At 45.0% G+C, this 559,502-nt stretch overlaps 29 protein-coding genes, 2 long non-coding RNA genes and 58 other non-coding genes across 128 annotated transcripts; 77 read left to right on the top strand and 12 right to left on the bottom strand.

The window, feature by feature from the left end:
- Positions 1-8,251: 8,251 nt before the first annotated feature.
- On the bottom strand, positions 8,252-47,686 carry runx3 (RUNX family transcription factor 3). Of its 3 annotated transcripts, XM_011615537.2 has the most exons (8): positions 47,414-47,672; positions 47,061-47,296; positions 31,997-32,238; positions 31,288-31,444; positions 29,999-30,103; positions 19,981-20,127; positions 14,931-15,005; positions 8,252-10,957 (listed from the first exon to the last, which is right to left on the bottom strand). In XM_011615537.2, exons 2-8 carry the CDS (start codon positions 47,116-47,118, stop codon positions 10,476-10,478), a joined length of 1,266 nt encoding a protein of 421 aa, XP_011613839.1. In that variant the 5' UTR covers positions 47,119-47,296; positions 47,414-47,672; the 3' UTR covers positions 8,252-10,475.
- Positions 41,492-107,389, top strand: syf2 (SYF2 pre-mRNA-splicing factor). 2 transcript variants are annotated; one of them, XM_011615687.2, is made up of 8 exons: positions 41,492-41,537; positions 45,059-45,125; positions 103,741-103,845; positions 104,008-104,133; positions 104,351-104,468; positions 105,036-105,126; positions 105,791-105,889; positions 107,008-107,389. In XM_011615687.2, the coding sequence occupies exons 2-8, from the start codon at positions 45,081-45,083 to the stop codon at positions 107,171-107,173; spliced, it is 750 nt and encodes a 249-aa protein (XP_011613989.1). In that variant the 5' UTR covers positions 41,492-41,537; positions 45,059-45,080; the 3' UTR covers positions 107,174-107,389. The 2 variants fall into 2 exon arrangements, with proteins under 2 accessions (XP_011613989.1, XP_003962460.2); XM_003962411.3 differs by lacking the exons at positions 41,492-41,537; positions 45,059-45,125 and adding an exon at positions 103,318-103,432.
- Positions 107,390-108,905: 1,516 nt separating this feature from the next.
- Positions 108,906-111,942, bottom strand: rsrp1 (arginine/serine-rich protein 1). Of its 7 annotated transcripts, none has more exons than XR_965442.2 (6): positions 111,713-111,942; positions 110,630-111,190; positions 110,352-110,551; positions 109,914-110,006; positions 109,283-109,708; positions 108,906-109,207 (listed from the first exon to the last, which is right to left on the bottom strand). XR_965442.2 is itself a non-coding variant. In XM_011615663.2 (6 exons), exons 2-6 carry the CDS (start codon positions 111,131-111,133, stop codon positions 109,094-109,096), a joined length of 810 nt encoding a protein of 269 aa, XP_011613965.1. In that variant the 5' UTR covers positions 111,134-111,190; positions 111,713-111,941; the 3' UTR covers positions 108,906-109,093. The 7 variants fall into 7 exon arrangements, 2 of the variants coding, with proteins under 2 accessions (XP_011613965.1, XP_011613958.1); XR_965441.2 differs by having other exon boundaries at positions 109,283-109,735; XM_011615663.2 differs by lacking the exon at positions 109,914-110,006 and having other exon boundaries at positions 109,283-109,357; positions 110,630-110,809; positions 110,893-111,190; positions 111,713-111,941.
- Positions 111,943-112,258: 316 nt separating this feature from the next.
- On the top strand, positions 112,259-114,570 carry mgst3b (microsomal glutathione S-transferase 3b). Its single transcript, XM_003962410.3, has 4 exons — positions 112,259-112,499; positions 112,576-112,698; positions 112,907-112,979; positions 114,045-114,570. The coding sequence occupies exons 1-4, from the start codon at positions 112,374-112,376 to the stop codon at positions 114,143-114,145; spliced, it is 423 nt and encodes a 140-aa protein (XP_003962459.1). The 5' UTR covers positions 112,259-112,373; the 3' UTR covers positions 114,146-114,570.
- Positions 114,571-114,977: 407 nt separating this feature from the next.
- tmem50a (transmembrane protein 50A) lies at positions 114,978-117,477 on the top strand. The gene is made up of 7 exons (XM_003962409.3): positions 114,978-115,135; positions 115,541-115,644; positions 115,739-115,851; positions 116,275-116,342; positions 116,452-116,544; positions 116,641-116,701; positions 116,790-117,477. The coding sequence occupies exons 2-7, from the start codon at positions 115,543-115,545 to the stop codon at positions 116,833-116,835; spliced, it is 483 nt and encodes a 160-aa protein (XP_003962458.1). The 5' UTR covers positions 114,978-115,135; positions 115,541-115,542; the 3' UTR covers positions 116,836-117,477.
- A 13-nt stretch (positions 117,478-117,490) lies between these two features.
- Positions 117,491-119,762, bottom strand: rhd (Rh blood group, D antigen). Its single transcript, NM_001032763.1, is given in 10 exon segments — positions 117,491-117,583; positions 117,671-117,744; positions 117,879-117,958; positions 118,029-118,156; positions 118,235-118,372; positions 118,439-118,611; positions 118,682-118,829; positions 118,912-119,062; positions 119,131-119,317; positions 119,579-119,762. Coding segments are annotated over 10 exon segments (1,245 nt in total). The 5' UTR covers positions 119,718-119,762; the 3' UTR covers positions 117,491-117,556.
- A 636-nt stretch (positions 119,763-120,398) lies between these two features.
- Positions 120,399-126,849, top strand: maco1b (macoilin 1b). Of its 3 annotated transcripts, none has more exon segments than NM_001078595.1 (11): positions 120,399-120,830; positions 121,724-121,865; positions 122,194-122,320; positions 122,714-122,837; positions 122,990-123,168; positions 123,392-123,938; positions 124,174-124,332; positions 124,435-124,608; positions 124,697-124,817; positions 124,909-125,083; positions 125,212-125,575. In NM_001078595.1, coding segments are annotated over 11 exon segments (2,031 nt in total). In that variant the 5' UTR covers positions 120,399-120,750; the 3' UTR covers positions 125,415-125,575.
- A 1,124-nt stretch (positions 126,850-127,973) lies between these two features.
- ldlrap1b (low density lipoprotein receptor adaptor protein 1b) lies at positions 127,974-142,193 on the top strand. Of its 2 annotated transcripts, XM_029832696.1 has the most exons (10): positions 127,974-128,364; positions 134,332-134,474; positions 134,948-135,060; positions 135,931-136,045; positions 136,357-136,429; positions 138,204-138,293; positions 139,203-139,336; positions 139,486-139,520; positions 140,414-140,445; positions 141,014-142,193. In XM_029832696.1, exons 1-10 carry the CDS (start codon positions 128,280-128,282, stop codon positions 141,058-141,060), a joined length of 867 nt encoding a protein of 288 aa, XP_029688556.1. In that variant the 5' UTR covers positions 127,974-128,279; the 3' UTR covers positions 141,061-142,193. The 2 variants fall into 2 exon arrangements, with proteins under 2 accessions (XP_029688556.1, XP_011613935.2); XM_011615633.2 differs by lacking the exon at positions 140,414-140,445 and having other exon boundaries at positions 128,012-128,364.
- A 937-nt stretch (positions 142,194-143,130) lies between these two features.
- LOC105419849 (uncharacterized) lies at positions 143,131-180,675 on the top strand. Of its 11 annotated transcripts, none has more exons than XM_029833052.1 (20): positions 143,131-143,378; positions 144,791-144,918; positions 145,029-145,145; positions 145,285-145,312; positions 145,387-145,470; positions 150,680-150,807; positions 150,918-151,037; positions 151,175-151,202; positions 151,277-151,360; positions 154,076-154,203; positions 154,314-154,433; positions 154,573-154,600; positions 154,675-154,758; positions 160,377-160,504; positions 165,171-165,290; positions 165,430-165,457; positions 165,532-165,639; positions 165,738-165,766; positions 170,888-170,924; positions 179,902-180,675. In XM_029833052.1, exons 1-20 carry the CDS (start codon positions 143,348-143,350, stop codon positions 179,961-179,963), a joined length of 1,620 nt encoding a protein of 539 aa, XP_029688912.1. In that variant the 5' UTR covers positions 143,131-143,347; the 3' UTR covers positions 179,964-180,675. The 11 variants fall into 11 exon arrangements, with proteins under 11 accessions (XP_029688912.1, XP_029688913.1, XP_029688915.1 ...); XM_029833053.1 differs by having other exon boundaries at positions 165,532-165,615; XM_029833055.1 differs by lacking the exons at positions 170,888-170,924; positions 179,902-180,675 and adding an exon at positions 165,923-167,012 and having other exon boundaries at positions 143,134-143,378; positions 165,738-165,857.
- Positions 180,676-185,564: 4,889 nt separating this feature from the next.
- Positions 185,565-233,971, top strand: LOC105418188 (uncharacterized). 4 transcript variants are annotated; one of them, XM_029833062.1, is made up of 11 exons: positions 185,565-185,728; positions 195,894-196,021; positions 196,132-196,251; positions 196,389-196,416; positions 216,261-216,368; positions 232,039-232,163; positions 232,274-232,390; positions 232,530-232,557; positions 232,632-232,739; positions 232,841-232,960; positions 233,026-233,971. In XM_029833062.1, the coding sequence occupies exons 1-11, from the start codon at positions 185,698-185,700 to the stop codon at positions 233,169-233,171; spliced, it is 1,059 nt and encodes a 352-aa protein (XP_029688922.1). In that variant the 5' UTR covers positions 185,565-185,697; the 3' UTR covers positions 233,172-233,971. The 4 variants fall into 4 exon arrangements, with proteins under 4 accessions (XP_029688922.1, XP_029688923.1, XP_029688924.1 ...); XM_029833063.1 differs by having other exon boundaries at positions 195,897-196,021; XM_029833064.1 differs by lacking the exon at positions 185,565-185,728 and adding an exon at positions 194,629-194,750.
- On the bottom strand, positions 190,579-194,364 carry LOC115248924 (uncharacterized). The gene is made up of 3 exons (XR_003887652.1): positions 194,231-194,364; positions 194,017-194,156; positions 190,579-190,830 (listed from the first exon to the last, which is right to left on the bottom strand). It is a non-coding gene; the product is annotated as an uncharacterized lncRNA (long non-coding RNA).
- On the top strand, positions 196,753-197,980 carry LOC115248923 (uncharacterized). Its single transcript, XR_003887651.1, has 2 exons — positions 196,753-196,783; positions 196,870-197,980. It is a non-coding gene; the product is annotated as an uncharacterized lncRNA (long non-coding RNA).
- On the top strand, positions 224,776-228,165 carry LOC115248922 (uncharacterized). 2 transcript variants are annotated; one of them, XM_029833067.1, is made up of 7 exons: positions 224,776-224,857; positions 226,725-226,849; positions 226,960-227,079; positions 227,219-227,246; positions 227,321-227,428; positions 227,530-227,634; positions 227,721-228,165. In XM_029833067.1, exons 1-7 carry the CDS (start codon positions 224,827-224,829, stop codon positions 227,990-227,992), a joined length of 789 nt encoding a protein of 262 aa, XP_029688927.1. In that variant the 5' UTR covers positions 224,776-224,826; the 3' UTR covers positions 227,993-228,165. The 2 variants fall into 2 exon arrangements, with proteins under 2 accessions (XP_029688927.1, XP_029688926.1); XM_029833066.1 differs by having other exon boundaries at positions 224,781-224,857; positions 226,722-226,849.
- Positions 233,972-236,071: 2,100 nt separating the features above from the next.
- Positions 236,072-247,630, top strand: fbxo33 (F-box protein 33). Its single transcript, XM_011616858.2, has 6 exons — positions 236,072-236,646; positions 238,458-238,568; positions 238,856-239,016; positions 239,099-239,307; positions 239,404-239,701; positions 239,869-247,630. Exons 1-6 carry the CDS (start codon positions 236,216-236,218, stop codon positions 240,132-240,134), a joined length of 1,476 nt encoding a protein of 491 aa, XP_011615160.1. The 5' UTR covers positions 236,072-236,215; the 3' UTR covers positions 240,135-247,630.
- Positions 247,631-248,334: 704 nt separating this feature from the next.
- pnn (pinin, desmosome associated protein) lies at positions 248,335-252,502 on the top strand. Its single transcript, XM_003975985.3, has 9 exons — positions 248,335-248,493; positions 248,895-248,972; positions 249,203-249,274; positions 249,678-249,753; positions 249,972-250,066; positions 250,149-250,224; positions 250,349-250,504; positions 250,591-250,729; positions 250,807-252,502. The coding sequence occupies exons 1-9, from the start codon at positions 248,381-248,383 to the stop codon at positions 251,970-251,972; spliced, it is 1,971 nt and encodes a 656-aa protein (XP_003976034.2). The 5' UTR covers positions 248,335-248,380; the 3' UTR covers positions 251,973-252,502.
- Positions 252,503-252,632: 130 nt separating this feature from the next.
- gemin2 (gem (nuclear organelle) associated protein 2) lies at positions 252,633-255,162 on the bottom strand. The gene is made up of 11 exons (XM_003975984.3): positions 255,037-255,162; positions 254,821-254,956; positions 254,638-254,722; positions 254,371-254,460; positions 254,193-254,252; positions 253,784-253,900; positions 253,578-253,622; positions 253,428-253,496; positions 253,246-253,356; positions 253,017-253,075; positions 252,633-252,922 (listed from the first exon to the last, which is right to left on the bottom strand). Exons 2-11 carry the CDS (start codon positions 254,940-254,942, stop codon positions 252,868-252,870), a joined length of 813 nt encoding a protein of 270 aa, XP_003976033.2. The 5' UTR covers positions 254,943-254,956; positions 255,037-255,162; the 3' UTR covers positions 252,633-252,867.
- A 99-nt stretch (positions 255,163-255,261) lies between these two features.
- LOC101066970 (melanoma inhibitory activity protein 2-like) lies at positions 255,262-258,169 on the top strand. Its single transcript, XM_029827060.1, has 4 exons — positions 255,262-255,666; positions 256,035-256,168; positions 256,348-256,434; positions 256,549-258,169. The coding sequence occupies exons 1-4, from the start codon at positions 255,549-255,551 to the stop codon at positions 257,623-257,625; spliced, it is 1,416 nt and encodes a 471-aa protein (XP_029682920.1). The 5' UTR covers positions 255,262-255,548; the 3' UTR covers positions 257,626-258,169.
- A 545-nt stretch (positions 258,170-258,714) lies between these two features.
- Positions 258,715-268,303, top strand: mia2 (MIA SH3 domain ER export factor 2). 3 transcript variants are annotated; one of them, XM_029827041.1, is made up of 25 exons: positions 258,715-260,412; positions 260,525-260,683; positions 260,906-260,994; positions 262,541-262,672; positions 262,808-262,829; positions 262,953-263,041; positions 263,163-263,234; positions 263,330-263,440; positions 263,646-263,717; positions 263,814-263,918; positions 264,045-264,167; positions 264,291-264,449; positions 264,587-264,677; positions 264,806-264,873; positions 264,964-265,034; positions 265,118-265,219; positions 265,302-265,398; positions 265,549-265,616; positions 265,771-265,856; positions 265,949-266,065; positions 266,171-266,308; positions 266,574-266,711; positions 267,065-267,114; positions 267,193-267,355; positions 267,427-268,303. In XM_029827041.1, the coding sequence occupies exons 1-25, from the start codon at positions 260,091-260,093 to the stop codon at positions 267,600-267,602; spliced, it is 2,820 nt and encodes a 939-aa protein (XP_029682901.1). In that variant the 5' UTR covers positions 258,715-260,090; the 3' UTR covers positions 267,603-268,303. The 3 variants fall into 3 exon arrangements, with proteins under 3 accessions (XP_029682901.1, XP_011615159.1, XP_003976031.2); XM_011616857.2 differs by lacking the exons at positions 258,715-260,412; positions 260,525-260,683; positions 260,906-260,994 and adding an exon at positions 261,286-261,437; XM_003975982.3 differs by lacking the exons at positions 258,715-260,412; positions 260,525-260,683; positions 260,906-260,994 and adding an exon at positions 261,730-262,088.
- A 177-nt stretch (positions 268,304-268,480) lies between these two features.
- brms1la (BRMS1 like transcriptional repressor a) lies at positions 268,481-272,514 on the bottom strand. 2 transcript variants are annotated; one of them, XM_011616855.2, is made up of 9 exons: positions 272,402-272,514; positions 271,250-271,406; positions 270,735-270,825; positions 270,515-270,642; positions 270,347-270,426; positions 270,156-270,252; positions 269,966-270,055; positions 269,793-269,857; positions 268,481-269,644 (listed from the first exon to the last, which is right to left on the bottom strand). In XM_011616855.2, the coding sequence occupies exons 2-9, from the start codon at positions 271,386-271,388 to the stop codon at positions 269,546-269,548; spliced, it is 789 nt and encodes a 262-aa protein (XP_011615157.2). In that variant the 5' UTR covers positions 271,389-271,406; positions 272,402-272,514; the 3' UTR covers positions 268,481-269,545. The 2 variants fall into 2 exon arrangements, with proteins under 2 accessions (XP_011615157.2, XP_003976030.2); XM_003975981.3 differs by lacking the exon at positions 272,402-272,514 and adding an exon at positions 272,019-272,190.
- Positions 272,447-316,281, top strand: ralgapa1 (Ral GTPase activating protein catalytic subunit alpha 1). 7 transcript variants are annotated; one of them, XM_029827024.1, is made up of 47 exons: positions 272,447-272,878; positions 274,315-274,425; positions 274,503-274,552; positions 275,568-275,625; positions 275,890-275,933; positions 276,534-276,711; positions 276,905-277,020; positions 277,374-277,512; positions 277,601-277,809; positions 278,037-278,360; positions 278,544-278,723; positions 279,113-279,184; positions 279,309-279,457; positions 279,557-279,680; positions 279,837-279,983; positions 280,106-280,196; positions 280,362-280,523; positions 281,649-281,801; positions 282,604-284,388; positions 286,963-287,087; positions 287,165-287,399; positions 287,485-287,676; positions 287,768-287,938; positions 288,014-288,207; positions 288,302-288,400; positions 288,514-288,669; positions 288,841-288,969; positions 289,047-289,172; positions 289,694-289,752; positions 289,865-289,973; positions 291,370-291,480; positions 291,591-291,659; positions 291,745-291,882; positions 291,972-292,155; positions 292,933-293,051; positions 293,882-294,001; positions 294,123-294,729; positions 295,474-295,589; positions 295,723-295,847; positions 297,937-298,008; positions 298,557-298,680; positions 298,936-299,091; positions 300,797-300,955; positions 301,894-302,021; positions 311,313-311,437; positions 312,605-312,636; positions 314,405-316,281. In XM_029827024.1, exons 1-46 carry the CDS (start codon positions 272,773-272,775, stop codon positions 312,631-312,633), a joined length of 8,175 nt encoding a protein of 2,724 aa, XP_029682884.1. In that variant the 5' UTR covers positions 272,447-272,772; the 3' UTR covers positions 312,634-312,636; positions 314,405-316,281. The 7 variants fall into 7 exon arrangements, with proteins under 7 accessions (XP_029682884.1, XP_029682869.1, XP_029682862.1 ...); XM_029827009.1 differs by lacking the exon at positions 312,605-312,636 and having other exon boundaries at positions 272,447-272,653; positions 272,771-272,878; XM_029827002.1 differs by lacking the exon at positions 312,605-312,636.
- Positions 316,282-317,198: 917 nt separating this feature from the next.
- On the bottom strand, positions 317,199-319,133 carry insm2 (insulinoma-associated 2). Its single transcript, XM_003979655.2, has one exon. It carries the CDS (start codon positions 319,131-319,133, stop codon positions 317,199-317,201), a length of 1,935 nt encoding a protein of 644 aa, XP_003979704.2.
- A 4,482-nt stretch (positions 319,134-323,615) lies between these two features.
- On the top strand, positions 323,616-326,717 carry nfkbiab (nuclear factor of kappa light polypeptide gene enhancer in B-cells inhibitor, alpha b). Its single transcript, XM_003975973.3, has 6 exons — positions 323,616-323,980; positions 324,806-324,911; positions 325,003-325,213; positions 325,700-325,788; positions 325,879-326,139; positions 326,220-326,717. Exons 1-6 carry the CDS (start codon positions 323,727-323,729, stop codon positions 326,253-326,255), a joined length of 957 nt encoding a protein of 318 aa, XP_003976022.1. The 5' UTR covers positions 323,616-323,726; the 3' UTR covers positions 326,256-326,717.
- A 2,181-nt stretch (positions 326,718-328,898) lies between these two features.
- On the bottom strand, positions 328,899-334,207 carry prorp (protein only RNase P catalytic subunit). 2 transcript variants are annotated; one of them, XM_011616854.2, is made up of 11 exons: positions 333,993-334,207; positions 333,469-333,722; positions 333,229-333,367; positions 332,905-333,139; positions 332,561-332,829; positions 332,421-332,468; positions 332,186-332,318; positions 330,020-330,130; positions 329,440-329,588; positions 329,156-329,354; positions 328,899-329,083 (listed from the first exon to the last, which is right to left on the bottom strand). In XM_011616854.2, exons 2-11 carry the CDS (start codon positions 333,608-333,610, stop codon positions 328,937-328,939), a joined length of 1,572 nt encoding a protein of 523 aa, XP_011615156.2. In that variant the 5' UTR covers positions 333,611-333,722; positions 333,993-334,207; the 3' UTR covers positions 328,899-328,936. The 2 variants fall into 2 exon arrangements, with proteins under 2 accessions (XP_011615156.2, XP_011615155.2); XM_011616853.2 differs by having other exon boundaries at positions 333,469-334,207.
- Positions 334,208-334,422: 215 nt separating this feature from the next.
- ppp2r3c (protein phosphatase 2, regulatory subunit B'', gamma) lies at positions 334,423-338,000 on the top strand. The gene is made up of 13 exons (XM_003975977.3): positions 334,423-334,607; positions 334,788-334,912; positions 335,104-335,208; positions 335,411-335,523; positions 335,777-335,874; positions 335,967-336,037; positions 336,140-336,272; positions 336,356-336,411; positions 336,604-336,679; positions 336,948-337,084; positions 337,199-337,336; positions 337,428-337,487; positions 337,590-338,000. Exons 1-13 carry the CDS (start codon positions 334,541-334,543, stop codon positions 337,782-337,784), a joined length of 1,374 nt encoding a protein of 457 aa, XP_003976026.1. The 5' UTR covers positions 334,423-334,540; the 3' UTR covers positions 337,785-338,000.
- A 142-nt stretch (positions 338,001-338,142) lies between these two features.
- On the bottom strand, positions 338,143-340,377 carry fam177a1 (family with sequence similarity 177 member A1). Its single transcript, XM_003975976.3, has 5 exons — positions 340,086-340,377; positions 339,603-339,788; positions 339,415-339,481; positions 339,187-339,284; positions 338,143-339,022 (listed from the first exon to the last, which is right to left on the bottom strand). Exons 1-5 carry the CDS (start codon positions 340,098-340,100, stop codon positions 338,783-338,785), a joined length of 606 nt encoding a protein of 201 aa, XP_003976025.2. The 5' UTR covers positions 340,101-340,377; the 3' UTR covers positions 338,143-338,782.
- A 364-nt stretch (positions 340,378-340,741) lies between these two features.
- On the top strand, positions 340,742-353,432 carry ttc7b (tetratricopeptide repeat domain 7B). Of its 4 annotated transcripts, XM_029832677.1 has the most exons (23): positions 340,742-340,901; positions 341,838-341,992; positions 342,076-342,151; positions 342,357-342,449; positions 342,628-342,791; positions 343,359-343,480; positions 343,703-343,781; positions 344,188-344,363; positions 344,508-344,571; positions 344,654-344,791; positions 344,883-345,071; positions 345,165-345,282; positions 345,484-345,541; positions 346,120-346,192; positions 346,323-346,483; positions 346,560-346,676; positions 347,089-347,186; positions 347,540-347,803; positions 348,600-348,650; positions 350,057-350,197; positions 350,613-350,815; positions 351,674-351,747; positions 351,984-353,432. In XM_029832677.1, exons 1-23 carry the CDS (start codon positions 340,781-340,783, stop codon positions 352,129-352,131), a joined length of 2,883 nt encoding a protein of 960 aa, XP_029688537.1. In that variant the 5' UTR covers positions 340,742-340,780; the 3' UTR covers positions 352,132-353,432. The 4 variants fall into 4 exon arrangements, with proteins under 4 accessions (XP_029688537.1, XP_029688538.1, XP_011615154.1 ...); XM_029832678.1 differs by lacking the exon at positions 348,600-348,650; XM_011616852.2 differs by lacking the exon at positions 347,540-347,803.
- A 1,902-nt stretch (positions 353,433-355,334) lies between these two features.
- On the bottom strand, positions 355,335-358,658 carry LOC101064505 (calmodulin-alpha-like). The gene is made up of 6 exons (XM_003975972.3): positions 358,548-358,658; positions 356,330-356,360; positions 356,094-356,237; positions 355,889-355,995; positions 355,675-355,810; positions 355,335-355,539 (listed from the first exon to the last, which is right to left on the bottom strand). The coding sequence occupies exons 1-6, from the start codon at positions 358,548-358,550 to the stop codon at positions 355,511-355,513; spliced, it is 450 nt and encodes a 149-aa protein (XP_003976021.1). The 5' UTR covers positions 358,551-358,658; the 3' UTR covers positions 355,335-355,510.
- Positions 358,659-359,673: 1,015 nt separating this feature from the next.
- Positions 359,674-368,136, bottom strand: nrde2 (NRDE-2, necessary for RNA interference, domain containing). Its single transcript, XM_011616862.2, has 19 exons — positions 368,004-368,136; positions 367,557-367,662; positions 367,203-367,391; positions 366,951-367,091; positions 366,209-366,471; positions 365,882-366,108; positions 365,360-365,584; positions 364,192-364,381; positions 363,956-364,089; positions 363,667-363,787; positions 363,405-363,577; positions 363,122-363,293; positions 362,803-363,023; positions 362,226-362,691; positions 361,609-362,024; positions 361,339-361,478; positions 361,094-361,235; positions 360,248-360,319; positions 359,674-360,074 (listed from the first exon to the last, which is right to left on the bottom strand). Exons 1-19 carry the CDS (start codon positions 368,077-368,079, stop codon positions 359,949-359,951), a joined length of 3,600 nt encoding a protein of 1,199 aa, XP_011615164.2. The 5' UTR covers positions 368,080-368,136; the 3' UTR covers positions 359,674-359,948.
- Positions 368,137-370,283: 2,147 nt separating this feature from the next.
- On the top strand, positions 370,284-372,980 carry LOC101069196 (tubulin beta chain-like). The gene is made up of 8 exons (XM_029832947.1): positions 370,284-370,312; positions 370,592-370,684; positions 370,876-370,984; positions 371,241-371,351; positions 371,442-371,686; positions 371,788-372,110; positions 372,312-372,656; positions 372,746-372,980. The coding sequence occupies exons 2-8, from the start codon at positions 370,628-370,630 to the stop codon at positions 372,885-372,887; spliced, it is 1,332 nt and encodes a 443-aa protein (XP_029688807.1). The 5' UTR covers positions 370,284-370,312; positions 370,592-370,627; the 3' UTR covers positions 372,888-372,980.
- A 2,387-nt stretch (positions 372,981-375,367) lies between these two features.
- On the top strand, positions 375,368-378,319 carry LOC101068120 (tubulin beta chain-like). The gene is made up of 8 exons (XM_011620988.2): positions 375,368-375,396; positions 375,676-375,768; positions 375,960-376,068; positions 376,325-376,435; positions 376,526-376,770; positions 376,872-377,194; positions 377,396-377,740; positions 377,830-378,319. Exons 2-8 carry the CDS (start codon positions 375,712-375,714, stop codon positions 377,969-377,971), a joined length of 1,332 nt encoding a protein of 443 aa, XP_011619290.1. The 5' UTR covers positions 375,368-375,396; positions 375,676-375,711; the 3' UTR covers positions 377,972-378,319.
- A 48,521-nt stretch (positions 378,320-426,840) lies between these two features.
- On the top strand, positions 426,841-426,981 carry LOC115248972 (U4 spliceosomal RNA). Its single transcript, XR_003887700.1, has one exon. It is a non-coding gene; the product is annotated as a U4 spliceosomal RNA (small nuclear RNA).
- Positions 426,982-427,559: 578 nt separating this feature from the next.
- LOC115248983 (U4 spliceosomal RNA) lies at positions 427,560-427,700 on the top strand. Its single transcript, XR_003887711.1, has one exon. It is a non-coding gene; the product is annotated as a U4 spliceosomal RNA (small nuclear RNA).
- A 578-nt stretch (positions 427,701-428,278) lies between these two features.
- LOC115248994 (U4 spliceosomal RNA) lies at positions 428,279-428,419 on the top strand. The gene has a single exon (XR_003887722.1). It is a non-coding gene; the product is annotated as a U4 spliceosomal RNA (small nuclear RNA).
- Positions 428,420-428,997: 578 nt separating this feature from the next.
- Positions 428,998-429,138, top strand: LOC115249005 (U4 spliceosomal RNA). Its single transcript, XR_003887733.1, has one exon. It is a non-coding gene; the product is annotated as a U4 spliceosomal RNA (small nuclear RNA).
- Positions 429,139-429,716: 578 nt separating this feature from the next.
- On the top strand, positions 429,717-429,857 carry LOC115248933 (U4 spliceosomal RNA). Its single transcript, XR_003887662.1, has one exon. It is a non-coding gene; the product is annotated as a U4 spliceosomal RNA (small nuclear RNA).
- A 577-nt stretch (positions 429,858-430,434) lies between these two features.
- Positions 430,435-430,575, top strand: LOC115248946 (U4 spliceosomal RNA). Its single transcript, XR_003887675.1, has one exon. It is a non-coding gene; the product is annotated as a U4 spliceosomal RNA (small nuclear RNA).
- A 578-nt stretch (positions 430,576-431,153) lies between these two features.
- Positions 431,154-431,294, top strand: LOC115248944 (U4 spliceosomal RNA). The gene has a single exon (XR_003887673.1). It is a non-coding gene; the product is annotated as a U4 spliceosomal RNA (small nuclear RNA).
- Positions 431,295-431,871: 577 nt separating this feature from the next.
- Positions 431,872-432,012, top strand: LOC115248955 (U4 spliceosomal RNA). The gene has a single exon (XR_003887684.1). It is a non-coding gene; the product is annotated as a U4 spliceosomal RNA (small nuclear RNA).
- Positions 432,013-432,590: 578 nt separating this feature from the next.
- Positions 432,591-432,731, top strand: LOC115248965 (U4 spliceosomal RNA). The gene has a single exon (XR_003887693.1). It is a non-coding gene; the product is annotated as a U4 spliceosomal RNA (small nuclear RNA).
- A 578-nt stretch (positions 432,732-433,309) lies between these two features.
- Positions 433,310-433,450, top strand: LOC115248966 (U4 spliceosomal RNA). Its single transcript, XR_003887694.1, has one exon. It is a non-coding gene; the product is annotated as a U4 spliceosomal RNA (small nuclear RNA).
- Positions 433,451-434,028: 578 nt separating this feature from the next.
- On the top strand, positions 434,029-434,169 carry LOC115248967 (U4 spliceosomal RNA). Its single transcript, XR_003887695.1, has one exon. It is a non-coding gene; the product is annotated as a U4 spliceosomal RNA (small nuclear RNA).
- A 577-nt stretch (positions 434,170-434,746) lies between these two features.
- On the top strand, positions 434,747-434,887 carry LOC115248968 (U4 spliceosomal RNA). The gene has a single exon (XR_003887696.1). It is a non-coding gene; the product is annotated as a U4 spliceosomal RNA (small nuclear RNA).
- Positions 434,888-435,465: 578 nt separating this feature from the next.
- LOC115248969 (U4 spliceosomal RNA) lies at positions 435,466-435,606 on the top strand. Its single transcript, XR_003887697.1, has one exon. It is a non-coding gene; the product is annotated as a U4 spliceosomal RNA (small nuclear RNA).
- A 578-nt stretch (positions 435,607-436,184) lies between these two features.
- Positions 436,185-436,325, top strand: LOC115248970 (U4 spliceosomal RNA). The gene has a single exon (XR_003887698.1). It is a non-coding gene; the product is annotated as a U4 spliceosomal RNA (small nuclear RNA).
- Positions 436,326-436,903: 578 nt separating this feature from the next.
- LOC115248971 (U4 spliceosomal RNA) lies at positions 436,904-437,044 on the top strand. Its single transcript, XR_003887699.1, has one exon. It is a non-coding gene; the product is annotated as a U4 spliceosomal RNA (small nuclear RNA).
- A 577-nt stretch (positions 437,045-437,621) lies between these two features.
- Positions 437,622-437,762, top strand: LOC115248973 (U4 spliceosomal RNA). Its single transcript, XR_003887701.1, has one exon. It is a non-coding gene; the product is annotated as a U4 spliceosomal RNA (small nuclear RNA).
- Positions 437,763-438,339: 577 nt separating this feature from the next.
- LOC115248974 (U4 spliceosomal RNA) lies at positions 438,340-438,480 on the top strand. The gene has a single exon (XR_003887702.1). It is a non-coding gene; the product is annotated as a U4 spliceosomal RNA (small nuclear RNA).
- Positions 438,481-439,058: 578 nt separating this feature from the next.
- Positions 439,059-439,199, top strand: LOC115248975 (U4 spliceosomal RNA). Its single transcript, XR_003887703.1, has one exon. It is a non-coding gene; the product is annotated as a U4 spliceosomal RNA (small nuclear RNA).
- A 578-nt stretch (positions 439,200-439,777) lies between these two features.
- On the top strand, positions 439,778-439,918 carry LOC115248976 (U4 spliceosomal RNA). The gene has a single exon (XR_003887704.1). It is a non-coding gene; the product is annotated as a U4 spliceosomal RNA (small nuclear RNA).
- Positions 439,919-440,495: 577 nt separating this feature from the next.
- On the top strand, positions 440,496-440,636 carry LOC115248977 (U4 spliceosomal RNA). The gene has a single exon (XR_003887705.1). It is a non-coding gene; the product is annotated as a U4 spliceosomal RNA (small nuclear RNA).
- A 577-nt stretch (positions 440,637-441,213) lies between these two features.
- Positions 441,214-441,354, top strand: LOC115248978 (U4 spliceosomal RNA). The gene has a single exon (XR_003887706.1). It is a non-coding gene; the product is annotated as a U4 spliceosomal RNA (small nuclear RNA).
- Positions 441,355-441,932: 578 nt separating this feature from the next.
- On the top strand, positions 441,933-442,073 carry LOC115248979 (U4 spliceosomal RNA). Its single transcript, XR_003887707.1, has one exon. It is a non-coding gene; the product is annotated as a U4 spliceosomal RNA (small nuclear RNA).
- Positions 442,074-442,651: 578 nt separating this feature from the next.
- On the top strand, positions 442,652-442,792 carry LOC115248980 (U4 spliceosomal RNA). The gene has a single exon (XR_003887708.1). It is a non-coding gene; the product is annotated as a U4 spliceosomal RNA (small nuclear RNA).
- Positions 442,793-443,371: 579 nt separating this feature from the next.
- On the top strand, positions 443,372-443,512 carry LOC115248981 (U4 spliceosomal RNA). Its single transcript, XR_003887709.1, has one exon. It is a non-coding gene; the product is annotated as a U4 spliceosomal RNA (small nuclear RNA).
- Positions 443,513-444,090: 578 nt separating this feature from the next.
- Positions 444,091-444,231, top strand: LOC115248982 (U4 spliceosomal RNA). The gene has a single exon (XR_003887710.1). It is a non-coding gene; the product is annotated as a U4 spliceosomal RNA (small nuclear RNA).
- A 579-nt stretch (positions 444,232-444,810) lies between these two features.
- Positions 444,811-444,951, top strand: LOC115248984 (U4 spliceosomal RNA). The gene has a single exon (XR_003887712.1). It is a non-coding gene; the product is annotated as a U4 spliceosomal RNA (small nuclear RNA).
- Positions 444,952-445,529: 578 nt separating this feature from the next.
- Positions 445,530-445,670, top strand: LOC115248985 (U4 spliceosomal RNA). The gene has a single exon (XR_003887713.1). It is a non-coding gene; the product is annotated as a U4 spliceosomal RNA (small nuclear RNA).
- A 577-nt stretch (positions 445,671-446,247) lies between these two features.
- LOC115248986 (U4 spliceosomal RNA) lies at positions 446,248-446,388 on the top strand. Its single transcript, XR_003887714.1, has one exon. It is a non-coding gene; the product is annotated as a U4 spliceosomal RNA (small nuclear RNA).
- Positions 446,389-446,967: 579 nt separating this feature from the next.
- Positions 446,968-447,108, top strand: LOC115248987 (U4 spliceosomal RNA). The gene has a single exon (XR_003887715.1). It is a non-coding gene; the product is annotated as a U4 spliceosomal RNA (small nuclear RNA).
- Positions 447,109-447,688: 580 nt separating this feature from the next.
- LOC115248988 (U4 spliceosomal RNA) lies at positions 447,689-447,829 on the top strand. The gene has a single exon (XR_003887716.1). It is a non-coding gene; the product is annotated as a U4 spliceosomal RNA (small nuclear RNA).
- A 579-nt stretch (positions 447,830-448,408) lies between these two features.
- LOC115248989 (U4 spliceosomal RNA) lies at positions 448,409-448,549 on the top strand. The gene has a single exon (XR_003887717.1). It is a non-coding gene; the product is annotated as a U4 spliceosomal RNA (small nuclear RNA).
- Positions 448,550-449,127: 578 nt separating this feature from the next.
- LOC115248939 (U4 spliceosomal RNA) lies at positions 449,128-449,267 on the top strand. Its single transcript, XR_003887668.1, has one exon. It is a non-coding gene; the product is annotated as a U4 spliceosomal RNA (small nuclear RNA).
- A 578-nt stretch (positions 449,268-449,845) lies between these two features.
- LOC115248990 (U4 spliceosomal RNA) lies at positions 449,846-449,986 on the top strand. Its single transcript, XR_003887718.1, has one exon. It is a non-coding gene; the product is annotated as a U4 spliceosomal RNA (small nuclear RNA).
- A 578-nt stretch (positions 449,987-450,564) lies between these two features.
- Positions 450,565-450,705, top strand: LOC115248991 (U4 spliceosomal RNA). Its single transcript, XR_003887719.1, has one exon. It is a non-coding gene; the product is annotated as a U4 spliceosomal RNA (small nuclear RNA).
- Positions 450,706-451,283: 578 nt separating this feature from the next.
- LOC115248992 (U4 spliceosomal RNA) lies at positions 451,284-451,424 on the top strand. The gene has a single exon (XR_003887720.1). It is a non-coding gene; the product is annotated as a U4 spliceosomal RNA (small nuclear RNA).
- Positions 451,425-452,002: 578 nt separating this feature from the next.
- LOC115248993 (U4 spliceosomal RNA) lies at positions 452,003-452,143 on the top strand. The gene has a single exon (XR_003887721.1). It is a non-coding gene; the product is annotated as a U4 spliceosomal RNA (small nuclear RNA).
- Positions 452,144-452,721: 578 nt separating this feature from the next.
- Positions 452,722-452,862, top strand: LOC115248995 (U4 spliceosomal RNA). Its single transcript, XR_003887723.1, has one exon. It is a non-coding gene; the product is annotated as a U4 spliceosomal RNA (small nuclear RNA).
- Positions 452,863-453,441: 579 nt separating this feature from the next.
- LOC115248996 (U4 spliceosomal RNA) lies at positions 453,442-453,582 on the top strand. Its single transcript, XR_003887724.1, has one exon. It is a non-coding gene; the product is annotated as a U4 spliceosomal RNA (small nuclear RNA).
- Positions 453,583-454,161: 579 nt separating this feature from the next.
- On the top strand, positions 454,162-454,302 carry LOC115248942 (U4 spliceosomal RNA). The gene has a single exon (XR_003887671.1). It is a non-coding gene; the product is annotated as a U4 spliceosomal RNA (small nuclear RNA).
- Positions 454,303-454,880: 578 nt separating this feature from the next.
- On the top strand, positions 454,881-455,021 carry LOC115248997 (U4 spliceosomal RNA). The gene has a single exon (XR_003887725.1). It is a non-coding gene; the product is annotated as a U4 spliceosomal RNA (small nuclear RNA).
- Positions 455,022-455,600: 579 nt separating this feature from the next.
- On the top strand, positions 455,601-455,741 carry LOC115248998 (U4 spliceosomal RNA). The gene has a single exon (XR_003887726.1). It is a non-coding gene; the product is annotated as a U4 spliceosomal RNA (small nuclear RNA).
- Positions 455,742-456,318: 577 nt separating this feature from the next.
- On the top strand, positions 456,319-456,459 carry LOC115248999 (U4 spliceosomal RNA). The gene has a single exon (XR_003887727.1). It is a non-coding gene; the product is annotated as a U4 spliceosomal RNA (small nuclear RNA).
- Positions 456,460-457,037: 578 nt separating this feature from the next.
- Positions 457,038-457,177, top strand: LOC115248940 (U4 spliceosomal RNA). The gene has a single exon (XR_003887669.1). It is a non-coding gene; the product is annotated as a U4 spliceosomal RNA (small nuclear RNA).
- Positions 457,178-457,755: 578 nt separating this feature from the next.
- Positions 457,756-457,896, top strand: LOC115249000 (U4 spliceosomal RNA). Its single transcript, XR_003887728.1, has one exon. It is a non-coding gene; the product is annotated as a U4 spliceosomal RNA (small nuclear RNA).
- Positions 457,897-458,474: 578 nt separating this feature from the next.
- Positions 458,475-458,615, top strand: LOC115249001 (U4 spliceosomal RNA). The gene has a single exon (XR_003887729.1). It is a non-coding gene; the product is annotated as a U4 spliceosomal RNA (small nuclear RNA).
- A 578-nt stretch (positions 458,616-459,193) lies between these two features.
- Positions 459,194-459,334, top strand: LOC115248943 (U4 spliceosomal RNA). The gene has a single exon (XR_003887672.1). It is a non-coding gene; the product is annotated as a U4 spliceosomal RNA (small nuclear RNA).
- Positions 459,335-459,912: 578 nt separating this feature from the next.
- LOC115249002 (U4 spliceosomal RNA) lies at positions 459,913-460,053 on the top strand. Its single transcript, XR_003887730.1, has one exon. It is a non-coding gene; the product is annotated as a U4 spliceosomal RNA (small nuclear RNA).
- Positions 460,054-460,631: 578 nt separating this feature from the next.
- Positions 460,632-460,772, top strand: LOC115249003 (U4 spliceosomal RNA). The gene has a single exon (XR_003887731.1). It is a non-coding gene; the product is annotated as a U4 spliceosomal RNA (small nuclear RNA).
- A 577-nt stretch (positions 460,773-461,349) lies between these two features.
- On the top strand, positions 461,350-461,490 carry LOC115249004 (U4 spliceosomal RNA). Its single transcript, XR_003887732.1, has one exon. It is a non-coding gene; the product is annotated as a U4 spliceosomal RNA (small nuclear RNA).
- A 577-nt stretch (positions 461,491-462,067) lies between these two features.
- LOC115249006 (U4 spliceosomal RNA) lies at positions 462,068-462,208 on the top strand. The gene has a single exon (XR_003887734.1). It is a non-coding gene; the product is annotated as a U4 spliceosomal RNA (small nuclear RNA).
- A 577-nt stretch (positions 462,209-462,785) lies between these two features.
- Positions 462,786-462,926, top strand: LOC115249007 (U4 spliceosomal RNA). Its single transcript, XR_003887735.1, has one exon. It is a non-coding gene; the product is annotated as a U4 spliceosomal RNA (small nuclear RNA).
- Positions 462,927-463,504: 578 nt separating this feature from the next.
- On the top strand, positions 463,505-463,645 carry LOC115249008 (U4 spliceosomal RNA). Its single transcript, XR_003887736.1, has one exon. It is a non-coding gene; the product is annotated as a U4 spliceosomal RNA (small nuclear RNA).
- Positions 463,646-464,222: 577 nt separating this feature from the next.
- Positions 464,223-464,363, top strand: LOC115249009 (U4 spliceosomal RNA). Its single transcript, XR_003887737.1, has one exon. It is a non-coding gene; the product is annotated as a U4 spliceosomal RNA (small nuclear RNA).
- A 578-nt stretch (positions 464,364-464,941) lies between these two features.
- Positions 464,942-465,082, top strand: LOC115248938 (U4 spliceosomal RNA). Its single transcript, XR_003887667.1, has one exon. It is a non-coding gene; the product is annotated as a U4 spliceosomal RNA (small nuclear RNA).
- A 578-nt stretch (positions 465,083-465,660) lies between these two features.
- LOC115249010 (U4 spliceosomal RNA) lies at positions 465,661-465,801 on the top strand. Its single transcript, XR_003887738.1, has one exon. It is a non-coding gene; the product is annotated as a U4 spliceosomal RNA (small nuclear RNA).
- Positions 465,802-481,388: 15,587 nt separating this feature from the next.
- trnal-aag (transfer RNA leucine (anticodon AAG)) lies at positions 481,389-481,470 on the top strand. Its single transcript has one exon. It is a non-coding gene; the product is annotated as a tRNA-Leu (tRNA).
- Positions 481,471-487,724: 6,254 nt separating this feature from the next.
- Positions 487,725-487,806, bottom strand: trnal-aag (transfer RNA leucine (anticodon AAG)). Its single transcript has one exon. It is a non-coding gene; the product is annotated as a tRNA-Leu (tRNA).
- A 47,066-nt stretch (positions 487,807-534,872) lies between these two features.
- trnal-aag (transfer RNA leucine (anticodon AAG)) lies at positions 534,873-534,954 on the top strand. Its single transcript has one exon. It is a non-coding gene; the product is annotated as a tRNA-Leu (tRNA).
- Positions 534,955-548,939: 13,985 nt separating this feature from the next.
- LOC115248899 (uncharacterized) lies at positions 548,940-555,110 on the top strand. The gene is made up of 2 exons (XM_029832953.1): positions 548,940-554,367; positions 554,427-555,110. The coding sequence occupies exons 1-2, from the start codon at positions 549,874-549,876 to the stop codon at positions 554,568-554,570; spliced, it is 4,638 nt and encodes a 1,545-aa protein (XP_029688813.1). The 5' UTR covers positions 548,940-549,873; the 3' UTR covers positions 554,571-555,110.
- The last annotated feature ends 4,392 nt before the right edge of the window (positions 555,111-559,502 follow it).

A 559,502-nucleotide genomic window follows, 5' to 3' on the forward strand; every position in this document is an offset into this window, starting at 1 on the left:
AATCATCAAGTCAACCAGTCGGGTTTTGTGTGCTCTCATTGTTTATTTTAGCCCTGATTAAAATGCGGTGCGGTGGCTTCCCCCCTCTCCAGGGCTCGGTGGCTACTGTGGTGAGGAGATAGGGGGCTGTGGTGGACCCCTTGGGCGGCCCACAAAAAGCTGCCTAACCCCCTTCCCCGCTCGCAGCTCACCCCATGTGGTTTGCTGCGGCTGCCGGCTGGTGAAGAGGCACAGCGAGGGTTCAGGGACCAACGGATCCGTGTACGGAGCCTGGCCTTCGCTGGACGTACCACTAGAGGGTACTCAGCTACAGTCGGACTGAAGATGGGGGTCTTGGTCTCCGGGGGACGTGCTTGCACAGGAAGCTTGTGTGAGGGGGGTGTGAGGGTGATAAGGCTTGGATGTGAAGTGAGAGAAAAGGGGAACTGGGAGCTTTTGTGTTGTCAGGTGTCCCATGCCCGACGGGGCCCTTGTCCAGGTTGTGTTGTCTCTTTGTGGGACTACAATAGCCGTTTTATTTTGTCTGTAACTGAGAGACTGTCAGATTGAAGGCACTTGGCTCAGTCGGCAGCCACACCTTAAAAGAACAAAGAGGATTTACCGGTTTGTGAATAAAAAGGCTGCGGGCAATGTTCACCGTACAGAGTTGTCACTATTTCGACTCGTTTGAATGCAATCATGTGTTTAAATGTCATTAACTGCACAGCTTCCTGCTCTCGGATGCACCAGGAAATGACTGTTGACGTCCTAGGTGCGCCTTTGAAAGTACTGATGTGAATAATCAGGCTTCCTTGTTGTGGCACGTGGGGCTCCGTCAACCGTCTCAGCCAGTCTGTCCCCGCACACCGGGCCCCTTCAAAAGAAATGCCCCCGATGGGTTCCTCTCCGGCCCTGTCGCCACGGTTAAACGACAACAGACTACACTCCCGTGCCCACGCTCACATTAGGGCCCGTGTCTGTTTCGACTTTGGCCCTCTGCTCTCCCTAAAACAGTCACCAGAAGCAGCCCCCAGCATCCGACCGACGCCCCGGCCGTCCCACGCCGTGCAGGAAAAACCACCGCGAGGGCTCGGCCTGCAGAAAAAGGCAATTAAGTCGTAGCCGGTGTTAACAGACGTATCCGATCTGCCCACACTGCAGGTGCCGGGCCCCCTCCCTGCCCTTCTCTGATCTAAGCCGAGGTGTCTCTATTACTCGCCAGCAGCAGTAAATATGACGTACAGCAAAAACAGTGGGCGACGAAGAAAAGGAGGAGGAGGAGGAGATTTATTGATTGCCTTTAGCTGCAAAGCCTGCATGCTTGGCTTATGTCAGCTAAGCCCTCCGGTCTAATGGACGTTTGACGTCCATTAGGTTGTGTCAGAGGTTTAAGCAAGTCACAAAAGTCCTCCGCAACACTTTAAGCATCAGCGAGACGTTCAGTGACTTCTGGATTTTGTCAAACATGGATGCTGACGTCAACAGGCAAAAAAAACCCCCAAAGAAACGGGACCATTTGATCCAATTTGTACTTGGACAAATGTCCAAGCCTCACTGGGACAAGTGGAGACGTCCAGAGAGAAAGGGGTCGATATGCTCCTCTCTTCCCGCTTCGACAAGCCACGTTCTCAGGTCAGGAGGTCAAATCCAGCAGATATGGCACGCAGCTGAAACGAGCTAAAACCGGAAGACGAAGGGAAAAATGGTGACTTCCTTCCTGATGCCTCCGCAGGAGCAGCTGTGGAGGTGATGAGGGGTGAGTGCTGTAAAGACGAGAGTTCAGTGAGATGTGTTCCTCTCCCTGCGCTTGTTTGTGGAGACACACGCCGGCCCGTGCCGGCCCTGCAAGCCCTCAAAGACCTGGTCTCTGCTGCATCGGTTACCCTATTTTTCCACGAATCCGACGGAGGCCTGCCGGGAAGAGCCGCGCTGTGCGTGCGTGCGTGCGTGCGTACGTGCGCGCGGGCACTTGCGCCATTTTTGGAAGCGACTCTGTGTTCTTTCTGCGCTGGCGTTGAGGTCACGAAGCTTCTGGGTCCTGTCTTGCTTGGGTTGGACACTTTTTTCTGTTTTTTTTCCTCCCCCACAGCCACCATAAAGAAGACAAACCCCTCAACCATGGCCACATCCTATATTAACAGCCAGTGTTTATGTCTGCCTTTGCCATACCATGATATTCTAGGCCGCTACTGGTTACATAAGAAAATAAGACAAACAAACTGGCTCCCCTGGACTGTGACCTACGCTCCATCTGCTATAACCTTTAACTGTAACCTTTAACCCCAAACCTATAACACGCGGGCACATTTCCCATCATAATTTCCAGGGTCGTTCCACAAGTGTCCTCTGTCAACGCCGCTTCCCGCGACGCCTCACGGAGCCGCCGCTCTGTCATCTCACATCCAAGCAGGAAACAATAGGAGGGCAGAAAAATGCGCTGGCTGCAGATCAGTGGAGGCTCGCATGGCCTCTCCCAGACACTACGTCGTGGATCCTTTTTGATTACTCACTCCGGCCTGATGAGCGGCCCACTCACACTCCTCTGCGTCTGCCTGCCCGCGACAGAAATCACAAAGACTTTTTGTGAGAGGCTGGTTTTGATTTCGGCGGCCGGAATGCCTTCCTGATAATGTCAGGAAGTCTTTGTGTGCGTGCGGTTGCCGTCATGACGCATCAAGATACTCACAAAATACACATTTGGTTGTTTTGGGTGGGGCGGCGTGCGTGTTCTCTGCTGGTTTCTTCAGCCGGACGACCTTCCAGGAGCTGCTCATAAACAGCCTGTAAATGTGAGAGGAGTAGCCAGGGCCAAGGTCCAGACGTTAAACTTATTGCCACCCAAGCGTGCCGACCGCCTGGTGCTGTGGGCTGGGTCTCCCCCCGCCTGCCGCCCCCTCCGCCCTCTCCCCACCAGGCCGGAGGTAGGAAATCAAACCAATTACGGTTGTATTTAAAGAAAATTGGAGCAGGGCCGGAAAAGTGGGGGCATTTCCAAAAACCACAAAAAGAAAACTGCAGGGCCGCTCCAAATACAGGGGGAGCACGTGGAGCAGGGAAACACGTGCAGAAATCACGTCTTCTGAGGCTTCTCATTATGACCAGTTTTAGGTCATCTAAATATAAAATATCGCTGATAAATAAAAAGGCTGTAAAACTACTCCCTCAAAAATGTGTTTCTGTCCCAGGAAACATTTTAACCAGTTTAATGGCTGGTTATTTTATCCAATCTGACCTGGGATCAGCTGTACCAGATCAGGTGGCTCGCTCTGATCGATGCCCCACGTGAAGAGTTTGGGCTTTAGCGTCCCTACTGGCAACAGGCAGACATCATTTGAGCTGGTTTAAAGTGTTGAGCACTGGTCTGTTTGCTGGAAACCTTATTGACTAAAGTGCTCTCTTATCAGAGGCTACTTTTGCTACTTTTGCGCGCTATTAACTACGCGGCTATTGCAGACCTAAGCCCCCGCTGAGGTACCGCAGAGTTTAAAGTGTGTGTGCCTCATCCTTGGGGAATGGGGGAAGGGGTGGGGGGGGTGTCAGACACCATTTTCACAGCTAAAAAAAACACTTGCCTGGGATCAGTACTGTAAATTCCACCCCTTGATCTGATGAAGTCCCTCTGTTTTACCTCTCTCCCTCTGATCCTCCTCCTGGCTGTCATCTCTCAGGAAAACCCCCTCATTACCAGACCCCCATATCTAAACGCTTTATTTTTCTTCCCCCCACAGGCCTTCTTTGTTCCACAGCCCATTTGGCTGTTATATTTTAGCACTCAAAACCAATTATTCCCAAATATGACCGTCTCCAGACGCTCCAAAGCTTTCTCCCTTCATTGTGCTCTCTGCCTCAAGGGCGAAAAAAGGTGCAAAATGGGGGGGTTAAGACACCTTTTTGCCTGGGTGTGTGCAAACCGGTGTGCACGTCTAGCATGCTATTACATATAACACACACACACACACACACACACACCTTTTGCATTACACTATCTTTATAAGGACCAAGATACACCCACAGCCCTAAGCCTAACTTAAACCTACTTCTAACCTGCCCTTAAAGCTAAGTCCCAACCAGTCAAGATGCTTTCACATCCCCAAAAACGTCCTCATATAGTAAAATTCATATTTTGGTACCCACTACGTAGCCTGTGAAAGAACACACATGCACACAAAGTGGCACACACACCGTAAAGAGTGTAAAATGATCTTGCATCAAGGATGAAAACAAATCAGTGAGTGGGAGGTGTCCCCCGAGGAAGTCCACACTTCAGTGTGGAACTGTGGAACCATGGGAACTGGTTGGGAAAGGCCTGCAGGGCAGCCTCAGTCAGACAGGGGGAGTGTATAATGCTGCCACACACGCCGCCGAGGCTAACAACGAATAAACACCACACCTGTATAATGATTCAGCCAGCACGAGTTACTTGGATATGGATTAAATTGTCTTGTCACTGCTGTTTTATGATTACGGCGATAAATTAGCATTGTTAAAAAATCCAACTCTACCTGTTGGAAACAGCGGCGGCGTCACAAAACCCCACAGGTGGTCGCAACCCTAGCTGGGCTGCTATTGGTTTCCTGCCTCACCTGTTCATTTCACACAATTTATGTTCTTTTTAACTTCAATTTTTTAGAGTTGAAGCAGCTCCCGACCCCCTTTTAGGTAATTATTTAATAAACCTCACTTTGATGTGGCAATATCTCCCATAGCTCTAAACATTGTCTAGACTTGACTTTAGTGATTTTGCTGCTTGCTATTTATGCCTCTCGCAGGTCGGGACATGCGTGTGTGTTTGTGTGTGTGTGTGTGTGTGTGTGTGTGTGTGTGTGTGTGTGTGTGTGTGAATCGTGCTTCACAACAATATGATTGGAATTTTTCTTTGAAGGTATTTGTGTGGGAACCTGCTATAGAATAAAAGATGCCCTAGTCTGTCGATCGGTTTCTGTTTGCCGTCTGCACGGCAGCGTTGTTTTTGGTTTCCGTCCATTATTGATGCTTCAGTGGGTTTTCTACCATCTCATCACTGGGGGGTCGGAGCTAGAATTGACTTACATGGCCACAAGCAGCTAAAAGCATATTTGCCTGCCTTTGTTCTGAAGTAGTGGGAACAGAGAGAGAAAAAGAAGGATGGTGCCAGCTTTTAATGATCATTCGTGTTCCCACATGACCCAAAACAGACTCGCAGCGTTCGGCCCTGTTTTACTCACTCGTTGTGCACAAACGTATAAAAACAAGGCAGATGGAAAGATAGAAAGTGTGTATGTGAACCGGCAATTTAGCGTGTTCCCCTGCTAGAGCAGGAAGTGAACGCAGACCTGGTCCACAGGGATCCTTGTTTCCCCGACTTGCTGGACTCCTTTGAGGACCCCACCGTGATGGGGGAGAGCCTGGCAGAGACATTGTGTGCGTGTGATGTTAATTTCCTGTTTTATAGAGGAAGTTGATTTTTGCATGTAGTTTCACTGTGAGAAAGGAGGACAACAAAAAAGATATTTCTCATGATTTTTTTTTTCTCATTCTTGGAAACACACATCATTGTTTCTGGGAAGCACAAGTCTCTCGGTAAAACATGATATAAAAGCGCAGCAGCCGAGGAGGAAACAGACGCTGAGAACAACGGCGGTTTGTTGTTTCAGCCAACAGAAAATTGCTGCAACGCTCCTCAGATGTTCTCATTTACTTTCGTTGCTAATAAAATTAAGGCCGCGATGGGTGAGGCAGACGCAGAGCCGGATTTAAACCACTGAATGAGAGTTCGCTACTGCGGTCTCTGTCTGAACAGCCTCTAACCGTGGTCTGGGCCACAGGTCCAGCAGCGGTCGGCCGGGTCTTCTGCTGGTTTTGACACATTTACATGTCTCCTCTCTGGATGACTGGTCTCAACAGAAGCTGCTCATCTGTAAAGAGGGTGTTTGAATTCAAGCCACAGCTTTAGTTTTGAGGACTGGCTGAGATAATTTCTTCAGTTTGAGATTTTTACCGCGCTCATCTGAACTGGGTTGGGTTTTTTTTTGTCGTCGTCGTCGTTAATTGGTCCCAGGGTGATTTTTCCGTTCCACATTTCAGCAGCTCTTCCAAGAAACGATAAAGCGTGGTTACATTTCAGGCCTCTTGAAATTGTGGAAAGAGTTTTATTTTTATTCTTCCTGTCTTCGTGTGAAATTTCAAAGGCCACTTCGTGTTAAAATTGACTGATTTCAAACCGGGTGACATCACAGCTCGTCATGTTCCAGAGTTGCTAGTTTTAAATGTCGCAGCAGCTCTGGGGGAAGAAAATAAAGCTGGTGCTTAATGTCTCCAAATTTATGGCGACTCTCACTGACACTGTTTCTGTAGGAGCCTTTTCCAAGCTTTCGCTGATCCTCTGGGCCTTGGCGGGAACGGAGTCCCGTTGAGAGGTGCTCCACTGTGGGAACCGGGAGTCGCCCGCTGTACGGCATCACAGAGTGGTCTCTGTAGACCCACCATGGATGAGAAACTACCTTTGCTGGTGATCCCTTCAAACCGGGAGAGCCCGCTGTCTCCCTCCGTCTCTCTGTTCCCCGGTTGCTACGGCGGCGGCGGCCAGTTGTCAGTGTGAGAACGGTTGCATCACAACTCTGGCGGTTTCTTAGCCCTTGGCCCCTGTGTTTCTCGGTCAATCTGTGGGAACCCTGATTTTGGACGGCAGCCTCTGTTCCCACCACCGATCTGGTTTAGGACATACCAGGCACCCAAACCAGGCGGTTTCTGGGTCGCTCCTTCTCACGGGTTTGAGAGCAGAGGGGTCAGAGGAGGGCTCAGTGGGTTTGGGACGCAGGTACCACAAGCAATAATGGATACAGTGCTTGTGAGAAATTACAGTGTTTAAACAAGTCCCTACGCTTTCCAAACAATCCTCCCCCTCTTTTTTTCTTGTTTTCTCCAGGATCTCTCTCTCTCCCTCTGAGTGCCTCTAAATTTGAACTCATAAACAGGGATTTAGTTTTTCGCATATCACTTTTTTTTAAAAAGAAAACCCTTTGCAATTCTTTTTTTTTTTTTGACATCCTCTTAAAAGTGCAATCTTATAAACAACTCATTGTGCCTTTGACTATATTACATCCAGAGCAACAGCAGAGAAAACGTCCCCCCTCCTTGGCCAATTTCAGGAAGAAGAGCACGGAGAGCGGAACCGGGGTGGAGGCGAAGAGAAAGAGCGGCTTATGTATCTCCATGACAGAGGGGGCTCCAGATGAGAGCTCCTCTGCTCCACACATGTGGACGGGACGGTCGGCTCTCACAGAGCATGTGAAGACAGCTGGAAAATTCCCCTGAGCCTGCTCTAATTGAAAGCTTATCATTTTCTCTTTGTGCTTCCTGAGCCGTTGGGTGGGGGGTGGGGGTGGGTGGGGGGGTGGAGGTGGAAGTGGGAGTGGGGGGGAGCAACTGGGGTGAGACCTGGAATAAATAGTTGGCGGTGTTTAAGACGGCGCAGATCTGTCACCCGTTCACTGTGAAGTGGCTGTCTGGGTGGAGGTCGGCGTGAGATCTGTCAGCACGGGATCGTGTGTGTGTGTGCGTGTGTGTGTGTGTGTGTGTGTGTGTGTGTGTGTGTGTGAGAGAGAGAGAGAGAGAGAGAGAGCCTCCTTCTGTGCGTGTGGGGAAACGCTTTGAGAGCGCAGACTTAATTGAATGCAGTGTGTACCCAGGCGTGTGTGTGTGTGTGCGTCCTGAGGCTTTGTTGTGCTGCCAACGCTGCCCCCACAGCAGCAGCCACACAGGAGGAAGCAGGAGAGGATGAACCGGGGCAATAAAAGAATAACCCAGAAGAAGGGGGGGGGGGTAAAAAAGGCTGAAGATTGAAAGCAACACGTGGCATCATTTTGAAGTGCGAGGACGGAGGGGTTCTCGGCGTTTTGTTTCAGGTTGACCCCGTTACAGGCGCCTGAACCCAGACCACCGGGCGACATCAAAAGGGTGTAATCGTGATGGGGTGCAGTGATGCCATCAGCGCTGCATAAATTAACAATAACATGGCAGGTAAAAGAGGCAGGCAGCATTCCAAACTTCTGCTGTATTGCTTCTTTTTTTCCCCCTCCTGCAAGTGACGACTTGCTGACGCGCACTAACGCACGCGCTGCCAAGGCGGCGCTGGATTCCGTGTTGACAGGCGTTTTTCAAACCCATGAGAAAAGGCGATCGAATATGAGAGTCTCATTAACGTTAGAGGATAGTGGTTAGAGGAGATAACTGGGTGCTGAAGGATGCCAGGAAATATCTCAGACGCAACTCAGAAACAGTTGGGAGGACAATGTTGAGACACATGTTTTTTAATTAAAATGAATAAAAACTACATTATCAGCAAACTTTACAAGCACTCAGTATGGAAGCATTAACAGTACCATTACATACGTAGATGAGATCTTTAAATAAACATCAGTTTCAGATGTACATGCTTTGAGCAAAAAGAAATGGAAGGAGCGGAGATTAATATGTTGTATAGGAGGACGGAAACAACAGTAACATTGTGCTTTTTAGATCCAATGTACAATAGTAACATGTCACTTTCTTTTGCATAACGACGATGAGGAGTGTGTCGTCGCTGATATCCAGACAGTATTACAGGCATCGGTGGACATCTTTGGTTTCTTAAGGAACCACACAAATACGCTTACATGCGTGGCTTCTAGCTGCATGGCTTTTGCCCATAATAAAGTCCCCGTAAGGTTTCCAGAGGAGAGGCAGTAAGGCAGAGGGCATTTGTCTTAACGCTGTGAAACTCTTAGAAAAAAGCTTATTTGTACCTGAGCTGCAGACGAAAAACTGTTTGGAAAGGCTAAATCTCAGTTGGACAGCAACTGAAGACTCCTGAATGCATCACCTGATCTTTTTTTTGTTGTTTGGTCTAGATATCCAGGTGACCTGATCACCTCAGGTACAGATTATTTAATCAGATCAGGGGGGGGAAAGAGGTCAAGAACCATTAAGGCTTCAAAGCATCTGCTGATTATTTAGAACAATGGGATACGTGCACAGCAGGGGCTGCTTTCTGCTTTATTGTCTTTGGTGTTGGTAAGAAGATACCAGCCTGACCCCACCTCCTCCTATCCCTTCATCCTCATACCCTTCTTCCTCCAGGGAAGGTGGGATCAAGTGTAGCTGTGTGTGTGAGGGGGTGTGGGTGGGGGGGGGGGTCTCGGGACACGGGGAATGTCTGCTTCTAAAATCACTTTTCTTTTTAAGGACACTTTTTTAAAAAGCACTTAAAATCCCAGCAGAGCTTCAGCTAAACACATGAAACGAAAAAGTAAGTCAAAAGATAGTGCAAAAAAAAATTAAGCAAATGGCTTATTTGGTGCAGGAAGGCAGTTTGGAAACAGTTAAAATGTTGTTGTTTAAGGCCTAGATACACAATTTCACCAGAATCTGCTGAATGTGGTTCATAAGGAATAAAGGTTTTTAGTGCATCAAAGCTACATTGGAAGAGAAAATAATTACATTAAATGTTTTTGGATTTTTTTTCTCTTATAATTTAGTTGCAATATATTACACAGATTCCAAATTTATACTTAACAACAAAAAAATTACGGTACACTGTTTGCATATAAAAGGCAAAGCTAAAGAGAAATACTTAAGAATTTCAGATAGATGCTCATATTTCTTCACAACTTTGGCTCAAATAAATATCAAAAGTAAAGTGTGTCATCCAGTTCAAAAATATCAGACCAGGAAGGTTGTTTTATCTTTTCCAGGCTTAAAAAAAGAAGAAATCTAAGGGGGGAAAAACAACAGAACAGGACATTAAAACAAAAGAAATAAACAGCCTCTTTACATTCCTTTAAATATCAGCCGTCGTCCTGCCGGAGCTGGATGCCAGTGCGGTGGGGAAGGTTTGATCGGAGTTGTTCTGCGTCCACTGCACATATCTAACGCCAATGTGTCCGTTCAGATAATAAATTAGACAAAATAAGTCCCGCAGATGCTGTCAACCCGCCCTGGACGCAACTGCTGACGTCGACCGACAAGTTCGTTGTTTTTTTTTTAAGCAAACAAACAAAACAAGAAACTGGGAAACGAACCCTCGACCGGATTGCTACATGTCTGGGAAGGATGTCGGAGCCACTGGAGGTCCGGTCGCTCCACCCTCCCGGCGAGTTGATCCGCCTGGTCAGTCGGGTTTGACTGTCCAGTGTTGGTGTCGCTCCTGTCTTTGTCTTTAATGATCTCTGACTTTGGATTCTCTGGACTATTTACACTTTAAGCTGACGATAATCTCGACATATTTATGGCTTTTTTCTCTCTCTCTCTCTTTTTTTAAAGAGTTTCAACACAGTGCAGGGGGTTTCTCCAGATGTATAATGCAACAAAGTCTTCAGGAAGTTCGCAAAACTCAATTTTGGAAATGAGCGATTGAGAAATAATAGACATGCAGCTTTTCTCTCTCGCCTTTTTTTTCTCTGGTGTTCAGTATTTTTTGGTTGTTCTTAATCAGATGTGATGTTCCTGCTGTAACCTTTGATTTTCTACCTCTCTGCCAGTCAATAAGGCCTCCAGACGGATTCGTCCAGGCGCCCCGAGGCGTTCATGGCCGTGGGGGAGTTGCTGTGGCTGCCGTCGGCCTCCACGCCCTCGCTCTGGGCGTTCAGGCCTGGATTCATCAAGCTGTTTGCTCCTCCGGTGCCCGTGGCCCCTGAACAGGACAGAAGGCGGGTGGGGGAGCGCTCCCCCCCGGTGTTCCCCGGGGCCACCATGGAGAACTGGTAGGAGCCGGAGCCCGTGCCGTAATACAGGTAAGAGTTGGACTGGAAGTTCTGCGTCTGGTTGTTAGTGTAGGGCGGCGGCAGGTAGGTGTGGTATCTGGACGAGGCCGACATGCTGAGGCCGCTGATGCCGGTGCTGGAGGTGTTGGTGGAGTAGGGGAAGGCACCTGGGTAGTGCATGCGAGGGTCTGAGAACCGGGGGTCCGTCAGCGGCGACAGAGATGGGAAGGGGGTCCTCTGCTGGAAGAGATCTGTAGTTCCTGTTTGAACAAAACAGAATGTTGAGTTTTATTTGAGACTCAGAAAATTCTCACGTTCTACGATAACAAAAAAAAAAGGCAAACTCCCCCGATTCCAAGCTCAGATTTCTTGTGACATGCAGCTCCTACTCAGGTAATGAACTGAGACATTTTTGGCTTAATAACAGTCATCAAACACTGACAGCATGTCAGCCCACAGCCCCGTGCACAAGACCCACATTATGAACCCCCGCCCCCACCCCCACCCCCCCACTCTTGCAGAGGGAGACCGGGGTACAGTATTGTGTCGATGCAGAGGAATGAAAAGGCTGCACTGTCAGTCTTTGTCAAAACGCGGGCGGCTTGTTGCGCCCACACGCGGCCCGTCGTAAATCACGCCTCGGCGACAGACGCTCGCCATCGGAGACACGCGGGGAAGGAAATGAAATGAAGGAAGGAAGGGAGAAAAAAACAAAAGGGGGAGAAGGAGAATGTTTCAGCTTGGGTATCCAGCGGACTAATGCGTCTGGCAGTGCAGGAGCTGTCAGAGTCCACTGCTGAGTGTAAGCTCACAGGTAGAGTAACGGAGCGCCGCGAGCCCCAGCTGCTAGGATTTCAATTTCACTGACATGTTCCCATTTATTCAGCTGACAAAAGGGAAATAAAAATATCGCTCACGGATTTGACTTGGCGGCCGGCTTCTCCGAGATCTGGGGCCCCTACTGTCACCAACTTTCTTAGCTCCCTAAGTCAAACACCACATTGCCCCTCTCAGTTAACTAAGGAGTATTTTTGGCAGATCTCACATCCTGAGTCTGAGATGTGGCTCCTTCCAAACCTCTGCGGTTGTTCGGGACCATTCTGCGGACATTTATGTCCCTTAACTCAGTTATATTGACACCAAAGCAGATAAATGAACAGTGATAAGAGGAAAACGTTGCAGGATCAGGATAACCCTTGAGGTGGTTGATCCTGGAAACGCTCTTATGAAGCTGGAGGGGGAGTTCCATGGTCCTGATACAGACGCTCATTTCCCTCAATCTGTCCTCATCTGTACGCCGACAGAATCGTCTGTCCGTGATTGTTTGTCCGCATGCGGCTTTCACGGATCCATCGTGCCCTCATGACTGCAAGTGTAAAATGGGGATTTGGATGGCGGAGAAAAGGGAGCTTGTATTTGTGAAACAGCAAGCGCTTGCACGTCACAGCCCCGAGGGAGGCAGAATGCCAAACTTGCGTGCCACGATCTCGTTGAAATGTCTTTTCCTCATGTCTGGAGAACGGCGTCCATTCTCATCCACAAAAGAAACGGATCCTTTGCGATTTCCACGGCCCCTGTTGCTTTTTCTTCAAACTGCACATCTCTGCTGTTGAATTTCCTCTTCGCTTTTTTTTCGGATGAGGGAGTTTGGTGGCGGCGGCGGCGGCGGCGGCGGTGGGTCTTTTTCCAGACTCACTGCAGTCAGTCTGCATATCTGATTTCACACGAGGAAAATCCAGTCCTTCAGCTGCTGTTAATTCGGGTGATGTGGAGTCGGCCTACTAATTCCGACTGGCCTCCCAGAAAGCCCTCTCCCTGTCTCTCTTTCACCCCTGTCTGTCTCTTTCTGTACCGTCTGTTCCTTCATCTCTCTTTGTCTGCACTAAATTTAGATTTTAGGCTGAGCCCGAGGATGGGGGGGGTGGCCGCGATGGCGCTCATTGCTGCAGCCCACCCGCATGTCAGCTCTGGTTAATTGGAGTTGGTGGAAACGTGTTGGCTAAACTGCGGTCGGGATCGACTCCTGCATTCCGTCAGGGGAAACTGGCCCGGACACTTATCACAACACCTTAATGGACTTGTGCAGTATCAAGCTGCTGGCCGGGAGCCAGGAGGAGTGTGTTCCCGCCTCCCAGTCGCTGCAGCACGGCGGCTCCCTCTGGAGGATGGGGCTGTTGCGCAAGAGGGAGACGAAAGCTTCTGACTGTCTTAGAATTCTCTCAAACGTGTCGCACAGTCCCAGCATTTACTTTTCTTTACCGGGGCAGTAAATGTCCAAATTTAAAGTTACTATCTTCGGGACAGAATTCTTTCTAGATGTAGCATTGCGAACGTAACCTGGGCCGCGTCGACGGTGGGGGCCTTCTGACTGAGCCTTGTAGTAGCTGTTTGTAACCTCTGTGGCCCAAAACCACACATGATCTCCATTAGGCTCATCTGAAACGTGTTGACTAAATTGCAGGGACAGGAGAGGGGATGGACCCCAGAGGGCCAGCTGGCACAGCCTGCTGTCTGTGATGTTCCCAGGAGTTTCGGAATCGGGGCTTTTATAGAGAACACAGTGTTCCAGCCCTCTTTTTCCTCCTCTACATTTCGAGCCTGGCGCCACACATTCGGCAACGGCAAGGGTGGAGTCCTCCTCCCTGCTCAGGCTCAAGAAGTCCACTAGTCCACAGTCAAGCGTGTAACCCAGATACGACGGAGGTTTGCCTCATTTGGGTAGAGGAGAAACTGACTTTGCTTGTTAGCACGGGAGTAAGTTCATGGCGGTCGCGACTCCGACTGTGATCTCATGCTGTCTGTGTGTGCGCCGGCCTGTGCGCACGCATGTCTGCGTTTACACACACTTGTGGTGATCAGCAATGGAGAGATGCAAATCCAAGTGCTCACCTGTGAAATGTTTACACAAGCTTGATGCAAACTGTGACGGCAGCGCCCAGGGAATGGTGTCTCAGGCAAATGAGCGGAGGCAAGAGAATAAGATAAAACATCCTGGCTCATCACGCTAAGTGCACCAGAGTTCTCTCATCCTGATCTAATTCCTCCAGGGGAGACCTTACTTGTGAATCTTTTGTGTGTAAGTGTGAGTAATGCGGATAACGGGGAGACGGAGCAGCATGGTGCCAGAGCGGAGCGCCGGCTGTTGCCGCTGCTGCACGGGCCGGAGAATAGGAGACCCAAATGAACACAAATGATCTCCAGCTGTTTATTTAAGCGGCAAGGCATCGGGGGCTGCAGCATCATGTCCGATGCAAATGATAATCACCTCTCTGCTGTGGCGCCACGCTCAACCGCCTCAAAGCCCCGTCCACGTTATACACACCACCAGGTCAGCACGGGCAATTTTTGCATGCTCTCCGACTTTTGACAGGCGACACAAGCAGCGCCGGTGGAGGGTTGTGATGACAGAAAACCTGTGATTTTCCTAATGCCCCGACACCCAAGGTGACGCGATCCATAGGTTTGTTTAAGTAAATGTCTCTTATTGTCGTTTCTTAAATTGTGCGTGACCTGTTGACGAATATGCACGTTACATGGGTCAATGTGAAAAAATGGAATTTGTCTCCCACATTGAAGTGGGATGTTCGGGTCTTGCAAAACAGTCTAAAATTCTTTTTTAGTTAAGTGAGGGGATGATTCAGCATGTGTGTTGCAGTGTAATGGCTTACGGAAATGGCGTGGACTGGAATTCGAGGGGGCGGGGGTTGTGACACAGCCAAGACCCAAATTACCCCAAAATAAATAAAAAGTAAAATAAAACAAATACTAATGAAAAGGCATGTGGAAGGGGGAATAAATGGGCAGGCAGGGTGTTGGCTTCCTAGGAATGTTGCAGGGTGTAGAACAGCCCTACGGGCAAAAAGTTAGACGCTGTAGTTGTCACAATAACAAGTCACCCACCTTCGCCACTTTTTAAAAAAAAAAAACCTATTATCTGTTAATTAATTTTTTTTAATGATTCCGTGACCTTTTACTTGGGCCTGGTATTTATGTTCCCCCCCTCATCGCTTCACGTGCTGATTAGCCTGAGTAAACGTGCCTCTTACCTGGATTGCACTTCTAATGTGCCAACAATGCAAACACTGAGAACAATTTTCTTAATAAGGCGTCGTGTCAACAGGCTGAACCTGATGCCTTTCTTTAGTATTTAAGCTCTGGAGAGAGACAATTTTCTTGAGCGTGTCAGTCGTTGATTGAGGGCCAAATGTGACGTGAAGCGAAGGAGGAGCTCACCTGGCCAGGGTCTGAGGTCTTCCTCCACCTTGCATGTCTTCAAACTGGGGGTGTCCATTTGCTCCTGCCACAGGGCTGTTGTAACAGACAGGATGTCAACAGGTTAATTTCACAATCCCAGTAAGTGGGAGCTCGTTTTCACGAACGAGGAAGCAAAACGTCTGATTTAAGGAATCTCTAGCGGGATCCAAACTGCTCATGACGGACTCGTCAAAACGGCCATTTGCAGATGTCTTCCTGCCCCAGTCTGGCCTCTGCTTGACTGCACGGTGAATACCGGGAAAAGGCAGGCTGGTTTTCACACCAGAGTGGGACTCGGTTTAGAAAACATGCTTGGTGGGTACATGGGAGATATTTTTGGGTCTTCCAGGCGAGGTGCTGGAGACTTGTGAAGTCCCAGGCCTGTCCAGCCATGCTGTCAGGAAGTGGAATTGAGAAGCTGCTGGCACAATTCGTGGGACCCTGCATTTGCACGCGGCGACGGAGGGCTGCAGGAGGGGTGACACAAAGAAGGGGTGACTGCTCTGGATTGGCGACCACGCAGCTGTTCCATGTCTGCATGCACACAGGATTTTGTGGGGCTGGAGTGGAGACAAGTCAACACGCTCCTGAGCGAGACCTTCATCCAATGAAGCTGCATAAATATCTTCAGTCATGAGAAACCTGCGTGTAATACAACCAACTTTTCCCTTTACAGACGCAGTCAGCTGCGAGGTGTCACTCTGACTCTGCCCTCCACTGCTCAGATACCACAATATAGTAAACTCCTAACCGCCTGTCGGGCCAATTAGGACTTTCGAAGGATGCCAGAAGCAGAGCAGGAGGTGGTGTTGGGTGTTCACCTATGGCCACATTGGGCTCAGTATGTGTAAGATCTCTGCTTCCCCTGGAGCCGCTCCACTTCCTTCTAAAAGGCCCAAATCAGCACTCAGCCACCAAGAGTCCAGCACTACGGCTCACAATGGCAAATTCTTACGCATAAATGGCCTTATTCAGAAAAGCTTCCAAGCAGCTGCTGCGATTCGCTCAAGAAAATAAACATTTCCTTCAAATATTTTGATTGGCCAGCAGACAACATCAATATGAGAGGCACAGATTACCCCTGTTAATAAGAAGGCCAAGCCCATGGGTGGAGCTAAGGATGGGGAGGGGGCGACAGGAACCAAATTGGGAAGAAGAAGCGACTGCGTCACAAACAAGTGGCTTTGGGGTGGTGCCAGTGTAGTTTTGAGAAGGACGCAAATAAACACGGGCGCTGCCTTTGAAGTGCAAGTGTAGATGAAAGGGGTGGCTGAGGAGACGCTGGAGCCAAAATGGCATCCATCCTCGTGACTCCGGATCCAGCAGCGCCTCTGAGACATGTAATGCGCCCGCCGTAATGAAGCGTGTCATTGAGACACAGTGAATGCCGGTCCTTGTGCTGGCTTCCTGTTTCGCTTAGGCCTTAGGCGTCGCAGCGGAGAGAGAGAATGTGAAAGAGCAAGCGAGAGCGAAAGAAAGACGCCAGCGAGGGAAGGAGAGAGAAAGAGAGTGTGTTGGAGAGGAAGAACACGGCCTTGGCTCAGCTATGTGGGACATTTGATATGTCTTTTGAGCCCTCACTTATAACATGAGTGAAAACAAACACATGGGCTAAAAAATCCCGTGTTCTTTTTGAGAGCTGGTCGTCCTCCCGCCCGCGCCTCTTCCCCCAGACTCAATAGAGACTGTTCATGGCACACATGTAGTTTCTGTAATTGCTGAAATGTAAAACTCAGCCCAGACTCTGATGTGAAATTATAACTTACACAAACAGTCGAGCCTGTTTTTTTTCCTCCTTGCTCTCACTTCTCTTTTCGTTCTCCTGTTTTTTCATAACCAGGAAGTGGCTTCAAAAGTTTTTGCTGTTACCGAACAGTAATATTTTTCAGCTTGAATTATTCATCTCACGGTCGCATAAAAATTGTAACCACAACTGAAGCTTTCGGCCACGCTAACAAATAAACTACATGGCAGCCATTGACATATTATGCAAGTAGAGCAGGGTGGAAGTAAAACAGCATGACGATTCCAGGTTTCTGGTCGTTTTGGACGTATTAACTTCCTGCTGGGGTTTGGCACAATTCGGCATTGAAGCCCGACAGGACGGCTATCTGCCTGCAGGACCTGACGGCGCTAATTTCCCCTTTTGCTCTCTGCTCTAATTGGCTGACGGTGTCATTCTGGACGTGCGAATTAGTGTCAGCCTCCCATCTGTGGCAGTGGCAGGGTGCCGCTTCCAACCTGGGGGTCCGGCCGGCTTGTTTATGTGGAGTAAACAGTGTGGTCACTGTGGACGAGGCAGGAGGGGCACTGCAGTCTCCTGAGTCGAGTTCTTTCCACAGGGCCACAGCTCCAAACATGTTGTACAAGATCAGAGATACTAACTTGCACGGCAGTGAGTCTTTTTTTTATTTATTGCTGGTGTAATTATCAAAAATGTGCTCTGTTAAATGTCAGCCATACACACATGCACACAGCCTTCCGGGCGCTCTATCAAAGCTGGATTTGATGGTGGAACGTTACGCTGGTATCTGATACTCATCTTCAGAGAGGAACTCACAGGTGCTGGAAGAAATAACACGCTAAGCGATACCACCTCAAAACGGACACGGCGATTCTATTCTAATTGGTGAAATCCCTGCCGTGTTACCGTTTTCCTCCGCCTGACTGTTGAAGCGCGTCTCCGGTTGAAAGGGTTCTGACTTGTTTTTTAACCAACTTTTAGTGGAATCTCCTTCGTGGAGCAAAGAGCTGTGCCCATTTGGCCAGTTAAGCATCGCTGACGTTAAAGGATGAACGATATTCTGTGTCAGAGAAAGGAAAAAAAGTCCTACCACCCACAGACATATACAGTATACACATGTACCTCACTTGAGGTTTTGTAAACCAAAAAAACAATTTTGTACTTGATTGTCTGAGTATCAGATTTGCCCGACTGCACTGGTTGAACCACACATTTTCAACCACATGCACACACACACACACACACACACACACACACCCTCCACCCTGGCTGAGAATCATTCCACATGTCTAGAAGGCTTACCTGTGACCACAGAAGAACAAAAACAAGCAGTGAACGCAGCGTCTGCCAGAGTGCTGGAATCCTGTCACTGCATGCACTGTAATGAGCTCTTAATTACCCCGTCTGTCTGGGATACCAACACAACACTTGCAACACTAGTGCCGAGCTGTTTGTGTGTTTCATATTTTAGGGCCTACCTGTGGCGCAATCGTGCGCGTGTTTGCGCGTGCGATCCATCCACGATAGCTGTGAGCAGACGTCTGTTGACAAGACAACTGAGACGGTGTTTCATAGCTCAGAGACAGAATGAAGCAGGGAGGCTTTTGGAGGAGATGACACTCTTCTCTTATTCGGTCGCCTTCCAGAGGCAAATGCGGGGTTTTAACCCGGCGACATGAAAAACATATTTTGTAACACGGGGACGGTAATCCCTTTAATCACAGCCTGTTGATGGGCAATCTATCACCCAGCAATTCTCAAACAAATGGGCCAAATCTGCCATATGCAAGTGTGCATGGAAGCGCTGCCAAGAGCAGAGATATGTGTCCTGTTGATATGTAAACACCCCGTGTCTCTGAAGGGGTTTTTACTGCAAGTCTAATTTTGTTCGCGACTGTTTTTAATCCTCGGTGTTCTACAGCAGCGCTACCGCAGTTAAAAAGAAAAAAAATTCCAGTCTGATACTCAAAGACTCAGACCGCCTCCCATGTCTCTTCTCCGTTTTTTAATTATTTTGCTGCTCTTCCCCTGTGGGTTGCCATCATGATGGTAATACCACAGATTAAGGTGTGTGGTTTTTTCCTCGTCTGCCTCACTCGCACTCTGGCATTTCCGATGGCCTGCGGCCACTGGCGGCTTTAAGGCCTTTGCCGTCTGACAGCTCCAAACGATGGTAATGTATTGCGTCTGCGTACAGAGTGCTGTACATGTGTGTAGCAACACCGCCTTTTGAAGCCTGACAGGCCTATGACGCTTTAATTCCTGCCCTAATCCTGCACAAATCAGACAAGAGCGGAGCAAAAAGCTGCTTTTCGACTCCTGTCTGAACCAGGTCTGCGCACCTGAACTGTCGGAATCGTAACGTTTCTCCAGCGTAACGGCTCAGTGGGGCTCCTAAAATGGCTGACATGTTTTCTACCCAGTACTGCCTGTGCAATAGAGCAAAATCAATATAAACAGCAAGTAAGGACATGGGGGAGTGGGGTAGAATACCCCGTGTTCTCCGTAGTCAGCTCTTAGATAGGCCCATACTGGTGAGTCAGCGCTGTTTAAGCTGAGCACAAGGCCAAACGCGGTGAATGGCTGCGATAGGCGCTGATATAGGTTTCCACCCACACGGACCTCAGCTCCCAAACAAGCTCTCCTGTACACAACAACATGCTGATACAAAGGTAATGAGATTCATGACTTGGCACTAGAACTACTGAGTGGGTAAGAGATGGCACGGTGTGTGTTTGTGTGTTTAAACGTGTGCCTGTGTGTGTTTAGTCTGCGTACAACCAGACATGGCGGCCAGTGAATGAGCCTCCAAGATATAACAGAGAGCGAACAGTTATCCTCTCTACAGTCATCTCCCACACATCCACAGCGTACACACACACACACACACACACCAGTCTCAGCTCCCACAACCCCTCTGTCCTCCCCACCTTCGCACATTCGGCCAGTCTGACTGTGACGTGATTGCCAAGGTAACAGGTGCGTGTTACATTCCTGAGGCTGCAGAGAGCGGAGGCCAGCTTCGGCGCCCAGGCCGAGCTCGGCTGGCAGCACTCGCAATGCCCCCTGACCACAGACTCAACCCCCATAGCAGGAGTTGAAGACCTCCTGATACGGTGCACCCAAGGACAAAATATGTTAAGTTTCGCCTGGTGTAACTCCAGGTGTGTGGTATGTAGCAGGTTTATGGTAGAACTTACCCTCGAGTTAAATAAAAGTTACATTTCACAAGACAAGGGGTGATTTGGTGATGTGAGACAATGGTGGTGCCATGTTTCAGCTCACCTTGCGTGGTGCTGAGGTGAGCTTGGTGGATGGGCCTGGGGTTATTGTTCGCTGTACCTATACGCATGCTTCGCTGGTAGCGCTCGATCTCAGACAGCCGGTCGGAGAACTGCATCTTCTGGGAATCTTCAACCTTGACTCTGTGTCCTGAAACAGTGACATGAAGAGCACAGTTCAGAAGGAGCGCTGGCTATTTCCAGAGTTCTACAAGGACAGCGACAGTAGGGGCAACAAACCTTTCCTCCTCCCATGGGTGTAAGGAGCTAAAGCTTGAATTCGAACGCAAGCTCCGACTCGACAAACACACGAGGGGAGGAAATTAAAGAGAGGAGGATCATCAAAATGTTTTCCACTTCCAAACACAAAAATATTTTCAAAATGGTAGCAGACCTTGAAATACATTGGCTAGACACTAAGTGTTACCCAAGCTGCACCTGCTTCCACGTCACCCGCAGATAACACGGATAACAATAGTGGCTAAAAATGATAGCTTGAGGAATTCTGTTTTTTCTCCCCCTGAAACTGTATGAAATAATAACCTCTGACTCAGTACACAAGGCATGCTTACGGTCTGTTGAGGCTAATGTTGCTCACCCCGAGTAGCACACCGAGAAAGTTATAACAGCTCGGGCCATCCTGACAAACACACACCCACACACACATTCAGGTCCGACTGGCACGGTGCTTAGTCAGAAGAAAACACCCAGACGAGGCCTGCAGACGACACAGTCATCAGTTTCTATTATAACGGGTAAAAATGAAAGAGGGTGCCTTTTTCGACAGTCAAAAAAGTGTGTGGGGGTGAGTGGGCGCGCGTGTTTGTGTGGTTGTGTGTGGTTGTGCGTTAACTCTTAAGTAAGTCGAGTGTATCTGGCGCATCTCTTTCATCCAGACCTGGAAGACTAACCACCACACTCGGCGCCCATATCACTTTGATGTCCCGTTTAGGGAGACCTCTGATCGTTCCTTTAATGTAGACAATACTCATTTAACGCACGCACGCACGTGCACGCACAGCACACATGTGCTTGGGCTCTTGCGTGTGAACACACCTTAAATGTCAGACATGAGTCCGGATGAGGGCTACGCCTAATGGGAGAAAGGGATTTTTAATGTAACTATCAATGCTCCAAAACTGTGTGCAAACCTGCATGTATACATTCTGTGGTTTTCTCCCTGGCATCTCGACAGAGTGGCCTAATGTGAAGTAATGGCTGGATTTGAATATTTTATCACTATATAAAGGGGGCAAGGCAGACCGACCAATATGGATTTTGCCCGTCCTTTCTATCCACTGACCCATGGGCAATATATCTTCCCTCGGAGGCTGACCCATGGGTAAAGTTCTCTCTCGTTTACCGCTCCGTCCATTTGTTTGTGCCCACCTCCTCCCCTCTGTTCTCCAAATTATTAAGGAGTATTTGACAGCGGCGGTCCTCACAAATATGCACGCGCCCCAGCTGGCACAACTTGGATTTTAATACTGAACATTTTTGTTCACAGCCGCTGATTAAAACTAACTCCGCCGCCTCTGCAGGGAACTAAAGACTCGGCAGTGACTAATCTGTCTGAGTTCTGCTTCGGTTCTTTTTGCTGCTCTCCAGCTGTTTGGGAGCATCAAGATGTTGGGCGTCAAAGGAAAAGAACCCTGTGTGTGTGTGTGTGTGAGACAGAGATTCCACACACTCACCGTTTTTTTTTTGCTCCGTGCCGTTACTCGGAAACATGTCCTGGGTGGACACACGCGGGGACGTACGCTACACTCTGTGATATCTTTTTTATCCGCACTCTTTAAAATGACACGGAAGGAATGAAGTGCTGTCTATGAACCACAGACACACACACATACACACACACATATGCAGACACTGTGGCTACTCTCTGTACTAGGACAGTTTGGGGGGTGTCCAGAGGAAGCAATCCAAATATAGCTCTTATTTGTGTCCTGGTGTACTTATTAAGAGATTAACACCACCTCAAATGTCTGAGGACAGGGAAAAGAGACATCCTGGTGCTTTCTGTGGGTCGAATTGTGACACATGAAAAAAAAGATCACCGCCTTTCAGTGGCCGCTGGTGGACTAAGATGAAATTAGCTGGCTCTTTAGGGATAAAACCATCATTCAGATGAACGCGGTCAGTTGAGATGTGGCCCAGGTCCAGTTGGCAGGGACACACACTGGATTTGACACACTGTTCGCAGGAGCGTGAGGATGATTTTGGGGGGAGCAGAGGTTGCGTTAAGCCGAGGCCTGGAGCTTATTAACCCACAGTTGCTGTTAACACCACTAATCAACAGGGAGACACTTTATAACTCTTCAATCCCCCCGCTCAGTTCTATGATTTTCTTCTCAGATAATTAAAAAAAAACCTCAGGAGGAGCAGACTGACACGTGCTTTCTACTTTTTTGCCGTGTTTAAATGGGCATCAGTGTGCCGTGAGACTTATTTGAAGGATTTCAAACATACCGGGATTCTTATGGAGCCTTTATACATGTCAGACCTGGACTGCCCAGTTAAGCCCCACTTTAACGCTCCCTCTTTGACCTGTAGCCACAGTTTTCCTGTGCCAACCGCCAACATTTGACTTCTACTCTGCAGGTCCGAGGGCCGGAGGGGTGCAGGCACACCATACTGGCCCCATTTCAAAAAGGTTTCTGTGGTTGGATGAATATTTAATGTGTCAGGGTGCACTTAGGAAAGAATGCCCTTGTTTTTCTGTCTATGATATCATAACCACAAGATAGAGCTGGGAGATGGGGGCCAATGCACACATGAGGCCTAAAACTGCAGCACTCAATACACACCCTGAGCTGAGAATTGATGCTAAGGGCTCCAGATTTACTAGGCTCCTCTCAGAGTAGCATCTCCAATCATTATGGAAGTGTATGAAGAGCAAATAAAACGCTTGATATAAAATGTCTGGTATTAAGAGTCTACTGATAAGCGATTGCCGTGTTTTGAAGAAATGGGTGTGTGTCCTGGTTGTGTGCGTGCATGCCTGTGTCATTATTTCCTGATGTTTTATCCGCGCCTCTGTCTAATGCGAGGTGACACTTCACTCGTATGGCGCTCGTGTTCTGAAGCACACCGAGACAAGTTGACGCGTAGGTGAAGTGTGAAGTCAACTTTCCTGAGACTGCACTCGGTGCTCCAGACCACACGAACAACACACTCCTACCCAGCTCTGCCTCCACAAAGCCTCTATCAGTTCAACACAGAGACAGTGTTTGCTCAGCAAGGTGACAGCCAGGCCTTGAACGCCGGCGCTGCAGCAGAGCGATCACCCAGTCCGACTTGTTTCCTTGCTTCATCCCTGTATTTCACCATTTTGCTCTCCCTTTTTTTTTTTTGTCTCCGTTGAGAGAAAGAAACACATGTTCCCATCCGAAGCAGACGCATTGAACATAAGCTCTCTTTAGTGAAGGGCTGGGTGCTTTTTCAGGGGCAAAGTGAAATCCTATCTGGACAGCAAAGGCCAATACGTGCTTTGGCAACGGTTCTACTCCACGCTGAATATATTAGTAGTGCAAATATTTGCATTCAACATATAAATGGACTTGGTAGACCCCTGATAACAGGCCAGCATTGATGTGGAATGCAGGTGTCGCCCTAAAAACTATGCAGGCGGTGTCATGTCCGCCATAGGATTACAGGCAAAATAGTCGGCAGTGCGGATACAAAAGGAAGTCTACTGTGATGACAGAATTTTGCGGTTCAGGAGTCAAGACAGCAGTGCGATTTGGACCGCACCTGCCCGCCGCTCCAGTTATTAATGTAGCAAAAGTTAGGTACTGAAAAGTTTGGGAGCAGAACAGAAACCATTAGTGGCTTGTAGAGACGATGCAGAGCAACAGTTAGACACGTGCTAAAGCGGGTGTCGCATGCCTGCCAGCACACTTCCGCTCATCCTCAACAGATACCGAGGAGCTTTCAACATCTGTTGAGCAAAGTTGTGCACACCTGTCTTCCTCTTCCTCCCTCCCCTGACACGAACCCCCCACCCACCATATATTTCTGTTGATCCCACCACACCTTTTCCCCTCACACTTCCTGTTTCATTCAACGCATCTCTGCAGCCGCGTGTTTGTTTGCCAGGGATACCAGTTGGGTATTTACTGTGGGGCAAATCAGAGTTCTTGTTTTGAGGCTGACCCTGAAGGATGTGGGTTTTACCCTTGACTGGTAATTGTGGCTGCCTAGTCTGAGCCTAAAAGAGGAGATACTAGCCACATGCAGACATTTGGCAAATGTTTTTTTTTTTTAATTTAATCAATGAGTTGATGCAATATCTTGAAGAAAGTTTGAAAGAGAGGCTATATTTTTCCTTTATCTTACTCAAACTTTATTTACACGGAGGGCTTAAGTTGAAACCTGGCAAATGTTTTGGCATGAGTGAGACGTGTACTTGGGTTTCTTAGACCTCAGCTGGGGGGGGTTAGTTATCTGTTCCTTTGCGCAAATGCATTGCTGTCTCTAGGGACATGAACACGACAACCCCCTCTTGTATATTTAAAAACAGCAGAAGTTGCTATATGAGATGTGACCAACGAGTGCAGCCTTCCTTTTCTGATAAGGAATAGAGACTGCTTCGTGCGCGCGCGTGTGCGCACGTGTATGTGTGTTAGTGTGTGACAGAAGCCACACAAAGGCAACCCCTACAGTTAAGCAGGTTGAGGCAAGCAAGGAGACTGAAGGGGTAACAAAGTAAGGCCCAGCGCACCCGGATTCTCCAACAATGCGCCCAGGCCTTGAAAGCAATCATCCCTCTTTTGTGTCGTCGTGGGCTGAGTGTTTGTAGCTGCTCGCGCCCGACCTCCACATGCGGCGTACGCTTTGGTGCCGTTGCCTCACGGGGCACAGAGGAGCCACTCGCCCCCAGTCACAGATCACGCTAGTGCAAGAAGTCGCTCCAAGCGTGCTATTTTAGCCCCGATGGTGAATGGCTTTATTGTTCATGTGTACGCGGTAGTCAGGTTGTTCTGAGCAGAGCACAGCTGTGGGAAAGGAAGGCGAGCTGTCGCTGTCACATACATCAATGCGACACCAGCAGATGTGTCAAACGGCTCTGCATTCACACCTCTGTGCGTGCTAGGCTGAGCAAAACACACTGCAACGGACATGTGTTTGAATGCACAGTTCTGCAGAACGATGATTAATATTCCAGGTGGGCCAAGTATGCGATGCATGAATGTTCTTGGGCGTTTTCTGTGCTTTCTCAGAGGGTATCCGCTTCGTACACCTCTGCAGTGGTTTCAGCCTTGCAATAGTTGATCTTTCCTAGTCTGTGATGTTGCCAAACTATTTTGGAGAGCCATGGTTTCCCCCTGTGTTTACCCAGAGGATTACAACCTTCTCAGCTCCTGGAAGCAAAAGAAAGATTTCGCTACACCTATTATTTGCTCACTGTTCCTAACCGTTAAGGCCTAAAGAAATAAATATCCAAAAACCGCAGGGTGGTGGTGCACCATGTCTTTTCCAGTAACCAGCAGGTGTCTTCTTCCCACAAACCAGCCCCCCCCCCCCCCTCCCCCCCCACCCCATGCCTTCATCCCTGCTGCCCTAACATAGAAACCAGTTTAGGGCTTTAATGCAGCAGGGTACAAAATATTCCATGTCTCATGGGCCATTTATTTTTCTAAATGCAGAACGGAACTTTTATTGAATTACAGCTGAAAGGTCGTAATGGCTCCCTGCTGTAAGGGGTCAGAGCAAATAAGGAAGACATACACAGAGGTGGGCATTTTACTTCCCGAGGAGGGTAAACAGGAAGGACACTTGGCCGATGTTTCAAGGTGGAGATAGTGTGGGAGGGAATGACGCTGCTTCTGAGAAAATGACTTCTTCTTGCATCATCACGAGGAATTAAACGCGCTGTCCGCGGCCTCTCATTTTGTATAGCGTTGGCAAAAATGGGTTTTTTTTTTATTTTGTCAGCATGGAAAAGAAAAGGCGTTTCACCCTGAGGACATTGTGTTTGTCTCCAGCAGTCATCCACTGGCCCGAGGAGGAGACACTACCCCATTTGAACATTTGAGACAATGTTTCTTTATTTTTCCTTAAGAAACTTGTGCATTGATGCTGCAAAAATAAATGCACGCAGGGCAGCGGGCGAATGAAAGAGCTGGAAATTTCCGATCCGGTTTAGTCGAGGTAGCTGAATAATTAGCGTCGCTTTCACAGAGGAGTCTATAAGTACAAAAGCCTGTACAGGATTACCAGCAGCTGTGTGTGCGTGTGTGTCTGCGAGTGTTTGTATAAACCTCAAAAGGGAGTTGGCCTCAAAGCTTCTAGATGTGGTTAAGGTGGCAACAGTGGTCAACAAGATTTCATGTCGGTCCTTTATTTACTCTCCCACAACATCATTTGATATTGAATAGTACAGATACTTTTATGTCAGCGCTTCCACGCTCAGCAACAGTATCGGACGTTAAAACAGAATAAAGATCTCGTCCCCCCAAAAAAGTCCTGCAGCATGATTGGCCTGCTGTAATAAGCCGACATCCTGCCTGACTACTGGAGGCAACTGTCCTCATGTGCCACCCATCACAAGCCTCAAACCTCGGAACGCAGCGAATGTTTTATCCCGACGTGCTGAAATCCATCCAAACCTGCTGCATTCCAGAGGATTTATCAGTTGGCCAATATTTGTCTACACTTAATCATGGAGGCTAATCGTGACGCATCTGGAGTGACCCCGGGGAAGAGGTACGCCACGGAGCGCGGCTTCTCCAAACTGTATATCAACGTTAGCAAATAATACATTTGTTGGTCATGAGTTGGCGGAAGCTGAACACTGTCTGAGTGGGAATGTGATAGAGGGAGCCTGTGTGCAGGCGCAGGCCTCCATGTCTCCGGGATTTACATGTGGGAGTCACGGCTGGTTATAGCATTCAGGAAACCACCCATCATCAGACGTGCCACTGCCCCCCCCCCCCCCCCCCCCCCCCCCTCCTGGCACTCATACACCTGTAGGCCCTGCTTCAAATACACCCATCTCCAGTTACAAACATCAAAGTTGCCTTTGAGAGACCAACTCTCGGCGAGGGAGAGCCTTTCATGTGATTTGTGGGGCATGGGCGTGGCTCACTGGGCCAACTTAAAGAGATGGACACACCTGGCAGGTGTACGAACTGTGCACGCACGCACTCATACGCACAGAAGCGCGTGCGTGCTATGGTTTTGTTGACTTTCTAGAGAAACTGCACTATCACTGGAAAAATAACACAGCAAACCCCATTGTGTGTCTATTTGCATACTTTGTACAGTCTGTGTGCCAAATGCAAATAGAATCAATCTGCCAACTCCAACTTGCACCTCCCGCTGTCTCGGACTCCCCCCCCCAATCCCTGCCATTCTCCTCCGGGAGCTGCCTGAACACACCCCAGCAGTGTAAACAGAGACAACAAAACACGGCAGCAGTGAGATTTTGGAGGGCCTGTGGCTTTAAAAACGCGTGAGCTGCATGTACACCCTGGAGTTATGCTAGCAGGTGAGGCGCAGCCATCATCCCTGGGGTGTCATCAAGCGACATAACCGCACAAACTCCAGCGCTGACTGTCCCAAAGTCCAACTTCAAATGCCGTGAACCCTATAAAAGCCTCTCAACGCATAAAGTTGCGGTCTGAAAAGCAGAGTTCTCTCTTGTCCCACGACCCCTCGGACAGGAACACAGCGGCTATTGTCGTGTGTAAGTTGGGGAGCAAAAAGGTGGTGAAACACGGGGCACCGGCAACAGCGCGCACGTGCACGTTGACATTCTAACCTTGTCGGCCTGTCAGCTGCGGGTGCTCACTTCTTAGCTTGACACCCGTGCACACAGAGAAGTTTCAGCTGCAGCATTTGTGATTCCAAGTGTGATTATATAATATGACAGATAGCGCAAGGGTGGTTGGGGCGGAGTCTGGGGGGGGGGGGGCTGTGTGCGTTTGTTGATGAACGTCGGATGTGAGATGAGGAAACCAGCAGCACAGAAGACAAAAATACTGAACTGAACATGCAGCCTGCTGTCTGCTCAGAATTCAAAACACTATGTGCATGCCCACGTGTGCGTACTGTGTGTGTAAATCTACGCTCATATGTATATTTAAAGTTTTAAAGAGGTGTTCTGGGTGAATTAGTGCCACTGGCAAGGCACCGCTGCAGCCCTGTCTTTCAGGTTCTCCTGACTGGCTCAGTCAACATTGATTAAAGCCTCTGCAGTCCTTCCCAGCTCCCGCTGCACACCCACCGACAGCCACACAAACGCAGGCTCCCTCTCAAACAGCTCGTAAAGCCGCGCCGAGGCAGCAGGCAGGTGAAAGGCGCCCTGGCAGAGGCTGCCCAGCGCGACGTTTAGACCGACATGGGGCACCGGTGATTAAAAAACAAGAATCAGAGCAGTGTTGACATCCCTGAGATGAGATTAGTTATGAAAAGAGGCTGCTAATTTAGTTTGTTGACAAAAGACGTCCCTCTGACGCGATGCCGTGCGGTTCCAAAAGAATCAGATTACTTTTATGGCGCTAATAACATCTGAAGGCCAGAGCTTGTTCCTGCGTCCTGGGACAAGAATGATCTTTGTGATCTTAAAATCTGTCTCTTGTTTAAATATGAGAAATCGTTTTATCTCAATCAGCCCTTCTAATGACGAATTTACATGTGCAGCAACACAAATAGCTCATTGTATTAGCTCCAAACAGCTCTTTGATCATCTGCGTCTAACTGCAGGGTCTTTTATTCACATTATAGCTATGAGACCACACCGGCAGTTCAGAGCAAACAACCCCTGCTTGCAGGTCCTGGTACCTAAAAATGCCATCTAAATGCATTAGCAGCGACAGCCTTTGTGAGGGGTTTATTTTCTCATTTTATGAATTCCCTCTCACACCATGCTACACTTTATTGGCCCCCCTAAATTCCTGTCGCCCTATATTAAACAGTGTCACATTATAGCACCCAGCGTGGGTGTAAAAGTAGCGCGGCCACTCTGACGCCCCGGCTGTAGCCGCGACGCGTTGACAGACAGGCAGGAGACAACCTTAATGTACACCATTATTTCCAGCTGGGGCGCACACAGACACGCACGAGAATACTTTTACCCTCGGAGACACATCAGGTCTTTTTTTCCCCCCTTCTTCTTTAACTACACCCGATCAAATTGAAACCATGCGCGCACACACACACACACACACGGCGTGTTTATTATTATCTAGTCTCCTCCTCCATTGCAGACTCTGTTCTCTTTAATGCTCTGAAAATAGTGTTCAGGCAGGTGGGGAGGGTGGGGGGGGGGGTTCTGCCCCCTTGCGCGGTGCCCCTCAGTTTCCTCTCTGCCAGCCATGTGTCCCACCTCATGCAAGCACTTGCCCTGACTTTCCCTTTCCCCTCCACCGCGGTCTGTTTTGACTGGGTTAAATCCTCCCTGTCCCAAATATTCCTACTTCACACAGGAGCTGCGCACAACCCCGGAGCCATGGCTTCCCACCTTCAGTCCTCAGCCGCGGCCCAGCTCTACGCGTCTTGGGCCTCACTTTCTGTTAAGGTACGGCGCCACTTTTGTGGCCAGCAGGTGGAGATTCTCTGTTTCTCTGGGCAGAGCTGAGGACGGTCGGGGGTGGGCAGGAGGTGACGAGGAGGCGGGCTCTTGCGGCCTCGGGTCTTACTCAAGATGCCACTATTGTGGTCACGGTTTAAGCCTTCTGTTTTTCCATTTTCCTTTAACACCCCCACCGCCCTCCTACACACACCAAGATCACAATTCCGAAATTAAAAGCAGTGCCAGTGCAACATTGACGCTCCATCCCACAAAGTTGTTTTTTTTTTAAGAAGGAGCTTTAGCATATCACAAGAACAAATGATCTCTTCTCAACCTTTTGTTTTAAACTCATAAATGTATCTTGTCTGTTTCATTTTCATATGAGCCGCCCACCAGTTTCAGAGGCAGGTGCGCTTGTGAGAACATTAACACCTCCGCGCCCTCGCGTAACCAGGACCGCGCGCGCGCGCGTGCGTGTGTGGCTGGTTGGGTGGGTACTCACTGCGTGGCTCTCGGGGTCCATCCACGGTGACTTTGATGGCGCGGTGGTAGGTGGCGACCTGCGGCGGCCCCGTGAACACGGTGATGGTCAGAGTGAAGCTCTTTCCTGCAGCGCACAGATCAGCTCCGTCAGGGACACGCGCATGTGCACTTTTTTCAAACAAGTCTTTTTTGAATTATGTGCGCATTATAATCTCTTCGCTCGTACTTCGCAACAATACACCGTTAGTTCAGCTTCGATTACTACCCCCCCCCCCCCCCCCCCCCCACCCCCCCCCCCCCCCCCCACCCCCTGAATTAGAGGAAACAAAAGCGGCTGAGACCACCTCTGTTGATGGCCCGACAGCGTGCATGATTTAGATTATTGAGGGAATGTCTTCCAGATTGTCCTAAAAGCTTTACACTGCGGGTTTTGTGCACGGGCTCTTGCTTCCATGTGCGTCTAGCTTCGTGCGCGGGCGGGGTGATGGTGATGGTGGTTGGGGGGGTAGCATCACAGCGGCCTCGCGCCTCTTCTGCGACCTCCACCCCCCTCTCATCTTGTCAAATAGATACTTCGTGGGTGCAAGTCAGGGTAGAAATTAATCCCAGTAGTCTACGTTTCATTTTAAAAGCCGAGGGCTGATTTTCCACCACGTGACTATTATATTTATTAAAACTGGAGAAAAAAAAGAGATCCACAACAAAAGCTCCGACAGGGAGGACAGAAATTCCTCTCTGGATGATTTTTTTTTAAAATTGTGCTTTACTTCTGATTAATGTCTCTTTTGGACGATTTATACCTGCAAGCCGAGAGGATTTGATTTTTAAAAATATATACGCAGTAAAAATACGCCACAGTAACGCTGTTCAACGGCCTTGGTAAGCGCAATATTTCGCTCCAGTTCGATGACGAGAGAATAAAAATGCATGATTTTAGAAATCAAATATTAACGTCACAATTGCCATTATTATTATTATTATTCTTTTTTTTACCGGGGTGATACTCCTGGGTAATAAAAATCACAGTCACATCGGGACGCAGCCACTTGAACAGGACAGCCATAAACAGCAGTTTAGATTGTGGGAACTCGCGCATAAGAGGTTAAAAATCGAGAGTTTTAAATATAGATTTTACCATCCTCGCAAGCAAAGTAAAACATTTCATTTTCAAATTATTTCCCCCCCATGCGCATAAGAAAATAACGCACTGTCAGCAGGCTCAGTCGCTGTGTGTGCGTGCGTGTGTGTGTGTGTGTGTGTGTGTGTGTGTGTGTGTGCGTGCGTGTGCGTGTGTGTGTGTGTGTTCACCTCGTCCACTCCTGCCCACGAAGCGCAGGTCGTTGAAGCGGGCCACCTGGTTCTTCATCACGGCCGAGGCGTTCCTCAGCTCGGCCGAGTAGTTCTCGTCGTTTCCGGCCATCACCGTGACCAGAGTCCCGTCGGGCACATCCCCAAGAGCCACGACCTGCACACGGAGAGCGGGCGGTAACTTTGGGTCACCGAGACACATGCATGCGCATAGGCGACGCGCGCGAAACCGCATCCGGATCCGTTAATATTAAAGCAGGTTGGTCAGTTTATCCAACATGTCTAAAATAAACCATCACTGAACCATTAGTGACAACCGACAGTGAATCCTAACACAGCTTTCATTGTTTAATTGGCGCTCTGTTTTCTTTTAGGCCTAACAGAAAGGTCAATAAATCCAAATATAACAAACCGAAACTCCGGGGAAAAAATATCAAAACGTGGTTTTGTTATATATTGTTGTTATAGATTTAGCAGTGCGGATTTTCTCCATGATGATTGGAGGTGTTATCTTTCGGATCATACAAATATATTGAAACAAAGCTAATATAAATTAACAAAATATCAGTCTAAATAAACGACTCTTGACAAACACTATGAGAGGTTGTTTTTTTTTTTAGTCTGCTGTTCTACATTTTACAGAATTAGAAAAACCACATTGTGCGTCATTAAAATCTAACACCGCGTAATTAGAAGCCATGTGTCTTGCCTTGAAAGCCACGGGGAGCGTTTTGTTGCACCTCCAGTGAGACGGGAGGACGGAGCAGAGGAAGTTTGGGCTGTCTGTCCGGACCAGCTCGCCGGCGTGGTCCGCCAGGACGTCTACCATGTTCCTGGTGTCCGGTCTTGACCTTAAGGGACCCGGGGTGGCCATTGCCCCGTTGCTGTCTCCAATCTTACTACAGGGGAAGGACGTGGAGGGCGGCGTGAACCGTCTGGTCGTGGGCGGCTCTACGGGAATATGCATCACAACAGTTTGGGTTAGAGCCACCTGGATGGCTTGGATCAGACGAGCAGGTCTGTTTCCTCCGGGCGCGGAAGGGCTCAGGGGTCCACAGCGTGAGCGTAAGGATGGAGGCGAGAAACACCGAACTCAGACGACTCTGGGTTTCTCTGTACCAGGGAACATGTGGAGGCTCTTTACGCTTCAATAACTTCAGCAGAATTGCTTGCAGTCCCCAAACTCGATGCTGAACTTGTCATTTGACACGGTTCAGCACCACAAACTACTCAAGTTCTCACTCGAAGTCAGTCAATCAATCTTTTAAAAAAAAAAAATTTAAAATTAAAAACTTAGTTCGTCAGATGATCAGCGAACAGTTAATCCAGCCGCGACGCACAGTTCTGTTATTCGGTGGAAAAAAAATAAACAGGAAAAAAGTCAAACTTTTGTCAGATTCGACTTCAAATGTCTTACAAAAGACTAAAGCGTAAAAGTCTCAAAGCAGAATGTCTACAGACGAGCTAAACTCGGAGCACACCGCTCTCCTGTCCGTGCGTAAAAGCTGCTCCGATCCGATCCTGCCGTCGATATTCATTTAAAAATACGAGCTGTCCCGTCGCTCCTGCTCAGGAGTTTCCTTTCAACTTATCCTTATGGCGCAAGAAGGAACCGCGAAGCTGAACTCGGTGCAGAGTGCCGCGATATTATTTTACCCGAGTCATTTTAGTGTTTTGTGGTTGGGAGTGTGGAGACGCTCTCCGCCAATGGCCGCGCTGGGCTGGGCTTCCCGCGGACCAATCACGCTGCGCGCCTCGCTGTTCGGCTCCGCTCCACGGTTGTCACACAAGAGCTGAATTATGGATTCAGATCTGCTCTATATGCTCACAGGAACATACGGAGTCAGATTAAGTGACGGACGGAACTATAAGTTTTTTTTGGGGGGGAAGTTGTTTTAATAAAAAAAAAGGCCCTTTTTTGTGTTTTCTTTTTTCACGTTGCGATACGTTAATGCACTTTAAACGCGACTGGCTGCGAATAAACGTTATAAATGTTTAATTTAATTTGAAAGGCGGTGAATGGAATAGTTCCCTCACTACGAGAGAAGCGATTTAACAATTAAGGTATAGTTGATTCAGTATAGACATTTAGAAAGTGCACCTCATTTTAATCCCAGTGATCATGTCGCACCACAGGCGCTTTTCAACCTGTTGTTAATTGTTTCACGGCGTAATAATGATTCTGACGGCAAAAACCCCGCCGTTTCATTTTATTTATTTTCAAAACCTGTTTTTTTCTGCGCCACAGCCGCAGTTCCTAAGTAGCATTGGGCCTATAAAATGAAATTGCGGGCATGTGACAGATTAACTGGCTTTTCTGAATTAATGAAACGATTCTAGGAGACAAGAAAGTGTTTCTTCCACATCAGAAGGGGGGGCAGACCCGCCGCCGTGCGCGTAGGAGGCTGAACTCATCAGAAAATCTGAAATATTGAAGGTTGGTGAAGCATCCTGCAGACACGCCGCAGCCTTCCGACGCTAGTTGGCGCATTTGCCTTTTCAATCCGTCACTCCAGACATGCAGAGGCGGACATTTCACATCTGCAGAGCAAAAGAGACTTTTATCTGTTGCCGGATGACTGAATGGCTTCCTAATTTGGATAATTTAATTTCAAAAATCGACTGTGACTTTTATGTCTGTTTCCCTCTCCGCTCCCGCCAGACTGCCAAAATATTTACCAAGGCTCCAAATTGAGTTATTATCAAAGCGCAGACGTTTACTCGTTTAATAAAGTCACATCTGTCGTCGCACCAAAGCCTCACATTTAGGGAATTTACTGGTTTATTTTGTGTCTTCTGTTTGGACACCTATAAATAACTGCTGAGGAAATGCCAGCGAGCACCGTCGGTGTCTCACTGGACGGATTCTATTTAAACTCTTTACATCTGTAAAATTATTGTCAGCACATGTTTTTGATTAGCGAGTGATTTAGCTTTTATTGATGCATGTAAGATGACGGGCTTTTGAAAGAGTCGATTTGGGCTTTTGTGAAACGTATTTTGAAAGTGATGTCAGTGTCTTTTTCTTTTTTAATAATAATAAAGTGATTTATTTTGGACATTGAGACTAAATAATGCTCACCTATGCCAGGCGCCTGGTTTGACTGTTTGTTTCTCCGGCAAATCAGAGAGAAACAGCGAATAAAATAAATGATTTTAAAATAATAATATTACAATTCCCGACATCATCACAGACTTAGTTGTGTAATTTTAAATGATATCATTTTACATGTTTATTTGTCACGATTTTAATCATTTTCAGACGTTTATCACCTTAATAATAAATATATTTAAATAGAATATTTACTCAATTTTTAAAAGTAAAAACAAAAATAAACACTCAAATAATTTCAACTCATTACACCAACATAAGCATGTAAAAAAATTACAAACATACAAATGTACAGTTAAATTATCATTACATTCTGTACGAATTATTTTAAAAAACTTTAGTAAAATAACTTCAGCAGAAACTTAAAATAAAATAATAAATGTGCAGAAATCTAAGTAGCAATAATTCACCCTAATTGTTTAAAAAGATTCCACCTGGTCAGCGGGACCATCAGGCTGCTGCTATGGGACGGACAGCTCAACTGGGACTGACAATACCAGTGATATTTTAGTCACTGGCATTGTCCCCCCCCCCCCCCCCCCCCCCCCCCCCCAGTTCATTATTAATACGTGACCACACACACCAACCATTCCCCACTCAGCCTTTAATATGAGCTCTGGGCGCCTGTCACATTTAGACCTCTGCAGTTCAACAAGCAGTTTCTACGGTTTCAGCCAGCAGCCGTGGCTCCCAGTGCTTTTTAATGATCTGGGGGGCATCCACCTGAAATTACTGGACAGCAGGAGGAACCTCGGACCCACCTCCACCAGGCCTCCGCCCGTGAGACCCTTAGCGCTGAAATGTGACAGCACCCAGGATCCATCCTGGTTTCACTCGTGGTTGGTCAACAAATAACCTTTTTTCCTCCTGGGTTGCTATGAAGCCTTTTCATTGTAGCGCAATCTTCCTCCAAATGAAGGAAAATCCACTCACTTTGCATTTTTATGTGAAAAAGACTCCTCCTGATCCCCATTAGCAGAGGACGCAGGACGCCTTTGGGCTGTATAGACCCCCTCTGACTGCCAGTGCCACCCACACAGCCTCCGTTGCCACTTTAAAGTGTCTTTGAAGACGGGGACACTCTCAGATATGAGAAGATCCTTTTAGGTTTTTACCCAGTATGATCTCTCTGCTTGTGTAAACTCTGGGGCTATTTTCAGACATGCACACATAAGCCTTTGGATAGGTAGCTATTCATTTGGAAATGGGGGATATGGGGGCAATTAGAAATAGTTTGAGGTTCGGCGATGACATAAGACAAAGATTTCTATCTTTAGAGGAGCTGCGGCGGTCACACATCTCTGTACATTCACAAATTACAGGGCGAGCTTTGGCCCTCAACCCGCTGAATGCATTCCTTCCGAAAAGTGTCTGCTCGAGTTTCAGCCGGAGGTTTCTCCGGAGTGGAAATATGAGTGTCCTGAATGGACGACTTCTGTGAGATGGAGTTTTATTCCTCTTGGATTAAATTAGCTCTACATTGGGTCTTGGGGTATTTTTTTTTTTTTCTGTGAATGATGAATTCTGTGGCGGCTGTGGAACGCGGGGCTTGTTTACCCTCCTCTCTCTCGCTCTCTCTCTCTCTCTCTCTTTTGAGGCCTCGCCTGCTCCGAAATGGACGTTTTTTCCCTCCTCGATATGACAAAAGTGTCTGTGATTAGACTTCGGCGCATGATGTAAGCCGCCCAATCCATTTGCGATGGTCCCCTCAAAGGCCAATCATCTCCCAGCGCTGCAGTGTTTATATACATGTGTGTGTGTGTGTGTGTGTGTGCATTGGGGGGCTTTTAAACAACAGCCAGTGGGTCCAGACTGTTTGGGTTTCAGGCTGCCGCTGCTCTGATGGCCGATTCTCTCTCAAATTCTGATTACATAATATGTCAGCACATCACAATTGGTGGTCATTTTTTGTCCATTTTGATGTTCATACGAGAAAATAGGAAACACATTGGTTTATTTTGGTGGTATAAATTCATGTTGTTTTTCTCCTCCGCCAGCACTGTCTGTGTTAGTTTTAGGGGTCGCAGGAATGTGCTTGTATATTTAAGGTCGGTTTCAGCTCTTAATGGTCTTGTCTCTTGTTTTTTATCTGCAGCTTTCTACTACAATTGCACTCAACTTACCTGGGAAGCCGTGTGTCTGGTTATGCGTAATTAATAGCCTATATTCATAAGGCCTTATGAGCAGTTGTGGCTCAATATCTAGGTGTTTATACTCTGCTTGAAAATGGAGAAAAAATGAGTCTGAAAGCTTTGATTTGTGTAATTTTATATACTTCCCCAGATAGGGTTGTATTTTATTTAACGCGGCCAAACAGCAACTTAGATTTAATTGCTTGACCCGAAGAAGAGATAAACATCTTTAACATAACCTTAAAGGATCAAATATGTTCCCTTTTTTAAAAAACGAAAAATTAAAACAGAATTTAGCGTGTCGCCTCCCAGCATATTCCTCCTCCTAATACCAAGAAAAGAGAACTCCCCTTTCACAATAAGGTGCAGGAGCCACTGGGATCAGCACGTTAGGGTTAAACGTGGCCAGGCTCCCCTCCTGCCCCTTCCAGTGGCAATTCAATGGCACACACCACACCCGTGGCAGTCCCAGGGGGGAAACTCCACACAACCCCCTGTGTCACGGGCGCACCGCCCTCACATCATCCATCGGGTGCACTCACCCAACGATGACAGTCAGCACCCTGTGATGTGGTTCCCAGGCCTGTTTATTCTTCAGAAAACCCACTAAAAGTAGCATTGAACGGGAAGCGCACCAAAGGGCCTCGGAGCTATTATAGGAGCACTTTGGTTGGAGTTTTGATCTGGTGGGTGAGTGAATCGGGCCCTGCCTTGCTGTGGGGCACCGCCGCTGGGCTACATTGTCTTGTGTGACCTTAATATTTGTGGCGATTTGTAACCTGCAGCAGTCCGAAACGCCACGACTCCTTCTGGCCACTTGCGCATTTCTTGATGATGTAGGATTTTCATAGTCTCGCCGATGACGGACAAAATACTTTTCGCCAACTCGCTGAGGGACAGATTGTGTTCTTTTCCAGGGTCTTTATTTACTCCTTGAAGTTAGCGTAACTTTTAAATCCAAATGAGTCCCATAAATACATCAACTCCCCCATTTTTTTTTTTTTGGGTCTCAGTTGCGGTTTATAGTGTGAGCTATAATCATTTCTCATCTTTCTTTGTCTTTGTGTCTGTCTCTCCATCTATTTGCGTGTGACAACACACATACACAAATGTGCTGTTTCTTCTCTTCCAGCGAAAGCTTCTGATGCAAGGATGGCAATCTGTAATCTGTAGTAATTGCATGTTGCAGAAAAACATTTTTCCGCTGTGGTAATCACTGCAATATGTGGAGCTGCGTTGCCAAAGTGACAGCACCCCCACCCCTCACACACACACACACACGCAAGCGTATCCTGACTCACTTTGACTCTGCCAAATGTGTCTCGCTAAGAGGAGCCGAGAGACAAAGACGCACCGACGAGCAGCGCTAACATTTTGACAACCTCCGACTGGGGAACACATGCGCGCACACCTGCGCGGCTCTTGTGCTGCATTTACCTTCTGCAACAGATTTACTGATCCCGCGTGTGACAGTTTAACTGCCGCAAAGCCCCCTGATGCCAGGAGCTCACCTAGGCCCAGCTGCCACGTGCAGATCATGCCAGACTTTCACCACATCCACAGCAGCTCGCTGCCCTGAGCCTCATTTCAACCGTGTTTGTTCCTCCAGGAGAATCAGATTGTCAGTGTTCCGCCTGATTGATGGAGTCAGCGGTTGAACCGGTGATGCAAATTCATCGAGCGACACCAGCGCGGTGGCCAGTGGGCTTCAGTGGAGCCATTAAACCACTGCTTCCATCATGAATCTGGTCCATAAATCATGCCGCCAGCGCACGGCAGCCGTGTTCCAGCCTTCAGCGTCTTCAGTTTCTACAGTTTGAGTACGTCAGTCACTTTTATACTCTTCCTCATGTAACCACCTACCTAGTATAAGGACATATAATAGTCAGGGACATTTATAGATGCACAGACACCAAGATTGTAACCAGACTGTGTGTGCAAACCTTTTTTTTCCGTTCTGGGCTGTTACTCTGACTGTTGAGGTCATCCAACCTCCCAGCAGCTGAACTTCCCCGTGTCTCTAATGGAGCCTCTCTGTCAGATCAAACAGCTCCTACTGACGAGGAGAGGAGGCGAATGGCAGAGCTGGAAGCCGTTCAGTCTGACAGCCAAAACACGTTTGACTGGCAACGCAGCCTGCTACTCTAGATCCCACTCAAATATAGTAGTGCCACCAGAGCCTGGTGGGGAGGGGGGCAGGGGGCTGCCCGAGCCTGGTGGCTCAGTAACCTCACTGTGAGACGTATCACTCGTACACGGGCAAAACCAGCCCACATCTTTTTTTTTCCTCCTCTGGAAATTGCATGTGAGTTGAATATTAGGAAGTGTGCATGGCTTCCATCAACCGCGGTGCCTTCAACGGAGGCTGTAAACCACATTTGCGCCAGCAGACAATGTCCCTTTGTGCTTGCCGTGCGTCTGTGCCCTCTCGAAAGTAGAACCACGCTGAGTCCAGGGGAGTTGCAAAGAGAAATTAGATTACGCAGGTAAAGTGTCGGTCTCGGATCTCAGGCTGATGAGAGGCAATCGGGATGGTCTGCGACCCCGTGGTGAGGGGAAGCTTTAATGTGGTCGCACTTGGAATGCTGTTGTTCATTCCTCTCTGCAACATAAGCTGCATGTTTTTAGTTTTTGAAGTCCAGGGCATCGTTGCCTAAAATGACTGGGCAGGAATGTAGCGTATGATATGAATGGCATGAATGCTAACCATAAAATTAAGGGGGGGAGAAAAAAAAGTGCTGGCACAGTGCCAGATAAGTAGTTTTTACACTCGTACACTCACTCGTCTTCATAGTGACATTTCGGGAGGCAAACTTGCCTAAAGCGTGCTTTCTGTGTTTGAAAGTGCCATGATTAGCTAACAGTACGAGCACTTTGGCGGACAGACAACACTGACGTGTATTTATCGTCACCAGTCTTTGTTGCTATCAGTCCTTTCAGGCTCTCTTTCAGCAGGGTTCATTCCAGGCTCTGGCACACTCGTACGTCGGCAAATGGACTTCAAAGTGTGCCCAAAGATTGAATTTGCATTATTTCCCTCTTCAGAGGGAATTCAGACTCACAAGCACCATTTGACTCACCACAGAATGCAGCTCGATTTAAGCAGGAATCCAGCACTGGTTTCCTGTCAAACGTCCTCGCTACTTTCCTCTTCAGAGGAGACAACTTGTGGAGAGTATTTGGCTGGTCCTCGCAGCTTAGACTCCTTCAATTTATGGAAATAAGGGCGTGGCAACTCCCAGGAGACAAATTAGAAACATACTGTCACTCTTCATTAATCCAATTTTTTTTGCACAGTAAGTGATTATTGTCATTCCCGTCGATTTCAAGTTAGGTCAAAAAGCAAATAAATCACCTCCAAATGTCACCGAGTGTCTCTGCGGCGACTCCAGAGTCGCTCTGCTGCATCCAGCTGTGTCTGTGAAGTCTGCAGGCTGGAGTCCCAGTTTGAGATTAAACAAACCCAATTGGAGTTCAAAACCTATTTCAGTTTCTCGCTGACTTGGCCAAAGGCTTGGTTTATTCGGAGCCCAGAAAAAGAGAGAGGTTGGAAAAAGGTTGGAAATCCACATGTCCAACTGAATATTTCCTCCTATTACCGGCGTTGCTAATCAGAAGTGGTGGTGCCCACGTACACTGAGCGCGCAGGCCGCATTGAATTCGCATAATAACGCCGGACCTTCTCCTCTTTGACTCAGAGGCTCAAGCGTCCATTGAGGCTTTGCCGTAACTGCACACTAATCCCCTGATTGCTGTGTTTAGGGGCAGCGCGTCGCTGCTCCACGTCAACACAGCCGCAGCTAACGACAAGCTAATGACACAACGATGACAAGGAGCGTTTGTAAACCCAATCAGTAGCCCGGAGCCCGGTGATTAGACTAATCAAACTTCATACTGGCAGAATGACTGGCCCGCTGTCTGCGACTTATGTCATCAACTTAATTAAAGGGTGAAACGTGTGTTCAAATCCTTTAAGCGCTTCTAACACAAACATCTTTCTGCCAGTGCGGCAGCATTAGAATGACAAGCTATTATGCTAAAACAGCCCTCCAGCAGAAAGGTGAAGCTCTTTTGAGCTTCTGTTCTGTAACAAACCAAAATCTCTTTCCAGGTCCTTCTTGAGGATTTTCTGGAACTAAAATCAACAAAACAACCACAATTGTAGTTTTTTTCCCCCCCCGAGCGACTGTAAGTTCAAGCACACCGAAATCTTTAAAATACCACTTTAAATATAATAACCCATTATCAGTAGATACAATCATGAAGGAGACTGCCATTTCACGGGTCTCAGTGAAGTCCTTCTCTGTGTTGTCACTGTCAGGTCATACTGGCTTGGGTAAACCATACGTTAGTCCAGTTATTACAGTGAGGTCAGACAGCATTTCGAGTGGGAAAACGTCACAGTCATCATGTTGACATCCACCGGTCTTCTCTGACTCAGACCCTGAGGAGTGATGAAATGACCTCAAAAACCCCTCAAAGAGAAATGCTTCTGTTCTGCTATAACTCATGCTATGCTGTTTACTTTTGTTATTATTATTATTGCTATTATTATTCTCACAACTTTGCAACTGCACAATAAAGAGACGCCTTCAACTGGGGAGCTGCACTAATTAGCCGCACCACAGTTTCCGTCATGTTGCTCACTGTTTCCAGGGCAAAATTCCACGTTCAACCATTCAGCCACGATTGTGACTTATTAAAGATTTGAGGGTTCACATCCGTAACTGCAGATGTCATGCAGTCATGAGGAATGTGGGCAGGAGAAACCTCAGCAACACAATATGTCACATTTTACAGACCGTGCAAGAGATTTTGTTTGACCATATTTCCCCAAACGTCCTTTCTAAATTATATTTTTCTCCTGAAATGGCAATGAAGAGAATCATAGGTAAGAAATGTATTTAAAGTAATCATAAAATGGCCCGTACGTACTTATATCGCTGAAAACGACATTCCAGGTGTGTAGCCCCGCCCCCTCAGCGATCCGATCTTCTCCTTGACAGGTAAGATTCTGCTAAGTTTGGGTAATTTAATTCGAATTCATGTAGGGACAGACACTTCAAATATTCTCCATGTAACTTTATGCATGCTTGTTTATAGTACACTAGCAGGTGGCTCATCGATTTGAACAGCAATCAGCTGTTTCAGAAATAAAAACGGCCACTCGTCATTGCTAACATTAGCAAGGAATTACCAGAGCCCGTTTCTCCGGCATAATGCTGAAAACGTTCCAGCATTGACACGATCATTATGGCATTATGAAACGAAGTTGACACGGTGCATCGGTCAAATTTAAACGTTTTTGCAATCTAATTGGCGACCTCGACTCTGGGGGAGGCGGAGGGATACACGCTCCGCAGTGATGAGGTTGCAGTACCAGCTTTGGCCACAAAGCTACATACTGGTTTTGCTGTTCAGCCACCTGAAGTTTAAAATATACCCGTTTCCATGGACACGTGTCAAATTCGAACAGCTAATCTAAATTAGAATCCCATGTAGAAAAAAACGAATTGGATATTTACTTATGGGACGTGACTACAGCCCACTTGGACACCTGAATGCATTTATTTCTAAAAGTAACAATGTGGTCAGCGGATTGTAAAATAACGTCCCAACAAACTCACAGCAGACATAAGGTAGCACTTAGTTTACACATGAAGTTTAAAGAATGTTCTAGTTTAGCTTGCTGGCATTGGCATTAAGAGGGGCGTGACAGAATGCTGGTTTGTTTTAATGTTTTACCTTAAATTTAAGATTTTGGGACATTTCCTCCAACGTGGAAAGGCACAGTAGAATTTCTTACACCCCCCACCCCCAAAGATAAAGTCTTTCATTTTTTTCCAATGTAGCTTCCTCAAAAATGAAACCCCTGTGGTTGAAGTTAATGGATGAGCAGAGTGAAGAAGCAGCCCCAAAACATGTTTTATTGCAGCAACAGCAATTAGCTGTATGTAAACAAGTTGAATGGGGAAAAAATGGAGAAAACTGAGAATCTGAAAACATTTCATAGCCTTCAGCCTCTCAAACATATCATTATCTGCATTTTTCCCTTCACCATAATTAAGTTTTTTTATATTTCTTATGGGAAGAGGAAGAGGTTATAAGGATGTTTTTTGCATGATTAAAGCTGTACATAATGACATGAAGAGAGTCTGGAGGATTTTTTTTCCCCTTTTATATATCAAAATTTCTTTTAATCCTTTGGTGGAGACAGAATGAGTTCCTCTGATCTTTGGTAAGCTTTCACATATGATAAAATAAAACCTTCTGTTGGTGCCCAATCTTATAAAAAAGCAGGGGAAAAAAGTCCTTTGCTGATATGCTCCTGAACATGTGGGATTTCCATAAGTTGGAGTCACTTTATGTGCTGCCAACCAGCTCAGTGCCCACCCATTAAAGCCATTTGTGGGTTCCAAAGCAAGTGTAATGTTAAAAACAAAAGTGCACGGCAGTCGTGCTCATTCACAGGCGGGTTTCTTTGCCTTTCCTGCACAGTTCTATAGAAAGGATGTTGTTTCACATGATGGGGAGGGGGCCCTATGTACATCTGTGTCAGGTTCAGCTCACAGCAGGCGGGAACGAAAGCAACCTACCCCTGAGAGGCGTTAGTTGAATTTTGAAAATGAATCATTTCTCCCTCCGTGCACTTTTAATGACATTGCACGTTGCATTTATGACCCAAAGACTAAACGCAGGATGATAACACATGAGCGTGGTTCTGAGCACGGCGACTCTGGCTTCAGATGATGTTTTAGTCACAGTTGCGCAACCCTGCCATCAAATGCCTCTTTATTATTTAATTCAGAATTACAGTGGGTCTGAGGGGATGTGAAGCTGGACTTATTTGGAGTTGAAGGGATTATTTCAAATCTCAGTGTAACAGTAACAAACGCGGCATGGACGTAAGATTCTTTTTTCTAGTTTTTCAATTTCAAAACAATTGACGAGAAGTCATTTTAATTTCTCATGTACTATGTTCCTCTTTCACTTGAACTGCTGCATACATTAAAGCATCCTCTTACATCATTTGACACATTTGTGTGCCATCGTTGACGCAGACGTTTGCGCCTTCTGCTCAGCCTGACGACCTTCTTCACTACAACCTTGCTCTCACCTCAGAGAAAGCTGCCCTGCATGAATCCATATTTTAAAGATGGGCTGTAAAGAATCTGGCCCCTGTGGTTGCACGCCGACCACCAGAAAATTGTATTTACGACTGCACTTAACACGAGTTCAACCTTGACCGATGCGACGCGGAGCGGCGTGGTTGGAACCAAAAGCATCCCAGGGCGGGGGCAGGTTTGGGATTAGTCGACCGCATAATCAGCACAACTCCGCGCACACGCTACCTGGAAGCCGTCTCGCAGACAACCCCTGAGAGTGTTCCCCATAAAGTCCTGTTGACAGACGGTAAAAGCGGTGAGACGAACCAAAAAGTAAATAAGTACGTTCGAATCGTTTACAGCCCTAATCAAGTCCAGAGCATTCCTCCTCTCCAGCATGCCTCCAGAGTTTTATAAATAGATATTATATTCAGTTAAATTGGAGACAGGATTGTGCTGCTCCGCGCCTGTCATACGTTTTCTATTATTTGCTTTCGCTTTTGAATATTGGAACTCTTAATATCTGGTTACAGATTTCAGACCCAGGCTCCCTGTTTTGGCGTCGCTCGGGGGGCCTCACACTCGGCGAGATTTTGAATCGGCTCCAATCGAACAAGTTCATTCAACAGAGGAGGAAAAATATCTTTACCATATGACTTTGTTGTTAATAAATTCACCAGGGGCCTGCCGTGTGCTCACTCAAATTTATAGCCTCGCTCTCTCTGGGAGCTACTGCACGACACCATTTTATTTCTCTGTGGTTCCGCGTTTAAAATTTGCCTTGACATCTATCAACTTTTAATGACTTATTTTGATGTATTTAAAGACCACCTCCTCCGAAATCCTCCAAAATAACCCGGCTACAACTGTGCGGCGGCGCCGTGCTTTCTCACACGCAGGCTCTCGCTTCCATTCATGGAGCGCAATAAGGCAAACATGTAAATCCATTCCCACCCTAATAAACCGGCGCTCTTTTCCTGAGCCACAAAGGGAACGAAGGGCTCTGAAAAAGACGGACCCCTGCGTAAAACAGCCCGCTGTGAACTTCCTGGTTTCGTCCCACTGGAGGGAAACTGCGGTGACAGAAACTGAGCCAAGAATATGACCCACCATCATCACCCGGGCTCCCGCCGCAGCTGCTATAAACCAGGTTGCCTAGCTGACGTAAAGCCTGCCAATACGTCAGAATCCCATCAGTCTGTACAGGCGACATGATTGGGCCTCACGGGGGAAAGTCTGGCGCTTCGGCGGAGATTTCTGATTCAAAAGCCGTCTCTGAAACACTGAGTGCTAACAGATTTAGCCCCAGTTTGGTTATAACCTATAAAAGCAAGAAACCCAGAGTCCATCAGATTAACAAACTTCTGCATCTATTTTTCTCTGTCTTTCTTTTTCCGACTACGTGCACTCACACACCACAGGAAGGACAGCTGCACATGTCACATGCACTACCTGTATGTTTCTGTCTGGAGGACTGAGGTTTCTGAGGTAAGACCTTCTCTCACTTCTCATGCAATGAGTATCTGATGCTGCCGATCACATGTGATCACATGCTATCAACATAGTCTGGAAACCCAAATTGTTGTGCACGGAATAAGATACTGTGTGGCTAGGCTAGGCTATGATCAACATCTCTCTCTAGTGTTGGGGTGGGGAGGTCACCTCAGGACACAGGTCTACCGGTGGTGGAGGTTCTTTTTGCCCAACTTACCATGCTAAATGTAGTATTTCCACATGTTTTGAAACTTCCTCTCTAAACTGCCCCCTGTGACCAGAGGAAGCTTCACCAAAGACAAGGTGCTTGTAGATCTAGTGCCCCGCCCTGAAGCCCACAGGTCTGCCGTTGAGGGCCCAGTTGCCAGGTATTTTTCCCCCATCGAACCAAGAACAGAGCAGCCACGCTAATTTAGCCAGAGCTCCGAGGCCCAGACATTCAGCAGTCTTTCTGATTTTCTGTAACCGTTCCTCTTAATTTAGGTTTGATTTGAGTCGAAAATGGATATCTTGCCAAATTGCTCTGCCTGTGTAATGCAAGTTGTTAAATGAACCACTGGGGTATTTTTCTTACATGAGGTAGTCCTAATTTGAAATGCCTTCAAATTGAACTGGAGGATTTAATGACTGCTGGTCTTTGTTCCCCGGTAGTTCGGTTTCAGTCTCCCGACAGAATGAATTGTGAAGGATATTGTATATTCACTAATGATTTCCAATGGATGATTACAGCTTTAACTGCTTGTTTTCTCTCTCTCTCTCCCTTCCTCCCTCTTTCTCTCCCTCTTCCCAGACCTGCTCTTTCCTATCCCATCACTTTTTAAATCAAAATCAGGCGCACAAAAGCGCATTGGTTTGGAGGTTGAAACCTCTCGCAGGCCTTATAAATGGCGTGCGTTAAGCCTGCCGTCTCTGACACTGATCTGTAGGCAGTGAAGAGATAAAGGGATGCAGACCCAGACCCAGCGGTGATGGAAAAAAGGAGGGTTAGCCTTGTCAGAATGAAACAATAAATGCCTGGGTGTATGTCGAAGTTGTGAGAACACTGGAACATCATCCCTTGTCGCTGCGGTTGCACTCAGGATATCGAAGGATTGTTCTCATGTGAGAGACAGATGTACGAAGTGTGTGTTCGGACGTCTGTGAGCGAGGCTCCAGAGATGTTAAGAAATCCTCTGCAAACAATTAGGAGCTGGAAGTGCTTCTCCTAGTGGCTGCATCGTATTAGCGCAGCAACAAGGCCTTAATTGGGGGGGGGGGGGTGTTTTTCTCGGCTGCTTTTTCTGGTGGTCGTCTTGGCGGTTGCGTTAAAACCAGCGCAAACAGCCGAGTCCAGCCAACGGAGCGGCAGCTATTCGGGAAATACAAGTCGATGGTTTTGTATTTTCTCCACTTCAACAAAACTGTTAAAATCAAAATGAGGCAAAAGTTTCTACTCATCTCTGCTCAAAGAGCCCCATTATTTGCCAGTAAAAGCCGTCTGATTGGAATTGCCATGGCAACAAATGGCTTCTATATTGAGGGTTGTGTCCTGCACCGCCAACTATAGTGCACTCACCTCACCACACCGACCAAAAGTACCTCCTGAAGCAGTAAGAGAGGTACTAATATGTTCTTTTTCTCTTTGCTCTTTTATTGTATTGCTGTGTTCCAGGAAGAGCTAAGTCACATGGACCCTCTGAGCTCGTATTCTCACAGTGAGAGCGTAAGGATTCACTTGATAATGAAGGTCTGTGGTTATTCCACTATAGTGCTACTCCATCGACCCTGCAGACAACACAGGGTACGTCTCCCTACGCATCAGAGCAAAACCAGAACCCACCAACGGTCACAACGGTGGACAACTTTGTCAGAAACAATCCACACACATAACTAAAAACAACCGAACCGGTGGTGGCGTTGGTATGGTGGTAGAGGCATAGCTTTACTCACCTCTGAGCAGACTGTTGCTGTAGCTGGAGAGGGAGTCAAAGATGCTGTTGGATGCCATGACACGGAAGCCCAAGTGGTGCCGAGCCCCTCGCTTCAGTCAGGCTACGCGTTGTTCGGGGAGCAGAGGAGAAAGTCAAAAGCAAGGAGAGCGGAGGGGATGAGAACTTCTTGAGCTCAGAGATGGCGCGCAACCGAGAATCGGTTTGTGACCACCACAGGAATCCAGAGCCACAAGCCTGCACCGAGCACGGCAGCCACCAGGAGACATTTGAGAGAAAGGAGAGGAGAGAAAGAGCAGTTGAGAGCATTCGCAGCGGTAGAACTGGTGTCTGCAGGTGTTGCGGGGAACTCACCGGGGCAGGAGATGAAAGGGGGGCCTGGGAGGTGTAAGTCAGCCTGGGTTTGTGGTCCTTTGTCACTCGGGGAGACGAGGTTAGCCGGCTAGTCTGCTCTGTCTTTGTATGTTTCTTCTGCACGATGGCGGTTGCCTCACCAGAGCATTAGTGTTAGTAAGAAGCTAAAAGCCACAGTGTATCTGCATCCTCCTCGCCATTCTCCACACAGAAACACACTCCTCTGAGTGGTCGAACCCACGTCACATGTCAAGTGAGGTCACTGGGCCTCTCCCTCCCACCTTCTTCTCCTCCCTTCTCCAGCTATCATCTTTGCCTTCTCTTTACTTGATCGTTGTTTCTCTGAATCTCTCCTCCTGACCCTCCATCTTCGCTCTCAATTTTCACTTTGTTGCCCACAACTTTTGGAAGCATTCCGTCTTCCTTCTGGGGTGAAACCCGCGCAGAAGCCCATTAAATTGTTGTGGCTGAGGTTTGCAGGGAGCTTTGAAGGATCTGTAGAACAGCTGAAGAGGCGTTGGAACCCTTAAATCCAAACACAATCAAATGAACAGAGCTGTCGAGGAGGAGGAAATGGAAGAGCACTGCAACTTTAAGCGTTGCCAAGGAGGCACCGACGTATCAGTGTAACTGCTGAACAGCATTGTGCATGTTGTTCCTGACTCTGCGGATGTCCTTTTACATTTGTCTGACTCACAGCACATCTGTGTTTGTATGAATTGGTGGTTTTATGCCTGCAAAACATCCACCCTCACTTACCACTTGATAGTATCATAATCATAGTCTTATTAGAAGTCATTCTTTTCTCCATTCTGTCGACTCAGCCTCCATTTCCTGTGCAATTTTGCCTTTCTCTATGTCCACCTTATACATGTGTGACCAATTGATTTAGGATTTTGTTTGGCCTTTTATTCTGACCCAAAAGCCTCCTACAGCGGACACAACCTAAATGTGGTTTTTGCACTTTTTTATTTTCTGGGTTCCTTTTCTCCTTAAACGGTAGTTGAAAAATGTGATTCACTGACGATGTTTGCTCGTTGTTTGCTCTTCTCAGTAAAACAAAACGAAACAGGAAATCACTCATATAGTCTTGATAAGAAAAGAATGTGTGTGTGTGTCTGTGTGGGTGTGTGAGTGTGTGAGTGTGAGAAAGTCCTGTGTGTGAATGCCGGCTCACGGTGTCCTGCGCTAATTGCTAGACAAACTGCTTCATGGACCACAGTGTGTTTGTATGTGTATATACTGTACAGTGCCATGCTATGACCAGTGTGTGTGTGTGTGTGTGTGTGTAAGAGAGCGGGAGCTGTGCCGTTCTTCCTGGTAGCCCGCACTGCCCTGTAAATGAGCAGTTGCCGTTGAGTTAGGCGGCAGCATGGCCTAAATGACACGGCGTGTCGGCAAGTGTGGCCGAACACTGAGGCCGCAGCCACGGCCCCAGGGCTTTTATCAGTGTGTCCACGCAGCCGCTACAGGCCTCCGACTTAACCTCACGCACAGCGAGGCTTCCTCTTCTGACACCTCGCCTGCCTCCCGACATGGCCTCGCTCTGCCCTGCCAGCCCAGGGACAGATTACAGATGGGGTTCTCTCTGCTGAGCATGAGGTGGTTCTGTTGCATGGGCCAGGGACACAGTGGCTGAGCGTTTGTGCTGACTTATGATAAAACAGTGAGTCATTTGCTGCAGAGTTTCCCTCGTGTCAACACTCGGCGCGGCGGCAACATCCAGGGCCTGTTCTCAAGCGCCGCTTAAGCTCTTTTGTTTCGCTTTCAAATAATTACGTGCCTGTTTGTGTGCCGTCTTGTAATGAATATGTCTCGTCTTCAAGATATTTATTTGTGTTTGCCTTTTTTTTGAGAACATTTTTAAGGTTATTGTCAGTTTCCCTATTTATGATTTACTTTTTTTTGGCTAGTTGCGGCCAGACGTTTCCCCTGAATTTTCAATGAGGAATAGAGAAAACTCAAATAAATGTAAGACCGTCCCACGGCATTGTGCAAGAACAGGAATTGACTCCGCCATAGCGCTGCGCAAACGTGACATTTGAAGACATTCGAGGCCCTTTTCCCTCGGTCTTGTGTTTTTTTTTCTTCTTTGTCTAGGTAAACATCTGCTCCGTGTTTTGAAATGTATCTCATTGCTTTGCATTGCCCATGACCGTGAGGGGAAAATAGTCTGAAGATTATTGTGGCCTTCGTTCAGTCCATTCTTTTTTCCCCTGCCCAGGCCTTGTTTATCAAGCCCCTGTATTTAAGCTTAATATAACTTCTGTTTTGCTGAGAAAACTGTGGTGGTTTAATCACTGTCAGTGGTCCTACGCCTCTCGGGTGTGGCTCGCGAGGCAAAAAGGACCCAGTGCGGTCGTGCGTCCAGCTGCAAAGGGGCTTATTTTGTGGTCTAAAAATTGCAGGCTTCTCCATATGTTCCCTATAAACGTGGAATGCAGCGTGGGACTTGAGGAGGCTTTTATAATGAAGTGGCCGTCATTGCATCAAACACCGTGGTAATGCCTGCTTCTCGGATAGGCCATCCGAGCCCGTTTTTGGGCCGCGTGCGCCGACTCCGGCGTCCTACCAGCTCACTCACACCTCATACCGTCGACCGTTTTATTTTAATCACATTACAGCGCTCAAGCCAATGATTGATGATGTTGTCCGCCAATGGTGAAGTCTACATTTGGTTCTGGAGTTAAGAGCCCAGACTATAAGAAAAGTTTCCCATGAGGTGATAAAAAACAAACAAGATAATCTAATAAATATGTGATTATGGAATTAATAAAGCTAAGTATTAGTTTTTAACGAGCATGTATGCTGTAATCTTCATTGTTGGGTGTTTTTGTTGGTGTGTTTCTATCCTGTTGTTGTCATTGTAAGCGAGGCACTCCCAGATTCAGCGGTTTTAGCTCGAAGTATCATGGTTGGAAGTGATCACCAGGCCCATTATTTATTTATTGGCTCCAGCAGACATGGAGACTTGACTGTGGAAACCACACAGAGAGGAGGGGAGCGTGCTCTGTCGCCACACACTGACTAGACCGTATCGCAGGGCTGCTCAGGAGCGATGCATCGCAGCAGTAAACTGTGGTGGGAGCGAGACAAGAGAGTCTGCAACGGTCTGCTACAGTCTGCTACAGTAGAATCGGCGCCGCTCCAGTCGGGATATTTATGGAGGAAGTCACGCAGCGGTGAGCAGTGTCACCAGCGATGAATGGCGACATCTGTGTGAACACAAATAAGGGGGCAGATTAACATTGCTGCTCGCTCATCAGCCTCAGTGTTAAACTGTAGCTCACGCACCTGCCGCGGCACTTAAGGACAAATCTATCCACTTTTCCAGAAGCTCCTCACCTCTGTGAAGAACTTTCCGTGGACCTTATTCTACCATTTATGGCTGATTTCATCTCCTTATAAGGAATTAAAATAGATTTCAGTTCTTTACAATCCTACCGGCAGGATTTACCCCGAGGCGAACAGGATTACACAGCAGTTGTGTGTCTGTGTGTTGGTTATATTTAAGTGGAAATTGGTGCTGTAAATGTTAGTAAATGCTGCAGAACATACATGTCAAGCGAGAGTTTAAGCGAAGCGCTCTGTCTGAACACCGTCCTCTCCATCGTGTCGTGTTTCGTGTTTTGTCCTCGTGTTTTCTGAACTGCTCGTCTTCACCAATGTGGTGAATTTGCACTCGTTGTTGAGGTACGTGCAGGCACCACATCATGGATTCGGAGCAGCTGGAGGGTGAAGTGCAGCCTCACATAAAAGAACCCGTAAACCCGAGACCTCAGTTACCCCAAATGCCCCAAAGCTAAGCATGCACACAAACACACACACACACACAAAACCCAGCCAAGCCCGACCAGAATAGAGCAGACCGTGGTCATGCCACAAATCCAACGGATCCCACTGGCCTCGGTGCATCGTCATTTTTTTTTTTTTCAGCTGACACGGATGTTGTGAGATTTTGCTGCGTGTTTTTTGTATTTTAGCGTAACGTCTCAGAAACGGCACGCATGAGTGCGTCTGCATATGTTGAGTACAGTCGAGGATGTCGATGTGCTGAGTTGCATTTAGAAAGTAACGCAGCTATTTCAGCCATGTTTTATTACCTATGTGTGTGTGCATCTGTGCATTGGTGTCTACGTGAGTGCACAAACGTGCTTCCTGTGGTTCAGACGTGGGTTTTGGATGTGACAGACGAGCCTGTAAGCATGCAGGCCTTCTGTGTGGGGGCAGGATGTTCCTCTAGAGCAGTTGCACAGTGGTTTATACAGACACTGCCTGCGTGAGAGCAGTATCGCATTGTTGCATCAAACAGTCGGTGCACCTCGTGTGCGCAAAATGCTTTTTGCATGAGAGTCAGTGATGCGGATCTCACAAAGTACCCGAATTATTTGAAAACCAGTCAAAAGTCTTTCTTTTCGGATCAATATAATGAGCTTGCTGTTGCTGAGAGATTGTCGAACATTATAAGATAAAGCAGATAGGAACAAAAGCATCACAATTATCAGTTCAGGATTTTTATTGATTTAATCATCTCTTTTTTTGTTGGTGTGTGTGTGTGTGTGTGTGTGTGTGCGCCTGCAGCAGTGACCTGCTTTCACATTGCAGTACACACATTTCAGTCCTTTGGTGGGTTTTTACTGACACAGAATAAAAAAATTGGTTGGGTGGGCTGGAGGGGCTGCTTGCGTGTGTGTGCACGTAATGGTAAATGTAGGCACATGTGCGTAAGCTCGCTATGGTCTTTTGAAAGTCAGTAACATAATAGCGCACTCCATTTTTCCTCCAGAATGTCATTCTCACTTTCTCCTTCGCCGCTGCGTCTCTTTCATTTGTCTCTCCCTCTCTGACAAATAGGAGTGATGACCATTAGGATGCTTGATGAGGTGATGGAAACACGGGGCACTCATGATGGCCTGTATTGCAGTCTAAACTCTGCTGCACGCACACACACACACACACACACACACACACACACACGTGAGCCGGTATCTCTACCTCACTGTCCGTCTTGTTCAGTCTTTAATATCAGAGATCATTGCTCTCTGTCATCATTTGCAGTCCTTCCTGCTTAGTTTCCATGTATGTGTGTGTGTGAGTGTGTGTGTGTGTGTGTGTGTGTGTGTGTGTGTGTGTGTGTGTGTGTGCGTGTGTGTGTGTGTGCGTGCAGCTGTATCCCTCTGTGCTGGCGGGTCAGGAACCAGATTCTGCAGACGCTACATATGTCTGATCTATGATCGCGGGCTGGCTTTTATTCTCGGGGAGACGTACAGTGTTTCCTTTGTGCGTGTGTGTATGTGTGTGTGCGCGCCCGTGTGTGTGTATGAATAAGGAGTGCGCCTCTCCTAACCAAGGCCACACCGGGTGGCCTCTCCCTCGGCCTCTAATGCATCCCAGGCCCCCTAGACTGGCTGGCAGGCTGCGTGAGTGGGGGGGCTCCAGGGGTGCACATCAGTAAAGGTATTCTGCACTGAGGCGACTCACTGGCAGATCGCCTGCAACCTGAAGGCCAGTTTCCTTCACGAAGCCTGACGTGTCAGAGAACATCCTGGGACCATCCTGGGACGAATCTGTGTCAGACGGTTTGACCCACGTTTGAGTCAACTTTGTCAAACTCCTTTTAGAGTTAAAAAGTAATATAGGCTGCAAATCCAAAACCAGTATAGGTAAATGTACAGGACTTGATGCAACTTTTAGATCAAGTTGTTTTGTGTCGTGTGTGTCCCCTTTTATTAAGGATGAAAGTAGAGTAAAAGTACTGTGCAGTGCTGCTGACGTTGTTTCCCACGCTTATTTCTCTAAATAGGCCTAGATGCTGCACGGCTGTATAATAACTGAAGAGACCTGCATCGATGCACGCTGACACACACTGCGCTCCGTGCATGGCTCCGCTGGCGTACCGTGCATGGCAAAGGTGTTGAAAGAAGCAGGGGCTTTGTGCATCTCATTCCTTAGAAAGGAAAAATGAATGTGCATGGATGTGTGTGTGCGTGTGTGTGTGTGTGTGTGTGTGTGCGTGTGTGTGTGCATGTGTGTGTGTGTGTGTTTGGGCTGTCTGGGAGCGGGTACAGCCAGGTGCTTGCTGTGGGGCTTTGTGGTTGTGGTTGGTGGCTTGCTTGCTTTCTGTATCTCTATCTCTCTTTATTTGTACGTGTGTGTGTGTGTGTGTGTGTGTGTGTGTGTGTGTGTGTGTGTGTGTGTCTATACAGCGTGAGTATAAATGCTGTTCTACATGGCTGCCAGTGTTTCGTGACAAGGCTGGGGGGACTTTGGCTTCCGCTCCAGTGCTACTTCAGTGCATCTGAACGCGTATTTGGTGCAGTTTGTTTCAATCTTATAGCGTGATGCTTTTCCTGGCGTTCCTTGGGACCCTAAATGTGCAGATAGCGATTTTTTTTTTTTTTTTTCTTACTGTCCACGTGCCCTTTTCACATTAAAATGCGCCTTAGAAATGCAGAAGCGGACAGAAGGCACCAAAACGCTTTTTCAAAGGCCTCCCATTCCAACCCACATGTGGAGTTTATTGCGGCCTCACTACAAAGGGTAACAATGGTTGGAGTGGGAGTAGATAGTGTTCTGCCATTCTCCGCAGGCTTGGCACGTTGCTCGTGGTGGCAGAGTGTCACATGACCAGGGTAAATATCACTGCGGCCTACGGGCTTGAAGAGGTACTCCTGGTCTGTGGGCACACAACCAGGGTGTGGTATGATAAAACTTGAACCAAGACGCAAAACACTGTCTAAATATCTGGTTTATCATGTGGTAAGAAGACAGATCACCTAATAATACAATGCATTGTGGTTGTGATACATCAGTGACTGAACAGAAGTGATTTAATCCCTGATATTACTAACTCGGACGTGTCAACAGTTGTGCGTGCTGCACACAGTGGTTTCTCTCTATTATTATTATTATTATTATTATTATTATTATTATTATTATTATTATTATTATTATTATTATTATTATTATTATTATATGGCACAAATAACTTTGATCTGTGTATATTCAACCAGGTTCTCGCTGACAACATGCAGGACTGAGGCAGATGTTGCCACAGAACAGGACATATTCTGCCACATTCCCATGGTGCTGGTTAGCCGTGCCTTTTTTACCCAGACGTGTTGGCTAGTTTCTGCTAAGTTGAGTCATCTCAGCATCTGAAACGCTTGGAGCTGCACCCTCACACAAACCACCATGTGCTGCCTGCATGAGTCACCAAGAATATGAATATGAATGTATCAAAAACAGTGATTTTGTCCTCATATAACTTGTATGTAAATGTAAATGTAAATTGTTCATTTTATCCAAAGACAGAGAATGACCTTGATAAAAGTCACGTATGACAGTAAAGAGGCCACGAGCTCACTTTTGAGCAGTGGTTTCCACAAAACCCATGCATGTTTTTCCACTGCAGCATTAACCTCACGACATCTCGCAATATTGCCACATTTACCAGCGAGTTTTCCGTTAAAATAAGCCTCTGCAGGGTCGTTTCAGTCCGTCTCTCCTGTAACTGCTGCAGCAGGTTTAGGATGAGGTAACACATGACAGGAAGAGTATGCATGTAAATCCCAAATATTCATCACTGGAAACTTGACCCTTTTGTCCAAATAAGCCGTAGCATCAAATATTCATGATGGGATTTCACCCCACCCCCTCCTCCCGTGGTGTGTGAATGAAATTCAGGTTTGCTGGTTGTATGTAGATTGCAGGCCTGCCTTGGATACTTGAGTGAAATCAGAGAGCTGCTGGCACGGGGAAGGCTTGCTTTGGCACGGCTCTGGCCGCAGACGGGTTCCGCTATGAGTTTACAATATAGCTTGCCTCTGTAGTGGCTTGCAGACTCTACTTTGAGAAACTCTCAACCATGCACCAGATCTGCTACTTTCCCACAGCCACTGAGCATCTGAGCGCTGAGCATATGGTTGCTTAACACTTATACTTGGTCACCAACACTGGCAACGGAAGCACAAAACTACACCGACAGACCGTCGACTCCTTGGTGGCTACCGTGGACACCTGGGCCTTTTCACATGGGGTCTGCCTCTTCTCCTCACTTGGGTTTCTCCCTTCATTCAGCTAAAACATGTTAATTGGGTCGCTGGGAGTGGAGTGTGTGAGTGACTGTCTGACTGGAAACGTCTAAATAAAATTCTCTCCTCTAGTTAATAGCTTTGGGTCTTCAATGTAAAGCTGTGGGGACAGGTATGACTCAGCTTGTTTAGCCCTCGTTGTCATGACGGCCTTAGTTATTAGGTGTGTGTTTCCATGATGCAAATGAGGAAAATTGGACGTGCTTTCACACCCACACACGTAATCCGGTGATGTTGCTAAACCCGAAGGCTCCGTAGAACCCCCTATAGCGTTATTATTGTCTTTAATGACTCGTGACGAACGGCTGTCAGACGTGATTCCCTGTTAATGGTTACAGGTTTGTTTTTAAATACAACATCAAACCTTTACGTGCCGCCATATTTGACAAAGCATTAATCGGTCCTGTGTGACGTCGCAATCGCAGACCAAGAACTTCGACATTGACACAATAAGTGGATTCTATTCAAAAGGGGAAAATTGCTAAAATTTAGAGATTTCTGTTTGGTCAGGGCGGCAACTTTATTCACCATAAGTGTGTGTTGTGTCTGCACAACTCCGCAGCCTTCCCTATATCTAGAAGGCAGAAGTGAGAAACGGTTGAGAAGTACGAGTACTGTCTTCCTGTTATGCGTGTGTGAAACCCCAGACGGCTGTCTAAGCTGCTCGCACGCAAATGCTGGCCCGGGAACCATGGCAACCTCAGGTCCTCACATGCAGAAGACGGAAGTGAGGCAGCGCGTGAGGAAGTTAGCGCCTGTTTGATGTCCATCACCGTGGTTTCATGAGAAATACCATGACTCGGCCTATGCGCTGCTCCGACAGGCAGCCCGTGTGGGAATGTCATCTTCTGTGAGGGTGGCGGTGACACCACGTCTGTCTGACCCGCATCCAACATGTGGACGGGGGCAGGAATCGGCCTGGCAGGTTAGCGCACATATCAGGCGCAGACATTGTCTCAGGGACAAGCTCGGGCTGCGCCTGCATCCTGCTTCCCTTTTAATCATATACGTTAACCACGTCCGATGTCATTCTCGCAAAGGTCAGGCAATTTTCCGTCTGACGTCACAGTTTCTGACGTCTGACATTCCGCCGCTGTAGGAGGCTGCGTTTGGATATGAGCGTCCCGCTACCAAGCAGGTTCACTAGTTTTTATTTTTATTAAGAGTTGGATTTGGGTTTATATCAGCTGTGTGGCCCCTCAGAGAGGTGCTTAAAGGATTTAACAGCACGCTGAGGGTTTTCAAAGTGTTTGGGTTGGGTTTTTTTTTACCACCGCCGACAGATATACGTGATGTAAACATGGCGGAAATATTCTCAGTAGCTGCTCGTATGAGACCTCGTGCCTGTCTGGCTCATGTCTGATGTCTGTGGGAAAGAAAATCTTACAACAGCGGTGAAATTTCATCTTGATGTCTGCACTTCTCCTTTTTATTCCTTCTGCAGACATGAGATCAGCTTCTCTTTCACTTTACCTTCACGCCAGCAGGCCGCAGACCTTTAGTTCGGCAGCACCATTTTTATTTATCCTCATCCCTCATCAAAAGAAATTCCAGTTATATGACATGAATTCCGATGATCAGTTTACCATATTATGCACCGCTGCTCGGTGTAGCACATTTCCCCAGTGCATGTGTCTGTGCGTGCGGCTGCTTCCCCTCACATCCCATAGCCACACCTGCCACAGCCTGGCTTCTGCTTGGCCTCAAGCCTCCTGTAAGATGCGCTTAGGTTGACCAAGCATGCCGCCAAGCACCCTTGGGGGCAGGACTTTCCTCAGCCAGAACCCCGCAACCCTCAAGGCCTCACCCCCGACTGAAAGCCGGAGCGGCAGTCGGTCTGAGGCTGCCGGGGGAGAAACCACCCTCGCCTCTAACTAGGTTCTGTGGTGCTGAGACACCGTCGGCTGCAGCCAAACTGGAACAGAGATGAAACCAGCAGCAGATTGCGCGGAAGCAAACACCTGATGGGAGCTGGGGTGCAGCTTTAAGTGCACGGTTGAGTCGGAGAGATGGGGAGTCGGGCGGTGAAGGAGAGAAGAGGGAGTTTATGGGCTGCTAAATGCCAGACTCGCCACAGGTGCGAACTCCTCTGTCGACCCCATTAAAAACAAGGACAAATGCTAAATCTGTTCAACTGCTCTGACTTGACAGGCAGCGATGCTGCAGGCAGTGACCACAACATGCAGAACGAGCCGGCAGGAGAAAACTAAACTTCCTCAGTTCTTTCAGTGTGTTGACGTGGTGGTAAATGTCATGTGGTTTGCTTAAAGGGGGGGGGCATGCTGCAAGGGTCTTCTGGAAAGTCCCCTGTTCTCGAAGCTGGGACCCCACACTTGAATGTCACTTGCAGCAACAGAAAATGTTCCACAGGTGACTCACTTGCTTGCCATGAATGGAAACAAAAGTAGTTAACTACACGTATCGTGGACATTTGGAGTTTAGATTTCCCATTTGTGGTGCCTATACTACATTCTTAAAACGAAAATGATACCATATCGTTTGCTAGCTGCTAGCATATTTGGTCCTTGCAAACAGCGGATTTCTTTAGAAATGTTACTTTTCTTGATTACAGCTCGTGCCAGATTTGCTCTACAATTTACAGATCCTCCATCCAGAGTGTGGTTGTTTAGTTTAGTTTTGATTTTTTTATTGCCTGTGATTTTGTGGTCGGGTCCACAGATCATGTTGAGGGCCATTACAGTGTCCAGTAAAAGGCTGATTCTGGCCGCCTGGTTTTAGGGCCCTGGTTAAAGCTCAAAACCAAACCTAGCTTTTAACATTGTTGCAGAGGAAAACCACCACTCCGTGACAATGAATATTTTACCTTGCTACCGGCAGTCCAGCAGCATTTAGTGACCACAGGCCATGTTAAGTGTTCCTGACCAGAGGCGAAAGGGCACTTAACAAATGATAATGCCCACTAGTTCTCAGTGCTCTGGGCTACCACTGCAGCCTGAGAGCCAGGACCAGACCACTCCCAGCCCATCATTCACCTCCCAGCAAACCACACAGTCCGCCGCCTCCTGGAGACCCATCTACACCTCGCCGGTGGACACTGATCATCAGTCACATGACAGCTGCCGTTCAGGGAACCCGGCTGACCCTCTGACCCCCCAGTCATCAGTCGGGAATGATACCAGAATGACCCCTTAGAGAAGCTTTTTACAATATGACAACCACAACTATGGCAAAGGAAATGGAGGTGGAGTAAAAATACCAGTGTGCCGTAACATTGAAAGCGTCTGTCTGATGTTTGATTGGCCAACACGACTCTGACCTCTCAGCACTGGGGCCTGGGAGTGACCTTTGGCACCTGGAAACTAAAATCTGGGTTTTCCTTTTGGACTTCTTTACTAAAATATTCAAATAAATATCAACTGCAGTCAGATGCATTCTTTTGAAACCTATTTATCATTTGCGTACATGTGAAAACTCAACAGGAAATCGGCTTGAGTCAGCGACTTTAGTTCGGTTCTTACGTTATCGTGCTGTTGGACGAAGGGTTATCGCAGTTCTGGCTTGATCGGATTTGCCGCCAAGAGGGACCTCAAATGTGAGCAAATTGTTTTAACTGCGCAGGCTGCCCTGGGCTCCCTCTGAGGAGTTCCACATGACCGTGCAACAGTCATATGTCTGCGTAGGGGAAGCATATGATGCGTATCATCCATAGACTGCTGCAAATGCTCCGCCCTGAATGATTTACCACTCAAATAATACCCGTGCTTATTTCAATTTTACTCATTAGGTAAAATGAAAATGTTCAAATATGGGAAATCATTTTTTAGAAATGCGTTTAAAAATCACAAAGTCCTCCGTGAGCGTGAAACCTGTTCACCTTTTGTCGAAGCGTTTTCTAAGTGTTACGATAACGCTGCCGTGCCTCTGCTTGGGTAACCTCTGACCCTCACCCACGACTCGTTTCCTGCAGCGGCTCAGTCAGCTCGCGACGAGGGCTTAGTGGCCCCTGCGCATAGAGGGCGCCGCACCCCCGGGAAGCGGGAGGGAACAGCTGCGGGCGAGAAGGCCGTGTCATGTTCTCCTCCCGGATCTTTAATGGTTCCCCTCAGTTAATGTCAGTGTTGGCACTGGGGAGATGCTGAATTATTCAGCAGGCTAAAACTGTGATCACACACACGCTCGCAGATGTGCTCACGCGGGGACGCGCTGGGGTTTTGGTTTTTCTCAAACGTTGACATCATTTTTGCCGATGGAGGTGCTCTTAATCGGTCCTGGCGGCGATATCTTTTTCAGGAGTAGACAAAAAAAAAATTAGCGCCGACTCAGGGAGGTGACTCCAAGAGTTCACGTTCTGTCTTTGGGTTTTTGCGCCGCGTCAGCATTTTTTTTTTTTATCTCTGCCTTACTCATCAGCAGTTGTCATCATGTATGATTTCCATGTGACCAAAGTGACCACGCCACCTAGTGGTACTTCACCAAGCAACATTTACTGTAGACGAAAGTCTCGGACAGACGACAGAACCGGGGCGGGGGGGTTTAACACCCCGACTGACGTCTGTGACCACTCTTCCTCTTCTGCTTTCGATCCCCAGAATTGACCCCCCCACCCACCCCGCCCGGCACGTGAGAAAACTGTCAGTAGCCACAGACTGTCCATAAAACGCAGACATTCTCCAACGTCTGGGGCATTAGTGACAGTGTTAGAGGGAGGCTTCCACTTGGATTAGATGTGTTAGTTTGGAGGCCCGCCACCTCTGACGGCTGCCTCGCCTAATTGCCATGAGTGGAATGGAGGCTAACCCCAAAGGCAGGGCCCCTGGCAGCCTGTTCATTAATCGGCTTTCTGTTCATTCCCTTCTATCAGGGTCAGTCAGCAGGTTTTCCCCGGCAGTGCAGCGTCACTCCTACCTGATTCCTCCAGTATTCCTATACTTTCTTTACGCTGCTCGCTGGGCTCCCTGGGTCAAAGGCTCTCGCTGTGTTGTGTTGCCCACCAGCAGAGAATGTTTCTGTGTAAAACATTATAAGCCCTGATTGGATATGTCACTGATGGCTGATGGGGGATCCCTGGGCAGTGAATGACCCGTCGCCTCCCTGGGACGAGCTTCATCTGTCTCTGACACTCTCCCTGTCTGCCCTGCTGCAGCCCCTTAAGAGGCCCGCTGTAATTTCACTGTGGACCCAGGGGTCAGATGGAAAACATACACTCATAAACAGCATGTATTATTCATGCCGCAGGCCCGAGCGATCCACTCAGAGCACGCGGCCGCCGCGGCAGCTGTCCGGCCACTCCAGGCGCTGACAGAACGGACAGCCAGGGTCCAAAATAACAGCGGCGCAGCTTTTCGTGTTTGTTGGACCTCAAATGTGGCTCGAAGTCTGCTCGGCACATCTGCGTTGCATCTGGGTTCAGAGCGGGGCAGTTGTTCACACTTTAGACAGCGAGCGTATTTTCTTAAAGCGGACAGGGCTCGCTTCTTGTAAATACGCCGTTTGTCTGGTTGCCTTTCTCTAATCAGCTTGCTCAAAACACTGGAGAAAAAATGAGTCCTTTGAGCCCAGCGAAGAGCTCTGTTCATGTCTAACATGGCAAATTAAGACGTTTCCAACACTCTACTTGTGTCATTTGGCGGTGGCGCTGATTTGTGTGGACTCGGCTTTGCCCATTGTGTGTTTGGGTCCATTAGGGTCCCCGAAGGCTTGTAATGCTCATGTTTAGGTCAAAGGGGAGAGAGATACTAGTCACCCTCTGTCGTCCCACCTTGACGAGCTCCATCAGCACCCTCTCTTTTCATCGCCCCAGACTTCAGCCACACACTTGATGACGTGCTCTGATTGTTAGAATTATCCATTGTCGTGTCCAAGCACCAAAGGAATCAGTAGTTTCATATTTTAATCCAACAGTCCCACAAATATTGTGAACTTCTCATGAGTTTATAATGAGATGTATTAATCCATCCTTTATTTCCCTGTATAGTTCCACAGGTCGACTAGTCTTATAATAAACACTAGTAGGCTGAGACTACTGGAAAAACACTCTTTAGTTGATGCAAAGTAGTTTTTCCCTTAGTTAAGTAAGACAACAAACAATGAAAAACCCACTGTAAATCCAACTGGGTAATATGTTGTCATATGGATTTGTTCTCTGTTTGTCCTCTCTTTACAGCTGTTGACCTACATGATTCTACTTTAGTTTTTTTTTTTTACAGATTTATTCCCAAAATTTTGTTATTTCAGTCCAGGTGGAGACAAGAATCACCGTAACATGCCGTATTCAATCAATGTGCGTCATGACGTTGTATAATTTACCGCTCAATGATGTATAAATAAAGAAAATGAGAAAAACAAATGTAAAAATTCACAAAGAGGAAGAGCTGGCTGATGCACACGGATCCACAGTCTGGATCTGTTTATATGATCTGAATGAAATTTGGCATGTGATGATAATTGTTACTTTCTGTTCTTCGTCCAGATCCGGGCCCAGATTCCCAAACGAAGGGAGCATATTAGCGTGGCACAATTACCTCCAGATCTCCCAACATCCCTCCTTAAGCAGGGATCCTCCGATCTGACTCGGGCTGCCTTGATTTGCCGCTGCGATATCAGTAACAGAAGAGAATCTTCGTCGTGTAATCTGACCGTCGCGTTCCTCCTCGTCGCTGCCATCCTGCCCCAGCGCCGGATAATTTCAGTCCCGCGTCCTGATGGGTTAGATTTTTTTTTTTTTTTTTTGCTTGTTTTTTATGAGAGTTGGGTAATAACAGGACCGAAACATACAAACCCTCAGAGGCAGAGTCTCAGCTTGATGTGATTAAAACAAGAAGGGCTCTTTGCTTCACATTTAGTCAACCATCAGTAACACTTCAAGCTGAAAAAAAAATGCACGCAAATATATAGGCCCAAATTCATACGCAGACTAAATATAAATGTCTCTGCCTACCGACATTCTTTTCTCACTTTTCCCTTTTCCAAAAACCTCAAAAATACAGTACGTCCACATCCTCCCTCATGGTAAAAATATAACTTGCAACACTGACTGGTTCTCAGTGGAGCTCCACATTGGGAACACAGCGAGGCTGTTTGCGGCTGCCGAGGGAGCCACAGAAGGGAGTGGGAGGTGGGGGGGGCCAAGCGAGTCTGGGCCCTGCCAGAGCCGCATGAAGCGGGACCACCCAGGGTGGCGTCAGGAGCTTGGCAGGGGTTCAGGGGAGGACGGTTCGGCGGGCCGCCTGGCAGCCCGCGCTCGGGGCTGAGGGAGCATGGCGGCAGTCGGAGCTGTGAGAGGCTGCCAGGCTGGACGCAGATATCCAGCTCGGTCCACAAAGGCCACTTCAGCCTCCCACAGCATTACACTGATATGGAGTGTGTGCAGAGGAAATCGCCTGCGTGTGTGTGTGTGTGTGTGTGTGTGTCCAGCCACGGAGGTCGGGTTGAGTCTGGAAGAAGCGCGGGGAGATATTTTTAGGCTCTAGTTTCCTCTGATATGCGACCTCCCCTGTGAAAATGAAGAGGTTAAACCAAAAAATGTTTATTCATAAGAAATGCCTTCCTCAGCACTCTTGAGCTGCTAAATAGTCTGATACTGTAACCCCCCCCCCCCCCTTCCCCACACAACCAAAACAGCAAGACGGCGTTAACCATTTCCTCTCCTCTGACCTCCCAGTGGTGGATCCGTCTGCGAAGCCCTCCGGCCTGGTGTTTATCCCGTCCAGTGGAGACAGTCATTTCATCGCAGCACTTACAGCTTATAAACTTCTTGAGAAATCACATTAGCATTTGGCTTCCGTCAGCAGTTTACTGCACTGCTGCCAAAGTATCGTTTATCACCCCGTAATTCATTTAGCCAGGTAAATTCACTTTGGCAGGTCTGGGGGGAGGTCTGTCTGCTGCCGACGGGGGGGGGGGGAGATGCTGTTTGGACCTTAAACACCTTTGGCAATTCCGTCGATCAGCGACTGGCTGGTTAAATACACAGGATGTAATATGCAGACTACCAGGCAGTCAGAGGTAAACGTTAAAGGCTGTTGATGCATCAGAGGCATCAATCGTTCTATTAAATTTGTGAATCTGGCGTTTCCTGTCGAGTCATCTGACACCAAATATTTGTTTTCATTCACTGTTTTCCTCCCTGTCTCTTTCCCATTGGAGCGCCACTGTGAGTCACTTTCAGGCCCAAATCCACATAAAACTTTTTTTTTTTTCGAACGCGGAAAATTATTTGCCGTCAAGCGCTAATTGAGTTACGTCTGGGACGAGGAACACGGGAGGACGTGCAGGCTCCAGGAGCAGCTCTTTGCAACATTTGGCTAAATGTTTACCCGCGTTCATTCATAAATTATTACTCATCTGAAAACTTAGGAAGACTCACATACAGTAATGTTACCAGATGCATTACAGCAGAAGATTGTTTATTTATTTATTTTTTAATTATGGAGATGCTGATCTGTACTGAAACCTTTTATACAGACGGATCTATGCATCGTGTCTGATCACACATTGATCACTGGAGACTGGGGTGAGAGGCAGGAACCCCCCCCCCCCCCCCCAGGACAGATAAATGATGTTTTGACTCTTCTTGTTGCAGCATGAGTCCTGTAAAAACGCCTGCTCCTCATTTGCTCTTGAAAAAAAAAAAAACTCTTCCATGTATTTGTGGCTTTGCAGCTCCAAAGCCAAAGGGAGAGGAGGCAGTAGCAGAGATCCACCCCCACAATCCACCCCCACAATCCCCCCCCCCCCCCCCCCCCCCCCACCCCCCACCCCCCCCCCCCCATCCCTGAGCTGCCATGCCGCTGCGCTTCCTGCTACCGCATCTTGTTTGAGTTGTGCGGCGCTCAGGCACGGCAGGGCAGGTGTTTTTTCTGATCTCCATAACTGATTTCCACCGGCCGTTTATCATTGTCACAGTTACAGCCCAAATCAAACCACTCTCCCTCCCCCGCTCGCTGGCCCCCACCCTCTTCGTTTTCCGCCTCCCAGCCAGCTTTCTTAAGATCAACAGAGCTTCCTGAGCTTTCAGATGTCCTCGAACAGGACTCTCTCATTCTTATTCTCTTATTCTACCCACAATTCAGCCAAACCTGAGTGACCCCCCCCCCCCCCCCCCCCCCCCCCCCCCCCCCCAACACACACACACATCATGTCAGCTTACTGTCATGTCACCCAGAGTCAACACAAAGCCCAACTCCTTCCCCTCTACCTCACCCCCACCTCGATACATTTGCAATTAATTTCTTTTTGCCTCGGTTTCCTCTCGCCACGCCTCTCGTCCCCCTTGATCCAGAGCGGCGCGGTCTGGAAATGATTTTGACGCTTTAGTTGAAGCTTGCAGCTGCCTGTTGGGGACATTTTGCACTCGCTGACTTTTTTTTTTTTCTTTTTATTATGGGGGAAATACAATAATAGCTTAGAGGGGAAAATTGCTGTTTTTCTAAGGTTCTTCTGCAAATAACTGAAGCGTTTCTGAAGTGGATGTAAACATCCTCGTGAGCTGAGCGGTAGCATCACTTGATGCATAAACAGCACGTATTTTTCAGATATTTGGTTAAAAAAATCTTCTTCCTGTGTCAAAGCGTTCGGTTGAGATAGCCGCCACAGTTCAGCCAATCAAGCGAATCACTTCTAACGCGTCCCAAGAGGAGTAAAAAAAATAAAATAACGTGAGCCGCAACCACATGTCACATAACATATAACACGCCTCTCCTCGGATCAGCACTTTTTTCAACTGAATATTCACGTGTGATTCGTGAGCCGTTCATCAGTGCCTTTGTCAGCATGTCTGCTGGCCCACACACGCGCCGCCAGTCCTGCACCCATCCGCTGTCAGCCAGTGGGTCTCGCAACACACTGCAGAGTTCTGGTTTTCCGCGGTTCTGGGTCCAAGCCCACTGGCCTCTGAATACACCGGGGTGTAGTTTCTGTCAGTGCTAAGTGCCTGCACTGTGACCCTGCCGCTGGATTTGGCCCTGCAGATGTTTAATCTGCGCTCAGCAGTAGCACCTCTCCTGTTTGCTGCTCATCCGTCAAACTGAACGAAAGCCGTAATCATTCTTCGGAGCGACCAGAGAAGAGGACGTCAACGTCCGTGCGAACCCACTGTATGTGTGTATATTATTATTTTGTTTTCAGAGGGTGTGTGCTGGACGCATATGATAGTAACAATTTGTCTCCACGGTGATGAATTCTGTGGTGATGAAGTTTTGTGGAGAGATGGTGCGAAGTCTTTACAGCCAATTATGTGGCTACTGGTCAAACAGTTGTTTATATCGCAACCACTTTGGTCAATTTGTTACCCTTCATGTGTGTGTACGTCTGTGTGCACGCGCGCGCGTGCACAAGCTATCCCACAGTCCCACATCCTAGTGGTCTCCTCGTGGTTTTAAAGGGGGGAATCACAACCTCAATGCAAAGTTGGCTAATTGTCAGTTATTGCCACACACACACACACACACACACGCACACACAAAATGTTCCCTCTTGTGCTGCTGCTAAGAGGAAAAAGGGAAGGATTAATCTTAATTGGGGTGTGCCTGGAGAGAGGCCAGGATTACTGGAGGCTTCTCTCTGATCCACAGAGATGCTGATGGTAATGGTCCTGGCCCTCCCCAAGGCAGCTGCCTGCAGCGTTCACGCTCATGCACCGGACACTCCCGTGCACACATACAGTGGAGTACAGTTTCACCAACGCAGCAGCCCATAAGTATAGGTTCTGTGGCCCGAATCACCAACGGTGGTGATTCATTTCTCCCACTGCAACGTTGGCCTCTTTGAGCATGTGTGTGAGGCCACGACCTTGCGTCAGCGCTGCTGTTTACATCTGCTGTCGCGTGCACAGGTTGCACATCCAGTTGACGCACAAAAGGGCTCTTTGGTATTTAAGGAACGGTGACGTCTTAGAGGTGTGTCGGCTTCCGACAGCAAGGAGTGCTCATTTATCACTGAGCCTGTTTCACCCTGTTTTGCACCATCAAATTAATTAAAAACCAGTTTCATTGCTGCCTGATTTCCTAATTCATCATTTAATCTATATTGGGTTGTTTGTGATATAATTGTCAAGCGTGCAGTAAAACCTGGAGCCTTTCCTGATGTAGAACGGAAGCATCCTGGGCCTTTTCTGCCCTGTCAGGCCCATCCACCATTACTCGCCATTGTGTAAGAAGCCGCAGGCCTGCCCTCCTCCCTTAACAAAATCAAGTCAAAAAGCAATTAATATCTTAATACCTCCATCAGCTGCAACCACCAAGCCGCCAGAAGGCTGGAGTCTTTGTTTCTTTCCGCCTAGGTGTTGGCTGCTCTCGCCTAGCCAGTGGTTTCCTTGGTTTCATTTGCTGCTGCCCTGGTGGTCAGCTGTGGTTTTCCAGGGGGCACAGGGTAGGCCGTTGTGGGCAGAAAGGTCCCCCACTCTCCTCCAGCATTAAGTACTACTCTTCAGGCCTGAAAGCTCCATCGGCCGCAGCCTTGGCCCCAGCTAATGCAACCGCTTCACGTATCAGATCTGACCAGCGCCACTCATCCACTCTGCTGCCCTTCCATCCATTAAGGGCACATCTAATGGTTGACACCTCCGATCATTGCAGTGGTTTTAAACCCTGGGGATGTTTACCCTTTGGCCTGTGTTTCCTCATTTATTTGAGTCCTCAAACCGGTTTATGAGAACTTTGCTAAGTGGCATTTATCTGCAGCTTATAGAGATCAAGCTATGTCAAAAAAAAAAGATTAATGAGATTGTCTCTTAAGCCGCGCAAGTTAAAATGCTGACAGGCTGATTTGTTTTACCTTTACATAGCTTATACATAAGGCATTATTCTGTAATAGTAACCACGCCAACTCCCCAATACTGTGTGTAATCCCCATGTAGTGTGAACTAAATACCTGGTACCACGTAGGTGTTGCTTTCATAGTTGAGCTCTTCGAGTGGGGAAAAAACAGATTGGTTTTGACTTCTGTTCCATGGCTCCACAATATTTGGTTTCTCCATATATTTTCATTCATTTCTTTTGGCAGCCATGGCCAGTAACTGGTGGAAGGTCTTGGCAGAAGATGCGATAAAATCTCATGATTAAAGGGACTAAAATAAGTATACTGTATATAAGTCATGTATCCATTAACCACTGAAAAGAGAAGCAGAAAAAGCAGAGGAATGTTTTTTTTTCTATCCAGACCCAGCCACTCGCTTTAGATTATAAATGTATTCATCCCCATCTCCTCTTTCCTTGTTCCTGTTTATCTTTCCTTCTCTTGCAAATAGAAATGTATTTTAAAATCTGACTTGTAATTCAGAGCACTATATCTGTCCTCAAATCTATCTCAAGCATGTAATGTGTGATCCCAGTTGCTGACTTGCTTCTTTTGTCGGCTTGTCACGCAGAATGTATATTGTAGCGTGCGTAATATCTACACACCGACTATCCAGGGTCATCTGATCCCAGACCCCGGGCCCACACACCTTGGCTGGCTGGGTGGTGGTTCTTTGGAGTTCACTGTAGTGGTTTGGCCTCGTGCCCTTGCCTCGCTCGCCCTGCCAGAGTCTGTATCTCGGCTCCTCTGGACAGTCCACCTGACGGTGCTGTCAGAGGCTCAGACAGCTCTGTTTTACCTCCATACGGCAGCTAAACAGCAGCTGTGCAAACACATATACATTAAACCAAGGCTGCAGTAAGGATCTGATGTTGGAGACGCGCGTCCAGAGGTTTGTCGTCGCTGCGGTGGTCCAACGCGAAGAAATCGCTGATGTCAACAGTCTTTCAAGGGCGTGCTGCGGTGGAGAGTGATGGAGCGGGACCAGCTGAACCCAAATGGACTTTAGGAAGTGCATTTAGAAGGGTTTGCTTAAAAGCGATTGTCCCGACTAGTTGTCTGGAAACTGCTGGAGGTCATTTGGTCATAGCGGGTGGATTGTCTTGCAGGATTTATCATCACGGGGCTTCAAAAACACTAAATCTTTTGCTGCACAGCAACTTTTGATTTATTTTTGAAGGGTTGAGACAACGAACCTATTGAACAGCCTGAGCAGTGACTGTTGATGGCTTAAGACAAGAGAGTGAATGTTATGATCCATCCAGCACGAGCTCAGAGTGGGGAGCATTGTAGGAAAGATTGATTTACTATTTATCCATCTGACAGCGAAGATAGGGAAGAGTCATAATTCTGTGCACTGGGGAGATTAAATTCCTGTATCGCTGTCAGCTACATTAACTGACTTCCTGGATCTCAATTCAATTAGCGCAGCAGCATTCTCTAGCATTAATAAATCAATAGTGATGGCCGGCTGATAGGCGTGCTGCATGCAGTATAGTGAAGCTGCTCTCTGCTCACGTACATAAACGCACACACGTGCATGTCTGTTTTGTTTTCTTCACTGTTCAATAGTGATCATTAATGATTCCCAGCCCCGCTGCAGTCAGAAGAGCTGGATGGTTAACTACACTCGCACATGGCAGTATTTGTACTTGTTCTACTCCGTACGAATAGATAGATTTATGTACTCTTAAGTCACATATACGAAAAACAGACATCTAATGATATCATCTCTGGCAGAGTAGAAAAGCCAAACCATACAGAAGTATTTGTCCTCGCGATCAGCCCGCTGCTGCTGTTCTCCCACTAAAACATTCAACTCTCCCACAAGGCCCTTAACTCAACATGTAATACGTCAGCATGGATTGCAGTCACAAGATGTTCGTGTGCATATAAGCAAAAAAAAAAAACAATTGTCCAGTTGTAAAAATCGCTCCATGACAACCAGTGAAGACAGTGAAGCTGATCCCGAGAGAACGCGCGTAGACTAAAACATGTAACATTCATGGTTTTTTCAACCGTATTTATACAATACATAATACCACTGGACTTATTACCACTGGATTATAATGCTGTAAGTACTTGTATATACTGTATTATGTTCAGTCACGGCAGTCAAAGAAGAAAAAATGTACACCTGTGTGACAGATTTCTAATATTTCTTATTAGCCTAAACTTGCTAACGCATTTGCTTTCCTCTCACTTCTCCCAACGTTGTAGCGATGTTTTCTTAAAATATCTTCAACAATCAATATTTGGAAAATCCGACGGCTCTGGACGACCCTGAACGCCACCTGCCTGGTGCGTTAAAAGCTTTACTTCGCTGCCCTTCCTGTCATTTGGCTGCGCTTCAGGCTTCCTCTGTTTCTTGCTCGTGTCAACGGTCATTTCTCCGGTGAACTCTGCCACTCATTCTCCAACTGGCTACTCTTGTTTCCTAGACGTTGATTTTTGCTTGATTACACAAACTGTGCATCGCTCTGTGAATTTCTAAGGACTAATTTAGCCAGTCGACCTGATGAGACAGTTGATAAGGGCATTGATTGGCTCTGCTTCGTAAAGAGGGAAGGATTTCATTGGGATAAAGATATGGGGTGGTGGAAGGGGGGGACGCGGCTTTCATTTCAGCAATCAGTCCAGCGTCCTCTTTTTTCCCTTTCATTTCCCCATTTGGCCAAACTCTTCCCAGAAATCTTTCAATATGGATTACACTGCATGTCGCGCACAGTGGTAATTCAAGGTGAAATAAACCACTTTTAATCCCTTTTGGCTACAGAGGCCAGGGAGAATCAGCACGTGTAGAGTAACGGCCATTAAGTCTAAGGTGATTAGATGGATGTGGCCTTTCCTTTGATGTCCATATCTGCATATTTCGACTCCTGGATGTTGATTTTGGTAGCATCGGTCTGGTGAGCACGTCCTCGGTCAGGTCCCTGATTCCTCCTGCTTCTGCATGTGAAGGCTGCTCCTCCCCAGAGGAAAAAAAAAAAGAAAAGAAAGAAACAATAATCGGCCTTCATTATCTTCAGTCAGGCAATTTTGGGAACATAATATGGTCTCAGGATTGGGGAGTTCGCCCCATCGGGACGGGGGTCTGATCAAACCACTTACGCTGGGTCAGAGAGTTAAAAAGAAGCACGCCTGCCAGTTGGTTCATCTCCCTTCAAAGGCATATGGTGCAAATTTGATCAAGTGCATAGGGGGAAGGTTTCAGAAGACATCCACATCACTGATGTGAAAAATACGGCCGGGCTGTAAAAACTCAAATCAAACCACTGTTGATTCTCTGGGAGTGATTAGAGCAAAAGAAGAACCAGCTGCTGCATCATCCACCGCATCTCAATCTCCTCCACACGCTGGCAGCCTGCTGGCAGGACCAGACAGACAAAAGACAAGGCCTGGGCCCTTCAACTCCAACAGCGGCTTCTGAGCTCTGAGAAACCGCAGAAACACGAGACGGCGGGAGAAACCGTCCGATATCTGCGAAAAAATAAAGTAGGAAAAAGGGAGAATGGAAGCACCCAGAGGTGGCAAAGGTCAGGACTGGTGAAAGTGCAGGAGCGAGGATGTACTGGGGCCTGCGTCTCCCCCCCCCACCCCCTTCCCGGGGTGTCAAATGGAAGAGTCCCAGTGTGTCCTTAAATATTCATGTACTCTGAGCTACAGCCCATTCCTAATGTGCACTAGTGTTCCTGCGGGACCAGGCCTACGTATGAGTATACACTTCATTTCAAATTACAGCCCATCATCAGGATGGACACAAGTCACACTGTCCTGGACTGAACTGTATTTAGACAAACTCCCATCATGGAAATTACCAACAAGTGTATCTCTCATACACCGTTCAACAAGTGGGCATTATAAAATAATTCCAACGTGCAGAGCTTTAAAAGAGCCACAAACTATTCAAGTAAGCTTGTTTTGTGGCCTGGGCCTTGTTGGTGATTCAGCTGGCTTAATAGAAGTAGTTTCTATCTCATGTATTTCAAAAACAAACTGAAGGTGTCATTGGAGGTGCCATTCTAGATCGACGAGGCTCATCAGCTTTTGAGAATCCAAAAAGCACTTACGATGAATGACAACATGGGCTGTTAGTGTCACTTTATGCTACCTCTTCAACGCGGCGCTTAATGACAGCAGTAATTGAGCTGAGCTACAGAGAAGCCATCACCCCGTGACTCCAACTGCATCTTCATCAGAGCCCTAAAAGCCCCTTTGTCCTTCACAAGGGAGGGGGTGCGAAATGGAGCTGAGGTGGCGTAGGGACCAGGGGGACTATATCTTTTACATCAGTATGAGTCATTCAAAATACTCAACAGAGCTGTACGACGTCCACACTGCCCTCATTAATGCAGGAAATGTGTTTGTTTTGACTGTAAGACTCGCTAACACACAATGGCTAACATGTGATGGTGTCCGGGAGCAGTAATCAATGCCATTACCAATAGAACGACAGGAGTGAGTGCAGGGCACGGCCCCCATCCCCATCTTCCAAAGGCACGATCAGGTCCAGAGGTGAAGGTCAAGTTTTCAGCGCAACTTACCCAGCTGTAGCGCGACCGCGGAGCAGAAGGTTCAGTCCCCCGCGCCGTCTGTTTCAGCATTTCCCACTGACCAGAGCTTTTGTGAGGGCCGCGCACCCTCAGATTGTAAATGGGTCCTCACCGTTGCCCTTGCGGTCACGGTCGGCACCGGTCGGGTCTGTGACAGAAGAGGAAGGTCGCGCGGCAACAAAGACGTCTCCTGTTAGCTGCAGGGTGGCAGCTGATGCTATCGATTACTTGTCCTCCAGTTCAAAAGGAAGTCACGTCACACTTCTGTGGTAAAGCCCAGGGCCCTACCGCTTCTGAGCCATGATGGACCAGTCCACTTATTAACCTGGAGGTTCTCCAAAATGGACAAGAGATTGAACCTCAATGTTGCAAAGCCAAGTGTTGTCTTGTGGAGTTTTTCCTTTTTTTTTTTGTCACGCTTCAACGAAGCGATTTGGTAACACCGGCCAATTAGGATGAAGCCATGCTCCGGTTCTGCTCCAGTTATTCCCTTTCAACAGTTTGGTTTTGCCTGTATCGATGTGTTGAAATGGTCGTACCTGGGCTTGGGTTCATATTAAGAACTTGGTTAAAATGTGTCATTGCATGAATATCTTTATACCGCTGATGTTCTGACAAGTGATGTAGAAATATCCAATGGTGCATTAAATTACAGCCGCATTATGACACTAATACCCAGTAATTATTACTGGGAATGATGGCTGAATCCGTGCCTTGAGTTGCACTTTAAGAAAAAACCTTAAAGCAGTGGAAAATCTAAAACAGCTTTAAACTTATACAGTTGAAATATCCTCTTTTGATGATGAAGATGAGTTGTGGTGTGTACATAGTTAATAGAAACTGAAATATCACATTTAGGCCAATAAAACAAGTTCAAAATAAAACTGCAGGGATCCAACACCTGCTCTTAAATCCGAGAACCAGCACTGCCACTTCTGAAAACTATGACATATGAAGAAGTGCCAAAAGTTTGACAAGCTGCCCTTTTTCTCCCTCGCTACGTATGGATGTATTCAATCAGAAGCCGTTCCCGCTGAAACATGCTCTCACACAGCGCCTGAGTAAACCGTTATGTGACCGCTGTTCGAGTGGGGAGCCCCGCTTGATTTGTTTGTGGCTCCAAAAAGACTTAAAACACACACGTTGCCCCTGTTCTGCTCTGATAAATGGCTCTGGTGAGATGTTGGATGAAGGGGTAAAAAAAAGTGTGTGTGTGCAAGACTTCAACAGAGACGTTGGGGTTTTTCAACAGCTTAACTATATTAAAAGACAGTCCCCCTCAGACATGCACACACATATATATTCACCTAATAAATATGGATGCTCACACAGTTGTCGGTTAATGAATGTGAACGTTTTCACGGGCACATTTCTCCCGCTGGGTGGTATTCGCTGAAATAAAACAGCACAGTGCTGAGATGGGAAACGTTTCTGACTGGAGGAAAGAGTTTCTACTCATACTTTCAAAATGTTCTTCTGGTCACCATGTTTACTTGGTAGGAAATATCATAAAGGACTAGTCTGTCTTTTTTGACTCGTTAGGGTTAAGGTGAATGGTCAAGGCTGAATCAATTAAGATGACAAACCCTGTAAGGCTAAAATATAATGGCCCTGGTTAATGTGTGCGTAACACATGTGGTGGGTGTGTAGTTGCTACATGCATGCTGCACAGTGAGTACAAATGTCACTTAAAAGGAAAGACGTGAGGACATTTTGGGTTAGGGTTGCAACACACAACATAACGACTGAGGGTTGAGACTTGAGGAGTGTCTTACGTCTGTTAAAGTCTTTACAACGATAGAAGCACGTATGTGTGTATGTGTGTGTGTGTTGGGGGGGGTGCTCATGGGAGGTGGGGATCCTTTTCATCTGCCTGCTTCTTTGTGTCCTGGACTGTTGTGTAATGAGAGCATTATGTAGTAATTAACTGCTGACAGGCCACAGTGAGTGGAACACAGTGGTCATGCAGTTGTCCTGCTGACTCCCCCGCACTCCCCACAACACACACGCACACGGTCCACATGTCAGGACCGGGTAGCGACCGTGCCACTGAAACTCAGATTTGCTCCGGCTGATGGCAAACCACAGCAGTGGAGTTTGCGGTGGCCTGTATTTCCTTTAATATCCTGGCTAATGTACAGAGAAAAATCAGGGCCTTCAGAAACCATATGGATCCCAGCCAGACTTCCTAACCTACCAGAACACCACTCTTACGTAATGTTTTCATCAGTCCAGTAGGCAGTGTTTAGCGTGGGCGATGTAAATGAGGTTTGTACAGTATTTGGGCATGAAGGGATCCTCATTTATTTGAAACGGCTCCAATTGTCTGCACTTTTTCCTTCGCTAATAATGTGTAGTTGGTCTCTCAGCATCCAGAGTTCTATTTAAGTTCAATTACACCATCAGGGTGGTTGGAAAGAACCATTGTTTTGACAGTGAAAGAAGTCCAAGGTTAATTATTGCCTGAATATAGCATAAGGCGTCCTCAGGCTGCTTCTGCTGAGTTTTTCATGAGACTTTTTGAGTCCACTAATAAGCTTCATCTCTGAAGCCTTTAAAATGTTAAGATCGTTTGTCCTGATTATTGCGCTGAGGTTTCTGGTCAAGTGCCTCTAAATAGTGACTTTGGGGTGTCTGCAGATCTATTTTTCAGGCCCCATCTACTTGACTCTTTTCCCCAATGAGAAATATATAAAGAAAGACATAGAAATGGGCTGTAGAGATAATACGATAAGAATATTCACCCCCCAAAAAAGTGTATCCTCAAATGTACAGTACTTACACACTAAATTGATCGATATAAGGATATTTTGTGGTGGAGGGTGGCGGCGAGAGGGCATATCGCAGGTTCGATCACGCAAATTAAGCATAGCCTCATGCACAGACCTTCATCGCAGGATTTAGAGCAGCTGGAGAAACCACATCTCCTCCCATGGAGCAGCAGAGCCCGGACCCCAGCCAGAGCCGCATGAGCATCGTCTCTTTTATACCACAAAAGAAAAAGAGATTGAGGGAGAGAGTGGGCTGTGTGCGGGGGTGTGTGTGTGTTGAGGGGCTTCGAGCCAAGAAACCGAGGAAGGAAACCACAGCAGGATTACGAGCGAGGGGCACTATGTTTCAGTTAAACATTGCTCTCTCTCAGAAACTGTTATATAGACTTGCTGACCCCCTCAGACCTCTCAGCCTCAGTTGGAGCTTCCTGCCTCTTGCTACCACGCAGAACCACCACCCCCACACCCGCCTGGAGCCAAATCGCACCTCTCACCTGCACCACGGTGGTTAACGAATTGCTCCGTAGAGAGAACATCTTGCCCAAATCCGCTCCCTGCTGTATATTAATAGAGCTGTACGAACGTTGCTCTCTGGTTCTGGACCACGTCGCTGAGCCAGCACACCTGAGGGTTGCCTGTCTGACGAGCTGGGATATAACAGCTGCTTCTGGCATGATGAACAGCAAATAAAATAATATTGGCGATGTGAGAGGAAGACTCACTCACTCGTGTCCTGGGCTGCCAAGGGCTCTGTTTATTTCTCCTTTTCTGAGACTTCCTGTTGACCCTAGTCATGTGACGTGCCTGGCAGTGGCCCGTTGCGATTGGGTGTTCTGGGCTCGTCTGAACAGGTTTGGTTTATCTTGGCCCTGCTTTGCAATGACTTTGTCTTGACTACCCGCAGAGTTCAGTCTTAACAATGGAGGAATGTTACAGCTCATGTGTTTTTGTGTCAACGCAGGATAATTGTACCCTGTCCGGTGGTCAACCTTGAAACAGATCTACTATAAATGTATGCGCCTGTGTTGACTTTGCTTTTTTTTTTTTTGACCCTGTTCTTATTCAACAACCTTCATCGGGCAGGAAAATAGTCTTTTTGCTGTTTTGTTATAGTTTTTTTCCCCCCAAATTGTCTCTAAGAGTTTTACAGAGCCTGACCCCCAAACAAGCAACACAGGCAAGGAAACGCTCCTTGAGCTGGACTTGGTTCATGTGGGGGGGAGGAGAGCAGGGGAAAGGGCAGAAAGACAAGAAGCAGCTCATACAGCAATCATACAAGTTACTAAAGATGCAATTACCATTTAAAAACTGAAGCCACCATTCCTGCTGTCGATGCAAGCATTTTCAATTGTGCCCTGATTAAAAAGGAATCATAGATTCTTAAATAGAAACTTAAATTATCATGAAATAGAATTTATGAGGAAACTGAACGGTCAATAATTAAGAAATTGGTGCCACTAGTATGCTGACGGTGTCAGGGTTGATTTGTTGGTCTGATGTGCAACATCTTACCAAGTTTCAGCACTTGATGACCTGTAAAAATACCACTGTCTGGACTCAAGAGGGACATTTTCCCAGCTAGGACTTTACTGTGGAAATTGCTGTGCCTTTTGGGGCAGTGAAATTCTTGCCATTTTATTTCTTTTCTTTTTTTTCCTCCCTCTCATCGTAAAACCAGAATGATTTGTCTGTCGCCTGGTTTGTCACATGACATTATGACTTATCTCCTAAATTGTGCATTGTGGGGGGGGAGGAACATCTGCAGGGAGCCTCCATAATTATATGTGGAAATGTGGAGAAACAGGGAATCAGGGGAGGGGTGGGGGTATGAAGGAATAAAATGAAGGGTTTGAAGGGGGGGATACCAAAAAATGTGACTGTAAAATGACTGCCAGATTTCTATTTTGTGCATCTTGAAAGGCCCGTGTCTCTGCCGTTGCATATGGGATGTGGGATGAGAGCTCTGGCAAATCAAAGGCGGGCTGGATAAAGATCTCTGGAAGCCCCAGCTAGTAAACAGGACCATAAAAGTGGCTTTCTGGGTGGAGCGTCAAGAAAAACTTGAACATCTGCCCACCTCCAGTGAAGCAAGGGCTTCTGCAGGCATTGTAGCAAATTGCTAAACTTAATTTGGAAATTTATGTTTGCGATGTATATAAATACTATACATTCAAAAAGTGGTTTCGATCATATACAGCATTTTGTGTTTCATGTGTGTTTAAAATTTTCTCCAGATAAAACATAATTCTGCCGCCATCTTTTCAGAAAACCTCAGTTTCTTCAGTGCCGCTTGTAACATTTTTATAATATCTCCAAATCTATGAGTCAGCAGATCTGCTGTGCATCTGCAGCTGAGTCAGTTTTTGCATGTTATCGCCATCAACTTCCACTGCACAGTGTGCCCCCACCTCCACTAAGAATGTAAGTGTTTGTGACATTGTGGCTGGAAGGGGTGGAGGTGTTGAGGCCCAGCTATTTAATTTGAAACAACTCAAACCCAGTAGCACGCCAATATAGGCAATCCTCCTGCCGTTTGCCTGAGAAGGAAAGAAAAATATGAAATAGAAAAACATCGCTGCGAGCCTGTGGTACAGAAGGCTTCACGCTGTGTGGCATCTGCGTGGTGTTCTTCCTTTTGTAGAGCACAGTGCTCCGCTCCACATTCATCCTGAAAAGGATAAGCGCTCCTGGATCGTTCCGGTGTCCGTCTGCACCCCGCCCTTACAACAGTGTAGGAAGAATTAAAACTGTCATCTTCTAATGAAAAGACCACGCATTGAGCTTCTTGAGGGACTGTTTTTCGCAACCTTTACTTCTTTCATGAAGCTTCGGAAGGTATTTTTTAAATGCAATGAGGATTTCTGATATGTATCTTTAGCTGAAAGAAATCTGCTGTAGTGTGAAGAGTACCTACAAAGAGCACTCTGTGCGAGGCCAGGTGGAAACAGCGCCCCCCAGTGGCGCGAGCTGTTAAACTGGCCTCCGGAGCTGGAGTCCCACTCGTCATAGTCAGGAGCTTTTGTCTGACAAAGGTGCGTTACAGCAGCTCAGAAAAGAACGAGAAAAAAAGAGTTTCCACCACAGTTTGAAGAATGTTTATCAGTGGTAAGCACACTACCCCTGGAAGCATGTGGTGTGGTTTGTCTGGGTGCAAGAGAGGTGAACTTCAGGAAGAGTCGTATGATCATTAGAGACGTGGGTTCCTGGTCTCGTTCGTCCTTTTCACCAAGTAAAATTGTGTTATTCCCTTCTGAACTATCAACACTTTCTGCTCAAAACAGGTTAAGATCAGCCGTGCACACGCCTCATGCGCATTATTCATGCAGGTTCTTCATCCTGGTCTGTATCAGCAAAGATTTCAAGTTTTAACTTTATACCTATCTCACATTTTCTATGCCCTGACATGTGAGTTCTTATGTAGCAGCCCTTCATTTATTTTTATCACATTTTAGTTAAATTCAAGATTAAATAATTAAGAGAACTCTTAATTAATTAATTACGACATACATTCTGGATCCAGATCTAAAGGTATCATAGCGATAATGTTGTCTTGATGTCGCGTTTTGCTCTCTAACTCCACACCTACCTGCACCAACTAGTTCCAGCAGCCTCACTTTAACGGCCCTCGCCCCATTAAGCATCGCTTAACTTCTCCTCGGGACAAATTAGGAGGTGTTACGGAGGTCAGAGGTCACCCCAGTCTGTTGGAGTTGTGTGCCGCTGCCCGAATTCACAACATATGTTTGCATCGTCTGTAACCCTCAAACGGCGGCGACTGAAGGTTCACCACCTCGTTTAAACGCCCGTTACTGCCACAACGTGGCTGAGTAGCCAGGAATAAACAGGCTGGAGTCTGAGCAGCACGCTGAAGCCTCTGCAGTCATAAAATAACCATGCCACCTGTATGACACATCCCAGAGTGTCAAAACTGTGATTTCTTGCAGTTTTTTCTTCTTCTTTTCACATTTGGGTATTTTTTAGCCTTTGCAATAATACATTTCTAAATGATTTGTTTAGAAATGATGGGTTCTGGTTCGTTTCTTTCTGTTTTATATTGTTCATGCCGATTAATTATGCATTAAAATTGGTCCGTTCCAAACCATAACCAATAGGAATCAAATCAAGACCCCATCTACTGATTTATTGGGAAAGATTAGTGAAATCAGAGTTCACCGGAAAGGGTTCAGATAACACCCCTCTGCACCCTTTGGAACAAACACACTTGTTTATTTTGGTCTGTACCCAGTGATTTCTCTGTAAGTGTAAATTACATGTCGCCACCATTAAATATTAAACCCAATGGAGCATTCATAATTAATGGCATCACTTCTTACGCAACAGTGGCCGTGGGGCCGGCTTGGAAAGGCTCCTTACATTAGGCCGTTCTTGAGGTTAGAGACTGCGGCCACCCTACCCACCCATTTCTTTTTAGCGGGCTGATGGATGATTGTAGGAAGTTCATAAAAAAGATCTCCCCCACCAGGACGGCATCATATTGGGCAGAGTGCTGAGTGGACCTAAGTGCTTCTTCAACCACAACTAAGTATCTTCTGTGGACCCAAGGACTCTTGAGCTGAGGGCAGGATGGGTATAATGATTAGTTTAGCGGGTGTGTGTGTGTTTGTGTGTGTGTCTGTGTGTGTGTGTGTCTGTGGGGACAAGGACGGTTACCCACATGACTTCCAAAGGCTGTCAGCTCTCTGAAGATTGGCGTTTAGGGTTACTTTGGCGGCTGCAGTAGTTTTACTTAACAAACGGAAAGCCGGCGTTTTTCTGGCGATCGCAGCCGAAAACCGCTCGCTGAATTAGATATTAAACTAGTTTGTCTGGCAGAAAAACAGAGGAGCCCAAGCAGCACGTCGTGACAATAAGTGTCCAGAAGTATGTGGAGCATGTGTTCAGTAGTGCGGGGGAGCCGTAAATGTCCCATCTTATCCAGCTCAACGGTTCCTCTCCTGCACACTTAGCTCCCCCTGGCAGTAATCAGTGCAGTTAATAATCACCTATAATCAGTCTCACCAGGTTGGGAGCGATCGTGACTGATAGGCCTCTGTTGTCCGCCTGGTGCTCCTGCTGACACTAATGCACCGACTGTCTACCAACGACTGTTTATTACTCGATAAGGACATTTGGAAATGGCCTAATCAATAATAAATGTGCTCCCTTAACGCCGCCTGCAGACAACGATGAGGCAGAGGGGTAACGTATAAACATCAAAGCATCTTGTCAGTATTAAGAGTTTCGTGGTGACAGGCGGGCTGAGGAAGTTTCAGTGGTCTGCACACATGTAAATTAAACATGTATTGGTGAAGAAGCGTCCCCACAAGGTTCGTATGAACAGCGGGTCACATTATCCTTTTATTTGAAAAAGCATTGCTTACAGCGGCAAATACACAGAATTAACAGTGCGTCTAAACTCCACGGAGGGTTTTTGGGATTTTTTTTCGCGTCTTCCAGCTTTTTGTTTTAAGTTTTGCAGCCCGCAACTTAAACCTTCAAAGTCGGCCCTCGGATTTTGTGTTATTTCCAACCACAGCGGGCAACTGTTTTCACTGGAAAGTCCCAGATCGACTGGCTGCAGGCTACCTTCCTGAAACCAAATGACAGACAGACAATGTAAACACGCCACCGAGTTAAAACAAAACTGGATACTGGACTCACGGTCGTCGTATCGGGCGAAAATAGACGCTCAAATTCACGCGGGTCGGCGCCAACGCAATCGGCAAACCTCAGCCTGCCTTAGCAGCCACCCTGAATCCTCAAAGCAAAGGATCAGATCCTCCATTTTTAAGCAAACTGGTCACGCGGAATCATCGTGAACGGCTCCTCGTGCTGGTTTTGGATTGTTTTATTTGAACAACAACTATGCGATTAAGTTAATGGACAGTGAAGTCACTTTTTTTTTTCCTGCGGTGGCCCTCACCCTCAAAAGAGAACCATTTTCTCTTGGTCAGCACACTTTGATTCTTTGATTCCAGCCCCTGAATGGCCCTTTTCAGCTGACCTTCTCAAACAGCAACGGCGACAGATATATAAAAGCAGCTCTTCAGGCCTTAGGAAATATTTTCAGAAACCAAAATAGCCTGGCACTGATGAGCGAGTGAGCTGGAGAGAGAGAGAGGAAGAATGACACTTTTTTCAATGTAGCTGGAAGGGTGACAGGCGGTATATCTGCCTGTTGAAATCTCATTGGAAAAAATGTTTATTTTTCTCATTTTGGCCACATCTTAGAAACCCAAGGTCTGCTGTCCTCGTTGCTCCACTGTCTGATGGTTCTGTGTTAGCGAATGTTAGTGTAAGTCGTCGTGGAGGCGGGGCAGGGTGGGGGTTTTTGGCGGCGGCCGATTGACGCTAAAATTGGCTGAGGTCGGCCCGGGTCCTGTCTGGGGATCCTGCATTGAGTCCGGTCTAACATCAGACGTGACCCAATTTAAGAGAGGAGACGCCGCATCGTCTGCCGGTCTCTGTCAAAATATTTGCTCCGCATGGTCGGCGATCGTGTCTTTATTAAGATGGTCAAGTGGCCCTCCATGTGTGGGCACCCTCTGGCCCGCGCTGGCACCCTTCGCAACCACACGCATTCGCTCAGCTCACCTTCGCGGCACAAGTGTATATCCGTCCCTGTCCACAAACCAACACCAGTCAGACCACCCAGGCTCGAGGGGAACCGTGAGAAGGCCACTTTATGTTCCCAGACAGCCCAGAGTGACCACAGTGGCGCCCCTCTAACACCCATGCAGCAGCCGATACCCACGGAGCCCAGTGTTTGTGTGCACTTTTATGCATTTGTCAATCTGCCCTCTTGCAAATCTCAAACGGAAATCTACGGAAAGGTACTCACTCTTTTCTTTGTAGCCTTCCCACCACCGCCTCTGATGGAGCCGCCTTGATTCTGTTAATGAGCTCCGGCCCGAAATCAGATGGTTCACACATGCAAGGCGGAGTTGGTGTTAGCATGTCCGCCCTCAGGAGGAGCTCCGGTAATGGTATTATTGTGTTGATGGGAGCAGGATGGGAGGCCCGATTGGCTAAAGTGGCAACATTTATCTTGTGTGTTTGTGGCTCTAATGGTCAGGCCAGGACAGGTCATGTGATGGTTTTATCCCTCTCTGTAGACCAGTGCCCAACCGTGAGGGAAATTGCCAGGGACAAATTAGCCACATATGTTAAATAATGGTTACAATTGAGTGGGTGCAGCTTTCATGAATGGAGCTCTTTTTGGTACGTGTGTGCTATCGTGACAGGGCAAAAGTGTGCGTGTATTTCTTTTTCTGGTAAATTTTCTTATTAATTACATACATTTGCCTGCGTGTGGTTTGTGGGTTCTTTTTGTTTTCCTCTGTGCGAGTTCTGGCATGTCTGCTGAGCAGCATTTGCGTGTTTGTCTTAATTTCTGTGTTGACACTCTCAGCAATCAGCCTCTGACTGTTTCTTCCACTGATGTGAACTTCCTGATGAGGGAGGAGGCGGCGCGAGGGAATTGCACCCGACAAATTTGGAAAAAGGCATGAGTCATTTTCTGTGATGCATTTCCAAAGACGCCTCCCACCGTGCCATGCATGCCATGACAGCTCGGCCGCTGATTGATGATCCTTTTTATTGTCTGCCTCCGCGCCTGTGATCTTTTAATAAAGTTTGTTTTTACACCCAGAGAAAGGATGCAGCGTGACTCCTAGAAAGTCTCGAAAGTAAAGCACTGCTCCGACACAAACAATAGTAAAGAGTAACTGCTTTGCTGCTTTTATACTTCCAGTGGATAATGTATAAGGTCTAAATGTTGAGAATTAAGATCAATGTGATCAGTGAAATCACAACCACTCCCGCTTGTGTGTTCCCCAGGGTTCAGTGATCGGTCCCTTCATTATCTAGCCAATTCCACTGGGCAGTATTTTCCAATCATATAATAAACAATTCTACTGCTACGCAGATGATATCCTGCTTTATTATTATTGTTGTTGTTCACTTTGTTCTAGATTACGTAACACTGAGTGCGTTAACATTTTTGGTTGATGTTGGTTTCAAAGCTGTCAAGTACTACTGGAAACACTGGTGTCGCTGTACCCAACCACTGGCGTGACTGGTGTCTTTTGAGGGACAAAGCCTCTTATTAATTATTTATTCTCCCCCACGTTGTGATTGGCTGGTGGAGGCGTGCAGCCAGTGGGCGACCAGCTTCCCCTCCAGAGCCCGATGACAGATCTAAAGGATAGTTGCCGATCCCTCATGTTACAAATAACTTCCTCTGACATGTTTGGGCACGCTGACAATGTTTTGAGTGAAAACAGCTTTCAGGGTTGGATGGGCTACACGCTTTCAACCCCAAGGGTGGGCTACTTCTTCAACTGCTGCTTTATCCTTCTGAGGAGAAACAGCAAGGGGGACTACAACGCGTCAGACAGAGTCTCAATGCAAGGGGAACGCCAAAGGCGAGCTTCGAATAAAGCGTTCTGGACCTTGAGCCCATTTTGGCTCTTTCATTCTCTGTCAGGGCAGTAGCAGCGACGGGGATGAGCCTGAGCTGAGGTGTGTTGTTGTTGACATAGGCGACCGAGGACGTCTGGACCATTTTCCTCTGCAACTGCGACTGGATCCACTACTGCTGTATAAGCTGTGTGTTTAGAAGCGGTTCCAGGTCGCTGCATTTGCTCTATGTCGTCAGAGACAGGCTGCGTGTCTGCGCTCTGTCCTCTGGCTTGGAAATCATTGAGCAGAACGTGTTCTGCTGCTTTGTATATCCCGCAGATCCTTTGTTTTGGACCAATGTAGACACACAGCAATTGTTCTCGCTTTGTTTTGGGAGTCTGCATAAATCACCATTTTCTATCCCCCCACCTTCGCCAGCAGAGGTTGTTTATCAGTAGCTTAGCAGCCATTCTCAACGCCGTTGCATTGCTTTCAATTATTCAAACACGGCAATTTTTAATCATTTCAAAATGTTTGAGGCTGAAGAAAGTGAAGCTTCCACCTGTTATTACTGCCTTAACCTGTTTTGTTAAATTATTAGTAAAGGTGCCATTACACAACTGTGATACCAAAGAAATGAGTGAATATCTGCCCAGTGTCTTCCAGTTTCATTGTAGAAGAAGTTAAACCATGAATGCAACTAACATTAACGTCGATTGACAGCCTCCATCGAGAACACTGACTTTTTGAGAGTGAGACGTGAGATGTTTTTACAGGTGAACCACAGTGACAAAGAAGACTGACGTCTCACATATCTGACCTTTTTCCTCCTGTCTCTTTTATTTAATTATTTTGGCTCTCCTCTGGGGCACGTCTCCCTGACCAAGCCCATCGCCACGTTGAAATGTTGCCTTCAATTGCCTAATCAGAGGAGATGTTTAAATCAATGAGGTGGATGGATCCTAACAGGAATCTGTAATGAACACCAGCCTGTGGGGATCGATGTGTCTTCGCCTCTGTGTGTCTGCATCCACGAGGCGCTGAAGAGCTTTCGACCTTCGCCAGGACGCAGTTTTCTGTCCTGGTCACGCCGAAGCACGTTTGGAAAAGGCGAGACTTGCAAAGGCGTTAATGAGAGTTCAAATCCACCACGAAACCGCTCCACTAAAACCAGAGTACAGCGTTTGGGGGCCAAATCAATGTACCGTATTTTCACAACCATAAGGCGCACGGTATTATAGGGCGCACCTTCAATTAACAGCCTATTTTAGAAATATTTTCATACACAGGGCGCACCGTGTTATAAGGCGCATAGCATAGAAACTGCGTAGTGCATGTGGTTTCATGACGCATTCACTAGATCAAGCTGCGCTAAAAGGAATGTCAGTAAAACAGTCAGATAAGTCAGTCAAACTTTATTAATAGAATACAAACTGGCGTTTCACAACTCCACTCTCAATGAATAAACAGCTGTTTTATTATTTTTCCCGAGTGACGTAGTGTTTTCGCGTAACACGCGTTCGTTTAATAACAGCGAGTTATAACAGGCAGTGCAACATTTTTAGTAAAGTGGATAGTGGAACATTTTTATCACGTAGTACCGTTTAACCGTTGTAAATCAAACGTTAGTGCAAACACAATATACGGTAACTCGAACTCTCGAAGTAGTGCAAAGCAATAGCAATATAACAACGTTGTTCAAACGGTAATGTCCATATTCACAGTATGACCAGCCTTGTATGAATGCCCTGTTGACACCAATATCTAGCGGCTGCAGTTCCTTTGTTAATCCACTTCTTGCTTTGTTTCCTCGGAAGCTCCGTTGAGTCTTCTTTACCTGGCGCAGGTCGTCTTGTTGCTTCCTCCACTTCCGCACCATTGATTCGTTCACGTTAAATTCTCTTGCCGCTGCTCTATTTCCGTGTTCAACTGCGTGACTGATAGCCTTCGGTTTGAACTCTGCGTCGTAAGCGTGTCTCTTGCAAGGAGCCATTTTGGAGGAGCCACGCTTACTGACTACGGTAGCCGCGATTAACCAATATTACCGTAATCCATACAAAAGATGCTCTGGGTTAAAAGGCACACCGTAGATTTTTTAGAAAATTCCAGGCTTTTAGGTGCGCCTTATAGTCGTGAAAATACGGTATCTATCCTGAGGAGGTTCAACTGATCCTGTCCAATCACAGCCACCATGAAGGCTGTCTGAGGTGAAGCGAACGCCATTGATTTAGACTTTACCAACTGGACAGTTGTGTAAAGACGATAAACAAATCAGCAGAAAGGGGGAGTCAAAAAACAAGGTCTGACGGACTCTTTAAGACCTTATTTAACATATTATGTCTTCCATTTATTAAGAGGCGAATGATCCATTCTCAGGTATCTGGATCAATCATCACCCAACCAGAAAGATCACACCTTTTCTGATATCACCACAAATGTTTTAGGCTGTTTCAACACACCAATGTATTGATTCGGGAATTCTCTAGAGAGAATGATCTGAGAGAATGATCTGGCGTGATTATACTGCATTTCCAAAATACTGCCAAATGATCTCGACCTGACCCCATGTGACTGTAGATAAGGGCTGTGTCTCCAAGCACTCCCTCGCTCCCTAATCCCTGCTCACTATATAGAGCAGGGGTCCCTAAATCCAGTCCTCGAGGGCCACAGAGGAGCCAGTTTTTCTTTCCTACCAGGAAGACGTTGCTTTCACCGCGTTCCTTGGAGGAAGCGTTTTCTGCCGGGTAGGACAGAAAACCCAGCTGCCTGGAATAAATGCATTATGGAATATATGAACCGCATTATAAAGGGGTATGGGGGGGTTCATTTTGCACTTGGAATGTTTATGGTTCAAAGGCTTCTGGCGTGTATTGTGTGACTAGCAGGGAGTTTTCAACACTGGGCCAGTTCAGTTTTGTGGTTTACTGGTAGTTTCACTGAACGGTACCCCCCCCCCCCAATCAGAACGATGCACCTCTCAAGTTGAAATACTAAACGGCCCAATGGCAACCGTCTCCGAACTGGGTCAGGGTCCATTATAATCCAGCTTGCTTTTTAGATAGAAGTTATTCCTATTATTATTGTCTTCAAGTTTTCAATGATGGGGGGGGGGGGGAAATTCAGGCTGCAGTGGTCCCACAGCTGCCTAACAAGACCCCTGATCCACGTCACCCTCCCGTGAGAATTTAAAGCATCCTATGGAAAATGTCCTTTCCACCACATTCAGGTTTGCGTGAAATCTTTACTCCAGATATTTTGTTTAAATGAAGAAAATGAGAAAATCGTCCACAATTTAGAACTCTTCTCGTCACCTCAGGAGTGAGGCGAACAACAGCGACCCTCTTATATCTTTATCAGGTCTGGAGACGGCTACGGCCCGTTCCCAGAACCTGTCACAGCCCGGCGAGCGCGACGCTTCATCCATCAAAGCAGCCAGCTCCACAGACTTTTCATTTTACCATGGAGGCCCACTTCAGAGGCCAGACCCATTAAGTTTTCACATTTTTGTCCCAACGCCTGTCATTCGATTCGGATCGGCCGAAAGCGCTCCTCGTGTCTCGCGCTGCGCCCCGCGTCCCATTTATCTTGATCGCTCCCTCTTTGCTCCATCACTTTTCTCACTTCTAACGAGGAGTGAACTTTTTTTAGGGGGGAAATTATGATGTGCTCCCCAGGTCAAGGCTGCAAATGAAATGCACATTTTGGAGCCGAGTCAATACTCAGGAAGAGAAGAGCATGTGAAGGGAGCCAAAAAAGAAACAGTTAATTCCACATTATCGAACAAGCAACATAAAAGCACGGGTGTTCCGAACTGTCCATCGAAGCGCAGTTGGGCTGCTGCCATCACCTTGCGCCCCTGCTGAAAAGCACGGTGTGCACGTTGTGTTGCTGTGCGGCTCCGGATCACTGCCTAACAATGTTGACAGTCAGATTAAACTTGGAACGGACCTGATGCCTCGGTCGCTTTTTCCTCCTTCATCTTTTTCTGGCCATTTGAAAGTGGTTCTTGTGCTGCTGCCAGTCATTCCACAAACATTTTCCCTAATAGGAATCTGATGACTCAAGGCAATTTTATGCTTCATTCTGGCGCTCACTGAAATTGTTGCAAGGCCTCAAATCTGGCACGATAACATTCGGTCTCCAAGGAGGCGCACGGCTGCCTCTGAGCTGAGGGTCTCTGCTACCGCTTTGTCATAATTCAGCACAATATTGGACAATTTGTTGTAAACGAATCTAATGGATGGAGGGAAGCAACAGTTTGATATTTGAGTGAGGATTAATAGAAAATAAAAAGCAGCAATTTTTCTTCCAAAGCCTCAGAATGGAGCACTCCTGACCCTAGAGGTCAAGTCCCAGCACTGATGCAGACAAACTTTGTCATCCTGGGGGGGTTATTGTCATTAGCAAGAAGAATAATAGCGTAAATCATCATCTCATTTGATAATCTGTGAAGTAAAGCGTATTTCCCATATCGACCTCGGCCAGTCAGCACTGGCATGAGGAGTCTATAGGTGGGTCCATAACCCTCATGGACAGCTCAGAGTGTGGACGACAGAAAATTGACTTCTTCCTACTCCTTTTTTCACTCTAACTTTCACTCCTCTATCCAAGAAGAAGCAAATCAGTTCCCTGCCTCTGCACATCGCCATCAACAGTAAAACACAAGTGGATGTGTTTTATTAACCAAATTAACGAAGGCACACAGTCAGATGTTCTGATTGTGCGTTCCCCTCCCTCCCTTTCCTCTCGCTCTCTTCCATTTAACATTATAGACATACTTTTGCATGTTTACCTCTTTTACTGCAGGTTCCATCTGTTATTTACACAAAAAATATATTAAAACTTGTGTAGTTTGGTAATTATATGACACTTAAAACAGATTACATCTTGTTTGTGGGCCTAGTCTGGGGTCAGGGCTACATTCAGGCATGCCGCCAAACAACGTGGGTCTTGTCCTCTAGATGTTTGAAGCGGTCCTGCTGAGATTTTTAAATTACTTTTTTTTTTTTTTTCAGCCTAGGAACCCCAAGGGGCAAAATTATCCAATTTAATATAAAAACACATATTCAGTTTGGACACTAGAGCCTTTTATCAGCAGCAGCATCGTCTTATACCTACACGTAATCCTTATTTTCATCTAAATTCCCTGCATTTACAGGTGAAAATCTGTTTTGAAATGATGCTGGGACCAGTAAGGCGGCATCCATCAGTGCTTTTCTTCTGGTTGTTTGTGAGGAGGCTTTCACAAACCGCTGGTAAAAATGTTTGTCTGAAGTTAATGGTCTTCCCCTCACACTTGAGACCAAACAGAACAAACAAAAAGCACTTATGTCAAACAGCATCCGTCGTTGCAAAGAAAAGAGAACGTTGTATTAACTCTAAATAAGCCCCACACCTATCGTAAACACCTATATTACAGTAGTGATATCATTTAAATGAGTGCAAGGAAGCTTTTCAGCCCGATAAACAGCAAACAACTCTCCATTTGCCTCTGGCTGAAGGGATTTAATGGCCACACTAAACCAGTGAAATTAAGCCATTATTTCAGTCGAAATCTATAAGCAGCCGATGGGAAACTGCTCAGTTTTAATTTGGCTTCTGAGACTTTTGCAGCTGTTCTCAATGTATAAAGTGACCAAAGAGCTACAAAGTAATTAAAAGATCTATAATTCTGATTATAAAGCTTTAAAAGACACACACATTTTATTTGGTGGCTCCTACACTATTTATATTTTGCAGAAAAACAAAAAAATATCACTTAAATAGGTTTTAGCCCATAAATCAAGTTATAAAATAAAGACAGGGCAATAAAAATGTAGTGGAGCACAACTTTGCAGTAGCAGTAAATATATACGGCGTAAATATGGAAAAGGTAGCTGCGTATCACCCAGATCAAATGATGTTGGATGCTTTTAATCACTTCAACACTTAAAACAGGACGATGGTCACCTCTGATGGCGACCCCACACACGTCAACCATGAAGAGCCCAGATTGAAGCTCAGATGCATGACGAGCTGGTAGTGGAGGAAAAAAACACACGCTTTTCCCTCCCCAGCAGGTTGCTGGATCTACAACCATTCATCTGTCAACTGCTCGTAATAAAACAAGTGTGGACGGGCATTATTGCAACATCGGGCTGCACAATAGCCCCACCCGCCTCAACGACAGTTACACCCTGACCCCACTGTCGCGGCAGTAGTGATGCGTGTTGCCAGGCTGAGGTGAGAGAATGCTGCCATTTCACTTGCATTTATCCTCCAGTGAGGATGTGAAGCAGCGAGATGGCCCCGCCCACAGGCAGTTTTTGGACTGTGGTGAGAAGCCAAAGCCCCCAGACACGGCGAGAGCATGCAAAGTCCACGCAGAAAATACCCTGAGCACCAGGGGATTCGAACCCCGATCGGTCGGCAACGCCGCCCAGTGCTGCGCTCACTTACAACGTAGGTTCAAGCATGTGAGGCTCAAGTCGTCCTTAAAGTGGGCAGGTGAAGTGGATGGATGTGTGTGTCCATGCCTGTTTGCTTGGGGTTGTTCTGCAACAGCATTTCTTATCCTGTTCAGAATATTTTTAACTGTCAGCGCTAAATGCCTCATTCAGCCCCGACACCACCGCCACCCTGCGTCTGCCCCGCCCGCCTCGGAACCTCAGCCAGAATACCTTCGTTTGTGTTTACACAGCACCACAGCAAGGCTTGCCAGCTGTTTACACATGCACACACACACACACACACACACACACTTGCATGCTCGCACCGGTGAGGGCGAGGGGGGGGCGCACAAATACGCGGCACGCTTTCTCGGCTACCTATAAACACAGAATAAATCTATACAACCTCATTTGCCATGAAAACACACGGATCTGCAAATATAGCGCAGGGATTAGACCCCCCCCCCCCCCCCCCATCGGTACCACACACAGACACGCGCTCTGACTGTGCGATTTTGGCCCGGGCCTGTTCCGCCTGTTGGCGTATTTGAGGAATGCGTTGGTAGCAATGCCCACACATCGCGCAGCCGCCTAACGTTCCAGTTGGCACCGTGGGAGCGGGCCGGGCGAAGAGCGGGACAGGAATGCAGACGTAGAAAAACAAACCCGTGTCATCACCGAACAATGCCGCAGTAACGAAAGGCCTTCTGTCTCGGAGATGGAGGGAGGCACCGGGAAGAGACGATGGTTGTCTGGGAGAAGCAGCCCCAGGCGTATGGATAATATCCCAAAGACAGGTTTTTGATTTGTGACAAATTTCTCCCACGCCACCGACGGCACAAAATATTTATACAACGCGAGATAAGGTCTGTATTTCTGGGCACATAACCGATTATCACACACTGGAGATCTGAAGTGGTTTCACAGACCGCCATTGTTTCCCGGCAAGATGGAGGCTTATTAGCGTTGCATCACCTCGCGCGTGCGAGCGTCTCCTGCGTGGGTTCGTTCCTCTCTGATGGTCGCTGCATCTGGTTATTGCTAATGAATGACTGAGGGCAGCTCAGCTTCGCTGTGTTTTTAAGGCGGTGTGCCTGCGGTCGATGTGGCCTGTCCCGTTCAGAGGAGCCATGTGGGGATATTTTTGGCGACAGGCTGAGTTGAGTCGGGGCCCACACAGAATCGCTGACAGACGCAGGCAATAAGGAAAGAGGGATGTTTTCCTATGGGGAGGAAACCAGGCTGATTTTGGACTACGGAGGGACGGCGAAGCCCTGAGCAACGGCGGACGACTCTTAAACAGAAACGCACGCGTACGCGTTTAACCAAGATAAACACCGTTTCCATTCGCTCGGACGAACAAACGCTTTTGTTTTCATCAGCCGTTGAAGACGCATCACGCGTGCGAATGAAAACAAAATGTTCTCCGTTGGATTAATTCCTTCCCAGTTTAATATTATTTTTCCCTCACCAGTTGGTTTAATCCATATTAATAGTATTAAATATTCCCATAGTCTTATTTATACAGCTCTCCAGATGCTATTTCAGTTGGCTCACTGATTGGAGCGATTTGCATGCATCCATGTAATGTGGATACAGCTCTCAGGCTATGATTCCCCCGTATTAATATTTAATTGCCATCAAAGTGTGTTTTCAAAGTATAGGGTGACGCACCGTTCTCTCGGCCCAGTCACGACAGGGCTGATTCCGGAGCGGGGCGAGAAGCGCGGTGCGGTTCCAAAGAGACGACGTTTCGGTCATCCAATCCCCCCCTCCTCCCGCGCCGACACCTGTAGCGCCTCTTCGGCAACAGTAAATCACGTGACCATTTCCTCGCGAAAGAAATCCTAATCCACGTGCCAGATCCGTCCCGGCGCAAAAGCAGCTGCCTCGTCCCGAGACGTGCTGAAACCCGAGGCGATGGCATTAAGAATTGAAAACGCCAGAAAGTGGTCCCCGTGCGCGCCTTGTTTTGTCATCAGTGTTCCATTAGTGTCACTTTATTCCACGCCTCCCCTCCTTCTCCCCTCTGTGTGTTTGAGGCAATATCGGGAAAGCCGGCCCGTTTCTGCCCAAATGGTTACAATATACCTTCTTCACGCCTGAGGAACTGACAAAGGTTATTAGGGCTGAGTCGTGACCCAAGCGGATGAGTCCGTCAGGCTAAAGATATACAGTACCGATGCATTCGCCTCCAGTTGAGCTCCACACAAATAATTCTTATGTGGTTCTTCCTTCCTTCCGGGTCTTTTCTCAAGGTCGAGGTCAAACAAGCGACGGCTTTTAGGGCCGTGACTCCTCTAGACGTGTTAGTGCTGCAGAAGAACCGATGAATCGGGAGGGTTCATGTGTAGATATTCTCTGATTTGGCTTTCTGACTTCAGGACCCTGGTCGGCTGCCTAAACCGTGCCTGAGCAAAGATGCCCGGATGATGTCGTTCCTTAGAGCAGAAGGAGGCCGTAATGGTCGGTATCATTAAATGGGAGGCACGCGATGACACCCGGTTCACCTCTCCCTCTGCAGATATCTGTGCTGTCCTGGTCAGCAGCAGGGACCCGACTTTTCTGAAGGCTGACCTCGGAGCTGTCTCCTGGGTTTTAATAGGTCTCTGCGGCTCCGTGGGGGCGATGCTGATGCAGAGGCAGAGTTGACGCGCAGCTGTTGTTTATGATGTGGCGAGGTCCAGGTGGACCGGCCACAGCCGCAAGTCAACCTAACCCTGAATCCGCAGATCTATAGTCCTGGGCAGAGCCCCCTCTAAGCCGCTCGCAGCAGAGCCAAGTCCGCCAGGGCTGCCCCGGCAAGTCTAAAGCTCCATCCAGGCTCTTTTCAAGCAGGTCCAAGAAAAGTATAGTCATAGGTAAATTGCATGTTACAGTGCGGTTTTAACGGATTTCAACCTTTTGCTTTCAAAGCTTATTGGAGTCGAGTCTCCCAAATCCGACTTCGAGAAAGGAGAAATGACTTGTAAAACATTAACAGATTTGCTGGTCGCTTAGCCAGTGACGCTCCACCTCTTTTCCCTTCCAGAGAGAAAGTTAAAGATCGTAGTCTTGATTGTGGTGTCTTCAAATTAATCCGTGTTCATATGTAACCAGTAATTTACGATGACGCCACAGGATGCAGTGTTATATATCAAATTTGAAATTGATTAAAGTGCATGAAGCTCAGTGGTCAAAGGCCTCCCAGTCTGTTCAACCTTCTTTTAATATCTTGTAATTATACAGTCTGCATAAAAGGTATTATATAACATATGAAAACAAAAAAAAAAGGTTGGTTTAATGGAATTCATAAGATCTGTTAATGTTTTTCCTTGGAAATAACTCTCACAACACTGGATTGGTAGATGGAAAAGATGAAGCAGAGATCCGCTGGAGGATGGGGAGTTTATTTGAACCCTGCAGCATCTCATCAGAGCGGGTCGAGAGAGCGGTGGGTGACGGAAGCTCAGCACGGAGCGACGTCGCTGCAGCGCGTCTGTCAAAAGTCTCAATCAGAAGAATCTGGGATGGAACCAGTGAGGGATGAGGAGGTTCCTCACGTACGAGGGTAGACCCCGGAGAGTTCCCATAACGGGGGAAACGCAGTCGCTGTGTTCCCCCGTTGTTCATTTGTCAAGTAAAATTAATTCCCAAGCTACTTAAAAAAAACAAAAAAAACATAATAGGCATTTGAACGCACAGCTTTTTTTAAATTTTCTTTTTTCTTTTTATAAAATCTTCTAACACACTTTCCATTTTCTGTCAGAAAGTGTGCAATTTCACAGCAATTTCAGATAAATGGATGCAGTGTGCCAGCCGAGCCGTTCATGCTCGCGCTAACGCATAAATGCTGTGAAATTTCTGAAGGCTTCGCCATTCAGAGCACTTTAGAGGGCTGGACAGAAACGAAGATTGCTATCCTATCATAGGCGTCGAAAGATATAGCCCCCTTTGTGTTGCGATAGCACGGGCCTCGTGCACCGTCCTCGTGATGTCTGTGATTTGGGAACCTTTGAGCAACAAATGTCCTCTGCCGCGTTCGAACCTGCTGCCTGCGTGCACAGCGCTCACATTGAGAGGGGCCACGCACACAAGCACAAATGCACTAACGGACCCCTCCGCTCCCTCCTAGTCATCTCACTACATCAATAAATACAGCAAAATAGCATTAGCAATAGCTTCAACTATATGACCAGGCTCTAATTTGATAGAATTAGTATCAGTGCTTTAAGGTTTGGCCATTTAGGTGAAATTCTAAGCCAGGCAGGGAGTAATTTGGACACAGAGAGAATTGATTTTGACCATCAGCACTTTCTCATTTTCAAACAGCGCCTGCGGCTAAATGGGTTAGCCTTTTAAGCGCATTACACAGGTAGCTTCTCCTTTCCTCCCCAATGATTATGTGTCCGCCTTGAGCAATTGATGTTTCTTGCAAATAAGAAAATTATCATATTCCATGACTGGAAAGAGAAATTAGGGAGCGCTCTTATGGAATAGAGTCTCACAACTGAGAGCGTGGAGGGGGGAGATTAGCAATATTTCTCTTTTCTTTGTTATTTTTGTGGGTGGGGGGGAGCACATATCAGATGTCCCGGCCCATACTGGAACTGTACCACTGTCAGGTCTCGTCAATAAAAATATGCTTTGATAGACTGCATAATGGCGGCGGTGATGGGGGATGGGGGGGGGTGAAGGTTGGAGGGACCTTGGAAGGGAGGACAGGGTTGCCCAGGCAGACAGACCAGCCAATATTCCTATTGCTCTCTTCTGTCTTATTAGGCTGCAACTCAGCGTCACCTCCTTTCTTTGTCGAGATCATACGTTAATCTTGACATTAATCCAGCCCAGACAACAACTGTGACCTTTCCTCACTCCGTCTTATCATCCCGTAGAAGAGAAGGAGCCGGGAATGCTCAGTAGCCAGTGACACTTTAACTCACTCGGGCACCGAAGAGGCCGCAGGGCACAGTCATTCACAATGAGGTGTGTTCCACGATGTGCCTGCTGCGTTTCCGCTCACGGACTCTTTTCCTCGCGCCATCTCCGTCCAGGCTGTCTGCGGACTTTAACTGGAGGCGGTCTAAGTGGAACCACATGGAGGAACCCGATAGCGGCCCGAGGAGACGCTAACCTCCGCCGTGCAACCGGAATCAGATGGTCGCCACCACAGAGGACGCCCGTGCATTCCGCCGCCGCGGCTACTGCTGGGCGTAAATTATTTCAAGCAGGTTGACACATTTCCGGCGCGAGATTGCGGGATATGTGGCCGGCTGTCCTGCATCGTAACTTATACATCGGAAAAAGGCGTGGCCTGACACTTTTTTCCTCACTCGCCCGCGATGTGCACGCCTCATCCATCCTGCATCCTCCCCGAGGTTTCCTGCGGCTGCAGTGGCCTCGAGAGTGGCCGACCATAAGGAGCATTTACTGCAGGGCCAGTCGGCACGCGCACAACAGCAAACACACTAATGGGAGAGAGACAAAGCCACAGGCCACAGACATCCAGTAAACAGCAAACCACAGTCCACTTTCTCCTCCATTTGACCATGCAGGTACGCCAGTGGCCCCAACCTAAGTTTCTGACTTCCTCAAGTCTTTTGTGTGCTAACACTTGCTGTGCAGTCGGAGTAATCCGATGCTAGCCTGCATGTGCCGGCTAATGTGGAAGCTACTGGGAGACGAGAGGATCATTCGGTGGGTTTAACGTCTTCCCTCCCGGCAGTGTGAAGGATTGTTAATTGGCAGGACTGTTAAAAAGAGTTACCAGTCTCCCTCTGCTCCTGTCTCATGCCTACTCCCGCCACATGTTTCCAGTTAGCCCCGTGCTCGGCCCCCGATCAGAGGTTAAGTGAAACTACCTGCTCCTCTGCGTCTGGTGATTATTTGCGTCGTCCCTGGCACTGCCTGATCATAAAACACCCGCGTTCGCCCCCCCTTCTTAAAGTCTCTGAGGTTCATTACTGTTGCGCCTGAATGTGTGGCGGCACAAGGCCGCCTTTTTTATGTCGTGCTGTGACAGCCCCCAGGGGGTATCGCTAACAACACGCACCACAGGGCAATATTTCAACAGCAAAGCGTTACACACACTTCAAACCGTCGGTCCGCCCGCTGCTTGGTTTCCACAGTATTGATGATCATCGGTCTGGAAGTGATACGGTAAATAATGAAAAATTAGGTTTGACTGGACTGGAGTGCTGGCTCTGGTTTCCTGTCTGACCGACTGTTAATTAATGGAGCAGACGGAGGCCGTATTTCTGCCGCGGCAGTGTCGCTATCGCCACTGTCCACATGTAGCTGGCGCGGGCGCTCACGTGATGTTGCTGTTGCACCTCTAGGAAATCGTGTCAATTAATCTTCTGGGAAACCCAAGCGCACAAACGCGCACATGCTCGGAGAAACATCCAACAGAGATCAAACCCTTCTCTCCCCCTATCAGTTGGGAAAGCCGCTCCGTTCTAAATGATTCCTCAAACCACAGGTGATTCGTCTCCGTCCTCGCCCTCCGGTCCGTTTCCCTGGATGCGGAGATCAAAAGGGCGAGCAGCTTTTCCACCATGAGCTCTAATCGCTTGGACTCCGGCGCGGAGCCATTAAATCCAGTAGTTCTGAGACCTCGGTGCCAGCAGAGGACGGCCCCCTTCGTGGGTTAGCATCGGCGCCTCCCGTTGGCCGTGACTAAAGCAGACGAATGAAATAAGATACAAGGAAATTGGAATGATTGGTTTTTATAGTAACCATGCTGACTGGCAAAGACCCACCGCTTCAGAACAGAACCGAAGCCGCCGCTGAAGCTATTGCATTCAACTGTAAAGCAGGATGGGGGGGGGGGTTCTCTATGAAATTCAGTCTGCCTTCAATCATGGTTGAATTTCAGACGTGCGGCAACAACTCGCCTGCTTTCCATCAGTGACAGATACTGACGCGTCTGTCATGCGTGTAACTTCCACCGAAGGACCGCCATGAATCAATCGGGCTCTTTTTTTTTTCCAAGGCGGGCGGGTGCACGTTAAGCCTGCAGTGTTGAGAACTGGACTTTGGACACTGATGACAGGGTCCAGGTTCTGCTCTCTTCTCTTTCATGGTTGGGGTTCTGTGTAAATGGTTCTAGTTTGTCTCCTGAGTTCAGTTTCCTCCACGTTTGCGTTTGGCTTCATCTGTTTTGTTACGTTTTGTGTTTCAAGCGTTTCCTGTCAGTCTGCTGCCTTGATGGCTTCCACCTGTCTTTGTCTCCCTCACCTGTGGAGGTTTTGGTTCTTTGCTCACCTTTTCTGGCTCCGTTCTGGCTTGTAGGTGAACAATGATGAGAGGCCGCCTGTGGATTCAATCCACCCTTGTCATCATCCCTGAATTCCCTCCCAGTCCAGAGTGGGTTAGATCCAGCAGGGCACCCCGGGTTTCATACATTTCCATATGCTCTAGTTGTCTCTTTTCTTTCCTGACGCATGTGGCCACATCTACGGGATAATGACTGAGCAAGAGACAGCAGCGAAGGAAATGTTTGGAGTCGGCTATTTGAGTGGAAGTAAACACAAAAATAAGGGCCTAGTCAAAGGGGCCTTCAGGGAATGAGACTACTAATGCCTCGCTGAGGCATAGTTTCTGTGAAACTGAGAGAGGGTGTGTGTGTGGGGGGGGGGGGGGGAGGCACAAATTGTCACATGCACCAGTGGCCAAACCCAAACCACCATGACCGAGGGTGGAAGTGACATCATTCTGTATGGTTTGGCGTGCAGCAATGATGGCATTATACAAGGATCGCGTTGGACTTGATGGTGCAAACCGAGAGCTGTTTAAAGGCCGAGGACAAGACGGGTGGGGGGGGGGGGGGTATCGGGGTGGGGGGGGGTTTATCGAGCGACTGGGAAGAAGGGGAAATTCTCCATATCTTCCTCAGACTCTTGCATTTGTCATCTATATTTGTCCTGACAAATCTTCACATTAAAACCATGATAATAAAAGCATCTAGTCAGATCTTATTTAGAACCAAGTTATAGAAAATAGCAAATATTTATTCGGTGGAAGGGTTCATTCTAGAGTTGCGTTGCCAGCAGCAGCGGCAGCTTGGGAGTGCATCTCGCCATTGGATGGTGAAGCATCCGAAATGTGTGTTTATAAACAAGACCCAATATTATTGTGACGTCCGAGCTGAATTCGATAGATTCGTCCTGCGTCCGTTGTGTTTCCACTGCAACATGATCCAAAATTACATTCCACGGGCAACAGGAGACGGGCACGGCTCGCTCTCTCTGCGCTAGTGCAGCTCCGGCTGCCTCGCTAACTTCATCATGGGGGCTCAGCGGGGCCTCGTGAGGGACCATGAGACTCTAGAAACACCCTGGTCCATTACTCAGAGTGAAAGGCTAACCTGGCGTTAGTGTCTTAGCTACCTCCATCAAAGTCCCACGTCTGGCTAGAACCGTTCCCTCAGAGACTTTTGGCTTTAATGGACTCTGCTAAACGCATTCTATCTGTATATTACCTTTAGGATTGGCCATATCTGGTTTCTTTACACTCTGTTTACGTGTGGCTAATGCTTTCTTTTCTTATTCTTTAGCCTCTGCACAGTGCGTCTGCATAGATTTCTATGTATTGCGTGACTTTGTTTCTCTTCCCCTGCACGTAAAAGCCTTTAAAATGGACCTCAGATCTGAATTAGTGCTGAATCTTTTCCAAAGTTCTGCTTCTTCTCCTCCCGTGAGGCTCAGATTATAGCCCACATTAAGGAAAACACCTCGTTCATTCACACACAACTCCACTTCACAGCGGATTGTCTGGCAGTTCGCTGAGACAGTTCCCCGCTTCTGGAATATCCGACATTCCTTTCCGTGTCCTGTTTGCCGCTTTCACACGTGTGTCTGGTTTTGAACGGCGAGTCGCCCGCAGACCCCTTTTAACTTGACAGGCCAGATTGCGCCAATACCAGACTGGAAATTTTTACACTTTGAGGAAATCTTTTTTTCAGCTTCTTGACTCCAGCGATTCCTTTTGTCCTTGGTTATATTTGGTGATCAGGGTCTGGTCTTCTGCCACCTCGCTGTCCTCCTCACTTTCCCCGTTTGCCTCATCCATCACATGCAAATGTAACCAAAAAAAAATCACGGGACCAGATTTATGACCACATAAAAACTTTTGTAATATAGTAGTAAAACAGGAAGTGTAAAAACAAATGTGTATATAATAGATTACATTATTAGAACAGTTAAAAATATCAATGCGGATGCTGTTATTCATTAATTTTAGCTTATAAACGCACATTCTATAATTTTACTGTATTGTAAGTCATCCAGTCAACCTAATGTGAATGTTTTTTCCTTGTTTTTGCACCATGAGAAGAAACTGGAGAATTTGGAGGAATCCCTTACAGAACATGCAAACGCCAAATAAAAGTTCAGAGCTCTAATCAAAGGGCAAACCTTCCTGCGGCTGTGCTAACCATTTCACAACTGTGCTGCTCTGAACTGTAAATGTCTTGTTAATATTTGTTGATCACAGTCATGAACATCTGACATCCTACTAGAGAAACACATCTATTAATTCCCTTTGGGAAAAAAAAAACGACTGCGTTTCTTCCTCACAAGGAATGTCCGTTATATAAAAGAGACCCTTTAATCCCTAAATAGCTTGGAGAATAAAATGCACTTATCACAAAGAAAGACCTCTTTTTTGACAGTTCACATGCTGGTGGTGATGACATTGCTTTTCGATATTCCTCCGGTTCATCGACAGATTTGGAATTTGATCATCTGCTTCTTTGACAGTGAGATGAAAGAGCCGCTGCAGTTGGTGCTCTAAACAGATTGTTGGTTCTCAGGCTACAGAATTAGGTGGGAAAGAGGTGTGCGTGTGTGCGTGCATGCGTGTGTGTGTGTGTGTGTGTGTTACATGGGAAGCAGCTGATTTTGCGTGCCTGGCCAGGGACAGATAGGGATGGCTGTTCGCCTCCACAGCTGCATGTCCAGAGGCTGTTGACTGGCCACTGCTTATCACACCCCCCTACAAGAGCATATTGTTTGGCCAAGTAAGAACTTTACTTTCTCAATAAGGTCACCGGGAAACAGGAAGGGAAGCGGAACGGCGTGACATTTTTGTGCCCCGCTCAAGGGAAGACACTTGCATTGAACTTGTGTGCGGGTGAGGTGGTGAATGGATGCTTCAGAGCCCCAAACAGAGCACAGTTCTTTCATCTGTGGTGTGAACTCAAAACGGGAGGCGAATGTGTCTGTGGGAAACAGAAACACCACGCCTAAACGCTTCTCTCTTTTTTTTAACATTTGATATTTCTGCCGCGCCGTAGGGGAAATGTCGCCCCCTTGTGGTCAAACCGGGTCGCCTCAGCTTCACTTGTGTCCGTCTAGCAGTGAGCCAAACACTTACCTCTGATAGTCCCATTTGGCCCCGTTCCTGGAAATTGCTCAAACATCTTTATTGCATCCAGTTTTTATTGTTGTGGCACTTTAATCTTCATCAGTAATTATGATTCTAAAGTTTGCGGATGAGTCGGAGTTCCTTTGGACGACGACACGGGAGACATCTGCGTGCCCACAATGTATGTGCTGGGAGCTGCTCTGCCTGTGGTTGCTGCTAGTAGAAAAGCCATAATGGCCTTTAATTGGGACTTTTGTGTGTGTGCGGTAGAGCAAACGCATTGACTAAAAAACCGGTGGTATTTGAGTGCATGCTGGCTTCTTTCGTGTAAGTAGATGTCTCGCTTCACTCACCAAATCCTCTTCCTTTCTTGGCCTGCGAACGGAATCAAAGAGGCCAGGACTGTGGCAAATCACGATGCAGCACGCGATGCATTTGACCCACTGGGGGGACGGCGATAATTCTGTCAGTCAGGCTCAATAACTGTACATACACTGGCATTTGTGTTGACACAAAGATGCTTTTGGTGTGGGGCTTTGCACAAAGATTTCCATCCCAAGAGCTTCAGTCTGTCCATTCATGCCCTTTGGGTGTGCCTTACACCAGGACAAGCTTTTTGGATTTCACAGTTGAAAAAGCGCTTTGTGACATATGATACTATGGGAAATGAAAGTGTTTAGAGCATGTATAGCTGCATGACACACTAAACACTGAATGCTGTTCAACCATCCACCTACATTAACAGCATCAAGTATAAATGAAGTTGCAGAGGGAAAAAAGTGGCAGATAATGAGCAGGAGAGCGGGAACGCAGAGGGGAAATGGAATCGGATGGGATTTGTGTGTCATAATTGTACAGCACACCGCTGGGAACATTTGCTTGAGACGGAAAACGCGGCGCCATCCCGTGTTCCGCGGACACACACGGGTCCACAGACGCACGTTGGCAGAGTGAGGCGGGAGCCTGCGGTTCCAGCTCAGTGACAGCGGCCTGTAGTCGGGGTGGCGACGCGTCGGGAGTCGCTCCCCATATTGTAGACGCCTGTTTGAGTTGGCCCTGAATTAACTTTTTCGCTTTGTGCGGAAATGACAGGAATAGTAATTAAGGAAATGGAATGATTTTATTGGCCATGATGTTTACATTAACTTCCAGATGTGCGGCAGCTGCTTGCGCAGCCAGGGGCCCTGCCCCCGTGCCCTATCAAAAGGAACTCCTATTAAGATAAAGACAACACAGCCCATGTGTGTGTGTGTGTGTGTGTGTGTGTGTGTGTGTGTGTGTGTGTGTGTGTGCAACAATATAGCATTTTTCTCACAGCACAAATCCCACTGAGTGGGGGGGCATGGATGCAACTGTCCTATATTTAAAGATACTGTATAGGATTACTCCAAATCAGGTCTGATTTTTTTTTTTTTTCCTCCCAACTGGAAAAGTACACACGGTATAAAAATATCTGAGGAGTGTCTGTTGACGGCACGTTTTCATTGGACTCGACACGTGAGATCCACACCAGGCTGCAGCGGACTCGACCGCCCTGCCGGGATGCTCGCGCTGCCTGTCACGCAGTCGGATTGTGTTTCAGATTTGTGTCAAAACAGCCTCCGCTGTGTCCCGTGTGGCACTGTCATCTGGCCAGATTCGGGCCTGGGGCCGGCTGCATGTGTCTAAAGTTGCTTTTGAAAAGATTTGGACATTAATATTTTGATATCGACGCTGGAAAAGCACAACAAATGGACGCAGTGCTGAGACAAAGGCATCTTCTTTCTTACTCATCTTTTATGACCGAGATGTTTGTTTGCATAGCATATTAGGAGCATACCCATTACTGGAGCTCTTGGTGCTTTGCTCTCTTGTGATGTGCTCCCATCTGGTTTGTAGAGAAAATGCATCACTCCATTAACATTGCCTGTGATCTAGAGGATGCTTTAATCTAAGACTATAAACTCCATTTAATTACATCCTCCAAAAGAGCTCTATTAGTGTAATGCAATCAAACATATCCATTTTGGCAAGTCAAACATGTCGAAATGGCTCTTGAAAGTGTTTACTGATGTCCTCTGATCAGAACGTAGAATCATATTTGATGGTCCTGGTAGATGCTCCAACATTTGGTTGATTGTTGTATTTTGTGCCAAGAAAAACATTGGTGATAATTTCAGTGCAGAGGCACCATTGTGCCCCAAAATCTGCAGCCTCACTGGGCTTTGAGTTGTGTATGTTTCAGTGATGGACGAAATTGTAATTGTCCAGGGAATTTTGGGCCCAGGGAACGACTGGAAAAGCCCTGGGACGGTCCCTCTATCCATGCAGAGCGTTGTTCCCCAGGTTATCATTAGTTTAACAATAGTTTTCCAAGGAAGGATCTAATGTGGTCTACTTTTAAAAGGTTTGCCAAAATATGAGCGTAAAACATTAGCTGCCTTGCAATTAGGCCATAATGAAACCTCATTAACCGAGCAAATTTTATATACCTTATATCTATTAACCTCAGAACAGATGATTCATGGGGCAATTTTCTGACACACGTCACTGCAACGTCCGGTTATTTCAATAAACCTTCAATAAATTAACCTCCATTTTTGACTGATTTGCAGTCCAAAATTATTTATTGGGCTTTATTAATTTCCAGTCCAAAGTTATGAATATTTTTTTCTTGTATATGTGTGTGTGTGGGGGGGGCTTGTTTTTAGGAGTTTAATTCAAAGATGTCTTTGACTATGAGCCTTCCGGGAGGGACTTCCAGAGTTTATTTGTACCAGCAACCCAGGACAACCAGTAGAGTTTTGTCTGGAGATCAGACACTAACTCCTGAAGCAAATGATTCAAGAAACCTGTGAGTCAAACCATGAGACTGATAATATCAGTTAAACAACTAAAGAGGAGCTAAAAAAAACTGTTGTTAGAACCGTAACTCCTTATCTTAAAATACAATCAGCTGAGTTGTAAAACAGAAAATATGAAATAGCTGTTGGATTAAACAAATGACAACACACCCCCTCAATATCTGAAGGGAGAGACAAAGGCTTCTTAAATACTGTCTATTATGTTTACTGGGCCCTTTTAAGTAGCACTGTCCTTTCACGCTTGTGGGATTCTTTCCGGGGACCCCAGCTTTCTCCCACAGTCCAAAGACATGCCTTTATGGGACAGGTGAATTTGGTGAGCTGAGGGGGAAGCAGCAAAAAAAAAAAAAAAGAAGCCATGAATGGATCATTAATGTGTTATTTGAAATGTAGTGTTTTGGCAGACCGATGATGAGGGGGGAAAATAGGTTGTCGTCATTATCAAAACAGTAGGCAGGATTACAAGAAAGAGCTGTTGGACAAAGGGGGACACCACAAAACCAAATTCGAGCCCTGTCCCTGATGCCTGTATACTTTTAAAGCATCTAATTCTGGTACAAGCCACAGAGTTAACTGAAAAAGTATAGAATTCGAATTCTCCATAAAGCTGAGTCAGAAATTTTATTACGTACAGTAATCAGAGTTTAATCCATAGAGGACAACTGTTTATGGAAATCTACTGAATTTGTAGTAAAAGTAAGTAAATTATAAAATCGCCCAATCGTCATTTCCTGCAAATGGGCGTCGTCATTTCCGGTAAATACGTCAAGCTTCCGTGTTATCCTCTGAAAAACAAAACGAGCCTGAAGATGGCGTCTTGTAGCGAGGTTGTTAAAATCTTTGTTTTATTTATATTTAATTAATTCACTCGGTGTCAATACAGGATGTTTGAAATACAAATGTCACCGATATCACCGAATTTATCTGCTGAGGCCCTATTTTAGTTTGTATACGTTAGTGCGTCGTTGTGCTAAGCTAACATCGGATATCCAGCCCCTTGTCACTTTTTTACTTGATTGTTGTTCCTTTAGTGTTTTTCATTAAGATAATTTCTAGTATATTGTGCATATTTTAGTATAGTATAGATTAATTGTTAAAAGCGCTGTTATAATGTGTGATTGTGCGGTGATTTCAGACGAACGCTAGCAGTGTCGATATCGACGACGAACCAGTAGAAACTGCGGCTTCACTAAAGAGAGAAGCAAGACTACGAAAGTTTCGAGAGTTACATTTAAAACGGGTGAGTTCTCTTTGTCTCTTTCAGCCCTGGCTAATGAAAACTCCCTATACGTTCGGTGCCATTTGCCTCATGCCTATGACGTCACTGCCCCCTCAAAGCTTATGGATGGTTTATGGGACGTTTCTATAGAATCTCAACAAATGTTCCTCTTTTTAACCGCAGAATGAAGCACGAAAACTCAACCAACAGGAGGTTGTGGAAGAGGACAAGAAACGAAAACTTCCCGCTAACTGGGAGGCCAAGAAAGCTAGATTAGAATGGGAGCTTGCTGAAACTCAAAAGAAAAAGGTTCGTTTTTACACCCTTTTCCTCTTAAAATGGTTAAATAGTAAAATTAACTAGCATTGTACTACCATGACTTGATACTGCAAAACTAAATCTCCCAAAAGGTTGTATTCTTTTAGTATTTAAGAACAGCATCATGACTACTGTAATTTGAATAAGAGCTTTGTACCTTGGCTTCATATCTAAAATAGTTAATAAGTACATAAACCTTGACTTTTAGGAGTGTGCTGCCAAAGGGGAGGACTATCGTAGAGTGAAGCTGCTGGAGGTTACTGCGGATGATGCCGAACGGTGGGAGAGGAAAAAGAAAAAGAAGAACCCAGATACTGGCTTTGCAGGTTGCTGACCGTCACATTTACTGACATAGTGTGATGCTTATCAACAAGAGCATTTATAGAATAATTCTGTTAGCATCGGGGTTTGATTTATGCTCAGTGTCTCAGCAAATGTTATGAAAAGGTTCAATATAATATAAAAGTCTCTCAAATGGTGTCCAAGTCTGGTCCAGACTGACTGGAGATGATTACTGACACCCTGCACAAGGAGGCTGAGATGTTAAAGGTTGCTGCTACAGAAGCTGCTTGTGAGCTGTATCCCAGCACATTCATGGAAGGGTGAATGGAAAATGTGGTAGAAAGGATAACATCTACCTTGAGCGGATTGGCCCATTGAAGAATATGGAGGAGATTCACACGGGCTGCAGCTTCAGTCGGTGCGTTCGAGGGCCACCTCACGCATCCACCACTGCTAAAAGTGCCAAGACCTGGTTTAAGAACCGAGTTGTTCCTGTGCTGGGTTGGCCAGCAGACAGCGGACAGATGGGGCTGGGTTGTGTTGACAGGCAGCCGTTGTCTTCTGGGCATCGAGACTGACGCACTGTTGATATTCTCCACGCTGTCCCGCAGGTTATGCTGAGGCACAGTTCCGACAGTACCAGAGGCTCACCAAACAGATCAAACCAGACCTGGAAAACTACGAGAAGCAGAGAGAAGAATGGTGAGAGGAATGACTCCCACTACTGCTGGGTGATGATGGAGAACTCCACCAGGCACCTCTGGCTGCAGCGGGGGGCTGGTTCTAGTTCTCTGGTGCCATTTCAAGTCCAGCACAAATGCTTTTTGTCACTATCTGTTTATCTAAGCCCCGGTGACTTGACGGGATGGTTTTCCATGACCTCTGAGTCGTGATGAGGCGATAATGACCCGGACGTGGAGCAAATATCCGTCCGGATTGTTTGCTCCAATTTTCTCATAAAAGGCCACGAAGGCCGCCTCCGTTATTGGAACTGTAACTGTAAAATTTCTCATTAAGTAAGAGAAATCTCTTTAGAATTGAAATATCACATGTTCACAAAGCATTTTCTGTACGATAACGTGCACCCCCTTGTTTGCCCCGGGGCCAGAGTCGACACAGCTCAAGACTCTTTAAGTCTCAAGTGCACGGCGAGGTCAGACAAGAAATGGGTGCCTGTGGGTTTCAGACCCATTAAGACTGACGCATTCGGGAGCATAAAGGACGCACCGACACATCGTGCCCTGAAACCAAAAGGGTGCACGTTATAGCGAATGGGAAGAGTCAGCCGGAGCGTGTTCATGTGGCTGTTATCTGTGGTCACACATTTCTGAGGTCCTCTTCATCTTTAATCTCTGGTGTCCTACAGCGGTGAAGATTTCCACCCCACTCCCAACAGCCTGATCCACGGTACCCACGTCCCCACAAAGACGGGCATTGACCGGATGGTGGAAGATCTCGAGAAACAGTAAGTGGGAAAAGACGGAGTTTTGTTTGCGGTCTAATTCAAGCGGCCTTTTAGGCTTTGTTGCTGTTTTTCCTTAGTGGTGGGAACCTTTACGGCGGATCCTCTTTGGATAAAGTGGTCAAATCTAAATTCATCATCTGGTTCAAAGGCTTTTACGACACCAGTTGTGAAAGTTTGTCCCGTTTATTGATGCCGATTGAAACAATTGTGGACACCAACGCCACCGGCCGTGATTCAGCGAGCCTTGTGCTGGTAAACAGGTGTTTCTCTGAAATGGGTCTGGACGTCTCGCTGCCTTTGTGTTTAGGTGCTGCCGTGTTAATTATGGCGTCTTTGAGGGGCTCAAACTAAAGTGTTTCTTGTGTTTAATCACTGTTGGCTTCAATCGCACCGTTTTCCAGTACTGTGCAGATCGGCCTCTGGTTAGGCGCCCATCCCAGACCGGATGGGTTCTGCATGGATGAGTTTGAGACCTCCCACCAGTTCAGAAGAGGGAGATGTTTGTACGGGCCCGGGTGTGTCCGATCTGGATAAATCCTCTTCTGAGTAGAAGTTGTGACGGGAGCAGCCGACCAGAGACGGCCCGTTATTCTCTGCCTGGGTGAAACTGACCCAAGTTAATCACCTAAAGCTGGATGTTTGTCACCGCTCGCAGTCACGACACCGGCCGTCATCACTGCAGCCGTGCGCGCACGTAGACAAAACCAGCGTCAGGGCCTCACAAGGGACCGCTTGATGGCGCCGCGCCCTGGGACCAAACATCCCGCAGCTCTAACCTTTTTGTTTCGTAGTTCCCCCGTTGCTGCAAGTCCCGTGTCACCTTTGATTTGCCTGTTTCCCCTGGGCTGTCCTACATCTGGGACAGTGAAAGGATTGTGTTGGAGACACAACTGTGGGGCATTAGACCCAGACACGGTCGCCAGGGTGTGACGCACAACAATGCTTTGAAGGCTCCAAGTTGCGAAATTGGCCGCGTTTTCCTCGTACGAGTTTGTTTTCCTCCACCGCAAAGTTCAAACCAGTCTGAAACATTGATCCCTGGGTCCCGGTTCGTGGTTATGGGATGCCGGTAGCGTCTGGGCGGCCACCTCCAATCTGCCTTTCGCTTGCGATTGCAGGATCGATAAGAGAGCCAAGTACAGCCGGCGCAGGGCCTACAACGACGACGCAGACATCGACTACATCAACGAGAGGAACGCCAAGTTCAACAAAAAGGCCGAGCGGTTCTACGGAAAGTACACGGCAGAGATCAAACAGAACCTGGAGAGGGGCACGGCCGTGTAGGAGACCCGCTCCCCTGCGTGTTCCCCGCTTTGATTTACTCCTGGGAGCAATTAAGTCCACAGAACTTGATGCACACTGGGATTTTTTTTATTATTTTTTGTCCCATTTTAACAGTGTTTTAGGGCGGTCCTCCTCAGGCTGAGGTCTGTAAAATGTCCTGTGAGATTGCGTCATACCCACTGATCATTTTGTACAGAATAAAACAGTAACACGGTGTCATTGTATTGGTTCTCCTTCATTTTTATGCCTCAACATAAATCTCCGGGTCCCTTTGGGACTTTTTATTCGTGTGTGTGGTCTCAGTGGGGGGCTTTTTAGACACGGCGATGGGAAACTTAAAGCGCTCAAACCTCCAGGCGTGAAGAGCCGCCTGCCAAGAGGTTTCGCTGTCGACTGCAGCTCCAGATAAGAGCGAACAATTAAGCAGCTGAGTTTGCTCATTAACGTCAACGCTTGAATTGGAACCATTTTGGCCGTCGGCCTGTGACTGCAACAGGTTCCCGTGCACCTCATGCCCGCCCCTCAACAGTGTCACAGCTCTTCTCCAGGGGGGGCTTTAATCGCTCTCTGGTATTACACGTGCATAGCGTGCACGGAGCGAGATGGGTGTGGTAAGTTTGAGATTTACAGCCGTTCCCACTGACGCTCTTACCTGATTATCTTAATTACAATCACGGTTCTTTGACTGCCAAACGTGTCCCTCTTTGTTGATTTAAACCTTGTAAAATGAGCAGCTCAATGTGTGTGAGCATGCGAGGTGTCAGTCAAGACACCAGCAGTCGTAACTCTTGTTATAAAGCTACAACCGCACAAGTCGTCGCTCGATTAAAATCTGTCGGCTCTGATCTGTCTACCATCAAATTCAGCGTTGGAGTCATTGTCTGAATAACCCACAATTTCCAGACTGATCAAATGTTTAATTAACATTCATTTCAAAGTACTTCAGAAGGAATATTTCTGCAATGTGCCAGGAGCCTGAAGCTAAAATTCAACCAGCATTTTCATTATTTTCTATTATACTGAAGGGTTTATTGTATGTTAAAGTGAACATACATTTCTTTAACCCAGAGCCCCCTCAGCTAATCTCAACATATCTGCAGTCTTGGGGGGGCTGAGCACCCTTAAAAATGAAAAGGACCCATGCCCAGAAAGCAGCAGGATCTAAAAATATAGCAAGATATGTTTCCTCCGTTTCATAAAATAAGTAATAGTCTATAATAGTCTATATTTTGGTTCTAGAAGATTCTATCAGTCTGTATCGACGCCGCCATCTAGTGGTCAGGGCGCCACACTGCACTTAAATAAACGCGCATTCGCTTTGCGTGCGCGATGAATGGATTCAAAGGACTTGACGTCATGGAAACTTGACATCACGGAGTGTTCATTTTTAAATTCAAAAATCATGATTTGCGTCAAATGATTTCATGAGAAACCATGAAAAAGAATAGTGATAAGAACTTGAACATTTAAAAACTGGTCTGACAGTCAGAGACCCCCCCCCCCCGTGTTTTGGGTGACATTTTAATGTGGTCCTATTCAAAGACCCGCTCAATCACGAGGCCTCCTTTGATGTAGTGTTTGCTTGGATGGTTTCAGACAGAACCACGGACCTTTCACCCACTTTGATCTCTCAATAGCGGCGGAACCGACCGGTTCTCTGATGTTAATTCCTCATTTTCTCAAGCCAGAATCTTGCTACTTTAATTCATGCTTACAGAGAAAAAGGCGACAGTTTGCTTCAACATCTTTATTGAATCCACAAAGAGCACAATAAAGAAGAAATATAAATCCCACCTGAACAAAACTCTTCACGTGATCCGACATAACACATCTGGAAGAAAACACCAGACATGATGATATGTACAAAATATACAGAATATTTACAGAGTCCCTGTTCTGCCCCGCCGGCTTGTGACGCCGCTAAACCGATTTGACTGGAACCCAGTGGCCGTACGGCTTCCTGCTTTCATAGCTGTCGGCTCTGGCGGTGACTTTGGCGCCAGAAACGGCCACGGTGGGTTTGGCCACGCTGTTCTGGAATCGGAGAGAAGGCGCGTGAGAACGGGCCCGCGATTCCCCGAGCGCGGCGCCCAAAACCTGGAGACTTACGTTCATGCTGAAAGCAATCATCTTGCTTTTGGGGGACATCTTCGGACAGGGCGCCTCGTCCGCCTCCGCCTCGCTCTGTTTTGAAAGAAAGAAGAGAAGCGAGGCCAGTTAGGCAGAGCGGGAACCCCCCCCACCCCCGACCCGAGTCTCCCTCCTGGATAGCTGCATTACAAGTTCCCCCATATGGTTTTGACGTCTAGCTTCAACAAACTGCAGCTCTCATGCACCCAAAAAGTAACTAAAGAAAATGAAAATCACTGTCTACAGTGGGAGAATGATGGTGACGTAGGAATACCAGCCCCTCGGCACACGGCCCCGTGTACCAACTTATCTTTGGCGGCAGTTCTTCAGTTTTTAGCGCTCTCGACAGGAATTGTCTGTATAACGCAGTCCACACGCCTGTGCTCCATCAGCGCGCGGAGGACTCTGCTAAATAACAACGACCCATTTCAACTGCAAGTATAAATACATTTGTAAGGTCACACTTCCAACTCTGAGGTGTCTGTATGAACATGTCGTGTCTCGTGTGGCTATGTGTGACATTAGCATCTGTAGGAATGTTTATGGGTAAATGATCTATAGTGTGGAACTAAATGGTGCAGTGTCAACATTTCAAAAGTTGGCAATTGACCTTTCCTGCAAACCCATATTGTAGTCACCCATGTCACATGACAGCCCTTTATTCCCAGGTGCCGAAGAGTGAACAGGACCACTGTCATGTTATCTATGAAGACAGGAATAAATAGAGAGTATGTGCATTCCCCCAGGGGTCCAAAGGTTAACAGGACAGACAGGAAATTCAACACATCACACTTCAGGGTTGAAGAAAACACGTCAACGAATAAAGACTTTATATCACCGATAGTCTGCAGCGAACATCCAACAGCTTACACTTACTTTGAAGTAAATTAATGTGTAAATCAATAAGTCTTGATTTAAAATAGGTCTCCAAGAATGACCCTTGCAGACCCTACGGATATTTTAGGGGAATTAGTTTATTATGTTGATGTAGGATTAGTCAAATTATTATTTAAAAAATAAAAACCCTAAAAAACACACAGATGCCCACCTGTGATGGAGCCTTGTCCAAGTCATGTCTCACCCTTGTCTCTGGTAACTCCCATTTGGACGGGGGCATCGCACTCAGGATTGGTTTCACGCTCTCGGGCGCACTCAGGATCGGTTTCACGCTCTCGGGAAGCTCCAGATTATTCCTTCCCAGGGTCCTCATTGCATTGGCCTGTGCAGCTTCAAGGAGTTTTCTCTTATCTATAAGACATTTAATGTAGTTGGTCACCTCTCAAAAATACAAAGCTCTGCGAAGCTACAACTAACCGATTAACTCACCCTCGAGACTCAAATGGACGGAGCGTCCTGGAGACGGAGACCTTGGACGGCTTCTTTGGGTTCTAGGAGATCGGGAATCCCTGCGGCTGGACCTGCTCGCTATCCTCCTGTTCCTACGCCTGCTCTGATGGCCCGAGGACCTGGAGCGAGACCGATAATGTCTCCGGCGAGAGTATCCGTCTGGGGAGGGTGAGCAGGGATGGGAATGATGGCGGGTCCTATAGCCTAGGGGCGGCGAGCGGCGGTACCGCCCACGGCCATACCTGGAGTGGTTTTCACAGCGGCAACGTGAAGACCCTCTGTGACAACGAGGGCGAGAGCGGGACCTGGAATGACATGAGGACCTGCTGCTGGACGAAGATGACGAAGACCTGTACCGCCCCCTTTGGCGGCCGCGGCTTGAGGCCGAGGAGGGGCTGCCCCCACTGCTGGAGGAGCGGGAGCGACTGCGAGCCGGTGATTTCTGATCAAAGATGACGTTGATCCCGTCGCTCTGGCGAGCATGAGCCATGTCAGAATGCAGCTCCTTTGCCTTGACCATGGTTTTATCCCTTCCACAAGCTGAAATGACAAGGCAACTGCTTTACTAGACTTGTAATTTTCTAATTAGAAAACTAAACTAGCTATAATCTGGTGAGTTGTAACGGCGTTATTACGTGGAGTTGTAACAGGCAGCTCAAATCCCCACAGACTGACTTGTAACAGGCTACATAAAATAGGTTGTTTTGAGATCAATGGATGTGATCTTGGTCGATGATCCTTGGACAATTAAATTCTAGTCCCTCAGTTCTTAATCTAGAGTTAATTTTCTAACAAACGGGGGTTGTGACACAACCTTGGCGCAGGCGATAAAGGGCTGTTGCGTAACCGGTGTTCGGCACCGCCCCCAGCGACGAAATTGCGTAACTGCAAGTGACTAGAAAGTTCGGTAAATTTCCACAGTGACGCAACAGAAAAAAATAGAGACGATTTAGCGCAACTTCACGCGATTTGAGTCACATCATGTCTTTCACTTCTAATTTAGACGAATAAATGTGGGGATATAATCGTATTTTTAGTGGAAAAGTGAAGTACATTTCTTACCTTGTATAGTATGGCTCAAATCTTTAGTTCCGGAACGTTGATATGAGCGATGAAACTTGAAAAACACCAACGCTACCTTCAGAGTGTGGCCACAAGTCTGGATTACACAGGTAATTAAAATGATCGAAAATATTAGCCTTTAGGTATTTATCTGAACAAAAACAATCAGGATCTAAATGATAACTGCACACTTTGCTGTCGGCACTCGAGTAAGAAATGGCGGCGGAACCGCCTTATAAATAACAAATCACGTGTTCATTCTTCTTCTCTGGCTATATAATACTGCTACAGCAAAGGTCCGCTGCTGCCCCCAGATGGTGGTTTATGAATCTACAATTCATGGATGGATGTTTTTTTTTCTGCAAAAGTCCTGTTTGATAATTATGTTCAGAATAATAATCTTATTATTAGGAATAAAGAGTTTGACTGCCTTTAAACACTGATTTCATCAATCTGTCCGACTGTTTCCTCGTACGAGTGGTGAGACTGCTGAATGTAGCCTTCTGGCCCTTTAAATGCAGCGGGCGTTGACCTCGGCGAAGTTAGGAAACCAGGTTTGTTTTTTTTCTGCACGTTTCCTGTTTTTCCAGCCTTCAGCGGGAGCGGGTAGCTGCTTGTTTCAGGTCGATCGTGTGTGAAGGCGCTGCATTTGACCGCAAACATGGGCGTTCTGAGCGTGTTACCGTCCGATTTTGGCTACGTCATCTTCACCTACCTGTACAGCTGGGTAATGCTGGCCTATCTAGCGATCAAAGTTGGTTTGGCCAGAAAAAAATACGACGTCAAGGTAATGTGAATATTAAGAAACCTGCTTGGAAGCCTCATATTACGTCTCTGGCTTATGCATCACCGTTGCTTTGCAGTATCCCACAATGTACAGTGAGAAGGATCAGATGTTTAACTGCATCCAGAGGGCCCACCAGAACACCCTGGAGCTGTATCCCCAGTGGCTGGTTTTCCAGACCATCGCAGCTCTTGTCTACCCGGTTTGTACTTACTAAATAACACAAATCCACCACTGAGATCATTTTCATGCTTTTATTTCTGATATTGCGACTAACGGGAGTGGGGGGACCTTCTGCTCTTTGGCACAAATAGTTTAGACCAGAACTATGTTCCAACGCCCTGTCACAATGACTAAGCACATTTTCCTCATCCCTGTCCTTATCAAAGATCACTTATCTGTCCTTTCAGTTAACTGCATCTGTGCTGGGGGCAATTTGGGTGACCAGTAGATTTACCTATGCCTGGGGCTACTACACTGGAGGTAAGGCTGCAATATAGATTCCTTGTAATCTGGATTTGGATTACTTTGCCAAAATAAGGCCACATATAATGTTAAAAATGAATTAGCTTAGTGTTTAACCAACTAGTGATTAGCTTTAAAACAGCTACCATTTCACCTAAGATGGTCTCATTTGGGCATTCATATGCACCATTAGTTTGAATAACAGAATATCCATGTGTTAATCGAGTAGAATCGGAGTAAGAGCTGTAATCTAAGTATCAAAGGTGAAGCCCCCGTCCTTCTCCTGATCAATAATTTACAGGTGACTCGCCTAAGCACAAAATCGGGGGCTCAAACATAGTAAAAATGTATTTCCAAAATTCTAATTCACTTTAATTTATAAGGCACTTTTTAAATGGCCTTAGTTAACAAAGAGTTAAAGAGTTGCATCTCCACTCATAAAGCTATAAATTAAACAAGATTAGAGAAACAATATATCTTGTCTCCTTGGCCAGCGAGAAGAGGCATGTCAATACAGTGATCCCTCGTTTATCGCGGGAGTTGCACGCGAAAAGTGAAATCCGTGAAGTAGTCAGCTTTTTTATTTTTTTTTTATTTTACAATGCAATACTGAACTATAGAATGAAACCAAAAATCAAAACCTGTTTTAAAGCCCAAAATTTGTTTAAAACAATAATTTTAATATAGTAATACAAGGTTGGAAACATTGTCACTCGCGTATTTCCCAGTCCCAGCTGTGCCTCTTCGTCCTGACTCCGCTCCGCTGGAGCGTCTGTTTCTACTGAAGGCGCAGGACGTAAAGTTGCAAATGTAAAGTTGGCCGAATGTACAGAAACAAAAACTGTTGACAAGTGAAAAACCAATACAGTACAGCGTCAATATTTTATTTCTAGACAACAGTAAAGCCCCTGAGCCAATCAGGATTCAGAGCACAATGCACTGTAAAAATATCCGCACTGTAAAAAAAATCCGTGAAGCAGCGAAGCCGTGAAAGATGAAACGCGATATAGCGAGGGATCACTGTATTGACTTTTCAGATTTTCATTTAGCACAAAATGTTTAATCTTTTATGCTTTATTGCAGATCCGTCCAAAAGGCTGAATGGTGCCTATGGCTACATTGGATCCCTTGGAGTTATTGCTCTGTCTGTCTGCGTTGCCCTGCAGCTGCTGGGAGTCATCTAAGAAACATTGCCTTTATTGTAAATGCAACATTTAGTTCTGTCAAACACTAATGTATGTGTGGACATTTACAAATGTTAATGCTCAAAGGAAACAGGAATTTATGGAAAACTTTGTATGCTGTCATTTGTGGGATGTGTGTATTCCATAATTGTGCACATTATAAAACAACGAAGCATATGCTGAGTGATTCTGCAGTAATATGATAGTTGCAGTCTTTTTGAATATTAAAATGATCAGCTTTAGACAGGGGGCTTCATGTGACTCACTCATGATACCTCCCACAATAATCCCGCTCTGCACCAGGCGGCTGGTTCTGATTCTCCTGTCAAAGTTTCTTTCCCTAATATCAGTGATTAAAATATAAGTTTATTTTCTCACAGATTGTAACTGGCTGTGTTAATAAATTTCTAATCTTTCTACTTTAATCATTGCTTTGCTGTGTTTTACTTTAATAGTAAATGGATATGACACAAATAACAATTTAATGTCATTGAGTGACTGTAGAAATGCTTCAATTAATTGCTAGATCTTTCATCATAATGATGGCTAGCACAGCATCTTTTAATCGATTACTCTATGTAAGGTAGAATTGAAAAAGTAAATAAACATAAATTGGCTATAGAAGAAAAATGTTAAGTCCTTTGCCTGTCTTTTGGCAGCATGAAATAAAAGAAAATGCTCATTGAAGCGAGGCATGCTAGCCTTTCTTATTTCTCCATTACTATACAAGACTGTACACTGGAGGGTGTTAATTGTTTGTGGCTGGCTACATATATGATGTTTAAATGCTCCCGAAATGTTACGTTTAGAATCGTTTGGTCGTGAAAGGAGTTCCCATTTTTCCTACACCACCTGAAGGCATCAATTTCAGCAGCGTCTCGGAGGCTCCCGATAGTGGGCAGCAAGTGCGCATGCGCGTGATTGAGCTCTTCGGAAGCTAAGTCGGGGTTTTATCCAGGGGGTCTACATCAAAGAAACGAAAACTAAAAGGTAAAACGGTCCCTCGAGAGAGTAAACTACCAGTGTCGGCGTTGTTTTTTGCACGATGTTACGGCTGACGTTGGCGCTATTCTGCACTTTCGCCTTCGTCGCAAACAGAAACCTTCAAGGAAATGTTTGCTAATTCCAAAGCGATGAACAAAAGAGTCCTACGACATACTTCTGTTCTGCGTGAAAACCCTTCCTTACCTGGGAAATCGCGTAAATCGTTGGCACCAGCGTTGAAAAAGACGCGAGGAATTAAAAGTCGGAGGAGATAATTGGTAGTTTTGGTCTGGGCGGCACGTCGAAGCCAAAGCGTTGGGATATGACAACACAAGAGTTACTGCGTCGTCGCAGTGTGTCGTATTTCAAAATTACTGCCTGTAGTTTCACCTCCACGCACTTTCCCCGCAGTCATGTCAGGATTTCTGGACGGGATCCGATGCGGAGACTGCGAGTGCAGCGTGGACTGGGGGGAGAGGAGGAACGCCATCGCATCCGTGGCTGCAGGAGTTCTGGTACATATCGGTCGCGGATTAAAAAGTAACTGCACGAGTAGGAAGTCTTTCCTGACACGCCTGACCTGCATGTTCGTGCTTGTGATCTGTGCAGTTTTTCACCGGGTGGTGGATCATAATCGATGCGGCAGTGAAATACCCCGGAGAGGCAGACTTCCATCACGCCTATCACACATGTGGAGTCATCGCGACTTTGGCCTTTCTCATGTAAGAACCGGTTGTCGTGATGTGTGGAGAAAAGGATCCCGGCTTCCTGAATGTGATAGCATCACATGATCCAAGTGTGGGGTTTCAGTCACGTGATCACCGCTGGGTGCCTTTTGAAGAGGTTGAGGTCAACGGTGGGAATCTTGCACGGATAATGGGGGGGATTAGTTTTTTCTCCAGGGCAAAAAGAGGCGCTAATGCAGCTTTTTAGTTAGATTAAAGTATTGAAAACTGCCCTGACACGTCTTTCTAACGCGTGACATTCAGGGTCGCCACGCCACATACATCCGTGGCTTAGTTGATGCTTTGGGCTGATCACATGTTGCGTTAGGCCAGTTGGGCTTTCAAGTGAGAAAATAAGAACAGTATTTTTACAATTGTGTAAGCTTCTAGATAAGTCTCCTCTCATTCCTCCCCCTCTAGGATCAATGCTGTTTCTAATGGGCAGGTGAGAGGCGACAGCTACAGCGAAGGCTGCATGGGACAGATCGGTGTGTAGAAGATATTTTTGAACTAATCTCTGTCATCTGAGACGGCAAACTCAAGGAGAATGGCTGTTTGGAACCATTCCCTGCCTCACCCTTTTGTTATCTCTGTCAGGCGCTCAAGTGTGGCTCTTCATTGGCTTCATGCTGGCTTTTGGCTCCCTCATTGCTTCCATGTGGATTCTCTTTGGAGGATTCGTGGTGCCTCGTAGGTTCCCATTATCTTCACCTTGTTGCTTCGTTCAGCACTGTCTAAGTATGAGCCAATTCTTGGTGTCTAACCTTTAAATCTGCCCCCCTGCAGAGAAGCCAATCATGTATCCTGGTATTGCCATTTTCTTCCAAAATGCTTTCATCTTCTTCGGGTAAGCGAACAGTCCTCAGCACATCTTCCCTACAGGGGCCTCTGTTTTCAGAACATATACTTCTCACACCGTCTGCTCATCTTCTCAGGGGTTTGATCTTCAAGTTTGGGCGCACTGAGGACCTGTGGCAGTAACCATCTACCCTGCCCACTCTTTGTATACTCTGCTTTCTGTGTCGTATGAAACAGATTCGCTTCACTGATTACCCACTTTGCAATTACGCAGTTTTAGCCTTTGAAATAACATACTGTATTTAATTTATATACTTTTCTGTATGATGGCTTGATCATTAATGAGCACAAAATTCTCAAAGTTGATGTGGCACATCTGTAAAATGTGTCTGTTTCCACATGTAGCCAGAGGTGGGAGTTTCATTGGTTACAGGTTAAATATTTTGGGAGCATTATTTCCATTAACTGTCTACTTTCCTCTTACACACACACACACACACACACACAGGGACATGCTCCCACTTTACATCAACTACTTCTGTAGGGGAAATAACAGAAATGATTATGGTACAAGTTATCATTGCTGATATTTTATGATACAGCAGATGTTTTATTTACTGAATGTAACCACATGAGGAGTTTTTTTTTTTCATAAACTCTGGAACTTTGCGGTCATCTGAATTCAATATCGGGGGTGAATGGGAGAACCTTGGAGCCGACAAGCGTTGGTGGTGTGTTTACTGGAGAGAGTGTGTATTCGACTGCTTGTGTGACATCCAGACTGCTCTCTGAACCCGTGGTGGCATTAAACAGAATAACACACGATGCCTCTTGAGCCTTAATATTCTTTTCAGTATTTTTATCACAGTCTCGCCACATTAAAACTTGTCTTTTTCCTCTGAAGTTACTTGCCCACTGCAAGATGGGGAAACTGAAAGAGGAGGGGAGGGGGGGGCAACAGAAATAAATGGTTTTTTAAAAGCACCTTGTAATGATAACGCTGGATGTTGTTGGTTACCTCCCAGAAAGCCTGATCATCAAAACATTTCTTGTCCTGGGGTGGTCTCCAAAAGTTCCACTTGAGTATGATCCCTTTGAACAAACGTGCAGAGCATTAACACTGAAGAACAGGCAGTGCTGCTGTGTGCATTCTACGCCTCTATCTTCCATGGCCGCGCTGTGCCGCAGTGAAATGGTTGCCAAGGCCTCCCAGATGCAGGATTTACCTGTGACGAGCCCCATGGAGAGACTCAAGGCCAGAGTCAATAAGAGGGTACACATGTGGAATACTGCAAAGCGGACTGCCCTATAAAATAAGAGAGGTCACGTGTGGGAGGTTACACCCTTTCTTAGTTGTGTAATAGTTGCAGCCTTACGTTGTGGGATCGTCACAGGCCTGGATCTGTAGGAGCAGGTGGGCCACCCATCCCAGAAGTCCAGGTATGGCGTGAGTGCTCAGAACATCGCGGGCGTCGTGGAACCAATGTGCCAGCAGCATGGGCCCCTGGAAGATCAAATTGACCTGGGCGTCATGAGGTGAACATGCCATGCTCGCTTTGGTTTCGTCGATCGAGATCCAGACCTTGAGATATCGAAATCCAGCCGTGGAGAGGACGGCGGCAGAATATCCGACTGTCATGGCTTCCCATGGATGACGCACGGCTGTCAGACAAACGCCGATGGCAACTCCACCGGCGTGGATGCACGAGTGCATCTGGATCTGAGGTGGGGGGGGGGGGGACTGGTTAATTATGAGAACGCTCTCGTTTAGGTTTGGGTGTCTCACCAGGTTGAGTGTTCCTTTGGGGTTCGAGAGCACCGTTACAGCTGCTGCTGTCACAGCACTGGCGGCCAGGGCCAGGTAGGTGCTCAACACAGCCTCGAGAGCCCTCACCGGGGTGCGATCATCCACCAGGATGGAGTTAAAACTGGGCCAAAACATCCATATGAAGACTGACCCTGGAGGACAAGCGTTAAAACAGCCACCAGCATTTGCTTATGTTCACGAGTGGGGCTGCCCGGTTCGTACCCAACATTGAGAAGAGTCCCGATTTGTAGGCTGATTTCTCCTTCTCGAATTGCTTCTCGCATCCCTTCCAATCCAGGATCCAGGTGAGCGCGAGTCCAAAAAAGGGGCCAAAGATATGAAGCTGCATGATGCTGTTCAGGAGCTGCACCTGGAGTCACCAACAGCCTTTACATTCCCGTTACCGGCACCGGGGAAGAGAACGTGACACGATGGACAAAGGTGACGTATACCCTGAGGAGACTGCGGAGGAGCCATTCGTTGAGGATGAACCCTGTCACCTCCAGCAGGGCGGCGAGAGTGAGCTGGACGGGGTTGGTCTTCCCCAAGACGGCTCCAATGGAAATGAGTGCAGAGGCCGTGCACATCTCTGCTACCACTAGACTGTATATGTGTCCGTTACGCCATGTACGCATGTCAAACACAGCGAATTCAAAAGGAGAACAACCCACCTCCTCAAATTGATGCTGACCTTCCCTCTGTAGTACCAGGACTCCATTCCGTTGAGAACGATTGCCCATTGGGTCGCCACGGCAGCCACGAGGAGGTTGAAGCCGATGCTGCTGAAGCCGTATCGGACGAGAAAGGAGCCTAAGAAGCCAAATCCTAGGAAGACGATCACCTGTACGTCCTGGAACGCTGCAAAAGAATAAAAAATACATGATGTTTTGGGGGAAAACGCAGGTCCTCTGAGGGCTGACGAGTCAGTTGAGTGTTTGAGCTTATCAATTCCCAACAGTGACCCCTCCCGCCCCACCCCCACCCCCCCCTTGGAGAACATATCAAGTTTAACAACACATAAATACCCTCATTAACCCAGTTTTCTTTGAGTGTATCGCCCAAATGCACAAACAAAATGCTTTCCAGCCGCCCCCCCCCACCCCTACCACCAAACCTTACTTGCGTAGAAGTCCCTCGTAAGATCCGTGTGTGTGTCGATCTCCACATAAAAGACGTATATGGCGATGAAGCCCATCTGTAGGAAGAGGAGCAAAGGTGCCAGGCGGGAGCGCAGACTCGGCGCGTACTGTGGAGCCATTGGAGATGTTCCCTGTGCAGCTTCCCTTCCAAATGACGCACGTGTGGCCCTGCAGCTCCTTTGAGCGCAACTGAGACGCTTTTATCAGCTGCTGGACACGAAAGGTTTCGGATTCATTCCAACTGAACTCGCATTAGTCAGCATTGCTGTTGGTTTCTCCAGAAAACACCACAACTGTGCTATTTTGAGGGGGGGAACCTGTCTTTTATATGGAAAAATGCTGTTTAAATCTATTCAACATCTACGCACAGTATCATTTACATAAGAACCAAATGCAATTTAAGGGTTGTGTTTTTATCAAACCTTCTGCCAGATAGTTTGCCTTTAACTCACTTATTAACCCCCTTTTATAAATTAATCATCCCATTTTTTCCATTTAAGCCCCTTTAAAATCTGCAATATAATGAATGGTTTAAAAATATAAAACATACAGCAAGCTAAATGCCATTCTAGCTGTGTTTGTCCGCTAAAGTTTGATAATAGTTTCTAAATTCCCCCCGAGGTTAAAAGGTTAAAACGTCTCCAAGATCCCGGATGTGGATACCAAAAAAAAAAAAAACAGGAAATGAGTATTGGCCCCGCCTCTACTGGCAGCTCATTGGTCAATCGGCGGTGCCCAATTTGTCCACAAGCATGTGATTGGTTGAGCTCGGAGCCCCTCCCCGCGCTGCTGTCCCCGCTCTTCCTCGTTGTCTTTGGTGGAGCCTTGCGGGACCGGTGGCCCCGCAGCGTCACTGGCTGCGTTCCGCATCTGTCAAAGACAAAGGTCTCGCCGCAACGATCGATTGGGCACGCCAGCAGTCTGACAAGCGGACGCGACGCACGACACGGTCGGGACTCAGTGAGTCTGCGCCAAGAGCAAAAGAGGAGGTTCCCGAATAGAGTCCTTTATTTATTTCTTTGTTTGCAGCGGGTAAAAATAATAACAGCGAAACACGCCACAGACACTTCATTTATTGCATTTGTCCTCATACACTATAAAACTGGATAAGATTACAGTCGTTACTCGAAGGCCAAAGCCAAGGGGAGGAGGATGAAGCGGCGCAATGCGGAATGCAGCAAACTCCGACGGCCAATAAAACGGAATCGAATAACTGAGGGTATTTACGGCAGGTAACTTTAATTGTGATTCCAGGGGGGTTTAGTGGGTGAAGGTGTTTGTGTCTTCATGGCTGCAGAGAGTGAGACTGCCTTATTATGTCAGTGAACTGCTCCAGCTAGCTAGCATATTACCCTAGCTAGCTAACTATGTTTTCCCGATGCACATTAGCAGGTAACGCTAGCTGTCAGGCTAATATAGCTCTGACGCTAGGCCCCGAAAGAGCCTGTCTTAAAACATGTCATATGGAACTGCATTCTAAAATCACAATTGCAGCGTTTTTGAATACCGACGACACGAATGACTGTCTACATCTGTCCCCGTGCAGTTGTCATCGATTCGCCTCGTCATAAATAGTAGCTTCAGTGTTAGCCTAAGGTAATGAAATTGGCTAGCTGCAAACTATCCATTGCCAGCCCTGGCACATAAATGCTGTGGGCCTGTTAGTTTATCATCAACATGAAGCTTTCCCCGGAGTCATGGCCGTTAGTGCGGCCGTTGACGAGCGTTTCTCGCTCGCTTGTCCGGATCGCCTAAAGTTGCAGTTACATGTTGTCCCCGGTGATCCCCGACAGGTTCTGCTCCTGTGACTTCTCATGTTGAGAGACCCCAAACTTTGAGGGCCATTGCTTCCACACGTGGCATCTCACGCAGAGATGCGGGGCGGCTCTTGAATCACGGAGCAGATGCTGCTGTCACAAAACAGTGGCCCTCAGATCACACGACGCTGCCCACTGTCGGGGGCCCTGGATGCAGAACATCTCATCTTTTAATCACCCTCATCTTATTCATTTGATGTGATTCGTGGCAGCTATGTTTCCTTCACACATCTAAACCACCATGTCTGTTCTGACCCATGTTTGGCCACGTTTAAGAAGTATAAATGTGTGGTTTTTGTCCCCCCCAGTACCTTCCTGTACCTGAAGTTCCTGGTAGTGTGGGCACTGGTGCTACTGGCAGACTTTGTACTGGAATTCAGGTTTGAATACCTCTGGCCATTCTGGCTCTTCCTCCGGAGTGTGTATGACTCCTTCAAATACCAGGGGTTGGTGAGTGGACCTGGCTTCATATCATCTTTATGATTGGGGAAAAATAAAATAATTACATTTGGATGCTGGTTGATATCTTAGCATAAAGATTGTTAAAATGCCACAGCAAATGGGTGAAAACAGGAGTTTCTTTTTTTTAATTTCATAAAAATTGTTGTACCGAACCTCAAATCTTGATGAAGAGTGAATTATCTCATTAGCCCGGGTGCAAATTTGTATTTGATACGTCACAAACCACAAATGTCGGTTAGCAACAAACTCTGAAACGTGGTTTTATCAGGCGGTCCAGACGTCGGCCGTCGTAACCCCCGTCCTCTCTCCTCAACAGGCCTTCTCAGTGTTCTTTGTGTGTGTGGCGTTTACCTCGGACATCATTTGCCTCCTCTTCATCCCGGTGCAATGGCTGTTCTTCGCTGCCAGCACCTACGTGTGGGTGCAGTACGTGTGGCACACAGGTAAAAAACCTCGTGTGTATCCACAACGCGCACGAGCACGTGTTCATTTGCTGGGCTCGAATGTCTTTTCTTAGGAATCTCAGATTTGTGCGTGCGCTGCTTGGGTTAGTTGTCGGTTTGATTTAGTAACACCCCCCCCCCCACCACACACACACACACACATGCCCAAAGACCACGTGTCAGATTGAAATCCCAGTGCCAGTTTTGGGGGAGGGAATGGTGCCCAGTTGCTTCCTGATCCCTCCAGCGTTACTCAGCAGGGACATTCACGTCCATAGGATGTCACATGAGTATTAATATCTCTCAGCAGCCTGTTTGTGAAAGCGTCTGGGTTTTTCTCCCGTGTGTGTTTATTGATATTATAGAATATTATTTGTTCTGCTCTTTTCCCAGAGAGAGGTGTGTGTTTGCCCACCGTTTCTCTGTGGATCCTGTTTGTGTACATAGAGGCAGCCATCAGATTCAAAGACCTGAAGAACTTCCACGTGGACTTGTGTCGTCCTTTTGCTGCGCATTGGTAAGCTGCCATTCTAACCAGGTGCTAACTAACTCTTTATTTTGAGAAAACTCGAAGTTTCCATACGTTAAAGTTCAGTTTTGTGTACTTGTGATGTGCTGTGGAGCTCTCAGCTCTCTCTTTTTTTTTCTTTTCACCGTGCGTCTCCTCAGCATCGGCTACCCCGTGGTCACACTGGGCTTTGGCTTCAAGAGCTATGTGAGCTATAAGATGCGTCTCCGGAAGCAGAAGGAGGTGCAGAAGGAGAACGAGTTTTACATGCAGCTGCTGCAGCAGGCTCTGCCCCCGGAGCAGCAGATGCTTCAGAGGCAAGAGAGGGAAGCAGAAGAAGGTAGGTGTCACACAGGCACCACCCAGAGGGCTGAAGCCGTTCCATTCATTTGATATTTTTTAGCCTAAATAGCAACATATTGACGTCAGTTGGGATAGTTTGTCCTCTAGAGTTGCTCATTCATCCTCCAGATTTGTCTCTTTAGTCACTTTTCGGACCAATCTCGAGGCTCTACATGGCCCAACGTCTTCAGGACTTTTACTTTTCTTCTCTCTTCATACAGCAGCACTTAAAGGAATATCTGAAGTGGAGGCGCCGCCAGTGACTCAGAACGGTGCGCCAGCCAACAAAAAGACATCGGCAACACTGCCGGAACTTGAATTTAGAGAAAAAGGGAAAGACGGAAAAGGCGGCGGGGAGGCTAAAAAGCAGCACAACAGCATCCTGCCGTCAGCGGTGGACTCTAAACTCCAGGAGATGGAGTATATGGAGAACCATATGAACAGCAAGAGACTGACCACAGAGCTGGGCAGCACAGAAAACCTGCTGCTTAAAGAGGACAATTCCTCCTGTTCCTCCTCATCTTCCTCCTCCTCCAAAAATTACAAAAACGCCAGCAGCAACTCCTCGACGCTAAACTCCTCCCCCCGCGGCCACAGCGCCACCAACGGCAGCGTGCCCACGGCCGCGCCGTCGTCCTCCTCTTCCACGGGGAGGAACGAGAAGAAGAAGCTGGCGGCGGGAAAGGGGACGTCAGGGGGGTCCCACAAAGACCCCACCGACAACTGCATCCCCAACAACCAGCTGAGTAAGCCAGAAGCACTTGTGAGGTGAGACGCCACGAGGCAGAGACGCCGCCACTCGCCGCGGCGTTGCGACATTTTACAGTGGACGGAGCTTCCTGCATGATTATATCTCATGTAATGTAATTGGTAGAGAGTCAGAACCAGTTAGATGGTTCACCTGTTGTTGTTTATCTTTATTTTAGCTTTTTTTTGTGTGGAGTGGCGAATGTTCTAACGCGCAACAACGTGTCTCGCTCCTCTGTCCACGCGGCCGCTGCAGATTGGAGCAGGACGTGAAGAAGTTAAAGGCCGACCTGCAGGCCAGCCGGCAGGTGGAGCAGGACCTGCGCAGCCAGATCGGCTCCCTGGGAAGCAGCGAGCGCTCCGTACGGAGCGAGCTGGGCCAGCTGCGCCAGGAGAACGAGCTGCTGCAGAACAAGTGAGTGGAGGCGGCGCCGCCGCTTCCGCTGCCTCCGACATGAGGCGCGTTCAATCGCCGCGCGCACGGTGGGTTGACGGGGTTGTTTTTGGGTCCGCGTAGGCTCCATAATGCCGTCCAGGCCAAGCAGAAGGACAAACAGGCAGCGGGCCAACTGGAGAAGAGACTCAAAGCAGAGCAGGAAGCTCGAGCCACTGCAGAGAAACAGCTCGCAGAAGAAAAGAAGAGGAAGAAGCTGGAGGAGGCCAGAGCGGTAGCACTCGCAGCAGCGTCCAGGTACGTTAAACGCACGGCGAAATAAAGTTCTGGCTGGCTTTGGCGAGCGTCGCTCAGGTGTCGCGCTCTGCTCCCTGTGCCTGTTCAGAGGGGAGTGCACGGACACGCTGCGGCGGCGCATCACCGAGTTAGAAACAGAGTGTAAGAAGCTAACGATGGACATCAAGCTAAAGGAGGAGCAGATCAGAGAGCTGGAACTGAAGGTTCAGGTAAAAACGGAGGCTTGCGCAACATTTAATGGCCATCGAGCGATGTGTCGGCGTCTAATTCCTCAACTTTCTCCTTTTCTGTGTCTGCCAGGAGCTTCATAAATATAAGGAAAATGAAAAAGACACAGAGGTGCTGATGTCGGCGCTGTCGGCCATGCAGGACAAGACCCAGCACCTGGAGAACAGCCTGAGCGCGGAGACCAGGATCAAACTGGACCTGTTCTCCGCACTGGGCGACGCCAAGAGGCAGCTGGAAATCTCTCAAGGTTCGGTCCCTTCTTCAGTTTGAGCGTCGAGCCAAGTTGACTTTCCAATTCAAAACGCTAAAGAAGCGCGTTGCCTCAGGCCGTGCGTAAAAACCTCAGCCTCTACTGACCCCCTATCTGGTTTCCAGGTCAGATCCTGCAGAAGGACCAGGAGATAAAGGACCTGAAGCAGAAGATAGCCGAGGTCATGGCCGTCATGCCCAGCATCTCTTACACAGCGGACACCAGCAGCATGACACCCGTGGCGCCACATTACTCCTCCAAGTTCATGGACACCAACTCCTCCGGCCTGGACCCCAACGCCTCCGTTTACCAACCACTCAAGAAGTGAACGCTTGGTCTCACTCTCATCTCTCACCTCCCTTTTTTTTTCGTGCCCCCCCCCCCTCTTTGCAGACCCACCACTTTCTTCTCCCCTCACCGGGTCAGACGGATGTTGTTTTGTGTGACTGTTTGTTGTAGTTAAAACAAAGAAAAGGAAAAAAAAAAAAAACTTAAAATGGGCATCACGTCAACTAGGGAGTCCCAGTATGTTCTTCAGTGTCTAGTGAAACCTCACAGAATCGGGTGTTTACCTTCATCTCAGCGGTGTCGCCCGCTCCGCCGCTCACCTGCTCTTTGGCCCCGCAGACGAGCCGCTCCATCGCCCAAGCTTGGTTTTTGTCCCCTTTCTTTTAAAAAAAATGGAAATAAGTTCTCATTTTTGCCCGTAAAGGCGGTACTGCGACATCATCCAACCAGAGGAACGTAGCACCCCCCCCCACGTTTGAATTGGGTCGTCATTCAAAGTGCCCCTTTAAGCGTATTGTGCGATTCCGTTTGTTCGTACGCGGTGATTTCAACAGGCTGGAGTTGTTAATAGCATCAAGCTGGAGGAAATCTGAGTGGCAGACGTTGGTGAGAGGGCACCTTCCCACAGACCCGCCTGGTTCTTCCTTCAGGGGGCGTCGATGCCAAGGACATTTGGCCCAAAACCGCCTGAACATAACGCAGCTAAACACCGATTGGATCTTCTAAGAGGCAGATGTTTGACGTGGTTCCGGCTTTCCACTTTGTCCCACCTTGATTTCTCTCCGCTGCCTAAAAATGCCGTCGTCCTTTTTAGTTCTGCTTTTTCCCGCCATATTTTGCACACGTGGAGGAGCGCAAGGGAACGCTGCTAATGTCGCTAATGTAGCAGCGAGATGATCGCTGGAGTAACTTGAACGAGTTCTCCCTCCTCGGTTTGTGCCAAGACTGGAAAGCCCCCCCCCCCCTAAAATCGTAGAATGTACTGCAACTATCTCGGCTGACGTTACTTTCAGATATCCGGGTAAATATTCCTGAATGGAGGCGTTTGTTTGGCAGGTAGAGACGCTGGTCCCCCGTTGGTTGTAGCCAGTGTAGGGAAGTCGGGGACCGAAAGAGGCTGAATTCTTTTGTGAATGTTAAAAATATCTGAATTGTTCAAAAGTGGTTCTATCAAGCAGATTTGGGATATGATTTTTCCCAGAAGAAAAATTCCCTCAAGTTTTTCGTGCATGTGGTTTTCACCTAGTGCAAACAAAAAAATAAAAAATGGAGACCTATTTCACGCCGGTTGTCATCACCGGCTCCTGGAAAAAAAATGTGGAATATGTTCGGTTTGGTTAGTTGTCGGCTCAGCAGATTGAGAGTAATGAGGAGTGTTCTTTTTTGTTTCTGTGCCCACAGTCACTGCTGTCCCCCCCCCCCCCCCCCCCCAGGTCTGACCTTGGCTGTGCTCTCGCTCTGTGAGGTTTAAGGAATAAAAAAAAAAAAAAAAAATCTTGCAAATTCAATTTTTTCTCTTGCTGTCATGTACATTTCTGTGTCCAACTGATTTATTTATTGCTGCTTAGTCTTTCTGCACACTGGATCTTAGTAGCGACTTAGTGTTGGATTCTTATCAGTAAGACCCCAAAACCATCGTTTATTGGAGATATAACAATGTATATAAAGTGTTAAAAATATCGGTTGCCATCGCTCCAGTGTGGTTAACACGCTGGGCGCGGATGCACCGTTTTGCCGCTAGGGGGCAGCATCTACGGAAGGAATTTGGAGATTACCACAGTAATCTCTCCGTGGAGTGTGGATATTATCTGTTGAACCATTCATACTCTCCGCACAGCAGCAGAAAAGCCAACTGAGATTGGGACAGAAAGAAATGGGACTCTAAATATTTTAAAGAGAACAGCCAGCAGCTCGCTGCTGTTCCAGCGGCTCCACGATGGCCATGAACGCGCCAGCTGCAGTGTTGAGGACAGCTGTTTTAACACCTCACACCCACGCCCTCTGTAAGAATGACGGTTACACTTTTGATTTCGAGAGCTCACTTATTTATTTCGCCCCCGTGGAGATGAAAGACTCCCTTTGGCAAGGACGGGGACCTCTTTATCTCTCTATCTGGGAATGGTGATAAATTCCAGGAGTTAAAATTTCTTCCACAGAACAAGTGAAACTATCTTTTTTCCCCCCAATGACATGGCCTCCTTGGGCCATTATATGAAGGGTACTTCTCAAATCCACGATGTTGCGCCGCGTCCCATCAGATTTGATTGTTCTGACCGAAGTAAGAGGCGGGATCTGTTTTTATAGGAAGCTACTGCAGAAATGAGCACCATAAAGTCTCGTTGTGATAAGGGAAAGTTTATCCGCCATCGTCTGGAGGTGCGTTCCTCAGCATCCCAACCTAACGTCACATTTCCACCGCACATTTCCAGGAATTGCCCCCGGAGGGCCCCCTTCCTGCCCTGCAGCTGTTGCCTCGGTTGACTGACCTCTGGTGCGCCGGGGCAACAGGGGGGAATTAAAGCCCCGCGTTCAGGCGTCGTTTAGATGAATTTAAAAGCTCCACAAGGAAGGAGACGCGGCTGAGCAGAAGCTGAGATGGTCCCAGTGACGGTAGAGGACAAACAGCCTGGGTGGCAGCCGGTTTAACCCGGTGTGAACGGAAACAGCAGCGGCCACAACTGGGCGTTCCGCATATTATCGGGCTAATTTACATACGTAACACCGCCCAGGGGATGAGCATGATAATCTGCCGCGGATTGAGAGCTAACCGTGCGGAAGGGAGGAAGAAACGGCCGGAAAAAAAAAAAGTTTGCGCAAGAGGGACCCGTTCCGAACCGAGCCAAGTGCGTCGACGCGGACGCAGAGGCGCTTGTCGGGCGTTTTGCCCCCACACCCGGACGGCGATATGGACGCTTTGAAATCGGCTGGAAGGGCGATTATTCGGAGCCCCAGCATCGCCAAACAGTCGTGGGCTGCGGGCAGACACAAAAGTGAGTCCACGGCTTTTCGAACGTGTGCGTGCGCCGCTTTTAATGCCAGCGAATTGATTTTAAAACAGCTAATTTAGCTAAGCCGAGCTAGCTTCGCCAGAGCCGCGGCTTCCCAAGCTGTGCCAGGACTTTATTTACCGACGTGGGGCTCGGTGGGGGTCTCGAAGGTTGCACCAGCTGGTCTTAACCCCGCCGCCATGTACCTTGAAGTTGATGTTTTCGTGGTAGTGTTTGGTTAAGCGTTTGAACTTGGCTCACAACGTGACAGCAGCGCGCTGCGCGACGCGTAAACGGACTCCTGTCGTCGCGTTTTTCCGAATCAGAAAAAGAACAGAGAGAGGGAACCAAATCCTCCCTCGCGGCGGATTAGTGCTGATCTGACAGATCGTGCGTGTCCTCCTCGGACCTCCATCCGCCACATGTCGCAACTAAAGTTAAAGTTCGGGTGCCGCGGTGTTGTCTGCCACGTCACTGGAGCGGCTGAAATTCGGGGCTCGGAGGCGGCGGAAGCTCCGCCGCCGAGCTGGAGTCCTGCTCCCTGGAGCGGAGAGCAAAGGCAGGAACCGGAGTAAGAAAGAAAAAGAGGGGGATGTGTGCTTTTGTGGCCAGGCGGTGCAGTCCACGCAACCCACTGTTGCTAGGCAATGGGTTATGCGAGACCAAAACCCAGAGAATCCGCTCAGACGTGCTGGTTCCCTCCACCATCCCAGCGCCTCGACGGGAGCATTTAAGCACGTAGTCGCGTCCGGTTCACGCCCTGATTTAGGAAGTTTGCACGCCCAAACGACAGCTGACCTCCCCCCAGCTGCCCTGACACGTCCAGGTGTGGCAACCTCCACCCTGTCACGCGCACACGCAATCGGCGCTGCTCATGTTTGCCTGCACAAAGGGGCAAAGGCCCCCTTCACAACCCCCTTAGTAACAAAGGGGACATTGGATGGCACGTGGCAGACAGTCCGGGCGGTGCTTTGTTGTGGTCGGTGGTCACATCCGGGGTCCCCACATGTGACCCCCCCCACCCCCCACCCAGGAGAGACGGCCTCAAAAATGTTACTTTTTCTTGTTCACGCTCAAGCGCGGCCTGACGGGTGGAACCCCAACACGTCTGATCCTGCAGGTGTGTCCAGACACGTTGTTGTCGTTGTTGTTGTCCCCATATTTGGGTCGTCAGCGGCGGGTTAAACGTCCGGATCGTCGGAAAATTCCGTCCAACCTCCCTCAGAGCCGCTCATTCACCGCTTTGGCATCCGACATTCCTCTTCCTCCCACTTCTGCCATCAGCCGTCAGGTTCCGGCCCTGTGACCCTTGAGCCGCCTGTGTGTGTGTGTGTGTGTGTGTGTGTGGTGTGTGTGTGTGTGTGGTGTGTGTGTGTGTGGGTGTGTGTGTGTGTGTGTGTGTGTGTGTGTGTGTGTGTGTGTGTGGAGTGAGTGAGTGAGTGAGTGAGTGAGTGAGTGAGTGAGTGAGTGAGTGAGTGAGTGAGTGAGTGAGTGAGTGAGTGAGTGAGTGAGAGAGAGAGAGAGAGAGAGAGAGAGAGAGAGAGAGAGAGAGAGAGAGAGAGAGAGAGAGAGAGAGAGAGAGAGAGAGAGAGAGAGAGAGAGAGAGAGAGAGAGAGAGAGAGAGAGAGAGAGAGAGAGAGAGAGAGAGAGAGAGAGAGAGAGAGAGAGAGAGAGAGGAGAGAGAGAGAGAGAGAGAGAGAGAGAGAGGAGAGAGAGGAGAGAGAGAGAGAGAGAGAGAGAGAGAGAGAGAGAGAGAGAGAGAGAGAGAGAGAGAGAGAGAGAGAGAGAGATCGATCCCTGGAGTGATTAATGTCGTCGTTTCTCCCGTCATGGTGGATTCACCTGTTGTCTAAATTGCCCCTCACATGATCCCGTAGCTTTTGTTTTCCCCGTCGCCGTGGTCGACCAGATACCCCCCCCCCCCCCCACTCCATGCAAAGGCGTCCTTCGAGCGCCATGTGCCATTATGTGGAGTGCTTCCTGCAGGATTCTTTATGTAGCTGTAAACTCCTCTTCACACCCCCAGTTGCTGCGTTTCATCCCATATGGTGAAAAGTCTCACGCAGGAATGTTATACGTTATCTCTCCAGCGTTTCCTGGCAGCTGCCTCAGCTTTGCATTGCAACACTAAGTATTTTTAAAATGACGGTTGAATTTGAATGTCCTGAACCGTTTTGTGCTTTTAATATTCCTGTAAGCACTTTCTGTTTCCATTACAAGGCAACTTGTTCAATCAGCATCCCTGTATATGAGCGACGCTTTTCTGCTCTTTCTGACCACAATTGGTTCATATTCCTGTTAAGAAATAATGGATGTGATGTACTTCAGCCATATGTGAGGACATATGGGCCCTTATGGTGGTTCTGGAGCTTTATTCTCAGTCAGAAATGTCTCGGCCTTCCAGCACTTAAATAGCTGCAACAATTAGAACGCCATCTGTTTAAGAGCACCTGTTAATAATGGAAGATAAGAACGTGGGTGTGATGAGTCCTCGTCCGCTAATGTACGGCCGAGGCAGGAGGCCCCCGAGAGGTTCCCCCCCTTTCCTCCGTTTGGTCGGCCGGGCTGTGAATGTTGGTGGTTCGGTTTCCTCAGTAGAAGCTGATGCTAATAGTCTCCTGTTGACGGGGGTTCGTGCGTAGTTGGCTTAAACTTTTTAGAGCAGATCAGGACAGCAGGCGATCGTTTATTCACAAACCTCCAGTGTTGAGGAAGTTTAAATTTGAGCATTATTGGACTCGTAATAGAATATATCTGCTCCTGCAGCAGAGATCCGTGCCGTAGCCCGGCTCCTCTGGCCCCTGCTGGTTATCTGCTCTAATCCCCGACCCCTCTTTTTCTTTTTTTTAAGTGGTTTTCCTCTCTGATTTTTGTCTCTCCGCATCTCTGGGTGGATTTATCTGGATCTAAAAGGCGCCCTTCCCTCCCGCCATCAGCTAACTCTCTTATCTCCCGCACGTCGGTTCCACCAGGCTGTTATTAAAAAGGATGAAAACGCTGACGACCTGCTGTGGAGGGTGAAATTAGAGGCAGTGACGCGCACATTCGAGCAGGATTCTTTGATATTTACAGCTGTTGTGTTGTTCAAAGGAACGTTTTCCAGAGGAGGAGTGAGGAGGGGGAACAACGATGCTGTAATCGTGCGAGGCAGCGATGGCTCCCCCGTGTGTGTGTGTGGGTGTGTGTGTGTGTGTGTGTGTGTGTGAACAAACACTCTGCCTTTCTCCTCCAAAACAATGCCCCGTTTCAACCCTTTCTCCCCACAATGGCTGCGTCTCATTTGTTCGCATCTTCGCTGGAAGCATCAGCTCGGGCGGAATTCCGGAGCCCGTCGCGCTCCGCGGAAGATTGGTTTTGACATTCCGTCATCTTGGTTCCAACCGGAGGCTCGACGCGCTTCTTTATGGCTCACAATACTGAACCCGGTGTGGCTTTTTTGGCCGGTTAGAGAACCCGTTTAAAATCGGGAACGGTTGCTTTGGCTGCTTGTGCCTCGCATTGCGACACCGGCTTCGACCACGAGGACGCGTCCGCGGCGTCCGGAGCTCATTACCAACAAGCGTTGCGCTCGGCCTCGGCGCGTCCCTTCAGGCGTCCCTCCTCATCTGAGTGTGCAGTTTCTAATTTAAACCAGTGCGTCTTGATTGCAGCGTAATTATTCTGGGAGAGGACTTGTCTCTTCCGAACATGGTGGGCGGGAGGGCGATCATCTCCTCCCAGGATGAAGTTCACTGAGGCCTTAAATAACCGAGCCAGAAGGCCCGGTTCCAGCTCTGTGTGTCTTGGAAAGAGGAGCCCTGCTCTTACAGGCTGTAGCAAGGCCGGATTATCTGCAAGATTCACGTAAAAGACGACGAGAAGGAGGTTGAAGCCCTCAAAACCTCATATTTCCACGTCTTTCTGACAAAAACAAACGCTAACGACAGGTGCACCAGACGCTGCTGCCGGCACTGGGGTTCGCCGCCGATCCTGAGAGGAGCGTGTGGCGGTCGGCCAACGTGCGCAGCCCCGGCGCCTCGTCCGCGCCTTTTACCGGGGGGCGTGTGGAGAGCGCCGCGTGTTCTTTCAGATTCCAACAAAGAGGAATCTGCCGACGCAGCAGGTTCGACTGGTGTAGCCTGCCGGAGCGGCGGTGACCCTTGACCCTGAAGTCCATGCACGTGCACGCCTGTGTGCTAAACCCTGCCGAACACCTCCCCTCCTCCTCGTGGGGTCTCTGATTAATCATTCATTTCTGATTTGGCTGAATATGTAACTTATTTTACTCGAGGTTCAGCAGGCGTCTTCGCTCAGATGTCTCAGTTGTGGCACGACGGGGTTAAACTGAAGTGACGGTGACTCAGTCCCACCACAGCCAGACAGTCATCCTGTGGTTATTTGGAGCCAAAGAGTGCGTCATGTGTTTTCATACACTTCTGTTTTCGGCCTGTTTCTCTGCACCTTTGTTTTTGAGGTTGACGCTCTCAGACGCCTCGTTCTCGCTTTCCTTCCTGCGTCCACCTTCGAGCGGCTCAACCCTCCGATGCCAAACTCTCGCCACCCTCCTGCGAGCCCAACTTGTCCTTCAGCGGCGTCAATTATTTACATTTTCCGTGTTTTCCTCAAGTTTGAAATCCAGCCCCTTTCGCTCTCCCATTATATTCCTCCTGTATTATTCAACCGTCCTGTTTTTGCACCATCATCGCTTTGCACCAGGATATGCTAATTCAGAGGTTTGTGGGCCCGAGCTACAGTGCAGATGACTCAAACCGCCGTTTCTTTCTGCCATGCAGCTGTTGAGACGTGTCTGAACTGGGAGGAAAAGGGTTTCGCCTTCAAAACATTCTTATGGCGAGCGCTTGGTTGAGGGACGCCGCTGCCGAGCGCGCGAGCATCCAGAGCTCGCACTATTTGTTTACATGTTGGGGGGGAAACGCACCACTTGGTTCCAAAGCTAAAGTGATTTAACTGCAGTTTCATATTTTATTCATGTCTCCTTCCGCCTCCTTTACGCTGCTGTTGTATCATCTGTGGCACAAAAGCATCACTCCGCTTTGTATCGGGCCGCTCGTCACTGATTTATTAACGTTCCGCTTTAACCGGGGGTCATTGGAGATGAGATGTATTAATACGCACTGTGCAAGTATAAGAATAACCACAAACAGCTAAACAGATTTTACCCCCTTGGTTGGATTTAGGTTCTGTTCTGAGGTTGTAGTTCCAGAGACCTGGTCCTGTAACGATAAGGAAGCCCGAAGGCGTTTGCTTCATCAGACCCGAACGCAGCGTAACACCAGAGCGTTGAGCTGAGTGGCGAGACCCGGCGGAACAGAGCAGCCTTTGAAGGTTCCTCTGATCCGGTCTCCAGCTGCAGACAGCTGTTGTCGAGCGGGCTGTCGCCTTCCCCAGATATGCCCCCCCCCTTCCCCAATCACTGTTTTCTAAGTGCGCCTGACGGTTGGTTGATTTCACGAAGCGTTTTTTTCGGTTCTGCCAGCGGCGCCTTCGGGGACGGTCCAGCAGGCCGGAACTGTTGGGTTTGCTTAAAGCTGAGCCTGATTCCATTTGTTCTAAAGGTCCTAAGTGGCCACAGCCCATAATGGACATTTATCTTTCACTTGGTAACTTGATTTAGGTCGAATACAGTAGAAGCTAATTACTCCTCACCACAGATTATATCACACTCATCTCTGCTCAAATGTAACCAGAGGCTCAGCGGAGCGGAGTCCAGCTCCATCGCCGACCTTGACCTTTAAGTGTCACTCACTCATTATTTAGGCATCAGGTTCCCTCAGGCTACTTTTAGGCCAATATTGCTCCTTCTGACCGCCTACGGATGGCTGATTACTCCAAATTCCTTCCTTAGACAAGGGGAAAAACCAGGAAGAACACATTTCAGCTTCGGCTTCTTTTCCAAAGTGGTTCCCAATGGATCATATACTGAATGTTGAGGGCGGGAAAAGCATCATTGGTGTTTGTGTCTCTTTTCAGAGCTTCCAGAGAACTGGACAGACACGAGGGAGACTCTGGTGGAGGGGATGGTGTTCCAGCTGAAGTATCTAGGGGTCACGATGGTTGAGCAGCCCAAAGGGGAGGAGCTCTCTGCAGCCGCTGTCAAGAGAATAGTGGCCACGGTGAGAGGCCGCTATGGTTTCTTTCTTTTGTGCAGTCTCTCCACAAGCACTTTGATGCATCTTTTATATACACGTGTGCAAATCTAAAATAAAACCCACCAGGTGAGCTCAAACGCCGACATTCTGTGATAACAGATGTGGATTTGTTCAAAATGCAGCACTTAATCTGTTATTAATGTAAACTGTGACGTTTAAATGAAATGGATTAAGTACTGTTGTTCTATATGTAAATGATGTGTCTGATATAATGCTTTTATTGAAGCCCACTGTAGATCTTTAGAATCTTTAATATCTGTGAGACACAGGGCGACGAGATGTTTGAAGGAGACGTCAGACTGGTGCTAATCTGCTGGCTGTCTTTGGTGTCACCGCTCTAAGCTAGTCGGGGGAACTGTTCATCATTGAAAGTTGCTTTCTAACCTTTACACCTTCGTCATCCACGACACCTTCCCCCTTCTTTGTCCTCTGTCCAGGCCAAGGCCAGCGGGAAAAAACTCCAGAAGGTCATGTTAAAGGTGTCCCCACGAGGAATCATCCTTTACGATAGTGCCTCCAACCAGCTAATGGAAAACGTCTCCATATACAGGTTGGTTGTCCCTTTTGACTCCCTGATTTATGCATCCCCGAGTCAGTTTGGCAGTGTCACTTGCAGAATACTGTACCGGCCTCATATCATCATAAAAACGCGGCTGTTCCCTGACTGTCGCCATCCCTTAGATGGATGAGGGTGTGAGACGATGAGGTGGAGGAGGAGCTGATCCAGATCCCATCAAAATGTGACCGATTTGGAGAAATGTGTCGGCGTCCCTCGTTCGCGGGGGTCGATCCGCGCTTTAAAACGTAGATTTGGTTGTGGGCCAACGTCGAGGCGGCTCGTTTCCCTTCAGAGGAGATAAAGCCTGTTGCCGCCGCGTCCGTCTGTCCTGTGCAAACACGCAACGCAAACAAGCCGTTGCCGTGGAGCCGGTAAAAATGCAGGATTAATAACCGATTACGTCATGTTAACGTTATGGAATAAACAAATGCTGCTGCGAAGGCCTGGCTTCAGTTGCACCTCTGCTCTCCAGACATCTGGGATGATGGACAGCCCATAAAACTCAAAATATTTGCCTATCCGCCTCCGTTTGGTTATTGCATGTGAACGGTCAAACCTTGTCTACATTTTGGATCCTTTTAACGGGGATGTTTGGTTCTCTGGAACCTGATAAACGACGCTCGTGTCCAGGAGAAAGGGAGGATCTGATCCGGTGACTTGTGGCTGCGTTTTGGCCGCGGTGACATCAGCAGAGAGCCGAGACAAACGCTGGATTGAGCGGAATCAATTCGCTGGACAAGCTTAAAGGCTTAACGCGGATGAAGTCACACGATGGCCTCACTTAATCTGCAATGTGTCTAAAGTTGGAGGGTTTTTTTCCCCCAAACTAACCGGGTTTTCTTCCTCCTCTTTTACCCGAAGAATATCGTATTGCACTGCGGACAAGATGCACGACAAAGTCTTTGCTTACATCGTGCAGAGCCAACACAACGAGACTCTGGAGTGTCACGCCTTCCTCTGCCCTAAAAAGAAAACGGTAAGTCAAGAGTTTGTTTCGTTTCTTTCCATTTGATGTTTTAAAAAAAACGGTGGTATCCCTCTCCAACATTCTCTCCACCTCTGGGGGCTCAACAGCGAGCCGCTCCCTCCTCTTCCTTCCCCTCGCCAATTTAGCTCCGGCCAAAAAGGTCCCGTAACCTCCGGTCACGTAAACAAGTTCCCTCCCCCCTCGACAGCACCCTGTGAGGGAACCTCTTCGCCGGTTTGCTGTCACTTCCTGTAAAAACAGGAAGTGAAGGTTCCTGTCGGCGCCTGTGTGACTTGATTCCCCTGTTTGTCTCCCAACAGGCCCAGGCGGTGACCTTGACGGTGGCCCAGGCCTTTAGAGTGGCGTTTGAATTCTGGCAGGCTGCGAAGGAAGGTACGCACGGCCACGCTGATGGATGACTGGTTCTGTTCGCCCCCCTTCTGGCTGATGTTTGTGTCCTGAACAGTGGGGGGGGGTTTTCAGTCTTTAGCATCCGAGCCCTCGACCCACTGGGGTCGTCGTAATTGTTACCATGGCCACGGCCACAGCGGGAGTCGCAATGGCGGCACGCTTTCTTTTGTGCCGCTCCGCAGAACGTGCATGTGATTTAGTGCATGCGCCTCCTGGGCCTCGCCGCCTCACGTCATCCCTGGTGAGCGGCGCCTTTTGGGCCTTGTTTACGCCCTGTGACGGGTGTTTGCTGTGCACCTGCCCTCCTTCCTTCCCCATCTGTGTGTTCTCTTATTTTCTTTGCTCCCGTCCTTCCCCCACATCACATCACACAGCCCACTTTGGTTTATTAGCCGGGGGGGGAGGGATGGGACGAGGGGAAGAGGGCACGAGAGCATGAAAGGCAGGGGGGAGAGGGGCGTTGGTGGGGGGGGGGGGGGGAGGGGAAATGATTGTGTGCGCGTGCTGGCGAGAACCCAGTACTCTGATTTGCTGCGGGGGTTATGGACTTTCAAAGAACTCCTCTCCAGAAATGTAGTCGTGGTCTCTGGAGGCAGAACGCGAGCAGGAGGGAGGTGTCACTTTGAGACCGTTTCATTAAAGTTTCATTAAAGTTAGCAGACTCGGGGGGGGGAGGGGGGCAGGATGAGGGGGAATCTACAGGATGTTTCCTCCCAACTGTGCCGCACCACCCACAGTGATCCCGACCCACATTCTTCTCCCATCTCCATCCATTGAATATTCCCTGTAAAGACTGAAGATGGCTTTAAACCGCCAACCATTCGTCTTAGACATGAGCTGAAACCCCCGGAATGGTCACGAGGGGAAGCGGAACGCTCGGGGGGGGGGGCTTTTTTTGTTCCATCGCCGCCACTAAGCAACCTGAGCTCATGGGACACGCTGCCGGAGCCCAAGGTCGACGGTGACGATAAACTAGAACTAGAATAGATTTTGATGGCGGAGCGGCTGCTCTGGTGGGAGCTTGTTGGTTTCTCCTGTATTTCCATTAAAAATTGCCTTTTTTTTTAAATACTCACCTTTTGTGAGTATTCTTTTGTTTTTCTGATGGAGAGAAGTGGTTAAAGACAACTAAGCAAATGAAAAGATGGGTTTTGGATGATGTTTGGATAAACCAGGATGCTGCTGCCGTACGTTTCTCTTTACAGTCAACAATTAGAGAAGCAATGAATCAAACTTTGCTTTTAATTGCTTCATGCTGAACATAATGAGGTGGCGTAATGAGAGTGGATTAAAATGTATCCTGCTCGCAGCCTCGGCTGCTTATGAAGCAAATCTTGGCTTTTTTTAAATGTCTGTAAGGCAGTTTTTGGCTGGTTATGAGAGTAAAATAATGTTAATTCTTCACTCAGTCTGAGGTGAATTTGAAGAATAAATCGGACAGGAAAGAGAGAGAGTTGATCTCAGGGGTGTTTGCATTGTACTGATCATGTCTAGAGGTGCGGAGCGGCACCGTGGCAGGTGCGGAGCGGCACCGTCGCAGGTGCAACTCCAAATGTTTAAAAGGCTTTGCTAAAGTACAGGGTGTTCATTTCTAACTGGGGGCTCGGTGTCTGTGGGAGGAGTGTGATGATCCCGGTGGTGACCTAAGGACTTCCGGAGCGAGCAGGGACTATTATGGTCTGTCCCAGGTGCTCTGACTGCCTGAAGGCTGCAGCTTTACTTTAACCAGCTGCTTTTTTTTTTGTCTGCCACTCAGAGAAACGAGTGAAACCGGCGTCAGACGGAGGAGGAGCCGCCGACTCTCCGCCGGACACGTCGGCCAGCCTGGGCCTTCTGAAGGAAGGAGGTGAGTGGCGTCGCCCGCCGTCCCGTCTCTCCCTCGTTCTGAGGCGCTCGGCTCGTTGCTCCCAGCGGCGCCTTACGCTGAGATGATGTCGGACTCTGGATGCACAGCTGCGATCCTCTTTGTCTGACAAAAACGGAGCTTTCCCACATTTCTCTGACTCCTTTGTCTCCTCGTATTCGAGCGGCGGATCGTGTCTTTTCCCAGCCAACCAAAGACCCGTCAGGCGTTTTTAGCCGATTGAGAAGCACAAATGTTTTTGCGTTCCCGCTGCCACACATCCACTTTTGTCCGAGGCTTTTTATCCCCGTGTTTGGAGGTCAGAGTATGAAAGAGGCTGATTTTCGAAGGGAACGTCACCGATCTGGTGCCAAAACTACAGCTGAGAGCCGGAGATCCAGAGAAGGATCTCTCTAAATCTGCTCTGAAACTCCATATGAGCTTTTGGCTGCAAATGTTTAGATTTATTCTGCTAACATGGCTTTTATGGATGATCCCTTTAAAAAAAAAAAAAAAAAAAATAAGTAGGACGTGTAAATCTCACACCAAGCTGCTCATCATCGGACCAAGTCCACGCTGTGGCTGATTGGTCCGGAGCTTTACCGTCCCGTAAACCTCATTGCCACGAAGCATGTTGACATGCTTGTACAGGCAAGTAATGCGGTCGTTCCACGCGTGAGTTCACTGCTGCGCCGAGTCAGAGGGCCCGGAAGGACCGGCGCCATTGTCCCCGATGAGTCGGCGTCCGTACTCCAGTGGCGCCGGGGCCTCCTCCAGCTGATGTTGTAGGATCGCGTTTATCTCCTGGCAAAGCTCAGATCAGCAGTGGTTAGGAAGTGTTATTATATGTTGCGGGATTTAAAGATTTAAGTTCTTTCTGTGAGAACTTTATCTTCCTTTCTTGTCTTGCAGAGGTAGCCACGGGAAACCTTTTAGACCTGGCGGAGGGAGCTCCTACGGCGCTGGTCCACTCAGGAAAAACGCAGAAGACACCTGATCCTTTTACGGCTCACAACCATGCAACCGAGAACAACAACACCGTCTGGGTACGACACAGGCCAGTCGGCCTGGGGGGGGTTTCACCCGGATAAAGCCAGCGTTGTTGCGTAAAAAGGCCCCGATGATAAAGGGGCATATTTAGATTGCAATGATGTTCCTGCGTCCTTAACCAAAATGTTTCTCTGTTTTGTCTCAGGAGATGGAGGACGGGCTGGACGAGGCTTTCTCGAGGTGAGAAGTGATGCTGTTCAGGGAATAACCAGAGCAATACTGGCGTAACATTTGTGTGGTCACCACTAAAAGCATGCAGAGGAAACCCCTTCAAACAGGCCTGATTTCTAGGTTCAAAGGTGAATTCGGTGGTCTGTGTCCTGATTGGAATTCCCGAATTCCTGTTTAGTGAATGGACAAACTAATGGGAGTGGAGTTCCCTGCGATTAATGTTTTACTGAAGTGCGTAGCGGCATCGGAGTCTGGAAGCGGTGGCGGTCTGATGTCAGGTTGCTGCTGGAAACCTCCTCTCAGTGCTTAATTGGTGCATTTATTCTCTTTGGCACTGCCTTTCATTACCTTGGCTAATTCAACCCGCTCTGCCATTTTCATTTGCTCAGAGGAACAAATGGGCTCTGTACATCTGTACTCAAGTGATGAAAGGCTATTTTAATCCTGCTATTCTTTGATTACCTGCCATCACAACTCTCTAAAGTGACTGATGTTACATGGTGATAAGCAGCGATGCTTATAAGGGAAATCGGGCGTTTTATAGACGAGGTGGCGGCATACAGTTAAGTTGCTGAGTGTCTCTACTTTCCTCTGGCGCTTTTAAATCAAATCAAATTAAGGTGGTCAAAGCACTGATCCTAACCTCCAATCCCTTCTTATCCCACCCTTTTTTTTTTTTGAAGAGCCATGTTTTTAGAAATCTGCAGATTAGTGCAGGAATCCGCAATTTGTGGAGCCGCACCGCCACCTGCTGGTGACATTTGGTGGTGTGTGTTTTTTGCGGCCTAATGATGATTTCTGAGGTTAAAGCCACAAGTAAATCACGCCGCTTGTTTTATTATCAGAGTGGCTCTGAATTCTCTCCTAATTGTCTCCTGATTTGTGATGTTTCCTTTGCACAGCCACAGTCTGGATAGCTTTGAGTCCTACTCAGGTAACGGCCATTTACTGGATGTGTTAACTTCCACCTCATTCTCTCTCACTTTCCAAGTCTCCTCATCTGTCTTGATATCAGTGTTCCACCGGCTTGATTACTGCTCCATGCTGACTCAGCCCATAAATTAGGAAGAGATTTTTCATATCTCAGGATTCATATGAATCACAATCACCTCCGTCCACCATGTAAAGTGACTCAACTGTTGCCTCTGCTAGACAAAATGACTACATTTAGAAAACTAGGGAGAACAAACACCATTTCACCCACAACCGTCTCCTGGTGACCACACTGGCGCCTCAGCGGGGTTGATGCAGCAGAACCAGGTGCAGTCTGTCCTTCATCACTAGTGTCCTGTGTTTCTGCATCACGTCCTTCAGATTTGTGCTCTGCGCCCTTCAAGTCCCACATCTCTCGTGTTTGAGGATGTCGGGTCATGTGACTCTCATGTTCATACGTTAGCGTCACCAGGTCTTCACAGACATAAACCTCCCTTTTTGTGTCGCTTTCACCACAGCGGTGAATAACAAAACACCCGTCTCACTCTCTTCTTTTATCCCTTCTCCAGACTCGCTGAGTCTCGCACCAACCCCCAGGTCCTGGACATTGGGGTGAACCCTCAGGACATCAACGCTGAAGAGTGCCTGTCCCCGGGCAAATGGGACCAAGACGACACGGACTTCACTGCACAAAAAGACACTTTTGGATTCTAAAGGCGGACGTCTGCCAGGAGGGGAGAAACGGGCAAAGAGAAAAGAGACTAACGTTACACCCTGTGTCCTGTCCTGCTGCCAAGTCCTCTCCGAAAGCCTCGGCGTGGACGCGACCGGAGGACGACCCGAGCGCGCTGCCCACGGAAAAGGCCAAAGCAATACAGACCCGTTCGCCGCTTTTCTACAAGACATGCAGTCTTTTCACGTCTGTTACAGTCGGAGTGGGAGACCTCGTGTTGTCGGTTGACCCACGTGTGTTCGTGTATTTCGTGTTCAGGAAAGAAAGCGTGTTTGTGTGTGTTGTTAACGTGTGTGTGTGTGTGTGTGTGTGTGAGATCGGAGGAGTTTATTAAAGCTTATTGTCAATAAAGGTGCTGCCACATGTTTGATTGACATGGATGGAGAAATGCTACCAGATCAGAAGGGAAGGTTACGGGCGTTGGTGAGGTTACAGCGGTTTTATTTATAGTTTAGTCTTCTGATGGACAACAAAAGCTTTAGATTTGTGTGTGTGTTTGTGTGGGTCTGATTGTATGAGAACAAAAATGACAATCTTATTTTCATTGTAATGCAAAAATCTATTTTTGCACTCAGATTTCCACCATTTATAAAAGAATCATTTTTAATTTGAGGGAAGTTGAAAAGAAAAAACAAAGTTTTACACTTATCGTCAGTGCCTCTGATCACTTTTCCTCTGAGACTTTTGTGTGACACTTTCGCAACATTGAATCACAATGATCCGCTTCACCATTTTTATCGCTCCTGTACCTGAGAGGATGCAAACGGCTTCTTTAAATGACCCCCAGGAGGTTGAGGCAACATGAAGGCATTTTCCAATCCGATCTCACTGTGATTCTTTGGTTGGAAAAAAACAAAAACATGACGAGAGGTTCAGAGGTTGGGTCTTTCCAGTCGGCACTCCTGTGTTAAATTATATTGTCTACCATGTTTCTTCAGGGATGGTTCCCAGTGTTATTTTAACTTTTATGTATGGATTTAAGATCAAGTAATTTCCATAAATATCCATCAAAGCCAGACTGGATGTGTGTGTTCTTTAAATTGTCAACTCCATCAGGCTGCGTGTCTTTAATACAGATGAATGAGCCAAAATGTTGTGGTTTCACTATTTTACTGTTGACAGCACGACTAGAAAACACAGAGGTACGTTTTGTCCTTTACAAAAGGTTTGCCTCGTACTTGGTGGTTGAAGTGAACTCTTAAAACGCTTAAAATTTTATTTATCTGAACATATTAAGGTAGGTTTGCGTACATAAAGGAGTATTGTGATCATCTGGGGGGTTATTAAAATGAAAACAGATTTTGCCACAGGTATGGAGCCACTAATCAGAAAACAACTTCAATCTGGGTTTCTAGTGAGAATAAGAGACTGGTCCAATGTGCAAATACTTTTATTTCCGGATATCCGCTAACAACAATTGCCAAAACACTCACACACCCAGTCACACACACTCAACGTGCAGATATTAAATTCATATTCAAGATTTAACAGTTATTTTTAAAACACCGGCACCCCACAGGGTAGGATCGGCACCACTTAGAAAATAACAGAAAAGGCGCACAATAATAGAACCCAAGTAAACATGCAAAAATAACCCACACGAGCAAAAAGCACACTTAGTCAAACCCAAATAAACATGCAAAAATAACCCACACAAACAATGAACCCTAACCCTAAACCCGATGCGGAGGGCATAACAGCAGCCGGCCAACAGCATCGGGAGGAAGGCGCACTAGAGCCGGCACTTGTAACAATTTCTCCGTCGGGTGAAGGAAAGAAATCTCTAAAGTGGAGCCACCACAGCGCTCCCGCTAGCAGGGCCAAACAGCCGACGAACCAAAGACACCCACGGCTCCCCAGCTCTGATGACAGCAGACCCAGGTGCGCATGGGATGGCACAGCCATCAGGTGAGGAGGACCAAGTAAACTGTGGCGTGGCATCCAAAAGCTCGACAACAACGTGCAGCACAGTCTCCTTTTAAGGGGAACGCCACAGCTGCAACTGCCCCAACTATTAAGGTGATGGGCAGCGCGTGGACTCCATGCTGCCACACTGGTCAAAAATATAGACGCACTCGGTCACGTGTAGCTGTGTGGGCGGGGTCAAGGTCATAGTATCAGCCGGCGCGCTGGTCTCGGCCATTTACACGCTGCTGCCTTTGGTGTGAAGATGGATCTGCACATCCGGATTCTACTGTTTAGTGAGTGTTATTCATTTTATAGAAAAACTTCTAACGAGTTTGTAAATGTTCTTTACGACTCTGTTTCCAAGGTAGTTTTCTCTGTCAACTGGACTGGGTTTCTTCTCTTGAAGACGTTTCGCCTTCTATCCAGAAGGCTTCTTCAGTTCTGAAGAAGCCTTCTGGATAGAACGCCACAGTTTACTTGGTCCTCCTCAAGGAATTCATGTTTGATCGAAGAAGATATTGTTGATAATGTGCCCTCCATTCCGAGGAGGACACGGTTACAGATTTGTGCACCGATTCCGTTATTTTCCAATCGAATGTCGGACTTATACAATGGGACCGGTCGCTAAACTCCGCGAGCTGCGAGTAGCAGCGGTAGCGTATTTGTGTCAAGGTCAGGGTCCGTGAACGCAGCGTGTGATGTGAGTAGTGCGCTGGACTGATTGACACGGAGGAAAAATGCGACGGGATGAAAGGAGAGATGAGTTTGGATAAAATTAACGCTCTTCGCCGGAGTTTGGAGGCTCAACAAGCAGCTTTCACACGACCGTGTACCGACAGAGAGACTATTACGCGTGCAAGTTTTGTGATGAGTGAATTAACAGCAACGAAGCTGAAACCTCACGACGAAGGAGAGTTCCTGAAAGAGCGGCTCGCGCCGGAAAAGCAAAATTGTTTCAAAGCGTAAATTTCTTTTCGTGAATAACTATTGAACTAGGACATACAGTATATTGTTATGATTCCAGTGTCTAACGGTATGTTTTTATGGCCAAGGAATCTAAATATGTAGTCAAAGTATATGTAGGACTAATATTTATGGTGGAACTCACAATATGCCAGGAATTGTTGCGCTTGGCGGAGGTCTGCGCTCTCCGAGTGCTTTCTAGTTGTTGTTGTTATTATTGTCTTTATCTTTATTTTCATTTATTTTCTTTATTATCTTGTTGTATTGCAGTTTTTGTGAGTAGAGGCCTCGAACAGGCTTTTACTGGTGTCTTGTCTCAACTCTGCACCTCTTTTTTTATTGTTTTGTATGATGATGTAAACATATTTTACTTGTTTGTCATTTTATTCTATTTTTTGGTGATTTTATATGCATGTGTGCTAAATAAATAATTCAAACTCAAATGCAACAATCATGAGACTTAGTAACAGTGGTTATATCCCTAGGCTTGTGTTCATAATAGTATGGCCCTCGCAGGACTTTATAAAAATTGAAATGGCCCTCGATATGAAAAAGGTTCCCCACCCCTGGTTTAAAACAAGTATACTTTATTATACTGCGGGTCGATTTGGCGGTTGAAAATGATCCCTCCTCTGACACGGGACTTTTTGATTTTGACGGAATTTCGGATGTGCTGTGACGTACTGACGTATTAATCTGGGCAGATTGAAATTGCTTCTTGTTTATGGGCTTTTCCCTGCAGCAGCCGTCACTGTGGCACCCAGCTGTGCGCTGCAAATGACGTTCAGCCAGAACGGCGGCCTGTTCTCCTACACCATCTCAGACAGACCTGCAGGTGCAGACTGTGATTACAACTACTCCAATGCAACCGTGAGTAACACATCAGCACTCACCTGTCTCGGGGAATCCAATGTTACTGTTGGTATTTTAAGAATATCAGGCTGTTTTTGGCTGTGTGATGGACTAATTTATGGATTCAGGACCACGTGATTGCAAACAATGAAGGGAAACCTTCGCTGGTGTGGAACAGCAGCCTTGATGGTCTCGTCGCCTTTAAGTGCATAGAACACCTCTTCTTTAAAGCCACATGTGACAAGGTATTATACACTAGTAATATCTGGAAAATGTTCCAAAGGAATGCATTTTGCAACTGTCTGAGATGTGTAACTTTCTCATTATTGTCAGATCAGGTCCCCTGATGAAGCATTAAAAATCTCACTTTGTCTGTTTCCACAGGGGGAATTTTACAGTGCTAACGTTACAGGTGAGGCCCAAGTCCTAACATAGTCATCTTTACCTGCAGTTTGTCAGTAATATATGAAAATTACCTTTTTACAGTTGCCTGTGAGGACCTTCGCAGCAACGAAGATGCAGCAAAAGGAATAAACCCCGTGACTAAAGGCAACATGCATAATAGTTCAGGTATGCCCCCACCTGTCACAAACGGTGGGTGTATTTAAATCCACATTGTATTTACAATAATATTAGAATTGCTGGTGATTGTGTAATATTAAAATTACCAGTGATTGTGTATCATGTGTTGATAGGGAGTTCAGACCAGACTGTCCTGGTCGTGGTCCTGGTTGTGGTCCCGGTGGCCCTGGTGGTCCTGGTTGTCCTGGTTGTGGTCCTGGTGATACGGTCCAAATGCAAGACAAAATATGGTACGAATGGTGGCAAAAACAGTAAGAAGTGGCAATTTGTTCTGGCCCGTTCTGTTTTAAAATAACCTTTATGCCATTTGAAACAGAGGCGTGCCGTGGAAACATCTTCAAGTGGTTTTGCAGGCCGGGTCAAGAACCTGGACCGGGCCAAGAACCTGGACCTGCTGAAACACTCATGCTGGAACCAACAGCATTAGCTGTCTAAAAACCCCCCAAAGGTGCTGGAGTGGATACATGCCAAATGGAGATTCTGCTGTTTTCTGCTGCCTTCCACTATTTCCAGCCATCACTGCATCTGCATTAACACTAGAAGTCCCAGCATTTTTCTGTCTACGTAGAAGACCCACACAGAGGCCATTTGGCATAGAGTGCTTTTCCCGAATACACTAATCACTCATTTTGTTATGGTAATGAGGCTGTTGGTGGCAGTGTGTGGGGTGAGGGGGTCACACCTTACAGAGAATGAGGAATAAAAACACATTCACTCAGAACTGAAGAAGCCTTCTGGATAGAAGGCGAAATGTCTTCAAGGGAAGAAACCCAGTCCAGTTGACAGAGAAAACTACAATGATACAATGACCTGGATGATTGAGAATCTACACAGACAAAAACACATTCTATTCTAAATTGTGAACCTGTGAATGTCCCATGTGACCATAACGACTCATCGACTGCAACCAGACAATTGTTTGATGGATAAATACCTCAGTGCACATGGACTATCGCTTCAGCAGCTGTTCTCAGCAGCATGCACAGCATGATTCAGACACAGGATACCACCAAAAAGAAGCCAAACACCATCACACTCTACAACACAACAAAGTGCGGCGTCGATGTCATGGACCAGATGGTGCGAGAGTACACTGTCCGCGCAGGAACACGGCGCTGGCCAGTAGCAGTGTTCTATAACATGATAGATATGGCAGCACTGAATGCACACGTGCTCTATCAGTTATGCACCGGGAGGCAGGAGAGACGGGTGGATTTCCTGCTGGAGCTTGCAAGAGAGTTGGCTCAAACCCACGTGGGTATGAAAAAGGCCCAAAAGGAACAATTATTTCGGCAACAACCCTCCACACCACAACTAGGAAAAAGAGCCAAGTGTCAGGCTAAAATTAAATGTAAGGACAATAATGCAACTGTGCGCTGTGTTGACTGCTACTGATTTACATGTGGGAAATGCCGAAAGGAGCAATGGCAGTGCCAGGATTGTGAGTGACTGCTCAAACGTATTTCACTCATAATGCATGGTTTTTCATTCTTTGTAAATATGCTTGGGTTTCTTTTTCTTTTTTACTATTTTTAGCACAAAAATAACAATTACTTCTGCAACAACCCTCCACACCAAAACTGGGAAAAAGTTGCTTTTTCATTCTTTGTAAATATGTTTTGTTTATTTAACAATAAATGTCAGTGTGTTGATCCCTTCCTTCCTGTTGATCCTTTCCACTGCATACAGCTCATCGTCCAGTTTAAGTCTTTATGGCTATGTTCACTGAGGTATTTATCCATCTCACAACTAAAGCTTGCTCTCAAAAGAACCTCCTGAGCTGTAAGGTATGTCCCCTCCCTCACACAGGTTCAAGTGGCTCCGGCCGTGTGCCACTAACAGCCACATTTCCATAACAAAATGAGTGTCCACAGGGGGGACTTGGGGCCAATTGGCCGTCTTGTGGGTTTTCTAGGTAAAAAGGCCAAATGGCCGCTCTCTGGGACTTCTAGTGTTAATGCTGTTAAACCTTTTTAAAGACTTTTTTAACTTGAGAACTTTTATTATTGCATTTAAGCTCAGCTGACGTAAATTCTGCTTTTAGATTCTATAAGATTGTATGAGAACAAAAATGACAATTTTACAGCGTTACAGCGTTTTTATTTATAGTTTAGTCTTCTGATGGACAACAAAAGCTTTAGATTTGTGTGTGCGTTTGTGTGGGTCTGATTGTATGAGAACAAAAATGACAATCTTATTTTCATTGTAATGCAAAAATCTATTTTTGCACTCAGATTTCCACCATTTATAAAAGAATCATTTTTTAATTGAGGAAAGTTGACAAGAAAAATCAAAGTTTTACACTTATCGTCAGTGCCTCTGATCACTTTTCCTCTGAGACTTTTGTGTGACACTTTTGCAACATTGAATCACAATGATCGGCTTCACCATTTTTATCGCTCCTGTACCTGAGAGGATGCAAACGGCTTCTTTAAATGACCCCCAGGACGTTGAGGCAACATGAAGGCATTTTCCAATCCGATCTCACTGTGATTCTTTGGTTGGAAAAAACAAAAACATGACGAGAGGTTCAGAGGTTGGGTCTTTCCAGTCGGCACTCCTGTGTTAAATTATATTGTCTACCAGGTTCCCAGTGTTATTTTAACTTTTATGTATAGATTTAAGATCAAGTAATTTCCATAAATATCCATCAAAGCCAGACTGGATGTGTGTGTTGTTCTTTGAATTGTCAACTCCATCAGGCTGCGTGTCTTTAATACAGATGAATGAGCCAAAATGTTGTGAGGTTGGTTTATCTGCTGGAGGAAACCAACTGACTCAAGTCATGAAATGAAGCCGTTTCTAAAGCTGCCATTTACAACGTCTACATGGATATTAAAGTCTCCAATATTAATGGCTTTGTCCGTTCTCAGGACCAAGTGTGGGACGGACACCGTCTCTCCTATACAGACCAGGTTATCCCCAGAAAGTGCTGCAATTGTCTATAAAGGACACCTGGTTTTCGGGGCAGCACCATGACAACCAGCGACGGAGCGACGACATGCGGTTAAACATCTCATCGCTGGGTGGAGGGAGGGGACCAGAGAATGCTCCGGAGTCCGACATTGTTTTAGCGTAGCTGCACACCGACTCTATGTTAATTTTGGTGACCTCCGACTGACGAAGCCGGGTGTTGTTTGCTCCGACGTGAATAATAACTTGACCAAATTTACGTTTACGTCTCGCCAGCAGCTTTAGATTTGCTTCTATGTCGCCCGCTCCGGCCCCCGGAATGCTCTTAACTATGGTCGCTGGAGTCGCCGATTACCAGGGTCGGTTTCTCGGCGGTTGTGTCGCCGAGTGGGGAAAACGGTTAGCTACGGGAAGCGGTTGTTGGGGCACCGTGGCCTTTGTTTGGGGCTACGCTTCCTACGAACCGTCACCCAGCCGCCCTGGCTGCTGGGCTGCTGCCGGGGGACCGCTAGCTGTAGCTACGCTAGGCGGCTCCGCAGCAGCTAGCTTAGGCGGCTCCGCAGCAGCTAGCTTACCCTGGCTACCTGACGCAACTCCAGCTAACGCCAAGCTGCGGAACCGCGTCTCAAGCTCACTAAGCCTAGCCTCCATAGCCGTAAATAAACTACACTTTCTGCACCTAGTCCCCCCAGGACCACCGGAAGTTAACCAACCGAAGTCCAACACGTGTCCAGAAACTCATCTTAAAGTTCCGGAACAGCTTAAAATTTTCTTTTTTTGAGCATATTAAGGTACGTTTGCGTACATAAAGGGGTATGATCATCTGGGGGGGAAATGACGCTTTTGGGCAGACGTAGTCGGTCACGTGGAGTGTGTGGAGGCAAACTCAAAGTATCAGCCGGCGCACTCTGGTCTGGGGTTTTTCCACGCCTGATCCCGGTGCTGCCTGTGGTCTGAAGATGGATCTCCACATCCGGATTCTACTGTTTAGTGAGTGTTCTTATTCATTTAATAGAAAAACTTCTAACGTGTTTGTAAATGTTCGACTCTGTTGCATCAGCTCGTGTATATTAGCGTCAGGTGTGTCATCAGATGGGCCATTACAGGCAGGTAGTGAAGGAATTCATGTTTGATCGAAGAAGATATTGTTGAGAATGTGCCCTCCATTCCGAGGAGGACACGGTTACAGATTTGTGACAAGAGGAAATATTTTCCCGTTTCTGAGATAATGTTCGGTTATGTTCTGTCCGAATCAAGGTCAGGGTCCGTGAACACAGCAATGTGACGTACGTAGAAAACTGCGACGGGTTGAAAGGAGAGATGAGTTTGGATAAAATTAACGCTCTTCGTCGGAGTTTGGAGGCTCAACAAGCAGCTTTCACACGACCGTGTACCGACAAAGAGAATATTACGCGTGCAAGGTTTGTGGTGAGTGAATTAATAGCCACGAAGATGAAACCTCACGACGAAGGAGAGTTCCTGCAGGAGCGGCTCGCGCCGCGCTGAGGCGCTCGCGCAAGACAAAGTTAAATTGTTTCAAAGCGTGAATTTTTTTTCGTGAATAACTATTGAACTAAGACATATATTGTTATGATTCCAGTGGCTAACGGTATGTTTTTATGGTCAAGGAATCTAAATATGTAGTCAAAGTATATGTGGGACTAATATTTATGGTGGAAATCACAATATGCCAGGAATTGTTGCGCTTGGCGGAGGTCTGCGCTCTCCGAGTGCTTTCTAGTTGTTATTATTATTGTCTTTATCTTTCTTTTCATTTATTTTCTTGATTATCTTGTTGTATTGCAGTTTTTGTGAGTAGAGGCCTCGAACAGGCCCTTACGGGTCTCTTGTCTCAACTCTGCACCTCTTCTTTTTTTTATTGTTTTGTATGATCAAGTAAACAGATTTTACTTGTTTGTCATTTTATTCTATTTTTTTTGGTGATTTTATATGCATGTGTGCTAAATAAATAATTCAAACTCAAATGCAGCAATCATGAGACTTAGTAACAGTGGTTATATCCCTAGGCTTGTGTTCATAATAGTATGGCCCTCGCAGGACTTTATAAAAGTTGAAATGGCCCTCGATATGAAAAAGGTTCCCCACCCCTGGTTTAAAACAAGTATACTTTAGTATACTGCGGGTCGATTTGGCGGTTGAAAATGATCCCTCCTCTGACACGGGACTTTTTGATTTTGACGGAATTCCGGATGTGCTGTGACGTACTGACGTATTAATCTGGGCAGATTGAAATTGCTTCTTGTTTATGGGCTTTTCCCTGCAGCAGCCGTCACTGTGGCACCCAGCTGTGCGCTGCAAATGACGTTCAGCCAGAAGGGCGACCTGTTCTTCTACAACATCTCAGACGGACCTGCAGGTGCAGACTGTGATTACAGCTACTACAATGCAACCGTGAGTAACACATCAGCACTCACCTGTCTCGGGGAATCCAATGTTACTGTTGGTATTTTAAGAATATCAGGCTGTTTTTGGCTGTGTGATGGACTAATTTATGGATTCAGAACCACCCGATGGCAAACAACTATGACAAGGAACCTTCGCTGGTGTGGAACAGCAGCCTTGATGGTCTCGTCGCCTTAAAGTGCATAAAACACCTCTTCTTTAAAGCCACATGTGACAAGGTATTATACACTTGTAATATCTGGAAAATGTTCCAAAGGAATGCATTTTGCAACTGTCTGAGATGTGTAACGTTCTCATTATTGTCGGATCAGGTCCCCTGATGAAACATTAAAAATCTCACTGTCTGTTTCCACAGGGGGAATTTTACAGTGCTAACGTTACAGGTGAGGCCCAAGTCCTAACATAGTCATATTTACCTGCAGTATGTCAGTAATATATGAAAATTACCTTTTTACAGTTGCCTGTGAGGACCTTCGCAGCAAAGAAGATGCAGCAAAAAGAATAAACCCCGTGACTAAAGGCAACATGCATAATAGTTCAGGTATGCCCCCATCTGTCACAAACGGTGGGTGTATTTAAATCCACATTGTATTTACAATAATATTAGAATCTGCTTTAATGCTGTTAAACCTATTAAAGCACTTTTTTAACTTGAGAACTTTTATTATTGCATTTAAGCTCAGCTGATGTAAATTCTGCTTTTAGACTCTATAAGATTGTATGAGAACAAAAATGACAATCTTATTTTCATTGTAATGCAAAAATCTATTTTTGCACTCAGAAGTTGAAAAGAAAAAACAAAGTTTTACACTTATCGTCAGTGCCTCTGATCACTTTAACTCTGAGACTTTTGTGTGACACTTTCACAACATTGAATCACAATGATCCACTTCACCATTTTTTTTTCTCCAACTTGTGCTTTAGTATTAATTTTAATAAGATTATGGTGATTGACCGCTCCCCTGCTCTGTGCTTGGTGAACTTTTAACCGTGGAACAGAGACTACCTCTATAGTGTTAAATATGTTATTGTTGGTGGATGAGGGTTCTATGGAAGCAGCAGAGAGGTGTGTAAGACCACAACTCTGCATCCTGGTCTGGACCCTGGATTGTCAGGTCACTTTGGGTCTAATAAAATTAGCCAAGTTACTAGAAAAGAGAGAGGCACCATCTCTTGTGGGATGGACACCGTCTCTCCTAATCAGACCAGGTTATTCCCAGAAAGTGCTCCAATTGTCAAAAAAGGACACCTGGTTTTCGGGGCAGCACCATGACAACCAGCGACGGAATGCGGCTAAACATCTCATCGCTGGGTGGAGGGAGGGGACCAGAGAATGCTACCGAGTCCGACATCGCTTTAGCGTAGCTGCACACCGACTCTATGTTAATTTTGGTGACCTCCGACTGACGAAGCTTGGTGTCGTTGGCTCCGACGTGAATAATAACTTTACCAAATTTACGTTTACGTCTCGCCAGCAGCCGTAAATTTGCTTCTATGTCGCGCGCTCCGGCCCCCGGAATGCTCTTAACTACGGTCGCTGGAGTCGCCGATTACCAGGGTCGGTTTCTCAGCGTGTGTCGCCGAGTGGGGAAAACGGTTAGCTACGGGAAGCGGGTGGTGCGGCACCGTGGCCTTTGTTTTGGGCTACGGTTCCTGAGAACCGTCACCCAGCCGCCCTGGCTAGCCGGCTGCTGCCGGGGGGCCGCTAGCTGAAGCTACGCTAGGCGGCTCCGCAGCAGCTAGCTTCTCCTGGCTACCTGACGCAACTCCAGCTAACGCCAAGCTGCGGAACCGCGTCTCAAGCTCACTTTCCGGGGTGTGACAATTCCTTGGATGGCAATAACGTGGGCGTAGTTAGGTAACTATAAATTAGCCCTGGATCGGGGAACTCTTCACTTTCACGTCAGATCCCGCTACCGCAGGTTGTATGAAGAACCGAAGTGAATTTATGGCTCTCTACATCAGCATTTTACTGTTCAGTGAGTATTCTTATTAATTTCATAGAAAGAGTAATCAGCAGTAATGACTCTGCACCGGTCCGTAGTGGTGAAGAGAGAGTTGAGCCAACAGACGAAGCTCTCAATTTACGGGTCATCTTCGTTCCGACCCTCACCTGTGGTCATGAGCTTTGGGTAATGACCGAAAGAACAAGATCACGGGCACAAGCGGCTGAAATGAGCTTCCTCCGTAGGGTGGCTGGGCTCTCCTTAGAGACAGGGTGAGAAGCTCTGTCATCCGGGAGGAGCTCGGAGTAGAGCCGCTGCTCCTCCGCGTTGAGAGGAGCCAGATGAGGTGGCTTGGGCACCGAGTTAGGATGCCCCCTGGACGCCTCCCTGGTGAGGTGTTAGGGCATGTTCCTCCGGTAGGAGGCCCCCGGGAAGACCCAGGACACGTTGGAGAGACTATGTCTCTCGACTGGCCTGGGGATCCCCCCGGATGAGCTGGGGAGAGGGGAGTCTGGGCTTCTCTGCTCAGGCTGCTGCCCCCGCGACCCGACCCCGGATAAGCGGTAGAGGATGGATGGATGGAGGGATTCATAAAAAGACTTCTAACGTTTAATATGGCGACAGTTTCATCGTCCTCTCGTTTCCCACCACCTCCACTGAGTCTCGGGGGCAAAAAGTCCCGTGTTATAGGACGGATCATTTTCAACCTTGACAAATCGACTCGCACTTTCAAAGTATACTTGTTTTAAACTATAAACTTGACACACAATCAAGTCGACATTCGACTGGAAATAACGGAATCGCGCGAGTTAAAAGTGCCACGGCGTCGTAAAGAACATTTACAAACACGTTAGAAGTTTTTCGATGAAATTAATAAGAACACTCACAACAGTAGAATCCGGATGCCATGAATTAACTTTGATTCTTTACACATGAGATTAGATCAGAGTATGAGTCAAGCACCCTTAACTATGTGACTAGGTCACACCCAACCTGTCTAAACGTCACCCCCCCACCTACAGGACACCTGACAGAACTGGGCGGGTGAAGGTGCTTTTTTCCACCGGAGTGGAGCAGCACAATAAACATAAATGACTGCTTTTATCGCCGGACTCACACAATAACTTTAGAATTCTCTAATAGCATTTCAACCATTCTGCACACACTGAATATTATATATTCTGATATGTATATTGTATACACTCTCTGTACTATGTAGAGGTATACAAAAGGCTGATTATCCATTTATCTTGGATTATGACTGACAGACAGACAGAAATTGCTTCTTGTTTATGGGCTTTTCCCTGCAGCAGCCGTCACTGTGGCACCCAGCTGTGCGCTGCAAATGAGGTTCAGCCAGGAGGGCAACCTGTTCTACTACACCATCTCAGACAGACCTGCAGGTGCAGACTGTGATTACAGCTACTACAATGCAACCGTGAGTAACACATCAGCACTCACCTGTCTCGGGGAATCCAATGTTGCTGTTGGTATTTTAAGAATATCAGGCTGTTTTTGGCTGTGTGATGGACTAATTTATGGATTCAGAACCACCCGATGGCAAACAACTATGACAAGGAACCTTCGCTGGTGAGGAACAGCAGCCTTGATGGTCTCGTCGCCTTAAAGTGCATAGAACACCTCTTCTTTAAAGCCACATGTGACAAGGTATTATACACTTGTAATATCTGGAAAATGTTCCAAAGGAATGCATTTTGCAACTGTCTGAGATGTGTAACGTTCTCATTATTGTCGGATCAGGTCCCCTGATGAAGCATTAAAAATCTCACTTTGTCTGTTTCCACAGGGGGAATTTTACAGTGCTAACGTTACAGGTGAGGCCCAAGTCCTAACATAGTCATCTTTACCTGCAGTTTGTCAGTAATATATGAAAATTATCCTTTTACAGTTGCCTGTGAGGACCTTCGCAGCAACGAAGATGCAGCAAAAGGAATAAACCCCGTGACTAAAGGCAACATGCATAATAGTTCAGGTATGCCCCCATCTGTCACAAACGGTGGGTGTATTTAAATCCACATTGTATTTACAATAATATTAGAATTGTTGGTGATTGTGTAATATTAAAATTACCAGTGATTGTGTATCATGTGTTGATAGGGAGTTCAAAGGACCAGACTGTCCTGGTTGTGGCCTCAGTTGTGGTCCCGGTGGTCCTGGTTGTCCTGGTTGTCCCGGTTGTGGTCCTGGTGATACGGTCCAAATGCAAGAAAAAATATGGTACGAACGGTGGCAAAAACAGTAAGAAGTGGCATATTGTCCTGGCCCGTTCTGTTTTAAAATAACCTTTATGCCATTTGAAACAGTGGCGTGCCGTGGAAAGATCTTCGAGAGGTTTTGCGGGCCGGGCCAAGAACCTGGACCGGGCCAAGAACCTGACCCTGCTGAAACACCTATGCTGGAACCAACAACAGCTGTCTAAAAACCCCCCAAAGGTGCTGGAGTGGATACATGCCAAATGGAGATTCTACTGTTTTCTGCTGCCTTCAACTATTTCCAGCCATCACTGCATCTGCATTAATGCTGTTAAACCTTTTTAAGCACTTTTTTAACTTGGACTTTTATTATTGCATTTAAGCTCAGCTGACATAAAGTCGGCTTTTAGACTCCAACCCATCCAAACCCATTCAATCACAATACTGTAATTGGTTATATTTAATATTTATGTTGTAATTTATTTCTGTATTCTATATTTATGCAAAGAGAGGAGAACTATTGACAAGCTGTGGAGCATCATGGACGATGTCCGCCACCCTCTGCACACTCATCCACAGCCAGAGAAGCCTGATCAGCCAGAGGCTGCGCCTCCCCAAGTTAAGCACAAACAGGCTGGGGAACTCATTCACCCCCCGAGCCATCAGACTGTTCAACTCCTCCCTGGGGGGGGAGGGGGGCCGACAGAAGGACTGGAACAACACTGCAATAACATAATACTGTGACATCTATTCATTTATTTAAATTTTTATTGTTTTATATTTTATATTCTATTTTTAATTTATTTTATTTCTTATTTTATTCTATTTTTATTATCATATAGGTTTAATGGTGTGTAATGGTGGTGGGTAATTTTGTACAGTGCTGTATGTTTTTTTTGGAGATGCCAATTTCCCTGATGGACACCTCCCAAAGGAATCAATAAAGTACTCAATCAATTCATGTTCTAATCTTTTTTGTATTTTACTTATTTATTCTATTTCTATACTTTGTAAATACACCTGCTGCTATTTGTGTCCATACAGTTATATTCATCCATCCATCCATTCATCCATGTGTAGGCTGCTATTCCAATATTCATCCCCATAGGGAAATAGAAAAGTAAATCTTGAAAGTAACCCTATTTATGTGCAACATGTGTGTGTTTGAATCAACTTTTCTACGAGTTCTTATCTAAATTAAAGTGCCCTGGAAACCACCTTTTGTTGTGTTATTGTTTGGGAGGAGGATTTTCTCACCCGACAGACATAAGCCAATGAAACTGGTGTGGCCTGATTTCCTGTCACATGACCAGATTTTACACCTCTCAGTGATTCATTGTTTGTCTGTTGAGTCATCATGGTTCGATTAAGTTCAAACGGAATGCCTAAAGTTAATTTAGGAAAGAAGAAAAAAGGTGGGGGTGGGGGTGGGGGGGGGGGCGCGTCCATCTGAAGATGTCTGATGCAACATTACAAATGCCTGGCGACATTAACAGGCCAGAAGTCAGACTTCCATTTTAGGTAATTGAACCAACAGGGGTTCGAGTATGGGCAATTGTTGTGTTTGTCTTTTGCAATATGGAAATTACCCCGGTCTGTGAGGGTAAAACCCCCCCTGCATTTAAGATGGGGGGAAAAAACAGACCAACCTCTTTCTGCTTGTTGTGAATGGTTTCCGACTGAAGACGGTTTTACTCTGTTATGGTTCTCATCCAAACATGTATTTTGGCTTTTTAAAGGGACTTGAGAGACGAAGGGGAAAGTAAGAGGATGGGATGTTACATAAACCATATAACTTTTTCAAATGGAGCTATTCAAACAACCCAAAAAGCTAATTTGAGCTCCCAAGAACACAAATCTGATCATAAATCTCAGAAGACCTGTTTTGTTTGTTGTCCCTCATATTATTATGGATCAACACTTGATAATGACAAATTTTGCTTTGTACAAACATTGAGAGCAGCTAAATTCGAGGCTGGAAATCCACCGAGAAATGACCACTTCAGCCAGTACCAACAATAAACCAAAATATCTGAGTTTCTTGTTTATGGTAAAGTCAAATAGGGCCATCTGGTGTCCAGGTGGGAGACACCCCCGAAAGTGCTGGAGAACAAGCTGAATAAAAGCTGATTTCACACACATCAAAAGGATGAAGGGGTGATTCCTTCACGTCTATATTTCTCTTAATTACAGATCTTCCGTGTTTCCTTCCTTCGAAGTTCCGGAAACTTCCCTTCAGCTTCCTCCGACTTTCAGATTTATCTGATATAAATCTGGTTCCACCTCTTCCTCCTCCCACATCATCAGAACCTTCAGGAGTGAATCGTGACCATCGACCCACACACACACACGTCGACCCACACACACATCGACAGACACACCTTGACCCACACACACACACACCTCGACCCACACACACCTCGATCCACACACACACACACACGCACACACACACACACACGTCGATCTTTCGCCATCACAACGAAGCTAAAATGGTCCCAACTCTAAAGCAAAGTCAACACAACCATGATCAAAGCTGATTGGACACCTCCAGCATCAGTCGGCTGGTCTCCATGGTAACAGAGCAGTCTAATTTCCACACCCCCTCCTCGTTCACCTCACCGTCGTGTTCCAGGTAAAGGTGCAACAGCTCACACGTCACAGGTGAGCAGGGCACCCGTCAAAGCCCTGCCCACATTCTGCGGTTTCCACCTGAGCTGAAGGTCACAGAGGTCAAGACGCAGCAACATCAACAGAACAGCAGACGGGGGGGGGGGGGCAGATGTTGGGGGGGGGAGCGAGCCGAGACACAGCCCGCAGGAGCCCCGGTGAGGTCAGAGGTCGAGGTCACGCCCACAGTTTCGTCCGCACGAGAACCCAAATCGAATCAGCGTCCTGCGGTGATGGAGCACTGATCCCTGAGGGAGGGGCCAGAACAGACGGCGCCCCCCCCCCCCCCCCCCCCACCTCCTTTTGTTCAATAAGACACCTCCTTCACCTGTCTCGGGGAATCCAATGTTGCTGTTGGTATTTTAAATACAGGTGTCTTACACCTGTATTTTAAGAATATCAGGCTGTTTTTGGCTGTGTGAAAATACACACACCCATTCACACACACTCAACGTGCAGATATTAAATTCATATTCAAGATTTAACAGTTATTTTTAAAACACCTGCCCCCACAGGGTAGGATCGGCACCACTTAGAAAATAACAGAAAACGCGCACAATAATAGAACCCAAGTAAACATGCAAAAATAACCCACACAAACAATGATCACAAATCAACCCCAAATCCCTCCCCCCGCAACCAAACGTTAAACCAAAATAAAGGCGATCCTAGTCCTCCTAGAGGCGCAGTTCACTCACACACTCGCGCTTTAGATTGGACCCCACACGATGATACCTCTCAGAGGGAGACAGGGGTGACAGTCGGGAGCATACGGAGGGCAAAACAGCAGCCGGCCAACGGGAGGAAGGCGCACTGGAGCCGGCACCTGTGACAATTTCTGTTAAGAGAGAAAGCAGTTTCAGGTTGCTGACAATTCCCCATATGGTGAGGCTAAAAGCAGCCGCTACGTACCGTCAGGTAAGGGAAAGAAATCTCTAAAATGGAGACGCACACCGAGCCACCACAGCGCTCCCGCTAGCAGGGCCAAACAGCTGACGAACCAAAGACACCCACGGCTCCCCAGCTCTGATGACAGCAGACCCAGGTGCGCATGGGATGGCACAGCCATCAGGTGAGGAGGACCAAGTAAACTGTGGCGTGGCATCCAACGACTCGACAACAAGAGCAGCCCGAGCAGCACAGTCTCCTTTTAAGGGGAACGCCACAGCTGCAACTGCCCCAACTATTAAGGTGATGGGCAGCGCGTGGACTCCATGCTGCCACACTGGTCAAAAATATAAAGAGTTACGACTACGAACATGCTGCAAAAATTAAAAATGATGCTTTTCCACAGACGCACTCGGTCACGTGTAGCTGTGTGGGCGGGGTCTAGTATCGCGGTATCAGCCGGCGCGCTGGTCTCGGCCATTTACACGCCTGGTCCCGGTGCTGCCTGTGGTGTGAAGATGGCTCTGCATATCCGGATTCTACTGTTTAGTGAGTGTTATTCATTTTATAGAAAAACTTCTAACGAGTTTGTAAATGTTCTTTACGACGCTGTTGCATCAGCTCGTGTATATTAACAGGTAGTTTACAAAAGAGATCGTTCCCATCAGGTGTGTCATCAGATGGGCCATTACAGGCAGGTAGTGAAGGAATTCATGTTTGATCGAAGAAGATATTGTTGATAATGTGCCCTCCATTCCGAGGAGGACACGGTTACATATTTGTGCACCGATTCCGTTATTTTCCAATCGAATGTCGGACTTATACAATGGGACCGGTCGCTAAACTCCGCGAGCTGCGAGTAGCAGCGGCAGCGTATTTGTGTCAAGGTCAGGGTCCGTGAACGCAGCATGTGATGTGAGTAGTGCGCTGGACTGATTGACACGGAGGAAAAATGCGACGGGTTGAAAGGAGAGATGAGTTTGGATGAAATTAACGCTCTTCGCCGGAGTTTGGAGGCTCAACAAGCAGCTTTCACACGACCATGTACCAACAGAGAGAATATTACGCGTGCAAGTTTTGTGATGAGTGAATTAACAGCAACGAAGCTGAAACCTCACGACGAAGGAGAGTTCCTGAAAGAGCGGCTCGCGCCGGAAAAGCAAAATTGTTTCAAAGCGTGAATTATTTTTTTTCTAAATATGTAGTCAAAGTATATGTGGGACTAATATTTATGGTGAAATCACAATATGCCAGGAATTGTTGCGCTTGGCGGAGGTCTGCGCTCTCCGAGTGCTTTCTAGTTGTTATTATTATTGTCTTTATCTTTCTTTTCTTTTATTTTCTTGATTATCTTGTTGTATTGCAGTTTTTGTGAGTAGAGGCCTCGAACAGGCTTTTACTGGTCTCTTGTCTCAACTCTGCACCTCTTTTTTTATTGTTTTGTATGATCACGTAAACATATTTTACTTGTTTGTCATTTTATTCTATTTTTTTTGGTGATTTTATATGCATGTGTGCTAAATAAATAATTCAAACTCAAATGCAGCAATCATGAGACTTAGTAACAGTGGTTATATCCCTAGGCTTGTGTTCATAATAGTATGGCCCTCGCAGGACTTTATAAAAGTTGAAATGGCCCTCGATATGAAAAAGGTTCCCCACCCCTGGTTTAAAACAAGTATACTTTAGTATACTGCGGGTCGATTTGGCGGTTGAAAATGATCCCTCCTCTGACACGGGACTTTTTGATTTTGACGGAATTCCGGATGTGCTGTGACGTACTGACGTATTAATCTGGGCAGATTGAAATTGCTTCTTGTTTATGGGCTTTTCCCTGCAGCAGCCGTCACTGTGGCACCCAGCTGTGCGCTGCAAATGACGTTCAGCCAGAAGGGCGGCCTGTTCTCCTACACCATCTCAGACAGACCTGCAGGTGCAGACTGTGATTACAGCTACTCCAATGCAACCGTGAGTACCACATCAGCACTCACCTGTCTCGGGGAATCCAACGTTGCTGTTGGTATTTTAAGAATATCAGGCTGTTTTTGGCTGTGTGATGGACTAATTTATGGATTCAGGACCACGTGATTGCAAACAACTATGACAAGGAAGCTTCGCTGGTGCTGAACAGCAGCCTTGATGGTCTCGTCGCCTTAAAGTGCATAGAACACCTCTTCTTTAAAGCCACATGTAGCAAGGTATTATACACTTGTAATATCTGGAAAATGTTCCAAAGGAATGCATTTTGCAACTGTCTGAGATGTGTAACTTTCTCATTATTGTCGGATCAGGTCCCCTGATGAAGCATTAAAAATCTCACTGTCTGTTTCCACAGGGGGAATTTTACAGTGCTAACGTTACAGGTGAGGCCCAAGTCCTAACATAGTCATCTTTACCTGCAGTTTGTCAGTAATATATGAAAATTACCTTTTTACAGTTGCCTGTGAGGACCTTCGCAGCAACGAAGATGCAGCAAAAAGAATAAACCCAGTGACTAAAGGCAACATGCATAATAGTTCAAGTATGCCCCCATCTGTCACAAACGGTGGGTGTATTTAAATCCACATTGTATTTACAATAATATTAGAATTGCTGGTGATTGTGTAATATTAAAATTACCAGTGATTGTGTATCATGTGTTGATAGGGAGTTCAAAGGACCAGACTGTCCCGGTTGTGGTCCTGGTGATGTGGTGCAAATGCAAGAAAAAATATGGTACGAACGGTGGCAAAAACAGTAAGTAGTGGCATATTGTCCTGGCCCGTTCTGTTTTAAAATAACCTTTATGCCATTTGAAACAGAGGCGTGGAATAGAAAGATCTTCGAGAGGTTTTGCGGGACGGGCCAAGAACCGGGACAGCTGTCTAAAACCCCCCCAAAGTGGATACATGCCAAATGGAGATTCTGCTGTTTTCTGCTGCCTTCCACTATTTCTATTTCTATTAACACTATTAATTGTGTTAAACCCTTTTAACCCTTTTTTTAACTTGGGAACTTTTATTATTGCATTTAAGCTCAGCTGACGTAAATTCTGCTTTTAGACTCTATAAGATTGTATGAGAACAAAAATGACAATCTTATTTTCATTGTAATGCAAAAATCTATTTTTGCACTCAGAAGTTAAAAATAAAAATCAAAGTTTTACACTTATCGTCAGTGCCTCTGATCACTTTTCCTCTGAGACTTTTGTGTGACACTTTCGCAACATTGAATCACAATGATCCGCTTCACCATTTTTATCGCTCCTGTACCTGAGAGGATGCAAACAGCTTCTTTAAATGACCCCCAGGAGGTTGAGGCAACATGAAGGCATTTTCCAACAGAACAGCAGACAGGATGTGTGTGTGTTGTTCTTTAAATTGTCAACTCCATCAGGCTGCATGTCTTTAATACAGATGAATGAGCCAAAATGTTGTGGTTTCACTATTTTACTGTTGACAGCACGACTAGAAAACACAGATACGTTTTATCCTTTACAAAATGTTGGAACCAAAAGGTTTGCCTTGTACTTGGTGGTTGAAGTGAACTCCAAACATCTGTCAAATCACTGCTCTTCAAATTTAAATCTATTTGCTGTCGCCAGAGGGCGCGGTTCCCTATTTAAGGCTGATCGTTTGTCCATAAACTCATCTTAAAGTTTCTGAACAGCTTAAAATTTTATTTATCTGAACATATTAAGGTGAGTTTGCGTACATAAAGGGGTATCATGATCATCTGGGGGGGGTTATTAAAATGAAAACAGATTTTACCACAGGTATGGAGCCACTTATCAGAAAACAACTTCAATCTGGGTTTATTAAAACATTCAGGCAGCTAAAATGAAAACAAGTGTCTCCAGACTAGCCAGTCACTCCAGACAGCAGCAGCAGGATCATCTGGCTGTAGAACAGCAGAACTACTTGTTAAAGACCCTGATCCTCCTCTCACCTCCTCCTCCCGACCTCTGACCTCTCCCTTCACCTTCATCTAAATTTCAATCACAATGTTTATTTTGTTGCTACTCATCTTGAGACTTTAATGAAGGAAAAGTGAATGTTTGTGGCTGTGGCTCAACAACAACAAGGTGTGCGTGACACAAAATTGTGGGTTCCGTGGTTCTAGTAGAGCGCTATGAAAGTGAGTTTCAGAGTCACACTAAAACTCTTACAGGTAATAAAGTAACGCGTAATCTCGAGGAATTGTTGAGGGGGAAATCGGATGATGTCGTTTTAAAGGCAGGTTTTAGATTTTTAGAGTTAACAGGGCCAAGTAGTCGGGGTTTGAGACCTTAGAGCAGGGGTGTCAAACTCAATTGCACCTGGGGCCAAAACTCAAAGCACACTTTAGGTTGCTGGCCGAACAGGATAAACATTTATTGAACACACTAAAAATAAATGTTTTTGAACATGAATAGGGATTGAAACAGACAGTAATATTTTTCTACAATTTAATAAAAACCCTTAAACTTTATATAACTTACAAAACTTTGCTCTATATAAATATATTTGTTGGGGTTCAGGGGTTGTGTCTGGCTTTGTCCTCCAGGGGGTGCTCTGGAGCACAATTGGCGGCAGCTGGCACTGTAGGCAGGCGCACCTGTAGGCAATTTACATCTTGCCGCCTCTTTAACCAGGTGTTGCCGACCTATCAGTGCCAGGGTGTTTGTTCGGCTTTCCTCGTCGTGTGTTGGTGTGTTCGGTTTCCGTAGCCAGAGTGTGGTGGGTTTTGCCTCTGGTTGAGTTTCCTGCAGTCCAGGAGGACTGCTTCTGTCTTCTGTGTCTCTTGGGCACGTTCGAGGTCTTCATGCCGCGTGCTGCGCCGGACTCCCGAGTTCTCTGCAGTCCAGGGGGACCTGTGAAGGGCAGACGCCGGTGGTCCTGGAGGACTTGTTAAACTGTTGCAGAATGTCTGCTACTGTTCTTGAATGTGCCCTCATGCTGACACCAGTGCACCAGGTGAAACAAATCTAATAAATTACTGATGGCTTTCCTTTGTGCCAGTTTTTCTCCCCAGTCAAACAAAGACCACGATCGTGTTGTCTCTTACTATGTGTACCCGGTTATCCAGCTCTTTATGATGGCTGCGCCAACAAGACTGCTTCTGTTTCCTGGTGCTCGGCAGTCCTGGAGGGCTGCCCTCGTCTTCCTTGTGTTTGCCCCCCCCGTAAACGAAACCTTTTGATCCTTTTACCACCGTGTCCTGGCCTGCTCTCGGGTTCTGTTCAACGACTACGAACATGCTGCAAAAACATTTTTTAAAAGATGCTTTTCCACAGAAGTAAAAACATTTGCATTGGCCGAACACCTTCAGCATCAGTTCTTCAGCGCTGATTTTTTTTTTTTCTCGATGTTCTAAAAGTGACGTTTGAGTGAGTCGACAGGAGCTTGTAGCTAAAAGGGTGTATATATTTTTTTATAACGATTTGTTCGGCAAAGTTTCAAAGGGTAATTTTCAGCCAGCGTCACGCTTCTCGGTCACGTAGTTCCTTCGCGTTGGAGCCGGGTGACGCGTCCGGAAACCACGAGTGACTGGCGGTTAGCACACATGAATGCGCATAGAAATATTTTAAATAACACTGGCTGGTGTAAATTTGCAGTGATAATGAGAAAAACCCTTCAACGCCACCTTTAAATACCATTCCTATGATATGTTAAATGGAACTCCATTGCATGACGTTAAATTGCATTGGTGTAGCGTGTTGGAGGGTCAGTGTAAGAATTTCCCAGCATGCTTTGTAACGGTATCTGTAAGTTCAAGTTAGTGTTAACCCTGTTTTTATCCGTTATAAATGTTATCTTTTGCAGTTTGGTAACTTTTAATGTTACTATTAAGTTCTAATTATTGATGTATTTAATTTCGGTATGAAATTAACTGGAAACCACAAGCGAGGTTGTGTGTGGGATTAGTGACCTCCCTTCGTTCAGGCGGGCAGAGGTACTGCAAGGCAATTTGGAAAAGTCTACGTCAGTGTGAAGAATCAAAGTGGATTCATGGCTCTCTCCCTCAAGGTTCTACTGTTTAGTGAGTGTTCTTATTCACATCATGGTAAAACTTCCAACGTGTTCATGAATGTTTTCTACAATGCTGTTGCATCAGCTCGTGTATATTAGCAGCTTCAACAGGTAGTTTACAAAAGAGATCATTCCCATCAGATGAGCCATTACAGGCAGGTAGTGAAGCAATTCATGTTTGATCGAAGAAGATATTATTGAGAATGTGCCCTCCATTCCGAGGAGGACACGGTTACAATTTGTGCACCGATTCCGAATTGATTGTGTGTCAAGTTTATAGTTTAAAACAAGTATACTTTAGTATACTGCGATTTGGCGGTTGAAAATGATCCCTCCTCTGACACGTATCGCAACATTAATCTGTGCAGATTGAAATTGCTTCTTGTTTATGGGCTTTTCCCTGCAGCAGCCGTCACTGTGGCACCCAGCTGTGCGCTGCAAATGACGTCCAGCCAGAAGGGCGGCCTGTTCTCCTACACCATCTCAGACGGACCTGCAGGTGCAGACTGTGTTTACAGCTACTCCAATGCAACCGTGAGTAACACATCAGCACTCACCTGTCTCGGGGAATCCAATGTTACTGTTGGTATTTTAAGAATATCAGGCTGTTTTTGGCTGTGTGATGGACTAATTTATGGATTCAGGACCACGTGATTGCAAACAACTATGACAAGGAACCTTCGCTGGTGCTGAACAGCAGCCTTGATGGTCTCGTCACCTTAAAGTGCATAGAACACCTCTTCTTTAAAGCCACATGTGACAAGGTATTATACACTTGTAATATCTGGAAAATGTTCCAAAGGAATGCATTTTGCAACTGTCTGAGATGTGTAACTTTCTCATTATTGTCGGATCAGGTCCCCTGATGAAACATTAAAAATCTCACTTTGTCTGTTTCCACAGGGGGAATTTTACAGTGCTAACGTTACAGGTGAGGCCCAAGTCCTAACATAGTCATCTTTACCTGCAGTTTGTCAGTAATATATGAAAATTACCTTTTTACAGTTGCCTGTGAGGACCTTCGCAGCAACGAAGATGCAGCAAAAAGAATAAACCCTGTGACTAAAGGCAACATGCATAATAGTTCAAGTATGCCCCCATCTGTCACAAACGGTGGGTGTATTTAAATCCACATTGTATTTACAATAATATTAGAATTGTTGATTGTGTAATATTAAAATTACCAGTGATTGTGTATCATGTGTTGATAGGGAGTTCAGACCAGACTGTCCTGGCTGTGGTCTCAGTTGTGGTCCTGGTTGTCCTGGTTGTGGTCCTGGTGATGTAGTGCAAATACAAGAAAAATTGTGGTACAAATGGTGGCAAAAACAGTAAGTAGTGGCATATTGTCCTGGCCCGTTCTGTTTTAAAATAACCTTTATGCCATTTGAAACAGTGGCGTGGAATAGAAAGATCTTCGAGAGTTGTCTAAAACCCCCCAAAGGTGCTGGAGTGGATACATGCCAAATGGAGATTCTACTGTTTTCTGCTGCCTTCAACTATTTCCAGCCATCACTGTACCTACTTTAAGGCTGTTAAACCTTTTTAAGCACTCTTTTTAACTTGAGGACTTTTATTATTGCATTTAAGCTCAGCTGACGTAAATTCTGCTTTTAGACTCTATAAGATTGTATGAGAACAAAAATGACAATCTTGTTTTCATTGTACCGGTAATGCAAAAATCTATTTTTACTCAGATTTCAACATATAATATGCAGTCTTTTCACGTCTGTTACAGTCGGAGTGTGAAACCCTGTGTTGTCGGTTGACCCACACGTGTTTGTGTGTGTTGTTAACGTGTGTGTGTGTGAGATCGGAGGAGTTTATTAAAGCTTATTGTCAATAAAGGTGCTGCCACATGTTTGATTGACATGGATGGAGAAATGCTACCAGATCAGAAGGGAAGGTTACGGGCGTTGGTGAGGTTACAGCGTGTTTATTTATAGTTTAGTCTTCTGATGGACAACAAAAGCTTTAGATTTGTGTGTGTGTTTGTGTGGGTCTGATTGTATGAGAACAAAAATGACAATCTTATTTTCATTGTAATGCAAAAATCTATTTTTGCACTCAGATTTCAACCATTTATAAAAGAATCATTTTTAATTTGAGGGAAGTTGAAAAGAAACTTTTACACTTATCGTCAGTGCCTCTGATCACTTTTCCTCTGAGACTTTTGTGTGACACTTTCGCAACATTGAATCACAATGATCCGCTTCACCATTTTTAGCGCTCCTGTACCTGAGAGGATGCAAACGGCTTCTTTAAATGACCCCCAGGACGTTGAGGCAACATGAAGGCATTTTCCAATCCGATCTCACTGTGATTCTTTGGTTGGAAAAAACAAAAACACGAGAAGTTAAGAGGTTGGGTGTTTCCAGTCGGCACTCCTGTGTTAAATTATATTGTCTACCAGGTTCCCAGTGTTATTTTAACTTTTATGTATGGATTTAAGATCAAGTAATTTCCATAAATATCCATCAAAGCCAGACTGGATGTGTGTGTGTTGTTCTTTGAATTGTCACCTCCATCAGGCTGCGTGTCTAATACAGATGAATGAGCCCAAATGTTGTGGTTTCACAACTAGAAAACACAGAGTACGTTTTATCCTTTACAAAATGTTGGAACCAAAAGGTTTGCCTCGTACTTGGTGGTTGAAGTGAACTCCAAACATCTGTCAAATCACTGCTCTTCAAATTTAAATCTATTTGCTGTCGCCAGAGGGCGCGGTTTCCTATTTAAGGCTGATCGTTTGTCCATAAATTCATCTTAAAGTTTCAGAACAGCTTAAAATTTTATTTATCTGAACATATTAAGGTGAGTTTGCGTACATAAAGGGGTATCATGATCATGGGGGGGGGGGGGTTATTAAAATGAAAACAGATTTTACCACAGGTATGGAGCCACTTATCAGAAAACAACTTCAATCTGGGTTTATTAAAACAGTCAGGCAGCTAAAATGAAAACCTAAACTCAGAACACAAGTGTCTCCAGACTAGCCAGTCACTCCAGACAGCAGCAGCAGGATCATCTGGCTGTAGAACAGCAGAACTACTTGTTAAAGACCCTGATCCTCCTCCCGACCTCTGACCTCTCCCTCCACCTTTATCTAAATTTCAATCACAATGTTTATTTTGTTGCTACTCATCTTGAGACTTTAATAACAGAAAAGTGAATGTTTGTGGCTGTGGCTCAACAACAACAAGGTGTGTGTGACACGTAATTGTGTTGTCACAATTTGATCCATTAGTTTATTGTCAGAAAGACAAATTGATTAAGTGATAGTGAACCAAAGTCGTCTCAAGTGTGACTGTAAGAGGCCACTAAGGGTTCAGTGGTTCTTGTAGAGCACTATGAAAGTGAGTTGCAGAGTCACACTTAAAGAAACAGTTACAGGTAATAAAGTAACACGTAATCTCGAGGAATTGTTGAGGGGGAAATCGGATGATGTCGTTTTAAAGGCAGGTTTTAGATTTTTAGAGTTAACAGGGCCAAGTAGGAGGGGTTTGAGACCTTAGAGCAGGTGTCAAACTCAATTGCACCTGGGGCCAAAACTCAAAGCACACTTTAGGTTGCTGGCCGAACAGGATAAACATTTATTGAACACACTAAAAGTAAATGTTTTTGAACATGAATGGGGATAAAAACGGACAGTAATATTTTTCTACAATTAAAAAAACCTTAAACTTTATATAACTTACAATATTTTGCTCTATATAAATATATTTCTTGTCAAGAGTTACGACTACGAACATGCTGCAAAAACATGAAAAATTTAAAAATGATACTTTTCCACAGAAGTAAAAACAACATTTGCATTTGTCGAACACCTTTGTCAGTTCTTCAGCGCTGATTTTTTTTTCCGATGTTCTAAAAGTGACGTTTGAGTGAGTCGGGAGGGGCTTGTAGCTAAAAGGGTGTATAGTTTGGTTATAACGATTTGTTCGGCAAAGTTTCAAAAGGTACCGTAATTTCCAGCCACCTTTACCCTCCTCTGTCACGTGGTGCTTTCCGGTTTATGCCTCCCTGGGACAACACCTTAGACGTCACTAACGTGGGCGTGGTTAAGTAACTATAAATTAGCCCTGGATCCGCGAACTTTTCATTCCCACGTCTGGTCCCGGTACCGCAGGTTGTATGAAGAACCGAAGTGAATTTATGGCTCTCCACGTCAGGATTTTACTGTTCAGTGAGTATTGTTATTAATTTCATAGAAAGAGTAATCAGCAGTAATGACTCTGCACCGGTCCGTAGTGGTGAAGAGAGAGTTGAGCCAACAGACGAAGCTCTCAATTTACGGGTCATCTTCGTTCCGACCCTCACCTGTGGTCATGAGCTTTGGGTAATGACCGAAAGAACAAGATCACGGGTACAAGCGCCCGAAATGAGCTTCCTCCGTAGGGTGGCTGGGCTCTCCTTAGAGACAGGGTGAGAAGCTCTGTCATCCGGGAGGAGCTCGGAGTAGAGCCGCTGCTCCTCCGCGTTGAGAGGAGCCAGATGAGGTGGCTTGGGCACCGAGTTAGGATGCCCCCTGGACGCCTCCCTGGTGAGGTGTTAGGGCATGTCCCTCCGGTAGGAGACCGCCGGGAAGACCCAGGACACGTTGGAGAGACTATGTCTCTCGACTGGTCTGGGAACACCTGGGGATCCCCCCGGATGAGCTGGGGAGAGGGGAGTCTGGGCTTCTCTGCTCAGGCTGCTGCCCCCGCGACCCGACCCCGGATAAGCGGTAGAGGATGGATGGAGGGATTCATAGAAAGACTTCTGACGTTTAATATGGCGACAGTTTCATCATCCTCTCGTTTCCCACCACCTCCACTGAGTCTCGGGGGCAAAAAGTCCCGTGTTATAGGACGGATCATTTTCAACCGCGCCAAATCGACTCGCACTTTCAAAGTATACTTGTTTTAAACTATAAACTTTACACACAATCAAGTCGACATTCGAGTGGAAATAACGGAATCGCGCGAGTTAAAGGTGCAACGGCGTCGTAAAGAACATTTACAAACACGTTAGAAGTTTTTCGATGAAATTAATAAGAACACTCACAACAGTAGAATCCTGATGCCATGAATTAACTTTGATTCTTTACACATGAGATGAGATTAGATCAGAGTATGAGCCAAGCACCCTTAACTATGTGACTAGGTCACACCCAACCTGTCTAAACGTCACCCCCCCACCTACAGGACACCTGCCAGAACTGGGCGGGTGAAGGTGCTTTTTTCCACCGGAGTGGAGCAGCACAATAAACATAAATGACTGCTTTTACCGCCGGACTCACACAATAACTTTAGAATTCTCTAATAGCATTTCAACCATTCTGCACACACTGAATATTATATATTCTGATATGTATATTGTATACACTCTCTGTACTATGTACAGGTATACAAAAGGCTGATTATCCATTTATCTTGGATTATGACTGACAGACAGACAGAAATTGCTTCTTGTTTATGGGCTTTTCCCTGCAGCAGCCGTCACTGTGGCACCCAGCTGTGCGCTGCAAATGACGTTCAGCCAGAATGGCGGCCTGTTCTTCTACACCATCTCAGACGGACCTGCAGGTGCAGACTGTGATTACAGCTACTACAATGCAACCGTGAGTAACACATCAGCACTCACCTGTCTCGGGGAATCCAATGTTACTGTTGGTATTTTAAGAATATCAGGCTGTTTTTGGCTGTGTGATGGACTAATTTATGGATTCAGGACCACGTGATTGCAAACAATGAAGAGGAAGCTTCACTTGTGAGGAACAACAGCCTTGATGGTCTCGTCACCTTAGAGTGCATAGAACACCTCTTCTTTAAAGCCACATGTGACAAGGTATTATACACTTGTAATATCTGGAAAATGTTCCAAAGGAATGCATTTTGCAACTGTCTGAGATGTGTAACTTTCTCATTATTGTCGGATCAGGTCCCCTGATGAAGCATTAAAAATCTCACTTTGTCTGTTTCCACAGGGGGAATTTTACAGTGCTAACGTTACAGGTGAGGCCCAAGTCCTAACATAGTCATCTTTACCTGCAGTTTGTCAGTAATATATGAATATTACCTTTGACAGTTGCCTGTGAGGACCTTCGCAGCAACAAAGATGCAGCAAAAAGAATAAACCCTGTGACTAAAGGCAACATGCATAATAGTTCAGGTATGCCCCCATCTGTCACAAACGGTGGGTGTATTTAAATCCACATTGTATTTACAATAATATTAGAATTGTTGGTGATTGTGTAATATTAAAATTACCAGTGATTGTGTATCATGTGTTGATAGGGAGTTCAAAGGACCAGACTGTCCTGGCTGTGGCCTCAGTTGTGGTCCCGGTGGTCCTGGTTGTCCTGGTTGTCCTGGTTGTGGTCCTGGTGATGTGGTGCAAATACAAGAAAAAATATGGTACGAACGGTGGCAAAAACAGTAAGTAGTGGCATATTGTCCTGGCCCGTTCTGTTTTAAAATAACCTTTATGCCATTTGAAACAGAGGCGTGCCGTGGAAAGATCTTCGAGAGGTTTTGCGGGCCGGGCCAAGAACCTGGACCGGGCCAAGAACTGACCCATACTGAAACACCTATGCTGGAACCAGCAGCAGCAGCTGTCTAAAACCCCCCCAAAGGTGCTGGAGTGGATACATGCTAAATGGAGATTCTGCTGTTTTCTGCTGCCTTCAACTATTTCCAGCCATCACTGTATCTGCATTAATGCTGTTAAACCTTTTTAAACACTTTTTTAACTTGGGGACTTTTATTATTGCATTTAAGCTCAGCTGACATAAAGTCTGCTTTTAGACTCTAACCCATCCAAACCCATTCAGTCACAATACTGTAATTGGTTATATTTAATATTTATGTTGTAATTTTATTTCTGTATTCTATATTTATGCAAAGAGAGGAGAACTATTGACAAGCTGTGGAGCATCATGGACAATGTCCGCCACCCTCTGCACACTCATCCACAGCCAGAGAAGCCTGATCAGCCAGAGGCTGCGCCTCCCCAAGTTCAGCACAAACAGGCTGGAGAACTGAGTCACCCCCGAGCCATCAGACTGTTCAACTCCTCCCTGGGGGGGAGGAGGGCCGACAGAAGGACTGGAATAACACTGGAATAACATAATACTGTGACATCCATTCATTCAGTTCATTCATCCATCTATTCATTTATTTAAATTTTTATTGTTTTATATTTTATATTCTATTTTTAATTTATTCTATTTTATTTCTTATTTTATTTATTTATATTTATTTATATCATATAGGTTTAATGGTGTGTAATGGTGGTGGGTAATTTTGTACAGTGCTGTATGTTTTTTTAGAGATGCTAATTTCCCTGATGGACACCCCCCAAAGGAATCAATAATACTCAATCAATTCATGTTCTAATCTTTTTTGTATTTTACTTATTTATTCTATTTCTATACTTTGTAAATACACCTGCTGCTATTTGTGTCCATACAGTTATATTCATCCATGTGTAGGCTGCTATTCCAATATTCATCCCCATAGGGAAATAGAAAAGTAAATCTTGAAAGTAACCCTATTTATGTGCAACATGTGTGTGTTTGAATCAACTTTTCTACGAGTTCTTATCTAAATTAAAGTGCCCTGGAAACCACCTTTTGTTGTGTTCTTGTTTGGGAGGAGGATTTTCTCACCCGACAGACATAAGCCAATGAAACTGGTGTGGCCTGATTTCCTGTCACATGACCAGATTTTACACCGTCATTGTTTGTCCGTCATTGTTTGTCTGCTTGAGTCACCATGGTTCGATTAAGTTCAAACGGAATGCCTAAAGTTAATTCAGGAAAAAAGGTGGGGGTGGGGTGGGGGGCACGTCCATCTGAAGATGTCTGATGCAACATTACAAATGCCTGGCGACATTAACAGGCCAGAAGTCAGACTTCCATTTTAGGTAATTGAACCAACAGGGGTTCGAGTATGGGCAATTGTTGTGTTTGTCTTTTGCAATATGGAAATTACCCCGGTCTGTGAGGGTAAAACCCACCCTGCATTTAAGATGGGGGGAAAAAAACAGACCAACCTCTTTCTGCTTGTTGTGAATGGTTTCAGACTGAAGACGGTTTTACTCTGTTATGGTTCTCATCCAAACATGTATTTTGGCTTTTTGAAGGGACTTGAGACGAAGGGGAAAGTAAGAGGATGCAATGATAAGAGACGGAGCGGTAGCGAGCATAAACGAAATAGCGCCACCACGTGGTTATAAGCTGCATTGACAGCTATATCAAGCAAACGACGGCAATCACGCTGTCCTCACATCGATATAAAAATCCCCAAGTAGAACACTGTATGCTGTATAATGGGATGTTACATAAACCATATGTGGCGGGGCCCAGACGGGGCTCAGTATATCTCCTCTCTAAATCGAGAACGCCACCCCAGGAATTCCACCTGGAGAATTATTATCAAGGCCGCACAAGTGTTTTCTAATGAGGATAAGAGACTGGTCCAATGTGCAAAATTAATACTTTTATTTCCGGATATCCGCTTACAACAATTGCTAAAATACTCACACACCCATACACACTCAACGTGCAGATATTAAATTCATATTCAAGATTTATCAATTATCTTTAAAACACCTGCACCCCACAGGGTAGGATCGGCACCACTTACAAAATAACAGAAACGTACACAATAGAACCCAAATAAACATACAAAAATAACCCACACGAGCAAAAAGCACACTTAGTCAAACCCAAATAAACATGCAAAATAACCCCCGCAACAAAACGTTAAACCAAAATAAAGGCGATCCTAGTCCTCCTAGAGGCGCAGTTCACTCACACACTCGCGCTTTAGATTGGACCCCACACGATGATACCTCTCAGAGGGAGACAGGGGTGACAGTCGGGAGCATACGGAGGGCAAAACAGCAGCCGGCCAACGGGAGGAAGGCGCACTAGAGCCGGCACCTGTGACAATTTCTGTTAAGAGAGAAAGCAGTTTCAGGTTGCTGACAATTCCCCATATGGTGAGGCTAAAAGCAGCCGCTACGTACCGTCAGGTAAGGGAAAGAAATCTCTAAAATGGAGACGCACACCGAGCCACCACAGCGCTCCCGCTAGCAGGGCCAAACAGCTGCCGAACCAAAGACACCCACGGCTCCCCAGCTCTGATGACAGCAGACCCAGGTGCGCATGGGATGGCACAGCCATCAGGTGAGGAGGACCAAGTAAACTGTGGCGTGGCATCCAACGGCTCGACAACAAGAGCAGCCCGAGCAGCACAGTCTCCTTTTAAGGGGAACGCCACAGCTGCAACTGCCCCAACTATTAAGGTGATGGGCAGCGCGTGGACTCCATGCTGCCACACATATAACTTTTTCAAATGGAGCTATTCAAACAACCCAAAAAGCTCATTTGAGCTCCCAAGAACACAAATCTGATCATAAATCTCAGAAGACCTGTTTTGTTTGTTGTCCCTCATATTATTATGGATCAACACTTGATAATGACAAATTTTGCTTTGTACAAACATTGAGAGCAGCTAAATTCGAGGCTGGAAATCCACCGAGAAATGACCACTTCAGCCAGTACCAACAATAAACCAAAATATCTGAGTTTCTTGTTTATGGTAAAGTCAAATAGGGCCATCTGGTGTCCAGGTGGGAGACACCCCCGAAAGTGCTGGAGAACAAGCTGAATAAAAGCTGATTTCACACACATCGAAGGATGAAGGGGTGATTCCTTCACGTCTATATTTCTCTTAATTACAGATCTTCCTTCCTTCCAAGTTCCGGAAACTTCCCTTCAGCTTCCTCCGACTTTCAGATTTATCTGACATAAATCTGGTTCCACCTCTTCCTCCTCCCACATCATCAGAACCTTCAGGAGTGAATCGTGACCATCGACCCCCACACACACGTCGACCCACACACACATCGACAGACACACCTTGACCCACACACACACCTCGACCCACACACACACACACACACACACACACGTCAACCCACACACACACGTCGATCTTTCGCCATCACAACGAAGCTAAAATGGTCCCAACTCTAAAGCAAAGTCAACACAACCATGATCAAAGCTGATTGGACACCTCCAGCATCAGTCGGCTGGTCTCCATGGTAACAGAGCAGTCTAATTTCCACACCCCCTCCTCGTTCACCTCACCGTCGTGTTCCAGGTAAAGGTGCAACAGCTCACACGTCACAGGTGAGCAGGGCACCCGTCAAAGCCCCGCCCACATTCTGCGGTTTCCACCTGAGCTGAAGGTCACAGAGGTCAAGACGCAGCAACATCAATAGAACAGCAGACGGGGGGGCGGCAGATTTTGGGGGGGGGGCGAGCCGAGACACAGCCCGCAGGAGCCCCGGTGAGGTCAGAGGTCGAGGTCACGCCCACAGTTTCGTCCGCACGAGAACCCAAATCGAATCAGCGTCCTGCAGTGATGGAGCGCTGATCCCTGAGGGAGGGGCCAGAACAGACGGTGACCCCCCCACCTCCTTTTGTTCAATAAGACACCTCCTTCACCTGTCTCGGGGAATCCAATGTTGCTGTTGGTATTTTAAGAGACAGGTGTCTTACACCTGTATTTTAAGAATATCAGGCTGTTTTTGGCTGTGTGAAAATACACACACCCATTCACACACACTCAACGTGCAGATATTAAATTCATATTCAAGATTTATCAATTATCTTTAAAACACCTGCCCCCACAGGGTAGGATCGGCACCACTTAGAAAATAACAGAAAACGCGCACAATAATAGAACCCAAGTAAACATACAAAAATAACCCACACAAACAAAGAACACACTTAATCAAACCCCCAAATAAACATGCAAAAATAACCCACACAAACAACCCCAAATCCCTCCCCCCGCAACAAAACGTTAAACCAGGGGTGGGGAACCTCCGGCCTCCGGGCCGTATACGGCCTACGAGACCATTTCTACCGGCCCGCAACGCAATAAGATTTTTATATTTTATATGTGCACTTATACAGTGGGACCGTTCGCTAAACTCCGCGAGCTGCGAGTAGCAGCGGTAGCGTATTTTTGCCTTTCGTATCCTGAAATTTCTTTCGTAACGAGGAAATATTTTCCCGTTTTCTGAGATAAAACAGACGGTTATGTTATGTCCGAGTCAAGGTCAGGGTCAGTGAACACAGCATGTGATGTACGTAGTGGGCTGGACTGATTGACACGGACGAAAAATGCTTAGCGAAACACGCTAAACTCGACGAGTTGAAAGGACAGATGAGTTTGGATACAATTAACGCTCTTCGCCGGAGTTTGGAGGCTCAACAAGCAGCTTTCACACGACCGTGTACCGACAGAGAGAATATTACGCGTGCAAGTTTTGTGGTGAGTGAATTAATAGCCACGAAGCTGAAACCTCACGCCGAAGGAGAGTTCGTGAACGTGCCTCGTAGCCGCCGCTGAGGCGCTCGCGCCGTACAAAGTAAAATTGTTTCAAAGCGTGAATTTTTTTTCGTGAATAACTATTGAACTAAGACATATATTATGATTCCAGTGGCTAACGGTATGTTTTTATGGTCAAGGAATCTAAATATGTAGTCAAAGTATATGTGGGACTAATATTTATGGTGGAAATCACAATATGCCAGGAATTGTTGCGCTTGGCGGAGGTCTGCGCTCTCCGAGTGCTTTCTAGTTGTTATTATTGTCTTTATCTTTCTTTCTTCATTTATTTTCTTGATTATCTTGTTGTATTGCAGTTTTTGTGAGTAGAGGCCTCGAACAGGCCCTTACGGGTCTCTTGCCTCAACTCTGCACCTCTTTTTATTGTTTTGTATGATCATGAAAACATATTTTACTTGTCATTTTATTCTATTTTTTTGGTGATTTTATATGCATGTGTGCTAAATAAATAATTCAAACTCAAATGCAGCAATCATGAGACTTAGTAACACAGTGGTTATAGACTTTTTTTTTGTCTTTTTTTTTGCATCCCTAGGTATGTGTTCATAATAGTATGGCCCTCGGAGGACTTTATAAAAATTGAAATGGCCCTCGAAATGAAAAAGGTTCCCCACCCCTGCGTTAAACCAAAATAAAGGCGATCCTAGTCCTCCTAGAGGCCCAGTTCACTCACACACTCGCGCTTTAGATTGGACCCCACACGATGATACCTCTCAGAGGGAGACAGGGGTGACAGTCGGGAGCATACGGAGGGCAAAACAGCAGCCGCCCAACGGGAGGAAGGCGCACTAGAGCCGGCACCTGTGACAATTTCTCCGTCAGGTGAAGGAAATAAATCTCTAAAGTGGAGCCACCACAGCGCTCCCGCTAGCAGGGCCAAACAGCTGACGAACCAAAGACACCCACGGCTCCCTAGCTCTGGTGACAGCAGACCCAGGTGCGCATGGGATGGCACAGCCATCACATGAGGAGGACCAAGTAAACTGTGGCGTGGCATCCAACGGCTCGACAACAAGAGCAGCCCGTGCAGCACAGTCTCCTTTTAAGGGGAACGCCACAGCTGCAACTGCCCCAACTATTAAGGTGATGGGCAGCGCGTGAACTCCATGCTGCCACACTCAAAAATATAAAGAGTTACGACTACGAACATGCTGCAAAAAAAATTAAAAATGATGCTTTTCCACAGACGGACTCGGCCACGTGTAGTTATGTGGGCGGGGTCAAGCTCATAGTATCAGCCGGCGCACGCTGGTCTGGGGGGTTACACGCCTGATCCCGGTGCTGCCTGTGGTGTGAAGATGGATCTGCACATCCGGATTCTACTGTTTAGTGAGTGTTCTTATTCATTTCATAGAAAAACTTCTAACGTGTTTGTAAATGTTCTTTACGACTCTGTTGCATCAGCTCGTGTATATTAACAGGTAGTTTACAAAAGAGATCGTTCCCATCAGATGTATCATCAGATGGGCCATTACAGGCAGGTAGTGAAGGAATTCATGTTTGATCGAAGAAGATATTGTTGATAATGTGCCCTCCATTCCGAGGAGGACACGGTTACATATTTGTGCACCGATTCCGTTATTTTCCAATCGAATGTCGGACTTATACAATGGGACCGGTCGCTAAACTCCGCGGCAGCGTATTTGTGCCTTTCGTGTCCTGAAATTTCTTTCGTAACAAGAGGAAATATTTTCCCGTTTTCTGAGATAAAACAGACGCTTATGTTCTGTCCGAGTCAAGGTCAGGGTCCGTGAACACAGCATGTGATGTTCGTAGTGGGCTGGACTGATTGACACGGACGAAAAATTGATGCATCATGCTGACTGTCAAGAAAAGGAAGGTGGATGCAGAATGCCGTGTATTCCAGGAGAAATGGACAAGTGATTATTTCTTTGTTGAAGTAAAGGGCAAGCCAGTGTGCCTAGTTTGTGGCGAGGCGCTGGCAGTGATGAAAAAGGCAAATCTCGAGCGCCATTACAGCTGGAAACACGCTAAACTCGACGGGTTGAAAGGACAGATGAGTTTGGATAAAATTAACGCTCTGCGCCGGAGTTTGGAGGCTCAACAAGCAGCTTTCACACGACCGTGTACCGACAGAGAGAATATTACGCGTGCAAGGTTTGTGGTGAGTGAATTAACAGCAACGAAGCTGAAACCTCACGCCGAAGGAGAGTTCGTGAACGCACCTCGAAGCATCGCTGAGGCGCTCGCGCCGGAAAAGCAAAATTGTTTCAAAGCGTGAATTTTTTTTCGTGAATAACTATTGAACTAAGACATATATTGTTATGATTCCAGTGGTTAACGGTATGTTTTTATGGTCAAGGAATCTAAATATGTAGTCAAAGTATATGTGGGACTAATATTTATGGTGGAAATCACAATATGCCAGGAATTGTTGCGCTTGGCGGAGGTCTGCGCTCTCCGAGTGCTTTCTAGTTGTTATTATTATTGTCTTTATCTTTCTTTTCATTTATTTTCTTGATTATCTTGTTGTATTGCAGTTTTTGTGAGTAGAGGCCTCGAACAGGCCCTTACGGGTCTCTTGTCTCAACTCTGCACCTCTTTTTTTTATTGTTTTGTATGATCAAGTAAACAGATTTTACTTGTTTGTCATTTTATTCTATTTTTTGTTGGTGATTTTATATGCATGTGTGCTAAATAAATAATTCAAACTCAAATGCAGCAATCATGAGACTTAGTAACAGTGGTTATATCCCTAGGCTTGTGTTCATAATAGTATGGCCCTCGGAGGACTTTATAAAAATTGAAATGGCCCTCGATATGAAAAAGGTTCCCCACCCCTGGTTTAAAACAAGTATACTTTAGTATACTGCGGGTCGATTTGGGGGTTGAAAATGATCCCTCCTCTTTTTGACTTTTTGATTTTGACTAAATTCTGGATGTGCTGTGTCGTATCGCGACATTAATCTGGGCAGATTGAAATTGCTTCTTGTTTATGGGCTTTTCCCTGCAGCAGCCGTCACTGTGGCACCCAGCTGTGCGCTGCAAATGACGTTCAGCCAGAAGGGCGACCTGTTCTTCTACACCATCTCAGACGGACCTGCAGGTGCAGACTGTGATTACAGCTACAATGCAACCGTGAGTACCACATCAGCACTCACCTGTCTCGGGGAATCCAATGTTACTGTTGGTATTTTAAGAATATCAGGCTGTTTTTGGCTGTGTGATGGACTAATTTATGGATTCAGAACCACGTGATTGCAAACAACTATGACAAGGAACCTTCGCTGGTGTTGAACAGCAGCCTTGATGGTCTCGTCGCCTTAAAGTGCATAAAACACCTTTTCTTTAAAGCCACATGTGACAAGGTATTATACACTTGTAATATCTGGAAAATGTTCCAAAGGAATGCATTTTGCAACTGTCTGAGATGTGTAACTTTCTCATTATTGTCGGATCAGGTCCCCTGATGAAACATTAAAAATCTCACTTTGTCTGTTTCCACAGTGGGAACATTACAGTGCTAACGTTACAGGTGAGGCCCAAGTCCTAACATAGTCATCTTTACCTGCAGTTTGTCAGTAATATATGAAAATTACCTTTTTACAGTTGCCTGTGAGGACCTTCGCAGCAACGAAGATGCAGCAAAAAGAATAAACCCCGTGACTAAAGGCAACATGCATAATAGTTCAGGTATGCCCCCATCTGTCACAAACGGTGGGTGTATTTAAATCCACATTGTATTTACAATATTATTAGAATTGCTGGTGATTGTGTAATATTAAAATTACCAGTGATTGTGTATCATGTGTTGATAGGGAGTTCAGACCAGACTGTCCTGGTTGTGGTCCTGGTGGTCCTGGTTGTCCTGGTTGTGGTCCTGGTGATGTGGTGCAAATGCAAGAAAAAATATGGTACGAATGGTGGCAAAAGCAGTAAGTAGTGGCATATTGTCCTGGCCCGTTCAGTTTTAAAATAACCTTTATGCCATTTGAAACAGAGGCGTGCTGTGGAAAGATCTTCAAGTTTTTGCGGGCCGGGCCAAGAACTGACCCGTACTGAAACACTCATGCTGGAACCACCAGCAGCAGCTGTCTAAAACCCCCCCAAAGTGGATACATGCTAAATGGAGATTCTGCTGTTTTCTGCTGCCTTCCACTATTTCCAGCCATCACTGTATCTGCTTTAATGCTGTTAAACCTTTTTAAGCACTTTTTTAACTTGAGAACTTATTATTGCATTTAAGCTCAGCTGACGTAAATTCTGCTTTTAGACTCTATAAGATTGTATGAGAACAAAAATGACAATCTTATTTTCATTGTAATGCAAAAATCTATTTTTGCACCCAGATTTCAACCATTTATAAAAGAATCATTTTTTAATTGAGGGAAGTTGAAAAGAAAAAACAAAGTTTTACACTTATCGTCAGTGCCTCTGATCACTTTTCCTCTGAGACTTTTGTGTGACACTTTCGCAACATTGAATCACAATGATCGGCTTCACCATTTTTATCGCTCCTGTACCTGAGAGGATGCAAACGGCTTCTTTAAATGACCCCCAGGACGTTGAGGCAACATGAAGGCATTTTCCAATCCGATCTCACTGTGATTCTTTGGTTGGAAAAAACAAAAACACGATGAGAAGTTCAGAGGTTGGGTGTTTACAGTCGGCACTCCTGTGTTAAATTATATTGTCTACCAGGTTCCCAGTGTTATTTTAACTTTTATGTATGGATTTAAGATCAAGTAATTTCCATAAATATCCATCAAAGCCAGACTGGATGTGTGTGTGTTGTTCTTTAAATTGTCAACTCCATCAGGCTGCGTGTCTAATACAGATGAATGAGCCAAAATGTTGTGGTGTGGCAGGACGAGGAACGACTCGGACAGAGCAGGTGGTTTAGACGTCTTTATTCTGCAACCAGCAGACCAACTCTGAATGGCGCGTTGAACAATGCATCCAATCAAGGGCTAACCACGCCCATCACCCCATGCATCACCTGGGTGTGAGATACACCCAAATGTGTCCGCCACACAGCCCCCCCCCCGAACACCCAGAAGGGAGAAGAACAGCAGAAAGAGGGAAAGGAAAAAATAACAATTTTACATTTCAGTCCCTGACAGGGGGTTTAATCAGCCTGCCATAACGCCCCTCTTCTGGGAACGCAGATGAGTCGCAGGCAGGAGAAACAAAGTCCACAGCAGGCTGTAAATTAGAACAAAGATCATCAGACGGGACATTCCGGACCTTGGGAGGACGGCCCCGACGGGGGACCTGAGCCGGCAACACATCCTGCCCAACCAGCAAATGCGCCGGCTTCAGCCTATCCAACGTGACCCGCTCCGACCGACCACCCATATCGAGCACGAAACTCTTCGCCCCCGTCTCGAGCACCCGGAATGGGCCGTCGTACGGAGGGCGAAGGGGTGACCGGTGGGCGTCATGTCGTACAAAAACAAAACGAGCTGTTGCTAAGTCCGTCGGTACAAACGACCGCGGGAAACAGTGGAGCACAGGGGATGGAACCAGAGCAGGCCCAGCCGAAAAGTAACTTCCGGCAGGAAAGTTACAAGGAGGCGCACTCTCTGGCAGAAATTCCCCTGGAACACGAAGCGGTTGTCCCAAGACCAATTCCGCAGGCGAAGCATCCAAATCCTCTTTAGGAGCTGAACGCAAACCAAGCATCACCCAAGGTAAACGATCCACCCAGCTGTCATCCGAAAGCGCGGCACGCAATGCTGCCTTGAGTGAACGGTGAAAGCGTTCACAAAGCCCGTTAGCCTGAGGATGGTACGCAGTGGTACGGTAAACCTGTGTGCCCAAGGACCTAGCCATAGATGACCAGAGTTCCGAGACAAACTGAGGTCCCCTGTCAGAAGTAATGTCGGAAAGGGAGCCAAAACGTGCGACCCAAGCCGAAAGAAATGCTCTAGCGACGTCTGCCGATGTCGTGGAGGAAAGAGGGACCACCTCCGGCCACCTGGTGGTGCGATCCACCATAGTGAGCAGATGAGTGTACCCGTGGGATGGCGGTAAGGGTCCCACCAGGTCCACATGCACGTGGTCAAACCGTCTGGCTGGAATCGCGAATGGTTCAAGGGGTGCCTTGGTGTGCTGGTGAACCTTAGCACGCTGACATGCCACACAGGCTGCTGCCCATTCTCTGACCTCCTTGCGAAGGCCAGGCCAGACAAACTTGGCACTCACCAGTTTCACCGATGCGCGGACCCCCGGGTGTGAGAGGGAATGGACCATATCAAAGAACCTGCGGCGCCAGGCCACCGGGACCACAGGTCGGGGACGACCGGTGTAAACGTCACAAAGGAGGGTAGGACCGCCATCCTGTACTACAGCTTTCTCCAGCTTCAAGCCTGTACCGGTGGACTCAAGAGCCCCATTCTCCGGGTCCCCCGACTGGTCAGCCGCCATGGCAGAGAAATCCAGCCCTAAGTGCACAGGACAAATCAACACCCACGACAGACAATTGGCCACCGGGTTAGCTTTTCCAGCCACGTGCCGAACGTCAGTCGTGAACTCCGACACTGCCGCCAGATGACGCTGCTGACGCGCAGACCAAGGCTCCGACACCTTTGACATAGCGAATGTCAGAGGTTTGTGGTCGACATAAGCCGTGAAAGACCGGCCCTCGAGCAGAAAACGAAAATGACGCGTAGCCAGGTACAATGCAAGTAACTCCCGGTCAAAAACGCTGTACTTCCGCTCATTGTCCCGTAGCTTGCGACTGAAAAATGCAAGGGGCTGCCATGCACCACCCACACTCTGTTCGACCACTGCCCCGACAGCCACATCTGAGGCGTCAGTCGTCAAAGCGATGTCCGCCCGAGGTGCCGGATGGGCCAACAGTGTGGCATTGGCTAAGGCAGACTTGGCCCCCTCAAACGCCTGGACCCGCTCGGTAGTCCAGTCGACCTGATCAGTAGCCCTCTTCATCCGTAGGGCCTCATACAGTGGCTGCAGGAGGTGGGCTGCCCTGGGGAGAAAACGGTTATAAAAATTCACCATCCCCAAGAATTCCTGCAGAGCCTTAACGGAGACCGGACGAGGAAATTCCGCCACCACTTGCACCTTAGATGGCAATGGAACTGCACCATCAGAAGAAATGCGGTGGCCCAAGAAATCAATCACCGGCAGACCAAACTGGCATTTCGCTGGGTTTACGATCAGGCCATGATCTGCCAGTCGCTGAAAAACCTGCCCAAGGTGGGTCAGGTGCTCATCTGCCGAAGGACTTGCTACCAATATGTCGTCCAAGTAGACGAACACAAAGGTGGGGTCACGCAATACCGAGTCCATTAGCCTTCTGAAATGTCTGTGCTGCCCCCTTCAGGCCAAAGGGCATGCGCAAGAACTCGAAAAGCCCAAACGGGGTAATCACGGCAGTCTTGGGCACATCCTCGGCACGCACCGGAACCTGATGATAGCCCCGCACCAAGTCTACCTTGGAGAAAATGGTAGTGCCTGCCAAGCGAACGGAAAAATCCTGTATGTGCGGAATGGGGTAACAGTCATGGGCTGTGATGTTGTTAAGACGACGAAAATCGCCACAGGGCCGCCAAGTGCCATCTGCCTTGGGCACCATATTGAGCGGAGAGGCCAATGGGCTGTTAGAGCGCCGCACAATCCCTAAACGCTCCATTGTGGCGAATTCCTCCCTAGCCGTCGCCAACTTCACAGCATCGAGTCGCCGAGCGTGTGCAAAAACGGGCGGACCCACGGTGGGAATGAAGTGCTCCACCCCGTGCTTCGTGACGGCCGTGGAAAACGCAGGCGTAGTAAGCGACCAGCAACCGCTGAAGAACATTGCCCGCCGCAGCAAAACTGGCATGTGCCAGCGGCCCAGGTCCCCCCGTCAGACATGGAAAGGTGGCAAAAGACACAGCATCGATTAGACGTCGGTTAGCAACATCCACTAGCAGACCATGAGAACACAGAAAATCTGCGCCTATGATGGGAACAGTAATGGAGGCTAACACAAAGTCCCATGTGAACCTGCGTCCAGAAAAACAAACAGTCACCGACCTGGTACCAAATGTCTCAATAGAGGAACCATTAGCAGCAGTCAGTTGGAGGCCTGCGCCCGAGGATGACAGGTCTGCTGCCTGGCTCTTCTGGGAACCAGAATCCACCAGGAACCGCCGGCCTGACAGGGAGTCTTTGACGAACAGCAGCTCCTCCTGTTCACCAGCGCCCACAGCTGCTACTGAGCGCTGGCCCTGGCGTTTCCCTGCGTCTCGAACGCACATGGAGGAACGCAGCGCCGGGCCTTGTGGCCAAAACGCTGGTGGAAGAAACACAGGTCACTCTTCCTCCTCCGGGAGGAAACTCCAGCAACCATCGCCTGGTCTGTGTCCTCTGGTACCAGCAGCCGGGAATCCGCCAACACGCTCTGCACGGAGGTCCTCCTCGCAGTCAGCAGCACACGATCCGCTTCCTCAGCCAAACCACGGAAATCACCAGCCGCCAAACTCGGGGAGTTCGCCAAGGCCGCCCGGACCGGATGTGGAAGTTGGCGCAGGAAAATGTGCGGGAAAAGGAACCCGCCTTCGTCTGAGCCCAGCAATGACAGCATGCTGTCCATAAGGTCCACCGCTGAACCATCGCCCAAACCCGCCAGGGAAAGCAGTTTGTCCGCCTTTTCCGCGGCGGACTGGCTGTACCTCCGGAGCAGGAGGTCTTTGATCGATGCGTACTTTCCGCGCGGTGGCGGGTCCCGCAGCAGTTGCATGACGCGGCGAGTGGCTTGCTGGTCCAGAGCCGCGACCACCAAATAATATTTGGAGTCGTCCTCGGTGACTCCTCGCAGGTGGAAAAGCGTTTCGACATGCTGGAACCACGGGGCCGGATCGCTCTGCCAGAAGTCGGGCAGCTTCACGGACGCGATGACGCTGGCTGGCTGCGTGTGTCGGGGCGACATTGCGGAAGAGGAGATACCATCGTCTGCTGCCTCAAACATGTTCAAAACGGGGTCACCAATGTGGCAGGACGAGGAACGACTCGGACAGAGCAGGTGGTTCAGACGTCTTTATTCTGCAACCAGCAGACCAACTCTGAATGGCGCGTTGAACAGTGCATCCAATCAAGGGCTAACCACGCCCATCACCCCATGCATCACCTGGGTGTGAGATACACCCAAATGTGTCCGCCACAGTGGTTTCACTATTTTACTGTTGACAGCACAACTAGAAAACACAGAGGTACGTTTTGTCCTTTACAAAATGTTGGAACCAAAAGGTTTGCCTTGTACTTGGTGGTTGAAGTGAACTCCAAACATCTGTCAAATCTCTGCTCATCGAATTTAAATCTATTTGCTGTCGCCAGAGGGCGCGGTTTCCTATTTAAGGCTGATCGTTTGTCTATAAACTCATCTTAAAGTTTCAGAACAGCTTAAAATTTTATTTATCTGAACATATTAAGGTGAGTTTGCGTACATAAAGGGGTATCATGATCATCTGGGGGGTTATTAAAATGAAAACAGATTTTACCACAGGTATGGAGCCACTTATCAGAAAACAACTTCAATCTGGGTTTATTAAAACAGTCAGGCAGCTAAAATGACCACTTACAATACTTTACTAAATATATTCCTTGTCAAAAATATAAAGAGTTACGACTACGAACATGCTGCAAAAAAATAAATAATTAAAATTGCCTTGGCAGAGAATTTACCCCAGACGGAAGTGTAGTTATGTGGGCGGAGTCAAGCTCATAGTATCAGCCGGCGCACGCTGGTCTGGGGGGTTACACGCCTGATCCCGGTGCTGCCTGTGGTGTGAAGATGGCTCTGCACATCCGGATTCTACTGTTTAGTGAGTGTTCTTATTCATTTCATAGAAAAACTTCTAACGTGTTTGTAAATGTTCTTTACGACGCTGTTGCATCAGCTCGTGTATATTAGCAGGTAGTTTACAAAAGAGATCGGTCCCATCAGATGGGCCGTTACAGGCAGGTAGTGAAGGAATTCATGTTTGATCGAAGAAGATATTGTTGAGAATGTGCCCCCCCCCCCTACTAGTCTGCAGACTAGGGGACATAAATGACTGCTTTTACCACCGGACTCACACAATAACTTTAGAATTCTCTAATAGCATTTCAACGATTCTGCACACACTGAATATTATATATTCTGATATGTATATTAAGATTAAGATTAACTTTATTCATCCCCGTGGGGAAATTGAATTATAGTAGCAGCGTATGCAGAGTAAAGAGACAGAAAAATAAATAAATACAGATAAGATTAGAATGTTATAAGCATATATACAGCATATATTATAAGCATATATATATATATATATAATATATACATAATATAATATATACATATTATAGGCATTATAAGCATATATACATAAATATAGAATAAATTAGAAATAAAATTACAACACGAACATTATACAGTTATTGTTATTGGCTGGGTTAGGATGAGTTATATAGTTTAATGACGGACGGCAGGAATGACTTCCTGTACCGTTCCTTAGAGCAGCGAGGCTGCAGGAGTCTGTTGCTGAAGCTGCTCCTCAGTTTGTCCACTGTGTTATGGAGGGGGGGGGGGGGACTGTCCATGATTGTCCGCAGTTTCAGCACCATCCTGTCCCTCACCACCTCGTCCAAGTTATCAAGTCTACAGCCAACAACAGACCTGCCTTTTTGTTGAGTCTGTTGGCATCCTTTGCTTTAATGCCTGCACCCCAGCACACTACAGCAAAGAAGATGGTGCTAGCCAGGAGAGACTGGTAGAACATGTGGAGCATCCTGCTGCAAACACTGAAGGACCTGAGTCTCCTGAGGAAACAGAGTCTGCTCATGGCCTTCTTGTAGACAGCATCGGTGTTTGTGGACCACTCCAGTTTATTGTCCAGCTGGACACCCAGGAACCTGTAAGATGGGACTATTTCCACATCTTTCCCACTAATGCAGACTGGGGAGGGTGGGGACTTGCTTTTTCTGAAGTCCACCACCATCTCCTTCGTCTTGATCACGTTGATCTGCAGAAGGTTCTCCCTGCTCCACCTGACAAAACTCTCCACAAGGTCCCTGTATTCATCCTCCTGTCCATTCTCCACACACCCGACTATGACTGTGTCATCCGAGTACTTCTGGAGATGACATGTCTCAGAGTGGTACTGGAAGTCAGCTGTGTAGGTGGTGAACAGGAATGGGGAGAGCACAGTTCCTTGAGGAGCTCCTGTGTTGCTCATCAGGGGGTCGGACACACAGCTCCGCAGTCTCACAAACTGTGGCCGACTTGTCAGGTAGTCCTCGATCCAAGAAACAAGGGAAGCATCCATCTGCATGTTCTCCAACTTCGCCCTCAGCAGTCTTGGCTGGATGGTGTTGAAGGCAGAAGAGAAGTGAAAGAACATGACCTGCACTGTGGTGTTTAGTCTGTCCAGGGAGGAGTAAGCCCTCTGCAGCAGGTATATCACTGCGTCATCAACCCCCACCTTGGGCTGATAGGCAAACTGCAGAGGGTCCTGACGTGAAGGATAGTCCTGTCGGGGGGATGAGTGACATGTTGGGTGACATGTTGGTATCTATGTAGGGTGTCAGGGGAGGGGGAAGAAGTTGGCAGAGGTGTTAGGGGCTCTGGGAGGTGTGAAGGGGACCCATTGTTATCCAGAGGAATATTGGGACCGCTGGGAGAGGGAGAGCTAGAACCAAACCTGTTGAAAAACTGGTTCAACTCATTAGCTTGGTCCACGTTCCCATCAGCTGAGCGTATTCCTTTCTTCTGGAAGCCAGTGATCGTCCTCATCCCACTCCAAACATCCCTGGTCTGGTTCCTCTCCAGTCTCTCCTCCAGCTTCTTCCTGTAGGCGTCCTTGCTCTCCTTCAGACTGCGTTTCAGTTCCTTCTGTACTCTCCTGAGCTCAGCTGGGTCCCCAGCAGTGAAGGCCCTCTTCTTCTTGTTCAAAAGGGCCTTCAGGTCACTTGTCACCCATGGTTTGTTGTTTGGGTAACAGCGTACCTTCTTGGTGGGGGCGGAGTTCTCAGTGCAGAACTTGATGTAGTCGGAAACACAGTCTGTCAGTCCATCCAGGTCCTCAGCATGTGGTTCACAGAGAGCAGACCAGTTGGTCTCCAGGGCATCCCGCAGACAGTCCATAGCACCATCAGACCATTTCATAACAGTCCTCACAGTGACTGGTTGCTGCTGAACCACAGGTGTGTATGATGGGGAGAGCAGCACGAGATTATGATCAGACTTGCCTAGTGGAGGGAGGTGTATGCACTGGTGACATTAGCATACAGTAGATCCAAAGTCTTCCTGTCTCTCGTGCTGCACTGGACATACTGGTGGAATGTAGGGAGAGTGGACTTAAGGGAGGCATGATTGAAGTCACCTGTGATGAGGATAAAGGCTCCGGGATGTTTAGTCTGCAGGTCAGCTGTGAAAGAGTGAATGACGTCACAGGCCGTGTTCGCTTTACCGGTCGGAGGAATATAAACGGTGATGGCGATGACGTTAGTAAACTCCCGTGGCAAATAGTATGGACGGAGTCCGATAGCAATAAGTTCCACATCGGGACTGCACACGCGCTCCTTGATGTGAATATGCTCCGGGTTGCACCACCTGTTGCTAACGAACACGGCCAGTCCCCCTCCTTTCTTCTTACCGGCCGCGGTGGTGTCTCGGTCCGCTCGCACAGTGGTGAAGCCAGCGATCGTCACATTAGAGTCCGGTATCAGTCCATGGAGCCATGTCTCCGTGAAACACATGATACTGGCCTCTCTGGACTCCCGCTGGGTCCGTGTGAGCGCCTCCAGCTCGTCCATCTTATTCGCCAGGGACCCAACATTCCCCGTTATGACCGCGGGGACGCAGGGTTTAAAACGTCGCCTCTTCATCCTCTGTCTAACTCCAGCCTTAGTCCCTCGTTGTTTCCTCCTCACCTCCTTAGGGATTTGGGGCTTCTCTCCAACCACAAAGGATGGTGGTCTTAGAGCCATCAGCTGGTCGCGTGTATAGACAATACCGCTCCGCTTCTCGGCGCAGCTGATGGGGGCCGCGAATAACCCAAGCACCGCAAAACAGAGAAAAAAGTATTCGAGCCTCCAGAACATGGTGTCTGAATACTCCAGTTGAAAATGGAAAGAAAGAAAGAAAATCCAAATAGAAAAGAATGTAAACAAGTATAGAAAACACTACGAAAGTTTAAAGAAGAACAATTAAGTTTAGGGAGCTGCTACTACTGGCTGCCGCCTGAGACAGCGCCATTTTGCAAATTGTATACACTCTCTGTACTATATAGAGGTAGTGTATACAAAAGGCTGATTATCCATTTATCTTGGATTATTATAGATAGATAGATAGATAGATAGATAGATAGATAGATAGATAGATAGATAGATAGATAGATAGATAGATAGATAGATAGATAGATAGATAGATAGATAGATAGATAGATATGGGCAGATTGAAATTGCTTCTTGTTTATGGGCTTTTCCCTGCAGCAGCCGTCACTGTGGCACTCAGCTGTGCGCTGCAAATGACGTCCAGCCAGGAGGGCGGCCTGTTCTTCTACACCATCTCAGACAGACCTGCAGGTGCAGACTGTGATTACAGCTACTACAATGCAACCGTGAGTAACACATCAGCACTCACCTGTCTCGGGGAATCCAATGTTGCTGTTGGTATTTTAAGAATATCAGGCTGTTTTTGGCTGTGTGATGGACTAATTTATGGATTCAGAACCACGTGATTGCAAACAACTATGACAAGGAACCTTCGCTGGTGAGGAACAGCAGCCTTGATGGTCTCGTCACCTTAAAGTGCATAGAACACCTCTTCTTTGAAGCCACATGTGACAAGGTATTATACACTTGTAATATCTGGAAAATGTTCCAAAGGAATTAGAGGTAAGATCTTAAGACCGAGCCCGAGCCCGAGTCCGAGCCCGACCCAACCCGAAATTCGGGTCGGGCTTAAAATGCGTAAAATGTCAATCATTACGTTCGGGTCGGGTCGGGCCGGGCTTCTCTCTCGCTGACTTTTTTTTAATAAATATTTGTTTATAAAAATATACACTAAAACGTTGAAACAAAACTATATAAATAACAATTTCATATATCTTTTACCATTTATTTGATTTGCGTTATTCTATTTAAAGCCTAGTGGGCTGCAGTATTTCTCCGCGTAATTAAGCGAGTGCGCATCAAGATTTCTCTTTCACTCTCTTTGTCTGGCCTCTTATTCTGTGTTCCATTCATTTATCATGATCATAAAAATATGTAGATTATTTTAACCTTAAAAGATCTTGCGTTTTTTCTGCCCAAAATACTATGGGATAAATTTAAATTTCGGGTTTGCTTCGGGCTCGGGCCTGCAAATCAAGTAAATTGGTCGGGCTTGGGCTGGGTCGGGCTTTAATGCCCGCGGGCCTGGGTCGGGTCGGGCTGGATTTTTTAGGCCCGATCTTACCTCTAAAAGGAATGCATTTTGCAACTGTCTGAGATGTGTAACTTTCTCATTATTGTCGGATCAGGTCCCCTGATGAAACATTAAAAATCTCACTTTGTCTGTTTCCACAGGGGGAATTTTACAGTGCTAACGTTACAGGTGAGGCCCAAGTCCTAACATAGTCATCTTTACCTGCAGTTTGTCAGTAATATATGAAAATTACCTTTTTACAGTTGCCTGTGAGGACCTTCGCAGGAATGAAGATGCAGCAAAAAGAATAAACCCCGTGACTAAAGGCAACATGCATAATAGTTCAGGTATGCCCCCATCTGTCACAAACGGTGGGTGTATTTAAATCCACATTGTATTTACAATAATATTAGAATTGTTGGTGATTGTGTAATATTAAAATTACCAGTGATTGTGTATCATGTGTTGATAGGGAGTTCAAAGGACCAGACTGTCCTGGCTGTGGTCCTGGTGGTCCTGGCTGTCCTGGTTGTGGTCCTGGTGATGTAGTGCAAATACAAGAAAAATTATGGTACGAATGGTGGCAAAAACAGTAAGTAGTGGCATATTGTTCTGGCCCGTTCTGTTTTAAAATAACCTTTATGCCATTTGAAACAGAGGCGTGCTGTGGAAAGATCTTCGAGAGGTTTTGCGGGCCAAGAACCTGGACTGGGCCAAGAACCTGGACCGGGCCAAGAACCTGACCCTGCTGAAACACCTATGCTGGAACCACCAGCAGCAGCTGTCTAAAAAAACCCCAAAGGTGCTGGAGTGGATACATGCCAAATGGAGATTCTGCTGTTTTCTGCTGCCTTCCACTATTTCCAGCCATCACTGTATCTGCTTTAATGCTGTTAAACCTTTTTAAGCACTTTTTTAACTTGAGAACTTTTATTATTGCATTTAAGCTCAGCTGACGTAAAGTCTGCTTTTAGACTCTATAAGATTGTATGAGAACAAAAATGACAATCTTGTTTTCATTCAGTTCATTCATCCATCTATTCATTTATTTACATTTTTATTGTTTTATATTTTATGTTTATATTCTATTTTTCATTTATTCTATTTTATTTCTTATTCTATTTTTATTATCTTTAATAGGTTTAATGGTGGTGGGTAATTTTGTACAGTGCTGTATGTTTTTTTGGAGATGCTAATTTCCCTGATGGACACCCCCCTAAAGGGATCAATAAAGTACTCAATCAATCAGTTCATGTTCTAATCTTTTTTGTATTTTACTTATTTATTCTATTTCTATACTTTGTAAATACACCTGCTGCTATTTGTGTCCATACAGTTATATTCATCCATGTGTAGGCTGCTATTCCAATATTCATCCCCATAGGGAAATAGAAAAGTAAATCTTGAAAGTAACCCTATTTATGTGCAACATGTGTGTGTTTGAATCAACTTTTCTACGAGTTCTTATCTAAAGTAAAGTGCCCTGGAAACCACCTTTTGTTGTGTTATTGTTTGGGAGGAGGGTGCTCACCCGACAGACATAAGCCAATGAAACTGGTGTGGCCTGATTTCCTGTCACACGACCAGATTTTACACCGTCAGCGATTCATTGTTTGTCTGCTTGAGTCACCATGGTTCGATTAAGTTCAAACGGAATGCCTAAAGTTAATTCAGAAAAAAAGGTGGGGGTGGGGCACGTCCATCTGAAGATGTCTGATGCAACATTACAAATGCCTGGCGACATTAACAGGCCAGAAGTCAGACTTCCATTTTAGGTAATTGAACCAACAGGGGTTCGAGTATGGGCAATTGTTGTGTTTGTCTTTTGCAATATGGAAATTACCCCGGTCTGTGAGGGTAAAACCCCCCCTGCATTTAAGATGGGGGGAAAAAAACAGACCAACCTCTTTCTGCTTGTTGTGAATGGTTTCAGACTGAAGACGGTTTTACTCTGTTATGGTTCTCATCCAAACATGTATTTTGGCTTTTTAAAGGGACTTGAGAGACGAAGGGGAAAGTAAGAGGATGCAATGATAAGAGACGGAGCGGTAGAGAGCATAAATGAAATAGCGCCACCACGTGGTTATAAGCTGCATTGACAGTTATCTCATGCAAACGAAGGCAATCACGCTGTCCTCACATTGATATAAAATCCCCAAATAGAACACTGTATGCTGTATAATGGGATGTTACATAAACCATATAACCTTTTCAAATGGAGCTATTCAAACAACCCAAAAAGCTAATTTGAGCTCCCAAGAGCACAAATCTGATCATAAATCTCAGGAGACCCGTTTTGTTTGTTGTCCCTCATATTATTATGGATCAACACGTGATAATGACAAATTTTGCTTTGTACAAACATTGACAGGAGCTAAATTCGAGGCTGGAAATCCACCGAGAAATGACCACTTCAGCCAGTACCAACAATAAACCAAAATATCTGAGTTTCTTGTTTATGGTAAAGTCAAATAGGGCCATCTGGTGTCCAGGTGGGAGACACCCCCGAAAGTGCTGGAGAACAAGCTGAATAAAAGCTGATTTTACACACATCAAAGGATGAAGGGGTGATTCCTTCACGTCTATATTTCTCTTAATTACAGATCTTCCTTCCTTCCAAGTTCCGGAAACTTCCCTTCAGCTTCCTCCGACTTTCAGATTTATCTGATATAAATCTGGTTCCACCTCTTCCTCCTCCCACATCATCAGAACCTTCAGGAGTGAATCGTGACCATCGACCCCCCCCCCCCCCACACACACACACACACACACACACACACCTCGACCCACACACACACACCTCGACCCACACACACACACACACACGTCGATCTTTCGCCATCACAACGAAGCTAAAATGGTCCCAACTCTAAAGCAAAGTCAACACAACCATGATCAAAGCTGATTGGACACCTCCAGCATCAGTCGGCTGGTCTCCATGGTAACAGAGCAGTCTAATTTCCACACCCCCTCCTCGTTCACCTCACCGTCGTGTTCCAGGTAAAGGTGCAACAGCTCACACGTCACAGGTGAGCAGGGCACCCGTCAAAGCCCCGCCCACATTCTGCGGTTTCCACCTGAGCTGAAGGTCACAGAGGTCAAGACGCAGCAACATCAACAGAACAGCAGACAGGGGGGGGGGGGGGCAGATGTTGGGGGGGGAGCGAGCCGAGACACAGCCCGCAGGAGCCCCGGTGAGGTCAGAGGTCGAGGTCACGCCCACAGTTTCGTCCGCACGAGAACCCAAATCGAATCAGCGTCCTGCGGTGATGGAGCGCTGATCCCTGAGGGAGGGGCCAGAACAGACGCCCCCCCCCCCCCTCCTTTTGTTCAATAAGACACCTCCTTCACCTGTCTCGGGGAATCCAATGTTGCTGTTGGTATTTTAAGAGACAGGTGTCTTACACCTGTATTTTAAGAATATCAGGCTGTTTTTGGCTGTGTGAAAATACACACACCCATTCACACACACTCAACGTGCAGATATTAAATTCATATTCAAGATTTAACAGTTATCTTTAAAACACCTGCACCCCACAGGGTAGGATCGGCACCACTTACAAAATAACAGAAAACGCGCACAATAATAGAACCCAAGTAAACGTGCAAAAATAACCCACACAAACAATGATCACAAATCAACCCCAAATCCCTCCCCCCGCAACCAAACGTTAAACCAAAATAAAGGCGATCCTAGTCCTCCTAGAGGCGCAGTTCACTCACACACTCGCGCTTTAGATTGGACCCCACACGATGATACCTCTCAGAGGGAGACAGGGGTGACAGTCGGGAGCATACGGAGGGCAAAACAGCAGCCGCCCAACGGGAGGAAGGCGCACTAGAGCCGGCACCTGTGACAATTTCTGTTAAGAGAGAAAGCAGTTTCAGGTTGCTGACAATTCCCCATATGGTGAGGCTAAAAGCAGCCGCTACGTACCGTCAGGTAAGGGAAAGAAATCTCTAAAATGGAGACGCACACCGAGCCACCACAGCGCTCCCGCTAGCAGGGCCAAACAGCTGACGAACCAAAGACACCCACGGCTCCCCAGCTCTGATGACAGCAGACCCAGGTGCGCATGGGATGGCACAGCCATCAGGTGAGGAGGACCAAGTAAACTGTGGCGTGGCATCCAACGACTCGACAACAAGTCGTTGGATGCAGCAGCCCGAGCAGCACAGTCTCCTTTTAAGGGGAACGCCACAGCTGCAACTGCCCCAACTATTAAGGTGATGGGCAGCGCGTGGACTCCATGCTGCCACACTGGTCAAAAATATAAAGAGTTACGACTACGAACATGCTGCAAAAATTAAAAATGATGCTTTTCCACAGACGCACTCGGTCACGTGTAGCTGTGTGGGCGGGGTCTAGTATCGCGGTATCAGCCAGCGCGCTGGTCTCGGCCATTTACACGCCTGGTCCCGGTGAGGTGTGTCATCAGATGGGCCATTACAGGCAGGTAGTGAAGGAATTCATGTTTGATCGAAGAAGATATTGTTGAGAATGTGCCCTCCATTCCGAGGAGGACACGGTTACAGATTTGTGCACCGATTCCGTTATTTTCCAATCGAATGTCGGACTTATACAATGGGACCGGTCGCTAAACTCCGCGAGCTGCGAGTAGCAGCGGTAGCGTATTTGTGCCAAGGTCAGGGTCCGTGAACGCAGCATGTGATGTGAGTAGTGGGCTGGACTGATTGACACGGAGGAAAAATGCGACGGGATGAAAGGAGAGATGAGTTTGGATACAATTAACGCTCTTCGTCGGCGTTTGGAGGCTCAACAAGCAGCTTTCACACGACCGTGTACCGACAGAGAGAATATTACGCGTGTAAGGTTTGTGGTGAGTGAATTAACGGCCACGAAGCTGAAACCTCACGACGAAGGAGAGTTCCTGAAGGAGCGGCTCGCGCCGGAAAAGCAAAATTGTTTCAAAGCGTGATTTATTTTTTTTCTAAATATGTAGTCAAAGTATATGTGGGACTAATATTTATGGTGAAATCACAATATGCCAGGAATTGTTGCGCTTGGCGGAGGTCTGCGCTCTCCGAGTGCTTTCTAGTTGTTATTATTATTGTCTTTATCTTTCTTTTCATTTATTTTCTTGATTATCTTGTTGTATTGCAGTTTTTGTGAGTAGAGGCCTCGAACAGGCCCTTACGAGTTTCTTGTCTCAACTCTGCACCTCTTTTTTATTGTTTTGTATGATCATGTAAACATATTTTACTTGTCATTTTATTCTTTTTTTTTTTTTTGGTGATTTTATATGCATGTGTGCTAAATAAATAATTCAAACTCAAATGCAGCAATCATGAGACTTAGTAACACAGTGGTTATATCCCTAGGCTTGTGTTCATAATAGTATGGCCCTCGCAGGACTTTATAAAAGTTGAAATGGCCCTCGATATGAAAAAGGTTCCCCACCCCTGGTTTAAAACAAGTATACTTTATTATACTGCGGGTCGATTTGGGGGTTGAAAATGATCCCTCCTCTGACACAGGACTTTTTGATTTTGACGGAATTCCGGATGTGCTGTGACGTACTGACGTATTAATCTGGGCAGATTGAAATTGCTTCTTGTTTATGGGCTTTTCCCTGCAGCAGCCGTCACTGTGGCACCCAGCTGTGCGCTGCAAATGACGTTCAGCCAGAAGGGCGGCCTGTTCTACTACACCATCTCAGACAGACCTGCAGGTGAAGACTGTGATTACAGCTACTACAATGCAACCGTGAGTACCACATCAGCACTCACCTGGCTCGGGGAATCCAATGTTACTGTTGGTATTTTAAGAATATCAGGCTGTTTTTGGCTGTGTGATGGACTAATTTATGGATTCAGGACCACGTGATTGCAAACAACTATGACAAGGAACCTTCGCTGGTGCTGAACAGCAGCCTTGATGGTCTCGTCACCTTAAAGTGCATAGAACACCTCTTCTTTAAAGCCACATGTAGCAAGGTATTATACACTTGTAATATCTGGAAAATGTTCCAAAGGAATGCATTTTGCAACTGTCTGAGATGTGTAACTTTCTCATTATTGTCGGATCAGGTCCCCTGATGAAGCATTAAAAATCTCACTGTCTGTTTCCACAGGGGGAATTTTACAGTGCTAACGTTACAGGTGAGGCCCAAGTCCTAACATAGTCATCTTTACCTGCAGTTTGTCAGTAATATATGAAAATTACCTTTTTACAGTTGCCTGTGAGGACCTTCGCAGCAACGAAGATGCAGCAAAAGAATAAACCCAGTGACTAAAGGCAACATGCATAATAGTTCAGGTATGCCCCCATCTGTCACAAACGGTGGGTGTATTTAAATCCACATTGTATTTACAATAATATTAGAATTGCTGGTGATTGTGTAATATTAAAATTACCAGTGATTGTGTATCATGTGTTGATAGGGAGTTCAGACCAGACTGTCCTGGCTGTGGTCTCAGTTGTGGTCCTGGTGATGTTGGTGATGTAGCAAATACAAGAAAAATTGTGGTACGAATGGTGGCAAAAACAGTAAGTAGTGGCATATTGTCCTGGCCCGTTCTGTTTTAAAATAACCTTTATGCCATTTGAAACAGTGGCGTGGAATAGAAAGATCTTCGAGAGTTGTCTAAAACCCCCCAAAGGTGCTGGAGTGGATACATGCCAAATGGAGATTCTACTGTTTTCTGCTGCCTTCAACTATTTCCAGCCATCACTGTACCTACTTTAAGGCTGTTAAACCTTTTTAAGCACTCTTTTTAACTTGAGGACTTTTATTATTGCATTTAAGCTCAGCTGACGTAAATTCTGCTTTTAGACTCTATAAGATTGTATGAGAACAAAAATGACAATCTTATTTTCATTGTACCGGTAATGCAAAAATCTATTTTTACTCAGATTTCAACATATAATATGCAGTCTTTTCACGTCTGTTACAGTCGGAGTGTGAAACCCTGTGTTGTCGGTTGACCCACACGTGTTTGTGTGTGTTGTTAACGTGTGTGTGTGTGTGTGTGTGTGTGAGATCGGAGGAGTTTATTAAAGCTTATTGTCAATAAAGGTGCTGCCACATGTTTGATTGACATGGATGGAGAAATGCTACCAGATCAGAAGGGAAGGTTACGGGCGTTGGTGAGGTTACAGCGTGTTTATTTATAGTTTAGTCTTCTGATGGACAACAAAAGCTTTAGATTTGTGTGTGCGTTTGTGTGGGTCTGATTGTATGAGAACAAAAATGACAATCTTATTTTCATTGTAATGCAAAAATCTATTTTTGCACTCAGATTTCAACCATTTATAAAAGAATCATTTTTAATTTGAGGGAAGTTGAAAAGAAAAATCAAACTTTTACACTTATCGTCAGTGCCTCTGATCACTTTTCCTCTGAGACTTTTGTGTGACACTTTCGCAACATTGAATCACAATGATCCGCTTCACCATTTTTATCGCTCCTGTACCTGAGAGGATGCAAACGGCTTCTTTAAATGACCCCCAGGACGTTGAGGCAACATGAAGGCATTTTCCAATCCGATCTCACTGTGATTCTTTGGTTGGAAAAAACAAAAACACGATGAGAAGTTAAGAGGTTGGGTGTTTCCAGTCGGCACTCCTGTGTTAAATTATATTGTCTACCAGGTTCCCAGTGTTATTTTAACTTTTATGTATGGATTTAAGATCAAGTAATTTCCATAAATATCCATCAAAGCCAGACTGGATGTGTGTGTGTTGTTCTTTGAATTGTCACCTCCATCAGGCTGCGTGTCTAATACAGATGAATGAGCCCAAATGTTGTGGTTTCACAACTAGAAAACACAGAGTACGTTTTATCCTTTACAAAATGTTGGAACCAAAAGGTTTGCCTCGTACTTGGTGGTTGAAGTGAACTCCAAACATCTGTCAAATCACTGCTCTTCAAATTTAAATCTATTTGCTGTCGCCAGAGGGCGCGGTTTCCTATTTAAGGCTGATCGTTTGTCCATAAATTCATCTTAAAGTTTCAGAACAGCTTAAAATTTTATTTATCTGAACATATTAAGGTGAGTTTGCGCACATAAAGGGGTATCATGATCATGGGGGGGGGGGGGGGGGGGGTTATTAAAATGAAAACAGATTTTACCACAGGTATGGAGCCACTTATCAGAAAACAACTTCAATCTGGGTTTATTAAAACAGTCAGGCAGCTAAAATGAAAACCTAAACTCAGAACACAAGTGTCTCCAGACTAGCCAGTCACTCCAGACAGCAGCAGCAGGATCATCTGGCTGTAGAACAGCAGAACTACTTGTTAAAGACCCTGATCCTCCTCCCGACCTCTGACCTCTCCCTCCACCTTTATCTAAATTTCAATCACAATGTTTATTTTGTTGCTACTCATCTTGAGACTTTAATAACAGAAAAGTGAATGTTTGTGGCTGTGGCTCAACAACAACAAGGTGTGTGTGACACGTAATTGTGTTGTCACAATTTGATCCATTAGTTTATTGTCAGAAAGACAAATTGATTAAGTGATAGTGAACCAAAGTCGTCTCAAGTGTGACTGTAAGAGGCCACTAAGGGTTCCGTGGTTCTAGTAGAGCACTATGAAAGTGAGTTGCAGAGTCACACTTAAAGAAACACTTACAGGTAATAAAGTAACACGTAATCTCGAGGAATTGTTGAGGGGGAAATCGGATGATGTCGTTTTAAAGGCAGGTTTTAGATTTTTAGAGTTAACAGGGCCAAGTAGTCGGGGTTTGAGACCTTAGAGCAGGTGTCAAACTCAATTGCACCTGGGGCCAAAACTCAAAGCACACTTTAGGTTGCTGGCCGAACAGGATAAACATTTATTGAACACACTAGAAGTAAATGTTTTTGAACATGAATGGGGATAAAAACGGACAGTAATATTTTTCTACAATTAAAAAAACCTTAAACCTTATATAACTTACAATACTTTGCTCTATATAAATATATTTCTTGTCAAAAATATAAAGAGTTACAACTACGAACATGCTGCAAAAACATGAAAAATTTAAAAATGATACTTTTCCACAGAAGTAAAAACAACATTTGCATTTGTCGAACACCTTTGTCAGTTCTTCAGCGCTGATTTTTTTTTTTTCTCGATGTTCTAAAAGTGACGTTTGAGTGAGTCGGTAGGGGCTTGTAGCTAAAAGGGTGTATAGTTTGGTTATAACGATTTGTTTGGCAAAGTTTCAAAAGGTACCGTAATTTTCAGCCACCTTTATGCTCCTCTGTCATGTGGTGCTTTCCGGTTTGTAACTCCATGGATGTGACAATTAGACGTCACTAAAGTGGGCGTGGTTAGGTAACTATAAATTAGCCCTGGATCGGGAAGCTCTTCCTTTTCACGTCTGATCCCGCTACCACAGGTTGTATGAAGAACCGAAGTGAATTTATGGCTCTCTACATCAGGATTTTACTGTTCAGTGAGTATTCTTATTAATTTCATAGAAAGAGTAATCAGCAGTAATGACTCTGCACCGGTCCGTAGTGGTGAAAAGAGAGTTGAGCCAACAGACGAAGCTCTCAATTTACGGGTCATCTTCGTTCCGACCCTCACCTGTGGTCATGAGCTTTGGGTAATGACCGAAAGAACAAGATCACGGGTACAAGCGGCTGAAATGAGCTTCCTCCGTAGGGTGGCTGGGCTCTCCTTAGAGATAGGGTGAGAAGATCTGTCATCCGGGAGGAGCTCGGAGTAGAGCCGCTGCTCCTCCGCGTTGAGAGGAGCCAGAGGAGGTGGCTTGGGCACCGAGTTAGGATGCCCCCTGGACGCCTCCCTGGTGAGGTATCAGGGCATGTTCCTCCGGTAGGAGCCCCAGGGAAGACCCAGGACACGTTGGAGAGACTATGTCTCTCAACTGGCCTGGGGATCCCTCCGGATGAGCTGGGGAGAGGGGAGTCTGGGCTTCTCTGCTCAGGCTGCTGCCCCCGCGACCCGACCCCGGATGAGCGGTAGAGGATGGATGGAGGGATTCATAGAAAGACTTCTAACGTTTAATATGGATGACAGTTTCATCATCCTCTCGTTTCCCACCACCTCCACTGAGTCTCGGGGGCAAAAAGTCCCGTGTTATAGGACGGATCATTTTCAACCGCGCCAAATCGACTCGCACTTTCAAAGTATACTTGTTTTAAACTATAAACTTGACACACAATCAAGTCGACATTCGAGTGGAAATAACGGAATCGCGCGAGTTAAAGGTGCAACGGCGTCGTAAAGAACATTTACAAACACGTTAGAAGTTTTTCGATGAAATTAATAAGAACACTCAACAACAGTAGAATCCTGATGCCATAAATTAACTTTGATTCTTTACACATGAGATGAGATTAGATCAGAGTATGAGCCAAGCACCCTTAACTATGTGACTAGGTCACACCCAACCTGTCTAAACGTCACCCCCCCACCTACAGGACACCTGCCAGAACTGGGCGGGTGAAGGTGCTTTTTTCCACCGGAGTGGAGCAGCACAATAAACATAAATGACTGCTTTTACCGCCGGACTCACACAATAACTTTAGAATTCTCTAATAGCATTTCAACCATTCTGCACACACTGAATATTATATATTCTGATATGTATATTGTATACACTCTCTGTACTATGTACAGGTATACAAAAGGCTGATTATCCATTTATCTTGGATTATAGATAGATAGATAGATAGATAGATAGATAGATAGATAGATAGATAGATAGATAGATAGATAGATAGATAGATAGATAGATAGATAGATAGATAGATAGATAGATAGATAGATAGATAGATAGATAGATAGATAGAAATTGCTTCTTGTTTATGGGCTTTTCCCTGCAGCAGCCGTCACTGTGGCACCCAGCTGTGCGCTGCAAATGACGTTCAGCCAGAAGGGCCTGTTCTCCTACACCATCTCAGACAGACCTGCAGGTGCAGACTGTGGTTACAGCTACTACAATGCAACCGTGAGTACCACATCAGCACTCACCTGGCTCGGGGAATCCAATGTTACTGTTGGTATTTTAAGAATATCAGGCTGTTTTTGGCTGTGTGATGGACTAATTTATGGATTCAGGACCACGTGATTGCAAACAATGAAGAGGAAGCTTCACTGGTGCTGAACAGCAGCCTTGATGGTCTCGTCGCCTTAAAGTGCATAAAACACCTCTTCTTTAAAGCCACATGTAGCAAGGTATTATACACTTGTAATATCTGGAAAATGTTCCAAAGGAATGCATTTTGCAACTGTCTGAGATGTGTAACTTTCTCATTATTGTCGGATCAGGTCCCCTGATGAAAAGTTATATAAAATTGTCACTAGACAGTAATCATTTAGCTGCATATATAGTCTAAATGAATTACACTGGATCAAAATCACTAAATTATACAGCACAAAACAGTATTTACCAGTAAAACGTTAACATTTTACATGCAGAAGAAAGCTGGCTAAAGGTAGCCTGAGATGCTAACTAAGTTAGCTTATCGCGCTAGCGCGAATTAGCGTAAACGCCTCTCAGGGTGACCTACTAACTAATCAGTCCAGTCTCTTAGGAAACCCTTGGTGAGGACTTATTATACTCCCGTTGATCCTCAACTGGAATCAAGACCACCAACCTCCGCACGTCCCTGCGAAGGACGATGGTTGTGGGCAGACTAGAGTGTCCTCTCCGGTCCCTAGGCGCAAAGGGGCCGGGATGACATCTCGAACAACTCCTTTCTTGTCGGGATATGCAGCAACGACTCGGCCGAGCCGAAACTGCGCTCTCAAAGCGTTCTGGTCTGCCAACCAAACCACATCTCCAACCTTGACACATCTTTCAGCTCTATGCCACTTGTGACGGATGAACAAGTTTGGTCCGGCCAGCTCACTCCACTTCGACCAGAACTTGTCCACTCCAGCCTGGACAGCCCTCAGCCTCCGCCAAGGGTGGGTTTCTATGTCGATCCCGAGCATGTCTCCTCTCTGTCCGGTGCGTCCTATAAGAAGGGAGTTAGGAGTCAGATACTCCACTGAGTCTTCTTGCTCTTGCGCCTTGGCGTGAATGGGACGTTCATTAGTCAAATCAGCTGCGGAGTAAAGAAGGGTCTGGAACTCCCCCCAGGTGTAGCAGCTGGTAGTTCCACATAAGGTTGTAAGAGCTCTTTTAATAAGCTTGACTGCTGCCTCGGCTGCTCCATTCCTGTGAGGCGCATCAGCAGGATGAAACTCCCACTTCCACTCCGTGCCATTCTTGGCAGCCACGTTCTCAACATGCATCCTCTGTAAGCAAGCCAGGTGCTTATGCAGCTCCTTTAGCGCAGGCTTGGCTCCTACAAAGTTCAAGCCTCTGTCTGACCAAATCTTCTTAGGGTGTCCCCGAAGAGCAGTGAACCGGCTGTAGGCTTGAAGAAAGCTCTCCGAAGACTGATCGTCAACCAGGTCTGCATGGACAGCCCTGGAAGCCATACAGCAATATACTATTCCCCAGACCTTCTTCTTAGCTCTCATCTTTACGGCGTCTCTCACCTCAAAGGGACCGAAGAGGTCTAGTGTGGTGTATTCGAACGGGTTTGCTCTGGTGGTACGTTCCTGAGGGAGCTCGCTCATCACCTGCTGGCACAATCTGGCTCTCCACTTCTTGCAGGTAAGACACTCGTTGGTTACCTTCTTGACTGTTCTCCGACCTTGTACCATCCAGGCCTTTCTTCTTGTGCGCAGCAGTGTGGCAGCAATGCCCTCATGATTTGACTCATGAGCTTCTCTTGCAAGCAAAGTACCTAACCAGGATTGGAACGGAATCAACGGTACAGCTGTTCCGTCTTCGTTCCAAGACTGGACTCTACCACCACACAACAACAGTCCTGTGTCAGTATCCTGAAACACAACCAGACGGTTCAGAGTTGTGTCATGGAATTCTGCACCATCTTGGGCTGCAAGGGCCAAGTCCCGGAAGGCAAGCGCTCTTTCTTCTGCAGACAGGGTGGACTTCTTTGCCTCCCACTTTGCTTGATCTGAGGCTTGGTATTTTCTTTTCAGCCAGGATTCTGCAGCTCTTTGAGTCCAAGCAATGGTTCCACACAGCTTCGACAAGGAGCTGAACCGTCTGGGGTCCACAAGGTGCACAATATTTACACCCCAGGGTTTTCTCTTCGGCTTTTCTGCCACCGGACTCTGGCCCCTTGGTGGCAGTTGCATAGAAGGGTGACCATCTTCATCAGATGGGTTTCTCACATCTGTGCCGATGTCGGTTTTGCTAGGGCCAGATAATTTCTTTGACCGAGCCCTTGTAACCACAGCTGAGAAAGCTTTCCTCTTGAGCTTCTTCACGTCATCAGCAACAGTGGTCACTATTTCGCTGGCTGCCTTCATGGGCCATGCGGCTTCTGGCCATCTGAGAAACTCAGGGCCTCTTTGCCACTCAGAATCTTCATCGAGTTCCTCAGGAGATGCTCCCCTTGTAACGATGTCTGATATGTTGAGGCTTCCCTCAATCCACCTCCAATCTTCCACCGGTCCAGCCTTCTGGATTTCTCCAATGCGATTTGCAAAGAAGGTCTGATAACCATAGCTATCCTTCTGGATCGCTCCCAGAATAGTTTGGCTATCTACGAAGTGGATCCAGTGAGTGACACCAATGCGGCAATGCTTCTCAAAGTACCTCTTCAAACGAGTTGCGAAGACAGCACCGCATAACTCCGCCTTGATCACGTCTCCTTTTTGGTTGAGAGGGGTAAGTTTGGCTTTGGATTCAACCAATCTTACGATGACTCCGTTCTGAGTTTCCCACCGAAGATCGAGCACTGCTCCGTAGGAGGCCTCACTTCCGTCTGAAAACGTGATTCCCACTGGACGGCCTATGGCTCCCGGTGGCGTGAGGCTTCTCTCAAACCTGACGTGACTAAGTCTCACGTACTCCTCGAAGAGTCTTATGGATGCCTCCCGGAGTTTTGGTGAGAGGGGGTCGTCCCAAGTATCTTTAGTCAGGTTGCTCTTCCCCGCTTCTTGGTAGGATTCCCTTACAAGCATTACCCCTTTCTGCTTTGCAGGAGTGGCCAGTCCGATGGGGTCATAAAAGGCCGCAATCTGACTCAGCAGTACTCGACGCGTTAAGGGATTTGGGGTGTTATTCCTGCCTTCGTCTTCACGCAAGTCAAGTCCTGTCCTCATTATACCTCGTTTCTTTGAGAAGTTGATGGACATCATTATGCGAAGTTTGTCGTGCTCAGGTTCGTAGCCGACTCCCAATGCTTTATTCTCTTCGTCCAGCATCTGGTTAGGCAATACTAGGGTTTTGGGTGCAGATGTGACTCTTTTGCTGTTGCTGGAGCTGGCAGTGGCTTCCGACCTCCCACTTTGGCCAGAGAAGATCCAAGGTTTGAGGGAGAAACCCCCAGCTTTTAAGATCTCTTCCACTCCTTTAGTCATTCTTTCCAGCATCTTGATGTCATTGTGTGACGTTAAGATATCGTCCACATAGCTGTCTTCCACCAAAACTCTGCGTTCCTCAACCATGGCAGTGAACTGGGGAAGGTTTGCAGTTTCTCTCATAGCAACCTGTGCTATGCAGCCTGCAGGTTTATCGCCGATGTTGACTCTCACAACAGCAAAGACTTCTATATGATCCTCTGGGTTGTCTCTCCAGAGGAAGCGGTGAAGATGGACCTCTCTGTCTTTGAGCCAAACGGAGTTGTACATTTTTTTCACATCACCTAAGGCAGCGTACAACCCGCTCCTGAACCTCAGAAGGACGCCTCTGATTTGATTGAGGACGTCTGGCCCCTTGTACAGGAGATCATTTAGGCTGACCCCCAAGAATTCTTGGCTACTGTTCCAGACAATCCTTACAGGGGTGGTGGTTGAGCGAGGATTGGGAGCAACTAGGTGACTGATATACCACATAGGCCCCTTCCAGCTGTCAATTTCCTCTTTAGTAAGCTTAGTGGCGGCTCCCCTTGAAACCATTTCTTGTATTTGTTCTCTGTATGCAGCTTTCCATTGTGGTTCCTTTTCAAGATGCCTCTCCGTGTTCAGGAAGGTAGCCTCTACTGCCCGCCGGTTGTCAGGAAGTGTCTCAGGGTCTCCTTTCCATGGGTAAACTGCATCCCAGTGAGGGGTCCCACAATGCTTGTCTGCCAGTACATAAGTGAGGCACTCTTTGATTTTTTCTAGGTCCCTTTCTTCTCCTAGGGTCATTTCTTTGCCACCAGGTGGGCATCTACCGCATTTGCAGCCACCACATTGAGGATCACAAGCTGCGCCAACACTGTCCCATTTGAACCACTCGAACATTTCCTTGTTGGAGGTTGCGGTACTCCGGGTGATTGTTTCTCCAACCTCCACTTGGACTTTGTTGGTTCTTGGTGGGCTAACAAGAATCTCTTTGTATGTCCTAGAAGCTGTTCTCATCGATCTAGCGAAATGAGTTTCAGATGTATGTACTGCAAGGTCTACATCTTCGAAAAGGTCGGGATGAGCCCCACCAACAGTCTTTCCCAGGGGGCCATCCCAAAGAACAAGGTCTCCTACGACTCTGGTTGGCTGTGGGACCAGGCGGCCTTCCCTGTGGCTAATCAGCAGGTCAATCTTCTCGGGTCGGACCAACTCTTCGGCTTCAACATCAGGGAAGAACCTTTGCAGTTGCTGTGGTGTGACTGTGTGGTTGACCTTTGCGATGTTCTCCAAGCCGTAACAGAGGAGTTTGTGTTCTGTTACTGTTCCCTTGGGAGTCTTTATTCTTAACCTCAGTGTGTACCGTTGAGTAACTATTGTCTTTTCCATTCCTCCAACTCCTTGGACAATCATCTTGATGTTCTCGCCACGTAACTTGAGACGCTCGGCAGCTTCACTTGAGATGTAATTTGTGTCTGATGCAAGGTCAATCAAGGTTCCAACTAGCTGGCCTGAGTTTGATGTCACCTCCAGTAACATCATAATACCTGGGTACTCTTTTGGCTCGTGACTGGTCCTGGCACACACTGTTGTCGAGACTTTATTGGAGAAAGCTTCCTTAAACTCTGCTTTTAGCTCTGGAGACAGTTTAGCAATGAGCTCCTTTTGTTTTTCAGTCAATCCAATTTTTCTTCTTTCTACCTTTGCATCACTCTGCTCTCCAACTTCTCTATCTCTCCTTTTGGTCGGCGGATTTGGACAAAGCAAGTAATTGTGGTTTGGGGACTCTCCTCTTCAACAGTCATCCTTCGAGCAGAGATACTTAAGGCTGCAGCTGTCATCTTCACCATGGCAGCGTAAGCACTTGAAACATGCTCCTGCTTTCTTCAACTGAGCCTTTTTGCTAGACAGACTGAGCCTTTTGAAGACTTTGCAGGCGAACAGTTTTCCCGCATGCACTTCGTCTCCACACACAATGCATGGGTTTGATTGAGAATTCTTTGTGTTTCCCGATGTGGCCTTGGTGAATGCTTTCTTTTCTCTTATTCTCTCAGGTTTTTCAGCTGGACCAGGCTGTATCTGCAGCTGATCCAGCTCTTCAAGAATGTCTTCCTGTCTCTTCAAGTACTGCAGTAAACAGTCAAAGTGGTTGCGTGGTGAAAAGTCACTTGCAGGATCATTCTTGTACGTTAGCCACTTTTCCTTTAGGGAATTGGGCAACTTGCTCTCAATTGACTGCGCTACCACTCGATTTTTTACAGCGTCTTCCTCCCCTAGGACCTCAAGATCATGAAGCGCTCTCTCCACGGCCTGAATCAGTTCAATAGTCTTTCTTGGTTGGTTTCCCTTCATGGGGGGAATTTCTTGTACTTCTTTTGAGATTAGCAGCACGATTTTTGGCTTGTTTCCAGGAGCCTGAACACATCGTCAGCGGATCTACAACTGGACAATACAAGGTCCCTTTTGACTTTGTCGTCCAGGCTGCCAAGAAGGTGGAATCTTCTCACATTGTCTAATCCATGTGGGTTTCCTAGATGCTGCAGGTCTTCCCACTCACCTTTCCAACGGTAGTAATCCCTCATGTCACCGGAAAATACAGGTAGGCGGGCCCGCTCGAGACTAATTAGTGGCCTGATATCATAAGGTCTTTGGTTCATGCCTGAATCACCTTGCGGCGTGTTGAACATCCTATACGGCGTGTTCACAGTATCTGGAAATACGCCATCGTTGAAATTTGGGGGCAGGCTAGGCAAGCTGGGCTGGGCGCCTCCTCCTGGAGTTTGATGGTGGGACGGCCCGGTCTTGGGTTGAGCCCCAGCGGACGCTGCCTCTTCACTAGGCTTACTTCGTTGCCCATCTGGTTCCTCTTCATCAGCACCAGATGGGAACCAGCCTTGACCACTGTCTTGCCATGCCCACTCGTCCCATAGCCTCTCACGTCGTTTCCTTAGCTTTCTGATGCAGTCCTTTATTTTGGTTAACTTGGGTCTAGGTATCAGCATCATCCAATCATTTATTTCTTTTTCAAGTTCGAAAATATCTCGTTCCAGGCTTTTATTCATCAGGTCACGTTGCTTTTTGGTCTTCTGCTTATAGTCAGTTTTATAGGCCTTATAGTCAGAAAATCACCACCCTCGCTTCACGGGCGAGGGTGGTGATTGACCCTTCAGCAAACCTGGTCCAGAAGCTCATTAGAACAATCTGTTCAGTTTCATCAAACTTGCGGTCGCAGCCTGCTGTTTTTTCATCGACGAGCACAGCCATTTCCTCAGTATGATCATCACCAGCTTCTCTCAGGGCTGTGATGTATTCAAATCCTGCATCTCTGACTTTTGAGTGCTCCGATTTGAAATGTCTCCATTCACTAACCATTTCATTTTCTCCCAGTGCGTTAGCTCTGGAAGTGAGATAGTTAGCTCTTCTAGTGAAAGCAGTCTGGGCTGCAGAACGCTTCAATTTAAGCTTCTCAAGCTCCTCCATTGTTGCTGCCATGTTGTCAGCTTTCCTTGCGTTGACCAAATTTACAAGCTGTTTTGCCACTTGGGATTTAGTAGTCTTTTACCTCTTCTGGGCTTGTATACTTTTTTCCTGGCTTTGGCTTCTTTATTTTTCTGGTTAGCAAGTTAGCAGGTGAGTAGGCTGTGTTGTGAAGGGCTGTTAGCTCCCAGTCTTATCTTTCAGACAGTCCTTTAATTTCTTTGTTCTTCGGGCTCTGTCTGTGCTTCAAGGTTTTCCAGCCAATTTCTTTAGCACTGGGCCTTGGTTTATGACTGTTCGGACTTTTGAGTCTTGGCCCTCCGAAAAGGCCCACAGGAAGCACACGGAAGTAATAACTCGTGGTTATTTATGATGTTCTTTTATTTTAATCACTGTGACCACAGGTCATAAACCTGAAATTAATCCAAAATGAAAAGTTATATAAAATTGTCACTAGACAGTAATCATTTAGCTGTATATATAGTCTAAATGAATTACACTGAATCAAAATCACTAAATTATACAGCACAAAACAGTATTTACCAGTAAAACGTTAACATTTTACATGCAGAAGAAAGCTGGCTAAAGGTAGCCTGAGATGCTAACTAAGTTAGCTTATCGCGCTAGCGCGAATTAGCGTAAACGCTAATTAGCGATCAGCTTCTAGCAGAACAAACTTACTAAACTTACTAGCTTACTAGAACAAACATTCTGTAAATATCACAGCAAACAGTTATCATCTTTTACATGTACATATTATACTATTAACTAACTTAAAATTAGCTTACCAATGGGCAGTGTGCTCCTGTATAGCTCCAAAGCAAATTTAACGGCTTGAGAGTAACCGTAAACCCGGAAGTCACCACGCCCCTTTCACACTAAAATGCTCAACTTCAAAACAAATGAAAGATGACTAAATCTTTAAATAGCCTATTTAAACCTTTATAATAATGATAAATAACACAAAATGTAAAGGACTTAACACAAAATTCAGAGGACTTAACATCTATAACTCATCCAAACCCATTCAATCACAATACTGTAATTGGTTATATTTAATATTTATGTTGTAATTTTATTTCTGTATTCTATATTTATGCAAAGAGAGAACTATTGACAAACTGTGGAGCATCATGGACAATGTCCGCCACCCTCTGCACACTCATCCACAGCCAGAGAAGCCTGATCAGCCAGAGGCTGCGCCTCCCCAAGTTCAGAACAAACAGGCTGGGGAACTGATTCACCCCCCGAGCCATCAGACTGTTCAACTCCTCCCTGGGGGGGAGGAGGGCCGACAGAAGGACTGGAATAACTGGAATAACTGGACTGGAAACATTGGAATAACATAATACTGTGACATCCATTCATTCAGTTCATTCATCCATCTATTCATTTATTTACATTTTTATAGTTTTATATTTATATTCTATTTTAATTCATTCTTATATTTATTTTATTTCTTATTTTATTCTATTTATTATCTTTAATAGGTTTAATTGTGTGTAATGGTGGTGGGTAATTTTGTACAGTGCTGTACGTTTTTTTTGGAGATGCTAATTTCCCTGATGGACACCCCCCAAAGGAATCAATAAAGTACTCAATCAATTCATGTTCTAATCTTTTTTGCATTTTACTTATTTATTCTATTTCTATACTTTGTAAATACACCTGCTGCTATTTGTGTCCATACAGTTATATTCATCCATCCATCCATCCATCCATCCATGTGTAGGCTGCTATTCCAATATTCATCCCCATAGGGAAATAGAAAAGTAAATCTTGAAAGTAACCCTATTTATGTGCAACATGTGTGTGTTTGAATCAACTTTTCTACGAGTTCTTATCTAAAGTAAAGTGCCCTGGAAACCACCTTTTGTTGTGTTATTGTTTGGGAGGAGGGTGCTCACCCGACAGACATAAGCCAATGAAACTGGTGTGGCCTGATTTCCTGCTATGACCAGATTTTACACCGTCAGCGATTCATTGTTTGTCTGCTTGAGTCACAATGGTTCGATTCAGTTCAAACGGAATGCCTAAAGTTAATTTAGGAAAGAAGAAAAAAGGTGGGGGTGGGGCACGTCCATCTGAAGATGTCTGATGTAACATTACAAATGCCTGGCGACATTAACAGGCCAGAAGTCAGACTTCCATTTAAGGTAATTGAACCAACAGGGGTTCGAGTATGGGCAATTGTTGTGTTTGTCTTTTGCAATATGGAAATTACCCCGGTCTGTGAGGGTAAAACCCCCCCTGCATTTAAGATGGGGGGAAAAAAACAGACCAACCTCTTTCTGCTTGTTGTGAATGGTTTCAGACTGAAGACGGTTTTACTCTGTTATGGTTCTCATCCAAACATGTATTTTGGCTTTTTAAAGGGACTTGGAGGATGCAATGATAAGAGACGGAGCGGTAGAGAGCATAAATGAAATAGCGCCACCACGTGGTTATAAGATGCATTGACAGTTATCTCATGCAAGCGACGGCAATCACGCTGTCCTCACATCGATATAAAATCCCCAAATAGAACACTGTATGCTGTATAATGGGATGTTACATAAACCATATAACTTTTTAAAATGGAGCTATTCAAACAACCCAAAAAGCTCATTTGAGCTCCCAAGAACACAAATCTGATCATAAATCTCAGAAGACCCGTTTTGTTTGTTGTCCCTCATATTATTAGATTAGATTAGATTCAACTTTATTGTTATTGCACATGTACAGGTACAGAGCAACAAAATGCAGTTTAGCATCTAACCAGAAGTGCAAAAGAAGCAGCAAGTGAGGATAATAACTTAATAAATACAGTATGGCGGTTATTTTACAATTGTTTACCGGGTTGTGCTATAAACATATTTTGCAGATGGTGTTTACATTAAATGCCTTGGACTATAAGTGCAGGAGCTATTTAGCTATTTACATAAGATAGAGGAGATGTGCAAATTATAAATTACGTGTATACAGATACAGATGATAAAGTGCATGAGTGCGCAGGACAGGTTTAAACAGTAGCTACATTGGTTACTAAGCTAGTGAGTTGTTGTGTAAACTGCTGTAGTGTAGTGAGGTGTGGAGTGTGTAAGGGTCAGCAGGAGTTGAACAGGGACACCGCTCTGGGGAAGAAGCTGTTCCTCAGTCCACTGGTCCGAGTCCTGAGGGTTCTGTAGCGCCTCCCAGAGGGCAGGAGGGAAAATAGTCTGTGGGCGGGGTGGGAGGAGTCCTTGAGTATGCTGCGTGCTCGATGCAGGCAGCGCTTCCTCTGGACATCTCCGATGGCAGGGAGTGTAGTCCTTGTGATGCGTTGGGCAGTTTTCACCACCCTCTGCAAGGCCTTGTGCTCAGCGATAGTGCAGCTTCCATACCAGACTGACACGCAGTTGGTCAGGATGCTTTCTATCGCACAGCGATAGAAGTTCACCAGGACAGCCGAGGATAGCTGGTTCTTCCTCAGTGTCCTCAGGAAGAAGAGGCGCTGGTGAGCCTTCTTGATGATGCTGGAGGTGTTTGTGGTCCAGGACAGGTCCTCTGAGATGTGGGTCCCCAGGAACTTGAAGCTGGAGACACGCTCGACGGCCATCCCGTTGATGTGGATGGGGTCCTGTGTGCCTCCTCTTGCTTTCCTGAAGTCCACGATGAGCTCCTTGGTCTTGCTGGTGTTGAGGACCAAGTTATTGTTAGCGCACCATGTGGTCAGGCGCTCTACCTCCTCTCTGTAGGCTGTCTCGTCGTTGTTGCTGATGAGACCGATCACCGTTGTGTCGTCTGCAAACTTGATGATGGAGTTGGATCCATGTACAGGTCTGCAGTCGTGGGTGAATAGAGAGTAGAGGAACGGGCTCAGCACACAGCCTTGTGGCACACCGGTGCTGAGTGTGATGGTGGTGGAGCAGCTGTGACCTGACCTAACACGCTGTGGTCTGTCGGTCAGGAAGTCCAGAGTCCAGTTGCAGAGGGAGGGGTTGATGCCCAGGTCTCCAAGTTTGGTGATCAGCTTGGAGGGGACGACGGTGTTGAAAGCTGAGCTGAAGTCAGCAAACAGCAATCGTGCATAAGTGTTCGTGTTGTCCAGGTGTGTGAGCACAGAGTGCAGTGCTATGGAGACTGCATCATCTATGCTCCTGTTGCTGCGGTAGGCAAACTGGTGTGGATCGAGTGTGGTTGGGAGGCAGTCCTTCAGGTGAGCCAGGACCAGTCGCTCGAAGCACTTCATGATGATGGGGGTGAGTGCTACCGGGCGGTAGTCATTGAGGCAGGTTGGTCTGGAATGCTTCGGAACTGGGACGATAGTTGTGGCCTTGAAGCAAGACGGGACCACTGCGTGGGCGAGGGACAGATTGAAGATGTCCGTAAAAATCCCGGCGAGCTGTTCTGCGCATGCCCTGAGCACACGTCCAGGGATGCCATCAGGACCAGCAGCCTTGCGTGGATTGATCCGGCTGAGGGCTGTGTAGACGGCGGTAGATGATAGTGTGATGGGTTGGTGGTCTGCTGGGAGAGGGGTCCTAGTGGCGGTGTCCTTTTCGAAGCGAGCATAGAAGGTATTAAGCTCGTTCAGGAAGGTGGTGTCCATGACTGTGGGGCTGGAGTTGTTGGGTTTGTAGTCGGTGATGGCCTGGATGCCTTGCCACATACGCCTGGGGTCAGAGCTGGAAAAGTGACCCTCAATCTTGCGTTTGTAGGTGTGCTTGGCCTTTTTGATGCCCCTCCTCAGGTTAGCCCTGGCTGTGCTGTAGGCCTGGGCTTCTCCTGATCTGAAGGCAGTGTTGCGCGCCTTCAGCAGGAGTCGCACCTCCTTGTTCATCCATGGCTTCTGATTGGGGTATGTGGTGATCCGCTTCGTGGTGGTTATGCTGTCGATGGTGGTGGTGATGTGGTCCAGAACAGTGGAGGTGAAATTGTCAATGTCGGTGTGTGTGTGTGAGCCACAGCTGCCCTGGGGCGTAAACATACTCCAGTCCGTGTGTTGAAACCTGTCCTGGAGTACGGAGTCTGCTCCCGCCGGCCACACCTTGATGGTCTTCATTGATGGCCTGACGCGGTTGATGAGGGGTGAATACTTGGGGGTGAGGAACAAAGAAAGGTGGTCTGATTGTCCTAGGTGGGGGAGGGGTGTTGCCGTATAGGCACCAGCCATGTTTGTGTAGACATGGTCCAGAGTTTTGTTTCCTCTTGTATTGCAGGAAACATGTTGGTGGAATTTTGGAAGAACAGTTTTTAAGTTTGAATGATTGAAGTCACCCGCAACAATAAATGCAGCCTCCGGGTGGGCGGACTGTTGTTGGCTAATAGCCGCATGAAGTTCATTCATCGCAAGAGTGGCATTAGCATCCGGGGGAATGTAAGCTGCTGTTATGATGACGGATGTGAATTCCCGAGGCAGATAAAACGGTCTACATTTAACCATTAAAAACTCCACGTTGGCTGAGCAGTGTCTCCTCAGAGTAGCGGAGTCGGTGCACCAGGTCTTGTTGATGTAGATGCATAGCCCCCCACCTCTGGTCTTACCGGAGTCGTCAGCTGTTCTGTCTGCCCGATGTGTGGAGCGCCCGGTTAGCCCGATGGCTGTGTCCGGTATGGATCAACACTTGATAATGACAAATTTTGCTTTGTACAAACATTGAAAGCAGCTAAATTCGAGGCTGGAAATCCACCGTGAAATGACCACTTCAGCCAGTACCAACAATAAACCAAAATATCTGAGTTTCTTGTTTATGGTAAAGTCAAATAGGGCCATCTGGTGTCCAGGTGGGAGACACCCCCGAAAGTGCCGGAGAACAAGCTGAATAAAAGCTGATTTCACACACATCAAAGGATGAAGGGGTGATTCCTTCACGTCTATATTTCTCTTAATTACAGATCTTCCTTCCTTCCAAGTTCCGGAAACTTCCCTTCAGCTTCCTCCGACTTTCAGATTTATCTGATATAAATCTGGTTCCACCTCTTCCTCCTCCCACATCATCAGAACCTTCAGGAGTGAATCGTGACCATCGACCCCCCCCCCCCCCCACACACACACACACACACACGTCGACCAACACACCTCAACCCATACACACACACACACACACACACACCTCGACCCACACACACACACGTCAACCCACACACACATCAACAGACACACCTCGACCCACACACACACGTGTCAACACACACACACACCTCGACCCACACACACACATCGACCCACACACACATCGACAGACACACCTCGACCCACACACACACGTGTCAACACACACACACACCTCGACCCACACACACACGTGTCAACACACACACACACGTCAACCCACACACACATCAACAGACACACCTCGACCCACACACACACGTGTCAACACACACACACACCTCGACCCACACACACACCTCAACCCACAAACACACGTCAACACACACACACCTTGACCCACACACAAATCGACACACACACACACACCTTGATCCACACACACACACACACACCTCGACCCACAAACAAATCGACCCACACACACACGTCGACCCACACACACACCCACACACACACGTCGACCCACACACACACACACACACACACACACGTCGATCTTTCGCCATCACAACGAAGCTAAAATGGTCCCAACTCTAAAGCAAAGTCAACACAACCATGATCAAAGCTGATTGGACACCTCCAGCATCAGTCGGCTTCACTATTTTACTGTTGACAGCACAACTAGAAAACACAGATACGTTTTATCCTTTACAAAATGTTGGAACCAAAAGGTTTGCCTTGTACTTGGTGGTTGAAGTGAACTCCAAACATCTGTCAAATCACTGCTCTTCAAATTTAAATCTATTTGCTGTCACCAGAGGGCGCGGTTTCCTATTTCCTATCTGGGTTCAATCTGGGTTTATTAAAACAGTCAGGCAGCTAAAATGACCACTTACAATACTTTGCTCTATATAAATATATTCCTTGTCAAAAATATAAAGAGTTACGACTACGAACATGCTGCAAAAAAAATGATGCTTTTCCGCAGACGGACTCGGTCACGTGTAGTTATGTGGGCGGAGTCAAACTCAAAGTATCAGCCGGCGCGCTTTGGTCTGGGGGGTTACACGCCTGATCCCGGTGCTGCGTGTGGTGTGAAGATGGCTCTGCACATCCGGATTCTACTGTTTAGTGAGTGTTCTTATTCACATCATGGTCAAACTTCCAATGTGTTCATGAATGTTTTTTGCAACGCTGTTGCATCAGCTCGTGTATATTAGCAGCTTCAACAGGTAGTTTACAAAAGAGATCGTTCCCATCAGATGTGTCATCAGATGAGCCATTACAGGCAGGCAGTGAAGGAATTCATGTTTGATCGAAGAAGATATTATTGAGAATGTGCCCTCCATTCCGAGGAGGACACAGTTACATATTTGTGCACCGATTCCGAATTGATTGTGTGTCAAGTTTATAGTTTAAAACAAGTATACTTTAGTATACTGCGGGTCGATTTGGCGGTTGAAAATGATCCCTCCTCTGACACGTATCGCGACATTAATCTGTGCAGATTGAAATTGCTTCTTGTTTATGGGCTTTTCCCTGCAGCAGCCGTCACTGTGGCACCCAGCTGTGCGCTGCAAATGACGTTCAGCCAGAAGGGCGGCCTGTTCTTCTACACCATCTCAGACGGACCTGCAGGTGCAGACTGTGATTACAGCTACTACAATGCAACCGTGAGTAACACATCAGCACTCACCTGTCTCGGGGAATCCAATGTTGCTGTTGGTATTCTAAGAATATCAGGCTGTTTTTGGCTGTGTGATGGACTAATTTATGGATTCAGGACCACGTGATTGCAAACAATGAAGAGGAAGCTTCACTTGTGAGGAACAACAGCCTTGATGGTCTCGTCGCCTTTAAGTGCATAGAACACCTCTTCTTTAAAGCCACATGTGACAAGGTATTATACACTTGTAATATCTGGAAAATGTTCCAAAGGAATGCATTTTGCAACTGTCTGAGATGTGTAACTTTCTCATTATTGTCGGATCAGGTCCCCTGATGAAGCATTAAAAATCTCACTTTGTCTGTTTCCACAGTGGGAACATTACAGAGCTAATGTTACAGGTGAGGCCCAAGTCCTAACATAGTCATCTTTACCTGCAGTTTGTTAGTAATATATGAAAATTACCTTTTTACAGTTGCCTGTGAGGACCTTCGCAGCAACGAAGATGCAGCAAAAAGAATAAACCCAGTGACTAAAGGCAACATGCATAATAGTTCAGGTATGCCCCCATCTGTCACAAACGGTGGGTGTATTTAAATCCACATTGTATTTACAATAATATTAGAATTGTTGGTGATTGTGTAATATTAAAATTACCAGTGATTGTGTATCATGTGTTGATAGGGAGTTCAGACCAGATTGTCCTGGCTGTGGCCTCAGTTGTCCCGGTTGTCCTGGTTGTGGTCCTGGTGATATGGTGCAAATGCAAGAAAAAATATGGTACGAATGGTGGCAAAAGCAGTAAGTAGTGGCATATTGTCCTGGCCCGTTCTGTTTTAAAATGACTTTTATGCCATTTGAAACAGTGGCGTGCTGTGGAAAGATCTTCAAGTTTTTGCGGGCCGGGCCAAGAACTGACCCGTACTGAAACACCTATGCTGGAACCAACAACAGCAGCTGTCTAAAAACCCCCCAAAGGTGCTGGAGTGGATACATGCCAAATGGAGATTCTACTGTTTTCTGCTGCCTTCAACTATTTCTAGCCAAGCTATTACTGCATCTGCATTAATGCTGTTAAATCTTTTTAAGCACTTTTTTAACTTGGGGACCTTTATTATTGCATTTAAGCTCAGCTCACATAAAGTCTATACTTTGTAAATACACCTGCTGCTATTTGTGTCCATACAGTTATATTCATCCACGTGTAGGCTGCTATTACAATTCGATTTTCCTACGGGGATGAATTAAGTAAATCTTGAAAGTAACCCTATTTATGTGCCATATGTGTGTGTTTGAATCAACTTTTCTACGAGTTCTTATCTAAAGTAAAGTCTGCCCTGGAAACCACCTTTTGTTGTGGCCTGGTTCTGCTCACCCGACAGACATAAGCCAATGAAACTGGTATGACCTGAATTCCTGTCATGCTTCAGTAATTGAGCAGCCACACCCTTAAAAGGACCTTGTGGAAACTGTGGCCATCTTGGAGTTGAATGAGAATTGAGATTTGATTTAGAAACAGTAGATCTAGATTTCAAATTATAGGAAATAAATTTTGAATTTTTTGAACTTGAACCACCACTCTGGACATTGCTTCTGTTCTTCTGCAAAAGTCATCATGGTGGGGGGGGGGGGGCAGGAGGGACGTCCATCTGAAGATGTCTGATGCAAAATTACAAATGGCTGCGACATTAACAGGCTAATAGTCAGACTTCCATTTAAGGCAGGGGTGTCCAAACTTTTTGCAAAGTGGGCCATATTTGGTGTGTTAAAAATGTGGGGGGCCAACCTTGGCATAGAACAACAATATAAACATATTTTAGCAAGCCATTCTGTGTTTCACATTTGCTTTTTTATTTTAATTTCAACAATCTTAGACATGTCTTTTGGGTCATTTGAAACATGCATATCACATGCAATTGAATGTTACTCAACCTTTTTTCCTTAAACAGAAGTAATTGTACTCTTGAGTGCAAATTACATTTGAAACATGAAATATATCACCATGGCTCAACAATCACAGAACTTTTGAATAAAATAACAGACAAATGAGCAAGTAATAGTCATATCCACAAGTGCAGGGCTCATTTAACATATCAGTAACTATAAATGTTTCTTGAACTTGAAACTTTATCGAAAGAACATTCTTAAGTGAAAACTGATAACTTGTCTGAATTTATGACTGATTTTGATCCTAACAAAACAAAATTTATTCAGTGACTCATTGTAAATGACAAATGACTTGTCTACATTAATGTGACGGGTGATACTGAGTTCTGGACTGCAGCACAAAGGCCAGGTCTGGCTCAAAGGCAGTGGTATTGATGTGCACGATGTCTCGCAGGTGAGAGTCTGCTAGCCGTGTCCTCACACAGCTCTTATTTAAGTTCATAACCCAGAATGTCTTCTCACACGAATCCGTCGACCCAAACAAGCTTAGCATTTTCCGAGCAAATGCTCGAATCTCTCGAAACTTGTTCTGATCCAGCTGTCGGTAAAAGTTGGCGAGAGAAAGCTGCTGGTGCCGACCGCGGCTCTCTGCAGCTCAATGAGCTCCAGCTGCAAATGGTCTGGAACATCATCTGTGTCCACGGAGAAAGGTGAAGAAAAAAAAAAGCCATCTCCTTCTCGATAGCTGCAAAATCCTGAAAGCGTTGTCTGAACTCTTCAGCCAGAGATGAAATATCTGACGCGCACCGCCTCGTTCGCGCACTGACATTGCTCTGTGGGAATCTGGTCATGATTTCTTGCAGCGCTGAAAAGTGCAGTGTTGGGTTGGGTCTGCGACAGGTGCCTTTCAAGCAGTTGCAGCTTGGTTCCAAAGGCTTTGATGTGTGAATATAGTTGGCTTATGACTGCGTCTGGTCCCTGGAGACTGGTGTTGAGGACATTAAGGTGCTTTGTAATGTCAACTAGAAAACCCAAATCAGCCAGCCACATAGAGTCACATAGTTACTCATAACTTCAACCACACCCTAGATCTAGTTCTGACTTATGGTGTTGAGGTAGAACATGAGGTTGAGGTGTTCCCTCAGAGCCCACTCCTGTCAGACCATTCTTTGATCACTTTCACATTTATGATTAAGGATTCTTCTATGCTCAGAGCACAGTCTTACTATAGCAGATGTCTTTCAGATAATGCTGTAGCTAAGTTTAAGGAAGTGATCCCTGTGCTAATCCCAGGACCACCGTGTGTTTCCCTCTCCTCTCCTCTCCTCTCCTCTCCTCTCCTCTCCTCTCCTCTCCTCTCCTCTCCTCTCCCTCTCCTCTCCTCTCCTCTCCTCTCCTCTCCTCTCCCCCTCCCTCTCCTCTCCTTCTCCTCTCTCTCTACCCAGCCGGCCATCAGCAGGAGGGTCCCCCTACATGAGCCTGGTCCTGCTCAAGGTTTCTTCCTGTTAAAGGGGAGTTTTTCCTTGCCACTGTTGCTTGTCTGGGGTCAGGCCCTGGGATTCTGGAAAGCGCCTTGAAACAATTTTGATTGTATAAGACGGTATATAAATAAAGATTGATTTAGATTGATGATAGTTCTCGCATAGGTTGTCCCTTTTCAGCCCAAAAACTCACCGATTTGAAGCCTAAGAGAGTAGAAGCCCGACAGTGCGGAACCCCGACCGAACCATCTCACGTCAGTGTGATAGACGTCATCTCCATATTCCTCATGAATCTCGCTGAGAAACTGTTGGAACTGACGGTGGCATAGCGCTATAGAGAGGATATACCGGTAGTTAATTGCCTTTATCACCGGTTTCATAACATGTTCATATTGGAGATGTTTGGCACACAGCACTTGCTGATGAATGATGCAATGGAGTTTTACAGCTTTACCCCCTTCTTCACGTACTTTGTTACTTATTAGTGTTGCTAATCCACTTCGTTCGCCAGTCATGGATGGTGTGCCATCCGTAATAATCCCAGAAATTTTATTCCACGGGAGTTTCATGTCATCCACGGCAGCGCAAACAGAAGAGAATAAATCTGTTCCTCTTGTTTGGTTTTTCAGGCTCTGAAGGTCAAGTAGTTCTTCCGTAACGTTCATTTCGTTGTCCACTCCTCTCAAAAAAATAAGTAACTGAGCAGTGTCAGAGGCGTCTGTGCTTTCATCGCAAGCTAGCGGAAAAAAAGTCAAACGCCTTTCCTCTGGCTCCCAATAGTCTTTTGATGTCTGATGACACTTCTTCAATCCTGCGTGCCACAGTGTTACGTGCCAGGCAGACTTTGGCAAACTCTTGCTGCTTTTCAGGACAGATTTTCTTCACCATAGCCATCATTTGATAAATTCACCCTCGGTGAAAGGTTTGCAATGCTTTGCGATCAGCGCTGCTACCTCGTAAATAGCCTTTGTAGCGTTCTCATTTGATTCTCGAGCTCTTGCAAAATGTTGCTGCTGTGAGATTAAACTAGCTTCAAGTTGCTTCAGTTTTTCGCTGCGTTCCTTCCCTGTGATCTTGTCGTAAATGTTAGCATGTCTTGTTTGGTAATGTCGCTTGACATTGAACTCTTTAAAAACAGCCACTGTCTCTTTGCAAATGAGGCAGACGCAGTCGTTGTGTATTTCAGTGAAGAAATAGGCCAATTTCCACCCATCCTTGAAGCGTCGGCCCTCGCAGTCAACTTTCCTTTGTTTGTTGATTGTCGCCATTTTAGAAAATTGGGGGCAAACGGTCACACGGGGTTATTTCGCGGAAAGTGATGCTGCCCTCTAGTGGGTAAATGATGAACAGCATTTAGTGCGTAAGCTACCGTAAATTCTGGACTACAGAGTGTCTTGTATTGCACAATATGTACAATAATAAAAAAAGCAGGACGATGTGCGGGCTTAACTTTTATTTCCGCTCCGTGAATACATACAGGTACTTCCTATTGACTTCGCAACTTTACCCGATAGACACACCCCTTGTTACCAAGTGACGACTTTCAACAAATGCCTCTAGGCGGCACTACAGCATAGCACACACACATATATAAGATATTCCCTGAGAATATTACATCCCCTTTCTTTTGAAAAATGGCGCAGTATATTGCTGGTTAAAATGCCTAATAACGAGATAAACAAAAATATTCTATACGGAAACTGTACCATGTAATACTTTGAAATACGTACTGTAACCCGTGCAAGAAATGTTCAATTTCAGCTATTAGTAGACAGATTCCTTAATGCAATAAACAGAAACATACATTCCAAGCTTCAGTGTTTTTCTTCTGCATGCTTCGTAATACTTATGAACGTGGCAAAACAGTATATAACAATAATCAACGTAACTCAGTGTTAATTCAAAATGACATTTTACAGGTTCAACTATGTCATGAAACTCAGTCCTTGTGTAACTTTACCTACAAGTCCATAACACTTCTGGGTTTGACGGTTCGTCCAGATCTTGTCTGATATGGGACAGTCACGTTGGGTGGTGGTGTAATGTCAGTCACAGTGGGAGGTGTGGTGTCATCGGTTGCCTGTGGGGCAGGTGGTGCAGTATACTGTTCATATGAGCTCACCTCATCGCTGTGTACCTCATTGGTGTCCAGAAGATGGAGTCTGTTTCGTCGGTACTCCTGTCCTTCTGTAGTACGTACGTGGTAGGATCGATCTGTGTCAGCTGGCTTGATGACGACTGCTGGTTTCCAACGACCATGCTCCTGGAGACGGATGTTTTGTCCTGGCTGCAGTGTAGTCATCGGGCGGGCTGATCGGTCGTAGTACTTCTTCTGATGCTGCTGTTGTTGAATTCTCCTGGTGTAGACATCACCGTGGTTGACTACCTCTGGTTGCAGCTGTTTGTGGGTGTTGGGTAGGATGGAGCGCAGGTGACGGCTCATGAACAGCTGGGCTGGTGATTTGAAGTTGTCCACAGGTGTGTTACGGTATTCAAGGAGACTGAGGTAGGGGTCTCTTTCATCCGCTTTGGCTTTCTCCATGAGTGCACGGCTTTCTCAGCAAGGCCATTGCTGCGAGGATAGTATGGGCTGGTGGTGATATGTGTAAACTCCCATTGTTTGGCAAACGTGTCAAATTCCTTACAGCTATACTGAGGACCACCATCCGAAACGACAGTCTGAGGCACACCATGCCTGGAGAAGGCTGCTTTCAGCTTGCGGATCACGGTGGGGGCCGTTGTGCTGTGTAGTTTGTCCAACTCGAAGTATCGACTGTAATAGTCTACTGTGATGATGTAGTTATCGTTGTTCCAAGTGAACAGGTCTGTAGCCACTGCTTGCCATGGCCTGTCTGGGATCTGATGAGACATCATGGGCTCTTTGGTGTTAGACGGTCTGTATGTGAGACATGTGGGGCATTTTCCAACCATCTCCTCTATCTGCTTGTTCATCCCAGGCCAGAATAAGATGTCACGGGCTCTCAGTTTACACTTCTCCATGCCCATGTGACCTGAATCCGGGATAACATTTCTGTGCGCAGTAGCGTAGGGATGATGATTTTTTCCCCCTTGAATATGATGTCGTTCATCACGGAAAGTTCAGCCCTGTGATTCCAATATTCTGCAATGGTCTGAGGACACATTGGCCTCTTCTCAGGCCAGCCTGACTGGATCGTTTCTTTCAACAGCACGAGCTGGGATAGTGTGGCCGTTTGATAGCCTTGTTCAGGTCCTTGGGGTCGAGACATACTCTCAGCTTGCCTGTGCGGGGTTTTTCTGCTGCCACCATAGAATTGACCCATTCGGTTGGCTCTGTTACTTTGATGATAACCTGCTGCTTTTCCATGTTTTGTAGCTCCATCTTAAGACGTTTACGCAGTGCAATGGGGACACGCCTTGGTGGGTGGACAACAGGTATTGCTTTGGGGTCCAGGTGGATGGTGCATTCACCAGGGAATAGTCCTATTCCTGTGAAGACATCTGCAAACTTATCCAGAATTGACACATCTGGTGTGTCAGACACCGCTAGTATGAGCTTAATCAGTCCAAAGTCCAGACATGCTTTTAAGCCTAGCACTGGTGGCGCCCGTGTCGACGACATGCACTTTCAACGTTAGCTTAATGTCCTTATATTGGCATTTTATGTTGCATTTGCCCTTAACACTAAGTTGCCCACCTCCATAGCCATAGAGTGGGCGTAGTGAGGGCTCCAGTGTATCCTGTAGTCCTAAAGATCTGAGTATATCTGGGTTTATGACATTTGTGTCTGCGCCAGTGTCTAATTTAAAGCGAACTACAGTCTTATTTGGGCCAACTTGCACATTTGCATAGGCTTGCTCTGTTTTATTTGTGTTATTTTCTTGTGTCACTACATCAATAAACAAATCTTCATTGTCTGGGTCTTGGTTCTGCTCTTTTTCATTGACTGAATGTACTTTGCGTGTTTTGGAACGACATACCTTTGGAAAATGGTTCCACTTGTTGCAAATCTTGTATTGCTTTCCTTTTGCTGGGCAAGCGTCTTTCTCTCTGTGAGCTCTGTTTCCGCAGTATCCACACGATTTGGAGTGGTCTGTCTCCCCCCTGAGGATTCCTGGGGTATTGCGCTTGTTTTCTTTTTGTCCAGTCTGCGCGGGATTTCCATGCGGCACCCTTTGATGTATGCCGGCTCACCGCGTGCACACCCTGTTCGCGCGAGCTTGCGCTGCCGCTGTTAGCAAAACTCCGGAGCTGAGCTTGTGCCATGCCGTGGCTCCTGGCAATGTCTATCGCCTTATCCAATGTTAGATCAGACCCGACACTGAGTAGCTTCTCTCTTACTTTTGGTGAATAAATCCCAAAGACCACACGATCTCGCACCATCTCTTCACTATTATTATAGCTGCAGTCTTTGACAAGTAGTCTCAGTTCAGTCACGAATTGCTCAAAAGGCTCTGTAGCTCCCTGTACTTTCTGGTGAAACATGTATCTAGCGAAAATCACGTTCACTTTGGGCTCTACATATGCTTGGAAACGGTCATAATAGGTTTTTAATACCTTGCGTTCCTCTTCAGTAAGTGTCCATGTGTTATAAACATCCCTGCCTTTATCTCAAATCCAAAGGAGCAAGTAGCTGCACTTTTCCTCTTCACTTTTCTCCTTGAAAGGGCCAGAGAACATCAAGTTCACATGTAGCTTGAATTTTCGCCATGCTTCGGGCAAGTTGCTCGCATCCCAGTCCATGCGAGGTGAAGGAACTCCAGCGACGTCCATATTTCCACTGTTATTTTCTTCTTTTCAATGCAGGTTCGAGTCACTCTGACACCATGTCTTGTATTGCACAATAATAAAAAAAGCAGGACGACGTGCGGGCGTAACTTTTATTTCCGCTCCGTGAATACATACAGGTACTTCCTATTGACTTCGCAACTCTACCCGATAGACACACCCCTTGTTACCAAGTGACGACTTTCAACAAATGCCTCTACAGCATAGCACACACACATATATAAGATATTCCCTGAGAATATTACACAGAGCACACCTGATTAACAGCCGTGTATGTATTAAGTCTATGTGCGGGCCAGATGTTATTGATTTTATGAGAGAGGCTGCGGGATGGATGAAATTTGACCACGGGCCGCATTTGGCCCCCAGGCCGGAATTTGGACATGTCTAAATTTAACTCTCAAGAGTAGCAACAAATACGCTAAGTCAGTGCTTCTCAATTATTTTCTGTTACGCCCCCCATAGGAAGAAGAAAACATTTTGCCCCACTATTTGAGAAGGCTGCGCTAAGTACCATGTTCTCCGGGATCACACGCGGCAATCGGGCACGCCCCCCTATTTCAGAAGGTAGTGCCTACAAGGGTGGTGGCCGAGAGGGGCCAAACATTTTTACAAAGCTGACAATTTTAATTTTTAAAAAACATTTTTACAAATCAGAAAAAATAATTACATTGCCATAACACATTAACAAGTCTTGACACAAATTCACATTTAAGAAACACTTTTGCAAGCGGCCGAAACAAATTAACAAGTAACTTTTTCAACCTGAAGAGTACCAAAAGTTGGTACATTCCATCCATGTATGGACCACGGGGCACGTCACGGAACGCTCTGTCAAACCCGGCTTGCCTCATACTATCATCCATTCTCAACGAAGGTGGTTGTGTGAAGAATCAAAGTGAATTCATGGCTCTCCACATCATGATTCTACTTTTTTGTGAGTGTTCTTATTCATTTCATAGAATAACTTCTTTACGACGCCGTTGCATCAGCTCGTATATATTAGCAGGTAGTTTACAAAAGAGATCGTTCCCATCAGATGTATCATCAGATGGACCATTACAGGCATATATATATACAGCATATATTATAAACATATATATAATATATATACATAATATAAAAAGGTGGAGTGCCTTCTCCGGGTCGAGTAGGAGATCCTGCCCCAAGTGGAGGAGTTCAAGTACTTCGGGGTCTTGTTCACGAGTGAGGGAAGAATGGAGCGGGAGATCGACAGGCGGATCGGTGCGGCGTCCGCAGTAATGCGGACGCCGCACCGGTCCGTAGTGGTGAAGAGAGAGCTGAGCCGAAAGGCGAAGCTCTCGATTTACCGGTCGATCTTCGTTCCTACCCTCACCTATGGTCATGAGCTTTGGGTAATGACCGAAAGAACAAGATCACGGGTACAAGCGGCCGAAATGAGCTTCCTCCGTAGGGTGGCTGGGCTCTCCCTTAGAGATAGGGTGAGAAGCTCTGTAGGCTCTGTAGGCGTCCTTGCTCTCCTTCAGACTGCGTTTCAGTTCCTTCTGTACTCTCCTGAGCTCAGCTGGGTCTCCAGCAGTGAAGGCCCTCTTCTTCTTGTTAAAAAGGGCCTTTAGGTCACTTGTCACCCATGGTTTGTTGTTTGGGTAACAGCGTACCTTCTTGGTGGGGACGGAGTTCTCAGTGCAGAACGATGTAGTCAGAAACACAGTCTGAAACACCATTTCCTAACAGTCCTCACAGTGATTGGTTGCTGCTGAACCACAGGTGTGTATGATGGGGAGAGTAGCACGAGATTATGATCAGACTTGCCTAGCGGAGGGAGGTGTATGCACTGGTGACATTAGCATACAGTAGATCCAAAGTCTTCCTGTCTCTCGTGCTGCACTGGACATACTGATGGAATGTAGGAAGGGTGGACTTAAGGGAGGCATGATTGAAGTCACCTGTGATGAGGATAAAGGCTCAGGGATGTTTAGTCTGCAGGTCAGCTGTGACAGAGTGAATCGCGTCACAGGCCGTGTTCGCTTTACCGGTCGGAGGAATATAAACAGTGATGGCGATGACATTAGTAAACTCCCGTGGCAAATAGTATGGACGGAGTCCGATAGCAATAAGTTCCACGTCGGGACTGCATCTGCTGGAGGAAACCAACTGACTCAAGTCAAGATATGAAGCCGTTTCTAAAGCTGTCATTTACAACGTCTACATGGATATTAAAGTCTCCAATGATAATGGCTTTGTCCGTTCTAAGGACCAAGTCAGATACGACGTGTGGGATGGACACCGTCTCTCCTAATCAGACCAGGTTTTCCCCAAAAAGTGCTGCAATTGTCTATAGAGGCCACCTGGTTTTCGGGGCAACACACTCGATTTACCGGTCGATCTTCGTTCCTACCCTCACCTATGGTCATGAGCTTTGGGTAATGACCGAAAGAACAAGATCACGGGTACAAGCGGCCGAAATGAGCTTCCTCCGTAGGGTGTCACACCCAACCTGTCTAAACGTCCCCCCCCCACCACCACCACCTACAGGACACCTGACAGAACTGGGCGGGTAAAGGTGCTTTTTTCCACCGGAGTGGAGCAGCACAATAAACATAAATGACTGCTTTTACCGCCGGACTCACACAATAACTTTAGAATTCTCTAATAGCATTTCAACCATTCTGCACACACTGAATACTATATATTCTGATATGTATATTGTATACACTCTCTGTACTATGTACAGGTATACAAAAGGCTGATTATCCATTTATCTTGGATTATGACAGACAGACAGAAATTGCTTCTTGTTTATGGGCTTTTCCCTGCAGCAGCCGTCACTGTGGCACCCAGCTGTGCGCTGCAAATGACGTTCAGCCAGAAGGGCGGCCTGTTCTTCTACACCATCTCAGACGGACCTGCAGGTGCAGACTGTGGTTACAGCTACTACAATGCAACCGTGAGTAACACATCAGCACTCACCTGTCTCGGGGAATCCAATGTTACTGTTGGTATTTTAAGAATATCAGGCTGTTTTTGGCTGTGTGATGGACTAATTTATGGATTCAGGACCACGTGATTGCAAACAACTATGACAAGGAACCTTCGCTGGTGCTGAACAGCAGCCTTGATGGTCTCGTCGCCTTAAAGTGCATAGAACACCTCTTCTTTAAAGCCACATGTGACAAGGTATTATACACTTGTAATATCTGGAAAATGTTCCAAAGGAATGCATTTTGCAACTGTCTGAGATGTGTAACTTTCTCATTATTGTCGGATCAGGTCCCCTGATGAAGCATTAAAAATCTCACTTTGTCTGTTTCCACAGGGGGAATTTTACAGTGCTAACGTTACAGGTGAGGCCCAAGTCCTAACATAGTCATCTTTACCTGCAGTTTGTCAGTAATATATGAAAATTACCTTTTTACAGTTGCCTGTGAGGACCTTCGCAGCAACGAAGATGCAGCAAAAGGAATAAACCCCGTGACTAAAGGCAACATGCATAATAATTCAAGTATGCCCCCATCTGTCACAAACGGTGGGTGTATTTAAATCCACATTGTATTTACAATAATATTAGAATTGTTGGTGATTGTGTAATATTAAAATTACCAGTGATTGTGTATCATGTGCTGATAGGGAGTTCAGACCAGACTGTCCTGGCTGTGGTCCTGGTGGTCCTGGTTGTCCCGGTGGTCCTGGTTGTGGTCCTGGTGATGTGGTGCAAATACAAGAAAAAATATGGTACGAACGGTGGCAAAAACAGTAAGTAGTGGCATATTGTCCTGGTCCGTTCTGTTTTAAAATAACCTTTATGCCATTTGAAACAGAAGTGTGCTGTGGAAAGATCTTCGAGAGGTTTTGCAGGCCGGGCCAAGAACCTGGACCGGGCCAAGAACCTGACCCTGCTGGAACACATATTCTACAGCTGTCTAAACCCCCCCAAAGGTGCTGGAGTGGATACATGCCAAATGGAGATTCTGCTGTTTTCTGCTGCCTTCAACTATCTCCAACCATCACTGCATCTGCATTAATGCTGTTAAACCTATTTAAGCACTTTTTTAACTTGGGGACTTTTATTATTGCATTTAAGCTCAGCTGACATAAAGTCTGCTTTTAGACTCTAACCCATCCAAACCCATTCAATCACAATACTGTAATTGGTTATATTTAATATTTATGTTGTAATTTTATTTCTGTATTCTATATTTATGCAAAGAGAGGAGAACTATTGACAAGCTGTGGAGCATCATGGACGATGTCCGCCACCCTCTGCACACTGTCGTCCACAGCCAGAGAAGCCTGATCAGCCAGAGGCTGCGCCTCCCCAAGTTCAGCACAAACAGGCTGGGGAACTCATTCACCCCCCGAGCCATCAGACTGTTCAACTCCTCCCTGGGGGGGAGGAGGGCCGACAGAAGGACTGGAACAACACTGCAATAACATAATACTGTGACATCCATTCATTCAGTTCATTCATCCATCTATTCATTTATTTAAATTTTAATAGTTTAATATATTTTATATGTATATTCTATTTTTAATTTATTCTTTTATTTCTTATTCTATTTTTATTATCTTTAATAGGTTTAATGGTGTGTAATGGTGGTGGGTAATTTTGTACGGTCCCCAAAGGTACTAGAGTGGATACATGCCAAATGGAGATTCTGCTGTTTTCTGCTGCCTTCCACTATTTCCAGCCATCACTGTATCTGCTTTAATGCTGTTAAACCTTTTTAAGCACTTTTTTAACTTGAGAACTTATTATTGCATTTAAGCTCAGCTGACGTAAATTCTGCTTTTAGACTCTATAAGATTGTATGAGAACAAAAATGACAATCTTATTTTCATTGTAATGCAGAAATCTATTTTTGCACTCAGATTTCCACCATTTATAAAAGAATCATTTTTAATTTGAGGGAAGTTGAAAATAAAAATCAAAGTTTTACACTTATCGTCAGTGCCTCTGATCACTTTTCCTCTGAGACTTTTGTGTGACACTTTCGCAACATTGAATCACAATGATCCGCTTCACCATTTTTATCGCTCCTGTACCTGAGAGGATGCAAACGGCTTCTTTAAATGACCCCCAGGACGTTGAGGCAACATGAAGGCATTTTCCAATCCGATCTCACTGTGATTCTTTGGTTGGAAAAAAACAAAAACATGACGAGAGGTTCAGAGGTTGGGTGTTTCCAGTCGGCACTCCTGTGTTAAATTATATTGTCTACCAGGTTCCCAGTGTTATTTTAACTTTTATGTATGGATTTAAGATCAAGTAATTTCCATAAATATCCATCAAAGCCAGACTGGATGTGTGTGTTGTTCTTTAAGTTGTCAACTCCATCAGGCTGCGTGTCTAATACAGATGAATGAGCCCAAATGTTGTGGTTTCACTATTTTACTGTTGACAGCACGACTAGAAAACACAGAGGTACGTTTTATCCTTTAAACGTACGTTTTATCTATTTGCTGTCGCCAGAGGGCGCGGTTTCCTATTTAAGGCTGATCGTTTGTCCATAAACTCATCTTAAAGTTTCAGAACAGCTTAAAATTGTATTTATATGAACATATTAAGGTGAGTGTGCGTACATAAAGGGGTATCATGATCATGGGGGGGGGGGGTTATTAAAACAGATTTTGCCACAGGTATGGAGCCACTTATCACAAAACAACTTCAATCTGGGTTTATTAAAACAGTCAGGCAGCTAAAATGAAAACCTAAACTCAGAACACAAGTGTCTCCAAACTAGCCAGTCACTCCAGACAGCAGCAGCAGGATCATCAGCAGAACTACTTGTTAAAGACCCTGATCCTCCTCTCACCACCTCCTCCCGACCTCTGACCTCTCCCTTCACCTTTATCTAAATTTCTATCACAATGTTTATTTTGTTGCTCCTCATCTTGAGACTTTAATGAAATATAAGTGAATGTTTGTGGCTGTGGCTCAACAACAACAAGGTGTGTGTGACACAAAATTGTGGGTTCCGTGGTTCTAGTAGAGCGCTATGAAAGTGAGTTTCAGAGTCACACTAAAACTCTTACAGGTAATAAAGTAACACGTAATCTCGAGGAATTGTTGAGGGGGAAATCAGATGATGTCGTTTTAAAGGCAGGTTTTAGATTTTTAGAGTTAACAGGGCCAAGTAGTAGGGGTTTGAGACCTTAGAGCAGGGGTGTCAAACTCAATTGCACCTGGGGCCAAAACTCAAAGCACACTTTAGGTTGCTGGCCGAACAGGATAAACATTTATTGAACACACTAGAAGTAAATGTTTTTGAACATGAATGGGGATAAAAACGGACAGTAATATTTTTCTACAATTAAAAAAACCCTTAAACCTTATATAACTTACAATACTTTGCTCTATATAAATATATTTCTTGTCAAAAATATAAAGAGGTAAAGATGACTATGTTAGGACTAACCCTAACCCTAACCCTAAAACATGAAAAAATTTTAAAAAAAATGCTTTTCCACAGAAGTAAAAACAACATTTGCATTTGTCGAACACCTTTATCAGTTCTTCAGCGCTGATTTTCTTCGATGTTCTAAAAGTGACGTTTGAGTGAGTCGGTAGGGGCTTGTAGCTAAAAGGGTGTATAGTTTGGTTATAACGATTTTTTCGGGTAAGTTTCAAAAGGTACCGTAATTTCCAGCCACCTTTACGCTCCTCTGTCAGTTGGTGCTTTCCGGTTTATTCCTCCCTGTGGTTTGACAATTAGACGTCACTAAAGTGGGCGTGGTTAGGTAACTATAAATTACCCCTGGATCGGGGAACTCTTCATTCTCACGTCTGAGCCCGCTACCGCAGGTTGTATGAAGAACCGAAGTGAATTTATGGCTCTCCACGTCAGGATTTTACTGTTCAGTGAGTATTCTTATTAATTTCATAGAAAGAGTAATCAGCAGTAATGACTCTGCACCGGTCCGTAGTGGTGAAGAGAGAGTTGAGCCAACAGACGAAGCTCTCAATTTACGGGTCATCTTCGTTTCTACCCTCACCTGTGGTCATGAGCTTTGGGTAATGACCGAAAGAACAAGATCACGGGTACAAGCGCCCGAAATGAGCTTCCTCCGTAGGGTGGCTGAGCTCTCCTTAGAGACAGGGTGAGAAGCTCTGTCATCCGGGAGGAGCTCGGAGTAGAGCCGCTGCTCCTCCGCGTTGAGAGGAGCCAGATGAGGTGGCTTGGGCACCGAGTTAGGGTGCCCCCTGGACGCCTCCCTGGTGAGGTGTTTGGGCATGTTCCTCCGGTAGGAGGCCCCCGGGAAGACCCAGGACACGTTGGAGAGACTATGTCTCTCGACTGGCCTGGGAACGCCTGGGGATCCCCCCGGATGAACTAGAGGAAGTAGCTGGGGAGAGGGGAGTCTGGGCTTCTCTGCTTAGGCTGCTGCCCCCGCGACCCGACCCCGGATAAGCGGTAGAGGATGGATGGAGGGATTCATAGAAAGACTTCTGACGTTTAGACAGGTTGGATGTGACATAGTCACATAGTTAAGGGTGCTTGACTCATGCGGTTGCATGTGTAAAGAATCAAAGTTAATTCATGGCATCAGGATTCTACTGTTGTGAGTGTTCTTATTAATTTCATCGAAAAACTTCTAACGTGTTTGTAAATGTTCTTTACGACGCCGTTGCACTCGCGCGATTCCGTTATTTCCACTCGAATGTCGACTTGATTGTGTGTCAAGTTTATAGTTTAAAACAAGTATACTTTGAAAGTGCGAGTCGATTTGTCAAGGTTGAAAATGATCCGTCCTATAACACGGGACTTTTTGCCCCCGAGACTCAGTGGAGGTGGTGGGAAACGAGAGGATGATGGCTAAACTGTCATCCATATTAACCCCCGCCACTTACAGGACACCTGACAGAACTGGGCGGGTGAAGGTGCTTTTTTCCACCGGAGTGGAGCAGCACAATAAACATAAATGACTGCTTTTACCGCCGGACTCACACAATAACTAGAATTCTCTAATAGCATTTCAACCATTCTGCACACACTGAATATTATATATTCTGATATGTATATTGTATACACTCTCTGTACTATGTACAGGTATACAAAAGGCTGATTATCCATTTATCTTGGATTATGACAGACAGACAGAAATTGCTTCTTGTTTATGGGCTTTTCCCTGCAGCAGCCGTCACTGTGGCACCCAGCTGTGCGCTGCAAATGACGTCCAGCCAGGAGGGCGGCCTGTTCTACTACACCATCTCAGACGGACCTGCAGGTGCAGACTGTGATTACAGCTACTCCAATGCAACCGTGAGTAACACATCAGCACTCACCTGTCTCGGGGAATCCAATGTTGCTGTTGGTATTTTAAGAATATCAGGCTGTTTTTGGCTGTGTGATGGACTAATTTATGGATTCAGAACCACGTGATTGCAAACAATGAAGAGGAAGCTTCACTGGTGCTGAACAGCAGCCTTGATGGTCTCGTCACCTTTAAGTGCATAGAACACCTCTTCTTTAAAGCCACATGTAGCAAGGTATTATACACTTGTAATATCTGGAAAATGTTCCAAAGGAATGCATTTTGCAACTGTCTGAGATGTGTAACGTTCTCATTATTGTCGGATCAGGTCCCCTGATGAAGCATTAAAAATCTCACTTTGTCTGTTTCCACAGGGGGAATTTAACAGTGCTAACGTTACAGGTGAGGCCCAAGTCCTAACATAGTCATCTTTACCTGCAGTTTGTCAGTAATATATGAAAATTACCTTTTTACAGTTGCCTGTGAGGACCTTCGCAGCAACGAAGATGCAGCAAAAAGAATAAACCCAGTGACTAAAGGCAACATGCATAATAGTTCAGGTATGCCCCCATCTGTCACAAACGGTGGGTGTATTTAAATCCACATTGTATTTACAATATTATTAGAATTGTTGGTGATTGTGTAATATTAAAATTACCAGTGATTGTGTATCATGTGTTGATAGGAAGTTCAAAGGACCAGACTGTCCTGGTTGTGGTCCTGGTGGTCCTGGTTGTCCTGGTTGTGGTCCTGGTGATGTGGTGCAAATACAAGAAAGAATATGGGACGAATGGTGGCAAAAACAGTAAGTAGTGGCATATTGTCCTGGCCCGTTCAGTTTTAAAATAAGCTTTATGCCATTTGAAACAGAGGCGTGCTGTGGAAAGATCTTCGAGAGGTTTTGCGGGCCGGGCCAAGAACCTGGACCAGGCCAAGAACCTGGACCGGGCCAAGAACCTGGACCGGGCCAAGAACCTGGCCCTGCTGGAACACCTATGCTACAGCTGTCCATCTGAAGATGTCTGATGCAACATTACAAATGCCTGGCGACATTAACAGGCCAGAAGTCAGACTTCCATTTTAGGTAATTGAACCAACAGGGGTTCGAGTATGGGCAATTGTTGTGTTTGTCTTTTGCAATATGGAAATTACCCTGGTCTGTGAGGGTAATTTCCCAGTGAGGGTAATGTCAACCCCCCCCCCCCCCCCCCTGCATTTAAGATGGAAAAAAAAACAGACCAACCTCTTCCTGCTTGTTGTGAATGGTTTCAGACTGAAGACGGTTTTACTCTGTTATGGTTCTCATCCAAACATGTATTTTGGCTTTTTAAAGGGACTTGAGAGACGAAGGGGAAAGTAAGAGGATGCAATGATAAGAGACGGAGCGGTAGCGAGCATAAATGAACTAGCGCCACCATGTGGTTATGGACTACATTGACAGTTATATCAAGCAAACGACGGCAATCACGCTGTCCTCACATCGATATAAAATCCCCAAATAGAACACTGTATGCTGTATAATGGGATGTTACATAAACCATATAACTTTTTAAAATGGAGCTATTCAAACAACCCAAAAAGCTCATTTGAGCTCCCAAGAACACAAATCTGATCATAAATCTCAGAAGACCTGTTTTGTTTGTTGTCCCTCATATTATTATGGATCAACACTTGATAATGACAAATTTTGCTTTGTACAAACATTGAAAGCAGCTAAATTCGAGGCTGGAAATCCACCGAGAAATGACCACTTCAGCCAGTACCAACAATAAACCAAAATATCTGAGTTTCTTGTTTATGGTTATTATAGATAAACACCAGGAGAGAGTGGTGGTGATAGATGTAGCAATCCCAAGTGACAGCAACATCAGGAAGAAAGAACACGAGAAGCTGGAGAAGTACCAAGGGCTGAAAGAGGAGATAGAGAGAATATGGGGTATGAAGGCAACAAAGATCCCAGTCGCGATAGGGACACTAGGGGCAATAACATCCAAGCTGAGTACCAGTAGATGGCTGCAACAGATACCAGGAACAACGTCAGGGATCTCTGTCCTCAGAACAGCTAAGATCCTGGGATGGAACCCTCAGACTCCCAGGAGGGCGAGGAAGATATATTTATATATAATACTATGGGGGTGATAGTCAAAATGGATAGAATAAATTATCATAACTAATAGTTTTATTTTATTTAAGGAAAATGAGTCTCTCCATTGTTGAACTCACACAAATATTCGGATAATTCGTAATATTTAAAGCAAAACCTTTTTAAAAATTGTTACATATTCTAGAGGTCAAAGGTCATTCAGAGATGGCATTTGATTCATACTGATTGGTATTTACTTGTATCAGCGAGTGAAACGTTCCATTTATCAGTTGAGTCCCTATGAATCATGCTATGCATTAATTTTTCCATTTTATATTTTGTTTTGAAGAAAATAGCATTTTTGTGACTTGAGTAGTCACACAGCTTGTCAATAGGTCAAACATCACCCAATATTATTATTATTATAAAACAAAACAATAATGACATCATAATAAATACTGACAAAAAGGTGGTTCCCCCTGTATAAATTTCAAAACAACAAAAAATTTGAACTGGTTTCTTTATTCTTAAATTAACATCTTTTTTTTTTTTAGAACCTCAAAACACACACACACAAATATATATAATAAAACATATTTTTCCCATCCATTTCACCATCTTTCATGCATGTTCTACTCAGTGTGGTACTTCTTGAAGCGCTCCACATGTAGCACATCACACTTTCCACATGCAAATGATGCGCAGTTGTTGCATCGCTGGTACCTGCTACCAGGGTCGCAGGACCGGTGGTTGAAACTATCAGAATTTATTTAGCTAGAAAGAGTAAAATGAGCCATTCTTCATCATTCCACAATTTTAAATAAGTACATAGGAGCAATCCTGAAGACGGTGTTTTTCTTTAGTTAGCAACAAGCTATGTGGCTACTCACAACTTTTGTTGCCACCGACAGAAATTGGTCCATAAACAAAAAAAAGTAGTTATTCTAAGTACAATTTTTGAGTTGAGCGTTATTCTAGAGACTTGACTGATTAAATAATTATCAATATGCTTGGGGGAAAATAATTAAAATTTCTTCTTTTCTGGAAGATTTGCACCTGTCATGTCTACAACCAGAAGGAGCAGGAAGCAAATGATGTCATGCGATAGGAATTACTTGGAAACAATTTGTTAAAAATAAAAACCTTTGTTTAAGTTGTCTACTAGTATATAATTGTAAATGTTGCATTAGTACCTTTGAGATTTTTTGATTTGAGTCAAAAATGACAGTGATACTCTTTGGCAACAATTGTTGCCAGTGGGGCAAAATGGCCTGGGGCAACGATGATCCCAGAGCTGCTGCTGCTTCCTCCAGTAATCAGGAGAACATTCACAATATCACCAGTGGCTTTTTCTCCAACTAGTAGCCAATTCTTATGTCATGTCGTGTCTCCCGATACATGTCTTTGGTTTGTGGGATTTAACACGGGGAAAAAAAGCTTGTAAATTCAACCCATTGTGCCCAAATGCTGGTAACTGGGTAGAAATAACGTGTCAAGTGATTTTTTTTGGTTCGTTTTTTAAAATTTAATTTAAACATTTGGTAAAACACTGCCCACTTGGGGAAGAAAGAGATATGGCAAAAATAACACCGCTTTAGGACTCAACCATTCCCTCCACATGGAGCTAAGTAATCCATCATCCCACGCAGTCGAGATGATGGATTTAACAAATGACGGCCTCTTTTGAAACACGCAATAAAAATAATATATTATCCTTTTTAAGGAAGGAATTGGCGTTCTTACTCCCCGATAGAGATAAATGTACGAGTTCAGCCCATTGCTTCCCCCCCTCGCCCTGCCCAGAAGTGGTACCGCCCAATAGTATTGAAGGTAAAGCTCACAACCGGATTGTTTTCCGAGAGAGGAGGAAGTGTCGCAGACGTCCGCTGCGTGCAGCGCACGATTTTATTGCAACATTTATTTTTTATTTTATACCCGACTGTTTTTGTTTCTCCTTGGCCGCTTCGTTTGCTCGCCATGGCTCTGTCCGGGGGTCTCGGAGCCATGGCTTTGCCCAGCGAGCTTATTGTCCACATATTCTCCTTTCTGTCCGACCGAGACAAGCTCCGGGCCTCGGCCGTCTGTTCCCGGTGGAGGGAGTGTCTCTTCTACCCCGCGTTATGGACCGAACTCAAACTACGAATCGGCGCCGGCCGTAACGATGGCAACTCCAGCTCCGACGAGACCCCGAAACTGGAGTTCCTGATGCGGAAGTTCGGCTCCTTCGTGCGGGAGCTGCAGCTGGAGCTGGCGCCGGTGGACGGCTATATTGTCCCGCTCAACAGCGACAGGATGGAGCAGCCTCACGGCCCCGATAACGACCCACAGCTGTCGGAGCGATGGAGGGACGCCATGGCCGCTTATTTGGACCAGGTGCTCTGCGTGCTCGCGGGCATCCGCAACAACAGGTACGGTTCTGCTCGCCGATGTCAAGATGTCGCCCCGCGGTGTCGCGTCGCTTCACGCCAGAGAAATTTGCGTGACATTCCCGTGTTTGTGCCATTTGGTTGCGTTTGGCGCAGCGTACTGAGCTAGCAGCTAGCCGGCTAGTTAGCTATAAACAAACAGAAACTGACATTAGGAGTTACGTAAGAGGGTCTTTGCGTCGCAATTGACAGCTAACGGCTCCCACCCGACCATCTTTTACCCCCCTAGTCATCATCAATTTGACATTTTAGCTGTGTTTGGGGCGATGTGTAGCGTGTCGTTTTGTTTTCTGCTTGGTCGGGCTGCTTTTGTTGCGCTTTAGCTGCGCTACAGTGGTCGTCGGGGTCAGGCTTTGTCGTCTGTAGTTTGCTGATCTCAGCACCGACACTCTCTATAGTTTAGGCATATTAAGCCCTGATGCCTTTTTGAGTCGCAGAAGATGTGTGTGCATCGGTCGTCCGGGAAATTGTGACCGGGTTAAGGTCGAGATCTGCAGGAAATAAACCTAAATCTCTCGGTTGAGGGCAGAATTGTCCGCCTTCTCCTACATTCTCCATTATAGCCCTCGTTCATTCTGCCTTTCGGAAGCTTCCAACGTCTTCACTTCGTTCCGGCTGTTGAATGGCACCCGTTATTGTGTTATTCTTTGTATTGATGTGAATTCATATTGGGAGGTTGCAGAAATGCGCAACATTTCTCAATGGGTTCCTTTTTTTGGTGTTAATGAGATGGGCTGTGATGGATAAGATCCTCTCGCCCAGTTAAGTTTCACTTTATGGTGTTTTCCAACAGCAAAAGTCTGAAATGTGCCACTTCCTTTACCAAATGCTCAATAAACCCACAGGTTTTGATGCACTCTGATGTCTTATTCTGAAAGAACGGTTCATCCTGCACCCAAAACCCCAAGGTCAGGTCAGGAGGCCTCGATGGAACATAAGAATTTCTGAATGTGAAGGACATTGATGGTATTTCAGGCATCTTTGACATCCACCTCCCCATTGAATGTGCTTCAATACCTTTTGAGGAGCATAAGCAACACTGATTTACAAGATTCCGCTGAACACGGAGGGTTAGCTCGTGTTGGCTGATGGCTCAGATCTTAATGCGTTCGGCTCTACTTCCAGTTAAAGTCAACATTGCGAGTGATCCTTGCTTAAACGCGCTGTTGGTGTGCAAAACCCTTTGTACGCTAACACAGCTGGTCCCTTCTTGTTGTTTCCTCCCGTGATTGTTTAACCTTAGTGCCCACGTTAAACCGCGTTGAGACGTTTGTGCGTCGTTAAGATTAAGACACTAAGTAGCTGTACGCAGACCTGTTGCGGGTTCGTTGCTGGGGCTTTCTGGCTCGCCGATAATCAAGAGGAAGTGGGGTGAAATGCAGTTACAGCGTTCCCTTTGCAGGCCTGTGCGGTTCGGTGTTGCGCGTCGCTCGCTATAACTCGTGCAGCGTTCTCACACACATCCTCTCTGCGTTGTGCGTCGCTCTTTTATTTCGCGTTGCTGTTACCTTTAGGAAGAGCAGCGGTCCCCCCCATTTTTGTCAAATGGTGACGTTTTTGTCGTCCACCACGTAAACCTGAGAACCAAGGATGTTATTTTGTTTGTTTCCTGTCATATCAGTCTTGATACCTGGAATCCTCTATACTGATGATACTTTGTTGTTTATTAATTTGGGGGGGTCAAAGCACCTCATCCTGGTGTCTTTAACAGCAACACTCCTGTTTTTATGCTCTCAAAATTCTGCGACGATTCCCGTTATCGATCGGTTTTTACGCTTTCTGTTGTTCTGTAGAAACCTGCAGAAACTCAGCCTGTACGGGGACACGTGTGTCCTGCAGCAGGAGGGGTTGTTGGACGGCTCCAACCTCCACCAGATCCACCAGGGGGACAAAAAGATTAACGAGTAAGGCTGACGTCATCATCTTTCTGACATCTTTGATGCTCCTCTCCAGCAGCTTTACCTGACAAGGAAATAAGGCGTTGAAACCGAGCGTTGTGCTGCGTTCAATAAGCTTCTGCAGCAGTTAAACACACATCTTGATTTGGGCTCAATGCAGCATTGGCATTTATATGCTGAGGCTTTTCTTCGGAGGAGCTGGATTTATCTTGAACAAATAGGAAGCACTGGTCAGAACGGTGACTAATCCTCTCCACCCGTCTCTTATTTCCCTCCCTCTGTGTTTCCTACAGAATCCAGCAGTTGTTCATGGAGATGTTGTCTAACAGCAGGCAGCTCAGGTGGTTGTCTTGTAGCTTCATGCTGGGTTTGGTAACTCCCTGCTCTTTAGCCTGCTTGTCCAATCCCTCTGCTGGGACCCTGCAGCACCTCAGTTTACTGGATCACCAGCTGGGTATGCGTGGATGGGACCCGTCGGAAGCAATTGGCTTAAAATGACAAATTCCTCAATGCCGCGTCTGTTTCATGTTGTTCAGGTCCCCTCATCACACCATCAGAGCTGGATCGTTTGTCCAACCTTCACTCCCTGGCTTTGGATTTCTCCGATATGACGTCCGAGCTCTGCGGCCTGCTGGCGTCGCCCTGCCGGACTCCACTGCACCGCCTCTCCCTGCTGCTAAACGGGGCTGCCCTGGAGTTCAAGCCGTTGGAAGGGACCGCCACAGAGGACGACTGGAAAGCACTGGTCACACACCTTTGTCCGTTAACGCCATTTCTGTCCACTCCCAAAGACTCGTCTTGAAATATTGCTTCCTCCTTTTGTGTGCCCGGCGGTGGACAGGTTCGCGTGAGCACCAATCTGCGCGTGTACGTCATGGCCCTGGAGGTGGACAACTCGGAGCTCCTTCGGGTCCTAAAGCCCAGCCTACCTCTGGAGCGCCTGCACCTCGACAGCTATCACACACTGGTGTCTGACGCCACTTTGGAATTAATATCGCAGCAGTACAACAAAACATTGACTCACTTCCTGCTCCTGAGGGACGATCCCGACTTCCCCGACCTCACTGTCAATCGCAATGAAGACCCGTTGGTCCTGTTGGCCTGGAGGTGTACACAACTGGCTGTACTGGTTATTCACGGTGAGTCCGTTTTCTATGTTCTTGGATTAGCTTAGGTGGGTAACCACAAGTTGAACTGGCTTCTTGTAGTGTGGTTTGTGTCTTCAGAACCGTTTTATACTGAAAAAACTCAGTCATTGAGTGCAAAGGTTGGGTCTAACGGGTCAGTCCTCTCTGTCCCTCTGAAGGTTACACCATATGGTCCCATAATTTGGTGGCCATCTCGCGACTGCGAGGCTCTAGCCTTCGCGTCCTGACCGTCTCTGAAGAGAGCATCGAGTTTGATCCGGACCAGTCTGTGGGCATGGAGGGCGACCCGCTGCTCAACCTGGTCAAAGAGGTCTCTCTGGGCCTCGGCCGTGTCTGGCACCCCTGCCTGGACTCCAGCCTGGTTCTGTCAGAACCCACCCAGCACTTCCACCACGAGCTGAAGACCTTCAGCATGGGCATGTAGGCAGGGTCGTCGGCTCGAAACATGTCGGATAAAACGCTGTCAAGACCAGACGAGACCAGTCCGCGTCAACCAGACCACCAACCCCTGACGTCAACAGGAAATGAAAAGTGCAAAAAAATAACAGTCAGTCCTGTCACATTACCTCACGTGCACTGATTGTTTTGGTTTATTTTAACGCATTTTATGTTTGTTTATTTTAGCACCCCAAAATTGCCCGCGATTATCCCGGTTATTCCCATTTCGCCAGCGCGACCACTTGAATTTCCGCAATTAATTGAGTTAGAAGAACAAACGAATGATTTCAGTTGCTTTTAAAAGGAAATCTTATTAGAGCTGCCAAGTCAGAACTTAATGTTCCTGTGACAATGTATTCAGTTTGAGGGGAAAATCGATTTGTGGTCTGCTTCCCGTTCCCTCTGGTCCGACATCAGCCATCCAGTCTGGTCTGGTCTTGATCAGCGGGAGCTCTGCGTGTGTCTCCAGCACCAGAATAACCTCCAGAGCTTCTGTGTGATGTAACTTTGATCCCCCCCCCCCACACTTTTTTTGTCATTATAAGGGGTTTGAGCTCCCTGATCTGTCTGACGTTTTCCTGTGTGATGATTTCTTTGCCTGTGTTGGTATTTAAATACATCAATATTAATACCCTGCTTGTTGCTACTGTAGAACAGCACAGGCCAGCAGGTTAAAGCCCGAGTGGGGATTTTTTATTTTTTTTCCCCAGTGAAATTTACTCACTCTGGCGATTACCTTTTTTCTTTCTTTATATATATATATAGTTTTATTTTGCTTTCTGCTCCACTTTAGTGACACATATATATAATTTGCATGCTAACCACTTCCTTGCTAACACAACCATGGCTGCTCCTGCCGGTGCTCCGGCCGAGCACCCCCCTTCATGTCCACTGGTCTGGGAGCCTTACCAGCAGCGTGGCGGCTCATTGGTTGAATGCTGCTTTCTTTGGCAGCCACGTCGGGGCACCATCCTGATTTAAAAGCAGGGGAAAGCTCGGGAGTTGATTTTAACAGGGAGCCTCGTCTTCCATCCGACATCGGAGTCGAGCTAACAGGACTCGGCAAGTCTCGATACAACGTAACTGTTGTGGTTGGAGCTGTAGTGAGCTGGTTGTAAGGCTGCATTCGCCGCTGTATTCAGAGTGAATATAGTTGCTTTTGCTCTCCGTCAGGGGTCGACTCTTCCTGACCAGCGTCGCTGTTTTCACAGACACTTTGTCAAAGAGCTGTGGTTACTTTTTTTTTAAAATTCAGACTCTCGCTTGACCCCCGCCTCGCAAAAAAAAAAGAAGGAAAAGTCTTATTCCATAATGCCATATTTGTGTTTGACAAATCTCTGACTTCTGTGTTTGTGCTGAAGCCACGTTGAACCATCAGTGTGCCGAGACAGAGCTTCTTACGGTTTTTTGCGGTTAACGCGGGCGACTTCGCGGATCGAACTCTCCCTCCATGGTAAATTGAGCAGAAGGTTTGGCGGTAAAGGGCCGAGAGAGGTCCGTACCGAATGTATATGGACCCGGCGTTTCGCTCTGATGCCGGTTATTTCTGGTTCCTGTCGAAGGCGAACTGTAAAGCTTTGTGTGCAGACACACCTGGCGGATGGATATTCTGCCACAACAAGCAACAGCTGAGTGGAGATTGTAGTTTCTACTGACGGTACACTGCTTATTTTTCTATAAAGTGGCACCTACAGCACAAGATTTAGGTCACATGTCGTAGAATACTCTGTCTCAGGTAGGCTTTTCCCATCACTACATGACCAGGACATTGGTAGTGGTGGTGTTATTAAGTTGTGTGATACAATCAGTTAGACTAAGATGTTGTGGTTGTTTTTTTTGTTTTTTTTAGTTTTGTCTCTCTTGAGTCACAGTTGCCTTGGGAACAGCTCCTAATTTTCTGGATACAATTATTGTCAATGTCCTCGCCATCGAAAACGTTTACCTCTGCCTTTGATGTGGAGGGTAACAGACCTAATCATACATTTGTTTTCAAAGATTAAGGTTAATTGATAAGCTGAAGGACGGCAAAAGCCGAGCTGGGGCCTGTTGGGTAATATCGGTAAAGGGGGGGGGCGAAAACTGGTTGTCCAGCGATGCCCAACTGGGCCCAGTTAATGTTTGAAGTGAATGTAGGGTGGAAATACTTCATTGTGGCGTGGGCAGTCTCGTTTGACTCTTCAGCGTAACGTTTAACCAAGATGAAGGTATTAATTTAATTTAATTTTTTTTGGAAGATGTTAGTGAAGTGATGCCTTTGCCTTGATAAATGAAGTGGGTTTGGGTTGGGGGAGGGAGGGGGGGGGGGCTGTCCACGCGGCGTGGAAATCTGAGCGAGGACCGAAGCCGAGCGTCGCTGACCAAATAGTGCTGAATGTGAGCTGGGCCACATGTTGTGGTGAAACCGCGGCTGCTTTGGTCCACAGGTGACCTGTCGGGGGTTTCCCCCGCTTCCTTGGAAGTTTACCGGGCGACTCAAAGGTTTGGGCCCGATACGTCAGTACCCACGACGGCTTCGGCTGAGTTACTCCTGAGCACACCACGGCACTTTAGAAGCAGAGGCATGGACGTTCCAGACTCAGAGCTCCACGTAGAGGTCTGTAGTTTAGACTCCCTTGTTTCCATGTACTGACACAGACCTACAGTTGTACAGCGTACTAGCACTTTGCTCGAATCTTAAAGCGGTCCCAGTGGCGGGCCCTGTGGTTACCAAATGTTTGCTCAGTTGTTAAGGGACCGTGACGGCGTAGCCATGATAATCTCTCCAGTCCTATCTCAGGATTAATGCACTCTGGTACCAAGAGTTTCTTTTAAAGGCTGCCGGTGGTTGTATATAGAGGCTTTACCCTCTCAGAAGTGGGGCGGTAGTACCAACAGGTCAGACCAAATGATGTTGGGTTTTTAAAAACAGAATCTCATCTTCCTCCTTTAGTTTATGCATTTTTAGAATTTTACGCAGCTCGTTTTATGTGTGGGGTTTAAGATGTTTGTGTTGCGTTGATGTATCATCTGTCTAACAGGGTGGGCCAATCACCGCAGTCTCCGGCAGAATGTAATTATAGTTAAGACAACACAACAGAGTCATTGGATTTTTTTGATTTTTACAAACCCACCCTGATCCACATGTCTTCTTTTTCCCTTTTCTCCACGGGCTCCATGCTCAAATATTCCTCTTTGGCCAGTATCCTTCACTGAGGGGGATCTGATTTTCCCCAAATGGATGTTGATCTAGATCCCTCTAGACTATTTCAATTCCATAACTGATTTGAGCCTCGAGTGTGTCTCCGAAACCTTCACAGTCCTGTGACACCGAGCTGAATATTGTTCTCACCAGATGAGAAAAGGGTGTGAAAATGTTTGACCAGTAAGACTTCTCATTACACTCTGGCATTTGAGGGGGGAAAAAAGCTCATTTGTATATTTGCCAATCCTCAAATCTGAAGCCATCCGAATGCCCAGAGTCTTACACCTCTGCCCTCCCTGCTTTGTTCCTTTTAGCGTTGTGTATTTGTGGTGTCGCCGTGGTTGTTAGCAGGAGCAGTAGAGGATAGAATTGTTAGGCTTCACAACACAGGCCTGTATGTTTTGTGGCTGTGGGCATCGAAGAGCGTACGCGTGAAGAGTGTGAACGTCTGCGTCGTGTTTTTTAATTATTATTTTTTTCTTCCCACGAGTGCGTTTGTGTTTCCGGCGTGGAGTTGGACGGGCGGCGGTCCTGTCGCTTGTGATGCAGCAGGAAACGGGAATGGAACTCGTTTGTTCTCAGGGTACAGTCGGAGGGAAAGTTACAATCGCTCAGGCCTCGAGCCTCAGGGATGGGGGGGGAATCCGGTCCCTGGGGGCCAGTACAAACCGGGTTTTCTATCCTACAGGTAGCCAATGGTCAAAGCTTTCCTGCCTGGTAGGACACAAAACCCAGCATTACTCCAGCCCTGGACTGGATTTGTCCATCCCTGCTAGCTCATATGAGTAATGGGAGTCACTGGATCTGTTCTACTTCCTTGGTGTGTTAGTTTTTTAAGCTGCCAAAGACCACAGTGGAACAAACAGACACAAGTCTATCTGAAGTGCCCATGTACGCACACGCTGGCAGGAGGCCGGTCCAGTATCCTTCCACACTCAGCATCTCAGTGTAACACTTTTCCAGTTTGAAATGTCATCCATGGGTTTTTCTTGCCGTCTCTCTTCATACTGCGACCACTGTGCCAGGCCAGTTCAAACGTCAGCACTGTCATGTGGATGATAGAAAGAGCGACCGAAGCCGACCTGTTTGTGCGCTCACGTTCTCGAATTCCTCTCTATGAAAGGCACTCAGGGTCTAGACTACACGACTGCATGTAGCTGAGGCAGAGCAACAAAAAAAAGGCCGCGGCAGTCCGGAGCAGTGAGCTGTATAATTATGGGGGGTTTAAGCAGAAGAGTCTTGGGTTGGACCATGGCAACAAGTTGCTCAAGACCTCACTCCTCCATCCATTCCATGTGTTACTAGAGGAGAAAAGAACACCTAGCGGAGAAGGGGAAGTTGGATATCAGAACATGTCAAGGCCAAACAAACCTCTGGGTGACCCCTGCGGTTCTATTCTGGCAGAGCACTGGTCACACGCTCATGTTCAGTAGAAGCTCTGATGGGCTCTTGTCTGGTCTTTTTAAGTTAGGGGACATTTGACTGCAGCTTACTATCTGGCTACGCTCTTCACATACGCTATCATTTTTAACTATTATTCTCTCTTTGTTTTTTGTTTTTTTTAAATCTTGACTGTTTTCACACACGTCCGGGTCGCAGCATCGGACATCGCACCAGACTACCAGCAGGGCTGAGCAGAACAGAGGTGTGTTTCCTGTTTAGAAGCCAGCGTTTCCGGCTCTTCCAAACGTGCGCCGCCGCTGCCAGTTCGGGCTTTTTTTCTTCGTGGCGAGGCCGCTGCCGTTAGCCTGCCAGAGGAAGGGCGAGGCGTGAGAGCAACATCAGTCCTGTCCACCGTGAGGGTCATCGATGGGGGGGCCCCCATACATTAATGCAGGACATCAGACCGCTTATTGCACATGAAATGACACAGCGAGTGTCCCTGAAGTGGCAGCTGGAGACTCTGGGCTTTGTTTTTAATGAGCTCAGCCCCAATTCAAGGCTGTAGATGAGAGCTGGAGGCCGTCGCCTGCAGTTCCTGCCCGTGCATGTTGGCTTTAGTTATTGTTTTCTTCCTTCCATCGTTATTTGGCCTTCGTGACATGTTAGAACTGTGTGATGCAGATCCAAGTCTCCCGCCAGGCTGGTTTAGTCTCAGTTTACTCTGCGCTGGTGACATCGGTGTTCAAGGGTGAAGGAACGGGAAAATGTGCGTGATTTTAGTACCAAAGCAACAAATCGGGTCTCCATCAGCCCACAACTTAACGTCGTTTCAGTTTCATTTCCGCTCTGATCGTCACACAGAAGTGATACCAGTTTCATAGCAAGTGTTGTTTTGAAATGTTGGTTTAAAGTAATTTCAAGCTACAAAATATTTTGGGCAATGTGAACATCATCTTTGTAAATAGCTTCAGAGGTAATTCAAGATTATGGACAGGGTTTTTTCCTCTTCTCACGGTGATATTTACTGATGCTTCCTGCTTTTCTCTCTCTCTTTTTTTTTTTTTAACACATCCAAATCTACCAGACTACTAGTTGTACATGCACGACCTCTGAATGGGCTCATGTAGAGCTGGACTCCAGCAAGAATGTAAAGAATCTGAACATCCCTTGTGTACGTTTCTGTTAGTTTGAGGGGAAAAAAACACTGGATGTGCATCGCACTGGTATGAAATCAGTCCTGTGTAACAGATACGGATGAATGTGTATAATCTGGATGAAGGAGAGGGTCAAACTATTAGCAGCTAGTCACAGCAAGAGCCTCAAGTCTGAACTCCCAGTGATAGTCAACGGTCAAGCTGTCCTACCAGCCGAGTTACAGTCATCTCAGTCTAACGATTATATTAAGGGTTTTGCCGTCAGCTCGGCACGGTATCTTTAACAGAAATGATACATGGCACTTACAGCACGAGCTAAACCTTGTCGGTTTAGCGGTTGTGCCCGGTTACATCAAGGAACCGACAGACGTGCTCGGTGCACGTCTCATTTCCATCTCGACGACTGTGGCTCTGATGTTTCTGGCTGCTAAACAAAGTCTTTCTTGTCCAGTCAGGAGTGCCAAAGCTCCTAATTAGCCAGGCAGGCAGGCCTGCTGCCCAATCCAGCCTCACAACTATGCAAGAGGAATGCATATAATTCACCCCCGTTCTTGTTTTTCCGTTTTGTCTTTTCATTTCTTGTCACTGTTCACCTGCAGATGTAGAGGTAAGAAGTTGCAATGATAATACTTGGCCTTATGATGATTTCTGAAATCTTATCATTTGAGTATTGAGATCTTTTGATTCCGGTCGGCCAACCCGGCGACAGCAGCGGTGACGGCGGGCTCACTCTTGGTCTCTGTGAGACTTGCCAGACGGCCCCTAGTTTTATCGTGGTACGAATGTTGTGCATTTGTTTAAAATCAGGACAGTTTGCAATAACAGCAGTCTTACTAGTGGCCACAAGGGGGCACAAGCAGTGCTGACAGCGCCCGGCTGCATCTTTAGAGAATCACAGAGGAAGAAATAGAAACTCTATGAATAGATATTATATAAATATATAGATATATATAACTCACAGTGCATATTTGTATAGGTATTGACAATGCGTTACCATGGTATACTCTTATGCAACACATGTCTCGGTTCAGTTTATGAACATAAAGTATATTCTGAAATCACACTTTGTAAATCAAAGCTATGTTGTTGTGGCGTGCGTGTTTTTCTTTTTCTTTCTTTGTGGAAATAAATGGTTTTACCCATCCTAAATGTTGAACATTCTGGTCATTATCAATGTGGGATTGTTTCTGGTCTGCACACAGCCCTGGGTTTAACTTTCTTCCTACACGTGCGTAATCATGCACAACGCACACAAACACAACTGGACAAGGCTTCAGATCACAAAGCCTTTTTCTGCTCTTCAGCAAGCTTCCAATCATACCGGAGTTTGGCAAACATCTGGGTGTAGGTTCATTGTAGCTTCACCTGTTGATTTGGATAGAATTGTGTTGCAGGCTGCCTCATTTGGTGTAGCCAACACGGGAAGGTTCTGCTGCACAATGACCTCTGCTGGATAAATGTGAGAGCTATGTACTCTGTGTGTATGTAAACTTCTCCGGTGAAACCTTTACAGATGCTTTATTTGGGGGATTTGATCTGCAGGGACGCTGTCCTCTCGGAAGAGAAGACGCATTTTCCACAGAACACTGTTGATCAATGGTTCTGTTATGTGGAAAAGGGGACGATGGCTTACACCCCTCCAACATGTAAGACCTCTTCACTGATAAATGGTGTACGCTCGAGAGGTCAATCCGGTAAATGTGGATTTGAATTAATATTGAATGAATGCTACTTTTAGTCTGTGAATAAAACATTTGAAATGGATGTTTGTTTCCATTGTCTTTATTTAACCCATCCCTTTTAGCTCCTGTAACATTCTGGATACACTGGCTTCAACAAGCCTTCTACTATCCAACAAGCTGAGCCGCAGTCTCTGAACGTGAGTAATGTGAATAGATTAAGTGTTTTCTATGTTTTACCAGTGGTTTTAATTGGATGTTCGTAGAGGAAAATGCTCCCTGTCCTTGGCGGTCCAGTAGGTGGTCCAACAGCACCATCTACTGGTTTAGTGGGGAACCGTGGCGGAGAAAACTGCATGAGCCTTGAGCAACGATATGACGATCGAATGACTTGAGAGACTTTGATCAAGGCCGAGGGGCTTACTGTGTTCTGCATACTACACGTGCAAGTTAAAGGAATTATTAAAAGACAACTCAGATCTCTCCTTCCAAGTGCCTCCATTTTCTAATCGGAATCATAATCTATCCTTTTACAGTATAGAAGACGAGTAATATATGAAGGCAAGCGCTGAAGGCGTTTTGTTCACATGTCAGGAAAGCTTGGGGGTCTGCATTCCCCTTATACTTAGTTTCTAATTTACTTGTGTCATGTTCATTTTTATGGTGTGCTGTGCTTTTAAAAAAAAATCCTTCACTACTTAATTTATTTATTCCACAGTGCAGTTGCAATGACAGCTTTGTGAGGTAGGGGGCGCAACTCCCAATGACGTATGACCGCCGCTGGAAAAGTAGACGAAGAAGAAGCGGCACGTGAATCGCGCTAACTGGAGTCAAGATGGCGGTTGTGGTGCGAAACCTGCAAGACCAGCTCGAAAAAGCTAAAGAAAGCTTGAAAAATGTAGACGATAATATTCGGAAATTAACTGGGCGTGATCCCAATGAGATGAGGTGGGTTATGTTGGTATTCATCCATCGTCTGTTAATTTGCGGAAGGCCGTCTCACTGACTTGCTAATAGTACGCACTGTTGTAGCTTAGCTAGTCAGCACATTTATTTTTAGGTTTCTTTTTGATTTCTCGAACACCATAAAAGTAGAATCTAGATGGGATGTCAGTTGGTAACAAAATCGATTAGCCTTGGAGATTCGCATACTAATGCAAGTTTTAAAATATTCCGCTGCACCCGCCAGGCCCTTGAGCCGTATTCCTACCGATGCGATAGGATTGGTGGTTAATGGAAACACATCTGACTCTTTTTACAACACAGCACAAAATATACAGAGAAAACAACTTGACCCTGAGTGTTTTGTCATTAGTTTGATGTTTCCTTCCCTCTGTTTGTGTTCAAAGACCGGGCAATATGCGTCGGCTCGGTGGCCCCATGGCAGGCCCCGGTGGAGGTAGAGGCAGAGGAATGAACCTGCTCAGGTGAATATGTGACCATCCTTCCTTCCTGTCCTCTATATACCTTTTGGGATCACAAGTAGGGGTCTGTATGATCATGTTTTCAAGAAACCCAGTGTGCTATTTTTGTGACATGATGCGTTCGAGATGTATGGAAATGTCCCTCTTTGGATAAGGTTGAAATTCTGTTTGGTAGTTATGGATCAGACTTCTCAAACGTGCCCATTAATTCACGTTTTTGCTGATTTTTCCAGGCGTAGTCTCTTAGACATTGGAAGCGGCGGCCCCCCTGCCAAGCAGAGAGATATTGACGGAGCCCTGATGAGGTAATATTTCAAATGTAGTTTGCATATAGTTCCATCAGCAGTATCAAAAACCTATGTAAAGGTTTGTTTGTTTTTTGTTTTAATGCCAATGTCTGTAAGAAACCACTCATACTGTTTGATTTTGATTCAAAAATGACCATTGAATTGGTCATTTAGGCCCAGTTAGTCTTTACACAACATTTTGTATGTTTGGACATTTTGCACTTGACATGTGCCTTATTTTTAATTTATCTAATAAGTCTGTTAAAATACTTTTGGTGGTTTTGTTTGGGTGAACAAGGTAACTTTGTATTTTGAGCAAAATACCAAATTATTGTGGATGTTTTGTCTTGTCTGACCACAAGTATCCCATACTTGGCCCACATGCACAGCAGCTCTTATCTGTTCATGTGTGCTTCTGCAGACTGGCAGGGGACCAGAGGGCCAGGAGAGACGTACGCCCCGACAGCGACGCCGAGGACGACGATGATGTCAAAAAGGTGAAAATTGAGGCTGCGTTGAAAAATATATTTGTATCAGAATCAGATATTTGTGTTGTATTTAAAAGTCAAGCATTTTAACAGTTACACCTTCACTTTTTATGTCAGCTTTGATGCTGTTTGACTTTTTATTTACTATTTTTTCTATTTTATACTAAGGGTGCACTATGAACATTTTAGGCAACCAGCAGAATTATTGTTTGTTTGTTTGTTTTCAGCCGGCGTTGCAGTCGTCTGTAGTTGCTACCTCCAAGGAGAGGACGCGCCGAGACCTCATTCAAGATCAGACGATGGATGAGAAGGGCAAACAGAGGTGGGCTTATTTTACACTGTAGGCTCCTCAGTGTGTGCATCGCTCTATGGGTTTCATTTATTTGGCTTGTTTTGTTGCTCAGGAATCGGCGCATGTTTGGCCTGCTCATGGGGACTTTACAAAAATTTAAACAGGAGTCAAACGTGTCCACAGAAAAGGTGAGGAAATGAAAGCCTGGGGGAAAATGGCTGAAGGCTTCCGTATTGCTCTGGTTTCTGAACTGTATAATCATTGTTGGGTGAGAGTGAGACCAATTCTCTCCCTGAATTTTTTCATTTCTAGCAAAAACGCCGGACAGAAATTGAGCATAAACTTGAGATTCAGGCTGAGGCTGAGAAAAAGAAGGTGGAAACTGAAAAGCGGGAGTTGTTTGAAGAGAGGAGAGCCAAACAGAGTGAGCTGAGACTACTAGAACAAAAAGTAGAACTGGCTCAGCTGGTAAGAAAACATCTATAAGGGTCTGTAGAATTAGATGAAAGTCATGTCAGCATACTTGAACCTTCTTGTCTCTTTCTCACTGACAGCAAGAGGAGTGGACCAAGCACAATACTCATCTGGTGAAATATATTCGTACCAAGACTAAGCCTCATATCTTCTTTGTGCCTGGAAAAATGTGCTCCGCTACACACAAACTCCTCGAAGAGTCCACCAAAAAACTGAATGGTCAGGACCTTATCCAAACATTTGTTTTGTTTGTTTTAAAAAGTTGGCGGCTTCTGATCTCTGCTTTTCTGTGGCAGTTGTGTTTGAAGAGAGGTGTGTGGCATTTGCCGAACACCTCAGTAAGATGGAGACCCGCCCACGGCGACAGCTTAACCGTGACCAGGACAGCAACACCACAGGAACGGACCACTTGGCAGAGGGTAAGCCCACAGGTCAGGTAGTCAAGGTGACAGGTAACAGGGGGGGTGTAGACATGGAGGAGGAGGAGGATGAGGATGATTTTGAGGAGGAGGATAGAAAGGTGAAGGAGGCGAGGGAGGAAGGAGATAAAGAAGCACTAAATAAGGAGGAAGAGGAGAAGATGGAGGTGGGGGAGGAGAAGGTAGTGGAGCAGGGGGATAAAGATGATGAGGAAGAGGCAGAGAAAGGAGAGGAGGATGAAAGTCAGGAGTCAGAGCAGATAGAGGGTGGACCAGAGGAGGAGGAGGAAGAGAAGAGTAGGAGTGAGGGGTTAGAGATGGATAGCAAACAGGAGTCCACAGTTGTTGAAAACGCAACGAGTCCGGACCCTCCGTCCTCCGAACCGAGCGCAGCCGTCCCACAAGCCCCAGACACGAGTCCGAAGACCCATCCCAGCCCCACCACAGGAGAGGTGGCTGTTGCCTCTGAACCGAAGGCAGAAGATCCCTTGGGGGTGGCCCCCGCAGCACCTGGCCAGGAGGGCAGCATGCCTGGCCTTCAGCTGCAGGATTCAGCAGTTATGAGCCAGGCTGTGCAGGAAAGACCGGAGGAGGCATCAGCCGAAAAACAGCCCAATTCACAAGAGCCCCCCAACACGACCCCTGTTAAAGAGGGCGGTGGTGGCAGAGGGAGGAAGAAGGACAAGGAGCAGCGGAAAGGCCATAGTCGTAGTTCCTCTTCTTCCTCGTCTGGCTCATCCTCTAGTGGAAGCTCCTCCTCTTCTTCCGGATCCAGCCACTCCTCCTCGTCATCGTCGTCTTCGTCTTCCTCGTCCTCCAAGAGCAGCAGCCGCAGCCGCGACGGCAGTAAGCGCAAGAGGAGGCCTTCCGACAGGGGCAGGAAGAAGGCGGAGGAGCGAAGTCACCGCAAAAGAGGGGGGAGTAGTGGAGGAGGGAGGGATTCAAAGGGGTCGAGGAAGAGGAGGAGCGAGGAAGGGAGAGGCAGACCATCTCGGAGCGATAGGGAACATAAGGATAGAGACAGAAAGGACAAGAGACGCTAATGTTTTAATGCTAGTTGTGTGGAACACCAGGAAAATAGTGAATTCTTTCTGACAAGGTTTTTAAACTGACCCCAAGTCTTTGTGACGCTGAGCAAGATGCTGTTTTAATTCTTGTTTTTGTTCCTCGGTGTGGGAATTTATAGATCAGGGCTGAGATGAAACATTAGATGGAGGGCTCTCATTTCTACTTTGTCGCCTTTATTTGGAGCGAGAATTAAAATTTGACTTCTGACACCAAACCGTTTAGACGAGCGCCTATGCCAAACGTAATTAGTCATTTCGAGTTTATGCTGATTCGGCTGTAAATGAGACTTCTCAGATGTCGAGTTTTGGGGGTGTTTTTGCAGCACTGTGGGGGAAAAAAAGCTGACTGTCATGAGGCTGTTTGTGGTTATACTGTAGATGTTTCTCCTGTGATTATTCTGTTTTTTTAACTGCTCTGGGTTCTTATATCATCATATGTAATGTGCTCCAAATATTTGTTTTTTTTTGTACATTGACTGCTTCCAATTAAAGGGCGACCATCTCAACACATTGTTTTAATCACTAATTCTATTGTCTTTGAAGGCTCAAACTCTAGTTCAGACATTTAATCCCTCCACAAGGTTGTTAAACAGCTCTTCCTGTTTTTAGTTTAGGTTCACTCATTCATCCAAGGGCTGGTTTAGAAAAGAGTTTAATTAACTTTGTACATTAAAACAACAGGTGGGGAAGACCATCGGGAGATTCTTTAAAAAAAAACCACACAATAGTTTCAAAATGGTCCAAAAATCTGTCCACTTCTCCCTATTTGGCTGGTTTTTCCACCCACAAATTTGGCTAAAACTCGCCAACCAGGTTGCTGCTGCCAGTGTGGGAAATTTGTCCGATATGTCGTTCCACACATATGTTGTGTCTAATCTTGGGACTCGTCCTCTGGCTGGTCTGCTAGGTCATTCTGCTCAAAATACCTGTGGGATGGAAGAAAAAAAAAAAAGATTCAGGCAGGTGCACAAAAATCACCCCATATTTCATAGTTGACGCTGCTCATATGAGCTAAACAACCTGGCAACAAGGCAGATGAGCAGGTTGAGGGCAGGAAGCGTTTCATCCATCTCACTCTCCTATGAAAATAAATAATAGAAGAGATCAAGAGCGAAAAGCTTGTGTTTGAATCTTGTAGAAATGTTCGAAGGTAACCAGTGTATATCCAGAAATCATCCAGCACCCAAAGTACGATGATAAGCAGGAGAAGTCAGGCTGAAGACAGAAGGCGCAGAGTTACCAGGCTCACCAGTGTGCTGCGGAGCTGAGCGCATCTCCTGGCCAACTGTCTAATGGAGGAGTGGGCTTCAGGCAGCAGAGGCTTCTCCAGGCAGGCCAACAACGAATACATCCAGAGACCCTGCATCACACACCAGGAATGATGACTAATCAGTGGCGAAATGCACAACCAACAATCTAAACTGAACTCACCAACTGAGGAACAAACGCGTGCTCTTCAAACCAACCGATGAGAATCTCCAGCACTGTCAGCAATGTGGTCTGTAGAGAGGTGACCAGAGATTAAACAGCTAAATGGTGAAAGAGTTGAGACTCTAGATGTCTCATCGGTTGGTTGTTTACCTGGTTTAGTCTGCTGACGACGGTGAGGAAGGGCGGGAAGCCAACCTGAATAGAGGACGCGTCGACCGAAAAGGGGTTTCATTCATTTTCATGAGAAACACATTGGTCGTGGTGCTTTAACAAAGCATTCCTAGTCTAATATAGACTGTTAATAAACACTATTCTTATAGTAAGACTTAATGGTAGTTCAGAAACCTTCATACGACCTTGTTATAGTCTATTCCTGGACCTGTTTCTGCATCTGTGTGGCAGGATGAGGTCTCCAGATGGACCGTCTCTCCTAAACAAAATCTCCTCCAGCCGTCTTCGTCTGTCACCTTTGGCTGAGCACACAAAGCAAAGCTTTAACTAGTTCTCTCGTGCACAATTTAATACAAAAATGTGTACTTAGGGAGGTAAAGTTAACAAATTTATAATCAAAACCTGAACCCAGAATTCCAGTAAACTGCTGTTTCAAGCTATTGGACATTTCTGCATCACCAACCAATTTAAATTATTGAGTGTATCTGGATAAAGAGCATGAAATCCTCTGATTTCAAATGTATACTACAAATGAAAAGTAATGAGTGTATATATATGTCAACCACGTCATAAAAGGCCGAGCCAGGTCCTCACCATCGTCACGTTCTCATCAAGCGTTTGGTTTCTCCAGTGGATCCTGTTCTTTGTAATTCTCTAAAGACAGAATACAGAACACAAACAAGAGGCTCTTTTCTTTTTCTATTGACAATAGTTTCATTTCTTTTGGGTTGCTGGGCCTTTAACAAGGGATTTTAGTTAGATTTTGTGGCACCTGTCTCATATCTGAGAAGTTACAGACTTGCTGCTGCTGCCAGCTGAGACTGGGGGAGAAACCCACTGGAGCTACAGGACAACCTGCCACCTGAAACACACAGAAGGAGCTAACAAACGGTGTCGATCATGCATTCCTGCTGCTACACCACTAGGACACATAACACCAATTCAGTTATTGTACAGGAAAATGCAAACCCACATATAGAAGTTGAAAAAAAACGGCTTTGAAACATTTTTAACTGCGTGATTTGTGCACATTACTCACTGAAACATTAACTGTCTGTTTCTTCTTCAGTTTTTTGGGGTCAATTTCAGCAACCACGACGTCTGGACACAATGACGCCTCCAGGCTGATAAAGAGAGTATATTATATATATAAACATGACAAATTGGATTACGCATGCACAAACAGTAAATTGTTTCGATTTGTTTAAAGAAAATAACTTACTGAACTTGACGAAGGTATTCTTGAGGGTTTCTCGGTGGTCCAGTCACACTAAATTCCCCTGTGTTCTCTCCCAAATCGACTGGCAACAGCCTTGGCATCAACTCTTCCATGTCAGACTTCATGTTTTTTTAATCAGCTGCGGGAAAATTCAATATATTATTCTGGGATTTTTGCCCCCCAAAAGTCACGCCATATATAAGTAAACGTTTGACTCACAATAAAAAAAACAACACTTTATAACCACAAACTACGAGTTTTCGCAGGAGTTGTGGTTAAAACTGTGAGAAACCCGCCATCTTGGATATTGGCGCAGAATGATGACGTGCGTTCTGCGCGGCGCTTTATTTACTATAAACATGCAGTTAAAAATACAGGGCGAAGTTCACAATGTAACCATGTTATCAAAATAGATAAACAAAATATAATAGTCTTACATTGCTTGTTTATTCAAGTTAGCCATATGCTATTTGTTTATCATTTCCACTTAGAATGCGAAAAAAGATCTGGTCCCACACAATAGTCTTTTTTTTTTAACTGCCATCACCGCTTAAAAGTTAATGATTATCCTCATTCTAGCCCTATATCTAATCACACGCTCTCCCATTTAGTATTGAGTCTTCATGGCAGCAAGAGTTGGCGAGGCAATGTCCACTCTCCACCACAACTCAAGGATTTCCTCTACATTATGGACATTTTCTTTTAAGACACTCCTGTCGACACAATAAAAAATGTCTGTTTTACAGATGTACAACATCTTGCTGCAAACTGTATTACTTTTTGTGATTTTGCCACAGTTAAATCTGGGACTGTCTGACTACAAGATCTGTGGAGATTCAGAGTGTGAAAGTAAGTCTAATCTCTGCAGTTATTACCTCTTGTCATGAGCACACAATTTCCATGCAATCTTGTAAGTTACCTTTAACCTTGTAATACCTAAAATGAAAGGCTCTTTCGTTGTCGATGAAAATGGTGTTTTATTGAACCTTTTGAACGAAAAGAAACTATCAATTTTCATAGCCAATAAGGTTTATTAATGTGTCCTATTTTTGCCATATCCAACATTTTCGTGCAATTTATTGCTCACAATTTGTCTCTCTTAAATGAATAGAGACACAAAAGACACAATAGCACAAAAACACCGATGATATTACAGGGTTAAATTTTATCGGGAGTTTAACTATGTCTCACTGCATTATGTGTGCCATTGTGTGCAGGTCCGATGAGCAGAGTTCAGGCTATCAGAGACCACCATGGAACAGACTGCCGTTTCTTGAACTTCAAACAAGGAGAGATCATATTTGTTTACCATAAACTGACTGGAAAGAGAGAAGATCTTTGGGCCGGAACTGTATGTCTAATATGTCAAACAGTATCTATCTATAGATCTAGATATGAAAATAAGCCAAACAACTTTTGTATGATTGGTTTTTTTTTTATTACAAAAGATGTTTCCATGGGGGATCATATCATTTGTAACTGAGACTGTAAAATCTGAAAAGCGTTTTAAAGAATTCTTCTGTGCTTTAGATCGACAAACAGTTTGGATATTTCCCAAAGAATGCTGTGCGAGAGGAACATTTTCATACAACCATGGAAATAGTTGTGGCAACACAGGTAGACACATTATTTTATGTCCTCCTTTGCAGCTGGACGTAAATGTGTAGTGAACCAGTATTGCATGTTAAATCTGCACCATGTAAAGAGCTCACATTTCCTCTCTTCATTCAGGAGTCAGATTTTTTCTGCATGGATGAGTTTGGTCATCTCATTGACTACAGTCATCTGGACCGTGTTGGCGGTGAGACAAAAGTCAGTACTCAGGATACAGAAACCCCACAAACAACCCTACCTGCTGATGACACAAATGCTGAGAGTCTTTCCAAGTTTGTCTCTGCAGACTCTTCAGCGACAGTACAGTCGCTCAACACATTAAATGAAATGGATGGTAGGAAATATGAGGATGCTACGGCTGCTCAGGGACAAACGCAACCGCACAACGAAAAAGGTGGGTCTGCCTCTGCTAGCTGGCCTGGTTCTTCAGTGACAGGATGGTTTGGCCTGACTGCAGTGGAGAAACCTGAGAGTACAACTGAACAAGAGGAACAAGGTGAGAGCCAGCCTGAAGCTTCTTTTACTTCAACAATGACTGGGTGGCTCGGGCTGGGAGGACAGGAGAAACCTGCAGTGGAAGATAGTGTAAATACTGATTCTCTGGCTTCGACAATGACTAGATGGCTTGAGTTTGGAGGAAAAGAAAAAACAGATCATATGTCAGAACAGCAGCAGGACACTGAAAAAGACAGTGGCTTAGAACAAGAACCAGCAGAAAAATATAGGAGCAGGAGGATGTCCATGAATATAGAAGACACTCAGAAGGAGACGGAAGGCACCAGCACATTGGAATGGTTGGGAAATGGACTCTCAAACAGGTTCGGCCTCAGCCTCTCCAATCAGGAGTCAGAACATATGGACCCTACTTTGAAAGACCCCAAAGAGACCCCCAAGGAGGAAGAACAACCAGGCTCTTGGTTTGATATACAGGACATATTAGGGTTTAATAAAGGTAAAATAGTTGTTGGAAGTACAGAAAGTAATGTGAAGGGGACAGAACAACGTACAGGCGCAGAAAATGTGAACAGTGGTCAGTCACAGCCTGGGTTGATGGAGCAGGTGGTGGCAGAAACAAACAGTCTTTCAGAGGAGGCGGAAACTCAAAAAGATGAAAGTCAGGCATCAGAAAGAAAATGTCGTCTGCCTCCGCAGATTCAGTCACTGGGGACAGTAATGGCGATGACCTGCACCTAGGTACTTCAGACACTGGCAAAGATAAGCTCTCCAGTGAAGGCTTAGCATACAGAGATGCTCAAAAAGATATCTCTACTGTGGGTGAAATATCATCAATGTTCAACAGCTTGTTTTATGTAGGCAGAAGTGAGGGAGTTCAAGATAACATTGCAGAGGACAGCCAGAAAGACATGGTTCCAGTGGATGGAGAGGAGTCTGCAGAAATGAAGGATAAGAGTCATCAGGTTCCAAATACAATAGAGGTAGAGGAAAAAAATAGAGAGCCCGGAGAAAGAAAACACAACTGTCCCTGATCAGAGTTTTACGACTCACAGCTCAGCTTCCTCTGACGTTCTTGGACCAACTGCATGCGAGGATGGCAAAAGAGCTGATGAGGAAAAGGCTCAGACCCCGGATTTCAAAGACAGCGTCGATAGGTTTCTAACTAGTCGTGATCGTGACTATAAAGGACGTGATGCTGAGAGAACTTTACCTGATTACAACTATCCCACCGCTCAGGATCAGGGTAGCAAAGGTGAGATTGACCAGATTGTAGGCAATCAGCTTATCATGTCATCAGGCTCAGCTGGTGAATACAGAGAACAGGTCTCTCATGAGGATGACAACTTGACAAGTCAAGAAACCGGTGTTGCTCCCTTCGATTCACTGCTAATGACGGATAAAGTGGCAGAGGCACATCCTGACTGGTCAGAAAAGGAGGGCGAAATGCTTCGGGCTGGGGACATCGCTGAGCTCATTCGGTCACCCCAACCTGCTGATGGAAGTATCAAAAACATGACTGTAGATGTCTCAGAGGACGATATAGGGAAAACAACACAGGCCACAGAAGATGATAATACTGCAGGTCGCAAATCAGAAAGTGATGCAGATATTGATGCAGGAGCAACTATGGACGGGGAAAATATTGCTGGTGGTGACATTATAAAGGGAAACTGCGCTACAGACATCAGTAGATCTACAAACAGAGATCAAGCAAATGGAGAAAGATGAGAAAACAGAAGACATAATGAGAACAGAGGAGGTTAAACCACCTGATAACCACCAGGCAGTAAAGGAGGTGGAACAAGAGGAGATCATTGCAATGGGGAATGGGATAGAGGGAGAGGAGACACAAGGTGAAGGAGAGGAGATTAACAAGGACAAGGTGGTGGTCCAGGGAGCACAGACGCAGAAGGGAGAGTTAACAGTGGAAGAAGAAGAGGTCAAGAAAGTGGAAACGCAGCAGCTAGTCTTTGGTGCAAAAGACGAAAAGCTGGAGGAAAAGGTGCAAGAGAGCAAGGAAGACCTAAGAAAGGAGGACGTAACTCAAGCAGAGGAGAGGATAGATGAAGGACAGTCATCCCCTTATTTGAAGGCAGATGCAGAAAGCGTCATCCAGAGTGAGACACAAAGTGAGGGGTCCTCAGGAATATCCACACACACCGAAAAAGGCGATGCTAAAGCCCTACAGGACAAGGAAGAGGGCAGACACCAGGAGGAAAAGGTGAAGAGCACGAAAGAGGAGGATTCCCAGGTGAATGAGATGACTGGGAGCAGGGACGAGCCAGATTGTTTGATGGACCGTTGTTCTGAAGCCCCTGCAAATAGAGATGGAAACACTTTGGGAACTGAGAGGAGCTCAACACATCTAGAGGGAACACAGACAGGAGAGCAACATCCGCCCACTGAGAAGGATCAGGATATTACAGAGAGCCTAGGGAGGACTGACTTTGAGAGTATGGAGGAAGAAGAAGAGGGTAGAAAACAAGTAGAACAAGATGGATATGACAGTACAGCAAATACCGAGAGCACAGGAAATACATCAAATGTAGCTGAAAGTACCAAAGACAGCGCTGCCAACTCCAAAGAGCTGCTATATTCATCTGTGATGAATGATGATCAACTAAATTCCGCTGAGGTAGAAAAGACTGGCTACACAGAAGAGAACACACTCCACCAGGGAGAAAGGTCGGACACAGAAATGGTCAACAACAGCACTTCAAAAGATCATAAGATGGATACAGTGGATGATTCTGGAAAGGCAGAAGTACTGATGACAATGGAGGATGACCCAGCCAGTCCTAACCCTGGACCTGAGGTAAGAACTGAGACCGTGAACGAGGTTGTTGTAGAGGATGAAAGTGGGGGAGGTTCAAGCCTCCTAAAAGGCGCCTTTGGATATTTCAGCCACACACCTGCCACCGAATTGGTCCAGAATTTGGATTCTAACGCGGGTGAGGTGCACGGCTCTCTGATTTCTGAGCCAGAACTGGATTCAACTGATGTTTACGCTCAGGATGTAACGACGGCCCCCCCCCATCACGCCACCCCAGCCTGCCCCACAGCAGGAGTCACAGCCTTCTCCGCCACCCATCCAGACGGCATCTCCGCTCCATCCGCACCCCACTCCCTCACTGCCTGCAACTCCACATCACCTCCACCAAACAAAGGGTCTCTCCAAACACTACAAGAACCTCCTCGCTCACATGAGCGTGGAAGAGATGGGCATTCTGTTGGAGAACTTCGGTAGACACAAGCTGCAATTTTTGGATTATATTTGCGGAAGGTCGGAACCTATGATTGAGGAGCTCGATCATGATGAATCTATACTGTTAGACGTTGAAGGGCTTCTTCATTATCATTTGGATGCGCTGAAATCCCCCCGCACGAGGCTCACAGATGCACCACAGGAAGAAAAAGAGAAGACCCGAACGTTCGTTGCACTTGAGAAGCTACAACTGCTGGTGGCAAGAGTAAAAGAAATGTTCAACAGAAGAAAATTGGACGTCAGAAGCGCGTACCATCAAGGTATATCATATCAGATAAGATTGGTATTGAATAATTTCATATTTTAGTCTTAGCAGGGGTTTGATTTCCCATGATCTCAACCAGAGTGTATGTGTTTCCCTGGTAAATACAGCTGAAGGTAGCTGTGATGATGAATCCTGCTCAGCTATGGCCGCGGAGCAAGTGTCAAAAAAGAGAGGAGACTCCTCTGTGTTGCTGGATGCCAATGCGCTGAAACAACTAAATAGAGACACAAAGGAGAGCGTAACTCTGGTTGGAAAAGTTCTGGGAGGTATGTCTTATTCAAGCATCCGAAACCCAAAAGGGATTAAAAGATATTTCAAAGGTGTTACACTGTACAGTTGATATTTTTTGTTCTGTGAACCACAAACGTACAACCTGAAGTACGACACTATCATTGGCACAAAAAACAACCAATTGCCCTTTCTCTCACAGCACTGTTTTAACCATGACCTTTTTGTTTATATTCAATTCTGTGCTACTCTAACTAAAGGGGCCATGAAACCAATCCTGAAACTGACAGAGGACGTGACCCCCCATGCCCGTGTGGCGAGGGAGCACATCTTTTGGTTGACTGTACAGGTAAGAGTCATCATCACGCTTCAGTTTGTCAAAGCCAATTGTATTGTCAGCTCCCCAGAGACTTCCATCAGCATTAGCACCATGAAATTTAACTTATAACAGGGATTGTGTGTTTGAGTGTTACGCGTAGTCTTTGTTATCAGTAGGCACATTTTTTTTTCTCCCAGGTAACTTAAATGTCAGCAACTATGTTACGCACAGGGTGGATGTTTTTTTGTTAACAAATGAGTAGGAGGACCATGCATCTGCTATTAGTGGACTCTGGCTCTTTAAGACACTGAACTCAACTGTCAGACCAGTTGGACTGTCAACAAACCGACTTAAATCCTGGAAATTTGTTGTATGTGCCGAGTGTGTTGGCTGCTCTTCTCAGGCAAACTGTATCGTACAGTTTTAAGAGAACCCACTGATAGTGGCAAATGGAGGAAAATGAGCCCAGTTTGGTGAGTAACACTTTTGGTGGGTCATGGCTTCAACTGTCCTTCAAAAACAGGGCTTGTCGTGGGCCAAATAGTCACATCCAAAACAAGGGACAAATTTATTGATGTAATGTGTTAATAACTTTTGAAAAATCGCGTTCGTAATCGAACAAAGGCGCGTAAATATTCCGAACTGTGACACCTGTTTCTGCGCTTTTATGTGCCAGTGTGGCATATTACGTTTGGTGACGTTTGGGCTGAACCATGACGCAGGCGGGGGTGTTCATATAGCAAAACACATCTATAATCAGTCATACTAACACGCTGGTTACCTGTTTGAACGTGTGTCTTAATTATCTGAAGCCATGGTGTTAATAAGCGTAATGAATCGGAATAGACCTTAGCGAACCATTATTTAGATAATAGAAGTATCCTCCACGGTCCGGATCGTGACGTGGTCCTCTGTTGATCGTCTATATTGTGAATAGGATGTGAAGTCGCCGCTTGTCCGGTTTCGTCTACTAATGTAACTTTAAATTAAGAACGCCACAGAATTACACCAGACTCTCTGCAATGGCGGAATATACGACAATCGACCCGTTGACTAGCAAAGCGGTGGATTTCCAGGCGGCGGCAGAGGCTTACTACAGTATCGCTCTGGAGAAAGTGAAGGATGTACGTTTGTGGCAGGTTTCGTTAGCATGTCCCTACTAGCCACCGTAGCCGAGTGACTATCAGTACAAACCGTCAGATATTACGTCCGAGTATAAACTTATTATTTCGTGTAATCCATAGGTGACTGCGTGTCTGTTGTACCGGTGTTGTTTACAAGCTGTCAAGGCTACAGGGAGAGTTTATGTCGCGATTTGAGCTGTGTTAGTAGTCCACCTCGGAGTTAGCTTACAGCCGTTAGCTAGCCGGCTGATTACACGTCAAAGCTAAACTATGACAGCTGTTTTGTAACAGACAAATACACTAGCATTCTTTCTAATAAGGTGTGGAGCAACACGAGAATAAACAGCCTCGCCATGCAAACGTGTGATTGTGATCGAGCGATCTCTTTCCACAGCTCTAAGAATATTTGTTAATGGATATTTATTGATCACTAAGGTTCTATTCCCATTCAGGTTGTATCAGCACTGCCTGCTGACATTAGACCTGGTCCAGATCTGTATGGCATGCCATGGGAACCAGTTATCATCTCTGGTCTGCTGGGATTAATCACAATGCTGTTGTTCACCTGTCGATGCTATAGCTCTGTGAGTACATCTGCATCCGAATCCCAGTTTTTATGGGCCTGAATTGGTACTGGTTCAGAAATTACGATGCCTTCAATATTCAATGTAGTAATGATTGTTTTTTCTTTGATTTTTTTTATTATTATTTTTTTGCAGGTAAAAAGCAGGATGTATCGAAGTAAGTAAGCACTGACCTTCCTGGCGGAAGTCTGTGCTCTCCGAGTGCTTTTTTCCCCTTGTTTTTTACTGTAATAGACAAAAAAATGGGCCAAGAACAATGTGTTTTATCCAATGTTTTCAGGTAAAGAGCAGTGGATGGCTGAGCAAGTTGCACAGCTGCTGAATGAAAAGTGTAAAGTCCTGGAAACGCTGAGCAAATGTCAGCAAGAGGTTGGTATTGACGTCGGTGGACGGACTAATTCTGGCAGGTTGAAAAGTCAACGGAGGCAAAACTCAGAACATTTATGAACATAGATGTTAATTTCTTAGCTTTTCTCATGCTTTTTTGCAGTATGAAGACTTGGAGAGCTTACTGAGGGACAGCGGCGTCTTGGCCCAAACTCAAAGGGCACAAGATCTTGAGGTAAGGAAAAATGTTCTATAATTATATCTGCTGTGTGCTTTAGTTTACTATTTTATGGAATCATGCATGGTTGACATAACTTGTTTCTGTTCCAGAGTGAAATTTCAACGCTGGGGCATGGTAAAAATGAGTTAAAGGAGGACCTTGAACAACTAAAAGATCAGCTAGACCAGCAGAGAGAATACAAGAGGGAGCAAGAAAGGAGGGTGGGGCGACGCACAACTTCAACTCTTTCAAACTCTAAATAATTATAAATTCTATAACAATGCTTCCGCTGTGTTTCCACAAGTATTACAGTGAAAGAGAGCATTGTACAATGTTGCTTAACAACAGTTATACTGATCTCATTTCAACAGGAATTACAATTTATTGCAGACATGTGACTGGGTTAACATTTGGTTAATTTTATAGATAACAGAGCTTGAAGAAAGCATGAAGACATTTGATGAAGAAACCAAAGATCTCCAATTGCAACATGAGCAGGTGCAGTCCTCCCTCAGAGCTGCTTTCTTCTCTTTTTTGCTGCTCTACGTGTCCGCGTCACTGTGCTTCACAGGATATTGCTTCATTTGTGTCCAGGCACAGACAACTCTGAAAGTTTACAATATGAACAGCGACAGACTGCAGCGGAATCTGGAAACGGCCAAGGAGGAGAACACACTCCTACAGGAAAGCAATGCTCAGGTAGGGTTCGTACTGTATTTTAGAATGACTGTCATCCCTATAGACAGAGTTATACTGTTTTTTGACAGTTTTCTTACATTTCTAGTCTGTTGTACATTCGTTTAATCCGCCACCTTTCCTCTCCAGCTGGGTCAGCAGGTGGAGGGATGGGCAGAGAGGGTTAGTGAGCTGGAGGAGGAGATGAGCAGGTGTAAGGTCACCCACAGCGTGATGCAACAGGACGTGGCCAACAAAGATGAGTGCATAATGGTAACGACTGGAGCACATTTATTGCGCAATATACTAAAAAAGAAAAGGCGGGTGTGTGCGGGGTTCTGGGATTAGCTCACTCTATCCGCTTTTTGTTGCTTACAACAAGTTTCCTGCCTTCAGTCCCTGACAGATCAGCTGCTGAGGATTAAAGCTTGGGACTCGGATCTGGAGGAAGAGACAACCGGTGGCGCAACAGAAATAGAGAAAAATGGAAGAGATGATGCAGCGGATAAACAAGGACATGTACAGAAAGTCCAAAAACTAATTTATGCTGCAAAGGTATTTCATCGGGCAACATCATTTCATCTCGTAAACCTGCATGATTTTGGTCTTTTGAAAACCCTCGTCGCAGACAAAAGTTCCTTCTGAAGTTGGACGCATATTGACAAAACTCCGCGCTGATTGTCTGTTTGCAGCTGAATGCAGACCTTAAATCGGTGGACGAAGACAAGGACAGAGTATTTGCCAAACTGAACGATGAAGTCAAAGCTAAGGAGGACTTGCTTGGTGAGTTTGTTCAGTTAAGACTCATGTGTGGAAGGCCAAAAATGCAGTTGGCTGAACGCAGTTTCATAACATCGGCAGAGATAAGATCAATGACTATTGTAATGATTGTGTTTCCGTGTGGTTTCTAGTTAGCATCAAAGAGATGGAGAAGGAGAAGTTTTCCCTGCAGTCAGACTCGGATAACTACTCAAACCAGGTGACTGACCTGAATCACGTATTGGTGACACTTTATTCAGCTGGTTTAAATTCAGCTTCTGAAATACTGTATCCTAATTGTCATGTCAAGGTCCAAAGACTACAGCAGAAACTTCAGATAATGACAGAAATGTATCAGGAGAATGAGCTGAAGCTGCACAGGTAGTGACACACGGATGATCGTGACGTTCCAAACGTGAAGCGCCGGTCGTGTGGGAGATGTTGATGAACTTCTGCTTTTAAAGGCTGTTGACAGTGGAAGAGAAGGAGCGTTTGCAGAAGGAAGAGAAGTTAAATAAAGCTGATCGAAATATTGCATTAGCCATGGAGGAACTCAACAACTATAGGTACATTTTTGGGTTTTTCTTAACGTACACATGCAAAAATACCTGCCTCCAACCGCTGTGTGTGTTTTTGATCCATATTTAGGCAAAGAGCAGCAGAGATGGAAGAAGAACTGGAGAAAACCAAACAGTCCTACCAGACTCAGATATCCTCACATGAGAAAAAGGCTCACAATAACTGGGTCAGTTTAATAAATGCTCATTCAGTGGCTGCCGTTAAAATACAATTTATTTCCAATGAACTTTGCTCGTAGGTCATATATCTGTGATGTCACCATGTTAATTCCGCAGTCTGTTCTAATATGTTCACTGATGATGGGTTGGTTTTCTAGTTGGCGGCTCGAGCAGCTGATAGAGATCTGTCTGACATCCGGAGAGAAAACGCCATCTTGAGACAGAAGTAAGCACAAACTAACCCCCTTAAAAACAGCCCACAGGCTGAAATAACAGCCTATTCTGTTTTGTTATGTATTAACTCAAGACGCCACAAACCATCAAAAGTTCAGTCCAGAGACAATTGGTCAATTGTTGACTTTAGAGGGTTTTGTTTACAGATTGACAGACACGCAGTTTAAAATTGATGCTTTGGACAAAGATCCCTTTGCCCTGGATAGCCTGGCGAGACCACTTCCTTTCAGAGGTTGGCGCGCACACACACACACACACACACACTTTAACTCTTTGGGAGTCTGTTAGGAAGCAGGAACTAAACCTTCTCTTACTCATTTCTAGCTGAAAGGTCGTTATATGGTCCGTCTTCCCTGGGGAGGCCTGGATCTGAAACCAGACCTTTTCTCTCTCCTCCTACATTAGTAGATGGGCCACCGGCTGCTAGGCTGTCACCTAGAGGTACAAAAATACTGATAATCCTTTCACATTAGTTGATTTTCATGTTTGATCATATGCCTATTCTCTTACCCTTTTTCATCTAAAATAATCTCCACTTTGCCGCAGCACCTCGTGGTCCAGGAGACCTCCCAGGTGGCCCAGGAGAGATGGAGCGGAGTGGAGGTCCTCATTCGGACAGCGGCTCAAATTCCCCTACGTGGGACAGAGATCGAAGGGGACCCCCACCAGGACCTCCACCTCCAGGTGTGTATCATGCTTCACATGGGTTAGGATCTGCAGTTTTCCACTGTCAAGTCTAGAAGTTTGTCAAGTTATCGGGCTACACGGTGTTACAGCACGACTGCGTTACGAACGTTTTAGTTGAACATGTGAGGAAACCCGTTCTGTGTGACAGGGGGATCAGGGAAGGGTGATCTGATCTGATTAGACTTCACTTTGTATCCGGCCCCTGGATATTGCAGAATAAAGTTACAGGGTTTAAAATTGAACTTTTCATTTTTATCCTTAGGCTATCTATTCCCAGAACCAGGTGGGCCAATGTTCAGGAGACCGCCACCTCCCCCAGGAGCTCTGGGCTATTTGCCTCCTCCTGGACCCTTACCTCCAGGTCCGCTACATCCAAGGAATCTGCCCTCAGGTTTAGCAGGTACGTCACGGTTGCTTAGCGTTGCTTTATTGTCATCTTTTTTTGATGGTTATGTTTTCTTTTGATGCTTCTAACAACAGTTAAGACAAGAAAGTTGTAATTTAACTGTAGATTTTAGTTTTAACATGATCATGTGTTGACGTACTTTGAATTGGAGCCTCTAAACCTGGGATGAATCAAATCATTTCATGAATTTATTTATCACATCAGATACATATGTTAGGTTTTAATACCAACATTCTGATCTACAGATAGTTTGTAAGATCATTTCCTCAACATATGGAAGGTACAACAGAAACCTGTTGCAGAGCTTGTGTGTCCTTTTCCTCTTTTAACTCATTATTTGAATGCAGATGGTTCATTCAGGGACACCAGCCTTGGACCTGAGCAGGACTACAGAGAGGTGAGACGTGTGCACGTGTGCTGTAATGGTGCATGTCGCCCAGCCTCTGACATCATATCATTCTTGCTTTTGATTTAGCCTGGAGATCGACGGACTCCCCCTGATGTTGAACCAAGAGTGGGGGGAGGACCTCCTCCTGGTCCTGTGATGGGTCCCATGGATGGTCCCCCTCCTCCTCGTAGAGGACCTTACGGACCCCCTCCTCCTGATTTCTACCCACCGCGGGGACCAATGCCGCCTAGTAAGCAGCCTCTTATACCCTATTACCCACAAATGTACTGAGTCATCCTAACACTTTGCCTCCCTCCCCAGTGTGGGCCCCTCCCCCTCCAGGAGTGATGTTCCCTCCTCGTTTTCCTCCAGGTGGGCCCTCTCTTCCTCCACCACCTCCTCACCTGGCCTCCTCTGTTCGACAGCCTCCTGCCTCCACAGACCCGCCCTTTCCCCCGAGCCAACCAGGTACCACGGGGGCGCACACCCCCACCTGAAGACGCGAGGAGATGTTGGATCTGGCAGCTTTTTTTTTGGGACGGGCTGTTTTAATCAGGAGTTCTGATGAGAATTGGAGAACCGACGGCCATCATTGCTCCACGTGGTGTTTTTTTTTTTTTTTTTTAAAAAACTCTTGCTCTTCTCCACCAAGCAGCTGTGATGTTTGTGAAGTCCATCTCGCTGCTGCAGGGTCACAGTTACCAGTTTGGGAGCAAGGCAGCTTCATCTCCATTGCTAGGAATTTTACCACGTGAGCCACAAACAGCTGCTTGTTTTGCCGGTTGGACCGTGTGATTGTAGAAATTGCGCATGACTGATAGTGTTTTATATTTGGTCGGCATTTCATCCCCCACAGTCGAGCGGGAAGATTATTTTACACCTGATGAAGTGTGTTTTAATGACTCCGTCGCTTGTGTAATTAATTTCGTACATCATTTCAGAGCGATTCAGACTTAAGAGAAGTCGTTGTGTGGACTTCATCAATAACACAATTTCAACGAAAGAGGAAAACACGTGATCAGATTTGACTCGTGTCTCCAACAAAATAGCCAATGTTTTTGTCAAATTTGACTCAGTTTAAACAATGGATGGACTGGAAAAGAGACTCGATTCAAAGCCTAAAATAATAACAGCTATGTGAATTTTGTAAAAAGTGAGTATTAATAGATGAATAAATACTTGTCAAATTGTCAAAGTATTTCTGACCCAATCTATTTGTTGGGTTTTTGTTGCCTTTGTCCTGTAACAGACACCAATTTTCCAGAAAAATCCCATCTAATTTGAAAAGTTGGTGAAACTTCTAGTTTAACGTCATGCTCAACCTTTGCTGCAAAGACATCTAATTAAAACAAAAATCAGTCCTGCAAATTATTTATGAAACAAGCTTTAATTGTATAAACCACCCGCATCATCAATGCTACAAATGGACTGGACACATTAACGAGCTGAGAAATACTGTTTTTAAAACAATGATTATGAAATTATTACTGTCAAGGCTGGTGGTGTCCAAGCGTAAAAGAGAGACAATCTTTTGATAGTTTCATTCACAATGACCCGCAGCACGATGGAAGAGGCAGAGAATGCAACAACACATGAATAACAAATCCAAAAATAGATACCTGGGGTTACCGTGACTACCACGTTAACAGCAGTGGGCTGCAACTGCAGCAGTATAGTTTGTAATCAAGAGCAGCTTGACTAAACCTGATGATCTATTCTAAATGAACAGAGTTAAAACTGATTAAAATGCTCCGACATCCAAATATCTTCATAGTGTTCTATTTAAAAAATATAATTTTTTCGTTTGACATTGTTTTTTCAAGTTTAAGAAGAGATAAACTGGGGGAAAAGCACTTTGACTGGGTGCTGCGAACACTTTAGAACATCATTATATGGCTTGTGTTTTCTCAATGATGCCAGAAACACCCGAAGTATAAAAAACAATCTAGGCAACATGGTGAACTGAACTGTACTGAGCTGAAGCCAAAAGAAAAGCGAATTGGGATCTGCGCACGTTTGAAATTTCTTTCTGAAAAGCAAAAAATACTTTAACATGACAGAACAATCTTCCCTTGTAGGTTTAAATGGCTCTTAATTTCAAGGGTAAAAAACTAAAAAAAAAAAATACAGATTTTATTTCTACGGCTGGTTTCTTTCAAATGCATTTCCCCCTAAACCTTAAAGCCAAAATCTATTTAAACAAAGGCTAATTTGTAAACATCACTTAAATTAATTTTAGGAAAAAAACAACAGGATGCAAAACTTGAGTTCTTGTGTATGTGTCTCGTGACACAGAGCAGCTTACCAACTGGTGCCCTTGGCTAAAGAGTGCAGTGGATTGTGGGAATAAGTGATAACCGTGTGCTTCCGTGTGTGTGTGTGTGTGTGTGTGTGTGTGTGTGGATAGTAGCGTCAGTTGCAGTGTGTCGGTCCGTCGTCCTCAGCAGTTGAGAATCGGTCTGTTCCGGTCTGTCCGGAAGGGGAACGCGGAGCTGTCGTAGTCAGCCTTCCCTCTGTGGGGGCCCAGCGTGGCCACGGCCTGGAACACAGCACCCGCCTGAGTTTTCCGAGCACTCGGGTCATCAGCAACCGTATCGTAGGTGTTACGCAATCCACATTTTTGGAACAGGCGCATAAACAAATGGGCCAGTTTTAGTCCTTAACAAATATACAAAACGGGCACACACCTTTCTGATAGCTGTCCAGTCTTCCAGAATATCCAGATCAGGCAGCATATAGACGATATATGGTCGTGAGCAAAGTTAAGGACGGTGGTAAAACACGAGTAGAAGAACAGATGTAGACACAGCCGTTGCTGTGAACACGAGGAAGCAAAGAATGATTAACAGCTGAAGGATATCAGAAACCACCGAAGGCCTTCTCCTTTTCTTATCTGGACTTAAAGCATCTCTCTTCTTCTTCCTCCCCGACACCTCGTCAGTCCACAGCTCTGACAGACGCACGGGCAGGATCGTTAGGCTCCGGTACTTGATAAGTCACCACAATATGCTGTGCACTCGTTACAAATATGGCGTGATGCCCACGATTACCTGACGTGATATCGATGCTGTGTCGGTCCTCCTCCAGCCTTCTTATTTTCTCCTCCAGTTCATTCTGAACCGTGTCGAAGAGCAACAGCTTCTCACTCTGCACAAACACGCGAAACCACAGGATACGTGATGAGCGCTCCCTTAGACCCTGCAAACGAAGCGATGATGACAAAAGCGTGCGTGTTCCCGACCTCCCAGTGTTGACAAGCTGCCTGGGTCTCGCAGTCGTACTTGTGCTTGACCGACTCCAGACACAGCTCTCTGTAGATACCTGATAGAGACAGAAATACACACCCCGGTGGAGATCTGAAATGGCCAATGTGTGCGATGACAAGCAGCCCATTGCCTGTTCCAGTTACCTGCCACCTTGGTGCGGACCTGCATGTTCTCCAGCAGCACCGCCAGAGGCTCCAGGTACTCTGCTGCCCGACCAGCCTCCACCTCTGCCAGCTTGCTGTTCACCTGACTGAGGCGCTCACGATACAGCCTGCACACACACGCAGCTGTAACTATGCCCGAGGGGATCGTTTTTTAACTAAAAAAATCAGAATCAAACTTGGGATAAACTCCTAAGCTTACTGCTCTTTCAGATCTGTAAACTGTTTTTCCAGGTTGGACATTTCATCCAGACATTCCATTCTCCTCCGCTCACAGTCCTCCTCATCCATTTCTAGGATATAATAGAGGCACACTTCTGTGTGAGGCATTTATGGAAAAACAAGCCTCTGCAGAGGCAATGAGATGTTTCAACAACACAGATATTTAAATCTACAGTCAATCCATTTAGTTAGAATGCAAGTCAAAACTTTTCAATTGACATCATAAGAATAAAGCAACAATTTCAGATGAAATCTCACCTCCGCCATAAGCACATGGGTGGAGAAATGTAAAAACAGATGAACTACAGTATGTACATGTTCAAAAATAACAGTGCGTTATTCATTTATTAACTGCTCATCCTAAATATAGAGCTGCTGAATTCACAATTTCATGTCCTTTATCACGCTCGCTATAATCAGATGAACCTAAGATAAAATCAGATAACTGCATCCAGGAGCTAAAGGGAAATGCTGTTCTGTGTAAAGGCTCCTCACCAGAACTCTCCCCATCCTCTGAGATTGAGGTGGTGTCGAAATCTTCCTCCTCCGTGCTGGACGCCTCGTGCTCCTGCTCCTCCACCTCCATGTCCACTGCTGTGCTCTCTTTCTTTTCCTGGTCACGGTGTACTGGCATGTCGGTATCAAACTGGTGCTGGGAGAGCGTCAGTGTAAATGGACTACAGCTGTACATGTCACAGGGTGTATCTATATCTTTCACACAGGTACAGTTATAATCACCGTAGTGTAAAAACATAATTTGAGAGTTGACAGTCAAAAAAGAAAAACTACGTTCTAGTCTGGGGTGTTTTATCAGGCACATTCTTGAGTTGAACAAATCAAATATAGAATTATTTTACATATCTAAAAAACAAAAGGAATTCTCTGAAGATTTACTCAAACGGTTTCTTTCTATCCGTGCCTATATAATCATATTGGAAATTATATTATAACATTGTTTTTAAAAAATGATCAGGTTGCAATTCAAGCCCATGCTTTTATCTACTTCAGTGTTTTGGTGGACCTGTGAAAATCATGAACCATGAAAACAAATTAGGTCCAACGTTTTGACGAAATTAGTTTTGGTTTGATGTTCTTTGTCCAATCAATCGTTTGGTCGACGCTGTAATTAACACGTTTAAAAACATCAACAGTAATCACAACAATAGCGCAGTAGCATGTTAGCAGGGAAGTGTAGTTTGCCACCAAATAACACGAGCAGGATTTGTGTACGTTATTTTAACGATAAAAACCAATCGTAACTCACAAGCAGGGTTGCTGCCGAACGTTTGCAAAATCCCTCAAAGAGAATTGATTTGCAGCATACACGTTTTAGAATATAAATATATATTTTACAACAGTTGTACCCGTGTCCGAGCTAGGCTAAAAACAAACGTTACTCGGGCCCCAATATTTGTATAGGGAACTGTAGTTCTCCGCATCGCTAATATTACGATCAATGTCGAGCTGACTGACGTCGAGAAACTACGTTACCCAAGATTCAGTCTGCTGACCATTGCTTTAAAATTCATGCTAATATAAGAGCAAAATAAAATATTTATTCTATTATTTTAAATATGTGTATATATATATTACACAATTGTAATAACAATGTCTCATAATTTTAAAACACTTGGTTGTATCTGTTACCCATTATTTTGGGATTGCTTATCGCCCCTCCGCCATGATGTTTTCTAAGTGAACAGCTAGCAAAGTAGCCAGTTAAGCTCGAAGGCTGCGAAGTGTTTTGGAAGGGAGCTGGGATGGATGGATGCCTAACCCCGCTACGTTTTACGTATTTAACTTAGTTTCAACAAGATGCGCATTCTCAGACCAATATTTGCCCTCCGCGCCGTTGCGGGGGGCTTTTAAGTCGTATTGCAGTGTTAATAAATAACCCAGGTGGGACGTTTTTTCCGTCAGTGTTTGAAGATTAACGCTAGCTAAGGTTGTTTAGGTAGCTACATAGCTAGCCCCTCCTTATAGCCTACCATCGCAATCTTGTGTCTTTTGCCCCAGGAATGTTCTCTAAAAAGCCTCATGGGGACGTTAAAAAATCAACACAGAAAGTGTTGGACCCAAAGAAGGACGTATTGACGAGGCTAAAGCATCTCAGAATAGTCATAGGTAAGTTAAATCTCTATTGAACACTTCTGGACATATCAGTATAGCATCAAAGTGGCTTCAACCCAGATTTGTCTCTGTAAACAGGAAATTCGAATCGCCAAAGTCTGACATGGTAATGTCTCTTTAGAGCCTAAATGTTGGGAATATAGTAAGTAATAACATTGTCTCAGGTCAGCATCCCCGATTGTAAATCACAGCATTTGTGTGTTTACACACGAGCTGTCAGCAGAATCAGCCCAGTCAGTCAAGGTGTCATTCCTGCTGTTTCATTATTTTTCAAACGGTCTATTGTGATTGCACAGGGGCATTTCTAATTTTTCGATGAAAGAAATCTGTTAGGATTTATTTAAAAAGAGTTTAGGCACGACACAACTCCAGCTTTGCTCCTTTTTAATGTAATTTTGATGCACATGAGCATTGGTAAAATATGTGTTTCTGACAAACATTTGCACGCAAACATCTACACACCCACCACAGAGGAAGGTATTTTTTACAATTTCCTCTGTGTACACAGTAGCCTGGCTTCCTATTTCTGGTGTTGGCTTCTGGCATGTGTGTGTGTGTGTGTGTGTGTGTGTGTGTGTGTGTGTGTGTGTGTGTGTGTGTGTGTGTGTGTGTGTGTGTGTGTGTGTGTGTGCAGAAAGGCGTGGACCTTCCCTCTGCGTCGGGAACTTGATAACGTAGTCGTAGAGAGACATAAACACATTGATAGTTGCATTGTTTCAGAAGGAAAGCTGAGAGTTGAACAGCTAAACACTAATTTGGAACTCTATTTCCGAAGGGCAGTTAAGAGATGTAATTTCATTATCTTATCTTATTAAATAACCACATGGAATAATGCACTTTATATGCAAAATTAGAAAAACGAAGCACAAACGCAACTTGCACGGAGCGTGGACATCCTTCAATAAATGCTTTGATGATTTTAATATAGCAATTCAGATGTTAAGGATAAGGATAAGAATAACATGATTTAGATATGATGTTAGGATAATCTATTGAGCCTGCTGCTAAACCTGCTAATGAACAAACAAAACATGCACCCGAAGTCTCTTCAGCCTCGAAATATGATGTGTTCCCCCACATTTGCAGGGGAAAATACTCAAATTATCCTTCTTGGCTCCTTGTCTCTTGGATAAAGTGCCGTAAATGACAGGAAGTTTCCATTAATGTGTTCTGGACTAAAGCTTGACATTGTTATAAGGAGACACACAGATGGAGAGATAAAACACACACATTTATACACAGAAAAACACACCCAGACTGTACCCCACTGACACACACCTGTCCACTGCAGATGGATGAAAGTGTCACACATTTACATGTGTCTCATACTATTGTTAGTTTTGTTTGATGACTCTTTCTATTTTGGGATGTCACGGCAGTTGACAGTTAAAGTGGATCGGCAACTTTGATTTTCCTCCTCCCTTTTCCAGAAAATGCCGAGTCCTCGGAGCTGAAACAATTCTTTGACCTCAACTACTCTCACATCTACTACGTCTTCTTTGAGAACTTTGTCACGATCGAGGTCGGCCTCAAGCAGAAAGGTACATCCAGTCACGGCCGGTGCCAAACATCAAGCAGTTGTGGTGAGGACGTTTGTGACATTCTCTTGGTGTTCCAGGTCATAAATCTCAGAGGGAGGAGCTGGACTCCATCCTTTACATTTTTGAGGTAATAACATATTCAGCCCTTTAAAAGATGTTGCACAGTGACAAAATTAATAAAAATCCCCCTGAAGCAGCGCTCGAGAGTGTTCCTAGACTGTGAGTGGTGTGATTCCGTGCACGCTACACAACCGTACATGGTAGTGGTCAGTGCCACCGTGACCCAGACATAAACCACTGGCATTCAGCTGTAGACGATGGTGCTTAGTGCCGCCAAGATAAGAGTGCTGAGCTATAGTGTGTGCTCTTTATTTGTCTTCTGGGGGAGAAAGTGACCAGTTATCTTCCCGTGCTGTTGCCATCAGAGGAATGAGACGGAAGCTTCGGTTTACTTGCTGCAAGGGCAACCACACGTCTGCAGTGTGGGCCACAAGTGTGGGCCCTGGCGAGGTTTATTTTTATAGTAGCACACGGACATGTAAGATTACAATAAGCGTAAGCGTCACAGGATAAAACAAAGCATGATATGTACAAAAGGAACATATAAGGAAATGAGGGATGGAGTGTCACGGGATGTTCAGGTTGTCCCCTGCTATCCCGAGGTGATAGAACATCAGCTAAAGTGGGTCACAGGGTTCTGCACAGGAGTGATAATAAGTATATGAACAGTCTGAACCTAACAGTCTTCTGGAGGAGCGTCCAGTGAGCACTTTAAATTGCATTGCTGCTTTTTAAACTTGAAATCAAGTTTCCTAACTATAGTCGGGGTTAGAATCAAAGTGAAATTCATGAAGTGTGATTCAGCGACAAGTGATTTTGACTTATCTAGTGACTATTATTGATGCGATTGTTGTATTTTGCTACGTACTCTGATTAAATGGGTTAATCCACAAAAGGTGATCTGAATTCTGGCAACAGCAGCAGCTCTTACAGATAATTTAGACCATTCTAAACTACTTTTTGGGTCTGAATCTGAAAAGAATCATAACTCTTTTCATTTTACGGTCTAAAACAAGCTGTTACTGGACTAAAAATGTATTTTTCTTTTGAGTTGTCTGAATCTTCTTTTCTATTTTTCCCAGAAAATTCTTCAGCTCCTGCCAGAGCGAATCCAGAGCCGATGGCAGTACCACAGCATAGGTACAAAATAAAATTAAAATGCTTTCTTCACACCGTTTACCAGGGATCCGATAATCTCAGCAGAAGGTCTGTGGTTGGATCAGGTGGAACCAGTTTGGTGCAATGCAGCTGCAGAGATGAGAGATTATTTTAATCTATTTTTGGAGAGAAACGGCCATCAATAGTGCCTGGCTACCCAGGCTGATTCTCAGTGATGACTTATTTTACTGAATGTTTGTCTATTTATTGATGAATTAATGTTCCTAAAGTGATGCTTTCTCTCAGGGCTGATTCTGAAGAAGCTGTTGCACACCGGGAACTCTTTGAAGGTACTTCTGATTTCTTGATTTGACATCCACATAAATGTGCTTCAAAAAGGGAGTCCGACATTGATCAAGTCACAACCTTTTCACTTGTAATCTTTGACAATTCCCCATGATTTTCCACCTTTCCGGAATTTGCCTTTAGCATGTTCGGTAGGTAGATGAGACAGACATCTTTGGCAATTATATCTGCCTAAAATATTCGTTTTGAATGACATCACGGTTCATAAGAGGATACCTTGGAACAAAATGTCCTTTTTGGGGTTTGGGGTGCCATTCACATCGACATTAACATTAACATTTTGTCAATATTAAACAATGTTTTGTGCACTTGTTTAATTTCTGTCAGGAATTTGGCAGAACTATTGAATGAAACAGCTGTAAAACAATTTTGCAGGTTCATTTATCTTTCCCTCTTTGGTGTTGTCAACAATGTTTTTGACGTTTTCCATCGATTGCAGTGAACTCTATCAAAGGAGATTGACGATAGTTGTTCATAAAAACAAGTTTGGGTGAAACTTCTTTTCTGATTGTGGTAACAGAGGATTTAACCATTTTGGTTTGTGTTTTTTGTTTGCCTTTCTTCCGCTCCGCTCCACACTCTAGATCCGCCGTGAGGGCGTCCGCCTGTTCTTGCTTTGGATGCAAGCGTTGCAGAGTAATGCAGAGCGGGAGCAGCTCTGCATGTTCGCTTGTTTGATTCCCGGTTTTCCGGCTCCCCTCTCCGATGGGACCCCACGCACCCTGGACACTCTGATCAACCCACCACTCAGTTTAACAGAGAGTTAGTAAAAAACACACACACACATACAGAACATAGTTGTCTAACTTTGACATATTGTTTAAACATTTATCAGCTCATCTATCCTTGATACAGTTTGTACCCCGATAAACATTTCACAGCGTGTGGAATGGTAACATGTTCATTTATTAATTTTCTATTTAAGCAATACATCAGCTTGTTTTCCCTCCTCCAGCCCAGGTAACTCCAGAAGAAATCACTCCATTGGTTCCTCCCCAGTCAGGTGACAAGAACCAGGAAGACCTCACAGCTTTTTTTTTAGAGGCTCTTCTCAAATACATGGTAAACCAGGTATTAACATCATTTTCTACTAACACATCTAACACTACAAAATCACACTTTCGCGTTATACATGTAATTGATGTTTAAGATGGGAAATGGGTTAATATTAAAGTGTGAATGTAAACAGAAGTTGGCTGGGAAGTGCACTTCTTGGTGTCACTAACGTCCTTACTCGCATCTCTTAACACCATTTCATGAATCCAGACACTGTTTCCTGCTCACATTGCTTTCACTCACGCAGTAATAGTGTTCTTCCTGTAAACAATGATGCTCTTCTCTGCTTGAGACCATTTATGTACATGCAACACTGTATAACAAAAGCTTCTTTGTGTTGTGTGTGTTCGCATCGTTGCGCTCACCAGGCCAAATCTCTCGAGTGGCGTTGTAAAGACAACCATGAACGTGGCTTCAGCTTCCTCTTTGGTCACTTTAGGAAGTTCTATCTTCCCCACATCTTCCCCAACTTTGCCACGGAAACGAGCCTCTACAATCCGATTCTCGGTCAGTTGCAGGCTTCAGTTTTCTAAAAAATTGTCAATCTAACGGTTCATTAGAAAAAAAAACCTGACGATTTTCCTTGCTCTCGTAGACGTGCCCCCTATGCGTCCGAAGCCCTACTACAGTGTGGTGCGCAGGGAGCAGGATGGCAGTGAATTACTGTACTGCACCAAGGAGAGTTTCCTTCAGGCTCGAGTCATCTTCATTCGCTGGTTAGTCTCTTTCTGGCTGGAGCCAAGGCCCAACACTCAAACACACATACCAGGAACTGAGGGAGAGAATGTTCCTAAGAACATACAGGTGACACTTTTGACACTTTTTTTCGCTTCTCAGATGAACTCTTTACTAATTAATTCAATAATTGTTGTTGATTTGTGGTAGTATCATGCACTTTCTTTTCTTTTCCCTGTCAAAACCATGTTTAAACAGCATAAAAGAGACCGCTTTAGTCGAAACAGACATTTCAAAATATGAAGCATGTGACAAGGATTCTTGCCTTATTCTATGATCTGGGATTTTATCTCCAGCGAGCGGCGGCTGGACTCGCAGCTCGCTCTGTAGGCAGCTCTGATGACAGTGGTGGAGGAGGGATTCGGTCGGAGAGCCACTTGGAAGGCAGCGGATGCTCATCTGGATCTGGTGGCGGGAGTATTGGGTTATCTGGGAGCGCTGTGACTGGGCATGAGCCGGAACAAAGTCACTCCAACACATCCACATTGACGGAGAGGGAGCCGAGCTCTTCGTCTCTCTGCTCCATGGATGAAGAGCAGCTCACGGACATGGAGGTGGTGAGAAGAGTTCTGACCAGCTCCCGAACCAATGTCAACTTCATCACTGAGATCTTTAGACAGGTAAGGAGAAGAAATATGTGTTCTGTAAGAGTTTAGGCAAAAAAATGTGATATTCCTAAATGTAATTATGATTCCTTTTTCTTTACGTATTTGAGCGTAACGCTTACGTAGGTTACTGCTCCGTAGTGAGAAAAGGAGGTTGTGGAATAGCAGCTCCTAATATTTGTGCCTCTTTCAATGTAGGCATTCCTTCTACCAATGTGTGAAGCTGCAGCAATGCGGAAGGTGGTGCGTGTTTACCAGGAGTGGATCTCCATGGAGGACAGGCCAGTATTTATGAAGGAGCCAGAGGAGGGCCCCTATCCCATAGCCCCAGAAGGTAGTCTCGATTCAGGCTCTCAACTTGGAGACAAGGAAGATGAGGTGGGAACCTTCTTAAATAATCCTTCATATTTTGAAAAGGGTTAGGGTTAATAAATGAATGTCCTGTGACCAAGCTAAAATGTTAATAGGTAAACTGGAAAGTTTAGCCATTAATGGACATTTTGGCCACCGGTCTCAGAGAAGTGTGCGATTCCTGATGGCATCTTAGTTAGTTATTCTAATTAAAAAGCTACTCATTTGCAGCAGCTCTTCACACTTTACTTAGGAACAACATCGCCGTGAGACATAATCTGACCTTCTGGGATTTTCAAGCCTGTTTCATTGTTTCACAAATATGTTTTCTTCTTCCTCATTGTTTTTCTGAGTTGCCAAATGGAAACATGTGTTTTTGACCTACAATGTCTGTTGGGTTTGTAATTTTTTCTTAGGGAATCAATAAGGCGATTGAGAGTGAGTTATTGGAATACAGCGTTCATGCTGGGGTTCAGACAACACTACAGGTATAAACCTCGCATAACTAAAATCTAAGAATTCTGCCTATGTGTCTTGTTGCTGTTAAATAGTCTTGACGTGAATGTTTTAAAGATAAATGTGGAGATCCTTGACATCCCTCCTGCTTTTTAGGTGTTCATCACCCACTCCTCAAATGTTTTCCTACTGGAACCCGCCAATGATATCAAGATCCTTTTGGAAGAGCATGTAGACATGTGCAAGAGGGTTCTCAACATCTACCGGAGCCTTGTCATGCATGAGACTATGGACCAGAAAACATGGTACAAATAAGATCCCGTACAGGCGCAAGACACACAGTAAATTACATTTGTTACTTTGTTTGTTTGTTAACTTGCCCTTCTTAATTTATTTGTTTATAGGGAGCAAATCTTGCTGGTTCTGCTCAGGGTGACAGAGTCTGTGATGAAAAGGCCTCCATCTATTATGCCTCATGGCAAAAAGAGCAACACTTTGTCAGGCAGATTGGCTGGACCTGTCTTTCAGGTGAGTGTGGGCATGATGCTGCAGGCTGGGGAGTTTTCCAGTTTCATCCCTTGAAAATGTTGTCCTGTGTTTGTCCAGAGTAGAAATAATGAATAGATGGTAAGATGTCAGTCACCTGTCACATCCATCAATAAATATTCTGGGTTTTTTTTACAGACACTTATTGTAGCCTGGATTAAGGGAAACCTTAATGTCTACATCAGCAGAGAGCTGTGGGATGACCTCCTTTCTGTGCTGTCCTCTCTTACCTGCTGGGAAGAACTGGTGACAGAGTGGTCACTCACCATGGAGACCCTCACCAAGGTATTTAAATCCTTCTGATTATTGTGTTCTTTTGCTTCTGAGCTCAGTACAGATGGATTCTAAGTAATAATCTTGCTATGAGAGAAGGATTAATTCAGTGTATTTGCCGACGGTCGTGTTAGGTGTTGGCCAGAAACTTGTACAGTGTCGATCTAAACGAGCTGCCACTGGACAAACTGAGCGAGCAAAAGCAGAAGAAACACAAGGGAAAAGGTCGGTCTGTCACAAAACGTACATTAAAATGCACCGACTGCAAATTTGAGACCTTTTTTCAGTTTTCGTGCACAATGTCATCAGTTTCACGTCTGATGCGCTGATTTATTTATTTTTTTGGTGTATATTTTAATGTTCGAACTTCCTTTCACCTGTTTGATATAGGGATCGGTTCAGAGGGCCAGAGACAGATTGTGGACCGATCCTTCTCTAAAGGCTGGAGCAGAGATCAACCGGGTCAGGCAGCCATGAGGCAGCGCAGTGCCACCACGGCTGGATCCCCGGGCATTGAAAAAGCCAGGAGTATCGTCCGCCAGAAGACCGTTGGTCAGTATTAGTCCGGTGTGGCTGTGAGAATAACAAGTTTAAAGGCCCGAAACCTTTAGAGTTTATCATTTCCTGCCCAGAACAAAGGCAGTGTTGTCTGTCATTTCCAGAGCTTTCTCTTCCTTTTTTCTTCTGTTTTATTTGGCTCGTGTGTTATGTGGAATAAGCCAACAGGGCACACGAGAAAATATTCTGAAATTTTGAATATCAGTGATGCTTCCTTGAATTGGCTTTTATTGGCTGCTGTGGGTTCTGTTTAAGAATACTGATCTGTATAGGTAAAATAAAGGAGCTGATACAAAAGTTTCTAACTTTTTTGGATCATTAATCCATTGTGAGGTCAGTCTGTTCACCCAAGAAATTAGTATTTTGGTTTGAGTCAGCCTCTATTTTATATTTTGTTTTATCACCTACGGTATAAAACGTGTTTTCTGATACGGTTTATATTGTGGTCTAATGAGGAAATTTATGCAAACTACACCTTACTCTCTTCTCCAGAGCTAACCGCTTCACTTTCTCAAATTCTTTCTTTCACTTCAAGCGTGTCCTTTCCCCTGCTGATGATCCATCGCTTTGCTTTTACTGCATAAAAAAGTTCATATTTTTACCACTAGATATTTTGCTGACCTCAAATTTACACCTCTTCATTTGAAAACGTGGAAGGGGATATTTTGATGAATACAATGTTTGTTGCTGACGACCAGCTAATACAATGATGACCAAATCAGTCGTTGGATTAAACTCCAAGTAATAAACGCTGTTGGAGGTCGTTACAAGTGCTGACTTATTGTTAGCGGCATGTTGTCTAGGAATGATTGAGATGTTTGAGCCTTTTGCCCAGTCAGAGCTGCGAGTGGTTGTGTTTTCACATCAATGCCAGCAGGGGGAGCTGGAGTCCGCACTGCAGCTTAAAGTTTGCGTTCTTTTCAGACTCGACTGTAAAGTTTTTGCTTTTTTAAAAAATTGCATTTTATCCACCAGTGATCTCGTCACTACTTCACCTTACCTGTCACTCCGTCTATATATGCCCTTTTCTTCATTTCATTCCCCTCCTCCTTAATTTTCTGTCTCACTCTCCCCACCTTACTCGTTTTGTTTCTCTATCTGTTCTTCCCACGTCCTCAGCTTTGCGTAGCTGTTCTACAGGGGACTCTTTGCTGTCCTCAGCATCTATCCGCAGTGCTAAGAGTGCTCCTGCTCTGGCTCCGCCTCTTCCTGTCCTCCTTCACCACCACCACCACCACCCTTTACTACCCCCCCTTGTTGACCAACTGGCAGGTACATGCTCTTTGTACTACCTGTCTGCCTTTCCGTAGGCTTGCATCTCCCTTAGACTGAAATGTTTTTCCTTCCTTCTGCTCTTCTGACAATAACCTTTTTGTTTGTTGTTATTTAGAATACAGAATTTATTCAGAAGTAATTTTTTTCCTACATTGCCAGTTATGTTAATCTAAATCAAGATTGATTTGAGAAAATTGCTCTGCTAGTTAGTCAGCATTTAAATCTTATTACAGCTTTATAATTTATCATGCTTGTAAGAACTGTTTCCTGTTGGCGTGCTGCCTGGTTGCTCATTAACAGTTCCTCATTAACATTGGAAACTGTTCTCTATGGCTGATGTGATTTGTCCTGAAACCAAGTTTAAAATAAACAACTATGATTTTTTGTCCTTTCTACAGATAGTTTAACTTAATCATATTCTCTGCTCAAATGAAATTTGTGATGCACAGTTTAACCTGGTCACTGTTATTTGTTCTTATTTTGTGCTTGAGCCAATGAGGTAAAGGAAGTTTACCTTGTTATGAAAGTCTATGTATTAAAAAAAAATAAAATCTGAGCAAGGTCTCATCTGTGTAATGTTAAGAAACTATAAATCACTTGTGGTTTGCATTATATTCTACCTAAAGAAATTAAATATTGCTCAGTCATGCACGCATTCGTTCTCCCTCGGCTTCTTCAGTGTAAATTGGTCTTCTGCTGTGCAGCTTCACCTCGACAGTAATCTCAGTGTTTTGTTCATGTATGTTTTTCCTGCTAACCTCCTGTAATTCTTGTCCCTCTCCATCGTTTCGGTTACCAGACCTCGAGGACCCGCCAATCACACTCGCGTCACGCACTTCTCGGATGCGCCACTCTTCCCAGAGCGACGAGGTCCCTCCTACTTCCTGTACTGAGGTGTTCCAGGGAGGGGTGTGTGACCTGGAGGCCTCAGCTCCATCATCCCTCCCAAGAAGCAGCAGTGCGTCTGACATCATGGAGCCCTTCATTGCTGAGCGGGTCAAAGGTGAAGACCCCCAGAGAGATCGCGCTTCTGTCCCAACTCACTGTCAACACCCCACAGTTTCCTCCTTACTCACAGCCAACATTCACGCAGCCCAGCCTTACCCACGCACCCCTTCCTCACCCTCTTCCACCCCTCATACCTTCTGTAATGGTGTTGTGTCCTCCTCAGAGGCACGAGATGATGGTAGTATTTATGACCAGTTCTGGCACCAAGTTGACTCTCAAAACAAAGGTTCGGATTGGGTAAGCGAGTGGGATTCTGCCTTCAACTGTTCCTCTGAAAAAGAAATTGAATTAGACGAGTGTGAAATGGGGCCTGGTGCTGAGGAGGACGATTTATTCTCCTCTATAAGGGACTACTTTACTCAGAAAGGTGGGGAGTGGAAGGAGGAGGCAGGAGAGAAGGAATGTTCAGGTCAGAGCTTAAATACGGCTGCATCTGCACAAGCGGGTGCAGTTAGAACGCCACTAGAATGCACCGAAGAGGCAGTTGAGGCAAGACAGGTGGTGACAGATGAAAGACAGGTAAGTAAGTCTGCAAGGCATAGAAGTGTGGATTCAACAGAGGAGAATGAGGGACAGCAGCGGAGCATCTATGAGTGTTTGGAATTGCAGTGCCATTGGCCATCACCTGGTGGGAGGTCCACCTTAGAAAGACATAGTGGGGAGAAAAAGGGGGGCAATACAGGGATGACGGCGGGAGGGGAAGGGAAATGTGATGTGTGGAGAGAGATAGGAGAGAAACATGAGCAAGAGGCCAGCAAAAGGCAAGGTGCCAATACGGTAGATTCTATCGCTGAGTCAAATCAAACTCTTCAAAATTTGGACACAGACAAGTACAAATCCTCTCTTAATACCAGTAAACGGCACCATCCCGGCGGTGTTCACGTCAGCTTCCGACCCTCCACCGAATCGGTCCAGTTCCACAACCCCCTCGATAGTAAAGAGGCCCACTGGAAAGCCAGGCTGCGACGCCTCAGTCACTTCCACACGCACAGCCACTCCGCTGGGGAGAGAGCTGGAGCCGGGACAGGGTCAGGGGCAAAAATGGGAGTGGGGAGCACAGGTAAGTTTGGTTCTATAGCTGGGATTAGTCATAGAGGAGGCGCACAAGAGAAGTCAGCAGGCGGGGCCCCTTCAGATAACAGCGGGGTGGGAAATGCTGCGATGCCTGGAGGCGTAGAAAACAGGCCTGGAGTGGATAAGGACAGGCAGCACCTTGGATCCAGCTTGGGCCCTGAAAGCCACACAGATGTGTCATCAAGCAGCTCGGTTTTCTCTGGAGGGCCAGTATCAGGGGTGCGAGGCCGACTGGGACGTTCGGCGTTGCGATCTCGAGCCTCACGATCCCGCTCTCAGGAGCCCCGCAGCTCCGCCTCGAGACACCACCAGGGGGCACTCCTCGGTGGCGTCTATAAGACTGTGGTTCACGCGCTGTCGTCTAAGCCCCGGCCACGAGGTCAGGGGTCCTCACAAGGCTCATCGCCACAGAGACAGGGCCGCGCCACCATGGCTGACGCTTCCCTAAGAGACCTCTACTCCCACGTCTTGGGCTACTTTGGACGAAAGACGACTGCAGCAGGTGAGGATCGGAGTAACTAGAGTGCTCACAAAGGACACAACAGATACAGAAACAGCTTGGAGAGACAAAAAACACACCACCAGACCAACATCAACAACTGCCTCTTTCTTTTCGGCTGTTTTAACCGGTTTGTTATGGAATGTTATTATTTGGCTGATACTCATCATCTTGCTGCTGGACTGAAATCCAACCTCCCTTTTGATGTGTTTCCACTTGAACATACCCACCCCCACCCCCTCGAACCTGGTTTTTGTCAAGGCTCCTCATAGCTTCCCAACTGCTCCTATACCTTGGACGTCCTCTCCCTACTATCCCTGTTTTCTTCTCTGAAGGCCTTTGGGATTTTAACCTCCTCCTTCTCCACTCCCTCTCCTCCCTCTCTCTGATATTGCATGCGGCCTCATCGTGTTTCCTTCGCCTTCCCCCTGGAAACAGGACCATCTTCAGAAGAAACTTCTGCCTGCCCCGTAAAAAGAAAAAGTCTTAACGGCGTGAGAGAGTCGATACCGCTCAGTAACTCTTGTTTTTGTGTCAAGGTTTTTTGCATATTTTGATTTATGCAAGTAGAGACGTGAACGGTTAGATTATAGAGGGAAATCAATGGTGAGTATTTTAGTAAAGCAAGCCATTTTTGTAAAATCACAGTACTGTAGTTCATTATATGATCGGTATTAGAGCTCATGTGGGAACTCACCTGCTCGGCGAGGTGTAATTTGGCCTGTCTGAATCCAAGAAATAATTTGATTCAAGTGCTGTCGTCAAAAAAATTGGACGAATAAGATAAGATATGTACATTTGGCAGTGTTGAATGGTAATATGCCTTCACACTGCCAAGACATGACATCAGGCAGGATTATTGTGAGTCCTCATTTTGAATCATCACGACAGCAGCCCTTTTACTGTTCATTGTTATTCTCAGAGGAACAGAGTAAAAGCCCTGGTTACATCTGGGATTCACCAGTGTGAATAATCTTGATGTGAAAGTACTGTCGTGCAATCATAATCTCTTCCTGTCAACTCAGGCGCTTTTCTTGCCACACTTTAGCCCGATGGCTGTTACCCATTCTTACTGTTTGCGCTTACAGTGTTCAATTAGATTCCACATGTGTAAATATGGCCAAGTTGAACTAAGTAGATGTCAGAATAACTTTTATAGTTTAAACCTAACTGGTTAAAAACTCCTGAAACTGTCTGGTTGTCTGTTTGCTTGTGCTTCGAGTCGCAACATCTTACAACTGCTGATGTGATTGTGGATTATCCTGGTTCTATGAACACAGTTGGTGCTTAACCACACATCAAATCGTATCGGTGAAAATGTGTTTTCCTATGGATCTATCCACTGCTGGTAGACTGGCAGGGTCTTGGGAAAATTTTTTTAATGAATGTTAAATCACATCAGAAGCTTTTCTCTGTTTTGCATGCAAGGCAAAATCTAGAATTTAATGAATCTTAACTTTGTTTGGGGTCAGTTTGTCACCCAGAATGGACCCATCCCAGATTTGTAATAGGTCTGTAATAGATGGAAAAAGAATATAATGAATATAAGATTGCTATTCAGAGAAAGTGGCATTTAAAAGATTTATATACGGGCTGTTAGTGTTATCGAGGCAAACAACGACCAGAATTGTATAGTCCACATGGTGTCTGATGTTTTCATGCCTAATATTCAGAAGCAGTACCTGGTCCCTGATTGTGTTAATTGGATGATAACCTCTCATTTGAAAGTTTCATCTCTGTTGCACATCTGGCACAGATGGCTTCACATCATGAGTGACCTAATATCGCATCTGATGTGGCACAGCAGGGAAACGGACATCTGTGCAACGGGATAAAGCTTCCTTCCGCTAGATGGCAGCAGAGAAAGCCTTTTTGCTGATTATTGACCTCTGTTCCATGTTTTGGTTCTAGATATAACCAGGCTCTGTCAGCTGATGGAACAGTAATTTATTAATACTAGGGGCAGCCTATTCACTCATCTGATTCATTGTGGATTAATGTTTTCTGCTCTTAGAGCTTGTAAACTCTCAAACCGCTGTCATTGCTACCAAGCTGAGTAACACAACCACTAATATAGACATCTCATATGTTGCTTGTCTTGCCCTAACATGATGGTATTCTGACTGGCTTCATGCATGCAATGATTTAAATCCCGCTTTGCTTTTCTAGTGGGTTTGCCTGCGGTGTTATTGCTTGTTTTAACAACTTGCCTTTCGCTCATTTTAGAGACTACAGTGCATACACATCAGGAGGCTCTCGACTCAAAAGGGTTTTGGCTTGGTAGCAGGGGTAAAAAAGGAAGCGTTAGATTTAAAACAATCCATCCTAAAAGACAGTTTCTGAGTATACAATCGGAACACTTAAATGCGTCTGATCGGCAGGTCACACCGAATCTCGCCAACAGCTTAAGATTTGTTTGATTTTCTTTCATCTCCATGTTTCTGTGGTGTAGGTATGTCTTTGTCATGTATATTTGTTTCCCTTTGTGTACCTGTCATACATATATACATTGTTTCATCATTTTCTTTGTGCGAATGTGGATGCATTTTTGACTGATGTTCTTTCTTCTGCCACTAGTCAACAAAGAGGAGGTGGTCCAGAAAGCTCGCCCAGTCTCCACTGACGTAGGAAGCACCAATCCAAATTTCTCTGACCTCATGGATGAGTTTATTCAGGAGAGGCTGAAGGCCAAAGGAACATCAGTGAGTAGTGCACATTCTGAACCCCGCCATCTCTGCTTTCTGCGTTGCAAACGTAGAGGTTTCCTGTTGACTAACAGGGTCGTCGTGGCAGCAGCCCGGGAAGCCTGGAAGTCCCCAAGGATCTGCCAGAGCTCCTCGAGGCAGGTCAGAGTCCCGGATCGCGACCCTCAGATAATCTTCACCCTATTGATGATCCAGGGATTCCCTCTGAATGGACTTCACCTGCCAGTGCCAGTGGCTCTGATGTCATCAGCTCCGACAGCCAGTCAGACTCCTTTAATGCCTTTCAGTACTCTACCTGCAAGTTTGACAGTAAGGAATAATAGCCAAGCTTCATAGCTTCATATCTATTTTTATCTGAGTTTTATCTCTTAAGTGTATGTTTATTGTGTTACAGATTTTACCTTCAGTTCAGAAGCATGTGGAGCAGGAGCTGCATCTGGAGGAGGGGGAGGAGGTCGAGGCAGTTCGTTGGACCAGGATAGCCTGGGGGGGAGCGTTGCCTGTGAAGAGCACGAAGTTGCCAGTTTGACAACACTCCACCTCGATTCTGAGACCAGTAGTCTCAGCCACACTGTCACCGTTACTGGTAACACACATAATGTAGCCACGTAGTTGTTTCAGCCGTTGTTTGTATTTCTATGTATAGCATACATTTTGTTTTCAATATGTTTTTCCAGGTTCTGAGAGTGCATCTCCAATGCATTCCCTTGGGTGCTCTCGCTCTCAGACGCCCTCCCCTGCCACGCTGATAGCGGAGCACGCAAATCACACGCATTCCCACTCGCACACACACCTCCAGCTGGACCAGAAACTCCACAACTCGGTCCTGCAGACTCCGGATGACCTGGGTAATCCTCATTCATCCACTCCAGTTGTTTCTGATAAGGACTTATGATAAGGATTTGTTAACTGACTGATTGTAGAAACAAGTGAGTTTCCCAGCGAGGACTGCAGTGTGATGGCAGGCGGGTCTTTAACTGGATGGCATGCAGATGTTGCCACGGTGATGTGGCGGCGGATGCTCGGCATCTTGGGGGACGTCAATTGCATCAAAGACCCAGAGATTCATGCCCAGGTCTTTGACTATCTGTGTGAACTGTGGCAAAACCTGGCCAAGGTATGTACTGTGGGTGAGAAAGCATTGCCTGGTTTACAGACTGCTTTTGTGTTAAAATGCTTTTTTTTTTTAAAACAAAAACAAAAACAAACAGATAAGAGACAATTTGGGGATTTCTCTTGACAATCAGTCATCTCCCCCTCCCCCTGGTCTGATCCCACCCCTGAGAATTCTCACACCCTGGCTCTTTAAGGTAGGTGCGAGTTAAGGGGATTTCTTAGGTTTCAGTGATATGAAAATATCTCTGTTTCTTTTAATTTCTGTTTCTTCCCATTGATCATTTAACCTGTGTGTTATTGTTTGCAGGCCACCATGCTGCCAGAGCGTTATAAGCAGGGTAAACTTCATGCCTACAAGCTGATCTGCAGGATCATGAAGAGGCGGCAAGACGTCTCCCCAAACACAGATTTCCTCACACATTTTTACAACATCATGCACCAGGGGCTGCTCCACCAAGATCAGGTTTTGGTTACGTTTTGGTTTGCATCATGTATGTGTGTGAAGGTTAAATAGCAGTAATTTGTTAATACTTCCAAATAAAACCAGTGCACCTCCAGTAAATGCTACCTTTCATTTGAAGTGAATAAATCGCAAGTTAATATTAAAAAAATGAATCTGCTTTGGTGTGTGTAGGACATCGTTAACACCATCATAAAGCACTGCAGCCCAAAGTTCTTCAGTATCGGCCTACCTGGAGCCACCATGTTAATCCTGGACTTCATCATCGCAGCGTCAAAAGTTAACGCCTGCTCGTCACTCAATGTAGGACAGATTCACGGGGTTGTATGTCAGTTTTACTGTTATTACACGCTACGCTGTTATCCCACATTGCTTTACAGGCCCCGCGAGTTGAGGCTCAGATTTTGCTCGGATCACTGGTGTGTTTTCCCAATTTGTACGGGGAGCTTCCAGCCCTCCATCCCACCACATCTGAGGTGGTGCTTACCAAGTTCCCTGATGTTAAGGTACTTATCAGCATGTTGGTTTTGCCTTTTATAGCATTTTAAAATAAAATGAGGATACATTAAAAAGTCAACTTTATGTCATAGCCATTAAATTAAAAACGAGCGAAATGCATATTTACTTTGCCTGTAGGGGGTTTCAGAGCCAGACTAATAGATAATATCTCATCAGTGATTCCTGTAACAGTTCAGAGCCATGGGAGCTATGTTGTTATTGTTATCTTTCCTGCGTAAACTGTTAATGTCATGCATGGCAGCTTCTTACGTCTGCAAAGTCCTTTTTGTTTTTTTACCCATTGCGAGTTGAATAAGTAAACGTTCTGAATGCTGAATGCAGATGTGCAAATGATTCAAAAGCATTTGTATATAGAAGGTTCTTCTATATTTGACCTCTGTGTGTTAAGTAATAAGCTGTGGAGGTGTCGTAGTAACCTCTGGGAGTTATTGATGACCACACATATTATGATACAGTGAGTCAGTGGTGTGTATTTGCGCATATTAATTACAATTGTTTTTAATTTTAGGAGCATGTGATTAAAACTATCCTATCATCTGCCAGGGATGAACCCTCTGCTCCAGCTAGGTAAACTGGATTCTCCAAACCATGTGTGATGAGGTGGAAACTGGATGGATGACTGGATAGGTGTTGATTTTCTATACTGTTTAGAAATATACTTATTTTTGATCCTTTTTAGGTGTGTGGCTCTGTGTAGTCTCGGCATCTGGCTTTGCGAGGAGCTGGCTCATGGAACTCAGCATCCACAGATTAAAGATGCTCTCAATGTCATCTGTGTCACTCTGAAGGTCAGTCGCTAAGCACAGGTCACGTCATGCTTCCGGGCTCTTAAATCTAGTACCCTCGTTTTTAAACAGAAGTGATGAATATTCCATTTTAGTATAAACCTACTTTCATCCCATTATAGCTGAATGAAGTGTAGTAGATGGTGGTAAAACAGAAATCTGTTCAGAAACTTTGACTGTTTGTTTAGTTATATATAGCATAATAAAATGAATGAGGGAAAAAAAATAGGAGGAATCTGGAACATCCCCAAAATTTAAGGAGTTTTTTCTTGGCCTATTATCAACAATTCCTGAAATTTTTATTAAAATCCGTTTAGAACCTTTTGAGTTATTTTGCTAAAAGGTAGACAGACAGACGCTGGCTGTCATTTAACATCCTTGTTTAAGGTAAGAAAAATACTAGTGATATTCAATAATAACTATTAATTTATTTGAATTACAGTTTGATTTTTTTTCATTTGAAGTGATCACGTTGGGCTCAGACACTGACCGTTCAAGTATTTATCCTGCTGCAGTAAATGTAGGATAATGGCAGCTTAAGTGAGTTTAAACAATATACTGGCTCAAACACTGGACACATTCAGCGCCAATGTTTTTGCCACGGCGGACGGTAAAGAGCCAAACTATGATGGGAACATTGTTGGGGGTGACTATAAGTGTTGGTGTGAAATTGCCTCGGTTGGTATTGTCTGGTCCAGGCAACGAGACTGGGACGCCTGTGCATTGGAAATAACGCTATCCAATATTCTGTGTCTCATCTATGGCCAAGTGGCTCGGGACGGACAGACACACATACATATTTTCCATCTTGGAATCCCTAGCTGGTGTATCGGCAGCCAAGGGCCTGCTAAGACATTACAGCCACACAGACACACTTGCATTCACCCACTCCTGGGAGCAAGTCCTGGACTGTCAATATGTTTGGTCCTCCTTCAGATAGCAGACTAATCCAGAGGGAATGCTGCAAGCTGTGTCACACACTCATACACACATGTTGTCAACTTTGGCATCTCTTATGTTCATACCAGCAGCCAGTAGCCTCAGACATGGGCACAGTAACATATATTGTACACACACACACGCACACACAAAGCTTGAGGAATTGACACATTTCCATGGAGAGCCACTTCTTCTTTTGATGTCCTCCTGTCTCACCACCTGCCTCTTCTCTTCTCTGTTGACAGCACACACAATAGATCAGACTAATACAATTGGATGGGTCGAAAATAAAGGTTTTATAAATAGCCGCTCAATACACATTTACACTGTTAACCCAGGATCCTCACAGCATCTGAATGTGGTGGATTTGTTCAAACTGAGAAACCTGTCCTAAACCTGCTAATGTGTAAGGTTTAGAACCCAAAGAACTAACAACTGCACGTTTGTTTCAATCACACAGTACCCCAATAAGAATGTCGCCCTGGTGGCTTCGGACATCCTTCACCTCTTAATCAGTTATGTGGATCATCTTCAGAAATTCCCCCCTGAAACTCCAAAGAAGATTGTAGAGGTGAGACATGTTGTTCATCCTAAAAAAAGGAGTGAACATCACTACAACACTATAATGCCATCCTATTATACTGTACTGTAGAATTAAGATTTTGACTTGCTTTTATATAGATTTTGATTGCGACCATCACCCACCTGCTGCCTTCTACTGAGTCCTCTCCTCATGAACAGGATAAGAGGGTAAAAGCAAACAAACCCTTTTCATTTTCCGCCCACACGTTTTCGGTTTCGTAACCTCTTACTCGTATCACTGTGTTTGTTCCAGCTGGTTGTATCGCTCCTGCTGTGTCTGCTGGACTGGGTGATGGCTCTGCCTCCAAAGACTCTACTGCAGCCTGTTCAGACACGAAGCCCTCCAGAGAAGGACCAGCCAACCAAAACACTGCTCAGCTGTATTTATAAGGTCTAAATGTGTCAGATTATAACTGGGCCCATCAGCAGAGCACATCTGAAGCAGATTTATTTGAAAAAATATCCTCTTTCCTTATTTAGGTGCTGCATGGGTGTGTGTATGGAGCCCAGTCTTTCAGCAGTCAGAAGTATTATCCAATGCAGCTGTCGGACCTGCTGAGCCCAGACTATGACCCGTTCCTTCCATTAGAGAGCCTCCGGGAGCCAGAGCCGCTGCACAGCCCAGACTCTGAACGCTCCAGCAAAGTTCAGCCTGTCGCCGAAGGTATTTAATCATGTGACCTTAATGAGACACAGAAATAAATGTCTCAAAGCAGATATATTTATAATGTAACTTGTGAAAACCCACAAAGATTCTCTTTTAAAAACTCTGCTCGGCTTTCCCTCCTCTGTGTGTACGAGTTTGTGTTTGTGTGTGAGTGAGAGAGAGAGAGAGAGAGAGAGAGAGAGAAAGGCTTTGTCACCTGCTGTGATCCATCAGGATGAGTAATGACTGGAGCACCTTGATATACCATGCATTTCCTATCTTCTTTCTTTTTCAGTCTTCTTCAATGCTTCATTACTTTCTTCTCTTTCACCTGGTACTTTGCTACTATGTATTTTTAATAACGAGCATATTTTAACAGTGATCTTTAGAGCGACCTTTTTTTCTTTTTTTCTGTTGTTTTTTCCCCTCTGTTTAGCCCTCCTAAGGATTGGGAGTGCTTCAGAATGTCTTGTCGATCCATGTCTGTACTCTTCATGCAGCTTTGTCAATAAGGAGTTATTGGAAAGCTCGTACATGTCCCAGTGTGTCTTTAATGGTGTTGATTAGCCAGTGTCTCCTGGCAGCACAGTGTGTGATGGCATCGGTGTCTTGGTGATATATAGCAAACTAAGCATGTACAAGCCTGAGCGTAGGTTTGTATCTTTTCCAGCGATTCCCGGAGTTCGGTTTTAATCCAGAAGTCACACGTTGGGTTAGAGATCCAAAGGTGTGAATCTGGTTTCTGCAGCTCCGCTCATTTGCCATTTGTCTGCGTTTTCTTCCCTCCCTCTGCAGTTCACAGCCGGATTCAGCAGGGTCTCGTTTCCATTGCAGCAAGAACAGTGATCACACACTTGGTCAATCATCTCGGACATTATCCAATGTCTGGAGGTCCCGCTACCCTCTCTAGCCAGGTAGCATTATTTCATAGCTACGTATTATATTTGTTGTGTCCGAGTAATGTGTATAACCGCATTCTTGTTGAAGCAAAAGCAGCTGAATTTTTTTTTGTTGAACCTTTACCAGTCTTGTTAAAAGGAAGAAATGATTTAATAGGATCTTTATATGAATTTTGGATTACATGGGGAAGGAATATGTACCGTTGTTTTGATGTGACATTTCTTAAGGTTCATACTAAACTAAGATGTTATTTTAAAATCACAGCTATGAGCATATCTAGTAGTAGTAAGAGTTGTAATTACTGTTCTTATTTTATCTGTTAATATCTAATATGCGAGTCTGTGGCCATTCTTTCACTAGTGCTGCAGGAAAATATGAATCACAGATATTTATTAGCTTAAAATTGAGCTGGAGACACAGATGATGGCGCAAGTTTCACCAGCACCAGGCTAATTAAATAGCTACCGTATCTCTGCTGAGCGTAATAACGAAGGAAAGAAATTGAAATAGGCAAAATGTGAGACATATGGCAGCTGCAGTGACACAGATGGGCGCCCTTCAAAGAACCTAGGAGGAAAATATGAGCATTTGTTGTGGTAAACCTCAAGGAAAGGGTTAGGGTTAGGGTTAGAAATGAGAGCTCTATGTGAATTGACATCAGGATCTTTTTAATGGTTTATCGTGCAGCTGTAGTTCTCAATTAGATGCTAGCGATGCTAACTTTGGATCTACTCAAGTTCCCCTTGTGGGACTAATAAAGTCTTTTTTTTTATAACTAAGTTCATGTCACAGATTGTAGCATCATTATTTAATCTAGTGGGGTCACACCTATATTTTTCTGTAGGTTGGTGAGAACCAAGACAACCCGTTCTGTGAGAGCGCAGATCTCGGTCCAGAGCTTTTCCACTCGCCAAACCTTCAGTTCCTGGTTTTGAATGGCTCCACTCTGCTGTCAGTATATCAGGTAAACCCGAATTTAAGAACCTGGATAAATGAAGAGGCTCTGAAGTAAACACATCAAACCGCAATAACTTTTCTAACCTAAATTTGATGATTATTGTTCCCTCCGTTCCTGTTTTTCACAGATTCGATCAGAATCGGGTGTACCAGGAGGTGGAATGACAGCCGGCTTGTCCTCTGCTCCTGCTTGCGTCCGTGTCATCATTCGTGATGTAGCAGGAAAACACTCCTGGGACTCTGCCGTCCTCTACGGGCCTCCGCTCTCTTCCCCAAACAGCCCCACGCACACATATTCGCCGCATGCTCAATGTTGCTACGATACAAGTCTCCAATTCTGCACTTCACAGGGAGGACAGTCGAAGAAGTTGGGAGAAAGTAGGGAAGACAGTGGAGAGAGCAGACAGGAGGACAGTGAGACGGAGGACAGCAGAGAGGGGGAGGGGGAGGGGGAGGAAAGGCAAGTGAAGAAATTTGACGAAGAGGAGAAAGGAAACGAAACAGGGTGTGAAGACGATGTGACCGAGGAGGAAACGGAGAAGGCCGAAAATAGACTGGAGATCGAGGAGGGTCGTGGGGACTCGAGCCTTGAACAGATCCTGGCTCCGCCTTTGGCGAAACGCGTGTGTCGGGAGGCAGTGCCCGCGTGGGACTCGCTGACGGAGGGGGACGATGCATTGGATGAGATGCTGCAGTACCTGGGGTACTCCAGTCCTGAGTGTTTACAGAGAGCAGGTACACACACAAACACACACACACCAAGTTCATAGTTTAAGCCGGGATTTCTCTGAGGGATTTCTGCACTTCAAATGTACAAAAACGGTCTTCTGTGCCGTTCATGCTTGTTTAATAGCGTTAAAGGATTTAATTTAGAATGTCAGGATATTTCTATTTTCACTTTTCAACAAGTTGTTTAGGTAGAAAGTTGGATCGTGCACATTCCTCAGTTTCTTCTCCAAGTGAAACTTTAGTGACTCGAACTGCTCGACTGATGAAAGATGGAGAAAAAGTCTTACATCTGAACTTGTGTGGTTGTGCACGTCTGGATATTTTGATCCAAAAACAGTTATTGACTGTGAATTTAGCCATTTTTGTTTTAAATTGTCCATTTTAGAAATAAAACCTTTGATAAAATAAGTGTTTTTCAAAGATGCATATAAATCACAAAAAAAAATGCTATAGATTTTAGATTCCGGCATATTGGACTATTCGGCTTTTCTCTTTACAACTGTCCCCTCGGCACTGAGCAGCTGCAGGGTTGCGCACAGCAATGTTGCTTCCTTGCAAACACTCATTAAATCTTCACAGTATTTGTTTGCCCCGGCCTTGCTGAGAATCACTGCTGTGAATAACCCTGAGCGTAAACGCCGCCGCGGCGCGTGCTCGTATCACACAAAGGCTTAGCAGAAGCCCGTCGCGCTGTGCCCCGTTCGAGTCGAATCACACGTTAATTATTTGTCATCTGGTTGATTCCTCCAGGTACGCCACTGAACATCCCCGCTCCTCCTCCGGGTTGCGTTTCAGAAAAACAGGAGAATGATGTCATCAATGCGCTCCTGAAGCAGAGTGCTGCCGAGAGAGAGTTTGTCCTTCAAGTATGTACATGTCGTGCCGCTCTGTGAGCTTTAGCCTCAGCATCCTCAGACTTCACGTGTCTTTGTCGGTCCCGTTGATTTTGTTTTTTAACTTACCGTTGGTTTAACCAAGTTCAACTGCTGCATGTTTCAGAGAGGCGAAGACTTAAACATGAAGGCGATGCAGCAGGTGGAACCACAGACCGAAACCCCACAGTCGCCCTTCTACTACTGCAGACTGCTGATCAACATACTGGGACTCAATTCCTGGGAGAAAAGGTTAGACTGGCCATGACTGATGTAACTCCCTGCCAGTTATTGACAATTTGATTATTTAAGTGACTAGGGCCCTGTCTTTGTTGGATTATGTGACTCGTCTCTGCTCCACATTGGCGAATGGAAAGAGCATCTTTTATCATCACAAAATGCCTTTTAACATCTTCACCAGAGTGAATTCAGGCAGCAGAATGCAAATACAAAAGTGACTCCCAGTGCTGCAGCCCTTCCCTGAATAACATTAAACCACTTTTTCTCGAGTACATTTTTTTACCCAGTAAAATGTGCATTCTATCAGTGTGCTGTATGTTTATACAGTAAATCAAGACCTAATAATTAACAATTTCCAAAATGAGACAATGTTGGCCATATTTTGAGTTTCTTTATCCTCTGCTAGTTAATAAGTGAAAAACTTTTTTCCCCCTGCTCAATGCCGATTGGATTATAACTATACAGTCGCTGAGTTCCCCATGTTAAAGATGGGGATTGCGATTGAATTAGCTGTTTCTCTGCCAGAGAGCCAGTTAATATAATATGGCGGCAATTTAGCAAAGCCACATTCTCTACAGTAGTGCTCCTGTGTGGTCCTCCAGGCTTGAAGTTGTAGTTTATCTCTCTAATGATCTCTGATCACACAAGATAATTTCTTCTGTATTTAGAGATGCGCATGCTTATATCCGTGTAAAGGTGTAGTGCACCATTATATTGTAATAGAACAAAATATGGGAGGTGTTTTGGTAGTAGGGGAAGGTGCCAAAATGCCAAACCCACAAATGCTCAAATAGGGCCCTGCAATGAACGGGCGACTCATGCAGGGGTGTAGCCTGCCTCCGCCCATATGTGCTCCCTCTCCGTCATCAGGTTTCAATAGTGCACTTTATGTTGAACCATCCAATGTTAAGAGAGATCGTTTAAAAGCTCCACATACATTTTGGTGACCTTGGATAACATTTTTCCCCCCAGATAGTAGAGCATTTGCACATCCTCTCTGTGGCGGTCTCTAAACAACACTATGTCAAGGTATCCCTAATGGACACTCATGGTTCTTTAGAGTTTATTCAGGGAATTACTGAGGCTGCTTTGAGCCTGCACAATAGGCTTTTTAACGCACCGTGCACACGTGTCTGGCCAAAAGTGTGATAATGAGTACAGTACTCCATCGATCAGACTCGATCCATTTCAGGTTTGAATAAAAGACGATGCTGGCAGGGGCGAACAATCGTGGTGGAGACAGCAAATCAGGAAACGGGACCAATGTGCCGCATGCAGATGAGGAGGAGGGGAAAAAAGTAAAACAAAACGCTAAAATATCTAAATAATAAGGCTGCTTGGACAGATGGGGGGGAGAGAGGGGAAAAAGATCGTTTAATCATCTGTTATTGTCCTCTAATGTCTCTCCAGGTATTCATACAGGACATTACAGACACTAAGATACTGACAGTCGCCCACGTGCATCTGTGTGTCCCCTATTGTGCTCTTCTCTATAATCCAGGGTGTAAATGGAGTCTTTTAGAGCAGAGAATGAGGCCATTACCAAGTATCAGTTTAATAAAGAGTAAATTGCTCCCTCTATCTCTCTCCCTCTCTCGCCCTTACGCAGACTTTATTTTCTGCTCTTTTTGTCCCTTTCTCCCAAAGAGTGAAAAGAATGATGTGTCATTATCAGGCCACTCAAAGCCTCGCTGCTCATGCCTCGGTGGCGTATTAGCGGAGTGAAGGTCGGGCTCGCGGACACCCTGAATGATCCGTGGGCTTGTTTGTTGGCATAAAAATACTTTAGTTTTTTTATGCTTTTCTATATAGAGTATAGAGGAGGGTTGAAAAAAAAACAACTGTAAAATATCATTACGCTCTATGAATCATGTTATTTTTTTTTTTAAATACATGTTTTAATTTTGAATGATTCCCTTTTGGGGATTAATAAAATGGGTTTTCAGCAGGAGGGGAACAATTGTCTGACGTATCAGCCCAACAAATGTCCCTTTTATGGGATCTATAGTCAACACGCTCCTGCCAGATCCCAGTAATGGATCTAGTGGTTGAAAATCGCTGTTTGTGTTTCCTAACTTGTGCCGGTGTCTTTGTCTTACAGGAGCAACTTTCATTTGTTGAGAAAGAATGAAAAGTTATTGAGAGAGTTAAAGAACCTGGACTCACGGCAGTGGTAAGAAAATACCCGGTTCCCTGGTGTTATTTATTTGCTTTTATTTTATTTGCTTTCTCTGTCCGCCCCAAATATTGGATTATCTTGTTCTTTATGCCTCATATTTTACACAATCCATAGCAAATATCCCATTAGGCCACGTGCTATATATTTAGTGCCGATGAAACAGTCACCGTGAATGTATGAATTTGTTGGTTTATGACATCTTTAGCAATCAATCAGTATTTAGAACGTCTGTTTGTTTTTACACTTGTGAATAATTGCGTTACATTGGTTGATCGCTATCGTTACCTTTTATTGTGCTCATTGAAATTGAACCCTCATTTCTGTCGATTTCCCAGAGGAAAATATATAAAAAATGTGTAAAACCCTACTGAAGCAATGACACTAATTTTATTTTATACCAATTATCCCTCCTTCATGGGTCAATACTGCCAGTGTTGCCACAATACTGTACAAGTACAATAGGAAATGCAGAAAAATTGAAATTGATGAGGGGGAAAAAAGTGGTATTTTGTTAACTGGCACTTTCTTTGCTTCTCTTCTAGTCGTGAGACTCATAAAATTGCAGTGTTTTATGTGGCCGAGGGTCAAGAGGACAAACACTCCATACTTACCAACACAGCAGGCAGCCAGGCGTATGAAGACTTTGTGTCTGGGCTCGGCTGGGAGGTAATTTGTTTAGATAAAGCCTTTTAAATATAGTGGCCTGTTTGTTTGCCTGTTTATTGGGACTGTGTTTTATTTGGGGTAATTTGCATTTAAGCCAATTTCAGTTAAGGAATGTCTCTGATATTAGGCACACAAATGTTCCTCTAAATAGGATGTGTTTTAATCTGTGGTTAAAAGCTTCAAATTGAAGTGTTTTGTTTTTTTGACTGAACAATTCCCTTATATCGACGTATCTGTGCTTACGTGATCGTGAAGGTGGACCTCGCAACTCACTGTGGCTTCATGGGAGGGCTGCAGAGAAATCGCAGTACGGGTCAGACGGCACCGTATTACGCCACCTCCACTACTGAGGTCATTTACCACGTCTCCACCCGCATGCCTCATGACCAGGATCACAACCTCACCAAGAAGGTAACACCTGCCCACCTGAACTGTCATTTGGTAGATTTATCAGCAGATTGGGGATTTCTTTTTTTAATAATTTGTCCAGCTCATACAGTAGAAGGCTCAAGATGTGTATGTGTGTGTGTGTGTGTGTGTGTACGCGCACTCTCACTCCACAGCAAACAGCGATCTGAGGACATTGGTGTGACTAAAGCACAACGACATCTCTAATGATTCTTGGGAGCCATCCTGTCTGTTTGTGCATGGTGTGACCTTGTATCACTGTTTCGACTGGCAGTTTTATTTTGTGTGTGTGTATGTGCGCGCGTGTGTGTGCACCTGTCAACCTTCAGGCAATAGGTGCTCTGCACAAGGCCATAATGTCCCTTTAATCTGATCATACTTCCTGCGTCTCAGCCTATCACATTGCTGCAGGCTCTTCATTGGATTATCAGCGCCTGGTCCAACACCATCCATCTCCCTGATCAGCTGATGGCCCCATCAAACACACACACACACTCACACACACACACAACCTGACACAGACATACATCCACTAGTTTTTTTTTTGCATCACTCTGACCAAATAACAGCACAACTATAAATATTTCCTGTTGGACACAGGTGCACACGCATGTGGTCGACCACAACATGCACTACGTTTCTGCAGGAAGACGCACGAGAAGCAGACATTCGTCCTCCGTTATGTGTTTAAGTCACATCCGGGGCGTTTGTCCAGTTCCCATTCTTTGCTCGGGTGACATCACCTTCAGTGAAATATTTTCCGAACTATCGATACATTTCAAACATCAGACGACGAGACGCCACTTTTCCACGTTATAATCTTCCATCTAATGGATGGAAGCGATCTGACGACCGAAATGCAGCCGAGAGGTCGTAATTCTAACTTCCCGAGCACGATAATGGCAGAGCTGTGAGTTGTGTGTCATAGTGACACTTTTGGTTCCAACCACTGTCATCGGGGAGTGCCTCCAGAAGATTTATTTTAATTCTGATTTGATAAATCTGGCATGTGTTCCAAAACTCTTAATAAATCAACTTAATGCAGCAGTTGACGTAAAATATCAGGCTGATTAACACCGTAACTCAAATTTAAAATTCAGTGAGCATTACTGTAGCAAGTGGACGAACCCACATGCAAACCTTAATGTGATTTACTTTCATTTCCATTGACTTTTAGGTGCATTCTTTTTGTTTCTGTAAGGCAGCGTAATGAATATTCTGCTTAAAAAATTGATACCAGTTTTACTCGTATTTGTTTTAAGACAATCGCCAAAAGTGGTCATTCGGCATTGCTGGACTTTATATCTGTGAGGTGTATTCTTGTTGCGTCTGTTCTGGGCTTTGGCAGACCCCCCCCCCCCCCACACACACACACACACACATAAATAAAATAACACAACATCACGCTCAGCCCCATCTGTCTTCCAGGCTGAAATCCATCTTGTCGGAGCCGCACTCTGTCTTTATGTCCATTCCCCATCTTCACAAAGTCACTCCATCACCTCAGGGCCACCTATAGCACCCGGGCAAAATCAAAGGCCTTGGAATTATGATGGACCTAGCCTCTCTGCTCTTTAAATGCTTATATCTGTCAATGCTACGGTCGGCATTGACTCGAAGTTGTTTATGCTGCAAGAAAGGAGCAAAAAATAATACGGGTTTTCTTTCACCTGGAACTGTTGTCTTCTTTTGTCTTTTAACTTTCCAGCTTAGACACCTGGGAAATGACGAGGTCCACATCGTTTGGTCGGAGCATTGCAGAGATTACCGTCGGGGGATCATCCCGACCGAGTTTGGAGACGTGCTGATTGTTATCTATCCCATGAAGAACCACATGTACTCCATTCATATCCTAAAAAAGCCTGAGGTAAAAATACAAAATGGTGAACATTTATTTTCATTAGCTCCTATTGTAGTTTGCTCTTGTGAGTATGTCAGTAAGGCCTTGATCCCGTGGCTCCCTTAGTCAGTCACAAATGGTGAAAGGCAGCCTGATTTTCAAACGCTCGGACGACACAGGGACAGATCATCACGAGTCTCTGCGTCCATGATGCACGACGGAGATGGATTATGGATTCTGTTAGACATAAAAAGATGAAGCACTCATTCAGCAGGCCCTGTGCGGACTTATCTCTCGTGTTTGGAGTTGGACATGTTTAGGCCGAATAGATATAGCATTAAATTGTTGTGAACATGCTAAGGGATTTTGGGGCATCATCTATCATTTCCTGCCGGTTGTTACTGACGTGCATCCAGATAGACTAAGAATCTGAAAGAGCGTCTTGCCCCCGAGTCTTGCTGTTCTGGTTAATGTTTCAGTCTAAAACACGGACATTAATACTACAGCACTGATAGTGTAATTCTATTTTAAACGAGACCTAACGCAATAGAATTCTGCTTTTTCTGTATGGCGTAGATACCACAGCACTAATAACATAACTCTATTCTGTGCCATTCATGCTGCAAGGAAAACTATTAAATTACCATGAATCCAAAAACAAGTTAGATAAGATATTCGCTGTGTGGTTGTCCTGAAAGCTCTGTATTCAGACACTGAGTGCATGATTCGGAGACCTGGAGACCTGGTCTACAACTAAATTCAATAAAGAGCCTGACATTGTTTTCCTTGGTGGATTCCACAAGCAAAGCAAGGAATTAAATAAAGCCAGAGTTTGACTTCAAGTTTACGGTAATGATTTGGCAACTAAAATCTAACGGCTCCAAAAGTTTGCGTTGTGAACATGAATTTTTTACGTCTCGTGTCAGCTCGCACTGTAGGGTCTTTACATTTTCTTGAACATCTAGGTGCCATTTTTTGGGCCACTCTTCGACGGCGCCATCGTGGACATGAAGATTTTGCCTACCATGGTCCGAGCTACAGCCATCAACGCCAGCCGAGCCCTGAAATCCCTCATTCCTCTGTACCAGAACTTGTATCCTTTTGAAATCAGAGCTGGGATTTAAAAACAACACTGTTTAAATGTGGGACCTATTAGCATACATGTGTGAATACTGGTTATGTTTCAGGGTCCAATTTGGGAGATATGCATTTTTCCGCCGTCTTCCTGTATATTAAGCATATGGGCTGTCCAGACATACAGGTTGTGTCTCCGCTTGCGTCCGTGCAGGAGAGAAAGAGGAGCGAGTAGGCAGGTGTGTGTACCACCTCCTTGTGTCAAAGCAATGGTAGTTTGTCTGGAAGAAGTCAATACGTCGATGATTCTCCCCTCAGCCTGTAAATGAGGGTCTCGCGCACAGACACGTGTGATCATACGCGCGCTCTTCTCAGGAGCGCTTCCGCTCGCATCGACACGTCTCGGGGAAACAACAGACACGCGTGAGGTGACCGTGTCCCCTGCTGAGGCAACCTGAGCTAGGGATTCATCATTGGAAATTCTTCTGAGCAGCACTTAAAGCAATTTGACCCCCTAATGATGCCGTCTTCCTGTGTGTGTCCGCGTGTCTGCCTGTCCCTTTTTCTCTTCTTTATTCGTCCTTCCCTATATATATATATATATTTTTTTTTTTGGCATTTCAGAAATAAGTCACCCCGATGGATTATTTCACTCTTGCTCGTGTGCGCTGCAGTCGGCAAAGGCCACAATAGGTGCACGAGAACACACGCGGGAGGCCACCTGAAACTTTCAGGACCAGCGTGGCGCATGAACGAATTGCTGGCGTTGAAATCCATATTCACACTCCTCCGAGATTGTTTGTAAGTGCCTTCTGTGATCCCAGTTACTCAGCAGTTATGCTCTTGTCCCTAAATTATATGTGAGCCTGTCTCTATATCCTGATATCTTCCCTTTGTGTGTGTGTGTGTGTGTGTGTGTGTGTGTCTGTTGAAGCATGGCGCGAAGCATGCTGGTTGTCAGATGTTTGTGTGTGTCTGTGAGTGTCCTGGTGTGTATTGATTGGTGGTAGCAGCAGGTCGATGTCTCTGACAGGCTGAATTACAGTAATCAGTCATTATTGACTCCCCCATCTCTTTGCTACACACACCTCTCCTCTCCCTCTCTGTTCCACCACTGTCCTATACCTCCCACTTCTTGTCCTATTGTTGTTTTTTTTTAGTCTCGTGTCTTATATCTCTTTCGCCCCCCTCCCTAATTCTGACTCTGCCGTTTCTGTCTTGCCTGACTTAACTCGTTTATCCGGTGCATTTCTGTTTCTGCTCTTGTTTCTGTCGCTGGTTTTCGTCTTTGCCAGAATTCTTTTCTTCTCGGGGCTTCGTTCAGTTTTTCCCAGCCTCTCTCATCTCGTCTGAACACTCCAGCTGACACTTGGCCAGTTTGAGACGGGGAAACCAGCAGCACAGCTGTTTCGCACGGGCGGCTTTATGAATTAATCTTTTTCTTATGCAATTATCTGTTAATCTGGAATTAATCAGATGAAATAATACTGGTCTGATTGTATCGAGACTTTTAATCTGGCCATTCTGTGCTCTTTATGTCGATTGTTCCTGTAGATCCGAGTGCTTTTCATGTCATGGTCCTTACATTTAAAAGTATAATTCCCCAGTTTCTGATGTGATCTTGGCCGTGCAAACTTTTAAAACATGATGGATGTGAAGTAAAGGAGGGGCAATTCCAGATGAAAGCGCCGCTGCTGCTTTTGAGTGGTCCGGGCCGGGAGATGAGACCGCGAACTGCACGTAAAGGCAGCTCGCCGTCTTTACCTCGATGCTTCATTATCCCGTCGAGTGTCCTCGCGTATCAGCTGACACAAAAGCAGCAGTGATGGGAAGGAGGAAGTGTGAAGTGTGTTACTGGTGTGTAACTGGCGCGTTTCTCTTTCTCTCTATTTCTGTCTGTCTGTCTGTCTTCTGGCCCTCAGGGTGGTCCATCTGCCTTTTCTCTCTCTCTGATCTTTCATTCACCATGACTAGAGCCATCCAAGCACACACACACACACACACACACACACACACACACACACACACACACACACACACACACTCACACTCACACAGTGCCAGGGTGCTGGGGCAGCTGTGTATAAGCAAAGCTCTATCTCACATATCAGCTCATTGCAGCATGAAAAACAATCCAAGACTCCCCGACACACACTAGCACATAAACACACTAGCACATAAACACACTAGCACACCACACACACATTGTTTTCTACCACTGACTTGGGTTTTACACACACACACACACACACACACACTCGTTAAAGTCACTTTAACTGATTAGAATGATACCAGACATTAAGTACATCAATGTCCACATGTAACCGGACATATTTTATTGTTTATTCCATTTCAGCTTTATAATTTTTTAAAGAGAAAAGGAACCTGAATCTGGTCATTTCTGAATCAATAAAACTGGATCTGTACTGGAACTGAGAGCTGAAACTGCTGGTCTGAACTGTCAGATACGCGAAACACTGAATTTCAGTTGAAATTAAGTGATTGATATTGATTTAGGAGAGCAGGTTTTTAAAGGTCAGTTGAATCCCCGTTAAATATTGCTAATTAATGGGGCTTAATTGAATGAGCACCACCCAATTCTTATTTTGATGGTATAAAAATGGATTTGTAGTAGTTTATTAGAGAGAGAGGCTGTGCTGAGTGTAGCTGCTCCACAGCGATTGCTGTTGTGGGGAGCAATGTTGGAGGGACCGTAAGCTGTTACTTACACACAAACACACACGGATACGCGCAGGTTCCAATAGGTGCGTCTGTGCTCGAATTTTTAAACAGCTGTATAATTGCTCAATTTACAGCTGGATCTTTGCTGGTGTTTGCGGGTGTTTGCGTTGCGTGTGTATAAACTCTCAGGATTAGTGCGTGTGGGACATCCCCTCTCGTGGTCGATTGGCAGAGATAGCCACGCCGAGGCTGGGGTCAGCATATGGCTCGGCATGATAGCGATGCTGTGTTTGTGATTGTGTTTTCCGTGCGCGCGCGCGCGCGTGTCACCGCCTTTCCCTCGCTTTCACACTGTGTTCTCTGTGAAATGATGGCAGCTCTGGGCATGTAGCGCTATTATCCACCATATCCACTTGCACACACACACACGCACGCACGCACACACACACGTGCACCAGCACCGTCCCTCTCTGCCTCTTTCACTCTCTCTGTCGCTTCTCTCAATGACAGCAGCCAAACGCCTTGCAGCCTGCCTGCCTTTCTTTCTGCCAGCTTCTACAATAGGGCTTATTGTCCCGGCGAGGCTACAATCTGCTGTGCATGGCAAAGAGCGCATGTTCCCTCGCCACAGTAGAAAGGTGAGGGCGAAACCTTACAAATTGAAGACATTTTCTCATTGCGGCTGTTGAAATGGGGTCATGTTATCCTTAACCTCCCCCCCCCCCCCCCCCCCCCCCCCCCGCCACCGCCTGCTCGTCCTGCTCCACCCCCGCCGCGTTTATGGTGCAATTAGCTTGTCAAAATGAATTCCAACTAATAATATTTAATAAATTAGACAAGGTGTACGAAAGAATTGGTAAAGTTTTGTTTAAGTGTTAAATGAGCAGCAATACTGGTAAAGTGTACCTCACAGTGGGGGGAGGGGGGTGTTATTTAATACGCTACTATTGGAGTCTGTATCTGGGGTTAATGTTGGGGAAATGAATACAAGTGTGTGAATGCATGCAGAGGAGGAGGAGGTGATTGTTGTTAATTATTTCCCTTTGGGTAGACGGAGGAAATGGAAAGAATAGGGTGAGAAGGAGGGGTCACGGCTATTCTCTTTCGTTTCTCCCCCGGGAAAAGGGTGTTTGAGAGGGAGAGAGACCCCTTAACGGTATCAAACAGCTTCACAAACATCATTTCACCCTGTGATCTTTTTACACGTCGGTGTATAAATAAGTCATACGGATTTCTGGCTGTAATCATTTACAGCTCTCACTTCGTCCGGGCCGTTAGCATATTTGGTGGATTTTAAACAGATTTTTGTCATTGGTGTAGCAGCAATTTGGGAGTTAAATGTTGCTGTTTTTTGAATTTTTTTTTTTTTTTTCAACAGAAATGAAAATTTATAGAATAAATATTCATGCTGGGGGGGGAAAAAATGACATAATGAAGATGCGCTAACACGTCAAATCAATCACATCCTTTTCCCACAGAGGCTAAAAACTAAATTGTCATCATGTAAAAAGTTACTGCGTCGTTCATTTTAATAGATACTCCCAATCTTCCTGGGATTTTTTTTTCTTTTTCAAAATTTATGAACCACGTAACGAGTGATTGTGGGTTTTTTTCCGCGTGTGTTTGTGTGTGCACGTCCACATCTTGTCACAGGGGAACTGTGCAGACACATGAGTTGTAGCCATCAGTGGCTTGATCACATCTTGTCGGAGCAGACCCCCCTCGGACTGGTAAACAAGCTAATCTCGTGGGTGTGTGTCTGCGTGTGTAAATGCATCGACGCAGCTTGTGGCAGTGTGCGTGAATGTCGGCACAAGTTGTTTTTTGCGCGTACGTGTGATAAGGTGTTTAAAATTCAGGATAGAATGTCACAGATGACCACGACAGAGAACGCCACAGGCTCATGAACTCGGCAGACATGTTCTGGATTGGCCTTAAAAAGACAGAGTGGGCTGAGGTTCACAGGTCCAGGACGGTGAATAACTAACTGCTGTTAAAGATCCCAGAAAGCAGATGCAGGGAGTGACTTTTATATTTACATGTATGCGTCAAGTTGGCTCTATTGTGTTTTCTGCAGCTGTCCTAAAGCAGATTGTTTTGGGGGTTTAAAGCTTAGTTGGCACAGAAATATAGAATGTTCTTGACACCAGCAAATAGATTTTAGGTGTTTTATTTTGTATCTATTTTACAGATTTGCGTGTGTGTATCTTGAATATTGTACCATTGTTGGCAGGCAGAGCCTGCAGATAAGAACATGATCCATCTCCTTAATCAGAGAATTATTGCTATGGCCCCAATAATGCCTGCCAAACCCCTGCAGTGTGTGTGTGTGCATGCGCGCGCACACTTGTGTGTGCACACATGGTCCTCTTAAATGTGTGTGTACATTGAATAAAGCTTGTAATTGTGCTGGCAGCTTCCCTGGCAGTGAAAGAGGAGGAGGTTGGGAGGTTTTGTGCGCGTGTGTGTGTGCGTGCGTGCATGTTTTTGTACATATGAGGTAGTGAGGACCATAATGTGTGTTGCATGTGTGAAGTGAGGACATTTTGGCTGTCACTCAACTTCAAAGGGTGTTTTAAGGTTTAGACTTGGTTTCAAGGTTTAAGGTGTGTGTGTGTGTGTGTGTGTGTGTGTGTGTGTGTGTGTGTGTGTGTTTGCCTGCCATTAGGGTGACAGGGGTTTAATTAATGTACGATATTTTTTATCTCATTCTGTCCTTGTTTTTGCATTAAGTTAAAGAGCAGATGAGTACTTGTAAACACTGATCGTGTGTGTGTGTGTGTGTGTGTGTGTGTGTGTGTGTGTGTGTGAGAAATTGTGTGCACGTCCACATATCGGCCTCTAAACAATAAGTCATGCATTAGAGTGACCTATCTCTGTCCTCATCTTTTGGCGTACGTGGACACACACACACTCTTAATGAAATCACACAGCCTTCATATCATTGCTATCACACAAAGATATAAACCCATTAGCGTTTTCCTTTGGGCGCGGACACACACGCAGACACGCACAGGTTTATCATTACACGCTGTAAAGCTTTTCCAATTGTATTATCCCTCTGATGTTCTCTTCTCTGTTGTCTGTTCCAATGCCTGGGGTGGAGAGGACAGATAGGATGTGTGTGTGTGTGTGAGAGGGAGAGTGTGTGTGTGTGTGTGTTTTAGAGAGAAATAGGTTGAGGTTAGAAGTGTGTGTATTTTAGCACTGAAAGCACTGACAGCATATATTTGCCTTTTGTGCCTTTTTACATGTCTGCATAGTTTGGGTGTGATTTGCTGAGGTTCTGCTATGGACCCATCTATCTTATATATAAAATAAATCCTGCTTTCCAAAACATTTTAGCACTTTACGACAGAAAATCTTTGTTGGAGCTTTAAATCGTAACATTACTTGACGTTTTATATCTTCCCCTTTTACAGTATTCACCAGTGGAAGCTGTTGCTATGACAGTTTGTCGTTATTTGCGTCCCTCCGGCCGATGTTTCTGGAGCTGATTCATTCATTTGTTCCACTAAAGGAAACAATTCTGCAAAAGAATAAAAGACAGACCCATTGTTGTTATCTTTGACTCGTCTGGTGCGTTGCGTCTATTGTCGCTCCCCAGCTAGGCTAAAGCTAGCCCTTTTCTAGTTCTCTGCGACTCTGTTGTAGTTTGTAAATCAGCCTTTTTCTCCCCCTCTCAAAGCCTTTAAAATCCAGCGTCGAGGCTGGACTGGTCCCATATGCCAGATATGATTAGGTGCACAATGTGGACGCATGACTCACGACATAGAATCATGTCTTGAATCATGTCGTTTAGGATAACCGTTCTTTCCTCCTTTCACAGATCTTAACATCTATTATTTGTATTAACTGCATCTTCACGGATTGTCTCCCAGAAGCTACATTCGCTCATCGCATACATACAGACGCGCAATCTTACGGGGACACATGGGGCTCCCAGCGGTGGGTTCAGCTCCTGATGTGCTAACAAGCTCTCATTCTCCTCTCTTGGCCTCCTCTCCTCCTCCAGCCCCCATCGGTCTCAAGTGATCGCGGGAGGCGAACACCACCACAATGAACTGCGCAGCGGGAGAGAGGGGGATAGAAAAGGCCTGAAATGGAGATGGAGCGAAGGAGCCGAAGAACCTGCGAACACTTTACTCTCTCCTCTCCTTAGCAACGTGCAGGAAAATGAGTTTCTGACGCGACACAAAAGAGCCTTTATGTCTGCCTCCTTTCTCCTCTTTCTCCCGTGTCCCTTTCTCCTCCCTTCCATCCCCTTTTTCCAGCTTTCTTCCTTCATAATTTTCCCCTTTCCTTTCTGTCTGACAGAGACATCTTCCCACTAATAACTTAATAAGTGTGTGTGTGTGTGTGTGTGGGGGGGGGGGGGGTGTCATCTGAAATTTTCATTAGAGTAGATTTGGGCTGAGGGCCGCCGTCCGTTTCTCCTCAACGAGAGCATCGTTTCGCTAATTTCAGTCCTGCCGTTTGGGATTTGTATCCAGTGATGCGGCGTTGACCAATTTACTGCACTAATATAATAACGATAACAGGAAGTGAGGCCGTTAAATGATATGATATTTGATTAATGGTGAGAACTTTTTTTTTTTTTTTCCGGGGTTCTAATGGCTCGTTATTACTGCCGATTGATTAGTTTGAGCTGTTTAAATTGTGCCGGTCAGGGTTGCGGATCCAGGATGCGGCCTGACAACGGCGATCCTGGGCCAGGTTCACACCTGCGCTGGTGCAACCGTGGTGCATTCGGAGGGCGCCCGCATCTGCTGCTTCTTTGTAGCAGAAAACTGGTGTTTTTGACATATTGACATGAGGCCACGGGACGCAGCTTCACGCTGAGCCCCAGGAAGAGGGGAGAGGGCGTAAAGTAAATGGATGTTCTTGCTATTTATCCCAGCGGTGCAGCTTCCTCGGGGTATGTTTCCTTTTGTTCTTTCTCTTTTCTATTCTTTGGGAGTCCTTTAAGCCTTTTTCCTCCTCAAGAGATGAGACTGGTCTGTGTCTTCAGGTTCTGTGTGTGTGTGTGTGTGTGTGTGTGTGTGTGTGTGTGTGTGTGTGAAGGTGCGGCTTTGTACAAGAAACTATACAAATCTGACATGTGGGTAATAGTTTGCTTCCCCTAATTGCATTACATCTCAACACCCTCCCCTCCAGCCCTCCCCAGGTAAAGGGAGAGTAGGGGGTGTGGGAAGCAGAAAAAAGGGAGTGAGACGATGAAGAGTGAGATCTTCACAGAGGTGTGAAGGAGACGCTGGGACACGCGAGTGTTTATGCTGCTCTCCTGTCAGTTCTCTCACACGCTGCATGGTGCTGCGGCTGGAATCTTCTCCCTTCTGTCTCACCCGCTATCCTCCCCTCTCACTTCCTCTACTGTTCTCACCCCCTCATATCTGACTGGAGCCCCTCCTTCTCCCTTGTGTGTGTGCTCCTCCTCACCACACACACACCCTTGTACTTCTGTCATTGCGAGGACTTTTTAACCCTCGCCATCCCTTCTAACCCCCCCCTAATCCTGACCTAAGCCCAATTCTAACCTCAACCTTGAAAGCGAGTCTTCGCCCTCAAACAGACGACCAGCCAAAATGTCCTCACTTTGCTTGTAGATCACAGCTTTTGGTTCTAACTATGTAGCCAGTACAAAAACACAAACACGCACACAGAGTGTGTGTAATCACAGGCGCGATTCCTCTAAAACGGTTTTGTTTCTTAAAAGCTGGTGATTTCTCTGGATACTTTCAGTTAAAGGTCATCCTGCCTCATCTGTTTTCTTCCTTTTAGCCACTTCAAAACTCAATCTGCCCCCTCCTCCTGCCCCTGTTACCCTCCCCCTTTGTAATTCTGCCAGTCGTAGTCTGTCCTTCCACTTTAAAGGAGCCATATTGTTGTTATTATCATTGTCTCTAACCGGATCAGCTGCCATTAGACCTGAATCTCTCTCCTTCTGAGGCCCATACTCCAGCTCTCTAACCCAATAGCAAACCCATGGGCGCAATTACAGGCGGTTGACCCATTCACAATGTACACACACACACACACACACACACGCTCACGGACTGCAAACACCAGACGCAGATTTCATTCTGAAGATTCATCGTCCTAATCCCATCACACATTCAAACAAGGACACGAGCACTTACAGGCACAACATACAATTGCACCTCTACATAAGCAATCATGTCAATCACACACACACACACACACACACACACACACACAGCTTGCATTGAAAACCTTGAGTTATTGGAGCTCACCAAGCAAATGATAACACTATTGGGAGATGATGGTACCGTTTGTGTGCGAGACTATACCGTCAGCGCACGCCATTAGGATGGGATGTATGAGCGGGGAGGTGAATGTCACTCCATTAATGAGGTTATCTCTAATAATGGACAGTTCAAGGTTTCCATTTACTCCGCTCCGCCGATACCCTAAATCGCCCTCGACCCGGCAGGAGAAAAGCTCACGCTTTGGTTCCCTCCTGCATTGTGAAAACTAAAGGGAGGATTCAAGAAGACATTTATTTTGTAGGAATATTGTCTTCACTTGGTGGTTGAAGTTACGCCGTACCTTTAATAGTTTTTGGTTTTACACCTCCAGTCTGGTTGACCTTGACCGTTAGCTTCAGCTACGAGGAGCGAGCGCGATACCTGGAGACCATCGTGCAGCACCACCAGGAGCTGACCACGTTTGAGGATTACGCAGCGCGGGTCTACAGCCCCGCCCCCTGCTCGCACCTGTCGTCTGACACAGGTAGGAACCAGCGTCCACCGTCCAGGTGAAGGGGATCCAAACAGAAGCCGAATCAGCCGTATGAGCTGCCAAATTAATCTGTTTGTTATCGTCTCTGGGATTTTAACGGACGGCCGATCAGCCGCGTGCGTGCACGGGGGAAACGTGCACTCTCGTAGGGCTTCTTATTTGAACCCATTAAATTAATCAGGGGTTCAGTAGCGGCCGAGCGGGCCTGAGAGTGAATGAGTGTGTATTCGATCACTTTTGTGTTGCACTTGGTTCCTAACGGCTTTAAAGTAACGCACACAGAAATAATAATATTTGATGCTGAATGACTTCATGCACAATAAGAGGCTGCAACAGTGTGTCGCTCTTTATTGTGGCGTGTTCTTCAGCCCCAAATGTGGTTTCAAAGCACAGGATCAGCACGATAAATGCGCACGGCGGCGCCGGAGCCCGAGCGCTCGCGCTGACGCCACAGACGCGTCGCGCTCGGCCAAAACGATCTGAATAATCCTGTGCTCTGAAACAGAACTGCTCATAATACTGCAAACCCCCACCTCTCTCTCTCTCTCTCTCTCTCTTCTCTCTCTCTCTCTCTCTCTCCTCCCCCACCTCTCTCTCTCTCTCTCTCCTCCCCCACCTCTCTCTCTCTCTCTCTCCTCCCCCACCTCTCTCCTCTCTCTCTCCTCCCCCACCTCTCTCGCTCTCTCTCTCTCCTCCCCCACCTCTCTCTCTCTCTCTCCTCCCCATCTCTCTCTCTCCCTCTCTTTTTCTCTTTATCTCTCTCTCTTTCTGTCTTTTTCTCTCTTCCTGTCCATCTTTTCTTTCTTTCGTTCCAGCTCTCTCCCTCCCCCTCTCCTCTTCTTTCTCTCCTCTCTCTCCTCTCTCTCTCCCTCCCTCTTTCTTCTCTCCCTCCCTCTCTCTTCTTCTCTCTCTATCATATTAACTTATAGGTTCCCCTCCCTTAACAGCACAATGATCAGACATTCTTGTCTCTTTTCTGTGTTTTTTTCATTATTTTTTTTTTTTTTTTACAAAAAATGGATTTCTGTTTCTTTTTTTTAAATTTCGTTCTCTAAATTATTTTCTTTTTTGAATTATTTTACTTGCCTCTGATTTCCTTTTCATTTTATTATTTTTTTTGCTCCTTTCCTCTACTTTTTGTTCCCTCCCTTCCTTTAGATCGTAATGTCTCACTTGCCTATAGCTAAAAGGTAAGCCTGGTCATGTGACTGACACACCCTGTTCTGATTGGCTCCTCCTGCTGACCCGTCAGCTTAACCTCAACGCCGTCTTGGTGTTCTCCGTTTTTCTCCTTGGTCTTTTCTCTCCTGTGGTGGTTCCACATTCCCAGCAGGTCTGCATGCGTCTCTAACCGTCTTGGTATAAAGGAGGTGTCATTTTCAGCTCACCTGTGTGTGCAGTTCGGCCTGAAACACCTGGCTCACATACACATTCTTTATTCTTCGCTTAAACCTGCGTTTAAGTTAAAACCGCTGTAAATCCTCCCGTGATCGTCTCATACCGAACGGCACTGTGGTGGGGTGAAGCTGAACCCTCATTTGAATAGTGGCATCAGAACTCGTTTGGGTTCCACTCGCTCCTGTTTGTTCCCACGCCGTCACACTCAAACCTGACGTCTCACCTCCTGTTTGCTCCTCTCGTCCCGGTTCTATGATGCACAGCTGCGCACACACACACACACACACACACACACACACACACACACACACACACACACACACACACACACACTTTAAGTGGGTAAGTGTGTGTACTGTAGGTACACATGTCTGAAACTAACAAAATTACTTTCTTCTCCATGGCAGAATTTTAAAAAGCAGCTTAGTAGAAATGTCACATTAAACACTTTAATAATAGATCTCATATTAACAGTGATGCGCTCTGATGAACAGCGTCTAAAACAGTGTTCTGTGTGTTGTCGGTTGGTTCCGTTCATTTGTTCCATCCCGTTCAATGTAAAAAAAATCTCTGTTTTTATCCATTTTTGTCTCTTCTTTTCTCTCCTGCTCATCTTGTCCTTCGTTGTCTTAATAAACCCTTTTTGTTGTTCTTTTCCTTTCTTCTTTCCTTCCCTTTCCTGCTCTCTGGTGTTCCGCCCTTTCCTTTCTCCTCCTCCTCCTCCTCCTCCTCCTCCTCCTCCCGTGTAGAGGAGAACAGTGTTTTGTATCTCATGGTTCCTAAACCACTAGACAGTTTTAACCTGCTGAAGGTGAAGGGGAAGGTTCTGAAGCAGAAGGTCCTACATGCTAGCTGTGAATGGTATGTATCATAGACAGACGTATCAGAGTGAGGCCGGATCACTTATATTTAATATAAACATCATCCTGGACCTGGAACGAGCCCTTGTCGGTCTTGGCTTCTCACCTTTTAAAGTACGATGCATCCTGGCCTGATGGAATATTGAGGGGTAAAAGCCAGACGTGCGGTTTTAAGCACCCTGGAGGTGATTTTTCCACAGATGTAGGATTTAGTAGTGATTCGTTTCCTGTGTGTGAGTGGAGAGATGAGAAGGTTGAGGCCATATTCATCACGTAAGCGTCGCCCTCGTGGCAAAAACAAGGTGTCAGACCTCAGACGTTAGCTTAATTTTCACCCCGCTGTTCTCGCAGGGGTGAACAGCGGAGAGGAAAATAGAATGTGGCAAATTCTCTGTCTGGCCCATCAGGTGCTCATCTAGTGGTTGCAGGAACCTTTTACAAACTCTTTTTTTTTTTTCCCCCCCTGTCTAAAATCAGAAAAATAGAGCATCTGTCATCAGTCTGTTTGTCTGTCATTTGTTTGAAGTGTGTCCAGTCTGTCTCAGTCGGACATTATGGAATTTGGTGTAATTTACTTGTCCCTTCACCCCCACCCCCACCCCCCACCCCCGCACACATCATCCCCTGTATCCACGCCTCCCCCCCCCCCCCTCCTTCCACCCTCTTCCCCACACACATTACCTTTCTCCCTCCGCTTCAGGCTCCTGCCTCGAGATTCTTCGGGGAGAAAGTCCGGCACTTGGGGAGGCCGGGAGCGACTCTGCGTCCCCCATGTCTCCTCGGACTAGCAAGAGCCGCATGTCCATGAAGCTGCGACGCTCCTCTGGATCGGCCAACAAAACTTAACGCAGCCCGGTCCGAGCACTTGGCGTCCGATCCGCCGCGCGGGGTGGGGGGTGGGGGGGTTGAATTCACCTGTAAGCTTTGCTGTCTGAAACCTTTTTGATCCGGTGCTGCCGCATGTCGATGTGCGCCACAGACGTGCAGCCTTAGCAGTGCAGTATTAGCACCCGATCATTTGTGCCATGTGAGAAATTGCACAATCTCCAGTTTGACGAGGACCGCGTTTAAAAAAACAACGAAACAAAACAAACACACAAAAGAAAGCATGCTAATCGTGCTTTACTATAAAAGCTGCAGCCTCTGGAGGACACTACTAGGCAGTCTGTATATTTGTACTATAGTTTAGTCTCCGTGTGTACAGACAGAAACCTGTTTTATATTCAAAGATTCGATTTTCGTGTCTGTCCGAAGAACGTGAGCTGTGTCGATTTTTTTTTTTTTTTTTTTTAACATTAAATGAACTTTATATGCAGTCCCTGACTGTTGCTAACAGTATTTCGGGGGGGGGAAACATCGCCATCGCAACACTCCTTAGCCAAAAATCTAATGTTCGTACAAGTCCAAAAAAAGCCAAAAACCCCCCCCTCACCAAACACTGAGCTTTGAGGGACGCCTCGGTGCTGATCCAGTATTAATAACCAGGGAGGCGTTCCAGACCAAAAGCGACCCTGATGGATTCACTTGTTACTGAAAGCTAAGTTCTGAACGAGTCCTCCTTTTCTCCTTTTGCACTGATGACAAATGGCGTTTTATCCTGTTTTATTCAGTTTTATTATTTTTGACCCGATCCAGACTGTTACTGTAGCCGCCCCGTCCCAGTTTTTGCCCTGTTCCTTTATTTTCCACATATCTCTACGTGTATGACTATAAATATATAGCAGTTAAGTGAATATGTACAGTGTGACGAGGCTTGTGTATATACAGTGAGGATAGCTGCCAAAGCCAAAACCGCGGTCGGCCCTCGGTCCACGTGTCCACATCAAAAGGTTTGACACTAGCAAGATATTCTGCTTACGTATTAGGTCAAAGTTCACCGCCGCTCAAACGCTACTCTACTGTAAATATGGTCTGTACCGTCTCCAGGTGAGTTGTGAACGGGACGAGGATGGAAGAAAGGTAGACGGGGAGAGCTAAAGGCCAAAGAGTGAAAGATGAATTATACTTAAACACGGGTGGGTTTTGCTTTGATGTTTCTTTACGCCGTGCTTTTATCTTCACACTCGCCGCCTGTTTGAGTTCAGGAATGCGTAATCCGACACTACCTGTAGCCCTCACTGCATCCTCCCGGCGTCATCGGTCTGTTTTATGACTTTATGAAGGCGGAGATGAACGTAAAGTCAGGACGCTCCTCTCGTGGTCGGTGAAAAGATGTGGAATATTACTGTTATTTTTTTTTTAAAAACATTTTTAAATACTTTGGGTTTAGTTTAAAAAGCCGAATGTTTCACAATGCTAACGCGGAAGGGTCACATCTGTGTGTGTGTGTGTGGTAGTAAAACGTGGAGCAGAGATGGTTCGAGCGGACGCACGACACGTGCACGGGGAGCGAATTAGGGAGAAGTGTGACATATGTAAACAATACTGCATGAGACCAGTACTTAACCGCATGTGTTGATTATGTAACAGCTGTATCGCAACACACACTCCTCCAACTATACTGTCCGTGTCTTTCTTTTTATTCCGTTGACGGGCGATTAAGAGGGAATTTAACAATAAACGTTACCATTGACTCCGGCGCGGGTTCGTGTGTTTCTGTGGGTTTATTGAGTCGACGGGGCTTGGATTACTCCCTTTGTCATCAACATTTATTGACAATTTGGAATAAATCTCACAACTTTCAACATATCAAAATAGTAACGTATGATGTTAGCGTCATGATAACAAACATTTCGGTGAATTGATTAAGGAAAAACCCCTTTATATTACTATCCGTTAACATCAAGTGTTCCGATTAAGTATGAAAATATGTTGTAATAGAAGTTTACGGCAATAATTCACTATAAAAGGCCTATAATGGTTATTTTCTAATTTGTCATTTTTATACTCACTGTACATGAAATATGTTTTGAAATAGACTTACAACATCAATTCTGTTTGCAGTTATTAGCAAAAGAAAGGTGACTTTTAAAAATATGATTACAGCTCAGTACATACATGTAATGGAACATGCTTGCATGTCACAAGATTATTTTGCCATATTTTTGAAAACCGTATCTTCAAAAAAGAGTTCACCGCCTCGACAAGCAACCTGGTGGAATTATTCTATTCTTAGTTCCGGGGTGCTTAAAAACCAACGGTGGGACTATATTTTAATGGTAAATCTAAGAAAAGTTCATCTGTAGAGAACACAAACGGTATTTTGATTTTCCCGTTGTGTCACATCATATAATGTTAAACGCAAAACGTCGAATTCAACTTAATTCTTAAGTTATTTTGTAAGAAATGTGATAATTTTTAAGTGTTTCAGCAGACGTGTCCCGCTCCTACAGGCGGATGGATACACAGGGTTCAGCACCACGGAGAGTTCCGTAACACCTCGACCTGATTAAACCGCATTTATTTTTTTAAATTTGAATATGTTAATTACTGGATATTTGTGATTGAAGACAAACATTAACAACTGACTGATCCTCCGGAGGTGTCTGTGGTTCTCACGGCCTCACGCCCATCTGCAGCAGCATCACCTGGCGGCTCTCCGTGGGGTGAGACTTGTTCACGTGTCTCTCGAGCCCCGGGGAGCTGAAGAACGTGGACGGGCAGTGCTTGCACGTGAAGATCTGCTGCTCGCTCTGCTCCCCAGGTGCGTGGAACACGTCCGCGCGGCGGCCTCCTCCCAGCGCCCCCGCCAGCAGTTCTTCCCTCATCGCGTGCCACAGGCGGTGCTTGTCCCTGATTTCCGCCGACGGGAAGCGCGCGCCGCAGAGGTGACACAGGAACACCTGGCCGTGGTCGCCGCCGGCCTCGTGCCCCTGGCTGTATGCGGAGGAGGGAGACGCCTGCGCCGAGAGCTCGTGCGCCGCGAGGTGTTTCTTCAGGTAAGCCTGTCGGCGGAACTTCTTCCCGCAGTAGCGGCACTCGTAAACGTCTTCCTCCGCCAACGACTGGACAAACGGCACGAGCGGTAGCGGCTGCGGGGGCAGCTCGGCGCGCTGCTCCGGGTTTCCGGTCAGCATCACGAGACTCGACGGTGGACTGTCCGCCGCCCTTACCTGCTTCTGTAAGTCCAGACAACTTTCCCCGGGGGCTCTGTAGTGACGCGCGGGGTCGTAGTGCGGCGCGGCCAGGCCGTCGCTGTGCGGGCTGTCCCGGGACCGACTGTGGAGCAGCAGCGGGGCCGAGTCGCGCCTCATGCGCGCGCTGTCCACCGCCGCGTGGTGCTGGTTGGCGTTGCCTCCCAGCAGCTCGTTCTCTTTGCCCTCCACGTCCACCAGCTGCCTCTCGTGCTCGCTCATCCGCCGCGCGTCTTTGAAGGGTCGGCTCGTGTCTGCCAGCGTCTGGCCCCCCTGGGGGTTCGCCGGACGGGGCTTGTGCCACCGGCGGTGGGACGCCAGGTTGGCGGGACAGCTGAAGACCTTGTCGCACTCGGGACACCGGTACTCCACGCGCACGATGCGGGAACACTTGTGCTGCGCGAGGGAAAACGGATCAGAGTACTCTTCCTTGCAAAGCTGACAGATGAACTCCCTCAGAGGGTGGTTACCCGTGGCAACGCACGACTTCTCCCGCTGCCTCCTCAGCTCGGGGCTCTCCTTCTTAATTCGCAGACCCAAAACCGGCGAGGTCGTGACTTCGTCTTCGAAGTTGAGTTTCCGGTGCCCTTTAGGTTTCTTTGGCGTGTTGCTCGCGGCCGGTTTGCCGTGACTTCCGCCGTTGAGCCGCTGCTCCTGCTCGAGAAACGAGCGCTTCCTCGCGGCGTGATGCTTCTCCTGGTTCAACACCGTCAGCGGGGGAAACAGGTGCGCGTGGCCCGGCTGGTACTTCTGGTCCTCGTGCCTGTAGGGCGGCGCGTGGTGGCCGCCGTTCGCGAAGAATCTCTCGAAGGAAGGAGAGACCGGATTTGGAGCGGAGCTCAGAAGGAAAGGCAGCTCCCCCACGGGGGACGATGTCAGACACCTGCCGGGAAACAACGACTGATTCTGCCCGTCCTCGTGTCCGTCCAAAAGTCTCGTGCCAACCGGTTTAACGGGGCTGCAAGACTCTGCTAGTGGCAGGTCTTTAGAGGGCGGGCGCGGGGTGAGGAACAAGTAAGGGAAGTGGCCGTCCGGGGTTAAAACGTCCACCTCGCTCACCTGTTCTTCGGTCTCGGGCAGCTGCGCGCGCCGGTCCGCCTCCGCTTCCAGCGCGGACTCCACGTGCGGGTTCCACGTCTCTCTGACACACGCGGGGTCCTCGTGGAGCACCAGGAGATGCTGGCCGGGATGTTCCGGCGGGGGTTGGTTTAGAAGGTCGGTCTCGTTCACCGACGGCGGACCTGATACACCAGGTGTGTCGCCGTCACATGTCGCAGGTTTGTTGCTGATGTGACTTCGCGACCGATAAGTCGCCGAACAACGCCGGGTCCTTTTCACCAAGAATCCTCGAGGCATGCTGGTGTCGCTCGGCGCGTGGCACCACCGGGCAGGAAGAAAAAACTACTCTTGTCTCGAGCACACTTTCAAATAGAGCTTTGAAGTGAAGGGCGGCATAGATGGAGAGAGAGAGAGAGGGTATGGGTCCAGCGCGTGCGTGTGTTTACGTTTGTCTGTCTCACGCACGCACACACGACTTTCAGAGAGTCGGTACTGATGCTGCCCCCATCAATTTTTCAGATTTATAGTTGCATTTTTGAGCTTTAGCCCAACAATGTCCGCGCGATTTCACTGTTACCACTGGTAGAAAAGAAGAAAAACGAATCACAGTTTTCTTTTCTTTCTTTTCTTTTTCTTTCTTTTTATTTTTTACAAAAAAACGAGTCCAGGAGCTGGAGCATCGGCTCAGTATTGTGTCATATGACGCGCACGCGTTAATGTCACTAGGTAAAAACATGCAGGTTGTAATTTTGTTTCATTAATGTTATTAATTATGGCTGTCGATCACACTTCCGTGTGTGTGTGTGTGTGTGTGTGTGTGTGTGTGTGTGTGTGTGTGTGTGTGTGTGTGTGTGTGTGTGTGTGTGTGATAAAGAGAAAGAAAGAAGGGTCCAATTAGGAACGGTACTCATGGGGGTTCAGATGCTGATCATATCTTTATGATGGCGCTCCAGCATCTGCTGCCCGTTGTTTGTGGGGCTACTTTGGGAATATTCCCTCTCTTTTTCCGCCTGTGTGTGTGGTCGTGAGGCGCTATTCACACCAGTCCTCCCACTAGAAGCTGTTCTGGCTGATAAGAGATCGGAGGGAGGTTCATCCATCCATCCGTCCATCCATCCTCTCCCCCCGGGCTTGGGCCGGCCCCTTTGCCCGGGCAAGGCGGCCTGTAGCTCGGCCAGTTTGCTAAGTCCAGCCGGCGCTGTTCCCTGGAAATCAATCAAGTCAGAGATGAGCGTGAGAACGAGTTTAAGGGTCGGGCTACTGGCTTTACGAGGGCTCCCTGGGGAACAGAGCTGGGAATAAATAAAGAGATGAGTGGTAGAGGCTCCAGCAAAGACACCAATCAAGCTCCAAACGTCCTGGGTCATTACCGGCTCTTTCTCACTGTAACAGTCGGCTGCTCACGTCCAAACCCCGAAGAGTGGGTCAGGTGGAAATAATACACAATATTAGAGGAGAAATCACATAAATACACTAATATAAGGCATTAAGAAATACGAATGATTCAGTCAGAAAGGACACTGTAACTGTAAAGTTTAATATAAAAAGAAGATCCAAATAAGTAAGTAGATTTTATGAATTGAAATCGGCACCACAGAGTGACGTCAATGATTCATTTAAACACATGGCATAAAGAACTGGAAATATCGTGTTTTATATTATTAAAGCTCTATCTATCTATCTATCTATCTATCTATCTATCTATCTATCTATCTATCTATCTATCTATCTCTCTCTCTATGCGCATCCTATCAGTGGGCACTCAGGTGAATAATCAACTAAGACTTTTGAAAATGACTCTATTGATCTTTGCTTCTCCGTCACAGGCCTTTCAGCACCGCATTGTTGCACAGCTCCGTCCGTCCGTCCGTCCGCCCGCGTCTCTTTGACAGCTGTGACATCCTTCGTAGCACTCTGGGTTCAGGACGCAGAAGTAAATTGCAGCCAAATTAAGCAGGGATAAGGATAATGACACCAATTTCTCGCGAAGCCACATCTTATCTTTAACTGTAAAAGTTTACTGTTTCATATGAAGATAGTCCATTTTAGTCCGAACTCGTTGTTGTCCTCTCAAGAAACTGGTTATCTGTCGCCACCTAGTGGCGGTCGTGGGTGTTACAGCAGGGGGCGTTTGGACGCATCAGTCCGATTCGCTGCGTTCTTTCTTCATCAAAGGCTCTTTAATTTAAACAGGTCTTCTAGTAATGCCTAAGTTTATTAGCATTAAAACACCGTTCAGGAGACGCTAAATCTGTGCTGGTTATTCTGTAGCGTTACGCATTGTAAAATATCTGGCAGTTACTCGCTTTATCATTTGTCAGTTGAAAGTTCAGCCTTTTTCGTTTCATAATTTTTTTTATTGCCAAGTAATAAAATTACACTTTAATATATTGTGATAGTTATTGTGCTGCAGGAAGCAGGAAACAGATAAAAGGGGGAAGCTGGGAAGCAAACAGGTCAGAGGCCACACATCGCGTTGATGGAGGGTTTCATGTTTCTGTCATGTTCTGTTGTTTTACACCTTCACACGTTCCGCCTGAATTCGCCTGAGTCATCGTTCGCTTTGACATTTAACCTGAATCGTTTTATCGTGAGTCCGACTGTGTGAATCACAATGACTCAGTCGGAGTTGTAAATTTATTTTCACGAAGCTCAGAATCTTCTGGGATTCCCGCCGGTCCGGGCACACATGCACAGATACTGTACATGCATTTCAACTGTAATGACTCAGCAGAATGATGATTAAAGCTGGTGATTCACACTGGGGTGATGTGTCGATCCAGGCTAAATCAAGTCGGGTCAGGCCAGATTTTTTTTTTAGGAAGTGACTGAGTTATACTGCTGAGAATAGCTAAACACACACACACACACACGCACACACACATGCAAACACACAATTTTCATGCATTAAACGTCTTCACCTATTCCCCAGTTGACCTTTAAACTTGAATGTCAACATTCACATAAAACTGATAATGAGCCCTTAAAGACGAGGTGCAGGAAAACATTCCCCTGATGGGCGGCCCTGACAACACACACACACACACACACACACGCACGCACGCACACACACACACTCCAGTATCCGTGAGTTCCAGTTCGACCAGACTTCACCCGTCAATAGCTGCTCTTGCTTGTCGGCTGCTGACATTTGCGGCCGCAAAGCGAAGCCAAAACGCCAAAAGAAAAACCCTTTAATTGCTCGAAAGGGGGGAAAATGCTCATGCAAATAGGCCCCAAACGCTGCAAATCATCCCGCTACTGCTTTCACTCATTATACTCTTGCTTCATTTGAATTTTGTTTAATCTCTGACAGTAAAGCTACGCCGGTTTCTTCCCTGCTCCCATCAGAGGGACTGAGATGTAAAGTGCGAGCAGCTTGTGGCCAAATCAATACTTTCTTTTTAGGCCCCAAAACACACACACCATCAAAAAATGTTGGCTGAGTTATTGCAGAAAAACGGGTGCAACGGCTTTTGTCCTGTCGTCTGCTGAGCATTCCTGTCCTCCATTCATCTGCCCTAGTGTGGCTCAGGGTGGTGGGGGGGGGGGGGGGGGGGTGTCTTTGTTTACCCTGTGCAGTCCAAGCTGGCTGGATTCAGAATGTGCATCGAGTTCATCAGAAGTGAAACCCAAAGTGAAACCACTTGACTGATTGTTAATTAAGAGCAGTGGGAAACAAAACCTAGCGCGGGTGTCCAAACCCGGTCCACCGGGGCTCTGATCCACCCAGGTGAAGGTCTACCTGGTAGGTCAGAACCCTGCTGGATTGCAGCCCCCACCCCTGGTGCTCCACAACGATCCGAGCAATTAGGCCAAAGGAGGAGAGGAATCAAATGTGCTGAACGTGAAGGCTGAGCTCCTCCGTTCCACTAGTCACGCACACGGAACAACGGGACGGGGCAGAACGCCCGGAGTTTCCCTCAGGCCGCCAGAACATCACGTTCAACCTGCTGTTTGTTTACAGGGCGACATGTCACAGCCTGGCGGAGGACCTGGAGTCCTTCCATTCTTCTGCAAAGGAAGTAAATGAGATATTTGATATCAGGGTTATTCTGGGCACGGCTGGGGGGAGGGGGGGGAGGAGGGGGGGGGGGGGGCATTTTATCCTCCTCCCAGTAAAACAAAGTCAGCAGCGGCCCTGCTCGCTATGTTTAGGCCACGACATATTCAAGGGACAGCTACTGAAATGCAGCAGGGAAACTCCTGTCGCGTGTCTGTGACATTATTTGTGGCACCACTGTGGAACCTCGGGTTAACTCCGAAACTGCCCCCCCCCCCCCCCCCCCCCCGTCTCGCTGTTGCTCGCTGTTGCTCGAAGAGCCGTTGAGCAACATCTGCCAGCAAAGGTGAAGTGGCTCTGCAATGATGGTGCACTCTCAGGGCTTTCCATGCACGCCTGTGCGCACGCGCCCTGTAGCGCAATAGCCAGCACGGCGCGCGGGGAGAGTTACGTAACACCAGCACAGCAGTGAACAGTTGCTGGTTGAAATCCCTCAGCATCATAAACAGAGTGCACGAAACTCAAATTGAGCAAAATGCTCGACTCGGTTTTTCACGTCTGGGTTCCCCGGGCGAGACATCGCCGGGTTATTTCTTCTTTTTCCCTTGGCGGTCTGCAGAGACCTGAACCTGCAGGAGTCCGCCTCGCAGCCCCGCTCGCACTACTCGTGACAGAGTACAGAGCGTATTTCTGTGGCTCGCTAGAAATCCCCCGCTGGAGCCAGCAGGCTGTCTTCTGTTATTCTAGTGACAGTTTTGGTGGAAATCCCCCACCTAGTTCTAAGCTCCGCCCCTCTGCAGAGGACATTTACAGACTGCTTTCCACAACTCCCGTCAGACGGGAGGGAAAAAAATTATCGAGCGCACCTCGGCTCCAGCGAACCCACCATGGACCTGCACAGGACCAGCATATTAAACCAGATGGATTATAGTCGGGAGTCTAAGGAAGGGAAGCCGGCCCAGGCGACGGAGGAGCGGCTAGACAGCGGTTTGGACTCGCTGAGGGAGGAGGAATACCAGGCGGTGGCCGCGGAGTTCCATCGGCTCCGGGTCGAGTGTGAGCCTCCGCAGCAGCAACCAGATCCCGCTGTAACCGGAGAGCTGCACGAATGGAAAAGGCAGATCACGGAAGACGGAGACACGTAAGTTCGCCCGGAAATCTGCCTTCATTTTTGGGGTGGGGAGGTTCTGGAGCGGCCGTTTTGCTTGTGTCGGAACCGTCTTCGGAGGAAATTCGATCCGCTTTCTGCGGGGAATGTCTTCCTCCGTAGCGTGTCGTTATGGTGAGGAAGGCCCGGGGCCCAACGTCGGCTCTGACTCAAAAAGAGCTCTAATCTTACGTGTGCTCGGGGGTTTATTTTATTTTTTTTTAAAAAAAGAGGCAGCCCGGAGCCAGACACGGAGGTATTGGACGTAAACAAAAGGCGATTATCAGCGGGGAATCTACGATGGCTGCGGGTCAGGTCGGGAAAGTCCCAGGCGCGCCGCCGAGGAATCCAACCGTTGCGCGCTCCCGTGGAGCGGCAGGAAGGGGGGAAAAGTGCCAGAAAAGACTGAAACGCAAATCTTGGTCTTACCTAAGAGCTGTTTTTGCTCGCTCAAGCACAATCTCCACCCGCCTAATGTGTACGGGACGTGTCCCAGTGTGCTCCCCTTCATCAAACACGGTGTAACCATAAACGAGCACCGAGAAAAGGTGTATTTTAAGGGAGAATCGCTGATTTATCTCCTTCCAACATACTAAAGCGTTGCCATAGGTTATTTATGAATCCCCTGCAGGGGTGTATGGATTGTTCTATTATTTTATTATGCATTGTGCACCGTAAAGCACCAATTAAGGACAGTTATTGGGAGCAAGTTTGGGTTCAGCTCATGAGTCCCGTGTGCGTATGTGGGTGGGTTTGCAGCAGGAAATGTTGCACTTGCCTCGTAGGTTCGAGCTGACATGAGGCTCTCTGTGTCTGCAGGCTGCTCCACCTGGCCATCATCCACGAGGCCAAAGACTACATCAAGACCATGATAGACCTGTCCCGCAACACAGACTTCCTCGACCTTCAAAACGACCAAAGACAGGTGGGTGACGCGCCGACGCCTCCGCGGCCTCTTTTCTGTTGTTGTTTTCTCCTGTTTGCAGCGGTAAACATCCCTTTTCCTCCCCACCCAGACTCCCCTCCACCTGGCCGTGATAACGAACCAGGCCAACGTGTGCCTGGACCTGCTGGCGTCCGGCTGCGACCCCACGCTGGTGGACCGCCACGGCGACACCCCTTTGCACATCGCGTGTCGTCACGGCAACCTGCTGTGCTTCAGCGTCATCACGCAGAACTGTCGGCCGGAGCATCTAAGCGGAATGATGGGCGCCTGCAATTACCAAGGTGAGGACAGGAAGTCTTTTCTTCTCTCTGCGACAGTCTGTAAATACACGGAGGCATCGGCTGTGCAGGTCCTGGTGTCGGGCCAGGCGGCGTTCTGTTTGAACCGGTGTGGCGGTGTTTCTGATCCCTCTATGACGGTGCCGCCGGCGTGCCGTGCGCCAACGCAGCCGGGACGAGCCCATTGTTATCGCCGCACACGGCCTCGTTATTTAGGTCGAATTTGCAATAATGCGAGTCGCCAAGGTGACGCCAGAGTGGCTTCAAAGAACCCTGAAAGAAAAGGGGCATTTTTGGTCGTCCGTGGCGACCGACTCTGCCTGAAGCCGAGTTCCTCTTTGGGATTCTATTACAAAGTCAAGTTCGCTTCGCTCCTTTCTTGTCTTCCGTAACTCGAGCTCCGGCGTCTCCGAACTTCCCGGGCCGATTGTTTAAAGCGCCGATCTGGGTGTCGGTTACTCAGCTTCTGTTCTCGGTGGCTGTTTCCAGGTCAGAACTGCCTCCACGTGGCCTCAGTTCAGGGTTTCCTCTCGCTGGTGGAGAACCTGGTGAATTTGGGAGCGGACATTAACGCACAGGTAAGCCAAACACTCGCTTTTAAAGAAACGTTCTGTTATCGGTGAGGCGGGCGACACTTTTTCCTTACGGGACTCTGGCGTGCTCCGTAGGAACAGCGAAACGGCCGCGGCGCGCTGCACCTGGCGGTGGATCAGCAGAACCTCTCGCTGGTCAAGCTGCTGTTGAGCAGAGGCGCCGACCCCAACCTGGTGAGCTCTGGCGGCCACACCCCGTACCACCTCACCTACGGCCGCCACGACGACGACATTAGGAAGGAGCTGTACGCCACGACCAATCCCGACCTGAGGGAGCTGCCTGACAGCGAATCGGACGACAGCGAGGGCGAGGAGGACGAGGCGTCCGACGATGAGGTGCGTGCGCGCGGCGAAACGCGGCGCTTCTCCCATCATCGGACCTCGGTTGGGTGTCGTAACCTCTCGCTCTCTTCCAGGTGGGCTACGATGACATTCAGTGGAACGGACATTAGCAGGAAAAACGGGCCAGCGTAACGAGGTGGTTCCGAGGGGGCTGGGATGGCGACGGGCCTGCTCCTTCCTGCACGACTGGGCCGGGGGTCGCAGCGCCGACGCCACCGCCCCACAAACCAGACCGACAGGCAGCTGAGAGGGAGAAGCGATTAAAGACTGATGGCCAAATCACCCAAACGCGTCCGCTCCGGGTTGCAGGAGGAGCGAGCCGAGACGGGAACGCTGTACACGACGCATTGTGGCGGGAGGCGAGAGGATTTCTTTGTCGCAAATTTCCCCCCCCCCCAGAAAATCCCGATGTACCTGTAACAGCTCTGTTGTATGATAATGTAAATGCTGTGTATAGGAAGATGTATTTTTTATGGAAGCTGTGAATGTGTACAGTTAAGCAGGTTGTATATGTGAGGCCGCAAACAGTCCAGCAGACTCCAGTTAAATTAAAACCAAACACCTTTAACGACGATGGCTTCTGTTTGTTATTACTTTAAAGGTCTCCTGTTTGGCGCGCGCAGCCCTGGATTAGCATTCTGCGCTAATAAGTAAGTTAATCGGTGGACAAACGGAGCCAAAATGTTGATATTCCAGTCAGAATCCTGAGGGGACTGTCAAAGGAAGCGTTCCGGTTGTGAGTTTAAAATCAAACCCTTCAACAAGGGCCTCTTATCCCCTTCCATAATAATCTTAAGAGCTATAAAAAAAAAAATAGCAGTGAAACAAGGCTGCATTTATATCTGAAATGACTTGGACCGTGTGTATTTGTGCATAAGAGCCTTTGTTTCCATTTTAATGTATGACACCAAACAAGGAAGTGGCAGCAGGCTGAATTCCAGAGTCTGATTGTGCCTGTGTGTGTGTGTAGAGTGGGGCCTCTAAATGAGGAAGTTTTGTCAGGGTGGAGCCAAGAAGGGACAGGAAATTCCCAGGAACAGAACGCTCAGCTGTTCGCAACATTCCTGCTGCTCATTCCCCCATAGAAGGGAATTTCTGCTGAAAAAGCGGAGCGGCGGAGTTTAAAGAGAACAGTTTTCCCACCGTGACACCTGCGCAGTGCTGCCGATTCCCCCAGCAGCCAGGGGCCACAGCTGGAACACTGTCCATCACCGTGAGAGCTGGACTTTGCAACGTTTATCGGAAAAGAGCGTCGCTGTGTAGGACAGAAGGTCAGGGACTCCGTCTTAGATGTAGAAACAGGAAAGGGAAGAGCATAAACAAATAGAAGAAATTGCACGGGTTACTGGCAGGAATTCCCTGGGAATTTTTGGTATGGTTTTGCAATGCAGAACACAAAGTGGTCTTCAACGTGTGCTGGTGTTCACATCTACGTGCAATAATGGCTGCCATTGTTTCTGATGATCCTGTTTTTGGCAGCTGCGAGGTAAAGATGCCACTCTGGCGGCATCTCCCTCAGCTGCCAGAGAGGCTTCAAGGTGAAATTCCAGGTAACAGCCAGCAGCAGCATGCAGCCCACATATTTCCTCATTCTGAGCTGACAGGTGAGCATCAGGATCAGATTCCACTTACAGTAAGCGAAGCTGCCGCGGAGCGCACGTGGGCCCAAAAATGTGCACGTAGTTCTTGAGCATTACTGTTTGTTTGAGGGCCTCAAGAACTCACCAAATTGTGCAGGCCCAGTGAAAAATTATGTCTTTAATGAGTCACGGGTGTAAAAAAAGGCTCAGCGGCGCCACCTTACATGCAGGTTGACGGAGCCCCCCAGGTGGGGCGATGGTGGGGCTGCGTATCGTCCTGAACCCGTCTCCTGCAGCCAGGAAATCGGCCATTTTGAATTGAAAGTGCGATTTTGGCATTTTTTAGATGGCGAGCGGCTCAGTTTAACGTTGATTGTTGGATCAGGGTCAGAATGTTTGAGCTCTCCGACACATGAATGTAGTGTAATATTCAACATATTCTCACAGCGCCACCTGCTGGCAGCAGACACAAATCCACTTGTGACATTTGTTGCTAGTTAATTCCTTTTTTCCTACTGTCCAGGCATGCATTTGGGAAACTGGGTCGGTGTGTTTTTTTGAGCGTTGTTATAAAATACTCGGCTGGAACGATGGTGAGGCAGTTAAAAAAAAAAAGCCCACTCTCCATCTTTTAATGACGCCCGAGAAATCGAAGTGAGACCACTGGTGCACCAGAATAAAACAAGTCCACCGGGATGGTGGTTAAAATAACTTTTCAACAGGAATTCTTTTGAACATTCCACCCTTTGAAGCCCACCAGTCATAACAAACGCCAGCGTCCTATGTAATTTTGAACAGATGCTGGACAGTCAGGGCAGCCAACCGCCCGAGACAAAGTCGAATTAAAGTCAAAAAAAGAAGAACTTTACGCCGCATCCAGTCCCTCGGCCGTCAGGTCTGACCGCAGAGCTGGTGGAGACATGACGCAGACGGGGACACAACACAGTCCCTCCTCAACACCACAAAAGAGGACCGGCCGCCGCCGCTTGTTAGCGTTACTCAGCAAACGTGAGCTTCTTCTGATGGTCATCAAATTCTACAATTACAGAAATAAACGCCGCTGCGGACGGAGGACAAAAAAAACAAATGAAAGATTTTCCTATCCGGGGGAAACGAGCCTGCACTTCAACTTGATAATGAAGCAAGAGATCAATCAGAGCTCACACCATGAAGTTACATGTGATGGAAGGTTTTAATTAAAGGCTCCTGTGCTACGAGTGTGCAGCCATTTCCCCTCTTTTGGTGAGACAGAGCCACCGCTGCGGGACTTCATAAGTGCTCCTGTCCTCCGTGTCATCGTAGGGAATGTGCCAGGCGTCCTCTGAGCTCTGGACAATGGTGTCATAACTGGGAACGCTCTGAAAAACACCGACCGGACATCACTAATTGATATATCCAAGCTTCTACCCCCTCTCGACCCCCTTTCTCACCAGGAACCGGATCCCCCTGGCAGCGGAGACGGATCCATCCAACACCATCTGGTGGCCCCTCTGCCATTTGAAGAAGAGCCGCCGGGTGGCTGCGTCCGTCAGGCACGCCTTGTGGTCCCTCATCAGGTCTCTGCTCACAAACCGACAGTGGTTCCCGGAGAACAGCGTGGCGTAGAGCAAGAAGGGGTCGTCCTCCGATCTGAAAGGCAAAGACGACCAAACTAGCAAGGCAAGGCCAGTCCACCACCCCTCTAAGGAGGGTAAATTCCAGAAAAGACGCTCACATGTTTTCAGTAAAGAAGCAATGGGCCTTCTGTTGTACCAGGTTCATGTCGTGTCTCACCCAGGACCTGGAGGGCTGCAGCATGTGTCTCCTCCCCAGCACCAGAACAGTCAGGCCCTGGTGCTGCAGCTCCGAGACCACCGCCAGCAACTGCAGCGGACAACACCTCCGCGTTTACACCCTTCATTTGTTGGAGGGCCTGGTCACGTCCTCTGTGTTATGTTACTTTTGACGACTTTATCGGCATAAACTTTGATTATCAGACATAAATGATTGATTGTAGCATGGATGGGGGGAAGGGGGGTGTACTGTCTAACGTAGACGCTGACATTTTAGTGTGCAGACACCCTGGCGAGACAGGAGGTGATATTAAAATCAGGTGTTGGCCGGTTTTGAAAGCACCTCCTACACTTTCTGCTCATCGGCGCTGCTGCATTACTCATTCTGCAACAGACAGAAAACCCCCTGGGTCGGACCGGCGCGCACGTGGGGCCAAAACCGCTTCACCAGAGACGCAGCTGTGTCTGCATGTGCGAGGCCCCTCCAGTTTTCTGGCCTCGTCCAGGCGCGCGTTTCCCTACCGTCTTCGATTGCCTGCTTTTGTCCTGGTTGATGTTTGCCACGTTGAGTCCGTCTACCACCACATCGAACGCCGGCTTCCTCTTTACAAACGACCTGAAGCTCTCCAGCTCCTGGACAGACGTAAAGCAGACAGAGACGGACTAAAAACCAAAATCAGTGGACATTCTTTTTGCTCTTTTACAAGACAAAAGTCTAATAAAAGGCTGCTGCCACAGTGATAACTGGCTGTAACCGTTACTTTATTATCCCATGAACAAATGATGTTGGTTCGGATGTGCAGATGTGCTTTTATTAATATGAGCAATTTTTAAATGACTGTTAGCCGTCTCTGAGCGACGACACGGAACCATCAGAGTAGCCTGAGGTTAAATCTGTGTGAGAGGTGTGTGTGAACTGTTTCACTTTTACATCAGCGGCAGCACAGAAAGCGGCTGTTGTGAATTTCCCTGAATGTGAACTTTGACTGTGTCAAAGAACAAATGCAAAAAATTTTGATCTAACTGAGGCCGAAATATCCTAAAAATAAAACTTTAGCAGCGGGGAAACACACAGGAATGTATTTTGTTCCATTAACAGTAAGAAGTAGGTGAAACTTTTTTGAATGATGTATGAGGGGTGTGTGTGTGTGTGTGTGTGTGTGTGTAAATACATAAAAATCTTGTTGAAATAAAGGCTGAAGAGAAAAAGAAAGCAAACAGATGGAAGATGAGATAGATGGAGAGAAAGTCCAGCATAATTGTCCAGGGACTTTCCAGAGCTGATATGTGAAACCAGCTCATTGTGCCGCTGTAGATAATATGACTGCTCACACACACACTCACAGACACACACACACGCACACACACACACACACACACTGAAGCATGCACACCCTTACAGTAAAAATGTATCAGCAGGTACAAACTGTACCCTGGTTACCCCGACAACATGAACTGATGTTAAAGGGTGATATATTATATAAAATCCTATCATTTGATTGATGTTTTCATTATTTGCTGATTTAAACGGGCCGACCCAGAAAAGGTCCCGCTAGCATCGTAGCCCAGGCTGGCCGTTGTTCTCAAAGATACAATACATTTTGACACTTCATCATGGTACAGGATGGGTTCATCAGGAACAGCCTAGCAAAAAAAACCCAACTGTCCCCGAGAGGCATTCAAAGCTGCTGCCTTGCTACAGGACAGGACGGGGGGGGGGGGGGGGGGGGGGGGGGGGGGTGTTGTAATGACGGAATAGTGGCTGTGTTGTCAGACAAACACATGGTACGTGAGTGGACTGTGTCTCAGAGGCCAGACGTCTTCTCCCAACTGTAACCTGAGAACTTCTGTTATTTCTTAAACGAAGAAAATGCCAGGATATCAAAAACGTGACAACGGCAGCAGACGTGGGCCTTTCCGCTGAAACCCTCTCAAAGGGAAGTTAAGTACAGTGTGACCTCATGTCCCACCAAGTCCACCACATGCAAACACGGCTCCTCTTCATCACGGTGCTGGACACCCCCCGCCTGTGTCTGACGCTCCGCTTTTGTCTGCCTGTCGATTGTCCTCAGTCCCGTCTCTAAAGGGGACGCCTGCGCGTCTTGACTGGTCCGTCTCTGTGAGCGTGCGTGGTGGTTGTGGTCCAGATTCTGGTGGCGATGCGCACGCTGGAAATCCCCTCAATAAACCCAACAGTTGGACCCACAAACGCCCCCGAATATCAAAAACAACAGCCTGCAAGTGCAAAACTCATGAATAAATAAGAAACCCCCCCCCGAAAGAATCTGAATATAGTTTTAGGTCCAATTTAACGACGCGAGTTTGCACGTGTATCAATGACGCCACCTAGCAGAAGTTAGAGAAGCCTGTCTGAACGTTAACTTTAATACTACGCAGAGATTAGTAACGTGTGATATGAGCATATTTTTATCGGGACTCTGCGTGTTAAAGGATTGAACGCCTGAAATGATCAACGTTCTAATATTCAGCTTTAAGGACTTTTCATTTATCAAATTGGTCGACACTGATGGCCATTTCAGCCTGATCAGATATCATCAATAACCTGTGAGCAGGAAAACATTAGTCATAAATCACAGATTTAAAGGGTGGGGGATTTAGCTGTGACGTTAGCGTAAGAGGCCAAGTCTTTCCAAAGACAGGAGAGTGTGTGTGCGTGTGTGTCTGCACCTTAGGTGTAGTTTTGGTGAAAACGTCTCGTCCTTGAAGGATGTCCGTCATCACTCGGTCCTTCAGCTGCTGGTACTCTGCAGCAGTCAGCTGGATGGATTCTAGCTCCGATTTACAGCAGCCACACGTGCCCCTGACACACAAACCACACGCGTCCTCCACAGGCACTGTTGCTTTTGCACCAATGCGAATGAAAACACAAAGATTTACTGCAGGCAGCAGCGATGCTAATTACTTTGTGGTGGCTCTGGTCCAACTGCCTGTCCAGGTTTCCCCCGGGAGACTAAAGACAGGAGAGAAAAGACAGACGTGAGAATGTGCAGTGTGTTTATGCTCACCAAGGTGCTCTGGGACACACTTTCCAGTCTCCGGTACCTTTCGAACCAGGTTTTGATGGTGCTAGCGAGGCTGTGGCCGGGGTAGATCTGGTTGTCCCTCATGTAGAGGAGAATCTGCAGCAGCTTGTCCTGGTCGTCCGGTTGAGATATTGACCTCCTCTTAAAAAGAGCGTCCCAGGTCTCCTCGTGTGGGGACAGTCCTTTTCCAATTAATTCCTCGTACAGAGCCCAGCCCGTCGCTGCGTCGCCGTGTTCCACCGCTCCGGCGATGATGTCGCCGTAGTTACGCGCCGAGGGCGTTAAGACCTGGACAGGCAACAGTAAGCGCACGCGCCAACGGCTTCACAGGTACGATTGCGCTTAAACCCAAGCAGTACTCACCCTCTTCACCTCGCTCAGGATGTGCAGAGCCTCTCGCCATCTTTCCGTTCTGCTGAAGGACTTGATGAAGAGTGTGGAAGCTCCAGTGTCCAGAGAGGCGAAACTCCCTCGCATGATGTCGTAGACTTCCGACACCTCGGCGTCGTGTCCGCCGCTCACACACACTGCCAGGTACCTCAGAAGCAGCTCATAAGAGAGCGTTCCCGTCTCCATGGCAACAAAAGTGAGTAGCGATCTGAAACACACAATTCAAATGACCTTTTACATGACTGTCCATACTTTCGGACATAGTAGCGATGGACATCACACACTTGTCCCTCTTACTTGGCAACGTCTAGCTGGGTACAGGAGGTAAACATTGCACACATCATCTGGATCTCAAAGCGTTGGGAATTTCCAAGATTTTCTTTCACGTTCCTCCATTCAGCCACAGAGAGCGGCCGGTCAGGAGGCTGCATCTCCCCTGGGAAACATTGAGATTTTAGCTTAGGAAAAAAAACAAAAACGCATTTCGGCTTTAATAGGTGCCGCAAAATGTCAAGAAAGTCAAAAGCAGATGACTACCTGCTTTCCTTGACCTGTCTGCAGACTGGTCCCACTGTTCCTCTTTGTCTCCAAGGGCCAGAGGTGAGTTCCTCCTCTGCCACTCCGCTGTCCTCTTCGCTGTCCCAGCAGCAAACACAGATCTTGGAGAGGAGTTCCTCATCCTCGCTCCATGCACAGCATCGTCCCACTCCTGTCCTTTGTGTCTGTTGGTGTTTTTGGTTCGTCCATCATGCTTTCTGTCTGTCCATCTTCCACTGGAGAAGTTAGAGTCTCTGGTGCACAGAAAACGCACGGAAGAATGCGGCACCAACGGTTTGCACAGAAACGGCTTTCTGGGGAAAAGGGCTGAAAGTCCTCGATGGAAGAAAGACATCGACGATTTCTGACAAATTATAATTTTTAATAGAGATGCGGATACCATGGCGACGTTTGAGCACATAAACTTGGCAAACGTGAGCGTAAAAGCGATATAAACACAGTCCAGTTATAAGCCTGATATAATCTGTGATATATAATGTTCAGTATTGTTCATTGCAACTTACTGGTAGGTTTGGTGAAAGACCGTTAAGAGTTTTTGCCCCCAAAACAATCAACCCAAATCAAATTCCGCCCCCCCTCCAATTAAAAAAATAAATGTTTACGTTAAGCACATTATGTCTTTAAAGATAAATAACATTTGAAAACCCAGGTCCCCTTGATATTCACTTTAGTTTTCAGCATGACTGCGGTCTCATGTTTATTACGTCATCAACTCTCGACAATTCTTTTTAATGTCGTCGTCAAGTTGGTGAAGATGACCTGAAAAATACAAAAGGACACATGCAGTTTGGTTTTGAAATAGGGTTTTTAAAACACACAGACCGTGAATGTGGTATCAACCATTATATTTCACTGAATATGAATAACTGTATTTTAATTCTATAGCCTGTCTTGACCCACGCCATACGTGTAACGCATTTATGATCTTTTTACTTTGAAAATCAACCGGAAATTGACCTTTTAATTCATTTCCTTGATAGCCGGCGCTTGTGTACGCTTAACTCTTCTTTACAGGAGTTACTGGAGTTTACTGAAAGTTAGAATTGAAATTATGTCTGAGGAGGAACAACCACGATGGTCGGATGTTTTGAAAAGGAGATTAGCAAACAGTAATAAAGGTGAGACACCGTAAACAAATTCAAACGCTAGCTACTTAGACATACCGGTATGTGTTAGCTATTCGCTGAATCAACATTGACATTTCCGTGTATCTGTGTATATTTGTAATACAGTATTGCACTATATAAGGATTTATTTTGTGTTTGTTATACTAACACCAAGATCTCATGGTTGTTCAGATGCGAGGAGCGAGGAGGAAATAAAAGCGGAAGAAACGGAGCTTTTCACCAAATATTACACCGAGTGGAAGGGAGGAGGCGGCAACAACAAGCCCTTTAGCAACATCCCAAGATTTTACTACAAGGTATTATAACCACAAACGATGATAATTGTGACGAATGCACATTTGTGCAAAATGCAGAGTTGTTGAAAAGTGTTTCCTCGTCCATTACATTCTTGATTAGAAAGTTTATCAACGATAGTATGATGTTTTGCGCAATGATTATGTACAAATGTAAACCCAACTCGGCTGATGATGGTTTGTATGATTTGTAGCTACCAGCAGAAGATGAAGTGCTGCTTCAGAAGCTGCGAGAGGAATCCAGGGCTGTCTTTCTCCAGAGGAAGAGCAGAGAACTGCTGGATAATGAGGAACTCCAGGTTAAAGACTCTAAATCTGCTGTTGCCATTACTGGCTCCTCTGGAACTCTGAAAATGTCTCCTTTCACTTAATCTAAACCAATTTATCAAACTTGAGCCTTTTTCAGTTTTTGACCAAACCAGTTTGTTCCCAAATTATTTTTGGTATGATACATGCAGAACCAGTTACCTTCGTTTTTTTTTTTTAAACAACCTTTTCTAGAGCTTGTGGTTTTTACTCGATAAGCACCAGGTGCCACCTTTGAGTGGCGAGGAGGCGATGATCAGCTACGAATCCTACCTGCAAGTGAGGGACAAGGCTGGCCCCAAGTGCAAGTAAGTAACAGAAGGGTAAAGACTTCATCAGACTGAAAATAGTATTTTGGTACTAAAGAAATCTCTGCCTAATCAAAATCCCTCCACAGTTTAACAATATTTTCACCGGAAGGAATAACCTAATGTAAATTCTCATTGCATTTAGTGCAAGAGAAGCAACAGAATGTTCTTTGTGCTTGGTAGCTGCAGGAAACTACTGAGTCTTGTCTGTAATTAGCAGGGTGAAAGCTTTAAATTGCTTATTCCACTTTAGAAATTTCTTCACGGCAAGAGTCTATGCCAAGTTGCTGAACAACGACCCTTATGGGAGGATCTCCATCATGCATTTCTTCAACTATGTCATGAGGAAAGGTCAGGAATGTCACATGATCTTCTTAAACTTCATATCTCTTTCCCTTGGTTACTTGGCACAGGATGTCACTGGTTTCTCTTCTTCCTCCCAGTATGGCTGCATCAGACCCGGATAGGTCTGAGTCTCTACGACGTGGCCGGACAGGGTTATCTCAGAGAGTCGGTAAGCATTTCGATCGAAACCACAACAACCCGTAGGAAACCAGTTCTTTGCAGGAAGCACTGAAAAAAGCTGGAATGTTTAAAGGGCCTTAATCTTGTGTAGGATCTGGAGAATTACATCCTTGAGCTGATCCCCACTCTGCCTCAGTTAGACGGGCTGGAGAAATCCTTCTACTCCTTCTATGTCTGCACAGCTGTTCGAAAGTTCTTTTTCTTCCTGGACCCCCTGCGAACAGGTGAGCCGGAGGCAGACACATGCCAGCAAAAACACCTGTTTTCTTACAGCTAATATCCACCTTTATATGATCTTTGTTTTCAGGAAAGATTAAAATTCAGGATATTCTGGCCTGCAGCTTTCTTGATGACTTGTTGGAGGTAGCGTCCATCTAGTTTTACTGGAACATTACAAGATTAAATCAAGATTTAACATTAAGATTTAATAAAGAGGAATTTCCAGATTGTGATGAGTTAAATAACTTCTCCTTTTGAATGCTATTTTGTATCCGTGTGACATGGATCGACGATAATTTCTTTCTTCTAAATTTTTCCTCAATCAATCATTCCCAGCTTAGAGATGAGGAGCTGTCCAAAGAGAGTCAGGAGTCCAACTGGTTCTCTGCCCCCTCGGCTCTCAGAGTCTACGGTGAGAGAATATCTGTATGAAACTAGCAGTGTCCAACGCTTGTGATGTGAAACACTCTTAAAGATAGTTTAGAGGTCCTGGATCTCAGTGTGTGTGTTTACCATCAGATACGGGGGCACATGCATCCACTCAAACTGTTTGAATTTGTATCTTAAAAACAGGAAGATGCAGTTTACCTTTTTATTTGTAAAGCCATCTAACATTTAAACACACACATAAGATGCGAGACGTGTGATTAAGGTGTCTGAGGTTGTTTTTGCTTCTATAGGTCAGTACCTCAATCTGGATAAGGACCACAACGGCATGTTGAGCAAAGAGGAGCTTTCACGTTACGGCACGGCAACGCTCACCACGGTCTTCTTGGACAGGGTGTTTCAGGAGTGTCTCACCTACGATGGTGAAATGGTACGGTGGGGTGGTTTAAAGGCGGCCGTATCACCAGAAACACGGCTATAATCCTCCACTCGTGTGTCCATGTCAATCTTAAAAGCTCAGGCTTATTTTCCTCTTGTGTCTCAGGACTATAAAACCTACCTGGACTTTGTGTTGGCATTGGAAAACAGGAAGGAGCCAGCAGCACTACAGTATATTTTCAAGCTTCTGGACATAGAGGAGCAAGGATACCTCAACGTCTTCTCCCTCAACTATTTCTTCAGGGTACCAGACGCACAAACACGAAGACGCACTAGACACGCACTCATGAATGATGCATGAACACTCACTGTGTTTGTGGGACTTGGTGTTTCAGGCCATTCAAGAGCAGATCAAACTCCACGGTCAGGAACCTGTTTCATTCCAGGATGTCAAGGTAGACACGCACACAAACACACACTCCTCTTATTCTGATATTGAGGCAAAGTTGTTGTTTCGTCCTTCTGTTAGTTGTTTAAAGACCATGTTTGATCCTCAGGATGAGATTTTTGACATGGTAAAGCCCAAAGACCCCTACAAGATCACCCTCCAGGACTTGGTGAACAGTTGCCAGGGCGACACCGTCACCAGCATCCTAATTGACCTCAACGGATTCTGGACCTATGAGAACAGAGAAGTTCTGGTTGCCAACGACAACGACAGCATCGGCGCCGCTGACCTCATTGACAGCTGAAAGTGATGCTTGTTTAAAAAGGTGGTTTCTTCCTTTTTGATGACATAAGTCGAAGGGAAGAGAATCATAAGATGTTACACTTTGTAAATATTTTCCTTTCTTGTAAATAAGGTGTTTTCAGGTTTCTGTTATATGTAAATATTTAACCTGTCTAATATTTAACTAAAGACGCTTCTAAAAATAAACAGGTGAGAAACTCAGAAATGTCAGATTTCTGTAAAAAGATGTTTGTCAGCCATTCTGAGTATTTTAGTACATTTCCGAGATTTGTGTAAAATAATACAGACCATAAAAGACTGAGTTTGGTGTAAATCAGCGTTGTAGATTGTAGAAATACTTCAGTCACACGACACAGATCTAAATAACAGATGAACTCATGTCATTTAATAAATTAAACATACATTTCAATATTTAGTTATCAAAACAAACAAATATGGAACTAACCATATTAGATAATAGAAAACAGCAACACAGTATTAATAAAGTTGTTCTAATTTAATAAAAATCAACATGTTAATAAATCCCTCGTTTCCCCACATCACGCTGATCAAATGGCTAAAAATAAGGTCATTTAAGCTCAGTTTCAGCAGGAGAGCTCCATGTATGTCGATATGTCTTTTTAAATAACTGCACTTTGCTCGATCCTGTGAATCTGCTAATAATATAAATTAGCTCTGGGATTAGCGATTAAAGGCAGCGCGCCTGTGTGAAACATGAAATGCCTGTTGATCACGAATTAATTCGCAGATAATATGTTCAAGTGAGAAAGTGAACGATTAGAAGCATCAGTGGGTTTATAAATTAAACATATTTCTGCTTTTCATGGAAAAAGGAGTGATATCCCTGACGACTTGTTTCACTTTCTAAATGGATGCGAAATGTTGAAGATACACTTAACACCTATATTCACCAGTAAATCAACTGCATTTTAAAGCCCTTTAAATTCCCCTGTATTCCTTTTATAAAAAGTAGAAAAATATGGATCGAGCGTGTGGTCGTTAGTGTGTTTCGCCTGTTGCTGTTGAATGTGAGGGTGGGGGGGCAGAGGGCTCTTTCCAGGCATCTGCAGGGCCGAGTGGAGCCTCAGGTTCAAAACTAAGGTTCACAAAAGAGTGTCCAGCTGCTTCAGGCTGCTCAGTGGTGGCGTGACGAAGAGCATCCTGCTCTGCTCTCTGCTGCTCCTCAAAACGCCGCTCCGCTGCCTCTGCCAGGCGGTTTTCTTCCTCATCCTCCTCCTCCTGTAGAGGTGTGACTGACATTTAGTACCGTTTATCTGAAGGGTTGTGAGTGTGTGTGTGTGTGCTTGAAGCGGCACCAGTGGCTTTACAGGTGTGGCTGTGTGTATTTACACACAAGACTGAAAGGAAGCTTAAGGATGTGCACCTGGTCTGTGTCCTCTTACCTCTTTCTTCCTATGGTAGTACTCATCAAGGGCATACTGGTATTTAGGAGTGGTGATGCCAAATAGAGAGGCCAGTCTCTCTCCCAGGTAGTCACATACTAAATAAAAGCAAACCATGCAAATGCTTAAGCGTTTACACACTTAATACTGGAACTATATGTAAAAAAACAAGCTCAATGAACAGTGAAATGCAGTGAATAATAGAATATTTAACCCATGTGACTTTACCTGATATGGTGGCAGTGGCCATTCGCCACGTTTGGAACAGAAAATATGGACCCCAAGTCAGTCTTGACTGCAAGTTAAAGTGAGACGTTTATAACAAGAACCAAAAGTCAATCGAGTGTTACTGCACAAACACCAGGGAACGTGTGTAACGTGTCAGTCCACACAGGTGGAATGCACATTTCCCCTACCGTATCTACAGTTGCGACCTGTTTCTTGGTCAAGTCTTCCTCTTCCTCCTCTTCATCTGTGCTGTACTCCTCCATGGTTTCTCCACTGGCGAAGTAAATGGTCCTGCGGGGGACCTTGGTCTTCTGCTGCCTGCTGTCATGTTCCTCCATCTCCACACTGTCACAGTCCATCGCCTCCTCAGCTATCTGTTTGCAAAGACAATGAGTTTATTATTAACAGACAGGGAATAGAAATGGACTCTTAGAATCCACAAGCCACATTCATAACTTTAAAATCAACAACTAATGATGTAGTAGTATCATATACTGTGATACTGTATACTGTATATACTGTATACTGATGGCTTAACACTCTACTTTAACTACTTTTGTTTGTTGACTTGTTAGCTTCTCTGCTAAGGAAGTAAAGGACTATTAATGTAGCATGATACTTTCAAATTTTCAATCATAAAACAAGAAGACAGTGGTATCAAACGGACCGACCTTATTGGTTTCCATTATTTATCCCAATCAGATGCCGACATGAGCTAATAATATCGCCGGATTTGACCCCGCAACTTTAGCCACTCTTCTTCTTCCTGCCTATCCTCTGCGATACTTCCTGTGAATATCTTTCAGAACCAAAATTCTAAATCTCTGATATATTATAACACTAGCAAGGCGTCATGCTACTCTTTTAACTTTTAAATGTAAGTAATTAACTACACAAACCTTCACCAAAACTCTACGAGTATCGCTAATCCAATAAGTAAACACATCACATCCGGAACACCACTTCCTCTCTTCACAATAAAAGCACACACACCAAAGGCTCTGATATCCATTTCCTCACATTATCACCGCATGGCATGTCGACAGCTAAATAATGTGATGAATGATGCTGCCGGGGAAAGGTTGCAAAGCTGATGCCGACAGTGATTACTGATTTCCATTTGTATGTACTTACTTTCATGTACTCGCAAGATATTGAACGTCTAATGATAATTACAGAGTATGTACCACCAACAACAATCCATAAAGGAATTATTATCAACAATGTTAGTATTATTACTGTACTATTATTATCATTATAAGCTTGTATTTTGAAAGTACTTCCGGAAGTTTGGTTTTCTTCTACGGTCCAGAAGTTACGCCGACGAGAGTGACTACTTCCGGTGTTTTGGTCGAGGCGAGCGAAGATGACGGCGAGGAAGTCTGGCTCACGACTTGAAACCGAGATTGAGCGGTGTCGCTCTGAGTGCCAGTGGGACAAGATACCAGAACTGGTTCGTCAGTTGTCGGCTAAGCTCATATCAAACGGTAGGAGACGTCCAGGGTTCCCTCCTGTTCGCTCATTTAACCTTTTAGGCCTTCGCCCTGCCGAGTCCTCGGTACTTCCTGACAGCGAGACCCGGTACTGTTTAGTCTCCTGGTGTTATTATCGCATAAACATTACCTTGGCATATTTTGCACGAGTCATACGTATCCAAATTACTGCATTGTATTTACGATATTGCAGTGCAGGAGACCCCATTGTAACTTTTATGGCCAAGAGCGTGATTGCAGGATTTAGCTTCTAACTGTAGCTTCTAACATGCAACTGTCAAACCTCAAAAGGTAGCACAGAGACTCAGAATACAAGATCTGAGTTAAAATCATTGATGACTCTATTGAGGCAACAGGTCATAGTTGCAATGGAATCCACTAATATTGTATGTGGTGTGTGCAAAAGCAGCTTTCCTGTATCACCTGCAAAGTTATGATTGAACTAATAGTCATGTTTAATTATCATTTAAGTCACTAAAATATAAGATGTCTTGATTATAGAATAAAAATATGAAATGAAAAAGTCTTCTGACTCATGTCTCAGTTATAGATGGCTGAGATCCCATGGTTATAGTTTTATAGTGGTTTTTATCCAGGGGACATGTAAACATTGTCAAAAGCATATAAAAATGACTATATTTGTGTTTCAGCAAACACTGATTATGGATTTTATGCGGCATTTGAGGCCCTTGTGATCTGTTGTATGAATGGGATCAGGATCAGGATTGCTGCTTATTTAAAAGGGGGGTGGGGGGGTCACATTCCCTCCTTAACTGATCCGTAACAGCCTAATGTGTATCTTAAACCCTTACCTTTTAAAAACAAGTGTTATTCATTTGCGGAAGAGTTCGGCCAACATGTTTTAACGCCGAATCGTCACACAAAGCAACAGATACACAAACTCACGTGTGGAGATGTTGGTGTGTGCAGATGACCTCGGCGAGCTGCTGCTGGGGGAGTGCAAACTTCAGACATACCTGAAGGAGAACCCGCTCAAACAGGGAGCCAGTCCCAGGGGCCCCCGGCCCAAACTGGTGGAAGTGAGGAAACATCTGACTGCTGCTCTGGACAGAGGGAACCTGAAGGTAAGTCGGCGCGAAGCAACGGAGGGAATTTTGGTGTTTCTGATTCGGCATCGCCTTTTGAAAGGTTGTTTCCTCTCTGACAGGCTGATTATCTCCAGGAGGCCAGCTTGTTGATGGCCAAACTGTGCTACGTCGAGGGAGAATATAGAGATGCTTTAGGTAACCCTTACTCTCTTTGGTCAGTGTTTATTTTTATTTATTATTTCGCATTTCTCTCAGATTTGAGAGCATAAGGCGGTGGCGGTATCGTTTGTACTCCGATGACAAAAAGCGATATACAGATCTATCACTAGAACCTCTACATGTGCAGTGTGTATGTACTGTATGTTGGTGAGTTTATTAATGGAAGCTGATGTGTTGCCAGGTCACTACGGTAAAGTCAGCCTGGATGAGATGCAGCTGGTGGGTGCGCCTGTCTATCGGTTGTCCATGATAGCTGAGGCATATGCAACTAAAGGTACAAGCACAGCTCATCCATTCATCCTTTTCTTGAACTCCGATGTCCTCACTGTCCTCTGGGACAGTTGCAGTTACGGTTTTGTCCACACGGTGGCAGCACCACACCACTACGGAGGGGCAAGCTTGAACCTTGGTGATTTCTTTATGGTCTGTCATCCTAAACCATCTCCCCTCAGGACTGTGTCTCGAGAAGGTTCCGGCTGCCTCTCCGTCTCTGTCGAACAAGAACACTGGCTCTCCGTCATCCGTTAAGAGCACCTCGGATAGAGAGCAGGAAATTATCACCTGCTATGAAAAGTCCGGGGACATCGCTCTCCTTTACCTGCAGGAGGCGGAGAAGGTACGAATTCACAAGTGTCTCATCCCTTCCCAGTTTTGTGGTGTGAAAGTAACGGACGCCAGCTATCACCAATTATCTTGTTAGAGCCCAGACTTCTCGGGTCCGGTGCCATCCCTGTGGGTGTGTGATTAATAAGCTGCTGACAGTGTGCAAGTACGACTAATGTGTTACAGCCCATAAACGCCTACTGCCTCAGATACCGCTTCCCCCTGGAGAACGTCTGAAAGTACAAATAAAAAAAGCAGTGAGAGTTCCAAAAATAATGCTTGATTTACTGGCATTTACTGTTTCGTAATCCAGAAACGTCATCATCAGTTCGTAATAGGAATTTCTCTTACTTGTTAATTAGGTAAACTAAGCCAGGGTTTCTCCTGGGACTTATTGACTAATAATAAGGAACAGAAATGATCATAAACAAACTTCGTGTGTCACCACATAATTTGTGTTTTTAATGTAGTTCAAATAAAGCTAAATAATTCAATACTTATTCATTCCGGATAAGTCAAATTCTTTACCGGTACTTCTTCCGTTCAGTTCTTTCTTTACACCTTTCTGTTCTTTTTGCAGGCCTTGTCAGCAGGTATTCAGAACCGCAGCCCAAAGCCGGGCCCAACCTCCCAGGACATAGAACTGGGCTATTTCCTGGAGACGGGCCTGCAGAGAGCCCACGTCATCCACTTTAAGAACGGGTAAGGGGGAATCTGTCTGGAGAAAAATCCATTCTTCTTGATAGTCGTGTGAAATCATGGAATAGTTAAAGGATCATCAACCAGAACCGACCCTGTCTGGGTTCTTTCCACCGGCTTTGCCGAGTTTAACGAAATCATACAGTAATTGAGATATTATTATGTCGCACAGATTGTTTTTTTCATCCGTGTTTGTCTTGTGGTTTCTCCGCACCGTTGCCATAGCAACCTGACAAGGGGAGTGGGCCGTTTCAGGGAGATCCTTCGTGCCGTCGAAAGCAGAACCACTCAGAGCCTTCGCATGGTGAGCGAACCTGTGTATCAGTTGATAGCCGAGGCGTGTGCCGCCAACGGGACAAACACACACCGATTTCTTTCGTTCCTGTCTTTTACCTTCTGTCATCACCGACTCGTGCAGCAGCTGCAGTGATGCGTTTGTCCGCGTGGTGGCAGCACAGCGTCAGTGCGGAGAGATGAGTGAATCAGGCAGAAATAACAGATTAAAAGTTGCTGCTTTTTAACATCTCTAATGTTCTCCAATAAATAATTTGCTCAGATTTGATTGGGATTTCTGTTTACAGACAGCATGTTTTGCCATATCCAGTAATTATGTAGTATTTTTATGTAAAATAGTAATTAAAACAAGACCCACATAAACAGATGGCTCCTATACAATTGCCAAATGTGTGCGTGTGTGTGTGTGTGCGCAGACCATAGCCAGACAGCTTGCTGAGATCTTACTCAGAGGAATGTGCGAACAGAGTTACTGGTCTCCTCTGGAAGACCCACCCACAGTGTCACCGTTGGACGATCCTACACGGCAAGGACACGTTCTCAGCAAGAACTACAGCCTCAGCCGGCGCCCACGGGTGTACTCGGGAGAAAAGTAAGTCTTCCTATTTGTTTGCCACTCCTCATAGTGGGAACAAAGTGGGAAGAGGGCCGCCTCGGTCCCCAAAATTCAACTGTTGCGCACTGAAAGCAGTAGTGCCTGGCGTCACCCGTCTTTCCACCCTTTCCGCTCCCTCAGCCTGTTCTGTCCTCAGGAGAACACGGAGGAGGCGCTGCTGTTGCTGCTCATCAGCGAGTCCATGGTAAATGTAGTCATCGTTGTTGGTACCTCATCTTAAAGCACTTTTTTGCTGACCTTGGCGTACCTGCATCGGTGTCTTAAAGGCCAACCGTGATGCTGTCCTGAGCAGGATTCCTGAACACAACAATGACCGGATCATCAGTTTGCAGTCTGCCTCCGTGGTGTACGACCTGCTGACCATAGCTCTGGGCAGGAGAGGCCAGTATGAGATGCTCTCCGAGGTCCGTGGCCTCGTTACCGGCTGCCTTTATGCAGTCATTGTGGGATGTGTGTATCCCGCTGGCTCATTTTGTTATTACTGGTCATCCTCAGTGTTTGGAGAGGGCCATGAAGTTTGCCTTTGAAGAGTTCCATTTATGGTACCAACTCGCCCTGTCGTTAATGGCTGCTGGGAAATCTGCCCGTGCTGTCAAGGTCCTGAAAGAGTGCATCCGTTTGAAGCCCGACGAGCCGACCATTCCGCTGCTGGCCGTCAAGCTTTGTGTTGGACCTTTGCACTGGGTGAGGATCGTCCCGCCCCTTCATTGAAACGTGGCCTCGGCGTTCTGGTTTATGAACTTCTTTCTCATTTTACGTCCTTCTGCTCTGATCCAGCTCGACGAGGGCGAGAGCTTTGCAAAAATGGTGATTGACATGGGGGAGAAGGCGGCCGAATTCCGAGCCAAAGGCTACTTGGCCGTGGGCTTGGTTTACAGTCTCAAGGCTACTGATGGTAGGTGTTGGTGCATCTGCCACCAGAATACAGTTCCTTTGTTAACAGTGTGAGGCCAAATTAAGAAATGACCCAAAAGACTGTTCTAATCAGATCTGCGCTGTCCAAACCTGGTTTTACCTTGAGCCTCCTCTGACTTCTACACCTCTTTTATTAATAGCGCAGCTGACACGACCTCTCTGTTTGTCTGCATCTCTGTAGCATCGCTTCGAAGCACACAGGAGGAGTACCAGAGGAAAGCTTTGGGAGCCTTCCAGAGGTCTCTGTTCTCTCTTTTACACCCACATTCTCCTCCGAGTCATTGTGCCACATGCAACACTGAGTTTCAGTTCCGGCTTGTGGCGCATCAACCTATTAATCCACTTTATTTTCTGGTTTACTGCTCATTTATTTGTGTGGTGACATTGGAGACATTACAAAATTTTGAGATTGTGTCATATTTCCTCCTTCCTGACGAGAAATATGAAGATATTCCGCCTGTGTGGTGAATCTACAGCCACCTCATAGCGAGAAGGGTCTGGACTTTTCTGAGCGACGCCAGCGTGCCGTCCTTGCTCTTCCATGGGTTTTCCCCGTGTGCGCCCATTTCCTCTTTCATTCCAGAAAGCACATTAGAGTGACCCTTCCAGTGTTTGATATGTAATGCTGATACTATTTATACACACTTGCAGCCTTATTGAAGCTGACAGAAAAGGTTCTACCTGAAGCTAAAAATATCTTCAGATTTCTGAACCTTTTCAGCTAAATCATGGAATGAAGTCCTTGTCTTGTAGCTGCAGAGCTCTTTTTCAATCTAAATCTTCTTTTCACATGGGAAACCTCTGTTTTTCTGTGTAGAGCTCAGAGTCTCTCGCCCACTGACCATTTAGCGGCCTTCTACCTGGCGCTGCAGCTCGCCGTGTCCCGACAGGTAAAGCGATGTTGAGAGTTCACGGGGCAAAATCATGACCATTATATCCATTTAAAAAAAAAAAAAGAGAAGAGTAGAATGAGGAGCTACAGTCGAGTCGCTTTGTGTCCTGACTGGTGAACCCCTGTAGATCCCCGAGGCTTTGGGCTACGTCCGGCAGGCGTTGCAGCTTCAAGGGGACGACGTCCACTCGCTCCACCTGCTGGCTCTGCTGCTCTCTGCTCAGAAGCACTACCACGACGCTCTCAACATCATAGAGATGGCTCTGTCCGAGTACCCAGAGAACTTCAAGTAAGAAAAGGTTTGATTTAAAGCCCGCGGTCTCTTTATTCGGGCACGCCTTTGACACGCGGGCCCTGCGCTGCAGTCTGCTCTATACGAAGGTGAAGCTGGAGTCCATGTGCAGAGGACCAGAGGAAGCTCTCCTCACCTGTAAACACATGCTGCAGATCTGGAAGAGCTTTTACAACCTTACCAACCCCAGGTATCCATCGACTTTCTGCCATAAACACTCACCTTTAGACACGTCACGTCCCTTTAACCCAGGCATGTCCGAACCCAGTCCTTGAGGACCACAATCCAGCCGGGTTTTCTGTCCAACCAGGCTGAAAATGCATTCAGTGGGATAGAAAACCCGGCTGGATTGTGGTCCTCGAGGACTGGGTTTGGACATGCCTGCTTTAACCAAACAATAATGCTTATTGAAAGGACAGCAAATAGTTAAACACATCAGCATATGTTAGCATGCGCTACATGAAAATGGCGGAGCTTCTAAATACGATGATGGACTTTGACACTTGGATACTGCCCGTTTGTAGAAATATGGGTTTTTTTGTTTGTTTTGTCCTGAGTCCAGTGGGATTAATGTGGATTTGTCCTTTGTGTGTGTGTGGCAGCGACTCTGGGCGTGGCAGCAGTCTGCTGGACAGAGCCATAACAGACAGACGACAGCTCAATGCCATGACTCTGCCTGATTTCAGTGACCCTGAGACTGGTACACACACACACACACACACACACACACACACACACACACACACACACACACACACACACACACACACACACACACACACTTAAGATGGCTCTTAATGTGGAACTTCTAAAGATAAATCGGCGTTATTGAAAGGGCACCGTTTGCTCTTTGCTGCTTAATATTGATTCATTTCCTTTAGCTACTAAAGAACCCCCCCAATGTTTTTATTGATTTATCCCCTTGATTTTCTCATCTACCTTTTGGTTTATTCCAGCCATTTTGAATGTTGCATAATTTAGAGGAACATTTCCAATTATTTTCTTTATTCTTTAATTAATTTCTTTTGTCTCTGTCCTCCTTGTCTGTGTTAGTCTCAGGTTCCTCCTCCTCTCGCTCGGGTTCTGAACAGCTCTCTCCCGTCTCCCCCTCCACCATTTCCACCTTTTCCTCCCCGCTCTCCTCCCCGATGTCCTCCCCCCTGTCTTCCCCTTCCTCCCCTGTCTTCACTTTCCAGCCTCTCCCTCCACCCATAAGCCCTTCCTTCCTCTGTCCCACTCCTCTTCCCCCCACGCCCACCAGGACCAGGACTCAGTCCTTTTCCACCCACATCACTCTCCGCCAGCTCTCATCCACTAGTAATTATCCGTAGCTTCCACGTGGGAATGTAGCATGTTGTTCTCTTATGAACAAGTGAAAGCACTTGAAACTCAGCTCACTAACCGTTTGGACCAGTGGACCTCCTAGTCCAGTTCCAGGTGCATGTTTGACCCACTGGATTTTGACGGAGCTGCTGCGGTTGTTTTTGTGTTTGTCTGTAGGTCTGAGGACACTGTGGCACCTCTCTATTCAAACTGCGCTCACTCTCCGTTGGGACAGTTTTGAGTCGGAGTAGTTGGGGACTGTCCCTCCTGGTTCCTTCCTTTTCTTCGCGGTCTCATTTCTGGTGCTGCAGCAACATCCGTTTTGTCTTGTTTCGTCTCACTTTCACACCTTTCCGGTCCCCTGCTCCCGCCCGCCCGTACCAGACAGTTCACGTCTGATTGAGACGTGTTTGTCCCGCAGCTGGTTCAACAGCTCAGCGAGGCGCCAGTGCCGCCATGCAAATTCCCAGACAAATCATTTGCCCCCGCAGCGTCTCAGTTTTCAAATCGACTTTGACAATTCAGCTCATGCAAATTTCTAAAAGCAGATAAAGAATTGATCCTCTAAGCTTTGTTTGTTTTAAGTTCAGCACTTTTACCGTCCTCGTTCTGCTCTATAAGGCGGCGGCTCGTATCGCTCTTTCCCCGGAGACTAAAGTTTACTTCCGGTCTTCCTCCGTGTTCCTGCGGCGTCAGCACTGTTCTGCCTCTGATCCCGACTCTTCTCTTCTGTCATTTAACAGTCAACATCTCTGTTTTCCCCCCATCCTCCCCTTTTTTTTTTTCCAAGGCGGCCTTCAGGACGCTAACATTCATGGTTTTCCCTACATGTTTTCTGTTTGTAAGTAGCCGTCCATCGACCACGTCACCCTCCTCTTTTCATCCAGTTTTCTTCCCGTGCTTTCACGCTCTTCCTGACGAGGTTCTGATATCCCAGAAAATTAAAAAAAAGCTGTTCAAAGGAATACAGGGACAGAAACGGGCCGCTTTCCTGTGGCCCATTAAGGGCCATATGAAGCAGAGCGATGCCTAAATTCTTTATTCTCTTCATGGAGAAGCAGAAGCAGCTTCCTGCTCGTAGCACAAATCAGCTGTGAAACGAGGCTGTGATGTTGAGCGCAGCGAACGCTGGTGTGAGACAGGCAGCAGCTCTCCAGCCCACCGTAATTAAAAGATGCGCTTAAAAGCCTTCGTTAATTCGACTCACAAGATTTCCAACCGCTATTGCGTACGTTTTATTTACGGCTGTGCACGTAGAACAAAGCGCAGGCTCGTCCAGCTCGGGCGGAGCTCCAACTCACCGACTAGTGCTTCTCTGAATAACCTGCGAGTCTGTGTATTCCTTTTAACTGAGCACGTGTGAATTTTATCCACGTTTCTAATCTTTCTGAACGTTCGGGCTTTGCATTTGGGTTACTAATCAGTTTGTGTGAGGTGCACTGTGGGTATCATCGCCAGGGCAACGAGGAGCTGCCCTCACATGTGCTGTTGTAACCCGGGAGCTCGTGCGCGCGTCTTTAGTGTCGAGTCATCCGTCAAACGTGGACTTATTGGTGAGAAGTTTCACCCAGACGTGGTCACTGTTGGTTCCCGAAAGGAGATTTTACAACATTTGGTGACGGGAATGAGGAAGAACCTTAAGTTAGTTTGGGAGTCATGTCGTGGATTGTTCACACGCGAGCAGCAGCATTAACCATTTATAAACATGTTAATTATAGAAAGGAGCAGAGCTGACACTTCCTGCCGTGTACAACCCCTGACACGGTTCTCTTTTTTTGGTGAAATGATGAAATTGAAATGCAACCAGACGGAACGCTCTTCTGTCGATGACTAAACCACAGAGTGCTCACGCATGGGTCCATTCGACTTTAACCAGAGGGGTTTATGATCAGCGACTACAGCCAGACTCTCGTTGTGGGAGCCGCACTGACGACATTTAATCTGACACCAAATAACTTTCAGGGGAGTTATTTCCCTCTTCCGCTCGACTGGTTCTGAACGTTTCGAGCCGCCGTTGAGGCGAGACGAGGCTCAGTGTAGCCGGTCCCACGTTCGGCCCCTCTGGTTAACCCGGGATGACACTGTTGCCGTGTGGATTGGCGTGAACCACTGAAATGCTCATGAAGACAGGAAACGTCTTTCTGTCTTCACTGTTCCTCTTTTCTCAGTGAAAACTGTTGTTCGGCCGCGCTGTGGCTGTGAAACAACGGCGCCGCCGTCTTTAACGCTGTCCTCGTGTCCACTCAGGCTCCGTTCACGCCACGTCTATCGCAGCCAGCCGGGTGGAGCAGGCGCTGTCCGAGGTGGCGTCGTCTCTGCAGAGCAGCGCCCCCAAGCAGGGACCCCTGCACCCCTGGATGACCTTGGCCCAGATCTGGCTGCACGCAGGTGCGTACACGTGCACACACTGGATTCTGAAGGCAGCAAACGCACGCCGAGACCCACCCGGAGACGAGGGTGGTTTCGGCTTGTGTTTGACTCCCCAGCTGCGCCCTGTCAGACGTGGTCACTTCCAAAGCTGATTTAATAACTGGGCCGCAGGACAGATGGTCCAACCGGCCAAACTCGTTTCCTCCATCTGTCCCGGCTCGTTTGTATCCTTCTAGCTGCATCGCAGCGATACGCAGGGCACTTTAGGAGGCCCTCGTTCTGCTCACCACCGCTTCTCTCCCACAGATTTGGCTTCCTTTTATGGAATCTATCCTGCAAATAGAACAAATCATGTTCTTGAGCTCAATCCTTCTAAAATTCAGCAGGCTGGAAGCTTCTCATCAATAATCCCTGCCGCCTTTTCTTCTGACAGCCGAGGTCTACATCAGCATGTCGAAGCCCGCCGAGGCCGCGGCATGCACGCAAGAAGCCTCCAATCTCTTCCCCACATCCCATAATGTCTTGTACATGAGAGGCCAGATAGCCGAGCTGAGGGGCAACATGGACGAGGCCAAGCGCTGGTATGAAGAGGCGCTGTCAATCAACCCGACGCATGTCAAGAGCATGCAGAGACTGGTAAGGGCCCGCCCGGAGCTTGTCGTCATGGAGACGACCCTTTTCGCTGTCCCACCGTCCAAATTCTACATACAGCAAACGTGCTCGGATCTGCATCTGCACGCCGCTCTGCGTGTAAGGAAAGGAGACATAGAGGAATGTCCTTTAAAAGACCCCACACGTCCTGTCTACGGGGGCTTGTTTATGTGGAGGTGGGGGGGGGGGGGGGGGGGGGGGTTGTGCTGGGAGAACAGGTTCCCCTTGTTGCTCTCTGAACGCCCCTCTGAGAGCTTCTCCTGTGCTGCTTCTCTCTCCAGTACATTTCCACCGCGTCGCTGCATCTGAAATACGAGCTTAATAAAACGGGTTTATAGCCGCTGTTAAGATGAAGGATGTTTGTCGTGCAAATTGACATCGCTCTGTAGAAAACGGAGGGCAGCGAGTGTAAAGAGCTAATGGTGTTTAAAAAGTATCTCTCCTTTAATCGCATTAACGTAGCTTGTTATGGATTCCTTTGGCCGCCTAACCGATAAATGATTCACTCTGCGATAAAATGAATTTGAACTTTAACGGTGTAATTAGTTTTTACGTTTACAGACCTGAGATACATCTCGGTAAACAGCCGAATTCAGACGTTAAATGCTGCTTTTTCATTGGCCGAGATCCCCAGCGACGCCCGCGGGTCCAGGGCGAGACTGGGGTGGCCTCCAGGCTACGCGGGAGCCGCTCCGTTTACCGGCCGCATCACATGTGGCGTCGCTCTTAAGCAGTAATCCCATCGTCACGTCACGCAAAAGTTGCCACTGTGAAGCGGCTGGTTCATATTTATGAGCCGGAAATGTGATTTTTGACCCGCTCGTCTCCGTTTAAATCCCGCAGGGTTTGATCCTGCACCAGCTGCAGCGCTACAGTCTGTCTGAAAAGGTGCTGAGAGATGCTGTGCAGGTCAACAGGTAGGTGTGTGTGTGTGTGTATGTGTGTTCCGAGGTCCAAAATACTCATTCTGCTAGCAAAGTGAGGACATTCTGGCACCAACTTCAAAGGAGAGTTTGATGTTTTAAGGTTGCAGTCAGAGTTAGTGGGTTAGTTAGGATGGTTATGGGAATGTCGTAGGTTTATAAAAGTCCTCACAAAGGTAGTAGTGCAAGGATGTGTGTGACAAACGCATTTGTCCTCTCGTTTTCCTCAGCACGGCCCACGACGTGTGGAACAGCCTGGGTGAGGTTCTGCAGGCTCAGGGAAACACCGCGGCAGCCACCGAGTGTTTCATCACGGCCCTGGAGCTGGAGGCCAGCAGCCCCATCCTGCCCTTCACCATCATCCCCCGAGCGCTATGAAACGCAGCGGCGTGACACAAACGAGCTGCACACACTTCCCGATACACACACAGCATGTCTGCATGCCACACGAACCTCACACACACACCGCGGACGCTCCTACCCACGATGCCGTTGTGTGGCCGTGACCTCCCTGCTCGTGTGTGTGTGTGTGTGTGTGACCGCTTGTTCGCGTCCACGTTGTTCTGCACTTTGCGTGTCTTCGCACGAGTGTGCGAGGCAGCGACTGTACATATTTGTGTGTCCGGCTGTAACCATACACGCGTGTGATCGTCGTTTAAATATGTAAATACGGGTGTTGATGGTTCTAGTTGTTCAGTAGCCCAAAACATTTTGTTTACATTTTCTAGAGCTGATCAGGCCGGCGCCTCAGCACGCGGCGTTAGAACCCGGTCCTCCAGGGCCGAGCTCACACCGGGTTTTCTGACCCACCGGGTGGACGAGCTGCCCCCCCCGCGGAAGCCGTGGGAGGAGAAAACACGGCTGGATCGCGGTCCTCAGGGACCGGGTCCCGACACCCCTGGATTAGGGGGCTCAAGCTGTCAAACATGTAGATCCTCGAGATCTGAGCGCCGCCGCCAGGTCTCCTCGCCGCTGTTGGTTTAAACGATCTTGGGCAGCATTTAAGCAAACGTTAAAATGACCAGGTGACACTGGTTATATGTTTGCTTCCCTTTCAATCAGTATTCAGAAAATATTCCCTTTAGCTTTGCAGTTGAAGGGAAAAACGGTTTGTAAAAAAAGTCATTTAAATGTAAAACAGTTAAAGTAAAGAAAGTAAAGCTGGACTGACAAGCTGCCCCACCCTGAGCTAACGGCTCTATGATTATATTGAATCAACATTGTTAGTCACTTTTAAGATGGTGTAATTAATACAACCCCCCCCCCCAAAAAAAAAATAAAAAAATGACAGTATCCTCTTGTCTGGCCTGTATGCTAAGCTAAGCCCAGCTACACACAGTTTATCTGATTCTGGATGCAAAACTTCAAACTCTGTTCCCACACTGATGTGTTTCTTTTCGTTAGCAGCTGTTAAAATGTTACGTTAACGTACGAAAGACTGAATCCGATTCTTTTACACTCCGATGTGCCAACAGTCCCCTTTGGTTTTTGACGTTCAGAGCTGTATTGTTGTAAATTTGATGGTTCCAAGCGTATTGTTACTCCTGTAGACAGTTAACGATATCCTGTTTTTTTTGGAGTGTGACGTTACTGAGAAGCTGTTGAGGAATTAAGACGTTTACGCGTGAATGGCAACAAATTGGGCGGAAAACTGACAATAAAAGTAGCCAAAACGTGGAGTATTTTGTTGTATCATCACTGAACACGGATACCCCAGAGTGTGTGTGTCTGTGTGTGTGTGTGGTGGGGGGGGTGGTATCTGTGTGTGTGTGTGTGGTGGGGGGGGGGTGGTATCTGTGTGTGGGGGTGGTATCTGTGTGTGTGGTGGGGGGGGGGTATCTGTGTGTGTGTGTGTGTCTGTGGTATCTGTGTGTGTGGTGGGGGGGGGGGTATCTGTCTGGCTGTGACCTCAGCAGGTGGTGTGTGTTACAGGCTCAGGTGTGTGTCTGTCAGTACATAGGTGTTCACTCCTTTGTCTGGATTTTATGGGGGGATTACGGCGCCGACAGAATCTGTCCTCAACTGTCGGGACTCTTTGGGTCGGTCTCAAGCTGACGCCCCCCCCGACACCCCCCCCCCCCCCCAGCGACCCTGCTGTGTTCCCAGGTATCATTTACAGCCTCACCCCCCCCCTCCTCATCCTGCTGTAAAGGTCACGGACTGGACCAAGGGATCTCCCGCTGGGGTCAGGTCCGATCGGTCCGTTCAATCGACGGCTCAAGAAGCGTTTGGTTCCACGTGCATAAAAAAAAGTCCATTTTTTAATGGAAGAACCAGGATCTCAGCGATGATCTACTGAATCGGAACTATTGGATGTCCAGCTGACACCCAGGCGGGACCAGGCTGGACGCCTCACTTATACGTACACAACACCTTCATTTCTCCATCGTTCCCTTTATGTCCTTCAGAGCCGTGACGTAGATTTAAGATCGTTTTATTTTCTTCTATTTTAGCAGTTCTTGTTTCACCCCCCCCCCCCCCCACACACACACACAAATACAGATTACCGTCCTCGAGCTCCCAGTTTTTCAACTCGCGCTTTTCCCATTCCACCCACCCGACGGCCGGCTGTGTTGCCTAGCAACGCATCGTCCGCAGACAGAAGATGTCCCCGCGTTGACCCTCGGATAACCCGAATCATCTTCAGCTCGGCTCCCCGACGCAGCCCCGAAAATAAAGCCCGGACAAAATGTTACTTCATGGTATTTTATTGGAAAAACAAAATGTAAAGACTAGCATGTACAACTTGGAATGCAGATCAACTGAATAGTACAGTTGGACCGGGCCGGGCCTCGCCGCACCCACACCCACACGCACAATCTCACACACAAACACAAGATAGAAATACCGCAAAGGACCGACCCCGTGCCCACCAAACTGAACGCAACGCCCCCAAAGAATGATAAACGTGCAACCTTAAAGGCAATATGCTGCACCTAGACAGGCTCGGGTAAACGCTCGCGATACCGCCCGAGAGCTGCTGTTGTGTATCGGCACTACCACCCAGACCTCACCCAGTGCCCCCCCGAGGGGCTCACACCTACGCCCCACCCAGGCTTCACCCCTCGAAAATGGTAAACACACAACAGATAAAGAGTGTATCCTCACATGCCAGAAACACAGAATCCAAAAGAGATTTATTCCATTTGAATGTTTTTTTTTTTCTTAAAAATATCTCTCGCCGCTGAATTCTTTTAAGTTAGCAAACTGCAAAGGTTCTGCCGCGTCACTCGCACCCGTCCACCTGTTGGTTAAACCCCTCCGCCTCTTCCTCGTCCCTGTGGGGCCCCCCTAAGGCTCCACAACAGCCTGCCCCCCCCACCCCCCGCCCCTGGGTTCTCAACAGTAACCCGTCTAAAGCTGCATGCATGAAGAACAGAAAGAAACCAAACAGGAAGTCATAGAGGAAAGGTGATTGGCCAGCCCATAGAATCGTCATGACATCAGGCAGATGGAACCAGAAGCAGAAGGTGAGTGAACCAGGCCGCTGCAGAGAAACTGCCTGGCTCAAGGGTTCAACTCCGACTGGGCGGCGAAAGCACTGGGGGGGGCGGGGATACAAGCCAGTACATGCAGACTGATTTAGGTTTTTCTTAATCTTTTACCATATTTGAGTTTGTTTATATGGACAGATTTTGTTTTCCAACATTCAGTTTAAGTTGTCTATACAGAACAGTATGAATAAATGTAGAATTTTTGCAATAAGAGGTAAGTGAATCAATTGACCGATTTTCTTGATTGTTAATGCGAGTCCAGTTCATTTGGTCGTCATCATCTGAACAAATTCTGTAGAGGAGTTAAAAAAAATAAAAAGGAGAAGAAAAAAAACAGGTTTAGATTCCACAGAAGGGAGAGCGCCTCCGGCTACTCTGTACTTTTAGCAAAGAAACGGCTAGCGCGGCTAGCTGCGCCTTCCTTTACCTTCGTAGTTAACCTGTCCGTCTCCGTCGATGTCTGCTTCCCTGATCATCTCGTCCACTTCCTCGTCCGTGAGCTTTTCTCCGAGGTTAGTCATGACGTGGCGCAGCTCTGCGGCGCTAATGTAGCCGTTCCCGTCCTGGACGAGACGCATTACCGTCAACCGCCAACAGCCATTTCAGGCGTTCTGTTGCCAAAGCCGAACACGCAGACGCACCTTATCAAAGACCCTGAAGGCCTCTCTGATCTCCTCCTCGCTGTCGGTGTCCTTCATCTTTCTTGCCATCATTGTGAGGAACTCGGGGAAGTCGATGGTTCCGTTTCCTGGAAAACGACAAACAAAAACCAAACCTGGATCACTCCAAGCGTCCCACCGAAGGGGACGGGATTTACACCTGGCGCTCAGGTAAGACAACACGCACCATCAGCGTCCACCTCGTTGATCATGTCCTGGAGCTCGGCCTCGGTTGGGTTTTGACCGAGTGACCTCATGACGGTGCCCAGCTCCTTGGTGGTGATCGTGCCGTCGCCATCCTTGTCGAACAGGGAGAAGGCTTCCTTGAACTCTGGACCAACCCAAAAGACGGGTAAAAGGTTAAACCGGGAGTAAACGGGTAAGGTTAAGGGGGGGGGGCAACTAGGTTTAGCACCGTCTCACCTGCGATCTGCTCCTCTGTTAGTTGGTCAGCCTGAGGAAGACGGAAGGAAACGGGAGAGTTTTAAAGAGTGGATCCAGGACAGACAGGATTACTGATCTTTGACGTATCGGCACTCGCAACACAAGCGAACCAAAGCCAAAACTCGCCGCGCGGTGCCTCGAGTTGGCCGAACGCCCCCATACCCCTAAATGACACGCAAGGTTCCGAGCGGCCCGTTGTGGTGTGCGTCCAACCTTGATGAGATCAAAGCGGATGTCCGTCAGGTCCGCCACCAGCTTGGCTGCCTTCGGTTCCGTCCTTTTCGCCTCTCTACCTCGACTTCCAGCTCTTCCTCCATCCAGCTTCAACCCGGCGGCTCCCCTGTGCTGCTTGGCGCTCACACCCCGTCCTCCTGCACCCACTTTGAGGCTCAGGCCATCCAGGGCCTCCCGCACCGTCACCAGGTCCTCAGCCAGGCACTCGGCCCGTTTGCCGTCCTGGGTCGCCTGTTTTTTAACTTCAGCCAGTTCCGCCCTGGTCCTCTGCAGGCAGCTCCTCAGGTCCTGCATCTCCCTGACCAGGCTGTCCGTACGGCTCCAGGACGCGTCCATCATCACTTGAAGGAACGCTCTATAGTTCCTCTCCTGCTGGTGGATCAGCTCCCTGTAGTAGCGGTGCTGCTCGTCCAAGAGGTCATAGACGGTGGACAGGCCGACCAGATCATCTTCCGGTGGGTAGAGCGCCACCTTCTTTGGCAGCATGACGGAATGATGACAGCACGGACTAAAAGAGCGGCTGTGGCCGGCTGGAAAAGGCGGAGGGAAACAATTGTAGCCATTCATCTGTTGCTCCAGAACCGCGCGGCAGGCCGACAGAGGAAGCGGCGGATAAGAGCGTTCAGGCAGGGTGGGCGGCCGGACCGGCGCAGGAGAGGAGGCAGAAGTTTCTACAGTGACCCGCTTTAGAGCTGGGAGCTGGTTCCGAAGCCGACACGCAGATGTCCGTCTCATCCGCGCCCAGGAGCTGGTTCAACTGATAATCGTCTTCCCGTCGCGGCGCCGCCAGCGCACTTCACGCGACGTCATCCTGTCAAAGGACTTTTCCATACGTGTACTCTGTCATCTGGCTGCTTCTGTTGCAGCACCTAGGGAGGATCGGTTGGCGCTCCCTCACACCTCCTACTAAGCATCGCGCCGTCCACCTCACGCCAGACGAGTTGAGCTGCAATAACCCGAAACGCAGCATAGAGCAAAGTTTCAGGACTCGCGAACACAAAAACTGGGAATCCAGCAGAACCACATTCCTTAACGCCAGGTCGTGTGTCTGGCAGGAACGATCCCGCACACAGTGAAAAGTCAACAAACCCGAGTGAAAATCCTATAAAATGAATTTATAGCAACCCCACCGAGGATTGTTGGGACTGTCAGCACTCCAGAAATAATCATCTCTTCTAGATATAATGGGTACAGCAAAGAACACAACTACCAAACCCAGCATGGTGATACCCGCCTGAAGCTTTCCGACACCTCTGATCACCCCATTCTTTTACATACATATCGACAAATGATGCTTTATTGGTGCATTCGTTTCAAAAATCAGGCACAAAAACGTACATGCATGAGCCATGGCTGCACCGCGTATTGATGTGTCCCGGTGGTTGCTCGTATGCTGGACACATTGTCCTGCTTCTGCATCGGTTCTGACCCGGGGAGAAACAATAGATCGCGTCGATTTTAATGTTTCAGTAATTCAGGTAACGCCGGGGTGTTCGGTGGGCGGTTAACGCGGCTGACTACAGCTCGGGGGGGGGGGGGGGGGGGGGGGGGCATCCATGCCATTTTACTTCATGAAAACAAGATGGCAATTTTTAATTGCAGCCTCTAAAACGCAGCGCTGGAGTTAGCGGCGTTCCTAACGGTGCCACCCAGCAGAGCCGCGCCACAACTGGCACCGATGCAACCGGGATGCCCACATCTTTAGCGGCAGCATCTTAAGCAGCGGCGGCGCAATAAGCTTCTACCTCCGGCGGCGCTTCGCTAAACCCACCCGCCGGTGTTAACAGCTAACGTCGGTAAGCTAACAGCACAGCGCATGAAGCTCGTTTTACTAGCGGAAGATGCCGTTCAGACTGTCGGGCTATTTAACTAAAGTAAAAGACGACACTCGGCCCCGGTTTGCGTTGTTAAAACCGCGTCAGGCTCCACGAACGTCCCCGTAAAACCCCCCCGTCGTACTCACCATGGTTGCTTGAGAGGGTCGGGTCGGTCTGCTAATGCTACCACGAGATGCGAAATGGACGACTGCCACGGACCACCGCGAGCTTTGGAAGCGAGCGGGCGTGCACGCGGGCGGGCACGCGGGCGAGGCGAAGCACTTCTGTGCGGCTCAGTGTATTCTTCCGCAGTAAGCGCTACTTGCGCGGGCTCCGCCGTCAATCTGCCACCTGTGTGGATCCCATCCGCTGGGCAGAGATGATGAAATCATCCCATGTGGCATTCCAATGCAAACTTTTGGATCCATATGCTTTGACACGTTTTTTTTGTTTTTAATTGTCATCGATAATGGCAGAAACAAAAACCTTATCTGATTTAAAAGGGACGCTGAAAGTGCGGTCTGTCTCTTTGAATACGCGCAAGCCTAAATGTGTTGATGTATTTATTCTATTTAAGGTTATAAAAAAAATGGCACGACTGTAGAATAGTCGTGCTGCAACTTTTACTGTTGTTTCTCAATGTACGTTCATGGACCGGCCTTTTGCCAGCATACCTTTACCCACTTTTTTCGCCGGTATGGGCTCTATTTCTAGAACGATAAATGCCAATTTTAGAAGAAAATTGAGACTCTCAATGAAGAAATAAAAACAATTTATATTATCACTCTGTGAAGTATAACTTTGGGGTCAGTTCCTATTTTCTGGTTAACTAAAGCATAAGTCTCGGAAACTGGCGGACTATTTTGTGACGCGCGTATTTTTTTATTTTAAAAGCAGGCGGATGGATACATTCTCGACCTCACGGCGAAGTTCTGGTGTGTGAAAGACGGATCCTAATTGGTCGTTACAGACCCGCATATTCCGCGCTCTGTATCGAGGCCGCTGATTGGACAGAGCGGATCTGCAATGCGTCAAACCACGTCGCAGAGGCAGCAATGACGGGAGGGAGCGACTGCACCGCCGCTGTATTGATCAAGTTAGGAGTATTAAACGAAAAAGACGCGTTAAAAGTTTTTATTTTTGCGCAATTCAGTGGTTAAACGAATTTTAGGAAGTCAAAGATTTCCCACTATGTCAATTTATTGACGTAGTAATCCAACTAGTAATTTTAAGGAATGGAATTTAAAAAGGTGCACTTCCACATCAAAAAAGTTTTAAAACTTTTTAATGCATCTTTATCAATAACCGTTTCATGACAAATTATGTATATTAAAATATTCACCACTAAAAATCAATCTGTTGCATATTTTAAACCCGATATTCTTGTACATAGGTTAGACAAATGAAAAGGTCTTGTATCACTATAAACGTACTGCATTTTATTTATGTGAAACTGACAACATGTCTGACAATGATTATTGACTGAACAGTGACACACCAAGCTAATTTCTGAGAACTATATAATGATGTACACACACAGTGTGTATTTACTCCTCCAGGAGTATGTCCAGTTCTTCTATAGGCAGTCTCAGTCGGAGTTCTTTCTCCGTCATCACATCGACAAACTCCTGTATGCGCCCGGGGAACAACTGCACTCCGTCCATGTACACACCCTGATCTCACATGTACACCATACACACAATAACCATTTGCAAAAATGCAAATGTACATTCACGTACAAACATGCACGCCAGGGAAAGAGCGAGAGGAAAATACTTTTTTTCAGGGGGAATTTCAAAAGAAGCAGATGGTGATGAGCTGATGTTGAAACATGTCTGTGGCTTACCTTGGCCCAGGGCACATTCTGTAAAGCCTTATAAAAGATCCCGAGAGCTTTCTCTATCTTCCCATCTGAAACCTAGAAATTCACAGGCACATTGCAAGCACATACAAGAAACAAGAATATTTGAATATTTGTGAATATCTGAAGAAAACATGCAAATCAGATGGAGTTTGTTTTGGAAAACTAAATTTCTCTCCAAATGATGACAGCAAAACTCAGCTTTACTGCAGTTTTATTTTGGTTCTCAGGGGTTATAGTTCACAGTTTCATTGCTCCACTGATCAACTATATCAATGATGTTCCACTGTAAGAAATAATCCAGTCCTGAAAACCCCAAGTTAATCCTAAATTACCTTAATAATGAATAATCCTGTTTTATACCACAAGCATCGGTTACCATGGAAATCTAACCAGAGAGTCATTTTTTGCCAGCCTACTTGAGCTTCAATATATCTGGTATTAATCTGGCTTCACAGCAGACCCTCTGCTCAAAGATATCAACCCACATTTCCATCCTCCTCCTTTTAACCACCACCTATTCCTGATTCAGTGCAAGTGGGTGGCTGAAGCCTTCCAGCAGAAACCCAAATCTCATTCCTTTAGTAATAATAAAGTATAAACTACCCATATATTACTAAAGGTTTATATTCCCAATGCAAGTTGATACCAACGTATGTAAGGATCACACCCAGCTAGATTTGTTAATGCCAACATGCCCATGATGACAAAATAAGCCTTAAATAAAGCCTGTAGTACAGCTGCTGTCAAGTAGGACTGGATAAATAAAGAAGAGCAAATGTAAACGAGACCGTGCATGCGTGACAAGATGAGGTTTATATGCAATCTCACCAGGAAGTGCATGTACATTCTCCAGACTAGAGGGCAGCGAGAACCGGCCTCTTTTGATACGATGTTTTCGAACAATCCCCGTATGCGGTTGCTGAGTCCATTCTCTGGCAGGGTGGGCAAGGCAACGCATGGGCCACAGGACCTACAAAGCCAATGAAAATGAATTTTTAAGAAAAGAAAAAAAATCTAAAATAGGACTCATTTGTCTAATGTGACGTAGCAACGAATGATTGCTTGGTAAATACCCCAGAGCAGCATCTATCAACTGCTTCCTTTGTTGTTCAGCAACAATGGCAAAAAGGCGTGGCACCATGCAGCTGTTGCTCCTAGTTATAGAATGAAAAAAGCGGCGTGCACGACCAGCACTGTGGTACCGATTCTCCACCTGAAACACACGTAACACGACACTGGTGACACCCGAGGCCTCCAAATACTGAATCGGTGTCACGTGGATAATTGTGATGCTCGTTCAGGATTTTAAACCTTTAATATTCGGTAAGTAATGAACAGGTTACCTGTACATATATGCTCCAAAGAGGGGCGCTGGTGGGCCAGGTGGAGAGGGCAGAGGTCAGCATCTCTCTCACTGTTGCCAAGGGAAACACACTGACACTCTTATGATATCTGAGCAATGCTGCCTGCTGGACTGCTAGTGCCTCGCAGTCAGAAGCCAGCCTGCTCACTGAGTCCTGCGTGTGGCTGGAATCAGCCTCGGAGTGGCTGGCGTCGGCGGCCCGAGCAAGGCTGTCATCTTTTTCGCTAACATTCTGCATGTTGGAGATCAGACTGTGGTGTAGCGCCTCCATCCTCTCTCTAGCCTGGCTATAGACAGCATTAGCTGCTTGAATTCCCACTGTGAGGTACTGGAAAAGAGCATAGCTTCCAGCCAAGCCCCTGAGCCTAATGTTCTCTCCCGGAGGATCCTCTTGGCCTGGTGAAGGTGTGACAAGAAGTGAAATTCACAGGAGACACTTGAACCAATTAGAAAAGGAAGCACGAACAGTCTCACTGCTGTCTTCAAATGATTCAATCAGGCTTACAGTTTTAAAAAATTCAAACACTACTATTTTCTAGACAATTTTAAACAATCTGTGTTTTCCATTGTGAGGGGATAACATGTTGGTGAGTGAACCTTTTTTCCTGGTCTGGTCCAGAGCTGATAATCTGGCAGTCAAGGCCTGGTCATATAACTTCCGTGCTTTCAGGATGGAAACTGGAGACAGGGTCTGGGAGGCTGGGGATGCTGCTTCTGCTAGCTGTGTTAGCACATGCAGGGCTGGAGACGCAGTGACATCTGTAAGCCCTGCGCCCGGCGCACGTGCTACCTCCTCCACCTCCAGCTGAGCCCACAGCAGACACAGGTCACAGAGAGCAGGGTTTCTCAACCCTTTGTTGCCCCCTAATGCCATTGCTGTAGAAAAGACTTTGCGAGCCTCTTCTAGGTTGCCTATCAGCCACTCCAGGTGGCCGTACTCCCTCCACAGAACCAGCGACGAGCGGTTGTCTGACTCCTTGAGAAGCTGCTTTGCTATTCGCTTGCTGCTCTTCCCTTGAGAGCGGAGGCGCTTTTTGTTGCCACTACACAGGCAGCGCAAGACCTACGCATGATGCACGTATAAACACATACAGAGAGTTAACCTACTGCAAGGCTGACATATTCTTTTAAGTTAAAACAAAAATCAATGTCAATTTTCGTGACGGACTTGTACCTTGAGTTTTTCATAGCGCACCCGGCTGAGTGCTAAATTAGTTTGAGAGTCAACACGAAGAACAGGCTGGACCATTTTTAAAAGATTGGCAACAAATTTCTCTCCTTGCTTGCCGAGCCCTACCCACTTCCTGTTTCCCTGAAGAGTTGTCATGAGCCCTACAGGGTTGACCCCAGTGTCGGGTAGGTCTTGGTAGGTCAGAGGACGTTGGGGGTCGACACCTAATAGATAGAATCCGGGCAAAGTTACTCACTTTCTTGGTGTTACTAGTTTAAGCAGACCTTTATGATTGATAAACCTAATTAAGTATTTGTTTTACCGTGAGTGAGGAGAGAAAGGTTCTCCAGTAGGATGTCAGGACTACGAGGGGCTGCAGAGAGCGCAAAGTCAGTGGGCAGCCCCAGGAACGCCAGAAACTGCACAAGAAGACGAAGCTGGAGCTCCGGTGAGGGCAGTAAAATGAGGGAAGGACCGATGTCATCAAACAGCACCTACCGTTAAAAAAAAGAAGGTCAAAGTGATCGCAGTACATCAGGTGCATGGATTTAAGCACCTTTTTGGATGTTATGTGGCACAAAAGGAGAGGCACTTTAAAGGAGCACCTGTCGGTCTGGATCCTCACAGTCCTCTTCTGACTGACCCTTGGCCTTATCAGGCCTCCAGGGCAGCCAGTGAGCGGCCTCCCGAGACGACTCCACATCCAACCAGATTGTGTGTCGCGGCTGGCTGCGATCCTTCACTTCCTCCTCATCCTCTTCTTCCTCCTCTTCTTCCTCTGCGGACACACAGACCGTTCACACTTTAAGAAATCAGTTAAGCTGTATGGACTTACAATATTCAGGAAATGTAAAGGCTGTGATATACCTTCGCTGGGCTGTATCCACCCGCCTCTTTCTTGCTGGAGCATCCACATTTTCCAGCCTCTGGCTCCTATCTCTCCAACCCTCGCCTCTCCACTGTCCCAGAATGGCTCAAAGAATTCAACCTGTACAATCACACATCAATAAAATCACTGGCTTCATTTTCCAAAAGAATTCCAATTTAACATGTAAAATACAAGAAAAATGATTTGTGTGACACAATCCTTTAATTTTGGAGTGATTAGGGTCAAAGATCTTCTACATCACATCAGCTTTTTATTGCGCTTGTGTACCTGCTGCTTGGTGGTCAATTTTTGGACGCTGTCGGGTTTAAAAAAAGTAAAATCCATCATGGCTTGGAACAGAGAAATGGCCTTCTCCGAATGACCAGCCTGACGGAGGAAGTGGCACTGTTGGATGAAGATATCTGCAGCACAAAATTAGGAAAAGGGAAATTTTTCTCTTCAAGTGAACATGACAAACCAGACTATGAGATTAGAATTAATGCTTAATCAACCACGTCTTTTACCCAACATGTCCTCCTCAACTCCCGGCAGGGCTGGATGAGAGACCATGCTGCCGTCACGCACCGCACTGAGGGTGCTCAGACACTTCCCATAGGCAGCGTTGACCTTTGACACTGCGAAACTGCTGAAGTAGCTCTGAGTGAACAGTAGGTACTCTCGCCACAAGGGGGCACTGTTCGGATGAAGGAACACCTGAAATGCAGTAGATGAAGCATGGATGCACTCAAACTCGTTATGTGGAGGACAGATAGACAACATGAAAGAGATAAAATCAAATTTGCTCTGGACCCCGTAATAGTAGGAAAATGGTCGGGTCAGAGGTTTGTTAACTTAAAATTCTAGCTTTCAGCCAGGGGAGCAGCAGCAGCGCATATTGGATAACAATTCTTTCAACAACTGGTAGTCAGCATTCCTTTAGTGCAGGGGTCGGCAACCCGCGGCTCTGGAGCCGCACGCGGCTCTTTGGCGCCGCCCTAGTGGCTCCCTGGAGCTTTTTCAAAAATATGAAAATGGAAATTGTTTTAATATAATTTCTGTAGGAGGAAAAACGTGACAAACATTCTTAAAGTTTTCCAATGCTGTATAAATGTGTATAATAAATATTTAATTTCAACATCTCATTATAATGGAAGTTAAACTTAAAGCTCCATCTACAGCAGAGCGGTCACGTGGTGCGTCATTCTCTCCAGGATGCGCTGCAGGGAAAATAAACATTTCATCATGAATGCTCATTATGTATTTATAGCCTACTTATCATTTGGAAATTAGGCTAATATAGCTAATATAGACACTTACAGCATGTGTTGCCTTTATTATAAGCCCTATATAATGCTTTAATTTTTTGCGGCTCCAGACAGATTTGTTTCTTGTTTTTTTTGGTCCAATATGGCTCTTCCAACATTTTGGGTTGCCGACCCCTGCTTTAGTGCCATCAGAGGTGAATTTGAGAAATTCACAATTACAAAAACAGCGTTACCGATTGCCCTGTTTGTAAATTTTTCTAAGAAACTACCTGCATCTTGTGTTTCTGTTCATGAATAAATTCAGCACACAAAGCCACATATCGTTGTCAGTACATCTACAAACTTGGGCCAACTCCTGCCATCTGAAGTGCTGCGTGGCACCAGCACCAAGCAGAGTGCCCCAGACTGACACTCATCCCAGACTCACCAGTTTCTTCCACTCTTTGGCCAGAACTGAAGGCTCCAAGAGTTCCTGGCAGATCTTGAGTCTCTCCAGCTGCAGAGTTATGGAGCAGGGGTTGGTGGCAATTGCACGCTCCGCAATACTCAGCTTTTTCTCCAGGACTGCTCGGTAGGAAGACTTTCGACAGTCAACTGAAGTAATACCTTGTTCGCCTTCTTCATTTCCAAACACTGTTGTGCTCAACTCATCCTATAAAAGAGGAATACGGCTCGATGAACTTTAGATGCTGCTTAAAAAAATGACTAAAAATTTCAGATAAGCAGATGTTTAGTTTCAAGTAATTTAGAGTTTCACATTAAAATATGTGCCAGTACACATTTGCTGTTCACACAGCACAGCATTCAGAGCTGAACCAATAAAAATCCAGGTCAGGACCAAATGCCAATTTTTTTTATGTTCACTGGGTCCTCAAATGCCGACAGTATGTTGGTTTAAACCGTTTTTTGCCTGGTGTTAAAAGGTATTACATACAATACATCTTTTTACCTGGAATTTTATAAACTTTATCCATAGCTGTGTGTCCGTTGGCTGCTCTCTCAGCCGCCTGTTAAACTCTTCAGTTCTCCCAGTCAGAGGTGTTGCACTTGGCTCTGACTTCATGTCCAGATTCTCCTGTTCTGCATGCACCTGCTGTCCCTTCCCCTGGAGCCAGAGGGTAGTAGAGGAGTCATACACCCCCAGAGGATTCACGGCTGTCGACTGCACATCGCCGCCTGGATTAAAAAGGCATGTTGTTTTAAAAATAAGCCACACTGAACAGATAGCCTCTGCTCTGGTTAATGCTGCATAGCCTGTTTTGGCTAAACCTCCTACCAGGTGGTCCTTTTGTGTTCTCCTGATCATCAGTCAGTGGAAGAAATAAAGCAGGGCCAGTGGCACCACTGCATTCAGAATTTGTTGGAAATATAGAAACAAGCGCCTCAGACTTCAGCATCTGACGGTTGACTGCAGAGTAATATCTGTCCGCTGCTTTCTTGTTTGTGCCTTTCTTCTTCTTCTTTGACTGCGATTCCTCCCAGCTGACTTCTTGTTTACGTGGGTCCAGTCCCAAAGAAGAGTTGCCTTTCCTCCTATACCTGGAGCACACAGAATATCATAAACACGTGGACATGACAGTCTAACTGAGCATTTCTAAATGTATCTGATCTGTTTACTTCCACTTCTGACACTCATTTCCTTAATCATGTGTTTCTTATCCAGAATTTTACATGTCTGTCCTATAAGGTTTTTCAACCTGCATTAATCTTGTGATTGACATTTTCATAACAAGCTGATTTTCAGTACTTTAAATGTTTGTATTCAGTTAACTGGTAATTCCTAAATTGCTTTACTTGAGCCTAAATTTTGCTATTTAAAAAAAAAAGAAAACATTTTAAGGAAACAATCATGCTTGGAAACTACAAACGAGATACTGCGTTTTGTTATCCCCCCTTCTGATTGCTATCTGAAAGCGATAGAAAATCATCTGACAACTCTGAAGCTGATCTGAGCGGGGGGTAGCCATGAAGACGATTAAAAGTAAAAAAAATCACAAAGCTATAGTGGAGTGTAGTACTTTGCTATGTCTCCTCTGTACAGGGATTTATACGTCCAGTTGGCTGGGTCTGGTTTACGGTCCACACAGAACAGCTGCGCTGTGGGTAACTGGACGTCATCCAACCAGGAGAAACTGCTTGCTAATGGTGCGGCCTGTGATCTATGTACGGCAGATAAACAAAAAGAAATGAAAACTTTAAGCAGAAACAAGGTCAGACTGTAATGAATCATTTTAGAGTGAGCACAAGGTGACTAAATCTATCGACCGTACCCATTTTCCTCTTCTCTTTTGAGATCGCTGGGGTAAATGGTTTCAGATTCAGAGCCACTGCTGTCTGAATACTTCCCACTTTTCTTTTTGTGTTTCTTGTTCTTCCTCTTCTTCTCACTTTTCTTTTTCTTTTTCTTGGGCAGAAGCCTTTCCTGTTCCTCATGTGGCGAGCTTAATTGACTGTCCAGACTGAAGATTACAGGATTAAAATTTTGATAAAGCACTCAATTCTTCACCAGAGGGTTGGAACAGAAAACATAGTTGCCGTTTGTAGACCAACATCCTGGGGGGATTTTCACATATCACAGAATTTCAGAAGATATGTATATCGGGATTTATTTATTTTTGTTTTACCTTTGTTCCTTCTCAGTCCTGACATTTTTAGTCGTCTCCAAAAAACAATTATGAAGAGAGATGGCATCGCCAGTCTGAAAGGTTTTATTATTGAGCCAATCTAATTCTACAAAAAAAGAGAAAACAAAAATGATCAAAGCGTTTCTCAGAACAACTGGCAGCAAGTTACTTTTGTGACCGCTTTCACATTGCCGGCGTTCGGTTGTTAGCAAAATAATAAAAAGTTAGAAACGAATTTTAATGAAATTAAATGAAACACGCTGTTTAAAACAGCTGTTGATAGTCAAAAACGTCTTTGAGAGTTTAGCTGAATGAAGAAAATAAACCATTTCATTATACCATCGGGATAGCTAATACCTGGAGTAGTTCGTTTGAAATTTTACCAGTATAAATTCCACATAGAAATTCCAGCATATAAATCAGTAATGTATAAAATATATTCACCACCTTTAGAGGAAGATTCAGCTCTTTTGGGTTCTACTTCGGCAAAAGCTGGAAACAGCGCCATTACAGAGCGTCGCATAAACAGTCGCAGGAATATGACGTAATCCGAATGCTACTTAAAATTCTTTTTTTTAAAGAAAAACTTTATACATAAATTCAGCCAAAATTAAAAAATAAAAATCGCACAACCTTGGCAAACACTTGATCTCCTATCTGCTATACATGGATGGCAAAATAAATGTCCGTGGCAATTAATTAAGGATTTATTTAATTATTTTAATTTGAGAGCTTGTAACATGAAAGAATGTTCAGTTGAATTGAATGCAGTGACCAAACGTCCTCTTTTACCCGGACATGTCCTCTTTTCACGTCCTCTACACTCACCACTGAGCACAACGGTACTACATGGCAGTCACAGCAATACTGCCATTACTTTGCATAATATTTACCCGTTTAAGCACTATTTCAAATTTTCCAGAAATGAATGGCAATTGCACACTGTTTGTAGAACAAGTTCGGAAAGTGTCAAATTTATTTTTTGAATTGTTTTTTTTTCCATCTTAGTTTTGAAGTAGCTTTGTAAAATGTATTAAGTCATTCATTATTCCTGAATCTTGAAATAACATAAAAATCTCTTTGTTCCGTATTAGAAGATTCATATTCATTAAAGTTCTCCGAGTATACTTAAAATTTTAACTTAATTCTTGTTGAGTTCAAAAAAGGTAAATGCAAATTTTCTTATGATTTGTTTGCTCGATCCCCTATTTGAGTTCATAAAAAAAAAAACAAGAAGAAAAAAAAATCAATAATTTAAGCAACTAACTAAAGTTTGCAGTTGTCGAGACAAGCATTGCTTCAGTGGACACGATTTTGTCTGCTTGATCAGGTGTGCTTATCCTCTGTACCTCTCCTTCAGCAATAAGATTTTGTGTATAGCTATTTTATTGTTTTTAACTCCAAAAGGCAGAAAGTCAGACAAGCACTGGACAATATTTGGGGTTTAAATTTGCTGTATGAATTATATCTCTGTTTGGTTAATAGCTTTTTTCTAATTCTGTGTATTGTCAACAACACAAGTTAAACAGATTTGTATATTTTTATATAAAAAAAGAATTGCCTATTCAAAAACAAAAATGACAGAATGCACTTTAATCTCATGTTTTAATTTCCATACTTTCATTCCCTAGTTAATCCTGACAGGTCCCCTACAGACCCACCACATTAAAGGTCTCACGTTTCCTACCAATGTTTTGCCTGCAAGATGTAGACTGGTAAGTTGCTGAGCCAAATGTGGAATTTGTTCAGCCTTTTTGGCAACTTTTTGTAAATATTGTATTTCAGCATTGCCAACTAAGTGACTTTCTCTCTAAATTTGGCAACTTGAAAGCAGGTAACATTCTTTACTTCTCAATGTGAACCACTTCGTCTGTGCTCACACATGATCAGGCTCCCAGCAGCCTCCAACAGCATTCTCAGATATAGTCAGAACAGATGCACAGATGTTCTATTCTTTGGCTTTTCTCCAGAAATAATGGTTTCCATTGTGACCATATAATTTTGTTTTGAAATTCCAGAGAATCTATCAGAAGGCCTCTGGTTTGTCTATGTGCTCTCTGGCAAAATTGAAATGGGCAGCTTTATTCTTTTTTGAGAACAGAGGCTTCCATCTAGCAACCACCCCCATGAATGTAAAAGTATTCACTTTCATGTAATTGAAGAAACATGCAATTTCTTGCAGTCATTTCTCACACCACCCAGCCCAATTAACTGTCTTCAAATGGCAGCACTCATGCCCCCAGCATGGTTTCATTGTCATTTCTTAGACCGCACTTTGTTCATCTCTACCCCTGCCACTTCTGGAGGGCCCCAGGGCCTTAGTCAGCAACAAAAGACTTACAAAATATGAGAATAAAATATCGAAGACACCAAAACATACATATTGATTAGGAATAGTGTGATATAACTTTTATCCATTATTGGGGCAACTGGCTACAAGAAATTGTACATCTGCAAATTTTGTGACCATAGGAATGAATGGGAAAGCTTCCAGAAAGTTGATGCAATTTGTTATCTATACCCCCGCCCCCCCCCCCACCGACACCTAATGTCATGCAAAAATAAGGTAGTCCAAAAATTAGAGGAATTAATAGGCTTTGATATTTTATCTTTTAATGTCAAAGATCATAGGAGCTTTTATTCAAAGCAACATACTATTAAGGATATGTTACATTGTAACAATACTGAGGTCTATACTATTGGTATCGCTAAAATTCAGCCACATTAAGAAACTATATAAAAATAGAAATTACAAGGTAAGATATTGAAAACAAGTCATTTGTTTCTGTGAGCCTCTGCTTGAGTGTAGCACTAGCACTTCCACCCCACATGGTAGTCTTAATAAATCAAATATGTCAACTTAACTAAACAAAAACAAAGCATGATTTTTGTGGATTTATGTCAAGCATTTAAGTCAGTATCTTTTCCTATTTCGATGGAAAAATCAACAGAATCAACAAATAGCTTTTTTGTAGGTCAAAATGTATTTAATTTTGTTTTGCTGTTTCGATGATAATCCCCTTTGTGGCATCTAGCTGCTCCAGGAATTGCGAACACTGATTTAAATCACAATGAGGGAAATTGTACACCTACAGGCAGGCCAATGCGGCAACCAGATTGGCGCAAAGGTGAGGACAATTTCAAGTTTGTGTGTGATAGGAGAAATAACAAACCCCCTCATTTGTAATTTGTGGGCGGACGAATAGCCTTACTTAGCAACAAAGCTAATGATCGCTTCTGGCCATATTATCAAGACTGTACTCATCAAAGCAAGTTATTTTACCTTGCCAGGTAATTTGAGGTCTATTTCTCTTTGTAGTTTTGGGAGGTAATAAGTGACGAACATGGGATTGACCCTTCTGGGAAATACAGTGGCGACAGTAACCTGCAGTTGGAGCGAATTAATGTCTATTACATTGAGGCATCAGGTAACCACTACAAAAATCCTCTGCCACATCAGAACTTGACTGTATAGTTTAACATTTATTGTACCTCATCCACAGGCTCCAGTCATGCAGGATCCTGGGAATCATTAGTTGTTGATACATAAAGGATTCATTCATTTTCACTGCCTTGTTTTTACCATTAGAAGAAACAACTAAAATCATTGTTACAAAGGACCATATGATAGCTAAATTATTAAAACTGATTTAGATTTTTAACAAACATTCTTTGTTTTTGTAGGTGGGAAGTATGTTCCCCGTGCAGTCCTGGTGGATCTGGAGCCAGGCACAATGGACTCTGTGAGATCTGGACCTTATGGGCAGATCTTTAGACCGGACAACTTTGTTTTCGGTAAGAAATCTTCAATGTTCGAGTAAATCAGAAACTTATATTATTTTTGAATTTTCTGTTGAACTATTTAAATGACTGTATGACATACAGGCCAGAGCGGAGCAGGTAACAACTGGGCCAAAGGCCACTACACTGAGGGAGCCGAGCTGGTAGACTCGGTCCTGGATGTGGTGAGAAAGGAGGCAGAAGGCTGCGATTGCCTCCAGGGCTTCCAGCTGACACACTCTCTGGGAGGAGGTACAGGCTCTGGGATGGGCACACTGCTCATCAGCAAAATTCGAGAGGAGTACCCAGATCGCATCATGAACACCTTCAGTGTTGTACCTTCACCAAAGGTTCATAAAATTTCTCTCAAACTTTATAGCAAAATGTGTGCTTACAGTTGGCTGTATCTCTTGTGTTATCACCATGGTTGCATCTTTATTCTATGCTACAGGTGTCAGATACAGTGGTGGAGCCATACAATGCCACCCTCTCTGTGCATCAGCTTGTTGAGAACACCGATGAGACATACTGCATTGACAATGAGGCCCTCTATGACATCTGCTTCCGCACATTGAAGCTGACCACACCCACCTATTCTGACCTCAACCATCTTGTCTCATGCACCATGAGCGGTGTTACGACTTGTCTACGCTACCCTGGACAACTTAATGCTGATTTGAGGAAACTGGCTGTCAATATGGTGCCCTTCCCCAGACTCCACTTCTTCATGCCAGGCTTCGCTCCATTGACCAGCCGTGGTAGCCAACAGTACAGGTAGACAATCAGAATTTTTACTTGTATTTTAGTGCATTCCAAATATATTTTGAGGGATTTATATGGTCAAACATGTCAGGTTTGGTTCAGATAACTAGTGATGAAATGAATCCTGTCTGGGCTGTCAAGAACCTCTTCTATAGTAAAATATCAACAAGTGTATGAATACTTGTTTTCATTGATTTTTATTTTTACTTGCAGAGCACTGACAGTTCCAGAACTCACCCAGCAGATGTTTGATGCCAAGAACATGATGGCAGCTTGTGACCCACGTCATGGAAGATATCTTACAGTTGCTGCCATCTTCAGAGGTGCCATGTCGATGAAAGAGGTGGATGAGCAGATGCTGAATGTGCAAAACAAGAACAGCAGCTACTTTGTAGAGTGGATTCCCAACAATGTTAAGACGGCCGTCTGTGACGTCCCCCCCAGAGGCCTCAAGATGGCCTCCACCTTTATTGGCAATAGTACAGCCATTCAGGAACTGTTCAAGCGTATCTCAGAGCAGTTCACTGCAATGTTCCGCCGCAAAGCTTTCCTCCACTGGTAAGCTAAGAGGGTGAAATGAGTATATAAACTGCTCTAAATGGAAAAAATATAACATTGCGTACAGTAATTGCATTTTAATTTTTCAGGTATACTGGTGAGGGCATGGATGAGATGGAGTTCACTGAGGCTGAGAGCAACATGAACGACCTGGTGTCCGAATATCAACAGTATCAGGATGCTACGGCTGAAGAAGAGGCAGAGGGTGACGAGGAGGAGGAAGATGCTTGAGAGCAGAAAGTGCCTATTATTTTAAATGTCTGAAGCCAAAGATGGAAATATGCAGAGAAAGTAAAAGTTCTTGAAGGGAACCAGCCACTGACAGAATATTGTTTTTGTGGATATGTATATAAACCTGTGTATTAGTAGGTTGGATCTCCTTTTACAGCCATTACTTCAATCAAATGTCTTCTTTTATCCACTAACCAGTCTGCTGCTTGCAGAAGTCAGTCAGTTGAGAAGTTAGAGGCACATCTGAGATTATGGTCAAGGATTTGATGTCAGAGAATTCATTAGTCTTAGGATAATTTTCTAGACATCCAGGTCAGAAGCAGAAAACAGCCCCAGATCTTCACATTCTTACCACCAGGTTCTACTATTGGGGGGAGGTTTTATTCTTTGGCTTTACTCCAGAAATAAGTTTTGATTGTGACCATATAATTTTATTTTCAACTTGTCTGTCCGGAGCATTTACCAGAAGGCCTCTGGTTTGTAGTTGTGCTCTCTGGCAAAATTGAAATGGGCAGCTTCTTTTTTTTTTGTTAGTAGCAGAGGTTTCCATCTAGCAACACTCCCATGAATGCAACAGCTATTCATTTTCATGTGATTGTTGACAGATGCACATTTGTCCCAGATGCTATCAAACAGGTCTGTGACTATTTAGCTGTGATTTGGGTTGATAGTTTTGATGGACATCCACTTCCAGGCAGAGTTGCTGTTATGTTGAAGGCCCACTATTTGTAAATCATTTGTCTTTCAGTGGATGTATGGAGTTATAATCTCTTGGAGATGGTCTTTTAGACCTCTCCAGACTGATGGGTTGACTGTACCCTATTCTAGGTGGATGATTCTGGTATATACACTACCCTCATCCTTCCTGAGCTGAGTGCGGCCTTTGACACATTTTCTTACATCCTTCCCATAAAAACAATCTTCCTTTGGCAGCACTCATGCCCCTACCCTGGTGTCATTGTCATTTCTTAGACCGCACTTCTGGTGAGCCCCATGGCTATGTCCTGGGGCAGCCCCTTTCTCCATGGGAATATTTACCATAAATTCAACAAATTAATTTTTATTGCTTTAAGGATGACACCCAACTCAAGATTCAGCTGGTCCAGAATTTCACCGCTTGTAACATTTCCAGAACTGCTCCAATCCACCAAATCACCCCCCGCCCTTCAAAAACTCCATTGACTCCCTGTCAAATTCAGAATAGAATTCAAAATCTTACTGTATACATAAGGCCATCCATGACCTTGCTCTTCCTTATCTGTCAGATAACCATATTATCACCCCAGCCCACTCCCTCAGATCCTCTTAGGGTACTGTGGCCCTTGCCTACCTCAGTACCATTGGAAACTGAGCTTTCAGCCTTTCTGCTTACCAACTCTGGAACTCTTCCACCAGACATATGTAACATCGACTCTCTCAATTTAGACCAGAAAAATCATCGAGAATCATCTTGCCCTCAAACCTTTGAGAATTGACAGAGGCTAGCCAGACACCAGAGGTCAGTGACATACTTGTGGTTTGACCACAAATGGTGTTGACGATCCTCCAGTCAGTAATTCTCTATGGAGCAACTCAGGAGGGCAAAACAGTCTGCGTATGTTACCATGGATCCAAGGGTGTGAAAGATGCATTATCACTCACTGTCCATACCATAAATTCGCAAAGTAAATAGTTGTCAGTGTCGGCTAAATGTGCCTAGAATAACTCATATGAAAGGGACCATGGATCAGTGGAATATTCTAAATCTTTCGTGAACTCAACAGGTCATGTGCAAAATTATGGAAGCTTGAATTCTTGATCCTTGGATCAAAGTTTGATTTACAGCGACATACAAGACCAAAGAGCTGCTCTCCATGCTACTGGTACCGATTAACTTCAACCACAGTCAGCAACAATAGAAGGAATACGTTAAGATATTGAAAACAAAAGACAGCAAACGTGTGGCTTGATTGGGCATACTTTGTCCCTGATGAAGTCACACTGCATATTAGAGTGGCCTTTTATTGTGGCCAGTGTAAGGGAAAAATCATACTGTCTAAACAGTATCTGTACATGCGACGTCTGCGAAGTCGGTGGCCTTAGCCAGCAATGAAAGACTTACAAAATGTGAGAATAAAATATTGAAGACACCAAAACATACAGATTGATTAGGAATAGTGTGATATAACTTTTATCCATTATTGGAGCAACTGGCTGCAAGAAATTGTACACCTGCAAATTTTGTGACCATAGGAATGAATGGGAAAGCCTCCCGCAAGTTGACACAATTTGTTATCTATACCCCCCCCCCCCCCCCACCTAATGTCACGCAAAAATAAGATAGTCCAAAAATTAAAGGAATTAATAGGCTTTGATATTTTATCTTTTAATGTCAAAGATCATAGGAGCTTTTATTCAAAGCAACATACTATTAAGGATATGTTACATTGTAACAATACTGAGGTCTATACTATTGGTATCGCTAAAATTCAGCCACATTAAGAAACTATATAAGAATAGAAATTACAAGGTAAGATATTGAAAACAAGTCATTTGTTTCTGTGAGCCTCTGCTTGAGTGTAGCACTAGCCTTTCCACCCCACATGGCAGTCTTAATGAATCAAATATGCCAACTTAACTAAACAAAAACAAAGCATGATTTTTGTGGATTTATGTCAAGCATTTAAGTCAGTATCTTTTCCTATTTCGATGGAAAAATCAACAGAATCAACAAATAGCTTTTTTGTAGGTCAAAATGTATTTAATTTTGTTTTGCTGTTTCAATTATAATCCTCTTTGTGGCATCTAGCTACTCCAGGAATTGGGAACACTGATTTAAATCACAATGAGGGAAATTGTACACCTACAGGCAGGCCAATGCGGCAACCAGATTGGCGCAAAGGTGAGGACAATTTCAAGTTTGTGTGTGATAGGAGAAATAACAAACCCCCTCATTTGTAATTTGTGGGCGGACGAATAGCCTTACTTAGCAACAAAGCTAATGATCGTTTCTGGCCATATTATCAAGACTGTACTCATCAAAGCAAGTTGGTTTACCTTGCCAGGTAATTTGAGGTCTATTTCTCTTTGTAGTTTTGGGAGGTAATAAGTGACGAACATGGGATTGACCCTTCTGGGAAATACAGTGGCGACAGCAACCTGCAGTTGGAGCGAATTAATGTCTATTACATTGAGGCATCAGGTAACCACTACAAAAATCCTCTGCCACATCAGAACTTGACTGTATAGTTTAACATTTATTGTACCTCAGCCACAGGCTCCAGTCATGCAGGATCCTGGGAATCATTAGTTGTTGATACATAGAGGATTCATTCAGTTTCACTGCCTTGTTTTTACCATTAGAAGAAACAATTAAAATCATTGTTAGAAAGGACCATATGATAGCTAAATTATTAAAACTGATTTAGATTTTTAACAAACATTCTTTGTTTTTGTAGGTGGGAAGTATGTTCCTCGTGCAGTCCTGGTGGATCTGGAGCCAGGCACAATGGACTCTGTGAGATCTGGACCTTATGGGCAGATCTTTAGACCGGACAACTTTGTTTTTGGTAAGAATTCTTCAATGTCCGAGTAAATAAGAAACTTATATTATTTTTGAATTTTCTGTTGAACTATTTAAATGGCTGTATGACATACAGGCCAGAGCGGAGCAGGTAATAACTGGGCAAAAGGCCACTACACTGAGGGAGCCGAGCTGGTAGACTCGGTCCTGGATGTGGTGAGAAAGGAGGCAGAAGGCTGCGATTGCCTCCAGGGCTTCCAGCTGACACACTCTCTGGGAGGAGGTACAGGCTCTGGGATGGGCACACTGCTCATCAGCAAAATTCGAGAGGAGTACCCAGATCGCATCATGAACACTTTCAGTGTTGTACCTTCACCAAAGGTTCATAAAATTTCTCTCAAACTTTATAGCAAAATGTGTGCTTACAGTTGGCTGTATCTCTTGTGTTACCACCATGGTTGCATCTTTATTCTATACTACAGGTGTCAGATACAGTGGTGGAGCCATACAATGCCACCCTCTCTGTGCATCAGCTGGTTGAGAACACCGATGAGACATACTGCATTGACAATGAGGCCCTCTATGACATCTGCTTCCGCACATTGAAACTGACCACACCCACCTATTCTGACCTCAACCATCTTGTCTCATGCACCATGAGCGGTGTTACGACTTGTCTACGCTACCCTGGACAACTTAATGCTGATTTGAGGAAACTGGCTGTCAATATGGTGCCCTTCCCCAGACTCCACTTCTTCATGCCAGGCTTCGCTCCATTGACCAGCCGTGGTAGCCAACAGTACAGGTAGACAATCCGATTTTTTACTTGTAGTTTAGTGCATTCCAAATATATTTTGAGGGATTTATATGGTCAAACATGTCCGGTTTGGTTCAGATAACTGGTGATGAAATGAATCCTGTCTGGGCTGTCAAGAACCTCTTCTATAGTAAAATATCAACAAGTGTATGAATACTTGTTTTCATTGATTTTTATTTTTACTTGCAGAGCACTGACAGTTCCAGAACTCACCCAGCAGATGTTTGATGCCAAGAACATGATGGCAGCTTGTGACCCACGTCATGGAAGATATCTTACAGTTGCTGCCATCTTCAGAGGTGCCATGTCGATGAAAGAGGTGGATGAGCAGATGCTGAATGTGCAAAACAAGAACAGCAGCTACTTTGTAGAGTGGATTCCCAACAATGTTAAGACGGCCGTCTGTGACGTCCCCCCCAGAGGCCTCAAGATGGCCTCCACCTTTATTGGCAATAGTACAGCCATTCAGGAACTGTTCAAGCGTATCTCAGAGCAGTTCACTGCAATGTTCCGCCGCAAAGCTTTCCTCCACTGGTAAGCTAAGAGGGTGAAATGAGTATATAAACTGCTCTAAATGGAAAAAATATAACATTGCGTACAGTAATTGCATTTTAATTTTTCAGGTATACTGGTGAGGGCATGGATGAGATGGAGTTCACTGAGGCTGAGAGCAACATGAACGACCTGGTGTCCGAATATCAACAGTATCAGGATGCTACGGCTGAAGAAGAGGCAGAGGGTGACGAGGAGGAAGAAGATGCTTGAGAGCAGAAATTTCATTTTGTGTTTGTTTCATTCAGACAAATGCCAGCCAGTATAATGCCTATGTTAATGTTGTCTGTATATGTGGCATCTGTTGCATATCTGTCCATCCCAGAGAGATGTGGCTCTCCTTTAGGTCTCTTCTTTTTCCACTAAAAGTGTTTTTTTTTAAATGTTTTTCCTGAATCGGTTCGAGGCTACAGGGTGTCACAACTGTGCGGACTGTAAGTCGAGCCAACGCAAACAGTGTTTGTGATATTGGGCTCTTAATAAATTGGTTCTTTCCCCATGTGTTAATGGGACGGTTTTTCCTCATGTCTACAGTAATATGAGCTATAAAGTAATTGAAAAACACTGATTTATCCAATTTTTTTTCTTGCCTGTTATCCATTTTACTAAATCATCCATAAAAACACTGGTTTAAATATTTTCGGTGCGGCAGAATACTGATCACGCTCATTTTAAAGACAAAATGTTCGGATCTGCTGACACGAATCGAGATCCCAAATGCAGACACACACGATAACGTGAGGTTGAAAACAAGTTTACTGAGGTCCAAGTTCTGAACAGAGCCAAAGGGTGCAGGTGAGAGACAAACCCAGTCAGACTGGAGCGGGGGGGGGGGGGGGGGGGGGGGGGGGGGGGGGGGGAAACAACGAATTGGCCATGAGTGGATAGATGAACAGGCTTTTAAAGAGAACGGCAGGTGTGGATAATAAGAGGAGATCGTCTTCAGGTGTGCCTTGCTCGCCCCACGGAGGAGAGGCAGGAAACCGCTCCGCCCAGCCTGAAAACAGACAAAGAAGGGAAAACAGACGAGACACAGAAAGTGAGAGGGAAAACACTCAGGACTCTGAACACAAAAGGGTCAAATGGATCTCAAGGGAATGGTAATCATAAATCATTGGTTGACTCAGACGAAACAATGTGTGGTCCCCTCCCCAATCTGGCCAGTGACTGGCTGTCACTGTGGTTCCCCCGAAACCCAACTGTCCTTTGATGACAATCGGAACAGTTTTTGGGGATATCTGGTCTTATCAACCCTCTGGACTGAGGGTGTCCATCCCATTCGGGGTGGTATCCCTCTCATCTCTAGAGATTATTTTGGACTCGGTAATCTGACACTCCAGGGTCCAGACCAGGACACGGTTGTGGTCCTACACACCTCTCTGCTGGTTCTGTAGAACCATCAACCACCATTAACATTTTTAACAATATTATCGATGTGTATAGTTTCTGTCCTATGATTAAAAATTCACTAAGCACAGAGCAAAAGAGCCAATCAAAAGAATCTTCTTAAAATGTCCTCACAACTTCAAAGGACTTAGGGTTAAGGTATGTCTTTAGGTTTCAGGTTAGGATACTTAAATTTTAACATTTAGATAGATTAGGGGGTCAGAAATAGGATTGGGACAGAATGTTCGTGTGTGTTTGTTGAAATCCTTCCTAGATGTCCTCAAAATATTGTCGAGGTGTCGCAGTCAGTTTAAAACAGCACCACAAATTCTTGTCAGCATTGTTCTGGTCAGATGACCATTTTGAAATTATTTGTGTCTTCGTGTCACTTAAAATTTTTATAAATTACTATTTAAAAAAATATTGTAAACCATCATCAGCCTCTAATCTTAGATATCAAATATTACTGAATATATTAACATTTTTTATGATCCAACCCCAAATTATGAAAATTGAATATATATATTAAATATGTTTAGTGTAAATTTGATTTCTCTGATTATTGCAAAGTGTAGTCATAAAAAACTGGTTAAGAACTATTAATATGGTTTACAAACTACTTGCACAAAAAGTGTTCATCAAACCCTAGAATTGATCAACCTGCAACAGTCCCACCACTGCCGCTCCTTCCTCAAGCTTGAGGAGCTTCAACAGCTGTGCGGTGAGGAGAGTCCACAGCAATCTGCACCCCCTCCCATCCCCACACACAAATACGCACACACACTCTCGTTAACCTTCCCTCCCCAGACAGGCTGCTGTAACATCTGGAGCAGGACCACTGGGTTGAGGAGCAGCTTCCAGGAAGCTGTGAGATGACTAAACTCTAGTGGTGCTCTGTGCTCAAAACCCCTTTAAAGGGGGTTGAACTGGGGCCCCAGTGCAAATTTTGCATCAATTTAATGTGCCAATGTCTGCTGATATGACATTAATGGGCAGCTCGTGGTTTAGAGGACAGGAATTTTCCTTGTAACTGGAGGGTTAGTGAGTGTGCAAATAATTAGAGGAGAGAAAGAATAAAGTTCCTTGAATCCTGTCTGAAATAAAACTTTTAATTTAGATGGTGTTTTGCCAGTATGTGATACTGCCATCTCATATCATCACCATTGTTCGCTGGAAAAAGCAGAACGGGGGGCAGAACCCCCATCTTATCTCTCTGATAACAGAAGCGAGGCCACTTTTTTTTCGCTTGTGTGAGCATAAAATGAGACTTTGGTATGCTGCTCCAATCTTCTACTAAGTTTTAATATTCTTTACAAGCAGAACCAAAACCAGTTTCTTCCAAACAGTAGCTCAGTCATGTTACATGTACTCCAGTGGCTCCTTTTATAAACAGGCCCGTATCGCCTTGTAAATGAGGATTGACACACTTTTTCACTTCTTAAATTGTGATTTATTTGTCTATACAGTCCATGCTCAGATTTCTTTGTTAAGAAGGTGGTGTGTGCATTCAATCAGGTTCCAGTTTCCTCCCAATAAAAGAATATTTAAGATTGTATTTCGTTGGAACATTTACCAGCCTTGCCTCTAGAGTTTATCCTAAATACATTACAAATTAATGGGGGGAAAAAGGAGTTACAATAGTCAGAACGGGGAGAATAATAAAAAAAGACTTTTCCTGTATTCTATCCATATAATAGTTCACAAGTGGTATTAGCAAAGCTCTCATTAATCCAACTAGTAGCTCCTTAAGGTATTCCTCTAAGATAAGGAGTCATTTCAGACTCCTTTATGTCAAATACTGTCAAAATGTAGCATAATGTTGCTGTGATATTAAGACTGAATTAACTTGGAAAACAAGCATGTTTACATTTTTACAGCCACTGTGTTGACTTTTGATTACATATATATATATATATATATTTTTTTTGTTAAAAATATGATATATAAACAGTAAGGTCCATATACGGTAGTGCACACCTGCCACGAGATGTTGCAGTTCCACTATAAACCACTAAATGGCAGTAAAAGTCCGTGATCTTGTAGAAATGTGACGCGCAAGTCCCCCATTAAAAACACGCAATTCTTTTAATCCATGAATGAAATCACATTAAGAATATAGCCAGAAGCGAGAGAAGTAGGTCTGCTTGCAACTCTTTAAATAAACATTGCTGAGACACCAAGAATAACACCCTTCTCCTCCTCCTATAGTCCTTTATACGTATGTTTACGCTGATTTGAGATTGTTCACATATTCATATCCATTGAATCCCTTATTGCACGCATAGAACACCATCTTATTCCTGCTTAAAAAATGCACATTTTCTCCCTTATAGTCGATATTATACTACACAAAGTCTAGCCTATTGAAAATAAACTGCCATGAAACACACTTAAAGGGAAGTCATTTGAATATGAATAAGGTAAATTTCGTCATATTGGATTGAACTCTGGGCAGTCCATGAAAACTACCCAGGCCTGAGTTTTCTGAGGCAGATGAGAGATGTTCGGTAAAAGAGGAGCCATTGGGAGAACACCAGGGATCACAGAGAGGAAAATGGCCAGTCTTGAGGGGAAACCGAATCCAGACGTACAGACAGCTCTTCATCATGACTGAAGAACTGAAGGACTGCAGGCAGATGCTGGGCTGCCAGCTGGTCCTCACTCTGAGTATGTTGTTGAAGCTCTTCTACAGCTCAAATGGGACATCAGAATGCTGCAGTTTTGCTTTCAGAAAGTGATCTGGTCATTTATAGCAACCACAGAACCTGCCATAGACTCAAATAAGGTAAAGGTCCAAAACAAGATAGACTATTTTAAAGATACTAAAATTATCAGTGTTTTACAACATTGGTACTGTTTGTTACCCAGAAGGGGTGATTTGCTTCTGTAATGATGCAATTTCCAGCACAGGGATTTAGTGCTTTTTTCAAACGTGTGCCCCCCCTTTGTAGGAATAAACCCTCTAGTTGAGGGGTGCCCAAATCCAGTCCTCAAGGGCTGCCGCCCTGTGCTTTCCTTGGAGAACGTGTTTTCTGCCTGGTAGGACAGAAAAACCAGCCAGTCATCATTATTGGCGAAGATCTGTGTGTTTCGTAACATCCGTCGCTTTCCTGCATCGCGGTATTATCTACGTTTGTTTTGCATTCTTTGTCATGCTGCTACCATAAATGCTCTACGCCTCCTCATCGCTGCACGACTCCAGCAACCGCGTTTTGGCTCACGCTGGGCTGGAGGTCGAGGATGAGCTGCGGCACAAGCTAAGGATTTTCACCAGAGTCTCCGAGCTTAATTATGTGAGAAACAGATGTCAAACAAGGAGAGTTCATCGGTTCTTGTTCAGGTTTTCTACATCATACAGCAGGAGCTGACATAAAAATCCAAAAAAGTCATTCTTTAAAGAGAAGATACCAGAGACTAATAATCAGACGGCCCCAGAAAGCAAAAGAAACCAAACCCCTCTTTCAAGTTTGCTTGGCTCGTCCTCAGCCAGCTTTGTCCAAACATGGGAATCATTCTGTGGGGACGGGTGCCAAACTGGCTCAAGTGTAGCCATCACAAACCAGCCACTGCACTAAAAGCCCGGCAGCACAAAGGCCTATATAATTAGGTTGTCAGAGGCTCAGGCCAACGGCAAACTGAAGGATGGAGCTGAAAACTGTGCTGAGAATGCGCTGGGCACCACACACAGAGACCCATCGTCTCTGTCCATGGAGCCCAGAATTGGTGAGGGAGTGATAGACGCAGCAGGAGGCGCAGCGTCCTGGCAGTTTCTTCCTTTAAGAAAGGTGGCCCTCGCCCTGGGCAGCTTTGAACTCTGGGAAAGGCCCTTGAACTACTCATCAGAGGAATAAGTCCGACCCCGTTCCTGTCGAAAGCAACAAATGCCTCCTTCGGATTATTGCTGCTAAGCTGAACGACCGGTAGGACCTCAGAGGCGCGAGGGACCAAATCAAATTAACCCGGCTTCGTCAAAGCGGACCCATATGGCAGTCCTTCATCAGGCAGCGCTCAGGTGAGCCTCCCTCAGCCCTTAGCACAGACAGACTGAGGCCAGCAGATGGGGGCCTGAAACAGACTCATGAGCAGCAGAGAGCAACGTCACAGCCGATCCAACTGTAACCTACAGCAGAGCCGGAGAGAATAGAGAGGCGGCTCATTTCACGACAGCAAACAGATGGAAATATGACCAATGCGCACTTTCCCCAATAACGTGCTGGTTAAGATTAAGATGTACTTTATTCATCCCCGTGAGGAAATTGAATTGTAGTAGCAACCTATACAAAGTATAGAAACAGAATAAATAAATACAGATAAGATTAGAACGTTATAAGCATATATACAGCATATATTATAAGCATATATACATACACACACATATTATGAGCATTATAAGCATATATACATAAATATAGAATAAAATAGAAATAAAATTACAACATAAACATTACACAATTATTGTTATTGGCTGGGTTAGGATGAGTTATACAGTTTAATGGCGGACGGCAGGAATGACTTCCTGTCCCGTTCCTTAGAGCAGCGAGGCTGCAGGAGTCTGAAGCTGAAGCTGCTTCTCAGTTTGTCCACTGTGTTATGGAGGGGGTGGGAGGGACTGTCCATGATTGTCCGCAGTTTCAACACCATCCTGTCCCTCACCACCTCGTCTAAGTTTGCAAGTCTACAGCTAACAACAGACCCTGCGTTATGCACGTATGAGCAATTAAACAAACCAAAAAACAATTGAAAGAGTCCGTTAATGGCTCTAGTTTTGTGGAGGTTTGAGCTGACCTGTGTGCAGCAAGAAAGCCTCTAAAACGGCACCTCCCTCCACCTTCTGTTGTTCTCTCATAAAACAACAGATCCTGTTAGCAGGTGATCCTGTTGGCACCCACCACTGGGTTCAGGCCGGTCTTCTTCTTTTCTTGACCAATTTATCCCTTTGGGGGTCTCAGGGAGGGTTATCCAGCTTCATATAAAGGCAGGTTACATCCCTGGATTAGTCACCAGCTCTTTGCAGTATTTGGGGGTCCGCTACCTTGCCCAAGGGTACCTTGGTGTTACCTCTACGACCTACTGCATTCTTTGCTTGAACTGAGAACCATCTACATCTACAGACTGAGCTACCATGAGGGTGATGTCAGGCGGGCCTTTGACCCGTTTCATACGTGTCCTGCATGAATGCCGTGCACACATCATAATGTGTGGATATAAATTGCCCCCATTTCAGAATAAAAGGTCAATTTTCGGCTCAGTTTGGAGCCTCAACATGCACATGTTCCGCTGCTTTGGGACTTCAAAAAGATGCAATTTTCTATCGCAATAATAACAGAAAATGTATGAAAGTTGTTGCTTCTGCGACGTGCGCACTCTTACGACCTTTCAAACCTCTTTATGCATCAAAGAGCTGGAGAATGAAATCCCGCAGCTGGTCCCACCAACATTGGGAATTGTGTGCCCTGCCACTCTAGCGGACGTGTGTATGATGGGATGTTTTGCTTGGTTTTGCTGTAAACAAGGTGGTGGTGTTGACCAGAGACGAAAGGCTGGCTTTGAGTTTTTATTGGCGTGTGAGCAGAGCTCCGGGTCCATGTGGTTCCAGCTGCATTCTGGGCTATTCCCTGTTGGGTTTCAGCTCTTTTCCAGTAATCTGACTACATGCCAAAAGTATTGGTCTTTTTCATGGAGACGCAGGGGACCTCAAACCTTTTCAACAGTTGAACTGGAGCAAATATTGATGCAGGTTTTCTACTTTCAGGGGCGTTACTTGAGCATACGATGCCCAGGGGAACCTTTCACGCTGATGTTAGTGCACTAAAACAAAAGAACCGAGGTTCTTTGTTGTTTGGATCATTGTGTTGCACGTAAATGTCCTGATAGCTGCCTGCACAAGTCTTTGAGTCAGGAAATGTGTTTTTTCCCATTCACATTTGTCCTTTTGAGAAGACTTACCGCCGTGGCTCTGCTTAGAACATCAATAATCGGTGTTGTCCTAGAAGTGATTGTTGCCTGCTGTGGTACTAGAGCGTAAAACAGACAAACCGAACGCAACCGCAGCGATGTCCCTCATTAGCTGTGATCTAATAATCTTGTCTATTGAATAGAATACTAATTTTTGCTATTTTGCTGATTTTGGTCTCACTTCAGCAATTTTTTTGGTCTGTAAATGAAAAGGAACATAAACCAATGAGTGGTGCATTCAAACACTCCCAGAAAATACTGTAATTGCACATTTTTGTGCTTTCTTCACTGTTGCCTCACAGCGAGGGGATTCGATCAAATCCTCAGTGTATGTTTGTTTCTTTGTTCTCTGAGTGTGTTTGAGCGTCTCAGAGAAACATGAAAGAACAACGAACAGTCTAGAAAGTCACCCAGCCAGTCCAGCGGAGGACCTGGAATGATCTAGTAACTCTGGTTAAAAAAGAAAAAAAGGGAGAGCAGGAGAGATTTCCTCCTGGAATCCTGCAGCCCTGAAGGTGCTGACTCGGCTGGTGCAGAGCAGGTCCGGCGCTTTCACACCAGATTTTGTGGGAATGCGCTTTTATAAAGTTTCCCTACTCTTCAGATTAAGGATTCAGGATGTTCCTTTTCAGAAAGACTGTCAGCAGAAATGGAAATGCGACTTTCTTGGGGAAGATCTCATTAAACGACAGCAACAGTGATGGGACTGCTGGGGCCAATCCTGTACTTTTCACCTCCTTCTTCAACCTGAAATCACCCGATAAATACGGAAAAAGTCAGATGATTTACGTTTGATCAGCTCCTGCTGATGTGCCACCGGCCGCTCTTTTCCACATAGTTTGGTTTATTGCTCCTGTTCATCATCACTGATGTTGAAGCTCTCCTTTCTACATATTTGACATGGTGAATTAAACATTTTACTGCTGCAGTAGTTGTTCATGCCTCAAATCACAACTTTTAATGATTTAAAGCAAATAACGCCGTTTTTTATAGGACTTGGGAACTCTGTAGCTGCATTCCAGCTTTTCATCATTCAAATCATTTTCGGGACTCGTGCATGAGGTTTAATCCCACAGGCGTGTTTGACCCAACCTTCACCTTCAGTTTGGCCAACGTTAGCCCCCTAACGTTTTTGTTAGCAGCTAGCTGCTACGATCGCGCGAACTACTGACTGCACTCATAAGAAATGACTCTACTTCTGTCACAAAGGCTCATCCATTGAGCTCCCGGCCAGTTTCGTCTGTAACAGTAGTGCTGCTAAATCAATAATCTCCAGAGCAACGGCCTTGTGAAAAGGCTCCACATCAGAAGGCCAACCATCGGTCATAGCTGAGTGGAACGCCGCACAGCATCTCATCAACACAGCCAACTCAACATGGCATAAATTACATCATTTTCTGTAAAAACTGATTCATTAGGAAGCTTTAATGGATCACAATTGAATATGTATTTTCCCATTCATTCTCTTTAATGTCGTTAAAACTCCTTAATGGTCTTTCGTTTAATAGGGCTGCTGCCGATTCCAGATGCATTTATGCTACAGTTTGAGCTGACTGAACACTTGCATTCATCTGGAACACGCTGTAAGTATCATAGTGATATGGGTGATAAACAGGTGTCGCATAAATTTACCACCAACAATCACACTTCATTTATCAGCTCTCTAATTATTGAGCACATTAATTGTGCGAACCTGTTAAAAAAGAAAATGTATCCCAGCAACAACGACGTTGGTGACGATCGTCAACAGGAAATAAGAATACGCACCAGAAATGAAACAATACGAGTGCCAGTGGGAATAAAACAAGCTTCATATTTAGAGATTTATCAACCTTTTTTGGGTTGAAAATGCTTCTCTTTTGAAACGGTTCACTGTTAAGATGAGATTTTTTGAGAAGAGGAGGTTATTGTTTTATACTGTAGTGTTCCAGCCTCCATCTCCAAATCTTTACTGATGGTTAGAGTTGTTAAATTATAGACACTGTCAATTAATACTAGAATTTTACCTTCATCCTGTCTGAAAAGAGAGTAGAAGTCTAACCTCCGAGTTGGAATGGATGATGAAGTGCGAGACAGATTTGTATATTTCTGCTTAAATGAAGGAAACAGGATGCGTGATTGGCTGAGACACACCAGAGACACGATAAGCGCGCTCGGATATTTGATGTCGGCTCCATGAAAACACGCGTTTTCTGGGAAACGCTGAGAGATTTCCAGCGAGATTCCTGCCGGGCTCAAAGTCTGGAGGTGCTTTGAACTACCAGGAGTTCATATTTCAAAGGTCTTTAATTAATGTCAACGCAAACCATGCTGAGATGAGAGGAAAGATGTCTGACCGCAGCGCTGCTGAGTGGGTTAAATTCAGACCGTCCACCTGGGAGCGCCTGATAGGCAATGGAAGGGAAGCTATCCGCAGCTTTTATCAAGTAATTTACAGCCTGATGAAACCGATCGAAAAGGCTTTTATTCACATTATAATAAAAACGACATAAAACTCAATGTCCTGATTCAGAGAAGTTTCTTTATAATTTGAAATCTTCTACTCCACAATCTGTAATAACAGGAGAATTTCAATATTATGACTGAAGGTGCAACTGGACCAATGTGAAAATGTCCGTAATTTAATTTGTAAACTAAAGCTTCTGTAAACTTTACGAATGTACCCATCAACACAACACATCGCTTCCATTACTACACAGAATCAGCTTCACCATAATTGAGTGAAATGAATCAATTATTTCTCTTATACAAAGCAACAAAGCATGAAATTGATTTTTCCAGACCTCAGCAAAGAAACATCAACCTGATACAGTTTTATTGACCTCATTTTGAACACATAGAAAAAAAGAATGAAAAACTACAGGAGTTAAAATTGAGAGGGTTTTTTTAAAAGTAAAAAAAGTAAAAATGTATTAAATAAAGCCACTTATGGAAAAATTAGTTCAACTAGTAAAAACTCTCAAGGTTGCTCATGACAACAAATGAAAGTGAAAAACACAAATGGCGACTCAAACTACTGAAAACAACCCCAAACACATCCAATAAACACTTAAAATTCAATAAAAAAACATATATTTCTCAGAAAGACACTCACACGATAAGAGAAAATAACCCCAACAAAAGATACCATTTGTTCTTTTTGTGAGATAAACTATTAAAAGAAAGAGGAAATAGTTCCAGTTCGCCGCCGTCTGGTAGCAACATTCAGCTCCACAGACCCTGATGGGGAGCCGGATTTCTATTGACCCTGTTAAGAGCTTCCTGCAGGGACACTTCAGACTGGATCATTATGTCGCCTTTGGTGGCTCTGGAAGAATAGGTCGTTACGACGAGCCGCGGTGTCGGAACATTTGATGCTTTTTTAACCACAAGATAAACGTTTGAGGTTAGTCGGGGTGTAGGACGCGCTTGATCCATCCATCCATCCAGAAAATTGGGACCGTAACAAATGCTGTCGAAATAAAGCTAACCTGGGTTAAACTGAGGGGAAATTAAGCATCTGTGATGTATCTGAGTTACTGCTAATACCTCCCACAGGCAGACAGACAGACAGACAGACAGACAGACAGACAGACAGACAGACAGACAGACAGACAGACAGACAGACAGGCAGGCAGACAGGCAGGCAGACAGGCAGACAGGCAGGCAGGCAGATGGCATCCATCTAACTGTTTGATGTGAATTCAGCACTTAACCAATTTGAATCACTTGAAGTTATTTTCTGTCTATCACAATTAATTAAAAAGATGTATGGCTGAATTTTTTTTTGTCTCCTACAAAGAGCAGAGTATTGCCACTTCATCAACCTGCCATTTAAGTATTAATGACCGTCTAAAGTTCTTTAATGTCAGACCAGTCGAGAGAAGTTTGCCAGGACGAACAGGCCCACAGAGTTTACTGGTCGTGACCGCTGATGTTTCTCCAGGATATTCAGTAAATTGTGTGTTTTCCTTGAATAAAAGGGATTCCTCTTTGCTTCACACCGGAGATCTTCCCTGACCAGGACTTTATTAAACTCCAAGGTCTGAATTGGACAGCCTCCATATTAACCTGGTTTGGTCATTTTATGCTGGTCTGCTAACCTAAAATCCAGCCCCATTTAATCATAAATCACTTTAGAAAATGACTGCCTACTTAAAGTATCAATATATCTATCACTATCATCAAATATATTAACATGTTATTCACAGTGGTAACAACGGAGGGCTTTTATCCAATGATCATTGATCCATTTGCTGAGGGAAGAGATGGAGACAATCATAGGTAGAAGACAGGGGTTAATAAGGTCAGGCCGAGTGAGGTAGGAGAGCAGAGAGAGAGAGAGAGAGAGAGAGAGAGAGAGAGAGAGAGCTTTACACTACTTGATGATCTTGACCTCTGCAAAACCTTTAATATATCTACTCTAAATGAATGAACTGCATTATAAGTATTTGTTTTGTTGGAACTATGGATCCCCCAACACATTCACATTTGCTTGTACACACCCACCCACCCACCCACGCACACACACACACACACACACACACACACACACACACACACACACACACACACACACACACACAGAATGAGAAGTGACTCAGAGGTCGTTATTCAAAACGCTGGAACCATTAAATCTTCACACTCTGCTGATGGATTTGACTATAAACTGACCTCTGCTGTGAATGACTCCAGACAGAGGAGCAGATTAGGTCTTGGGTAATTTAATTTCTGCCAAAGCAAGAACACCATCCTGCCTGTGTGTGCTTGCATGTGTGTGTGTGTGTGTGTTGATGGGACACTCAGATGCGGTAGATGAAAGAGCTGTCTCACACTCCAAAAGGCCAACGCAGCCTTACTTTTTAATCCAAACCAGGACCTCAACCAGACGCTGACATTTCTTTGGCACCCACCAGTTATCATATATTTCCCCCCTGACACGACTCCTACTGATATCTTTCTTTTTTTTGCATCATCCTGAAAACTTTGTAAAATAGGGCTGACCCTGGGTGGTTACATGTCAGCTTAACAGCCACCACGGAACAGGGAAGAGAGTTCCTTATTCCCTCGTAGACCAATTCCTTGGGTGTGCTTGGTTGCCTCAGCTGTTGCCATGGTTTAATTTTCAATCGAATCAGGGTTTTAGCTGTCAATGGTGCAGTTACACAGTCTACACGTCTGGGGGCGCTGCTGGTCTACTTTCAGGTGTGTGTGTGTGCCCGTCCTCGGGTTTGCAGATCGTTCACTCCTCAATGCCAAGAATTATACCTCACTTCCACTCACACGCGCGTGCACACACACACACACACACACACACACACACACACACACACACACACACACACACACACACGGTCTCCCACTCCTCCTCCACACTCCACATACTTGCAGTGAAATGTGAACATCCTCCATGACAATGATGTCTCACTCAGCACGCTGATAAAACTGCCTGGTGACTAATGAAACTGATGTGTGTGTGTGTGTGTGTATGTGTTCATCATCGGTGCGTTTAGGGACAATTCAGTACTTTATTAGGGTTGCCATTAGCTCCTGCACAGCTTTGGTGGTTCTTGCCGAGTTTGAGCACATTAAAATGGTGCGGTCCACAATTCATAGCAACAGACAAACAAAATTAAAAAAAAGGCACTTAAAACCAAAGACAGAAAATTTTATGTAATCCTTTGGTGTAAGGCTCCCGTTTGCCTCTATTTCTGCTCTCAGAAGGAAGACTGTTTCATTTTACATGAGATATTTGTTGACGTGTGCAGGATTCACACTTGGTGTTTTCTGTATTCCAGGTTGAAGACAACGCACAACCACATTAAAGGCTCGTCAAGCTTGAAGTCTATGTGCCTCAACCGACGTCCTCCTGATCTATTTTGGGATTTGTTGAATGCAGTGAGGAAGATGGAGCACTTAGTCAAAGCACTTTAGCTCCATAGACGATGCCCATCACATACCAGCACTGAAATAGCCAATCTTACAAGCTGTTCCATCCCTGCTTTTGCTGTTTTCATAGGTCATATTTGTAAAAAAAAAAAGAAAAAAAAAGGCTATATTGATATGACATATTATCACAAATTACAGGATAAGTGCTTGGAAAGCATTTACATGCAATTGGTATTGGATTAATAAAAGTGTGTATTTATTCCCTGGGTGTTGTTAATACAAAGGCTACTGAGAAACAACTAGAAACAAGATTCTTTTCTTAGATTTTGATAAGAGTTAAATGGCGAGATTTGGCCATTTTGATACCTATGATGACGATTGGTGAGAGTTAACGACATTATTGGAGCCCTAAAGCTGTGATCCCACGTCCAATCCCGATTAAACAGACACAAATTATTGCCACCGCAGTTTTAAATACTGTCACGTCAAAGATCAGATTTTCCCCTGGGTGACTTTTCTGTGGCTCTTGACAAACGCACACACGCACGCACAGACACACAGGTGACAGGTGAAGGGCACATCCTGGGCTTTTTGATAAATTGCATGACACTTTCAGGTGCCCGCAGTGTCTGAGACACAGCCCAGAGGTCTCGGTGACTGTGACCCCGCCTCACCGGTGTGCATGTGAGACCCACGTGTCACACCTTATCCCAGCAACACCATGATGGGTGAACAGGAAGTGTGCATGGAGCAGGGAGGCAGGAAATGAGCCCACAGGACACCCATCACACATCTGTGTCCACTCTGTCCTTCATGTGGCAGCTGTTATTCTAATCTCTCTTATTTATTTCCCATCTTATTCGACTTGAATGTATAGCATCAATAGTATCAGTGCTGTTACTACTGCAATAGTGAATGTTACTGTAACAGGTGGTATTACTATTCCTGCGAATAATCACAATTATTCAAATCAACAATGAATTCATAAATATTACACCTCCGCACTTAAAGGAAAGTAACTCAAAAACTCATTCGGCTCTGTGAGAAATGTGTAGGCGTGATCCTTGTGATCCATTTTGTTTGGTGTAATTAAACAGCCGACCAGCTGGGAGGTGTCTCTACTGCCGCCAGACTCCAAGTTGGCGCCAACTTTGCAAATTAAGCCAGTTTGAAGAGCGATGCAGACAAACCGTTCTGCCTTTGCGGCACTGATTTATTCTGAGTTTTGTGAGGACACCAAGACACACGAATGTGATTTATGTCATTTACATAATGTCCATTAGTTACATACCGTAATTTCCGGACTATAAGACGCTACTTTTTTTCCTACACTTTAAACACTGCGGCTTATTCTACGGTGCGGCTTATTTATGGTTTTTTCGTGGCGCACTATCACAACTATTGTGAATCAGTCATTTTTACTCACCCTCATCAACGTGGAAAATACTAGAAGAAAAGCATATGATGCGACTTTTAAGTTAAAAGCGATCAGTCTGGCGGTTGAAGAAGGAAATTGAGCTGCCGCAGGTAACCTTGGCATTACGGTAATCAATGGCAAGAAGGTGGAGACGCCCGCCTGAAGAACTGATCAAAAACAAAAAGACAACAAAAGCTTTTAGACGTAAACATCGCAGGTGGCCCGAGCTTGAGAACATCCTGGAAGACTGGTTCAACACACAGAGAGCAGGCGGCCGTGGTGTTTCCGCTGTACAAATCAGACTGAAGGCAAAAGCAATCGCCACCGCGATGAAAATAGAAGATTTTAGAGTTGGGCCATCGGGGAGGTTTAGATTGTTCATTGTTTGAGTAAAAAAGCATAAACAACATAATTTGTGTGTAGCCGATATAAACGTATATTTCAAGGTAGCTGCATTACAGACACCGTTACAAAAAAAACCATTTACCGGTAGAATATATTTATGTTGCTAAGCGGATTAAATTAAAAGAAAAGTTAAAAAATCCTGACGTGATAAAAATTGGATTTAAGGTCTCTGTATAAACATACAAGTGAAAAGAGTGGCTGTTGTTTCTTACCCATCTGTTTGTCACTCCTCAGTGACTCGTCTCTTACGGTAATAAAAATATACCGGTACTGAATGTTTTCGATCTAATTTTTCATATTACTACGTGAGATACCTGCGGCTTATAATCCGGTGCAAAATTGATTTTCTTTCTAAAATTAGATTATGCGGCTTTTAATCAGGTGCGCTCTGTAGTCCAGAAATTATGGTACTGCAAGGGAATGTTAAAGGAGAGAATGCCTGTGCACAGCCTCACTCACTCACACACACACACACACACACACACACACACACACACACACACGCACACACACACACACACGCACACACACACAGACACACACACACACAGTAGTCAAAGGTTTCCTGAGCGTGATCTCTTTCATAGAAGTGTGTCTGCATCATCGGGGCAGCCTGGAGAACAGGAAGGTCCCCATTCTTCAGACTATCGCCAACACCGTCTGCAATATTGTCCCGACAACACCGATATCAACCCTGAAGACGCGAATAGAGAGAACACTCCTTTATACCCACAGCTGTGATGAAGAACGGCCCATTCGCAGCCAGACACACAAACCATATAAACACAGATGTTTACTAAAATAAATCTCTCTCCCTCTTTCTTTCTGTAATGATCCATTTGTCCAGCGTTTTTCCCTGGAGTGTCGTCTCCGGAGCCGCGGTGTTGCTGACCCACAGACGCTGACATATGGCCGTATCTGTCCGCCCTGGGTCACAATAGATTTAATCTACTGAGCGGTGCCTCATCATCCAGCCTGCCTCCTGGCTGGGACTGACTTCAGAGGCCAAAACCCAGCTAAAATCAGATTGGACACCTCTGGGAAGCCTTGCTAATCCAAGCCACATCTCCCAGAGACTGGAGTACAGTGCAGTGACGTGCGTCTGATCCACAGATCATCGCAGAAATACTCACCTGTGCATACCTGCCTTTCCTGGAGTCCACAATAAAAAAGGTTTTGTTTGGGTGTTCAGCAGTGATAAAATATTTATGACTCTAAATGTGATATCGACTAATTAAGGAGCTTAATGCTAGCTCGGCTACATCGAACATGCAAACATGCTTCAGAAACCACCAACAACTCAAAGACGTCCAGAACAGATGCTTTAATGTCCATCTGGTTTATGTTGTAGTAGCACTATGTTCCTTTAGATCCAACAGGAGCCTATAGTTTTATTTTAAAGTTTCTCTCAGTTTAAAACCTCCTGAATAACCTGATTCACTGTGTTTTCCCACTATAATTAGTATAATCGCACAGGCTTTAAAGTTGGTTCAGTTAAGACTTGAATCTCTGTCTCATTCCTCATTCACCTGAATAATTTCCAGTATATATGTGATCTGGGAAGCTGTAACAGACATATGTGAAAGGCTGCACGACTCTCTGTGATCTGATCTTTGTTTTCTTTAAAAAGGGCATGATTTATCTTGGTAATGGCTGTTAGGTTATCACTGATGGGGAGGGCAGGATGTTTCCTTGTGTGATCCCTCCAGGAAGTTTGTGCCGACTTTCGCGGTTTCTCTTGAGCCAAAGATTCCGGAGTGACCCAGGCACGGCTCGCGTGTTCTCCCTTTCCTCTCACCTTCTATCCTTCCCTTCTCCCTCTCTTCTAAGTCTCACCTTCCCTCACCCCCGCCACCCTCTCTTTCCTTCTCTCCAGTGAATGCCTCTGTAATTCCTATTCTTATCTGCTCGTTGGTGCGAGGATAAGAGCTTCTTTACTTATGTGCTCCTTCCTGCTCTCCACAGGGAAGAGGAGACAGAGAAAACATTTTAAAAAGCTAAAATTACACGCTGGGAAGCGGAAAGACAGAAAGGAGGAGGCAGGCGGAATCATTTTTTGACATGAGTTGCATGCAAAGCCCAGGACTAAAAACGGAGGGAAGCTATCTCTCTCTCTCTCTCTCTCTCCCCCTCTCTCTCATGCCCTGAAAAGGAAAACTAGAGAGAAAGAATGAGGCAAATGCAAGTCACTTTTTGTGCAAGAAGGTTTACCCACATCTCCCATAATTGTATAATACATTGTCTCAAATATCATTTCGCTCCACTAAAGCTGTGACACTCCTGATTTCCCTTTGATCATCCTGTACATTTGGGTGTGTTATAAACAGTGTCAGATTCAAACACATCTTTATTTACACAGCATCTCTGACAGTCTTTTACATAAAAGTCTTGACAAAGAATCAGGTTTTTTTAACAGATATCTTCCTCCAGCTTCATCCTGAGCTAAACCCTGACTGGGGAGTTCCTTCTAGTCATCTTTGTCATGAAAAACCTACAACAAAATAGCGCACACTCGCTATCTGTGCACGTACCACAACAGAACCTCAACAGAACCCAAGCCTGTAGGCTCTCCATTCCGGCTCTGTCACTTGGTCATTACCGAGTTTTCTCACCATAAGAACCACAAGTGTTAGGAGCAGTTGTACCTGGACCCGAAAGCAGGCAGCACACAGTGGAGGGTGGTGTCCGAAAAACTTTTATTGGAGGCAACAGGCAAACGAACGATCCGCAAGGGGCATCAAGACCTCAGAAGAATCCAGCAAACAGTCCACAGGGGAAACTCACCATGACAGTCCAATCACAGTTGGCAAAATCACAAAGAGTCAGGGTTTTACATAAGGGACAAAACATTCCAACACTGGCAAACAGGAGTACAGGCTTTAAATAGGGGACTAGATTACTGATAGGCCACAGGTGCGTCTGCCCGCGGCTCCAGCTGCAGCGGGGGAGAAGCGCCATCACGCCCCCTGCAGGAAGAAAACCATAACCAACTTCCCAGAACCCAACAACAACTGAGGCTGCTGGGAACTCTGGGGAAGCCAACACACTCTCATTCGTCACCATTGTCTATGGTGTTAAGTTAAAGTCAGCAGTGACATCAGTCCTGTGTAGCGGTATTTACTCCTCTGCCCGTTTGCCAGATTGCCTCCGTCAAATGTCGGTGGTCTCATTTTTTGGGGTTTATTTTGATAGATGAGGACAACGGCGGGGAAAGGTTACATGTGCACACAGGATGTGGACGACAGGAGGACTTGCTCTAAATGAGCGATTCTCATTACGCAACAGTGGGAATGACAAGAATAGGTCACACGGATTTTTCCTTTTAAGCTGTGTCTTCATGTTCTATGACTACTGTATTGATATTTTTTACTGGGCGCTTTTTGGCAAATACGGAATAAAATCCATTTCCTGCATGATTTGCCTTTGCCAGCCCCCATAAAGTGCACTGAACTGCCAGGGAAGCGCTAACAGAGGCTACTGGGGAGCAGCAGCAAACGTCAACGTGATGGGTTATTTTCACGATTGCCACTTTTATTTGATTATACAAGGACCGGAGGGCAGGATGGTGGCGGATAAGTGCGATCCATAACAAAGAAAAAGGAAGACAATATTGCACCAATATCTGTAAACAACACTTAAAAAAATGCCTCGGGGCGTCAACACTGTCACTGAATGAACCTCTGTCTCAATCCCACCACCTAAAGAATGAATTAATGCAAATATTAGGATTTTTTGGGGGGAACAAATTTGTCCAGAATCCCTGGAGGGTGTGAATATTAATGCTCTGCTCCTTGAGCTGGCAGGAAGAGACAGCAGGCACATATAGAGGCGAGTGCACACCAGTCATCCACCGGGAGCCCTAGTAGAAACTCTGAGGTAATGCAAGGTGACAATATTTGGAAAGGAAAACAGGACTAAACCGGATTATTGCTGAAAGGAGAAGAGGAGTGAAGGCTGGAAATAATAGGATAAAGAGCGAAGAGAGGGAGATGAAAGTAGGAGAGGGAAATGTAGAATAGTCGGAGGCAAAGAGGAGGGGGAGCGATCACAAACGGAGCGAAAGAGGAAGAGTGAGGCAAAAAGAAGGGGGAGAATGAAATAAGAGAGAATGAGAATGAAGGAGGACAGGAGGAGGGTGAAATGAGATGATGGAGAGCCCAAACGGAGACGATGGAACAAGAACTGGAGGTGCGCCAGGTGAGAGGGAAGAAAATCAAAGATGAAATGTTTTGAAGAAGAGATGATAGAGAGATGAAAGGATATAATAATGACAGAGACCAGGGCAAGAAAAATGCAAACCTTCCAACCAGGGGTCACTGATTATTTGTGATTCAGATGACCTGGCACATGCATGTGTGTGTGTGTGAGTGTGTGTGTGGGAAGGGTGGACAAGAGAGAGAGAGGGCGAGAGAGAGAGAGAGAGATGATGTTCAGCTACATTCCGAAGACTTCAGTCAAACTCAAACAGATGCTTTACAATAATCTCTCGAAGAAAACTACAGTTTAGGATCTTTTCCTGCTTTTCAACCAATCTGCAGCTACATTTGTAATCTGTGACCCACAGAAAGAGGAATGTCAAACTTGTGTGATTAACACAAAAATGCTGTTTCCAGTTTACCCAACAGTGAAAACAATATCCGTTACATGGCCGCTTAATTATTTATCAGAAATAATTATTGGTTCGCCGTCGTCACGGTCCCCGGGTGTCGTTTGTCTGGTTTTTAATACCACTCCAGCCGCGTCTGTGATTCATTTCGGAGCGAAAACAAAAACCCCAATTTACTGTCTGTCAGGCGAAAACCCGGAAAAGAATTAGCCTCTAACTGCATGTTCAGTGGGAGATTGGTGTTCAGAGACATTAATTCTGAAGAGGTGTCGTGTAGGTGGCATAACAGAATGTGACACTGAATAAATGAGAAATTTAATGAGAACAACACTGTCGAGGCCGCGGCACAAAAATAAATACACAAACGCTTTCATCTGGAGGAAACGGCGTTCTTGAGTGCTTTCCTCCGCAAAGTTTCTTTACATAAAGACGAGGAGAAGTAACGACACAGATATAATCTCATGATAATTGGCCCTGATTGAGACTCTTTCAGAATGTGGCAACAAACATGCAGGATATAACGTATATTTAGCCGTGTCTACATGCTATCACTCATAGAAACATTAGATGCAGTCTTGAGAAAAACAAGCTAACCAAAGATTGTCAAATGCTTTTGTCCATTTTACAGTCAGTGTCAACATAAAAAAGACTCTTTCGCCTTCGAGGCCTCTAACCGGCGGGTAAAAGTAAAGATTAATGGGAAAATGCTGGTGACTGAGAAAGATATGATCTTCCCAGTGTAGAATGAGTTCAGACATGAGACACTTTCATTTGGCCGACCTGTCCAAATTCCATAGTGGCTAGGAAAAAAGGGCCATTAGAACGTACCTCAAGAGATTATAACTTAATTGAGAACCAGATAGATCTCTTGACCTTTTTAACTATACATCGCGACCGTATATTATCCGCTAACAGACTGGGCCAAGACCTAAACCCAGCCGGTGAGGAAATGAAGTGAGGTAGTAGAAATGTCCGCGATCATCGGGATCGGTTTGATACTTGGATTGGTGGTAGCTCAGCCTCCAGGGTGAAGGTGGCGCCTGCTCTGCTACCACCTCCCCCCTTCCTCATTTTTCCGGACTAATACTTTCATCACGCTATTTGATGTATCTTTATTGTTGTTGATGGACCCATAAAACCCATTAAAGGTCCAAATTTTCTCGAGCTGGAGCCACTGTTCTATGCCGATGAGCAAAATGCGTCCTAATTTCATTCCCCTGGCAAATGTTACGTCTGCTAAGATTCAACTTGGTCTGGAAATGTAATCCTTTCTTCATCTGCAATGCTGCAGAATAAATTGAATTCATTGTATTCACTCCATATGTCAACAGCGAAGGGAAGTCTTTCACGGTTGGACAAAGTCCTCGTCCCCTGTTTTGACGCCCATGCGCTCATTCCTGCTTTAGCCGTATCCTCTGATGTCAATCTGCTTCCTCTCCGGTTTAGTGGAGCTGCTGGGAGTTTCTCAAGTTCCAATTCTCATCTCTGCTCTAATGCCGCCGCCCCCCCCCATCCCTCCACCCCCCACCTCGCTTTCAGACACTCATCTGCAGGAAGGTATTCATCTGCACGCTGGAGCACACTTAAATGATGGATGGAGAATGTCAAACACTGCACTCGTCTTCTTCTCCCCCTTTCATATGATGTTGAATGACACCATGAAGATCTCTCTCTTTGAGACTTTGTCATATTTTCTCTCTTCCTCCACTTCTACCCACCCGAGTCCTCTGAGTTTTCTTTACATCTATGCTGGGACCTTCTTTTTAAAAAAAAAAAAAAAAAATTGTGACGACTAACACTTGAAAAGATGTGGCAGTGGTGTCTCCGTAAACATCAAGGTGTGGCGTCTGAGAGGGGAACTTTTTTCTTATTTAAGAAATAAACTCTGCTCAAAGTTGGATTTATGAGCATGAGAAGGGATGGGTGAATGGATGATGTTCTAAACTACTGCAACATGATCAGATTAGTGATCGGTGCCAAATAGTTTGCCTCAATGAGGAAAGCTAAAGAGCAAGAGAGGCAGATTAATTCTAATTCTCTCTGACGGATGAGCGTCTCTTGAGGAACGCTTGGACTTAAGGAACAGGGACCGAGCGCCGCGTTCCCTCACCTGCACTCAAACCCTTACAAAGAGCAGTCATGTTCCAACATTCTTCTTCTTCGCCCTCGACCTTCCAGTGGCTTCTAACACCCATGTGCAGAATAAGTGACGTGTCAGGCGGCGACTTGTCACACTCAGTCTGTTGGAAGTTGAGCTCTAACATGGTGATTGTGTGCATATTTCTACCCAGACTGTCAGGAAAAGACTCTGTGAAGCTCCGAGGGACCAACAGTCACCTGGGGCGTGCCAGGTACAGCTGGTCCCCACTAAGTGAACATAGACGGTCTAAGACGGTCTCAATTATCTGCTACCTGTGATATCCTCCAGTTTGGCCAGCTTAGCTGCTGGTCAGTTGTGGTGTGGGGAGGCATACAACTACCATGACTGCTGTTGGATGCCAGGTTGAGATGCCGACACAGGTGCACTGGATCTTGGCTTCCTTCTGCTGCGGGGATGGACAACTCGAGTCCTACATGAGCTGGGTTTTTTTGTCCTACCAGGCAGAAACCCCTTTCACCAAGGGAGGTGGAACCCCAGGCTTAAATCTGGCCCTGGAAGACTGGAGTTGCCCACCCATGAGCTAGTGCAACAGAATACCAATAATTCATGTAGTTGGAGGGTTGTTCCTGGAGTTTCAGAGCAGTTCATGACACAATATTTACCATTTGAGCCTGATTCTGATTAATCACTGGGGTTTCCATTGTTCCTACATCCACTCCCACATTCCAGTTCTGGATATATGAGTTTAGTGTTGTCTCTTTCCTTGAACAGTGTGCATACACACATTGTTCACAGGTAGAGATGGCGCAATGGCACTCAGACCGGGGGTACACTTAGACGACCTTAATTTGGCCACTCCGTCCTCCTAATGTTGGATCTTTCTAACACTGGCTGATCACATTTATTGTAACCACGTCCAATCTGAGTCGCTCTGAGCCAAAGCAGCGGAGCAGCAACTAAATCAAGGTCAACAGCAGGTTCTGAGTTAAATTAAGGTCAAGGAGAGGGCACTTTATGTTGAATCTACACACTCATATTCTCAGTTACCAAACACTTCACGCTGATTTCCAATCAATGAAAGGGCTGCGGCTGCATTCTGGGGTAACGGTGTAATTTCTCATCTCCATACATCTCCATGCGATTATCATAACTTACCTCCACCGTCGCAAAGTTACTGCGGAGGAGTCTCCAAACACTTGTTCAGAAATTGGAGGTATAAGAAATTATAATGGCAGAGTGTTTTTATTTTAATGAATGAATTTCCCTACAAACAAAAATCAATTTTAGGCTAATGGAATCAGCTAAACACAGTGAAAGACTCACTAGTACTGCGACATACTAAAATGCTACTGCGGCTAAAGTTTCTTTGGACTCCATGCTGTGATTTTAAATTACATTTCTTGATGGCGTGAAAATGGACATTTATGGCCATCGATGCCTTTTTTTTTTGTAACCAACACTCTTCACGCTGGATCTCACAATGATCACAGTCTGTTGGCTTTTTCTTATCAGGTGGAGTTTTGGTACTGTCATCCTTCTTTATCATCGAGTCCATTTACACACAGCTACTAACAACCATCATCCTGCTTCTACACCCCTCTTACATACACCCAAACATGGGGTGCAAGGTAATTTTAGCAAATGTTATCTGCACCCCTCTTAGCTTAATATGCGTTCAGTAAGAAATAACATTTCACAGCACGTTAATAATGCTGTAATGAACTGTTTCTGGCCTTCCTGTCTCCAGAAGTTGTGTCTGAAAATTGAGGTGTAGTAACGAGCAGTAACTACTGCTGGCCACTGTACATCCAGGTTTCCATATTTCATTTTTTATTCTCCTCAGTATCAAATCCAACAGTGGCAGGTAATTTGTCTCAGTGGTGGAGTAGATCACCCTTCTGACTTACACTCTCACTCCCTGAGCCCATATGTAATATTGGAATGAAAAAATTTATGATAGGACCAGTAAAAAAAAAGAAAAAGAAACGTGCCCTGGCAGGTTCACAGACCAATTATATGAGTGCCGGACAGATGGAGATATGTGAAGAAAGAGACAGGCAGTTTCTGATTAAATGGATAATAACCAATCCAGATGTATGTAGTCTGGTGAAACCAAATTGTGCCGTTATTTCTGATCCCAATTATTAATTACATTAAAACAAAATAAAGCCGGACTTTAAATTGGAACACACAGATTAGAAAAACAAATTTCTGTTGATTAAAAAAACAAATCAAATTTTATCATATAAAAGAGTTCATCGATTTGGCTCATCTCTGTTTTAATGCTCCATTTATTGCTAGAAACATAATCTGTGAGGGGTGTCATCATATTTACCCTCTGTTAAATATCCAAAACAGGCTGAAAACACACAAATCAGATTATTAATGACAGTAATTTCCACAGCATGTGAGTTAAAAGCAGTGGAAAGGACAAATCCCTTAAGAGACCTTCATAATTAAGACATTTGACATGGATTTATTAATCTCATTAAACACGTAAAGCATCCTTGTTTGTCTGATTATTGGGTCTCAGGATGTTACCTCACATGAGATTTAAACAATTAAGAAACAACAAATCGTTTGTCACGTTTGGCCGATTAGTCTGCATTAAATTACCAGAATAATCCCAAAGCAGCAATTATTTTGATTATTTCTGTTTGTGAGTTTGTATTGGCGCGTGTTGGTGGTTCCGTTTTGGTAGCAGTGGTTCGGTCTCGTGGGTTATTGCTGGCAAACCCATCCGACATCATGTCTGATTTCCGTCCTGAAGATGCATTACGAGATAGGAACAGTGGTGACAGAGCCAACACACGTGCACAGAAACCAAATCCTGTTTCTGATACAGCTCGGGCGACGTTAAGATGACGTCCAGCCACTTCTCACACTTGCTGATTATTGCAACAATCAGCGTTTTATTGACGACGAGGAGCAAAATAATAAATATGACCAGATGCTACTCTTAACGGCGTCCGTGAGTCATGACGGATAAGTGAGTCTCCTAAACAACATATTAGATGACTGACGCTGAAAATGAGCCGAAAAATTAACGTTCTTCTCCCCATCTGGAAACATTATTTGTGAACACTGACATAGTAACAAAGTGGAGACATAAAATGCAGTAAAATAAATTGTCAACATATGGAGGGTTGTAATTACCATCAAATCTCTTTTAGTCTCGGCAAATCTGACAGGACCCAATTTACAGTTTCTTATTTTTAGAAAGATAAAAGTGGCTACTTTACTGCACTCCGTCTTCAGCTGGAACATTTGTGTAAGCATATGGTTTTTAAGCAAATTAATGTGGAAATAAATGACTTAAATGACATAAACTACCTTATCCATGAGACCCCCCACTACTCTGGTCATACAGGCTCTATCTGGAATAATGATAGGGGTGATAGATGAAGTCAGCCCAAAACAAACACTTCATTTATCAGCCACCTAATTTATGAGCACATTAATTGTGTGAACTTTTTGAAAGAAATGTTTATCCCGGCAGCAGCCGGAGGCCAGGTGGCAGTTGTGAGCGATGGAGACGGAGCACACAAGGCGAGGTCGGTGATGCGCTCGTGAATCAGTTTCACAACTACTCAGATGACAACGTCAACCGGTTTTACGGTGTTGATGATTCACTGTAAATGACTACAGATGCTGTCAGTCACTGGTGTTGGGATTAAGTCAGTATCACAAATGCCCGTTCATCCATTCACACCCACATTCACAAGGTCACTTTAGGTCACTTGGGCTAAATGCTTGTTTTTGGACTGTGGGAGGAAGCCGGGGGTCCTAGAAAAGTCTTCGGGCACCAGTGAATTCAAACCCATGCCACCAACACGCCACCCAATGTGGTAAAATAAAAAAAAATTAAAAGAACACGCCAGAGGTTCCCTCACATGTCTGACTCATTATCAAAAAACTTCATTTTGGCACCAACCTGTTTCCCAGAATGCACCTCACCTATATTTCTATAACATTCATTTCTCCCAGGAGACGATTTCACACCTCAGCTCTTGATTAATGGCACATAAACGGGGATGATCCGGTTTAGGTCCACATATGCAGGGACTGTGAAGAGAGTTTGACCGAGTGTGAAAATGGAGCGAGTCACGAAGTAAGAGTGTGTCCCAGCAGATGTGCTCTGTGATGTGTGATGTCAGCAGCAACTACTTTTTTGATGGCGTTATTTCTCTCTGTCAGCCTTCATGATGCTCCTTTACTTTTGCACTCTGGACTCATATCTGAGCCGGTGTGATGAGAGCGCAGCCCTCTTACACACCACACACACACTCTTGTATTTCTATCTTTGTCAGGACTTTCATAGAGATGATGCATTCCCCAGATGGGGTCCCTAACCCGAAGGATTGCAGTCTAACCCTAACCAAACTCCAAAGCTAACATCAACCCTTCAACCAGGTCTTAACCTGTAAAAGTGGTCTTTGGGGTTGTCCCTTTTCTCGTAGGATTAGTAATTTGGTCCTCAATTTCTAGCCAGTACAAGAACAGACATATTCACGCAAAAATCCTATTTCCTGCTATGCTGCCTCTCATAGCATCAGTCACAACACATTGCAAGTAAAAACTGAGATGTTTACACATTTTCTAATGGCTGAGAAATCCAGGCCAACAGCTGATGTTTGTTTGCATGTATTATTCATAAACTAATATCTGTTTTGGAAGCCCCCCAAAAAGTCGGCAATCAGCGAGATTTTTCTTATCACCTAACTCAGCTGGTTGGGTCGACGTTTTGGCTGTTTATAAGTGAGGACAAGTGTCCAACAGATTCCAAACAGGACAGTGGTCAGTCCATATCCACCTTCAGCTCATTAGCTGTGGCATCAACATTAACACTGCAGCTGTTTTCACTTTGTCCCTCCCATATTTTGGAGTGTTTGGTTGGTTTCACCCATTGTTGAAACTGGGACCCTTGAAATACAGTATGTTGACCCCAGGAAAATCCTTCACTCCACTGAGAGAGATTTTTCTGTCCGTTCTGTCATTTGAATCAAACAACTGAGCAAACATGTACCGTATTTTCACGACTATAAGGCGCACCTAAAAGCCTAGAATTTTCTAAAAAATCTACGGTGCGCCTTTTAACCCGGAGCGCCTTTTGTATGGATTACGGTAATATTGGTTAATCGCGGCTACCGTAGTCAGTAGGCGTGGCCGAGGTAACAGCAGTAAATTCAGTCCCAAACCATTTCTGTCTGTAAAGACCCCAAAATGGCTCCTTGCAAGAGACGCGCTTTTGACGCAGAGTTCAAACTGAAGGCTATCAGTCACGCAGTTGAACACGGAAATAGAGCAGCGGCAAGAGGATTTAACGTGAACGAATCAATGGTGCGGAAGTGGAGGAAGCAACAAGACGACCTGCGCCAGTTAAAGAAGACTCAACGGAGCTTCCGAGGAAACTAAGCATTAAGTGGATTAACAAAGGAACTGCAGCCGCTAGATATTGGTGTCAACGGGGCATTCAAAACTAGACTGCGAACTGCGTGGGACCGGTGGATGACGAACGGCGAACACACGTTCACCAAGACGGGGAGACGGCGCCGAGCGTCATACGTCACTATCTGCCAGTGGATCGTAAATGCCTGGGCATCGACCGTGGTCCGAGCTTTCAGGAAGGCAGGGATTGTCACTGAAATGCCAGACAACACCAGCGACACCGACCCTGATGACGACTTTGACGAGACGGAGCCGGCCATGTTGGACGCCGTATTAGCACAACTGTTCAATTCGGACACCGAAGAAGAAGAATTCGAGGGATTCCTGGATGAGGAATGAACTGATAAAGTGATCTTTACGTGTTTCTTTTGTGTGTTTACAACTTAACAAGGCTGGTCATACTGTGAATATGGAAATTACCGTTTGAACAACGTTGTTATATTGCTATTGCTATCGCTTTGCACTACTTCGAGAGTTCGAGTTACCATATATTGTGTTTGCACTAACGTTTGATTTACCGCAACGGTACTACGTGATAAAAATGTTGCACTAAATCGAAGATTTATTAAACTCCACTATCCACTTGTGATAAAAATGTTGCACTGCCTGTTATAACTCGCTGTTATTAAACGAACTGTGTTACGCGAAAACACTACGTCACTCGGGAAAAATAATAAAACAGCTGTTTATTCGTTTTGGGAGTGAATAGAGTTGTGAGAACGACGGTTTGTATTCTATTAATAAAGTTTGACTGACTTATCTGGCTGTTTTACTGACATTCCTTTTAGCGCAGCTCGATCTAGTGAACGCGTCATGAAACCACAGGCACTACGCAGTTTCTATGCTATGCGCCTTATAACACGGTGCGCTCTGTGTATGAAAATATTTCTAAAATAGGCTGTTAATTGAAGGTGCGCCCTATAATACGGCGCGCCTTATGGTTGTGAAAATACGGTAAATGTCATCATTGTCCCCTAAAGGTTTTGTAGAAGGATAAAGTCGGAGGCTTAAAGTTTACCCGAGCAGGGTCCCAGGAGACTCCTGTCTTTAGGGTATCAGTGCAAATGGAACGATGATCACGTCCGACCCTCGCTTTCTTCCCTCCATCGCTTTCAATATGTCTTGTACACTCTTAGAGTCTCCTCAGGGATCTTTACACCTCTCAGCTGACCCAGAGTCGGTGGTCCGGGATGCAACAGCTGAACTTTAAGGATGCAAGGCTTCCTCGGAAAATCTGAAAGGAAGTGTTGGCGTCACTGTGTAGCACCCAAATGAGAAGAATGACAGAGCACAAAAGAGATAAAAACATATGACAGACAGACAGATTCTTTGTCAATCCTCTAAAAAGGGATTTTCACCACAGCAGCTGTCGTCGGCCAGGTAACAGCAGCTCTTTTCAACGCCAACATTCATCTCCATGGAATGAGGCCGAATTTTCTCCGCTGAAGCATCTGTAGTATACGTTGCACTAGAAGAAAAGAGGTGAATATACAATGGGTGAAGAGGTAGAATAGCTCTGTATTACTGGCATTTACCAGTAAAGTGCTTTGCCAAAGTGCCGCGCTGCGCAGAAAATTGCAACTGTGTGGAGCAATGTGTGCCGGGATGTGTCCCATGTATACGTGCTACCGAAGCATTGTCGCTCCAGCTAATGAAATGGTTGGTAATTTCCCGCCGCGACGTCGCTACAAGTTTCAAATATCTGTTGTGTCCAGGCGCCGGCTGTGGCACCATCTGTTTCTGAAATGGAATGGATTCATAATTGGTAAGTTTTGCCAGCAGGTAACCGGAGCTCGGAGGCTTGGAGGAGCTCATCACGCCGTAGTTATGCTAAAGGTTATTAAGGATACTTTTATGGCTCCTCAACAAACATCGCCCTTCTTCTCCAAATTCTGTCAAACAAATGAAAGGACATACCCAACGAAACATAAGAGTTAAGTTAGTGCAAAGTTGCTCTGATGCTTTGTTCTCCTGCCAAGATGTGGGGTTTTAAGTGGAAATATCGGCTGTCTTGCTTGAAAGTTTATGTACACTTATAAAGACCCCAGTCATGAAGTTGGATTCTGTAGTGCCACATTTCATTGGTTAGTTTAATTGCAGTAGAAAAGCAGAGGTCAAGCTGATGAGGTCAAAGGTGAAGGAAAGCCATCCATAAATAAGCAAATACTGAAAAACTGCATATTATCACAAAACACGAGGTAAATCGCAGCACGGCAGCGTTTTCATGAAATAACGCGTTACGAATCCCGACAGGAACATCAAACATCTAGATTTAGGTAAACAACTTTCTGCTCTAGCTTCAAATGGACTCAGCTTCTATTTCCTGAATAAGTTTGCAAACTTAGCGTCCATTCAAAATGTAGTATGAGCCATGTGTGCCACTGTCGCTTTAAAACAAACCCCATCTTCACAACGTTTGTGTAAGCAGGAGTACGGATGCAACTTATCCTGGATGATTCGGAGTCTGACAAGTAAAAAGCAGACAAAAAAAACATACATCAAAGCAAATTTCAGTAGGCGAGGATGATCGCTTTCCCTGACATCCTCAGCTGCTTCGGCTGACTCGGTGTCTCTGTGCTGCATAATGAAGTGTAAAATAATACCTGCTAAAAAATGGCATTTTTAGAAGATCTTCATAAGGTGGATGATGCTCAGGCTGCCTGGAGAATCAGCGTCACACACACTTGGTGAACAACACCGTCGGAAAAAATGTTTTCTGCACGCTCAGCTTTTAAAACAAACGGATTTTTAATGGTTTATTCTGCTGCTGTCGCTGTTTTCTATGGCGACCACGAGTCCAGGGAGTTTTTACACATCTCTACTTCATCAACCAGCATTAAAAACATTCCTGAAAATCATGAATAAGTTAGGCTCTGGGATAATTTCACCCTCCACCCAAAAGGCCCTTGAAGTGGGGCCGCAATGTGTCTTCGGGGTTTAGATTTTGGGTTTGACCTCATGACTTTAGGTGGATAATGGTGGTTTTATTTTCTATTCTGTGATCCACTTGTGTGCTGTTATAGTTCTGCAGGTCTTTTGGGACCCCTGTGACACAGACGTGCAAACCGGTAGCTACAAATGCCTTCACGTGTTGATAAACCCTTTGCGAATAACACCCAACGACTGGGTGGACTATGATTCCTTATGGCAGAGTTCGCCGTGTAGGGCAACACTCGACCATGACTCCAGCTTCAGAGTGTTGTTGGGGTGAACTGGCACTCATTTTGATTTCGGACCGTACTTGACTGAGTCATCTCCTGCAGTGGATGTCGCGCTGCATGGATTCATCCATGTGCATCAGTGAGTGTGGGGGCCTGACCTCTACGCCCACCCACCCCCCACACACACACTTTCCCAAGCTTTTTGGCCCTGGATAACAAGTGTTTTGCAGGGATTTTTGCAGGGCACTGCAGAGCTTCTCCTGCCATGTTTTCAGCCCATCCCTGTAAATCGGTTGCTATGACATGTACCTGCTTTTGAATGGCAACACCCCCCAGTGTGAAAACAAGTAAACACTCTGTCATAGCCACTTAACCCAGCAGGGACCAATCTAAATTAGTGCCACATGCCGAGCCAACATGTGCGTGATGACGTGCACAGAATCTCCCCTATAGTGTCGGTGATCGAATTGAGCAGCAGGACGTGTTTCACTTAAATAAATCCTTAGAAAAAGACAGTTAACCCGGCTGAAACAGATCTTTACCAATGGCATTATTAGAGTCATGTTGTAGTTGAGCCTCAACATTCATCTGCCAGGACACCAGCTGAGGCGTTTAAGTTTCTCAAAGAAACTTGTTACATTTTATAGCGATATAAATCTTAAACAAACGGTGCAGGCAAAACAGTTTAGTGTCAGTCATTGTTGTAATTTCTTGATTTCCTCATCTCTCAGAAGATAAGGTCAACCCAGGAAGAGGTTGGATCAAGTGGAATCGACCCACCTGAGGCCACTTGGGGGCATGAGGAGTAGCTTTTGTGGCGAAAATACTGGAATTTGCGATTGTACTGAATCAGCTTGTACAACATTAGAAAAAAACCAAGGTTGACATAGAAAACTACCTTGGATACAATGACCTGGATGATTGAGAATCTACCCAGACAAAAAAACCAAGGCTTTCCCCCGTTTAACCACTCATTGTGAAACTACTGGACTGATACCCATTGTGCCAGGTTGTTGGCTAGTTTAAACTACAACTACAAGAAAAGGGGCGACAACACTAACTGAAACACAAATAGATACAGAATTAAAGTGCTTTTGCGATTTCATAAAGAATCAGGCACAGAAAAGTTTTGATTTGACTAATTAAGTGCTGTACCTTGGGATTAGCAACAGCTAAGCCTGGAGGGGACTGAGACATTTTCATTGCACCGCTGAGGGGCCCTTGAGCAAGGTGACAAACCCCTAAATTACTCCGGGATTCATTTCCCCTTTTGGGACTAATAATAGGCTTCCTCCATTCATAACTCCAAGCGTGCTGTAGAGTCATTGGCGGTTCTGAACCTGCCAAGAATTTTGGATTTGTTTGGTTTGAGGATGAGATGGGGATTAAGAGGTCTTGTAAATGTGGACGCTTTGTGTGGTTAGATTCCAGATTTTCATTATCTGTCCAAGCAGGCCTTTTTCATTTAGGCAAAAGACCACCGAGAGGCCACTCTCCATTTCCAGCTCGAGATAACATAATTACAGCAAAACTGAGACGAGAACAAGGCCGATATGAGAAGCAGAATTAAATTACCAGAAGAACACTTACAGACTGTAATTTCCACATCACCTCTGCAAAAAAATAAATAAAATGATATACCCATGATATATTCTTACCTCCAGCATCTAAAATTCTAATAAAATCAACTCCCCCAGTGAAACATAGCCATTAAATTAATTTAAAGGTCAGAAGAACTAATGTGGTCAAGTCTTATATGTGCTAATTTAGCCTGGGTGGCCCAGAAGTCCTTGTTTTCCTCCTGAAATGTCTACGTCCCCATCTTGCCATCCAAAAACCTCAGTTAGAAAGTGAAGAAGTGAAATCTTTGTCAACGCAAAAGCCCAGCCTGTGTGCATGGAGCCCCTTCAAAGTAGTTGACGGTTAAATAAAGTTCTCCTCACAACGTCCCTGCTTCCTAATGCTCGGGGATGTTACACAGCAGGTCAGTGGGTGCGTGGGCCCTCTGGGAGGCAGCAGCCGTGTTTGAACGTTATAACCGAAATAAATCCTGCACGGCGACACTGGCTGGAAGCTGCCAGGCCAGTTGTGCGACTCCAGTGTGGGAAAAGATCTGCTGATTTATTTCCTGCAGGAAATCACCGGGGTTCTTCAGGGAAATGGCTGAAAAATGGCGAATGTGATACCGAGTGACACGGTTTTCAATCACGCGTCGGCGCCGGTGGCACGCATGGTTTTCCAGGCCCATCCGCTGTTTCCGGTGTGCAGTGCCTGAATGCACCAACAGTGGCCGATTTCATTAACGTGAGGATCCGTCTACTGTTTCACTTGTTTTTTTTACTGTTTTTTTTCATTGTCTGCTCTTCCCTGCCTGTGTCTAATAGTAGTATAAATAATGTGATAATAGATATAATTACTTTCCTCACTTGCCTAACTTTAATTTATGTATTCCCCGCCCATGGCTGCTGTTTCTGATTGGTCACATGCTGCAATCTGTTCCTCTTTTATCCGAAAGCTGTTGTGGGAAAATTAAGGTTCAACTTGTCAGGTTAGAAATCAGAGGTGAGCAGCCGATGAGCTTCGTGTGGACGATCCAGCCAGACGACACCAGCACTTCCTCCAGGAGTTGAACTCATTACAGGTGTCTCCTCATTCAAGAGCCCCTTGCTGTTGGCGTGGAGTTTCGCCCGTCTTCCTGGTAAGAAAGATGCAAATAAATCCAAATGAGCACAGGAGTTCAGGAGAGTTGAGTCCAAAAGGTTTATTCCCCAAAACAGCGATGATACAGCAGAGGACAAACATGAGCCCTCCCAAGGAAGTAATGAAAATCCATATGTCCCCTCCTTCTTTAGTCTCAGTTCTATTGGTGTCTTCGATGCCTTGTTTTGTTTTGTTGTTTTGTTGTTTTTTCTTAAAAAAAGAGATAAATCAGCTGTCAGACTCATTGTCTCCCTTCATGGCCAGGGGCTAGCCCACCACCTAAAGGCCCTCTGCCAGGTTACATGAGGAGATCCACTTGAAAACACTTAATAAGAGTAATATATTTTGAAAGCTGATGCTTTTCCGACAGTTTTTCTAATAAAGGCACAACAACACTCTGTGCATCTTATCAGCTATCTGGTCTTTCAAACCTTCAGCAAATCGATCTCTGATGGTTCTCCGCATGCGTCACACGGCGATGAATCAAAAGCCCAAAGTCCCACAAACAACTGTGTCCTCCTCAGATGAACGGCAGCACACAGCGGGTTGCAATCAATGAGGAAGCTAAATGCAGCTAACAAATGATTCAGTCAACAATGACAGTCATCTGTTGAAGGAAATCCTGGAGGGAACCACAGCACGCAAGGAGCGTTAAGGGAGTTGCTCTGTTCCAAAAGTGTGTTTCGTAAGGCTCTATTTTAGCAGCTTCCATCTTTCAGCTCTCCATTCCACCTCGGCTTTCATTCTCCACCTCGCTCCCGCCGCAGACATAATTGGCATCAAATTAGTGTGTGGCGCTGCGCTGCCGCGCTCCTTTTCTCATCAGAGGGTATCAAAACATCTCGTATCAAAGACGCACAACATAGAGTTTGACGTCAAACTTTAATGAAAGTAGACTTGCTTCAAAAGCTGCAATCCTTCCTCCGTCAGTTTCAAAGAAGAAGAATCCCAAAATTAATAAAATGTGGGGCTGATGCACATGTTTGTGGCTGTACATGTAAATATGGGAGCTGTGCTGCAGGTCATTTAACCTCCAGCCGTCTTCAATAGCAACGGTTATTTGTGACGTTTGAGAAGAGGCTCTATAGATTCATATGATTAGAGAACTGTTGCATGGCAATTAAAGCCTTTTTAATAACACCCTTTAACATAGATGATACATATAGATGCAAATTTGTAGAGTGGTGTCCCATCCCTGCATAATTAGATGTTATTAAGGTCATGACTGGAAAAGCACTCGGAGAGCTCACACCTGACAAACACACACAGATACATATATATACTGTACACACACACGCACAGTTGTATAGATATACACAAGTTACAAGACATAGTAGGTTGCTTAATGACCAGGAACATCACCAACATTTGATCATCTGTTTCTCAGCCCATGATCAATATTTCACTTTATATCCATCCATAACTTTTAGGGTACGTGTCCTCATAGGCAAAAAACAAACAAAAAAACAAACTAACAAATATGGGTCGTCAGTAATAAAACATATTGTAATGCAACAATATAAACCTGCGAATCACAGACAGGTTGCGTCAAGTTGGCCAGAAACTGAGATCAAGAAACCATTTTCCAAGCAAGAGAAAGAGTCTGAGTCAGAGTTTAAGTGTGAGATTTTGTGGTGGGTCTTTCATTGCGGTTCAGGCTTTATGTCTATTTCAGAATAAACAGTTCTCCAAATATGACACACAACTTGCACGCCTGCCAGTCGAGGCCGTTTCAAAACTTTAAATTTAAACTGCTTCAGATATTTGCTCGAACTGTTTCAACATTAATCCCAACTCTAAAATCTGAACTAGATGAAGGTAATAAGTTGAAATATTATGAAGACGTGTGTCTGCAGACGTCCACTGAGGACACCTTCCGTTTTGTTCTTGTCACTTAATATTCTGTCATTTTCTGTGTAGTTAAATATCTAAAGCAAAGTATGCTATATTTGGCACAAAGAGCTGCTGGAAAGATTAGCCTGGCTTGGTTTTCTGAGCAGCTAAAGCCTCCCAGAGCCTACCTGATGGGGTTAATTTGGGCAGCGAGAAACTCTTGACCTTTTCACAGCAGCAACAGGTGCTACAATGAAGTGAGGATTAAGAGCTCATTGAGAAGTTGCTCAGAGTTGAACACAGCGGGCTGCTGAGTGGGGGCGACTGTCCTAATGCAAGGATCACCTCAACTTTATGACCAACATTTCTGCAGAAGAACAGCAGGATGTATACATGAGTGTTTCCAATGCAGCTAATCAGAGAATAAGTGCAGGTGCCGGATTAAAAAAAAGCATCAAGAAAGGCTTTTAAAGGAGCAGCATGTAGGAAATGTATTTAAAGTAATCATAAAATGGCCCATATGTACTTATATCACTGAAAACAACATACCAGGTGTGTAGCCCCGCCCCTTCAGCGATCAAATCCTCTCCTTGACAGGTAAGATTCTGCTAAGTTTGGCTAATTTAATTCGAATTAATGTAGGGACAGACACTTCAAATATTCTCCATGTAACTTTATGCATGCTTGTTTATAGTACACTAGCAGGTGGCTCATCGATTTGAACAGCAATCAGCTGTTGAAGAAATAAAAACGGCCACTCGTCATTGCTAACATTAGCAAGGAATTACCAGAGCCCGTTTCTCCGGCATAATGCTGAAAACGTTCCAGCATTGACACGATCATTATGGCATTATGAAACGAAGTTGACACGGTGCATCCGTCAAATTTATACGTTTTTTTAATCTAATTTTTGACCTCGACTCTGGGGGAGGCGGAGGGATACGACGCGGCGCAGTGATGAGGTTGCAGTACCAGCTTTGACCACAAAGCTGTATACTGGTCCTTTAGTTCACAAAGTGGTGGATTAGAGATGCCACATTAGATGATGATATTCAGAAATAAACCAGATGGAAATGGTGTTGATGCCAACTGTGCATGCAAAAAAGAAAAAATCAAACAAATTGTCCTGCGTCATGTCACTTATCCTGTCTGTGACACGCTGGTAGAACGTTGGCGGTTCCCCATTGTGTTCCACAATGGAAGACACACAGAGGATGGTGCAACTGGCTCTGTAAATGACTGGAAGAACAAGAACATACAGTGTTTAATCTCCCACAACAACACCGGGACAGAATCGATCATGGAGGATCTCAGGAGCACAGCCCGACGAGCTGATCCAGCTGTGATGCTTCCATCAGAGAGTCAGTAGCTGAAGGGTTTGGGCCTGAAATTGAATTGAGCGAAGCGTTGAGCCAGAAAAAAACAGTCACTCTCTCTCTCTCACACACACACACACGCAGCAGCAGCAGTGAAACAGCGGGGAGGTCCAGTTTTGGCCCTGCAGGAAATCTCTTTTTTCATCAGAACAGGTGCGGAAGTGTTGCACATCAATCCCTGACCAGGAGAACTGGTGTGTGTGACAGGGACGACGCGACACGTCAAAACTACGTTGAACTCGTCAATCTTTTGCAAAACAATGACTCCACCTTTATTCTGGTATCTGGATTCTGATTCAAAACTATCTACGCACAAGTAAAAATGAACGGTGCAGAACATCTGGGTGAAGGGGGATGGGGGAGGGGTTTACTTTAAAGGAAACCCGGCTGAGAATGTCTCAATGTTAGAAGAGACGTAACACTTTAATAGCTTCTCTTCCATTAACATTCTAATGCCACAGAAATGACACATGTTCAGAATGTAAAGGGCATAAAATAAATTGTGCTTTTTCCTTTTTTTCCCGCTTTAATCTCCCATTTTCTACATCAGCAGTAGCACATTTATCGTCGCCCTGACCTGCCACTGCTGAATGGCAACAAATAAATATTCATGTCCTTCCCCCCGAAGACATGTTAGAACAAAAATGTTTTGGTGTGATTAATATTTTATAGGACACGCTTTGCTGACATTATAAAGCTCTAAAAATGCTAACATTTCTGGACGCGCAGATGCTCACATGTTCCTCCGAGTACTGAGACATCGAGGGTGCATCCCGCCCACCACCAGTTGGGGTAAAAACTTAACTGAAGCAACTTTGTAAAGTTCTGGCATTAACAAAAATAGATAGAAACTTGAATTTTCCATGTGTTTGACTTCTAGATCACTCATTTAATAACTCGGTTGTTTCCTCAACTTATGTAACTCTTTATTCAATTATTGTTTATTTTAATGGCACTTTCTTGACACTGGGTTCCCGTAGTTACACAGATATACAGATGGAGCTTCTGAATATGTAGAAATAATGTTCTGATTTCTTCTCAGAAACTCTGCCCTGTACATCATATATAATAAATAGAATTACTGCCAATTTGAAGGTGCGGTGGTCAATTCCGCTCTGCGTGTTGCTCTTCCACGTCATGATACGTCCCTGAAGCTCCGGCTGAGGTTCGAGAGCAGCCGTGTGTGGAAGATCCTGACGTTTATAAGTGACTGGGAGCTGGGAAACAGGGATGAGCTGCCACTGGTAATGGCTTCAGGTCAATGGTCAGCAACCTTCAGCACAGCTCAACCATGAGCAATTAAGCCAGACTCGCAGGAGCTTTTAAAATCAGCTGCCAATCAAAGCCCCACGTGGTCGGCTAATGTCGTATTCAGTCTTTCTCCTGACAAATTTCCCACAGTCCGTTTTCCCAGAACAACCCGAGAAAGTCGTGTTGCTACACTACAAACCACTTTATTTATTTATTTATTTATTTATTTTTAAAACCCAGAAAGTGACTGAAACAACCCCAAATATTGGACTCCGGAGAAGAAATGCTGGAGATTAATGGAGTGTAACGATGCCGTGCTGTCATTTCATCTTGACGATCGTGCAGCTACCTCTGCAGTTCTACAAGAAAAATTGGTAAAAGCTCAACTTTTCCTCCCAGTTGTGGCACTTGGGATAAACATCTACATGGAAGGTATCTGACGGTGCAGCGATGAAACATTTTACAGCTGGTCTCTGCATATTTGTCACCGGTTTTATCCAAAACGTTCAGCAGCGTTTCTCTGCTGTGTTGACCTCACTCTTCCCTGCATTATTAAACCAGCTGAAGAAGACAAACAAGACAAAATACACACTTTTCCATATGAGACACAAAAAGGTGTGTTGGAGCTGTTGAACCAATGAGCTGTTAATAAAGAAGAGAGAGAATGCGTATGCTCTTGGTCCCTGTTTAGCCTCTTACAGAACCATAGAAATTGTCTTCTCATTGTATCAGATGAGTTGTTGGATCACTCCTGGATCCTGGGGGGGTCCCACCTTTACCCCCCGAAATATCAGAGCAATCCTGAGAGAAATCCACCACCAGTCCAAATATCCAGAGTGCAAAATCACAACTTCTAATGTTCTCAGGCGTTCTCATTGTTTATTGCTGCCACAGCCTCTGGTGGACACCAGTAGTACTGCAGCTCTAATGGAAGACATGATAGAAGTTATTGGTTATTAGAGAGTTGTTGTGAAGCCACAGGGGAAAAGATTTAAAGATTAACAACATTAACAAATGAAAAAGACAGAAATTTAAATAACAGTAAAGGCAGAGGTCAGGATGAGGATCAATCTTTAATTCGATTTTTTACAGCCAAACTGGTTCTTGCACAGACAGCACTGCAGGAAAGGAGGCTTCTATGATAACATACCCTCACCAGCCCATGAACGCACCATTCCACCTGTTGCCATCTGCTTGACAGCGCCACACCATTAAGACCCGGTGCCACCGAACTCAAGAACTCTTCGGCTCTCTGACCAAAAACGTAAAAATGTTTGTTCAACAGATGAAAGAGGCGTCGTTTCACAAACCGCTTCACTAAATTTCCGTGTTCCAAATCTAACGTATGTACTGAAACACATGACCCCGGTGTCTCCGTGAACGCTGGGATTCGTGCTGTCGAGTCAACCTGACGATTGCTGCTAAGTGGCGCGATTGTTCCCTCAGCAAGTTGCCAGCTGTCCCTCATGCAGCAGGACGCCTGCCAACTGCACAATTACCACTTATGACAAATCCTGCCGTGTGCAGGTTTAAAAGAGCTGCTGTGCGACTGACACTCTCGTTAATTTAATCTGATTGCACGACAGTTAATTATCTAAGTCCAATCAAGTTGTATCAGTGGAGTACTTTGACATCTCCAACAGAGACCGAGGTTGTGCAGAGACATCAAAGCCCCCCCAAAAAACAAAACCTCCAAAAAAACACAGCTACAAAAAAAGTTAAAGTGTCAATAAAATAAGATGAAAACAAGAGTAAAAAAAATAAACAATATAACAGCCACAAAGTCGCTGCATTAAGAGGCAATTTGTCAGGCTGGGACTCAGCTTCATCGAAGGCAGTTTGCGAATTTATTGAACAAAAGCATTTAGCTCCTTTCAAAACACACTGGCTGTAAACTAAAACGCTGCAAATGGAGGAGGAAACCACAAATCTAATAAAGATTAACCAAATCAATCACTCCTTAAAAAACAGAGGCTTTACAAAACACTATGGAAGCTATGATTTTGAAATGAAACCACAAAACTTTAACAAAAAGGAAAAACACTCTCAAGGAAGCAAAAGGAACATGACATCAGCAGCACAAGACAAAGACATTGGAAGACTGGCTGGAGTGGACAATGGGACAAAACACTGGAGACACACTAGGCGACACGGACTATATATATGTGTGAGGACAATGGAGAACAGGTGGAAACAATCAGAGAAAACGGGAAGGAAAAGCAAGTGGCCTGAAAGGAGAGAGAGTAACACTTCAAATTAAAACAGGAAGTCACCAGAGAGAACCTCCTGAAGGCATCGATCACATCTGAAGCCATAATGGGACACGGTGAGCTGTTGTGCCTCATTCAATAATTGTCCTCCTGTTGTCCTAAAGTCAAATATCAATGTCCAAATATCAATATAAAACTTAGAGAAGAAAACAACCAGCAGTCCAAATATTCAGTTTGTGTAATTGTTCTCATCATCAGGGAAATCACATATTGACTCTTTTTTTGTTTTGTGCCGCCACAGCCTCAAGTGGTCATTAGTGGTCAACAGAAGTTAAGTGTTGGGTGGCTACTGGGTAAGAGTTTAATCTCAAACAAAATATTCCAGCAAATGAAACTCAATGAGTGCTACATGTTCGTTTAATGTCAGCTCCGGCACTATAAGGTGAAGTTTTATTGTCATTTAAAAGGTGCTCGATAAAAACCACCATAACAGTCTCAGCGCCGGTCACTGCGATGACCATAAACCAGAGCGGTGGAGCAATAGAATGGGAAAAACAAACAGCGAGAAGAGGTGGGGGAGTGTGTCCATTAAGACAATAAATGTCTGACATCCAGGGAACAGACCCAGGGAACGATACACCACTGACCTGTGTGTGTGCGTGCTTAAATATTTATGCTAAATGCACACATAAAGCACACAATCCCAGATGCAGAATCACAAACCCATGCATTATGGATGGAGGCCATTATCATCGTGTCCTTTCTAGCCAGCTGTGTATTCATGAGATGGGGCCGCAGACAGCACTGCATTACCTTTATCGGCACCGGCACAAAGGTGATTCGCTCACTCTGAATGCTTGAAATGACATCGGGGGCACTTGATTTCTTACGGCGTGGCTAGTGCCACGCTAGCGTCTGTTCCAAAGTCTGGCCGGATAAACACAAGGCGAGGTTAACCTGATCTGTACCTAATAGCTTTGTGATTTGATTTGAGTGGGGCTAGAATTCACAAATTAAATCTACTTAAAAAACCAAAAAGTAAGCCACCTTATTGTTGGTATTGTGTGTCGCCTGTATCTCGGTTTTTTGCACTTACCCATCTCTTGGTAAAATTAATTTAGCCTTGTTGTTAAAATGTAATAACTTCTATTATTACCTATCCCTATTTAGTCTCCTAATGGGAGCCTCTTTAGATTGTGAGCAAATCAAAGTAAATGGAAAAATATGCAAACCCCAAGCTGGAATTGAACCCACAACTCCTTGTAAAGCAACTTTTATGAACAAACTTTTATGAACAACTTTGCCCTTGTCTCTCTATGTTTCTTAAGTTTAAGGCACGCCAGTTGTTTTGTGCTAATTATTCACGCGCCCTGAAATTGCTAGATCCAACCCTGTGAACGAGCACGAGCATTTCAGGCTTTGCGAGCACGAGTCGACTTTTATGGCAACTTAATGGACAGAATATTATTTCAGACCAGTGGATATATTCTAGGCCAACATTCAATCAGTCAGGCTTCCATATAGTTTAACATTTCTATATGATCCCTCTGTCTGCTTTGATGAAGGGTCTTTTATGGGAAGCTTTTTTCTGTTTTATTGGTCATCAAATGAAACTCACTGCTGACTTCATTAGGCGCATGTCTACTGCCTGGCAGTGGTTTTACATTTCTTTGCTTCCTGAAGAGAATTCTCAGTTCTGTGAGGAAGGTTTAATAATATATCACTGTACGTGCCGTGATGTTTGTGACAGGCGTCTGTTTGTACGGAACCAGTTGATCTATATACTGTATTATCATTATTGTACATACATGACATTGCATGCGTTCAATCCTGCTGTGGTGTATGGAATATCGTGGACATTCCATCTCAGACGTACCAGTAGACAAGGCATAAACTTGAAATGGTTTAAAGAAAACCAGTCAAATATTCCGGACTTTCGGATTCAAAGCCCAGACCGATAAAGAATGTGTGCCTGATCCATGAGCAGCCCGAAAGAGCCCAGGTGGTTTTAAAGGGATGGAGTGTTTTACACTGGCTGTGATGGAGTTGAATGCGAACTGCATTGGTAGAGCCCTCAGGGAACATTTTGAAGGGCTGAAGCTGCATTTAGACAAGAAGGCACTTTGGCGGGGTGTGGAGCAGAGAATTTGGAGGACCGGTTTAAAGACGCACATAGGCTGAACCTTCAGGGAGGAGACGGAACCCGCCCTCCTAGCATCCTTAATACCTCAAGGTGTCACGGCTCCGGAGTGAATCACTTACTATCAGTTCATAAATGTCAGAAAAGGAAAAACTGGAAAAATTGTACAGTAAAAGAATTTAGTGTGTAGTCCCAGTACACACGGGTGGGGCACACGGGCTTTATGAAAGTCAGGTTTGATTATCCATGGACAAGGTAGCAGGAAGTAGCAGCCCGACATTCTGAAGGGTCACCGATGATTGGTTGATGGAGGTAAAGCTGAGAAGAGAAGAAGAGAGGATGAGTGGACCTGCTGCTGTCACCTGCTGAACACAACAATCAATTTATTCCCCTTGCTGTTTATTTTTCCAACCTCCTTCTGTGTCCTTTCATATGTTCTTAGTCCATTTTTCATCCTGTTTCTTTCCTCGCCTCTTCCTGGAGATATTTAATGCTTACCCAGCGCCCCGGTCTGGTAAACGTTCCCTCGTTTGAGAACCCTTCTTTGGGGATTGGACGTGAACCACAGCATGACGTCATTCCCACTGGTCTTTAGCGCGACTGTAATAATGGGTGACATTTAATGGAGGGTGTCAGCTAAATGCAGGTCGAAGAAACAGCGAGAAAAGACGCATCACCGGGACATTGACAATTAAAAACGGTACGGCAGGAACACGGGGCTGCCTTGTGCTGCATGCGCCTGGATTGTATTGTCTTTTTTTTTGCGATGCCAGAAATTGTTTCGGGCCCCTGAAGGGGTGTTGGTTCTCGGTCCGGATGCAGCTGATCTGCTCTATTTCTGCTCCCGCTTGTTTGTGTAGGGAAAGGTCAGGCTGCAATCAGGTTGATATTTCGCTAGTAACTGTTCTTTCTCTTTTATCTGCATCATCCCTTCGCGTGTTTGTCGGGTCGTCTTTCCCAGGTCTGGTTCATAATTTAGGCAGACCTTGTTTTGATTTGGGGACTCTTCAGGGGCACGCGCATGTGCAACACCGAGGGGCCGGCGTCGTTTTTTGTTGTCTCTTTCACTCTCGCGTGACTTGTTCTGCTTCCATTTCCTTCCCTCACATCCTCCGCTTTCATCCATCACCACCTGCTCATCCTGCCCCCCTCTCTCGCTCTGAAATTGTTCCTTTTGTTCGTGCGGCATTGAACAATACACAAAGCGCAAGGTTGAATTGGCCGGATGCAAAGTTGAACTCCGTACGCTGCCTTTATGGTCGATGGTGGGGCAGAATTCTAATTATGCAAGTGGCTCACAGGGAACTGACCGTACACACCCAAGAGCTAGTCCAGGGTTGGGTTTGATGTCTGTTTTATTGATCAGTGGGTCTTTTCATGGCAGCCTGCTGGTCAGGTTGCATGTGATGCAAATCTGATGTGTCTTCTGCCTGAGGTGGTCCCAAGCAAGGTCAAGGTTACTAAAGCTGAGCCTAAATCAGCCTCGGGCACGCTCTTCCTTGGAGAACGCTGAATGATGAGTTCCCGACCTCTCCGGCTAAAGAGGAAATTGCAATTAAAACTTAAAACACTGAATCAAGCTCAAACTTTTCCCCACTCTGTCATGAAAAGAAGCTAAAAAAAGGAAGCCAGAACGACGAGTTAGATCAGGCTGCTGAAGGAAAAAGGAGTAATTAGAGGGAAACAGTATAAAGGGAGCAGCTCGCGTCTGCAAACATCTCATGATCAAGACTTAAAGAAAAAGTTCAGCAATGTCCTAATTTGACATTCACATTGTGAAGGTTCTGTTCCAAGAATCTCATAAAAAACCAACAAACATCCGGATCATTTGACGTCTTCTTTATCAAGTCACTACGGGCGTATTATTAGAATGTAATATACATTTAGGCATTTGGACATTACATATACAGAGCTGTTTATGATTCTATCTAATTACGTCATTAGAATGCTATCATTCATGCCAAAGCTGCTACACTGAGCTAATGATATTTTGTATTGTTAAGCGTGATCGCTGAATCAATAGATTTTATTGAAGATAGGATCATCTCTCCATCCCTCAGAACGCTACCATGTATATTTATAAACGGGCTTGGCTAAACTGAATGGAATCATCAGTTCTGGATAAAGAGAGATGCTTGCAAAGGGAGGTGCAACCTAAAGTGCTGCAGAGCCTGATCAATGAGGGGTTTGCGTAAAGTGAGATTGTCGGGATCTCGTCCGCTCTTCGTAATGTCCTCTTCCAGGAATGACTTGGCCCTTTGAGACCGCAGGAGGAATATGCCCACCACTCATCCATATCAGGCCGCCATCTCTCCCTCTGAAGCTGTCAGCCCAAACGTCTGAATCAATGAGGAAAAGCAAAGGAGGAGGCGGATAAACGCAACGCTGGGAAGCACTTTGCAAACCGAGATGGGCTGAGTTCACTTTGAAGGAGTCTTTGAGGGTTTGAAAAAAACACACGTACTTGCATCTATGATGTCCCATCAAAGGATCAGTAACAATATTGAGCAGCTAAATAAAAAGCTTGATGTTATCGTCCATTTAGCGTAGCACCTCGGGGCTCACAAAGGCCCCTGAACACCCAACATAAAATAAAACCAGGTGAAAACCAGTGGAGAACACTGTCGCCGCTCAACAGGAGGGTTCTCTGAGGGGCCTTTCTCTGCAGTTTGCATGATCCCTGCGTACTTGTGTGGGTTCTCTAAGGGTATTCCGGCTTCCGCCAAAGAAATGCATTTGGGGGATCGCTTAAATTGACCTTTGGTGCTAGTATAAACATGTAGGTTTGACAAGTTCAGTGGTGGCGATGCTGGATTTAAGCAGAAGTGAGTGAAAGAGGTGAGCGAGGAGGAACAGTCAGAGAGGTTGATGAGGGTCTAAAGGTCAGCTGATGAGTCTGAACTCGAGTCTGATTGACGTTCCTGGCATTTACGTTCACAGCCTCACAGGCAAACACTGTCGGGTTGCCACCAACAGGTAAACGGATACATCTGAAGTGAGGATGGGCTCCATTAGATGCAGTGTTGGGGCTCCACTCCACTCTGAATGTGTCACTGTGTCCCCCTGTTTGCTATATCTCCGCGGCAGGACCGAGACAGGAGAGGAGACAGTCCTTCAATTTCTCATGTCTGTTCTCATATAACTAAACAGACTGCTCCGTCACCTGGAAACACATTTTTTTAAATTTATAAGTGAATAAAGGAATAACTATTTTCCCGGTTTGGTCTAAGTGGAACTCTGTGTTCCTTCAATTATCTTTTAGTGCGATGTGAGCGACTGAGGCAGGGACCCGCTTCCCACCTGCTTTCTTTTTTAAAGCACTCAAGAGCCAATCTGGATAAGTGCTGCAGACATCGAACCATGGAAAAGCTCATAATTATCTGCAATACTCAGATGGTGTCAGCGCTGAGCTTCAGCGAAATGTTTGATCGTCTCTTCCATTGGTCACATCGCTGCTTCCTTTCGCTTATAGACAAACCAATGTGGGGGTAGCATTCATCAGGCTGCGGGCCTCCACCATGCTGACAAAACATTTATATATTTTATACCAAATAGAAATCTTTCCAAATGACTAATCGGTCCCCTGGCATCAAGTTCACCTTCTTGAACATTAAAGCTGCAGCGATGTCACTATCATGGAGCCAAAGATCACATATTAAAAAATGTTTTTTTAAGGAAAGTAACTGTATTGATACTTCTGCTCTCCTCCATTTGTTGGTGTGTTATTTTACTAAAAAGAGTCCCTGGGGAGGATGTTTTATGCTTGTCCATGTAAAGGGACAAACCCTATTTTCTGTGTCACAGTGTTGCTTTCAGGACTGTTTCAAAAAAGATTTGCAGTTCATGAAACTGCATTTCTGGCCACAAGCTAAGCAGCATTAATAAACCTTAATGGTTGGAGATGAGAAATACTTCAGAACATCTGCATGTCCATTATGCACAAATCTGGATTCTGGCACTAATCAATGCTCGGAAAATCACTCGTTTTTGCACGTAGAGAAGTACAAAAAAAGGCGAACCTCTACTTCACCCGCCGCGGCATAAACACTTTTAACCTGCTCGGTCTTGCAGATGTTCCCTACAGAACAAGTGTTTTCTCACCAGCTCGTAATTAGCCACCATTACCCCCCATCACAAACATATTAGCATTCGACAGCAGGCCCATTGAGTCTAATTGGCAACGTTGAGCCATACATTACCCTCCTCTGTACCAGCCAAGCTCCTGTGCTCTGCTTCCAATATTTCTTCTCATCCATGTCTTAATTTCATTCTTCCTTGTCCTAAAGAACAACTAACCACTGTCATTCTGTATTTGGGAGTCCGCTTCTTAGCTCATCTGGCTTTAATTGTGATTTACTTTGATGCCGTTGTCTTCACGATTGCTACAACACACCAGCAATACCACCTCGCCTGCCCCCCTTCCCTCAATCAATCTGTACACACTCCCCTCCCTTCCCAGTCTCCCTCTCCATCGTTTCTCATTAATTGCTTTATGATATCTGGCTCGCAGTAACGGGCTTTGAGCCCAAATTTATATTCTTGTCACTTGATCTTTCTCTTCCCCCCCCGCTTTGCATGTCTGTAGCTGCCCCTCTGGAGCAACGTGGCAGCATCTTCATTCAAAGCACGCCTCCCTCTGCCTATGCCAGCTACATGAAATCTCTCAGCCATGAGGATGAACCCTGAGTGTCTATACACTCGTCTGTGTGCATCTGAAACTTCATTTACTTCATATGGTCCTGCAATATATTCGCAACAAAGAGTGCGCTGACATCCCCAGGGGGGTGGTATAATTTTAAGATTTAGGGATCCATTTTTGAGAGGTTGGTAGAGGACTGCAATGGCCAGACTTCCAGCTCACACTGGTGCCGCATCTCATCAGTTGGTCTGTTGCTTGATGCCCAACATGCTGCCAGAACAAACACGTACAGCAGCAGTTGTGCGGCTATTTGGGGGCGACCTTTTCACAAAGGGATTATTTATTGGTGTTTGATCCCAGCCCAGTTGCTGCCTGCTGCTGTCGGCCGCTGCTCTCACTCACCCTCCACCACCAGCCACCAGTTACTCACTGGTTTTAACATCAGAGAAACCAGCCGTGTACTGAGCACTCAGCCTGGGAGGTGAATGCTAAACATTGCACAGGAAAATTCACAAAGGTAGAGAAACAAGTCTTGCTTCTTACATTGCAATAAACATTGTAAACAATATTATCAATAGAGATTCAAATGTGCCAGGTTACAAGTGCATTTTCTGGTTTGGTTAACAGAAAAGATGAGAATAAGCCTAAAAGTACCCTAACTTAAAATCTCTCAGTAAGAGATTAGCTCATTATTTTTAATATGATATATCCTGAATGTTATGGCATCTTTACAGTTTCTAAACATTGTCACAATGTTCCCCAGGGTTAGATTGTATAATTTCAGCCAATTTGTGAATGTTACCAAAACAGCTCTTGGTGAAAAAATTGCATTTTTATTAGCTTATTACTAAATCATTTTACCATTAGAATGCCAACTAGACTACAAGCGAAAAGAAAATGTGTCCCTTCACTTGAATGTATTTTTCGGATAAAAAAAAGTTCTAAATTGATGTACGCAGTGATTTAATGTACAAACTGGTGTTTGATGGAGGCTTTTTCTTTAAAAAAAAATAATCATTTTTCATCCCCCAGTGAGAAGATAGTATAATGTGTAAACTCTGTAATTGTAGAAGTTTAAATACGGTTTATGCATCAATAATTATCTTGGGAAAAAACAGCATTCTATTTATTGTGGCTCGCAGGTTACCTCATAAATTGTTTGCCATCTAAACACACTTATATTAACACTGCTCAAACAAATGACTTGACCTTTCCAGACATTTTAACATTTTGACAAATGTTTCATTCACACCAAATTACAAGTTTGGGACTCAATTAACTATGTTCAGTTTCAACTCCATTACTAGAAACATTATTCCAGGATTGTGTGTACACAAAAAATAATCATCAGATTTCATTGCTGAAATCATTTTTCTCCCACTGCAGGGGGCCGAAAAGAGTTATTCAGCGAAGCGTGCACACCTCACTGCCTGGAGCATTTCATTGAATATGAATTAAACCTTGTGTTAGAGAGGTTATATGCCACAATGCACATGTATGTGCTTGATAAGGTCCAGGGTGTCAGTAGCTCATGCTAATGATTTAATCCTGAAGTGCGATTTTGAGATGTTTTTGTCTTTAAATCAGAGTTGTTTTTAACAATTTGCTTAAACATGCAGGTCAATGAACTAATCACTGTGAACTAATGGTGAAAAATTATGTTTTACAAAACAGAAAGGTGAATTCAAGCTATCTGATTGGTTCTCACCAGTGGTATAATAAGCGCATATGTCACAGTTGCTCCTGTAAATGCATCTCTCAGAAAGCTCAACAATCTCCTAGCTTAAAGTAAAGCATCATAACTGATAATGCTAGACCAGGTTGCAGTACTAACGTGCTTGCAGCAATATTAATAATGATATACTTCAGGCTGTTGTGATGAATTGCTTGAAAATGATCTGTGTTTTACGAAAGCGCTTTGCATGTCGCACCAGTGAAAACATGTGTTGGTGACTGGCATATAAAGGGAAACACACAAATAGCCAGAGATGATCAAGAAAAAGAGTATAATTTACAACAAGATCCCATTTAACCAGAGGGATGGAGAGAGCTGAGAGGTTTGGCAGTTTGGGTTGAAGAAGAGTCCCCCAGTTCTTGGAGATGTTGAGAGAACTGTCCATAAACGAGTGCCCATGAGTGTTTTTCCACACTTCATACTTAAACCCTTGAGAGCATTCTGATATCTGCTGCATGTGTGAACACATATGTAGAGATTCTTTTCTTGTTGCTTTAATGCTCTTCAAACAGCAACAGAAATAATTTTAATCATGAAGCACAAAAACCAAATGCAAAACAACAACAGTTTGTCATTTAACCAGATTTACTATATTTGTTTATAGATTTACCATCTTTATTCTATCCTATGTTCGTTGATTTTCTTGTCACAGGTTGAAGATGACAATTCCAAGGCAAGTACCGTATTTTCACAACCATAAGGCGCGCCGTATTATAGGGCGCACCTTCAATTAACAGCCTATTTTAGAAATATTTTCATACACAGGGCGCACCGTGTTATAAGGCGCATAGCATAGAAACTGCGTAGTGCATGTGGTTACAACCCAGATTAAGCAGCTAGGGTACACAGGTATTCCTGCGCAGAGGCAGTATCATAGTCTATGAAGTTCTACTGAGACGTGATTATTGCTAGTTGAAAACTTTACCCAATACCCCGCCTGGTTGATTTGCAATATAATCAGCTGTGGCAATTTTTGATGGTCTCCTTAGAGACTGAGTTTGATGTTTGGAAAAATAAAAAATTAAACAGTGTGCCAAAACGTCTTCCTGTTTTGGACTTTTCATTTTCCTAAAAGAGTGACTTTTTTAATCACCTTTCCAAATGTTTAAAGAAACAGAGTAATGTCTTATAAACAGCAAATTGAAATGTTTCTTGCAATAAAGATGCATCTTTTCAGGAAAAGAGTTTGGAATGTGTAGGGTGTGGTTTCACATGAAGTGCACCAAGTGCAATTGATTACTGGAGGTGGAGTTTAAGCCTTGATGCTAAAAATTCTAGCATTGCAAAGGAGGAGGAGCTCGGCCAAAAAATCTTTAATATGCCCTCTTGAGTCTCCTGCTTTTTAGCACCCAAGTTTTCTTGAGTTCTAACTGCCCTGAAGATGATAACATCATGATTTACTTGTATGTCAATGCGTTATTCCTCAAAACAGCAATAATCACAGCTCGAAAAAACCTAATCACGTTCAAAGCAATTCACACCTATTTTTCCACATTCCTCTTGTTGAGAGTTACCATGGCTGATAGTGGTGTTGTCTACAACCCAGATTAAGCAGCTAGGGTACACAGGTATTCCTGCGCAGAGGCAGTATCATAGTCTATGAAGTTCTACTGAGACGTGATTATTGCTAGTTGAAAACTTTACCCAATACCCCGCCTGGTTGATTTGCAATATAATCAGCTGTGGCAATTTTTGATGGTCTCCTTAGAGACTGAGTTTGATGTTTGGAAAAATAAAAAATTAAACAGTGTGCCAAAACGTCTTCCTGTTTTGGACTTTTCATTTTCCTAAAAGAGTGATGTTTTTAATCACCTTTCCAAATGTTTAAAGAAACAGAGTAATGTCTTATAAACAGCAAATTGAAATGTTTCTTGCAATAAAGATGCATCTTTTCAGGAAAAGAGATTGGAATGTGTAGGGTGTGGTTTCACATGAAGTGCACCAAGTGCAATTGATTGCTGGAGGTGGAGTTTAAGCCTTGATGCTAAAACGCCTAGCATTGCAAAGGAAGAGGAGCTCGGCCAAAAAATCTTTAATATGCCCTCTTGAGTCTCCTGCTTTTTTAGCACCCAAGTTTTCTTGAGTTCTAACTGCCCTGAAGATGATAACATCATGATTTACTTGTATGTCAATGCGTTATTCCTCAAAACAGCAATAATCACAGCTCGAAAAAACCTAATCACGTTCAAAGCAATTCACACCTATTTTTCACATTCCTCTTGTTGAGAGTTACCATGGCTGATAGTGGTGTTGTCTACAACCCAGATTAAGCAGCTAGGGTACACAGGTATTCCTGCGCAGAGGCAGTATCATAGTCTATGAAGTTCTACTGAGACGTGATTATTGCTAGTTGAAAACTTTACCCAATACCCCGCCTGGTTGATTTGCAATATAATCAGCTGTGGCAATTTTTGATGGTCTCCTTAGAGACTGAGTTTGATGTTTGGAAAAATAAAAAATTAAACAGTGTGCCAAAACGTCTTCCTGTTTTGGACTTTTCATTTTCCTAAAAGAGTGATGTTTTTAATCATCTTTCCAAATGTTTAAAGAAACAGAGTAATGTCTTATAAACAGCAAATTGAAATGTTTCTTGCAATAAAGATGCATCTTTTCAGGAAAAGAGTTTGGAATGTGTAGGGTGTGGTTTCACATGAAGTGCACCAAGTGCAATTGATTGCTGGAGGTGGAGTTTAAGCCTTGATGCTAAAACGCCTAGCATTGCAAAGGAAGAGGAGCTCGGCCAAAAAATCTTTAATATGCCCTCTTGAGTCTCCTGCTTTTTTAGCACCCAAGTTTTCTTGAGTTCTAACTGCCCTGAAGATGATAACATCATGATTTACTTGTATGTCAATGCGTTATTCCTCAAAACAGCAATAATCACAGCTCGAAAAAACCTAATCACGTTCAAAGCAATTCACACCTATTTTTCACATTCCTCTTGTTGAGAGTTACCATGGCTGATAGTGGTGTTGTCTACAACCCAGATTAAGCAGCTAGGGTACACAGGTATTCCTGCGCAGAGGCAGTATCATAGTCTATGAAGTTCTACTGAGACGTGATTATTGCTAGTTGAAAACTTTACCCAATACCCCGCCTGGTTGATTTGCAATATAATCAGCTGTGGCAATTTTTGATGGTCTCCTTAGAGACTGAGTTTGATGTTTGGAAAAATAAAAAATTAAACAGTGTGCCAAAACGTCTTCCTGTTTCGGACTTTTCATTTTCCTAAAAGGGTGATGTTTTTAATCACCTTTCCAAATGTTTAAAGAAACAGAGTAATGTCTTATAAACAGCAAATTGAAATGTTTCTTGCAATAAAGATGCATCTTTTCAGGAAAAGAGTTTGGAATGTGTAGGGTGTGGTTTCACATGAAGGGCACCAAGTGCAATTGATTACTGGAGGTGGAGTTTAAGCCTTGATGCTAAAAATTCTAGCATTGCAAAGGAGGAGGAGCTCGGCCAAAAAATCTTTAATATGCCCTCTTGAGTCTCCTGCTTTTTTAGCACCCAAGTTTTCTTGAGTTCTAACTGCCCTGAAGATGATAACATCATGATTTACTTGTATGTCAATGCATTATTCCTCAAAACAGCAATAATCACAGCTCGAAAAAACCTAATCACGTTCAAAGCAATTCACACCTATTTTTCACATTCCTCTTGTTGAGAGTTACCATGGCTGATAGTGGTGTTGTCTACAACCCAGATTAAGCAGCTAGGGTACACAGGTATTCCTGCGCAGAGGCAGTATCATAGTCTATGAAGTTCTACTGAGACGTGATTATTGCTAGTTGAAAACTTTACCCAATACCCCGCCTGGTTGATTTGCAATATAATCAGCTGTGGCAATTTTTGATGGTCTCCTTAGAGACTGAGTTTGATGTTTGGAAAAATAAAAAATTAAACAGTGTGCCAAAACGTCTTCCTGTTTGGACTTTTCATTTTCCTAAAAGAGTGACTTTTTAAATCACCTTTCCAAATGTTTAAAGAAACAGAGTAATGTCTTATAAACAGCAAATTGAAATGTTTCTTGCAATAAAGATGCATCTTTTCAGGAAAAGAGTTTGGAATGTGTAGGGTGTGGTTTCACATGAAGTGCACCAAGTGCAATTGATTACTGGAGGTGGAGTTTAAGCCTTGATGCTAAAAATTCTAGCATTGCAAAGGAGGAGGAGCTCGGCCAAAAAATCTTTAATATGCCCTCTTGAGTCTCCTGCTTTTTTAGCACCCAAGTTTTCTTGAGTTCTAACTGCCCTGAAGATGATAACATCATGATTTACTTGTATGTCAATGCGTTATTCCTCAAAACAGCAATAATCACAGCTCGAAAAAACCTAATCACGTTCAAAGCAATTCACACCTATTTTTCACATTCCTCTTGTTGAGAGTTACCATGGCTGATAGTGGTGTTGTCTACAACCCAGATTAAGCAGCTAGGGTACACAGGTATTGCTGCGCAGAGGCAGTATCATAGTCTATGAAGTTCTACTGAGACGTGATTATTGCTAGTTGAAAACTTTACCCAATACCCCGCCTGGTTGATTTGCAATATAATCAGCTGTGGCAATTTTTGATGGTCTCCTTAGAGACTGAGTTTGATGTTTGGAAAAATAAAAAATTAAACAGTGTGCCAAAACGTCTTCCTGTTTCGGACTTTTCATTTTCCTAAAAGAGTGATGTTTTTAATCACCTTTCCAAATGTTTAAAGAAACAGAGTAATGTCTTATAAACAGCAAATTGAAATGTTTCTTGCAATAAAGATGCATCTTTTCAGGAAAAGAGTTTGGAATGTGTAGGGTGTGGTTTCACATGAAGTGCACCAAGTGCAATTGATTACTGGAGGTGGAGTTTAAGCCTTGATGCTAAAAATTCTAGCATTGCAAAGGAGGAGGAGCTCGGCCAAAAAATCTTTAATATGCCCTCTTGAGTCTCCTGCTTTTTTAGCACCCAAGTTTTCTTGAGTTCTAACTGCCCTGAAGATGATAACATCATGATTTACTTGTATGTCAATGCGTTATTCCTCAAAACAGCAATAATCACAGCTCGAAAAAACCTAATCACGTTCAAAGCAATTCACACCTATTTTTCACATTCCTCTTGTTGAGAGTTACCATGGCTGATAGTGGTGTTGTCTACAACCCAGATTAAGCAGCTAGGGTACACAGGTATTCCTGCGCAGAGGCAGTATCATAGTCTATGAAGTTCTACTGAGACGTGATTATTGCTAGTTGAAAACTTTACCCAATACCCCGCCTGGTTGATTTGCAATATAATCAGCTGTGGCAATTTTTGATGGTCTCCTTAGAGACTGAGTTTGATGTTTGGAAAAATAAAAAATTAAACAGTGTGCCAAAACGTCTTCCTGTTTGGACTTTTCATTTTCCTAAAAGAGTGATGTTTTTAATCACCTTTCCAAATGTTTAAAGAAACAGAGTAATGTCTTATAAACAGCAAATTGAAATGTTTCTTGCAATAAAGATGCATCTTTTCAGGAAAAGAGATTGGAATGTGTAGGGTGTGGTTTCACATGAAGTGCACCAAGTGCAATTGATTGCTGGAGGTGGAGTTTAAGCCTTGATGCTAAAACGCCTAGCATTGCAAAGGAAGAGGAGCTCGGCCAAAAAATCTTTAATATGCCCTCTTGAGTCTCCTGCTTTTTTAGCACCCAAGTTTTCTTGAGTTCTAACTGCCCTGAAGATGATAACATCATGATTTACTTGTATGTCAATGCGTTATTCCTCAAAACAGCAATAATCACAGCTCGAAAAAACCTAATCACGTTCAAAGCAATTCACACCTATTTTTCACATTCCTCTTGTTGAGAGTTACCATGGCTGATAGTGGTGTTGTCTACAACCCAGATTAAGCAGCTAGGGTACACAGGTATTCCTGCGCAGAGGCAGTATCATAGTCTATGAAGTTCTACTGAGACGTGATTATTGCTAGTTGAAAACTTTACCCAATACCCCGCCTGGTTGATTTGCAATATAATCAGCTGTGGCAATTTTTGATGGTCTCCTTAGAGACTGAGTTTGATGTTTGGAAAAATAAAAAATTAAACAGTGTGCCAAAACGTCTTCCTGTTTCGGACTTTTCATTTTCCTAAAAGGGTGATGTTTTTAATCACCTTTCCAAATGTTTAAAGAAACAGAGTAATGTCTTATAAACAGCAAATTGAAATGTTTCTTGCAATAAAGATGCATCTTTTCAGGAAAAGAGTTTGGAATGTGTAGGGTGTGGTTTCACATGAAGGGCACCAAGTGCAATTGATTACTGGAGGTGGAGTTTAAGCCTTGATGCTAAAAATTCTAGCATTGCAAAGGAGGAGGAGCTCGGCCAAAAAATCTTTAATATGCCCTCTTGAGTCTCCTGCTTTTTTAGCACCCAAGTTTTCTTGAGTTCTAACTGCCCTGAAGATGATAACATCATGATTTACTTGTATGTCAATGCGTTATTCCTCAAAACAGCAATAATCACAGCTCGAAAAAACCTAATCACGTTCAAAGCAATTCACACCTATTTTTCACATTCCTCTTGTTGAGAGTTACCATGGCTGATAGTGGTGTTGTCTACAACCCAGATTAAGCAGCTAGGGTACACAGGTATTCCTGCGCAGAGGCAGTATCATAGTCTATGAAGTTCTACTGAGACGTGATTATTGCTAGTTGAAAACTTTACCCAATACCCCGCCTGGTTGATTTGCAATATAATCAGCTGTGGCAATTTTTGATGGTCTCCTTAGAGACTGAGTTTGATGTTTGGAAAAATAAAAAATTAAACAGTGTGCCAAAACGTCTTCCTGTTTTGGACTTTTCATTTTCCTAAAAGAGTGACTTTTTAAATCACCTTTCCAAATGTTTAAAGAAACAGAGTAATGTCTTATAAACAGCAAATTGAAATGTTTCTTGCAATAAAGATGCATCTTTTCAGGAAAAGAGTTTGGAATGTGTAGGGTGTGGTTTCACATGAAGTGCACCAAGTGCAATTGATTACTGGAGGTGGAGTTTAAGCCTTGATGCTAAAAATTCTAGCATTGCAAAGGAGGAGGAGCTCGGCCAAAAAATCTTTAATATGCCCTCTTGAGTCTCCTGCTTTTTTAGCACCCAAGTTTTCTTGAGTTCTAACTGCCCTGAAGATGATAACATCATGATTTACTTGTATGTCAATGCGTTATTCCTCAAAACAGCAATAATCACAGCTCGAAAAAACCTAATCACGTTCAAAGCAATTCACACCTATTTTTCACATTCCTCTTGTTGAGAGTTACCATGGCTGATAGTGGTGTTGTCTACAACCCAGATTAAGCAGCTAGGGTACACAGGTATTCCTGCGCAGAGGCAGTATCATAGTCTATGAAGTTCTACTGAGACGTGATTATTGCTAGTTGAAAACTTTACCCAATACCCCGCCTGGTTGATTTGCAATATAATCAGCTGTGGCAATTTTTGATGGTCTCCTTAGAGACTGAGTTTGATGTTTGGAAAAATAAAAAATTAAACAGTGTGCCAAAACGTCTTCCTGTTTTGGACTTTTCATTTTCCTAAAAGAGTGACTTTTTAAATCACCTTTCCAAATGTTTAAAGAAACAGAGTAATGTCTTATAAACAGCAAATTGAAATGTTTCTTGCAATAAAGATGCATCTTTTCAGGAAAAGAGTTTGGAATGTGTAGGGTGTGGTTTCACATGAAGTGCACCAAGTGCAATTGATTACTGGAGGTGGAGTTTAAGCCTTGATGCTAAAAATTCTAGCATTGCAAAGGAGGAGGAGCTCGGCCAAAAAATCTTTAATATGCCCTCTTGAGTCTCCTGCTTTTTTAGCACCCAAGTTTTCTTGAGTTCTAACTGCCCTGAAGATGATAACATCATGATTTACTTGTATGTCAATGCGTTATTCCTCAAAACAGCAATAATCACAGCTCGAAAAAACCTAATCACGTTCAAAGCAATTCACACCTATTTTTCACATTCCTCTTGTTGAGAGTTACCATGGCTGATAGTGGTGTTGTCTACAACCCAGATTAAGCAGCTAGGGTACACAGGTATTCCTGCGCAGAGGCAGTATCATAGTCTATGAAGTTCTACTGAGACGTGATTATTGCTAGTTGAAAACTTTACCCAATACCCCGCCTGGTTGATTTGCAATATAATCAGCTGTGGCAATTTTTGATGGTCTCCTTAGAGACTGAGTTTGATGTTTGGAAAAATAAAAAATTAAACAGTGTGCCAAAACGTCTTCCTGTTTCGGACTTTTCATTTTCCTAAAAGAGTGATGTTTTAATCACCTTTCCAAATGTTTAAAGAAACAGAGTAATGTCTTATAAACAGCAAATTGAAATGTTTCTTGCAATAAAGATGCATCTTTTCAGGAAAAGAGTTTGGAATGTGTAGGGTGTGGTTTCACATGAAGTGCACCAAGTGCAATTGATTACTGGAGGTGGAGTTTAAGCCTTGATGCTAAAACGCCTAGCATTGCAAAGGAAGAGGAGCTCGGCCAAAAAATCTTTAATATGCCCTCTTGAGTCTCCTGCTTTTTTAGCACCCAAGTTTTCTTGAGTTCTAACTGCCCTGAAGATGATAACATCATGATTTACTTGTATGTCAATGCGTTATTCCTCAAAACAGCAATAATCACAGCTCGAAAAAACCTAATCACGTTCAAAGCAATTCACACCTATTTTTCACATTCCTCTTGTTGAGAGTTACCATGGCTGATAGTGGTGTTGTCTACAACCCAGATTAAGCAGCTAGGGTACACAGGTATTCCTGCGCAGAGGCAGTATCATAGTCTATGAAGTTCTACTGAGACGTGATTATTGCTAGTTGAAAACTTTACCCAATACCCCGCCTGGTTGATTTGCAATATAATCAGCTGTGGCAATTTTTGATGGTCTCCTTAGAGACTGAGTTTGATGTTTGGAAAAATAAAAAATTAAACAGTGTGCCAAAACGTCTTCCTGTTTCGGACTTTTCATTTTCCTAAAAGAGTGATGTTTTTAATCACCTTTCCAAATGTTTAAAGAAACAGAGTAATGTCTTATAAACAGCAAATTGAAATGTTTCTTGCAATAAAGATGCATCTTTTCAGGAAAAGAGTTTGGAATGTGTAGGGTGTGGTTTCACATGAAGGGCACCAAGTGCAATTGATTACTGGAGGTGGAGTTTAAGCCTTGATGCTAAAAATTCTAGCATTGCAAAGGAGGAGGAGCTCGGCCAAAAAATCTTTAATATGCCCTCTTGAGTCTCCTGCTTTTTTAGCACCCAAGTTTTCTTGAGTTCTAACTGCCCTGAAGATGATAACATCATGATTTACTTGTATGTCAATGCATTATTCCTCAAAACAGCAATAATCACAGCTCGAAAAAACCTAATCACGTTCAAAGCAATTCACACCTATTTTTCACATTCCTCTTGTTGAGAGTTACCATGGCTGATAGTGGTGTTGTCTACAACCCAGATTAAGCAGCTAGGGTACACAGGTATTCCTGCGCAGAGGCAGTATCATAGTCTATGAAGTTCTACTGAGACGTGATTATTGCTAGTTGAAAACTTTACCCAATACCCCGCCTGGTTGATTTGCAATATAATCAGCTGTGGCAATTTTTGATGGTCTCCTTAGAGACTGAGTTTGATGTTTGGAAAAATAAAAAATTAAACAGTGTGCCAAAACGTCTTCCTGTTTCGGACTTTTCATTTTCCTAAAAGAGTGATGTTTTTAATCACCTTTCCAAATGTTTAAAGAAACAGAGTAATGTCTTATAAACAGCAAATTGAAATGTTTCTTGCAATAAAGATGCATCTTTTCAGGAAAAGAGTTTGGAATGTGTAGGGTGTGGTTTCACATGAAGGGCACCAAGTGCAATTGATTACTGGAGGTGGAGTTTAAGCCTTGATGCTAAAAATTCTAGCATTGCAAAGGAGGAGGAGCTCGGCCAAAAAATCTTTAATATGCCCTCTTGAGTCTCCTGCTTTTTTAGCACCCAAGTTTTCTTGAGTTCTAACTGCCCTGAAGATGATAACATCATGATTTACTTGTATGTCAATGCATTATTCCTCAAAACAGCAATAATCACAGCTCGAAAAAACCTAATCACGTTCAAAGCAATTCACACCTATTTTTCACATTCCTCTTGTTGAGAGTTACCATGGCTGATAGTGGTGTTGTCTACAACCCAGATTAAGCAGCTAGGGTACACAGGTATTCCTGCGCAGAGGCAGTATCATAGTCTATGAAGTTCTACTGAGACGTGATTATTGCTAGTTGAAAACTTTACCCAATACCCCGCCTGGTTGATTTGCAATATAATCAGCTGTGGCAATTTTTGATGGTCTCCTTAGAGACTGAGTTTGATGTTTGGAAAAATAAAAAATTAAACAGTGTGCCAAAACGTCTTCCTGTTTCGGACTTTTCATTTTCCTAAAAGAGTGATGTTTTTAATCACCTTTCCAAATGTTTAAAGAAACAGAGTAATGTCTTATAAACAGCAAATTGAAATGTTTCTTGCAATAAAGATGCATCTTTTCAGGAAAAGAGTTTGGAATGTGTAGGGTGTGGTTTCACATGAAGTGCACCAAGTGCAATTGATTACTGGAGGTGGAGTTTAAGCCTTGATGCTAAAACGCCTAGCATTGCAAAGGAAGAGGAGCTCGGCCAAAAAATCTTTAATATGCCCTCTTGAGTCTCCTGCTTTTTTAGCACCCAAGTTTTCTTGAGTTCTAACTGCCCTGAAGATGATAACATCATGATTTACTTGTATGTCAATGCGTTATTCCTCAAAACAGCAATAATCACAGCTCGAAAAAACCTAATCACGTTCAAAGCAATTCACACCTATTTTTCACATTCCTCTTGTTGAGAGTTACCATGGCTGATAGTGGTGTTGTCTACAACCCAGATTAAGCAGCTAGGGTACACAGGTATTCCTGCGCAGAGGCAGTATCATAGTCTATGAAGTTCTACTGAGACGTGATTATTGCTAGTTGAAAACTTTACCCAATACCCCGCCTGGTTGATTTGCAATATAATCAGCTGTGGCAATTTTTGATGGTCTCCTTAGAGACTGAGTTTGATGTTTGGAAAAATAAAAAATTAAACAGTGTGCCAAAACGTCTTCCTGTTTGGACTTTTCATTTTCCTAAAAGAGTGATGTTTTTAATCACCTTTCCAAATGTTTAAAGAAACAGAGTAATGTCTTATAAACAGCAAATTGAAATGTTTCTTGCAATAAAGATGCATCTTTTCAGGAAAAGAGTTTGGAATGTGTAGGGTGTGGTTTCACATGAAGTGCACCAAGTGCAATTGATTGCTGGAGGTGGAGTTTAAGCCTTGATGCTAAAACGCCTAGCATTGCAAAGGAAGAGGAGCTCGGCCAAAAAATCTTTAATATGCCCTCTTGAGTCTCCTGCTTTTTTAGCACCCAAGTTTTCTTGAGTTCTAACTGCCCTGAAGATGATAACATCATGATTTACTTGTATGTCAATGCGTTATTCCTCAAAACAGCAATAATCACAGCTCGAAAAAACCTAATCACGTTCAAAGCAATTCACACCTATTTTTCACATTCCTCTTGTTGAGAGTTACCATGGCTGATAGTGGTGTTGTCTACAACCCAGATTAAGCAGCTAGGGTACACAGGTATTCCTGCGCAGAGGCAGTATCATAGTCTATGAAGTTCTACTGAGACGTGATTATTGCTAGTTGAAAACTTTACCCAATACCCCGCCTGGTTGATTTGCAATATAATCAGCTGTGGCAATTTTTGATGGTCTCCTTAGAGACTGAGTTTGATGTTTGGAAAAATAAAAAATTAAACAGTGTGCCAAAACGTCTTCCTGTTTCGGACTTTTCATTTTCTAAAAGAGTGACTTTTTTAATCACCTTTCCAAATGTTTAAAGAAACAGAGTAATGTCTTATAAACAGCAAATTGAAATGTTTCTTGCAATAAAGATGCATCTTTTCAGGAAAAGAGTTTGGAATGTGTAGGGTGTGGTTTCACATGAAGTGCACCAAGTGCAATTGATTGCTGGAGGTGGAGTTTAAGCCTTGATGCTAAAACGCCTAGCATTGCAAAGGAAGAGGAGCTCGGCCAAAAAATCTTTAATATGCCCTCTTGAGTCTCCTGCTTTTTTAGCACCCAAGTTTTCTTGAGTTCTAACTGCCCTGAAGATGATAACATCATGATTTACTTGTATGTCAATGCGTTATTCCTCAAAACAGCAATAATCACAGCTCGAAAAAACCTAATCACGTTCAAAGCAATTCACACCTATTTTTCACATTCCTCTTGTTGAGAGTTACCATGGCTGATAGTGGTGTTGTCTACAACCCAGATTAAGCAGCTAGGGTACACAGGTATTCCTGCGCAGAGGCAGTATCATAGTCTATGAAGTTCTACTGAGACGTGATTATTGCTAGTTGAAAACTTTACCCAATACCCCGCCTGGTTGATTTGCAATATAATCAGCTGTGGCAATTTTTGATGGTCTCCTTAGAGACTGAGTTTGATGTTTGGAAAAATAAAAAATGAAACAGTGTGCCAAAACGTCTTCCTGTTTCGGACTTTTCATTTTCCTAAAAGAGTGATGTTTTTAATCACCTTTCCAAATGTTTAAAGAAACAGAGTAATGTCTTATAAACAGCAAATTGAAATGTTTCTTGCAATAAAGATGCATCTTTTCAGGAAAAGAGTTTGGAATGTGTAGGGTGTGGTTTCACATGAAGGGCACCAAGTGCAATTGATTACTGGAGGTGGAGTTTAAGCCTTGATGCTAAAAATTCTAGCATTGCAAAGGAGGAGGAGCTCGGCCAAAAAATCTTTAATATGCCCTCTTGAGTCTCCTGCTTTTTTAGCACCCAAGTTTTCTTGAGTTCTAACTGCCCTGAAGATGATAACATCATGATTTACTTGTATGTCAATGCATTATTCCTCAAAACAGCAATAATCACAGCTCGAAAAAACCTAATCACGTTCAAAGCAATTCACACCTATTTTTCACATTCCTCTTGTTGAGAGTTACCATGGCTGATAGTGGTGTTGTCTACAACCCAGATTAAGCAGCTAGGGTACACAGGTATTCCTGCGCAGAGGCAGTATCATAGTCTATGAAGTTCTACTGAGACGTGATTATTGCTAGTTGAAAACTTTACCCAATACCCCGCCTGGTTGATTTGCAATATAATCAGCTGTGGCAATTTTTGATGGTCTCCTTAGAGACTGAGTTTGATGTTTGGAAAAATAAAAAATTAAACAGTGTGCCAAAACGTCTTCCTGTTTCGGACTTTTCATTTTCCTAAAAGAGTGATGTTTTTAATCACCTTTCCAAATGTTTAAAGAAACAGAGTAATGTCTTATAAACAGCAAATTGAAATGTTTCTTGCAATAAAGATGCATCTTTTCAGGAAAAGAGTTTGGAATGTGTAGGGTGTGGTTTCACATGAAGTGCACCAAGTGCAATTGATTACTGGAGGTGGAGTTTAAGCCTTGATGCTAAAACGCCTAGCATTGCAAAGGAAGAGGAGCTCGGCCAAAAAATCTTTAATATGCCCTCTTGAGTCTCCTGCTTTTTTAGCACCCAAGTTTTCTTGAGTTCTAACTGCCCTGAAGATGATAACATCATGATTTACTTGTATGTCAATGCGTTATTCCTCAAAACAGCAATAATCACAGCTCGAAAAAACCTAATCACGTTCAAAGCAATTCACACCTATTTTTCACATTCCTCTTGTTGAGAGTTACCATGGCTGATAGTGGTGTTGTCTACAACCCAGATTAAGCAGCTAGGGTACACAGGTATTCCTGCGCAGAGGCAGTATCATAGTCTATGAAGTTCTACTGAGACGTGATTATTGCTAGTTGAAAACTTTACCCAATACCCCGCCTGGTTGATTTGCAATATAATCAGCTGTGGCAATTTTTGATGGTCTCCTTAGAGACTGAGTTTGATGTTTGGAAAAATAAAAAATTAAACAGTGTGCCAAAACGTCTTCCTGTTTCGGACTTTTCATTTTCTAAAAGAGTGACTTTTTTAATCACCTTTCCAAATGTTTAAAGAAACAGAGTAATGTCTTATAAACAGCAAATTGAAATGTTTCTTGCAATAAAGATGCATCTTTTCAGGAAAAGAGTTTGGAATGTGTAGGGTGTGGTTTCACATGAAGTGCACCAAGTGCAATTGATTGCTGGAGGTGGAGTTTAAGCCTTGATGCTAAAACGCCTAGCATTGCAAAGGAAGAGGAGCTCGGCCAAAAAATCTTTAATATGCCCTCTTGAGTCTCCTGCTTTTTTAGCACCCAAGTTTTCTTGAGTTCTAACTGCCCTGAAGATGATAACATCATGATTTACTTGTATGTCAATGCGTTATTCCTCAAAACAGCAATAATCACAGCTCGAAAAAACCTAATCACGTTCAAAGCAATTCACACCTATTTTTCACATTCCTCTTGTTGAGAGTTACCATGGCTGATAGTGGTGTTGTCTACAACCCAGATTAAGCAGCTAGGGTACACAGGTATTCCTGCGCAGAGGCAGTATCATAGTCTATGAAGTTCTACTGAGACGTGATTATTGCTAGTTGAAAACTTTACCCAATACCCCGCCTGGTTGATTTGCAATATAATCAGCTGTGGCAATTTTTGATGGTCTCCTTAGAGACTGAGTTTGATGTTTGGAAAAATAAAAAATTAAACAGTGTGCCAAAACGTCTTCCTGTTTCGGACTTTTCATTTTCTAAAAGAGTGACTTTTTTAATCACCTTTCCAAATGTTTAAAGAAACAGAGTAATGTCTTATAAACAGCAAATTGAAATGTTTCTTGCAATAAAGATGCATCTTTTCAGGAAAAGAGTTTGGAATGTGTAGGGTGTGGTTTCACATGAAGTGCACCAAGTGCAATTGATTGCTGGAGGTGGAGTTTAAGCCTTGATGCTAAAACGCCTAGCATTGCAAAGGAAGAGGAGCTCGGCCAAAAAATCTTTAATATGCCCTCTTGAGTCTCCTGCTTTTTTAGCACCCAAGTTTTCTTGAGTTCTAACTGCCCTGAAGATGATAACATCATGATTTACTTGTATGTCAATGCATTATTCCTCAAAACAGCAATAATCACAGCTCGAAAAAACCTAATCACGTTCAAAGCAATTCACACCTATTTTTCACATTCCTCTTGTTGAGAGTTACCATGGCTGATAGTGGTGTTGTCTACAACCCAGATTAAGCAGCTAGGGTACACAGGTATTCCTGCGCAGAGGCAGTATCATAGTCTATGAAGTTCTACTGAGACGTGATTATTGCTAGTTGAAAACTTTACCCAATACCCCGCCTGGTTGATTTGCAATATAATCAGCTGTGGCAATTTTTGATGGTCTCCTTAGAGACTGAGTTTGATGTTTGGAAAAATAAAAAATTAAACAGTGTGCCAAAACATCTTCCTGTTTCGGACTTTTCATTTTCCTAAAAGAGTGACTTTTTTAATCACCTTTCCAAATGTTTAAAGAAACAGAGTAATGTCTTATAAACAGCAAATTGAAATGTTTCTTGCAATAAAGATGCATCTTTTCAGGAAAAGAGTTTGGAATGTGTAGGGTGTGGTTTCACATGAAGTGCACCAAGTGCAATTGATTACTGGAGGTGGAGTTTAAGCCTTGATGCTAAAAATTCTAGCATTGCAAAGGAGGAGGAGCTCGGCCAAAAAATCTTTAATATGCCCTCTTGAGTCTCCTGCTTTTTTAGCACCCAAGTTTTCTTGAGTTCTAACTGCCCTGAAGATGATAACATCATGATTTACTTGTATGTCAATGCGTTATTCCTCAAAACAGCAATAATCACAGCTCGAAAAAACCTAATCACGTTCAAAGCAATTCACACCTATTTTTCACATTCCTCTTGTTGAGAGTTACCATGGCTGATAGTGGTGTTGTCTACAACCCAGATTAAGCAGCTAGGGTACACAGGTATTCCTGCGCAGAGGCAGTATCATAGTCTATGAAGTTCTACTGAGACGTGATTATTGCTAGTTGAAAACTTTACCCAATACCCCGCCTGGTTGATTTGCAATATAATCAGCTGTGGCAATTTTTGATGGTCTCCTTAGAGACTGAGTTTGATGTTTGGAAAAATAAAAAATTAAACAGTGTGCCAAAACGTCTTCCTGTTTCGGACTTTTCATTTTTCTAAAAGAGTGACTTTTTTAATCACCTTTCCAAATGTTTAAAGAAACAGAGTAATGTCTTATAAACAGCAAATTGAAATGTTTCTTGCAATAAAGATGCATCTTTTCAGGAAAAGAGTTTGGAATGTGTAGGGTGTGGTTTCACATGAAGTGCACCAAGTGCAATTGATTACTGGAGGTGGAGTTTAAGCCTTGATGCTAAAAATTCTAGCATTGCAAAGGAGGAGGAGCTCGGCCAAAAAATCTTTAATATGCCCTCTTGAGTCTCCTGCTTTTTTAGCACCCAAGTTTTCTTGAGTTCTAACTGCCCTGAAGATGATAACATCATGATTTACTTGTATGTCAATGCATTATTCCTCAAAACAGCAATAATCACAGCTCGAAAAAACCTAATCACGTTCAAAGCAATTCACACCTATTTTTCACATTCCTCTTGTTGAGAGTTACCATGGCTGATAGTGGTGTTGTCTACAACCCAGATTAAGCAGCTAGGGTACACAGGTATTCCTGCGCAGAGGCAGTATCATAGTCTATGAAGTTCTACTGAGACGTGATTATTGCTAGTTGAAAACTTTACCCAATACCCCGCCTGGTTGATTTGCAATATAATCAGCTGTGGCAATTTTTGATGGTCTCCTTAGAGACTGAGTTTGATGTTTGGAAAAATAAAAAATTAAACAGTGTGCCAAAACGTCTTCCTGTTTCGGACTTTTCATTTTCCTAAAAGAGTGATGTTTTTAATCACCTTTCCAAATGTTTAAAGAAACAGAGTAATGTCTTATAAACAGCAAATTGAAATGTTTCTTGCAATAAAGATGCATCTTTTCAGGAAAAGAGTTTGGAATGTGTAGGGTGTGGTTTCACATGAAGGGCACCAAGTGCAATTGATTACTGGAGGTGGAGTTTAAGCCTTGATGCTAAAAATTCTAGCATTGCAAAGGAGGAGGAGCTCGGCCAAAAAATCTTTAATATGCCCTCTTGAGTCTCCTGCTTTTTTAGCACCCAAGTTTTCTTGAGTTCTAACTGCCCTGAAGATGATAACATCATGATTTACTTGTATGTCAATGCAGTTATTCCTCAAAACAGCAATAATCACAGCTCGAAAAAACCTAATCACGTTCAAAGCAATTCACACCTATTTTTCACATTCCTCTTGTTGAGAGTTACCATGGCTGATAGTGGTGTTGTCTACAACCCAGATTAAGCAGCTAGGGTACACAGGTATTCCTGCGCAGAGGCAGTATCATAGTCTATGAAGTTCTACTGAGACGTGATTATTGCTAGTTGAAAACTTTACCCAATACCCCGCCTGGTTGATTTGCAATATAATCAGCTGTGGCAATTTTTGATGGTCTCCTTAGAGACTGAGTTTGATGTTTGGAAAAATAAAAAATTAAACAGTGTGCCAAAACGTCTTCCTGTTTCGGACTTTTCATTTTCCTAAAAGAGTGACTTTTTTAATCACCTTTCCAAATGTTTAAAGAAACAGAGTAATGTCTTATAAACAGCAAATTGAAATGTTTCTTGCAATAAAGATGCATCTTTTCAGGAAAAGAGTTTGGAATGTGTAGGGTGTGGTTTCACATGAAGTGCACCAAGTGCAATTGATTACTGGAGGTGGAGTTTAAGCCTTGATGCTAAAAATTCTAGCATTGCAAAGGAGGAGGAGCTCGGCCAAAAAATCTTTAATATGCCCTCTTGAGTCTCCTGCTTTTTTAGCACCCAAGTTTTCTTGAGTTCTAACTGCCCTGAAGATGATAACATCATGATTTACTTGTATGTCAATGCGTTATTCCTCAAAACAGCAATAATCACAGCTCGAAAAAACCTAATCACGTTCAAAGCAATTCACACCTATTTTTCACATTCCTCTTGTTGAGAGTTACCATGGCTGATAGTGGTGTTGTCTACAACCCAGATTAAGCAGCTAGGGTACACAGGTATTCCTGCGCAGAGGCAGTATCATAGTCTATGAAGTTCTACTGAGACGTGATTATTGCTAGTTGAAAACTTTACCCAATACCCCGCCTGGTTGATTTGCAATATAATCAGCTGTGGCAATTTTTGATGGTCTCCTTAGAGACTGAGTTTGATGTTTGGAAAAATAAAAAATTAAACAGTGTGCCAAAACGTCTTCCTGTTTCGGACTTTTCATTTTTCTAAAAGAGTGACTTTTTTAATCACCTTTCCAAATGTTTAAAGAAACAGAGTAATGTCTTATAAACAGCAAATTGAAATGTTTCTTGCAATAAAGATGCATCTTTTCAGGAAAAGAGTTTGGAATGTGTAGGGTGTGGTTTCACATGAAGTGCACCAAGTGCAATTGATTACTGGAGGTGGAGTTTAAGCCTTGATGCTAAAACTCCTAGCATTGCAAAGGAAGGAGGAGCTCGGCCAAAAAATCTTTAATATGCCCTCTTGAGTCTCCTGCTTTTTTAGCACCCAAGTTTTCTTGAGTTCTAACTGCCCTGAAGATGATAACATCATGATTTACTTGTATGTCAATGCGTTATTCCTCAAAACAGCAATAATCACAGCTCGAAAAAACCTAATCACGTTCAAAGCAATTCACACCTATTTTTCACATTCCTCTTGTTGAGAGTTACCATGGCTGATAGTGGTGTTGTCTACAACCCAGATTAAGCAGCTAGGGTACACAGGTATTCCTGCGCAGAGGCAGTATCATAGTCTATGAAGTTCTACTGAGACGTGATTATTGCTAGTTGAAAACTTTACCCAATACCCCGCCTGGTTGATTTGCAATATAATCAGCTGTGGCAATTTTTGATGGTCTCCTTAGAGACTGAGTTTGATGTTTGGAAAAATAAAAAATTAAACAGTGTGCCAAAACGTCTTCCTGTTTCGGACTTTTCATTTTTCTAAAAGAGTGACTTTTTTAATCACCTTTCCAAATGTTTAAAGAAACAGAGTAATGTCTTATAAACAGCAAATTGAAATGTTTCTTGCAATAAAGATGCATCTTTTCAGGAAAAGAGTTTGGAATGTGTAGGGTGTGGTTTCACATGAAGTGCACCAAGTGCAATTGATTGCTGGAGGTGGAGTTTAAGCCTTGATGCTAAAACGCCTAGCATTGCAAAGGAAGAGGAGCTCGGCCAAAAAATCTTTAATATGCCCTCTTGAGTCTCCTGCTTTTTTAGCACCCAAGTTTTCTTGAGTTCTAACTGCCCTGAAGATGATAACATCATGATTTACTTGTATGTCAATGCGTTATTCCTCAAAACAGCAATAATCACAGCTCGAAAAAACCTAATCACGTTCAAAGCAATTCACACCTATTTTTCACATTCCTCTTGTTGAGAGTTACCATGGCTGATAGTGGTGTTGTCTACAACCCAGATTAAGCAGCTAGGGTACACAGGTATTCCTGCGCAGAGGCAGTATCATAGTCTATGAAGTTCTACTGAGACGTGATTATTGCTAGTTGAAAACTTTACCCAATACCCCGCCTGGTTGATTTGCAATATAATCAGCTGTGGCAATTTTTGATGGTCTCCTTAGAGACTGAGTTTGATGTTTGGAAAAATAAAAAATTAAACAGTGTGCCAAAACGTCTTCCTGTTTCGGACTTTTCATTTTTCTAAAAGAGTGACTTTTTTAATCACCTTTCCAAATGTTTAAAGAAACAGAGTAATGTCTTATAAACAGCAAATTGAAATGTTTCTTGCAATAAAGATGCATCTTTTCAGGAAAAGAGTTTGGAATGTGTAGGGTGTGGTTTCACATGAAGTGCACCAAGTGCAATTGATTGCTGGAGGTGGAGTTTAAGCCTTGATGCTAAAACTCTAGCATTGCAAAGGAAGAGGAGCTCGGCCAAAAAATCTTTAATATGCCCTCTTGAGTCTCCTGCTTTTTTAGCACCCAAGTTTTCTTGAGTTCTAACTGCCCTGAAGATGATAACATCATGATTTACTTGTATGTCAATGCGTTATTCCTCAAAACAGCAATAATCACAGCTCGAAAAAACCTAATCACGTTCAAAGCAATTCACACCTATTTTTCACATTCCTCTTGTTGAGAGTTACCATGGCTGATAGTGGTGTTGTCTACAACCCAGATTAAGCAGCTAGGGTACACAGGTATTCCTGCGCAGAGGCAGTATCATAGTCTATGAAGTTCTACTGAGACGTGATTATTGCTAGTTGAAAACTTTACCCAATACCCCGCCTGGTTGATTTGCAATATAATCAGCTGTGGCAATTTTTGATGGTCTCCTTAGAGACTGAGTTTGATGTTTGGAAAAATAAAAAATTAAACAGTGTGCCAAAACGTCTTCCTGTTTCGGACTTTTCATTTTCCTAAAAGAGTGACTGTTTTTAATCACCTTTCCAAATGTTTAAAGAAACAGAGTAATGTCTTATAAACAGCAAATTGAAATGTTTCTTGCAATAAAGATGCATCTTTTCAGGAAAAGAGTTTGGAATGTGTAGGGTGTGGTTTCACATGAAGGGCACCAAGTGCAATTGATTACTGGAGGTGGAGTTTAAGCCTTGATGCTAAAAATTCTAGCATTGCAAAGGAGGAGGAGCTCGGCCAAAAAATCTTTAATATGCCCTCTTGAGTCTCCTGCTTTTTTAGCACCCAAGTTTTCTTGAGTTCTAACTGCCCTGAAGATGATAACATCATGATTTACTTGTATGTCAATGCATTATTCCTCAAAACAGCAATAATCACAGCTCGAAAAAACCTAATCACGTTCAAAGCAATTCACACCTATTTTTCACATTCCTCTTGTTGAGAGTTACCATGGCTGATAGTGGTGTTGTCTACAACCCAGATTAAGCAGCTAGGGTACACAGGTATTCCTGCGCAGAGGCAGTATCATAGTCTATGAAGTTCTACTGAGACGTGATTATTGCTAGTTGAAAACTTTACCCAATACCCCGCCTGGTTGATTTGCAATATAATCAGCTGTGGCAATTTTTGATGGTCTCCTTAGAGACTGAGTTTGATGTTTGGAAAAATAAAAAATTAAACAGTGTGCCAAAACGTCTTCCTGTTTCGGACTTTTCATTTTCCTAAAAGAGTGACTTTTTTTAATCACCTTTCCAAATGTTTAAAGAAACAGAGTAATGTCTTATAAACAGCAAATTGAAATGTTTCTTGCAATAAAGATGCATCTTTTCAGGAAAAGAGTTTGGAATGTGTAGGGTGTGGTTTCACATGAAGTGCACCAAGTGCAATTGATTACTGGAGGTGGAGTTTAAGCCTTGATGCTAAAAATTCTAGCATTGCAAAGGAGGAGGAGCTCGGCCAAAAAATCTTTAATATGCCCTCTTGAGTCTCCTGCTTTTTTAGCACCCAAGTTTTCTTGAGTTCTAACTGCCCTGAAGATGATAACATCATGATTTACTTGTATGTCAATGCGTTATTCCTCAAAACAGCAATAATCACAGCTCGAAAAAACCTAATCACTGTTCAAAGCAATTCACACCTATTTTTCACATTCCTCTTGTTGAGAGTTACCATGGCTGATAGTGGTGTTGTCTACAACCCAGATTAAGCAGCTAGGGTACACAGGTATTCCTGCGCAGAGGCAGTATCATAGTCTATGAAGTTCTACTGAGACGTGATTATTGCTAGTTGAAAACTTTACCCAATACCCCGCCTGGTTGATTTGCAATATAATCAGCTGTGGCAATTTTTGATGGTCTCCTTAGAGACTGAGTTTGATGTTTGGAAAAATAAAAAATTAAACAGTGTGCCAAAACGTCTTCCTGTTTCGGACTTTTCATTTTCCTAAAAGAGTGACTTTTTTAATCACCTTTCCAAATGTTTAAAGAAACAGAGTAATGTCTTATAAACAGCAAATTGAAATGTTTCTTGCAATAAAGATGCATCTTTTCAGGGAAAAGAGTTTGGAATGTGTAGGGTGTGGTTTCACATGAAGTGCACCAAGTGCAATTGATTACTGGAGGTGGAGTTTAAGCCTTGATGCTAAAAATTCTAGCATTGCAAAGGAGGAGGAGCTCGGCCAAAAAATCTTTAATATGCCCTCTTGAGTCTCCTGCTTTTTTAGCACCCAAGTTTTCTTGAGTTCTAACTGCCCTGAAGATGATAACATCATGATTTACTTGTATGTCAATGCGTTATTCCTCAAAACAGCAATAATCACAGCTCGAAAAAACCTAATCACGTTCAAAGCAATTCACACCTATTTTTCACATTCCTCTTGTTGAGAGTTACCATGGCTGATAGTGGTGTTGTCTACAACCCAGATTAAGCAGCTAGGGTACACAGGTATTCCTGCGCAGAGGCAGTATCATAGTCTATGAAGTTCTACTGAGACGTGATTATTGCTAGTTGAAAACTTTACCCAATACCCCGCCTGGTTGATTTGCAATATAATCAGCTGTGGCAATTTTTGATGGTCTCCTTAGAGACTGAGTTTGATGTTTGGAAAAATAAAAAATTAAACAGTGTGCCAAAACGTCTTCCTGTTTCGGACTTTTCATTTTTCTAAAAGAGTGACTTTTTTAATCACCTTTCCAAATGTTTAAAGAAACAGAGTAATGTCTTATAAACAGCAAATTGAAATGTTTCTTGCAATAAAGATGCATCTTTTCAGGAAAAGAGTTTGGAATGTGTAGGGTGTGGTTTCACATGAAGTGCACCAAGTGCAATTGATTACTGGAGGTGGAGTTTAAGCCTTGATGCTAAAAATTCTAGCATTGCAAAGGAGGAGGAGCTCGGCCAAAAAATCTTTAATATGCCCTCTTGAGTCTCCTGCTTTTTTAGCACCCAAGTTTTCTTGAGTTCTAACTGCCCTGAAGATGATAACATCATGATTTACTTGTATGTCAATGCGTTATTCCTCAAAACAGCAATAATCACAGCTCGAAAAAACCTAATCACGTTCAAAGCAATTCACACCTATTTTTCACATTCCTCTTGTTGAGAGTTACCATGGCTGATAGTGGTGTTGTCTACAACCCAGATTAAGCAGCTAGGGTACACAGGTATTCCTGCGCAGAGGCAGTATCATAGTCTATGAAGTTCTACTGAGACGTGATTATTGCTAGTTGAAAACTTTACCCAATACCCCGCCTGGTTGATTGCAATATAATCAGCTGTGGCAATTTCTGATGGTCTCCTTAGAGACTGAGTTTGATGTTTGGAAAAATAAAAAATTAAACAGTGTGCCAAAACGTCTTCCTGTTTCGGACTTTTCATTTTCCTAAAAGAGTGACTTTTTTAATCACCTTTCCAAATGTTTAAAGAAACAGAGTAATGTCTTATAAACAGCAAATTGAAATGTTTCTTGCAATAAAGATGCATCTTTTCAGGGAAAGAGTTTGGAATGTGTAGGGTGTGGTTTCACATGAAGTGCACCAAGTGCAATTGATTACTGGAGGTGGAGTTTAAGCCTTGATGCTAAAAATTCTAGCATTGCAAAGGAGGAGGAGCTCGGCCAAAAAATCTTTAATATGCCCTCTTGAGTCTCCTGCTTTTTTAGCACCCAAGTTTTCTTGAGTTCTAACTGCCCTGAAGATGATAACATCATGATTTACTTGTATGTCAATGCGTTATTCCTCAAAACAGCAATAATCACAGCTCGAAAAAACCTAATCACGTTCAAAGCAATTCACACCTATTTTTCACATTCCTCTTGTTGAGAGTTACCATGGCTGATAGTGGTGTTGTCTACAACCCAGATTAAGCAGCTAGGGTACACAGGTATTCCTGCGCAGAGGCAGTATCATAGTCTATGAAGTTCTACTGAGACGTGATTATTGCTAGTTGAAAACTTTACCCAATACCCCGCCTGGTTGATTTGCAATATAATCAGCTGTGGCAATTTTTGATGGTCTCCTTAGAGACTGAGTTTGATGTTTGGAAAAATAAAAAATTAAACAGTGTGCCAAAACGTCTTCCTGTTTCGGACTTTTCATTTTTCTAAAAGAGTGACTTTTTTAATCACCTTTCCAAATGTTTAAAGAAACAGAGTAATGTCTTATAAACAGCAAATTGAAATGTTTCTTGCAATAAAGATGCATCTTTTCAGGAAAAGAGTTTGGAATGTGTAGGGTGTGGTTTCACATGAAGTGCACCAAGTGCAATTGATTACTGGAGGTGGAGTTTAAGCCTTGATGCTAAAAATTCTAGCATTGCAAAGGAGGAGGAGCTCGGCCAAAAAATCTTTAATATGCCCTCTTGAGTCTCCTGCTTTTTTAGCACCCAAGTTTTCTTGAGTTCTAACTGCCCTGAAGATGATAACATCATGATTTACTTGTATGTCAATGCGTTATTCCTCAAAACAGCAATAATCACAGCTCGAAAAAACCTAATCACGTTCAAAGCAATTCACACCTATTTTTCACATTCCTCTTGTTGAGAGTTACCATGGCTGATAGTGGTGTTGTCTACAACCCAGATTAAGCAGCTAGGGTACACAGGTATTCCTGCGCAGAGGCAGTATCATAGTCTATGAAGTTCTACTGAGACGTGATTATTGCTAGTTGAAAACTTTACCCAATACCCCGCCTGGTTGATTTGCAATATAATCAGCTGTGGCAATTTTTGATGGTCTCCTTAGAGACTGAGTTTGATGTTTGGAAAAATAAAAAATTAAACAGTGTGCCAAAACGTCTTCCTGTTTCGGACTTTTCATTTTTCTAAAAGAGTGACTTTTTTAATCACCTTTCCAAATGTTTAAAGAAACAGAGTAATGTCTTATAAACAGCAAATTGAAATGTTTCTTGCAATAAAGATGCATCTTTTCAGGAAAAGAGTTTGGAATGTGTAGGGTGTGGTTTCACATGAAGTGCACCAAGTGCAATTGATTACTGGAGGTGGAGTTTAAGCCTTGATGCTAAAAATTCTAGCATTGCAAAGGAGGAGGAGCTCGGCCAAAAAATCTTTAATATGCCCTCTTGAGTCTCCTGCTTTTTTAGCACCCAAGTTTTCTTGAGTTCTAACTGCCCTGAAGATGATAACATCATGATTTACTTGTATGTCAATGCGTTATTCCTCAAAACAGCAATAATCACAGCTCGAAAAAACCTAATCACGTTCAAAGCAATTCACACCTATTTTTCACATTCCTCTTGTTGAGAGTTACCATGGCTGATAGTGGTGTTGTCTACAACCCAGATTAAGCAGCTAGGGTACACAGGTATTCCTGCGCAGAGGCAGTATCATAGTCTATGAAGTTCTACTGAGACGTGATTATTGCTAGTTGAAAACTTTACCCAATACCCCGCCTGGTTGATTTGCAATATAATCAGCTGTGGCAATTTTTGATGGTCTCCTTAGAGACTGAGTTTGATGTTTGGAAAAATAAAAAATTAAACAGTGTGCCAAAACGTCTTCCTGTTTCGGACTTTTCATTTTCCTAAAAGAGTGACTTTTTTAATCACCTTTCCAAATGTTTAAAGAAACAGAGTAATGTCTTATAAACAGCAAATTGAAATGTTTCTTGCAATAAAGATGCATCTTTTCAGGAAAAGAGTTTGGAATGTGTAGGGTGTGGTTTCACATGAAGTGCACCAAGTGCAATTGATTACTGGAGGTGGAGTTTAAGCCTTGATGCTAAAAATTCTAGCATTGCAAAGGAGGAGGAGCTCGGCCAAAAAATCTTTAATATGCCCTCTTGAGTCTCCTGCTTTTTTAGCACCCAAGTTTTCTTGAGTTCTAACTGCCCTGAAGATGATAACATCATGATTTACTTGTATGTCAATGCGTTATTCCTCAAAACAGCAATAATCACAGCTCGAAAAAACCTAATCACGTTCAAAGCAATTCACACCTATTTTTCACATTCCTCTTGTTGAGAGTTACCATGGCTGATAGTGGTGTTGTCTACAACCCAGATTAAGCAGCTAGGGTACACAGGTATTCCTGCGCAGAGGCAGTATCATAGTCTATGAAGTTCTACTGAGACGTGATTATTGCTAGTTGAAAACTTTACCCAATACCCCGCCTGGTTGATTTGCAATATAATCAGCTGTGGCAATTTTTGATGGTCTCCTTAGAGACTGAGTTTGATGTTTGGAAAAATAAAAAATTAAACAGTGTGCCAAAACGTCTTCCTGTTTCGGACTTTTCATTTTCCTAAAAGAGTGACTTTTTTAATCACCTTTCCAAATGTTTAAAGAAACAGAGTAATGTCTTATAAACAGCAAATTGAAATGTTTCTTGCAATAAAGATGCATCTTTTCAGGAAAAGAGTTTGGAATGTGTAGGGTGTGGTTTCACATGAAGTGCACCAAGTGCAATTGATTACTGGAGGTGGAGTTTAAGCCTTGATGCTAAAAATTCTAGCATTGCAAAGGAGGAGGAGCTCGGCCAAAAAATCTTTAATATGCCCTCTTGAGTCTCCTGCTTTTTTAGCACCCAAGTTTTCTTGAGTTCTAACTGCCCTGAAGATGATAACATCATGATTTACTTGTATGTCAATGCGTTATTCCTCAAAACAGCAATAATCACAGCTCGAAAAAACCTAATCACGTTCAAAGCAATTCACACCTATTTTTCACATTCCTCTTGTTGAGAGTTACCATGGCTGATAGTGGTGTTGTCTACAACCCAGATTAAGCAGCTAGGGTACACAGGTATTCCTGCGCAGAGGCAGTATCATAGTCTATGAAGTTCTACTGAGACGTGATTATTGCTAGTTGAAAACTTTACCCAATACCCCGCCTGGTTGATTTGCAATATAATCAGCTGTGGCAATTTTTGATGGTCTCCTTAGAGACTGAGTTTGATGTTTGGAAAAATAAAAAATTAAACAGTGTGCCAAAACGTCTTCCTGTTTCGGACTTTTCATTTTCCTAAAAGAGTGACTTTTTTAATCACCTTTCCAAATGTTTAAAGAAACAGAGTAATGTCTTATAAACAGCAAATTGAAATGTTTCTTGCAATAAAGATGCATCTTTTCAGGAAAAGAGTTTGGAATGTGTAGGGTGTGGTTTCACATGAAGTGCACCAAGTGCAATTGATTACTGGAGGTGGAGTTTAAGCCTTGATGCTAAAAATTCTAGCATTGCAAAGGAGGAGGAGCTCGGCCAAAAAATCTTTAATATGCCCTCTTGAGTCTCCTGCTTTTTTAGCACCCAAGTTTTCTTGAGTTCTAACTGCCCTGAAGATGATAACATCATGATTTACTTGTATGTCAATGCGTTATTCCTCAAAACAGCAATAATCACAGCTCGAAAAAAACCTAATCACGTTCAAAGCAATTCACACCTATTTTTCACATTCCTCTTGTTGAGAGTTACCATGGCTGATAGTGGTGTTGTCTACAACCCAGATTAAGCAGCTAGGGTACACAGGTATTCCTGCGCAGAGGCAGTATCATAGTCTATGAAGTTCTACTGAGACGTGATTATTGCTAGTTGAAAACTTTACCCAATACCCCGCCTGGTTGATTTGCAATATAATCAGCTGTGGCAATTTTTGATGGTCTCCTTAGAGACTGAGTTTGATGTTTGGAAAAATAAAAAATTAAACAGTGTGCCAAAACGTCTTCCTGTTTCGGACTTTTCATTTTTTCTAAAAGAGTGACTTTTTTAATCACCTTTCCAAATGTTTAAAGAAACAGAGTAATGTCTTATAAACAGCAAATTGAAATGTTTCTTGCAATAAAGATGCATCTTTTCAGGAAAAGAGTTTGGAATGTGTAGGGTGTGGTTTCACATGAAGTGCACCAAGTGCAATTGATTACTGGAGGTGGAGTTTAAGCCTTGATGCTAAAAATTCTAGCATTGCAAAGGAGGAGGAGCTCGGCCAAAAAATCTTTAATATGCCCTCTTGAGTCTCCTGCTTTTTTAGCACCCAAGTTTTCTTGAGTTCTAACTGCCCTGAAGATGATAACATCATGATTTACTTGTATGTCAATGCGTTATTCCTCAAAACAGCAATAATCACAGCTCGAAAAAACCTAATCACGTTCAAAGCAATTCACACCTATTTTTCACATTCCTCTTGTTGAGAGTTACCATGGCTGATAGTGGTGTTGTCTACAACCCAGATTAAGCAGCTAGGGTACACAGGTATTCCTGCGCAGAGGCAGTATCATAGTCTATGAAGTTCTACTGAGACGTGATTATTGCTAGTTGAAAACTTTACCCAATACCCCGCCTGGTTGATTTGCAATATAATCAGCTGTGGCAATTTCTGATGGTCTCCTTAGAGACTGAGTTTGATGTTTGGAAAAATAAAAAATTAAACAGTGTGCCAAAACGTCTTCCTGTTTCGGACTTTTCATTTTCCTAAAAGAGTGACTTTTTTAATCACCTTTCCAAATGTTTAAAGAAACAGAGTAATGTCTTATAAACAGCAAATTGAAATGTTTCTTGCAATAAAGATGCATCTTTTCAGGGAAAGAGTTTGGAATGTGTAGGGTGTGGTTTCACATGAAGTGCACCAAGTGCAATTGATTACTGGAGGTGGAGTTTAAGCCTTGATGCTAAAAATTCTAGCATTGCAAAGGAGGAGGAGCTCGGCCAAAAAATCTTTAATATGCCCTCTTGAGTCTCCTGCTTTTTTAGCACCCAAGTTTTCTTGAGTTCTAACTGCCCTGAAGATGATAACATCATGATTTACTTGTATGTCAATGCGTTATTCCTCAAAACAGCAATAATCACAGCTCGAAAAAACCTAATCACGTTCAAAGCAATTCACACCTATTTTTCACATTCCTCTTGTTGAGAGTTACCATGGCTGATAGTGGTGTTGTCTACAACCCAGATTAAGCAGCTAGGGTACACAGGTATTCCTGCGCAGAGGCAGTATCATAGTCTATGAAGTTCTACTGAGACGTGATTATTGCTAGTTGAAAACTTTACCCAATACCCCGCCTGGTTGATTTGCAATATAATCAGCTGTGGCAATTTTTGATGGTCTCCTTAGAGACTGAGTTTGATGTTTGGAAAAATAAAAAATTAAACAGTGTGCCAAAACGTCTTCCTGTTTCGGACTTTTCATTTTCCTAAAAGAGTGACTGTTTTTAATCACCTTTCCAAATGTTTAAAGAAACAGAGTAATGTCTTATAAACAGCAAATTGAAATGTTTCTTGCAATAAAGATGCATCTTTTCAGGAAAAGAGTTTGGAATGTGTAGGGTGTGGTTTCACATGAAGGGCACCAAGTGCAATTGATTACTGGAGGTGGAGTTTAAGCCTTGATGCTAAAAATTCTAGCATTGCAAAGGAGGAGGAGCTCGGCCAAAAAATCTTTAATATGCCCTCTTGAGTCTCCTGCTTTTTTAGCACCCAAGTTTTCTTGAGTTCTAACTGCCCTGAAGATGATAACATCATGATTTACTTGTATGTCAATGCATTATTCCTCAAAACAGCAATAATCACAGCTCGAAAAAACCTAATCACGTTCAAAGCAATTCACACCTATTTTTCACATTCCTCTTGTTGAGAGTTACCATGGCTGATAGTGGTGTTGTCTACAACCCAGATTAAGCAGCTAGGGTACACAGGTATTCCTGCGCAGAGGCAGTATCATAGTCTATGAAGTTCTACTGAGACGTGATTATTGCTAGTTGAAAACTTTACCCAATACCCCGCCTGGTTGATTTGCAATATAATCAGCTGTGGCAATTTTTGATGGTCTCCTTAGAGACTGAGTTTGATGTTTGGAAAAATAAAAAATTAAACAGTGTGCCAAAACGTCTTCCTGTTTCGGACTTTTCATTTTCTAAAAGAGTGACTTTTTTAATCACCTTTCCAAATGTTTAAAGAAACAGAGTAATGTCTTATAAACAGCAAATTGAAATGTTTCTTGCAATAAAGATGCATCTTTTCAGGAAAAGAGTTTGGAATGTGTAGGGTGTGGTTTCACATGAAGTGCACCAAGTGCAATTGATTACTGGAGGTGGAGTTTAAGCCTTGATGCTAAAAATTCTAGCATTGCAAAGGAGGAGGAGCTCGGCCAAAAAATCTTTAATATGCCCTCTTGAGTCTCCTGCTTTTTTAGCACCCAAGTTTTCTTGAGTTCTAACTGCCCTGAAGATGATAACATCATGATTTACTTGTATGTCAATGCGTTATTCCTCAAAACAGCAATAATCACAGCTCGAAAAAACCTAATCACGTTCAAAGCAATTCACACCTATTTTTCACATTCCTCTTGTTGAGAGTTACCATGGCTGATAGTGGTGTTGTCTACAACCCAGATTAAGCAGCTAGGGTACACAGGTATTCCTGCGCAGAGGCAGTATCATAGTCTATGAAGTTCTACTGAGACGTGATTATTGCTAGTTGAAAACTTTACCCAATACCCCGCCTGGTTGATTTGCAATATAATCAGCTGTGGCAATTTTTGATGGTCTCCTTAGAGACTGAGTTTGATGTTTGGAAAAATAAAAAATTAAACAGTGTGCCAAAACGTCTTCCTGTTTCGGACTTTTCATTTTCCTAAAAGAGTGACTTTTTTAATCACCTTTCCAAATGTTTAAAGAAACAGAGTAATGTCTTATAAACAGCAAATTGAAATGTTTCTTGCAATAAAGATGCATCTTTTCAGGAAAAGAGTTTGGAATGTGTAGGGTGTGGTTTCACATGAAGTGCACCAAGTGCAATTGATTACTGGAGGTGGAGTTTAAGCCTTGATGCTAAAAATTCTAGCATTGCAAAGGAGGAGGAGCTCGGCCAAAAAATCTTTAATATGCCCTCTTGAGTCTCCTGCTTTTTTAGCACCCAAGTTTTCTTGAGTTCTAACTGCCCTGAAGATGATAACATCATGATTTACTTGTATGTCAATGCGTTATTCCTCAAAACAGCAATAATCACAGCTCGAAAAAACCTAATCACGTTCAAAGCAATTCACACCTATTTTTCACATTCCTCTTGTTGAGAGTTACCATGGCTGATAGTGGTGTTGTCTACAACCCAGATTAAGCAGCTAGGGTACACAGGTATTCCTGCGCAGAGGCAGTATCATAGTCTATGAAGTTCTACTGAGACGTGATTATTGCTAGTTGAAAACTTTACCCAATACCCCGCCTGGTTGATTGCAATATAATCAGCTGTGGCAATTTCTGATGGTCTCCTTAGAGACTGAGTTTGATGTTTGGAAAAATAAAAAATTAAACAGTGTGCCAAAACGTCTTCCTGTTTCGGACTTTTCATTTTCCTAAAAGAGTGACTTTTTTAATCACCTTTCCAAATGTTTAAAGAAACAGAGTAATGTCTTATAAACAGCAAATTGAAATGTTTCTTGCAATAAAGATGCATCTTTTCAGGGAAAGAGTTTGGAATGTGTAGGGTGTGGTTTCACATGAAGTGCACCAAGTGCAATTGATTACTGGAGGTGGAGTTTAAGCCTTGATGCTAAAAATTCTAGCATTGCAAAGGAGGAGGAGCTCGGCCAAAAAATCTTTAATATGCCCTCTTGAGTCTCCTGCTTTTTTAGCACCCAAGTTTTCTTGAGTTCTAACTGCCCTGAAGATGATAACATCATGATTTACTTGTATGTCAATGCATTATTCCTCAAAGCAGCAATAATCACAGCTCGAAAAAACCTAATCACGTTCAAAGCAATTCACACCTATTTTTCACATTCCTCTTGTTGAGAGTTACCATGGCTGATAGTGGTGTTGTCTACAACCCAGATTAAGCAGCTAGGGTACACAGGTATTCCTGCGCAGAGGCAGTATCATAGTCTATGAAGTTCTACTGAGACGTGATTATTGCTAGTTGAAAACTTTACCCAATACCCCGCCTGGTTGATTTGCAATATAATCAGCTGTGGCAATTTTTGATGGTCTCCTTAGAGACTGAGTTTGATGTTTGGAAAAATAAAAAATTAAACAGTGTGCCAAAACGTCTTCCTGTTTCGGACTTTTCATTTTTCTAAAAGAGTGACTTTTTTAATCACCTTTCCAAATGTTTAAAGAAACAGAGTAATGTCTTATAAACAGCAAATTGAAATGTTTCTTGCAATAAAGATGCATCTTTTCAGGAAAAGAGTTTGGAATGTGTAGGGTGTGGTTTCACATGAAGTGCACCAAGTGCAATTGATTACTGGAGGTGGAGTTTAAGCCTTGATGCTAAAAATTCTAGCATTGCAAAGGAGGAGGAGCTCGGCCAAAAAATCTTTAATATGCCCTCTTGAGTCTCCTGCTTTTTTAGCACCCAAGTTTTCTTGAGTTCTAACTGCCCTGAAGATGATAACATCATGATTTACTTGTATGTCAATGCGTTATTCCTCAAAACAGCAATAATCACAGCTCGAAAAAACCTAATCACGTTCAAAGCAATTCACACCTATTTTTCACATTCCTCTTGTTGAGAGTTACCATGGCTGATAGTGGTGTTGTCTACAACCCAGATTAAGCAGCTAGGGTACACAGGTATTCCTGCGCAGAGGCAGTATCATAGTCTATGAAGTTCTACTGAGACGTGATTATTGCTAGTTGAAAACTTTACCCAATACCCCGCCTGGTTGATTTGCAATATAATCAGCTGTGGCAATTTTTGATGGTCTCCTTAGAGACTGAGTTTGATGTTTGGAAAAATAAAAAATTAAACAGTGTGCCAAAACGTCTTCCTGTTTCGGACTTTTCATTTTTCTAAAAGAGTGACTTTTTTAATCACCTTTCCAAATGTTTAAAGAAACAGAGTAATGTCTTATAAACAGCAAATTGAAATGTTTCTTGCAATAAAGATGCATCTTTTCAGGAAAAGAGTTTGGAATGTGTAGGGTGTGGTTTCACATGAAGTGCACCAAGTGCAATTGATTACTGGAGGTGGAGTTTAAGCCTTGATGCTAAAAATTCTAGCATTGCAAAGGAGGAGGAGCTCGGCCAAAAAATCTTTAATATGCCCTCTTGAGTCTCCTGCTTTTTTAGCACCCAAGTTTTCTTGAGTTCTAACTGCCCTGAAGATGATAACATCATGATTTACTTGTATGTCAATGCGTTATTCCTCAAAACAGCAATAATCACAGCTCGAAAAAACCTAATCACGTTCAAAGCAATTCACACCTATTTTTCACATTCCTCTTGTTGAGAGTTACCATGGCTGATAGTGGTGTTGTCTACAACCCAGATTAAGCAGCTAGGGTACACAGGTATTCCTGCGCAGAGGCAGTATCATAGTCTATGAAGTTCTACTGAGACGTGATTATTGCTAGTTGAAAACTTTACCCAATACCCCGCCTGGTTGATTTGCAATATAATCAGCTGTGGCAATTTCTGATGGTCTCCTTAGAGACTGAGTTTGATGTTTGGAAAAATAAAAAATTAAACAGTGTGCCAAAACGTCTTCCTGTTTCGGACTTTTCATTTTCCTAAAAGAGTGACTTTTTTAATCACCTTTCCAAATGTTTAAAGAAACAGAGTAATGTCTTATAAACAGCAAATTGAAATGTTTCTTGCAATAAAGATGCATCTTTTCAGGGAAAGAGTTTGGAATGTGTAGGGTGTGGTTTCACATGAAGTGCACCAAGTGCAATTGATTACTGGAGGTGGAGTTTAAGCCTTGATGCTAAAAATTCTAGCATTGCAAAGGAGGAGGAGCTCGGCCAAAAAATCTTTAATATGCCCTCTTGAGTCTCCTGCTTTTTTAGCACCCAAGTTTTCTTGAGTTCTAACTGCCCTGAAGATGATAACATCATGATTTACTTGTATGTCAATGCGTTATTCCTCAAAACAGCAATAATCACAGCTCGAAAAAACCTAATCACGTTCAAAGCAATTCACACCTATTTTTCACATTCCTCTTGTTGAGAGTTACCATGGCTGATAGTGGTGTTGTCTACAACCCAGATTAAGCAGCTAGGGTACACAGGTATTCCTGCGCAGAGGCAGTATCATAGTCTATGAAGTTCTACTGAGACGTGATTATTGCTAGTTGAAAACTTTACCCAATACCCCGCCTGGTTGATTTGCAATATAATCAGCTGTGGCAATTTTTGATGGTCTCCTTAGAGACTGAGTTTGATGTTTGGAAAAATAAAAAATTAAACAGTGTGCCAAAACGTCTTCCTGTTTCGGACTTTTCATTTTTCTAAAAGAGTGACTTTTTTAATCACCTTTCCAAATGTTTAAAGAAACAGAGTAATGTCTTATAAACAGCAAATTGAAATGTTTCTTGCAATAAAGATGCATCTTTTCAGGAAAAGAGTTTGGAATGTGTAGGGTGTGGTTTCACATGAAGTGCACCAAGTGCAATTGATTACTGGAGGTGGAGTTTAAGCCTTGATGCTAAAAATTCTAGCATTGCAAAGGAGGAGGAGCTCGGCCAAAAAATCTTTAATATGCCCTCTTGAGTCTCCTGCTTTTTTAGCACCCAAGTTTTCTTGAGTTCTAACTGCCCTGAAGATGATAACATCATGATTTACTTGTATGTCAATGCATTATTCCTCAAAGCAGCAATAATCACAGCTCGAAAAAACCTAATCACGTTCAAAGCAATTCACACCTATTTTTCACATTCCTCTTGTTGAGAGTTACCATGGCTGATAGTGGTGTTGTCTACAACCCAGATTAAGCAGCTAGGGTACACAGGTATTCCTGCGCAGAGGCAGTATCATAGTCTATGAAGTTCTACTGAGACGTGATTATTGCTAGTTGAAAACTTTACCCAATACCCCGCCTGGTTGATTTGCAATATAATCAGCTGTGGCAATTTTTGATGGTCTCCTTAGAGACTGAGTTTGATGTTTGGAAAAATAAAAAATTAAACAGTGTGCCAAAACGTCTTCCTGTTTCGGACTTTTCATTTTTCTAAAGAGTGACTTTTTTAATCACCTTTCCAAATGTTTAAAGAAACAGAGTAATGTCTTATAAACAGCAAATTGAAATGTTTCTTGCAATAAAGATGCATCTTTTCAGGAAAAGAGTTTGGAATGTGTAGGGTGTGGTTTCACATGAAGTGCACCAAGTGCAATTGATTACTGGAGGTGGAGTTTAAGCCTTGATGCTAAAAATTCTAGCATTGCAAAGGAGGAGGAGCTCGGCCAAAAAATCTTTAATATGCCCTCTTGAGTCTCCTGCTTTTTTAGCACCCAAGTTTTCTTGAGTTCTAACTGCCCTGAAGATGATAACATCATGATTTACTTGTATGTCAATGCGTTATTCCTCAAAACAGCAATAATCACAGCTCGAAAAAACCTAATCACGTTCAAAGCAATTCACACCTATTTTTCACATTCCTCTTGTTGAGAGTTACCATGGCTGATCGTGGTGTTGTCTACAACCCAGATTAAGCAGCTAGGGTACACAGGTATTCCTGCGCAGAGGCAGTATCATAGTCTATGAAGTTCTACTGAGACGTGATTATTGCTAGTTGAAAACTTTACCCAATACCCCGCCTGGTTGATTTGCAATATAATCAGCTGTGGCAATTTTTGATGGTCTCCTTAGAGACTGAGTTTGATGTTTGGAAAAATAAAAAATTAAACAGTGTGCCAAAACGTCTTCCTGTTTCGGACTTTTCATTTTTCTAAAAGAGTGACTTTTTTAATCACCTTTCCAAATGTTTAAAGAAACAGAGTAATGTCTTATAAACAGCAAATTGAAATGTTTCTTGCAATAAAGATGCATCTTTTCAGGAAAGAGTTTGGAATGTGTAGGGTGTGGTTTCACATGAAGTGCACCAAGTGCAATTGATTACTGGAGGTGGAGTTTAAGCCTTGATGCTAAAAATTCTAGCATTGCAAAGGAGGAGGAGCTCGGCCAAAAAATCTTTAATATGCCCTCTTGAGTCTCCTGCTTTTTTAGCACCCAAGTTTTCTTGAGTTCTAACTGCCCTGAAGATGATAACATCATGATTTACTTGTATGTCAATGCGTTATTCCTCAAAACAGCAATAATCACAGCTCGAAAAAACCTAATCACGTTCAAAGCAATTCACACCTATTTTTCACATTCCTCTTGTTGAGAGTTACCATGGCTGATAGTGGTGTTGTCTACAACCCAGATTAAGCAGCTAGGGTACACAGGTATTCCTGCGCAGAGGCAGTATCATAGTCTATGAAGTTCTACTGAGACGTGATTATTGCTAGTTGAAAACTTTACCCAATACCCCGCCTGGTTGATTTGCAATATAATCAGCTGTGGCAATTTTTGATGGTCTCCTTAGAGACTGAGTTTGATGTTTGGAAAAATAAAAAATTAAACAGTGTGCCAAAACGTCTTCCTGTTTCGGACTTTTCATTTTTCTAAAGAGTGACTTTTTTAATCACCTTTCCAAATGTTTAAAGAAACAGAGTAATGTCTTATAAACAGCAAATTGAAATGTTTCTTGCAATAAAGATGCATCTTTTCAGGAAAAGAGTTTGGAATGTGTAGGGTGTGGTTTCACATGAAGTGCACCAAGTGCAATTGATTACTGGAGGTGGAGTTTAAGCCTTGATGCTAAAAATTCTAGCATTGCAAAGGAGGAGGAGCTCGGCCAAAAAATCTTTAATATGCCCTCTTGAGTCTCCTGCTTTTTTAGCACCCAAGTTTTCTTGAGTTCTAACTGCCCTGAAGATGATAACATCATGATTTACTTGTATGTCAATGCGTTATTCCTCAAAACAGCAATAATCACAGCTCGAAAAAACCTAATCACGTTCAAGGCAATTCACACCTATTTTTCGCATTCCTCTTGTTGAGAGTTACCATGGCTGATAGTGGTGTTGTCTACAACCCAGATTAAGCAGCTAGGGTACACAGGTATTCCTGCGCAGAGGCAGTATCATAGTCTATGAAGTTCTACTGAGACGTGATTATTGCTAGTTGAAAACTTTACCCAATACCCCGCCTGGTTGATTTGCAATATAATCAGCTGTGGCAATTTTTGATGGTCTCCTTAGAGACTGAGTTTGATGTTTGGAAAAATAAAAAATTAAACAGTGTGCCAAAACGTCTTCCTGTTTCGGACTTTTCATTTTCCTAAAAGAGTGATGTTTTTAATCACCTTTCCAAATGTTTAAAGAAACAGAGTAATGTCTTATAAACAGCAAATTGAAATGTTTCTTGCAATAAAGATGCATCTTTTCAGGAAAAGAGTTTGGAATGTGTAGGGTGTGGTTTCACATGAAGGGCACCAAGTGCAATTGATTACTGGAGGTGGAGTTTAAGCCTTGATGCTAAAAATTCTAGCATTGCAAAGGAGGAGGAGCTCGGCCAAAAAATCTTTAATATGCCCTCTTGAGTCTCCTGCTTTTTTAGCACCCAAGTTTTCTTGAGTTCTAACTGCCCTGAAGATGATAACATCATGATTTACTTGTATGTCAATGCATTATTCCTCAAAGCAGCAATAATCACAGCTCGAAAAAACCTAATCACGTTCAAAGCAATTCACACCTATTTTTCACATTCCTCTTGTTGAGAGTTACCATGGCTGATAGTGGTGTTGTCTACAACCCAGATTAAGCAGCTAGGGTACACAGGTATTCCTGCGCAGAGGCAGTATCATAGTCTATGAAGTTCTACTGAGACGTGATTATTGCTAGTTGAAAACTTTACCCAATACCCCGCCTGGTTGATTTGCAATATAATCAGCTGTGGCAATTTTTGATGGTCTCCTTAGAGACTGAGTTTGATGTTTGGAAAAATAAAAAATTAAACAGTGTGCCAAAACGTCTTCCTGTTTCGGACTTTTCATTTTTCTAAAGAGTGACTTTTTTAATCACCTTTCCAAATGTTTAAAGAAACAGAGTAATGTCTTATAAACAGCAAATTGAAATGTTTCTTGCAATAAAGATGCATCTTTTCAGGAAAAGAGTTTGGAATGTGTAGGGTGTGGTTTCACATGAAGTGCACCAAGTGCAATTGATTACTGGAGGTGGAGTTTAAGCCTTGATGCTAAAAATTCTAGCATTGCAAAGGAGGAGGAGCTCGGCCAAAAAATCTTTAATATGCCCTCTTGAGTCTCCTGCTTTTTTAGCACCCAAGTTTTCTTGAGTTCTAACTGCCCTGAAGATGATAACATCATGATTTACTTGTATGTCAATGCGTTATTCCTCAAAACAGCAATAATCACAGCTCGAAAAAACCTAATCACGTTCAAGGCAATTCACACCTATTTTTCGCATTCCTCTTGTTGAGAGTTACCATGGCTGATAGTGGTGTTGTCTACAACCCAGATTAAGCAGCTAGGGTACACAGGTATTCCTGCGCAGAGGCAGTATCATAGTCTATGAAGTTCTACTGAGACGTGATTATTGCTAGTTGAAAACTTTACCCAATACCCCGCCTGGTTGATTTGCAATATAATCAGCTGTGGCAATTTTTGATGGTCTCCTTAGAGACTGAGTTTGATGTTTGGAAAAATAAAAAATTAAACAGTGTGCCAAAACGTCTTCCTGTTTCGGACTTTTCATTTTCCTAAAAGAGTGACTTTTTTAATCACCTTTCCAAATGTTTAAAGAAACAGAGTAATGTCTTATAAACAGCAAATTGAAATGTTTCTTGCAATAAAGATGCATCTTTTCAGGGAAAGAGTTTGGAATGTGTAGGGTGTGGTTTCACATGAAGTGCACCAAGTGCAATTGATTACTGGAGGTGGAGTTTAAGCCTTGATGCTAAAAATTCTAGCATTGCAAAGGAGGAGGAGCTCGGCCAAAAAATCTTTAATATGCCCTCTTGAGTCTCCTGCTTTTTTAGCACCCAAGTTTTCTTGAGTTCTAACTGCCCTGAAGATGATAACATCATGATTTACTTGTATGTCAATGCGTTATTCCTCAAAACAGCAATAATCACAGCTCGAAAAAACCTAATCACGTTCAAAGCAATTCACACCTATTTTTCACATTCCTCTTGTTGAGAGTTACCATGGCTGATAGTGGTGTTGTCTACAACCCAGATTAAGCAGCTAGGGTACACAGGTATTCCTGCGCAGAGGCAGTATCATAGTCTATGAAGTTCTACTGAGACGTGATTATTGCTAGTTGAAAACTTTAACCAATACCCCGCCTGGTTGATTTGCAATATAATCAGCTGTGGCAATTTTTGATGGTCTCCTTAGAGACTGAGTTTGATGTTTGGAAAAATAAAAAATTAAACAGTGTGCCAAAACGTCTTCCTGTTTCGGACTTTTCATTTTTCTAAAAGAGTGACTTTTTTAATCACCTTTCCAAATGTTTAAAGAAACAGAGTAATGTCTTATAAACAGCAAATTGAAATGTTTCTTGCAATAAAGATGCATCTTTTCAGGAAAAGAGTTTGGAATGTGTAGGGTGTGGTTTCACATGAAGTGCACCAAGTGCAATTGATTACTGGAGGTGGAGTTTAAGCCTTGATGCTAAAAATTCTAGCATTGCAAAGGAGGAGGAGCTCGGCCAAAAAATCTTTAATATGCCCTCTTGAGTCTCCTGCTTTTTTAGCACCCAAGTTTTCTTGAGTTCTAACTGCCCTGAAGATGATAACATCATGATTTACTTGTATGTCAATGCGTTATTCCTCAAAACAGCAATAATCACAGCTCGAAAAAACCTAATCACGTTCAAGGCAATTCACACCTATTTTTCGCATTCCTCTTGTTGAGAGTTACCATGGCTGATAGTGGTGTTGTCTACAACCCAGATTAAGCAGCTAGGGTACACAGGTATTCCTGCGCAGAGGCAGTATCATAGTCTATGAAGTTCTACTGAGACGTGATTATTGCTAGTTGAAAACTTTACCCAATACCCCGCCTGGTTGATTTGCAATATAATCAGCTGTGGCAATTTTTGATGGTCTCCTTAGAGACTGAGTTTGATGATTAGAAAAATTTCTAATTCAGATTTCTTTGTTGTTATGAAGTGTCAATGTTTTTTATCCATTTTTTTTTCATTCTGTTTTTATGTAAAGATATGTGCAATATAGTCATCTGTTGTAATCAGTTTTATTCTAGTTCTGAAGTATCTTAAGAATTTAAGAACTACAAATGGTCAATGTTCCAGTTTGTTGCTTTTAAATAGGCTGAATCATTTTGTATATAAAAATGAATCATTCTGTGTCTTCAATTATCCTTAATTATGATTATGATTATGTTTCTTTTTCACAGAAAGTTTTGTTTACTTTTTATAATTGTAAAATTTTGTTACAAAGTGTCTAATATAATGTATAATACCATAATCAACATTATCCTCAGAAGAAGACGCGTGCGCGCGCACACCCACGCACACAAACATTGACACATGTGTTCCCTGTGGCTCGTTGTCTGTGACTTGATGTTCCATAGAAGATAAAGTGGGCTCCTCGGGGCAGAAACAGCCTCACTTGTTTTCTGCCCTTCTTACCATGTGACATGAGAGAGTGCCCGTGCATGTGTGTATTTGTTTGTGTGTGCTTGTTCAAAACAGAGTGTAGGTGCTGAAGCTGTTGACAAGATCCATTAGCTGGAAATCAGTATTCTGCTCTCCTCTTTTTTCTGTCTTATCCAGTACATCTTCCATGGCTTTTCCCCTCATCCCTTAATTTTCATTACTTCCTATTTCTCACTTCATCATCTTGTCACTTGCTCTCCTATAAGTTATTCTCTTTCTTTTTCAGATCACTCATACTTTTTCCTGGGTGCAGGGTCTCACTGCCACTTCTTTTATCATTGTTACTTATTTATCTATCTTTACCCTGTCATTGTCTCATCGGTTCCCATTGAGTCTAGATGCCATTTCTTTTTCAGATCTTGATAATGCTTTTATTGAGCATTTTTCTTCTGAACTATATTCCTCAACCAAAAATCAGACTTATGTGATGCTGTTTTGTGCCGAAAAGCTGATTGTTTACTTTTGTGAATAGCAGAACACTACCTCCTGTTTCCTGTGATTGGAAGGATGACTACCATATATAAACTGGCCTATCACTGTTGTTGTACATCTAAAATGTTTATTTGGATTTTTTTTTCTAATGTAACTGAGGCCTGCCAAATATTTCTTGTCAGTTTGTAAAGAATGAATTGCATTCATCATTTTCTAGGCTTCTGTTTTGCCAAAGTAGAGCTTTCTCTGAGAAAAATAGTTAAAATAAAAAATAATGTGGAAAATGCCTGTGGCAGTTGTAGTTTTTCAATACTGTTATGGTCCCATTTTACTTGCATGTATTAGGGTCAGTGTAAACATTTCATCTTTTCCCAAAAATAAAATCTCCAGTTAAGCCCTTCAGGCACTGAGAAATGTGTGCTCTTGCAGATGATTAAGCAAACAAAGATAGAGAGAAGGTTTCCAATTCTGCAGATTTTCTGTTGGCAACTCACTAGTTGTAAATATTTAAAAGTAGCTCTGATTGATGCTGAGCAGTTTTAAGTGTCTTTTCTCTAAAGCAGCCCATTTACAATCTGGACCATTTTTCGATGTTTATTGGCTCTGTGATGCATCTGTAAGAGGACACATTTGAAACAGGTAGGCTGGCAAATGTAATCCAAACACAATATACGGTAGTTTTTTTGTTACGAATAACCTAAATGTTTATGTAATTTACCACATTGCATTACCTAATTAAATATGTCTGATTTTACAATTTTTAATTGTATTTTATCCGAAACTATTTGATTAAATAAAGTGGTTGTTATCTTTAAACCCAAACAATTATTTGATAATGACATGTAGAATGGGTTTGAGAATGTGTGAGAAAAGAATCTGTAAGCTGGCAGGTTCCAGAGTTATCTTTCAGTATGTTTCGCTGTTCAGTAGCTTCTGATCCACAAGTGGATCATTGCACCACCCTAAAATCTATTATATGATATACAAGTTATATTACATATAAGTTACGCTGAATTTCCCAGCAATGGGCCAATATAAAGGGCTTTTTTGCGATAATACAGTTATGTAAAAGTTTGGCCAAAATTCTTATTGGTGTCAGCAGTTAAGTAAGTGGAAGACGAGATGGTATTAGTGGTAATAAAGTAATATCAGTGTATTTTCTTTCTTTAAAATAATGTCAACAAAAAATGATTGATGAGTGATGATTTTTTTAATAGGAGCCATGGAGGTTAAAACAGGGTCTGGAAGACTGAGCACAAGTCCAGTTCAACTGTTCATCATGGTGTCCCAGGAATCTCATACTGTAGAACTGGAAAACTTTGATAAGGAAGAGTGGGTGGAAATCCTTAAACATATGAGCCTATGTGATATGAGCCTGCATCAGACAGTGGAAATGGTTCATTATACATCACGGACACGGCATAATTTATTCTGCACTCATAAATAAATAAATACAACCTAGAACTGTGACATTGGAAGAGACTCATATCCTCCCCCCCCCTCAGTTCAGTGGTCAGTGCATTCATAGATTATGAAATAGGACCAAAACATGACTTTTAACAATATCAGAAACTGAGTATTTGCTCCACCTTAAATAAAATTAACTTACTGTATCTTACATTTTCTGTGCCTAGAAAGCAGATAAGAGTTCACTGAGTTCATAAATAATGCAACACCAGCAGAGAACTGATACCAGGATTAAGGCAAGAAGAATATTAATAAATTCATACACCGATCATGATGATATTTAGGGGGAAAATACATTTTGAAAAAGCCCAACACTGCAGCAGGAGCAGAGCTGCCATATACAGCATGGAGGAGCATTGCAGACAAACTGCTCATAAACACCCAATGTATTATTTCTTAATTAAATGTACGGTATATTGTTTTATGACATTTCACAATGAGCTTTTACAGGCAAGCATCTTGAAACACAAACATTCTAGTTTGGTGTAAATTGGTAATCCAGGTTATTCTCTGTTGTAGAGAATGGGCCCAGAGAGGCTGGCACAATTCTGACATCGCTGCAATTTTCTGAGCAATTCATCTTACAGTTCCTCACACAGATTTCACTGTAGCCAGTAGAAAGAAAAGGATTTTTAAAGGCCTTCACCATCAGGACCTCTCTAAAATTGAGGTTCCACGTAGCAGCTCATCTCCGTCACATAATGAAGTTGTTATATCTGGAACCACTGACAGTAGAAGGTCCCGAGGCCTCCTCAAAATGCTCTCTTGCTTTTCCATCTTGTTGTACTACAGGTATAATAGCGTCTCCCTGCTGAGGGGAGTGTCCGTCAGTATCGACAACACCTTCGGCTGTTTGCCCCAGTAGAAATTCGCAAACATCAGATTAATTTATGTCTTTTATGTTAGACAGCTTTCTGTCTGAGAACTGTATTTGAAGGGAAAAAAGACGACCGCAGACAGGAAAATGTCTTCACACACAGGAACACAAAGTAAAGCTGCACGTGTGCCTGGAGGCGAATGACAGACAAGAGTTATAAGTGACAGATTTATGTCTGCCTGCTGTCCCACTATAGATAATGAAGGTGATGAAAGAAATGTTCTTAAGCTTATTAATAGGACATAATTCAGAGGTGTCCAACATCAGTTACCATGGCAATACAGCCAGCCTGAAGTATTTGCCATTTTTATCAAAATTTTTAGTTTTGTTTCAAATTGCCACTTGGAAAATGAATAATTCTAAAAAAAATACAACATAATGATACACATTTTGGGCATTTTCACATTCTTTATTTTAAGATAGGAAACGATAATCCCGCTTTTCAAACTCCTGGTTATAATCAGCGTATATCCAATAACGTCTGAAGTAATAAGAGAATGACTCACCAAGCTGAAACTTAAAATAATGTAGGTGCTGACGACGCCCGTGTGACCTACTTGGGTCATGTCGCTGATCTGGTGTTTTCACTGTGAAGTACCTGCTCCCGGGTGTTATATTTAGCACCACAGCACACGAGGTTGGCAGCGAGCTCAGACACCAGCGCGCTATGGCTGCCTGTGCTCAATACGGTATCTGTAACTTGTATCTGTAACTTGTTGCCAAACATGAGACATCATACCAAACGGACATAGCAGACCTGAGCACACCCTATCGTTTAATACATGCCAACGTGGCGGATGTACGAATGTAAACCTGATATGAAACACACTTTGGAGTGAAAGGCGGGACTACTCTGTCATTCCTGAGCCACTCATTTTTCTCCACCCCCAATCTTGCGCCTCCATCTTCTCTGGCTCTAACGACATCATCCATAAATGTAGTTAGATGCTAAATACGTGTGTATTGGCTTTCCGTTCGTGTAGACTAATGTGCGAACACTGCCAGTCCCTGATAAACCCACTAACTCTCGGGTTCATTATGATGACAAATAGCTGTGTGTTCGTGTGTGTGCGGAATCGAAGGCCCTCAGTTTGATGAGGTAAAAACACACAAATACAGATGGTGCACAATTTTACCACATTCGTCTCTGTATATTTATTAGTTGAGTAATTGCGAAACACACAGTCTTTACTTGCACCCATATGTGTGTCTCTCGTATTAACACAAGGTTAATTAATGTGTCTCTGGGTAACAGGGTTCTGACACAAAGATCACTCCAAACAAGTATTTGTTAACAAAAAACAATTTAAACCACAATCCTCTGTTTGCCGTGTCATTAAAAAATCTTGTACAAAGTATAATATATAATGGATTTAAGAGAAGACTAACTTGTGGGGTCAGACTAGTCCACTCCAAAAGTGCGTTACACTTCCTTTGTATGTCTGGGTGCTTTTCCTGGATAAGATTAGCACCGGCTATAGCACCACCTACTGGCAGGGAGAATTTGAATATAACCACAGAAACGTTTCAATCACTGGAGCTAAAGTCATTATTGGCAGTTTTCACCACTGGAATTAGGTGGACATGCAGTTGTTTTTGGATGAATCTGTAACCCTGTTGTAGTTGCATTAGGCTGTACGAGGTATTTGGTTTGCCCTCACGATGACCTCTTGCTTTATTAGCGCAGGGACAGATGTTAGCACGGACTTTGTATCACATGATTTATCAGAGGTGACAACATTGTTCCCAGAAGCTTCTTAAACATCCCTTTGCATCATGGCAAGCTTGTGTAATGTAGCATGACGCTACATACGACTGTGGGCACAAACAGTGCGTGTCCATAACAACACACATGCATAACTGAGGTTCTTGCTCCAGCAGATACATTGGTGCTTCATTTCTTTTGTTTAAAGGGTATTTTTGTTGCGTGCTTACCTCCGACACTGACAGGTACCACTGTCCCATGCCACAGTGCGAGACTCTTAGAGACACTTAGATTTGAATCATTCAGCTTTTTCTTTTCGTCACATTTTTATTAGACTCAGCATATATCTGCTCTTCGCTCCTCGCTCTGATGAGCCTTCTCCACAATGGAATTTCCCTTCTGTTTTTGGTATAATGTGTTTGTCAGGGATTGATGTTGGCTGACAGCTCCATGAGTCCTGTAAGAATGTTCTTATCAACAACAAAAGGTATGTCTTTTTTCCCCAAACTGGAAGTTCACCAGTCACCCAGACAAGCTCCTCCCAGTGATTCAGTGTGTTGAACTTGTTGTGACTCCTACTCTGGCCCCACCTCCTCCTGGGCAATCAGCTCAACCACCACCACCTGGGCCCTCTCCTTCAGCTGCACCCAATCTGCCCAAACGACTCTGCACCCATAAAAGGCCCCTATGCACTCAGGCCAGTGCTTGATCTTACTGATGTTTTTGGCAACACGTCCCGTGGACCCAGCATCTCTCCAGGCTCCCCAGCGACTCCCTGCGTCTCCCTGCGTCTTCCAGCGACTCCTCTACAACCTTCCTAGCCCCTCTTCCTCTGACCTCTTCCTCTTCCCCTTCCTCGGACGGATTTCTCCTATCCTCTGGACACTTGGACTCCCCCACAGACTCTCGCCCCTGGATCTCGAACTTGGTTCGTCTGCCGCATCACGCACCTATAGTTTGTCTCGGCCTCTCTCATTTAGTTTCTTCCCTCCTGTTTTTTTTTGCTTCATTAAACCTTTTGAGTTTACTTTTAATTCCCGTGTCTGTCTGCCTTCTTTGGGGTTCCGCCACACTTGACCGCCAGTCCTCTCGAGCGTAACAGAACTGGTGTTGACGCCATTGGACAAGGGAGTTCCTTTGTTGTGTGTATTCCCTGCAGCTGTTTTAACTCTGTTGTGCTGTTTTCCCAAAGTGAAGCCACATGTTTTCACACCTGGAACCATCTGAGCACCAATTGAAAAGTCAAATAGAGGAGAGTAGTGTGTCTTTAGTGGATTTATTAGGACAACATCAGGGCATCATCAAGGATACCCCAGAAGTCAAGTAAGATACCCTCACACTGCTGTTATTATTGTCATTATTAGATTTAAAAATATCCCTCAGACCACCATAAATTCATGGAGTTATGAGTGATTGCATTATTATACTTAGTTTTTACTCATGACTACGAGCTAGCATATCCAGTTTGATAACAGACCACTTCAAAAGGTGATTTCAAATCCAGCCCTCATCTGTGAATGTGGTGCTTTAACCTGCATTTGGCAGCTAAATGCAGAATGATTACTGATTCAGTTCCAGCAGTGCTGCTTCAGAAGTGTTAACATACTCAGCAACTGTTTGCAGTCACTTTAAATGCCTTTAATTACCTCTGCCTAGAGAGGAGGTTGTGTGACAGTTGGCGTTTGTTTGTTAGAAAATGATCTTGAAATGTTGCGAGTAGGTTTTAATAAAATACACGGGAAATTTTGGTAATAGTCCACCTTGTGGGCTCTGAGTTGTTTCAGTAGTTATTACACTGCAATAGTGCAGTCTGTCTTGATATTATCTGTTTATAACACCACCTCTCCTTTAATGTCCTTCCTGATCAAGAGGGGCAATTGGATATATGGTCTCATGAAAATCGCTCCCACTTGCATGCGTTCTTGTGCTTGAATGCATCATATTAGCTGACTGAGGGGGCTGTTTTGGACTAGATATTAGTGGGGGAGAGGTTGCTGGAAATTACCCAGAATTATCTGGGTAAGCCTTTCCTGTTTGTGAGCTTTAGCTGCTTCATTAGAAACAAGATACTTTTGTTCTCTCTCTTTTAAACACACACACACACACACACACACACACACCTACAATGGTTCCTTCCTTCTTTATGTAATTGCTTCCTTCTTTAATTCATTGTCCTTTTCCCCTTTCATCCTTTCCTTCCAGCTTTATTCCCTCATGCTGTGTTTAATCTCTAATTAAACTTAAAACACAGAGGAGCCTGGTCAGCTTGAATGCACCATCAAATGTGGAAATAATTTCCAATGATTTTAATGTTGTTACCTATAAGCCATGCCCTCTGCAGAGCTGCAGATGCTGCTGTCTGTGTGGCTGGAGTGTCGTCCAACTACGTTCAGACACTTTCAGCCCTGGTATTATCATCAGTCCTCGGTGTTCTGATTTGAAGTGGCAGCTCTGAGTGCAGGTAAAAATGATGCTGGCTGCCCAGATAACTGTGGACATGCTGTTGCCAAGAAAGTTGTTCATTGGGCTGTTTAAACCCTCTGGATAAGAAAATACTACACAGCAAAACCTGTCTGCAGTGCTTTTTTAAACAAAAGACAACTTTCTAGTTTTAAAAAAACCCTTTGAGTTTATTATTGCAAAGCTTTTGCGTGACTGACCTCAAAACACAATTGAGATGCGGAAGTCTTTATTTCATGTCCCAGAAAAGCTGAATTGTGCAGAAGTGTTCTGTTGTTAATAGTGCAGGAGGCATATAAAATAACCACAACGTATGTTCGGTGTAACATGGATGGAGGTATAATGAGTTCTGGATGAGAGTTCAACAAAATGAGTGTTACCCTTTTGGGATGGACCACCTTCAATTCTATGGCATAAATAATAATTAGTTTCAAATAAATTTCCATACAGAAGTAGCAGCAAACTCCACAGTATCAAGTAGTTAATTTCTTAAAATATTTGGAAATAGCAATTGTTAATGTGTCCTAAAATAATACTACTAATAAAAAAAGTTGTTCCCATATTATAATACAGTATTTACTGGCTACTGTGATGCATGAATTAAAGGCCAGACCCACATTGCCGGTCGAAGCTGCAAATGTAGCTGAAGCAGTAATTAGTCATCATTAGTATATGTAGATTAGGTCTAAATTGCTAGTTGTGCTGAATGTAGAGCTGAAAAGAAGCACATAAGGTCGGTGTTTATGTATGTGCACCTGGGCGGGAGGCAGGACTAGTGCACAGAGAACATTTTAACTTCACATAGAAAGAGCTCTATACGATACAAATGTAGCATATTTATAAAACATCATGGAAAACCTCATTAAAAGTAAACCTTTCCCCTGTATATCTGCTTTATCCAGTCCGAAATATTCCATAAAATGGATAAAAAAAGTCTCCCACTGTCTCATTATAATGACCATGCTCGCACACAATACCCACAATGCAGCTGAGGCTAATCAAAACATTTATCACTCATTGCCACAGTTCCACACACTCATGGGATCTCATTATTAGTTTTTAGGGATCAAAACTCAAAAATGTAAAGCATTAAAGTGTTACCTGCGATGCTATTAAAAGTTAGGAAAAGAGCATACACACACATTATATATTACACTGACAGTACAACATTATTGAGTTTCGAAACTTTAAAACAATGTATCTCGTTAGTATACATCGTTACAAATAAGCTTTTAACATAAAAGCAGATCAAGTAAAATGATTCATCCCGGAATTCCCATCCCAGTACATTCAGTGATAGTTTATTTAAAAAAAAAAATAGGAGAAGAATTAATGTCAATGTTAGTGCATCATCACAGCTCTTTACATTATTGACCAAATATCCTGAGACGGCTGCCATCCTCGTCAAACCTGCCCTGAGTTTAACTTCGCATCAAGCCAAACTTTTGCAAAAGCAAAACCTCAGATGTAGTTTCAGACGCGAAGGGGCGGACAAAGACAGCGACAGAGATGGGAAATAAAAGTGACAATAAGAGGGTAGAGACTGACACAGATACATCTTTAGCTTGGACAGCCTGCACTCCGTTTGACTTGTCTCCTCCATCCTGAACGTGTTTCCCTCTCGTTTTCTCCCAAGTGCTGACAAGTGGAAACAAAGGAGAGACAGACAATGACAGCAGCACAGCGGGACTCTGGATATGAAACCTTCCTCTGTCTGAACAGGGATCCTTCATTTGCAAGGGTGCCACTAACTCCAAACGTTCCAGCTCTAAATGCTGCCCTGACTACTTGACTCTACAGAACACTTTGTGTTGACCTTTGGATAGAGGTCAAGTTAAATATTTTCTTGCCATTCTTGATGTAATGTTCTGGCCCTGGCTTGGTTGGGAGTCTCAGGGCTTCACTGAGCTGATAACCCTGCAGGAATCTACTTAGATTTTCCCCCCGCCTGTGTTAGAATGTTCTTTAATGTGGACCCAAAGGCAAGATAGCCAGATCAGCAGCAGTTCAGAATTCCTTGAAGTTCTGTCATCGACTAGGTAAAGCGGAGTGAGGAGCCAGCAGGAGAGAGCGTGATCCGAGGGAAGTGGCCTGACTGAGGGGTTCAGACCAGGGATTTATACAATTCCTGATGAGCTGATGAAACACAGGGAGGCAGCAGAGGGTCCACCCAACGCCAAGGTGAACGTGAGAGTGGTACCAAGTCATCCTAAAGGCCCAGGATATCCAAAGCCAGACTCTGTTTAACGATTATTTCTGACTCTAAATTCATAAATGAAGGCTGAGTTATTCAATTTCTATTGTTAGTTTTGCTAAGTACAACCTTGCGGGAAATAAAAATAAAACTGACTTGTTTATAAAAGTGACTCTGAACTTCACACCGAGAAAGTATTTACATGTTTGTTTGTTTTTTTTACAGACCTGTATGAATTAGAGATGAAATGTTGTCCTGTCAGGTCATGGGTCAGGCACATTTGTACAATCAGAGAAATAAAATACCAGCTCGGGCTTTTTTCTGGGCAAAGAGGGCCAAAGATTTTCCCGACATTATTGTGGAACACGATACGCTTAAAAACAAACCGCACTTTACAAAAGTTGTCTTTCTGTCTCTGCTTTGCTCCGGTCATGAAGTCGGAGCGATTCTCCTCCACTTAGACACATAATAACTAACAGTGTTGCCTCGTAGCGGCAGCAGTTCAGTGGCCTTTCTGTGATACTACACTCTCCTCGAGGGGCTCTAAAAAAATGCCTTTTCTAAGCTGCTCAACATTTGAAACAGCAAAGGGGAACTTTTGAGAATGATGGATTTGACCTGGCTCAGTGGGATCAGCATGGGGTGCAGAGGCAGAGGTCCTGGTACCAGTATATGAGCTGTCATCGCCACTAAGGTCAGGTTACCTCTAACCCTGAGTGAAACTATCCGGATCACACCACTGCCACAGCTTAGATGAATGTTTGTAGACTAGATTTGCCAGTTTTTGGCCTAAACAGCTGCTGATCATAGCAAACGTATCTGAATGGGTGCAGGGGGAAGTCTCATGTGTCAGTCTAAAAGGAAACGTTGAGGGCGGTGATGATGTCATTATGGTTTTAACCTTGACACAATCTTCCCATTCAGACCTTTCCAATATGTAATTAGTGTGTTGTAATACACTTTGCTTTTGTTAACTCATACAATTTTCCGCCCTGGGCTGCGCTGTAGATGCCTTTCACTCCAACACTCATAAAGATTTGAGAACAATGACTGATGTGAAGACTGAGAACCTTCACTGACACTAATCAAGATAGGCTGCACACAGACTCAAGAAAATAAGAGAATTTCTCCCCCCACCACATGTCGTCTCCTGTAATGTTTCCAACGCGCGTCAATTGAAGCAGACAGCATTTTGCTGACTGTTCATGACCTTTGCATCACTGCACCAGTGGATAAACAGCCAAGTCAGGTGGAAAAGGGTAAGGACAGGCAGAGAAGGAAAGAGGAGAGGAAGGTCTGCCTGGAAGCTGTAGAGGATCCAGGACCGACGTGATGCCGTGAATGAGACACAAGGTTGGTGAAAGGACAGAAACGGCGGAGACTCCGATGAATTGTGAAAGACAACGGGACACTGAGAACTAATAAATAACGCTTAAATGAGATTTCAATGGCAGGCGTTGAGCGAAAGGCTCAAGGATGTGGGAGGCAAGGACTAAGGGACGGAAGGCGGATAGAAATAGAGATGGGCATGAAGGGAGTAATAGAGTGGGAGAAATATGGAAAACAGCGATGAAGGTCCAATGGAGCGCTGTGGGGGTGGAAGGAGAGAAGAGGGGATATAAGGGGAAGCAATGCATAGGAAAAGAGATTCTTGGCTGGCACCGTCAGATGTCATCTGCTGTGGGGGTACGTCTCAGGTGGTGACTCATCCTGACAGAGTGAAAGAAGTGGGAATAGCTGCAACCTTCGGCCCCAATAAAGGCTGTCAGTCACCTCAGAAATTATTGATGAGGTGAAAGATTGTAAAAGATGAGCTGTGATGACTAACGGCTACAGTTTTGGGGCCTTAACTCCCCAATAAGAAAATAAAATGAATGTTTTCTTTACACGGCGATGCTTCACAATGCCTCAGTGGGATACAGGCTTATTTATTCAGGGTCAAAAGCGGCTTCACTCAAGGAGAGACTAAATCTCATGTGCTGCTTTTATTGATAACAGCAGAACTCTTGGGTTTATCATTTGTATCAAATTTTCTGCCAACATGTCATTTAACTTAAGGCTGGAAATGCGGATCACACCGTTAACTTTACAGTTCAGCGCAGGAATCGAAGAGGCTGGAATGCACCGGCCTCCGCCGCAGAGCGTACAACCCCCCCACCTTTACCCTTACATGCATGTGCAGACCACCTCACCTGCAGATCAGGGCAGGGTCTTTGTCACTTCTTCTCTGACCTGCTGCCTGAACCTAATGACCACCCTTTTTGACAACTCAAAAAGACCCACAAATGTTGACACCTACTCTATGTGGGACCCACACATGCAGTATTTGTGCAGAGCAGTCTTACCCGCCTGTCTGGTGGCCCATCAGGAGCTGTTGCATCTCGTGCAGACCCCCAAAAAGACTCTTTTAAGATGGCTTGGTAACAAGGGAAAAAACTAACAAGCAAAGTGAGCAGAGTCCAGATGAGGGCTGGCAGGCTGAGGGGACGAGGCCGAGCTTGGCAAGCTAGGCTCCTGGCCAAAAAAAAAAACAAAAAAAGAAAGCCCCCCCAAAACCCCAAAACACAGAAGTGAGTATACAGTGAGTATGGGAGGGGGAGCTGGTTAAATACTGACCTTGATAAGATGTTGGGGAGCAGGTGGAGCAGCAGAGGAGTGGACAGGAAGACAGAACACGGAGGGTAGGAAAACACCAGAACACATAGGAAAATAAACCAACCCACCACATCCTGTAGGAGCTCCAGGTCTCCAAACCTGATTACTCTATTTACATCAGCTGCTGGTTGACTCTCCTTCATGTCTGCAGAGACGAGTCAATCGAGCAGTTTCAGACATTAAACGGAGCAATGTAACGCCTCATAATCGTGTCAACAGTAGCCACTCCACAGGCTACTGGATAAGTAAAAATACAGTTCGTCAACTTCAAAGAGAAAGACGTCCATAAACCAAACCTGCATACATTTAACGACGAAGCCCTAGTCCCTAGATGGGAAATGATTGGTTTTACTCTGTGTTCATCACAAACAACCATCAAGGGTGAGCATATGTGTGTATGTGTATGTGTGTATATCTGTGTGTGTGGACACAGTCAGAGCAGCAGATGCTCACAGCATATAGGGGTTCTTTGCTCAAGGGCACCTCGGCAGTTTACACAAAAACAGCCCCTCTCCTGTAACCAGTAGAATTTTTTTGGTGGGACTGGAACCACAAAGCTTCTGGCCCGGTCCTCCACAAACACATAACCTAGATATGTTATTACTAAATCTGTTGTTAAGAGTCGATTGTTAGTAAGTTCCGATAAGTTTGAGTGTGCTGCTTCACGTTGCATTGATATTTGGGCATTGACCTTGTCCTCGACTTTACTCATGTTAAATATTAAGTTGCCATTTTGGGGCCAGCAGCTCGTTGCTACGTCACTGGGAATGTTTCAAATTCCTTTTGTTTAAATACTGGTTTACACAGTGGGCCAGTGCTACTTTTTGCCCGTCACGTTGTTCCTCGGAGGCTGAATATAATAATTCACTTTGCTGGATCTGTTTTTTTTTTTGTTTTTGAATGCCTTTCCTTCCCAGTTGGGCAGATTGAAGCCTCCCAGAACAAGTCTTGCAGGAAGCGAGTGCAGCGCTGCCGTGGCGTAGCGCACAAATTCAATAAAGTGACATTTTGCACTTTCAGCACAGGCAGAGAGTGTATTTGCTGTCTTATATCAGGCTTCATCTTGACTTTATTAAATGTCCATCCGTCAGGATCAGGAATTCTCTGCCAGGTCGTGCTCATTCCTGGGGGCAATTTAGAGTCCCCAAACAGCCGAATGTACGATAGAGTAACCTCGCTAATACTAAGCGATTTTAATATGCAGTTGTGAATTAAATAGCACTTATTATGGGCTGTACAGTGAAAATTCAGAGTCACCGTAATGGACTATTCTAAATGATTTTCAATGAACCATTTTAAAATAATTACACATTTGTATAAAGGCCCAATGTTGTGCTGCTTAAACCCATCTACAATAATAAAAAAATATTCAAGCCTTTATTGACTTGTTTATTTGCCATCTCTTAAAATCGCACCATTATGGAGGCACCATGTACCTGATATATGCTCATGGCAGCTTTATATTTCCAGATCATTTTTACACGCAATTATCGCTGAGAGAGAGTGAGAGAGATCAGCCTGGATCAGAACCGAGGGGTGAGGAACATCCTATCTTACCTTCAAACCTGTGCTGGAAATTTTTTGCCAGCTCGTAAATGGCTTAACCATTTTTCAACGGGACTTTACTTGACTTTTTAAGACATGCTGCTGACAGTTTGTGTTATTGACTTTGAGGATCAAGAAAAAAGTCTTCCTGTACTTCGAAATGAGCCTGCAATTTAATGGAAGGAAAAGTCCAACTGTATCTTCCAAGTAATGATTAAAACAGGTTCTGCAGGTACACACAACCTTGCAGCCCCACAGTCAACTGACCTTTTCACCATATTCACGCCTGTGGAGCCATATTGTGAGTGAGGCTGGGCCCTGTAGTATTCCTCTGGGTCAGTGTGTGCTTTCACAGCTTCTTCTCCAAGGTGTTGTCAATGCTGCAACAGTGGGAAATGTCAGACTTGTTGGAGGTAAACATCTTTGAAAGGAGTTGGGATCTTTAGAGCTAAATGTCATGCTGCCGTTTTAACCAACCTGTACTGACTGAAAATACAAAAAAACAACAACCCACAAAACAGCTGAGGGGCCATTTAGACGCTTTGTTAAAGTTACTATAAGTGGATGCGATCAAAATGAGGGTCTGGACGAATATCAGAAGCACAACGGAATCAAGAAGGGATTAGAAACACCTGACCAGACATGAGTTTGCTCATTAGTGCTCAGGCTGTCATCAGTGGCCACAACATGCTGGTAGCTTGACCAGTAGCGGGACACAGGTGCAGACAGGGCTGCTGATAATTCTCCAAATTGTGATTAGGTTGACCAAACGCTCTTTTCATGGCTTCAGTGAGCCTGACTCAGGTAGGTGGACGTCTCCCGAGCACTGTGGTTTATACCTCGTCTGTCCCTGCTGAAAATATTTTTTCATAAAACAGCATAGAGCCATAATAATAATGACATAAATAAATGAATCGAGTGCCTGTTGCAACGGGATTATCCATCAACTTCCTCCTGCTGGCATCACTTCTCTGGGGTCTGAGGGGGCACTCTGGTTTTCAGACCAAAACCATTGATGCTGACAAACCATTTTAAGCTGGAGTAAACATTCATTATTCATTCGGCTGACAAGTGTCACTGTTTCCACAATGAGCTGTCAGCCACGCAATGCTTGAAGCCCAAATAATTCATCACTCCCAAGATGCTTTTCTTTCTATGCTTTTGCTCTTCTGGTTGGAAGTTTTAGATTTAAAACCTGCTAATTTAGAACTACACAAGTTTTAAGAAGCCGTCTTCAAATAAAGTCATTGAACAGGTGTTTGTCCTGTCGTTTACAGTGTTAAAACATCTGCTGTCAAAATGAACACATCCAGGCCATTCAACCAGCTGTCACGGTCCACCTTTTTCCTACGCCCCAAGAACCACTTATCCCATTATCTCAGCAAAGTCAGTACCCTGGGGTGTTACCATGACAACATTAATCAGACATGCACCCTGTGATTAGTGCTGGATGACTAATGAAGGCAGGAGTGCGAATGCACTTGTACTGAAGTCATGTGAAGTAAAAAGCCAGGAATGTTCAACGGAACAAATCCACTGAGACGCTCAGCTGTACCAGAACCAGCAGCATCCAGAGCTCAAGCCAATAAAGAGTTGCACTTTAATGCAATTATCACATTTAGTGAGGAGCTCAAATTACACCTAATTTTCTGAAGAACGTTTGATGTTGAATTAGTAAAATGCTCACCTGTAGGTAGTGTGGCCGAGAGGTCCAAGGCGCTGGATTAAGGCTCCAGTCTCTTCGGGGGCGTGGGTTCAAATCCCACCGCTGCCATTTTGGCAGCAGAATTTAGAGAGTTTAAAGCTCCAGCTCCTGGTGCCACACCGAAAAAATTCTTGGTTGAGTTTCCATGTTGTTGTGTGTCTCACCTGGGCACGTCGGCAGCTCCAGCCGTCCTTCCATTCACGTGTGTTCCTGTTTATGTCCTCTCCACAAAAGAGTTGGGCAAACATTTGAAGTTGAAAGCTAAAATCCTGCTGCCACAGATGAACGCCACATTCATCGCCTCTCTGTTGGAGGTGTCGAACACTCAAAAGATGCAAACTCTTTAAATGTGTTTGCTCTCCAGTACATTTGCTAGATATCCCATGACCAGGACCATGTTTTTTTTTTAATCCAAATCATTTAAAACCATTTTAACAAAGTGTTTATGGAAATGCAGCAATAGATTTGGGGCAGAAAGCAGATGGTTGAACCAATCTTCCCACTGAGACACAGAACATCAGTGGGCGAGGCATTTCAGGCTCTGCACCCCTGTGTGGAGCTTAGCTTCCAGCTGTTGTTTGGAAAAATAGTAGCAGAATGCTTTAAATTCATCTAAATGTAGTAAAACTTATAGGACAGCAGAACATGATTGTTGTTACTGAAGTGTGACGTCATTGTTTTCACCATGCTGGTGAAGTTAGCGGCGGGCTGTAATGGTCTTTTGCTTATAATATTGAAGAATAAAAGCATTTTTATGGATTCTTGTTAACCTAATTAAACTAATCTTCCCTTTTATGCAAGGTGCGCTCATTAAACTATTGTTGCTGCTTCTTCGGGAGAATGTTTTCTAACCCTACTTCCATCCCATTTTAATGCATCCCCATGAAACCATTTTCTTCTGTCGGCGGCCCTACTGGGGCCTCTGTGGCCCCCATCGAGTGCGGAGGAAGGAAGAGCCGTGAACAGAGCAACCCCAAAACATAACCCCAGATTCCTTGAGTGAGGGCAATGGCGACCGTATAAACCCACAACGTTAGAACTGCAGAATCAATAATAACACAACATAAATTATTAATGTGCATCTTCATCGGGTACCTAAGTGAAGCTGAAGACACGCCTCCTTTGATTCCAATACAGTAAAACACATCACGTTGTTAAAGCCTGCTCTGTTTTCTTGGTTTTGGCTCGCGTGAAAGCTCATTTCTCTGTTGCCGGTCTTTGTTTTTGGGACCCATGGAGCAAATCAATAAACTGTGCTCTTTGTTTTCTGCGATTCAACGTCCCCTTGAGGATGAAGTAAAGGGGATGAATAAAGTTCCCAGCACAGCCTTCACATACTGGCCGACTCACAATGTCCACTCCTGTCCACTGGTTAACTAAGAGGGGTAATTTAAGGAGGATAAGTAAAACCAGACTCTTCCTGTTTTGCTCTTGGCCGGCACAGAAAGACAAATTCAAAATCAAAGCAGCTCTCGTGTGACGCTCACGTGCAGGTGAGGACTTATGGTTGGACCAGTGTGCAGCTTCAGCCCAGTCTCACGCTGGACAGGTCAGATTGGAACACTTGTCAGCGACGTGTCACGTACCCAATCGGTGTCAGCGATGGTCTAATCACACTCTGTTCTACTCTCCTCATTTCTCCTGGTTTGAGTCGATCGAAGTGGGGTGGGGGGGGGGGGCTGTTGCCTCGCCGGCGAACAGGAGCAGGCTCTATTTCAGCCGCTTAGATTGAATCAAGCCTCGACTCTTCACTAACACTGGGTCCACAACCCGCCAGCCTCCCTTTCAGGAGAGAGAAAAGAGAGCGAGAGGGAGCGAGAGAGCAGTCTTGCCGGCCAATCTGTGGGTTCCATTTCACGACTGCAGATTAAACTGCTGCACTCTGACCTTTTTAACAGCCTTTATTGAGTTTAGCATAGCTCACCAGGGACCTGCTCGGTTCAATAGTCCTTATTTTATCAACAGAAAATAATAGAAGTCTGACCAGCCAAGAAAACTATTCACCTACAAAAATATATATATATATACATGACCAAACCTGTGCGCATAGAAATTATACTAATTAACACACGCTTGATGATTCTATTTAACTTTGATAAATCCCAAATGCAGCTGCGGTGTTTTGTTTTAGTGTGTTATTACGAGTTGTTAAAAAATTTCCCCAATTTTTCTTTATTTTTTTTTTTTTTTTTTTACAAATTTTCCTTGAAAAAAGAAAGAGGCGTTGAAAGAGGAGCACAAATAAAACATACTCATCTGCATAATTACTCCTCTTTTTTAAGAGCTGGGTCATTTTTGCATGTCCTGGTTGATGACCAGCACCTCTTCGTCTTCATCGGGACCTTTGAATCAATTGAAGAACTTGGAATGGAGGCAATCAAAGTGTATTTGAGCATCCATCAAGTATGCAAACATGGGAAATGATTTGATTAGGATGGAAATAATATAGCAGAGGGAGACAGAGAGAGACGGAGAGAAAGAAAGAGAAATAGACTGGGGGGGAATTCTGTGTGTAAGTGTGTATTTGCAGGAATTACACTGTGTGTGTGTGTGTGTTGGTTTTTGTGTGCTTTAAAGGTCAAGCTGGGGTTTAATGAAAGGTCGAACCTCTGGATCAATCCATTTGGTCCACAAAGCCAGCTCCAGCCATAAGCTTCCTGACTGTGCTTGCACCTGTGTGTGCGCCTATGTGTGTGTGTGTGTGTGGGGGGGGGGCAGGTCTGAAACCAGCCGCCACAGTAGGAGAGCAGAAATAAATCAGCTGTTTTCTAATTTGAAGGGATCCCTGTCGACAGGCTTTTGTGTGAAGAGCGGCGCCACACGAAGTGTTCAGCCTCTCCAGGTCTTAATGGCAGCCAGGCCGACTTATAGTCTTTTAAGGTTGCTGGCTTCTTTGATCAGATGTTAAAGCACAGCAGAAAAATGTCATTGGCGGGATTAGAAGGTTGAAAGCAATGACATCTTTGTTCAGGTAGAGGTTCTTTCAAGCGCTGCGTTCAGCACCAACAGAGCAGCTTATTTTTCTCCTTTTTCTTTCGATCCAAATATTTGGTGAGAAAACCAGAAACCCAACTGGAAGAAGGCAGAATCCATCTGCCTAGAGGAGCAAACCCACCTTGTGTTGCCACAGAAACCATCCATCTCCTCTATATGTAACATTTTACCCCCTTTCATCAGCAGATTTTAAGGGTTTGGCTCACCTTTCTGGTTAACACACAGGATTCAAACACGATTTTAGCTGAACCATTGACACCAAGACACATTTGTGGACCGACACGTCTTCATATTTCCATATGTTGCTTTCAAAATATAGAAAAATAATTTCGCAGCCATCACATAAGAACATATAACATGATGTTCATGGCTTAGGGGCTGTTGGTATTTTACTGTGTGGCCGCCACAGTACTGTAAACTCTACTCTCTCCTCTTACAGCCAACTATTTTGAGCTATGAGCAAGTTTATTTTCTTAGAATTAACGCCTTCTTCCAGGAGGGTGAGAAGAGCATACGTGATGAGGAGTTACAGAAACGTGGTAAACAGAGACAGCAAGGTGATAATAAGTGTGAATGTTGCACCATGGGGATGATTCTAATTAGAATTCCACCGCGCGCGTGTGTGTGTGTGTGTGTGTGTGTGGGTGTGTGACTGTGTCTGTCCCCACACCGTTTGTTCCAACTACTGTTTCAGGCCTTGAACTCATCTTGCAGACCACAGCGAGAGGTCACTTTAAGAAGTTTTATTAAGAAAAAGAAAAACACAACAAGCAGGGTAGCAGCAAAATAAAAAAATAATTTCAAAAAAGGGGTCTCCTAACCCCAATAAAAGGTCTTTTTAAACACAACACTGGAGTTAGTACGTGATTTACCACCAAAGAATCAATAACGAACGGGCCGAGTTTGGGAGAGAGAGTTGGTTAAATAGTGGAGACCTTGATGAGCTGATGAGGAGCAGGTGAGGAACCATGCAGGGGTGGTAGGGGAATTAGGCCAGACACAGAACATGGAGGGCAGCCAAACACCAGGAGAAGGAAGGAAACCAGCCCAGACTCTCACATCCCAACGACGCCATGAAAGAGTCCCCCCCCCCCCCACCCACCCCTGGAAGGTTCATTTGTGCAGGGGCTGATTCATGTGATGTCCGTCACATTTAGGATGTCATTTGTTTGCTTTAATATATTAATAATATAAATAATTTAATGATAAAATATTGTGTTAAATGACATTGGTGCTCCTGTAAAGAATAAAACATGTGGAATGAGAGACAAAGAGAGAGAAAAAGAGTGACCAAAATCTGCTAATCTGCTAGTTTGATTTAATTACACTGCTAAACACCTAAAGTTTGGAACCGGGGGGTCGACAGATGGAGGTTGCAAGATGAGGAGAAATTGGAAGTAACGGAGCCTGAGCGATGGAGGGGGAGTGTGCCAAAGAGATGTGGTGGAGTAGAAGTGTGTGTGATGGATGGAGGGATGATAGGTGTGATGAAAGAGGGAAGCAGGGAAGCAGATGGATCATTATGACAATACACGTGTGTGTGTGTCTGTGTGTGTGCTGAATACAGTAGAATGTGTAGAGCGTAGCAAGCGCGACTCTGTTTTTAGTGTATTTCTTGCTGTTTTGTTTAGTCGACAGATCAACAAGGCCTTAAAAAACCAGATGTTCCAACAGGGCACCTTTAGGAGGTTTGGTGAAACATCTGGATAAAGGGTGGGCACATCTGGCCCTGCAGAGCAAAACCAGGTATTATAGATTTGACATCATCCAAATGTCTCAAACCATCTGCCTAGAATTGCTAGCTGCTAGTCCACTTGCTCTTTTTGAGCCTATTGATGGTTTTTTAGAGCCAAACAGCAGCGAATAAACATGGTCACATTTAACACTCAGGAGTTTTTGTTATTTTTTTCGCTGGCCAAATCATTGGTTATAATAAGCGAGCTAATTATTGTGCAGTAATGATACCCACCCTGAACAACCTATTTAATGTCTTAGCATATAAAGGGGAAAAAGATCGTAAATATCAGCCAGGACTCAGCTAATGACCTAGATGGTTGTCGGTCTTCACCCTACCCTCTGCTAAACGACCACACTTTTTCACATTATAAAATTTGTAAATCCCCCCCCACCCCCCCTCAAATCTAACACCAAAATGGACCAGATATCAGCGAATGGGAAGATAGAGCCTAAAAGGATGTTCTGCTCCAGGATCACGACGAAGCTCTTCCCCACATGTTTTTAGTACCTTTGATTGAGAGAAGATACAGTTTCTCTGTCTTACTGAGTCTGCTGTCGTTCATTCACCTGCCACGTTTCCAACCCCTGACTTTATTGCCACAGGGATGTTTTAAATTCCTAAAAAGCCCTGTAGTTTATCAGATGTTTCACTCATTTGTCTCTGGCCAGACTGTCAACGTTGCCTTTTCACCCTAACTCACATTTATCCGGCTCTTCGCCGGTCCGCTGTCTCTCAACTCCACCCTCACAGAAGTGATATACCACTCTTTTTGGCGAACGTGCCCCGCAGACCTCTCTATCAGGACTGACAGTGGAAGGAGGAGATCCCCCCCAGACTACCAACCAGCTCACCTGTGGATACCAGCGCCCACTTGCTATGCAAGGCTCACTTTACCTTATCTTCTACCCGTCACACTCGGTCCGTGACCCAGGCCCGCCTGACTCGCTCAGCCGCTCTGCAAGAACTCTTATTGCAATTTCTAAACCCGTGTTTTCTTCCGCTGCCCTTTTTGTCTCAGCGGAATTTCCCGTTCTCCTCACAAACCTGCCTTTGCTGTCACTAAGTGATCTGGAGGTCTGTATACCCGCATATAGCTCTTCCCTCTGAGAAGCCGCAAGGACATGAGTGCACTCGCATTCCTGCAGGTGCAGCAAAATGACATTGTCGCCTCGCGCAGGACTCAACCGCCGGTGTGAAAAATCGCTTCCTTCCTGGAACACTCCTTATCCCTCCCCGAGAAAAGCCCGCAGGTCTCTTGACCCTGATCGTCCTCCTGTCATGTGCAAAAAAAATAACAATCTCTTTCCACCCGTTCCTTCTGGTTCTTGGTTTTGCAGTTGGCCGCCCAGCTTCCGTTCAGCCGCGGAAAGAAAAAATCCATCATGTATAACAGTAGATTAAAAGTTCTGTCGATATTCAGATGAGAGAGAGGACGAGAGGCAACAAAGACATGTGTGATCAGGCTTGTAATCCCAAAAGGGAGGCACAGCAGCAAATCTCTACCTCTTCAATGGAAGCTTTTAACCTGCAACTGGGATTGAAACCAGGAAGAGACAGAAAGAGGCTGTTTGCTGCCTCTCAAAGCTCCTTATGGCAGTGGTGGGATTCGAACCCACGCCCCCATAGAGACTGGAGCCTTAATCCAGCGCCTTAGACCTCTCGGCCACACTACCACAAGAAACAAATCAAATCACAGGTCAGATAGATAGATAGATAGATAGATAGATAGATAGATAGATAGATAGATAGATAGATAGATAGATAGATAGATAGATAGATAGATAGATAGATAGATAGATAGATAGATAGATAGATAGATAGATAGATAGATAGATAGATAGATAGATAGATAGATAGATAGATAGATAGATAGATAGATAGATAGATAGATAGATAGATAGATAGATAGATAGATAGATAGATAGATAGATAGATAGATAGATAGATAGATAGATAGATAGATAGATAGATAGATAGATAGATAGATAGATAGATAGATAGATAGATAGATAGATAGATAGATAGATAGATAGATAGATAGATAGATAGATAGATAGATAGATAGATAGATAGATAGATAGATAGATAGATAGATAGATAGATAGATAGATAGATAGATAGATAGATAGATAGATAGATAGATAGATAGATAGATAGATAGATAGATAGATAGATAGATAGATAGATAGATAGATAGATAGATAGATAGATAGATAGATAGATAGATAGATAGATAGATAGATAGATAGATAGATAGATAGATAGATAGATAGATAGATAGATAGATAGATAGATAGATAGATAGATAGATAGATAGATAGATAGATAGATAGATAGATAGATAGATAGATAGATAGATAGATAGATAGATAGATAGATAGATAGATAGATAGATAGATAGATAGATAGATAGATAGATAGATAGATAGATAGATAGATAGATAGATAGATAGATAGATAGATAGATAGATAGATAGATAGATAGATAGATAGATAGATAGATAGATAGATAGATAGATAGATAGGAGGCAGGCAAATGAGCACAGCAGCATGAGGAAAGGAGAAAAGCCTTCTCCAATCAACAGATAGGGGGCAGTGTCACTCTGAACCAAGCAGGAGGAGAGAGGGAGAGAGCAATCAGGAAAAGTGGGAGGCAGACAGAGGGATGGATGGATGATGTGAGACACAGGAGGGGCAGAGAGGAGCGGGTTACATTACACTGGCAGGAGGGAACACAAAGTCCGGCTCCATTTCAGCGCTGCGTTGGCATGCTGCTGCGCGCTCGGTTGTTTTCTTGTGGACAATTGGAAGCGTCTGATTGGGGACGTCATTGTCGTCTGTCTGTGGCAGGTGCCCATATTGGCAGGCAGAGTTTATGTGCCCTTGATTTGCCGAATCCAGCATTAAATGGCAGGATGGAGACCCTCTCAGAAGCAGTGACCGTGCTAATCTTAAGCTTTTCACACACTTGCGTAAGGAAATTGTCGCTTTACAAGTGGGGACGGGGTTAACACCTGAATGTTGATGATGACAAATGCTGCTTCTTCACACAAAATTTTTAGCCAACTCAAATAAATTGCCGTCTTTAGTTCATGCATAATTATTTCTCATCAAAGGATCTGGCACTTCCATGTACCCACCACGCAAGTGAGGTAGGGGTCAATGGCAGAATCTGCAGTCTCATTCTAGCAGATTTTTTTACGGCCCACATAGCATCTTGTGGTCTTCCACCCAAACTGAAAGTGGAATCCTTTGGCTGCTAGGCAGCTCCCTCTGGATCGGACCCAACGGTCTGTGCTTCCCCTCTGAGATGTTCTTCTGGTTGTCGTCCTCTGAGCACTAAATCGATTGTGATGGACTTCCTGAAAAGGAAACCACATGTTTCTGTGGAGTTCAAAGGTCCCTTTCTTTATTTCATGCACATTTATGACTGCGGCTCTTCAGTCAGGATCATTGAAGATGATTCCAACAAAGTAAAAGTAAGGAAGACATCCTCCCTCCTCTTCATCTGAAGGTTTCTTTTGCTCCGAGATCCTTTGAAACTGATTCAATGCGTTTGGAAGGGAATGAGAGGATTAGAGACCTGTTTATTCAAATGGAAATCAGCTGTAACTGACGAACGCCGCGGTACGTTAACACGCCGTGACCGCCACTGTGTCTTCTCTGTGTAATACAGGCCACCTCCATCATGTTATATCATCGGTGGTGGCTCTCTCAATACTCCCTCGGCATTAATTCCATTACAGTGGCAGCCTGTGAAGTAGTTGCAGCTCTCAGGTCGGAGTCATTATAGACAATTGAGCCTGTTGATTCCTCCTAAAGTAAAGAGCGTTCAGGGCTTCTGTTACTCAAGGGAGCAATGCCTTCTCATTTTTTCTCTCTCTCCTCTCAAAAGGGATGTGATTTTTGTTCACGGGCAAAAGAAGCTTGTTGCATTACTGGTTATATGATTTCAAATTACGTCACACTGCATCCATACTGAAGAGGGAAACGGAGAATATTCATGTGAGAAACCAAAGGCAGCGTTCCAGTATCTCCCCATTTCATCGAGATGTTGTTTTTCATGTTTTTCAATTGAAGTTCATCTACTTTCAGCCCAGTTTTTCCAATCGAAAATGTGAACGTTAATCACATTACTTGCATCAATGCAGCAAAATAGTTTACATTTCCCCTGAAATTACACTGAAATGACTTTAAAATCTTGTACTTTGCTACACCAACACATTTGCATACACTCAGCTAGATCATGCTGTTTGCTGAAGTACAAACCTCACATGCACTTCACACCGTTGACATTTCCAGGTGTTTGTGAACATCCAACCTAACCTGCATGTCTTCCTTTAGGCGTAATATGCTGCTGTGATGGGCATCGACCGCTCGGTCTTAGCTGTAGCTATCTGCAAACAGCCGCACCTCCTCACTGTTTCCCACCTCCAGACAGAGGCCCAGGCCACAGAACAATGTTTGGACAGCAATGACGAGAACAGCTGATCCCACCCAACATGACCGTGGGCAGCATGTGTGCATGCGTGTGGAGAGAGGCTGAAGAGCTGTTGACGAGTGCACGTCTTCACCACTTCACACATTAACACTTATTTATGTTTTTCTGCATGGCGGGTTAGCGAGGTCAGCGCTGTTGCCTGAGAGAAGGAAAGTAACAGGTTCAAATTCTCTTCAGGTCCTCCAGCTTCCTCCCACAGCCCAGAGACATGCAGTTTGGGGAGAGTTGACCTGGTGGCTCTAACCTGACCTCAGTTGTGAACGTGGGTGCAAAGGGTGTTTTTGTCTCTGTATGCTAGCCTGGCGAGGAGTTGGCGACCTGTCCAGGGCGTGGCCCCGCCTCTTGCCTGAAGGCTGCCGGGTTGGGTTAATGGATGAGGTGATATCTTTAACCACAATGGAGAACATGTCACCTGCTACCTACCGATGACATTTGAAAAGGCTGCTATGTGTATATTCCGTACTTTGGGAGTTGGTGTGTGGACACAATGACTACTTTTCCCTGAAGGGTCTCAGCAGAGGCGCCATAAAACATTCTTCCTCGACTCCTTAGGGCACTAAACCCCCTCCATCACTATAAAGTGGACCTTTCTGTGCTAATGTTGTACCAGAGAGCCCATTGCTTTCCAACAACACAAAAATCAATGTGGGAACTGTGAACTTGCCGGACAATTAAACAAAAGATTAGCTTCAGTCAGAGTTACTCATCCTCGATTAACCATGTAGGGAAACTCTAGAGTAAAACTAGCTTCAACACCATTGCACACACAAAATCAGGTGTTTTTATCAGTGATAATGTTCATGATAATAATCTGTTGATTAAATTGCAAGTGTAAAATAAGGTGTAGTAATAGTAATAATTTAAAAAAACAGCTGATATTGGAAAAAAAAAAACGCAATAAGATAGCTGTAATTCCTTCATATAAAGGCTAGAAGGACAAACGGTGAATTTCCACACTGTCACAAGTGCTGCAGGAGCCCAGAGAGAGGGACTGGATGCAAACACGCAGACAAAAGTGCCTGATTTGTAAATCATTGAGGAACGTAACTGATAACCTTTCAAGAAAAGCGCTGCAGCAGGGACAGTTGCTGAAGCTTACCTGTCAAAATAATGTAATGCAGAGGCTGCTGTAGAAGTCCAAGATGCTGTCTGTGTGCTTTCACGTGGATCCTGTTGAGGAACCCGTTTTGCACGAAGCGGGCCCAACATGCTCACGGAAACAGCACTAATGTGTCAGAATGCTGAGAGAGGAATCCGATGTGGAGGTGTGAGCTGAGTATGGTGTTGATACAGCTGGGTCATATCAGCACATCTGCATTCCCATATGAGAGGACATAAAAAAGATTGGTAAAATAGTGCATGTGTGTTGAGTGAGAGATAGACAACGAGAGAGAGAAAGAGAGAGAGAGAGGGTCTTGGTGTCCTTGATCAAATTCAAGAGAGATTACAGTGATCTGTCCACAGATGATAGCCTGTTCCAGGTAAATGGATGGTGAAATGAAAGGTCTCTGTCTGTAATGAAACGTTTGTGTGTGTGTGTGTGTGTGTGTGTGTGTGTGTAGGTGAGATTTAAATACTTATTCAGTAGTAAAGTGAGAGTAGAGTGGCTCCGCTGTAGCTCTGAATGCACCCAGTGACAGAGTCTTTATCAGGCAGAGTCTTTTTATATTTACAGACTCACAACTTCAACATTTTCAAAATGGCTCTACGAACATTGTCATAAAGGACAATAGAGTCTTTATTTGGCATCGGTGTTTATGAATATTCGACAAGATGAGCACCACCTGCACCCTTGACACACACCTACCCACACACACACATACACACAAATGCCGGTCATACTTGCAGCATGTGAAGTCATCCAATCACCCGGGCTGCTGTTACCTCCCCATTGTCTCCATTTCACAACCAAAAGACTCAAATAACATTGTTTCCATAGAGCCGGTACAAGTGGAATGGCCTAAAGCTGTAGCCACAAGATAGTAAATGGGCACATTAACATGCACGACAGGGAAAGACAGAAAAAGCATTTAATCCTGTTCTCAATGACTATCAAGCCCTAAAAAGAGACTCAGTCAAGCGAGAACTAAATTTCCAATGCAGACTTGAACAGATGAGAACAACTCAGAAGGAAAGACAAAGTAATAAAAGAGAGAATGAGGCAGGAGGTAAGAATACGGTAAACACACGCTAGAAGAATGAAAATTTAATCAGAGACAAGGTGAAAGGGTGTCAAATGTCCAAAGTGAAGGCAGATAAGTATTTTCAGATTGGTGGGAGGTAGAAGGAGAAATAGTTGGAGAAGGTAAAGAGGGGCTGGAAGAATAAATGAAAAGTGTGCAAAACGTTATCGAATCTGAGGATAAAGTAGGAGGGTGATGGACAGATGCAGGTAATAAAGCTGAGGGTAAGAGGAGAAAGAGGGAGAAGGTAAGATGAGGGACAAAAAGGATGAGAGGAAGCAAATGGGGTCACTTCAGACCAGCGGTTGAGGAGCCACCAAATAGAGGAGTAGTCAAGCAAAAAGGGGAAGAGAAATGGGGGTCATTGGAGGTAAAAAGGAAAAGATGAAAGGACCAAAGCAAGAGAGGAAAGCAACGTGGGGAATGTGTGAGATGAGGACAAGGGAAAACCACCAGGGAAGGAAGGTAAAAGGAAGCAAAATGATGTCACATCTCGTATCTGCAATATGGACGATAATCTACCCTTGACAATGACAGATGGTTCCCACGAAACAACTTGGAATGGATAAACAACAAATAGGATGAAAACAAGAGCTGGCAAAATTTGAGCCCACAGCAATATTTTGTCATGAGGCCCCAAACATGTGCACGCAGCAACAACAACAGCCCCCTGTGTGCACCCCCATCTGCCACGTGTGCAAAAGCTGCAGAACTCATCGCAGAATTAGACAAAGAGCAGCGATGTTGTCAGGAATGAAGTCTGGAATTCAGGTTGGGAATAAAGCAAAGGTGAAAACTCTCCATACTGAAAGGAAACAGCCAGTTAAGATGATTTCTCAGCTCAAAAGCAAGGGTAAATCTGTCCAGCACCACAATCAGGTTCACCATCAGCTGTTTGTTAGTCCCTATCTGAAAGTCCTCGAGGGCCCTTAAGGGGTTGTTCTCCACCAACTTTGGATATGTGTCCTACGTTGACCTGCAGCGTTTCCAGTCCAAATTTGTTCGAGTTGGTCCTGTGGACTATACCAGCTACCTGCTTGTGATGTTCCATCTGGGTTTTACCTGCTAGCATCCTCCACCCTGTTCATATCACGGGCTTCCTGGACCTCGGATATCCTTGGGTTCCCTGAATTTAGCGGCGGCAGGGGCCCAGCTGTTCTTCCCCATCTGGCTTCTGCTGCCTGAAGTGTTCACGTAGCACCTTCCTGATTCAACTCTGTGCAGTTAAGGAAAAACTTTGCACCTTTGGGCAAGTGAAGGACGAGACGAGCGGTAGGGGACAACACCACAACAAAACAACATAAAAAAGACTCTACTTAGAAATACCCCCAAAAATGAAAGTAGCAGCAACTTAAGACGTACAAGTATACGTCTCCATTGGTATTTGGCTGTGGCCGACTTCCTGGAAGCCTCCTCCAGGTGCCCACTTGCCTGCGGAATCCTGAGGTACTTGTAGCTGTCCCCCTTACACTCTCAGTCCTGACTATGATGCATATTATGGTTACTATGTTCTTGCAGCCTCAACCACCTACACACAAGCAGCACAATGAGTCGTGATGGCAAAGCTGAAGTGATTGGGTGGGTTTAATTGCTGTTTTGAGTATGAAGATGTTGCACTCAGGTTTCATCACAGGCATATTCGGTCTGTATGCAGATGATATGAAAAATTCACTCAATCATTTAAATCCGCCGATTTATTAGTTGGCTGAGGGCATTCGAGGCAATAAAGTCCTGACCAGAGGACATGATTACGATCCTTCCAACTGGGGGACGTTCAGGCTGATCTGGCAATAATTACCCTGTCTGGTCTGATGTGAGACCCACTTGTTTCAGCTGAGCTTCAGCCTCAGCTTCCTGCTCCGAGACGACAGGAACGGCACCTGATGTTTATCTGCTTCAAGGGTGAACCGAGTCACCGCTTCCAGGAAACAAACAACCACACTTGAAGCAGCCACTTCTGGCACATGTAGGACATCCAGACACGAAAGCGGGAGCATGTAAATGTGCACATGATCCCTGTAGAATCATGAAACCTTCAAGTACAGAATATCCTTTCTTGTCCATTTGTCTTCTTCTGTATCACAGAAACACTCATTAATGCATGTCTGGGCATCCAGACCACTTAAAGGTCATTAAATTTTGTGAGTTCTGGCACCAAAGTGCAGCCGAGGGCTGTAGTTGTTCATTTGTAGTGCACTTTTGGTTAAAACGGTTGGTTTATGCTCTCATTCCTTGTAGTTTATTCGAGTTTGCTGTTGTCAGAAAAGTGTTTCAACAATGCTGCTTCAACAGCTTCTTGGTTTTTCATCTCATGTCGTTGATTTGTTTGTCATATGAAACAGGCGGCTTGTTCAGGCACTTTGAGAAAACAACCACAGTTTAAAATTGCACGTAGCGGAAACTCATTGATGCTGCGGCTCTACTTTTCCTCACGATTGGCTGAAGGTGTGCGTGCACGTGTGAGATTCAGTGGGTCAAGAAAAGCGTGAGTCCAGTTGAGGACATTGGGTTCTGACCAGCCTTACTCGCGCTTCTCCCTGTTTACATCAGCTCTGCCCTTCAGCTGTGGTGGTAATAATGGATTATTTACATTTTACATATTTACAATATTTACCCATTGTCACAGCCCCTTTTCTCCAGTTCCCTCCTGTCCCAGTACTTTTCCACTGCCCTGCTCACACCACACCCTCTGATCACCACACCTGCTCTCAGTCACGGATCACACACCTGCTCTCAGTCACGGATCACACACCTGCTCTCAGTCACTGATCACACACCTGCCCTCATTCATCAATCAGCTCACCTACCAGTGTATATATTCTCCAGCCTCACACTCACTCGGTGCCAGATTGTTCTTCTGCTCTCATGCAAGACTTTCCAGCGTTGTTTCCCTGCCGGATTACCTGTTACCGACCCTGCCTGTCTTCGTTCTGCCTGCCTTGCCTGTTCCCCGGACAACCTACCTGCTTTCTGCCCCTGACTACGACTTCTGCCTCAGCGTCTCTGGTTCCTGTCGGTTCACCTGGTTTAGACTTCTCCGCCCGGCCCCGACTTCGCTGCTGCTGGTCCCACTCCCCGAGCCTGCAACCCATAGACTTTGTGCGGGCCCAGAAGAACGGACTATTACCTGTGTTTCCTGGTCTGCCTGAGTTCCTGTTTGCCCGTGGGTTAATAAAAGTCTTTACTACGGTCCAGCTTTCCAGAGTGCTGCTTTTGGGTCCTAAACTGCACCCGTCACACCCATTTCTATTTTGCCTTGGCTTTACTGTTAATCCCAGTTTTATTATGTTTGTGTTGCTTAATTAGAGCAGGAGTTCCTTTAGGTCGAGTATGTATCAGCAGTGCAGGTAACAACACAAATAATCTAAACCTCTCAAACTCCTGGTTTTGTCTCCATATTTTTTAATGCCTGTGATTTAATTTACCAGCCTCTTGGTCAGATCCAGGAGCAACCTTTTATAACATAAGTGTTGAGAAAGAATAATATTTGCCATTCTCTGCACACACACTTGTCTCCACCGCTCAGACTGGTCCGACAAACTGAAGGTCGGGGTTCAACAGAGCTTTGGAGCTGACAAGTGCACCCTGAAACGGCTCGAGTGGCCACACAGACAGGGGGAGGTCGAGAGGATTGTGAGATGTGCTGAAACAAAGTTCAAGTGATAAATATGAGGGAGCAATAAGTAGCAACTGTGCTTCCCGTCCTCTGCTTCAGTCTCTCCCCCGGCTTCCATCTGTCATCTTCCCTCCCGATGGTATTAGATCTGAACCGTCCGCTGATCCCTCTCCAAACCAACATGTACTATTCAGACCAGCGACACACCGCTGGGGCTCGGAGAAGGTCTGTGTATAGAACAGTGGCGGGATCCACCCCCCTACCCCACCCTTCCAGGACAGCCTCAATTCAAAGAGCCTCTCATCTGGTATCCAGTCGCTGGAGACATCTGCTGAGTCGGAAACTAAAGCAAACACCCGCTCACAAACACAAACGGCTGCTCCTACCTAAAGCCACCTCCTGAGGCGCGGCGGGCTCCTTTTCCATGGCTGCTACACACACTCTGCTCTCTCCGTACTGCTATACTGTGCGTGTGATGTCCGTCAAATAAAGACTTGTTATTCGGGTGTTGAGCTGCTGCAGCTCTGATGGCAGCCTGGTGGCTGAAACCGCTCCTGCTTCAGCTGCAGAGTCTTCCAGCTGCTCTCAGGGGACATGAAGCTTTAGCTCTTTTTTATTATGGTAATGCAAATAAAAGCCTTTACTATCAAGACTCATCAGGCTGTAAATTACTTCATAAAAGCTGCCGATATCTTCTATTGCGCTGATTTATCAGGTGCTCACGACTGGACGGGGCTTGTTCAACCTACCGTATTCAGCAGCGCGCTGCAGTCAGGCATCTTTTCTCTCCTGTCGGCATAATTTGCGTTTGATTCATACATTATCTCCTGTGAAATTGCCCAGACTGTAATGAAATATGAACTGGTAGTTAGAAGCCCCCCCAGACTTTGATCCCAGCATTTGCTCTAAATCTCGCAGCGTTTCCCCGAAAACCCACGTTTCCAAGGAGCCGACATCAAATAACCGAGCGCGCCCATCTCGTCTCTGGTGTGTCTCAGCCAATCACAAGTCCTGTTTCCTTCATTTATGCAGAGACGTACAAATCTGTCTTGTACTTCGACAATTCTGCACTGTAAAACTCTCTTTTCAGACAGGAGGAAGGTGAAGATCCAGTATTACCTAACGAGGGGCTGCAGGGCCTCCAGCAGGGCCGTGTTGATCGATTTAGTGGGCCAGACCTGACCAGACCATTCACCGTCCTCCAGTCAGATTGGACGGGTTTCCCCCATCACTCAAATCTGACTGATACATCTAAAATAGCTATTAGGTTGATTTGTTGAAGAATCTTGCTGCATATTATTATTATTATTATTATTATTATGAACTGCAAATATCAGTAATGATGAGAGCGGATCTCGGTGGACTCTCTCCATTTAAAATGTCTCTTCTTCAAAATTTCATTCAATATATATAGAGGATCATATCTGAAAGGGGGCAATTAAAGACCCACAGGGTTACATAAATGAACAGGGGTTCTTCTGTCTGAGAGGACCCTCCTGAACCAGAACAAAAAGCCCTAAAAGCACCCTGCACACAGCTGCAGCTCATGCTAATGTAGCTGCTAGTGAAGCTGTAGGTCCATCTGCCAGTTTAGAAGGTGCAGATTTTCTTGATATTTCATCAGTGGAAGCTTCTTTAGAGCTTAAAAGTGCCAGAGAGGTTTGTTGTGTCCTTTTACGTCTTAAACAGGCTGCACGTCTTGCAGAATTAAACTCATTAGGAGCTCCGAGACAAACAGACTGATGCAAGCGAGCAAAACACAGACGCGGTGACAAAGTCACAGGAAATCCCACCGGCTAATCTGATGTGTCTCTCAGCGTCTCTGTGGCGTTTCCTGCTGTCACGAGAAGATAAACTGAAATATCATCCTTTTCTTACCACTTAATATTCTCAGGGTTTGCAGAAGTCCTGCATAAAAAAAAATGCACGGACCTCTTAAAACCTCTAAACCTCTAAAGGGATCAATAAAGTACTCTTGAATCTTGAAAAGAATAGTTGACTGCAGCAACATTAATATTCCCAATTTTGTTTCTTTGCTCCCCAACCAAATGCCCCCCCAACCCAAAGGAAAAAAAGCCAGGCAGACTCTGTAATCTGTGTCATCTCTGACAGGATGTGATTGACCTGCAGGCAGGAAAGAGTCCTTTCTCGTGAACCCCCCTCCCCCACAAAAACAGGCTTTTGTTTTGACGGCGGCGTCCATCCTGTGATGGAACGACATAATACAAATGATCCAGAACAAGGATAAATCTCATTATGTAGCGCAGCGGGGGAGGGGAGGGGGCGGTTGAAAGGCGGCAATGGTTCAAAGATGGAGATAATATCATTTAATTGAATTGTAAAACTGATGTTATGGTAATTCGGAGCAGTCGTCCTCTTGACATGTTGCTCGTGGTTCTCATGACCTTGACATACATATTTATGATGCTTTGATGTGTAGCATTAATGTAGCAGACTGGTACCAACGGGGAACCTCTCATGTCCACAGGAACCACAGGGGAGCTTGGTTGATGGGGGCACGAGGAAAAAATCAACATCCGTCCATCTCCACCTGAGCAGCGTGACGAGGTTTCAGATGTTTTAGCATCTGGTTTAATTGTACGAGAATTAGGCTCAGATCACGGGAAGATTCTTCATCTGGCTCTGAACTTTTCGCTCCTTCCAATCTGTGAAAAGGGGATTTACAGTGTCGGCCCCCCCCCCCCCAGCTCCATTTCTCTAGAGCACAAAATAAATAAATTCTGGTTTTGGCAGCTTTTACGACATTGTGTTACGTGGTTGTTTTGACACAAAATATTTGCCAGCTTTTCAAAATATGAGCATCGTGGTTGCTTTGTAATGAGAGTTAAGGTGGAGTTAAATTCCCAAATGGGTTTGTTGTTTTAAACTTGTGTTTAAAGATTTGTTTACTTGTGATCCGGCACAGCCTGCAGCTCGACCTGCCCGGCGAAAAGGACGTATGTGCAGCAGCACGATGCTGCGCACGTGTTGGAGAATACGAACATCGGACCTGGATTCCACTTTAGCAGAAAAAAACGAACCCAATCAATCTTAACAAGAGCTTGTCTTTAAATGACAGAATCATTTTTTGGGGGGGGGCGACGTGATGCTGTGGGGCTCAGCTGCCTTCGGAGCCGATGACCCCCAACGACCCACGTGGCGATTTCACGCAAAACTCACTTTAGTGAGCCGAAAAGGCCGACAGGGTTTAATTGATGCCTGCGGCAAAACATTTGTGTCAGTGTTGCAAGCAACCAGGTAATAGGCTTTCCCTCTGTTCACACACACACACACACACAGACACAGACACACACACACAGACACACACACACACACACACAGCGGCTTCCACTATATCTAGCTGTCAACTTGTGTACATGTAACATTTTTTTCTATTCAAAATTAGTTATTTCTGTGTAAACTGAACAGAAACTGCACAGTGAGACTTTTGTATTTTCAAATACATCTCCAAATCCTGACAAAGGCAAACGACGGTTACGCTCCTGTCTGTGGTCAGGCAGCGGAGAAGACACAGGTTCTTCTTCACAGAAGCCCAGAATAATGGAGTTTTTTAACTCCTGACACTACCGGAGACTTTACTCTCCTTATTACCATGGCAACTGAGATCTGGCTAATGCAGTAAATCCAGTGATTGTGGTGTCGGTGTTACAGTCCCGAGACAGCACCCGTGGTCTTGCTGTCAAGGTGTTATTGGGATGCTAAACCCTTAAATCAGTCCCGACGCCTCAGCTCGTCTTGGAGTGTTTATTGCTCCTGATTAGCTGGAAGCACCCTGACACCATTTCCCCATCGCCGGCGTGTGCGGGGGGGGGGCGCGGGTGGGCGAACGCAGGTGGAAAGAGGTCAAGATGACTCGAATGGCAGCAAAGAGTGAGCCCGCAACTGCGGTCACAGCAGGACACACAGAGCAGCCAAAGAAAAAGTATTTTTGTGAGAAGTCATTCAGCACAAAGCCTTGAAGTCGGACGCGAGCAGCACTTGAGCTGATGAGGTTTGAGCGTCAGACCTGAGGGCTTTAGAGCAGGTGCGCCGCACGCTAGCATGATGTGTTCCATAAGCTCGGAGCGAGAGAACATGAGCATTTACTCGCAGAGCAAAATTAGAAACCAGAATTCATTTGCATTTGAGGCTTCAGTGCTCAACCAAAAAAGCGATTAATGCAGTTTGGGATTAATCGCTATTTCATTTTCACACCCGCGTCACCTTGTGCATGTTTTATCGTTAATAACACCACCACCTGCGTGGAGGAGGCGACATTAAAACTGCTAACAACATCTGTGCCCCTGTGCACTGGTGCAATGCAGCCGTTACTAGGGGAGTCATCAGCGCACGTGGTGCAGCTTCCTCTGTTGGAGGTGCAATGAGTTGTTCACCGATCGGCTTCGCGGGAAACTGATACAGATCAATAAACAATTACAGGCCTCTTTACATTGATTCAACTGCCTCGTGCACACAGCTACGTGTGCCGAAGATGCACTACATGCATGCACAGATGGAGAGCTCCAGAAAATCTGATAAATAGACCCATCATTGTGGGGGGTTTTTTGTCTTCTTTTAATAGCTTCTTCCTGTCTTTTTGTTTTGGCTCTCTTTTACTTAATAGAATTTGTAAAGTAAAGAGGCAAATAATCTTTGCATTCCATCTATCCTTTATTAAGTTAATGACTGAATTCAATATACAATAGCTGGAAGAGCCTTTTTTTTAATGGCATCACTCATCTGAAAGATGTTTGATTTAAAAGCGGCTCTTGTGATAAAGACTGTGAGGAGGGAACTTGTGAAATAATTGGAAGAACAAAAAAACGATTTTCCCTGACTGACTTTTTTCCCCCTTTTGTCCCCACTGAACAGAGACAAAGTAGATCTGATTGGGCGATTGTTAAAGTTCAGAGAGAAATCGGTAGAACCCCAAAATGGCGCCATCAGAAAGGCGGGAAGGCCGAGACGGCGGCTGGGGACAATCATTCAAGCACTTTGTTAGAGGACGTACCGGGGGGCTGATAGTGAGGGCTGATAAGGGCCCTGTGAGGCCCCTCGTAAGGACAAGATTAACAACGGAAGTATCGGCGCTCCACTCTGCTCTTTGGCGTCTACGAAACTAAACCGTTAGCAGTCAGTTAAAAGGGAAACCCCGTTGAAACCAGGCGGTTTGCTGCCTCGGCAATATTTGACAAGAGCAAAGGTGCATTTGTGAGCGAAATCTTGCCTATTTTCAACAGGCTCTTGACTCTCTGAGCAGGAAGTCGCGCAAAATCACAATCAAAAAGTATTTTTCATGGAGTAATGGCAGGTGATTATAACAGGTGTAATAAGCATGTTAATCAGCTTCAGCCTTCTCCGAGTTTCTCTGCAGAGATCAGCTGTGCTGCCTTCATGTCTTACACCCTCAGGAGAAACTACACTCATCTCAACATTAACCTTTAGGAAAATTTAAACGAATTATATATTTATGCATTAGCTGTTTTTTTCATTTTCACCAAAAAAGGCAACAGAACCATAAATATGCAGCTAGATGTCTTTTTAAAGCAGAGACGGCAAAACGTCCTCTGTCATCCTGGTTCATACATACTGCTCATTTTCCCATTATTCCCCATCATTCTTCAAATGAAAGGATAACGCATCAAAGGGAACGTCCGCACTCATTTACACCCACCGTTCCATTTCTGTCCCTTTGAAATCATCCTCTATTTGTTGCTTTTTGCCACCACGAGGTCGTGCACATCAATTTTCACAAGTGCATCGCGGCGTTTTCTAATGTGATCGCGAAGTTGTTCCATTTGCATTAATGTGCCGTTCTCTTTTAAAGTCTCCCTCCTCCCGTCTCTCTCCCCCTCCTACAGCCACATAGCCCATAACTACGCAGATATTAGCCCTGCATAAATGGACAGCGTTGCTCATCTGCACACTCGTCTTCCAACACTTCAATTATTTGACCTTAAAGGTCGACATTCACCATCGCACACACACTGGTGACAGACAGAAACTCAGAGGAGTAGCTCCACTTCCATTCATACTCAGAAGAGTCAACATTGTCTGAGGTGTGCTGCTATATTGGTGTACTTTAGCTCTGGCTGCGTATGTGGAGGCGCACGTGCGCACTCGTAGTCCTGCAGGGCTCACAAGTGATGGATGAAGAGCTTAATGGTGGCCGGGGGTCAAGGGGCAGAGTGGTCGCTGCGGTGTCAGAAAGCTTCCATCCTAGAGGCCTAGATACCGCGTACCGAAGTGTCTTTGAGCAAGATACTGAACCAGGAACCTGCCAGTGGTTGGTCCAGTTAAAGCGGTTATTCAGTTCCGTTTAGAGGAACTTTATACAACGTCTGTTACAACCCAAAACCCAACAAGCAACAGTGATGAGGAAAAATTACCTTTCAACAGGAGGAAACCATGATCAGGACCAGGCTTGGCCCTCCTGTGGGTGGCTGAGAAGGCTTTTAACTACGAGAGCTCGACGAGAATAATGACTTTACCTGCAGAGCTACAGCGTTCTCAAAGAGGGGGGGAGAGAGTTGAGGAGGAACCAGCCTCTCAAGCTTAAAACAGAACATTCTTTTATTAACCCGTCTGTTAATACTAAGCAGTTTAAACCACTGTGCTGCCCAGTAAGACTTGGATAGTGGTGGAAGGACTCTCACACAGTCCTGTAGTAGCAGGAAGTGTGTGTGTGTGTGTGTGTGTGTGTGTGTGTGTGTGTGTGTGTGTGTGTGTGTGTGTGTGTGTGTAGGGGGGTGGAATCTAACACCTTGAGTCACAGTTTATATCTTGTTAATATTCCGTGCAGTTCTCTCACCCTGACCACCATCCTCCTCCAGACACACATGTCAGAAAGTCAGGAGGGATTTTGTTGGATTTGTCACAGCTCTCAACAAAAGGATGAACGTGTGCCAATCTCGCCGAGCCTAAACGGCCACCGTGGAGGAATTTAAATTGAATGTGATCCCGGCTCCCTTGGTGGGATTAATGTGCCCTGATTGCATTCAGCGTGGCATCCTTTGTGCATGTCACACCATCTCTGCTCTCGTATTTGTAGTCCAGAGGATAAAAAAACGCCCTTTTATGTGAAACAAATACTTGAGTCTTACTTTAAGAAGCCGTTCCCAGCGACGCGGAATGTTTCCATCCACCTGAAGTGATGCTTCCTTACAGCTAAACCTGCTTCCTGAATTCCCATCACTAGTATTTTGCTATTATACAATTATGTGAATTTGGTATAATTAAACTAATCCCATAACGCTGTGGTCCGCAAACACAACACTGTCTGACACATCCGAGATGGATGCCTTCCAGGTCAAAATAATATAGCTAATCCTTTCTGGGTTATCTGTGCAGCGCAGGCACAGCGTAACTTTGTATGTATGTTTGAACCAAGGGTTTAGTTGCATTAACAGTTATTGAATTTGACCGTTTTTTAATAAAAAAAATAGTTCGGCCAGCCTCCAGTTATGCAGACTCGGGAATCCTGTTCCTGGGAATCCGTAAGAAAAGCATTCGTGTGGATTTTCATGTTTTAAAATGCTAACCAAAGTGCCAGAACCTGCTCTCTCTTGACCTCTGACCTTGACAACAACAGCAAGGCACTTCTGAAGAGTGAGGACGTCCATAAAGACGGATTCTTTTGAATTTTTCCCTCATTCGTCTCTCACGTCTACTGAAAGTTTAATTTTGCTTTTAATGCTGCAAAGTTTTAGATGCAAAGATGTGCACACACACACACACACACACACACACACACACACACACAGCTGAGGATTCTAAAAAATGGATGTGACAGTTGGATTTATTGCATCTTAATTATTCAGGAGTGTGAGAGCTACGTTGGGTGAGGGGGGAGGAGGAGAGGAAATATGGAGATAGGAATTAGAGAGGGAAAAGTGCCAAACTTTTTCTCTTTTCTCCATGGAAAACTGTCCTGTTTTCAATCCTGGTGAAACAGACGCCTAACGTAAAGATTCAATGAAAGCTCCTGTTGTGCCAGGCCAGCTGACAAACAGAAACCCAAATATCAAACTCATATCTGGATTTATTTTCCACGTTAGACCTCGACTTTCCCATTCGAGAAAAGTTTCGCTCACATCACCTTCACGACAGTCTTCTGTCATATGAGGTGTCTGAATTGAGTCCTTGGAGGTCAGAAGCTGGAATTCCGGAGTTCCGAGTATCCACTGGAACGCCCCCCCAAAGTCGGATTTCTGAGTCAGGAAGTTGGGAATAATCACGACCTCTGAGTTGAGCATTTCGAACATTTTAATTACTTTTCCTTGCACTTCCTCAGTCGTATATATGGTAACGCTCTACATATATGAAGGGGAATGCTGTTATAGTGTAATTTGGGTTGTTCATGTGATTTATATTGTTCGTGTAAATTGCTGCTAAGGGCTAAACAACAACGAGAAGAACAGCTTTCGAAGACACGGCCATCTTGTTTTTTGACTTTGTAACCGTAACTGACGACATTTACATTTGATGCCGTAGCTACGGCGTTATTCCCGGCTCCGACTTCCAAGGTGAACTCGCAATATTGCATTTTGGAGAGCATTGGTGGATCGAAGAAGTCCGACGGTAATTCTCAGCTGTGGCATCAGCGTGACTGCGGAGTTTCGGATGTTTTACATCCACTGCACGTTTTGTGTCTTCAAACGGCGCCGCTGTTCAGTTTCTTCAATTTTGCAAAGAACCCTGGTGACATCAGGCAGTCGCAACAAAAATGAAGCCGGTTTACCGCAAGCCTTGGAACACGCTACGGCTTCCAATTCTCCGCTTGACGATAAGAGAAAGTGATTTGGAGTTCTGTCTTGCACGCACGTGTTTGTGTGCGAAGATGAGGAAAGGCCAAGCACGAAACCAGCATCAGCCCGGGTCCCGCGGGTAATTCAAAATAGATTATGATTCTGAATAAACCTCTTCAGGCAATCACGCTCCCTTCACGCTCATTGATGCTCTCATCCCAAATGATTCCCATCTTGTGCGTGTTTGTTCCTACTTTATTAGGAACCCACCACGAAACAAATAAGGTGACGACAGAGCGGGACACCGGACCTGTTGACAAAGCCAGTTGATCCAATCAAGAATATCTGTGAATCTGTTCAAAGCTGACATCATTAGTGTATCTGTAGTTTATATTTACAGTAGTTACAGATTAAACACATTTCGCCTCAGGTTTCTTCAACTGAATTGTGCATCATTAATGGCTGTTTGGGGGAGATACTCCATTGTCAGACCCACAGCAGGCTCCCCTCTCCCTCCCTTTGCTAACTTATGGAGGTAAACTGCAACAACCCCCCCAGTGTGGAATAAATGGTGGCAAACCAGAGAGTAAAATGACCCCAGGCAAAAGAAGATGGAGGCAAAGTGGGATCTGAAGGCTCGCGGCGTAGGCAGGAGCCGAGTCCAGGATGAGATTGTGAGCTCCACCAGAAGTCTGTGGCAAACTGAGCGAAGTCATTGCTTTGCAGTGGCTCATGCTACGTAGCCTTGACGTGTCCATTTTCTCCATCCTACACCCTCCCTCTTGGCCCTACATTCCCCTCGACTCCAGCAGCAGGTGGGCATAATCCCAATGTGTTGATTTTCCAATAAACTCCGATTTTGCCGCCTCTTGCGTTCCGACTGGAAGTGAGCCAGACAAAAAGGGACGAATCGAGCTGAGTTAGCGAGCAGCTGCCCACGCAGACTCTTCACAAAAGCTAATTCACCATTCTCTTGATTAACGAGGATCTAAATGATTTTTTGGCCCCCACCCCCCCGCCATAAATCTTTAAGTGATGATCTAAGCGGCACACCGGACTTCAGATATAGGAGCAGCACGTTTGGACAAACACAACACTCTATACAGACGTTATAACTGCGGCCTAGGGAAAACTAAAGTGAAAATAACCTTTGTTTCGTTAGAAAGAGTCGGTACTCAGTCCTTCAGCTTATCTGCTTTCCTAAAGTTTGTTAGAAGTTTGTCAGATTCGTCCCTTTTTGCAGCCTTTTCTTTGATGAAAAAGCCAGACTGGGTTCATGCTAACCGCTACTAGATTATTATAAAGTCGTGCACAACTCTCTCGGAGGAACTTTCACAGTGGAATGGCTTTTTTTATGTGACCTCACGTCTGTTGGGAACAATTGATAAAATGATGAATCGGATTTGGTTACCATAGTGATGTTAATGGTTTAATGTGACAGCCAATGCCTCCGACACTCTCTGTCCCGATGTTGGACTTCATCCCAACACTTATTATTATCTGGCATGAGGTGGTGCCAGCCACGAAATTCCAAGGAAAACTTGATGATTATTCATTCATTTATCTGATCTGGGGGGTTTCTTACAACCTCTTTCCTTTAGCAGAAGGAAATCCCTCCATCCCACCATTTGTGTCAGCAGCTTAGTGAGTGATACATGTTTGTCTGTGTTGCTTGTCTCTCATCCCCCAGCAATGGATTCCCATTTCTCCCGCCAAAATGTCTAAGAATTACAGTTACTATCTAAAGTAGAACACCCTCTTTAATGGGATTTTCTGTCACAGCTTAAGGTATCACATCAGAGGCCTCTTTTCCACCGAAGAAACGTTTTTTTTCATTTACTTGCAATCTGAGAAGAACCACTGAAATTTCCCAGGAAAACACCTTCCCCTGACCCTCATCTTTCCATGAATACTGTAGCTGATTCCCAGGAATTCTTGAGGTGTGGAGCCAGAGGTGAGAACTGATGACTGACTGACTGGAAAATTAGCTGATGAGGTTTAAACTGGGAAGATTGTGAAGAGCCAAAGGACCCCAACAACCATGGATGGTCTAAACAACTCCCCTCAGCCTGATTAGATCACATTTACAAAGATAAGCAGGACTGTTAGAAGCAAGCTAAATAACTTCCTGGTAATTAAAGTTCCTGGGAATCCTGGTGAAAAAGGGGCTAATCGAAAACAATCAGAAGACATGGCCTTTGCTCTTGATAAAACAGAGAGTAACTAGAATTACCATTAGCTTTAATCAGTAAAACAAATAGCTAAATTAGTTAAGTGGCTGTACGAACACAGTTGAAGGAGTTCACCATTTTGTCTCAGCAAACTAGCTAAAATCACTCCCAGCTGCTGGTGGGTAAAGGGTCCTGATCCTACTGTGATGATGAATTCTTGCAGTGGAGAAATGGCCCCAAACTGGTTCTTTCTGGTTCTTAAATTAAATGTGGGTTTCAAAAGTGGGCCTAAAATGATTAACAGTGGTCCCTGCCGCCGTACTCTGACCAACAACGGTGGCCTTTCAGATGTCTTTCTACGTTCCCATTGTTGTCGATTTGAATAGAGGTAAAACACGGAAAATTCCAGGCGTCGGTATTTAACATGGACAAAATGTGAACTGGGAAGTCTAAAAGTAGCACAGGGAGCCATTTTAAACTGAGCAGATGGGCCTCGGCGGCAGACACCCGCACCCTTTTGATTTTGAGGGAATAAATGCTCCTTCAAACGGACAGTTTTTTCTGCTGATGAAAAGATGCTTTGTTTTTATCAATGTGCAGCTTTCAAAGGCGTCCGTTTCTCCTTTATCAGGTTTTCTTTATACCTCTCTCAATAGGCTGCCTCTTAAGGGCCCGTACCTGTGATTCCCCTAAGGGACACTTTGGTATTCAAAGCAGTTTGAAGTTGCTCCTCTCGGATCTGCGGCCACCTTCAATTAAATGCCACCCCAAAGGAAAATCTTGGAGCCTGAACCGGTCAGCAGACTTAGCAATGTTTGATAACGTGCAGCCCTACGAGCCAGCGACTCTGGCCGCAGTGCGACCCTGATGCAGCAGCTGGGCGTTAGAATTCCATGCAAGTGTCCAAGTGGACGGAAAACATACAGACGGACACTCAGGAAAGAAGCAGCACGGACGAACCTCCTAAGCTGATGGTGTTTATTAGCTGTTAGGTGTTTATTGTGCTATTGTGCAGCCGGCCAAACCATCGACAACGAGCCATTTAATGTTCTTTTTTAACAACACACATTTGAAATATCATTAAACTGAAAAAGCCAGCGGTTAAAACCTCAGCGAAGTGAAAAGGTTTGGTTTTATTCAGTTACCTCAACACTTGCTCATTAAATCTGAGTGAGTTGAATTGGGGACGGAGAAGTAGCCTGAAATTCCTAAAACGATGATTCCCCCTCTCACACACACACACACACACACACACACACACACAACCAATCAAATGAGAAGATATTCTAAAAGCATGACCAGCACAGCTCAGAGCACCCTTCCTCAGTGTTACCCCCCCCCCCCCACACACACACACACACACACACACACACCCCTGACTGAGTACCACCACACCACTGGTGAGGGTGTGCAGTCCTAATTGGGCTCTTGTGGGATGTCGCGTACGGGCGGACAGACCAAATGTGTGACCGACCGGCTCGCCTGAGCGCTATGGGTAGTTTGTATCCTAGACATTGGCTCCTGCTGGTGTTCATCGAGACGTCACGTGTCGGCTGTGATCCGTCGGGCTTGTGAGGCTCTTTACTGGTACCGGCTGCATCTTCTGTTAGTCCTCGTGTGCTGAGATCAACAAGCCAAAAGAGAAGATGAAGAGAAGACTCTGAAGCAAGATCTAAACCTCCGACAAAACCTTTTAGACCCTCATTTGTGCTTTATTAGCGAGCCCTGGGGTGGACTTTGGCTGTCAAGCAGCATTTTGGCTGATGTGACAGTTTTCAAACTTTTTTCCCTTTTAGAGTCAAAGGCTGTTGGGGGGAGTGGATCATATATTTAAACTTTCTTATTAGTGTACGTCCCGGGGGTGATGGTGTTTGCACATTAAGTCGAGTTAAAGCTTGAAAAAAAGGAACGCTTAAGATGACAGCATTTAAGTCAAAACAGCTCCTGGGAAGATTTGAGCTGTTTTCCCGTGCGGACATTAATTGAACAGACACCGAGAAGATGAAGAAGTTCACCTGTAGGAGTTCACCACTTAAATGGGCCACCCTGAGGAGATTTTTAATGAGGTTGTATTCAGCCAACTCAAACAAACCGATGCGAAAAAGTGGAATGTGAATATTGTAGTGTGGTAGTGTTCACCATCAAATGTGGGGTGAAACTGGAAGGATGGTGTTTTACCACGATAATGATGAGATCAGAGCAAAGGATTCTACATTATGTTACCTGAGAGAAGGTTGAGTTGAGGCGTTTGTGATGCTCAGAGATCTAAAACCAGACGTGACTCGAAGAATCGACGTTTGAAAAAGGACATTTTTCATCCCCAACAAGACAGGTGAATATAGGAACGACACATTTACTGATGAGGACGGTCGGAGATGCTGCATTTAGGTAAATTTAGACTTCTGGTTTTGTGCGTCTAGCGCGACTTTTGACTGGCGGCCAGCAGATCTGTCTCTCCGCAGGATGAAGAGGCAGCGCCGAGGTGCGTCACCAGCTATTTGTGTCTTGAGTCAATCACGTTGGGCTGTTTAAGAAGCAGAAACGCAGGTGCGACTGTCAGGCGTCACTTTTTGGTGTCGGTGTTACACAGATCTACGAAACGCAAACGTGTCGGCGGTCTAAATTTAACAGTTTTTCCCCTGACCAGCTGTTCCACACCTCGCTGAGCCACACCTCCGCTGAAGTGTGCACCCCCGACCGGTGACAGGCTTCCCGAAGGATGGATCTCCGGGCATGAAGTCGGCCTGTGTAAGGCCACGTTCTGCCACGCTGAGGACTGCTGCTCTACTTAAAGTTAGACTGGGTTTATGAAGAGGAGGAGGAGGAGGGCTGTTGGTCCACTGCAGATGGAGACTTTTGATCAACTGACACTCCCTCTATATTCACATCATCCCATGTTTTGGCCAAACACTAACAACGGCCTCCATAAGAGACCACGGGGAAAAGGAAAATCCTTCTCAGCAATTGCAGAGATCCTTCAAAAACTTCATGTTGGTCATTTCATCACGCAGCTGTGAGGAGGTCACAGATGCTCTTCCAGCTCTCAGAGCTCATAAACAGCTTCCTGTGAGGAAGATCAGAGGCAGTTTAATACACAAGTGCATTTTTTTTCCCGTCCAAAGTGAAAAATATAAAAAATGATGTACTTAGTTCCCTTGCCTCGGTAAAAAGAAGATTTCTTAGGTCCTCTGGAGCCTCCTGTTGCTTTAGTTTTTGTTTCATGTGCTCATTCTGTTCTTCTTCTTCTGTCTCTCTGACAGTGAGTGAGCCCAAGTTAATTGGAAGTTTCCAGAAACTTCTCCATTCTCTGATGTTCCCGCCGCTGAGGAGGAAAAAACAAGAAAACAGCGACTCATGAGACGTGTGATGTCATGACTGGATCTCATGATGATGGGATGGATGTGAGTAACAGTTTGACGGCTCCCTTCAGACTCCTCTGGCTCAACACTGAGCTCCACCAGCTGCTTCCCAAGACTCAATCATTTTTCCATCCTCAGCTTCCCCCGTGACCCCCCCACCCCGCTGGACTTTCAGTAGATCGAGTAGATCAAGAAGGGCAGCTGATGAAGGTCTGCCCCAGTGACCTTCCTCATGGGTCTGAAAATTGACAAAAGGACAAATCCGAACAAATTCTTCTAAGAAAAGTAATTTGTTGTAAAAGCGTTGCTTTAGTTTTGGAGGTCAACACTAGCTTGATGGTTCTTTTCTTGGTGCTGACCTCAAGCTGAAGAGCTGAGGTTCTAGATGAGAATAAACTGCTTCTATAATATGAGATTCTGGTCTTTATAGACGTTTGTGCGGACATCTTAAAGTTGGTGATTAGAACTTTTTTTTTTTTTAAAAAAAGCATAATCGAAAAGTTTTTGAAACTTCGATTAAGCTCTGCCGTTTATCTTTAGTCCAGTAATACTCTGAGGTACCGCAGGGCGGAGCTCATTTGATGAGCACGATGTTGAGCGAAAATCCTCCCTTTGATTTGTTTTTTTTTTTTGCTTTCTATCATCTGTTAATTTGCAGTAATGAGAATATTTTTATTTGGGAGAAAAGGAAAGACCAGAGCAGAGCTGCTCATCATGCACTGAGAGCATGAGATGCTGCAGACTGGATGTGTGGGTGGGCATATGTGCTAGCTAAGAGTGTGTCACATTCCATTAATGCCCACTTCCCACCAGCACGCAGTAGAAATCCACCAGTACTGCACCAACGCCGTCCCATTTGACTTACAGACATACGGAATGTATCATTTTTTATGCATTGTGCCAGCCTTTAAACCATTTCTACTTCTAACTTTCATTAAAGTTGACATGCTTCATTTAGCTTTGGTCGCACCGTTATTAGTCATTATTAAACAATATTAATGTTTTATGACTTGGTGATAGTGGTGATCTCCAGCTAAAAAGGCTAAAAGCTAGTTAAATGTATAATTCACCCAAATTGAGCTGATGTTTTAATGCCCCGAATCCATCCAACTGGATTTATTTTGGACCAATTTATTTTGTCAAAATCATGTTGTTAATTAACACACACACACACACACACACACACACACACACACACACACACACACACACACACACACAGGATGTGTTTTTCAGACCTTTCACGCTGTCTTCCACTGTTCATTCTTATGATTTTTCTGCACTCGTTCTATAAATTCTTCTATTTATTGCTGCAACACCGCCTTTTCCCATTTACCACAGCTCCTGTAGAACTTAAGTGGAACCGATAGGGCAGATACAGAGAGCCTTACCCCCCCCCATTTCCCATCATATCTTTTCTCCTTACCACCCACTCATCCTCTTTCCCTCTGATTCCTCATGCTTACCTTCGCCCTCGATCGCCCCCCCTCTCCTTTTCCTCCCTCTCTCATGCGTGACATTTAAATTCTCCACCAGTCCTGCTTTAACTGCGTGTTCGTCTAACTGAAAGTGAAGGGGCAGAGCCGCATAGCGTGTGGGAGCCGCCATGTTGTTGGCTGAAAATGGTCCGAATGATATATTCATCAGCTTAGAAGCAGCAGAGACTCAAATTTACCCCGTCAGTTTGTTTGGGTGGTGTGTGTGTTCTTGTATTTGCTACATTGTACTAGCAAAGTGGGGACATTTCTGCTTGTTCTCAACTTCAAAGGATAGTTTGAGGGTTAAGAATTGGTTTTAAGTTTACAGTTTGGTAGGAGTCAGGGTTGGGGGGTCAGTTCGGAGGGTTAGAGATAGGGTAAGGAGCTGAGTAATGTGCTACGTCTATGAAAGTCCTCACAAAGATAGAAGTACGAGGATGTGTGTTCGTCTGTGGGGCCAGAATCCGGATATAACCAGATACAACCAGCCTTGCTGCTTTGATGGTGGTCTGCAGACTGCAAATCCCAATTTTAGCTCAGTTTTCTGGATTTTCTGTGCATGTAATGAAGAAAATGTTAACCTGGTCACGCACGCGTCTCTTCCTTTCACCAATAATAATAATAATAATAATAAAAACATTTCCCTTCGTCCGTCGCTTATTTTGTTTGCGGCTCTGAGTCTCGACAACGTTGAAAAACGCCTGGTTCCCTCAATTTATTCTGAGGCTCCCGGCGGTTCAAGGAATCGTGTAATCGCAACACTTGTGGAAACTCAAAGCTAATTTTAATTGCAAGGCGGGTCCAGAGAAAAGGGGAAATTATTTCAATAGGCTCATTAATCCCACCATTGAAACGGCAGTGAGTGGCGCTCTCTCGCTCTCGCTCACGCCCATGCTCATCGTCTCTCAGAAGAAATCCCATATTTCTAAATAAGTATTATCTTGTTTTATTGTCTCCTGTCACGTCTTGGAGTTGAGGCTGTTTTTACTTTTGTTTTTTAAATGAAGGCTTCGTACAGTTGAGCTGAAGGACGCCGCCGCTCCCACAGCAACACTGTTAAAAAAACACAAGAAGTCTGAATCATTTTTAACGTTTTTATTCTCCAGCCTGAGTGTGCGTGTGCACACGTGTGCATGTGACATGTTCGGGCAGTATTGTGGCAGGTCACTGCGACAACCCCCCCCCCCCTTCTGTCTTCCTGCTGCCCCTTTTTTCCTCTTTCTGTGTCTCTTTGGTAAAATAGGACAAGGACACAGATATGGTGCTTATTAGTGGCCTGACCTGGACCCCCGTCGACAGCACTCGCACTCCCACACACACACACACACACACACACACACACACACACACACACACACACACACACAAACACTTCCCTGAAGGTGACCACGGGAGACGAGAGGAACCGTCCCTTTGCTCCAGTCATTTCCAGTCCTATCAGAGACAAGTCCAGGTTGTCCAGATGCTACAGAAGTGAGGACATGTGGCTTTCCTTCTATATCGAAACAGGTTTTTAAGGTAGCGAACCGGAAGACAGTACGAGCGATTTTGAGAGCGGCTGCGGGCTTTCTTCGTAATGAGCAGCGAGGAGACTTGACAGGAGACTCCGCCGCCACGTGACGAGCTTCGGGGAACAGTCAGACACCTGAAAAGGGGGCTTAGCTGTAAATCACATCTTAGATACGCTAACACAAACCTCAGCTTGAAGATAAACCTTAATTAAATTACAAAAACAAGAGAAAAACAACCTAATTGGCGGCATGGCAGTGAACAGTCACGCCATGGCAACACGGCGCGGCTAATCAGGAAGCAGGTCAGGTTTGTAGCAGTGTTTTTACAGCATATGTAGCATGTTGCTGCCATCTGTGTTGCCTCCTGCAGGTGCTGCAGCCACCCAGCAAACAGCGGCCCCACGGGCATGTGTGTGTGCACGCGGGGAAATATCGCTTCATATTAGCATCGCAACGCCAGAAGGAGATGAATTCATTGTGGGGAAAAAAAAAACGGACTTTTGAACTTTTAATCCCTGAAATTTGAGGATAACTGACATGAATAGTCTCAGAAATAACCTGAGATTGTAGGTAAGGTGATAAAAACCTGGAACCACTTTTAGGAATTCAGATTGGCTGTTAATTAGTATATTTAGCACGTATGAATGAGCCCCAGTCAAACGGTGCTGCAGCCATCCGTCTGCATTAATGAACTTCAGAGTTGTTGAAGCTGCAGGATGCGTTTGGATCATAGTAGTAGGATCATAGGAATGGCAGTGTCTACATTTTAACAGCATTTCACACATTTGCTTTTATTTTTAATGGGTTGGACACAAATATTCAGACCTCCAGGCCAGCAGAGGTGAGACTACAGCGCTAATATACTGGCTAAGTAGGTGTGACTGACTGTCCGACTGATTGATTGATTGACTGATTGATTAGACTCTTCAACAGTTTAAGAAGCATTCAGCAAGAAGACTGTCCCCCCCCCATTAATCACCTGTCACTCACAGTGGACAGCCAATTCCAGATAAACTGTGCTGACACTGTGTGGGTGTGCGCGCTCTCATATTAATTACCATCGTTTGACAGTGGGAAGTAAATGACTTCCCGAGCAGTGGTGTGCCCTCCTCAACCAGTCAGACCAGTTGGACCAGTCTGTCGGTTCCGAAGCGTCGGGATGATGTCGTGGACGGGTCAGTCTGTCAATATGCCTGCAAGATGCTGAAGATGCGGAACAGTTAGGAGGCGAGCGGGAGGAAAGATCGAAAAAAAGATCGAAGGGGGATTGAACCGGGATTCAGTGTGTTGAGTGAAGGGTGAGGGGTCGGGGAAACTGGCTCCTGCCTCCTTCTCTCATTACAGTGGATGGCGTGAATCAAACAAAGGTTGTTGGTTCAAGCCCAGGCTCTAAACGGTGTTTTCAACTGAATCCATGAGGACAGACTCATCAGTAATTCAGCATCGGCGCTTCGTTGCCATAAATAATGCTGTAAAAGACAGTTGGTGTTGATAAAACCAGGACAATGAATAAGCTTCTTAATTCCCCCCCATAATCACCATGATTTATTGAATATATTCAGTTGTCTTAATAAGGTCATTAGCAAGCTTAATTAGCGGCACCAATTACCACACCGTTGGACGTGATGTCACCAGTTGTTACTTATGCATGAGCGGATTCGGCCGCGATGTAAAAGAGTCTCTGTTTGGAGACTTCCACCAAAGAAGCCCAAAAGAAAAATCCCAGAAAAACAACACAGAAATGGATTTTCTAAATCTGTCAGGCTTTCACGACACAGCAGTCGGGGTCTGGATAAACAATTCTCTTTGTTTTGCTGCTCGCTCAACCGTCAACAGTCTCAAACTTTGGGTTCCCAGGAAAATAACCAAAAGCGTGAACACGTATGTGGCCGATGTCCCAAACATCAGCCCAATCCGGAATCTTTAGAGGTGGAGAGGCACAAGCACTGCTGCTCGAAATTAGGCTTCCTGGCAAGTCCACATGATAAAAGTGCACGGAGCCTTTCACAAGGTGAGAAATGTCTGGGTTTTCCTGGGTGCGTGCCAGTGTTTGTGCCCTCCGGCACCATCACACATCACCACAGCCGGCCTGTTGCTAAACACAGATTCAGGTGTTGATCGATTAGTCGCTGAATCGTGATGAATGACCCGTTTCCACCTGTGAAATCTGCATTCCAACCATAGACATTCACAGTTCGACCCTCAGAAAGACAAATGCGTGAGGTTCTACGTGTTGTTACTCGCAGGAAACTTTGGTTTATCCGCTCAGGCTTTAAACGGACGCTAAAAGATGGGGAGAGAAGGCAGCAGACGGAGGAGCAGACTTCGGGCGAGAGGCACCTCTGACTGCATTCAAACGCCGACGTTGTCTTTGGATAATGACGATAATCAGCAAGTCTGAGTAAAATAAGAGCAGCAGACAGCGTTCGCGGGGATCTACAGTCATATTTGGAAGCTGCTGTAACAGGATACTTGAGCTCACAGGCAGTAATTATATAATCAGAGTCTTTAAGATGGACGCGGATGCTTGCGCAGCAACGTGCACTCACAGGCCACTGCAGGATAATGAAGTCGATTTACTGTATTAGTGAGGTCAGTATTTGTGCTCCAGAGCTGCTCCAGAGTGGCGGGTGGTCTGCTGCATCCAAATGAACAGCAGCCGAAGCCCATTTCCTGTTAAATAGCGTTGATGTTTCCTTTGAGGGGCAGTTATGTCAGAGAGCTTCACTCATTCCAAGTTCTGTTGTTTATAACTGGTGTATAAATGTGTAACGTGCACATCCCGGTGCATGAGCCTTTCCTCATGTGAGTCACTCATCCGTCTCTGGATGAGAAGGCTGGAGCTCCACATCCCCTAGTGGGACCCCTCCTCCCCCGTCAAGCCTTTAAATGGTTTAAGATGAATCACTGGACCACAATGCTGTCCCCTTCTTTTTTAAATTTCACAACTACGATACGTTTTAAATAACGTGCTTTTAATTTCCAAAAACGTTGAAAGAGCCTCTCAAAGGTAGGAATAGTGTGCTTAGAGAAAATCAACTTGTTTTCTTCAATCTTGCTTTACAGGTTCCCGATTATGTTCAGCAAAGGTTGAAATGATCTCTGATGGTTACTAAGAGATAGCATCTGTGTGTGTGTGTGTGTGTTTCTGTGTGTGTGTGTGTGTGAGATGAATACTGAAGGAACATCTTGGCCTGATTAGACAAAAGGTTGCTGTTTCCTCTCAGACTCCATTTCCTGTCCATGTTCCAGTCTTTCTTAACATCTCCCTTTGTTCCTTTTTAATAGCCCCCCCCCCGCTCTAATCCAGGGTATGATTACACTTTTTAGGTCCAGCTTCACCATGTTTTTCCTCTTTCTTCGCTCTTTTGTAATAGTGTCCTCTTAGCCCATTAGCTCCAGAGCAGACATGAAACCAGAGGACAGCCTACACGGCTGTTTGAGTTCCGAAGACTTTAACGAGCCTCGGTCAGAGCAGGAATCTTTAGCTCAGGTTTAGGCTGGAGAGGAACTAAAGAGGACGGCCTTTTGCTGAGATGAAGGAGAGGAATCCTAAACGTGTTGGGAGGCTGCAGCCTGAATAAGCTATGTGTCACGTCAGCTATTTTAAGTAATTAAACTAAAACTAGAAGGTTTTCGTTTCTGAGCGACACTATGAAACAAGCAGCTCTTGCATCACACACGGAGAATTCTCCAGCGTTCCACTCTCACAATCTCTCCTGATGTCAGTTGTGTGTCGGAATGTCAACGATCCGTCAAAAATACAATAAACAACAATCACACAAACGCACAAATACGCAGACACAAATCTGGTCATGGGATCAAACATGATGATGATGATCAAACGTGTGAGATGGTCCTACTGTCGTCACGTGACCCATTTAAGCAGACTGTCGTTTCTTCCCAATGTTTGACAGCAGGTCGGATTCTGAATTGTAAATCTCATTTTGTGGCACAGCGCAGAGGATGAATCAAAGCGCGGATGAGTTTCCTCACAGCCCGAGGAAAGAAGCTGCTCTGTAGTCTGGGGAGACGTCGCGGAACACGTCTAGGTACACAGCCGGGAGGCAACCTTGCTGCTCCACGGATATACCTCGTGTTTTGTATAGGCTTACAAAGACATAACAGCAGGAGACGAGGCTGATCGCTTCAACAACAGACCATTTGTAGGTACTGATGAAATATTCAAGCACTTTCTCAATCTGCATTCATCAGCAGTGGGAATGGAGCCACACCCGATCGATACAGCCGCGCGTTGGAGCCCGACTGAAATGAATACGCAGCTAATGAACAGCACCTTGGATCAGGTGTGTCGGATCATTAGAACATCTGAGGGATGCAGCACTGGGAGTCAGCAGGAAGCGGCACGCCAGCTAACTATAGATGCATTAACGCCTGCTCAGCGGCTGCACGATGCTTGTCAGACAGCACTGAAGAGAAGGCGGTCGGCAACGGCGCTATGCAAAGACACAATGTACAGATCGGCACACAGCAGGAGGCCAACTGAATGCACTTCAATTTCTGCTCTCAATCCAAGTTTTTCGCATATTGGTGGCCATCGGAACACATTTACCCACGCTCTGACTCGCAGTTGCTGTATTTAAATGTGAAGCAGCTGCATTATCTATGCATGCATTATATCTCTTTTAGCCTATGAAGGCCAGCTGGGTAAAGTGGTTGTAAATGTGAGGGGAAGATAACATAATCTAGACCATCTTACGTCTTCATAGTGACAAGATGAAACACAGTGATGGGTTTCTGAGTGGTTGCCAGGTTAGAATGCAGATGTTAATGCTCCTCCTCAGAGGTTTTATATCAACTAGGTGTGCAAAGCTCTGAATCATATCTGTCCAACACAGCCAGGAAATATCTGTGTCTTCATTCATTTGTGCAAAACAAAAGGTTCAGGGAGGTGTTTAAAACGGCATCAACACCTGTGCGCATGTGACGAAGACAAGACGCCATTACTGGAGGGTTTACATCATATTGGCAGCGTATGCACCGTATGCTAATGCTAGGAGCTTAGCATAATTGGTCCCCGCCCGAGAGACCAAGCTACCCACGAGACCTCAGCTCTGCTTCAGAGATGATCTCATAAAAACACAGACTGCCCACATACTTCTGAGGAGTCATCTGCCAAGGTCAAGTTATTCTTTTCATGGCGAGGGACTTCTGTTGCAAGATGGTGTAATACGGTGAAATACAGCCTTCTAGCTTCATACGTTAGCGGATGGGCTACAGCAGCAAGGCACAACAAAACGCTTGAATGGAGGTGACAAAAGATCAAAGGGGGAAGGTACCACGACCACACAACCGTCTGCTTCATTCAGGCCTCGGCCATCAATCCAAGCATCCAATGATGCCCCAATAAACAAGGTATAACACAGAAATTGATTTGTCAAATTCATTGCTGCGTCTGCATCGTTTCATTTATTATAGATCATAAAAGTTGCCCCAACACAGCTTCAGAATACAATATGAAGCAAACATGATAAGAAGTGAGTAAAGTGTGCTTGACATGATAATTATCTTTGGGGTTCCCAAGATAGTTACTGAGAAGGATCTATAGAAGAGAACAAAGAAAATAGTGATGGAGATGAGTTGACTGGTCAATTTTGCCCACGTTATAGAAACAATTAGCGTCAGTTGTCAGTACCACAGGAGATCAAAGCATCTTTTTCTAATGTTACGTTTGCGTTTCAATTTCAAGTCAGTCTTTGTCATTGCTTCTGCCCCTTTGATTTCATCAGCCTGATGAGATAATTTTTTCCTTTTTGGTTAAATTTGTCTGAGATTTGGATTCTGTGACTCAGATTCTCTCCAACAGAATAATAAAGTGGTGTTTCCATCCAAAATAGGTCAATGTTTGCACATAACTGATGAATAATCGTATCATTTGCCTAATTTAGCGCAGGGACGTTCTCCGAGCCTCTTGTATAACATGTATGCATGAGCACCTCCATGCACAGAGAAGGTGCAGGCAGGGCTGAACTAGTTCAGGCTTCGATAATTTGAGACACCCGGGACACCCTGAGGTATTTCTCATTTAGGCAGCTGAATGGAGGCTGTCGATGTTGCGTCCGGCCTGTCAGAAAACAAGGGTCGCCATCTCAGTGGCCCTCTGAATCGCTGCACCGTAAAACATGACAGCTATATGGGCGCCCCATGGAAACCAAAAATTGATCCACTGTCTCATCAAAAGGGGTCCACCTTCGACAGCAGAAAGGATCAAATTAAGGGGGGAAGGATGAGAAGCTAGAGAGTAAGAGATGTGCAGTGCTCCTTTTACAGTCGTACCAGTCAGGCCACCGAGGGGGATTTAAAGTGAAAATTCAATTATGTGCACTGACTCCGCGAACATGAGTCAATGTTCTCAGTATTAAATTGTTGGAATTAGCGGTTCAGTTTATGACATTTTCTATCCAGCCTTCCAGAAAGGCTTCAGTATCATCCTGTTTCATCCTTATGCAACAATTAAAGACCTATCAGGTGCATCATGTTGTGGCATGCAAAGAATCTCTACATGTTGGGATGGTTGGACCCCCTTGACACAGGTGATTACTGTGGCATTACCTTGTTCTCACCTGCTCTAACTCATCAGCGAGCGCGTGGTGCCACCTGTATCAGCATTGGGATAGTGCAGTGATATATATCCTGCCATGATGTGCAGGATGTCATAGACGATCCTCAGCAAGGAGATCCTTTCCTGCTGTCCTTCCAGGTGGACAACGTAAGGTCCAGGTTGTAGAAGCCTCCCGTTTTCCTCCTGATCTGGTTCTTGTCCCTGCTTCCCAGACCTTGATGTCTCTTGTGTCTCTAAAGGTCACAGCACCCCTCCACCTTGCCACCCTTAATTCCTCAATGAGAGCGAACAGAGGTAGTTTGCACGTTTCATGCAGAAAGCTGATATAAGAGGAAGTACTGCGGACACTTCTGGGTTTGGCACCGGTGTCTTGTGCTTTGGGCAACTTATGTTCTATTTCTGATTCACATTAAATCCATTTAGTCTCTATCCCGGCTGCTGGAAGTGCTTCAGTCTGCGCCGCCCACGTACCGTAAAAGATGGTGCCCACACAGGTCCACGTACAACAGGAAGGGTGGGTAGGGCAAAGTCAATTTTGAGAATTTAAACTTATGCCAGAGTGCAGCCAATCTTGAAAAAATGCCAAGAAATGCCTACTCGCCACCAAACAGATGAATTTTAGAGATGCGGTGAAAAGACAACAAACAGTGGTGTAAATATGTGATTTACATATTTTTAAACACAGGGACTTCAAAATAAGAGTAAGGTCATGTTCATAATATGTGCTTGGTGAGATGGCGAATGTCCATTATCATCCATTTTCATTGCTCCATCCTTTGGACAAAAAGATACAGATAATTTTAAATATTCTGGCTTAAATCAACATGATTCTACTGCATTTACACTGCTTCTGTGTTCTGAGAGTACTTGTTCAACACAGGGTTTAATACAAATACAAATTCCAGAAATTCCCCCATGTTGCCTCCCAGTAGAATTATTAACAACAGCTTCATTTGAACAGTGCGACAGTGGACATTTATCAGATGCTCACTCTTGTCTTTTGTCTTTCTAGAATGTCTCCAGGGCTTAAATCAGTGCATGTGAACTCACCAGACATTGATCGTTCAATCGGAGGAGTGTGAGTCTGAATCAATCTTTGGCCTTAACTATGACAGTCTAAGACTGTCCAATCCAACAGTGCAGCTCAAAACTTTTCTAAAAGACAAATCAAAGATACATTTTAGTTACCGTGTAGAAAAAAAACATAAGAAAATGGTCAACTTGCGCGGTGGCTAGCACACTGTAAGAAGTTTCTGAGTATAAATCTCTCTGGAGGACAAAGGTTGCATGTTTTCCCCATTCCTGGTTCCCTCCAGCTACTCCCGAGTCCTTCCACACTCCAAAGACGGGCCTTTGGGGAATTGCTGAATGGATGATTCTAAATTGTCCCCAGGTGTGAACATGTGAACGGTTTCATGTCTTTTTATGTTGCCCATGTGAGCTGGGTATTAACCAGAGTATAGCATGGCTCTTACATGAAGGCATCAGCTCCAGTCTCTAAGGAACAAAGGGGTAGATGAGGGATGGATGGACCAAACTAGAATTCACATCTTGGACTCAATTCGCCCCAAAACATGTCTTTTATTCAAAAGGCTGCAAAAATGCAGTGTAGGACAGAACTATGCTAATCCTTGTAATGCTGTAATGATTTAGCTTTGGTTGATGACGTGAAAAATGAACGATGCTGCTTTCTGGACGGAACCACATTAATCACAACACCTTTAAGGTCTGTCTGCACTCTGCTGAACCTTTGTCAAGTATTCACCACCAGCCCACCGGGAGAAGTAAAAGGTTTCTGTCCAAATGAGGAATGAATGTTGTTGTGCTTGTAGTGAAGCTACCAAGGATAGAATCTGCCCGAGGTGTGTTTGAGTGAGAGTTTGATTAATCGGCCTTAAATTTAATATTAGGACTAATGAACTGTCTCACCCCAGAGTGTCAAAAATAACGGCAAAGAAATGTTCAGCTTTTCAAATTACTACTTTAAACAGACAAAAATATACAATGGACACTGATCATTTACCACAGAAAATAGGACGTCTTTTATGTTGGGGCAGTCGCTATAATGGCTGTAACTCCTCCGATATGCCCTGGGTCTTTCTCAGGGTCTCCCCCTGGCCGGACACGATGGGAATAGTTTCCAGGGACAGTGCAACGATCAGGTGGCAGATACTTGCTACTACATTGATAAATTAGATCTTTGTATTCTGCTGCAACGGACTAACGCTAACCCTCACTCTAGCCCTAACCAAAGCAATGGACTTACCCTAACCCTATCAAGATTCAAGATTCAAGATGTACTTTATTCATCCCCATAGGGAAATTCAATTGTAGTAGCAGCCTAACGTGGATTAATATAACTGTAGGCTAGGTTTTCTATTTACAAGGTACAGAAATAGAATAAATAAATACAAACAAGAAAAATAGAACATTATAAGCATATATACAGCATATATTATAAGCATACATATATATAATATAATATAGACATCTTATAAGCATTATAAGCATATATACATAAATATAGAATATAATAGAAATAAAATTACAACATAAACATTAGACAATTATTGTTATTGACTGGGTTTGGATGAATTTTAGAGTCTGATGGCGGACGGCAGGAATGACTTCCTGTAACGTTCCTTCGAGCATCCCTTACCTTTACCCTTACCCTAACCCAACTCTTACCCTAACCCTAACTCTTACCCTTACCCTAACCCAACTCTTACCCTAACCCTAACTCTTACCCTAACCCTAACTCTTACCCTTACCCTAACCTTAATGCTGAGATGCTTCAATTCCTTTAAAGTCTACAATCTACCCTTTCCTGACTGACAAACACAACTTCAGACTGAAACGCGTCAGCCATGACAACCTCACAAGATCCAAAGACTTGGTGTGGAATGTACCCGCCCCTGGATCTCTCTGATTTGGAGGAAATGTGTGTGGTTCTCCACTTGACGACTATTTACCAAAGAGAATCTATTCATTCGTGCACAAAAGGCTAAAAGGGCCACACCAAAATTGCAAGCCTTTCTTACAGAAACGAAATAATCAGAAATAGCGGGCTAGGCTGAGGTTAGGAAAGGTACCCTTTCTTTAATGCCGATCACAGCGCAGCCATCTGAAGCCAGAACCCAGCAATCAACCAGACATTTCCACCCTGAGCTCTTCTGCACACATAATTTGCTTCCACAGAGAGACTAACTGAAGCCTGCAAACGCTGAGGACCCTCAACTTGATCCAGGAGCAGTAAACCAACATTTGTTCTTGTGTCAGGGTTTCAAGATGAGTCTTTCTTTGTGAAGATGCTAACAGAATTGTGCAATTACAAACCCACTTTTTGCAAAAATGCAAAAGAATCATTTACAACCAAGTGGTTTCACTTTTGTCTGTCCTCACATTAGAGGTTACCGGTGTTCGTTTTTGAGTCCCGTTTATGAGGATCTGGCAACACCTGTCTGGGAGCTGGCTGCAATTTCTGGGGAGTCGGTAGCTATGCGACAGCGGGTCCCACACAAGAAACCAGAAAGTGTTTCAAGCGGCTTCGCTCCAAATTGAATTCTTCTTGTTGTCTTTGAGGCGTTTTCCTCGGAGCTTCTCCAGATTGAAACGACGCTGATCTCCGTGACCCTCGTTTTTTTTTTAATCCCACAGATTGCCAGAGTGTGGAGCATCGCACAGCAGATCGGCTCCTGAGGTCTGGTCAGAGGCCGCACTGACCGTCAGATTGACCACATGTCTAGAGATTAACCGCGGGGATATTTATAAGGCTGTTGGGTCAAGTTCTGTTCCGCATCTCTGCATGACACAATCTGTGTGTGCCCATGCACGCCCGCTTCTGCCAGTGTGTATGTGCGCGTGTAATAGTGTGCAATAGTGAGGGGATACACGAGGTTAATTCCATGCAGCCGGATTTGAGGGTTGCCGGGGTTAGAAAATAAATTAACTCTATTAACTTTAATTAACTTAAAGCCTCTCTTACTCTCTCTCAGTCTAACACAAACACCCACACCCAAAACAGCAGTTTTTTTCTCTTCTTCGCGTCTTCTTAAGGATGCACTTTGACAGACCGAATTTAAATCCGATGTATCAAGTGTACGATTGTGTTGTATAGTTGTGGTTATAAGCATGTGTCGATTAGAAATTTCAGTCGGAAAAAATGAATCAGGCTGTAGGTGGGTGTTCAAAACACCTGCTGACTCACTACATTTGCTAACATTCTCAGTGTAGGTGTGCCAGCTAAAGGTAATTAGCTTCTTGAAAGTCTTTACACCAATTTACTTTACAGTCGGTGTTAAGAGCACATTACAGCTGCCATGATAAGTTTTTAATTGTGCAAACCTAAGTTGCCATCCCATCAACAAATGTGCCCCCCTCCCCTTAAACACCAGTGCTGCTATACTTATGTATTCTGTGTCCATTCAACAATAAGGAGGGACATCTACAGGTCGGATCGGTGGTGTTGTTGATTTGTTTTGTCTTCTCAGAATGGAGGACTGACCGACCAAAGCAGGAGCACATGGTGCAAAGCTGCTGGCTTTCCACATGCGATTTAAGGGTCAAATCCGTCTAAACCGCCCTGTCAGAGTATATTAAGAGGCCAAGGTATGCGGGATGAGCTTGGTTGTCTCCCAGCAGGTGTGAGGTGAGGACCTGCCGCAGACTGTTCCAAGGCTGAGTGGCATTTTCAAGCTAGTAAACAACTCCGGAGGCACCCCGCCTCCCCAGGGGTCAGCAGAGGTCGTCCCAGTTGTTGGGATAAAAGGCAAAACGGTCTGAATTATGTGTTTGTTTTTACCCAACTCTTTGACGATATAATCGTTTAATTCATTGTCATTAATCAAGCATTAAGCCATGACCATGTCACCAATCAGTGGCCACACTGACAAACAATTAGGATCAGCAATAACAATATGTAATATTCAATCATTTTAGCCCACATTAGGGAAATGAGCCAACAAATGATTGTGCAGAATGCTAGCTCACGTTTTGTGCCACTAGTGCATCAGGTGCCAGGCTGATGGAACTTCTCTGGAGTTCCTTTGGATGCCGTTGAGCTTCCAGTGAGAGTGAAGTTTAGCTGCACAAGCTAATGTTGCAAGAGTCATTCTAGCAGCCCAGTTAACACAGTGCTACATGTAGTCATCACACCACAACCCCTATTGGTCATTCTACAAATCATAATTGCCTAAGACAGTTGGTATTTCGTTTAGGTTTTGAATATCAAGGCTCAAAATGTTCATGACAACAATTAAATGACATAAAGGCAAGCATATCACTCAGCAAAACAGGCCTTTTAATGTCATTTAGATAAACCAAAACAACTAGTCACACAGCCTCTAAGCCCATTTACACAAGTTACATGAGTTACATGAAAAATAAAATATCTCGCCTGTTGTCCTCATTGCTCTTGCTGATGTATGCTGTTTGCCAACCAGAGATATTCTAATCAAATCCAGAGACTGGCTGTAAATATATGAGTGGTAAATGTACCGTAAAGAGTCCCTTACGCTGACTATGATGTACTTTAACACAATAAACGAAGTCTTGAACATTTTAAAATAGAGGCCATCTGTCCAACTTCTACCTCTTTGTACCTTAGCAGGGTCAGGGAGGGGGCTGTCCTCGGGCAAAAGGTGGACTGGACAGGTTGTCATCTCATACAGAGACAGACAATCATTCACAAATAAAGCCAGTTTATTAATCCACAAATGCTTGACTGAGGGAGGAACCCGGGGACCTATAGGGAGCCCGAGCAGACACGGAGAGAACATGCAAACTCCACACAGAAGCCCCAGAAAGATGTGAACCAGAACATTCTGGTGTGGAGAATAACCACTGCACCATCTGTTAGAACATGAAGTTTTCAGGTTCTTCTAAATGTATTAAGACAGGGAGGAACAGTTAATGTGGGAGGCTGGATCCACGGGGGCTGCAGAAGAGATCTACCCGCAGAGACACACACACACGCACACACACACACACACACACACACTCACACACACACACACACACACGTCTATGCCTCATCAGTTTACAGAGTGCTGACTATTGCACTCTTCTTAGTAATAAAGGTTCGTTTACAACCATTTGCAATCTCTCTCTCTTCCCCCCTCTCTCTCTCTCTCCCTCTCTCTCCCTCTCTCTCCCTCCCTCTCTTTCTCTCTCTCTCCCTCTCTCTGGACCAAATGTGTCTGTTCACCTCTTCATTCTTGTCTGTTTTTTCTTTCCTGCATTGGGCCTTTACTGCCCCCCCAACTCTGATATTCTCCTGGTCTGCCTCCCTCCTATTCACTCTCCCCACTCCCCTGCTTTGTCACGCCTCTCTTTTTAGGCACAAACGCGGTTATCTTAATGGGAGCACATATGGGACATCTGTTTAGCACTAGCCTGCAGCCGTAGGTTTAATGAAAAAAATGCTTCAACGAGGGAGCAAAATCTGCCTGAGCGTACAGCTTCGAATTTATCCCCTTCACCCGGCTCCGCACCTAATGAAGGCACAGCTACAGAAAAGCCTTCTCTGGTACCTACTTATTTACATGTCTCAATTCGTTTGTACCCAATGATTAAATGCAACAATTTAGGTGCCGGCCTTTATTTATTCCTCCTAAAACGAATCTTTTCATGCTCTGCGCAGGAGCACCGCTGGATGCCTACATTACTTTGACCCACATGACCTTCTCATGCATGGTAACGTGGTGTTGATGAGAGAAATAACGGTGAAGTATGAGGAGAAGAAGAAAGAGGGAGGACAACAAGGAGAAGGAGGAGGGGGAAAAAGAACAACTTGAAGAAGAATTTCTCCTGAAATGCTTCTTTTCCCAATGACCAGTGTCCGAAACACAAGATAAAACCGACAGAAAATATGACCCTGCCAACAGGACTGAAGGGAGGTGGGAACTCATCGTTCTGATGAATCTGAGTCTGACGGACAATGACGAAGGAGAGAATACAGGCGAGGAGCAGAGTGGGCGGGGAGGGGGAATATAATAAATGAAGCAAAGTTGTAGAAATAAATCAACATCAGGGTTTGTTTTTTTAAAAAATCCTTTTCCCCCTAGGTGTGTGTGTGTGTGTCCCGTGATGGACTGTATGTCCACCCATCCAGGGTGTTCCTACATATTGCCCAACACCACCTGCGACCGTGATTGGAGAAAAAGCCGTCGTTTAGATGAATGAACGTCTGAACAAAAGTGCTGGAAGAGGTCAGATGGCTCCTAAGTTGGAAAGGTGCAATTGTAGCGCCGAGCAGGTCAATCGAGACGTCCCCAACCAATCGTCAGGTCCTCACCAGGATCATGGAGGACGCCTGAGTCTAATTGAGTCAGTCACCATGACGCAGTAATACTCCAGCAATACACCAGTTACCCCCCCCCCCACACACACACACACACACACACACACACACACAGGGCAATTTAAGTCTGCATATATATGGGCTGTGGGAGAGAAGGTCCCCGAGGAAATCAAGGAGAACATGAAAACCAGCTTGAAACCCATAGCTTGAAACATACATCCACCATCAGACCCCCCCCCCCCCCCCCCCCCCCCATCCCCCCAATTTGCAATAATTAGTCAAACCAGCCAGATTTTGTTTCCGTTCTTCCTTGTCTTTAGTTTTATTTTCAAGAGCTGAGGCCAAAGTGTGAAGGAACACCACTGAAGTGTCGCGATAAGACCAGCAGAATGTTTATATGTGTCAAATGGGATTTTTACTTTTTTTGTAACGTGGCCTCGGTTTTTGCTCTGCGGGAGTTCGAGTTCTGGGTTTCTGTGAAGTGTCAGTGAGACAAGCTGTATAAATAAACCCGAAGTGAACAGAGTGAAGGGATGTATAGTCAACTTTAGCTTTGCATGAATCTACGGCTTCAGTATAAGCGGGATCTTTTTGATCCTTGATATGAATGTCATGACTTAATATATAGGGAATGTTTCACCCTCAGCACTGACCAACACCGTCCGATTTTGTCCGGTCAGCTGTTGAGCGCTCAGTCTCCTCGACGTCAATCTTTCTGCAGGATGGTAGCTTTAAAATCGGGACATTTGAATGACAGAAGCAGAAAAAGAGCCAAGATGACACCAATGAGGCCAAAAAGGGACCATGACAGAGAGGGAAGAAGCACAGAGAACAAGGGTCTTCTGCGGTGACCTCGCCTGGTGTATAACTGATGACGAACTTAATGGAGCCTAATTTCCCAAGCGTTGTTCACCTGGCTGCACCTGTCCGCCTTTGTTCTCTCTCTTGTCTGCGTTTTAGATCCTTCTTTTTACAGCTACTGTGGTATTTATATATGCTTGAAGGACGTTGATCTTTCGGTCCAGTATCTGTATGAACATTAATAAAACAGGGCTCTTTAGAAGCTACCTCAGCCTCCCTCCTCTTCTTCCCCACCTGAACGCTGTTGGGGCTGTCATTATGCTGCAATCATCCGGGCGAGACCAAATCGACAGCAGCTCATTTGCCTCCTGATGATGTGGAGTTTTATTACAGCTGTGAAGGAAGACTTCAATGTCCATGTGTGACGGTGGGGGGTGGGGGGGCAGACCCAGGTTCTGGTGGTAACCTGCCATGTTCATTTGTGCCCCCTGAGAGGTTTCACTAATGAGGCTTCTCCAAGAAAAGCTGGAGAATATTGAGAAAAATGTTCAGGAACTTTAATCTGGTCTTTGTTAAAAGTGTTACAATCCAAACCTTTGCAATTCTTTCCTCCCATTTTATTAAATAACTACCTAAATTCCCCAGATGTACAATCATACACTCAATCCCTCTAAACCCCGACTTGTTTTTGGCCAATTTCACTTCAACCAGTTTGGAAATAAAATCATTCATTTATTTGTTGTGAACTTACACAAATCATTGTTTTTATCACAATCCAGCAAATAAAATAAATGGGAAGATAAATCCAAGCTGCACTGTTGGGTCTATGAATACAAAAGAGACAAAAGCGAAAAATGGTGAATTAGTAATTTTGGCAAGTTAACACTGTTCTGAGCTGCTCTGACCTCCAGTACTGAATCTACACAGCACACACCAAACACATGCTCTACAGTCATTGGTTTAAAGCCCTTGTAAATGACAAACAAGCTAATTCAAGAGACCCCATAGAGACCCCATAGAGACCCCATAGAGACTTAACGGAGGTGAAACATGTCTCAATGAATCCATAATGTTATATGAATGCAATGCTTGCCAGGCTTGAGAAGGGAAACTTGCTTTGTGACGTGCAAAAAGATGGAAACCTGTCCAGAGTATCAGCTTCTCCAGTTGCACATGATGGCCCATGATCACACAGCGCTATCTCTTAGCAATAGAATTGCTTTGGGCCTCAGTCGCACAATACTGGAAACAATCCTTTTGTCTGTCAGGCGGTGTTGCCTTAAGCTCCCATAAAGGTCAGCGCTCATGGGCATTGAATCTGACTCTGTCTGTACAAACAACTATTTTGTCGCTGTCTTTTGTCCCTTTCTGTTTAGCCTGACATCCTTCTGAGCATCACAAACAGAGAGTTTCTATAGAGCTGCCGAAGAAGGCAAAGATCCTGTTATCTTCTTTTTACAATGTGCTTATCATGCTTAAATATCACACGACAGGCTAATCCGGTGCAACCACATGTGTAAAAAAAATGGCAAGAACTGCTGACATCAGGGACGGCCAATTAATATGGAAACGCATCTAAAAAAGAACAAACCAGCAGGTCACATATAAGGGATTACTCATGCTAGTGATCAATAGTGTCATGCTGCTCAACAATGAAAGCCAACGTCCACATGGAAGCCTTGAGGGACATCCAAGGAGGACTTTTCAAGATCTTTAAAAGACCACTGATCCCTTTCTAAGCTTCACCCATCGGTTTAGACACCGGTGGGACCCACAAACTGCCAACAAAGCCCCGTCGTAAAGATCAAACCAGCAACTTTAGAGTCTGCGTGGCGTTTCAGGGTGTAGGGCAGTACGGTTGCCGCCAATTATTTCCTTTTTTTAAGTGCATCCTACACGATGGGGTCAGTGAAACTGTGAATATGGTCAGTGAACGTGTAGTAAGAGCAGTTAGAGCAGCCCCTGCCGAGGCATGGTGGGTTGGGGTGGGGCAATAGCTTTGGGCTGGCACTGGCAAACACCCAGCAAGGACAAGTTAATGGATTGGATGGAGTCTGAGAAAGTGTAAAGGGGTTGGCTCCTCTTCAACGTGCATGACGAGGAAGCCGTGGCATCGCGTTGGCTTCCCTCCGGAGCGGCAGCGACAGTTGGCCTCGTCGGTACACTCTGACCTGACCTGCAGGCTGTAATTTACGGGGTGAGGAGCTGAGGAGCTGCCATTGTCAGAAAAGGAAGAAAAGCCCAAAGAAAATCCAGGCTGGGCAGGAAACACAGATCTGACAACAAAGATGAGGAGCTTCTGTGAAACAAGAGCGCTGCTCAATGGAGCAAAACTAACAGGGATCACACTGACACACACCTCAAACACACACTCCTGCACAACTATAGTCTCTCCGAGGCAGAGAAGAGCTCCAGAAGCCGTTAGAATCAGACACGTCACTGGGAGCAGTCATCATTTATTCCTCTACCCTCTAAACACTCCCAGCTCTGCCGGGGTTGTCCAGCACGTAGCCACTGCTTTTGCCCTGACTTGCCAGGCTGATGTTCCAAAAATCCCAGTAAGAGTTCTGTAAGAGTGCCATTGTTTCTGTGAGCACACTGTCAAATAAATATCACAAACAAAAATGTCCGGGCCGTTTTTTTTACCAGTGCTGTTTTGATGCTGGATATTTTTACATGTTCAAAGACATTTTTTTTAATACTTGAAATAAGGGAGAAAAGAGTCTGACTGGGAAGAAATAACACTGCTACTCTTTGTTGCCGAATGTGCTGTGAACTATGGAAACTCCTTCCTGCGTCTCCTAATGTAGAAAAGAAACCCTGAAAAATAAACCAGCCCGCTTGACTACAGAGAAATAAACACACTTTTAAGTCCTGAACGAGCCTTTTTTTATGAGGATTTGTTTCTTTACTTTACTCAAGACTCTAACTAATAAATATTACTGCTAATTTAAATTAGCAAATGCTAATAATGCAGAGTCTCAATGGTGTCTTTATCTTTGTTTAGAACACTGCTTCCAGGCTGGCTTTTAAGGAAATCTAACAAGTATTTAAAAAACAACCAAAAAACCCATCACAAGTTTCTTTTTAAAAAAATAATGATGTTCACTTGTGACGATTCCCTCGCGTCCAGGGTTGTTCTGTGATGCTGTAACTCAAAGGAGCTTATTTAGGTCACAACAATGCCTCCTCCAAACACATCCTGCTCTTCTGTGTCTCCTTAATTTTGAGTTTTGTCCAGCTCATATCGGCTCAGAAGCCTCCTTTTCTGTCTCATGCTGCAAAAAAATAGGAGGAACACTGTTGCAACGGCAGAATGGGAGTGAGTGTAGCTGTAAGTGATGCTTCCAGGTTCGGTCTAAACTGAGCCAGTGGGCAGTCGCGGTGAAATGCCACCACCTGTGAGCTATAAAGGCCCTGAAAAGGCTGCTATTCCAAACAAGTAATGGAGAGCTGTTAGCTCTATTGAGCCCTGCTCTGAACTACTTCAGGAAATAAACAGTTCTTAGAGAGGTTTCCCGGTTGGCTATTTCCTGTGGCTACATCCATATGTGCATACTCAAACAAATCAGGGAATAATAAAGAAAAGCAGCTGGAGATTTAAACATTGCTGGTAAACTAAAACACCAAGTCTTTGCTAACCTGTAATCTTCAGTTCATGGCCCAGAGTTCCTTCAAAGCTTTCGGATCCTGGTGCAGAATTCCTGCAGTGGAAAAGCAGCTTATCTTAATTGCTCTGCTCGCTATCCTCTCTCTGTTGGTTACAACTCCAGAGGCAGTTGTAGCAAGCGGATAGCGGGTCACCGCTGGGAAGTAAATGAAAAAGCATTTACAGGCTGAATCGTCGCCTCAGTGGGACCGTGCTCCGAGACGTAGAGAGGCCCCACAAAAGCTGGGCAAAAGCTAAGAGCTGTTAGTCAGGAAGGCAACACGTTCCCCAAGAAATATAAAATCTTTTCAGAACCTGTAATTTACAACGTAAAGTAATCGTAACGTACAGGTTATTTTTGCTAATGTATCCAAAATCTCCAAAGGTATCAGGGGACGTCTGAAAGTGTCGTAGCTGTGTTTTGTGGACTAGAACGTTGCTGTGGTAGCCTCTGCTGGGTTCACATGCCAATGGTAAAGGTTTCCATGGTAACGGATCGCAGGTACTGAAGTCGTTCACAGGATCGTATACACAGCTTGACAAAGAAAACAAAAAACCCGTCATGTTTGAGGGCGGTTAAATCCTCTCATGGAGCGAACGAAAAATGATTTTTTTCCATTGGTGATGTGCAAGTTAAAAACCCCTGACCTCCGTCAGAATGGAGTATTTGTGACGCAGACCCGATTCGTCAAGTCACTTCTCAAAAACACCTCTCCTTCATCATCTCTTGAGATCGTGTGTGTGCACGAACGTAAAGACGTTGATCCAGCCGCGCTTTCAGAGCAGAACGGTGAAAAAACACACAATGTTTAAATTAGCAAATGCTAATAATGCAGAGTCTCAATGTGTGTTTTTGGATACAAACTCAGCTCAGACGCATCAAAGGTAAAGAAACCTGGTTCAAAACTGTGGAGTCAGCTGGGCAGGCGAGGTGCTTGGGCGGAACGGAAACCATTCTAGTGCCTCAATACCCAGAAACCCTGGTGAAAAACAACTCTGGGCCAGAACGCTCATAGAAAATCTCCCCCACACTTGTCAGACCTGACAATGATGCTGAATATCTGCAACGGTGACAATTGGCACAGCTTGAACTTTGATTGAGCGACGCTTAAAATTCCCACCGGGTCCTCCCCTGATGACATTTGCTCTGGCACGTTTCAATTGTCGTGTTTCCCGGCCTGAGAGAATCTGTTTCCTCGTGCGGCTTCCCCTGAGCCTCAAATGAGAGGAACCATAATGTGCATAATAAATCAGCCCTTCGCTCACAGTGAAGTGCCCCTTTAAGGATTCCGAGACGGGAGAATTAAAGTACGATTAGAGTTTATCTGCAGACCCTGCTGAAGCATGAAGATATTATGTTAATGCACTCTCTGCAGAAAGTGGGGTTTTCATAAACTCTCTCATTTATTTGTAATTACGCTGCATTGTGTGTCCCGGTCTATAAATCTTAGCTTATTAGAGGTTGTCTTCCCACCTTCCTTTCATTTTCCTTTTGCTCCATTTGTATAATGATTTTTATGTCTCTCAGCGCCCACACGTGCACTTAAAACTGCAATAAACAGGTAGTAAATGACAGCTGGACAGGCTAATAGCAAATAGCCTCGTTCACAGGATTCCACCTGCCTGAAACACCCTTCAGGGTCAGGATTTTACCGGATTAAACAACCTCCTGGTCAGTTGCTCCTCCTGGTCAGTTGCCCCTCCTGGTCAGTTGCCCCTCCATCCTGCCCCAGCAGCTTTACAGTGACGGCTGAGATGTAGCCGATGAGCACACGCTTGCTCTTCACACGCATCTGCTCCACAATCCTTAGCTGGACCAACATCAAAGGTGATCAGTGATAATGTTGCAGATCTTTCTGGCCGCCACAGCAACATTTTGTACTTGGACCTGTTTCTCTATTTCACCACTCTAGATCCCCACATGTCTAATTCAACCATCTGCCTCTCAGTTACTCAGTCTACCATGCAAACCTATATTAGGTGATAATTTCTCATCCCTCTCCTCATTTGAATCCCTTCCATCAATGATCTGATAATTATCTTCCTCAAATTACCCCATCCATTGCTGGGTGAGCCAGCTTGTGAGCTCATTTCCACCCGATAAATGCTTGAACTCAGGCTTCGAAAGGCTTGACGTGTTTGAGAAAGTTTACATTTTCATGACCGCTAACGTCATTTTCTTCACACAAAATTCCTTTAAGTTTTTTTTTAATGGTTTTAATTATATTATGATTTGTTTCATATACCAACAATACAAAACATTTAATGATATTTAACTGATAATTGTCCCACAAGTGGCGCACATGAGAGTTTATGATAAAATCATGCTGGTAGTTCACCTCAGTCGTCAACAGACACCGGGGTGCGTCGTTGCTGGTGACAATCCTTTTAACTGAGACAGGTTTAAAGTGAGCTCGGCGGGCTAATTAAAATGTTGATTAAAAGGAATGATGTTCAATGAGAGGGAGAGGCACAAATAATCCACACAGCACAGTATGAAACCAAAACAGAAGGTTAGAAATGAAAGACTGGGAACAGACTGTGTTTTATTAATGAGCACTGGGGGGAACAATTCACAAACAACCTCTCTCTCTCTCTCTCTCTCTCTCTCTCTCTCTCTCTCTCTCTCTCTCTCTATCTATCTATCTATCTATCTATCTATCTATCTATCTATCTATCTATCTATCTATCTATCTATCTATCTATCTATCTATCTATCTATCTATCTATCTATCTATCTATCTATCTATCTATCTATCTATCTATCTATCTATCTATCTATCTATCTATCTATCTATCCATCTATCTATGAGACCTGATTTGATTTGCTTGTTTGTTGTGGTAGTGTGGCCGAGAGGTCCAAGGCGCTGGATTAAGGCTCCAGTCTCTACGGGGGCGTGGGTTCGAATCCCACCACTGCCATAAGGAGCGTTGAGAGACAGCAAACAGCCATTTTCATTGTTTTCCACAGTCAGCTACGGCCACGACACCCAATATTTGACATACAGTGAATAAAAACTGACTAAAACTGCTCGATGTGAAATGAAAGCAGATGTTTCGCATCAACACAGACACAAATCGAATACCTGCAGCCGGCTCCTCGTGGCGACACTAAAACTGCATCAAACTACAGGTGAAAACTAGAACACAGCCATAAATACTGATACTTAAGCTTTTGGGTAATCCATACCCAATATTCATCTGGTGGGGCACGTTTAAATAAAGGTACCAAATATTGGTATATTTTTGTGGCCAAGCTGTTCCCACAGCAGCTGCTGACATTAAAGGAGGTTTCATTTCCATCTATTAATCTCAAGCTCACTGTGACTGACACCACTTATATACGTCAGGGTGGATAAAGGCACCGACCCAGTGAGGCCCTTAGTCTCTGACTGGATCACGGTCGTAACCACGTTGACAACAAGGATACATTTTATTACTATTAACTACAGCTGGTCTCAAGTCTCGCCTCACACGTCAGTAGCCTAAACCATCTAAAGTCTTCAGACTGTGACCACACATGAATAAATCCTGTTCGACCAATGTTTCTGATCCCAGAGCTTTTTCTGCTTCTCCTCTGATCATTGAAAAGATCCTTAAAGTAAATGAAACAAAAGCGGTTGTCCTCCTGCGGCCTCTGGGATGAATCCACAGCATAAATTGGTCAGTTACTCGTGGCCGTCAATGCTCCCCCTCACTTCCTGTCCTGAGGGCCGAGCTAACGGGCTGAAATGTCACGTTCATTAAAGCGATCCGCAGTCGATAACCCGGCTTGGACGACGTCCCCACGGAGGCTAATCGCGCAGCCGAGGTCGATGGGGTGCAGAGGCAGCGCGGCATTATAGCAATAAAACCGTATTTTTTCTGCGATGGGATTGGCCGTCGATTTCTCGAAACACAAACCGAACGTGCGGTTTTGGCGCCCATCTGAGCTCGCATCATATATGAGCTGTGTCAAAAGGTCACCCTCAGGCATCGTTGATAGATACCCTGAATTTGCAAGATCGAGCTGAACGGTGTCAGGGGGGCTTTGATGTGGATCTTTAGCCCGTGCTTGAAAAATGAAAGCGTAACCACGGAAACCCACCAACAGCGACAGTCAGAGGTCGAGTGGTACGTCCATCCGTCTTTTATAAACCACCACTGCATTCCCTCCCAGTGGCCCCAGTCCTGCAGTGGTCAGCAACTCCTTCCTGCACATCTGACACGTCAGTTAGATCTTCACTGGGGGATTAAACACAAAGATCAACACACTTCCTGTCCTGGATTAGCTGCATGTAGCAAAGCCGCAAATTACACAAGGGAAATTGTTGCACTTTATGCAACACAGTTGCACTTATCTGCTACCTTCGACATGTCTGTCAGTCTTCAGAACATGTGTGTGTGATCCCAGAACCTCGCGATGGAGCGCTGATGTTGTCTAAATCGTTTGGGTTTCGTCTCGACTCCGTAGGTGTGTTTCGGGGAGTTTATTTCCCTCTGCGCTGCTCTCTGTAATAACCCGCGGTTGACAGGTTGAGTCTTCACATGATCCTATTAGGCCGCTGGTACGTCTCAGCTGACCCAGAAGCTGTCGTGGCTGCAGACTCTGCTGTCGGTTCTTGCTCTGCATCAAAGAAAGGAGCCGTAGAATAGACCCAGATACCCCCGTGTTGGGGCACCCAGATACCCCCGTGTTGGGGCACCCAGATACCCCCGTGTTGGGGCACCCAGATACCCCCGTGTTGGGGTACCGGGGAACACTGGGGCAGCGTAGGTGATCAGGTGGTCAGTAGTTTACTATCATTTTTGAAAGTTCTCTCTGCCTCTTTGCTGACAGTCTGAGAGAGATTCAGTGCAACTTGCGATATCATTTATAATTGCTTGTTTATTCCCTTAGCTAAACCGTGATGATGTAACCCTGTAGAAATGTTCCATCACACTCTTCAGTCAACACAAACTACGCTATCCTCCTCCTCATTCAGCCGGCCGGCTGTCAGCAGGGAGTCCCTGATGAATCTGGTCCTGCTCGAGGTTTCTCCCTGTTTCTGTTAATCCCCTTAACAGAAGAGCTACTAAAGATGACAAACATCAACACGAGTTGAACTGAATTCAATGGAATTTGGCGATATCTGAATGAGATTTGAGTTTGAGGCTGTGTCCTGTCACAACACGACACCCTGCATGAGGATGCAGTCGTGGTGCTAGCTGCACATATTCAGGCTAATCCTGGGGTGCATTGAGAAAGGTTCAGGTTCTTAAGGCCATGTGAGGAGAAAGAAGTCTCCTAAGGGCTTAAAGAGTTGGCACTTCAATCCTTTAATAATAACTCCACTGTGGCCTGACATTAGAGCCCAGATTATAGTTAGCTATCAGCCGAAGATGTGCTTTTGGAGCTGGGAGCAATGACACAGGCTGATAAATGTATAAATAAATGTATGGATGAATGTATCTTAGGGTGATTTCTCACCACCAACCCTTCTCTCCAAGTGTTTTTCCTTCACCGTTGATAAAAAAAAGCCTGATGTGCTTCGTCCACTTCAGACTGTATCATCAGCCAAGTTCCCATTTGTGATTAGAGTTTGATGAGGTCTGACTCTCACTGCCAAACGTCTGTAAATGTTGGTTCTAGCACCTTTCAGACAGGGGGAATTGAAATAACATCCTCCTGGGATTGATTCTGTGTTTTTCCCATTTTACCCTTATTGATATTTATAACAACTCTTGAGTTTCAGTAGCTTTATTTGTAGTGAGCAGCATGTAGAGAGTTGAGGATGTGAGGTGTGAGTAGTAAAAGAGCTGGCAGTGATGGACACTTTATTGTGCTAGTTCCTGGATCTCAGTAGCCGCCTTGGGTCTCCTTTGTGCTTTCTTCCTTGTGAAATGGCCATGACATGATGCCGAGCAGGTGAAGGTAGCATTGCTTTGCCTTACCTAGATTAGCTGCCTTAGCTAGTAGATGCTAGCAATGGAAGAAGTTCCTCCAGGCTGTGTCTGTCAGCCACAACGTTATCAGCTGTATTAGCCTTGGTTTAGCTTCTGCCCACCTCTACACATTCCCAATGACACAAATTCAATGTTTATTGAATGTCTGAAAAGCTGGTTGCTGAGCAAAGGAAACACACATTCCATTTTGACCTTTTGGATTTCAAATAGTTTTAATATTTCAGATTCAAGAACATTTATTTAAAATCATGTTTTGAAGATCTTGGCCATTCCAAAGTTCAGCCAGCCTGGGACTGAAAGGTATCCTTGAAAAATCTCGCAAAAATCAAAATTCCACCTTAATATGTGCACATTTACACACTGTTTGAGAGTAAAATCACACATCCCGATAATGTGAGTATATTTATATGATGCCCCATTACTCCATTGTATGAGGACCCTGCTAAAGTCGCTAATGTTCCCGTCTATATTCATGTAGCGAGTTTGCGTCTTTGTTATCTCCAACGGTACAATACCAGCTCCGTGGCCCCGAGGAGAAGGGAAGAGTGAAGCACTGCACCCATAATGGACTTATTCCACTTTCCAGTGGTGTTTTGTCAACTGCGTGTAGTTACATCATGTTCAATTTATGGGGACACGCTGGGAGAAAAACTCACTTCTCAGCTCATTTCTGGGTTTCCCAAATATCTGAGTATTTGAGACACTTGATGGATCCAGCAGTATCCCCCAGTATTGCAAAAATAAATACATTTTTCTGGGGTTTAACTGGCGTGTGACATTATCCTATAGGAGAGGCTTCCTTTATCCAATGACGTCGCCACCCCTCCCTCACTGCAACTGTGCATCTGCTGCAAAACCACCTCCAAATTAAGGTCATTTAGCACGGTAACGGGGCAGAATGGGACCGCTATTGCAAAACTGCAGCAACGCAAGCGCCCCCCCCCCCCCCCCCCCCCCTCCGACCCGTCCAACCAGCACAGCGTGGCCACTCCAGTTCGACGCATTACTGTCGATTTTAAATGCTGATTTGGGAGAGCAGCTCAAACCTGAGGCCCTCAAACACCTCTTTATGAGTAATGCTGCTTTTAACAATAAAGCAATAGCTAATATTGGATAACACATATTGTCCAAGCTAGGATTTTGTGTGTATGTGTGTGTGTGTGTGTGAGTGTGTGTGTGTGTGTGTGTGTGTGTGTGTGTGTGTGTGTGTGTGTGTGTGTGTGTGTGTTAGAGGCTTGAACAGACAGTGACTCACTAATTTGTAAATGTCAGTGGGTTCGCTGAGGTTAATTCATTGTCACAGTTTATGTAATTTATTTATGGGAAGAACGTATGCACAGGAGGACCCACACGTATCCAAAACTGTCATGTAAACATCCTCTGGTGTATATACGTATATGCGCGTATAAGCAGGGGAGTCACAAAAGGTTGTTGCTAAAGAAAGACTACGAAGCAGCTTTTAAAATTCCTGCTGCTGACAGAAATTTCAAGGTTTCTGCTGTCCTTTGTCAAATCACAAACCAGAGAAGAAATAGTCCCTTAAAGGAATTAAATGCAGCAAAGAATGTGAAAGGTTTCTCCTAACCCACAGGAGGAGGTCCACCATGTGAGCTGAGGCTTATCCAGAAGATCTGAGGACAGGATGCTCCACACAAGAGCTCCTCAGGCTCCTTCCACCTTCTAAGCTGCTGTAGCTGCTCTCATTAAGGCAGAGCGGGTGAGCCAAGCGTCCTCTGAGGGGGGAACGACACTGTGGGTTCTCCTCTTCATTTGCCCCCCCACCCCATTCAAGGTTCAGGCCCATGCCGCTGCTGCCTAAAGCTGTTTGATGGGTCAAGACAATGTCCTTCACAACCGCTTACACCTGAATTGAGCCTATTTGGAATCTCCTGTAAGAGAATATACATTCATTTAAAAGACCTTGGAGCTTCTGAGATGGTTCTGATTGAGAACCATCTGAGCTGGTTCTGATTCTCCATGTCAGAGAAACCTGACTGGGACATCGGAGGGCTCAACAGGCTGCTCCTGCTCCCGCCAGCACTTATCTCGTATTTCTATTAATGACATAAAGTCCTCCCAGTGCATTTTGCAGCTGGATGAACACAGTAGGCTCAGCATCACTGAGTTTAATCCCAATCGAATCTCACAGACTGGTTCAAATATCTTTCTCGCATAGTAAAAAAAAAAAAAAGAAGTGAAATTGCGGGTTGAGGGGATGAAAGAGTCAGATGGCCTCTGTAACACAGTCGGGTGGGCAACGAAAATCAACTGCTGCTCCACTTCTTGCCGGTGCGTTGGCATTTTCGGCTTCAGCCTCCGGCGCTACGTTTAGAAGCTGCAGTATCAGATGCATCGACCCGGATCTGGAACGCCATCTGGTGTCAACCACGCAACCGTGCTCCCCACGCAGACGCTCCGAGTGCGTTCACTTAACCTGGAGCGCCAGTATGAGCGCCCGGACTCTGGTTCCCTCTGCTGACCAAAAGTTCCCAACAGCTAACAGGTTGATTCCCACCTGTCTGACTGATGGGCATGTATGTACGTAGGCTAGCCTCCCGTGCTCGCCCGCCATAGACCCATCACCCTCAGCCCAGTCTGACCAGTCATCAGTCACCATCAGAACCGCTGGTGGCTCCACATGGAATCGTTGCCGTGTCGGGGATATGACGGATGGCTTCTGACAACATTTAAGAGTTGACCCGCTTCACATCACCCGCTGACTTCCTCCTCTTGTCCCTCCTGCTAGCATGGTTTTCGTATTGCTTTAGCCTATACAAAGATGCCGTTATTGATGAGCTACGTTAACACGATATTAACAAATGGAACCTTTCCAAAAAGGGGCACGTGGCGCGCCGCGGATGGGTTCGGTCAACCTGACGTGATGCATATGTTCTCAGTGGGACTCGAGAAGCTCCTGCCTGGTTACCTCATATTAGGCATTAAATGAAAAGAGAAAATGGGAAGTCGGCGGTGATGACAGGAATAAAGGTAATGAGGTTTGACTCGGAGAGGGAGGCGTGGACGACATACACGCATGTGTGCCTCCCACATATTTCACATGCAGTTTTATGAACTCGTGCATTAAAATGGTAATGCCTCAATTTTATTGCGCGGGGCTTCTTTATGAGCCACCTCCGTCGCGTCTTCCTGCCGTCTCTCTCCGCTTTATTCCCTTTCCATCTCCCCTTTTATTGCCCGCTCATTTAGTTTTGATTAAAATGTGTTGTCCTGCGCTTCTCGTCTTCACCTGCCCCCCCCCCCTCGCTCACAGTTTTGCCTCCAGGTCCACAAGAGAAAAATCATCTCTTGACCATCTGATCGTTTTATGCGGCGTTGAAATGTCTTCGAATTGATATATTTACATTTCGCTATGTGGGAGTTCATCTCTTGAGCTCGCAGCCTTTGTCTCTTTAAAACGAGCATAAAACCCTCCAGAATGACAAACTGGACCATTGAGAGAGAAGATGAGTAGGAGAATCTACCCAAAGGTCAAAATACAAACAGTTTAAATCCATAAAAACATCTTTTTTTTCCTGTTGTTATTAAGTCTCATGAGAAGTAACACATCCCTTTAATTGTCTTTCACTTCAAGGTCGTGACCTTTCCATTGTTTCCTCCAGAAGGGGCCTTGGGATTTCACAGCAGGGGTCCATTTGAAGTTTGCTGAGGAGATCCAAAGAACTGCCACTTCCAGTTTGTCGTGACTTATGCATCAATTCGTGACATCATGCCCAGTTTTACACCGTTCATAAACACTAGAAGTCCCAGAGAGCGGCCATTTGGCGTTTTTACCTAGAAAACCCACAAGAGGGCCAATTGGCCCCAAGTCCCCCCTGTGGACACTCATTTTGTTATGGAAATGTGGCTGTTAGTGGCACACGGCCGGAGCCACTTGAACCTGTGTGAGGGAGGGGACATACCTTACAGCTCAGGAGGTTCTTTTGAGAGCAAGCTTTAGTTGTGAGATGGATAAATACCTCAGTGAACATAGCCATAAACTGGACTATGAGCTGTATGCAGTGGAAAGGATCAACAGGAAGGAAGGGATCAACACACTGACATTTATTGTTAAAAAAACAAAACATATTTACAAGGAATGAAAAGGCAACTTTTTCCCAGTTATGGTGTGGAGGGTTGTTGCAGAAGTAATTGTTATTTTTGTGCTAAAAATAGTAAAAAAAAAAAATTTAAAAAAAAGAAACCCAAGCATATTTACAAAGAATGAAAAACCATGAATTGTGAGTGAAATACATTTGAGCAGTCACTCACAATCCTGGCACTGCCATTGGTCCTTGACACTCCAGCGGGCAGCAGGAAGAGAGGAAGCTCCTCTCAGCGTGGATTTAAATTAGATGGGACAAAATGTTCATTGATTCTCACCTAAATTGTTTACAGCGGTATTACCCACGTAACACACACAAAAAATAAATAAATGGAAGCCAGCAACCGTCAGAAATGCTGCTTTTAGTGAGGAACAAATGAGCCGCCCACACAGGCTAACTTCAGCAGGCCGTAAAATATCCACTCACGACCTGTTGTGAGCCATTAAACTCCCGAAGGAAAAGCCCAAGTGAACCAAAAGGTACGATTATCGAACAAAGTGCAGGGAAACAACCTTTAATGTGGTGTGGGTGGTTTGTTTCTGTTGTTGTTTTGGCTCCAAACGCAGAACTCCCGCATAGTAACTAAAAGCTTTTTAAGGCCAACGGATAAGACGGAGCATGTTTGTGTGTGTGTGTGTGTGTGTGTGTGTGTGTGTGTGTGTGTGTGTGTGTGTGTGTGTGTGTGTTCAACAGGGTCAACATTGACTTAATGACATTGTTTCGATCAGTCACTCCCAAACTTACTTCAATATTTTGTAAATTAGAGCAACAACACCGTGTTAGCTGCAACATTAAGCGGGCAGCTAGCGAAGGACCCAGAGTTGGTTAGCTCTGCGCCTCGCACCTTCGCCTTACTCTCTCTGTCGCCGTCATATTTGCTCCCAGCTCATTATATTGACAAGTAATGGTGGATTGCTTCCTATTGTTCTTTTTTCTGTTCTCATTTTCGCTACCATATGGAAGCACCAATGACCTTTGTATAATCCTCTAAATCACTCAGCCGGCCATGAGGAGCGTTTTATTTACCTCACGGTGGCATTTTGAATATGTCCACATCTGTCCTGTGGAGCTCCCACTCCACCATCCGTTTAACCAAGCCTCGTTTAACTCAGTTTGTTCCTCATCAAACTCTATGTGGTTTTTTTTTAAAAAACATTTCGTTTCTCTTCGTTACAAACTTTTGTCGGGGGTTTACGTTTCCATGTGATGGCAAAAGTCTAACGGTTAACACGAGTTAACGGTTTCTGCGTGTTCCCATGGAGAACCCTGTCCTGGGAATACTTACTCTAAAAAGGAGCTTCACAATGTTTATAATGTTGGATGATGTTCTCACGTTCAAGGTGTTCTCACGTTCAAGTTCAGGCTGGTTAAAGGAACCTCTCCCACCTTGGAGTTGATGCTATGATTTAGCGTTTCGAGGCCGTAGAAGGTATAAACCACAATTTCAGGGTGCAAAGAGAGCAAAGAGACAGTGTTTGATCTGCCCAGTGGATCGTGACCAGTCCCAGTTGCCAGCTTGAAAGGTCACAGTTGTGCACAACAAACTCACTAACTCATTTTCAGTGAAGGCATCGCCTCTGCTGAGCGGACAACCACCAGCAGCATTCATGTTCTGTCACAGGTTAATGTTCTAACACAGAGTTACTGTTCTAACTCGGGGTTAATGTTCTAACACAGAGGTACTGTTCTAACTCGGGGTTAACGTTCTAACACAGAGTTACTGTTCTAACTCGGGGTTAACGTTCTAACACAGAGTTACTGTTCTAACTCGGGGTTAACGTTCTAACACAGAGTTACTGTTCTAACTCGGGGTTAACGTTCTAACACAGAGTTACTGTTCTAACTCGGGGTTAATGTTCTAACACAGAGGTACTGTTCTAACTCGGGGTTAATGTTCTAACACAGAGGTACTGTTCTAACTCGGGGTTAATGTTCTAACACAGAGGTACTGTTCTAACTCGGGGTTAATGTTCTAACACAGAGGTGCTGTTCTAACTCGGGGTTAACGTTCTAACACAGAGTTACTGTTCTAACTCGGGGTTAATGTTCTAACACAGAGTTACTGTTCTAACTCGGGGTTAATGTTCTAACACAGAGGTACTGTTCTAACTCGGGGTTAATGTTCTAACACAGAGGTGCTGTTCTAACTCGGGGTTAATGTTCTAATACAGTTACTGTTCTAATGCTTTGTTTTACATTTTAAGGAGCCTTTGAAGGTGATCGCTGTAGCATTCAGAAACATTCTGCCTCATTATGAAAAATCCCTGAAACAGTAAAAGAGGCTAATTGACTCTGTAAAGGACCGGACATCCTCCAGTTCTGAAGTGAGAAACTAACATGAAAGTCTATAAGTGTGGCGTTATCTGTAATTAGGAGACATTAGTGTGCAAAATTAAATCCTCTTGTACCTGAGCTCCTGAGAAAATGACCCCACTCCAGTGATGATATATTACCTGGTAATTTCCTAATGGTAAGTTAATCACTGCAGGTGCAGTTTTTAAGGTGTTTTCACAGCATCTTTTACATATTTTTCCACTTTAGAATCCAAAGTCTTTTGAAATCCTCATTTGCTATCATGAGTCAAGTGATTTTTTTTTAAAAATTTTGTTAGCAGCCACCAACACGGCCAAGCAGGTCTTCTTTGGATTAGCATCACTGAAGCAAGAAGAGCAGGCAAACTTTTTTAGTCGATTTGGGGAATCTACATCTGCTTGGAACACGTCTGACAGGGACCGACTGGGACTGGGACAGAGTGGGGGAGTTGAAAGGCTCCTCCAATATTACCGAAGGCAAGAAGGATACCCTCCTCTGGAGCTCCAACCTGCCAATCAACAGCTCCATTTCTTATAAAACTCTGCAACCGTTTGTAAAGTAACATTGAATTCAACTATGGATATCGTCTGCAAACAGCATTTTCAGATTTAGCTTCCCTGCTGTGGACGTCGGGGAGGAAAGAAGAGAAAAAGGGCACAGGGCAAAGTGGGGATAAAGGCTTAACAGGCAGGAAGAGGATTAGCTGGAGACTAAGGCTGTATCTGAGAGCAAGGCTGGATGAGGTGTAGCAAGACCAGGAAGCAGGCGAGAGACGGACGGGGAAAAGAAAATATTGCAGCGAGGAGAGTGACAGCTTATACTAAAGAGAGAGAAGGAGATTGAGATGGGGAAAAAAAGAGGAGCCTTGAAAGCAAATCAAAAGCGACGGTTGCGGAGTCAGTGAAAGAGCGGGCCAGCCGGAGAAAGGTATGCGGAAGAAAAGAGTGCCGCATGGACACAGCCTGTTAAAGAAAAGAGCGGAGAGTGGGAAATGAGATTCGGTGTCACGTTGCTGCAGCATATCGCAGCCGAATGAATGAGCACAGGCGGGAGAGCAGCTGCCTTTGCCTGTCGTCTTTCACCGTTTCAAAGAGGAAACTGGGAAACTTCATCCGGAGGATTGGAGATAAATATGTCCTTGCACAGCCAATGCTAGCATTGCCTGCTGTTAGCGTAGCCGGCCCAAATATAACAGGGACATATAAAGTTGGTGAGGCTGCAGTAATGACATAATTATGGAGAAGGCCTCATCAGCGATGACAGATGTACTGTAATTATGGTTTGTGTGCAATCATTTTGCCTTCATACGATCAGTCATTCAACCATTTCCATAATGCACCGTAAATTGGCCGAGCCTTCGCATGCTTGATTCTTAACGCAAACACAATTACAGTGGGATACAAATGAGCATACGTACCACCCGGGGTGGTGACACAGGACCGAAGTATGGACAACAAACAGGCAACACAAAGGCGTGTAGACCCTGGTGCCAGATGTTGGAAACCGTAGCGTGGGCTGGGCTGAGGGTGGAAGGTGTTTAATCAACTGCTGCGTCGCTCATGTGCTGAGTTTTAAATGACACAACATGCTCCAATTGACATCATCGCAGTCGTTGGCTAATCAGTCGTCACTGGGAAATGCTATTGGCCACCGGTAGCTGTAATCACCCCCCGACGGAGTTACGAGTTCAACAAAGCTACGCTGAAGTGTCTTGGCCAGAAGGCGTTTGTTTCCTCCTGAAGATGACGGCACGTCGAAGTGAGGAAATTACACAGCAAAGAGCTGAAAACCCGAGTCCCCGAGGATGGCGCACCACAGCTTATTGATTCCATTTCTAAGTTACATTGTTTCATTCCAAATCTGTATGATTGACACTTTTTTGGATTAAAGCACATCCTCATCACATGCCCACAGCTGGAGGAGCAGAAATGGAGAAGCCTGACCTGCCTTCAGTTTTCTGCTGGTCTATAGTCAGGACTATAGTTGTAGTCCCATTATGTAAGCGTTACACTCTAGAACTACTAAAATAGAACATCCTTGTAGTTGGTCCAGTAAATTATTGAGCTATTTGAGAGTGCAGTAGGCTGGAGGGGGTCAGCCCCATCAGGCCAGGACTCAAGACCTTCTAGAGTTTTGACTTGTCCAACCGTCTCATCGTCCCACTTCCATGTTCTGGTCTGCAGTCTTCAGAAAAGTCTTTTTTGTTGTTACATGAAAAATGCTAAAGCTTATTCCTGCGGTAAGAAACTGGAACATAGGGAAAACACACACACACACACACACACACACACTATTGAGTGTATCGGCGTACAGGTTGACCAGTTTTTGGTGGAATTAATGAAGTGCAAGTGTCGCCTCAGAGGAAAAGCTGCCGCACGTGTCAACCTGAGAACCCCAAAGGCTCCAACATCGGTGGAGACGGTTGATAAAAGCGACAGACAGCCTGTGGCCGTGTTTTAGGCTCATCACAAGAACGGGGCGGCGATAATGCGCCGGCAGGTTGTGATGGATTAGGAGGGCGAATATTTGTTAAGGGTTTTATCACAGGAGCAGCGGGGAAGACGAGCGTCTCTCTCTATTGACCAAGACGTTAACGATACAACGCTGATTAATGGATCGGGAGATCTCTCTAAGTGTTCATCATCGACGCCGACAACGGAGACGCGGAGAACAACATATCGATTGCCAAGGCAACCTGTGTGTAACACACACTTTGTGGATATAATTGACCTAAACTTTCACCAATTCAGTCTCACGAGTTTAGTCGTTCTAGAAAGCTTTGAAATAAAGCAGCAATTCCTTGTGATGAGGATACTTTAATATAGATTTGCTTTCTTAAAATGGCTAAAGAATCCTGAAAAAGAACCGTCCGAAATGCCAAAACCAAACATGACGCTGGTGACAAATGGAGGCCAATGTTTAAGTGGAAACCGCCAACTGTAGTTAGAAAAGAGCCGAGGAACCCAGTGATAGAGCACAGAGAGGGCTGCTGCTTCCAGGAACTCTCCCTCCCAGCAATACATCCATCTCCAGGCAGCTGGTGGTGCTGGCATGCTGCAGCTCTCTGGCTAACAGCTCCCTCATTTCCGCGGTGTCAGACCAGATTGACCTCAGCCCGGCAGGCGGTTGCTACACATGATGGACCCGGACTACTACCAGCGCTCTGAAGACGGGCCGGCCTCCACTCTACGCATGCGGGACAGGTCCTCAGCAGCGAGGGTTGGGAGCGGCGAATCGGCGGTTTTGGCTCCTATGGGTGAATGTCAGCAAAACAAACGCAATCCTGCAGCCACGTGAGCAGCGTGTGGCGCCAGGAGGAGCAGATCTGTGAAAGATACCTTTGAGTTTAACACTCGGTAAAGCACAGCTCATGTAGGCGGACACCATGGCGACAGGGCCCGCCCACATGTCCCGTCACTTCAGTGACAAGGACCAGGCATCATCCGGGGGATTTTAGGCTGATTGAGACTAAATCTACCCAAAGATGCAGATTTTTTTGGATTAGGAGTAAAGTGGACCTCTAGTTTAGGCAGGACGAATCAAGCAGAGCGCCGGAGTCTCTTGTCAAAAGTAAAGGAAATACTGACAGTTTTCTAAATTGCGTCATCACTTCAACAAAGTCTGATCGTGCGTCACCAAGGTTACCAGTCACCAGCGATGGGTGGTGCGCCATACCTCAATAGCGTTTCACATAACTGGAAATAATAAATACGTCCACATATTTCTTCTCATTCATTTTATTCTTACAAGGACATTTTCTGACTTCAGTTGTTATAAACCTCACTGACGCGTCCAAGTTCATTGTCTTCACTTCACTTGGTGCACTGATGCAAACTCCTCCCTCTTTTTCTCTGTGTCTGTCAGTGTGTGTGTGTGTGTGTGTGTGTGTGTGTGTGCTGATTAGCCTCAAACTTTGCCACCTCCACTGTGAGGTATCCATAACTTTCCCAATTTCAGATCATCACCTGACTTCAAGACTTCTTCCGCATGTCCACACACACACACACACACACGCACACACACACACACACACACACACACACACACACACACACACACGCACCACAGGCTGTAATCACTCAGTGCCTGTGATGGTAAATTGTTCCTCTCTTTAGTTCTTGTCTCTGCTGATTGCAGAAAATTCCCTGAAAACATGTTTGACCACATGATGATACTGAAACTGAGGCAATGATGAACCTGAGCCCTGGTTCACTTCATTAGGTTTGTTCTCCAAGAAAAATCAGAAAAGGGATCTAAGGCACACAGAAGGAAACAATAATGACACTGACCTTGACTAATTGACCTTAAACCGTCCTGAACATCTACACAATAGACTGGTTTTAAAGAAAGTAGCTACTTTAATAAAGGTTACAGGCGTTCAGTTATTTATCGTGCTGTAAGAAAAGAACTCCACATTATGAAAGTCTTTATTCATAATTACATTTATACTTCCACCATCCAACAGCAGAAATGACAGTAATATAAATGCAATATACACCTGTGACGGCTCTGTCGTGCCTCACTGTTGTCGGGGCTGGCTGGAAGAGTAATTCCCTGGCTGACCTGCAGGGGAGTGCCAAGCGTTTCCAGTCGACCCAGCATGTTCACCTGCTCACCTGTGGCCCATCTGCTGGGATTGGCTGCCTGACGGGTCCAGGTATAAAACCTGTCTGGAGAGCGTCGAGGAAGCCCCCTCTCGTCCTATCTGGTGTGCTGCAGTGGAGTTCGTCAGATGAGCCCGGAGCTTGTCACGGCCGCAGGAGTTTGGAGTTTCCCTCTTTGTGACTATTTGGACTTTTCTGTTTTATATTCCACTGGGTTCTTTAATAAATGTTATGTTGGGTTGAAAATCCTCATCGTTGGTCTCCCCATTTGTATGTCATGGCTACCTTGAGCCAAGTATTCGTGACATATGGGGGCTCGTCCGAAGCTGTGAAGTTGGATCGTGGTTCGTGCATGTTGGTGGGTACGCTTTGAAGGTAAAGTGGGGAGTACCCGATCATTGAGTACGGCGTGCGTAATACGCTTGGGTAGCTCATAAATCAGCTGCTTTGTTTTGGGGAAGACCGATTTTGAGATTATTGGCAAAAATCCTTAGTTGAGGGGGTATAAAAAGCAAGTGAAAGCTCTTGATTTGAAAGCTGACTAGGTTGAGATTACGAGTGGTTTAAAAAGTAGCGATCTCACTGGAGAGTTCCCTGTGGTAGGCTGTAGTGCGCTTTTGCGCTGTTTGTTATTTTAGTTTGTTGTTTTTGCACTGCGGCCTGGGTGGAAGACACAATCGTGGTTTAAGGTTTCCCGCAGTCTAGGAGGCCTGATTCCATTGGTGCGCGTGTTTAAAAATTTCTGCTCTGGGGCTGAGTGCGAAGACTAGGGTTGAGTTTAGAGGGGGACGGGTTAGATACGGGGATCTCTCCGTAGCGCACCTGTAATCTTATTGATAGCCTGTGGTTGAATTCTTTGTTTCAGTAGTTTTGTGAACGTATACATAGGCTAAACAATGAATGACTATGATACTTTTATTTCTGCTCCATCAGAAAGGTTATTGAGAGCGCTTACGAGAAACCAAATGTTTGACGTAGTAAACCATTATGGTATTGATTTGTCTATTCCCAAAAGTTCTAAGAAGGAGGAGCTGTGTGAATTTATTTTACAAGCTTTAATGGAGAGACAAATTTTGCAGGAGACAACCCAACAGGAGGCTGTAGCTCCTAAGATGACTCTGTGGGATGGCTCCGATTTAACATTTGAGCAACGCAAAGAGCTGTTGTTACTGCAGAGAGAGCAGATGATTTTGGAACACGAACAACAAATGCGAAAACAGAAATTGGAGTTACAAGCAAGAGAAAGCGAAAGATTACTGGAGTACGAACGTTTAAAATGTCAGGAAAGAAGCAGAGAGCAGCATAGCCTGTTTCAGATGGTCAAGTTCCTTCCTAATTTCAACGAGCGTGACCCTGATGTGTTTTTTTCTCTTTTCGAACATGTTCTCGCTGATCGAGGCTGGACTGATGCTGATAAAGTGCTGCTGCTCCAAAAGGTCCTGGTAGGTAAAGGGCAGGAGGCATTCGTGGCGTTGTCTCCATCTGAGAAGCTGTCCTACCAGTGCGTAAAAGCAGCGGTACTAAAAGCGTATGAGCTGATACCAGAGCATTACCGTCAGAGATTTCGAACATGGAAAAAAACGGAGAAACAAACGCATGTTGATGTGGCAAGAGAACTTATCAGTTTATGTAATCGATGGTGTACAGCTGTGGGCGTAAAAACATTCCAGGAGCTTTTTGATCTGGTCGTTCTGGAACAGTTTAAAAACATTGTGCCTGAGCGAATCGCAACACACATAAATGAACATCAAATTAAAACTGCAGCGCAAGCGGCTGTATTAGCTGATGAGTTTGTTTTGACTCACAAATCTTTTCGAGATACGTCACAGCGCGATTATGTGCGTCGGGAGCGCACTGAGAATGAGTTTGGTAGGCTTGATCGATCGTCTCCTGTAAAATCCGACTTTAAAAATACATCACGGCAAGTGGCTGAAACGGACAATAAGTGTCGTTATTGCTATGAAGTCGGACATTGGAAAAGGGATTGTCCTGTCCTTAACTCTCGCATTCGGAATTCCAATAGGCCTCGTTTTCCTAAGCCTGTGGGGTGCACTGGTTCTCTCCAAAGCAAGAGCGTTGCCAAGGCAGCGTTGCCCTCCGACAACCGAGAGGCTTTGGATAAAAATGATTATTCTCCATTCATCACGCAAGGCACCGTGTCTTTAGTTGGCGATACCAATAAAGTTAAGGTGAACATTTTGAGGGACACAGGCTCTGCAACAACCCTCATTCGGGAGGATGTGTTAAATTTTTCTGATGTGTCTGATACTGGTGCAAGAGTCTTAATTCGTGGCATTGACTTGCAACCATTTTCTGCTCCATTGCACAAAATAGAATTAACGTCGGGCTTGGTCAATGGAACGGTGGTGATGGCGGTGCATAAAGATCTGCCGGTGGAGGGGGTGGATATATTGTTGGGGAATAATTTGGCAGGCGGAAGAGTTTGGCCTGAGTCTCCACCACCTCCCGTTGTTAATGTGACTCCGAGTTCTTCCCTCGAATTTGATGAGTGCGCGCAAGAATTTCCTTCAGTTTTTACGAGCTGTGCGCTGACGCGCGCAAAGGCTAAGATAGAAGCGGAGCGCAAACCTCCTCGAAAGGAGCCCACCGCTTTTGTGCCAGTCCTTCCGCCATCTCTACATCGTGATGACGTAGTTGCCGCGCAAAAAGAGGACGCTAGCCTCTCCGAATTGTGGGCGAGTGTTACAGGTGAAGGGAGCAGTGAGAGTGCTTACAGAGTCCAGAATGGCCTATTGCTGCGTGAGTGGTCGCCACCTGCACACCGTGATGTGGCAGATCCGGTAATGCAGGTGGTGGTTCCAAGAAAGCTACGTGATTTGGTCTTGAAAACAGCACATGGTGATGTGGCAGGTCACTTTGGCGTAAATAAAACGTATTTGCGTATTCTGGAGCATTTTTACTGGCCAAAAATTAAGCGCGATGTGTCTGCATTTATTAAGTCCTGTCATATTTGTCAGATTGCAGGCAAACCAAATGAGAAAATTAAACCTGCGCCCCTTCAGCCTATTCAACCGGTTGAGGCACCATTTCATTATTTAGTTATCGACTGTGTTGGGCCTTTGCCTCCGTCCAAATCAGGCAATGCCTATCTATTCACTGTAATGTGCCAAACGACACGCTATCCTGCAGCGTATCCAATGAGGTCTATCACCACAAAATCCATTTTTAAAGCTTTGTCTCATTTTATTTCATATTTTGGTATACCCAAAATAGTCCAGAGTGACAGAGGTTCCAATTTTATGTCGAAGGCCTTTTCTGAGGCATTGAAAAAGTTACGGGTTAAGCATAATATAAGCAGTGCTTATCACCCCCAAAGCCAAGGCGTATTGGAGCGCTATCATGCGTCTCTCAAATCACTATTAAAAGCCTATAGCCTTGAGTTAAAGAGAGGTTGGGAAGAGGGACTCCCTTGGTTAATGCTGGCGGCAAGGGGAGTGGTCCAGGAAAGCACAGGGTTTAGTCCTAACGAACTTGTATTTGGACATAAAGTGCGTGACCAAATGTCAGTTTTGATGGGTGATTTGGATCCATCGGAACAACCAGGCGATGTGGCGGATTATGTCTCTGGGTTTCGGAGGAAATTGTTCCTAGCATGGAAGATGGCTAGTAGTAATCTCACTGCGGCGCAAAAGAAAATGAAACACAGGTTTGACAGCAAAGCTGAGATGCGTATGTTCAGTCCTGGGGATCGAGTGCTTGCTTTGCTGCCTATTCCTGGCTCGCCGTTTGAGGCGCGGTTTTCAGGTCCGTACACTATTAAGCGCAAAACGTCTGACACAGATTACCTTTTGGCTACTCCGGACTGCAGGCGTTCCACGCAACTGTGTCACGTGAACCTTCTCAAGCCCTACTATGACAGAGGTTGTGAGAAGGCAGTGGCATTAGCAGCTGAAGGGGTCCCGTCTCTTCAGGTGGCAGATGAAGATGACGTGGTTGCCCCAGATGAGGCTGTGTTATTGGGAAGGTTAGATAATTCAAGGCAACTCGCTGAATTAGACAAATCTTTGAGTCATTTGAGCAGTGAGCATAGCGAGGAAATAAAATCCCTAATTTCTGAATTTTCTTCTTTATTCACTGACAAATTATCCTGTACTGATTTGTTGGAACACGACATTGACGTTGGAGACTCACGCCCAATCCGACAGCGTTTCTATAGAGTTTCACCGGAGAAAAATAAAATATTAGAAGAAAGTGTACAGTATTTGCTCTCCAATGGCTTAGCCGAGCCTTCATTTTCCAGTTGGGCATCACCATGTCTACTTGTTCGAAAGCCCGATCTTTCTTATCGCTTCTGTACGGACTACAGAAAGGTAAATGCGGTCACTAAACCTGACTCGTTTCCCCTCCCGAGAATAGATGACTGTGTAGACCAAGTGGGGGCGGCCAGGTACGTGAGCAAATTCGATTTGGTCAAGGGCTATTACCAGATAGGGTTAACACCACGCGCACAAGAAATTTCCGCATTCATAACACCATCGGGATTATTCTCGTATAAGGTTATGGCCTTCGGACTCCGTAATGGGCCTGCGACATTCCAGAGGCTAATGAATCGTGTGGTGGCGGGGTTAAGTGGATGTGCGGTGTATCTCGACGACATAGTAGTCTTCAGCGATACGTGGGCTGACCATCTGGTGCGCTTACGTGCGCTCTTTCAGAAGCTGGTAATGGCGAAGCTCACGATTAATTTAGCCAAGTGCGAATTCGCCCGAGCTACGGTGACATATCTTGGTAAAGTGGTGGGGCGGGGAAAGGTGCGTCCTGTTAGTGCCAAAGTCCAAGCCATCGACGCTTTCCCCTCTCCAACCACCAAAAAAGAGTTGATGCGTTTTTTGGGTATGGTGGGGTACTACAGGAATTTTTGCGTAAATTTTTCCACTGTAGTCTCTCCTCTTACGGATTTGCTTAAAGGCAATAGTAAATTTCACTGGTCTGAGTGTTGCCAGCGTGCGTTCGACAATGCAAAACTGCTATTGAGCTCTGCACCTGTTCTGGCTGCGCCTAGACTTGGTGAGCCTTTCCAACTGCAGGTAGACGCGAGCCAGGTGGGGGCGGGTGCAGTGCTCATGCAAAAGGATGAGCAAACGATTGAACGTCCGGTTTGTTTCTTTTCGCGCAAATTCAACAAGCACCAGATCAATTATTCGGTTATCGAAAAAGAGGCTATTGCGCTCATTTGGGCTTTAAAGCATTTCGAGGTTTATGTGGGTGGGGGTGCTCCGGTAGTTGTTTATTCCGACCACAACCCCCTTACTTTTTTGAGCTCACTTCAGAATGCCAACCAACGCCTGATGCGTTGGGCTCTGTTTTTGCAGCCGTATAATATTGAAATTAAGCACATACGGGGTGTAGATAATGTTATGGCGGATGCCTTGTCCCGGGCTCCGTGTGACCCTTAATGTGATCTCTCCCCTCCCTGTCTGTCAGTCTGTCTCTCCTTAAATTGCTTTCCAGGCGCCGGAATTGCTGGATGGCAGTCTGTGGTGACTTGGGTTGGGTCTGGTCTGTTCTGGGGTACAACATCTCCAGGGTCACGGTACTGTTTGACGCGTGCATGCTACGTTTGAACGTATGAATGTTTTGATGTGTGCGGGTGTGCTGTCTGGTAGTGCGTGTGTTATGGCTGTGCGGCCTTCATCTCTCTATTATGGATTTTTGGTCCTGTGCAGTCTACTGTTTTGAGTTTTCCTGTTTTCCAGAGTCCCATGGATGTGGGCCTCTGTCTTTTGGGGGGGAGGTGTGACGGCTCTGTCGTGCCTCACTGTTGTCGGGGCTGGCTGGAAGAGTAATTCCCTGGCTGACCTGCAGGGGAGTGCCAAGCGTTTCCAGTCGACCCAGCATGTTCACCTGCTCACCTGTGGCCCATCTGCTGGGATTGGCTGCCTGACGGGTCCAGGTATAAAACCTGTCTGGAGAGCGTCGAGGAAGCCCCCTCTCGTCCTATCTGGTGTGCTGCAGTGGAGTTCGTCAGATGAGCCCGGAGCTTGTCACGGCCGCAGGAGTTTGGAGTTTCCCTCTTTGTGACTATTTGGACTTTTCTGTTTTATATTCCACTGGGTTCTTTAATAAATGTTATGTTGGGTTGAAAATCCTCATCGTTGGTCTCCCCATTTGTATGTCATGGCTACCTTGAGCCAAGTATTCGTGACAACACCCGAACAAATCTGCATACAAACGGATTTCTTCCCCCTTGAATGATGATCCAATTATATGAAATAACTCTCTTTTCTTGATACATTATCATTTTATTCTCTTGTATAAACAAGAGAATAAAAAAAAGTCAGCGAGCGGAGCATCATTTATAACATACTGCTATGTGGTCTCAAAGGGAAGGAAAGCACATAAAAACAATATGAAACTATTTTGATCTTAACCAATTTGGTCTTGGTAGAACGCATTCTAAATATATTTGAATAAGGGGTGAAAGGTCACGGGGTGGCTCCCAGTAAGTTGGACGTTCTCGCCGAGCAAGTCTCGTCTCAGCTGATTATGAATAAAATGCAGCTTACAGATGATGAACAGACGGATGGATGAATATATTAGCATAAACTCGACTCTATTTATTAAATCATATGTGTGCTTGATCCAAGCTAAGTAATACAACTAAAAAATCCTATTTGTGCCAAAAACCAGCCCAGATCCTCTTAGTCAACCAGTAGATCCACGCTTTACAGCGCAGACTTCCCTCAAAGCTCATTTAATTAGCATCTTTGGTGGAAACCTGACCTTCTCTTCCGATCGCAGCTTTCCTTCTTACCCCGTCTGGAGCGGCGCGGAAGAGGCCATCCATCACCGGGACACCTGTCACACACGGCCGACACCACTCGCCGCCAACACGCCGCAGAGAGAAACACGCACGCACAGTAAGGCGCATGTACTCACACGTGGACTCTGTCCTCTGGCAAAGTACGCGTGCACACCGGTGGGGGGGACATGCAATCCCACATGGAGTGAGGCACACAGGAGACCTGCAGCTGAGAACAGAAACATCCCGCTGGCTGCTGTTGGGCTGTAGGACCATCCACATATTATTGATTGGTTGGAACCTATTTTAAACTCTCAAAGTAAAAGTAGAGAAAGTCTGCTTATGATGCCTTATTTTCTATGTAAATGAGCCACAAGGTTATCTTTAATGTCAATAAAAAGTGTTTTGGGGGCTCCTTTTTTTTTGGTTTCCGCTTAAATTATAACAGGAATTTGTACCAATCACCACCAACGGGATGTGTCAATGTCCCGCGTCAAATATTAGCTCTGCTACCATCAGCGTGTTTATGCTAGCAAACGCACATGGATTAAAGGGAAATGTACAAGACAAATATGGGCTGCTCTAATGTGTCTCTTTGATAACCGTCTGGGTTGCTTTAATTGCTACGCATGACAGCTGTCGGAACAAAATCATGGAGCCGCGTGACATCTCGACGGGGACGTAGGTACATCTTGGCAGCCTCCTTTATTTAAAACACCATCTTTGTGGGCTACGTTGGCGACAAAGCCCAGGAGTCACGAGGCGTTTGATTCAAACCCGTCAGTGTGACACAGGCTGAAGATGCGTGGGTACAAATCTCCGCTGGGGTGGCCTTGGGGGGGTTGGCGGCTGTCATATGGACTGAATTTAAATGTGGTCAAAAACCTCTCTCTCGTGATAGCCTGACATCATTTATAACCTTCTCTTCCCCACCGTCATCACGATGGGCAGCACTAAGGAGCAGAAATCAAACATATTTTACACATCATATGACTTGTAGTGCACATCAAAGGTCAATGGTAGAACAAAGTAGCATGTATCATTACCGTAGCGCCACCATCTTCAACGGTGTCCCCAAAACGCACGAGACATTTGCAGACTGATGTTTTTACTACGATGTTTTTACATCAAAGATGCCGTAGAAACTCCAGAATCGTCTCACGTGACGTTACTGCTGCTACAACCCATGTTTACGACTCAGAAATGCGGCATGAAAGAGGGACTCGTGGATCAAAGAGGGAAAACCGCTGTGTTGGCAGCAGATGTTTGTCTTCATGACGACCGCACACCTGCTGGGGAACCAGCATCTCGAGGCACCACGTACGCAAATGACATTTGTTGCATTGTAGCACCCGGATATATAGATTTTGGTATAGATACACATACATGCATTTGAAGTCAAACCTTTTCTTCAGCAGAAAATCCCGATTTCATGCCTGCCAGCAACCTGCCACCTCTGAACCATCAGGATATTGAATTCTGCCACAAAATGATTGCCTGAAGACACACTAGAGAAAGCTCCAGCAGCGCCCAATCACATCATCCCAACACATCCTCCGGCTGGACGGAGCTCCGGAATAGATGAGGACCCCCTTTAGGTATGGAGGCGAGTTCGAGAGTGTATCTCTACACCAGAGAAAGGGAATTCTGGGATTACAACCCAACAAGACTTTAACGCGCAGAGGAGCTGAAGCAGTTTTGGGTTCTTACCTTTTCTTTGGTATTACATTGAAGCTGCTCTTTGTTTGCACATCACATCTGCCTGTGCAGCATTCTACCATTCTCAGGACGTGCAGCAAAGCCCTGAATTTTGAGTCCCCTTTTCCTCGGCTCACTGAGTGAGTTCTCCAAGCATCTCTCTGTCACTCAGGCCTCAGGATGCTCAGCGACGCTGCCCCTCAGGTCAGTCACACCTTTTAACTGCAGCACTGCTGTGGTGTAAAGGGAAGGATGTAAAATCACTGGATATCCGTGCCAGGGTCGCAGCGAGTTTTCATTTTTCAGTGGCTCTCATCCTTCTTTTTTTAAATTTTCAACAGTGATTAAATCAAAACCATGCGGAGATGCATTGAGCACCCCTGCAGGGCCACGTTTTAAAGTCAAAGATGTCTCGATGCGTCGTGGAAGTGCATTTCACGGTCACTACACCTACCCTGGGACGTGCTAGCTTCACAGTAAAGGGGCTTAGCACATTACATGGAGGTGCTGGGAGTTTCCCTCTGAGTTTCTCCATCCATTTTCTGCTTGTCTCAGGAGACACCGGGCAGGTCGCCAGTCTGTCAAGGGGTACACACCATCACTCACACAGAGGGGAAATTTAGACGCTTTAATCATCCTAATGTGTTTGGACCCTAGGGGGAAACCAGGGCACCTGCAGAAGACTCACAGAGGTGGATTCAAACCCACAAACTTCCTGCTATGAGGCCCCTCAGAGACTGGGAGATTATTCTATGCCTTCATCTTCATGTTCCTGTATCTGTGGGCAGACAGAGGAGCTAGATCTGCGTTGTGAGATTGCTGATGTTTAAAAAAAAAAAAGTTTATTTCTCTCCATACAATTTTCTCCCCCTGGGATTCACATTTCCAAAAATATCAGAGGATTAAGCCGCAACAAAGACGTGAGGGTTTGTGATATCGCACGCTTGAACGTTGGGGACTCCGTGAGAATCCCGACTTTGTCCCAAAGCGATAAAGTCTGGGTATTAATTTGAACTGGGTTTCTGTTAACATCAACATCAAATGTGTCTTGTATTTAGAAGTTTAAAAGCACCACAGGAGATGAAAACAACCGAGGCTTTCTGAGCCCCCGCTGAGGGTTTGTTAGCAACGACAAGCTCCTTGGTTATCTTTAAGGACTTTCTTTTGTGGATGAACTGGCATCACAGGAGGCTGTAGGACCAGCAAGACTCCGCACACTCCAACAGCCAGATCAGTGGGAGGAATCTGGGTTATGGAGGCTGTTTGGGTGTATCCAGGGGGAGACGCACCTTTTAAAGTGCTTCTTCCTGACAGCGTTGTCAGTTCAGGGCTGATTCAAATATTAGCTCCTGCACTGATTTCTCTCCATTTGTCTCGATTCACTCGCTCTCCTGTGTTTTAGGGAGCTGCGTTCCTGGCTTCTCCTCGCTAGCGTGGTGATTGACACGCCCGTCTCTCCTGTCCCCGACCTTCAACTCTCAGGAACGCAAACACGCACACTGAGAACACACAACAAGACTGCTAATGGATCCCTCTGCAGGCTCCGTCAGAAGAACACTGTGCAAGAGGAGCCAGAACCTGCTGTTTTCGTGCCAGTTACAGTGTTGATACTGGTCCCAATAATGGGAAATTTTAAGCTGTGTCGAGATCACTTTTAAGATGTGGTGGTTGGGAGAGAAACAAAAAAATAAAACGTGTTTTGAGAATTTACGATTAAATAGACGACCGATTTGTGAGAAAGCTGCGGGTCAGTTCCAGACATTCACCTGCATTCTTCATTTGCAGAACAGCCTCACATCGACCTCCGTTCACCATTGCAGAGAATTCCTTTTCTCGCTCTCTGACTTGTTTTTAAACATCCTGTCTTCTTCCAGAATCCCCCCTGCATTCCTTCATTCCTTCTATGCCTCTTTTTTGCTTCTATGAGGCACAATGGTGCCTGCAGATAAGAGCCAAAATGTCCCTGCAGCAACAAAAAGCTCTTCCATGCACCACATACATCAGTGATTTATGCCGGAGCCCCAACAATAAATGGTTTTCTGCTCCCTCCTCTCTAAGGCACAC

Source organism: Takifugu rubripes, chromosome 2 (genome assembly GCF_901000725.2).
Source record: "Takifugu rubripes chromosome 2, fTakRub1.2, whole genome shotgun sequence".
Taxonomy (NCBI): domain Eukaryota; kingdom Metazoa; phylum Chordata; class Actinopteri; order Tetraodontiformes; family Tetraodontidae; genus Takifugu; species Takifugu rubripes.

Coding starts and splice junctions, on each gene's coding strand:
- mgst3b (XM_003962410.3), top strand. CDS start 112,374: ATGGGCGTTCTGAGCGTGTTACCGTCCGATTTTGGCTACGTCATCTTC. Junction 112,500..112,575: donor GAAAAAAATACGACGTCAAG/GTAATGTGAATA, acceptor GTTGCTTTGCAG/TATCCCACAATGTACAGTGA. Junction 112,699..112,906: donor TCGCAGCTCTTGTCTACCCG/GTTTGTACTTAC, acceptor CTGTCCTTTCAG/TTAACTGCATCTGTGCTGGG.
- LOC101066970 (XM_029827060.1), top strand. CDS start 255,549: ATGTCTGTTTTACAGATGTACAACATCTTGCTGCAAACTGTATTACTT. Junction 255,667..256,034: donor TGGAGATTCAGAGTGTGAAA/GTAAGTCTAATC, acceptor CATTGTGTGCAG/GTCCGATGAGCAGAGTTCAG. Junction 256,435..256,548: donor AAATAGTTGTGGCAACACAG/GTAGACACATTA, acceptor CTCTTCATTCAG/GAGTCAGATTTTTTCTGCAT.
- LOC101064505 (XM_003975972.3), bottom strand. Junction 355,811..355,888: donor CCTTCAGGGTCTTTGATAAG/GTGCGTCTGCGT, acceptor CGTCTCGTCCAG/GACGGGAACGGCTACATTAG. Junction 355,540..355,674: donor CGGACAGGTTAACTACGAAG/GTAAAGGAAGGC, acceptor ACTCCTCTACAG/AATTTGTTCAGATGATGACG.
- ralgapa1 (XM_029827002.1), top strand. CDS start 272,773: ATGTTCTCTAAAAAGCCTCATGGGGACGTTAAAAAATCAACACAGAAA. Junction 287,677..287,767: donor CCACACTGTCACCGTTACTG/GTAACACACATA, acceptor ATGTTTTTCCAG/GTTCTGAGAGTGCATCTCCA. Junction 288,670..288,840: donor GGCTGCTCCACCAAGATCAG/GTTTTGGTTACG, acceptor TGGTGTGTGTAG/GACATCGTTAACACCATCAT.
- pnn (XM_003975985.3), top strand. CDS start 248,381: ATGGCGGTTGTGGTGCGAAACCTGCAAGACCAGCTCGAAAAAGCTAAA. Junction 249,754..249,971: donor ACGACGATGATGTCAAAAAG/GTGAAAATTGAG, acceptor GTTTGTTTTCAG/CCGGCGTTGCAGTCGTCTGT. Junction 250,067..250,148: donor GATGAGAAGGGCAAACAGAG/GTGGGCTTATTT, acceptor TTTGTTGCTCAG/GAATCGGCGCATGTTTGGCC.
- LOC115248922 (XM_029833066.1), top strand. CDS start 224,827: ATGGCTCTCCACATCATGATTCTACTTTTTT. Junction 224,858..226,721: donor CATCATGATTCTACTTTTTT/GTGAGTGTTCTT, acceptor TTTTCCCTGCAG/CAGCCGTCACTGTGGCACCC. Junction 227,247..227,320: donor TTACAGTGCTAACGTTACAG/GTGAGGCCCAAG, acceptor ACCTTTTTACAG/TTGCCTGTGAGGACCTTCGC.
- brms1la (XM_011616855.2), bottom strand. CDS start 271,388: ATGCCAGTACACCGTGACCAGGAAAAGAAAGAGAGCACAGCAGTGGAC. Junction 270,056..270,155: donor CAGCATCGATATCACGTCAG/GTAATCGTGGGC, acceptor TGCGTCTGTCAG/AGCTGTGGACTGACGAGGTG. Junction 269,645..269,792: donor ACTGGACAGCTATCAGAAAG/GTGTGTGCCCGT, acceptor GCTGTGTTCCAG/GCCGTGGCCACGCTGGGCCC.
- ldlrap1b (XM_011615633.2), top strand. CDS start 128,280: ATGGACGCTTTGAAATCGGCTGGAAGGGCGATTATTCGGAGCCCCAGC. Junction 135,061..135,930: donor GAAAACGTCTCCATATACAG/GTTGGTTGTCCC, acceptor TTTTACCCGAAG/AATATCGTATTGCACTGCGG. Junction 139,521..141,013: donor CTGGACGAGGCTTTCTCGAG/GTGAGAAGTGAT, acceptor TCCCTTCTCCAG/ACTCGCTGAGTCTCGCACCA.
- rsrp1 (XM_011615656.2), bottom strand. CDS start 111,170: ATGGTCAAGGCAAAGGAGCTGCATTCTGACATGGCTCATGCTCGCCAG. Junction 110,552..110,629: donor CGTCCATTTGAGTCTCGAGG/GTGAGTTAATCG, acceptor AATGTCTTATAG/ATAAGAGAAAACTCCTTGAA. Junction 109,358..110,351: donor TGGACAAGGCTCCATCACAG/GTGGGCATCTGT, acceptor CTTTCAAAACAG/AGCGAGGCGGAGGCGGACGA.
- prorp (XM_011616853.2), bottom strand. CDS start 333,889: ATGTGCTCAAACGTCGCCATGGTATCCGCATCTCTATTAAAAATTATA. Junction 333,368..333,468: donor AGACAGGTCAAGGAAAGCAG/GTAGTCATCTGC, acceptor AATGTTTCCCAG/GGGAGATGCAGCCTCCTGAC. Junction 332,830..332,904: donor TCCTGAGCGAGGTGAAGAGG/GTGAGTACTGCT, acceptor TTGCCTGTCCAG/GTCTTAACGCCCTCGGCGCG.
- LOC101069196 (XM_029832947.1), top strand. CDS start 370,628: ATGAGGGAAATTGTACACCTACAGGCAGGCCAATGCGGCAACCAGATT. Junction 371,687..371,787: donor GTGTTGTACCTTCACCAAAG/GTTCATAAAATT, acceptor TCTATGCTACAG/GTGTCAGATACAGTGGTGGA. Junction 372,111..372,311: donor CGTGGTAGCCAACAGTACAG/GTAGACAATCAG, acceptor TTTTACTTGCAG/AGCACTGACAGTTCCAGAAC.
- fam177a1 (XM_003975976.3), bottom strand. Junction 339,285..339,414: donor GGCCACTGCCACCATATCAG/GTAAAGTCACAT, acceptor GCTTTTATTTAG/TATGTGACTACCTGGGAGAG. Junction 339,023..339,186: donor ACTACCATAGGAAGAAAGAG/GTAAGAGGACAC, acceptor ACACCTCTACAG/GAGGAGGAGGATGAGGAAGA.
- fbxo33 (XM_011616858.2), top strand. CDS start 236,216: ATGGCTCTGTCCGGGGGTCTCGGAGCCATGGCTTTGCCCAGCGAGCTT. Junction 239,017..239,098: donor TTTACTGGATCACCAGCTGG/GTATGCGTGGAT, acceptor CATGTTGTTCAG/GTCCCCTCATCACACCATCA. Junction 239,702..239,868: donor GGCTGTACTGGTTATTCACG/GTGAGTCCGTTT, acceptor GTCCCTCTGAAG/GTTACACCATATGGTCCCAT.
- ppp2r3c (XM_003975977.3), top strand. CDS start 334,541: ATGTCTGAGGAGGAACAACCACGATGGTCGGATGTTTTGAAAAGGAGA. Junction 336,038..336,139: donor AGGGTTATCTCAGAGAGTCG/GTAAGCATTTCG, acceptor AATCTTGTGTAG/GATCTGGAGAATTACATCCT. Junction 337,337..337,427: donor CCCTCAACTATTTCTTCAGG/GTACCAGACGCA, acceptor TTGGTGTTTCAG/GCCATTCAAGAGCAGATCAA.
- LOC105419849 (XM_029833051.1), top strand. CDS start 143,348: ATGGATCTGCACATCCGGATTCTACTGTTTA. Junction 144,919..145,028: donor ACAACTACTCCAATGCAACC/GTGAGTAACACA, acceptor TTATGGATTCAG/GACCACGTGATTGCAAACAA. Junction 145,471..150,679: donor CAACATGCATAATAGTTCAG/GTATGCCCCCAC, acceptor TTTTCCCTGCAG/CAGCCGTCACTGTGGCACCC.
- nrde2 (XM_011616862.2), bottom strand. CDS start 368,079: ATGCGACGCTCTGTAATGGCGCTGTTTCCAGCTTTTGCCGAAGTAGAA. Junction 364,090..364,191: donor AGTTGAGGAGGACATGTTGG/GTAAAAGACGTG, acceptor TTTGTGCTGCAG/ATATCTTCATCCAACAGTGC. Junction 363,578..363,666: donor GTGGATACAGCCCAGCGAAG/GTATATCACAGC, acceptor GTGTGTCCGCAG/AGGAAGAAGAGGAGGAAGAA.
- LOC105418188 (XM_029833062.1), top strand. CDS start 185,698: ATGGCTCTGCACATCCGGATTCTACTGTTTA. Junction 196,022..196,131: donor ACAGCTACTACAATGCAACC/GTGAGTACCACA, acceptor TTATGGATTCAG/GACCACGTGATTGCAAACAA. Junction 232,961..233,025: donor GACGAATGGTGGCAAAAACA/GTAAGTAGTGGC, acceptor CATTTGAAACAG/AGGCGTGCTGTGGAAAGATC.
- syf2 (XM_003962411.3), top strand. CDS start 103,343: ATGGGCGTCGTCATTTCCGGTAAATACGTCAAGCTTCCGTGTTATCCT. Junction 104,134..104,350: donor CTGAAACTCAAAAGAAAAAG/GTTCGTTTTTAC, acceptor CTTGACTTTTAG/GAGTGTGCTGCCAAAGGGGA. Junction 105,127..105,790: donor GAGAAGCAGAGAGAAGAATG/GTGAGAGGAATG, acceptor GGTGTCCTACAG/CGGTGAAGATTTCCACCCCA.
- mia2 (XM_029827041.1), top strand. CDS start 260,091: ATGAGCGTGGAAGAGATGGGCATTCTGTTGGAGAACTTCGGTAGACAC. Junction 263,042..263,162: donor TGAGCAAATGTCAGCAAGAG/GTTGGTATTGAC, acceptor GCTTTTTTGCAG/TATGAAGACTTGGAGAGCTT. Junction 266,712..267,064: donor TCTGCCCTCAGGTTTAGCAG/GTACGTCACGGT, acceptor ATTTGAATGCAG/ATGGTTCATTCAGGGACACC.
- runx3 (XM_011615537.2), bottom strand. CDS start 47,118: ATGGCATCCAACAGCATCTTTGACTCCCTCTCCAGCTACAGCAACAGT. Junction 20,128..29,998: donor TGGACCCCGAGAGCCACGCA/GTGAGTACCCAC, acceptor TCACTGTTTCAG/GACACAGAGTCAAGGTTGAA. Junction 15,006..19,980: donor TCACCTCAGCACCACGCAAG/GTGAGCTGAAAC, acceptor CTGTTACAACAG/CCCTGTGGCAGGAGCAAATG.
- nfkbiab (XM_003975973.3), top strand. CDS start 323,727: ATGGACCTGCACAGGACCAGCATATTAAACCAGATGGATTATAGTCGG. Junction 323,981..324,805: donor ATCACGGAAGACGGAGACAC/GTAAGTTCGCCC, acceptor CTGTGTCTGCAG/GCTGCTCCACCTGGCCATCA. Junction 326,140..326,219: donor ACGAGGCGTCCGACGATGAG/GTGCGTGCGCGC, acceptor GCTCTCTTCCAG/GTGGGCTACGATGACATTCA.
- insm2 (XM_003979655.2), bottom strand. CDS start 319,133: ATGCCTCGAGGATTCTTGGTGAAAAGGACCCGGCGTTGTTCGGCGACT.
- gemin2 (XM_003975984.3), bottom strand. CDS start 254,942: ATGAAGTCTGACATGGAAGAGTTGATGCCAAGGCTGTTGCCAGTCGAT. Junction 254,253..254,370: donor ACTTCTCAGATATGAGACAG/GTGCCACAAAAT, acceptor TTCTGTCTTTAG/AGAATTACAAAGAACAGGAT. Junction 253,076..253,245: donor CTCAGCTCCGCAGCACACTG/GTGAGCCTGGTA, acceptor TTATTTTCATAG/GAGAGTGAGATGGATGAAAC.
- ttc7b (XM_029832677.1), top strand. CDS start 340,781: ATGACGGCGAGGAAGTCTGGCTCACGACTTGAAACCGAGATTGAGCGG. Junction 342,152..342,356: donor AGAATATAGAGATGCTTTAG/GTAACCCTTACT, acceptor ATGTGTTGCCAG/GTCACTACGGTAAAGTCAGC. Junction 345,542..346,119: donor GCTTTGGGAGCCTTCCAGAG/GTCTCTGTTCTC, acceptor TTTTCTGTGTAG/AGCTCAGAGTCTCTCGCCCA.
- LOC115248899 (XM_029832953.1), top strand. CDS start 549,874: ATGAATGACTATGATACTTTTATTTCTGCTCCATCAGAAAGGTTATTG. Junction 554,368..554,426: donor ATAATGTTATGGCGGATGCC/TTGTCCCGGGCT, acceptor TCTGTCAGTCTG/TCTCTCCTTAAATTGCTTTC.
- maco1b (XM_011615624.2), top strand. CDS start 120,751: ATGAAGCGGCGCAATGCGGAATGCAGCAAACTCCGACGGCCAATAAAA. Junction 123,169..123,394: donor AGAGAGGGAAGCAGAAGAAG/GTAGGTGTCACA, acceptor TTCATACAGCAG/CACTTAAAGGAATATCTGAA. Junction 124,333..124,434: donor AACGAGCTGCTGCAGAACAA/GTGAGTGGAGGC, acceptor GGGTCCGCGTAG/GCTCCATAATGCCGTCCAGG.
- LOC101068120 (XM_011620988.2), top strand. CDS start 375,712: ATGAGGGAAATTGTACACCTACAGGCAGGCCAATGCGGCAACCAGATT. Junction 375,769..375,959: donor GCAACCAGATTGGCGCAAAG/GTGAGGACAATT, acceptor TTCTCTTTGTAG/TTTTGGGAGGTAATAAGTGA. Junction 377,741..377,829: donor CGCAAAGCTTTCCTCCACTG/GTAAGCTAAGAG, acceptor TTAATTTTTCAG/GTATACTGGTGAGGGCATGG.
- tmem50a (XM_003962409.3), top strand. CDS start 115,543: ATGTCAGGATTTCTGGACGGGATCCGATGCGGAGACTGCGAGTGCAGC. Junction 116,343..116,451: donor AGGCTGCATGGGACAGATCG/GTGTGTAGAAGA, acceptor TATCTCTGTCAG/GCGCTCAAGTGTGGCTCTTC. Junction 116,545..116,640: donor TGGAGGATTCGTGGTGCCTC/GTAGGTTCCCAT, acceptor GCCCCCCTGCAG/AGAAGCCAATCATGTATCCT.